We start from the raw sequence: 576,716 nt of genomic DNA on the forward strand, positions 1-576,716 counted from the left end.
ACACATTTTATACTTATCGTATAATGTTTACCAACACCTGCATGTTTGGAGATTAAAGATCATATGACACTTGGCAATTTTGTGATTTATCCCTTCACAACATGTGCCGTACAAGTACGGCGCATGTCGTGTCCCTGCCTTTGTTGTGGGCTCCGGCGCTGAGCCCATATCTTTCCCAGCACATGCCAGCTGTTTTGCCTCTAACTGCCTTGGGTGGAATCGCGATCCACCCCCGGCTGTTAACCTGTTAAATGCCGCTATCAATCTATGACAGCGGCATTTAATGTGTTCGCGCCGGAAGCTCGTCATTAATACCGCCCATCGGTGCCCGTGTCACATGACCGCGGGACACCGATGGGTTGGCATGGCAACCCAGGGTCTGCAGCAGACCCCTGTGGTTGTCATTGCCAAATTGTTTTGTCTTCCTGTTGCCCGTGTGTAGCAGAAGCGATCGGATTATCTCAGCTTCTTCCGACAGAATTTCATTGTTTTTTTTGATTGCCACAACATTGCATTAAAAAGCAATAAAGGGCAATCAAAATAATATATCTTCACTGAAATAGTATCAATAAAAACGTCAGTTCGGCACACAAAAAATAAGCCTCGGAAAATGACATTTTTTTTTTTTAACAAACTTTGGAAGTTTTTTCACCACTTAAGTATAAAAGAACCTAGATATGTTTGGTATCTATGAACTCATATTGATCTTGAGAAACATAATGACAGGTCATTTTTAGCATTTAGTGAACATGGTAAAAAAAAATATTAAAAAAAATTTGTGGAATTGCACTTTATTTGTAATTTCACCGCTCTTGGAATTTTTTCCCCATTTTACAGGACACTATATGGCAAAACCAGTGGTGTCGTTCAAAGGTACAACTCGTCACGCAAAAAAATAAGCCCTCACACGGCCATATTGGCGGAAAAATAAAAAAACGTTATGGTGGCTCTGGGGACAAGGGGAGCAAAAAACAGAAATGCAAAAACGAAAAAGGGCTGCATCATGAAGGGGTTAATATAATGTCAAATAGTGTTATTTTTCACAAAAACTGGCATAATTGTGCAATCAAGTTCTGACAGATGAGAAGACACTAAATAATAATTTTTCCCTTCGCACTCATCTACCACTATTCACTACTGACGCTTCATTTACATTAACAAATCGGTAGGAAAGTAGCTATAAAACGACTCAAGGCCAATTAATGGCTCTATCTGGCTCCGCTGTGATTGGACATTTCCTACCATTTCTAGTGCACCGAGATGGGACTAGGAAGTAAAGATCAGTAGGAACCCGGTAATCACTGGAATGGGATAGGCTGGGGATAGGTGAGGCCTCATTTAGTTGTTGGATTTTCTCACCAACTAGAAAAATGGACCGCTTATTTTGATCAGAGTTTGATCAGAGTGTGGCCTGAAGGTCATCCTTTTTTCTGGTACGTGGAGAAATATTTAACAAAAAAGTTTCTCCACCTTCTCCATACTGAATCTATGAAAATCGTACCGAGTGCGGACCAATTTCTTATGGACTCATTGACTTGCATTGCCAGTTTTGATCAGACCCTCGGGTCAAAATCAGACATTCTCCACGATTTTCCACGGACCTCTTGGCCCGTGAAAAGCCAGTGATTTATAAATGGCCAGTTAGACTAACACAGGTACGAGAACTATCCGTGAAAGACACATACATGAAATTCAGACATGTGAATGAGCCCTAAGATTGAGTATAATTTTTATTTTTTAATCAGTCTGAGCCCTCTGAAAAGGAATAACCCTTTAAATGATTATCCTTGAAATAACATTGTAAAATTTGTCTTGTACACTGAAAGCATAAAGATTGTGTAATCTACTCTTCTTTGACATTATCTTTTTAATCTGATTTTGCCTAATCTTTCAGAATGGGTTTTACTAGGGTTAGCATTTTGGCAGCGCGGGGGTTAAGTCTTGCTTCACACAGCTTGGCAGCTAAGGACACTTCCTCTTCAAGAATTAGTAAATCTCTAAGAGGACCTGAGCACATACTACTGTATTTAATAGCGACCCTTCAAATCTTCAGATTAGACCATGGCTTTTAAACTCCCGCTTCGGGAACATTTTGAAAATTGGACAACTTCACAAGTCGCAGATCTTTTCAGGCAGGTAAGTAGTAAGTACTTCTTTGGGGGTCCGAGTTCTGTGATCCTCATTGATGACCTAAAGATTTGTGTATACTCCTCTGCACTAGGGTTCTCCTTCCTCCTATGCATGAAACTGCAATATCGTTGTGTCCACAACCGGTAGACAGGAGCATTGCTGTAGGGAAACATTTGTGAGGGGCCACAGTCGGCACCAATTTGGAGTACATAAAAATTACTGTTCAACTTTGATCACATTTTCTTTTGTTTTGTTTTCTTTTACCGTTTGATTTTTTGTATAAAAAAGTGTTTTTTTTATTCTGTGGATTATTATAGTTGTGGTGATAACAAAAGTGTACTGTATGTTTAACTGTTTTAACAATTAAATAATTTTTATTTGTATTTAAAAACATATGTCTCTCTTGAAGAATTTTTTTTTACTAAACTTTATTCAATTTTATTTAATAGTTGTTTCTAGTCCTATAAAGTGACTTTATGCAGTTATCTAGTACCTTAAAATTGATGGCCTATCTTTAGGATAGGTCATGGATACGAGATCAGTGGGGGATCGACACCTGGTACCCCCGTTGAACAGCTGGTCCCGATGTCAGCCAGATTTGATCAGCTGTGGTGCGGAGCAGCGCAACTCTTGTCAACTGTATCTTGGCTGCAGCGGGGTACTGCACATCAGCCACTATTCGTGGGAACAGGAGCAGATGTGCAGGACCCAGCCACAGCTAAGATACAGTTGATGGCGTTATACTGTTCTGCTCTGCAGCTAATCACGTCCTGTTGGCATCGACGAGAGCTGATTGGTGGGGGTGACGGCTGTCGGACCTCTACCTATCTAGTATTAATGATCTATCCTAAGGATAGGCCATCAATTTAAAAATACAAGGCAACCCCTTTAATTGCTTAAGATTTTCATTTTTGTGTTTTAATTTCTCCCTTCTCTTCTTTCGAGAGTCAAAACTTTTATTTTTCCATCTATATACAGTTGCATGTAAAAGTTTGGGCTCCCCTGGTCAATACTGTTGTTATTGTGAACAGTAAAGCAAGTGGAAGATGAAATGATCTCTAAAAGGCCTAAAGTTATAGGGATAGTGGACAACCCCTTTAAAGATGACACATCGGGTAACTAATTGAGGCGTGACGCTTAATAACCTAATATTTACCTTAGATACCAGCGTCCTCGCTGGTGTTGATCGCTGGTGAGTCTGCCTGTTTGGCAGCTCATCAGCGATCATGTAGCAAGGCACCAGCGATCCTGACAAGGTCGTATCGTTGTCGGGATCGCTGGTGCATCTTTAAGTGTAACGGTACCCTAACACACGTGCTCCCCAGGAGCAGAATCACCAGAACAAGAAATTTTATCACTAATCCTCAAGGAAGGCCATGAAGGTAAATCCCTCATTAAGGCCAGAGAAAATTGGCAGCCATGTACAGGTGATAGATAGGTCCTCTTTAAGGTGCGTGCACCATACAGAGTTATTGGAAAACAAGGGACACATGCGCAGCTACTAAACAGGTAGTCTCGGTCTTCGTCTCCCCCAGTTAGGACACTTGGGATTTTTTCCAAAAATGAAACATGTATTAGTATCAAACAAATAGATGACATGTATGATTCTCCATGGGTGGGTAGTCACTCCATGTGCCATAATATGGTGCCTCTAAGTCACTCTATGCCAGATTTACAAATCTGACTGCGACTTTCCTAGAAAGTTTCCTATGGTTATTTGGTTTGGGTCATGCTGACACTGTCTCCCCTGCTCCCATTTCCCATGGTGGCTTTTAATTCTCCCATTCCCCGAGACCCACAAACAACCTTGGTGGTGGAGTTGTCCCCACAATGCACTTTCCAGGTCATCACCCCAGTTCCATCACTCTCATTCCTTCTTTTGAGGTCCACACCATCAGATTCTTCCATCCCCTCTCCCTCAGAGTAGCAGTCATATACCGACCCCCAGGCTCACCCACCGACTTCCTTGACCACTTCTCAGCCTGGCTGCCGCACTTCGTGTCCTCAGAACTCCCAACCCTTATCCTGGGAGACTTCAACATCCCCATTAACAACCTCACTTCCACATCTGCATCCCAGCTTCTATCACTAACCACTTCTCTCGGCTTCTCACAGCTCTCAACTTCTGAGACACACAAAGACGGTAACACCCTTGACCTGGTCTTTGTCCGCTCTGTTCAATCTCCTACCTAAATAACTCACTGTTTCCCCTCTCACCACAACATTCTCTCCTTCACGCTCACAAATCCTCGCCCACCCCAGCACACTCCTACCTACCACGCATTTGGAAATTTACAAGCCATTAACCCTCAGACACTTTCAGACTCCCTGCACTCATCACTGTCCCCAATCTCCTTTTTTTCCTGTCCTGATCTGGCTGTATATCACTACAATGACACTCTCAGAAGCACACATGACCAAGTAGCGCCCCTCACCCTCAGAACCTCCAAACACAGAGTAAAACAGCCCTGGCTCACATCGCAAACTCGACTTCTCCAGCGATGCTCTAGGATTGCTGAACGCTTATGGAGGAAAACCCGCACACCAGAAGACTTCATCCACTTAAAATTTATGTTAAGAACCTATAACTCTGCCCTTCACCTCGCCAAACAGACCTACTTCACCACCTTGATCTCCTCACTATCGAACAACTCCAAGAAACTTTTTGACACTTTTCACTCACTCCCTCCTAGGCCCTTCACAGTCCGGCTTCTGCCCCCTACATTCGTCTGAAACTGCACTCATCAAAGTTACCAATGACCTCCTGACAGCAAAATGTAACGGTGACCACTCTCTGCTCATTCTTCTCGACCTTTCTGCAGCTTTCGACACTGTTAACCACCGTCTCCTACTCTCTAGGCTCCAGTCACTAGGCATTAAGGACACTGCTCTCTCTTGGTTCTCTTCCTATCTTTCTGACCGCTCCTTCAGTGTTTTGTTCGCTGGCTCCACTTCATCTCCTCTTCCTCTCACTATTGGGGTACCTCAGGGCTCAGTCCTTAGCCCCCTTCTCTTCTCTCTCTACACGGCTCCAATTGAACAGACCATCAGCAGATTTGGCTTTCAGTGCCATCTTTATGCTGATGACACACAACTATACATGTCATCCCCCGACCTTGCCCCCGCTGTACTACAGAACACCAGTGTCTGTCTGTCTGCATTCTCCAACATCTATCTGAAACTTAACCTCCCCAAAACTGAACTTCTTCTGCTCCTGCCATCTACTAAGCTCCCTAAACCTGACATTTCCCTCTCCGTGGGAGGCACCATAATAACACCCCGGCAGCAGGCACGCTGTCTGGGTGTTATGTTTGACACCAATCTCTCCTTCACATGCCATATGCAATCTCTTGCCTGCTCTTGCCATTTACACCTAAAGAACATGTCTAGAATCCGCCCTTTTCTCACCATGGAAACAACAAAACCCTTCACTGTCGCCTTGATCCACTCCCGCCTGGATTACTGCAACGCTCAATTAATTGGTCTCCCCATTACTCGACTTTCCCCTCTCCAGTCCATACTTAATGCAGCGGCCAGAGTCATCCATCTGGCTAATCGGTACTCGGACGCATCCGCTCTTTGCAAATCGTTACATTGGCTGCCCATTCATTATAGGATCCAATTCAAAGTACTTGTTCTCACCCACAAGGCTCGCCACAGTGCGGCACCCCCCTACATCTCTTCCCTCATTTCTATCTATCGGCCTAACTAACCTCGCAGCATGTCTAGATATCATAGTCTGCTGGGATCATGAAAATCGGATACGTGAAACTGGACTTATGTAATATGGTATAAAATGGAGCATACTGAATTTTAAGAGATTTTAATTTAATCCTTGATTAAAAAAAAGCATTTTCCCTATTAATGAGAGCCATATTACAGATCCATACCATGGAAACAAGACTTGTAATACCACCAAATAAACGAGGCGTACACCTCTATCACTAAATATTGGACTTTACCTACAATCGATATCTTGAAAAAACTTCTGAATCTTTGTTACTCTGTCCCAAACGTTTCATCAATTGAGCCAAATGCCAATAGCATGAACCTTTCACAACTAAAAACCACAGCGAAATAAACTTCACACAACGAAGAGAAGTCAAATAGAGAACTGGAGCTTCTTTCATTCAGTCACGAATATAATCTAAGCATAGACGGGGAATCCTGAGTACTGCAACAAATTTGTACTGAGTCACTTCTCCTTGGGTAAAGACTGGAAATGGAAAGCCACAAACTGATAAAAGTACGACCCATTGACCGCAGGATTAGGCTCTGCTCACCTCGGTGCCATGGCTCCTATGAAAAACAGATGGACCCTGTGGACATCTGTTTGGTTCCATCATGGTGTCTGCTCTTTTGCTCAACATAGATGCATGCAGTTATTTTAAATGTTGTTCTGGCATCTAATATTGTTGACCCCCCCCCGTCCTTAGGCAATGTCATATATCAATATTACAGTGGTGGGGATCCAACACCCGGAAGAATGGGGGCTGATCGGAGTGTCCAGCAGCTACTTCTATGCATTGAACCAGGTTCTGCTGTTTTTATCTGGCCACAGTTGGAGCTAATGAATGCTGATCAGTGGGGTTGCTGGATTATATATAATTTTAGCAAAGGAATATAATTAATGAGCACTGAGCACTTTACTGCCATTTAGTGGAGATATAAAGCAAACTAATATATTTGTAAAAATCCTGCGTAAGGCTACATACTTCTATATACTTCTTTGTACTAGGTTATAAGCTATAGTGATACTAACATAGAGCTGTATTTGTACAAATCCCCTACTTAGAAGTGTATATAAACATTTTTACTCTGCTAAATATTATATGCTCCTTTATCCCTAAATAGGGTTGGTATATAATTTATATATGCAATTTTTGCAAGATTTTGAATACTGAGCTTAAGGCTGGAGTCACACTAACCGACGCAAAATACGGTCAGTATTTTACATGCGTAATACGTATGACAGACCCCTAAACAGTGCTCCGTATGTCATCCGTAATCAAGGTGTGGTCGCGTATTTTGCGCATGTCAGCATCCGTATGTAATCCGTATGGCATCCGTATGGTGAGATTTTCTGGCAGGCTTGCAAAATGGACATATAATGGAGCCCTATGACAGTATTAATAAAGAAATGAAAGAATAGATATAGACACATAGAATGCATGTATATATATATATATATATATGTGTATTCTCTGTGTATATATCTATTCTTTCGTCTCTTTATTAAACCTGTCAGTGTGAGTTTACTGTATAGCGCACTGAATTGCCGGCTTTGTTAAAAGACACCGGGTGCGTATTTCTCGCAGGTCACATGTGTGGTCCGTGTGTAATCCGTATTTTTTGCGCACCCATAGACTTGCATTGGCGTACTACAGGCGTAGTACGCTGACAATCGCAGCATGCTGCGATTGGCACGGAGCGTAGAATACAGATGAGAAATATACGGCTGGTGCGAGGGACCCCATAGAGAATCATTGGTCCGTGTCTAATGCGTGCTTTTAGCGCCTCTCACTCGGCCGTATTCCTCGCCAGTGTGACCCCGGCCTTAAACTTTTTTTTGTAAATCTGTACACTGAAGTTTCCACATGCATTGAACTATATAAGCACTAATTGAATCTATAACGGTGGAAACTCTTCTTTTTGGAATTCTGCTGTGATTTTTTTCATTATATGCTCTTAATATATCAACTTTGTTATGAAACATGAATAATAACTTATAACGTGGGTATTTATTCCTGTGGTTTCAGGTCCATATTTGTGTGTTTAACCACTAAAGACAAAAATTCATTTTAATTTGTGTGTTAGTTTTTGTTAAATAAAAATGATTGAATTTTACTTGGCATATGCTCCCGTCAATTTGTAGGTGATATGGTATTTTGGAAGTGCCTTTTGTAGCTAGGTCATTCCTTTTGGTTTTTTGCATACTTCTTTTTTTACCACTTTTTCATATCTCCTATGTACAATATCTAATCCCTATTATGCCATATCTCCTATGTATGTAATCCCTATTATGCCATATCTCCTATGTATCAGATCCCTATTATGCCATATCTCCTATGTATGTAATCCCTATTATGCCATATCTCCTATGTATCAGATCCCTATTATGCCATATCTCCTATGTATCAGATCCCTATTATGCCATATCTCCTATGTATCAGATCCCTATTATGCCATATCTCCTATGTATCAGATCCCTATTATGCCATATCTCCTATGTATCAGATCCCTATTATGCCATATCTCCTATGTATCAGATCCCTATTATGCCATACCTCCTATGTATCAGATCCCTATTATGCCATATCTCCTATGTATCAGATCCCTATTATGCAATATCTCCTATGTATCAGATCCCTATTATGCCATACCTCCTATGTATCAGATCCCTATTATGCCATACCTCCTATGTATCAGATCCCTATTATGCAATATCTCCTATGTATCAGATCCCTATTATACCATAACTCCTCTGTATCAGATCCCTATTATGCAATATCTCCTATGTATGTAATCCCTATTATGCCATACCTCCTATGTATCAGATCCCTATTATGCCATATCTCCTATGTATCAGATCCCTATTATGCCATATCTCCTATGTATCAGATCCCTATTATGCCATATCTCCTATGTATCAGATTCCTATTATGCCATATCTCCTATGTATCAGATTCCTATTACGCCATATCTCCTATGTATCAGATCCCTATTATGCCATATCTCCTATGTATCAGATTCCTATTATGCCATATTTCCTATGTATCAGATCCCTATTATGCCATATCTCCTATGTATCAGATTCCTATTATTCCATATTTCCTATGTATCAGATCCCTATTATACCATAACTCCTATGTATCAGATCCCTATTATGCAATATCTCCTATGTATCAGATCCCTATTATACCATAACTCCTATGTATCAGATCCCTATTATGCCATACCTCCTATGTATCAGATTCCTATTATGCCATATTTCCTATGTATCAGATTCCTATTATGCCATATTTCCTATGTATCAGATCCCTATTATACCATAACTCCTATGTATCAGATCCCTATTATGCAATATCTCCTATGTATCAGATCCCTATTATACCATAACTCCTATGTATCAGATCCCTATTATGCCATACCTCCTATGTATCAGATTCCTATTATGCCATATTTCCTATGTATCAGATTCCTATTATGCAATATCTCCTATGTATCAGATCCCTATTATACCATAACTCCTATGTATCAGATTCCTATTATGCCATATCTCCTATGTATCAGATTCCTATTATGCCATATTTCCTATGTATCAGATCCCTATTATGCCATATCTCCTATGTATCAGATTCCTATTATTCCATATTTCCTATGTATCAGATCCCTATTATACCATAACTCCTATGTATCAGATCCCTATTATGCAATATCTCCTATGTATCAGATCCCTATTATACCATAACTCCTATGTATCAGATCCCTATTATGCCATATCTCCTATGTATCAGATCCCTATTATGCTATATCTATGTATCAGATCCCTATTATGCAATATCTCCTATGTATCAGATTCCTATTATGCCATATCTCCTATGTATCAGATCCCTGTTATGCCATATCTCCTATGTATCAGATCCCTATTATGCCATTTCTCCTATGTATCAGATTCCTATTACGCCATATCTCCTTTGTATCAGATCCCTATTATGCCATACCTCCTATGTATCAGATTCCTATTATGCCATATTTCCTATGTATCAGATCCTTATTATGCCATATCTCCTATGTATCAGATCCCTATTATGCCATATCTCCTATGTATCAGATCCCTATTATGCCATATCTCCTATGTATCAGATTCCTATTATGCCATATTTCCTATGTATCAGATCCCTATTATACCATAACTCCTATGTATCAGATCCCTATTATGCCATATCTCCTATGTATCTAATCCCTATTACGCCATATCTCCTATGTATCAGATCCCTATTATGCCATATCTCCTATGTATCAGATTCCTATTATGCCATATTTCCTATGTATCAGATCCCTATTATACCATAACTCCTATGTATCAGATTCCTATTATGCCATATCTCCTATGTATCTAATCCCTATTACGCCATATCTCCTATGTATCAGATCCCTATTATGCCATAAATCCTATGTATCAGATCCCTATTATGCCATATCTCCTATGTATCAGATCCCTATTATGCCATATCTCCTATGTATGTAATCCCTATTATGCCATACCTCCTATGTATCAGATTCCTATTACACCATATCTCCTATGTATCAGATCCCTATTATGCCATATCTCCTATGTATCTAATCCCTATTATGCCATATCTCCTATGTATGTAATCCCTATTATGCCATACCTCCTATGTATCAGATCCCTATTATGCCATATCTCCTATGTATCAGATCCCTACTATGCCATACCTCCTATGTATCAGATTCCTATTACGCCATATCTCCTATGTATCAGATCCCTATTATGCCATATCTCCTATGTATCAGATCCCTATTATGCCATATTTCCTATGTATGTAATCCCTATTATGCCATACCTCCTATGTATCAGATTCCTATTACACCATATCTCCTATGTATCAGATCCCTATTATGCCATATCTCCTATGTATCTAATCCCTATTATGCCATATCTCCTATGTATGTAATCCCTATTATGCCATACCTCCTATGTATCAGATCCCTATTATGCCATATCTCCTATGTATCAGATCCCTATTATGCCATACCTCCTATGTATCAGATTCCTATTACGCCATATCTCCTATGTATCAGATCCCTATTATGCCATATCTCCTATGTATCAGATCCCTATTATGCCATATCTCCTATGTATCAGATCCCTATTATGCCATACCTCCTATGTATCAGATTCCTATTATGCCATATTTCCTATGTATCAGATCCCTATTATGCCATATCTCCTATGTATCAGATCCCTATTATGCCATATTTCCTATGTATCAGATCCCTATTATGCCATATCTCCTATGTATGTAATCCCTATTATGCCATACCTCCTATGTATCATATTCCTATTATGCCATATCTCCTATGTATCTAATCCCTATTATGCCATATCTCCTATGTATCAGATCCCTATTATGCCATACCTCCTATGTATCAGATCCCTATTATGCCATATCTCCTATGTATCAGATCCCTATTATGCCATACCGCCTATGTATCAGATCCCTATTATGCCGTATCTCCTATGTATCAGATCCCTATTATGCCATATCTCCTATGTATCAGATTCCTATTATGCCATATCTATGTATCAGATCCCTATTATGCCATATCTCCTATGTATCAGATCCCTATTATGCCATATCTCCTATGTATCAGATCCCTATTATGCCATATCTCCTATGTATCAGATCCCTATTATGCCATATCTCCTATGTATCAGATCCCTATTATGCCATATCTATGTATCAGATCACTATTATGCCATATCTCCTATGTATCAGATCCCTATTATGCCATATCTCCTATGTATCTAATCCCTATTATGCCATATCTCCTATGTATCTAATCCCTATTATGCCATATCTATGTATCAGATCCCTATTATGCCATATCTCCTATGTATCAGATCCCTATTATGCCATATCTCCTATGTATCAGATCCCTATTATGCCATATCTCCTATGTATCAGATCCCTATTATGCCATATCTCCTATGTATCAGATCCCTATTATGCCATATCTCCTATGTATCAGATCCCTATTATGCCATATCTCCTATGTATCAGATCCCTATTATGCCATGTTTCCTATGTATCAGATAACACTTTCTCTATTTCCCTATGTAGCCGATTCTAAATTTCTTCTATGCACCAGATCACTACATCTCCATTTTTTCTATGTATCAGATCACTCCTTGTCCGCCTCTCCTATATATCAGATCAATTTGTTTCCATTACTATGTGTCAGATTGCTCCTTCTCAATGACCTCTATGTATCGTGGCTGTTTGACAGCCGCAACATATTCTGGGATTTCCTAATAAACAGACAATCTCCTCCTTGTGTTGTAGCTGTCGATCAGCCGCGAGTCATGCATCCGCGGGGACTCGAGCATATTATTCGAGCACACCGAAGACACTCGGTTAGCGCCTGAGCATGGCGGATAACACCTTATCCCACTAGGTTCTCTCATCACTAGTCACTAAGTATCAGTCAATGGTTACAATAGTTACCTTTGCTTCTGTAGAAAGTTGTACTGTTTTTATGGCTGAACTTATCTTAACCAGTAATGGAAGAAGCATTGGTTCATGTATATATTGCAAAACAAAAATCAGTTTTTTTCATAGAAATAATTATTAATGGATTCTGAGATGTAATATTGGTTTACTGATTTATCTGTGCCTATATTTCAGTGTGGACTACAGGAATGTACAGTTGTGCTGGAGAAATTGGGATTAAATGGCTCCAGCTTTTTGGTAAGTCTGATCCTACTATATTTATTTATTCATTTTACTCACTTATATAGCGCCATTCATTCCACAGCGCTTTACAGACATCATTGTCCACATTGGGGCTCACAATCTAAATTCCCAATCAGTATGTCTTTGGATTGTTGGAGGAAACCGGAGAACCTGGAGGAAACCCAAGGCAAACATGGGGAGAACATACAAACTCCCTGCAGATAGAAACAATATATTTAGTCATTGATAATGTGTATCACTTCCAAAGAAATATATTATACAGTATAACATGTTCATGACTCCAAACTGCTGATTGTAAGTTCCCATCACTTTCCCAAAATCCATTTTTATAGCCAATGAGATACGGCAAATGGAAGCCCTATGGTGGACCATCATGAGCCAAGTTGTACTGGGATAGAGCAAATATGGCCAGCGCCGTATCTTCAGTATCATTATGCTCTTGCGGTATTTAATCACTATTTGGCACACAATAAAATCACTAGAGCTGTTTCTAACTATTATGGTTCATGCCCAAAACCAATTTTCTTGTCCAAATGCAATCTGTGGTTTTCACGAATAGCAATCAAACCTATGATATTCTATGGGGCTGTGCATATGTCTGATTTTTTTCGGTCACCTGAAAAAATCTGAGACCTATTCTGATTTTGATCCAAGGGGTTGGATAAAAGTCAGTAATGCAAGTCTATGGGTTTGTGAAAAAAATCATGACATCCGTGTGAGGTACGATTTCCAGAAAGGACAATTTGGAGAAACATTTTTTTTCGCTCCAATATGAGAATATCACTTATATGGAGAAATCGGGTGTGTGAACCTACCTTTACTTGATAAATTGTATGTCTCATACATTAGATCTCATGTAGATGAACAGTTAGTACTAAATAATGGGGTTGGCGCTAGAGATGAGCAGATCCATTGTAATCAAATTAATTTCAAATTTACCAAAATTCAAGGATAAAGCAATCAGAATTTTAGGCCATTCCCTTCACCTGAACCCAGCCAAATGGTGACCGGTGATCTTCTCCCACCATGTCGTGACATTTGCGGCCCCTGTGCACTGACTAGACCTCAAAACATCATGACGTCACGCTGTTTTGAGGCCTAATTAGCACAGCACAGATGCCAAACGTGGTGAGAAAAGCCTTCTGAAGTTCGGACTGAAGCGGAGATAATCTCTTGGGCTGGACAGATGAGGTTGGGCGCAGTATTTATAATTTTTTTAGACTTCGTTTATCATGCTCTGGGGTTTGGATGGACTTCAGAGGACATTAAGGCACATTTGATTTGCAGGAAACCAGTTCAATATGAAACAAACTTCCTGGTCAAATTTCATGGAATCTGCCAAAATGAAATTCAGCAGATTTGCTCATCACTATTTGGCACTCATAGTTGGAGGACTGTCCAGCCCCAATGTCTGTCGGGTAGACACGTTTCATGGTAACATAGTGAGTTAAAAAAAAGTTGGAAGGTGTATTCCAGCCTTAGCATGTGATCTCTTCATGTGGTATGGGTCTGACCAATGGGAATCCACGAGAATGGGCCATCAGGGATAGGCGGCAGCAGTCAAGTATACTTTACATAGATGACGTGTCATTGTTGCAGAAGATAAGCATAGACTGGAAGGGACAACCTGAGTAGCAGTACTGGAACCGGCAAGGAATAAAATACAGTAGGTGAGTAAATGCATTTTTTTTTTAAATATATAATTTTCTACTTGTGGACAATTTCCGTAACACTGGAGAATCCTATTAATGGAGAGTGGAAATGCCAGCCTTTCTAGGTTTACTGTTACTACACCTTTATTATAGTCATGAAGTTATTTATCCTTGTTGTTTCATCTAGTGAATGGAGTATAGCTTACACACTACCTAAATATGTAGTGCCGTCAGGTTGCGTTATCATGACCTTCTCTTTATCCTTGTTATACATTGGTATTTTACGCTTTGGTGGATTTTCGGCTCTTAAGTTTCAGTCATTGTCACTGTCTTTTTACGTCTAGATTGTTTGTGTTGTTTTTTTTTATACCCTTTTCCAAATGTAATTGATTTCTTTGTATGGTATATACAGTATGACATTCCCCAGGTAATAAATATTTTTGCAACTGCATTTGAAACTCACAGTGAGAATTAGATACATAATATTTGTGCAGTATTTTGCAATTTTTCTCACCTCCCGGCACAGATTTACCAAACTTACTATTACTTAGACCAGAATTTGGTTCAGACTGTAACACAAGTTCTGATGTGCGGATAGCAAAGATGTACCAAACTGATTTAGGGGCATGTACTAGAAATAGCAAGATGGATATTCATGCATCAAGTCTCGATTCAATTTTATTGGAGTTCTTGTAGCTCATATCTATGGAGACGTATAGATCTGCACAGGAACTGTATATGCACAATATAGTATTTATAATAATAACTATTTGAAAAATTGATGTATTTCTACTTATCTTTATCAGTCAATATTCTACCTAGTATTAATCCTCTTAGATTTTATAGTCTGAACTTCAGTTTTTCTTTACAAATTTTTACAAGGAGCAAATTTACCAAAATTTGATTCTCTACAAATTTGATGTGCATCAAATCTATTCAATGTGCATCGAATGAGCCTAGATTGCCCTTAAAAAAAGTTGTCTATAATGTGTTCGGGTCTGATGACCCCAAAGCATACTAAAAGGATGGAGGATGTGATTCAAAAGGGTTAAAAAAATAAAAATTCATACTAGCCTAGTCCCTCACTTGTCCTTGCCATCGCAGCTCCCTGCTAGTCTTCCATTGTCTTCCTAGACCACCCACTCTGATCCGGCTCTGGTCTCTTCTTCATTCTTTGCTGTGCATTTTGACACCAAGAAATGTGCCGCCCCAGGTGAGGGACTAGGGTGAATATCATTTCAAATTGAATTCCTAGAAATTTGGAATCCCTAGAATCGGCGAATATTGGAAAATTGTATTTAGAATCAATTCACTCATCCGCCGTAACTTGATAAATATGCGATTGTTTTTGTAACCAGCTCTTAGTTAATTAATGAAGTTCTTCATCGCTATACATAGCTGCTTTCAAGATTCTGTTGATTGTTCTTGGAAACCGACATACAACTACACTCTGCTGTTAGTCGTGTGACCTCTGACGATGAACTGGTAATTAGTAATCACCAGAAATAATGAATTTAGCTTTAGACTTGAATGGGTAAATAAATCTCTTGTAACTCAAAATGTGAAGATTCTATGATTATTCTTTGAAAAGTTGGAAAAGTTCTTGAAATGCAACTGATAAATATGGATTATGCTAAAGAAAAAAATAGGAAAATACTAAATAGCTCAGGCCATGCGACCTGGATTCTTCCAACCCAGGTTGTTTTCTTCGGCAATTCTCAGATTTTCTCAGCGGTTAACATATAATCCAGCAGCTGCTTATACAGTGTCTGTCAATTTAGACATTCTCTAAACAGTTCCCATGCCCCAGGCTTGCAGGGGCTATCTGCATTAAAGAGGCAGCTAATGTAAGCATTTAGCACAACAACATGAACCGATCCCAATTCCTCTCTCTGGACCTCAGGACGAATTCATCAATGTTTAAACATGGAGCTTCCAGTGACCCAATCACTTCATTTCCAGGACTTAAACTATTATGTATTGTAAAGTCTTATGTTACAAGTGGAAGAAACAAGGTCAGATCCTACTGTCAGCTCGTTGGGATGATGTGTGTGACAAGCAATGCATTATGCATAAGAAACTGGTAACATACTTTATGCCTTTTGGAGATTGCTGACAGAGTGGCTTCCTACCTGATCCTACTAGGTACAAATACAATGTATCTGTGCAATTGCAACAATATCATATATAAAACTTCTATTAAAATTTACATCCATCTATATATATAAAATTGAATGTATGTATGTGTGTATCACCAACCAATCAGGAAGCATCTTTCATTTCACCAGAACTGTTTAAAAGAAGCTGAGCTGTGATTGGTTGCTATACGCAACAGTTTTCCTTTCAACCAATCACTAAGCATCTTTCATTTCACCAGAGCTGTTTAAAAGAAGATGAGCTGTGATTGGTTGCTATAAGCAACAGTTTTCCCACTCGACAACACCTCAGCAGACACTGACATTGTGGGAGAAATCTGTTTCTTTCTGGGGGGGCAGGCAATGGCTGGGAGCTTATGTTCCCAGGGAAGCTAGAGAGAACATGACAGAAATGAATCCCCCCTGCTGTGCCCATATCCCCATCACACATCCTCCATTCCATAGGCACATCTTCTTCTTAAAGGGATCTCCGGTATGGAAGTTAGGGCAAATCCTTCAGCGCTCTGATACTGACCCCAGGCCATCCAGAGCCTTGGTTTTGACCCCAGGCCTCTCTTAAAGGGATCCCCGGTATGGAATTAGGACCTCAGAGCTGTGGTCCTGACCCCAGGGTCTTTTAAAGGGATCCCCAGTACGGAAGTAAGGGCAAATCCACTCTGCACATTGGTACTGACCCCAGGCCTCACTTAAAGGGATCTCCAGTATGGAAGATAGGGCAAATCCCTCAGCACTCTGATTCTGACCCCAGGCTTCTATTAAAGAGATCATTGGTATGGAAGTCAGGACAAATCCATCCAGCACTTTGGTTCTGACCCTAGGCCTCTCTTAAAGGGATCCCCGGTATGGAAGTTAGGGCAATTCCACTCAGTGTTCTGGTTCTGATCCCAGGTTCTCTTAAAGGGATCCCCGGTATGGAAGTTAGGACTGTTCCACTCAGCGCTGTGGTTCTGACCCCAGGATTCTATTAAAGGGATCATTTGTATGCAAGTCAGGGCAAATCCACAGCGCTCTGGTTCTGACCCCAGTCTCTCTTAAAGGGATCATTGGTATGGAAGTTAGGGCAATTCCACTCAGCGCTCAGGTTCTGAGTCCAGGCACCTCTTAAAGGGATCCCCGGTATGGAAGTGAGGGCAAATCCACTCTGCGCTCTGATTCTGACCCCAGACCCCTCTTAAAGGGATCCCCGGTATGGAAGTGAGGGCAAACCCAAACTACGCTTTGGTACTGACCCCAGGCCTCTCTTAAAGGGATCTCCGGTATGGAAGTTAGGGTAAATCCCTCAGCACTCTGATTCTCACCCCAGGCTTCTATTAAAGGGATCATTGGTATAGAAGTCAGGGCAAATCCACTCAATGCTCTGGTTCTGATGCCAGGCCTCTCTTAAAGGGATCTCCGGTATGGAAGTTAGGGTCGTTCCACTCAGCGTTCTGGTTCTGATCCCAGGTTGATGAGATGATGTGGGATATTAGGGGTAGTAGTCCGGTGGCTCTGGCTGACAGGATGATCTGGGATATTAGGGTTAGTAGTCCGGTGGCTCTGGCTGATGGGACGATGTGGGATATTATAGTGAATGTGGCTTTGCGGAGTGGGCGGGGCTATACACGGCGCTTTATATACAGTACAGACCAAAAGTTTGGACACACCTTCTCATACAAATAGTTTTCTTTATTTTCATGACTATGAAAATTGTAGATTCACTCTGAAGGCATCAAAACTATGAATTAACACATGTGGAATTATATAATTAACAAAAAAGTGTGAAACAACTGAAAATTTGTCTTATATTCTAGGTTCTTCAAAGTAGCCACCTTTTGCTTTGGTTACTGCTTTGCACACTCTTGGCAAAGTCGAAACGCGTAGCCTCTGTCTGTTATGGCACCTGTGGAGAGCGCTTAAGCTATTTGTGCATTTTAATACGTTTTTTCAATAAAAAAGAAAATATTAACATTTTATACGCAGCTGGAACCAATTCTTCCTTTGCCTTGCCCAAAACTGGACACATTATTCCTGATGAGGTCTGACCAAAGAGGAGTAGAGGGCAATAATGACTTCACATGATCTAGACTGTATGCTTCTGTTAATACATCCTAGAATTGCATTTGTCTTTTTTGCTGCTGCATCACACTGTTGACTCATATTCAGTCTGTGTTCTATTAGTATACCCAAGTCTTTTTCACATGTGCTGTTGCTTAGCCCTATTCCTCCCATTCTGTATATGTTTTTTTCATTTGTATTGCCCAGATGTAGTACTTTGCATTTTCCCTGTTAAAAACCATTCTGTTAGTTGCTGCCCACTGCTCCAGTTTATTTATATCTTTTTGAATCTTCTCTCTCTCTTCTCTAGTATTAGCTATCCCTCCTAGCTTTGTGTCATCAGCAAATTTAATCAATTTACCCTCAATTCCTTCATCTAAATCATTGATAAAGATGTTGAACAATATAGGGCCCAGGACAGAGCTGTTGTGAGTTCATTTTCCCCTCCGTCACTGAGGCCTGGTGAACTCCCTATTCTAGTGAAGGAAGGTAGTGAGCCTGATTATCAGGCACCTGGGACTAATGAAGACGATTGGCTGAGTGGAGTCACTGACTGGATTTAAGGCAGCCTACGCCCTTTCTGCCCTGCGGGTGATTTCTCTGTGGACTCTTGGACACCAGTCTGATTCCTGCTCTCCTGAAGCTAAGTTTTCTGTTTTGCCTTTTTGCATTTAAGATTTGTTTTTGTTTTTCTTGCTTTTGGATTCTGCCACTCCCTGCTGGAGTGTGCAGTGTTCCGTTAGCTCTGTCTTCTGAAAGTTCCTGAGTGCTGATTTAGTTTTTGAAGCTTAGTTGCTTCAGGGCCATTTTTATATCAGCTTGTTGGCTTTTGTCTCTGATAGGGTTTTGGCAGATTGCAGACAGCAGCCTTCCTATCCGTTCCTATCTAGGTAGTTTTTGGGCCCCGTCTTTGCTCAGCCTGTCTTTCTGTCTGTGTAAGTGCTTTCATCTTGCTTCACCGTCATTATATGTGGGGGGCTGCCTATTGCTTTGGGGTCTGCTCTGGGGCAGTTAGATTTCCCCTTTCCTTCTTTAGGCCTATGTATCTCTCCGGCTGTGATCGAGGGGTCTAGGTCATCGTAGGAACCCCCCAACTGCTAGTTGTGTTGATAGCTTCAGGGGTCTGCAATCTGATAGTTGCCAACTTCTCTGGTTTTCTGGACTTAGCTAGCATTTCTATTTTTGCCTCCTATGGTGACTCAATCATAACACAGAGCCCTGTGGTACCCCACTTGAGACATTCTTCCAACTGGATGTGCAGCCATTTACGACCACTGTTTAATCACTTCATTCTTATCCAGGTACTGACATACATGTTGTTTAATAATTTGTTCAAAGATCTTTCCTGGTATATAAGTCAGACTCACCGGCCTATAGTTGCCTGGGTCCACCTTCTTCCCCTTTTTGAAGATAGGAACAACATTTGCTCTTCTCCAGTCTTCTGGGACTTCTCCTGTTTTCAAAGCTTATGGAGAACGGTTCAAAAATTTCTTCTGCTATCTCCTTCAATACTCTGGGGTTTAATTCATCTGGAACAGGAGACTTTAATTCATTTAGGTTAGCTAAGTGTTTCCTCACTATATTTCTGTGTATAGATATCCTGGATTCTTCTATTCCCTTAATAGGACAGTGAAAAATAGTTGATGTTACATTTCCTTTCTGAGAGAAAACAGATGCAAAATAGGAATTTAAAAGTTCGGCCTTCTCAACATCCTGTCTTACCATTTCATCATTTTCATCCTGTAAAAATCCTATAGCATCTTTGACTTTTCTTTTACTTTTGACATATCCCCAAAATCCTTTATTATTGCTTTTGACGTCTCTTGCAAGCCTCAATTTATTGTCAGCTTTAGTAATCTGATTCGTGCCCTGCAGGTTCTGCAGACAGCATTATATTCTTCTTTAGATATGCCTCCCTCTTTCCATTTTATAAACATTTCTTTCTTCCTTTTTAGCATGTGCTTAAGTTCTGTGTTTATCCATCCTGGTTTCCTTAAATGCTTCCTATTCTTCCCTCTTTTCGGAATTGTTAACGATTGTGCTTTGAGAATTTCATTTTTCAAGATTTCCCATCCTTCCTGGACATTTTTGTCCTTAAGGATATCCAGTCATTGGATCCTTCCAATTCTCTTTCTGAATCCCTTAAAATCTGCCTTTCTGAAATCTAACCTTGAAGTATGAGTCTTCACAGGTATTCCTCCTCTAGTTATCCAAAATTGTAAAATAGCATGGTCGCTACCTCCTAGGGTCCCAGCCAGTTTACCTCCTCAACCATTTCCTCCCTGTTTATAAATGATAAAGAATATTAATTATAACACCAAAACTTATTCTCCACTCACGGTTAGTGGTTGGGTGTAACATAGTAACATAGTTAGTAAGGCCGAAAAAAGACATTAGTCCATCCAGTTCAGCCTATAAAATTCTGTCAGAATAAATCCCCAGATCTACGTCCTTCTAAAGAACATAACAATAACTGTAAGATACAATATCATTACGCTCCAGGAAGACATCCAGGCTAGAGTTGAGCGAAACGGGTCGAAAAATTTCAAAAGTCGCCGACTTTTGGCAAAGTCGGGTTTCATGAAACGAAACCCGACCCTAGGATGAGGTCGGCCACGAGGTCGGCGACTTACGCGCCAAAGTCGAGTTTCAAAAGTTTGTTTTGCGCTCTTTTTCAGCCAATCAGGATCCACGGACACTGTGGGCAACGTGATGACATAGGCACGGGTCACCACCATCTTTCAGAAGGGCATGCAAGTGATTGGCTTGCTTTGGTGGGCGTCACAGGGGGTATAAAAGGGCGTGCACGCCGACCGCCATCTTACTTCTGCCGATCTTAGCATAGGGAGAGGTTGCTGTAGGGAGAGTGTTAGGCAGGGAAGAAGAAAAAAAAACTGCTTCTGCTGCTAGCGATTGTGCCTGTACAACACACCAGTCACTGTGTGTGCAGTGCAAGGGGAGGCTACATTGTGGTGTATCAGTGGTGTTGGTTGTTGGGCTGCCTTCTAAGGCTTCCTGACAGCTGCATTGCTGTTTACCCACTGCTCTGCAAACTGCTTTTTTAAAAGCAATCCCAATTTTTTTTTTTTGTCCTGCTGAGGTACTGAGCTGCAAACTGCTTTTTTAAAAGCAATCCCAATTTTTTTTTTTGTCCTGCTGAGGTACTGAGCGTGCATTTTTTCACACCATACAGCGGTGTACGCTCCTCACACAGTACCGTGTAACGGCTGTTATCACAGCCACAGTGAAGCTATCTGTGTCACTCTGTGAGAATAAGTCGAGGACATGTTCCGTTCTTACAGACCTGCACTCTAGGGAGATTCCTACTCTGCCTAATTCTACATACACCTTGTAGTTTGTGATACACTAGCCAATTTCTGCCTGTGACATAGCGCTGTGATATTCAGTGGGCCTCACACAATCCAAAAGTGTCCAGTGTCCACAAGTGTCTGCAGAAATTCAAAATCTCACTTATCCTCTAGTCACTTTGGTCACAGCTGTGCCATCGAGCCTGTGACATAGCGTTCAGATATTCAGTGGGCCTCACACAATCCAAAAGTGTCCAGTGTCCACTAGTGTGAGCAGAAATTCAAAATCTCACTTATCCTCTAGTCACTTTGGTCACAGCTGTGCCATCGAGCCTGTGACATAGCGCTCAGATATTCAGTGGGCCTCACACAATCCAAAAGTGTCCAGTGTCCACTAGTGTGAGCAGAAATTCAAAATCTCACTTATCCTCTAGTCACTTTGGTCACAGCTGTGCCATCGAGCCTGTGACATAGCGCTCAGATATTCAGTGGGCCTCACACAATCCAAAAGTGTCCAGTGTCCACAAGTGTCTGCAGAAATTCAAAATCTCACTTATCCTCTAGTCACTTTGGTCACAGCTGTGCCATCGAGCCTGTGACATAGCACTCAGATATTCAGTGTGCCTCACACAATCCAAAAGTGTCCAGTGTCCACTAGTGTGAGCAGAAATTCAAAATCTCACTTATCCTCTAGTCACTTTGGTCACAGCTGTGCCATCGAGCCTGTGACATAGCGCTCAGATATTCAGTGGGCCTCACACAATCCAAAAGTGTCCAGTGTCCACAAGTGTCTGCAGAAATTCAAAATCTCACTTATCCTCTAGTCACTTTGGTCACAACTGTGCCATCGAGCCTGTGACATAGCGCTCAGATATTCAGTGGGCCTCACACAATCCAAAAGTGTCCAGTGTCCACAAGTGTCTGCAGAAATTCAAAATCTCACTTATCCTCTAGTCACTTTGGTCACAGCTGTGCCATCGAGCCTGTGACATAGCGCTCAGATATTCAGTGGGCCTCACACAATCCAAAAGTGTCCAGTGTCCACAAGTGTCTGCAGAAATTCAAAATCTCACTTATCCTCTAGTCACTTTGGTCACAGCTGTGCCATCGAGCCTGTGACATAGCGCTCAGATATTCAGTGGGCCTCACACAATCCAAAAGTGTCCAGTGTCCACTAGTGTCTGCAGAAATTCAAAATCTCACTTATCCTCTAGTCACTTTGGTCACAGCTGTGCCATCGAGCCTGTGACATAGTGCTCAGATATTCAGTGGGCCTCACTCAATCCAAAAGTGTCCAGTGTCCACTAGTGTGAGCAGAAATTCAAAATCTCACTTATCCTCTAGACACTTTGGTCACAGCTGTGCCATCGAGCCTGTGACATAGCGCTCAGATATTCAGTGGGTCTCACACAATCCAAAAGTGTCCAGTGTCCACTAGTGTGAGCAGAAATTCAAAATCTCCCCTGTCCTATAGACACCTTGTACCAAAGACAGGTTCCAAAAATCAAAAGAGTTGCTGGACAGCTTGTCCAGAGGGTCAAAACATCACAGCGTGCTAGGCCGCAAAATGTCTGCCAAAGTAGGAAGAGTGCAGTGTGGCACTTTTTTGAACAAAATCCTCATGATCAGGCCAAGGTTATCTGTAAGAAGTGCGCAAAGACCTTTAGCCGAGGGAAAAATCTGAAAAATTTGAATACCAGTTGCATGCTTAGACATTTAAACACCATGCACTTGCAAGCGTGGACACAACACCAAACCTCAAGTGCCACATGTGCAACTGATCACAAAGAAGGTAGTCAGCAATGCTACATTGTTTCCCCCACTGTAAGCCCACCGGTGAGCACAGCAGCAAATGTTGAGGTGTCGTTGCAAGGCCACAGCAGTCAGGGAATCCCACTGTTATATCAACGAAAGACTGATTATAGGCCATCAGAAAGAACACCAACTCCATCACCATCATCAACCCTCTCTCAGTCCGCCCTGTCCACCGCTACTTCCACCATATGCATCTCTCAAGTCCAGCTCACCCTCCCAGACACTATGAGTAGGTCAAGAAAGTACTCAGTCTCTCATCCGCGTACACTGGGTTTGAACGCCCACATTGCCAAACTAATCTCGTTTGAGATGATGCCCTTTCGGTTGGTGGAAAGCGCAGCTTTCCGCGAACTCATGGCCTATGCAGTACCACGCTATGACCTACCCAGTCGCCACTTCTTCTCTCGCAAAGCCATCCCAGCCCTCCACCATCATGTGAAAGACCGCATTGTCCAAGCACTCAAGCAGTCAGTGAGCGGAAAGGTGCACCTCACAACTGATGCATGGTCCAGTCGGCATGGCCAGGGCCGTTACGTGTCCATCACTGCGCACTGGGTTAATGTGGTGGATTCAGGGTCCACAGGGGACAGCGGTGGTGGGACAGTGCTGCCTAGCCCACAGTATAGGAAACAGTTGGCTGTAGGCGTTCGACCCTCCTCCTCCTCCTCCTCCAGAAGCGAAAGCTCGTCCACAGAGCACAGTCTTACGAGCACTCCATCTGCAGCTGCCACTGTTGCACACGAGGTGTCACCCTATCGAGCAGCTAGTGGAAAGCGTCAGCAGGCTGTGTTGCAGATGATGTGTTTGGGCGACAGACACACCACCGAGGTGCTGGCCGAGTACTTGAAGCGACAAATTGAGTCATGGCTGGGCAGTGTACATCTTGAGGCAGGCAAGGTAGTTAGTGATAACGGCCGTAATTTTGTGGCATCCATAGCCCTTTCAAAACTCAGCCACATACCTTGCTTGGTATTTGGTAATTTCCTCAAAAATTATCCGGAGTTAACAGCCCTGCTCCAGAAGGTGCAAAGACTGTGCGCGCACATCCGTCGGTCGCCTGTACACTCCGTTCGTATGCAGAAGCTGCAGCGATTGCTCCACCTTCCCAACCACCGCCTCATTATCGACATTGCAACAAGGTGGAACTCCACCCTGCACATGGTGGAGCGGCTGTGCGAGCAGAGGCAGGCCATAATGCATTTGTGAGAGGATACACGGCCAGGCACTTTGAGAGCAGACATGGAGTTGACAGGTGTGCAGTGGTCGAAGCTGAAAGACCTCTGAAAAGTCCTTCAGTGTTTTGAGGAATGCACACGGCTGGTAAGCGCAGACGACGCCATCCTAAGCATGAGCATCCCACTTATGCGTCTGCTCATGCAAACTTTGATGCACCTTAAGGAGCAGGTGTCTGCAGCTAATGTTGATGAGGAGGAAGAGGAGGAGGGAATCCTTGATGACATTCAGCCATTGTCTGCTCAGGGACCTCTCCTGGACGAGGTGGAGGAAGAAGAGGAGGAGGAGGATGATGGGGATGATTACTTAGGGGAGGAGGATGCATCTCGTGGGGCAAGTGAAAATGTTGGCGTGGCAAGGTCTGGTGCAGGGTTTGTGCGTGACTGGAGGGATGTGGATTTGCCAGAAAGTGCTCCTCCAACCAGCACTCGCAGTGCATCATTGACACCGGGAACATTGGCCCACATGTCAGATTATGCCTTGCAGATCCTAAAAAGGGACCCCCGCATTGCCAAAATGATGAACGATGACGACTACTGGTTGGCCAGCATCCTGGATCCACGCTATAAAGGCAAATTACAAAACATCATGCCACAGGAGAACCTTGACCTAATATTGGCTAATAAACAAGCAACTCTGGTAAATCGGTTGCTTGAGGCATTCCCAGCACACAGCAGCGGTGATTGTTCTCACACGAGCCGTACGGGCCGGGGTCAGCTTGGCAGAGGTGTTCGTGGTGCACACAGCAGAAGTGGCGTTGGAGACAGGGGTTTTATGACAATGTTATGGACTGATTTTTCAAGTACCGCTCACACAACTGGTAATACTGCATCGATGGAAAGTGACAGGAGACAGCAGTTGTCAACTATGGTTACAAACTACTTTTCCTCCCATATCGATGTTCTCCCACACAGGTCATTCCCCTTTGACTATTGGGCCGCTAAACTGGACACCTGGCCTGAATTGGCACAATATGCCTTACAGGAGCTCGCTTGCCCAGCTGCAAGTGTGCTATCGGAAAGAGTCTTCAGTGCAGCTGGATCAATCCTGACAGAAAAAAGGACCCGTCTGTCAACCCAAAATGTGGATGATCTAACCTTCATTAAAATGAACCACGCATGGGTTTCCAAGGATTTTGTCCCACCTTCCCCTGATGACACATAGGGTGACAGAAAAATGGCTTGCTTTGGTCCACATCTTCCTGGGACTTGACCTATTTCACCTTTTGCATCAGCTGAATGTCCAACATCAACATATGCCACTTTCTAAAACTCCCTAACTGTGCTGCCTCCCCCCCCCATGGCCGGGGTCACCACCTAGCGCACGACACCGTGCGAGTGCCGTTGCCCTGGACAGGTGGGTAGGCCGACTCTTGGGCGCGGGCACTGGCACAGGGTCCCTCATAGTGCAATCAAGTGTCTCTGACGGTGGTGGTGCACACCCGCCGTCAGACACACCGCCGTACTATGAGGGGCCCAGTGCCAGTACGACGCCCACGAGTGGACCCCCCTTGCTTGGGCAGGGCCCCAGCATTTGCAATCTTTACCTCTCCCTGCTCCTCCGCTGTGTAGTCTGGGCCGTCAAATCCATACTGTGCCTGACACCGTTTGAGCCTGCCTCCTGATGTATAGACATATATTTTGAATGTGTACGCTATCCATACATGTTATCTGGGGATACGGTACCCTTTCTCACCTTTGTGCAATCACGTGCAATCCATACTGGGCCTAACACCGTCTGAGCCTGCCTCCTGATGTATAGACATATATTTTGAATGTGTACACTATCCATACATGTTATCTGGGGATACGGTACCCTTTCTCACCTTTGTGCAATCACGTGCAATCCATACTGGGCCTAACACCGTCTGAGCCTGCCTCCTGATGTATAGACATATATTTTGAATGTGTACGCTATCCATACATGTTTTCTGGGGATACGGTACCCTTTCTAACCTTTGTTCAATCACGTGCAATCCATACTGGGCCTAACACCATCTGAGCCTGCCTCCTGAAGTATAGACATATATTTTGAATGTGTACGCTATCCATACATGTTATCTGGGGATACGGTACCCTTTCTAACCTTTGTGCAATCACGTACAATCCATACTGGGCCTAACACCGTCTGAGCCTGCCTCCTGATGTATAGACATATATTTTGAATGTGTACGCTATCCATACATGTTATCTGGGGATACGGTACCCTTTCTCACCTTTGTGCAATCACGTGTAATCCATACTGGGCGTGAGAACGGCTGGCGAGCTGTTAAGCAAGCTACAGCACCTGTGGTTTGCACACGTAAGTTTTTCATTTTTTCAGGAATGACAGTTAGGCCTAATTCCGGAACTGCGGTTGACCTGCACTTACTGGGAAATCATTGTTCGCGGGTAATAATTGTAATCAGTGATCCCCATCACTAACGTTGTTCAGCGGGTTATCTGCACCTGTAAGCGACAAACGCTGGCCTTTTCAGTGTAGCGCACATGCAGCATCGGACATGTAAGGGCATGACACACCAGTTATTGGCCAATCTCATGTGCCAGAGCCTCACGTGTCCCTCTAGTAAGCCGGACTCGGACCGCGGGGCATGACGGAGTCTCGTTCGCTAACGGAATTAAGCTTGCAATGTGTGCATCTGTTCTGTAGCTGGCATGGTTGAGGTTTCCCAGGTGGAGTCGAATTTAACCGTAGGCTCCACTCCTGGTGGTGCCCTTCTGGACATTCCTTTAAGGTTCAGCTTTGCAACCATACTGCCCATGTAAAACAAACACTTTGCCTTCATGAACGCTGTTTGGAGGGTCATGACTCGTGGGAATAACGCCGTCCAATCAGTTAACCTGCTAGAGAGATCGTTCGTTGCTCCCAAGCATGACATCACACTCCCTAGGAAGAAGGTAATGCCACTGTGGCGACCGTACTCCTGGGGGCGACATAAGTGCACTGATGCCCAGCCACTGCTCGATGAATCTGCTGGTACATTGACCCAGACCACTACATTCCCCTCGCATGCTACACGGCCTGAATCTGACCCTGATGAAACTCAGGTTACCCTTCCCATATACAGTTCCATCTTACACGGTGACAAAGAGGAAGCTGCAGATGAAAGTGCAGGTTCAGCCCACCCGCCATCAGACACACCACCGTACTATCAGGGGCCCTGTGCCAGTGCCGTCGCCAACGAGTGGGCCCCCCCTGCTTGCTCAGGATCACAGCACTTGCAAAGTTGAAATACTGTGCAGTGAGATGGAAGATGGGGACGACGAGGAGTCCAGACTAGTACAGGGATTCCCTAGCGAGGAGACTTATTTGATTGTTTTCAATGTTGGGACAGCAATTTTTGGGGAGCACTATACTCTGGAGAATGATAGATGGGGCCCACCATACACTGGAACATTCCAAAGGTGGACATCAGACACTGAAGCAGCATTTACAGGGCCCATTATACACTAGAGCATTAGAAATGGGGCCGATTATGTTTGGAGCATTATTTGGGCCCATAAGACAGTGGAGCTTCATCCATGGGGACCAACATATACTGTAGCATTATGTGGAGCTCATCATATACTGTTTCAAACATTATATGGGACCAATGATTCTGTATGGAGAAATAGATGGGCCTCGTCATGAGATGTAAAAAGTGAAGTATTTTTCATTGTACTATACCGCTATTTCTCTGCCGTATCGAAGCATGATGAGTTGTGGTATGTGTTAAAGGGGCGCTCTTTCGCCCAGGGCACATGAAAACCTGGAGCCAGCCCCCCCCCACAACTGTAGCCAAATATCCCCCATTTTTCAGTGCGTAACTTGTATTATGAAGTTAATTAAGGTTGACAAGCTTAAGTAAGAAGAATTGATGCTTTTGGCATTCAAATGGGCACTGTTGGTGTGTTTCCTGTCCTCCTCTCACTGACGACTTTTATTCCCCATTGACTTACATTGCGTTTCGTGTTTCGGGACGACCCCGACTTTTCCCTATAATTGGACGATCTTGCTCGACCCGACTTTTGGAAAAGTCGGGTTTCACGAAACGAAACGCGACCCTAAAAAACCAAAAGTCGCTCAACTCTAATCCAGGCCTTTCTTGAACCCTTCGACTGAGTTCGCCATCGCCACCTCCTCAGGCAGGGTATTCCAGATTCTCACTGCCCTAACAGTAAAGAATCCTCTTCTATGTTGGTGGGGGGCATTCTCTTTCTCCTCCAGACGCAGAGAATGCCCCCTTGTGACCGTCACCTTCCTTGGTATAAACAGATCCTCGGAGAGATATTTGTATTGTCCCCTTATATACTTATACATGGTTATGAGATCGCCCCTCAGTCATCTTTTTTCTAGACTAAATAATCCAAATTTTGGTAATCTCTCTGTTTATTGTAGTCCCCCCATCCCCTTTATTAATTTTGATGCCCTCCTTTGTACCCGCTCTAGTTCCATTATATCCTTCCTGAGCACCGGTGCCCAAAACTGTACACAGTACTCCATGTGCGGTCTAACCAGAGATTTGTACAGAGGCATATAATGCTCTCATCATGTGTATCCAGACCTCTTTTAATGCACCCCATGATCCTGTTAGCCTTGGCAGCTGCTGCCTGGCACTGGCTGCTCCAGGTAAGTTTATCATTAACTAGGATCCCCAAGTCCTTCTCCATGTCAGATTTACCCAGTGGTTTACCATTCAGTGAAGCAATTTATTGTCAAGCTACTGTGTTTTCACTTTTTAAATCATAATGACAACCCAAAACATCCAAATTTCCCTGATCAAAAGTTTACATACCCCATTACTTAATACCGTGTATTGCCCCCTGTAACATCAATGACAGCTTGAAGTCTGTTGTGGTAGTTGTGGATGAGGTTCTTTATTTTCTCAGATGTTAAAGCTGCCCACTCTTCTTGGCAAAAAGCCTTCAGTTCCTGTAAATTCCTGGGCTGTCTAGCATGAACTGCGCCCTTGAGATCTCCCCAGAGTGGCTCAATGATATTGAGGTCAGGAGACTGAGATGGCCAATCCAGAACCTTCACTTTGTTCTGCTGTAGCCAATGACAGGTCGAATTAGCCTTGTGTTTTGGATCGTTGTCATGTTGGAACATCCAAGTACGTCCCATGCGCAGCTTACGGGCTGATGATTGCAAATTTGCTTCCAGTATTTGCTGATAACTTGCTGCATTCTTCTTTCCTTCAATTTTGACCAAGTTTCCTGTGCCTTTGTAGCTCACACATCCCCAAAACATCAGCATCCACCTTCATGCTTTACAGTACCAATGGTGTTCCTTTCATCAGAGGCCTTAATGGCCTCTCTCCAAAAGTAACGTTTATAGTTGTGGCCAAGAAGTTAAATTTCCTGTTTTATACAGTTCAACTACCTTTTTCCGTAGATCCGCTGTCAATTCTATTGCTTTCCCCATGATTCACAATCCAGAAAAGTCAGTGGCTGAATGAAAGATGCAAGAGTAACTCACTCAGTTTTTATGCATTTACCAGGGTATGGAAACTTTTCATCAGAGACATTTGGATGTTTTGGGTTGTCATTATGATTTAAAATAAATAAATGTCTTCACCCAATCACTAACCATGAGTGGGGGGAAAAATATTGGTGTTATCATTCATATTCTCTGGAAAAAGGCCAACAAATCCAAAATTCTGCCGGGGTATCTAAACTTTTGAGCACAATTGTGTGTGTATATATATATATATATATATATATATATATATATATATATATATATACAGTGGGGGAAAAAAGTATTTAGTCAGCCACCAATTGTGCAAGTTCTCCCACTTAAAAAGATGAGAGAGGCTTGTAACTGACATCATAGGTAGACCACAGCTATGAGAGTCAAAATGAGAAAACAAATCCAGAAAATCACCTTGTCTGATTTGGCAAGATTTATTTTTCAAAATATGGTGGAAAAATAAGTATTTTGTCACCTAAAACATGCAAGATTTCTGGCTCTCACAGACCTGTAACTTCTTCTTTAAGAGGCTCCTCTGTCCTCCACTCATTACCTGTAGTAATGGCACCTGTTTGAACTTATTATCAGTATAAAAGACACCTGTCCACAACCTCAAATAGTCACACTCCAAAATCCACTATGGCGAAGACAAAAGAGCTGTTGAAGGACACCAGAAACAAAATTGTAGCCCTGCACCAGGCTGGGAAGACTGAATCTGCAATAGGCAAGCAGCTTGGTGTGATGAAATCAACTGTGGGAGCAATAATAAGAAAAAGGAAGACATACAAGACCACTGATAATCTCCCTCGATCTAGGGCTTTACACAAGATCTCACCCTGTGGTTTCAAAATGATGACAAGAACGGTGAGCAAAAATCCCAGAACCACACGGGGGGACCTAGTGAATGACCTGCATAGAGCCGGAACCACCGTAACAAAGACTACCATCAGTAACACACTACGCCGTGAGATTTTGAGTGCAAACCTCCTTCCATCAGCAAGGGCATTGAAGATGAAATCCTAGCCATTCTCCAGATCTCAACCCCACAGAAAACATTTGGAGGGATTTGAAAGTCCGTGTTGCCCAGAGACAGGGCCAAAGCATCACTGCTTTAGAGGAGATCTATATAGAGGAATGGGCCAACATACCACCAAATGTGTGTGCCAACCTTGTGAAAACTCACGCTCAGTCGGTCGAAGCATCATCCGCTGGCCAATCCGGAACTGCCACATCACCAGAGCAGATAACGTCCGACCACCAATAAGAAAATGCCAAATCACGGACATGCTCAGTAAGGTGATCTCTAGACTTAGACTCCGGAGTGCAAGGCTGTATCTGTCTATCACTGATTACCATAGACTTTGCCGGAGAGCCAGCAGTAACCAAACGTATACCACGAGCCTGAGCAAGAGGCTGGGACCGACATCTGTGCTGAGCAGCACCAGCAGTGGCTGGAACTCAATGGGAGACAACAGCACCAGGTAATGTTTGTGATCTATCCCACGCAGCTGGAGAATCCCAATGCCTAATACACTGTCTCCAGGTTTCCCCCATATGAAGTATGGTCAACATCTTTAAAGGGGTATTCCTATCTATAAAATCCTATCCCAATATGTAGTAGCTGTAATAATAATAATAAAAATATTATTAGCAAATACCTCCAATTAGAAATGTTCTTCTGATTCGTTATGTTGCTTACCCTATGTGCAGGGCATTGCAGTAGCTTAGGTATCCATGGTTACGTCCACTAACAGTGTCCTGCACTTGGACAGATGAAGCAAGGAAGGAGGGCGACACTCACAAGAAGAGAGGAGACGCCCATTGGACCAGACAAGTGCCTTGCATAGGAGATTGGGGACAGACATACAGTACAACATTCTAGCATGCCGTTAAAGAAGGCTTAAAGGTCTTGACCCTTCTTTATATAGGGAAAACCTTTTGAGAGATTCCCTTTAACTGGACGATTGTTATTTCTCTTATAAAAATGTACAGTGGGTACGGAAAGGATTCAGACCCCTTTAAATTTTTCACTCTTTGTTTCAATGCCGCCATTTGGTAAAGTCAAAAAAGTTCTTTTGTTCTCATTAATGTACACTCTGCACCCCATCTTGACTGAAAAAAGAAATATAGAAATTTTTGCAAATTTATTAAAAAAACTGAAATATCACATGGTCATAAGTATTCAGACCCTTTGCTCAGTATTGAGTAGAAGCACCCTTTTGAGCTGGTACAGCCATAAGGGTGAGTTTCCACATGGCAGACTGCATCAGGATTAGCTGCGGATTGAAAACTGTGTCCTGCCGCAGTGTTTAATCCACAGTGGCCAGATGTTCCTGCATAGTGGAGGGGATTTTATGAAATCCCGTCTCCACTATGCGTCCGATTACGCGGGTGACACACCCACTAAAATGGAAATGCGGCGCATCTTTTTAGACCGCAGCATGTCGGTTTACCTTGCGGAGACTCTCAGTCTCCGCAAGGTAAACTGACAGCCTACTCGATGGCTACCCTGCAGCGATTCCGGTTGTGTTCAATGAACACATCTGGAATCACTGCGCGGACAGAAGGGGCCATCCAAAGCTCTGCGATTACAGTACGTGGAAACGTACCCTTAGTCTTCTTGGGAATGATACAAGTTTTTCACACCTGGATTTTGGGATCCTCTGCCATTCTACCTTGAAGATCCTCTCCAGCTCTGTCAGGTTGGATGTGAACGTTGGTGGACCGCAATTTTCAGGTCTCTCCAGAGATGCTCAATTGGGTTTAGGTCAGGGCTCTACCTGGGCAGATCACGAATGGTCACAGAGGGTCATTGTCTTGTTGGAAGGTGAACCTTCGACCAAGTCTGAGGTCCAGAGCACTCTGGAAGAGGTTTTCATCAAGAATAACTCTGTACTTGGCTGCATTCATGGCTCCTTCAATTGCAACCAGTCATCCTGTCCCTGCAGCTGAAAAACACCCCCATATCATCATGCTGCCACCATCATGTTTCACTGTTGGGACTGTATTGGGCAGGTGATGCACAGTGCCTGTTTTTCTCCACACATACCGCTTAGTATTATCACCAAAAATTTCTATCTTCATCTCATCAGACCAGAGAATCTTATTTGTCATAGTCATGGTTGTGTAATTTACCCGATGAAGGCTTTTGCTCTATTCAAGCCAAAACGCGTTGTTTTTACCTTGCATATTTAGAATAAAAAACTTTTTTAATAAACCAATATAGCACAGGATATAATTTTCGAGAGCGCCGGCACCAGCCTGGTTTTCTGCATCTTTTCAATTTCTCATAGTCTGGGAGTCCTTCATATGTTTTTTAGCAAACTCTATGCAGGCTTTCATATGTCTTGCACTGAGGAGAGGCTTCTATTGGGCCACTCTACCATAAAGGCCCGACTGGTGGAGGGCTGCAGTGATAATTGACTTTGCAAAACTTTCTCCCATCTCCCTCCTGCATCTGTGGAGCTCAATCACAGTAATCTTGGGGTTCTTCTTTACCTTTCTCACCAAGGCTCTTCTCCCACGATTGCTCAGTTTGGCTGGGCGGCCTGGTCTTGGAAGACTTATGGTGGTCACAAACTTCTTCCATTTAAGGATTATGGAGGCCACTAGGCCACTGTGCTCTAAGGAACCTTGAGTAGTGCAGAAATTCTTTTGTAACCTTGGCCAGATCTCTGTCTTGCCACAATTCTGTCTCTGAGCTCCTTGGCCAGTTTCTTTGACCTCATGATTCACATTTGGTCTGACATGCACTGTGAGCTGTGAGGTCTTATGTAGACAGGTGTGCGCCTTTACTAATCAAGTCCTATCAGATTAATTAAACACAGCTGGACTCCAATGAAGGAGTAGAACCATCTCAAGGAGGATCACAAGGAAACGGACAGCATGAGACTTAAATATGAGTGTCTCAGCAAAGGGTCTGAATACTTATGACCATGTGATATTTCAGTTTTTCCTTTTTATTAAATTTGCTCAGTCAAGATGGGGGCAGAGTGTACATTAATGAGAAAAAAATTAACTTTTTTGAATTTACCAAATGGCTGCAATGAAACAAAGAGTGAAAAATTTAAAGGTGTCTGAACACTTTCTGTACCTACTGTATGTAAATTCCAATGGGGAAAGCAACAATGCATACAAAGGTATATAGAATTTTAGAATTTTTTTTGTCAGCAATTAATGCATTTATTAAATGGTTCATCAGGTGCAGACTATTCCCTCCAAAATACAGGACCATCTGAAGGCACCATATGGCAGCACAGAGACCAAAGGGACTTCTGAGCACGGCTGTACAGATTCTGTGCACATGGCCTTGCCATGTGCATGAGACCTAAAGAAAAGCACATGTTTGAAAATGCCCTTTTTCTAGTAACATGGAATAAATAGACTGAAATGTTCCAAAGTGTTTCCATTTCAGGGCACAGTAACCCAGATATACAGGAAAAAAAACACAAATAACTGCAATATTGTAGAAAGTTGTGGGCGAGCACTTGATGAAAACAGCTAATGGTAGTAGGTCACTAAGGCTGTGTGCCCACGTAGCGATTTTTAAGCGTTTTTGCCGCGATTTTCAGCGCGAAAACGCTGCGAAAACGTTTTAAAATCGTGTACAGAACGCCCCCCATGCATTCCTATGGCATTCCGCACATGCTGTGCGAATGCTGCGCTTTTTTCCGCGGCGGAATCGCATTGCGGAAAAAATCGCAGCATGCTCATTCTTTTGTGCGGAATCGCAAAGAATTGCCGCGATTCCGCACCCATAGGAATGCATGAGAATTGCTTACTTCCCGCATGTGGCTATGCCCACCATGCGCGAAGTTAAGCGTCTCATGTGCGGTTGGTACCCACGGTGTGGAGGAGTGGAGACTGTCCTCCAGGCCCTGGGTACCATACCCCTGTAAAAAAAAGAATAAAAAATAAAAAATCGGGGTATATTTACCTTCCGGCGTCCCGTGCTGCATTCCCGGCCTAAGCGTTCCCAGTAATGCCTTGCGGCAAGGCCCTGTGATGACGTAGTCTCGCGTGACTCTAGCGGTCTCGCGAGATCGCTATAGTAACGCGAGACCAACGTCATCACAGGTCTCGCAAGGCATTACTGGGAACGCTGTGGCCCGGGAATGCAGCGCGGGACGTCGGAAGGTAAATATACCCCGATTTTTTATTTTTTTTAGCATTTTAACATCCTATCTTTTACTATTGATGCTGCATAGGCGGCCTCAATAGTAAAAACCTGGTCACACTTGTCAAACACTATGTTTGATGAGTGTGACCAACCTGTCAATCACTTTCCAAGCGCTTGGAAAGTGCTTGAATATCGCACGGAAAAAACCGCGCGATTTCTGGGAAAGAGTCCGGTTTTTAGTGAGCGTTTTAAAACGCTACGTGGGCACATAGCCTTAAAGTCATAAGTAGTATATGACATAAGTAAATGTTCGGATAATGCTGGAGCCTTTACACGGTATATTATAAGATTTTTCTTTTTTTCTGTAAATAGTATAACAATTTGTAAAATTTTCCAGTATCAAAAACAGCAATTTAATAAAAAAAAAAAAGAATTAAGCCGAAAATTGATGTGTAAGCAGCAACTCTATAAAACCACGAGATTGCAGCTCAGCATTGCTACAGATGGAGATGAGAAAGCAAAACCTGAACACGGTGATTTTTATATAAATGTACTGCGGGAAACAATATCCTCAAATTCACTAAATTTCTTACAGAATCTGAATATATTTAGAGTAAATTGTTTACATGCAAACATGATCAATTTGCAGTCACACCAGGTAATTGAGCATTCAGTTTTTCCTGCAGCGTTGGCCTTAGCAGGATCCCACATTGTAGAGTAAAGATAGGAGGATGTGCCTGCCTCTATACAATGCTGATGGCGATGTCCAGAACGGCTGTGGGTCGTCTGACTCAAAACTCAACAGTCTCATAGGCATATGTGAGATCATAGAATCATAGAATGTTAGGGTATGTGCACACGTTGTGGATTTGCTTCGGATCCGCAGCGGATTTGCCCCTGCGGATCCGCTGCAGATCCGCAAGTGATTTACAGTATAATGTTATTCTATGGGGAAAACAAATGCCGTGCACATGCTGCGGAAAAATCGGCGCGGAAACACAGCAGGTTTTTTTCCGCAGCATGTCAATTCTTTGTGCGGATTCCACAGCGTTTTTACACCCATTCCATTATAGGAATCCGCAGGTAAAAAAACGCATGCCAAATCCGCACAAAATCCACAATAAATACGTAGGAAATCCGCATGAAAAACAAGCGGATTTTGACCTGTGGATTCTGCCAAGAGATGCAGATTCCACACAGAAAATTCCGCACAGCAATCCGCAACGTGTGCACATATGCTTACAGTACCTAGGAACCTCCAGGGTCATCGTGTCCAACCCCCCCTTCTCAATGCAGGGTTCACTAAACCATCTCAGAGAGATGTCTGTCCAGCCTCTGTTTGAAGACTTCCACTGATGGAGACCTCATCACCTCTCGTGGTAGCCTGTTCCACTCATTGATCACCCTTACTGTCAAAAAGTTTTTACTCATACCTAAACTGTACCTTCTCCCTTTCATTTTCATTCCATTGCTTCTCGTGCTTCGGACGGGACCCAACTAATTTACACACAGCGCGAAAATGAGGTGACAGATTCCCTTTAAGTCTCCTCTTAGCCCTCTTTTTTTGCAAGCTAAACATTCACAGATCTTCGTAGGACATAGTTTGCAGTCCGCTTGCCATCCTGGTCGCTCTTCTCCGACCTTGCTCCAGTTTTTCAATGTCTTTTTTAAAATGTGGCTCCCAGAACAGGACACCTTTCAAATGAGGCCTGACCAAGGAGGAGCAGAGTGGGATAATTACTAGATGGTTGCGTCAACAGACACATGGCCGGGCAGGACAGTGTGGACTGTACTTGAATCGTGATCATAGAACGTATGAAATCTTCCTTAAAAGAATGTGGAACCAATTCCGTGTACAAGAAATATAGTTCTCCAATTCTGTGTATAATTCTGTGTATATACACACAGTGGTCATGTAATTTTTATTTACATCTAGCTGCTCGTATAGTGCCAACATATTCTGCAGAGCAGTACAGAGATTGTCAAAGTTCACATCAATCGCTGTTCTCAATGGGGCTCACAATCTAATTTCTCCACTTATTACTAAATACAAGAAAACATATAAATAGGCTTTTTAAGTGTGGTAGTAAGAAAGAACACTCAGTAGTCCAATAACTGTCCATTTTGATGGAGGAAAGTTAGAGTCAATTCAAAGGTGGGAAACTAGATTATTACTTGGGATGGCGGCCTCTCATATGATGCGAGCTTGGAAATGTGGGGCTTGTTTAGCTTAGAAAAAAGACTCCTGAATACATGTGTGGTCAATACAAAGGACTGGCAAGTGACTTATTCTTTCCAAAGACCTTACAAAGGACCAGGGGACACTCACTACATGTTGAGGAAATGTGATTGCGGCAGCTAAATAGGAAAGAGTTCTTTACAGTTAGAGCAGTCAGACTGTGAAATCCCTGACCACAAGCGGTAGTAATGGCAGAGACTATAACACATTTAAAAAGGGCTGCATGATTTCCTCAATACACATAACATTGTGGGTTATAAATATTCACAATAGAGAATGTGTAACTTGTGGAGAAAGATTGAACTTGATGGACCCAAGGGTTTTTTTCAGCCAATATAACTATGTAACAATGAAATGGAGAGGACCTCTGAATGCAATGGTTAGGTCATGAATATATGCAGAAAACTGGAACATGAGTGGTAACCCATATAAACACATGGAGAACAGACAAATTTTTTGAACCCAACTCACATACATGAAAAAGTTGCCCAAAGACAGTACAGAAAAATTGGTTGAACAAACTGATTTTGGTGAATCCAAATGACTATAAAATTGGTATGGGCTCTACTGACTGTCCCCCAACATCAAAGATAGGGTATTTTGTATTTTAGCACATGATACTGTTGTTAGGGAATATTAACTGACACCAACAATGTCTGACAACATTCACCAATCAAAGAACATGCATATTCATCCTAACCACTAAATCATGTGTATTCTGGTGTTGGGAGGAATAGGTGCCACAAAATGAGATTCCACCAAGAAGAATGAGTATTCCACCAAAAAGAACGAGTGATCCACCAAGAAGAATGAGTAATCCACCAAGAAGAATGAGTAATCCACCAAGAAGAATGAGTATTCTACCAAGAAGAAAGAGTAATCCACCAAGAAGAATGAGTAATCCACCAAGAAGAATGAGTAATCTACCAAGAAGAATGAGTATTCCACCATGAAGAATGAGGAGTCCACCAAGAAGAATGAGTAATCTACCAAGAAGAAAGAGTATTCCACCAAGAAGAAAGAGTAATCCACCAAGAAGAATGAGTAATCCACCAAGAAGAATGAGTAATCTACCAAGAAGAATGAGTATTCCACCATAAAGAATAAGTAGTCCACCAAGAAGAATGAGTAATCTACCAAGAAGAAAGAGTATTCCACCAAGAAGGAGCATTCCACCAAAGATGGATGGGTTTCTTAATTACTAACTAATAAAATCTTCACTCTGAAATGCTGTAATATGCAAACATTGAATATATGTGATTGGAATTGCATTACTGCTGTAAAAAAACATGTTAAATATATGTATACGCCTTTTGACTGCTCACTCATCCTCCCATCAGTCTAAGGCATTTTTAAACAGAGCTTGGTCCTACTTGCCCATATACTTGTAGTTTTTTAACCCAAGAGAGTCATTATGTTAGGTTTAGGGTCCCAATAATGGGAGTACGCCTTGTTGCAGGCTGTTGGGATCACATGAATTGGCCAATTTGTGTGCTAAGTACCTTCATTACTTAACATGTTTTTACAGCAGTAATGCAGTTCTAATTTCATGTATTCAATACAAATTATAGCGTTTCAGAGTGAAACTATAATTTGTTAGTTTTACAGAGTGGCTCTCTTAGCTTGCACTTGTTCACATTTGTCTTTTTCTGTTCAGTTTTTTGATATTTATTGTTTTTTTATAATTACAATGTCAAACACTGAACCATAGTGCTGCTCACGTTAAGAAATTCTGATATTCTATCCCAACAGTATTAGCTATACCTCCAAACCTCCAAATACCCATGATTGTTAAAGGGTTGGAGCAAATAAGAACAAATTATAAAATACGGTAATATAAAATAAGGTGACCATTCTGTTTCATAGTGCATATGATAATGCGCTGTTCAGTTTCCCTTCTATTTTACACTAGTTTTCATAGGCTTTGTCCCATGTTCTATCTTCAGGAGCTCAAAACTCCCTTGCCCCTTGGCCTTCTGCTTCCCGAGAGGTGGTATGCACTTGAAGATTGACAGCACAGACCAGTGGCATAGTCGCACCACTGACCTGATCTATGCTCTATCCAAAGCTGCTGCGTATATGAGAAAACTTTGCCTCTGCAGTATTGGAGGAACGCATGGGAACTAGAGCTGGTTGGAACCAGCTATCCAGCTAGGTTCAGGACAGCGTGAACAAAAGAGTTTGTAAGCGCTACACTCCTTGCCTATGAGGCCGACCACTGCATATAGATTGCATAGTTAGCAGTATGCCTAGACAACCATCTGTAAGTGAGAAAAAATTAAAATCCACTGTGTTCTTGAGAATGAAGAGGATTTTTAATAATAGGTAAATTGCAAAGTTGTTTGCAAACGCCCAGTCACATTCTGACTAGACGTGTCCAGCTTCACTCAAAACACTTGAATTGAGTGATGCTGCACCTGCCTAGTCGGTACATGACCGCATGTATGTAAATCACATACTTGCGGCACCGGATGATCCGCTTTCTGTGAGGATTTACTAGTCTGCAGTCAGATGAAGTGAGTGCAGACTTGTACCCTAAGGCCAGACAACCCCTTTAAGGACCAAATCTGACTACAATCTCTACAGTGTGGGTGGTTTTGCCATGCAATAAAATAAAAGTAGAAGTGTTTGTTTGTTTGTTTAATTTTTTTATTCCTTTTTTTAACATTGATAGCTTATTTATTTTTCGATGTAGACGTACAGGGGCTTATTCTTTTGTAAGATGAGTTGCAGCTTTGAATGATACCATTTTACTACATATGGTACTTAAAACCAGGAAAAAACAATTCCAAGAGGGGTGAAATTGTGAAAAAACTGCAATTTCGTCATTGTTTATTTAATTTTTACAATGTTGATTGCGCAGTAAAAATGAACTGACAACGTCATCCTCCAGGTCAGTATGATTACAGGAATACAAAATTTATTTAGGTTTAGTAACTAATGGAAACGGAGGCACAGATGTTGAAGTGTACATTCGTTTGCTGCAATTTTCATGGAACTACGAGACCACTGTCTAGGAGGCTCCAAAGGGGGCGTAACTAAGCAAGCCCCAGACACCCATATTAAAACCCCTCAAACAGAATTGAATGGCAATGCCCGAAGGACGCATGGTGCTACCTCCAGTTAGACCATGGACAGATGGAAGCTGACTCAGCAGGACAGGCGGACTGGCAGGAGTTGCAGGTAGCAAAGTACTCAGCAGGTGGCAAGCGGCTGAGTCGGTTAGTGGGCAGCAGCTGGTAGGAACAGGCGCAGAAAGTTCAGGTGTCGTCCGAGGAGATGTAGGAAAACACGGCAGGCACACTGGGTAGACAAACTGGAGTTAGCAGGATAATAGAGTACTGGCATGAAGGTGCAAGGAACCGGAGAATAGCAACAGGAAACACCTGTTGCTCTTGCACCTCCCTAAGGGCAGAGGTGCCTGAAATAATACAAGACACTCAGCCATTGGCTGAGACCTATTTTAAAAATAGACAGGCGCGCCCTTAGTGGCATGCCTGGAGACCTGCGGGGCGTGTGCAGAGTTCAGGAAGAAGCAGCAGGAGCAGGCAGCGTGGGACATTGGACAGGAACCGCAGGAGACCGGCTTCCCTGCCGGGCACAGTGCCGAAGCGGCGGCCGCGAGGCAACAGGCGAGGGCTGGCGAGCAGACCGGGAATGGGACAGAGGCACTACAGGTATCAGGGCTTCCAGCTACACTGATCCCTCACCCACCTCTTAATTTTAACTTACATTTAAAGCTGCAAATGCTGGCCCAGACGCTGTCTCATACATGGTCCATGACTGACTGTTGTGCCATTATTATACCAATTGATGCCACATTTCCGTGTGTCCGTCCCTAATTTGAGCAGCCCTCCAAAGAAATGCCACCCCACACCATTACTGACCCACTGCCAAACCGGTCATGCTGAAGGATGTTGCATGCAGCAGATCGCTCTCCACAGCGTGTCCAGACTGTCACGTCTGTCACATGTGCTCAATGTGAATCTGCTTTTAATCTGTGAAGAGCACAGGGCACCAGTGTCGAATTTGCCATTCCTGATATTCTGTGGCAAATGCCAAGCATCCTGCATGGTGTTGGGCTGTGAGCACAACCCCCTTTTGTGGACGTTGGGCACTCAGACGATCCTCACAGAGTCAGTTTCTAACCATTTGTGCAGACACATGCACATTTGTGGCCTGCTGGAGGTTATTTTGCAGGGCTCTGGCAGTGCTCCTCCTGTTACTCCTTGCACAAAGGCAGAGATAGCGGTCATGCTGCTGGATTGTTGCCCTCCTACTGCCCCCTCCACGTCTCCTGGTGTACTGGTCTGTCTCTTTGTAGTGCCTCCAGCCTCTGGACACTACACTGACAGACACAGCAAACCTTTATGCCACAGCTAGCATTGATGTGCCATCCTGGATGAGCTGCACTACCTGAGCCACTTGTGTGGGTTGTAGCGTCCGTCTCTGTTATGGACGGCGGAACACGCTAAATAAAAATATAAATAAAGCGTGTTCGCCGCCCAGGGTCCACCGTGCGGCAGGTGTCGAATCCGCTGCTGAGAGAGGCAGAACACTTAAACGGTAGTGTGCACAGGGTTTTAAATCACTCAAGTGCAAACTAAGCAGTCTCTGTTTAGGGACACAGAGCTGCATCGGAATATATTAGGAAAATGGTACGCTGAGCCTGTTAATAGGATCACAGGATCACAGCGGCACACGTACGGTAGCCAGGGACCGGAGTAGTTAGGTAATGTCACTACAGCCGAATGGACTTACCGTAACTGGACATGTGCACGGCGTCGCAACTGCGAACACCAAAACAGACTGCAAGCACAATATTGCAGGCGCAAAGCAGGACGCTGGCTGCTGCAATAGATGGAGCTTGAGCGCGCTGGCGCTAGCGCTGCTACTGGCTGACCCAATCACTCACACAATCGTAATAACCAAGGAGGGGGGTATTTAATGAGTCAGTCACCAGTCCAAGCATTCATCATCAAACAAACAGCAGCAAGTATAGAAAATACTATGGCATGGAGGAACAGCCATGTGCACTTTTTGTAGCGTACGGGACCTTCCAGAAATCTCCAGAGCACAGAGCAGAACCAAGGAAATCAGGAGCAGGACCTGAGCACCTGACTCCTGAACTCCAATGAGAGCTCGTCCCGTGAGCATGCTCAGAAGCTGGGAAAAAGGACAGCCTCTGGAGATAAATGTGAGAATCTGGGTTCCTGCATAGGCATAGAAGGACCCAGATTCCTAACAGTCTCATGCTACCACGAGTGTGAAAGCACAAGCAACATTCAAAAGTGACCAAAACATCAGCCAGAAAGCATTGGTACTGAGATGTGGTCTGTGGTCTCCACCTGCAGAACCACTCCTTTATTGAGGGTGTCTTGACAATTGCCAATAATTTCCATCTGTCGTCTATTCTATTTGCACAACAGCATGTGAAATTGATTGTCAATCAGTGTTGCTTCCTAAGTGGACAGTTTGATTGCACAGAAGTTTGATTTACTTGGAGTTATACTCTGTTGTTTAAATGTTCCCTTAATTTTTTGAGCAGTGTATTATTTACTGGACATGGAACCTTCTTGTTGCACCTCTATCTTCTACCATCCGGAGTGACGTGGATCATCTAATTGGCGCCAAAAGAATGGCCCGTTGTAATGTTTCCTTGCCTCCTTCAGCCATGGTTTCTTCTGCATTTAAAATTATGCTTGTTTAGTAAGGGTTAAAAGTAAAAAAAAAAATATCGGAAGGCACAAAATATTTCCTGTTTTTAAAGTCTTTTTTTTCTGTTTTTGTAAAGATGCCCATTATAGTTCGTGATTTTTACGAGCAGAATCTGATCTCCATGTTGATCCAGCCACTAATTGAATCATCTGCTTCATAAAAAGCATTTTCCTTGGTGATACATATTTTGTTGCATAGCAGCTTAATACAAAAGAATGGGTCACATGGTGTCCCTGCGTGAGCTGGCGCACTCTCCGCCAACAGATGGTATATGCTGTGTAATCGCAGCACACTCCATATTAACATTTGTTATTATGATAATTACTACTGAAATGCCTACCTCCATATATAACAGATTAATGCTTAATTTCTGCAAAATATAGATTTTGGGTCCAAGAATCTGACACTTCATATTCAATAGCAAGATGCTATACACAGTACCGGAACATTGCGGGTACCACCGGCTCCTTTCATCCCTGTTCTAAGAGAAATTACTAATGAATAGTTTTGATGTCATGTAATAATATAAAGGCTTTCAAATATCAGCAGTTTAAAGGCAAAAAAAATGGAAACGAGTCCCATTAAAAATACAAAAAAGGAGTTGTAATAAGTAGAAGGGGTAAATGAATGCATTAGTAAAAAAATAAAAAAAATAAACAAAAATACAAGAATTAAAAAAATGGATGAGTGACCTGGTGAGCAGGAAAGCGCAATAGTGTTGTATCCAATGACCAGAGATAGAAGTAAAAAGGTAATGCTCACATTGTTCTTATCTGTTTGTGTGATACCTAACACATAAAACGCAGGAAGTACCAGCTGCCGCAGCATCTCAGGTTAAAAGATTGATACAAAAAAGGTAGGAAAAGGGACAATGGGTGTTCTGCGCTGTTGGTGAGGACCAAACGAAGATACAATGAGACAAGGAAAGTAGCATTGCGATTATTTTCAACGCGTTTTGAAGTCATCCAACTTCTTCATCAGGAAATTTGTTATACGTTATGTTTTTTCCTGGATGACTTTGAAAAGAGTTGAAAGTAACCCACATTGCTACTTTCCTTGCTTCATTGAATTTTTGGATCCTCACCAGCCGCGCAGAATGCCTAGCTTTCCTTTTCCTACTTGATGTATATACTTTTGCCCCAAAAAATGAGAAAAGTATTCAAGGAGTGATACCTTTATTGGCTAACCTGAGAAATTATATTTGCAAGCTTTCAGGACTCAGAAGGCCCCTTCATCAGGCTTATTACAAGTGAATTACTGAGAAGAGATGGCAACATTTAAATAGGAATTACACAAGGCGATGAGGTGATGCTTGCTAGAGATAGGCCAAGGAAATCAAATTAAGGTTTTTGTTATACATGCAGATGAGGTGGAAGTGTTCTATTAGAGATCTGAAGACCTTCTTGTGGAGGTGTGAACTGTGTCTATGTAATGAGTCATGGTCGAATTGAGTCCTATAGTTAGAGATTGAAACATATTTATAAATTTGAACTCCCAGATTTTTCTTTCTCTGTCACTATTAAAATGACCTTTCAATATTAGGACTTTTATATCTGCCATACTGTGTCCAGGTCTAGAGAAGTGTATTCCTACAGGCGTATCCAGCTCATTTTTTATCGTGTGTCTATGCAGATTCATCCTTCTTTGTAGTTTTTGTTTTTCTTCCCCGATTTATGTCTCTGCATTGCACCTTGTACATTGTATCATGTACACCATATTGGAGTCCATGATCTTATAGTCCTGATTTGTGTTGGGTATGGGGACTTTATCTGTTGGTGATATGTGGGTGCAGGTTTTGTATTTCTTACTGTTACAGGGGACTCTGCCTGTCTCTGATGGAGATGTGAGGACACTTCTGACAAGGATATTCCTTATTTTGGGAGGCTGTTTGTAGGAGAGCAGTATAGTATATAGTATATTGCATAGACATACAATAAAAAATGAGCTGGACGACACGCCAGTAGGAATACACTTCTCTAGACCTGGACACAGTATGGCAGGTGTAAAAGTCCTAATATTGAAAGGCCATTTTAATAGTGACAGAGAAAGAAAAATTTGGGAGTTCAAATTTATAAATATGTTTCAATCTCTAACAAGAGGACTAAACTTGACATCTGGATTCATGACTCATTACATGGACACAGTTCACACCTCCACAAGAAGGTCTTCAGCCCTGAAAGCTTGCAAATATACTTTCTCTGGTTAGCCAATAAAGGTATCACTCCTTGAATACTTTTCTCATTTTTTGGGACATAAGTATTTACTTCGATTTTTCTGGCTAACACAGTATCACAATATTATTTTGTATTGTACATCGCTTTTCCTACTTGGTAAGAATTTTAAAAAATATTCTGTTTTACAGCAATTTAATGAAATTTTATTATTAAAATTTGAGAGTTCTCATTGGTTGATACCTTTTAATGGCTAACTGAAAAGATGGTAACAAATTGCAAGCTTTCGAGACTACTCAGGTGTCTTCATCAGGCATTGACTAATACAAAAGCTGAAGACACAGGAATAATGCAATAGATAAGACAAATGACGTGAAGCAGAACTATCAATGATGGAAGGGGAGAGAAAGTCATGGCAGTAAATATTAGAACAGTTCAAAGATAAGGAGTGTGAAAGTATTATTGTCTTCTGACTGGAGTTTGGTCCATGGTTGTGATGCCTCCACAAGCTCTGAGGAGCAAATTCCCTAGGTGATGTAAAAAGACATAAATCCATGCGACAGATTCATTCCTGCACTGAGTGTGTCAAAGGTTGTCATAAGTTTTTACTCCCAAATTTTTCTGATTTTGAAGTTACCTTTCAATAAAAGTAATTTCATGCCCATGGTGCTGTGATCAGTGATAATAAAATGTTTGGCCAGATCAATTCTTTTTTCTCTTATTGTGTGGCGATGAGAATTCATCCTTGTTCTCAGTTTTTGCCCGGTCTCCCCCACATACAGACCCCCAGTTGGACATTTAGATGTGATGCAGCTGAAAGTACCTGAGATCTTGTAGTCCTGATGTGAGTTGGGGATCTCTATCTTGTACGTGGTCATTATAAGTAGACAGGTTTTACATTTTTTCTGGTTGCAGTGAAAGGTTCCTGTTGTTGGAGAGGGCAGGGAGCTTCTGATAATGATACTTCTTACATTTGGGGACTGCCAAAAACTGCTTCTCCAACAGCTGCAGGAATATATATATTTTTTTTTCCTGACTTGAAATGTGAATACATTTTATGAGTCAGCAGGGTAGCAAATAATCTGGAGCCAGACTGCTGGAGCAGATATCAGGGTGTTGGACCCTCACTGATCTCATAGCTCATCAATATGTGGGTACTACTGAACTACCCCTTTAAATATTTTAAGACTAAGCCATTTTTCATTTTTACACTTTCGTTTTTTCCCTCCTCTTTTTCCAAGAGCCATAACATTTTTTTTTGTTGACCTAGGGGGCTTTGTATTTTTTGCGGGATGAGCTGTAGTTTTGAATGACACCATTCATTTTACCATATAATTGTACAAAAACAAAGGAAAAAATCCAAGATGAGTGAAATGGTAAAAAAAAAAAACACAATCACGCTACGGTTTGGGGTTTTATATCATTTGAGTTGATCATTGAGCAGTGAATATGATCTGGCAACATGATTCTCCACGTCAGTACAAGTATAGCGATACCAATGTTGTACACCTTTTTTACATTTTTTATTCGTTGAACAAATTCAGAATTTTGTAAAAAAAAAATTGGCTACTGTCGCTACCATTATCTGAGACCCGTAACATTTTCATTTTTCCATTGGCGAAACTATGTAAGAACTTTTGAGTAACTAACAGACGATTTTATTGCTACCATTTTGGGGTACATAGGCTGTGTTGATTGCTTTTTATTGCATTTTTGAGGTAGGTGCGGTGATTGAAAAACAATTCTAACATTTCATTTTGCTCTTTTTTTCTTTATTCCCCCCTTTACTTTTTTTCTTTTTTTTTTTATCGGCGTTTGGCTCGATGTCGAGCCATGGCGACTTAATGAATGAATGTTCTGTAGGAAGATCGATCTTGTGCAAACCTAGATAGGTCCATCAGGGTCTTCTCTGCCATTATCTTCCATCGGGTTGCTGGTCTTCCTTTTCGCCTTGTTCCTTCTATTCTTCCGACCATGATGTCCTTCTCCAGTGATCGCTCTCTTCATATTATTTGTACAAAGTAGGCAAGTCGTATCTCGGTGATCCTTGCTTCGAGTGAAATGTCTGGCTTGATTTGCTCCAAAATTGATTTATTTGTTCTTCTTGTCATCCATGGTAATGATAACATCCTTCTGCAGCACCACATTTTGACGGTGTCAATTCTCTTCTGTCTTCTACCCTTTTCTATATAGGAGAAATAATTTAACATTTTTATACATCAGAATTTATGAACGTGGCAATACCAACTTTCTTTCTTTCTTTTCAGATCAAGAAAAGGGGTGGGTGATTCAAATTTCTATATTGTTTAATTTTAATTATTTTTAAAAACATTTTTGTATTATATATTAGTTATTTTTTCATCTTCTTCCCCGGAGACTAGAACCTGCTATTGTTTGATTGATTATGCTTTATACTGCAATATCAGATGTGAGAATCATGTGGGAATAGTGGATGAGGGCAGGTATATCTCGCCCAGATTCCTTTCCTATGTGGCCTAGTCTGGTCAGTATCGCACCTGCTTGCTAATGAATAATGGGAGGTGGATATAAAAGGATGCAAGGTGGTTGTGTGAGTGTCTCAGCCTGGGGACACAGAGAGCCTGTCTGTGTGAGAGACACACGTGAGTGGAAGCAGTGCCCACTGCAACTGTGGTTTGACTGGACGGGAGAAGCCCGCCAGTTGGTAGTTAGGTTGTCCATTGTTTAGTTGGTGCCGGACAGGCAAGGATTTGTTTTGTGTTTTATTTCCTTTTGCATTGCTTTCACTGTTAATAAACCTGACCCAGGGTCAGTTATACACGAATCCCAGCTCTGCGCCTGAGTTTCATGCTGAATGCACGTGACCTTTGACCCCAGCAAGGGCGATCCCGGAGTGTTTTATCACATTGTGGTGGAGAACGCGGGCATCACGTTGCAAGCATGAGCATGGAGGACGTGGTGAAAGCGCTGGTACAGTCCACCGCCGTCCAGCAAGAAGCTAATCGGGTGATGATGGCCCAGCTGAAGGAGTTGGTGGACATGACAGTTACCGATCGTTCGCTTCTCCAGCAGGTGGCGCAGCACTTGGCAAGCTTACCTGAGCTTAACCTGGAAGCCGAGTCGAGAGTGATTCACGTGAGTCGGTACTGGCAGAAGATGACGACCGAAGATGACGTCGAGGCATACCTGACCACGTTTGAACGGACGGCAGTGAGAGAAAAATGGCCGAAGGCACGATGGGCCGGCTTGATTGCCCCGTTTCTTTCCGGTGAGGCCCAAAAGGCTTATTATGACTTAGAGCCTGAAGCCGCACAGGACTTTGACAAATTGAAAGCCGAGATCTTGGCCCGGCTGGGAGTGACGACCGCTGTCCGTGCACAGAGAGTGCATCAATGGACTTATCAACCGGATAAACCACCGCGGTCCCAGATGTTCGACCTGATCCACGTGACGAAGAAGTGGCTACAACCCGAGGTGTTGACAGCGCCAGAGATAATCCAGAGAGTCAGACAAGTACCTGAGAGCTCTACCGCCAGCCCTGAGGAAGTGGGTAAGCCATGGAAATCCTACGACGGCAGATCAACTGGTGGATCTGGTTGAACGTTACTCCATGGCGGAAGGACTCCAAGACGACGCTACCCCACCTCGTTCTTCATCATCTCCACGTGGAACCGGTAAGACTGTTCCAGGGAGTAGGGGAGATGGAAAAATCCCTAAGACAGTGGGGGAGGAAAACGGGACTGCCCGCACTGCGAGGCCGAGAGTAACGAACTATGGTCTAAGCAAGGGGCCCGTTAGGTGTTTCCGCTGCCAAGAGATGGGACATATTGCTGCGAACTGTCCGGTCACTACTGAACCCATGCAGTGTGACGTCACAGACTCTAAAAACCGCATGTCTATGGTTGCACGGGTAGTGAGTGTGAATGCCGGTCAAAAGGATGTGGAAAAACACTTGTGTGATTTAACTGTTGATGGCAAAAATGTGGTGGCATTGTTAGACTCGGGAAGTGTGGTGACTCTGGTGAAGGCCAGTCTGGTGTCAGCCCTGACTGGACCATCAGACAAATTTTCTGTAACGTGTGTGCATGGAGACACCTGTTCGTACCTCACCACAGTCATATGCATTACTACTTCCTATGGGTCTGTGCAACATAAAGTGGGACTCGTCCCGGCGTTATTGCATGATGTTATCCTGGGCCGGGATTTTCCTCACTTCTGGCAATTGTGGGAGAATCAGTTGATGCCCTCGGGTAATAGTGTACATGATTCTTCTCCCAGGGAGCGTGTGGGTCCCGAACCCCTGGAAGAGGTCTCCCCGGAAGACTCGGGGGAAGAGTCTGCAGGAAATGACCTGCAGTTCCCGTTTTCAGTCATGGCGGGTGATAATGAGGAGACCGGGGAAGAGGAGGAGGCTGACAGCCGTCCACCTCCCCGTTTGCCGGATTTAGAAGTTCAGAAAGATGACTTCCAAAGCGAGCAAATAAAGGATCCTACCCTTTCTCAGGCTAGGACAAATGTGAAAGTGATAAATGGGGTACCCGTAGAACCTGGCTCTAGGCTGGCATATCCTTACATGGTTCTGGAGAATGATTTACTCTATCAGATAGAGAAAAAGGGGGAAGATACGGTGCAACTATTAGTCGTGCCAAAACCCTACCGGCGGCAGGTGCTGGACCTGGCCCACGGACATGTGATGGGAGGTCACCTGGGAGTCCAGAAAACCACCGAAAGGATATTACACTGTTTTGTTTGGCCAGGCATGCATCACGATATTCGTGTATATTGCGAGTCTTGTCCTGACTGCCAAGCCTCTGCACCTAAGCCCCGGTTCTGTAGCCCTTTGGTACCCCTACCTATTATTGAAGTCCCGTTTGAGAGGATTGGGATGGATTTACTTGGGCCCCTTCCACGGTCTGCACGTGGACACCAACATATCCTGGTCATCTTGGATTATGCCACTCATTACCCGGAGGCCATCCCTTTGTGTAACATGGCCACCAAGACGATTGCCAAGGAGCTGGTGCATGTGTTTAGTCGGGTCGGTATACCAAAACAGATACTCACCGACCAGGGGACCCCCTTTATGTCCAGGATAATGAAGGAGCTCTGCCGATTGTTACAAATCGAACCGTTACGCACATCCGTGTATCACCGTCAAACAGACGGGTTGGTTGAACGGTTCAATAAAACTCTGAAGCAGATGCTGAGAAAGGAGATAGACAAGGATGGGAAGAACTGGGACTATTTACTTCCGTATTTGCTTTTTGCCATCAGGGAAGTACCCCAGTCTTCCACGGGATTCTCGCCTTTCGAGTTATTGTACGCCCGACGTCCTCGCGGACTGTTAGACGTTGCAAAAGAAACCTGGGAGGGTCAGGTCACTCCATTTAAAACAGTGATAGATCACGTCACACAAATGCAGGACCGTATTGCGGCTGTTATGCCTATCGTCAAAGAACACATGATACAGGCTCAAGGAGCCCAAAAAAGAATCTATGATAGGGGCGCCAAGATCCATACGTTTGCACCCGGAGATAGGGTGTTGATCCTGGTCCCCACGGTGGACAGTAAGTTCCTGGTAAAGTGGCAGGGCCCCTTTGAGATCAAGGAAAGAGTTGGTGAAGTAAACTACAAAGTATACCAGGCAGGTAAACGGAAACCTGAACAGATTTATCATGTAAATCTGATAAAGCCCTGGAAGGATCGGTCTGCCTTGTCAGCGGAGCTGGCCCGTCCTGTCTGCTCGCATACCGTACCGGAGGTACGGGTTGCAGAGACTCTCTCGGAGCGGCAAAAGACTGAGGTCAGGCAGTTTCTACTTCACAACCAAAAGTTTTTCTCAGAAAAACCCGGGCAGACTATGCTAATGAAACATGACATCGTAACGGAACCTGGTGTCACAGTTCACGTAAAGCCCTACCGAATCCCGGAAGCGCGCCGTGAAGCCGTTTCCCGAAAAGTAAAGGCAATGTTAGAGTTAGGAGTCATTGAGGAATCGCACAGTGCGTGGTCCAGCCCGATTGTGCTAATTCCTAAACCGGACGGCACCATCCGGTTCTGCAATGACTTCAGGAAACTGAATGCGGTCTCAAAATTTGATGCCTATCCTATGCCCCGGGTCGACGAGTTAATAGATCGGTTAGGAAAAGCCCGGTATATTACGACCCTAGATCTAACAAAGGGGTATTGGCAGATCCCTCTGGCTGAGGCTGGCAGAGAAAAGACGGCATTTGCTACGCCGGAAGGTTTATTTCAGTATGTGTATATGCCGTTTGGACTGCACGGGGCACCGGCGACCTTCCAGAGACTGATGGATCGAGTCTTGAGGCCACATAGGCGGTACGCTTCGGCCTATTTGGATGACATTGTCATTTACAGCTTGGACTGGGAGACTCATCTCCAGAAAGTACAAGCTGTGATTGACGACCTGTGGGAGGCAGGTCTAACCGCGAACCCCAAGAAATGTCACATCGGGCTAGAAGAAGCCCGGTATTTGGGGTATGTAATTGGGAGGGGTGTTGTTAAACCCCAGGTTGATAAGATTCAGGCGGTTCAGGACTGGCCACAACCTGTCAACAAGAAGCAGGTGCAAGCCTTCCTGGGGATCGCCGGCTATTATCGCCGGTTCATACCCAATTTTGCAGCCATCGCTACCCCCCTGACGGATCTTACAAAAGGGAAAGACTCCGTCATGATTAAATGGAGTTTAGCGGCTGAAGAAGCCTTCCATAGCCTAAAACGGGCACTTTGCTCTCAGCCCGTACTGGTGACTCCAGACTTCCGCAGCGAGTTTGTGGTACAAACGGATGCCTCTGATACCGGTATCGGGGCCGTACTCTCACAAGTGAGGGACGGAGTGGAACACCCAGTCCTCTACCTCAGCAGGAAGCTGAATAAACACGAGCAAAGGTATGCAGTCGTAGAAAAAGAGTGCCTCGCCATTAAGTGGGCTCTAGAGGCCCTCAAATATTACCTGGTGGGCCGAAAGTTCAGGCTGATCACTGACCATGCCCCTCTCAAGTGGATGCACTTGAACAAGGAACGGAATAGCCGGGTGACCCGGTGGTTCCTTGCCCTGCAGGCCTACACTTTTACGGTGGAGCACCGCCCAGGGGTACAGATGGGGAATGCAGATGCCCTGTCCCGAGTGCATTGTTTGGCGGGTGTCATTGCTCGACCAGAGTGGTCTGAGCAGAGGGGGGGGATATGTGAGAATCATGTGGGAATAGTGGATGAGGGCAGGTATATCTCGCCCAGATTCCTTTCCTATGTGGCCTAGTCTGGTCAGTATCGCACCTGCTTGCTAATGAATAATGGGAGGTGGATATAAAAGGATGCAAGGTGGTTGTGTGAGTGTCTCAGCCTGGGGACACAGAGAGCCTGTCTGTGTGAGAGACACACGTGAGTGGAAGCAGTGCCCACTGCAACTGTGGTTTGGCTGGACGGGAGAAGCCCGCCAGTTGGTAGTTAGGTTGTCCATTGTTTAGTTAGTGCCGGACAGGCAAGGATTTGTTTTATGTTTTATTTCCTTTTGCATTGCTTTCACCGTTAATAAACCTGACCCAGGGTCAGTTATACACGAATCCCAGCTCTGCGCCTGAGTTTCATGCTGAATGCACGTGACCTTTGACCCCAGCAAAGGCGATCCCGGAGTGTTTCATCACACAGAGTACATTTGTAATTCCTTTTTCTGTAGTTTTTTATTACATTTTTCATGACAGTCTTTTGTGTAACAAATTTACCCCTATGCATAGACCTCTCTAACCTTAATCAAAACCCTGACTTTATGACTAATCCTAGTCCTCAACCTAAACCTAAACCAAACCATAGCCATAACCCTAGCAAGGGATAGAAAACTATAAAAAATAAAAATAAAAAGCAGCTCTTAGTAATGAATGAAGACATTACTGAATCATGTGCAATTCACTTGATTCCATACTGTCTTCATTCATTAGCTGCTCATCATCTGTCATCTTAGTTACTGCTTATGTAGAATGCAGCAGTCACAATGAGTTTATCATCGGCTGCTGCGTTATGCATGGGAAGAGGCCAAGAAGACAACATTTATACTGAGCTTTGTAATTTTTGGTGGCTGTGAAATTTTGCACCCCTATAGACTTTGGAGTAAGGGCAGCTGCCCCCGTGGCTCACCTGACACTGTGCCAGTGTCTAGAACTGTATACTCAAGCACCTCTGGATATTTGGGATTCTCCTACTTGACTCCATGTAACACCCAACTCACCACTCCCCCTTTGATAAAGTGAGCATGCGAAACGCGCGTCATGGGTCATGGGAAGGCTGTCTAAAGGTTCAGATTTACGATGGGTAAGCAGACATTCCATTTTAGCACTTTAAATCTGGGCGGAATATAGGCATACCAGATAACTCTTCACAGCATCCAACTGTCAGTGCTATTTTTGTGCACTTTTTAGCACCTTATTGTGATTATTTTCTTTCTCTGCCTGCCCAAGTCCTATCTTTGACCTACAGTCTCCTCCTTGTTCACCTGCATGTCTCCTCCTTCCCCTTTATTTGTTGTTGTATCATGTCTAGTTCGATTGAGTGATTATTTAATAAAAGTTACTTATTTATTTATTATTTGGTGGTCTTTGTGGGTTTTTTTTCTGTTTTAAAAGGTAACACCCATGAAGTAGTTGCAACTGCAAATCTACTATTTTTCGATCTGAAACAAATAAAGGCAATTTGTACAACAACAGAAACTCACTGTATCATATATATTTGTACTTCTAGGGTTGGGCTAGTAGATATGACAATGCACCAAAAGTGGTGGTCAGCAAATCATATAGAAAGACGTGCAATTAGATTCAAATAAACAAAAGTATGATAAAAGAAATAAATCTTTTTTCATACTTTTGTTTATTTGGTTCTAATTGCCCTTCTTTCTAAATGATTTATTTTTAGATTTGATAAAGCTGCCATTATCTAATATATAAAGCTCAAAGTGTGTATGTATGTATGTATGTATGTATGTGTGTGTGTGTATGTGTGTGTGTGTATGTATGTGTGTGTGTGTGTATGTCTGGGATAGGCATCCGCACCGTCACAGCTACAGCCACAAAATTTGGCACAGTCACACGTCTGGACCCCGAGAACGTCCTAAGCTATGTTGTGAGGCGAAATTTTAACCCCGCGCATTCCAATTCACCAAACAATTTTGCCCCTATCTACATACTGGGGAAAGTGTGTGCGTGTCAAGCCCCGCCCCTCATTATGATGTCATAATGCCCCTATCTGCATACTGGGGAAACAGTGTGTATGCGTCAAGCCCCGCCCCTCATTATGATGTCACAATGGTTGCCATGGCGACGCCGATGTCATCATAGGTTGCAAGCCCCGCCGCTCATTATAATGTCATAATGGTTGACTATGAGATGGAGGATGTGTGATGGGTATATGGGCACTGGACTATGGGATGGAGGATATGTATGATGGGTATATGGGCATGGGACTATGGGATGGCAGATATGTATGATGGGTATATGGGCATGGGACTATGGGATGGTGGATATGTATGATGGGTATATGGGCACGGAACTATGGGATGGAGGATGTGTATGATGGGTATATGGGCATGGGCCTATGGGATAGAGGATGTGTGATGGGTATATGGGCATGGGACTATGGGATGGAGGATGTGTGATGGGTATATGGGCACGGGACTATGGAATGGAGGATATGTGTGATGGGTATATGGGCACTCGACTATGGGATGGAGGATATGTATGACGGGTATATAGGCACGGGACTATGGGATGGAGGATGTGTGATGGGTATATGGGCACGGGACTATGGGATGGAGGATGTGTGATGGGTTTATGTGCACTGGACTATGGGATGGAGGATATGTATGACGGGTATATGGGCACGGGACTATGGGATGGCAGACATGTATGATGGGTATATGGGCACGCGACTATGGGATGGACGATATGTATGATGGGTATATGGGCATGGGACTATGAGATGAAGGATGTGTGATGGGTATATGGGCACTCGACTATGGGATGGCGAATATGTATGATGGGTATATGGGCATGGGACTATGGGATGGAGAATATGTAGGAAGGGCATATGGGCATGGGACTATGGGATGGAGGATGTGTGATGGGTATATGGGCACTCGACTATGGGATGGCGAATATGTATGATGGGTATATGGGCACGGGCCTATGGGATGGTCGATATAGGCACGGGACTATGGGATGGAGGATAATTAGAATTTGTTATAACTAACCACAGTTAGTTACTATGCCTGGGCAGCGCCGGGCTCTTCAGCTAGTATACTATATAAGTCTACAAAACCAGCTGATCATCCCTTTTTCACACCTCTAATGTTTTGAGAGAATCAATGTATTCGGGTACTGGCAGCTTGTCTTAAAGCTTTACATTTGTTTTTGTGTGCAAAGTTCGCTTGAGCACCAATCCAGCATATTTTGTGGATTTGTGGATAGTGTGGCATTTTAAATGTAAGCCCCCTGCCCCTGGTCATATACTCACCCTCCGGGCGTCTTCTCTGATTTTGGCACCGCTCTGGTTCCGCGGCGCCGTCTTGTGAGCGCAGTTTATGACTGGCTGGAAGTCAGAAGCTTTGTCACAAGAGCGCAGTGCAAGTCTGTGAGAGCCAGAGCAAGGTCCTTATAGACTTGTATTGAAACACTGCTGCATGAAACACTGGAGCTGCCGGCAGGTCACTTTTTGCCGGAGTCTGTTGGGATCGACGCTGGAAAACAATGAAGGTGGCGGCAGGTGAGTACTGGACAGATGGCCGGAGAATTACATTTAAAGCACCACTCGAGTGGTGCAATAAAAACAAAAGCTGGAGTGGTGCTGTTTTTCAGTAGTTTGGTGCAATGGATAAATCGATTCCTCTCTGCTCTGCTTTGTCCTTTACATCTAATAGTGCTAAATTCTTGAGAAGGTCAATTACAGAAACTAATACTTTGCATGCACCTGCTTCATTTGCAGTGAAGCATAACACTATCTAAAAATGAAAGTATTACGGTACGGATTTACTGGTAATGATACTCCCTGCCCAAAACCACACAACAAAATATTTATATACTCCCAACAGCTCCCATTTCCACAGAGGAGCAGTCATGTAGAAAATAAGATCGTAGTGAGAAATGTCACAGTTATAAGGAACTATAGGCCTAAAAGCATAACTAGTCTGAGACACAGTAACATTGTTTTTAAAGTGTTTCTAACATTTCAGGTGACTTTTCAGGATAAATTCTTCCTCTAGGATTAGTTTTTTTTTCTAGACTGGAGTGAGTGGAGGGTAACTGCTATAACATCTCAACTAAACACTGCACACACAAAGAAGAGGAGATCCTGCTCCCCTATCTCTCTGTAGCACCCACAGAAGCAGCAACTGGAGGATATAATACAAGAAATACTGAGTAGTGCAACTGTGAATCCAGCTTTGGGGTAAGGAACAACATTCACTAGAAGCAGCAGCACCATCTCTGTCAATACCTGTGATTGCTTCTGTCTCCTCCTTCTGTAATGACATAAATGGTCATAGGTTGCAGCAAGAAGTCTAAGTGATACTCAGTTATCACTTAAGTATCTGGGTGCTCGGATGTGCTCGGCACTCGACAAGCCTTAGATGGTGCTCAGATTTCAAGTTCATATACCCACCCGGCATGTTTGTTGCCTGTCACTCAGTCAATAAACATGCAGGAATTACCTACCAGTCACTGTAATGCTGTAGCCGTCTTGGTAGTGGCATTACTGTGATTGGATGGCCGCATGACCTCATCAGAGGTTATAAAAGAAAATGCTCAGCACACTGCTGCCATTACACAGCTCAGGGACAGTTATGATTGGAAGGAGATAGCAGTTATCCAGACTTGTGTATGCACAGTTTAACCTATCGGACTCCTCTAGTGGTGATACTGGTGCTATGCTGAACTATTATACTAACAGTCATTCTAAGTAGAGTTGAGCGAAACGGGTCGAAAAATTTCAAAAGTCGCCGACTTTTGGCAAAGTCGGGTTTCATGAAACGAAACCCGACCCTAGGATGAGGTCGGCCACGAGGTCGGCGACTTACGCGCCAAAGTCGCGTTTCAAAAGTTTGTTTTGCGCTCTTTTTCAGCCAATCAGGATCTACGGACACTGTGGGCAACGTGATGACATAGGCAGGGGTCACCACCATCTTTCAGAAGGGCATGCAAGTGATTGGCTTGCTTTGGTGGGCGTCACAGGGGGTATAAAAGGGCGTGCACGCCGACCGCCATCTTACTTCTGCCGATCTCAGTATAGGGAGAGGTTGCTGCTGATTCTGTAGGGAGAGCGTTAGGCAGGGAAGAAGACAAAAAAACTGCTTCTGCTGCTAGCGATTTGGCCTGCACAACATACCAGTCACTGTGTGTGCAGTGCAAGGGGAGGCTATATAGTGGTGTATCAGTGGTGTTGGTTGTTGGGCTGCCTTCTAAGGCTTCCTGACATTCCTGCATTGCTGTTTACCCACTGCTCCGCAAACTGCTTTTTTAAAAGCAATCCCAATTTTTTTTTTTTGTCCAGCTGAGAAGAAAAAAAAACTGCTTCTGCTGCTAGCAATTTGGCCTGCACAACACACCAGTCACTGTGTGTGCAGTGCAAGAGGAGGCTATATTGTGGTGTATCAGTGGTGTTGGTTGTTGGGCTGCCTTTTAAGGCTTCCTGACAGGCTGGCATTGCTGTTTACCCACTGCTCCGCAAACTGCTTTTTTAAAAGCAATCCAATCTCCCTTATCCTCTAATCACTTTTGTCACAGCTGTGCCATCGAGCCTGTGACATAGCGCTCAGATATCAGTGGGCCTCACACAATCCAAAAGTGTCCAGTGTCCAAAAGTGTGTGCAGAGATTCAAAATCTCCCTTATCCTCTAGTCACTTTGGTCACAGCTGTGCCATCGAGCCTGTCACATAGCGCTCAGATATTCATTGGGCCTCACACAATCCAAAAGTGTCCAGTGTCCAAAAGTGTGTGCAGAGATTCAAAATCTCCCTTATCCTCTAGTCACTTTGGTCACAGCTGTGCCATCGAGCCTGTCACATAGCGCTCAGATATTCATTGGGCCTCACACAATCCAAAAGTGTCCAGTGTCCAAAAGTGTGTGCACAGATTCAAAATCTCCCTTATCCTCTAGTCACTTTGGTCACAGCTGTGCCATCGAGCCTGTCACATAGCGCTCAGATATTCATTGGGCCTCACACAATCCAAAAGTGTCCAGTGTCCAAAAGTGTGTGCAGAGATTCAAAATCTCCCTTATCCTCTAGTCACTTTGGTCACAGCTGTGCCATCGAGCCTGTGACATAGCGCTCAGATATCAGTGGGCCTCACACAATCCAAAAGTGTCCAGTGTCCAAAAGTGTGTGCAGAGATTCAAAATCTCCCTTATCCTCTAGTCACTTTGGTCACAGCTGTGCCATCGAGCCTGTCACATAGCGCTCAGATATTCATTGGGCCTCACACAATCCAAAAGTGTCCAGTGTCCAAAAGTGTGTGCAGAGATTCAAAATCTCCCTTATCCTCTAGTCACTTTGGTCACAGCTGTGCCATCGAGCCTGTGACATAGCGCTCAGATATCAGTGGGCCTCACACAATCCAAAAGTGTCCTGTGTCCAAAAGTTTGTGCAGAGATTCAAAATCTCCCCTGTCCTATAGACACCTTGTTTTACATACTATATAGTTTGTTGGATTTTGTCTACATTTCTACCAAAAATGAGGAAGGCTGGTGGAAGAGGCCGTGGAATTGGGCGGGGGTTGGCAGCTGGTAATGATGGTGTTGGTGGTGGATCTGATGGTAGTGGTAAGAGCAAAATAGGACTGAATGCAGGAGGTGTTGAGCCTGCGTCATCGTCTGGCTACATAAGGCCTCGAACGCTTAGTTTTCTAGGAGTTGGCAAACCGCTTTTAAAGCCAGAGCATCAGGAAAAAGTTTTGTCTTACATTGCTGACTCGCCTCCTCTTCTTCAGTTGTAAAAAGTAAAAGCACTGAGTCGTCAATGGAGGCTCATGTTCATGAACCACACCTTTCCTTGTGTCCTACAGCCCAACCAAGATTGAAGGATGATGCAGGCCATACTACTGATTACTCCATGGAGCTGTTTTCACATACCATGCCTGGATTATCAAGTCAAATGGTGAATTACCCAGGCCAAGATGAATCTGACATGGAGTGCGCGGATGCACAGCCGCTGATGGATGATTCTGCTGGTACATTCACTCAGAGCACTACATTGTCCTCGCAGTGTACAGAGCCAGATTCTGACCCTGATGAGACTCAGGTGCCCCTTCCCGCACACTATACCACCATACACGGTGACACAGAGGAAGGTGCACATGACATAGAAGAGGAGGTGATGGATGACCCAGTTGTTGACCCAGATTGGCATCCATTGGGGGAAGAGGGTGCTGCTTCCAATAGCTCAGATGAGGAGCATCCACAGCAGACATCGACATCGCAACAGCTGTTATCTGGCAGGCCCTTAGCACTCCAAAGACAGGTTCCAAACATCAAAAGAGTTGCTGGACAGCTTGTCCAGAGGGTCAAAAGATCACAGCGTGCTAGGCCGCAAAATGTCTGCCAAAGTAGGAAGAGTGCAGTGTGGCACTTTTTTGAACAAAATCCTCATGATCAGGCCAAGGTTATCTATAAGAAGTGCGCAAAGACCTTTAGCCGAGGGAAAAATCTGAAAAATTTGAATACCAGTTGCATGCTTAGACATTTAACCAGCATGCACTTGCAAGCGTGGACACAACACCAAACCTCAAGTGCCATATGTGCAACTGATCACAACGCAGGTAGTCAGCAACGCTACATTGTTTCCCCCACTGTAAGCCCACCGGTTAGCACAGCAGCAAATGTTGAGGTGTCGTTGCAAGGCCACAGCAGTCAGGGAATCCCACTGTTATATCAACGAAAGACTGATTCTAGGCCATCAGAAAGAACACCAACTCCATCACCATCATCAACCCTCTCTCAGTCCGCCCTGTCCACCGCTACTTCCACCATATGCAGCTCTCAAGTCCAGCTCACCCTCCCAGACACTATGAGTAGGTCAAGAAAGTACTCAGTCTCTCATCCGCGTACACTGGGTTTGAACGCCCACATTGCCAAACTAATCTCGTTTGAGATGATGCCCTTTCGGTTGGTGGAAAGCACAGCTTTCCGCGAACTCATGGCCTATGCAGTACCTCGCTATGACCTACCCAGTCGCCACTTCTTCTCTCGCAAAGCCATCCCAGCCCTCCACCATCATGTGAAAGACCGCATTGTCCATGCACTCAAGCAGTCAGTGAGCGGAAAGGTGCACCTCACAACTGATGCATGGTCCAGTCGGCATGGCCAGGGCCGTTACGTGTCCATCACTGCGCACTGGGTTAATGTGGTGGATGCAGGGTCCACAGGGGACAGCGGTGGTGGGACAGTGCTGCCTAGCCCACGGTATAGGAAACAGTTGGCTGTAGGCGTTCGACCCTCCTCCTCCTCCTCCTCCTCCAGAAGCGAAAGCTCGTCCACAGAGCGCAGTCGTACGAGCACTCCATCTGCAGCTGCCACTGTTGCACACGATGTGTCCCCCTATCGAGCAGCTAGTGGAAAGCGTCAGCAGGCTGTGTTGCAGATTATGTGTTTGGGCAACAGACACACCGCCGAGGTGCTGGCCGAGTACTTGAAGCGACAAACTGAGTCATGGCTGGGCAGTGTACATCTTGAGGCAGGCAAGGTAGTTAGTGATAACGGCCGTAATTTTGTGGCAGCCATAGCCCTTTCAAAACTCAGCCACATACCTTGCTGGGCTCACACCTTGAACCTGATGGTGCAGTGCTTCCTCAAAAATTATCCGGAGTTAACAGCCCTGCTCCAGAAGGTGCGAAGACTGTGCGCGCACATCCGCCGGTCACCTGTACACTCCGTTCGTATGCAGAAGCTGCAGCGATTGCTCCACCTTCCCAACCACCGCCTCATTATCGACATTGCAACAAGGTGGAACTCCACCCTGCACATGGTGGAGCAGCTGTGCGAGCAGAGGCAGGCCATAATGCATTTGTGGGAGGATACACGGCCAGGCACTTTGAGAGCAGACATGGAGTTGACAGGTGTGCAGTGGTCGAAGCTGAAAGACCTCTGTAAAGTCCTTCAGTGTTTTGAGGAATGCACACGGCTGGTAAGCGCAGACGACGCCATCCTAAGCATGAGCATCCCACTTATGCGTCTGCTCATGCAAACTTTGACGCACCTTAAGGAGCAGGCGTCTGCAGCCAATGTTGATGAGGAGGAAGAGGAGGAGGGAATCCTTGATGACATTCAGCCATTGTCTGCTCAGGGACCTCTCCTGGACGAGGTGGAGGAAGAAGAGGAGGAGGAGGATGATGATGGGGATGATTACTTAGGGGAGGAGGATGCATCTCGTGGGGCAAGTGAAAATGTTGGCGTGGCAAGGTCTGGTACAGGGTTTGTGCGTGACTGGAGGGATGTGGATTTGCCAGAAAGTGCTCCTCCACCCAGCACTCGCAGTGCATCATTGACACTGGGAACATTGGCCCACATGTCAGATTATGCCTTGCAGATCCTAAAAAGGGACCCCCGCATTGCCAAAATGATGAACGATGACGACTACTGGTTGGCCAGCATCCTGGATCCACGCTATAAAGGCAAATTACAAAACATCATGCCACAGGAGAACCTTGACCTAATATTGGCTAATAAACAAGCAACTCTGGTAAATCGGTTGCTTGAGGCATTCCCAGCACACAGCAGCGGTGATGGTTCTCACACGAGCCGTACGGGCCGGGGGCAGCTTGGCAGAGGTGTTCGTGGTGCACACAGCAGAAGTGGCGTTGGAGACAGGGGTTTCATGACAATGTTGTGGACTGATTTTTCAAATACCGCTCACACAACTGGTAATACTGCATCGATGGAAAGTGACAGGAGACAGCAGTTGTCAACTATGGTTACAAACTACTTTTCCTCCCATATCGATGTTCTCCCACACAGGTCATTCCCCTTTGACTATTGGGCCGCTAAACTGGACACCTGGCCTGAATTGGCCCAATATGCCTTACAGGAGCTCGCTTGCCCAGCTGCAAGTGTGCTATCGGAAAGAGTCTTCAGTGCAGCTGGATCAATCCTGACAGAAAAAAGGACCCGTCTGTCAACCCAAAATGTGGATGATCTAACCTTCATTAAAATGAACTATGCATGGGTTTCCAAGGATTTTGTCCCACCTTCCCCTGATGACACATAGGGTGACAGAAAAATGGCTTGCTTTGGTCCACCTCTTCCTGGGACTTCACCTATTTCGCCTTTTGCATCAGCTGAATGTCCAACATCAACATATGCCACTTTCTAAAACTCCCTAACTGTGCTGCCTCCCCCCCCATGGCCGGGGTCACCACCTAGCGCACGACACCGTGCGAGTGCCGTTGCCCTGGACAGGTGGGTAGGCCGACTCTTGGGCGCAGGCACTGGCACAGGGTCCCTCATAGTGCAATCAAGTGTCTCTGACGGTGGTGGTGCACACCCGCCGTCAGACACACCGCTGTACTATGAGGGGCCCAGTGCCAGTACCGACGCCCACGAGTGGGCCCCCCTTGCTTGGGCAGGGCCCCAGCATTTGCAATCTTTACCTCTCCCTACTCCTCCACTGTGTAATCTGGGCCGTCAAATCCATACTGTGCCTGACACCGTCTGAGCCTGCCTCCTGATGTATAGACATATATTTTGAATGTGTACGCTATCCATACATGTTATCTGGGGATACGGTACCCTTTCTAACCTTTGTGCAATCACATGCAATCCATACTGGGCCTAACACCGTCTGAGCCTGCCTCCTGAGACATATATTTTGAATGTGTACGCTATCCATACATGTTATCCGGGGATACGGTACCCTTTCTAACCTTTGTGCAATCACGTGCAATCCATACTGGGCCTAACACCGTCTGAGCCTGCCTCCTGATGTATAGACATATATTTTGAATGTGTACGCTATCCATACATGTTATCTGGGGATACGGTACCCTTTCTAACCTTTGTGCAATCACGTGCAATCCATACTGGGCCTAACACCGTCTGAGCCTGCCTCCTGAGACATATATTTTGAATGTGTACGCTATCCATACATGTTATCCGGGGATACGGTACCCTTTCTAACCTTTGCGCAATCACGTGCAATCCATACTGGGCCTAACACCGTCTGAGCCTGCCTCCTGATGTATAGACATATATTTTGAATGTGTACGCTATCCATACATGTTATCTGGGGATACGGTACCCTTTCTAACCTTTGTGCTATCACGTGCAATCCATACTGGGCCTAACACCGTCTGAGCCTGCCTCCTGAGACATATATTTTGAATGTGTACGCTATCCATACATGTTATCCGGGGATACGGTACCCTTTCTAACCTTTGTGCAATCACGTGCAATCCATACTGGGCCTAACACCGTCTGAGCCTGCCTCCTTAGACATATATTTTGAATGTGTACGCTATCCATACATGTTATCCGGGGATACGGTACCCTTTCTAACCTTTGTGCAATCACGTGCAATCCATACTGGGCCTAACACCGTCTGAGCCTGCCTCCTGAGACATATATTTTGAATGTGTACGCTATCCATACATGTTATCCGGGGAAACGGTACCCTTTCTAACCTTTGTGCAATCATGTGCAATCCATACTGGGCCTAACACCATCTGAGCCTGCCTCCTGAGACATATATTTTGAATGTGTACGATATCCATACATGTTATCTGGGGATACGGTACCCTTTCTAACCTTTGTGCAATCACGTGCAATCCATACTGGGCCTAACACCGTCTGAGCCTGCCTCCTGAGACATATATTTTGAATGTGTACGCTATCCATACATGTTATCCGGGGATACGGTACCCTTTCTAACCTTTGTGCAATCACGTGCAATCCATACTGGGCCTAACACCGTCTGAGCCTGCCTCCTGATGTATAGACATATATTTTGAATGTGTACGCTATCCATACATGTTATCCGGGGATACGGTACCCTTTCTCACCTTTGTGCAATCATGTGTAATCCATACTGGGCGTGAGAACGGCTGGCGAGCTATTAAGCAAGCTACAGCACCTGTGGTTTGCACACGTAAGTTTTTCATTTTTTCAGGAATGACGGTTAGGCCTAATTCCGGAACTGCGGTTGACCTGCACTTACTGGGAAATCATTGTTCGCGGGTAATAATTGTAATCAGTGATCCCCATCACTAACGTTGTTCAGCGGGTTATCTGCACCTGTAAGCGACAAACGCTGGCCTTTTCAGTGTAGCGCACATGCAGCCACGGACATGTAAGGGCATGACACACCAGTTATTGGCCAATCTCATGTGCCAGAGCCTCACGTGTCCCTCTAGTAAGCCGGACTCGGACCGCGGGGCATGACGGAGTCTCGTTCGTTAACGGAATTAAGCTTGCAATGTGTGCATCTGTTCTGTTGCTGGCATGGTTGAGGTTTCCCAGGTGGAGTCGAATTTAACCGTAGGCTCCACTCCTGGTGGTGCCCTTCTGGACATTCCTTTAAGGTTCAGCTTTGCAACCATACTGCCCACGTAAAACAAACACTTTGCCTTCATGAACGCTGTTTGGAGGGTCATGACTCGTGGGAATAACGCCGCCCAATCAGTTAACCTGCTAGAGAGATCCTTCGTTGCTCCCAAGCATGACATCACACTCCCTAGGAAGAAGGTAATGCCACTGTGGCGACCGTACTCCTGGGGTCGACACAAGTGCACTGATGCCCAGCCACTGCTCGATGAATCTGCTGGTACATTGACCCAGACCACTACATTCCCCTCGCACGCTACCCGGCCTGAATCTGACCCTGATGAAACTCAGGTTACCCTTCCCATATACAGTTCCATCTTACACGGTGACAAAGAGGAAGCTGCAGATGAAAGTGTAGGTTCGGCCCACCCGCCATCAGACACACCACCGTACTATCAGGGGCCCTGTGCCAGTGCCGTCGCCAACGAGTGGGCCCCCCCTGCTTGCCCAGGATCACAGCACTTGCAAAGTTGAAATACTGTGCAGTGAGATGGAAGATGGGGACGACGAGGAGTCTAGACTAGTACAGGGATTCCCTAGCGAGGAGACTTATTTGATTGTTTTCAATGTTGGGACAGCAATTTTTGGGGGAGCACTATACTCTGGAGAATGATAGATGGGGCCCACCATTCACTGGAACATTCCAAAGGTGGACATCAGACACTGGAGCAGCATTTACAGGGCCCATTATACACTAGAGCATTAGAAATGGGGCCCATTATGTTTGGAGCATTATTTGGGCCCATAAGACAGTGGAGCTTCATCCATGGGGACCAACATATACTGTAGCATTATGTGGAGCTCATCATATACTGTTTCAAACATTATATGGGACCAATGATTCTGTATGGAGAAATAGATGGGCCTCGTCATGAGATGTAAAAAGTGAGGTATTTTTCATTGTACTATACCGCTATTTCTCTGCCGTATCGGAGCATGATGAGTTGTGGTATGTGTTAAAGGGGCGCTCTTTCGCCCAGGGCACATGAAAACCTGCAGCCAGCCCTCCCCCCCACAACTTTAGCCAAATAACCCCCATTTTTCAGTGCGTAACTTGTATTATGAAGTTAATTAAGGTTGACAAGCTTAAGTAAGAAGAATTGATGCTTTTGGCATTCAAATGGGCACTGTAGGTGTGTTTCCTGTCCTCCTCTCACTGCCGACTTTTATTCCCCATTGACTTACATTGGGTTTCGTGTTTCGGGACGACCCCGACTTTTCCCTATAATCAGACGATCTTGCTCGACCCGACTTTTAGAAAAGTCGGGTTTCACGAAACGAAACGCGACCCTAAAAAACCAAAAGTCGCTCAACTCTAATTCTAAGGATTAATCCTGTGCTTTGCTGTTTGTATCAGAAACATTCTGCATTTAACCTAGGGACAGTTGCAGAAGTAGGGAGAGTGACAGAATACATTCTCTAGGCAGTGTGAGAAAGTCACTGGCAAAGTACTGGAGGGGCACTGAGGGTATTAGATTTATTTCCTGAGCGGGCAGATCACAGCAGCAACACAGACTGTGCCATTTGTTTTATTTAACGTTTGGCCAAAAAGGCCGTATTTAGGTGGCTAATGCTGCCCTGGTTAATGCTGTACCTAAACAAGTCAGTGGAAATTTTAAAGAAGCAGCATTCCTATGTCCACCTCTATGAGGAGCCGAGTAAGTCGATCTACCACTGCAGGGATTAGGGCTTTGCAGTCAGTTGCTAAATATACAGTATAGCTGCTGCACATGACCACATTCGTAATTTTTTTTTTGTGGGGGGGGGGGGGTGAAAAAATTGTCTATATTGCCATCTATAGAGTTTAGCGTGGTTAATGTTACAGTGGTATATAAACCTAAAAAAAAACACTTTGCCTGCTGCAGGTGACCAATTTTTTTTTTTATAAAAATAAACTTGGTTTCCAGAGACCTACTGACATGACTCTGGACAGGATAGTTCCACCTCCATCCTGGTCAGGTCAGGGTTAATTCTAGTTAGCTTCTCTTTGGTTCTGGGGCGGCTATTTAATGTTAGTTGTTCCTGGGCTTGGTGTCGGTGATACTTCCATATACTCGGTTTGTGGTTCCTGACCCAGGTTACTCGTCCTTAATCGTTGTGCCTCAGTGCGTGTGTTCTTTGCTGTGTATGACCTGGTTTGTCACCTGACTTTTGCCTCTGTATCCTGCGTTTGCACTGCCCTGTCTTTCCTGGTTATCTGACCCCTTGGCTTGTCTCCGTTTACTCTTTGTCTTATCCCTAGGTATCACTCTCCCTTCTGGCTTTGACCTTCAGCACTCCTTTTGACTACGTTTTCATGCTGTGCCCTGCACCCTACACTGTCTGCTGCTTTCCCTAATCGCACATGCGGTGACTCCGCCCCCTGTTATCACGTGATTGCTTAGTTCCAGGTCCTGTGCTCACTGCTAGTCTCAGGTCCATGCGCATGGCGTGCCTTGTTCCTTCACTCCCTGCGCTCGTTCCCGTGTCCCCTGATAGTGCTCCTAGGCTGCATCAGTGGCACCTTTGGTGTAAATACACCTACCAATTAGAAAATAGGTAAGGCAAGCTGAAAGGGACGGGGACGTGAAAGGGCTGATGATGGCGAACACAGACGCCGAGGACATGAGGCAGGTGCGACTATACCTGTTGCAGGAGCACAAGAAACACGCCCATCCATGACACATAGGCTCCTGTCCCACTTTGCAGGGAGGCACGGTACACCATTTCTGAAGCCATACCACTGCGAACAGGTGGTTGGTTGGATAGCAGATAATGCTGCCAGCATGCTTGCCTGCACCACCCAGTCTTTCAGACAGTCCAGTCTCACCAGCCAACAGTCTGGATCACTTAATCCCCCTTTCTCCCACCATATTGAGTAACAAGAGACCAGTGATCCCACACTTGGACACTCGGAGGAGCTCTTTAAAACTTCCTTTCTTGATTGTGGTCTCTGACCCTGCATGTTGCAAGATTGTCAGGAGATGTTGTTTATTGGTGGACAAAATTAGAGCAGCCACCGTTACAAGAAGATGACAGTGGAGAATGGCAGAAGGAGGTAGATGATGATGAGACACAGTTGCTAATAAGTCAGGCTGTTGTTAAGTCACCAAGTCAAGAGGACCAGGGTGTGGCAGTGGAACACGAGGTGGTGGATGATGAAGACACCGACCCAACCTGGGAAGCTGGCATGCTAAGCATGGCCAGCAGCTTTTAAGCGGAAGGGATTGGCAGCACTGAAACAGGCAGTAGGAGGCAGTGGGGTGATCAGAGGGAGAAGGCAGGTAACTGTTCCGCAGAGCGATGACACTTGTGAATTTGTCCGTCAAAGAGTTAGGTGTTCCCCAGTTTACAAAATGAATGGTGATTTGCAACCTGTGCCATGCAAAGATCAGCAGGGGCATGAACACTAAGGGCCTAACCACCACCTGCATGATCAGGCTCATGTCATCTAATCACCTAATCAAAGGTGGGCGGAACGCCTTGGTCCATGATTGGTGCCATAGGGCGACACCAAGGCCCCGTCCCTTGTGCTAGGTGCTTCCCAATCCCCTGTCCATAACACTTGTGCAGATGCCTCCCGCCCTGCACTTAGAATCATAGAATCGTAGAGTTGGAAGGGACCTCCTGGGCCATCTGGTCCAACCCCCTGCTCAAAGCAGGATTCGCTAAATCATCCCAGACAGATGTCTGTCCAGCCTCTGTTTGAAGACTTCTATTGAAGGAGAACTCACCACCTCTCGTGGCAGCCTGTTCCTCTCATTGATCACTCTGTCAAAAAGTTTTTTCTAATATCTCATCTGTGTCTCCTCCCATTCAGTTTCATCCCATTGCTTCTAGTCTTTCCTTGTGCAAATGAGAATAAAGATTATCCTTCTACAATGTGACAGCCCTTGAGATATTTGTAGACAGCTATTAAGTCTCCTCTCAGTCTTCTCTTTTGCAAGCTAAACATGCCCAAATCATGCAACCTTTCCTCATAAGACAGGGTTTGCAGACCGGTCACCATTCTGGTCGCACTTTTCTGAACTTGCTCCAGTTTGTTGATGTCTTTTTTAAAATGTGGCACCCAAAACTGGACACAGTATTCCAGATGAGGTCTGACCAAAGTGGAGTAGAGGGCAATAATGACTTCACGTGATCTAGACTGTATGCTTCTGTTAATACATCCTAGAATTGCATTTGCCATTTTGCTGCTGCATCACACTGTTAACTCATATTCAGTCTGTGATCTATTAGTATACCCAAGTCTTTTTCACATGTGCTGTTGCTTAGCCCTATTCCTCCCATTTTGTACATGCTTTTTTCATTTTTATTGCCGAGATGTAGTATTTTGCATTTTTCCCTGTTAAAAACCATTCTGTTAGTTGCTGCCCACTGCTCCAGTTTATTTATATCTTTTTGAATCCTCTCTCTCTCTTCTCTAGTATTAGCTATCCCTCCTAGCTTTGTGTCATCAGCAAATTTAATCAGTTTACCCTCAATTCCTTCATCTAAATCGTTGATAAAGATGTTGAACAATACAGGGCCCAGGACAGAGCCCTGTGGTACCCCACTTGAGACATTCTTTCAACTGGATGTGCAGCCATTTACGACCACTCTTTGGGTTCAATCACTAAGCCATGTATGAATCCACCTAACAGTTGCCTTGTCCATTCCATACCTAGCCATTTTTTCAATAAGGATTGTGTGAGATACTTTGTCAAATGCTTTGCTGAAGTCAAGATATACTATATCTACAGCATTTCCCTGATTCACCCAATCAGTGATACTGTCATAGAAGGAAATTAAGTTAGTCTGACATGACTTATTAGTTACAAACCCATGCTGACTCTGTTTAATCACTTCATTCTTATCCAGGTACTGACATACATGTTGTTTAATAATTTGTTCAAAGATCTTTCCTGGTATAGAAGTCAGACTCACCGGCCTATAGTTGCCTGGGTCCACCTTCTTCCCCTTTTTGAAGATAGGAACAACATTTGCTCTTCTCCAGTCTTCTGGGACTTCTCCTGTTCTCCAAGAATTTTCAAAGATTATGGAGAGGGGTTCAAAAATATCTTCTGCTATCTCCTTCAGTACTCTGGGGTGTAATTCATCTGGACCTGGAGACTTGAATTCATTTAGGTTAGCTAAGTGTTTCCTCACTATCCTTCTGTTTATAAATATCCTGGATTCTTCTATTCCCTTAATAGGACAGTGAAGAACAGTTGATGTTACATTACCTTTCTGAGAGAAAACAGATGCAAAATAGGAATTTAAAAGTTCGGCCTTCTCAACATCCTGTCTTACCATTTCATCATTTTCATCCTGTAAAAATCCTATAGCAGCTTTGACTTTTCTTTTACTTTTGACATATCCCAAAATCCTTTATTATTGCTTTTGACGTCTCTTGCAAGCCTCAATTCATTGTCAGCTTTAGATAATCTGATTTGTGCCCTGCAGGTTCTGCAGACAGCATTATATTCTTCTTTAGATATGTGTTATGATGAGTAACCGAAAGAGGAAAAAACAAAATACAGCTAAGTCCAGAAAAACCAGAGAGGTTGGCAGCTATCGGATTGCAGACCCCTGAACCTATCCACAACAACTAGCAGTAGCCGTGGGGGGTTCCTACAGTGCCCTAGACCCCTCGATCACAGCCGGAGAACTATATAGCCTAAAGACAGAAAGGGGAAAAACTAAACTGCCCCAGAGCAGACCCCAAAGCAATAGGCAGCCCCCAACATATAATGACAATGAAGCAAGATGAAAACACTAACACAGATAGAAACATAGGTTGAGCAAATGATGGGGCCCAAGCTAACTACATAGGACAGGATAGGAAAGCTGCTGTCTGCCATCCGCAAACACCCTATCAAAATGAGCCAACCGACTGATAGGAAAAACAGGCCCTGAAGTCGCTAGGCTTCAAAAGACTATATCAGCACTCAGGTATATTCTGAAGACAGAGCAAAATATCAACAGATCAGAGACAAAAATGGAGTTCAGCTCACCCCCGGCCGGGGATGGCAGAACTCCCAAAAAACAAGGCAAAACAAAAACAAAACTGAAGAATACAAAGCAGAGCAGAAAAACTTAGCTTTGAGATGCAGGAATCAGACTGGTCTCCAAGAATCCAGCAGGAAAATCACCAGCCAGGAAGAAGGGCGTTGGCAGCCTTATATCCAGTCCTCAATTCCAGCCACCCAGTCATCATCTAGCTGCCCATGTGTTTGGTAATCAGCCTCACTACCTTCCTTCACCAGAGGAGGGAGTTCATCAGACCTCAATGGTGAAGGGAAAAATGAACTCACAACAGTACCTCCCCTTGAGGAGGGGTCACCGAACTCTCATCCATGCTACCAGGGCGATCCGGGTGAGCCCGATGAAAGGCACGCACCAATCTTTCGGCATGAATATCAGAGGCAGAGACCCAGGAATTATCCTCCTGACCATAACCCTTCCACTTAACCAAATACTGGAGTCTCCGTCTAGCCAGACGGGAATCCAGTATCTTCTCTACCTCATATTCCATGTTACCTTCAACCAATATAGGGTCAGGAGGTGCCACCACAGGAACTACTGGTTCAACAAACCTTTTCAACAAGAACTTATGAAACACATTATGAATTTTAAATGTGACAGGAAGAGCCAACCGAAAAGAGACCGGATTAATAATCTCCAAAATCTTGTAAGGACCAATAAATCTAGGCTTAAACTTAGGAGAAGCCACCTTCATAGCGATATTTTTTGATGACAACCAAACCATATGACCCACCTTAAACTGGGGACCAACGGTCCTACGCCGGTTGGAAAACCGCTGGGCCTTTTCCTTGGAGAGAGACAACTTATCCACTACTTGGTCCCAGATCTGGTGCATTCTCTCCACCACAGTGTCAACACCTGGGCAGGCAGAAGGCTCCACCTGCCCTGAAGAAAATCGAGGGTGAAAACCAAAGTTACAAAAAAAAGGTGACATCAAAGTGGCAGAACTATCTCTATTATTTAAAGCAAATTCGGCCAAGGGCAAAAATGAAACCCAATCATCCTGATCGGCAGAAATAAAACATCTCAAATACGACTCCAAAGTCTGGTTTGTTCTCTCCGTCTGCCCATTGGTCTGAGGGTGAAACGCAGAGGAGAAGGACAACTGAATTCCCAGCTTGGAACAGAAAGTCCCCCAAAATCTAGACACAAACTGAACTCCTCTGTCAGATACAATGTTCTCAGGAATCCCGTGCAAGCGAACCACCTGTTGCAAAAACAAGGGCACCAACTCAGAGGAAGGTGGCAACTTAGGGAGTGGTACAAGATGGACCATCTTAGAGAATCTATCACAAATCACCCAAATAACAGTCATTCTCTGAGAGACAGGCATATCAGAGATAAAATCCATTGAAATATGGGTCCATGGCCTCCTGGGCACAGGCAAAGGCATCAACAAGCCACTAGAGCGAGAACAAGGTTTAGACCGGGAGCAAGTCCCACAGGACTGCACAAAATTCCTGACATCATGAGACAAGGCGGGCCACCAAAAAGACCGACTCACCAGATCTCTAGTACCAAAAATACCTGGATGACCAGCCAATGCTAAGCAATGAACTTCAGACATCACTCTCTTCCTCCACTGGTCAGGAACATACAACTTTCCACTGGGACAACGCTCAGGTTTGTCCTCCTGAAACTCTTCCAGAGCACGTCTCAAATCGGGCGAGATGGCAGAAAGAACTACCCTCTCGCCTAAGATGGTAGCAGGCTTAGTCACAACAGGAGAGTCAGCAAGGAAACTCCTAGAGAGGGCATCTGCCTTGACATTCTTAGTGCCCGGAAGAAAAGAGACCACAAAATCAAAACGTGTGAAAAACAAGGCCCACCTAGCCTGTCTAGGATTCAAGCGCTTGGCCGACTCCAGGTAAATCAAATTCTTGTGGTCAGTAAGGACCACGACTTGGTGTTTGGCTCCCTCAAACCAATGTCTCCACTCCTCAAATGCCCATTTCATGGCCAACAGTTCCCGATTCCCCACATCATAGTTACGTTCGGATGGGGAGAACTTTCGGGAAAAGAAAGCACAAGGATTCATTTTAGATGTCACAGGATCTTTTTGGGACAACACCGCTCCTGCACCAATCTCAGAAGCGTCCACCTCCACCTGAAACGGGAGTGAGACATCAGGTTGCCGTAAAACCGGAGCAGAAGTGAATCTTCGCTTCAGCTCCTGAAAGGAAGAAACAGCCTCCGGAGACCAATTCAGCACCCTTCCTAGTCAAATCCGTCAATGGCTTGGCAATACCAGAAAAATTAGCTATAAATTTCCGATAAAAATTAGCAAAACCCAAAAACTTCTGGAGGACCTTCAAAGAAGTGGGCTGAACCCAATCATAAATGGCCTGTACCTTGGCCGGGTCCATTTCAATAGTTGACGGAGACAAAATAAATCCCAAAAATGAAATCCTCTGTACCCCAAAAAGGCATTTCGATCCGTTGACATACAGGGAATTCTCCCTCAAAATCCGGAACACAGTCCGAACATGTTCCACATGAGAGTCCCAATTCTTGGAGAAGATCAAAATATCATCCAGATAGATAATCAAAAATTTATCCACAAAGTCTTGGAATATATCGTTCATGAAGCACTGGAAGACAGAAGGGGCATTAGTGAGCCCAAAAGGCATCACCAGGTACTCAAAATGTCCCTCCGGAGTATTAAACGCCGTCTTCCATTCATCCCCATGCTTAATGCGAATAAGATTATACGCCCCCCTGAGGTCAAGCTTGGTAAACCAGCAAGCACCTTTAACTCTGGAGAATAGATCAGAAATCAGGAGTAACGGATACTAATATTTAACAGTAATTTTGTTGAGGGCACGATAGTCAATACAAGGCCTTAATGAACCATCCTTTTTAGCCACGAAAAAAAACCCAGCACCTAAGGGTGAAGAGGATGGTCTAATATGACCCTTCTCCAATGCCTCCTTAATATAGGATCGCATAGCCTCGTGCTCGGGTACAGATAAATTGAAAAGCCGACCCTTGGGGAATTTACACCCCGGGTTCAGCTCAATTGCACAGTCATAACTCCTATGAGGAGGCAAAGACGCAGACTCATTCTCACTAAATACATCATAAAAGTCAGCCAAATAGTCAGGAACATCATGCGACTGGGGAGAGGTGGAGAAAACAGGAGCATCACTAAGGGCACACCAACAACCCCAACTCACCACAGACAAAGATTTCCAATCCAGAACTGGATTATGAATTTGCAACCAGGGAAACCCCAGAACAATGGTATCATGCAAATTATGCAACACCAAAAATCTGCAATTTTCTTGATGGTCTGGGGCGACCCGCATTACCACCTGGGTCCAAAACTGAGGTTTATTCTTTGCCAAAGGAGTAGCATCAATACCCCTCAAAGGGATAGGCGTCCGCAGAGGTGTCATAGGAAATCCACAACGTTTAGCAAAATCCAAGTCCATCAGGTTACGAGCTGCTCCTGAATCCACAAAAGCCTTGGCGGAAAATGTGGACAGGGAGCAGATCAGAGTAATTGCCAGAAGAAACTTGGGTTGAACACCACCCACAGAAAACGTGTGTGCACAACGTTTCTCTCGTTTAGGGCAGACAGAAATAATATGCGAGGCATCTCCACAAAAAAAAACACAGCTTATTACGCCTTCTGAACTCCTGACGTTGCCCCCTAGACAAAACTCTATCACATTGCATAGGTTCAGACAATTGTTCAACAGGTGGCAACATCTCTCGTGTAGTTTTGCGTTCACGTAAACACCGATCCACCTGAATGGCTAATGACATAGAATTGTCAAGACCAGAGGGAACAGGAAATCCCACCATAGTATCTTTTACAGTTTCTGACAAACCCTTCCGAAAGAGGGCTGCCAAGGCACCATCATTCCAGGTAGTAAGGACCGCCCACTTTCGGAATTTTTGACAGTACAACTCTGCCGAATCCCGACCCTGGCTTAATGCCAACAGGGTCTTTTCAGCCTGATCAATAGCATTAGGTTCATCATACAACCCCAAGGCTTGAAAAAATGCGTTCACATTATTCAGAATAGGATCATCAGGTTTCAAAGAAAACGCCCAATCCTGGGGATCGCCGCGCAGCAAAGAAATGACAATTTTAACCTGCTGCGCGGAGTTCCCCGACGAGTTAGGCTTCAAGGCAAAAAATAATTTACAATTATTCTTGAAATTCAAGAATTTAGATCGATCCCCCAAAAATACATCAGGAGTAGGAATCTTTGGTTCAGCAGCATGTGAATGAGCAAGATAGGCGGAAATTCCCCACACTTCAGAAGCGAGCTGCTCCACACGATCAGACAATTGCTTCATCTCAATTGAGAGAAAAATTCCTCCTACGGCCTCAGAGATATAGAGGAAAAAATATGCACACAAAAAAAAATTCTGACACTTTTTTTTTTTTTTACAATTCTCTCCTGCTATTGAGTACCCTAGGATCTGCGCTATGGCTGGTGATTCTGTTATGATGAGTAACCGAAAGAGGAAAAAACAAAATACAGCTAAGTCCAGAAAAACCAGAGAGGTTGGCAGCTATCGGATTGCAGACCCCTGAACCTATCCACAACAACTAGCAGTAGCCGTGAGGGGTTCCTACGGTGCCCTAGACCCCTCGATCACAGCCGGAGAACTATATAGCCTAAAGACAGAAAGGGGAAAAACTAAACTGCCCCAGAGCAGACCCCAAAGCAATAGGCAGCCCCCAACATATAATGACGGTGAAGCAAGATGAAAACACTAACACAGATAGAAAGATAGGTTGAGCAAATGATGGGGCCCAAGCTAACTACATAGGACAGGATAGGAAAGCTGCTGTCTGCCATCCGCAAACACCCTCTCAAAATGAGCCAACCGACTGATAGGAAAAACAGGCCCTGAAGTCGCTAGGCTTCAAAAGACTATATCAGCACTCAGGTATATTCTGAAGACAGAGCAAAATATCAACAGATCAGAGACAAAAATGGAGTTCAGCTCACCCCCGGCCGGGGATAGCAGAACTCCCAAAAAAAAGGCAAAACAAAACTGAAGAGTACAAAGCAGAGCAGAAAAACTTAGCTTTGAGATGCAGGAATCAGACTGGTCTCCCAGAATCCAGCAGGAAAATCACCAGCCATGAAGAAGGGCGTCGGCAGCCTTATATCCAGTCCTCAATTCCAGCCACCCAGTCATCATCTAGCTGCCCATGTGTTTGGTAATCAGCCTCACTACCTTCCTTCACCAGAGGAGGGAGTTCATCAGACCTCAATAGTGAAGGGAAAAATGAACTCACAACAGATATGCCTCCCTCTTTCCATTTTATAAACATTTCTTTCTTCCTTTTTAGCATGTGCTTAAGTTCTGTGTTCATCCATCCTGGTTTCAATTGGTTAATAATTGTGCTTTGAGAATTTCATTTTTCAAGATTTCCCATCCTTCCTGGACATTTTTGTCTTTAAGGATATCCAGCCATTGGATCCCTCCAATTCTCTTTCTGAATCTCTTAAAATCTGCCTTTCTGAAATATAACCTTGACGTCTGAGTCTTCACAGGTCTTCCTCATCTAGTTATCCAAAATTCTAAAATAGCATGGTCGCTACCTCCTAGGGTCCCAGCCCAGCCACTTTTACCTCCTCAACCATTTCCTCCCTGTTTATAAGGATTAGATCCAAGGTAGCAGATCACCTTGCTTTCTCCCCTACCTTTTGGAAGATAAAGTTGTCAGCAAGAGAGGATAAGAATTTCCTTGACCTGTTAGTTGTTAGTTTTGCCTGAGAGAGATTCCCAACAAATGTCTGGATAGTTGAAATCTCCCATGACAACTATGTCATATTTTTTGGAGAACTTGGCCATTTGATGCATAAATAGTTCATCCATATCTTCAGCTTGCACAGGCGGCCTGTAGTAAATGCCTACAATGGTGTCCTTTCCATTGTTCTGTCCTTGTATTCTTACCCAAACAGTTTCCACAGAACTCCCAGTCTCTGAAGCTTCAATCTTTGTGAAGATATACGTGTTTCTAACATACAATGCGACACCTCCTCCTCGTTTATCAAGTCTGTTTCTTGCAAATAAGTTGTATCCTTCTAGCCTTGTATTAAAATAATGTGTATCCTCCCATCAAGTTTCAGTGATTCCAATGACATCATATTTCTTTTCCGGTGTTAGTAGTTCCAGTTCTCCTTGTTTGTTGCCCATGCTTTGTGCATTAGTATAGAAACATTTTAGTTTGTGATTGGTTTCTCTTTCTCCAATATTTTTATTATTTAGATTTTTTTGTCTTTGTTCTTTCCTCCCACTTCTAACACCAGAGTTCTCAATAGCATTTGTCAGGTGTATGGCTTTTTCTGGCCTTATCCTTGCACATTCTGATTTACCATTATCAGGAATTTCAAAATCCTTGTCCTAGCACAGCGTTCAGCTATCCCTACCCCAGGCCTTAGAACGAAAATTAAAGTTCATCCCCAGCCACCCACAGGCCAAAATGCTAAATGGGCACATTTCTAGGCTCCTTGCCATGGAAATTATGCTGTTCAGGCTTGTAGACACAGATTACTTCTGCCAACTAGGTCCGCAGATACCACTATTTCACCTGGTGTGGTGTCCCTTGCCTTGTATCAGCAGATGTCCAGGAACATCACCCTTGCCCTTACAAACGCTGTTACTGAGATGGTACACTTAATGACTGACATATAGACAAGCACTTGTGGCCAGGTACACTACATTTCCTTGATGGCACACTACGTGAACATTGTGGAGGCTGGGGCAGAGTCCCACCCTAGCACTGCACATGCACTACCAACGCCAAGGACTGCTGGCTCTATTTCTATCATGGTTTCCTCCACCTCCTACACCAGTTCCTGCACAACCTTCTGCTTCTCCACATCCTTCATCTCTGATTTGTCATCTCAAAGCACATTGCCCACATCAGAGGGAAGCTAGAAGCTCTGCAGCACTGCCTCTGCGAATGGGCAACAGGCTCTGCTTTAGTTAATTTGTGTAAGAGACAAACCACACACCATGGCTGAGTTATTGAAAGAAATGACAGACCAGACAGATCTGTGGCTTTAGCCGCTGAACCTTCAACCAGGTCTAGTCGTGTGTGATAATGGTTGTAACTTGGTGGTGGCTGTAAAGCTTGGTGAGCTCACACATATACCATAATTGGCCCACGTGCTAAACTTGATGGTTCAAAAGTTTCTTAAAACCTACCTAGATTTGCCAGAGCTTCTGCTCAAGGTACGCTGCATAAGCTCCAACTTCCACAAGTCAGCTAGAGTTCCGCCGTTCTGGTGGTGCTACAGCAGCGCATGCAACCGCCAGCTCACCGACTAGTGTGCTTCGTGACCACACAATGGAACTCCACACTGCACATGCTGACAAGGCTTTGTGAGATGCTGAGGTCAATTGTGGAATACCAGCTCCAACACGGCCCTTAATAGTTTGGCGAACCTCCGCACATAACAACTGAAGAGTGGTCATGGATATCTGACATTTGTGTGGTTCTCCAAGATTTTAAGGACTCCACAAAGGTGGTGAGTGGCAATGACGCCATAGTAAAAATCCCGCTTTTGTGCCTAATTAAACAGTCGCTGCTCACAATTAAAGCTGAAGCATTTCATGCAGACCAGGTGCAGATGGAGGAAGAAATTAGTCATGCAGATACTACCCAGCCCAGCCTCATCTCATCTGCTCAGCACAGATTGGATAACAATGAGCCAATGGAGGCTGAGGAGGAGGAACAGGAGTAGGTTGCTATTGCAACAGAGGCTAGTCCCCACACAATCTTCGGCCTGTCTCTCCTATGTGGCTGGGCTGAGAAGGGGAATGAGGAGGAAGAGATAGAGGAGGAGATGGAGAGTAGTCATAATGGTGGAGACAGGGAAGTCTTGGCTAAATAAAAGTGTATTGGTTGTTCACCCTGCTAGACCCACGCTACAAGGAGAACCTTGCATCTTTCCTTCCAGAGGCAGAGAGATCTACTAAAATGGTGCTATACCAAAAGCCCATTGTGGAAAATATGTTGAAAAAATTCCCATCAGACACTTATGGCAGAGGGCAAGCTTCCCTGCCCACCTAAGGAGGTGAGGAGAGGGAGACACACACCAGGTACAGTAGAGGCATGGGTACACTGTCAAAGGCCTGGACCAATTTCATGACACCCTCCCAGCAGCCAAACCCTGATGATCAGGTATTTTTGACAAAACCAGCATACTTCTTAATTCTTCTGTGGCCTTCCTCTATTAGGTCTCAAAGCTGGACATCTGGCATGAGCTGTCCCTCTATGCCTTGGAGGTGTTGTACTGCCCTGCCGCTAGCTTCTTGTTTGAGAGAGTTTTAGTGCCACCGGTGAGGTCATAACAGGCAGGCACATTTGCCTATCAACAGAAAGTGCCGACATGGCTCAGTTTGATAAAAATGAACAAAGCGTGGATTAACCCGGACATGTCAGCACCACAGCATAACAGCAGCACATAAAGTGTTTTTAATTTTTAATCTTCAATATTTGAATGAGGGACGCTAGTTGTTGCCATCAAGGGTCTATGGATGACTGGATGACCTTACTTATAATTTTTTCCTGGCTTTGCACTGTGTGTAAAGCATTTATGAGTGTAGAAGTGCCACGACTACACTACAATATTTTATGAGGCAATTTTTTTTATCAAGTTGGTGTCTTCAAGGATGTATGGATGACCCTCCTTATAGTTGTTTTCCTGGCTTTGCACTATGAGAGTAGAAGTGCCACAACAACACTTTGTTCACAATATTTGACACAATATTTGAATGAGGTACTACAGTTGGTGCTTTGAAGTTTGTATGGATGACCCTGCTTGTAATTTTTGGTAGGATTTGCACTTAGTGCATAGCTTTTATGAGTGTAGACGTACCACTACATGACAATTTGGACAGAAAATGTATGATGCCCTCCCTTGTGTAATACAGGGTATACTGTGGGGGAAATGAGTATTTGATCCCTTGCTGATTTTGTAAGTTTGCCCACTGACAAAGACATGAACAGTCTATAATTTTAAGGGTAGGTTAATTTTAACAATGAGAGATAGAATATCAAAAATAAAATCCAGAATATCACATTATATCAATTATATAAATGTATTTGCATTTTCCAGTGAGGAATAAGTATTTGATCCCTCTGACAAACAAGACTTAATACTTGGCGACAAAACCCTTGTTGGCAAGCACAGCAGTCAGATGATTTTTGTAGTTGACGATGAGGTTTGCGCACATGTCAGGAGGAATTTTGGTCCACTCCTCTTTGCAGATCAACTCTAAATCATTAAGATTTTGAGGCTGTCGCTTGGAAAGTCGGAGCTTCAACTCCCTCCATAAGTTTTCTAAGGGATTAAGGTCTGGAGACTGGCTAAGCCACTCCATGACCTTAATATGCTTCTTCTTGATCCACTCCTTTCTTGATATGGCTGTATGTTTTGGGCCATTATCTTGCTGGAAGACCCAGCCACGACCCATTTTTAATGTCCAGGTGAAGGGAAGGAGGTTGTCACTCATGATTTTACAGTCCTGTGCCCTTAGCAGAGAAACCCCACTAAAACATAATGTTTCTGTCATGGAGTGACTGACCAGTGCGACACGACCCAACGATTGGTTGGTCACCAAATGACAAAACAACACAATGCCAATGGAATAGGGAAGAAGGAGGCCCTGACAATAGGGAATCAGGGATGATCACCTAATGAGCTCCAACCTGAGCCTGTCCCTGATCTCACCTAACACTCTATGCAGGTCCTTCCCCCTGCTGACGTCAGGACACCTCATCCCTATTTGTCACTTAGCTCTGCCCTGGCTAGTGAACTGGCCAGCAAGGAGCATTAGCCTCACCTCTGCTGATAACACACACAGGGGGTACGTGACAGACACCAAAAGGACAAGGTAACAAAAATACAACTTAGCTTTTCTCTGCTGCAAAGCACCGCACAGCAGGACAAAGACACCAGATACAACGTTTAAAGTTGAAGCACCACTGCACCCAGGAAGCTCCTGTCTCCAGCTCGGTCACTGCAGATTGCTCTAGCACTGACAGTCAGCTGATGCATCTGGTGACCTTTTAAAGGATGTGGGAGTAGTCACCACCCACATCAGCCTATCCAGCAGCAATGCAATTACACAGCAGGCCAGCGGGGGGGGGAAACTGACATTAACCCCAGATGGCCTAAAAGGAAAAAAGTTTTAATCTGAGAACCAGATCTGCCACAGATCCAAAAATGGATTGTGACAGTTTCCACCTCCATGTTTGACAGTGGGGATGGTGTTCTGTAGATCATAGGCAGCATTTTTATTTCTCCAAACACGGCGAGTTGAATTAAAGCAAAGAGCACAATTTTTGTCTCATCTGACCACAGCACCTTCTCCCAATCACTCACAGAATCACCCAGATGTTTATTGGTAAACTTCAGATGGGCCTGCATATGTGCCTCCTTGAACAGGGAGACCTTGCGGGCACTGCAGGATTTTAAATCTTTATGGCATAATGTTGATCCCAGTGCAGGTTTTTGAGCTGCACATCAGGGGTTAATGTCTGGAGCTCAGTGCAGGTTTTGACCTGCACACCTGGGGTTAATGATTGTGGCCTCTTTTTGGTTCTGGGAGAGCTTCTTAAACCCTGGGAGCTCCAATCCCTGTCAGTTACACTTTTGCCTTTGGCCGAGTGTGGTGACCTCTGTGTGGCTGTGCCTGTTCGTTGTTATAACTTGTTTATATGGTTCTGACCCGGTTCTGTTCCCCACTGTGAACTTGCCTGTTGATTCTGTACTGCGCTTCCCTCTCTGTGTATGACTCATTGCCTGTGATCTGACTACTCTCTGCTTGCCCCTCGTGTACCTTGCAGCTATCTCAGTGTGTGACTCATTGGCTACGTCCTGACTATCCTCCCTGTCTAGGCCCCTTGGTAACTTTGTCTCGCAGTTACCCTGCTAGGAGTTCTCTTGCAGCTCCTAGCTCTCTGGAGTTTAGGCCACGCCCCTAGCAGTCACGTGCTTCAGGTCCTGCTGCTCTGAAGTACGCACCTACTCGGCTGCTGCCCAGTCTACAGGTATCTTTGAGCACAGTTCACTTTACTCAGGACACACACACTGGCTCAGTGAGCAAGTTCAGTGCGGTGTTCCTGACAAATGTGTTAGCAATGGTTTTCTTGGTGACTGTGATCCCAGCTGCCTTGAAATAATTAACAAGTTCCCCCCGTGTAGTTTTAGGCTGATGCCTCACCTTCCTCATGATCAAGGATACTCCTCGAGGTAAGATTTTGCAAGGTATTGAGTTGATTAGAAGCGTCTAACTGATCTGTAGGAGCCAGAGCTCTTAATGGTTGGTAGGGGATCAAATACTTATTTCTCACTGCAAAATGCAAACAAATTTATACAATTTATACGATGTGATTTTCTGGATTTTATTTTTGATATTCTATCTCTCAATGCTAACATTAACCTACCCTTAAAATTATAGACTGTTCATGTCTTTGTAAGTTGCAAACTTATAAAATCATCAAGGGATCAAATACTTATTTCCCCCACTGTGTCAGATTCCCTCTGAGTCCCTAAGTTTTGGTGCTTCTTGCTTCCTTCATAAATTACAGTGAAATTTCAATTTTTTTAGAAAAAAAATTCTAGTTTGGTTTACTTAAATTATTTTTTTTAATTCTTTTAAAATTTTCCTTTACATACAAGTCATTATGCAGTAAAAAAAAATGTTTCTTAACATTTTTTTCCTGCAAACTCCAAGCTCTCTTTGATTTTGAATATTTTTATGGTCAGTCGTTAACCCCTTAAGCCCCAAGGGTGGTTTGCACGTTAATGACCAGGCCAATTTTTACAATTCTGACCACTGTCCCTTTATGAGGTTATAACTCTGAAACGCTTCCATGGGTCCCAGTGGTTCTGACAATGTTTTCTCGTCGTGACATATTGTACTTCATGTTAGTGGTAACATTTCATTCAAATGATTTGTGCTTATTTGTGAAAAAAATGGAAATTTGGCGAAAATTTTGAAAACTTCGCAATTTTCCAACTTTGAATTTTTATGCCCTTAAGTCACAGAGATACGGCACACAAAAAACTTGATAAGTAACATTTCCCACATGTTTACTTTACATCAGCACAATTTTGGAACCAAAATTTTTTTTGTTAGGAAGTTATAAGGGTTAAAAATTGACCAGCGATTTCTCATTTTTGCAACACCATTTTATTTTTACGGACCACATCACATTTGAAGCCACTTTGAGGGGTCTATATGATAGAAAATAACCAAAAGTGACACCACTCTAAAAACTGCACCCCTTAAGGTGCTCAAAATCACATTCAAGAAGTTTATTAACCCTTTAGGTGTGTCACAGGAATTTTTTGAATATTTACAAAAAAATGAACATTTAACTTTTTTTCTCTAAAATAATACTTCATGTTCAATTTTTTTTATTTTACCAAGAGTAACAGGAGAAATTGGACTGCAAAAGTTATTGTGCAATTTGTCCTGAGTACGCTGATACCTGATATGTGGGGGGGACCACTGTTTCGGCGCATGGCAGAGCTCAGAAGGGAAGGAGCGCCGTTTGACTTATACAATGCAAAATTGGCTGGAATTCCGATCGGACGCCATGTTGTGTTTGGAGAGCCCCTGATGTACCTAAACAGTGTAATCCCCCCCCAAGTGACCCCTTTTTGGAAACTAGACCCCCCAGGGAACTTATCTAGATATGTGGTGAGAACTTTGAACTCACAAGGGCTTCACAGAAGTTTATAACGTAAAGCGGAACAATTAAAAAAAATCATATTTTTTCCACAAAAATGATCTTTTCACCCCCAATTTTTATTTTTCCAAGGGTAACAGGACCCTAAAAGTTATTTTGCAATTTGTCCTGAGTACACTGATACCCCATATGTGGGTGTAAATGACTATTTGGGCACATGGCAGAGCTCGGAAGGGAAGCAGCGCCATTTGACGTTTTTGGCTGGAATTGAGATCGGACACCATGTCGCGATTGGAAAACCCATGATGTACCAAAACAGTGGAAACCCCCCACAAATGACATCATTTTGGAAACTAGACCCCCCAAGGAACTTATCTAGATGTGTGGTGAGAACTTTGAACCCCCAAGGGCTTCACAGAAGTTTATAACATACAGACGTACAATTAAAAAATCATATTTTTTCCACAAAAATGATCTTTTCACCCTCAATTCTTATTTTTTCAAGGGTAACAGGACCCTAAAAGATATTGTGCAATTTGTCCTAAGTGCGCTGATACCCCACATGTGGGGGTAAACCACTATTTGGGCGCATGGCAGAGCTCGGAAGGGAAGCAGCGCCATTTGACATTTTTGGCTGGAATTGAGATCGGACACCATGTCACGTTTGGAAAGCCCCTGATGCACCAAAACAGTAGAAACCCCCCCACAAATGACACCATTTTGGAAACTAGACCCCCCCAGGGAACTTATCTAGATGTGTGGAGAGCACTTTGAATCCCCGAGTGCTTCACAGAAGTTTATGACGCCCGGGCGTGAAAATAAAAATATCGTATTTTTTCAACAAGCATGATCTTTTAGTCCCCTTTTTTTTATTTTCCCAAGGGTAACAGGAGAAATTGGACCCCAAAAGTTGTTGTCCAATTTGTCCTGAGTACGCTGACACCCCATATGTGGGAGAAAACTACTGTTTGGGCACACGTCGAGGCTCGGAAGGGAAGTAGTGACGTTTTGGAATGCAGACTTTGATGGAATGGTCTACGGGTGTCATGTTGCCTTTGGAGAGCCCCTAATGTACCTAAACAGTGGAAACCCCACACAAATGACCCCATTTTGGAAACTAGACCCCCTAAGAAACTTATCTAGATGTGTGGTGAGCACTTTGAACCCCCAAGGGCTTCACAGAAGTTTATAATGCCCAGGCATGAAAATAAAAAAATCGCATTTTTTCCACAAACATGATCAATTAGTCTCCAATTTTTTCATTTTCCCAAGGGTAACAGAAGAAATTGGACCCCAAAAGTTGCTGTCCAATTTGTCCTGAGTACGCTGATACCTCATATGTGGGAGAAAACTACTGTATGGGCACACGTCGGTGCTCGGAAGGGAAGTAGTGACGTTTTGGAATGCAGACTTTGATGGATTGGTCTGCGGGTGTTGTGCGTTTGGAGAGCCCCTGATCTACCTAAACTATTGAAACTCCCCACAAGTGACCCCATTTTGGAAACTAGACCCCCCACGGAACTTATCTAGATGTGAGGTGAGCACTTTGAACCCCCAAGTGCTTCACAGAAGTTTATAACGCCTGAGCGTGAAAATAAAAAATCATTTTTTTCCACAAAAATGATATTTTTGCCCCAAATTTTTTATTTTCCTAAGGGTAACAGGAGAAATTGGACCCCAAAAGTTGTTTTGCAATTTGTCCTGAGTATGCTGATACCCTATATGTGGGGCTAAAACACTGTTTGGGTGCATGGCAGAGCTTGGAAGGGAAGGAGCACTATTTGACTTTTTCAACGCAGAATTGGCTGGAATTGAGATCAGACGCCATGTTGCATTTGGAGAGCACCTGATGTGCCCAAAAAGTGTAAACCCCCCCAATTACAACTCCAACCCTAACCCCAACACACCCCTAACCCTAATCTGAGCCCTAACCCTAGCCCTAACCCTAGCCCTAACCCTAACCCTAGCCCTAACCCTAACCCTAGCCCTAGCCCTAACCCTAACCCTAACCCTAATGGGAAAATGGAAATAAATACATTTTTTTAATTTTATTATTTTTCCCTAACTAAGGGGGTGATACCGGGAGGGTTTGATTTACTATTTATGGTGGTTTTTATGTTTGGCGGCTGTCGCACGCTAAAAGACGCTTTTTATTGTAAAAATAGTTTTTGCATCACCACATATTGAGAGCTATAATTTTTCCGTATTTTGAGCCACTAAGTCATGTGAGGTCTTATTCTTTGCGGGACGAGTTGACATTTTTATTGGTATCATTTTCGGGCACGTAACATTTTTTGATCGCTTTTTATTCTGATTTTTGGGACGCAGAATGAACAAAAACCAGCGTTTCATGAATTTCTTTTGGGGGGATGTTTACACCGTGCCGCGTGTGGTAAAATTAATAAAGCGGTTTTATTCTTCGGGTCAGTACGGTTACAGCAATACCTCATTTAGATCTTTTTTTTATGTTTTGTCGTTTTTTTGCAATGAAAACAATTTTATATAAAAAATAATTATTTTTGCATCGCTTTATTCTGAGAGCTATAACTTTTTTATTTTTTTGCGGATGATGCTGTATCATGGCTCGTTTTTTGCGGGACAAGATGACGTTTTCAGGGGTACCATGGATATTTATATGCGTCTTTTTGTTCGCGCGTTATTACACTTTTTGTTCGGTGGTATGATAATAAATCATTATTTTTGGCTTCATTTTTTATTTTTATTTTTTAAGGGGTTCGCTAAAGGGGTTAACTAATGGGACAGTTTTATAGGGCAGGTCACTATGGACGTGGCGATACCAAATATGTGTACTTTTATTTATTTTTTTTTTTTCAAAAAATGAATTTATTGGGGAATATTTTTTTTTTTTTACTAATTTATTTAGCGATTTTTTTAAAATTATTTTTACACTTTTTTTTTTCTTTTTTACTTTATTACATAGTCCCAGGTGGGACATCACTGTCCTGTGACAGATCGCTGATCTGTCACATCACAGATCACTGTGACAGATCAGCAATCTGTCACAGTCAGTTCTGCAGACTTCCTCATGCCTGCGCTTTGCAGGCAGTGAGGAAGTCAGCTCCCTACAGGCCCCCGAAGGACCCCGTCACCATCTTGGATCCGGGGGCCTGTAGTGAAGGAGTCCCCCGCAGCAGCGCTGCACATTGCGCTGCCGTGGGGGGCTCAGGGAAGCACGGAGGGAGCCCCCTCCCTGCCGATGCTTCCCTTTAACCCCCGGTACACCGCGATCGTGTTTGATCGCGGTGTACAAGGGGTTAACGTGTCGGGGGCTGTCCGTGACTGCCCCTGACACATTGTGTCGGGTGTCAGCTGTGATAATCAGCTGACACCCGGCCGCGATCAGCCGCGCTCACCACATGGGCGCCGCTGATCGCATTAGACGTACTATCCCGTCCTTGGGAATTAAGTCCCTGGGCACATGGACGGGATAGTACGTCTAATGGCAGAAAGGGGTTAAAGTGGAGTAAAAGTGTGACCACATTGTTCTCAGTAGTGATCTGGGAGTCAGAGATATTCCCAGGGGTCTTCCCCTTACTCTTCTCCTCCCATTCAGCACTTTTCCATTTCAACATTTTCACTGCCCCCCAGACCTCCTTGTAGGGTTTGACGGAAAAATGCTCCGATTTCCCATTGACTCCCATTATACTTTTTATTTGAATCAAACATCTTAGGATTAGGAATTGCTCGGTTCGAGTAACTAGCACCAGAGCATTTCAGTGCTCACTCATCCCTATTCTGCACCCATTAAGTAAAAAAGAATACTTGCAATTTTTTCAAAAATATGCAGTGTAAAAATCTCACTAAAACCTTATTGTGGGAACATAGCCTAATAGGATATATTACAGCATTTATTAGTTTATGCTGTTGAGTTTTCGAGAAAAAAAGTAAATACTTTCATGATCACCAAAAGCACAAACATTTTCTAGGAGTTATACCTTTATTGGCTTACCAGAAAAATTATATTTGCAAGTTTTCAGAGCTGAGAGGCTCCTTCATCAGGCTGGTTTACAAATGAATTACTGAGACAAAATAAAAAAATGATTTACTCTTCAAACTTCTGACAATAATGATATAAGACGTGGTCTAAATATAATAAAACATTTCACGAGCACAAAAATTCTCAAGAATATACAGCAGAAAATGTTCTTTATATTATTCAAAGATTTTACTAAAAGTTCTACGTTATGTTCTTCTCTATTCAAGCTCGGGGTTTTTTTTCCTGTGTCCCAAATTAGTAAGAAATCAATATAGTGCTTATATGACTATTGCCCACCTTGTAGTCCCCATCTCCCTGTCAATCATGCTAAGGCTGGTTTCACATTAATGTTTTTTAGCGCAGCGCATCGTGCACGTCCATGCGCATGCATCATGCGCACCTATGTTTAACATTGCGTGCGCATGGTCTAGCGTTTGCATGCGTTCGAATGCGTTTTCTTGAACATGCATTTTTTAAAGGTGTGCGCCTAGGCGCGCCAGACGCAACCTGTTGCATTTTTGGGTCAGTCCAACGGCGTCAAAAAAACACATGCGCACACTTGCGCATGGAATGAGACAAAATAACGCATTACAGTCTATGGGAACGCAGGCGTGCGCATGGATATGCGCACGCCTGCATTACAAAACGCATGCATTTTAAGAGTTAACATGGCTAGAAACTGGTTAAAATGCATGCGCCTAAAAAACGCAAACGCATGCAAAACGCATGATGCGTTTTTTGCATGCGTTTCTATTGCGCACGAAGTGCAGCGCTAAAAAATGCTAATGTGAAAGTAGTTCTGGCTTAGAGATAGATAGATAGATAGATAGATAGATAGATAGATAGATAGATAGATAGATAGATAGATAGATAGATAGATAGATATTTGCAGTAATAGCAAGCTTGGAGAAAACAGTTTCAGGAATATACAGTACAATGCTTCCCTTTAATTCTTAGGTTCCTCATTAGCTCATTGTGAGAAACACCAAACCTTCCATAAACCTTTTTCTTTTGTTAAAACAGCAGAGCTCCTAAGGATGATACATTGTGGCAATATCCGTATTGGGTCAATATGAACGTGGAGGGCTCTGGAGGTTACGTTATACCTGAAAGTATTAAAACAACTTATCACTTCTATTTAAAACAATCCACTTGATATAAAGGCAATAAATTGTCAGAAAAAAACGGAACAACAATAATGTTTCAGTATATCGCTATATGAAAACGGGGTGCACTGTGCATTAAACTGATGGCCTGTAGGACCATGAGTTTGATTCATTAATGGGTGCACCAATAGACAGTGCCAGGCTTTTGGAACATCTAAGCAACATTCTGCATTAGCCCCATGCCTGCAAGTTCTCTGCTCGGATAAATAGAAATATTTATGATGCTGATGTAATTGCAAAGGATTGTCTAGACTAGAATTAACATCCACCCGTTACCAGAAGCTTTAGCTGTGTACAGGATTTAAAGGGTTATTCAAAAATTCACAATGTGGCCTTATAATGATGTACACATATAATTGTTAATTTGTACCAGTTTAACCCCAGTCATGTTATACACACATCCTGCCAGCATAGTTGTGCTCTAGGATGTGTCGGTAATGGAATTTCTACTGTGAAGGATAATGTCTCGGGAAGTATTGGCGCCCCCTTCATCCCAGTGCAGAGAGCTCATACCGGGTAGCAGCAAAATGCCTAACTTACAGGAGCAATGTACTTGAGGATTGGTCTGTATACAAGGGGCTGAAAGAAGAGGCACACTGCAGGATGGAGCTCTGTATACAGGGGGCTGAGATGAGAAACATACTGCAGGATGGACTGTATACAAGGGGCTGAGAGGAGAAACATACTGCAAAATGGGGCTCTCTATACAGGGGGCTGAGAGGAGAAACATGCTGCAGGATGGGCTGTATACAGGAGGCTGAGAGGAGAAACATGCTGCAGGGTGAGCTATATACATGGGACTGAGAGGACAAACACACTTTAGTATGGGCTGTATACAGGGGGCTGAGAAGAGAAACATATTGTAGAGTGGGCTGTATACAGGGGCTGAGAGGAGAAACATATTGTAGGGTGAGATGTATACAGGGGACCAGAGAACAAACATACTGCAGGATGGGCTGTATACAGGGAGATGAGAGGCGAGACATGCTGTAGGATGGGCTGTATACAGGGGGCTGAAAGAAGAGGAACACTGCAAGATGAAGCCTTCTATGCAGGAGGCTGAAAGGAGAAACATAGTGCAGGATGTGCTGTATACAGCGGGATGAGAGGAGAGACATACTGTAGGATGAGCTGTATATAGGGGGCTGAAAGAAGAAAAACAATGCAAGATGGCGCACTGTATACAGGGGGCCGAGAGGAGAAACATACTGCAAAATGGGCTGTATACAGGGGGATGAAAAGAAAAAACATACTGCTGGATGGGCTGTATACAGGGGGCTGAAAGAAGAGGCACATTGCAAGATGGGGCTCTGTATACAGAGGGCTGAGAGGAGAAACATACTGCAGGATGGACTGTATTCTGGGGGATGAGAAGGCAAACATACTGCAGGATGGGCTGTATACAGGGGGCTGAGAGGAGAAGCACTGCAGGATGGGCTGTATACAGGGGGCTGAGAGGAGAAGCACTGCAGGATGGGCTGTATACAGGGGCATGAAAGGAGAAACATACTGCAGGATGGGCTGTATACAGGGGGCTGAGAGGAGAAGCACTGCAGGATGGGCTGTATACGGGGCATGAAAGGAGAAACATAGTGCAGGATTGGCTGTATACAGGGGACTGAGAGGAGAAACTTACTGCAGGATGTACTGTATACAGGGGGCTGAGAGGAGAAACAAATTGCAGTATGGCTAGGTACCAAGGAGCAGGTCTGGTCTGCTGATATCTCGACATCAGTTGATGTGGAATTACATGGGGGGAAGGTAGCCGGTCCCAGGTGCACTGACCGAGTAGGCAACAAATCCCTGAGACAAATGAAGTCGGTGGGGCTTGGAGGTAGTCCAGAACGAATGGATGGCAGGACTGAAGAGTTGTACTAAGGAGGAAGGAAATTCATATTGCTGTGCCCTATCGTACCTGTACTCAAGTGATGAAATTGGACTGTATGGTAAATGTTTGACTGTTGCAAAGAACTTGGTGTTCCATGCATTGTGTGTGGCGGCTCCTGAGGACAGAAGCTGGGAGGCAGCGGAGGCTTTCGGCCTACAAGTGAGTGTGATGACTGGAACTGGGACACCTCTTGTCTGCAAAGTGCCAGAGCGAAACCCAGACAGCAGCTCGGTCATGACTACTGCTCTCGGTCACTTTACATATATGCACACAGGAGAGGGAGAGAGGGGTCTGCAGCACAAAAGAGAGGCAGGTGCTTCTGGAAAGTTGTTATTTTAGCATGGAAGAATAGGACTGCCCATTAAGCTATGTGAACCTGTATGCTCCCTGGATGCATTGAGGGTAGTGTTGAGCGATACCGTTCGATACCCAAAAATATCGTATCGGATGGTAGCGCCCGATACGAAAAAAATATCGGGTATCGCCGATTCCGATACCGGAAGTCCCATTCAAGTCAATGGGACTTCCGGTATCGGAATTAAAAAAAGCCCTTTATTTCCTTGTTGGCTAATTCTACATAATTGAAAACAAATAAGAATCATGTAGAATGTATTGTGGGAGGTGGAGGAGACATTAAAAGCATAGTGGTTTATTCAAATCATATGGCATAGCATTAATTCCAATTTTTTTTTTCAATACGTTCGGAGTTAAAAAGATATTGACTATGTTAACCTTTTTTATATTTTGTCAGATATGTACTGTATGTTTCACAACTTCCATGCTCTTCACCTTCTTTTGTACTTCTCCCACACTTTCTCCTTCATGATCCGCAGCAGTAGCATTTTTTTCATCAACTTTTTCTTCACCTTATTCATCTTCTTCTTCTTCATCTTCTCCCCATTAATTTTTTTTTCCATTCTTCATATTCTTCTTATTCAGCTATTATTAATTTTAATATGCTATTTCTTCATCTTCTTCCTATTCTTCTTTGTCTTCATTTTCTTATGGTGACAGGCATTCCTGTAGTACTTATCTATAAAAGTTATAAGATTACACCTTACGTTCTGCCTGTCACAAAAGATTTACAACAGGATTTGTCCGCGTTCAGTTTGGCCTGCAGCAGCAGGCATTTTCCAGGGGCACCACGAGGAGGAACGTACTCACCCCCATTTACTGCTTAGTCTTCTTCTGCTTATAATTTTGATTTCTTCTATGCTGATTTTTAGTCTTATGCTTAATGTTCTTCTGCTTTCTGTTCTTCTGCTTTAGCTTCTTCTGCTTCTTATTCTTCTGTCTTTTGTTCTGTATCTTGGTGGTTGTCTTCATGTTCTTTGTCCTCTTGGTCTTATTATTTAGGGTCATATTTCTGGTCTTCTTTGGTGTGGTCTTCAGGGTCGTCATCATCAGGGTCGTCGTCATGGAGATCAATAAGGATTACCAAAGACAATTTGAAAAAGCTTGATCTTGGAAATGTAGCAGAAGGTACAAGAAGGCTGAGAAACTGGCGAGAACCAGCAGACAGTGCTGGCACCCGGATGGGTAGCAGAAGGAACAAGAGCCAATGGCACTACCGAGGACCAACTGATGGTGCTGGACCACGGTTACTAAGCAGAAGGTACCTGTGCTAAAAAGCACTACCAAAGACCAGCTGACGGTGCTGGACCTCGGATACCGAGATGGAGGCACCTAGGCCAAAGGCTGTGGCGAGAACCAGCAGACAGTGCTGGCACCTGGATGGGTAGCAGAAGGAACAAGAGCCAATGGCACTACCGAGGACCAACTGACGGTGCTGGACCACGGTTACTAAGCAGAAGGTACCTGTGCTAAAAAGCACTACCAAGGACCAGCTGACGGTGCTGGACCTCGGATACCGAGATGGAGGCGCCTAGGCCAAAGGCTGTGTCGAGAACCAGAAGACAGTGCTGGCACCCGGATGGGTAGCAGAAGGAACAAGAGCCAATGGCACTACCAAGGACCAACTGACGGTGCTGGACCACGGTTACTAAGCAGAAGGTACCTGTGCTAAAAAGCACTACCAAGGACCAGCTGACGGTGCTGGACCTCGGATACCGAGATGGAGGCACCTAGGCCAAAGGCTGTGGCGAGAACCAGCAGACAGTGCTGGCACCCGGATGGGTAGCAGAAGGAAGAAGAGCCAATGGCACTACCGAGGACCAACTGACGGTGCTGGATCACGGTTACTAAGCAGAAGGTACCTGTGCTAAAAAGCACTACCAAGGACCAGCTGACGGTGCTGGACCTCGGATACCGAGATGGAGGCACCTAGGCCAAAGGCTCTGGCGAGAACCAGCAGACAGTGCTGGAACCTGGGTGGGTAGCAGAAGGTACCCATTCAAAGCAAAGTAGCCAGGCCGCAAGCCGGCCAAAGTTACCGAAACCCACAGTCCTACAGGGGGTCCATGTCCCATTGGCACTACGGATCCAGCCTTCAGTGCCAGTTCCCGCAGCCCACATAGGAGTCACCTAAACTGCAGGCACCGTAGAGTCGGCTAACCCGGCCGCAAGACGACAGGACAACGGATTGGTGGCATAGTGACCTTGACACTACCCGGAAACAGCAGGCGTGCTGGAACCAGGCTGGGCAACAGGGAGTACCCATGCCAAAGACACTGCCGAGAACCAGCTGACGCTGCTGGAACCCAGATGGGTAGCAAAAGCTACAAGAGCCAATGGCACTACCGAGGACCAACTGACGGTGCTGGACCACGGTTACTAAGCAGAAGGTACCTGTGCTAAAAAGCACTACCAAGGACCAGCTGACGGTGCTGGACTTCGGATACCGAGATGGAGGCACCTAGGCCAAAGGCTCTGGCGAGAACCAGCAGGCAGTGCTGGAACCCGGGTGGGTAGCAGAAGGTACCCATTCAAAGCAAAGTAGCCAGGCCGCAAGCCGGCCGCAGTTACCGAAACCCACAGTCCTACAGGGGGTCCATGTCCCATTGACACTATGGATCCAGCCTTCAGTGCCAGTTCCCGCAGCCCACATAGGAGTCACCTAAACTGCAGGCACCGTAGAGAAGGCTAACCCGGCCGCAAGACGACAGGACAACGGATTGGTGGCATAGTGACCTTGACACTACCCGGAAGCAGCTGGCGTGCTGGAACCAGGCTGGGCAACAGGGAGTCCCCGTGCCAAAGACACTGCCGAGCACCAACTGGCGTTGTTGGAGCCCAGGAACAATCATGGTGTAGGCCGAGGCCTACTTGGTGGTAGTTTTAGATTGTTTGTAGGCTACAACAGACTGTCAATGTGCTCCAATTAGGCATCTGTCTCCACTCTGTTTCCAGGATTTCACGTGACCACCAACACCGCCAGTTTACGCGTACAGTAGCCGTCTGCCCAATCCACACGTGTTCCTGTTTTACTGGTGTTCTGTAATGTCAGCAGATCCCCTGATGTTTGTCTGCCAATGTCTCCTGCTCTGTCCACATTCCCACCACTTGCAGTGGGAAGGTGGACAGCGCAGGAGACAGTGCCGGACACACATTGGGGGATCATCTCACGTTACAGAACACCAGGAACACAGGAACACGTGTGGAATGCGTGGACGGCAACTGTGAGCAGGAACTGGCGGTGTTGGAGGTTAGGGGAAATACTAGAGACAGAGTGGAGACAGATGCCAAATCAGAGAATGTTTAAATCTGAAGTAGTTACAATTTGGAGGCAGCAGCAGTTTGCCCTCCACACAGCAGGGGATCAGCTGACGTTACCGACCCCCACTTTCACATGAACGAGTGTGTTTTTCTGTGTGGACAGCACTTCCGAGCACCAACTAACGTTGTTGGAACCCAGGGACAATCATGGTGCAGGCCGAGGCCTACTAGGAGCCAGGTGTAAAGCTGAGGTATTTTGACTTTGGAGGGAGCAGGACACATTGCCCTCCACACAGCAGGGGATCAGCTGACGTTACCGACCCCCACTTTCACATGAACGAGTGTGTTTTTCTGTGTGGACAGCACTTCCGAGGACCAACTAGCGTTGTTGGAGCCCAGGGAGAATTATGGTGTAGGCCGAGGCCTACTTGGTGGCAGTTTTAGATTGTTTGTAGGCTGCAACAGACTGTCAACGTGCTCCAATTAGGCATCTGTCTCCACTCTGTTTCCAGGATTTCACGTGACCACCAACACCGCCAGTTTATGCGTACAGCAGCCGTCTGCCCAATCCACACGTGTTCCTGGGTTACTGGGGTTCTGTAATGTCAGCAGATCCCCTGATGTGTGTCTGCCACTGTCTCCTGCTCTGTCCACCTTCCCACCGCTTGCAGTGGGAAGGTGGACAGAGCAGGAGACAGTGGCGGACACATATTGGGGGATCTGCTGATGTTACAGAACCCCAGTAACACAGGAACACGTGTGGAATGCGTGGACGGCAACTGTGAGCATGAACTGGCGGTGTTGGAGGTCAGGGGAAATACTAGAGACAGAGTGGAGACAGAGGCCAAATCAGAGAATGTTTAAATCTGAAGTAGTTACAATTTGGAGGCAGCAGCAGTTTGCCCTCCACACAGCAGGGGATCAGCTGACGTTACCGACCCCCACTTTCACATGAACGATTGTGCTTTTCTGTGTGGACAGCACTTCCGAGCACCAACTAGCGTTGTTGGAGCCCAGGGAGAATTATGGTGTAGGCCGAGGCCTACTTGGTGGCAGGTGTAAAGCTGAGGTATTTTGACGTTGGAGGGAGCAGGACACTTTGCCCTCCACACAGCAGGGGATCAGCTGACGTTACCGACCCCCACTTTCACATGAACGAGTGTGTTTTTCTGTGTGGACAGCACTTCCGAGGACCAACTAGCGTTTTTGGAGCCCAGGGAGAATTATGGTGTAGGCCGAGGCCTACTTGGTGGCAGTTTTAGATTGTTTGTAGGCTACAACAGACTGTCAACGTGCTCCAATTAGGCATCTGTCTCCACTCTGTTTCCAGGATTTCACGTGACCACCAACACCGCCAGTTTATGCGTACAGCAGCCGTCTGCCCAATCCACACGTGTTCCTGGGTTACTGGGGTTCTGTAATGTCAGCAGATCCCCTGATGTGTGTCTGCCACTGTCTCCTGCTCTGTCCACATTCCCACCACTTGCAGTGGGAAGGTGGACAGCGCAGGAGACAGTGGCGGACACATATTAGGGGATCTGCTGACGTTACAGAACCCCAGTAACACAGGAACACCTGTGGAATGCATGGACGGCAACTCTGAGCAGGAACTGGCGGTGTTGGAGGTCAGGGGAAATACTAGAGACAGAGTGGAGACAGAGGCCAAATCAGAGAATGTTTAAATCTGAAGTAGTTACAATTTGGAGGCAGCAGCAGTTTGCCCTCCACACAGCAGGGGATCAGCTGACGTTACCGACCCCCACTTTCACATGAACGAGTGAGCTTTTCTGTGTGGACAGCACTTCCAAGCACCAACTAGCGTTGTTGGAGCCCAGGGAGAATTATGGTGTAGGCCGAGGCCTACTTGGTGGCAGGTGTAAAGCTGAGGTATTTTGACTTTGGAGGGAGCAGGACACTTTGCCCTCCACACAGCAGGGGATCAGCTGACGTTACCGACCCCCACTTTCACATGAACGAGTGTGTTTTTCTGTGTGGACAGCACTTCCGAGGACCAACTAGCATTGTTGGAGCCCAGGGAGAATTATGGTGTAGGCCGAGGCCTACTTGGTGGCAGTTTTAGATTGTTTGTAGGCTACAACAGACTGTCAACGTGCTCCAATTAGGCATCTGTCTCCACTCTGTTTCCAGGATTTCACGTGACCACCAACACCGCCAGTTTATGCGTACAGCAGCCGTCTGCCCAATCCACACGTGTTCCTGGGTTACTGGGGTTCTGTAATGTCAGCAGATCCCCTGATGTGTGTCTGCCACTGTCTCCTGCTCTGTCCACATTCCCACCGCTTGCAGTAGGAAGGTGGACAGCGCAGGAGACAGTGGCGGACACATATTGGGGGATCTGCTGACGTTACAGAACCCCAGTAACACAGGAACACGTGTGGAATGCGTGGACGGCAACTGTGAGCAGGAACTGGCGGTGTTGGAGGTCAGGGGAAATACTAGAGACAGAGTGGAGACAGAGGCCAAATCAGAGAATGTTTAAATCTGAAGTAGTTACAATTTGGAGGCAGCAGCAGTTTGCCCTCCACACAGCAGGGGATCAGCTGACGTTACCGACCCCCACTTTCACATGAATGAGTGTGCTTTTCTGTGTGGACAGCACTTCCGAGCACCAACTAGCGTTGTTGGAGCCCAGGGAGAATTATGGTGTAGGCCGAGGCCTACTTGGTGGCAGGTGTAAAGCTGAGGTATTTTGACTTTGGAGGGAGCAGGACTCTTTGCCCTCCACACAGCAGGGGATCAGCTGACGTTACCGACCCCCACTTTCACATGAACAAGTGTGTTTTTCTGTGTGGACAGCACTTCCGAGGACCAACTAGCGTTGTTGGAGCCCAGGGAGAATTATGGTGTAGGCCGAGGCCTACTTGGTGGCAGTTTTAGATTGTTTGTAGGCTACCACAGACTGTCAACGTGCTCCAATTAGGCATCTGTCTCCACTCTGTTTCCAGGATTTCACGTGACCACCAACACCGCCAGTTTATGCGTACAGCAGCCGTCTGCCCAATCCACACGTGTTCCTGGGTTACTGGGGTTCTGTAATGTCAGCAGATCCCCTGATGTGTGTCTGCCACTGTCTCCTGCGCTGTCCACCTGCAAGTGGTGGGAAGGTGGACAGCGCAGGAGACAGTGGCGGACACATATTGGGGGATCTGCTGACGTTACAGAACCCCAGTAACACAGGAACACGTGTGGAATGCGTGGACGGCAACTGTGAGCAGGAACTGGCGGTGTTGGAGGTCAGGGGAAATACTAGATACAGAGTGGAGACAGAGGCCAAATCAGAGAATGTTTAAATCTGAAGTAGTTACAATTTGGAGGCAGCAGCAGTTTGCCCTCCACACAGCAGGGGATCAGCTGACGTTACCGACCCCCACTTTCACATGAACGAGTGTGTTTTTCTGTGTGGACAGCACTTCCGAGCACCAACTAGCGTTGTTGGAACCCAGGGACAATCATGGTGCAGGCCGAGGCCTACTAGGAGCCAGGTGTAAAGCTGAGGTATTTTGACTTTGGAGGGAGCAGGACACTTTGCCCTCCACACAGCAGGGGATCAGCTGACGTTACTGACCCCCACTTTCACATGAACGAGTGTGTTTTTCTGTGTGGACAGCACTTCCGAGGACCAACTAGCGTTGTTGGAGCCCAGGGAGAATTATGGTGTAGGCCGAGGCCTACTTGGTGGCAGTTTTAGATTGTTTGTAGGCTACAACAGACTGTCAACGTGCTCCAATTAGGCATCTGTCTCCACTCTGTTTCCAGGATTTCACGTGACCACCAACACCGCCAGTTTATGCGTACAGCAGCCGTCTGCCCAATCCACACGTGTTCCTGGGTTACTGGGGTTCTGTAATGTCAGCAAATCCCCTGATGTGTGTCTGCCACTGTCTCCTGCGCTGTCCACCTGCAAGTGGTGGGAAGGTGGACAGCGCAGGAGACAGTGGCGGACACATATTGGGGGATCAGCTGACGTTACCGACCCCCACTTTCACATGAATGAGTGTGCTTTTCTGTGTGGACAGCACTTCCGAGCACCAACTAGCGTTGTTGGAGCCCAGGGAGAATTATGGTGTAGGCCGAGGCCTACTTGGTGGCAGGTGTAAAGCTGAGGTATTTTGACTTTGGAGGGAGCAGGACACTTTGCCCTCCACACAGCAGGGGATCAGCTGACGTTACCGACCCCCACTTTCACATGAACGAGTGTGTTTTTCTGTGTGGACAGCACTTCCGAGAACCAACTAGCGTTGTTGGAGCCCAGGGAGAATTATGGTGTAGGCCGAGGCCTACTTGGTGGCAGTTTTAGATTGTTTGTAGGCTACAACAGACTGTCAACGTGCTCCAATTAGGCATCTGTCTCCACTCTGTTTCCAGGATTTCACGTGACCACCAACACCGCCAGTTTATGCGTACAGCAGCCGTCTGCCCAATCCACACGTGTTCCTGGGTTACTGGGGTTCTGTAATGTCAGCAGATCCCCTGATGTGTGTCTGCCACTGTCTCCTGCTCTGTCCACATTCCCACCGCTTGCAGTGGGAAGATGGATAGCGCAGGAGACAGTGGCGGACACATATTGGGGGATCTGCTGACGTTACAGAACCCCAGTAACACAGGAACACGTGTGGAATGCGTGGACGGCAACTGTGAGCAGCAACTGGCGGTGTTGGAGGTCAGGGGAAATACTAGAGACAGAGTGGAGACAGAGGCCAAATCAGAGAATGTTTAAATCTGAAGTAGTTACAATTTGGAGGCAGCAGCAGTTTTCCCTTCACACAGCAGGGGATCAGCTGACGTTACCGACCCCCACTTTCACATGAACGAGTCTGTTTTTCTGTGTGGACAGCACTTCCGAGCACCAACTAGCGTTGTTGGAACCCAGGGACAATTATGGTGCAGGCCGAGGCCTACTAGGAGCCAGGTGTAAAGCTGAGGTATTTTGACTTTGGAGGGAGCAGGACACTTTGCCCTCCACACAGCAGGGGATCAGCTGATGTTACCGACCCCCACTTTCACATGAACGAGTGTGTTTTCTGTGTGGACAGCACTTCCGAGAACCAACTAGCGTTGTTGGAGCCCAGGGAGAATTATGGTGTAGGCCGAGGCCTACTTGGTGGCAGTTTTAGATTGTTTGTAGGCTACAACAGACTGTCAATGTGCTCCAATTAGGCATCTGTCTCCACTCTGTTTCCAGGATTTCACGTGACCACCAACACCGCCAGTTTATGCGTACAGCAGCCGTCTGCCCAATCCACACGTGTTCCTGGGTTACTGGGGTTCTGTAATGTCAGCAGATCCCCTGATGTGTGTCTGCCACTGTCTCCTGCTCTGTCCACATTCCCACCACTTGCAGTGGGAAGGTGGACAGCGCAGGAGACAGTGGCGGACACATATTAGGGGATCTGCTGACGTTACAGAACCCCAGTAACACAGGAACACCTGTGGAATGCATGGACGGCAACTCTGAGCAGGAACTGGCGGTGTTGGAGGTCAGGGGAAATACTAGAGACAGAGTGGAGACAGAGGCCAAATCAGAGAATGTTTAAATCTGAAGTAGTTACAATTTGGAGGCAGCAGCAGTTTGCCCTCCACACAGCAGGGGATCAGCTGACGTTACCGACCCCCACTTTCACATGAATGAGTGTGCTTTTCTGTGTGGACAGCACTTCCGAGCACCAACTAGCGTTGTTGGAGCCCAGGGAGAATTATGGTGTAGGCCGAGGCCTACTTGGTGGCAGGTGTAAAGCTGAGGTATTTTGACTTTGGAGGGAGCAGGACTCTTTGCCCTCCACACAGCAGGGGATCAGCTGACGTTACCGACCCCCACTTTCACATGAACAAGTGTGTTTTTCTGTGTGGACAGCACTTCCGAGGACCAACTAGCGTTGTTGGAGCCCAGGGAGAATTATGGTGTAGGCCGAGGCCTACTTGGTGGCAGTTTTAGATTGTTTGTAGGCTACAACAGACTGTCAACGTGCTCCAATTAGGCATCTGTCTCCACTCTGTTTCCAGGATTTCACGTGACCACCAACACCGCCAGTTTATGCGTACAGCAGCCGTCTGCCCAATCCACACGTGTTCCTGGGTTACTGGGGTTCTGTAATGTCAGCAAATCCCCTGATGTGTGTCTGCCACTGTCTCCTGCGCTGTCCACCTGCAAGTGGTGGGAAGGTGGACAGCGCAGGAGACAGTGGCGGACACATATTGGGGGATCTGCTGACGTTACAGAACCCCAGTAACACAGGAACACGTGTGGAATGCGTGGACGGCAACTGTGAGCAGGAACTGGCGGTGTTGGAGGTCAGGGGAAATACTAGATACAGAGTGGAGACAGAGGCCAAATCAGAGAATGTTTAAATCTGAAGTAGTTACAATTTGGAGGCAGCAGCAGTTTGCCCTCCACACAGCAGGGGATCAGCTGACGTTACCGACCCCCACTTTCACATGAACGAGTGTGTTTTTCTGTGTGGACAGCACTTCCGAGCACCAACTAGCGTTGTTGGAACCCAGGGACAATCATGGTGCAGGCCGAGGCCTACTAGGAGCCAGGTGTAAAGCTGAGGTATTTTGACTTTGGAGGGAGCAGGACACTTTGCCCTCCACACAGCAGGGGATCAGCTGACGTTACCGACCCCCACTTTCACATGAACGAGTGTGTTTTTCTGTGTGGACAGCACTTCCGAGGACCAACTAGCGTTGTTGGAGCCCAGGGAGAATTATGGTGTAGGCCGAGGCCTACTTGGTGGCAGTTTTAGATTGTTTGTAGGCTACAACAGACTGTCAACGTGCTCCAATTAGGCATCTGTCTCCACTCTGTTTCCAGGATTTCACGTGACCACCAACACCGCCAGTTTATGCGTACAGCAGCCGTCTGCCCAATCCACACGTGTTCCTGGGTTACTGGGGTTCTGTAATGTCAGCAAATCCCCTGATGTGTGTCTGCCACTGTCTCCTGCGCTGTCCACCTGCAAGTGGTGGGAAGGTGGACAGCGCAGGAGACAGTGGCGGACACATATTGGGGGATCAGCTGACGTTACCGACCCCCACTTTCACATGAACGAGTCTGTTTTTCTGTGTGGACAGCACTTCCGAGCACCAACTAGCGTTGTTGGAACCCAGGGACAATTATGGTGCAGGCCGAGGCCTACTAGGAGCCAGGTGTAAAGCTGAGGTATTTTGACTTTGGAGGGAGCAGGACACTTTGCCCTCCACACAGCAGGGGATCAGCTGATGTTACCGACCCCCACTTTCACATGAACGAGTGTGTTTTCTGTGTGGACAGCACTTCCGAGGACCAACTAGCGTTGTTGGAGCCCAGGGAGAATTATGGTGTAGGCCGAGGCCTACTTGGTGGCAGTTTTAGATTGTTTGTAGGCTACAACAGACTGTCAACGTGCTCCAATTAGGCATCTGTCTCCACTCTGTTTCCAGGATTTCACGTGACCACCAACACCGCCAGTTTATGCGTACAGCAGCCGTCTGCCCAATCCACACGTGTTCCTGGGTTACTGGGGTTCTGTAATGTCAGCAGATCCCCTGATGTGTGTCTGCCACTGTCTCCTGCTCTGTCCACCTTCCCACCGCTTGCAGTGGGAAGGTGGACAGCGCAGGAGACAGTGGCGGACACATATTGTGGGATCTTCTGACGTTACAGAACCCCAGTAACACAGGAACACGTGTGGAATGCGTGGACGGCAACTGTGAGCAGCAACTGGCGGTGTTGGAGGTCAGAGGAAATACTAGAGACAGAGTGGAGACAGAGGCCAAATCAGTGAATGTTTAAATCTGAAGTAGTTACAATTTGGAGGCAGCAGCAGTTTTCCCTTCACACAGCAGGGGATCAGCTGACGTTACCAACCCCCACTTTCACATGAACGAGTCTGTTTTTCTGTGTGGACAGCACTTCCAAGCACCAACTAGCGTTGTTGGAACCCAGGGACAATTATGGTGCAGGCCGAGGCCTACTAGGAGCCAGGTGTAAAGCTGAGGTATTTTGACTTTGGAGGGAGCAGGACACTTTGCCCTCCACACAGCAGGGGATCAGCTGACGTTACTGACCCCCACTTTCACATGAACGAGTGTGTTTTTCTGTGTGGACAGCACTTCTGAGCACCAACTAGCGTTGTTGGAGCCCAGGGACAATTATGGTGTAGGCCGAGGCCTACTTGGTGGCAGTTTTCGATTGTTTGTAGGCTACAACAGACTGTCAACGTGCTCCAATTAGGCATCTGTCTCCACTCTGTTTCCAGGATTTCACGTGACCACCAACACCGCCAGTTTATGCGTACAGCAGCCGTCTGCCCAATCCACACGTGTTCCTGGGTTACTGGGGTTCTGTATTGTCAGCAGATCCCCTGATGTTTGTCTGCCAATGTCTCCTGCTCTGTCCACTTTCCCACCACTTGCAGTGGGAAGGTGGACAGCGCAGGAGACAGTGCCGGACACACATTGGGGGATCAGCTCACGTTACAGAACACCAGGAACACAGGAACAAGTGTTGAATGCGTGGACGGCAACTGTGAGCAGGAACTGGCGGTGTTGGAGGTCAGGGGAAATACTAGAGACAGAGTGGAGACAGAGGCCAAATCAGAGAATGTTTAAATCTGAAGTAGTTACAATTTGGAGGCAGCAGCAGTTTGCCCTCCACACAGCAGGGGATCAGCTGACGTTACCGACCCCCACTTTCACATGAACGAGTGTGTTTTTCTGTGTGGACAGCACTTCCGAGCACCAACTAGCGTTGTTGGAACCCAGGGACAATCATGGTGCAGGCCGAAGCCTACTAGGAGCCAGGTGTAAAGCTGAGGTATTTTGACTTTGGAGGGAGCAGGACACTTTGCCCTCCACACAGCAGGGGATCAGCCGACGTTACCGACCCCCACTTTCACATGAACAAGTGTTTTTTTCTGTGTGGACAGCACTTCCGAGCAACAAGTGACGATGTTGGAGCCCAGGGATAGTCATTTGGTAGGCTGAGGCCAACTTGGAGGCAGTTTAAGATAAGACGTTGTTTGAATTTGGAGGGAGCAGGACACTTTGCCATACACACAGCAGGGGATCAGCTGACGTTACCGAACCCCACTTACACATGAGCGAGTGTTTTGTCTGTGCGGACAGCACTTCTGAGCCCAACTGGCGGTGTCGGAGCCCAGGGAAAATTAGGTAGTAGGCCGAGGCCTACTTGGTGGCAGTTTGCGATTGTTTCTAGACTACTACTAACTGTCAACGTACTCCAATTCGGCCTCTGTCTTCACTCTGTTTCGAGTATTTCTCCTGGCTTCCAACCACGCCAGTTGCTGCTCTGAAACACCGTCTGCACAACCCACACTTGTTCCTGTGTTATTGGGGTTCTGTAACACCAGCTTCTCCCTAGAGGTGAGTCAGGCAATGTCTCCTGCTCTGTCCACATTTCCACTACAAGTAGTGGGAATGTAGACAAAGCAGGAGACATTGCCGTGCTCACCTCTGGAGATGAGCAGATATTACAGGACCCAGGTAACACAGGAACAAGTGTGGATTGTGCAGACGGCACTTGAGAGCAGAAACAGGCGGTGTTGGAGGCCGGAGGAAATACTCAAAACAGAGTGGAGACAGAGGGCAAATCAGAGAACATATTAAATCAGAGGTAGTCAGAAGTTGTAGGCAGCAGGAGAGTTTGCCGTACACACAGCAGGGGATCAGCTGACGTTACCGAACCCCACTTACACATGAGCGAGTGTTTTGTCTGTGCGCACAGCACTTCTGAGCAACAACTGGCGGTGTCGGAGCCCAGGGAAAATCAGGTAGTAGGCCGAGGCCTACTTGGAGCCAAGTGTAAATCTGAGGTTGTTTGACTGTGGAGGGAGCAGGACACTTTGCCATACACACAGCAGGGGATCAGCTGACGTTACCGAACCCCACTTACACATGAGCGAGTATTTTGTCTGTGCGGACAGCACTTCTGAGCCCAACTGGCGGTGTCGGAGCCCAGGGAAAATCAGGTAGTAGGCCGAGGCCTACTTGGTGGCAGTTTGCGATTGTTTCTAGACTACTACTAACTGTCAACGTACTCCAATTAGGCCTCTGTCTTCACTCTGTTTCGAGTATTTCCTCTGGCTTCCAACCACGCCAGTTGCTGCTCTGAAATGCCGTCTGCACAACCCACACTTGTTCCTGTGTTATTGGGGTTCTGTAACACCAGCCTCTCCCTAGAGGTGAGTCAGGCAATGTCTCCTGCTCTGTCCACATTTCCACTACAAGTAGTGGGAATGTAGACAAAGCAGGAGACATTGCCGTGCTCACCTCTGGAGATGAGCAGATGTTACAGGACCCAGGTAACACAGGAACAAGTGTGGATTGTGCAGACGGCACTTGAGAGCAGAAACAGGCGGTGTTGGAGGCCGGAGGAAATACTCAAAACAGAGTGGAGACAGAGGGCAAATCAGAGAACATATTAAATCAGAGGTAGTCAGAAGTTGTAGGCAGCAGGAGAGTTTGCCGTACACACAGCAGGGGATCAGCTGACGTTACCGAACCCCACTTACACATGAGCGAGTGTTTTGTCTGTGGGCACAGCACTTCTGAGCAACAACGGGCATTGCTGTTGCCCAGGAAATAAAGTTCAGGTCATAGAAACATGAACACAACAGGAGACCTGGATCCTGTTGCCAGCCAATTATTTATTCTGGAAGAGGACTGGCAAATTCAGGTGAGATCCAGGCCTTGTTCATTTTCACAAAAGTAAGCCGGTCAACATTATCGGCGGATAGTCGCGTGCGACGGTCTGTTACCACACCACCTGCAGCACTAAAGACACGTTCCGATAATACACTGGCAGCAGGGCCAGCCAGCACCTCCAATGCATACTGGCTAAGCTCTGGCCATGTATCCAGCTTAGAGACCCAATACTTGAACGGGGAAGAGCCGTCTGGGAGTACACTAACAGGGCAAGACAAGTAGTCTGTCACCATCTGACGGAAACGTTGCCTCCTGCTGACTGGAGCCGTCTGTGATGGTGTAGCCGTTTGTGGCGGTCCCACAAAACTTTTCCACATTTGGGCCATACTGGCCTTCCTTGTCCTGCGGCACTGCCTCTGCTACCTCTTTGTGCAGAGCTTCCTCCACTGCCTCTACCCACATGGCTTCTTTGAAAAGCACTACGAGCAACACTTGCGGGGGGAATGGAGAACATGATGGCCTGCACAAGTGTTTCTTGGTACTCCCGCATTTTTCGCTCCCGGTTCAACTGTGGTATGAGGCTTTGTAAGTTGTCCCGGTAGCGAGGATCTAGGAGGGTGTACACCCAATAATCAGCCGTGTGGAGAATGTTGGCGATGCGGCGGTCATTTAACAAGCACTGCAGCATGAAATCAACCATGTGTTGCAGACTGCCAACTGGACCGGAAGCGCTGTCCCCAGCTTCAGGCAGCATCTCTGCCTGCTCAGCATCACCCCACCCTCGCTGTACACACTGACTACTAGAGCCTTGTGTACCTCCCTCCTCTGGAGAGATGTGTTCCTCCTCCTCCACTGACTCCTCGTCATCCTCCTCACTAAGTGTCCCCTGCCTGGGCCTTTGTGTGGAAGCACGTTGCACAGATTTGCCAGAAGCAGATGGCATTTCTGACTGCTCATCCTCGACCTCTTCAAAAACCTCCTCACTTATTGCTTGTAAGGTTTTTTGAAGCAGACAGATGAGGGGGACAGTCATGCTGATTAGTGCATCATCTGCACTGGCCATCCGCGTGGAGTCATCAAAGGCACGCAAAACTTGGCAGATGTCCCTCATAGTGGCCCACTCAGTGGTGGTGAAGTGTGTCCGGCGCACAGTGCGACTTGTTTGCGCCTGATGCAGCTGGTACTCCATTACTGCTGCCTGCTGCTCACACAACCGCTCCAACATATGTAACGTTGAATTCCACCTGGTGGGGAGGTCACATATGATGCGATGTTCTGGCAGGCGGAATCGTCGTTGCAGAGATGCAATGCGCGATCTTGCCATGCTGGAACGCCGCAAGTGAGCACACTCTAGGCGAACCTTGTGCAGCAGTGCATCAAGTCCGGATAGTCCCTCAGAAAGCTCTGCACGACCAAATTGAGCACGTGTGCCAGACATGGTATGTGAGTGAGGTTGCCTAGGCCCAGAGCTGCCACTAGATTTCGGCCATTGTCACTCACTACCAAACCTGGCTGGAGATTCGCTGGCACAAACCACACATCGCTCTCCTGCTTGATGGCATTCCAGAGCTCCTGTGCTGTGTGGCTCCGATTCCCCAAAGAAATTAATTTAAGGACGGCCTGTTGATGTTTGGCCACACCTGTGCTCATATCTGGCCTAACAGGCTCACGCAGTGCTGATTCCGAGGAACTAGAGTAGGAGGAGGACTCAATATGTAAAGACTGCATTCCTGCAATCCTTGGAGTTGGCAGAATACGTACAGAGCCACTCTCCAGATCTGTACCCGGCTCCACAACATTGACCCAAAGGGCAGTGAGGGAAAGGTATCGTCCCTGTCCATGGCTACTGGTCCACGCATCGGTGGTCAGGTGGACCTTGCTACTGACGGCATTTAGTAGTGCATTTTTAATTTTTCCCTCCACATGCTTTTGCAGGGCAGGGACGGCTTGCCTGCTGAAATAAAAGCGGCTGGGCACATTGTATTGTGGAACTGCCAATGACATAAAGTTCCGGAAGGTGTCAGTCTCCACCAGCCTGAATGACAGCATCTCAAGGGCCAGTAGTTTGGCAATGCCGGCATTCAGAGCCAGTGCTCGGGGATGGTTTGCCGAGTATGGCCGCTTTTTCTCCCATGCCTGTGCTACCGATTGCTGGTGAGTGGCCTGGGAGTGTGCTGATGACTGCGAACGTGGTTCAGTGGGTGGAATTTCACTGGGTCTCTGGACAACAGTGGCAGTGGTTCTTCCATGGCGTTCCAGTGAGGAAGCCGAACCAGCTGTGTGTGAGCTGGAGGAAGAGGCCCCAACACGAGCTGAAGAGGTGGTAGGTGCTGCTGAAGGTTGGCCTACATCTTCAGTGTGTCTGTGTAACTCCACCTCGTGCTTGGTACGCACATGTTTCCACATATTTGTGGTATTGAGGTTGGTCACATTTTTCCCTCGTTTCACTTTCTGATGACACAGCTTGCATTTGACAAAGCAAATGTCATCTGCAACTGTGTCAAAAAAAGACCACGCACTGCAAGTCCTGGGAGCGCCCGTTTTGTGTTTTGGAAGAGGATTGCTCCTCACGGGTGCCAAAGTGGAGGCTACAGGCAACCAAGTCTGCCCCCGCCCTCTCCCTCCTCTTTTGGCCGTTCGGAGAATCTCTTCCTCAGAGCTGCTCCCACCACCTTCCTGTGGCTGACGCCATGATGGGTCAAGGACCTCATCATCTCCACTCCCCTCTTCAAGCACCGGCTGGTCCTGGGTTGTCTCGCCAGCACCGTACGCACCAGAAATTGGCAACTGAGTCTCATCATCATCAGATGAGCACTGAGGTGTGCTGACAATAGGCACTGGCCCACCCGCCTCTTCAGATTCAGAGGGACAAAGCAGTTGCGCATCACTGCATACTCCCTCTTCTTTACGCTCTAGAATGCTGCTTGGCTGGCCACCTCTTTCCAAGCCAACAGATTCTGAGAACAGAAGTAAAGATTGAGATGGCTCCTGTCCAGGGCTCTCAGACTGCCTGGGCAATTTGGCAGGTGGTGAAGAGACAGATGGTTGCTCTTCAGTGCTCTGGCCTTGGGAGGATGCGGAAGTCATTGAAGTGGATGCGTTAGCTGCCATCCATCCGACAACGGCTTCAATTTGTTCGTCACGCAGCAGTGGGGTACGGCGAGGTCCTACAAAGCTGCGCATGAAGGACTGTTGCCTGGTAAAAGGGGGGGATGCCGGGTCACTGGTGGCCGCAGCAGACACCGAATCCCCACGTCCTCTCCCTGCTGAATCCCCCCGTCCTCTCCCTGCTGAAACTCCACGGCCACGACCACGTGCCTTACTCCCTGCCTTCTTCATCTTGGTAGACTGATAAAGATAGGCAGAAAAGTAAAAAAGGGGTGGCTTAGTGTTCTTATTCCTGAACACCTGCTAACCAGTATAAGAAACACTAATTTGGCTAAGAGTGTGTGTACTACACTTTAATATGATCTAATGTGGCCTAGACAACTGTAAAGTGGAGTGTTTGGTAAACTTTATTTCCTTTTTTTTTGGGGGGGGGGAAAGAAAAGGATGTGACCAAAGTTTGAAAGCTATAGTATCACAAACTTTTTGGAGCGATTACAATGCAGGAAGCTAACCTACAATGCAATTGATGAGGCTCCAAAAAATAGGGTGATACTAGTCTGGCTGGCCCTGAAGGGCACAAGCCAGCAAAAAGGCTCCTCTATCTAATCCTATATAGTGTTTGCAACCAACCAATGACAATGGATGCGGTTGGAAGCACACTAATATAGGAGCAAAAATCTGGCTAAATTAGCTGCAAAAAAAGGACTATGTATGAGGCAGTGATGCACGCTGAGCGGACTACAGCTAGCGGTGGCTGTAGAACACACTGCAGCGTGAGCTGCACTCACACACAGAGAGACCTATCAGACAGCCAAAAACAGTACAGAGAAATGGGCTATAGCACTGAAAGGCTGCTGAAAGGCTCCGCTGTCCACTCCTTTAGTGTTTGCAACCAACGTATATGGATACGTATGGAAGCACACTATACAGGAGAAAAAAAAAGCAGCAATAAAAGAAAAATGTGTATGAGGCAGAGACACACGCTGGCCGGCCTACAAGCAGACGTGCCTGCAGGACACACTACACAGTGTGGGTCTGCACTCACACAGCCCTTGCAGACAGCTGTGAACTCTGCTGCTAGGCAAAAGAAAGCTACAGTGGTGGTTTATGTAGCCTGGATAAAGCACAATATTGTTTTTAGAATCGCTATTTCTAACTGTCCCTCACAGTCTTCAACAGCAGCCTGTCCCTAACTGAATTCACAGCAGAGTGACCAGAAATGGCGGCTGCAGCGCTTTTTATAGTGCATCATGACATCATTTCAGCAGCCAATCACAGCCATGCCAGTAGTTAACATGCCTACATGCCTAACAGGATGTGCCCACACTTCTGAGGATCCCCATTGGCTGAATCAAATCGAGCGGGCTCCTAGCATTATGGGAACTTCCGATTCCGGTATTCGATATGAAAAAAGTATCGGACCTAAGTATCGGAATTCCGATACAGCTAATATCGGCCCATACCCGATACTTGCGGTATCGGAATGCTCAACACTAATTGAGGGACTGAAAGAGATGAAGAGAGACAAAAAGATACCCAGAAATAAACTTTATGTTGCACTTAGTCTGTATGTTAACAACAAGTATGCATTTACTGTGCTTTGTGGAAAATGATGTAATTTTAGGAATAGCCTTCTAAAGAATTATGTTTTCATCAATTGGCAGCAAGCAGAAATTTTAAAAGAATGATGCATGGAAGCACTAAGCATAAAAAAAATTACAGAATTTTTTTACGATAAATAAGCTTAAAGGGAACCTGCCTGGCCTGATAACGCTATTAACCTGCAGATGCACAGTTAATCTGCAGGTTAATAGTGTTATAGAATGCCCAGCTGCTGTACAGAAAGTGCAACAACCACGAGAAAATTAACTTTATTTTTTCCAGGAACCTCCAGCTTTCAGTCATGCTGGACATGACTGAAAGCCTTTGGCTCCTGGGAGACATAAAGTAAATTTTCTCCCAGGTGCCACATTCATGAATGCCATATTTGGACATACCCTATGAGCTCTTCCCTCTGCCTGTAGAGAAATGATGTCCTGCATTTAGTCATGCCACATACTGATATGTTGCATATATCAAGGTACACGCTCTGAGTGAGAATGTGGCAGAAGCATGGAGCAGAGCTGCACTGCATTATTCACATACAGCAATCATGGGCCAGTGGGTCAGTCGTCTTCCTCTTGATGACTATGTAGGCTTGATAAAAAAAATGTCTGAAAAATCCCTTTTATTTGCATAAAGGTGAAGAACATATTTCCATTGTGTTCTCTAAAATTACAATCAGACCACAAAAAAGAGACGATGTATAACATTTTTCTTTTTGCTTCCTCTCTTTTTTGGGTCAAATTCTAGTTGCAGTGAACTATTATGAAATGATATGCAAAATGTATGCAAATTGAGCAACATTTATGAAAATAACACCCATGGCATAAGATGTTGTGCAGCCCACTTGTCACGTCATTCACACTTTTTTTTTACCTAGGCCCCATTCAGTCATCCGTGTGTATTTTTGTTTTGTTTTTTTGCATACAAGAAATAATAGACCATTCTTCATCAGTGTGCTGGATCCAACATGTATCAATTTGTGTTACGTGTGCCCGTTTTTACTGCATTTTTCTCCTTTTGCAAAAACAGAAATTAAAAAAAGAAATTCTAAACTTATCCTACCCATGAAAGGGAATCTGTCAGCAGGTGTTTGCAATGGTGTGGCATGATGATGGGGCTCAGACCCTGATCCCTGCAATGTGTCACTTTCTAGACTGCTTGGTGCAGTTTTGATAAAATCCCTGTTTTCTCTGTTGTAGATGTAACAGAGCTCTGACTGCTAAGCTGTGTAAAATCCCGCCCACACCACTGTTTACACTGTACACTGTCAGCAAGTTGCCAATCAGTAGTGGGGGCGGGGTTACACAGATTAGCTGGACTGCCATGCACGCAACACCTAGTCGTCTAGTGATAATCTCTTGCTGATAAAATACTGATTGTATAGAAACTACAGCAAGCTGCTAAGCAAGTGAGGCATCTCTGGAATCAGGGTCTCATCTCTGACATTAAGTTGTTCTCAGATTAAATATAAAAACCTGCCAACAGATTCCCTTTAAACAGTAAAAAACAGACAGCACTCGGAGGACATGTTTATTTTTCACTGACCCATTCACTTGAATGGCAAGATTTATTTGCAGATTGGATCAAAGACAGACATGTGATATAGCTACATACATGAAACAAAGATGTGTGCCTAGATTTTATACCAGCTAACGGATGTCATTCATACCAATATTTTATGCCAGAAAAGGGTTCTGAGTAACTTTGGTATTTTAGAGTTGCCTCTTCTCAATCTACACAGTCAATCTGACAAGTGAGCTGCAAAAAACAAGAAGTGTCTCCTTATTCTGTCTGCGGAGGTGTGACAACTGCAATATTTTATTTTATGGAAGCCAGAAATACAAAAAACAACAAAAAAGGGAAATGTGATAATAATAATAATAATAATAATAATAATAATAATAATAATAATAATACATTATAGAATATGTTATTGGTGATTATTCATTCTCTTTAAGGTTTTTTTTAAGAAAACTAAAGCATACAGGTGCTTCTCACAAAATTAGAATATCATCAAAAAGTTAATTTATTTCAGCTCTTCAATACAAAAAGTGAATCTCATATGTTATATAGAGTCATTACAAACAGAGTGATCTATTTCACGTGTTTATTTCTGCTAATGTTGATGATTATGGCTTACAGCCAATGAAAACCCAAAAGTCATTATCTCAGTAAATTAGAATACTTTATAACACCAGCTTGAAAAATTATATTAAAATCCGAAATGTTGGCTTACTGAAATGTATGTTCAGTAAATGCACTGAATACTTGATCGGGGCTCCTTTTGCATCAATTACTGCATCAATGCGGCGTGGCATGGAGGCGATCAGCCTGTGGTACTGCTGAGGGGTTATGGAAGCCCCAGTTGCTTTGATAGCAGCCTTCAGCTCGTTTGCATTGTTGGGTCTGGTGTCTCTCATCTTCCGCTGGATAATACCCCATAGATTCTCTACAGGGTTAAGGTCAGGTGAGTTTGCTGCCAATCAAGCACAGTGATACTGTTGTTTGTAAACCAGGGATTGGTACTTTTGGCAGCGTGGACAGGGGCCAAGTCCTGCTGGAGAATGAAACTTCCATCTCCAAAAAGCTTTTCAGCAGAGGGAAGCATGAAGTGCTCTAAAATTTCATGGTAGACGGCTGCCCTGACTTTGGTCTTGATGAAGCGCAGTGGACCTACACAAGCAGATGACATGGCTCCCCAAACCATCACTGATTGTGGAAATCACACTAGACCTCAAGCAGCTTGGATTGTGGCCTCTCCACTCTTCCTCCAGACTCTGGGACCTTGATTTCCAAATGAAATGCAAAATTTACTTTCATTCTGAGAACAACACCATGGACCACTGAGCAACAGTCCAGTTCTTCTACTCCTTTGTCCAGGTAAGACGTTGCTGGCATTGTCTATTGGTCATGAGTAGTTTGACACAAGGAATGTGACACTTGTAGCCCATGTCCTGGATATGTCTGTGTGTGGTGGTTCTTGAAGCAATGACTCCAGCAGCAGTCCACTCCTTGTAAATCTCCTCAACATTTTTGAATGGCATTTTCTTAACAATCCTTTCAAGGCTGCGGTTATCCCGGTTGCTTGTGCACCTTTTTCTATTACACTTTTCCTTCCACTAAACTTTCCATTAATATGCTTGGATACACTTCTGGTTCCGGCGCCAGCGTGGCTGCAGCGGGGTGAAGGAGCTCCGCTCACCAGCCCAACATTGAACGACACGTATAGACCGCCGACACGCGCAGCACACAGGGGCGGCACTCGCCAGCATCGCTACTCACTGGGGCACCGTGGACCGCTGGCTCCGGAGTACAGACGGCAGGAGCGGAGCTGCAGGGACGCACGAGGCCGTCGGAGAGATCCCCAAGATGGTGGCAGCAGCAGCATCATGGAGCAGAAAGAGCAAGACTAATGGGAATCAGGAGGTGCAGCAGAAGGCTGCCAGGTCTGAGCGAGGAACAGCGGAAGGATCCCGCACAGGCCCTGGTGGGGATTGCCGACCGGACTCTCCAGGTAACAGAGGCCCTGTGACAAGGGCGCTTCTATATGGAGATCGCAGGGAGCTGGCAAGGGAGGTGGCCGGGTATCTCATGGGGGACATTAAGACTGCAGTGAAGGAGGCAGTAAGAGATGCTCTGGAGGAAATCAATGAGATTGCAGCTCAGCACGCCAGCAGGCTGGAACACCTGGAACAGAGGGTGTCATATATGGAAGATAGGACAATTACACTTGAACAGGAGCTGGAGACATCCCAAAAACAAGGTGCCTGGATGAGGGACAAGCTTGAGGACCTAGAAAATAGGTCCCGAAGAAACAATCTCCGGATAGTAGGGGCTGCCTGAGTCCATCACATACAAGCAGCTCAATGACTTCTTTGAACAAGAGCTTCCTAAGGCCCTAGGATTACAAGACAAGTACAGGGTGGAAAGAGCCCATAGGGTGGACCCGCCTGGTGGGAGTGTAATGAGAGACCCACGCATGAATGGAACAGGGCGCGATGACCAACGTGCTCAGAAACCACGCCAAGCTGTTGCGAAATATCTGGATTTTAAGGACAAAGACAAGATACTGCGTATTTTCAGAGCCAGGCGACAGCTGCTTTCACTTCAGGGCCACAAAGTGGTCATCTTCGAGGATTTTTCACCAGAAGTTACTAAAAAGCGCAGGGCCTTCAGCGAGATCTGCAGCCTCCTCTACAAGAAAGGCATTCAATTCCAGCTGCTTTACCCCGCCATCCTCAAAACAAGACACACGGATGGCTCCTTCAAAATCTGGAAAAATTCCAGTGAAGCTATGAGAGAGTTTTCGCCATCGTCTGCGGGATCCTCCAATGGAGATCGTGGTGGAGAGGGAGATAACGAGGACAACAATGGCCACTCAGACGGCCAGAAGACATGAGAACCTCACAGAGGAGGATTTCCTATAAGGACAATCCCAGGCAGGGAGGTTTCAAGGTCGTTGCCTGTTGGTGTTGAAGTCTGGTCGTTGCATCTTTATACGAGATTGAAGAAGACAACGTGTACTTGCGGGACTTGTCGATGCTCGCTCTTCGGACACGTAGATATATATTGCTATTATTCTCTTCGCTTCGAACTTTTATGTTTTTTTTTGCAGTTTGGGGTTTTTGTTTTTTTTTTCTTTTCTTTTTTATTCTGATAGCCGGCGAAGTAATTTTGATAATTTCATTAGTTTGTTCGGGCTGGTGAGTTGGAAGTGGAAGATCACGGTGGAAAAAATGGAAGTTCTTGTGACACATATGTTAAAGGGGGGAAGGGGAGGGAAAATTGGGGAAGGGCATGTTGTAAATGTTTCTCATGTTGGGGTATTTAATTTGGGGTTCAGTCCTCTATTGATGGATATGTTCTGCAATGTCTTGGATGCTTTCGTTAAATTGCGGCCTACTTCTCTTAACACACCTGGAGGCGGGGGTTGGTTGCCCCGCCCGATACTCTTTAGGCAGCTGGAACGTATTTTATTGAAACACTTCGCTGACAAGTATGGTTAAGATTATAACGTGAAATGTAAAGGGTCTTAAGACCCCAGAAAAGAGGTCCCTGGTACTTAGACACTTAAAAAGACTACAGGGGGATATAGTTCTACTTCAGGAGACGCACTTGCCTCAACATGACATGTTCCGTATGCACAGATTCTGGGTGGGAGAAGTGTATGGCTCGGGAGCCAAAGGAAGGCAGGCGGGGGTGATCATACTGGTCAATAAATCACTTCCACATAAACTGGTAACGTACCAACATGACGATCAGGGGCGGCAGGAACGATTGGTTTTAAAAAACCCCAGCGGAACACTAGGCATTACGCCCCCATTTTCTTTCAGACCCTAAGTACTTAAATACTGATGACAGGTACACACAAACTGATATTCGGAGGTGACATGAATGAGGTCATGCTAGACTTGGAAGATAGATCAAAATTTGGGGGAGGGAAGAATGGCTCTGCTTTGAGGGGAGGGACCTCCCCGCTTTGCAACTTTGCTTCTGATCTGAGGACCCAAGATGTATGGAGACAACAACACCCAATAGAACGACAATATACTCACTATTCACACCCACATAATTCATGGTCCCGTATTGACCTGTTCCTGGATAGTGAGAATCTGACTTCAAAAGTAAAAGAGGCTGAGATAGATGACCTAGTCATTTCCGACCATGCCCCAGTTACCCTGATGCTTCTTGACATATACCCCTCACTTCTTAAAAACGGACAAAGATTTTGCTAAATTACTGGGAGAGTGGTGGACGGAATATCTGCATCATAACCAACAGTCTAAGACGGATCATATATTACTCTGGGAGGCGGCCAAAGCCGTTCTCAGAGGTAAAATCATAGCTCATACCTCAGTGATAAAGAAAACAGTGGCCGATCAATATTTAAAGACAAGTAACTCTGTTAGACTAGCATACAATAAGTTTCAAGAACACCCCCTAGAGGATAACAAGAGAGAATGGCTGGAAGCGAAACTAGAATTTGATACGTGGGCTAGAAAAAGGGAGATGATTAGAAAGTCTTTGAGAGATGTCACACTTCATAGGTTTGGAGACAAGGCGGGGTGCATGTTGGCAAACCTTGCTAGAGGTCATCATCCAGGGACCCAAATAGCAGCGCTCAAACGTCAGGATGATTCCATAACGACTAATCCACAAGAGATAAACAGCATTCTAGGGAGGTTTTATGCTTCACTGTATGAACTCCGGCGTTCTGACCAGACACAGGATAGAAAGAGGTTGGAGGGTGTGGAGCGCCCGACGATCCCGGAGACTGAGCTACTAGAGCTAAATAGGGAAATTTCAGAAGAAGAAATCTCTAAGGTTATTGGGGAGTTAAGTATTCATAAGGCCCCTGGCCTTTATGGGTTTGACGCTAGTCTTTTTAAAATCTTGAAGGAGCAGATTGCTCCATACTTAAAAAATCTATATAATGACTTCCTGAAGGGTAAAGCAATTCCTGATCATATGAAGATGGCGTATATCAAGCTCATTCCTAAGGGTGATAAACCCACAGACAACTCGGCCAATTTCCATCCTATTTCACTGATTAATCAAGACTTAAAGATTATGTCAAAAATAATGTCAGACAGACTAGCTGGGATTATTCCTAAACTATTGGGCCCAGAACAAGCAGGATTTGTGAGAGGGAAATCGGCAGTGGGGAGCATAAGACGCTCTATGATGGTACTGGAGATGGTTAGGATGGGAGATCATCAGGGGGGAGCTCCAGCCATGGTCATGCTAGATGAAGAAAAAGCATTTGACAGCGTGGGATGGCCATGGCTGGAGCAAGTGCTAGATAAGTTTGGAGTGCAGGGGGGGGGAGTTAGAAATTTCTTGTCATCAATATACACTATCCCCAAAGCAAGAGTCCACACACCAGGGTTTTTGTCAGATATGATACCACTAGGGAGGGGCACGAGGCAGGGCTGCCCCCTTTCACCGCTATTGTTTAACCTAGCCATAGAACCACTTGCTAGATTTATTAATGGGGGGGGTCAAGCTTCCAAGGGATTAAAGTGGGTGAAAGTGAGATAAAATCCAGTTTTTTTGCGGATGACAATATCCTTTACATGGCAGATCCAATTGGTGATTTCCCTAGACTGATGAGGGAGCTAGATGTCTTTGGAGAGATATCAGGGTTTAGACTTAATAAAGCCAAATGAGAGGCCTTGTTTCTTACTCATGGGCCCCAGGGCCATAGACAGCAGGATCGAGGACAAGCTTTCATACACGGCTTACCAATAGCAAGCAAGGCGATTAAATATCTAGGGATTTTCTTGGGTAAAGACACAAGAGATATCTATAGACTTAATTATGTTCCTATCATAAATAAGATCTTGCTGGAACTAAAAAGATGGAAAGAACTGCCCTTGTCACTCTTGGGAAGGAACTACTTGATCAAGATGATTAGCTTTTCTCGTAGATGTAAATAAACTAAACAGGGCCTTCTCAGAATTCTTATGGAGGGGACGTGGAAGCAGAATCTGTAAACGCTCGCTGATGCTCTTGAGGGAGGAGGGGGGATAGCACTACCTAACATCAGAGGGTATAACTTGGCCTGTTTTGCCAGACACATCCTTGATTGGTTAAGGCATACAAGTAAGCACACGGATTATACACTAGAAGCTGGTTGGTGTAGGCCCTGGGATCTCATAGCAATCTTGCACTCTTCAAGCGCGGCACTGGACCCGAAGGTGAGAAATTCAGTGATTTTCCGGGACACTAGGGGGGCTTGGAAAGCTATTAGGCGCAAATTGGGTATGTCATGGAAGATATCCAAATATTTGACACCATGGGGACATCCTGATTTTCGGCAGGGAAAAGGCAATGCTTTGCTTAAAGCCTGGAAGGAAAAGGGAATTAACACTATGGGGGATCTGATGCAGACTTAGGAGGGTAGATGGATGACTGTGGATGAAATTTATACTAGGTGGGGGCTTGACTCATCTCATGCCCTGCAGTATGCTCAAATACGAAACCATCTGTTTATTAGATTGCGGGACATACACAAAGAATGCCAATCTTCAGAACTAGACAATCTTTTGTTTAGACATATATCCGATGTGAGCATCTCAACCATTTATCTGACCATGAGACGGACCCTACTACCACCAGGCCCACAAGAGCTGTTTAAGGGCTGGGAAACCAGATTGCAGGAAATGGGAGTGGGGGAGCCGATTGTGTCTGGGTGGAATGAGTTACGTAAGCATGTGAGTAATGAGAGTTGGAGGGACACCCATTTCGGAATAATGCACAGAGCTATATTGGGTTTTAATTTACCAGCTACGCAGGCTAACCAGGAAAGGCGGCAGGCCTGTCCAAAGTGTGATATCCCAAAGACAGACATGTTTCATGGAATATGGGAATGTGATCGTATACATATTAGATGGGAGGAGGTAAAAAATTGGGTGGGCGGCTTGTTGAATATTCACCTTTCATTGGACAAAATGTTGTGGATCTTTCATAAGATAAATGTCCCTGGGTTGTCCAAATCTAACACTCAAATATTAAACACAGTTGGAATCTTATTTAAACGACTTATTCTGAGACAGTGGTTGGACGGGAATGCCCCAAGCCTCTGCCAGTTGTTGACGGAGCTAAAAAGGGTTATGTTGCTAGAGAAAACAGAAGCAGAGAGTGACAAAGACAACAAGATGATGAAATTTTTCGCAAAGTGGAGAGACTTTATTGTTCAACAACTCTAGGGAGGATATGAATAAATTGGTCCTGCCCTTCCATAACACAACCTGGTACAGTCTGGAAGATCTGCGGGGAATGTTGGGAGAGTTAGGGTTAAGGGTCGACTCTTGTTTATGAGCGGAGGGGTAGGAAGTGGAGGGAGAATCACGCCGCGATGCGCAAGGAGCGTTATTTATTCTGAAAGCATCATATGACTGTTATAGAGGTTAGGGTGGAGGTGGGGGAGTTATGCTATTCTGTTATTTGACCATTGTCAGAAGTGGTTTTGGCATGTATGTAGCACACTGGTATATGAAGAGATGTTCTGAGATGTGCCAATACTGTCTGACCTTTGACCTGTATGTTTTTGTTTATATGTTTTGAAAACCTAATAAAAAGGATTTAAATAAAAAATATGCTTGGATACAGCACTCTGAACAGCTAGCTTCTTTAGCAATTACATTTTGTGGCTTACCCTCCTTATGGATTGTGTCAGTGACTGCCTTCTGGACATTTGTCAAATCAGCAGTCTTCCCCATGATTGTGGAGCTACTGAAGCAGACTAAGGGACCTTTTAAAAAGCTTAGGAAGCCTTTGCAGGTGTTTTTTTATTAATTATTCTAATTTACTGAGATAATGACTTTTGGGTTTTCATTGGCTGTAATCCATAATCATCGACATTAACAGAAATAATCACGTGAAATAGATCACTCTGTTTGTAATGACTCTATATAACAGATGAGTTTCAATTTTAGTATTGAAGAACTGAAATAAATTAACTTTTTGATGATATTCTAATTTTGTGAGATGCACCTGTAATTACTATATTGCATTATTGCCATGATAAGCGTAAGCTGGAAAGCAGAGCTGAAGAACTGGGACATGAACGTCATTATAGTTCTATCACTGAGGATAAATATGGACACATCACTTATATAAATGACTAGAAAGTCAACTAGGTCACAGTGTCCATATATGTCATGTATAGAAAGCTCGCTGGAGTTAATGAAAGCACAAGCTCTACATACAGAGCGCAGATTAATGGGCAGCACCTTCAATGCTTCATGTTCAGACTGACTAATGTGCACTGCAATTGTGGTAGATCCATTAATAACAGACCAAAACTAGGAAAAAAAAATGCTTTTCTAGATCAATATAAAGGTTCCTTACTGGTTTGATGACTAATAATTTTCATTATCTGGAGGCTTGTTGGTAAGCAATTATATGGACATTCAATTGCAATGACAGGAGTGATTTTCTACTGGTAAAGTAATTCTCATAATTGAAATGACCATTTATTTGTTTGGACTCTTCGGTTTGGATGGGTCGGTTCCATCTGGTTTGGACAAAATGGTACCCAAACTCAATCCCGGACTTCATTAAAATGAATTGAGAGCCCAAACTCCAGGCAGTTCCCACGCTGTCATCTGTGTGACAGTGTGTGAAACACAACTCTGATTGGCGGTTACTTTACTGATGCTTCTGCAAGTCACAGTGTTGCGGTTTTGACGCTGTCACACAGAGGACAGCATGTGAGCCAGCAGCTGTGACCAGCAGAGAAAAGGTTACCACCGGTCAGGCGTCGGCTCCTGAGTACTACTGTTATCAGCATATACCTGGTCTCACTGATAGCAGCAAGAGCAGCCAATGCTGATGAGAGTATTCCCCAGCCAGCACCTGTGCATAGTAAGAAAGATGTCAGTGTGCTAGAAAATTAGTACAGTTGCAGTGCATATCTAGTTCACTGTACATGTATTTATCTAATAAATAAAAGAAAAAAATGGTGAAGAGTACCATTTATATTTAGTACACTGCAGAGGGAAAGCAGACAGCTGGGGGTTGGTATTATTATTCTGGGAAGGAGGCAATAAACATGGCACTTCCCAGGCTATTAATATCAGCTCACAGCTGTCTGCATAGCCTTTACTGGTTATTAAAAAAGGGGACCCACACAAAAATTATGTGGGGTCCTCCTCCCCCCTATTTTTAATAACCAGCACAGGCTAAACAGACAGCTGAAGGCTGATAATAATAGGCTGAGAAGGGGCCGTGGATATTGGTCCCCTCCCAGACTAATAACACCAACTCTCAGCTGCCTCAGAAATGTCAAATCCATTAGCTCTTCCCGCTTGCCCTGGTGTGTTGGCAAGTGGGGTAATAATTTAGGGGTTGATGTCAGGTTTGTAATGTCAGCTGACATAAAGCCCAGGTGTTAGTAATGGAGGAACATCTATCAGACACCCCATTAATAACCACCTAGTCAAAAGAAGGACACACACAAAAAAACACTCCCCAACAAATTCCCTCTTTTTCCCATTTATTAACATAAAAATAAAAAATCAAAAGTAATCCTCACCTGTCCGCTCAAAAGCCATGATGCTCATGTCCCATGATGATCCCTGACTCTGCTGCATCTAGTTGCATTGCTGAGCTGTAACATTAGTAATATTACCATGCGGCAGCCAGATTAGCCAGATCACACTGAGTTTAGCAGCAAAACACGGTTGCGTGTAACCGGCGGTGACGTCATTAAGGTTACCGCCAGTCACTTGCAGCAGCGTTCTCAAGCTAAACTGTTTTCTGAAATATCATTTTACAGTCTACAGTAAAATGTAATGATGACAACTTTAGTCTGTTAGGTGCTTAGATATTGAAACTTTGTTTTATAAAATTTACACTTTAGATTTACTTTTGCTTTAGTAGGGGCATATGTTTCATCCTGAACCTTAGTTATTTATTATTCTCTAACACAAAAAGAAATATTGTACAGAATAAGAAAAAAACATTTTTTTGCAACTTTTTGCTTAAACTTTGTTCACATGTCACACTGTCATCCAGTATATAAAAGACAAAAAGAGAAGAAAACATGCGAAATGGAAACCAATGTTTCAGTTTTTGAACCCGTCACCTAAATAATTCTGCCCAAACCGCAGGCAGCATGAATCAGAGCCTGCCTGCACAATTGCAACTAGATATATTTTTCTCTGACACATTGCTGCATTTCATCTATAAAGATCTGTGGACTATAGATGGAGACGGGGCAGTTTTTAGACAAAGTGGGTCCCCGGGCAAAAGATTAAAGTGGGGCCCCAAATGCTCAAATATTGCACCATCACACAGAAACCTTTCTGTGGTATTTACCTGCCCTGAGTTAAGGCCATTAAACGAACGCGGTCGACAATATTGAAGTCGTTTGACCCCTGTTTCCTGACCCCCTTAGGGTAGGTGCACACGTTCAGTAATTGACAGCGCATTGGATGCAGCACATGTCCGCTGCATCCAAAGCGCTGCCGGCTATTGAACACAGGTGAAACCGCATGTGTTCATTGAACCGTGCGGATTCACCACATCCAATACATTGTACAGGTGAAATTTATCTTGTGGAAACTCACGTCTCCGCAAGTTAAATAGACATGCTGGAGTCTGGAGAGGAGTGCCGCATGTCCGTCTCCGCGGATGATCAGTGGGTGTCTGTGCACGCATAATTGGCATGGTATTTCTTGAAATCCCATCCACTATGCTGTAACATCTGAACACTGCACAACTACGCAGCGTCCAACCCGCATCGTTTACTGACAATGTGCACATACCCTTACGCCGGCTGAGGAAGAATGATTGGTACAAATAGTCCTTCGATGCAGTGTAGTGCAGATACATATAGTATAATACACTCCTCATGGTCCTTGATAGAGTATAGTGCACCCCCCTCAGAGTATACTACAGCCCCCCTCAGAGTATAATGCAGCCCCTCTCATAAAGTGTAATATTGTCCTCTCATACAGCATAATGCAGCCCCTCTCAGAGTATAATGCAGCCCCCCACACCCAGTATTTTGCAGCCTCCTCAGAGTATAATGCAGCCCCTTCAGAGTATAATGTAGCCCCCTCAGAGTGTAATGCAGCCCCCTACACACACATTTTAATGCAGCCCCTCAGAGTATAATGCAGCCCCCTCAGAGTATAATGCATCCCCCGAGTATAATGCAGCCACCTGATAGTATAATGCAGCCACCTCAGAGTATAATGCAGCCCCACATACAGTATAAAGCAGCCCCCTCACAGTATAATGCAGCCCCCTCAGAGTATAATGCAGCCCCACACACAGTATAATGCATCCCCTAGAGTATAAAACAGCCCCTTCACAGTATAATGCAGTGCCCTCAGTTTAATGCAGCCCCCCACACAGTATAATGCAACCCTCTCAGAGTATAATGCAGCCCCACACACAGTATAATGCAGCCCCTCCACAGTATAATGCAGCACCCACACACACACAGTATAATGCAGCTCCCCCACATACAGTATACTGCAGTCTACACACAAAGAGAATAGCGCAGCCCCCACACACAGTATAGTGCATTCCCCCACATACACATTATTGTACAGCCCCCAAAACACAGTCTAAAGCAGCCCTCCACACACACACAGCATAGTTCAGTCCCTCCACACACAGTATTCTGCAGCAGACACACACCCAACAGAGCATAGTGTAGTCCCCACACACACATTATGGTGCAGCAGACACACACACACACTATTTACCCCTCCTCCTTGCTCCCAAGCTGCTCTAGCTTCTGCATAGCATCTCAGCAGCTCCACTGCTGGCACACAATGAGTCAGAGGCAGAAGAGATGTGAAGGGAGAGGGAGCGTCACATGACATTCTCTCCTCCATCACTGCTTTCAACTGTATCAGCATCTATTATGCCGATAAGTTGTATGCGGGGGAGTGGGGGCAGTACAGAGCTGGGCCCCTGTTACTCAGGGGCCCCATAGCAGCTGTGTGGTGTGCCGCTATTAGCGGCACAGCACTGACTGTGGGCCCCTGGAGGAGTGGGGGCCCTAGGCGGCTGCCTGGTCTGCCTGCCCCCAACGCCAGCCCTGGATGGAGTTGAATCTAGTCCTGCCTAGCTTCTCGTAGTGCAGCTCTAAGTGACTGACAGGTCTCTCACTACAGGAAAGGCCTGTCAATCACCTGTAGTGCTGTTAAAAGCCAGCAGGGGGCAAGGCCAAACTGGTCTATGGTCCCTCGCCGGATCACATGAATGGATCCTATACTGGAATGTTTTATTTCTGCTTTTATAATCTCAAAAAGGATCCAAAAAAGGAAATAACTACTGGAAATGTGAAAATAGCCATACTGTGATGATTGGTAGATGTGCTAGATATAGATTCAAACCCATGCATCCATTGTGCATTAATACATGTTGATTTTAATAAAATTTAAATCTTACAATATGTTCTGACAATACATTCTTTGTATCGTTTAAATCAAGCTTTAATTATTATTTTTTATATTCAGTAGCATTATTTATATATTGTCCCTGTCACTATCAATAGGTGAGTATATGCAATGTTGCACTTTTCACATCAACCACTGACCACTCACAATAGGTTGACACCTGTTTTCTAGAGATGGCTGTTATGGCTCACCTTGTGAAGTGAATTTATTAAACCATAGGTCTTGTTGAACAGCGCGAACCAGAGGCAGCGGGGCAGTGAGATACAGCAGAGTAGGATAACCAGACTGTAACATGGAACAGGAGAATGGGATCGCAATTCAACACCTTGAGCAGCTTAGAACAGTGGGGCTAGATATGCTGGACAGCACGTGGAATATTGGAGATGAATATCCTGCACATCATCTTGATGCAGCAGTGCTGAGGGTGCAGACAGCACCTTGAAATGGTAGAAATGGATAGGCAAACAGACACCTTAAAATACCAGTGTTGACTGTGGTCATGACTCGAGCAGCTTGGAATAGCAGCATCAAATATGAAGTCAGATAACTTGACACAGAAGACCCAAGTGTGCAAACAAGCAATAGAGATGAGTGTGTGAAAAAGTATCTTGGGACAGCAAAGCCAGATAGGCAGTTAAACTCCTAAAATATCATAGCTGAGTGTGAAGACAAGCAGGTTGGAACAGCAGAGCCCAGTGGGCAGTCACGTACCTTGATATATCAGACCCGTGTGCAGGACCTGTACCTTGGAATGGCAGAAACGGATATACAGGTACCTTGAAATAGCAGAGCCTAGTGTGTGGACGATCAGTCAGTCAGGCACGTTGATCAAGCAGAGCCAATAGTGAGCATAAACAACAGAGCCGAATAGGTAGTCAGGTATCTTAACATAGTAGAACCGAATGTGCAGACAAGCACCATTCATACAGCAGATCTCAGTTTTGTAGGGTAGTAGATAGGTGTTTGTCTGGAGGTACACTTTATGGAGATAGTATTACAGCCCAGTGACTGCAGAACTAGGTTTGTATTGAGGTTCAAAAGGAACGATGACACATGGTAACAGCATGGGCTTACCACCTGAATACTCAAGTGGAAAGCCGCAACCTGAGCTGGTCTTAAAAGCCAAGGAGAATGACAACATAGGTAACTCAGCACACACTAATTTGGAGGGAACTGGCAGTAGGGGAAGGAAGAAGCAAAGCTTGGGGGTTACAACCTGGGCAGGTGACTAACTATGCTCTTCCAACTTGTGCCATCCTGATATGGGGATGTTGTGTAAACTGCGTAGTGCAGCTGTTTTTGTATCCACCAATTCTGGGGCTAGGACCTAGAAGTAGTTATTCCTGTCTCGGCCATGAAGGGGGAAACTGTTAATATACAAGGATAATGTCATTGTATCATACAAAACAATAATGTGTAAATTCTGAGCCAACATCTCCGCAGACTATGTGGAGTTAAAGTTTTGTCTGATGCCCATCGCTAGTCACTATCTAACAGCTTAAATGTATTAAGATGGATTCATTCTTGTGTTTTACTCCGTGCTGTGCACACCTGAAGGGCAGCCAAAGGGCAGTGGCTGTGTCTGCTGTCCGAAATGCCTTTTACTCCGTACCTGACCGGAATGTAAAATGCATAAATTGGAAGATTATCCCAAGATCATCCCTTTCTGTTGTCTTATAATATTTGCTCTTCATTCTAGATCTTTATCATGCACATAATCGGATGGTACACGTAGAACAACGCCACTATGTTAAATATGTCCTTTTCGTAGCCAGAACTATGGAAAAGGGGATGTTATAAGGCTTAAGTGTTATGATTAGGTCACCAAGGAGGATAGCCGGGGAAAAAGCTAGGCAACCAGAAAGCCAGAAAGGTTGGTAACTAAGCAGATTGCAGACCCCCAAAACTAACAACACAACTAGAATTAGCTGTGGGACGTACCTACGATGCCCTAGACACCTCGGCACAGCCAAAGAGTTAACTAAGCATAAAGCAAGAAAGGGGAAAGCTAAACTGCCCCGAAGTAGAACCCCAAAGAAATAGATAGCCCGGTGAGACAAGATGAGGCACAAACACAGGCAGAAAATAGAGTAAGCAAATGATGGGGCCCAAACTGTCTATATAGAACAGGACAGGAAAGATACTGTCTGCAATCACTCAAAAAACCCTAAGACAACTCCAACACATCTGATATGCAAAAATACTGAGGCCACACGACCTCTCCCCCACTAGATCAGCATTCTGGTGTGAACTGGAAGCAAGACAAAAGATACTGATGTAAAAGGGGACGAGCAATACTGAACAGAATGACATGAGCTGTGGCATATGGAACGGGGTCCAGCACTAGTCCCAGCAGGGAACAATGTTGAACCCACACAGCAAAGCAGAAAGCACAGAAAGCCAATAACTATATCAAATGCAAAAAGATGTAAGCAAACAAATAACTTATCTGAATGATGCAGGACCAAGCAGGGGGCAAGTGGGCTTCAAAATGCACAGGAAGAAAACCAAATCACCAGCAACAACTGAGGGAAGCTTGCTGACTTAAATCTTCCCAGTCTATAACACCTGACCTCCAATCACCAATCATCCTCTTCAGGTGATTGACTTCTGTCAACCCGACCAGCTCCATTACCTGCAGCAACTAACAGAGGGAGCCCAAACTCAGAAGTCAGGTCAAAAGTGTTCACAACACTTAAGGTCCATTTACACTGCAAGATTATTCTAAAAAACAGCTTGCTTCACAATAACTGTGCAGTGTAAACTGGCTGCCAATCATGACGAATAAGCAAACTCTCACTCTTTGGGTGAAACGATCTTTTGGTTTTCACAAATGCTCATCGTTCTCGATGTGTGGAAACAGGATTGTGCGGCCAAGAACAATGGAAGCCTGTGTGTACTGAACGGTCTATCACAGGTCATTCACTGAGCACCTAAGGCGCGGTCGGCCTATGGAAGTAGGCTATTAAATTACTTCCAATCAGAAAACAAGTTGCCAATGGTCGATTTGTGTAAGCCAACCTTTAGAGCTTACTTTTATGGATGACTAATGTTCTTGAACTTAATAGGTAGGTTTGGATTCATTACTGTCCGAGGACTGTGATCGTACCGGTTGGCCGACTGACATCAACTGTGTATGAGCACCTTAACTAATGACATCTCCTATGAAGAAAATTCTAGCAAAAAAAAAAAAGGCATCAGTGTGACCGGAGCTTTAGATCCTTCCTGTAGTGTTGATATTATATGCAACTGCCTGATTATTGCATCGCAGCATGCATGATCTGCAGATCGCACTCAGCCATGCAAGTCAATGAGTCTGTGGAAAAAGTCTGATGACACTCAGATGACATCAGAATGCAGTCCAATTTTCATGGACTTGCAGAATGGAGAAGATGGAGACATTTTTTTCCCATCTTTTCTTCATCCGAGAAAATTGGATCACACTATGATCACATACTGATCAAACTCTGATCAGGGTGTCATTAGCATAATCTGCGTGATTCTCTCGGAATCAAGAAAATACAGTCACGTGACCCTAGACTTAGGAAGCAACTGTTACAAACTGGGTTATTATGGTAGGCACTGATATAGGTGCACCATGACACTGTAATAACAGTGCAGCACTGTGGCTCGGTGGTTAGCACCGCAGCGCTGGAGTCCTGGGTTCGAATCCCACCAAGGACAACATCTGCAAGGAGTTTGTATGTTCTCCCTGTGTTTGCGTGGGTTTCCTCTGGGTTCTCCCACACTCCAAAGACATACTGATAGGGAATTTAGATTGTGAGCCCCATCAGGGACAGTGATGATAATGTGTGTAAAGTGCAGCGGAATATATTTGTGCTATATAAATAATAAAGATAAATAACAGAACTACCACTTCTATTATCATGATGTCTTCCAATCATTCATTGATCCAGTTAGAAACTAATCCTAATGGGTCCAATACACATTAGATAGCTGACGGTTCAGGTGACAGCTGTCTCTCCCAACTCCTCCATATAAAGGAACGGTCACTCTGCTCCGGTGTTCTCTATGAATGAGCCGTTCATCCGAAATCAGATCCTTATGTCTCCTGACAGTATCTGTTGAGAAGAGTCTGGAGCCCCCCATATACATTAGCATGACTTCAGTCTCCAGGAGAAGACGCCTCACCCTTCTGGTCTGGGTTAATATGCATATAGCGAACCACAGTATGATTTTGCACAAATATGTGCATTTGTATTTAACATTAAACATATTGCTGAAAAGTTGCAATAAGAGGTAAGAGTGACTGTTTGTGTGATGGGGGGATTAACAGCTTCACCATAAAAAGGAAAAAACAAATATTAATCCAAACACTTTTTAAATATGTCACTATCTATATTTTACCACTAGATGTCAGCAGTGTGCAATGCTTCAGGGAAGAGATGCAGCAACATATGGTTATAGTGTAATATCATTATTATTTACTGATACTATTATTATGCCCTAAAACTTTAGAATACCATATTATCAATATTAAATAAATAAATAGCTACAAGTTTGCACTTCCTTGTGTAGATAACAGGTAGTGTACGCACATTTTATTGGTGTTTTTGGGTCGCCCTCCCAGGGCTGTGGGGTACTCGGTACCGGGCCAGTCTCTCAGAGGGGAATGTCACAGCAGCGGTGACCCGGTCCGTGGCCTTGGGCGCCCATGTAAAAGGGGTAGAGTGGTGAAATAAAGTTTATGAGTGATTCGTGACGCCACCTGTGGTGTTCGGCAAGGGAGGTGTTAAGCCGCCACTGCAGACAGATCCTCTGGGACAGATGGTGTGGTGCAGCAATGATGTTATAGCCCTCCACAGGCAGGGCTGTAGTCCCAGGGCAGTGTAGCGGAATGTTTAGGAAGAGGGTGCAGTGTTTGGCACAGAGATGTAGCAGTGCTGAGGATGTTGCAGGAAGAAGGCAAGGACGCAACAAAGTGTAGTTTCTTTACCTTTACTTCGTAAGTGCAGTCCAGGGTCCAGATTACAGATGGTACAGGAGCTGATTAGCCTGGAACCATCTTAGGAATCTCTCTATCAGATGGGTTGTGTAGTCTCCTTCCTAGCGCTGGCTTGAGGTACATGCAGTACAGTGTTACACTGACGTTCCTCCTTCTTCTTCCCTTTTGGATCTACCTCATATGGCAGACAGCTGTAGCCTTCTATCTCCTTTGGCTCACACGTCGCTGTTCTGCCTCCGAGTCTTAGAAGGGAATAGAGCATTTACAGCTTCCTATTCCTCTGGTTTCTGTTGCAGGACCATCAGTATCCATACAACCTTGGAGGCCAGGCTCCAGATCATGCACTCCAGCTGGGAAGGAGCTCTCAACCCCGCTCAGTCCCCCAGCTTCTCTCTCCACGCCTACACACTTCAGCCTCCTCACAGAACTGACCAATTTCCCTTCCTGGCCCTCAGAGAGCACTCCTCCCCCAATTGTGGTTCAGAGCTCCCTCTGCTGGCTCGGAGTGGGAACTGTGTTGCATGTTATGGTTAACTGCTAGAGAGACCCTTCATTGCTTCCAAGCCTGACATCACCCTTCCTGGAGGAAGACAATGCCACTGTGGCGACCATACTCCTGGGGGCGCCACATTTTTACCAGTGCCGCAGTAGGGACTCTTCTTTTTGACACACCATTATTGGAGGAAATTGTATTTATTTTAATAAATTTATTTTACTCACTTAAATAGCGCCATCACATCCCACAGCGCTTTACAGATATCATCATCACTGTCCTCATTGGGGCTCACAATCTAATTTCCCTATCCCTATCTTTGGAATGTGGGAGGAAACAGGAGTACCCGGAAGAAACTTACGCAAACACGGGGAGAACATACAAACTCCTGGCAGATGTTTTCCTTGGTGCCATTTGGATCCAGGACCCCAGCGCTGCAAAGCAGCAGTGATAACCACTGAGCCAATTGTGTAAAGTAGTTGCATTCATAGTATGGACCAGAGGTGCACAACCTACAGCCCAGGGACCGCATCTGACAACTATGCCATTAAGTGCGGCCCCTAATTATCTGTTCGCAGAAATTCTTGCCTGTGTGGCTGTTTGTATGTAGTTTCCATATGAACCAAAAGGATGAAACATGCCCCCTAAACTTAAAGAGACCCCTCTTTGTTACTCCAGAAAGATGTATATGATTTATACAGGTGGCCTTCTATGCATGTAGATTGTGGTTTGCATGTAAGGAGGAAGACATGGCGGCGGGTGCCTACATCATGCCGGGTCCGGAACTTCTGAGGCTGTGTCCCATGTTGCCCGGAGGAAAGTATAGGGGACTCGACAGGCCCCATGACCCGGGGAGATTTGGCGTGGCTAAGCCGGGTGATGAGGAGAAAGCACGCGAAGGAACAGGGAGTTTTCCGCCAGAAGTGAAAGCGGAGGCAGGTGTGCGGCACGCTCCGCAGCGTGAGAGACAGCATGCAGTTGTGCCCCTGCTAAGATCACACAGACGCTCTAATAAGACAGTGAGTGCGAGACCATTGCACGCCCAGGTGAGGAGAGTGTAGTATCCGCCCGGAGGAGAGGTTATCGAGTGCAGGACCCTGAGGAGCGTCCCCCATTACTGATAGACGCGCAGAAGCACCTGTGTTGGACAGAGACTCCTGCAGCGCTCCCCACTTTGGCTGCACAGATTTATGGACTAGGGGCTCAGTGGGCAAAACCAGTGACCGCCGATTGCCGCCAGAAGCTGGACCGTGATTTGTGGATTTCATCTGAGGACACCGCGCCTACCGCTGTCGGTACTCCAACTCCCATCAGACTATATGTGGATGGGGACCAGAGAAGACCACGATAAGTGCCATTTACATATAAAACTGTTGTGCTAACCCTTGGTTTACTCCTCTTGTCACTATTCATGTGCACTAATGCTTTTCTGGCTTTGCCCGCAGTTGGGCAAAGCATACTGCGCACGCGCGAGTGGAGATTGCAATGCGCACGTGCGAAATATGGACGAGAACTATGGAAATTACCTGAAATATTGCGTACAGTGGCCAAGGAGGGGTGGAGGAAAGGAGCAAAAACACCGCCCTTCCGACCGAACCAAACTAATTTACATACAGCGCGAAAATGAGGTGACAGATTCCCTTTAATATCAATATTATACTGCCTTTATGGCATGGATTTTCAAAATAAGTACACCACCTTCCTCAGGTCTAAGAGATCTATAGTGTTTAATAATTTGTGCAGCATGTAATATGAACTCTGGTGACAAATTACTTTAAAGTGTTGGGTAAAGGACCCTTCACTCATTTCTAACCAACTTCTTAGTCTCATTATTGTTCTTGCAGAGTCGGTTTATTATCAACCATTTAGACAAGAAAGGAAGTAAACTCTGCGCTATAATACTTAATCTTATTTCTGACAGTCCGATATTTGCAGACAGCGATGTAATTATACAACCTCTGATAAACCTTCAATTAAGTTGGAAAAAGCTGCACGATTAAAGTGAAAAATCTAAAACAAATAGAAAAAAAAATAATCCGTCCCACATTACCTCCATCGTGTCATTTCTAAACTGCTGACTTATCACAATGTATCATAAGCATTATATAAACCTAAATTACAGCTGTCAGACCTGAGCCGGGAAGGCGAGGGCCTTTCCATTGCCATTGTGAGATTTACTTTAGCTGCGGAACGGAGTTTTTACATCTTTGTTAACAAACATAAAAAAGCCACCTGAGATTAATTAAAGTTTGTATTCCATCTGTTGTTCTTTGACTATAATCATTGAAGCATTTGTAGTGTGATACGAGATGCCTTCAGCGTCTTCTCCCCGGGGCCGGCAGCTGCTACTGTAAACTTGTATGACATTAGTACTTACAATTTCCTTCCTATTATGTAAAAACATTGAGGAAATTTCAAGCGTCTTTGTGGCCATTAACTTATATTACAAAACGGAAGTTCCTAGTCCATAGTTCAACTTTATTACAAGCTATAATGTTCTAAAGTTTCAGCAACCAAGAACTGGAGACAGTTGGACATCACAGATGCCTACGAGAAGAAGCCTTCTCATATATAAGGTATAATTTTTTATCTGCCAGGGCCTGATGTGATATTACCTGCTGGGAGTTGTAATTTTGCAGTAGCTGAAGAGTCACAAATTACGGAACGCTGAGATGTTATATACAGTCGTGGCCAAAAGGTTTGATTCTGACCTTTAATTTTGGTCTTCACAAAGCTTGCTGCTTCTGTGTTTTTCCATATTTTAGTCAGATGTTTCGCTGGTTACTGAAGTGCAATTATTGGCACTTTCACAACTTTTTAAACTTTTATTGACAACTACATCAAGTTTTTGCAAAGACTCAATTTGTACTGCGTTGACCCTTGTTTTTCAAGGCTTCCACCCTTCTCCCCATCGGCTGGATATCAGTTTCTCGGCTAAATCCTCACTGATGACCACACATTCTTACCTAATCAGCAATTTCTATGTTTTTGTTTGCTCCCTCGCTTTTTGAAGCTCAAACACAGGTTCTCAATGGGATTGAGATCTGGAAGTTTCCAGGCCAAGGAACCAAAATTTCAGTCTTTTGTTTACAAATCCACTTAGTTATCTATTTTGCCTTGTGACGGGGTGTCCATCATGCTGATAAAAGCATTGTTCATCTCCAAATGGCTCCAGAATCGCTGCAAGATGATGTTCTTGGAGAATATTTAGATACCATTCTTTACTCACGGCCGTCTTTTTAGGCAAAATTGTGAGTAAGCCTCCTCCATGGATAAAAATCCAACCCTACACATTAATGGCCTCAGGATGCATTACTGTTCGTAGACATGGGACTCGTGGTAACACTCCCCTTTTTTTCTTTGGAAAATCACTTATCTAGATGTCCCAAACCGTCTGTAAGGGTATGTGCACACGATCAGGAATGGCTCAGTATTTGACACAGGTATGCGCATGTGTACTAATTTACATAATGGTGAATCTTGCAACACAATCGGAAGTACATGACACAGAAAGTGGAGGAAAGCACAGAGACAGGTCCCTGACTCCCCTCCTTTTTTAAAAATAAATAATTTTTTGAAAAACGGCATGGGGTCCCCCTATATTTGTTCACCAGCCAGAGTAAAGCAGACTACTGGGACTGGTATTTCAGGCTGGTAAAGATCCAATATCCATGAACCTTACCAGCCTGATAATACCAGGCCGCAGCAGTCTGCTTACCTTTGATGGTTAGCAAAAATAGTGGGATCTTCTCCAAAAAAAATAGCGTGGGATCCCCCTATTTTTGTTAACCAGCCAAGGAAAAAACAGCCAGCTGCGGCCTGGTATTCTTATGCTGGCAAGTCCCATGGATTTTGCCCCTCACCAGCCTGAAAATAGCAGCCCTCAGCCACCCCACAATTGGCGCATCCAAAGATGTGCCAATTGTGGCACTATACGCGGCTCTTCCCACTTGCCCTGTAGCGGTGGCAAGTGGGGTTCATATTTGTGGGGTTGATGTCACCTTTGTATCGTCTGGTGACATTAAGCCCATGGCTAAGTAATGGAGAGGCGTCTATAAGACATCTATCCATTTCCAATCCTATAGTTACATGGTAAACACACAGCCAGAATAAAGTCTTTTAATTGAAATAATCACACCAACTCCTTTAATAGATCTTAATTAAACCATACTTACGACCTCACCTAATTCCACTGAAGCCCTCATTCTCCTGTAAGAGAAATAAAATAAAAAAGCAACAATATGCCATACCTGTCTGCTGACAAGATATACATACTGTCCCATGACGAGTCCAGCTCTGCTACATCTGGATGCCTTTGGCTGAAAGATGGCATTGTGTCACCAGTCAGCATGACATCTAGACACAGTGGAGCTTGAAGCTGATGACCGGAGATAGCTCGGTCCCTGGCGGTCACATGCACTGCAGTTCTCGTGATCAGCTGATCATGAGAACGTGGCTAGTGACCGGAGATAACTCCGTCCCCGGCAATGACGTGAACGGCAGTTCTCACGATCAGCTCAGCTCATCGTGAGAACTGTAGTGTATGCAAACTTCTGGCTGAAACAAGGTACAACATTATTAAAATTAGTCCTCATGCGTAATAAGCTGCGTTCCTGCACTAAAAACGCACGTGACTAAGAAGAAAATGCTGTTTTACCTCATCTAATGTTGGTGAATGGGTAATTTACACAGCGGAGACGGAGTGTCTCCGCAACATAAATTGACATGCAGCGGTCTAGAAAGACATGCCGCAAGTACGTCTCCGCAGAGAGGCCGGAGACGTCTCAGGACTCATAGCGGAGATGGGATTTCATGAAATCCCATCCAATATGCTGTAACATCTGGATGCTGCGGGTTTGACACTGCAGAGCTAGAGAGCATCTGGATCGCCCTACAGGGCAGTGGGGTTACTCGGTACCAGGCCGGTGTCTCAGAGGGATGCGTGACGGCGGCGGTGACCCGGTCCGTGGCCCTGGGCGTCCATGCAAAAGGGGTGAAACGTGGCTGATTAAAGTTTATAAGTGGATGATACCTGATGCCACCTGTGGCGCTTGGCAATGAAGGGGTTAAGCCGACGCTGCAGGCAGATCCTCTGGGACAGATGGCATAAGGCAGTAAGATGTAAGAGCTCCCCACAGGTAGAGCTGTAGTCCCAGGACAGTAGTAATAGATGTTGAGGAAGAGGGTGCAGTGTTAGGCACAGAGATGTAGCAGTGCTTAAGGGGTTGCAGGAAGAAGGCAATGACACAACAGGGTGCAGTTTCATTTACCTTTACTGTGCTTTGTAAGTGCAGTCCAGGATCCAGATTACAGATGGAACAGGAGCTGATCAGCCTGGGAGCAACTTAGGAATCTCTCTATGCAGATGGATTGTGTAGTCTCCTTTCTAGCACTTATCTGAGGCACTTGCAGTACTGAGTTACACTGAAGTTCCCCTTGCTTGCTCTCTTTAGAACTCCCCTCGTATGGCAGACAGCCATAGTCTCCTTTCTCTGGCTCACACAAGTTGCTGCTGTGCCTTTGAGTCTTAGTTGGGAACAGAGCATTTACAGCCTCTTGTTCCTCCGGTTTTTGCTGCAGGATCTTCAGCATCCATACAACCTCGGATACCGGATTCCGGACCATGCGCTACAGCTAGAAGTGAGCCTGAATTCTGCTCAATCCTCCAGCTCCTCTTTTCCACATCCACACACTTCACCTTCTTCACACGAACTCCACTAACTTCCCTTTCCTGGCCCCAGAGAGCAGCTCCTCCCCAGTTTGGTTCAGAGCTCCCTCTGCTGGTCCGGAGTGGGAACTGTGCTGTGTGCTGAATTTACCTGACAGAGAGATCCTTCATTGCTTCCAAGCATGACATCACCTTCCCTAGGAGGAAGGTAATGCCACTGTGGCGACCATACTCCTGGGGGCACCACATTCCCCCATAGTGCAATTCAGTACTCCCGGACTGAGAAAACATGCAAACATATTAACAAATTAACAATTGTAACTGTTACAAAATTTCGAAAAATTACAAAAACCAAAGCTCAAAAATAGTCCTTGTGATGATTAGTCCATGCGTCAATGTCCATAGTCCAATTCCTGAGCAAGTTGCTAAACTATGTACAAGTAGAGCTTTGGCCACACATAGTCCTGTGGCCCAATTGTCCATCAAAGCAAAATAAGATATTCAAAAAGTTCTTACAGAGTCTCTGTAGGCACATAAGCTTGAAAAGTTGCATATTTACAGGTACAGTTTACATTTTTTATTTGCACTTTAATATCTATATCTAACTGGGATCTCACCTTTTGTACTACGGGTAGATCTGCGCAGCATGGGTACTTCTAATGGCCTATTTAGGTTTAGTGGGCCTGTTACTGCTGTTGGTAAACTGGGTAGTAACCGTCTGCGAACTCTTAGACTCACTGTGGGCATGACAGATTCACCACTGGCAAGGCGATGATTCTCTGGCTCCACTGCTGGTGTGGCATCCGCTGCCTGAACTTCCTGATTTTCAAAGTTGTCTTGAGTCTCTGCTACTTCAGTTGCAGTAGGTTGGGGAAAGATTAGGACAGGAACTTCGATGGCTTGATCCACTCTTGTCCAGTTTGCAGGAAATTCTCCGAGTACAGTGTTGACCTTTTCTTCTTATCCTATGGGTTGAAGGTTGTTTTGTTCTCCCATCCTTTCCTTTAGCTGGTCAGGGCACAGTTTCAGATGATCCCTCGATACTGCTGATGAGGTTTCTCCTTCATCCTTGCTGATAAGGCACACTTTGGTGTTGTCAAAGTTTGATGGTAGGATGGTGTAGGGTTCAGCTTCTCATTGGTCATCCAATTTATTATGCATCCTCCTTTTCCTCTTTAGGACCTGTTCTCCTGGTGACAAGGGAACTTCAGGTGCATGTTGATTGTAGTTCTTTTCCTGTTTGTCATGATCCAGGTTGGATTATGACAGATTTTGCACAAGTAACCTTTTTTTTTCCTTTAAGCTGTTTTGTAAAGTTAGTTTTGCCCCCGGTGGCCATTAGGGTCATTACACTGTGGTTGTTTCAGTTCTAGTTTTGTGCCCGGTGGCCGTTAGGGTCATTACACACTGGTTACTTTAGTTTAGTTGCCCCCGGTGGCCGCTAGTGTTATTGCACGTGATTATGAAGCAGGTGTGATTCCCTGGCTCCTACCTATAAAGGAGTTGCAGGTGGTCTCACTCACTGTTGGTGTTATTGCTCATTTCCAACCAAGTCTGGTGAAGGAAGGAACTACAGAGAGGAGTTCCTGGCAGCTCAGGGGAGCTCTGGCATAATAGCTTCAGGCGGAAGCTGAATTCAGGTGTCGAGCTTCTAGGGTGAAGCTGAACTTTGGTGTTGTACTCTGCTGCTGGGAGCAATAGCAACAGAGCAAAGCTAAGTGGTGTTTTTCCCTGTTTGTTACTTTCCTTGTGTGTGCATTAGTGCAGTGGTAGGATTAGTTTCTGCACCGTCCAATTCACTAGAAAGGGATAGGTGCAGGGCGAGCTAGGGATTTGAGGTATCCAGCTCATCACCAGGTGCGGAACCTGCCTAGGGATCATCAGGAGTGTAGGGACACTGACTCAGGGGAGTGCAGGAGGTCTCCATGTCCCCGGTCCCTATTGCAGGGCCCTCCATTGTAACTGTTTCCCCGGTGTTTCCCTTAACTCTGTTTAAATTCGCCCTGCTGGAGGCGGTGTATCCAGGGTCACGGGTGTTATAGAAATTTGCCCTGCTGGAGGCGGTTTATCCAGTCACTCGCGACATCACATTATCAACAACCTTAACATTTTTCTCTGGTGAGCCATGGGCCAAGTTCAGACCGGTGAGCAGTTGCTGCTGGTCCTCACTGAGATGAGTGAGGAGCTGAATGATGTGTTTAAGCAGCACCTGCAGCGGAATTATGGGTCTGAGGCCTACCCTCTGCCTCAACTAGAGGGTCCATTTGCGGCTTTGGCGAAGATGCACCTTGGAGTCCCTGCTGGGGAGCAGGACTTGCTTATACAGGAGGATGTACCCAGGCAGGTGGGAGGAGTTGGTGTCCCCATGGTGCTGCCTGGTGTTCCCCAAGGTGAAGTGGTACGTCCCTGTAGTGAGCAGACTAATGATTTAGTCCTTGACACTCACGCCGAAACTTCGGTAATATCATAGAAGCCGCGTCCCCCTGGTCATGTGGAGGAAGACGACCTGGGAGTGTATATTTCCTCCTCACCCTCAGAAGGTACTATGTCAGCAGAGGTGATGGTTGGCGAGGTACCTGAGGGCAAACCGGTGCTTGTTAACAGTGGAGCAGAAGTCAGTCCGGTGGATGCTCAGTTTGTACAGACTCATGGTTTGAGGTGTGAGATGCAGGACAAACCCATAAGCGTCCAGGCCATTAATTCTGTCCCACTGAGCCAGGGGGGGTTAAACCAAGGCGTAGAAGACATTGTGCTGCATAGTGGACATCATGATGAGTCCCAGTCATACTACGTCTTGAAAGGAAATCCAGCACCTATCGTTGTGGGCCCCCTTGGTCTAAAAAACACAACCCGATCTTAGATTGGCGGACTAGGGAAGTAGTCAGCTGGGGGCAGTCGTGTGTGGGCTGCTGCCTAGGGGCTACTGTCTCTGCCGTCTCTCTACAAATGTCCCCTTCGTCTCCAGTGGTACCAGCTGAGGTGCTGCAGGAGAGTAGGGGCAAGGCTCAACCCTAGCCATTAGCCAACCCTGAGAGGCGCAGACCTCGTAGTAGGAGGGGTTGGAGGGTGGTGTGTCCCTTGGTGAATTGCGGGGGTGTGAGTGTGGTGACACAGGGGGACGCATCTGTTGTCAGTTCCAGAAAGAGTTCACCATATTGTGACAAACGAATGTGTGGCAATAAACATTCAGGTCCGGACCTGTGTGTGAACGAGCATGTATGGGTGGCCACCAAAAACATCCAGTGGAAGTGTGTTGCGGGGGTCTGGAATTCTCAGGTGATTGGGCCGTATTTGGTGTCGGCCATCATCGGCCTGGAGACTTACCAGCTGGAGATACCCACAAACTTGCGGATACACCACTCGTTACCCAGATCAGCGCTTTGGAGATGGGTGGTGCCTCCAGAACATACATTGCCAATACCAGTGGTGCTCGTTTGTCATAAACCTGAAGTTCAGGTAGTTGTTGGGGTGAACTCTGGATCTGGGCGTCCCCACTGTAGGTGGTTTTTTTTGGTGAAGAGCGGTCTTGAGGGTCCAGAGGACCCTCATTGAGGGAGGGTACTGTCATGATCCAGGTTGGATTATGACAGATTTTGCACAAGTAACCTTTTTTTTTTCCTTTAAGCTGTTTGCTTAAAGTTAGTTTTGCCCCCGGCGGCCATTAGGGTCATTACACTGTGGTTGTTTCAGTTCTGCAGCAACTAACAGAATGGTTTTTAACAGGGAGAAATGCAAAGTACTACATCTGGGCAATAAAAATGAAAAAAGCATATACAGAATGGGAGGAATAGGGCTAAGTGACAGCACATGTGAAAAAGACTTGGGTATACTAATAGATCACAGACTGAATATAAGTCAACAGTGTGATGCAGCAGCAAAAAAGGCAAATGCAATTCTAGGATGTATTAACAGAAGCATACAGTCTAGATCACGTGAAGTCATTATTTCCCTCTACTCCTCTTTGGTCAGACCTCATCTGGAATATTGTGTCCAGTTTTGGGCACCACATTTTAAAAAAGACATCAACAAACTGGAGCAAGTTCAGAAAAGAGCAACCAGAATGGTGACCGGTCTGCAAACCCTGTCTTATGAGGAAAGGTTGCAGGATTTGGGAATGTTTAGTTTGCAAAAGAGAAGACTGAGAGGAGACTTAATAGCTGTCTACAAATATCTAAAGGGTTGTCACATTGTAGAAGGATCAACTTTATTCTCATTTGCACAAGGAAAGACTAGAAGCAATGGGATGAAACTGAATGGAAGGAGACACAGATTAGATATTAGAAAAAACTTTTTGACAGTTAGAGTGATCAATGAGTGGAACAGGCTGCCACGAGAAGTGGTGAGTTCTCCTTCAATGTAAGTCTTCAAACAGAGGCTGGACAGACATCTGACTGGGATGATTTAGCGAATCCTGCTTTGAGCAGGGGGTTGGACCAGATGGCCCAGGAGGTCCCTTCCAACTCTACGATTCTATGATTCTATGATTCTAGTTTTGCGCCCGGTGACCGTTAGGGTCATTACACACTGGTTACTTTAGTTTAGTTGCCCCCGGTGGCCGCTAGTGTTATTGCACGTGATTATGAATCAGGTGTGATTCCCTGGCTCCTACCTTTAAAGGAGTTGCAGGTGGTCTCACTCACTGTTGGTGTTATTGCTCATTTCCAACCAAGTCTGGTGAAGGAAGGAACTGCAGAGAGGAGTTCCTGGCAGCTCAGGGGAGCTCTGGTGTAATAGCTTCAGGCGGAAGCTGAATTCAGGTGTCGAGCTTCAGGGGTGAAGCTGAACTTTGGTGTTGTACTCTGTTGCTGGGAGCGATAGCAACAAAGCAAAGCTAAGTGGTGTTTTTCCCTGTTTGTTACTTTCCTTGTGCAGTGGTGGGATTAGTTTCTGCACCGTCCAATTCACTAGAAAGGGATAGGTGCAGGGCGAGCTAGGGGTTTGAGGTATCCAGCTCGTCACCAGGTGCGGAACCTGCCTAGGGATCGTCAGGAGTGTAGGGACACTGACTCAGGGGAGTGCAGGAGGTCTCCACGTCCCGTTCCCTATTGCAGGGCCCTCCATTGTAACTGTTTCCCTGGTGTTTCCCTTAACTCTGTTTAAATTCGCCCTGCTGGAGGCGGTGTATCCAGGGTCATGGGTGCTATAGAAATTTGCCCTGCTGGAGGTGGTGTATCCAGTCACACGTGACATCACACTGTTTTTGTCTCACCTGAGCTAGACTCTTTTCTATGCACTCTTGTACTCTTCGGTATTGCTGCTGCCTCTCTGTGTCCCAGACAGCATCTGGTGATGTCACCTCAGGTGTCAGGACTCCCATATCCAAATCAATAGACAACTTGCCAGGCCTCGCTCTCATTAGGTAGGCTGGTGTGCAGTTGAAGGAATTCACAGGAATGTGATTGTAGAGGTCTACCAGATCTGGCAACTTCTCTGGCCACAGATTCCTCTCTTCCAAAGGCAAGGTCTTTAGTAGATAGATCACCACCGGATTCATCTTTTCACACATGCCATGGGTCTGTGGATTGGAACGGTGTTGTCCTGATCTTCACGCAACCGTACAAGTTACAGAATTCCTGGAACACTTCTGCCTCAAAGGCTGGACCTTGATCTGTAAGCACTCGCTCGGGATATCCGAGTGGTTGACAAAAGTGCTGTTGGAATGCTCTGGCTGCTGTCCTGGCTGTTTGATCCTTGACAGGCGCGACTACCAGGAATCTCGAATGATAGTAAGAGCCTAAACGTAGCCTGAATGGCTTGGGACCAGCTTCACATGGTCCAGGGCTACCAACTCGAGTGGCTGTTTAGTTATTATTGGCTGCAAAGGAGCTCGCTGGCTGTTACGGTCCTTCCTGCGCAGGTTGCATTGTCCACACTCCCGGCACCAATTTTCAATGGCCTTCCTCATACCAGCCCAATAGAATCTCTCTCGGAGCAAGGCCTCCAACTTCTTCCATCCAAAGTGTCCTGCTCCATTGTGGTATGCTTCCAAGACCATTGATGCCTCCCTCTTTGGGACTACCACCTGCCAGAGCAACCCATGAGTGCGGGCATTGATACTCCTCCGACACAGCTTTCCCTCATAGATAAACAGCCTGCCTCTTTCCTTCCACAACTGCTGGGTTTCTTCAGGAGCATCTGTACCTGGGCTTGAGTCAGCTTGTGACAGTAGCTCCTTGACCAGGCGGACTGCGGTGTTGCTATCCTGCGTTTCTGCCCAGTCATGATGAGGCAATGGATTTAGGGTGGCCTCTTTCACGATGGATCATCTGTTTCTCACTCCTTGGGCACGTTGGGCCGTAATTGGCAGGTTGTCACGCTCACGCCTTGGCTGAATGGCACGAGCCGGGGGGTTGTGGCCCCACTGTGCCACAAACCAGGCTACCCTGGAAGGGGCGTGACTACGACAGCTACCTCGGTCTTCACTGGAGCCTCTGATCGTGAAGTCAGGCTTGTGCGGCAGGTAGCTGTTGGGTGCCACTCCAAAGTGGTGTCTGGCTGTGGCTGCTGATCCCACTCGGGGACAAGTCACCTGGACAGGTGTGACTAACAGGCAGGCTGAGACACTGGGCATTCAGGCAAGGCTTGGTACACTGGCAGGCAGGCACGGCTTGGAGACACGGCTTGGAGACACTGGGCAAGCGGGCACGGCTTGGAGACACTGGGCAAGCGGGCACAGCTTGGAGACACTGGGCAAGCGGGCACGGCTTGGAGACACTGGGCAAGCGGGCACAGCTTGGAGACACTGGGCAAGCAGGCACGGCTTGGAGACACAGAGCAGGTAGGTGACGGCTTGAGACACAGGGCAAGCAGGAGTGGTATATGAGAGTACAGGTTTGGACCTGTTCACACAGGAGGTGCAGGTATGGATATAGGCAGGAAGGAGTGGAATATGAAGGAACAGGTTTGGACCTGTTCACACAGGAGGTGCAGGTAGGCGGAGCTGCAGGAGTGCGGAGTAGGCAGAGCCGCAGTAGTGCTGAGTAGGCTGGGCTCCAAGGGAGCCGGGCAGGCAGAGCGGCTAGGGAGCCGAGCAGGCAGAGCGGCAAGGGAGCCAAATGGGCAGAGCGGCAAGGGAGCCGAGCAGGCACAGCGGCTAGGGAGCCGAGCAGGCAGAGCGGCTAGAGAACCGTGCAGGCAGAGCGGCTAGAGAACCGTGCAGGCAGAGCGGCTAGGGTGCAGATGCACCGATAGAGCTGCAAGGGTGCAGATTCACAGATAGAGCTGCAAGGGTGCAGATTCACAGATAGAGTTGCAAGGGTGCAGATTCACAGATAGAGCTGCAAGGGTGCAGATTCACAGATAGAGCTGCAAGGGTGCAGATTCACAGATAGAGCTGCAAGGGTGCAGATTCACAGATAGAGCTGCAAGGGTGCAGATTCACAGATAGAGCTGCAAGGGTGCAGATTCACAGATAGATCTGCAAGGGTGCAGATTCACAGATAGAGCTGCAAGGGTGCAGATTCACAGACAGGGAGGACTCAAGGAAAGACACGGCAGAGAAGGAACCACAAACAAGGACACTGACAGACAGAGGTAAGACTGAGTTCATACAGAGACACAGGGACAAAGACACAAGGACCAGGATATTCTGCCTCCTGGCAGGCGGACAGAGAACAGACAAGGCACTGGGAACAAGACTCAAGGGCCAGGATATTCTGCCTCCTGGCAGGCGGACAGAGAAATGCCAGGCAAGGTACCAAGACACAGAAATACTCAGTAAGAGCCTTCAGAGAAGGCAAGACATAGGATAGGGCCTGGCTAGCTCAGCAGCAAGGAGCTGAGTTTAGACATTGCACAGGCAAAGGTCAGTGGGTGTGGCGAAACTAAATAGTCATGGCCTCTAGGTGAGTGTTAAGGGACATATTACACAGGTGCACCCTGACTGCATAAGAACCAGAGAGTTCAGGCACCACCCCCCTATACACAGTCAGGAAACATGGAGAGCAGAAGCATGGAACACAGGACTGGCAACAGACAGATTTCACAGCATGGCTTGAAGCAGAAAGTAAGTTGGTGTGCGGGGGATGGGAGGCCATGCAGTGATGCCAGCAGGGTTGTTACACCGGTGGAAGGCAGGCAACTCTATTTCTTCGAGTGCCTCAGGGTCTTCTCCTGCATCTGGCAGATTGGGCATTCTGGACAGCACATCAGCATTGGCATTCTTGTGCCCCACTCGGTACTTGATGGTAAATTCATAGTTAGACAGCCGGCCAACCATCGCTGTTCCAGTGCACCTAGTTTTACAGTTTCCAAGTGGGTCAACGGGTTGTTGTCCGTGAAGATGGTAAACTTGGCTGAAGCTAGGTAATGCTTGAATCGTTCAGTCACAGCCCAGACTGTGGCGAGGAACTCCAGTTTGAAGGAACTGTAGTTGTCAGGGTTTCTTTCAGTGGGTCGAAGCTTCCTGCTGGCGTAGGAACTCACTCTTTCTTTGCCATTCTGTACCTGTGACAGTACTGCTTCCAGTCCCACGTTGCTGGCATAAGTATACAGAACAAATGGTTGGTCATAATCTGGGTAGGCCAGAACTTCATCTCCTGTGAGAGCCATTTTCAGTCGAGTGAAGGACCTCTTCAGTTTCTCATTCCATTCAAATGTAGGACTCCTTTTCCTGGCTTTCTTGGGCTGGCCCACCAGAAGATTTTGCATAGGTGTGGCTATCTCAGTGATGCCTCTGATGAACCTTCGGTAGTAGTCTACCAATCCGAGGAATTGACGTACCTCATGGAGGTTGCTGGGCTTCTGCCAGTCCCGGATGACAGTGACTTTGTCAGGATCCGGTGCCACACCTTCTGCACTCACTACATGACCGAGGTACTGCACCTTGGGCTTCAGGAGATGGCATTTGGATGGCTTCACTTTCAGGCCAAAGTTGGACAAGGCTTCAAACACCTCAGCCAGGTGCTCCAGATGGTCTTCATAAGTCTTGGAGAAAACAATTACATCATCAAGGTACAACAGAACTGTCTCGAAGTTCTTGTGTCCAAGACAGCACTCCATTAGCCGTTGAAATGTCCCTGGGGTGGTGCAGAGCCCGAACGTCATGTAGTTGAACTCGCAGAGACCCATTGGTGTAGTAAATGCTGTTTTCTCCTTGTCTGCCTCTACCACAGGAACCTGCCAATACCCACTAGTGAGATCTAAGGTGGAAAAATAGTTAGCAGTTTCAAGTGCAGCTAATGACTCTTCAATTCTGGGTAATGGGTAGGCATCCTTATGTGTAATGCTGTTAATTTTTCTGTATTCAACACACATCTCCTTCTGCAGGACTCATTGCTCACTGGAACCAGCAGTCTCAGCCACCTGTTGCAACAAAACAATAACCTCGGCAAGACAATTTTCAATCACATTAGTAACTAAGGTCATCAATGGGTTACATTCTCGTCGATTAATGTCTACAACTCTCGTACCGTGAGATTTTAACTCCACTCGCCCCACCTTAATGGTAATCTCTTTACATCCTACTTGCGGCAAAGACTGAGCATTGCTGGCAGTGGCAACTACTGTCAGTTCATCACTTGGGCCACGACTAAGTTCAGAGTCAGCCCAATATCGTTTGTAAAGGATATATGGCATAGTTGTCACCTGAGAGCCAGTGTCCAGCAAAGCGTTCATGGGGATGCCGTCAATCACCACTGGGAGGACCGGTCGCCCGCCCTCCAACATACTTGGCTCGCCAGTTTCTTGGGCCTTGTGGTCTTACTCCTGGGGGTTGGCCCTCTGCCCCAGGGGTTGCTCATTTAAATAACAGAATCTTGCGATGTGGCCTACCGTGTGGCAATGACGACAGATGGGCCGTCCGTCCTGGTCATAGCGATCGTTGTCTCTCCCTCGGCGTGGCGGGTGTCCTCTTCTTTCGTAGCCACGGGACATCCTCTGGACTGGAGGCCAGCTGGATCTTCTCCTTTGAGGACACCTGCATGGAGTTTTGGCAAGTGCAGCCATATTTTTGGTCGGCTCTTGGACCTGAAGGCGCAGTTCTGTAGATGGATCATTATCCAGAGTCTGTGCATCTGCCTCCACAGGGCTCAGAGGGAAAGATGCTGCTTCTTGGTGGTATGTGATTGCTGGGCGCCTAGGGGGAGCTGGATGGCTGACATTTAGTTCATGCAGCACCTGAATAGCCCTGTCTTTAAAGTCTGCAAAGTTTAGATCAGGGTTCTGTAGGGCTATGATGCGCAGCTGTGCTCTGTGGGTACTGGATAGGAGTTCCTCAATAAATTGCTCCTTTAACAGTCTGTCTCCATCTTTCACACTGTCTGGGTCAATCTGCTTTATGGCTCGCAGCGCCTCCTGCAGGCTAAAAGCATAGTCCCGTATACTGTCCTGCACTCTTTGCTTACACCCAAAGAATCTTATTTTTATTTCAGCTGCAGGGCGGGTGTCAAAGGTGCTTCTTAGCTTAGCCAGAATTTTTTTAACAGTCTCTTTATCAGTGTCCTGCCAGGACTTTACTTCTCGTTGGGCTGCACCAGTTAGATGCCTAATAAGGATGTTCATTTTTTGGCTTTCAGACAGAGGATACACCTCAAACAAACTGCACAGTCTCTCTTTGAATTCACTCAGGGTATGTGACACCCCTGAGTACTGTGGTAACCAGGAGGCTCCCAGTATATAGGGCATGGACAGCGGCATTATGGGGACTGCTGTGGTGGGCGCTTGTTCTTGCTGCGCTCTGGAGGCGGCGCTGGCCGCTGGATTCTGCGGTGCTATTGGAGCCACAACTGCGCTTGCCCCTGCATCTTGCGGCATTGTGGGGGGTGCGGTGGTGTTCACCGCTGCATCTTCTCTTGCCTCAGACATTCTCTTCCCCCCAGTTAATGTTGGCCAGGCCCTGTGTTGCGCTGACTTACCGGTCGCCGCTCCGCAGGCAGGATGATCGGGGATGCCGGGACTGCAGGCCTCAGCTCCTCACCTCTCGCCTACTGGTCTCTTCGAGCGCGCAGCACCTCACTTTTCGCGCTCTCTGGCAGGCTCCGCCCATGAAGGCATGGCTCTTTTGCTTCCCGCATGCGCCAAGTGGCGGGTAATGGCGGCAACTGCACAACAAGTCTATTGCACACAATACAGTCTCTGGCACACAGGACCCAGTGGCACCGGGCTTCGTAAATCCTGTTCGTGATGCCAAAATGGATCGCCCGCCAGGGCAGTGGGGCTACTTGGTACCAGGCTGGTGTCTCAGAGGGATGTGTCACGGTGGCGGTGACCCGGTCCGTGGCCCTGGGCGTCCATGCAAAAGGGATGAAACATGGCTGAATAAAGTTTATAGGTGGATGATACCTGACGCCACCTGTGGTGCTCGGCAATGAAGGGGTTAAGTCGACGCTGCAGGAAGATCCTCTGGGACAGGCAGCAAGATGTAAGGGCTCCCCACAGATAGGTAGAGCTGTAGTCCCAGGGCAGTAGTAATAGATGTTGAGGAAGAGGGTGCAGTGTTAGGCACAGAGATGTAGCAGTGCTTAAGGGGTTGCAGGAAGAAGGCAATGACACAACAGGGTGCAGTTTCATTTACCTTTACTGTGCTTTGTAAGTGCAGTCCAGGATCCAGATTACAGATGGAACAGGAGCTGATCAGCCTGGGAGCAAATTAGGAATCTCTCTATGCAGATGGGTTGTGTAGTCTCCTTTCTAGCACTTATCTGAGGCACTTGCAGTACTGAGTTACACTGAAGTTCCCCTTGCTTGCTCTCTTTAGAACTCCCCTCTACAGTTGAGCGAAACAGGTCGGTCAATTTCAAAAATCGCCGACTTTCGCCAAAGTCGGGTTTCATGAAAGAAACCCGATCATAGCGTGAGGTTGGCGCCAAAGTCACGTTTCAAATGATGCTTCCAGCGCCTTTTTTCAGCCAATGATGGAGGACGCACACTGTGGGCAACGCGATGACATAGGCAGTGGCCAGCACGGTCTTAGGGAAGGGTATTGAAGTGATTGGCTGGCTTTGTGTGGCGTCACAGGGGGTATAAAAGGCAGTGAACGCCGACCGCCATCTTACTTCTGCCGATCTTACAATAGGGAGAGCTGCTGCTGCTGCTGCTGATTCTGAACAGGGAGAGGGTTAGGCAGGGAAGAAGAAAAAAAACTGCTTCTGCTGATAGCGCTTTTCACTGTACAGTTAGTGTGCAGTGAAAGGGGAGGATTTTTGCTGAGTGCAGCAGCGCTGGTGGTGATTAGGCTGCCTTTTAAAGGCTACCTGATAGCTGCATTGCTGTGTGCACACTGCTGTTCAAACTGCTTTTTTCAAAGCACTCCAACTTTTATTATTTTGTTCTGGTGAGTTACTGAGTGTTCATTTTTTCACACATCGTCTAGCGGTGTACGCTCCTCACACACTACCGTGTATTCCGGCTGGTATTACGGACAAATAGAAGCTATCTGGGTGTGAAATGGTAAGACAGGATGTTGAGAAGGCTGAACTTTTAAATTCCTATTTTGCATCTGTTTTCTCTCAGAAAGGAAATGCAACATCAACTGTTATTCACTGTCCTATTAAGGGAATAGAAGAATCCAGGATATCTATAAACAGAAAGATAGTGAGGAAACACTTAGCTAACCTAAATGAATTCAAGTCTCCAGGTCCAGATGAATTACACCCCAGAGTACTGAAGGAGATAGCAGAAGAAATTTTTGAACCCCTCTCCATAATCTTTGAAAATTCTTGGAGAACAGGAGAAGTGCCAGAAGACTGGATAAGAGCAAATGTTGTTCCTATCTTCAAAAAGGGGAAGAAGGTGGACCCAGGCAACTATAGGCCGGTGAGTCTGACTTCTATACCAGGAAAGATCTTTGAACAAATTATTAAACAACATGTATGTCAATACCTGGATAAGAATGAAGTGATTAAACAGAGTCAGCATGGGTTTCTAACTAATAAGTCATGTCAGACTAACTTAATTTCCTTCTATGACGGTATCACTGATTGGGTGGATCAAGGAAATGCTGTAGATATAGTATATCTTGACTTCAGCAAAGCATTTGACAAAGTCTCTCATACAATCCTTATTGAAAAAATGACTAAGTATGGAATGGACAAGGCAACTGTTAGGTGGATTCATAACTGGCTTAGTGATCGGACCCAAAGAGTGGTCGTAAATGGCTGTACATCCAGTTGGAAGAATGTCTCAAGTGGGGTACCACAGGGCTCTGTCCTGGGCCCTGTATTGTTCAACATCTTTATCAACGATTTAGATGAAGGAATTGAGGGTAAACTGATTAAATTTGCTGATGACACAAAGCTAGGAGGGATAGCTAATACTAGAGAAGAGAGAGAGAGGATTCAAAAAGATTTAAATAAACTGGAGAAGTGGGCAGCAACTAACAGAATGGTTTTTAACAGGGAGAAATGCAAAGTACTACATCTGGGCAATAAAAATGAAAAAAGCATATATAGAATGGGAGGAATAGGGCTAAGTGACAGCACATGTGAAAAAGACTTGGGTATACTAATAGATCACAGACTGAATATGAGTCAACAGTGTGATGCAGCAGCAAAAAAGGCAAATGCAATTCTAGGATGTATTAACAGAAGCATACAGTCTAGATCACGTGAAGTCATTATTTCCCTCTACTCCTCTTTGGTCAGACCTCATCTGGAATATTGTGTCCAGTTTTGGGCACCACATTTTAAAAAAGACATCAACAAACTGGAGCAAGTTCAGAAAAGAGCGACCAGAATGGTGACCGGTCTGCAAACCCTGTCTTATGAGGAAAGGTTGCAGGATTTGGGAATGTTTAGTTTGCAAAAGAGAAGACTGAGAGGAGACTTAATAGCTGTCTACAAATATCTAAAGGGCTGTCACATTGTAGAAGGATCAACTTTATTCTCATTTGCACAAGGAAAGACTAGAAGCAATGGGATGAAACTGAATGGGAAGAGACACAGATTAGATATTAGAAAAAACTTTTTGACAGTTAGAGTGATCAATGAGTGGAACAGGCTGCCACGAGAAGTGGTGAGTTCTCCTTCAATGGAAGTCTTCAAACAGAGGCTGGACAGACATCTGACTGGGATGATTTAGCGAATCCTGCTTTGAGCAGGGGGTTGGACCAGATGGCCCAGGAGGTCCCTTCCAACTCTACGATTCTATGATTCTATGATTCTATGATTCTATGACTCTAGAAGAAAAAGCCGAGGCGTTTGTCCGTTTTTCCAGACCTACACCTTAGAGTCGTGTCCGTTTTTCAAACAGTTTTGTATATCTGCTGTTTTATCACAGTCAAAACTAGACAGAGACAGCGTGTCAGTCCGTATACAAATACACGGAGCTTGACAATTTTACATACACACACCGTACAGCGGTGTACGCTCCTCACACACTACCGTGTATTCCGGCTGGTATCAAGGACAAATAGAAGCTACCTGTGTGTGACTCTGGAAAAAAAAAACAAGGAGTTTGTCTGTTTTTCCACACCTACACCTTAGAGTTGTGTCCGTTTTTCAAACAGTTTCGTATATCTGTTGTTTGATTACAGTCAAAACTAGACAGAGACCGCGTGTGTCAGTCCGTATATAAATACACGGAGCTTGACAATTTTACATACACACAACGTACAGCGGTGTACGCTCCTCACACACTACCGTGTACCGCCTTCTAGCACGGACAAATAGAAGCTACCTGTGTGTGACTCTGGAAAAAAATGAGGAGTTTGTCCATTTTTCCACACCTACACCTTACAGCTGTGTCCGTTTTTCAAACAGTTTCGTTTATCTGCTGTTTGATTACGGTTAAAACTAGACAGAGACAGCGTGTGTCAGTCTGTATACAAATACACAGAGCTTGACAATTTTCCATACACACTGTACAGCGGTGTACGCTCCTCACACACTACCGTGTATTCCGGCTGGTATCACGGACAAATAGAAGCTACCTGTGTGTGACTCTGGAAAAAAAAAATGAGGAGTTTGTTCGTTTTTCCACACCTTCACCTTAGAGTCATCTCCATTTTTTAAACAGTTTCGTATATTTGCTGTTTGATTACAGTCAAAACTGGACAGAGACAGCGTGTGTCAGTCCGTATACAAATACACGGAGCTTGACAATTTTACATACACACAACGTACAGCGGTGTACGCTCCTCACACACTACCGTGTACCGCCTTCTAGCACGGACAAATAGAAGCTACCTGTGTGTGACTCTGGAAAAAAAAACCGAGGAGTTTGTCCGTTTTTCCACACCTACACCTTAGAGTCGTGACCGTTTTTCAAACAGTTCCATATATTTGCTTGTTGGATTACGGTCCAATACATACTGTGAGAGCGTCTGTGACTAACATAATAAATACGTTGATTTAATTTGTTTAGTACACCTTACACAGCTGGACGCTCCTCATACAGTACCATCTCTCTGCTGATATTTTGGTTACATTTTCCCAAACATGAGGAAGTATGGTGGAACAGGCTGTAGACGTGGGCAGGGGGGCGTGGCTGGTACTGATGGTGGTGGTGCATCGGCTGGTTCTGGCAAAAGCACAATAGCAGCTAAGGCAGGAGGTGTTGAGCCTGCGTCATTCTCTGGCCCAAGAAGGCCTGTAAGGTTGCCTTTTCTTGGAGTAGGAAAACCGCTTTTAAAGCCGGAGCATCAGTAACAGGTTTTGGCGTACATTGCCGAAACAGCCACCAGCTCTATTGCCTCCTCTTCTGAACAGTCGAAACCTGCAAGCACGGAGTCGTCAGTGCAGGGTTCTGGTCATAAAAAACCCCTTTCCTTGTGTCCTTCAGCACCACCAAAAGTTAAGGATGCGGCAGCCCACACTGCAGATTACTCTATGGAGTTCTTTTGACATACCATGCCTTCGTTATCCAGTCAAATCCTGAATTCCCCAGTCCAAGATGAATCTTACATGGACTGCACTGATGCACAGCCACTGCTAGATGATTCTGCTGGTACATTGACCCACAGCACTACATTGCCCTCGCAGTCTATTGAGCCAGAATCTGACCCTGATGAAACCCAGGTGCCCCTTCCTGCATACCATACCACCTTACACGGTGACACAGAGGAAGGTAAAGAGGAAGGTGCAGATGACTTTGAAGAGGAGGTGATGGATGACCCATTTCTGGACCCGGATTGGTATCCATTGGGGGAGGAGGGTGGCGCTGGCAATAGTTCAGATAAGGAGAAGGATCCGCAGCAGGCATTGACATCGCAGCAGCGATTATCTAGCAGGCCCGTAGCTGTCCTAAAACGTGGAACAAAAACTAAAAGAGTTGCAGGACAGCTTGACCAGACGGTCAACTTAGCACAGCGTGCAAGGCCAGAAAATGTTTACCATAGTTGGAAGAGTGCAGTGTGGCACTTCTTTGTTCAAAATCCTACTGATGAGGCAAATGTTACCTGTAAGAAGTGCGGAAGGACCTTTAACTGAGGTAAACAACTCAGAAATATGAATACCAGTTGCATGCTTACACATTTAATCAACATGCACTTGCAAGCGTGGACGCACAACAAATCCTCAGGTAGCACATGTGCACCTGCTCCAACTGAAGGTAGCCAACAATGCTCCATCGCTACCCACACTGTAAGACCACTACCACCATTAAGCACACCTCCTCTTCCTCCTCTTCCTCGGACTTGCCCAATTACGCCCTTTGCAGCAGCTGAATGTCCAGCCAACACATCTACATATGCCAATTTGTAAACCTCCCTAACTGGGCTGCCCACCCCTCCCCCAACAGCTGGAGTCAAGACCTGGCTCACCCCGGCAAGTGCCGTTGCTCTGAACAGGTGGATAGACCCACTGATGACCGCCGGCAATGGCACAGAGCCCCTCATAGTACAATACAGTGTCTCAGACGGTGAGAGGGCCCACTCGCCGTCAGACACACCAGCGTACTATGAGGGGCCCTGTGACAGTATCGTCGACCACGATTGTGCCCCCCCTGCTTGGTCATGGCCACAGCACTTGCAAGTTGCAATACTTACCTCTCCCTGCTCCACCACTGTGTAGTCTGGGCAGATAAATCCTTCACAGGGACGGCCACTCGAAATTTGGTGTATTGATCAATGATGGTTAAGATGTAGTTATGGCCTGTCCTGCTTGCCTCTACCTTCAGATGATCAATGGCTACCATTTGAAATGGACGTCAACTTACAAGTGGATGCAGTGGTGGTTTATGATCACCTTTCACAGTTGTGATAGTCACAGACGTGTGACATTCCTGCCACCATTTTTCAATGTCTCCTCTCATGCCAATCCAATAGAATTGCTTACGGCCTGTGGCTTCTGTCTTTTGCACTCCAAAATGACCAGACACATCATGATAGGCAGTGAGGACCATGGGTACATCTCTCCCTGTTGTCACAATTTGATGGAGACGAGTAACGGTGATGTGATCCACGCTACTACGATAAAGCAATCCTTTCTTCACAAAGAACCTTTTTCGTTTTCTCCACAGACATAGTAATTAAGGGTTTGCATCGCCTCTGCAACATATACCGGGAGGTTTCCCCGCGATGAGTAATTCAAAAATTTCTGCTAACACTCGACTTTGTGGGTCGCCCTCCCAGGGCTGTGGGGTACTCGGTACCGGGCCGGTATCAGTGGGATGTGTCACAGCAGCAGTGACCCGGACCGTGGCCCTGGGCGTCCAAGTAATAGGAAGATGTGCATGGTGGAATGTAGTTAGATGAATAGTTCGTGACGCCACCTGTGGTGTTCGGCAAGGGAGGTGTTAAGCCGACGCTGCAGACAGATCCTCCGGGACAGATGGTGTGGTGCAGCAATTATGTTATAGCCCTCCACAGGCAGGGCTATAAGTTCCAGGGCAGTGTAGATGTGGAGACACTTAGATGGTGTAGTGTTTGGCGCAGGGGATGTAGCAGTGCCAGGCGGACGGACGCAGGAATGAATGGAGGACACCAGGGCATGTAGTTCCAAAGCTTTACTCAGTCTGTAGTGCCCGCTTCTATGCTGTGTCCTCCGGGTCAGGGACTCAGTCAACCCCCAGGCAAGATGGAATGCTCCCTTCCATGCTCCGCCAACTTATGTACCTTTTCTGAATGTCTCCTCTATAGCGCCTTTAAGTGTGAAGATCTCCTAGTACTGAGTTACACTGGAGTTCCACCTGACAGATGTTCCCAAGAACTGTACTTGTACGGCAGACAGCTGTAGCCTGCTTTGGGAACTCTCTACTCCTAAGTCCCATCTCTCTATCCGTGTTGCTGTTGTGCCCTCAAGTCTTAGATGGGAGTAGTGCATTTACAGCCCACTACTCCACCGGTGTCTGCTGCAGAACCATTAGTGTCCATACAACCTCAGGGACCGGGCCCCGGCCTTGCGCTTAGAACTTCTAGGCAGGGTTCTTCCTCTAACCCACGTCCTCTGTGTTCCCTTTCACTCCTACGTTCCGTACTTGTCTTTCTCTCCTATGGAAGCTCAGGCTTCAGTTCAATGTCTCTCCTTCTTTCCCGTGCCAGCTGGCTCAGTTCACTGAGGCAGCTGCAGCACTCCTTCCTCCATCCCTCTTCCAGGGATCCCCACTCCTCTCTGAGTGGCTTCCTCTCTCAGACTCCCCGTCTGACTGACTGACCTGTAATCCTAAACCATCCCGCTCTTTTATATGTATTCTCAACTCCACCCACTTCCCTGCACATTTAGTGTTCCAAGCAGGGAACCATCAAAGGTGCTCTGCTTCTCTCTAAGCACGGAGCCGCAATGTGGTTTTGCTGAACTACTCTATTGTGTGGGGTGCGAGTGTTGGAGCATGGTCAGGAGCCTCCAACTTACCTGGATGGTGGGGCACCACACCTTAGGAGAAGGTGCAGTACCTCTGTGGCAACTGAGCCTCAGGGGCACCACATTGCATCTATACTTGCATCCATGTAGTTTCCAGTAGCGGAGATTCTTGACTGGCTTACTGAGATTGAAATGTATACAAAGATTTAAAAGTACCACAACACTGTATACTGATGTACGCTATGAATATCTTTCCCTTTTTCTACTTTTTTAATTCTGGTGTAATACATAGTGAGCCTGTGAGTGTCTGTGTCTGACTCCGGAAGTATAGACGGAAATTTAACTCTAGACTGGACACACCTGGTATGTGCTGATACAGTACCTTGTTTCAAAAATTTGTATTAAGGTATCATCTATAGGATAACCAACGGTGGGGGGGACCCTCTTCTTGCCGCAGACAAACATGAGACTGAGAAAGAGTTTGTATTGAACAGGTCCATTTTTAGTGCCCATCCTTCTGTCAACAACAGCAATTCACCACAGCCGTTTCACATTTCTCTGTACACAGGCCTCGGTACCTTCACTTCCTTTGTAACTATAATCGTGGCGTCCTCTGTGGCTCTTCCACTGTGGCTGGCCTAGACCCAACCACCACAGTGCTGCACCAGTCTGAGCACACCGTCCATATGATAGCCCCAGGCCATCTTCATCTGCGGCAACCCCCCTCATGACCGCCTCAACTGTCAGTCCTCTCTGGAGCCTTTCCACTGTCTCTATTTCCTCAGCAGAACTTCCTCTTTACTGTGCTCCCTTCGCTGACTGACTCTTCCAGAACCTTCCCTCAGCCTTTTATACTTACAGTTCTGGTAACTCCGCCCACCATCACCTAACAGTTTCTCTGACCAATGGCAGTTATTCAGTCCCACTCCTACACTCTCCACTGCCCTCCAATGGGCAAGCTAAAACACTGCACCCTTTCTCTTTATCTTAGCGGTTTCACACCTACACTGCGCTACACCTCTGCTTCTCACTACAGGCTGGTTTGTCTGTCAGTCCACCTTCCCTACATCATCCATAGTGATTGAGCGTGTGTGGGTTACGCCTTCTATACACTCACTGGCCACTTTATTAGGTACACCTGTCCAACTGTGTGTTAAGACTTAATTTCTAATCAGCCAATCACATGGCGGCAACTCAGTGCATTTAGGCATGTAGACATGGTCAAGACAATCTCCTGCAGTTCAAACCGAGCATCAGTATGGGGAAGAAAGGTGATTTGAGTGCCTTTGAACGTGGCATGATTGTTGGTGCCAGAAGGGCTGGTCTGAGTATTTCAGAAACTGCTGATCTACTGGGATTTTCACGCACAACCATCTCTAGGGTTTACAGAGAATTGTCCGAAAAAGAAAAAAAATCCAGTGAGCGGCAGTTCTGTGGCCGGAAATGCCTTGTTGATGCCAGAGGTCAGAGGAGAATGGGCATACTGGTTCGAGCTGATAGAAAGGCAACAGTGACTCAAATTGCCACCCGTTACAACCAAGGTAGGCAGAAGAGCATCTCTGAACGCACAGTGCGTCGAACTTTGAGGCAGATGGGCTACAGCAGCAGAAGACCACACTGGGTACCACTCCTCTCAGCTAAGAACAGGCATCTGATGGCTACTTTCAGCAGGATAATGCGCCATGTCATAAAGCTCGAATCATCTCAGATTGGTTTCTTGAACATGACAATGAGTTCACTGTACTCAAATGGCCTCCTCAGTCACCAGATCTCAATCCAATAGAGCATCTTTGGGATGTGGTGGAACGGGAGATTCGCATCAGGGATGTGCAGCCGACAAATCTGCGCCAACTGTGTGATGCCATCATGTCAATATGGTCCAAAATCTCTGAGGAATGCTTCCAGCACCTTGTTGAATCTCTGCCACGAAGAATTGAGGCAGTTCTGAAGGCAAAAGGGGGTCCAACCCGTTACTAGCATGGTGTACCTAATAAAGTGGCCAGTGAGTGTATATACGTTGAATCGGAGAAACAAATTTTCACCCTATACTCGATACAGCTTGTATCTTGTTATACAGTACATTTTTTTCGACATTTAGCATTACGGTCCAATCCATACTGTGTAAGCATCTGAGAGTGACTACGGGACTAGTTGTACAGAGATTTCAATTGTCCCCTAAAAAATATATACTTGCTATCTTGTTATCCAGGAACTTTTTTACAACATTTTTTATTATGGTCAAAACCAAACTGAGTGAGCGTCTGAGGGTGACTACGGAAATATATACTGATATTTTCAATTTGGCCAACACTGTATACAGCAGAAAGCTTCTGATACAGTAACCTTTTTAGCCATTTAGATTCTGGTGTAATCCATAATGAGCCTGTAAACGTCTGCCTGTTACTCTGGCAATATATTTGGAACTTTAAGATTACCCCAACACTGTATACAGCTGTATGCTTGTGTTACATAACCCATTTACAGCTTTTCATATTCTTTTGTAATCCATACTGGGCCTGAGAGCGTTTGTTTCTGCCTCCTGAAATGTATACGGAGAATCAGAATTTTTACACTATACTATATATACACCTTTTATCTGGTGATACTGTACCCTTTTTCAACTTGTTATTTTATTGGGTAATCCATACTGAGCCCTTGAGCGTCTGTGTATGCCTCATGAAATATATACGGAGATTTACTGTTATCCATAGACTGTATAGAGCTGTATGCTTATGATACAGTACCATATATCTGCTGGTATTTTGGGTCCATTTTCAAAAACATGAGGAAGTATGGTGGAAGAGGACGCAGATGTGGGCGTGAAGGGCCACCTGGTACTGATGGTGGTGGTGGTGCATCTGCTGGTAGTGCCAAAAACACAGTAGAAGCTAAGGCAGGAGGTGTTGAGCCAGCATCATGGTGTAGCTCTGGAAGGCCTGTAAGGCTCCCTTTTCTGGGAGTAGGTAGACTGCTTTTAAAGCCGGAGTATCAGGAACTGTTTGTGGCTTACATTGCTGAAACAGCCTCCAGCATGTACCGGAGCAATGTAAATGGGGCAGATCAGACACTGGAGCAGCATCTAAGGGGCACATTATATGCTGGAGCATTTCAAATGGGGCCCATTATATATGGAGCATTATTAGAGCCCATCATGCCTTACATTGCTGAAACAGCCTCCAGCTCTATCACCTCCTTTTCTGAAGTTTCAAAAAATGCAAGCACTGAGTCATCAGTGCAGGCTTCTGGTCTGGAGCAACCCTGTTGTGAATGAGTCACAGGGGGAGGAAAAAACAAAAATGCAAGCTAAGTCCAGAAAACTGGAGAGGTTAGTAGCTAGCAGATTGCAGACCCCTGATCCTATTCACAACAACTAACAGTAGCCATGGAGCGTTCCTACGGTGGTCCTAGATGCCTCTTCACAGCCGGAGAAATAAATAAGCCTAAAGAAAGAAAGGGGAAATCTAAACTGCCCCAGAGCAGACCCGAAAGCAATAGACAACCCCCAACATGTATTGTCGGTGAAAACAGATGAAAACACAAACACGGACAGAAAGAAAGGCAGAGCAAACGATGGGGCCCAACTAACTAGATAGGAAAGGACAGAAAAGATGCTGGCTACAATTCGCAAAAACCCTACCAAAAATGTCCCAACACGTCTGATAGGAAAAATGGCCCTGAAGTCACAAGACTTCAAAATCCCTATATCAGCACTCCGATATATTCTGAAGACAGAGCAAAAGAGATATAACCGATCAGGGACAAAAATGGAAATTCAGCAGAGCGCCAGCCGGGGCTGGCAGAACACAAAACTGTTATGAATGAGTCACCGTAGGAGGCAAAAACAGAAATACTAGCTAAGTCCAGAAAACCAGAGAAGTTGGCAGTTATCGGATTGCAGACCCCTGAACCTATCAACAACAACTAGCAGTAGCTATGGGGGGTTCCTATGGTGCCCTAGACCCCTCGAACACAGCCGGAGAACTACATAGCCTAAAGACCCCAAAGCAATAGGCAGCCCCCAACATATAATGACGGTGAAGCAAGATGAAAAAACACTCACACAGATAGAAAGATAGGCTGAGCAAATGATGGGGCCCAAGCTAACTAAATAGGACAGGATAGGAAAGCTGCTGTCTGCAATCCGCCAGAAACCCTATCAAAACAAGGGCCAACAGGCTGATCGGGAAAAAGGCCCTGAAGACGCTAGGCTTCAAAAAGACTATATCAGCACTCAGGTATTTTCTGAAGACAGAGCAAAAGGAATTCAACTCACCCCAGCAGGGAATGGCAGAAATTCAGAAAAACAAGGAAAAACAAAACAAAACACAAATGCAAAAAGCAGTGCAGAAAACATAGCTTTTGAGGAGCAGGAATCAGACTGGTCTCCTAGAATCCCTCAGAGAGCTCACCAGCAAGGCAGAAGGGCGTCGGCTGCCTTATATCCAGTCAGCAATTCCCGTCACCCAGTCATCATCATCATACCCAGGTGCTTGGTAATCAGCCTCACTACCTTCCTTCACCAGAAGAGGGAGTTCATCAGACCTCAATGGTGAAGGGGAAAATGAACTCACAACAGTACCTCCCCGTTGAGGAGGGGTGAACGAACCCTCATACACACCACCAGAGCGATCAGGGTGAGCCCGATGAAAGGCACGCACCAATCTTTTGGCATGAATATCAGAGGCAGAGACCCAGGAATTATCCTCCTGACCATAACCCTTCCACTTAACCAAATACTGGAGTCTCCGTCTAGCCAGACGGGAATCCAGTGTCTTCTCTACCTCATATTCCATGTTACCTTCAACCAATACAGGGTCCGGAGGTGCCACCCCAGGAACTACTGGTTCAACAAACCTCTTCAGCAAGGATTTATGAAACACATTATGGATTTTAAATGTGACAGGAAGAGCCAAACGAAAAGAGACCGGATTAATAATCTCCAAAATCTTGTAAGGTCCAATAAATCTTGGCTTAAACTTAGGAGAAGCCACCTTCATAGCGATATTTTTTGATGATAACCAAACCATATCACCAACCTTAAACTGGGGACCAATGGTCCTATGTCGGTTGGAAAACCGCTGGGCCTTTTTCTGGGAGAGAGATAACTTATCCACCACTTGGTCCCAGATCTGGTGCATTCTCTCCACCACAGTGTCAACACCTGGGCAGGCAGAAGGCTCCACCTGCCCTGAAGAAAATCGAGGATGAAACCCAAAGTTACAAAAAAAAGGTGACATCAAAGTGGCAGAACTAGCTCTATTATTTAAAGCAAATTCGGCCAAGGGCAAAAATGAAACCCAATCATCCTGATCAGCGGAAATAAAACATCTCAAATACGACTCCAAGGTCTGGTTTGTTCTCTCCGTCTGCCCATTGGTCTGAGGGTTAAAAGCAGAGGAGAAGGACAACTGAATTCCCAGCTTGGAACAGAAAGTCCTCCAAAATCTAGACACAAACTGAACTCCTCTGTCAGATACAATGTTCTCAGGAATCCTGTGCAAGCGAACCACCTGTTGCAAAAAAGGGGCACCAACTCAGAGGAAGATGGCAACTTAGGGAGTGGTACAAGATGAACCATCTTAGAGAACCTATCACAAATCACCCAAATAACAGTCATTCTCTGAGAGACAGGCATATCAGAGATGAAATCCATTGAAATATGGGTCCATGGCCTCCTGGGGACCGGCAAAGGCATCAACAACCCACTAGAGCGAGAACAAGGTTTAGACCGGGAGCAAGTCCCACAGGACTGCACAAAATTCCTGACATCACGAGACAAGGCGGGCCACCAAAAAGACCGACTCACCAGATCTCTAGTACCAAAAATACCTGGATGACCAGCCAATGCAGAGCAATGAACTTCAGACATCACCCTCTTCTTCCACTGGTCAGGAACATACAACTTTCCCCTGGGACAACGCTCAGGTTTGTCCTCCTGGAACTCTTCCAGAGCACGTCTCAAATCGGGCGAGATGGCAGAAAGAACTACCCCTTCGCCTAAGATGGTAGCAGGCTTGGTCACCACAGGAGAATCAGCAAAGAAGCTCCTAGAGAGAGCGTCAGCCTTGACATTCTTAGTGCCAGGAAGAAAAGAGACCACAAAATCAAAACGTGTAAAGAACAAGGCCCACCTAGCCTGTCTAGGGTTCAAGCGTTTGGCCGACTCCAGGTAAATCAAATTCTTGTGGTCAGTGAGGACCACGACTTGATGTTTAGCTCCCTCCAACCAATGTCTCCACTCCTCAAATGCCCATTTCATGGCTAACAGTTCCCAATTTCCCACATCATAGTTACGTTCAGATGGAGAGAACTTTCGGGAAAAGAAAGCACAGGGATTCATTTTAGATGTTACAGGATCCTTTTGGGACAAAACAGCTTCTGCACCAATCTCAGAAGCATCCACCTCTACCTGGAACGGGAGTGAGACATCAGGTTGCCGCAAAACCGGGGCAGAAGTGAATCTTCGCTTCAGCTCCTGAAAGGAAGAAACAGCCTCCGGAGACCAATTCAACACATCAGCACCTTTCTTAGTCAGATCAGTCAATGGCTTGGCAATACTAGAAAATTTTGCTATAAATTTCCGATAAAAATTAGCAAAACCCAAAAACTTCTGGAGGGCCTTCAAAGAAGTGGGCTGAACCCAATCATAAATGGCCTGTACCTTGGCTGGGTCCATTTCAATAGTTGACGGAGACAAAATAAATCCCAAAAAAGAAAACCTCTGTACCCAAAAAAGGCATTTCGATCCTTTGACATACAGGGAATTCTCCCTCAAGATCCGGAACACAGTCCGTACATGTTCCACATGAGAATCCCAATCCTTGGAGAAGATCAAAATATCATCCAGATAGATAATCAAAAATGTATCCACAAAAAGTCTCGGAAAATGTCATTAATGAAGCACTGGAAGACAGAAGGGGCATTAGTGAGCCCAAAAGGCATCACCAGGTACTCAAAATGTCCCTCCGGAGTATTAAACGCCATCTTCCATTCATCCCCATGCTTAATGCGGATAAGATTGTATGCCCCCCTGAGGTCAAGCTTGGTAAACCAGCAAGCACCTTTAACTCTGGAGAATAGATCCGAAATCAGCGGTAACGGATACTGATATTTAATAGTAATTTTGTTGAGGGCACGATAGTCAATACAAGGCCTTAATGAACCATCCTTTTTGGCCACGAAAAAAAACCCAGCACCTAAGGGTGAAGAGGATGGTCTAATATGACCCTTCTCCAACGCCTCCTTAATATAGGATCGCATAGCCTCGTGCTCGGGTACAGATAAATTGAAGAGCCGACCCTTGGGAAATTTACACCCCGGGCTCAGTTCAATTGCACAGTCATAACTCCTATGAGGAGGCAAAGACGCAGACTCATTCTCACTAAATACATCATAAAAGTCCGCCAAATAGTCAGGAACATCATGCGACTGAGGAGAGGTGGAAAAACCGGAGCCTCACTAAAGGCACACCGACAACCCCAACTCACCACAGACACAGATTTCCAATCCAAAATTGGATTATGAATTTGCAACCAGGGAAACCCCAGAACAATGGTATCATGCAAATTATGCAACACCAAAAATCTGCAATTTTCTTGATGGTCTGGGGCGACCCGCATTACCACCTGGTTCCACAACTGAGGTCTATTTTTCGCCAAAGGAGTGGCATCAATCCCTCTCAAAGGGCTAGGCGTCCGCAGAGGTGTCATCGGAAATCCACAACGTTTAGCAGAATCCAAGTCCATTAGGTTCAGGGCTGCTCCCGAATCCACAAGAGCCTTGGCGGAAAATGTGGACAAGGAGCAGATCAGAGTAATTGCCAGAAGAAACTTAGGTTGAACACCACCCACAGAAAACGTGTGTGAAAAACGTTTCTCTCGTTTAGGACAGACAGAAATAATATGCGAGGCATCTCCACAAAAAAAACACAGCTTATTACGCCTTCTGAACTCCTGACGTTGCTCCCTGGACAAAACTCTATCACATTGCATAGGTTCAGACACTTGTTCAACAGGTGGCAACACCTCTCGTGCAGTCCTGCGTTCACGTAAACGCCGATCAACCTGAATGGCTAGTGACATAGAATCGTCAAGACCAGATGGAACAGGAAATCCCACCATAGTATCTTTTACGGCTTCTGACAAACCCTTCCGAAAGAGAGCTGCCAAGGCATTATCATTCCAGGTAATAAGGACCGCCCACTTTCGGAATTTTTGACAGTACGATTCTGCAGAATCTCGACCCTGGCTCAATGCCAACAGGGTCTTTTCAGCCTGATCAATAGCATTAGGTTCGTCATACAACAACCCCAAGGCTTGAAAAAATGCATTCACATTAGTCAGAATAGGATCATCTGGTTTCAAAGAAAACGCCCAATCCTGGGGATCGCCACGCAGCAAAGAGATGACAATTTTAATCTGCTGCGCGGAACTCCCTGACGAGTTAGGCTTCAAGGCAAAAAATAATTTACAATTATTTTTGAAATTCAAAAATTTAGACCGATCCCCAAAAAACACATCAGGAGTAGGGATCTTTGGTTCAGCAGCATGTGAATGAGCAAGGTAGGTGGAAATTCCCCGCACTTCCGCAGCGAGCTGCTCCACACGATCAGACAATTGCTTTATCTCCATTGAGAGAAAAAAAAAATTCCCCCTACGGCCTCAGAGATATAGAGAAAAGAAAATACACACTTTTTTTTTTTTTTTTTTTTTACAATTCTTTCCTGCTATTGAGTACCTTAGGATCTGCGGTATGGCTGGTGATTCTGTTATGAATGAGTTACCGTAGGAGGCAAAAACAGAAATACTAGCTTAGTCCAGAAAACCAGAGAAGTTGGCAGCTATCGGATTGCAGACCCCTGAACCTATCAACAACAACTAGCAGTAGCCGTGGGGGGTTCCTACGGTGCCCTAGACCCCTCGAACACAGCCGAAGAACTACATAGCCTAAAGACAGAAAGGGAAATCTAAACTGCCCCAGAGCAGACCCCAAAGCAATAGGCAGCCCCCAACATATAATGACGGTGAAGCAAGATGAAAAAACACTCACACAGATAGAAAGATAGGCTGAGCAAATGATGGGGCCCAAGCTAACTAAATAGGACAGGATAGGAAAGCTGCTGTCTGCAATCCACCAAAAACCCTATCAAAACAAGGGCCAAGAGGCTGATGGGGAAAAAGGCCCTGAAGACGCTAGGCTTCAAAAAGACTATATCAGCACTCAGGTATTTTTTGAAGACAGAGCAAAAGGAATTCAACTCACCCCAGCAGGGAATGGCAGAAATTCAGAAAAACAAGGAAAAACAAAACAAAACACAAATGCAAAAAGCAGTGCAGAAAACATAGCTTTTGAGGAGCAGGAATCAGACTGGTCTCCTAGAATCCCTCAGAGAGCTCACCAGCAAGGTAGAAGGGCGTTGGCTGCCTTATATCCAGTCAGCAATTCCTGTCACCCAGTCATCATCATCATACCCAGGTGCTTGGTAATCAGCCTCACTACCTTCCTTCACCAGAAGAGGGAGTTCACCAGACCTCAATGGTGAAGGGGAAAATGAACTCACAACACAAAACTAAGCAAATCAGACAAAATCTCATGGAACAATAACAGAGCAAAACTTAGCTTTAGAAGACAGGAACTGAATTGGAGGCCAGAGCTCAGAGCAGAGAAATCACCAGGAACCCTACAGGGCGTCGGCTGCCTTATATCCACTCAGAGAATCCGGATGTCCAATCGCAATCCACCTGTTCAGGTGACAGGTTTCTCCCATCCAAATCAGTTTCACCACCTCCTTTCACCAGCAGAGGGAGTTCATCGGACATCAAAGGTGAACGAGAAAATGAGCTCACAACACAACCCCTTTCCTTGGGTCCTTCATCCACACCAAAAGTGAAGGATGTGGAAGCACACACCTCAGATTACTCCATGGAGCTCTTTTCACATACCATGCCTGGGTTAATTAAAAATAGGGTCCATCATGTACTGGAGCAATGTAAATGGGGCAGATCACACACTGGAGCAGCATCTAAGGGGCACATTATACACTGGAGCATAACAAATGTGGCCCATTATATATGGAGCATTATTAGAGCCCATCATACACTGGAGCATCATCCATAAGGCCCATCATGTAGTGGAGCAATGTAAATGGGGCAGATCAGACACTGGAGCAGCATCTATGGGGCACATTATATGCTGGAGCATTACAAATGTGGCCCATTATATATGGAGCATTATTAGAGCCCATCATACACTGAAGCATCATCCATGAGGCCCATCATGTACTGGAGCAATGTAAATGGGGCAGATGAGACACTGAAGCAGCATCTAAGGCTGGTTTCACATTCGCGCTTTTTAAGCGCACGCACGGCCGGGGGTAGCTCCGCCCCCGAGCCGGCTCTCTGCCCGGCGTGCCCGCCCCTTCCTTGTAGCGCCGCCTCCTAGCGCACAGCGGCGCCTGCGATCGGCGCACCCTATCTTTAGCATAGGGTGCGCAGATCGTGCGCAGGCCGTGCGCTAGTTGCGCTTTGACCTGCACTGCGCACTTTTGACGGTGCGCGCCAAAATCAAACTTTTCGGATTTTGGCGCGCACGGCGCACCGTCAAAAGTGCGCAGCGCAGGTCAAAGCGCAACTAGCGCACGGCCTGCGCACGATCTGCGCACCCTATGCTAAAGATAGGGTGCGCCGATCGCAGGCGCCGCTGTGCGCTAGGAGGCGGCGCTACAAGGAAGGGGCGGGCACGCCGGGCAGAGAGCCGGATCGGGGGCGGAGCTACCCCCGGCCGTGCGTGCGCTTAAAAAGCGCGAATGTGAAACCAGCCTAAGGGGCACATTTTACACTGGAGCATTACAAATGGGCTCATTATATATGGAGCATTATTGGAACCCATCATACACTGGAGGATCATCTATGAGGCCCATCATGTACTGGAGCAATGTAAATGGGGCAGATTAGACACTGGAGCAGCATCTAAGGGGCACCTTATACACTGGAGCATTACAAATGGGGCCCATTTTATATGGAGCATTATGTGGAGCTCATCAGATACTGTATGGAACATTATATGTGACTAATTATTTGGTATGGAGAAATATATGGGGCTCATTATTCTGTATGGCGCACAATGTGGTGGCCATAACACTGTATGGAGTAATATACTGTCCTGTTTTTGAGCTATTGTACAATTTAAAATAGATCAGTCATGTCATGTAAGCAGTGAAGTATGTGTCATTGTTCTATACCTATATTTCTGTGGCGTATCGGAGCGTCATGAGTTGTGGTATGTGTTAAAGGGGCGCACTGACACTCTTTGGCCCAGGGCACACGAAAACCTGGAGCCAGCCCAACCCCCCCACAACTTTAGCCAAATAACCCCCAGTTTTCAATGCATAACTATTAATAGGAAGTAAATTAAGGTTGACAAGCTTCAGTTATAAAAATTGATCTTTTTGGCATTGAAATGGGCACTATAGGTGTGTTTACTGTCCTCCACTTCCTGCCGACTTTGCTTCCCCATTGACTTGCGTTGGGTTTCGTGTTTCAGTCGGCCTCCGACTTTTCCCTATAGTCAGCAGATTTTGTTCGACCTGACTTTTGCGAAAGTCGGGTTTCATGAAACCTGACTCGACCTGAAAAAAGGCAAAGTCGCTCATCTCTACTCCCCTCGTATGGCAGACAGCCGTAGCCTTCTTTTTCTGGCTCACACAAGTTGCTGCTGTGCCTCCGAGTCTTAGTTGGGAACAGAGCAGTTACAGCCTCTTGTTCCTCCGGTTTTTGCTGTAGGACCATCAGCATCCATACAACCTCGGATACCAGACTCCGGACCATGCGCTACAGCTAGAAGTGAGCCTGAATTCTGCTCAATCCTCCAGCTCCTCTTTTCCACATCCACACACGTCACCTTCTTCACACGTACTCCACTAACTTCCCTTTCCTGGCCCCAGAGAGCAGCTCCTTCCCCAGTTTGGTTCAGAGCTCCCTCTGCTGGACTGGGGTGGGAACTGTGTTGTGTGCTGAATTTACCTGACAGAGAGATCCTCCATTGCTTCCAAGCATGACATCACCCTCCCTAGGAGGAAGGTAATGCCACTGTGGCGACCATACTCCTGGTGGCGCCAAACATCCAACACGGAGCGTTTACTGACTATGGGAGCATACCCTAAGAGGTTTCATTAAAGAATATGACATTGCAGGATGTACGGGGACTGCAGAGGACGAGAGTAAAGTTATTTTTTCTGATGAAGACCCCTCCAGACAGGAACTTCATCACAATCTCTCTATTGTTTACAGTATGGAATAAAATACACCATAACAACAACTGAAAAACGTCAGGATCTTATACTTACTATTTTTTTAATGTCATTATTAATTGCTGAAATTATTGAAAAATTAACCCACGCGTATAGCCACACTTTGCAGCCTCCTCAGAAGTGCAGCAATACTGGTTGAACATCTTTTTCCACCTCATTTCTCTCTAGTCACCGTCTGCCTTTATGATATCAGTGACAATCTTTACTATAATTAATTTTAGGCTTATTATTCACTTATTTCTGGATTTCAGCACTGTATTCCCAGCACATTTGAGTATTGTCTTGGATATTGAGCGGCTATGTATGATCATTATGTGATATTTGTTCTACCGTATAACTTGAGAGCGTGTATTGTAAGGCATGCATCTCCTGAGTGGTAATTTGGTTTTTACATTAAATGTCATCTCATTATATTATTGATATTTCGCATATATTTGCATCTCTGGTGTTATTATTTATTGGTAATGATATTATTTGATCTACAGTATATAAGTTGGCTTAATGTCTATTTTTGGGTGGTTTGTTGGTTGGTTTGTTGGTTGGGTCGTTGATTGGTAGGGTTGAATTACTTTTTTTTGGTTTGCATATTCCACAGTATATTCTATGTTCCATTCTGGTCCATATAACACTATTTGTATTTTTGCTCGATTAAAGGTGCCAGTGTTCTTACTGAATTCTGTGTCCATATATTTTCCACATGGCTAGCTGCTCGATTTTATACATCTGTAATTAAGGGACAGAATGAAAAACCTGAATGCAATAATTAAAAAGTGTCTCCCAATGCTTTTGTCCTTTTGGTGGACCTATAAGACTTATTGTCAGCTTTTATATAAAACCAGACATTCTTGACTTTATGGAGTGTTGTAGTTTGTGTATTTTTTTCATAAACTGTATTCTAAAAAAAAAAGTGACTTAATTTGCAGTTTCTGCTCTCAGTACAGTATATGTTTTGTTCTCCATCTGCTATGTGTAACCTGCATGTGGTGTAAAACAACACATTCATCACGTTCACAGAGGACCTATATATACTTCCCATCTGCTTACTTATGTTATTTCAAAGGGCAATACTCTGGTAAATAATGCATAAACCATATGAGATCTAATATTATAAGATTCTGCTTTACATCTCCATATCCTCCTTTTCTTAACCCAGGACAGTATTTTTGAGTTTCCTAATTCTGTATAGCTGGTTTCACAATCGACAGTATGTATTAGCAATGCTGAAAGCTAAAAAGGTGGAAGTCAAGTAATGGTATGACCAACGCAATATAATATTTATGGTCATCTGCCAGTTTCATTATTTTGACCTTAGTGCCAAAGTATAGAAAGAGTTTGCCATCCTTGGTGCCATTAGTGTACAATAATATCTGTAGCAGACACCTTTGACTCCTGTTTGGGGATCATGGCTGTATTGTATGTTGTCTGGTAGAAGAACATCATGCATGACTTATGGATATGGGACGGACCCCTACTCCATCTTAAAACCACCATAACTACAGTAAACCTAGGCACTAGAATAAATACACAACACATTATTTTGGTTGTCAAAATGGCCACTGTTATGATGAGTCAACGAAGGAGGAAAAAACAAAATACCAGCTAAGTCCAGAAAAACCAGAGAGGTTGGCAGCTATCGGATTGCAGACCCCTGGACCTATCCACAACAACTAGCAGTAGCCGTGGGGGGTTCCTACGGTGCCCTAGACCCCCTCGATCACAGCCGGAGAACTAGATAGCCTAAAGACAGAAAGGGGAAAAACTAAACTGCCCCAGAGCAGACCCCAAAGCAATAGGCAGCCCCCAACATATAATGACGGTGAAGCAAGATGAAAACACTAACACAGATAGAAAGAAAGGTTGAGCAAATGATGGGGCCCAAGCTAACTACATAGGACAGGATAGAAAAGCTGCTGTCTGCCATCCGCAAAAACCCTATCAAAATGAGCCAACCGACTGATAGGAAAAACAGGCCCTGAAGTCGCTAGGCTTCAAAGGACTATATCAGCACTCAGGTATATTCTGAAGACAGAGCAAAAGATCAACAGATCAGAGACAAAAATTGAATTCAGCTCACCCCCGGCCGGGGATGGCAGAACTCCCAAAAAACAAGGCAAAACAAAAACAAAACTGAAGAGTACAAAGCAGAGCAGAAAAACTTAGCTTTGAGAAGCAGGAATCAGACTGGTCTCCAAGAATCCAGCAGGAAAATCACCAGCCAGGAAGAAGGGCGTCGGCAGCCTTATATCCAGTCCTCAATTCCAGCCACCCAGTCATCATCTAGCTGCCCAGGTGTTTGATAATCAGCCTCACTACCTTCCTTCACCAGAGGAGGGAGTGCATCAGACCTCAATGGTGAAGGGAAAAATGAACTCACAACAGGCCACAGTTTTATTTAAATCACAGGATTAAAACAATCACAGTAGGAGTCAGGTGAAGTGCTAGTACATTGGGATTCACAAGTACTGTGATATCCCCAGCTGTCTGACATACAGAACCAGGCCAGACAGCCATAAAGGGGCGGCACACACTGGCTTGCCTTTCAAGCAGAGCCAGTAAACTTTCAGGGCACCAATGACCCTATTATCCTCACTCCTGTGCTTAACCACTGTGCCCACCCCGATTGACATTACCATTACAACATCCCTGAGGCTGGCCACCAAAGCCGAGCCTGTTCACCACCATGAGGTTTTACATCCTCTATTAGTTAAAATGAGTCCACCTTAACTTGTCTGCAACTTCCGCCTGACTCCAAAACCGCAAAGCTGTGACGGGTTATAAATTCACATTTGACACCTTTTTTTTTTAAATAAATCACTTTAGTAAACTTATAAACTAGAAGTCCCTGCAAAAGCATTAAGGGGACTAACTTGGCAAACCTCCGACTCACAAAGAGTCATCCTACAGCGCTCAGGAGAGGAAAAACCCCCTGTGGAGGAAACCTCTAGGGAACCATGGCTGAAGGATGGCCCTTCCCTTGGGCTTAGAAGGTTAATGCTGTTAACTCTTTATAGCCATGATAAAATTGAACCTGGAACAAAATATACAATGGTAATTTCAAAAATACAATAAAGCATTCATCATACAAGCAATAATTAAAACGTTTTAGGACAATGATTATAAACAGGGCGGGTGGGCGGGAAATGCTTCCTCCTGTTCATCCTGTGCAAGAAAGAGGGAGAGACACAGATTTCCTGTTCTATGTAAGCCCCACCCTCCTCACAGTAACCCCCCAGGCACAGACATACTGTGCTTCTTACTTTGAAAGCAACATCACTCTTGCTTAAAATCTATACCACTATACCAAAAAAGCTGCAGGAGTAAAGGTCCACCCATCCCCAAGTCATGTCCTCCTCCGCCTATGGCTCCAGTGGTTTCTTCAGACATTGTTTTCGTCTATGAGAAAGCCTTGGCCAGTTTCATGTGTCTCATGAGGCAGTTGTCTCAGATCAGGGGACTCGGATGTCGAGCCAGGAATTGCGATACATGTTCCACGGGTGTGTAGTGGGCCTTCAGGTACATTGAGCCCTATTGGCAGTACATGATTGTATTAACAGGGTGATGTTCTACCAATAAAGATGATTTTTATGCCGGCAAAAATAAGTAAATCACCAAACGCACAAGTTTTTTGCTGCCTTGTCGGGTGGTCACACAATATTTGTGAAGGAAAATTCCAAGGAAATGCACCAGGTTTTCCCCAAGTACGGTCAACATCTTTAAGCCCTTTTTTACAGCACACTACAATGCTGAATGTCAGTCTCCAATCCTCTATACATGGCACATAAAAGACCTTTTAGTATACTCACAGAGGGCACAGTCTAGTCCAATGGGCATCTCTGGTCTTGATCCGATGCCTCCCATCTTCCTACAATCACCATCCTCCTTCCCTGCTTCATGTGGAGGACTAGTCCTATGTCATCCACACAGTGTCATCCATCGCTCTTCGGTGCAGGCGCACTTCTCTCTGCTTTGCAGAGGGAGGAGCAAAGTAATGCGTTTGCACTGGGAAAGGCCAAACAGCGCCCATAAGTAAAGGCAGCACATGTTCACTATAGTGCTTTGCTCTGCCCTTAGTAGGACAGAGACAAGTGGACCTCTGCAGGAGTGTGATGGAGGACACTGTGAATGATGTAGGATGTGTCATGCACACGAAGCAGGGCTGAAGGATGCTGATCGTAGGAAGAAAGTAGGTGCCGGATTAAGACAAGACATGCCAATCGGACCGGACTGCACTGCATACAGTGGGGCAAAAAAGTATTTAGTCAGTCAGCAATAGTGCAAGTTCCACCACTTAAAAAGATGAGAGGCGTCTGTAATTTACATCATAGGTAGACCTCAACTATGGGAGACAAACTGAGAAAAAAAATCCAGAAAATCACATTGTCTGTTTTTTTTTTCATTTTATTTGCATATTATGGTGGAAAATAAGTATTTGGTCAGAAACAAAATTTCATCTCAATACTTTGTGATATATCCTTTGTTGGCAATGACAGAGGTCAAACGTTTTCTGTAAGTCTTCACAAGGTTGCCACACACTGTTGTTGGTATGTTGGCCCATTCCTCCATGCAGATCTCCTCTAGAGCAGTGATGTTTTTGGCTTTTCGCTTGGCAACACGGACTTTCAACTCCCTCCAAAGGTTTTCTATAGGGTTGAGATCTGGAGAATGGCTAGGCCACTCCAGGACCTTGAAATGCTTCTTATGAAGCCACTCCTTCGTTGCCCTGGCGGTGTGCTTTGGATCATTGTCATGTTGAAAGACCCAGCCACGTTTCATCTTCAATGCCCTTGCTGATGGAAGGAGGTTTGCACTCAAAATCTCACGATACATGGCCCCATTCATTCTTTCATGTACCCGGATCAGTCGTCCTGGCCCCTTTGCAGAGAAACAGTCCCAAAGCATGATGTTTCCACCACCATGCTTTACAGTAGGTATGGTGTTTGATGGATGCAACTCAGTATTCTTTTTCCTCCAAACACGACAAGTTGTGTTTCTACCAAACAGTTCCAGTTTGGTTTCATCAGACCATAGGACATTCTCCCAAAACTCCTCTGGATCATCCAAATGCTCTCTAGCAAACTTCAGACGGGCCCGGACATGTACAGGCTTAAGCAGTGGGACACGTCTGGCACTGCAGGATCTGAGTCCATGGTGGCGTAGTGTGTTACTTATGGTAGGCCTTGTTACATTGGTCCCAGCTCTCTGCAGTTCATTCACTAGGTCCCCCCGCGTGGTTCTGGGATTTTTGCTCACCGTTCTTGTGATCATTCTGACCCCACGGGGTGGGATTTTGCGTGGAGCACCAGATCGAGGGAGATTAGCAGTGGTCTTGTATGTCTTCCATTTTCTAATTATTGCTCCCACAGTTGATTTCTTCACTCCAAGCTGGTTGGCTATTGCAGATTCAGTCTTCCCAGCCTGGTGCAGGGCTACAATTTTGTTTCTGGTGTTCTTTGACAGCTCTTTGGTCTTCACCATAGTGGCGTTTGGAGTCAGACTGTTTGAGGGTGTGCACAGGTGTCTTTTTATACTGATAACAAGTTTAAACAGGTGCCATTACTACAGGTAATGAGTGGAGGAAAGAGGAGACTCTTAAAGAAGAAGTTACAGGTCTGTGAGAGCCAGAAATCTTGATTGCTTGTTTCTGACCAAATACTTATTTTCCACCATAATATGCAAATAAAATGAAAAAAAAAACAGACAATGTGATTTTCTGGATTTTTTTTTCTCAGTTTGTCTCCCATAGTTGAGGTCTACCTATGATGTAAATTACAGACGCCTCTCATCTTTTTAAGTGGTGGAACTTGCACTATTGCTGACTGACTAAATACTTTTTTGCCCCACTGTATGTGTATAATTAAAGGTCTTTTTCGTGCCTTAAGTAGTTTGTTGGGAACAGACATACCTCATTCTAGTGTGCTGAAACAGAGGGCTGAAAGATGCTGGCTGTTCTTAATATGGAGAAAACCTGGTGACAGGTTCCCTTTAAGGAGAAGGATAACCTGAGCTTCTCTTCACTGACTACAAGAGAGGGATAGACAGATGGGAGCATGAATATGTACTATACTTCCTGGCAGCACGAAAGAACACCAACGCTTTCATACACCCCTGGAGATTAAAAAAAGGACCTAGTTTTGTAAATCAGAAGTGTCCTCTCTCCCCATGTAAACTCTTTAAGTAACGTTTTTTTTCTTTCTTTTTCTTTAGAACATGACAGATTACGAGCTGAATAGCTTCAATACAATTTACAAACCGTGAGTATCGATTACAGCATGACTGCTGCATTGTGTGTTTAATGGTTACAAAATAGTCAAATCTACGCATCTATGTACAAAAAAACTGCAAAGCAAAGGATGATTTCCCTTGTGTAACCACCTTTATCAGCAATTACTTAAAGGGAACCTGTCATGTGATAAAACGCTATTAACCTGCAGATATGGTATTAATCTGCAGGTTGATGGCGTTCTGAACCTGCCTGTTACTCGCACTTAGAGCCCCGCTGCCAGGAGGAAATTTACTTTATTCCTCCCAGCAGCGATCGGCGTTCAGTCAGGAGGGTGGCACCGACTCGGGTTCAGGGCCCAGTCACCGCTCTGGGTATAGAGAGCTTCAGCTGTATCCACGCTCCCAGCACTGACTGACAGATCGCTCAGCATTAGATCCAGCTGTCAGTCAATGCCGGGGGTGCAGTTACAGCCAGAGCGCTCTATACACAAAGCGGTGACTGAAACTGTGCCGATGCTACACCATGACTGAAACCTAAACTCTGTCGGGAGGAATAAAGTTAATTTCATCCCGGCAGTAAGATTCTAAGTGAGGGCACCGGGCCAATTCACAATGCAATTAACCTGTAGATTAAACCCATATTTGCAGGTTAATAGTATTTTTTTCCCTTGGCAGGTTCCCTTTAACATGCAGAAATGGGGTTTATCTGCAGGTTAAAAGCTGTGCGGCCACCACACTGAAAGCGCAACTATTTAGAAGAAATTAACTTTATTTCTCCCAGCAGCCTATAGCTTTCGGTAGAGGTGCGATGGTAGTGGCTTCATTCACCTCTCAGTACATAGTGAGCTGTACTCCGCCCTGGCATTGACTGACAGCAGGGCACCAGTACTGTACACCAGTTTAGGATTATAGTTGAGTAACATCAAGTTTTACAATCAGTTTTTTAAACTTCAAATAAAACCCCACTCTGCTGTCAGATATGTGATCTAACAACTTTATTGTAGAATTTACTGTGGAATATTGTGCATTGTTTGTGAGTTTTTCTTTACTCATGGCCCTAGGTAAGATGAGGTTCACCGTGACGTGGCAGTGGGCTTCATACAGTCTGCTCAGAATGTTAAACTAAGAACTAGAGATGAGCGACTTTACCTTTTTTAGGGTCGAGTCGGGTTTCATGAAACCCGACTTTCTCAAAAGTCGAGTAGAACGAAATCGGCCGACTATAGTGCAAAGTCGGGGGTCCGACTGAAACACGAAACCCAATGCAAGTCAATAGGGAAGCAAAGTCGGCAGGGAGTGGAGGACAGTAAACACACCTACAGTGCCCATTTCAATGCCAACAACATCAATTCTTATTACTTAAGCTTGTCAACCTTAATTTACTTCATAATAATAGTTACTCATTGAAAACTGGGGGTTATTTGGCTAAAAGTTGTGGGGGGGTAGGGCTGGCTCCAGGTTTTCGTGTGCCCCTGCCCAAAGAGTGTCAGTGCGGCCCTTTAACGCATACCACAATTCATGATGCTCCGATACCTCACAGAAATATAGGTATAGTACAATGAAAAATACTTCGCTTCTTACATGACATGACTGATATCTATTTTAAATTCTACAATAGCTCAAAAAATGGGCAGTATATTACTCCATACAGTATGGTGCGCCATACAGAATAATGAGCCCCATATATTTCTCCATACAGAATAATCGGTCCCATATAATGTTCCATACAGTATATGATGAGCTCCACATAATGCTACAGTATATGATGGTCTCCATGGATGATGCTCCATTGTGTTATGGGCCCAAATAATGCTCCATATGTAATGGGCCCCATTTCTAATGCTCCAGTGTATAATGGGCCCCATAGATGCTGCTCCAGTGTCTGATGTCCCCCATTTGGAATGCTCCAGTGTATGATGGGCCTCATGGATGATGCTCCAGTGTCTTATGGGCCCAAATAATGCTCCATATATAATAAGCCCCATTTCTAATGCTCCAGTGTATAATGAGCCCCTTAAATGCTGCTCCAGTGTCTGATGTTCCCCATTTGGAATGCTCCAGTATATGATGGGCCTCATGGATGATGCTCCAGTGTATGATGGGCCCAAATAATGCTCCATGTATAATTTGCCCCATTTAGAATGAACCCAGGCATGGTATGTGAAAAGAGCTTCATGGAGTAATCTGAAGTGTTGGCTGCCGCATCCTTCACTTTTGGTGTTGGTGAAGGACCCAAGGAAAGGGGTTGCTCCTGACCAGAAGCCTGCACTGACGACTCAGTGCTTGCATTTTTTGAAACTTCTGAAGAGGAGGCGATAGAGCTGGAGGCTGTTTCAGCAATGTAAGGCAAAACCATCAGGAGATGCTCCGGCTTTAAAAGCAGTTTACCTACTCCTAGAAAAGGGAGCCTTACAGGCCTTCAGGAGTCAGACCATGATGCAGGCTCAACACCTCCTGCCTTAGCTGCTATTGTACTTTTGGCACTACCAGCAGATGCACCACCACCACCATCAGTACCAGATGGCCCCCCACGCCCACGTCCACGGCCTCTTCCACCATACTTACTAATTTTTGTGAAAATGTACCCAAAATACCAGGAGATATATGGTACTGTATCAGAAGCGTACAGCTCTATACAGTCTAGGGATAATTGTAAATCACCGTATATATTTCATGAGTCATACACAGACGCTCACAGTCTCAGTATGGATTACACAATAATATAAAAAGTTGAAAAAGGGTACAGTATCACCAGATACAAGGTATATATAGTATAGTTTAAACATTCTGAACCTCCGTATATATTTCAGGAGGCAGACACAAATGCTCTCAGTCCCAGTATTGATTAGACAAGAATATAAAAAGCAGTAAATGGGTAATGTATCACAAGCATACAGCTGTATACAGTGTTGGTGTAATCTTAAATCTCCAACTATATTTCCAGAGTAACAGACAGACGTTCAAAGGCTCACTATGGATTACCGCAGAATCAAAATAGCAAAAAAGGGTACTGTATCAGAAGCATAGAGCTGTATACAGTGTTGGGCAAATTTGAAATCTCGGTATATATTTCCGGAGTCACCCTCAGACGCTCACTCAGTCTGGATTTGACCATAATGCAAAATGTTGAAAAAAAGGTACTGGATAACAAGAGAGCAAGTATATATATTATAGAAAAAAGGGAAGAAAGTTCCAGCGCTAGGAATGGAAAATTAAAAATCCATTTTATTGTGCCAATGCATATTAAAATTCCAGCAGGTACAGCATATCAGTCGGATGACTGCAGAACAACGCGTTTCGACGCCTCAGGTCTTAATCATGTTTAAACATGATTAAGACCTGAGGCGTCGAAACACGTTGTTCTGCAGTCATCCGACTGATATGCTGTACCTGCTGGAATTTTAATATGCATTGGCACAATAAAATGGATTTTTAATTTTCCATTCCTAGCGCTGGAACTTTCTTCCCTTTTTTCTATTATTGATTGACTGCCTAGTCAAATCCGTGCGCAGGATTTGGATCCTACCAGCAAGGCAGTGCGGTGAGCTGGATTAATCTGTTCTTTTACTATATATATTATAGGGTACAATTTAAATCTCCGTATAGATATTCCCGTAGTCACCCTCAGACGCTCAGTCAGTATGGATTTGACCGTAATACTAAATGTCGAACAAAGGTACTGTATAACAAGATAGAAGCTGTATATAGTACAGGGTAAAAAATGTTATCTCCGAATATATAGGAGGAAACCACACACGATCACTCAGTATGGATTATAAGGTACTGTAGCAGCAGATACCTGGTGAATCCAGTCTAGGGGTAATTGTAAATTTCCGTATATATTTCTGGAGTCAGACACAGACACTCACAGGCTCAGTATGGATTACACCAGAATATAAAAAGTAGAAAAAGCGAAATGTATTTGAAGCGTGCACCAGTATACATTGTTGGGGTACTTTTAAATCTTCGTATATATTTCAGTCTCAGTAAGCCAGTCCAGACTCTCCGCTACTGGAAACTAGATGGATACAAGTACAGAAGGAAAGTCGAGTGTTTGCAGAAATTTGGGAATTACTGATCATGGGAAAACCTCCCAGTAGATTTCGCAGAGGCAATGCTGACCCTCAATTACTTTGTCTGTGGAGACAGCGAAAATGGTTATTTGTGAAGAAAGGATTGCTGTATCGCAGTAGCGTGGATCCCATCACCGTTACTCGTCTCCATCAAATTGTGATCACAGGGAGAGATGTAGACATGGTCCTCCCTGCCTATCATGATGTGTCTGGTCACTTTGGAGTGCAAAAGACAGAAGCCACAGGCTGTAGGTGATTCTATTGGATTGGCATGAGAGGAGACATTGAAAAATGGTGGCAGGAATGTCACACGTCTGTGACTGGGAGAACTGTGAAAGCTGATCATAAAGCACCACTGCATCCGATTGTGAATTGACGTCCATAAAAAATGGTAGCCATTGATCATCTGAAGGTAGAGGCCAGCAGGACAGGCCATAGCTACATCTTAACCATCATCGATCAGTTCACCAAATTTGTAGTGGCCGTACCTGTGAAGGATTTAACTGCCCAAACTACACAGCGGTGGAGCAGGGAGAGGTAAGTATTGCAACTTGCAAGTGCTGTGGCCATGAGCAAGCGGGGGGCCCACTCGTGAGCGACGGTACTGGCACAGGGCGCCTCATAGTACGCCGGTGTGGTATGTCGGTGTGTCTGATGGCGAGTGGGCCCCCTCACCATCAGAGACACTTTATTGTACGATGAGGGGCCCTGTGCCAGTGCCATCGGCCAAGAGTAGGTCCACCCACCTGTTCAGAGCAACGGCACTTGCCCGGGTGTGCCAGGTGGTTACCCCAGCCCTTGGGGGGAGCAACCACTTATGGAGGTTTAAAAAATGGCATATGTTGATGTGTAGGCTGTACATTCAGCAGCTGCAAATGGAGGAATTTGACAAGTCCGAGGAAGAGAAGGACAAAAGCGAGCCAAATTTTTAGCAACCTATGTGTCATCAGGGGAAGGTGGGACAAAATCCTTTGAAACCCATGCATGGTTCATTTTAAAATGAAGTTTAGATCATCAACATTTTGGGTCGACAGACGGGTCCTTTTTTCTGTCAGGATTGATCCAGCAGCACTGAAGACTCTTTCAGATAGCACACTAGCAGCAGGGCAAGCGAGCTCCTGTAAGGCATATTGTGCCAATTCAGGCCAGGTGTCCAGTTTACAGGCCCAATAGTCAAAGGGGAATGACCTGTGAGGGAGAACATAGATATGGGAGGAGAAGTAGTTTGTAACCATAGTTGACAACTGCTGTCTCCTGTCACTTGCAATCATAGAATCGTAGAGTAGGAAGGGACCTCCTGGGCCATCTGGTCCAACCCTCTGCTCAAAGCAGGATTCGCTAAATCATCCCAGTCAGATGTCTGTCAAGCCTCTGTTTGAAGACTTCCATTGAAGGAGAACTCACCACTTCTCGTGGCAGCCTGTTCCACTCATTGATCACTCTAACTGTCAAAAAGTTTTTTCTAATATCTAATCTGTTTCTCCTCCCATTCAGTTTCATCCCATTGCTTCTAGTCTTTCCTTGTGCAAATGAGAATAAAGTTGATCCTTCTTCAATGTGACAGCCCTTTAGATAATTGTAGACAGCTATTAAGTCTCCTCTCAGTCTTCTCTTTTGCAAATTGAACAATCCCAGATCCTGGAACTTTTCCTCTTAAGACAGGGTTTGCAGACCGGTCACCATTATGGTTGCTCTTTTCTGAACTTGCTCCAGTTTGTTGATGTCTTTTTTAAAATGTGGTGCCCAAAACTGGACACAATATTCCAGATGAGGTCTGACCAAAGAGGAGTAGAGGGAAATAATGACTTCATGTGATCTAGACTGTATGCTTCTGTTAATACATCCTAGAATTGCATTTGCCTTTTTTGCTGCTGCATCACACTGTTGACTCATATTCAGTCTGTGATCTATTAGTATACCCAAGTCTTTTTCACATGTGCTGTTGCTTAGCCCTATTCCTCCCATTCTGTATATGCTTTTTTCATTTTTATTGCCCAGATGTAGTACTTTGCATTTTTCCCTGTTAAAAACCATTCTGTTAGTTGCTGCCCACTTCTCCAGTTTATTTATATCTTTTTGAATCCTCTCTCTCTTCTCTAGTATTAGCTATCCCTCCTAGCTTTGTGTCATCAGCAAATATAATCAGTTTACCCTCAATTCCTTCATCTAAATCATTGATAAAGATGTTGAACAATACAGGGCCCAGGACAGAGCCCTGTGGTACCCCACTTGAGACATTCTTCCAACTGGATGTGCAGCCATTTACGACCACTCTTTGGGTTCGATCACTAAGCCATGTATGAATCCACCTAACAGTTGCCTTGTCCATTCCATACCTAGTCATTTTTTCCATAAGGATTGTGTGAGATACTTTGTCAAATGCTTTGCTGAAGTCAAGATATACTATATCTACAGCATTTCCTTGATCCACCCAATCAGTGATTCCATCATAGAAGGAAATTAAGTTAGTCTGACATGACTTAATAGTTACAAACCCATGCTGACTCTGTTTAATCACTTCATTCTTATCCAAGTACTGACATACATGTTGTTTAATAATTTGTTCAAAGATCTTTCCTGGTATAGAAGTCAGACTCACCGGCCTATAGTTGCCTGGGTCCACCTTCTTCCCCTTTTTGAAGATAGGAACAACATTTGCTCTTCTCAAGTCTTTTGGGACTTCTCCTGTTCTCCAAGAGTTTTCAAAGATTATGGAGAGGGGTTCAAAAATTTCTTCTGCTATCTCCTTCAGTACTCTGGGGTGTAATTCATCTGGACCTGGAGACTTGAATTCATTTAGGTTAGCTAAGTGTTTCCTCACTATCTTTCTGTTTATAGATATCCTGGATTCTTCTATTCCCTTAATAGGACAGTGAAGAACAGTTGATGTTAGATTTCCTTTCTGAGAGAAAACAGATGCAAAATTGGAATTTAAAAGTTCGGCCTTCTCAACATCCTGTCTTACCATTTCATAATTTTCATCCTGTAAAAATCCTATAGCATCTTTGACTTTTCTTTTACTTTTGACATATCCCCAAAATCCTTTATTATTGCTTTTGACATCTCTTGCAAGCCTCAATTCATTGTCAGCTTTAGTAATCTGATTTGTGCCCTGCAGGTTCTGCAGACAGCATTATATTCTTCTTTAGATATGCCTCCCTCTTTCCATTTTATAAACATTTTTTTCTTCCTTTTTAGCATGTGCTTAAGTTCTGTGTTCATCCATCCTGGCTTCCTTAAATGCTTCCTATTCTTCCCTCTTTTCGGAATTGTTAACAATTGTGCTTTCAGAATTTCATTTTTCAAGATTTCCCATCCTTCCTGGACATTTTTGTCTTTAAGGATATCCAGCCATTGGATCCCTCCAATTATCTTTCTGAAACCCTTAAAATCTGCCTTTCTTAAATCTAACCTTGACGTCTGAGTCTTCACAGGTCTTCCTCTTCTAGTAATCCAAAATTCTAAAATAGCATGGTCGCTACCTCCTAGGGTCCCAGCCACTTTTACCTCCTCAACCATTTCCTCCCTGTTTATAAGGATTAGATCCAAGGTAGCAGTTCCCCTTGTTTTCTCCCCTACCTTTTGGAAGATAAAGTTGTCAGCAAGAGAGGATAAGAATTTCCTTGACCTGTTAGTTTTGCCTGAGAGAGATTCCCAACAAATGTCTGAATAGTTGAAATCTCCCATGACAACTATGTCATATTTTTTGGAGAACTTGGCCATTTGATGCATAAAGAGTTCATCCATATCTTCAGCTTGCACAGGCGGCCTGTAGTAAATGCCTACAATGGTGTCCTTTCCATTGTTCTGTCCTTGTATTCTTACCCACAGAACTCCCAGTCTCTGAAGCATCAATCTCTGTGCAGATATACACGTTTCTAACATACAATGCCACACCTCCTCCTCGTTTATCAAGTCTGTTTCTTGCAAATAAGTTGTATCCTTCTAGTCTTGTATTCCAATCATGTGTATTGTCCCACCAAGTTTCAGTGATTCCAATGACATCATATTTCTTTTCCTGTGTTAGTAGTTCCAATTCTCCTTGTTTGTTGCCCATGCTTTGTGCATTAGTATAGAAACATTTTAGTTTGTGATTGGTTTCTCTTTCTCCAATATTTTTATTAATTAGATTCTTTTGTCTTTGTTCTTCCTTTCCACTTCTAAAGCAGAGTTCTCAATAGCATTTGTCAGGTGTATGGCTTTTTCTGGTCTTTTGCTTCCCTTCCCATGTTGTTCTAGTTTAAAGCTCTCCTTACAAGTGTAGCAAGGCGACTTCCAAATACATGTTTTCCAGTCCTCGTAAGGTGCACCCCATCTCTAGCAAGTAGTCCATCGTAAAGGTAATTCACTCTGTGATCCATAAATCCAAATCATTGCTGACGGCACCATCGACGTAGCCAGTTGTTTACCTGCAGAATCTTATTCCACCTCCTTGTTCCATGGCCATCCACTGGGAGGATGGAAGAGAAGACCACCTACGCTCCCAGTTCTTTCACTTTCTTGCCTAAGTCTTCAAAGTCTCTGCAGATGGTTTCCAGGTCGTTTCTTGCGGTGTCATTTGTCCCCACATGTAGTAGCAGGAATGGGTAGTCATCTGTAGGTCTGAAGAGTCCTGATATCCTGTCAGACACATCTTTAATTTTTGCACCTGGAAGACAGCACATTTCTCTTGAAGTTATATCCGGTCTGCAGATAGCGGCCTCTGTTCCTCTCAACAGGGAATCCCCCATGACCACCACTCTCCTTTTCTTCTTCACAACATTTTTCTTTCTCCATCCAGGAGGACCCTGAAGGCGTACAAGGTTGCAGTTTGTGGGCAAAGTCTTATCCTGATGTATTTCTTCATCGTTTTCCTGCGTGAGAGCCTGGTACTGGTTCCAGAGAAGTATGGGTGCTGACTGCCTCCTGATCCTCCTGCTTCTCTGGGTCACATGTCTCCATTCCTCTATTTCTTCAGGTGCACTTCGAATTTCTTCTCTTTCTGTAACATGAAGAGATAATTCTGCTCTGTCTAAGAACTCTTCACCTTCCTTAATGATCTTCAACGTAGCTAACCTCTCTTCAAGATTTTGCAATTTTTCCTCCAACAGGGACACAAGCTTGCATTTGTGGCATGTGAAGTTTGGCTTTTCCACTGGTAAGTCTGTGAACATGTAGCAAGAAATGCAGCTCACCAAATGACTCCTGGCCTCTTCCATACTGAGATTTCTTAAAAACGATGAAAGATGACCCAAAATTCTTCCCCTGGTTTTCCGATTTCCTCTTTTCAGCTGCAACGGCCAAAACCCAATGATCGTTGAGCTCGCGGAGACTCTTCACTTATCCCAGAAGGCACTGGGAGTATGCAAATGATCTTCTCAAGACTCTTCCCCTGCAATCGATGCAGTATTACCAGTCGTGTGAGCGGTACTTGAGAAATCAGTTCACAACATGGTCATGAAACCCCTGTCTCCAATGGCACTTCGGCTGTGTGCACCACGAACACCTCTTCCATTTTGCCCACTTCGGCTCGTGGGAGAACCAGCACTACTATGTGCTGGGAATGCCTCAAACAAGCGGTTCACCAGAGTTGCTTGTTTGTTAGCCAATATTATCTCTAGGTTCTCCTGTGGCATGATGTTGTGTAATTTGCCTTTATAGCGTGGATCAAGGATGCTGGCCAACCAGTAGTCGTCATCCTTCATCATTTTGGCAATGCGGGGGTCCCTTTTTAGGATCTGCAAGGCATAATCACACATGTGGGCCAATGTTCCAGGTGTCAATGATGCACTGACAGTGGTGGGTGGAGGAGCACTTTCTGGCAAATCCACATCCCTCCTGTCATGCACAAACCCTGTACCTGACCTTGCCACACCAACATTTTCTCTTGCCCCCAGAGAAGCATCCTCCTCCCCAAAATAATCATCCCCCTCATCCTCCTCTTCCTCTTTTTCCTCCACCTTGTCCAGGACAGTTCCCTGACCAGACAATGGCTGACTGTCATCAAAGCATCCCTCCTCCTCCTGTTCCTCCTCCACTGCCGACGCCTGATCCTTAATGTGTGTCAAACTTTGCATGAGCAGATGCATAAGTGGGATGCTCATGCTTATGATGGCATCATCTGCGCTTACCAGCCATGTGCATACCTCAAAACACTGAAGGACTTTACAGAGGTCTTTCAGCTTTGACCACTGCACACCCGACAACTCCATGTCTGCCCTCAAACTGCCTGCCCGTGTATCCTCCCACAAATGCATTACAGCCTGCCTCTGTTCGCACAGCCTCTCAAAGATGTGCAGGGTGGAGTTCCACCTTGTTGCAACGTCTATGATTAGGCGGTGCTTGGGGAGGTGGAGCAACCGCAGCAGCTTCTGCATACGACTGGAGTGTACGGGCGAGCGACGGATGTGTGAGCACAGTCTTCGCACCTTTTGGAGCAGGGCTGTTAACTCCTGATAATTATTTAGGAAGTACTGCACCACCAGGTTCAAAGTGTGAGCCAGGCAAGGTATGTGTGTGTTTTGCAAGAGCTATGGCTGCCACAAAATTCCAGCCGTTATCACTGACTACCTTGCCTGGCTCAAGATGTAGACTGCCCAGCCATGACTCAGTTTGTCACTTCAAGTAGTCGGCCAAAACCTACGCGGTCTGTCTGTTGTCACCCAAAGACATCATCTTTAAAACAGCCTGCTGCCGCTTACCACTAGCTGTGCGATAGTGGGAAACCTCGTGTGCAACACTGGCAGCTGTGGATTGAGTGCTCGTGCGACTGCGCTCTGTGGAAGAGCTTTCACTTCTGGAGGAGGAGGAGGGTCAAACGCCTACAGCCAACTGTTTCCTATACCGTGGGCTAGGCAGCACTGTTACACCGCCGCTGTTCCTGGTGGAGCCTGCATCCACCATATTAACCCAGTGCGCAGTGATGGACAGGTAACGGCCCTGGCCATGCCTACTGGACCATGCATCTGTTGTGAGGTGCACCTTTCCACTCACTGATTGTTTGAGTGCATGGACAATGCAGTCTTTCACATGCAGGTGGAGGGCAGGGATGGCTTTTCGAGAAAAGAAGTGCCGACTTGGTAGGTCATAGCATGGGACAGCATAGGCCAAGAGCTCTCGGAAAGCTTTGCTTTCTACCAAACGGAAGGGCATCATCTCTAATGAGATTAGTTTGGCAATGTAGGCGTTCAAAGCCAGTGTACGCGAATGAGAGGATGAGTACTTTCTTGTCCTTCTCAGAGTGTCTGGTAGGGTGAGCTGGACTTGAGAGCTGCATATGGGGGAACTAGCGGTGGACCGGATGGGCTGAGAGGGGGTTGGTAATGGTGTTGGTGGTGATGGCCTAGATTCAGTGTTTCGTTGCAAAACCATTGTGATTCCCTCACTGCTTTGGCCTTGCGAGGACACCTCAACATTTCTTGCTGTTGGTGTGCTTACCGGTGGCGGTGGTCTTACAGTGGGGGAAGCGATGGAGCGTTGCTGGCTACCTTCAGACGGAGCAGGTGCACATGTGGTACCTAAGGTTTTGAAGTCCGTCCACGCTTGCAAGTGCATGGTGGTTAAATGTCTAGGCATGCAACTGATATTCAAATTTCTGAGATTTTTCCCTCGGCTAAAGGTCCTTCCGCACTTCTTACAGATAACCTTTGCCTCATCAGTAGTATTTTGGACAAAGAAGTGCCACGCTGCACTCTTCCTACTATGGTATAAATTTTCAGGGCTTGTACGCTGTGCTAATTTGACCATGTGACCAAGCTGTCCTGCACCTCTTTTGGTTTTTGTTCCACGTTTTTGGACAGCTACGGGCCTGCCAGATAACCGCTGCTGTGATGTTGATGCCTGCTGCGGATCCTTCTCATCTGAGCTTTTGCCAGAGGCATCCTCTTCCACCAATGGATGCCAATCCGGGTCAACAACTGGGTCATCCATCACCTCCTCTTCAGTTTCATCTGCACATTCCTCTGTGTCACTGTGTAAGGTGGTATAGTATGTGGGAAGGGGCACCTGAGTATCATCAAGTCAGATTCTGGCTCAGTAGACTGCGAGGGCAATGTAGTGCTGTGGGTCAATGTACCAGCAGAATCATCTAACAGTGGCTGTGCATCAGTGCACTTAATGTCAGATTCATCTTGGACTTGGAAATTCAGGATTTGACTGGATAACCCAGGCATGGTATGTGAAAAGAGCTCAATGGAGTAATCTGAAGCGTGGGCTGCCGCATCCTTCACTTTTGGTGGGGGTGAAGGACACAAGGAAAGGTGTTTTTCCTGACCAGAACCCTGCACTGACGACTCAGTGCTTGCAAGTTTTGAAAGTTCAGAGGAGGAGGCAATAGAGCTGGTGGTTGTTTCGGCAATGTAAGCCAAAACCTGTTACTGATGCTCCGGCTTTCAAAGCGGTTTTCCTACTCCCAGAAAAGGGAACATTACAGGCCTTCTTGTGCCAGACGATGATGCAGGCTCAACACCTCCTGCCTTAGCTGCTATTGTGCTTTTGGCATAACCAGCAGATGCACCACCACCACCACCATCAGTACCAGCTGCCCCCCCGCCCACATTCGCGGCCTCTTCCACCATACTTCCTCATGTTTGTGAAAATGTAACAAAAATACCAGCAGATATATGGTACTGTATGAGGAGCGTACAGCTGTATAAGGAGTATGTAAAAATTTAAATCTCTGTATATATTTCGTTAGTCACAGACACTCTCCCAGTATATATTTGACCGTAATCCAACCAGCAGATATACGGTACTGTATCAGAAGCGGACAGCTCTATATGGTGTATATATGGAAAAATGAATATCTCCATCTAGTTTTTAACGGAGTCACACCCAGATAGCATGTATTTGTCCGTGATACCAGCCTGTACACGGTAGTGTGTGAGGAGCGTACAGCTCTATATGGTGTATGTATGGAAATTTTTAAATCTCCGTCTATTTTTTTACGGAGTCACACATACACGCAGTCTCTGTATAGATTTGACCGTATTCAAACAGCAGATATGCGATACTGTTTGACAAGCGGACAGCTCTATATGGTGTATGTATGGAAAATTTTAAATCTCCGTCTATTTTTTTACAGTCACACACAGATAGCATGTATATGTCCGTGATACCAGCCGGTACACGGTATTGTGTGAAGAGCGTACACATCTATACGGTGTGTGAAAAAATGAACGCTCTGTAAGGCCTACTTCACACGTCAGTATTTTTGACCAGTATTTCATCAGTATTTGTCTTTCAGTTATAGTTTTTTTCTGTAAGTTCCACTCCTGGTTTTAATATACAAACACTGATGCAAAAATACTGACGTGTGAATGAGGCCTAACTGCAGAAAATCAGAATAAAAGTTTTTTTGCTTTTAAAAAAGCAGTCTGCACAGCAGTGTGCACACACCAATGCAGCTATCAGGTAGGCTTATAATGCAGCCTAATAACCACTAGCACTGCTGCACACACAAAAATCGTCCCCTGTCACTGCACACTAACTGTACAGTTGAAATCGCTATCAGAAGAAGCACAGTTTTTTTTTCTTTGTTGCCTAACGCTCTCCTTATTGAGAATCAGCAGCAGCAACCTCTCCCTATGCTAAGATCGGCAGAAGTAAAATGGCGGTCGGCGGTCAGGGCTTTTATAGCCACTGTGACGCCACACAAAGCAAGCCGATCACATGAATGCCCTTCTCTAAGATGGTGGTGGCCTCTGCCGATGTGATCGCATTGCCCACAGTGTGCGTCCTGGATGATTGGCTGAGAAAAGGCACTGGAAGCATCATGGGAAACGCGACTTTGGCACGCGGGTCGGCGACCTCATGGCCGACCTCACGCTATGGTCGGGATTCAATCGACGAAACCCGACTTTAGCGAAAGTCGGCGACTTATCAATTTGACCGACCTGTTTCGCTCAACTCTACTAAGAACCTCATGTTCAGTTTTGTAAATTTTTGCCTAGCGGCATTAGATCAATGTATGATTTTTGGCTGTGGGGTCCTTGCCTTTATCTACAGCATTGACACTTATGCATGATGTCCCCTCCTCAGTTTTCTATAAAATTAGGACCCCAAACACGTTAAATTGATGTCCTGATTGTCCTACAGTCGAATGTGTATGGAGTCCTCCCGATTCTCCTGTGACAGAGCATGGTGATCGAGAGAAGGACTGAGTCGTTGGAATTCCAATGGCTGATTCTTGCGTTCTGATGTGAGATAAGCTGCTGCCAGAGGAATATGGCAGTGACTGCCTCATAGACAACACAGGAGAAATCGGCTGAGCCAAGAAAGAAAGCTGTTGGCCAAATGGTAATTTGGGTGGGCAGTAATGCAATCCCTAAGGCAACCTTTAGACTAGACATAACCATAAGATAACTGCTAGAAAATTCCACAAATGTCAATAGAATTCAACAAATCTCATACACCATGGAAGTCTACGCCCATGTTATTTATAAAAATAATCCATCTTTATTCAAACAAGTTTGTTAAAATATAAAACAAGTAGACAATGGAAATACATACGCAAAATATTACTGCTAACACAGGTAATAAAGGTACAGCTTTTCTCTACTTTGAGTATTTGTGTAATCTTTTTAGATAAAGAAGGTACAATCTAAGTGACAAATGTGCAAAATAGCCGTTTACATGTGCAAAATGCAGAGGCAATACACAACTACTATAGGGAGTAATGGAGATCCTGATATTTTAAACAGATGACCAAGGTAAAATAACCATTATTATTAAGTGCAAAATGTGAGGATAACATCCAGCAACTCTAAGTGATAATAGTAGTCCTACCACTTAAATGAGTCTCAATGGAAAAATGACACCAAGAGAGCTGTACCTGACCTGCGAGCAGTCTTGACGCCCCGACGCGCGTTTCACGTATAGCTTCTTCCTTATGGGGGTAAGTGTCACCCATTGAGACTCAAGTGTTTTTCCATTGAGACTCATTTAAGTGGTAGGACTACTATTATCACTTAGAGTTGCTGGATGTTATCCTCACATTTTGCACTTAATAATAATGGTTATTTTACCTTGGTCATCTGTTTAAAATATCAGGATCTCCATTGCTCCCTATAGTAGTTGTGTATTGCCTCTGCATTTTGCACATGTAAACGGCTATTTTGCACATCAATGATCAGTATATATCCCCATATATTTAGCGCTGCACAACCCTTTACAAATTATTGATATAGGAAATTTTCCTTGATGAATGTAGTCTTAGTGGGTCTTTCTGTGGCAGTGTTGGCAGATAACTTTTATTACTCAAAAAGCTTATGTGAGGAATGTGCAATATTTCAACAACTGCTGTATTATTACAGACATACTCACTCAATGGACACCTATGTATTTGTATCAATTAGGGATTATTCCATATATCTTTAGCAGGACTATGAATTCTCTTATGTCACTTAGATTGTACCTTCTTTATCTAAAAAGATTACACATATACTCAAAGTAGAGAAAAGCTGTACCTTTATTACCTGTGTTAGCAGTAATATTTTGCATATGTATTTCCATTGTCTACTTGTTTTATATTTTAACAAACTTGTTTGAATAAAGATGGATTATTTTTATAAATAACATGGGCGTAGACTTCCATGGTGTATGGGATTTGTTGGATTAACAGGAAGTGCCTTTCCTTGTTTAGGCCAGGTTTCTTCTTTTCTTTGATAAAAAAAAGTCAATAGAATTCAGTCTAACGTGTATGGTCCACATGGTCTGCTTTTGGGGAAAACAATTTTGAGTATGTTCTAATTTGCATATGAGGTGCCCGACGGCCCATATGACTGTGGACCTAATTAGAAGCGTTCAATCACTACTTGCAGCTCAGAAGCTCAAAAGAGGAAAATAAGGGTTTCTGATTTCTATGTCTTTTATGTGGGACTGTCAGGAAAGTGTTCAGGGAACTGTGTGGTGGAGGCTATAACCTGTCCTTGGGCTGATGTATAAAATATACCTTATGTCTTCATGTTCATTACCCTAATTTCTTAAAATTCACTAAAAAGTATTTTTGATAGCCAAAGAATCTAAAGGAAACAAACAGCAATTGCAACCAGAATAATAATTAAATTGCAGTAAATACCATAAAGCACAAACCAAGGTTTTTTTCCTTCTGCGTTGATTTAAAAAAACTGTATTCATTTAACCATCACCTGTAGTGAATATTCCACAGAAGCATTTATCATTTCCAGTATAGTCCTGCTTTAAACTTTTTTCTTTACTTTATTTCTAAAAATTCAGTAATATCAAAAGGAGATCAAAAGTATGTCACAAGTTAGTCCTAAAGAACTATGACTCATCAAAACAATGTCCATAGAGAGCCCCACAGAAGAAACCCAGAAATAGAGCAATGGCTACAAAACAGAAAAATCTTACAAAGACCATGATATAATAAAATGACAAGTTCACATATCAAGGAGCGACTTACACCTGGGGTCGACATCCAGGAGTTTTGGGCACTTTTTAACTTCAACAAATTGCCTTTTTTTGTTACATTTATTTGACTTTTTTTTGTCTGCAAAAATTTGGTTTTGCTTGTTTAAAGGATTTTTTTTCCAGGCACAAAGATTATTGGTGCAGTAGAAGACTGTGAAAAATGAATAAACTTCATAATTCCCTTGCTATTAAAATTCAACTCTGTTTCATGGTCATGTGACCTCTAGTTTCTTATTTCCTCCAGTCAAAGCACAGAGTGCAGAGATTTCTAGTCTGTGCTTTGAATGACTCATCCATTAGCTCTGCAGTGTGTTCTGAATGATGATGTCATGGGGGTGTGACCTATAATCCTTGACAAGTTTACAGTGACTGGTGATGTGCACAAAGAGCAAAGACCAGGGAGAGTACAGATACATTGCAGGCTTCACAGAACAATAATTTTAAGAACTAGCAACTATGGTGAGAGGCACTAGTGTTGAGTGCTCCATAGTGCTAGATTGCATTTTAATAAATGAATATTTTATATGACTTATTGTTCCGCAGCAGTACACTGAGCCTCTGTGGTGCAAGAATCCTCAACCGTAGTATTACTGACTGCAAGAGAGTCTCAGGACGGTGCATACTAGGTGAAGAGGGAGGAATGTTAGGAAGAACATATGTATACAGTGATTTATCCATCTTTAGACTGCATAAAAGTAGGTAGAGTGGGTGCCAACGGAGGATGGACGTGTGTGAACTGTGGAACAGATACATCTCTGTCTCTTGGGAAATGTAGTCTAGAGGAGAAGAGGGAGAGTTGGCAGGAAGTTTAGCGTATAAACCAGTGTTTCCCAAACCCCGTCCTCATGGCCCCTAACACATCATGTTTTCCAGATTTCATTAGTATTGCATATGTGAAAGAACCTGTGGAAATTTCTAATTCCTTAATAATAATAATTTTGTCACCTGTGTTAGAGGCAATGAGGACTGGAGTTTGAGAAACACTGGTATAAATCATAAAAAACCTCAAGATGGCTCCATAGGGCCGACAGGGATTTAGAAAAAAAAATAAAATAAAGGTAACAAGGGTTTGGGGCTCATTACAGATGGCCGGGGACAAAAATATAATAGATAATAACCCCATGCCACAAACCACCAAGACAAAAATGTAAGGAATAGTAACTGGAAAAAACTCTAATTTTTGGCAGATTTGTAAACATTTGCTTTGGGAGGAAAAGGGGTCTAAATAACCCTATTTAGGTGTCTCCCTGCCTGACAGCGGAGCTTTTACACCCTACGTTACTCTGGTGCCCCCAGCTCCACGTGGGCTGACCCTTACTGACCCCTACACTTCTCACCCAGAAAGATGAAAGAGGGTGTCAGAACATATGGCCAAGAGAGACAGGAGTAATAACTTAGAATTATCCCTGAAAAAATCCCCCCCAAAGACAAAAAATGTTTTAATAATAATAAAAAAATGTATCTGCAAACCGATGTATACAGTGTACGGGATAATAGTGCATTAGCAAAGGCAGTCACTATTCCTTACATTTTTGTCTTGGTGGTTTGTGGCATGGGGTTATTATCTATTATATTTTTGTCCCCGGCCATCTGTTGTACTCCAAGCTGATGTTATTTACATAGGAGTCAACAGGGTGATTAGGGAGAGCCGCCGAGGAGCGGGGGCGCCATTTGCGTATCAAGAGGGTGCCAACCTCCGCTGTCAGGTAGGAGAGAGATATAGGGCCCTATAGGGACAAATAGGTTTGTGACCCTCTACCTGACATTGGAACGACTCTCTAGTGTTTGTGGCTGGATCTTGAAAATCAGCAATAAGCCTATTTTTGTTTGCCTGTTTTTTGAAGTTTTGAAAACTTTTTAATGATTGGTCAATAAAGTATCTTTTAAGGATTGATTTTTTTGTATATGAGCCGTTGAATAATTAATCCAGAATTATATTTATTAAGAATTTTTGTTACGTTTTTTCAATTAATATAGCTGGTTTTCTGTCAGGACCAATTAATGTTGAGTCCTGGGTTAATGAGGCTAATCGGGTGTTTTCGGTTGAAGCAGACTATACGGGTACTGATTCTACACCATCCATTTATTCTGTGTTCAAAGCATTAACTGGTTGCGATAAGAATTATTTGAAGTCCTGGTGGGAAATTAAGGCATTAGAGAATTATATAAAAAATAACATCGTACCAAGAGGACTACGTATTAATATCTCTCCCTCCCCCAGGATTAGTAACCCTAATCTCCTGAAAGTGTGGAGAGAGGAGTCCATTGCTTCATCAGTCAGGTTTATGAAAATTATTTTGGAGGAGGAGAAAAGAAATCTTGAGTTGGTCTCAAAAAGACTTAATGAGCTGATTGAAAAAACACTGAAATTTAAGTCAGATCCAGACTTTAATAGGAAAGAAATTACTTTACAAATTTCAGTTGAAAGATATCAGAACAATATTAAAAATCGGAAACATACTCAGTTCATTAGAGATTCGAACGAGTTTAAGGCTAATAAGGCCTACTTTTTTGAGGGTCAACAAGGAATGGATAAAGACGTGAGGTCAGAACCTTCCTCCTCAGAGGCGGAGACATCAGACACCGAGAGAAGCTTTGGAAACGCCACTTGTAGACAGAGGGGTAGAGGTGGTAGCCAATATTATAGAAGTAAATGGCGAAACCAAAGAGGGAACACAAGAGGTCAATATGGGGGCAGAGGACGGGGTTACAATCAATCCGGCCCCACAAGGCACCAGAGTAACGTAGGGTGTAAAAGCTCCGCTGTCATTCAGGGAGACACCTAAATAGGGTTATTTAGACCCCTTTTCCTCCCAAAGCGAATGTTTACAAATCTGCCAAAAATTAGAGTTTTTTCCAGTTACTATTCCTTACATTTTTGTCTTGGTGGTTTGTGGCATGGGGTTATTATCTATTATATTTTTGTCCCAAGCTGATGTTATTTACATAGGAGTCAACAGGGTGATTAGGGAGAGCCGCCGAGGAGCGGGGGCGCCATTTGCGTATCAAGAGGGTGCCAACCTCCGCTGTCAGGTAGGAGAGAGATATAGGGCCCTATAGGGACAAATAGGTTTGTGACCCTCTACCTGACATTGGAACGACTCTCTAGTGTTTGTGGCTGGATCTTGAATATAGGTTACACATACTCATCATTTTGCAGGGGCATACGAACAGATAGGAGTACCCTACTGCAAGCTTCCTTAGTACTTTTTTACACCTGTAACCCTTGTCTTAAGGGTACTTCACAAATAGCAAGATCATTAGCGAGATCGCTGAAACGTCACAGGTTTTGTGATGCAACAGTAACCTCGCCAGTGATCTTGCTATGTGTGACACATAGCCGCGACCGGTCCCCCCGCTGCGATATCGCTGATCGTGCTCGAATGTCCTAGACCATTTTGTCATGGTTAGGACATGGTTAATGTTCTGTTCTCACAGGGTTAACTTTTGCCGGCCTCTCTTTGGAGCTGGGGGTGGTATTTATACTCACTCCAGACTAGCATTCTCTGTCAGCTATACTGTTATTCTGGCTGTGTGTCTGACCGACCCCCCTGGTGTGCGTGTATTCTGCATTGCTTGCTTGATTCCTGTGTATGACCCGACCTGTTCCCTCACTCTGTACTCCGTCTCTCGTTTTCGTACTATTGTCTTCTCCGGTTCTGACCTCCTGGCTGGGCTATTGTTCTATTGTTGCCCTGTTGCAGTTTGTCCCTATTGTACCATCCATTGCCCGTTCTGGTTTTCTGATCTATTGCTACGTCCTAACTATCCGCTCTGTCTAGCCCTTTGGTACTGTCCTGCTATCTCGTGCTTTGACCCGGCTTGATCTGGTTTCTGTCTCTGTCTATGCCCCTTGGTAACATTGTCCTGTAGTTACCTTTCTAGGAGTTTCCCTGCAGCTGCTAGCTCTGTTGAGCATAGGCCACGCCCCCAGCAGTCACGTGCTTCAGGTCCTGGAGCATGCATCGTCACCGCTGCTGCCCACTCCACAGGTATCTTTGAGCACTGTTTTTGTACTCAGGACACGCGCACTGGCTCAGTGAGCAAGTGCAGTGCGGTGTTCCTGACACATTTTTTGATCATTGGTGTCCCTCTGGCCAGCATGCATCGCTGTATTTAACACCATAATAACGACGAGTGACCTCGTTGGTGACTCAGAACTCAGGGACGCAGGCGTGATTTGGCTTTGTCTTTTCAACGCCCCCTCAGCTCCGATTGGTGGTCTCAAATTAGGATCTTTGTAGCATTTCCTTTTATAGGACAGCTATCAATTATATGCAGTCATAACATTTAACATGTACAGTTATAATAATCGCGTGTCCCCGTGTCAGTGACTGTGGATCCACAAATAAATAGCGCACTAGCGACTCAGACACAGGGACGCTGAAGCAAACTGCGTAGTGATAGTGCAGTAGTGGCCACCAATCGAAGCAGAGGGGCGTGGAAAAGGCAACGCTGAAGCATGCCTATCTAGGGCTGTGTCTTCAGAGTAGCTGCTGTGTGACAACGACCGCCATGGTCGTTATATGGATCGCCGTATCGTTGCTGAGTTGTTGAGTAGATCTGGATGCTTGACAGCTTACTAGCGACCATGTAAGGACGTACGTACCAGAGATCCTTACCAGGTCGTATTGTTGTCGGGATCGCTGGAGCGTTGCTATGTGTAACGGGAACCTTATTTGTATTGTCAGATGGCCATCAGGCAGTATTACCACCTAAAGTTATAAAAAGCCTTCTCATCAAAATTATATCACTGTGTGCTTACAATTGCTCATTGTGCCCTTCAACCCAGCTAATTCTTCTCTTTTCCATAGGGTCTATGACATCACCTGATTAAATATTGACTAGTTGAGTCCTTCTAAGCTCTATGTAGAAACAGGAGGTCAATTTTCCCTGAATGAATCATCACCGCAAAAGCCCCTGACAGGGGGAGGAGCCAAGCAGCTGGATCAGGAGTTGAAAAGGGTGATGACTCATGAAGGGACAGCAGAATTCCGATTTCTACATAGAGCAGAGAAAAGAGAAGCATTATATGGGTAGAAAGGTAAAATGAGCAATTGTAAGTACACAGTGCTATATAATATGATGACTGCAATATGGTAAGTGGATAAAAACTTTGATGGGAGGAGGTGTGCTTCTTTAGCATCACCACAAATTACTAAAGCAGCCACATACTTACACATCTAGTAGACACCATAGTACCATCCATGACAGCTTTACCCATAAACTCCTTTTAGCAATGGCATTAATGAAATGGGAAAAAAACATATTTTCTTGTGGTAGTTGAGATTTACCAAGATTGAAATTTGCAGGAAGTCAAACTATTTTGCCTTTTCCAAAATCCATAGAGATCAGCCAAAACCACTGTAAAAAACAAATAACCCAAAACCCAACCTTATCACATCCAACCATCTCTTTAAAAAGATATCTAGTTGTTGAAAAGACCAATACTTTCACACAAGAAGTAAAAATCGTCCAACTTCCATCTAATATTCTGGATGACTATAGGGATAGCTAAAATACCAACATTCACTAAGCATAATGAAGTTACATTTATGACCGAAGCTGACGATTGAACAAAGCTGCATTACCGATTAGGATTAACTTTGCTGTAAGTAATCATTAACGTGCAAAAATGAGGAAGTATGAAGCAAAGTTTGGCTTCTTCTAGTTACAAATTGATCAAATAGATCGGGCAAATAGTCTTTTGTTTGTGACTGTGGAGAGGATCGTAGTGCACCCGGACCGGCAACACTGAGATATTACACCTCTCAGCTGATGAATATCAGCATAGGATAGAAGACTAGAAAGATAATGCGTAAAGGCCAAGCCAAAGAAAAGTCTACATGGTATGTCTCCTATAGATATGTATATCTTTGGTTTCCTTGAAGTTAGTGCATTTTTTAACATATCTTTGTTTTTACTATACCAGAGTATCTGATAATTACATTAACAGTAATTAAAAGTAGCAGTCCCATCTTGTACTTATACATGACTTTGCTATACTGAAAAATAGTCAACAATATGCATGGCTAAGGTACTCTTAGGGCCCCGTCACACACAGCGAGATCGCCAGCGAGATCGCTGATTTTGTGACACATCAGCGCTCTCTACAGCGATATCGCTGTGTGTGATGGGGATCAGCGACCGGCCCCCCTGCTGATCGTGCAGGATCGTCCTGGGCCATTTTTTGATAGTAGGTCTCCCGCTGGCCAGCACGCATCTCTGCGTGTGGCAGCGAAAGACCAACGATCAGCAACGCTGGACGCTGGTTTCCAACGTAAACATTGGGTAACTAAGAGCCGCGCGGCTCTTGGATACCCGCTATTTACGTTTGAAACCAGCGTCCACGCTGGCATCTAGGGTAAACAGCGGGTATCCAAGAGCCGCGCGGCTCTTAGATACCTGCTGTTTACATTGGAAACCAGCTTGCTCGCTGGTCCTGATCGCTGGAGGGGCTGTCTATGTGACAGCTCACCAGCGATCAGCCTAACGATTTCCCAGTGATCCCACCCATGTTGGATCATTGGTGGGATCGCTGGGACATCATTATGTGTAACAGGGCCTTTAGAGTGGCGGTCCTCCAGCGGATCCAAATCTACAACTCCCACCCACTCTTTGGAGACCTTTTCTTTAGGGTCCTAAATATACCCCATTTCTTCAATTCTTGGAAATGAAAGGGATTGCTGGACAGCATGAATACATGTGGTGATTCCCTAACAAACAGGCATTCTTCACATGTATTCAGCCTGTCCAGCAGCCGCAAATCATGCAGCTGCATCAACAAACACTAAATCACCCGCGCACGCTCGGGAAAACCCGAGCAACAAGTATACTTGCTCATCACTAGTCCTTTATTATTAAGTTATTTATTAATTATATAAAATACTAGATTAATAGTGTTATTTCTATTTTTGCAGATGACACAGGCTATGTAGTATAGTGCAGTTTATGGAAGAGCTTTAGAAGTAACAAGCTGATTTGTTCAAACTTATTGTTTAGGCATCCACTTGGCAGATAAGATTCATTGTGGATAAATGTAAAGTTTTGCATCTGAGCACTTATAAAATTAGGACACTATATGTTCTATGGTGAGTAAAATTAGGAGAGTCACTTGTAGAGAAGGATCTGGATGTACTTGTCGGTCACAAACTAAATAACAGCATGCAATGTCAATCAGCTACTTCTAAAGCTAGCATATTAATGGAATGTGCTTATTAAAGGAGCCTATAAGTCTCCATACCCTGGATGTCACTCTCCACAAGGAGAAATGTTGCCCCTTAGACCCCAATCAGAGGCCTCTTATTCAGCCAAATCAGATCTCATGCTTTGTACTGAGGAAGGGCAATACATTGGAACACGTGTCTGCAAATTGAGATTATGGTTTGGCTTTTATCATAAGTTATGTGGCTGGCAAGGCTTGTTAAAAGTGTCGATAGCGACTTGTAGGATTGCTAGTTCTAATAGGTGGCACTAAAGTTAAATTCCTCTTCCTCTCTGAAGAGAAAATTTATATATTTAATTTCCCAGAGGGGCATTGCATGGACTACAAGTCTCCTTACAATGGTATGCCAGGCATGTCACTTTCCACAAGTTAGACATTTTATTAAAAAATGTGTGAACTTGCAGGGCAGGGACATAATATTACCAATTTACAAAGTGTTAGTGTGAATCTTAGAAAGGATGCACTGGAGTTAGAAGAAGAGCCACAGAACTGATAAGAGGCATGGATGATGTTATTTATAAGAAAATATCAAAATACTTAAATTGATTTAGTCTTGAGAAGAGACATTTTAGGGGGAACATGATTAACTTGCACAAATACATAAAAGAGACATACAAAAAATATGGTCAAAACCTGTTTCATGTAAAACCCCTTCAAAACCAATGGGTGGAAAAAAATCAATCTCCAGAGGAGACAAGGCCTTCTTTACAATAAGAACTATTAATCTGTGAAAAAGTCGACCTCAGGAGGTGGTCACAGCGGGAATAGTCATTGATTTCAAAAAGGACGTAAATGCTTTTTTAGAGCAAAATGGATATAAACACTTTTATGCCCAAAAATGCAAAAATATTCTTGGAGTGATAGCTAACTAGAAAAATTATATTTGCAAACTCTCAGAGCACAGAGGCTCCATCTTCAGGCAGGTTTACAAAAAATGAAAATGCATAGAATTACTTTTCTGAAAGTTGATTTATACTTGGAATCAAGATGGAAAATCTGCATCATGCATTATGGTTGAATTTATGTCGATTCACTTTATTCCTTCTCATCCCTCAGTAGAACTTTATGGAAATTTGTCTTTTTTCAATAGTACTATGTAACGAGACAAGGGTACATTTGCGTTAGCAAACAAGCAGCCTCAAACAACTGCTGATTGTTAGATATCTGCCTATAGGTGGTCATTTAAAACTATGTTTTGACAAGCAGACCATAAACTCACAGAATAATATGCGTATATTACAGAATAAAACTGTAATAGATCATTCTGTGTATATATGCTGTCATTGTCAGGACCGGTGTTAGGGGCAAGCAGATCAGGCAGTTGCCTAGGGTCCCCGCTCCCCAGGGGACCCAGCCAGTGGCATGCAGCTAATAGCAGCGCATCACACAGCCGCTCTGGGTCTCGTTAGTAAGAGGAGCCTGACACCGCCCCCTCCCCACATTCAAGTTATTGGCATCATAAATGCCGATACAGTTGAAAGCAGAGATGGAGGAGAGAGCATCACCTGACACTCCCTCTCCCATCACTCCCCCTTTGCCTCTGACTCTGCATGTGCCAGCAGAGGAGCTGAGATGCTCTGCAGAGTGCAGAAAGCAGAGCGGGAGGAACAAGGAGAGGCAAGCATTGTGTGTGTGTGTGTGTCTGCTGCACCATACTGTGTGTGTGAATGTGTGTGAATGCATTCTAGTGTGTGTGTATGCATTATAGTGTGTGCGTGTATGTTTTCAGCACTATACTGTGTGGGGGGACTGCACTATACTGTTAGTGTTGTGGACTGCATTATACTGTGTGTATATGCTGCTCTATACAGTGCATGGGGGACTGCACTATACTGTGTGTGTGGGGGGGGACTGCACTATACTGTGTGTGTGGGGGGGCTGCATTATACTATGTGTGGGGGGCTGCATTATACTGTGTGTGGGGGCTGCACTATACTGTGAGGGGCTGCATTATACGCCCAGAGGGGAAAACACTATATCCGAAAAGGGAGGAACAACAAACAGTCCCACCATGCGGCCCAGCGCTACTTCTTTCCCCAATTTTTCAGAAACAACTGCGCTATGCACCACTGTAGAACGCAAATTCTTAAGCACCCGTGGTATAACAAAGGGGGCAGGGGGATAACAAAACCATCCCGAAAAACCCGAGAACAGCAAGGCTGCTTTGTCCCTGTCCGGATATCTATTTAGATAAGGGATCATCCTTTTCAGTCTCACTGGCGTCTTCTCCTTGGGAATTACCACCTCCGAACTTCGGCTTGCCTTTCTTAAGGCACTTTGAGGCCCCGTGGGAGGCCCCACTACAGTTGGAGCAGAGGTGCTTAAATTTGCAGTTCGCTCCAAACTTGCATTGCCCATCATTAAATTGCTAGCACAGGCCCAATTTGTGACCCCCTGACTGACCCTGCCCTCCTGCCCATGCCATGTTGGGGTGACTATTAACCTGGCTGGTGCTCCCAGCCCCCCCTTGAAAGGAATGATCAAATTTATTTTGCTCTGTGACTCGCATCCAAAGGCCAATATCCTTTTGGTCCCACCGAGTCGCTGGCCGGACAGCCTTTCTCTGTCAAAATTGTTTGTCATATCTGAGCCATGCCTGCCCACCATAAACCCTATGAGCCTCCCCAATAGAGTCCATGTAACAAAATAAAGTGGAGCAATTCTCAGGCGCCTTCTCGCCTATGACACTTGCCAAGATGGCGAAAGCTAGCAGCCAGTTGACAAGCGTCTGTGGAATCAAGCGCCACCTACGCTTCTCTTCTTCCTCTTTTTTACTGTCATTTTTTTGCTTTTGTCCAAATTAAATTTTTCAAGAGGAAGAAGGGAAAAAATCTCAACATACTCGCCTTTTCAGATACGCTCCCTAACCTCTTTCTTCAAATGCGCCCCCAACGGACCTTCAAAGCACACATACACTTTCCCGTGCGCCCTATCATGCAAATGCACTCGACATTCTCTCTTCTTCTCCATCTGTATGGACACCAAAACGGGGTCGACTAATCTCCCTGAGAGCTCCCTATTAGGCCACATGTATCCACTACCCTGCTGACCGACCCATGCCGCTAGATGACCCGCGGCAACAATACTGCAATCCAAACGGGAAAGTAAGTTCCGCACATCTGCCAATATGTCCCGAACACCGACGGTAATAGATTCCCACACACACCCGACCCCATAGCACTATTATCCTCACCCAGTGGACCCTCACTCATAACCGAAGAAGACAGAAGAGGTTGACATAGACGAGATATAGCAGTGTATTCATCAGGCTGCGAGGGAGCTGTGGGCCCTCCAGCTGGAAAGTTTGGATCCAAAGACACGTCCCTGGCGCCGTCCCTGGCAGGTACGCCAACTTCCTCCTGATGCAAAGGTCCAGGACTCTCATTAATGGACAGCATCCCAGAGCTCTGGGCCCACAATACTAGAGAATATCCCGACCGCTGGGAAGCAGGTGTAACCGTAGCCTGGGTTAAAAAATCCCCTGTATCCATGCCCGCATCACACATCTGCTGCCCAGCACACAGGGCCACCCCAGAAGAATCCCTCGGAGCAGGGTGGTAACCCCCGGCAAGTCTGCAGGAGCCAGGTCCACCTGCCCCGCTTGGACAGCGCCCCCCTGCCGGTCCGCAAGCCGCATTCCCACCATCATTCCTTCTCACTGAGGCAGGCTGCCTGGGTGGCACATTGCAAGCGCAGCCCTCCGCAGCAGTAAGCCTTGGACTTTGCCCAGTGCGTGGTAGCTCCGACCCTCAGCAGCACGAGGCGGCGGCCTGGACACCGCCGCAGGGCCTTGCCTGGCGTGCGGATTCCTCCCAGGCCGGGGCTGGCTGGCTCGAGATCTAAAAGGCGCCCGGCCTGAGGGTCCCGAGAGGGGCTCCGGAGCAGAGTCTGGGGAAAGCCGTTCGTGAAGCCTCACGCCGTGGGAGGGGGGAGGACGGCTCCGCTCCGGCCTTCTCATTTATGTTATACCGCTGTTAAATCTTTACCCAGGCCCAGCAAGATCAAGCTTTGTTGCCAGGCATCACCATATTCAACCTGCGAGTGGCTCTGGTGATGGAGGAGACATTGTGGCTCTGTCCAGCCAGAGATATTGATGTGGTCATGACCTGTGGTGCCACCCAGTCTGTCATACAGAATGGGTGTGTGTTTGATCTAGCAGCTCAGCAGGAGTACTCAGCTGGCTGCTGTGGCTAATAAAGCAGCACCACACCATACATAAACTCCCAACATCCTGCTGTGAGTTGCTAATTGTTTCTTGGTTTATTCCTTGTGCTCTGCTGCTGGTCCTGAACCTGACTCGGCTTTTGACTCTGACTACGATTCTTCCATTATCCCTTCTTGTATCCTACCCCAGATATTTCTTGCTTCATGATTCTATCCTTTGTTATTGGCTCAGCTAGTTTGACCATCCTTGCCTCAGGCTCACTCTTCCAGTTAGCAAACGCCTTGCTGATGCAACTCAGCTGTATTTTCTTGTTTATAAATGAGTGTGTCTGGATGTACTGCAGATGATCCTTGTATATGTAACAGTGTATCTGTAGTATATATTGTGCATAATGTATAGTGCACAGTGTGTGTGTGTATATATATATATATATATATATATATATATACACACACACTCACTGGCCACTTTATTAGGTACACCTGTCCAACTGTGTGTTAAGACTTAATTTCTAATCTGCCAATCACATGGCGGCAACTCAGTGCATTTAGGCATGTAGACATGGTCGAGACAATCTCCTGCAGGTCAAACCGAGCATCAGTATGGGGAAGAAAGGTGATTTGAGTGCCTTTGAACGTGGCATGATTGTTGGTGCCAGAAGGGCTGGTCTGAGTATTTCAGAAACTGCTGATCTACTGGGATTTTCACGCACAACCATCTCTAGGGTTTACAGAGAATGGTCCGAAAAAGAAAAAAAATCCAGTGAGCGGCAGTTCTGTGGCCGGAAATGCCTTGTTGATGCCAGAGGTCAGAGGAGAATGGGCAGACTGGTTCGAGCTGATAGAAAGGCAACAGTGACTCAAATTGCCACCCGTTACAACCAAGGTAGGCAGAAGAGCATCTCTGAACGCACAGTGCGTCGAACTTTGAGGCAGATGGGCTACAGCAGCAGAAGACCACACCGGGTACCACTCCTCTCAGCTAAGAACAGGAAACTGAGGCTACAATTTGCACAAGCTCATCGAAATTGGACAGTAGAAGATTGGAAAAACGTTGCCTGGTCTGATGAGTCTCGATTTCTGCTGCGACATTCGGATGGTAGGGTCAGAATTTGGCGTAAACAACATGAAAGCATGGATCCATCCTGCCTTGTATCAACGGTTCAGGCTGGTGGTGGTGGTGTCATGGTGTGGGGAATTTTTTCTTGGCACTCTTTGGGCCCCTTGGTACCAATTGAGCATCATTGCAACGCCACAGCCTACCTGAGTATTGTTGCTGACCATGTCCATCCCTTTATGACCACAATGTACCCAACATCTGATGGCTACTTTCAGCAGGATAATGCGCCATGTCATAAAGCTCGAATCATCTCAGATTGGTTTCTTGAACATGACAATGAGTTCACTGTACTCAAATGGCCTCCTCAGTCACCAGATCTCAATCCAATAGAGCATCTTTGGGATGTGGTGGAACGGGAGATTCGCATCAGGGATGTGCAGCCGACAAATCTGCACCAACTGTGTGATGCCATCATGTCAATATGGTCCAAAATCTCTGAGGAATGCTTCCAGTACCTTGTTGAATCTCTGCCACGAAGAATTGAGGCAGTTCTGAAGGCAAAAGGGGGTCCAACCCGTTACTAGCATGGTGTACCTAATAAAGTGGCCAGTGAGTGTATATACATACACACACACAATATGCTACCAGCGTAGAGTGACTATGGAGTGGCCATGTCTGCATATGAGTGCTGCGTTCTGTGCTGCAATGCCAGCACACTATGTGTGTATGTTCATGAATTATCTCCCTCAAAGAGTCGTGTCTTTAATAATCCACCTCATCCATAAAGCGTGAGCAGACGTCGTGTACCTGTATACTGTATGTATATATAAGTGAGCATTTTACAGTAGCCGCAAAATATTTTTTTCTTGTGTTGTGCGTTCTTTTAAAAAAATTTCAGCGTGTCAATTCTTCCAGTGTTTTTGCTGCATTTCTTTTACCTTTTTAAATGAATGCATCAAAAATGCCAATATGTGCGTAGCTTTTTTCCTGCCCACCCTGTGCATTTTTTAGCAGAAAACTGGCAACCAGAGGTCTCCTGGTTGTCAGTGCCGGATTGCTGTCAGCGCCACCCATTGGTCGGCGCTCATAGCAAGTCAGTAATTCAGCTACATAGAGGCAAACTGATCATCGCCTCTATGTAGTTGAGCCGATAGGGTTGTTGCAGCTTCTAGCCTCCCATGGACACTATTGAAGCATGCCAAAAGTAAAAAAAAAATGTTTTTAAAAATATAAATTAAAAAAAATATAAAAGTTCAAATCACCCCCCTTTCGCCCCATTCAAAATGAAACAATAAAAATAAAAACAAACATACTCATTTGGTATCGTCTCGTTCAGAATCGCCCGATCTATCAATAAAAAAAAGGATTAACCCGATCGCTAAACGGCGTAGACAGAAAAAAGTCAAATTGCCAGAATTACGTTTTTTTGGGTTGCCTCAACATTGCATTAAAATGCAATAACGGCAATCAAAAGAACGTATCTGCGCCAAGTTGGTATCAATAAAAACATCAGCCCGGCACGCAAAAAATAAGCCCTCACCCAACCTGAGATCATGAAAAATATAGACCCTACGGGTATCGGAAAATGGTGGAATTTTTTTTTTTTAACAAAAGTTTGGAATTTTTTGTCACCACTTAAATAAAAAAGAACCTAGACATGTTTGGTGTCTATGAACGCGTAATGACCTGGAGAATCATACTGGCAGGATAGTTTTAACATTTAGTGAACCCAGCAAAAAAGCCAAACAAAAAACAAGTGTGGGATTGGACTTTTTTTTGCAATTTCAGCGCACTTGAAATTTTTTTCCCGTTTTTTAGTACACGACATGGTAAAACCAAAATGTTCAAAAGTACAACTCATCCCGCAAAAAAGCAATTGCTCATAGTGGTCATATTGGCGGAAAAATAAAAAAGTAATGGCTCTGGGAAGAAGGGGAGCAAAAAATGAAAACGCAAAACCGAAAAAAAGTTCCCCAGGTTAAGGGGTTAATATAAAATGCCAGTAGATGCTTTTTTGCGCAGTTCCTCTGTTGTTACACCTGGAAATGTGTGTATAGCGCCAGGTCTAAGCAGGCACAACCTGATGTTACCTATAGGGCTACAGCTGCTTTACAAAGCAATTTGCTGCATGCCATGCAATTCTTAGAGCTTCAACTTTCACTCAATGGGTTAAATCAATCAATTGCATTGCAAAATCTGTATCCCAGGGATAACTGACTGCTTGGGATGACCATTCTCCTCCTAAATAAGATGTGTCCATACAGTCTGATACTGTCAGCAGTGATCAGCCAAGGTTAGACTGGTAGGGACACAGATGAATCAACCATTTGTCAGTTTATTCATATATTTTCAGGAGAAATGACAGAGGAAAGACACAATACAGAAAGGGCTCCATAATTGTTTCCAAGTATCCACTAACAAAGACAAGTGAAGACAGCAGAAAGGTCCTTGTTATCTCACCCAAGAACAGTCTGATCAGTGCTGTGGACTCTTGTAAAGTCCAGAGGGTAATAATCCTCTGCTGACTGCCTGCACAGACCTGCTATCTGAGCATAATATGGCCACTTTATGGGGGTAGAATTGGTTATATTAGTGTATACTTATCTCTGACTAAAGTACAGGTGTATAGCTGTATATTTTGACCATATAATTAGAAAGTTCCCTCTCCCATCAGGGATATTTATAGCATGTTGATGGGATATATCATCTATGTTACATACATAAAGGTCCCTCCAGGGTCATTCAGAAGTTTTTGGAGTTCCTATAGAAATGAATGGAGAGAGCGGCACATGCACTGTCACCGTTCCTTTTCTGGAAGCCACCGCTGGGTCTCAATTTTTTCTTTTCAACAGTGGAACATTATTCAGACATACACTACATGGCAGATCCTTTCAGTTCATCATTATTATCCGTTCACTATATGGTGGTAATATTTTGTCTGGTCATGGTGTGTTGGTATTTGTCCCCTGTATTCGGTCACTATGTGGTGGTAATATGTGGTCCAGCCATGGTCTGATGGTATTTGTCTCTTGATTGTGGTATTATTTGGTCACTATGTGTTGGTAATATGTGGTCTGGCCATGGTGTGGTGGTATTTGTCCCTTACATATGGTTTTATTGGTCATTTAAAAAAATGTATGTGACATATTCCCTTGAAGAAAAAAAATAAAAATGAACCTAAAAAGAGTATTGGATATTTAAAAAAATGTTTAATAGGTTAGAGTAGAGTATTACCATCCCAAAAGAGTCTGCCTTGTTGTGGTGGTGGATGAAAAAATCTTTTGGCCAAAACAAAAGCTGTTGGCTATGTATGTGATATGGTATTTGATGGGAATTGATAATGTGTGATTGGTGAGGACGTGGTGCAGAAGTGGAGTTTTTCCAAGAGTTGGCAGTGGGATTGTGGAAAGTTCAATGGGTGGAGGCGGAGCTGGGGTGGAGCCTGGGCGGAGTCTCAAAGGGGCCCTAAAAATTTTGCCAGTATGAGGCCCTGAAATTCGTGGAAGTCCAGGTACCTGTAGGTGTTAATGGGTAAATCCCCAGGTACTTCTCGGATCTGCTAGACAGAGTGGCTAGCATCAAGTCTGTCTGAGGTAGCTTTTTGAGCTACTGGGTGGATTTAGCTCATTTTAGTCATCCATTGGCAGTAATATTCAGGTGCAAATCATCACTAGTGGTATATTAACCTGATTACAAGTGAGTTAATTTAGAAAAGGCCAATTTAAAATCGATATTTGATATGTAATTGCAATCTTATTTTACATTGATTTTATTTATCTGGGAACTATTATGTTGTCATCTTGCCATCAAACAGCTTTTGCTCATAAAAGCAAGTGGAAGGGTAGAACTACATTCACAGAATTAAACATAAAATGATTGCTCCGGCAAGCTGTAATTTAAACCAATTTCTTTGCCCCTTCATCTTTGCCTGAGATGTAGATGAGGTCATGGGATTAAACTCGGAACCATCATTTCATTTCACAGTATTTTTATTAAATAGTTTTCGTGCGGCCTCTGGTCATATTGCAGCTGGAACAATCGAGCAGACACACCTCTGTCATCAGAAAATAGAAAATCGGTGTCCACAATTAAATGTTCCAAGGCCCTGTGCTTAATTTTTCATATGACAGATCTCAAAGGCCATGTTCATACTTGCGTTAGAAGCTACAACGGCAGATTTTACAAAAAGTATTGAAAGAATAGCAAGATCAAAATGACAGAACCCCGGTGGACCCCCTGATAAGTTATTGTAGTCTGCTGGGCAAGGGCGTAACTTGAAGCTCCTGGGTCCCAATGTAAAAGATCCAAGGGAGTCTTAAATTATTGCAAGTCTTTAAAGGGAATCTGTCACCGGAAGTTGGCGGCCTATGTAAATGGCCTGTGTCCGGTCCGATGGGCGGTGTTTCTTCTTTTTTTCTCCACCGCATCCGTGGCCCCCGTCCGTGATCTTTTCCAGAATTCTAGTAGTTCGACTCCATAGTTCACACATGCGCAAAGCAATCTTGCTTCGTGCACGCGCAGTATGCTTTGCCCAACTGCGGGCAAAGCCGAAAATCATTACTGCGCATGCGCCGGTACACTATGTCCCGGAACACAGCTAAATAATTCTGGGACGTAGTGTACCGGCGCATGTGCAGTAATGATTTTCGGCTTTGCCCGCAGTTGGGCAAAGCATACTGCGCATGCGCGAAGCAAGATTGCCTTGCTCACGCGCGAACTATGGAGTCCTTGTTTGACGGCTGCAAAAAACCTCAGATCGCCGTTTTTCCCTGTTATAACAAATAGCAGGAATCCGCAAATATGGTGTACCGCAAAAACAACTTAACGTTGTTGTTGCTGTACCATTGAAATGCATTTTGGCCGTGTCCGTAAGCCGTGAAAAATATCGAGCATGGCCTTCCCACTAATTTTTGCGTGTCGTTTTTGCGGACTCATAGAAATGCATTGAGGCCACAAAAACGTCCAGCAAAAACACGGCAAGTGTAAAGGAAGCCTTACTATTATTCATTTTTAACTGATCCATTGCGAAGGCTGCATTCACAAATCCATATGAAGTGATTGTGTGCTGCCTTGTTTTTTAATCAAAGAGCACACAGACCCATTGGGGCCTATTCATCAAAGCTTGTATACCAGAAAAATGGCTTAAAGGTTTTGAAAAGTTTTTGCACAATGGGAAGTTACACAAAATATTTTTTGGCATTTTCACACCAGTTTGAATCAGTTCCAACAAAATGGCCAGAACTTGGGAGGAGCCAGGGCAGGGTGGAGCATGACCATGCCTGCCTGTCAATTGCATCAAATGTGCCGGCTGTCATGATCTCAGTGCGGGTTTGACTCGCACACGTGGGGTTAATGTCTGGAACCAGTGCTGATGACTGGCATTTCTGGGGTTAAAGGTTGTGATCCCAGTGCAGGCTTACCAGCACACCTGGGGCTATGATTGTGGCCTCTCCCTGGTACTGGGAGAGGCTTCATATAGCCTCAGGACGCTCCCATCCCTGTCAGTTATACTTTCGCCCTTGGCATTGTGTGGTGACCCCTGAGTGTTTGTGCTGTGTTCTGGTTGCTTGATACTCTGTGTATGACTCGGTCTGTTCTCCGGATATCGCTTTGGATTCTGCTTGGTACCTTCTATGTCTGTTTGGTTTTGACTTCTGCTTGGCCCTGACTATCCATTCTGTCTCATCCCTGGTACTTTACTGATATCTCTGTGTATGACTTCCGTTTTGCCTGACTCTGAGTATTTCTGTATAGTGTCCTGCCATCTCTGGAAGCAGGACGCTAAGCCCCGCCCCTTGCAGTCACATGACAGTAGGTCCTGTGACTGCTTGCTAAACTTCAGCGTCCACAGGTCCTGTGTATCTGTACTTTCCTGCTGTACCTGACCCTGGGCCTTCCTACTGTGCGGGTGAGTCCCTGCTCAGCGGAGGCTGCATGCCGGCGCTGACAGGATCCTGACACCGGCATTTTGAAAACAGAAATGTTACTTCAGTCTTTGATTAGAGTAGCATTTCTGCAGCGGCCCACGGAGGCACACAACACTGAGAAGAGGAGCTGCATTTATTAGGCGTCACAAGCCTCTTAATAAATTCAGTGCCTTCTACTGTAGAAAGACTGGCATAGCACGAGCGTCCTCAGCATCAGTCTTTATCAAATGGCCCAAATGACAGTGTCCTATTCTGGTCCTCAAAATCAGATCAGAATAGGACATGATTAGAATTTCATGGATCATATTCTCAAATTCGTCATTTTAATGGATGTCCAAAAAGATCCATTTAAGTCATGGTGTCTATGTGCTGTTACATAAAAAATTGGGTATCACGTGGACATTTTATACGGATGTGTAACTACAGCCTAAGACTCAATGGGTCAGAAAAGTTCAGACAGTCCACCTGTTTCTGTGGAAAAAAAACCATGAGAAAAAACTGATGCAACTAGGGTGCAACCAACATGACACCTGAAAAAAAAATCAGTCAATCTCAGCTAGTAACATTTCCACGGATGTGTGCATTTAGCCTTACTCAGAAGGGCCAATGGAAGATAAATAATTAGTACAAGATCACTAGTATAATGCATTTAAAAATAAAATACTTTCTATGTAAATCATTTCTATATAATAGATACAGGGTTGCCAACCGTCAGAAATTCCAGGATAGTCTGTAGTAGGGCCCTTCTTTGTCCTGTCTGCAAAGATTTTTTAAGGAGTTGAAATTTATACAGATTATTGTGACTGTAATTATCATCATTTTTCAGTTCACAGTGAATGCAGCTAATATCTTCATATCAGAATTATAGGATCTAGACATGTATCACTCAGAATAATAATTCATTATTATGGTTTTCCAATGTGTCCGTAAAAAATATTGCTTGACCGTGACTTTTTGGTAAACTGGGCAGAAAAAAAAAGAAATCGAGTTGGCAACCCTGAATAGATGGTGTGACGAAGTGACATGACCCAACGTGTGGTCGGTCAGCGGATGGCACAACACATACAATGGGGATGGTATAGGTGAGAGGAAGGTCCTACCAATAGGGAATGAGGGATGATCACCACCTGAGCTCCAACCTGAGCCTGTCCCTGCACTCACCTAATGCCCTATGCGTGTTCTTCCCCCCACCGCCGTCAGGATACCTCGTCCCTCAATGTCACTGCCATGGCTAGTGCACTGGCCGGCGTAGGGCACTAGCCTAGCCACTTACAGATAATGCAAACACAGGGGACAGTGATATACACAAAAGGAACTGGGAAATAAACACTTAGCTTTCTCTGCTGCAAAGCACTGTACAACAGAATAAAGGCACCAGGAAAGCGAACTCAGCAGAAGCACAACTGCCCCCACAGAGCTCCTTACTCCGACTTGGACACTGTAGATTGCTCTATCACCGACATGCATCAGGTGACTATTTAAAAGATGGTGGGAGTGGTCACCACCCACATCAACTGACCCAGCAGCACTGCAGATTGCAAGCGGAGAAAAGTGACATTAACCCAGATGGCCTGAAAGGAAAAATGTTTTAACTGAGTGGAACCAGAGCTGCCACAAATCCAAAAATGGATCGTGACAGATGAGCTCTATAACTATTGCCATGCCCTCATTCCTACCATTTCTATCGTAAACTATCGATTTGTATCAATTTTTCTCTTCTGAAATTTCAGGCAATATTTTCCATTTGCCTAAGCAGATCTTAAAGCTGAAAAAAAAAAGAAAATAGATAGGAAAGTATGAGGTGTTATGCTTACGAGCATAGACGTTGCCTTTAAATAACGATTTCAAGCCAACAAGGTAAAACAGATTAGTGGAATTTCCCAGCTACTTATTAATGGACATGTCTAACTTTACTCTGAGTTTTTTATTGCTCTAATGCATGTAAAAAAATGAAGTAACCTTGCAGATAGTTCTGATTAAATATCACCTGTTTTTCTCTTATGTAAGTCTAGTGATGATTATATACCTGATCCTGAAGTCACACTTCTTCTATTTGTCCTTTCCTTCTTTATTACCTACAGAACTACTGTAGTTTGGTTCATTTTGTGGGATCATTACATTTTTGATTTCTTCACATACAGTATGTTTGTACTTTAAAAAATGTAATTAAAAGTAATTATTGTAAATTCACTCAGAGGCCGTTAGCTCAACAAGGCTTCCTTCCCTTGCACAGGCATCTGCACTCCAACGGGTTCCCCTAGTTTGCTTCCACAAAGTGGCTACTGGCCAGATGAGCGAGCCAAAGCCAAGAGAGGTTTATCTAGTTGGGTTAGTAACTCGAGTGACAGAGCAAGTACAGACATAGCCTGGGTCAGATTCCAGGTCAGTCAAAACATTGTCAGACAAGTCTAGGTCAGGAGAGAAGAGAATAACAGATACGGATGAAATTAGGGTTCAAACTGGGTCTATGTCAGGATTCAGAATACATACAGAACACCAGAGTTTCCATGCACATGATCTGGCAACTTCAGCAGAATGCTGGGAGTTTAAGTAAGGTGTGGTTCTGTTGCATTGTCAACAGCTGGAAGATGATCAGACCTGCTGGGCTGCTGGACAACAAGACACCCAGACTAATTCCTGGCTGGACAGCGTCTCTACCATCCAGAGATACTGGCTATAACATCTCTTCAATCCCCAGTGCAGCCCGCAGAGAGATTAGGGTGGTGCCTGGCAACTGAAGTAGATACTGTATCACTGGATCAGATCTTTGAAGAGATGTGACAATTATTAGCTAAACATAAAATATTCACAAAACATCCCAGCACTTCCTCTTTCCTTCTTTTTTTCACATATCTCATCTCATATTAAAAGTGAGAAATATATAAATGAATATTGTGTATGGGTCACAGGAGATGAAGCATGTTTCTCTTGTTCTCATTATCACAAGTATAGCTCTAAGACATCAGGCTAAAGCAGGAGCCCTCACCCACGAGCCACCACCCTCCTCTGCCCTTTTTGTAGAAAAAATAAAGAGTGTTAAAGGGGATCTGTCACCCCATTTTTGGGCTATCAGCTGCAGCCACCGCTATCAGGGGCTTATCTACAGCATTCTGTAATGCTGTAGATAAGTCCCCGATGTAACCTGAAAGATAATAAATAGTTAAAATTATACTCACCCTGGTGTTCGGTCCGAGAGCTGCGATTCCCAAGGCTGTCAGATGACAGTGTGAGCCAGCAGCTGCTATTGGCGGTAACAAGTATACCTCCAGTCACACAGACATCAGCTGATGAGAGAGTACTGCTCTCATCAGCCCACACCTGCTGCCGCTAATAACAGTGAAAACAGGTGCGGCTGATCTAAGTATTCATTGGCCGCTGCAAATAAATAAATCAAGTTTAAAAAAAAATTACGTGGGGTATTTCTATTTTTGCAGCTGTCAGTTTTGCGATGTTGTTTATCAAAAATGGATAGACCCGACGTCATTTTTTATTATTTATTTATAGCGTAGGTGTTGGCTGATGAATACTGCAATCAGCGGCACCTACTCTCACTGTTATTAGCGGTAACAGGCGTAGGCTAATGGGAGTAGTAATCACTCATCAGCCGACACCTCTGTGACTGAAGGTATACTTTTTACCACTGGTCACAGCTGCTGGTACTCCGTAATGATCTTACTGCTGATCAGAGCTATCTGTGTTTCTTGTGCTTTCATGCACGGAGTGCCAAACCCAAATAGTAACACGGACTTCCTGTAGAAGTCCGTGTTGGGGGTCAGTAGGTGTTCTGTACGGACCCTGAACTTTGCTATCATCACTACTTATGTGTTGTGTTTTTTGCTTTTTCCAACTACATGATTTTCTGAGTATGGTCTTTTTCTAATGTGTTTTCCCATAGACGTATTTATAGGAAAGTAAGACCCAAGAAATAAAAATGCGTTTATAAAAAATAGCAAAAAAACGCATAAAACTCATGTATGAATGAAGCTTACATTGAAACCTTAAAAGGAGAATAAACCCCCAATCACTGAGCTCTGTGTCTCTAGCTGACTACATCAGTGGAACTGCTGAGATCTGTAATTGGTAGCAGCGATGATGTGATTTGTTGATGTGACATCAACAGACCGGAGCGGAGGGATGCTGACATTGGTCAGTGTGAGACTGAGTGTTAGGGCTCATACTCACTTGCAAGAGACTCGCAAGATTCTCGTGTGAATCTCTCGCATGAAAACCTGGCACTGCCGCCGGCACTTGGACCGGAGTGTGCGGCTGCATAGAAATACATGTAGCCGCACGCTCCGGTCCGAGTGCCAGCGGCAGTGCCAGGTTTTCATGTGAGAGACTTGCACGAGAATCGTGTGAGTCTCTCGCAAGTGAGTATGAGCCCTTAGGGTCCCGTTACATTTAGCGATGCACCAGCGATCCCGACAACGATACGACCAGGTCAGGATCGCTGGTGCATCGCTAAATGGTCACTAGTGAGCTGCCACACAGGCAGATCTCACCAGTGACGTAGCAGCGGTCGGCGGTCGTACTCACCTGTCAGACGGCAGCTCTGGTGACGACTTCCTCCCGCGTCCATGGAGTCACTCGTCGGCGCCAGCAGGAAGCCGACGACGAGAAATGGACCAGGACTATCTCGCACGATCAGCGATATCCAGCGGGGAGCCGGGTTGGAGGTGTCACATGTAGCGAGATCGCTAACGATATTGCTAATGCGTCACAAAATCGGTGATGCTTTAGCGATATCACTAGCGATCTGGCTATGTGTGTGAAGGGGGCTTTATCTGTATTTGTTTTTTTACTACTATCTGATAGATTTGGACCCACTGTTCTAAAAGTGGAAACCCCTTTAAGAAAAGAATCCTGAAGTCTTTGCAATCTGGTAAAATCAGTACAAAAACCTTTTTTATTACTACTATTATTATTATTTCTAAAACACAATAGTGGACTTTTTACAATGCATAGATCTCCATCTTGTGGTAGAAAGAGAGAGTTCATCTTACTAAAAAAAAATAGTATAATTTTGCTGCATTCATTATTTCTAAAAAAAAAAAAAAACATACAAATATTTATCTGTGTATAATGACAGACATAATTCAAAGCAGATTACATATAGTATTAGGAAATTGCATATAATAAACCAGTAATATTTTGGCTCACTTCAGTTACGGAGTGACTTGACACACAAAACTTGTGATATTTCAAGGGATATTTTTAGTATTCAATGTTATGATATATTGTTAGGATACTCCTTAACATTTTGATCATTCAGGGTTCAATAGATCCAGGAGAACAGAAGAACTGATTTACCTTCTCTTACTTTGAAAGAGCTCATTTATAGAAACGTACTCGTAAATACTGTGACATGTAAAAGTTTGTGCACCCCTGGTAAAAATTACTATTGTTGAGAACAGTTATGCAAGTTGAAATGATCTCTAAAAGGGTTCAAGTTAAAGATGACATTTAGGCTGTGTGCCCACGTTGCGTTTTTAAGCGTTTCCGCAGCGCTTTTAGACACGCGTTTCTGCTGCGGAAACCCTTAAGAAAAGCATCCCATGGAAACATAATGGAATCCGCACATGTTGTGCTAATGGTGCGTTTTTCTCCGCTGCGGAAACGCTAAACGAAAAAAGACGCAGCATGTTCATTAATTTTGCATTCAATTGTATTGCAAAAACGCATAGGAAAACGTATGCTAAAACGCCTCACAAAAAGCGTCAAAAACGCTTACAAAAGCGCTTCATAAAACGCATGCGTTTCCCGGGAAGAGGGTGTGCGTTTCCGCTCAGGAATATTCTGCATGAAAAACGCTACGTGGGCACCAGGGGTGGATTAAGGGTAGCCAGGGCCCGGGGCAGTTCAGACTCTGTGGGCCCCCCTCGTCACGTGACGGGGGTCACGAATCGTAGAGCCACACTCTACATAGAGAATAATGGGGCCTCCAGCACCGACCTCCACCCGCAGAGCCACACTCTACATAGAGAATAATGGGGCCTCCAGCACCGACCTCCACCCGCAGAGCCACACTCTACATAGAGAATAATGGGGCCTCCAGCACCGACCTCCACCCGCAGAGCCGCACTCCACATAGAGAATAATGGAGCCTCCAGCACCGACCTCCACCTGCAGAGCCCCACTCCACATAGAGAATAATGGAGCCTCCAGCACCGACCTCCACCCGCAGAGCCACACTCCACATAGAGAATAATGGAGCCTCCAGCACCGACCTCCACCCGCAGAGCCACACTCCACATAGAGAATAATGGAGCCTCCGGCAATGACCTCCACCCGCAGAGCCGCACTCCACATAGAGAATAATGGAGCCTCCAGCACCGATCTCCACCCGCAGAGCCCCACTCCACATAGAGAATAATGGAGCCTCCGGCACCGACCTCCACCCGCAGAGCCGCACTCCACATAGAGAATAATGGGGCCTCCAGCACCGACCTCCACCCGCAGAGCCACACTCCACATAGAGAATAATCTGGCCTCCGGCACCTACCTCCACCTGCAGAGCCGCACTCCACATAGAGAATAATGGAGCCTCCAGCACCGACCTCCACCCGCAGAGCCCCACTCCACATAGAGAATAATGGAGCCTCCAGCACCGACCTCCACCCGCAGAGCCCCACTCTACATAGAGAATAATGGAGCCTCCAGCACCGACCTCCAGCCGCAGAGCCCCACTCCACATAGAGAATAATGGGGCCTCCAGCACCGACCTCCACATAGAGAATAATGGGGCCTGCAGCACCGACCTCCACCCGCAGAGCCGCACTCCACATAGAGAATAATGGGGCCTCCAGCACCGACCTCCACCCGCAGAGCCGCACTCCACATAGAGAATAATGGAGCCTCCAGCACCGACCTCCACCTGCAGAGCCCCACTCCACATAGAGAATAATGGAGCCTCCAGCACCGACCTCCACCCGCAGAGCCACACTCCACATAGAGAATAATGGAGCCTCCAGCACCGACCTCCACATAGAGAATAATGGGGCCTGCAGCACCGACCTCCACCCGCAGAGCCCCACTCCACATAGAGAATAATGGGGCCTGCAGCACCGACCTCCACCCGCAGAGCCGCACTCCACATAGAGAATAATGGGGCCTCCAGCACCGACCTCCATCCGCAGAGCCACACTCCACATAGAGAATAATGGAGCATCCAGCACCGACCTCCACCCGCAGAGCCGCACTCCACATAGAGAATAATGGAGCCTCCAGCACCGACCTCCACCCGCAGAGCCGCACTCCACATAGAGAATAATGGAGCCTCCAGCACCGACCTCCACCCGCAGAGCCACACTCCACATAGAGAATAATGGAGCCTCCAGCACCGACCTCCACCCGCAGAGCCACACTCCACATAGAGAATAATGGGGCCTCCAGCACCGACCTCCACCCGCAGAGCCGCACTCCACATAGAGAATAATGGAGCCTCCAGCACTGACCTCCACCCGCAGAGCCGCACTCCACATAGAGAATAATGGAGCCTCCAGCACCGACCTCCACCCGCAGAGCCGCACTCCACATAGAGAATAATGGGGCCTCCAGCACCGACCTCCACCCACAGAGCCGCACTCCACATAGAGGATAATGGGGCCTCCAGCACCGACCTCCACCCGCAGAGCCGCACTCCACATACATGGCTGCTCTCAGTGCTCTGTGCTGTGCGCACAGGACCTGTGATGAGGTCACAGGAGGGGAGGAGACAGGGGTCACATGATCGGGGGCCCTGACACCTTACCTCCTGTGATCTCATCACAAGCCTTTGCACGCTACCAGCAGCACCAGCGTTCAGGCTACTTGTAGATGCTGCTGGTAGCAGAGCACATAATGCCGCCCCCACGGTCACTCACTTTTAGGTGGGGAGAAGATGGAGTGCCATTGCAGCAGCCAGCAGGAATGTGGTGGGGGCCCCCTTAGAAGCTCTTGTGGTGGGGGCCCCGGGGCTGAAGCCCCGCCTGCCCTGCCTATAATCCGGCCCTGCGCGGTGGCGGATTATAATGGGGCAATTTACTGGCCTGGGCTGTGGGCCCCTTAACCCCACTGGGCCCGGGGCAACTGCCCAAATTGACCTCATTATAATCCGCCACTGGTGGGCACATAGCCTTACTATTTTGGGCAAAACTCTCTCATATATATATATATCTATAATAATAAATGCGCTAAGCAGCTTCCGTCCGGTTGTAATGCAGCTTCCGTCCGGTTGTAACTTGGTGACGTCACATCCACCACACACCTCTTGCCATGTTAACCCTCAACACACCACTCCTCAAAACACACTCCTCTCACCTTTCACCATCTCCACTCACGTCCCCCCCTCTTTCACTCCACATACGACCCTCTCTCACTCCGTCTCTCATACTCACGCCATCATCGCCGCTGCTCCACGATCCCCGACATCTTCTTCCGCCGGCACCATCCTGGATCCAGACGTTGTCCACGCCGGCGACATGTTCTTGCGGCGATGCCATTTTGGATCGGCGAAATCCTGCGATACTCAAGATGGCGTGGCCGCAAGAACATGTCGCCGGCGTGGACGACGTCGGGATCCAGGATGGCGCCGGCGAAATCTTGCGAGATTTCGCCGACGCCATCTTGGATCCCGCGGAATTTCGTCATTTACTTCACGCCGACTTGCTGTGCGGACGTGTTGCCTTGCTCCTCTGCCTGTTCACTGCCGGTGTCTAATTACAGGGCCAATTTGCCTCTACCACTTCATAACTATTGCTGCCTTGCTCCTCTGCTTGTTCACTGCCGGTGTCTAATTACAGGGCCAATTTGCCTCTACCACTTCATAACTATTGCTGCCTTGCTCCTCTGCTTGTTCACTGCCGGTGTCTAATTACAGGGCCAATTTGCCTCTACCACTTCATAACTACTGCTGCCTTGCTCCTCTGCCTGTTCACTGCCGGTGTCTAATTACAAGGCCAATTTGCCTCTACCACTTCATAACTACTGCTGGGCAATTACAAGGCCAATTTGCCGTTACCACTTCATAACTACTGCTGGGCAATTACAGGGCCAATTGCCGCTACCACTTCATAACAACTGCTGGGCAATTACAGGGCCAATTTGCCATTACCACTTCATAAAAAACCACTCCGTGCTAATGAGACTCCTGAGGAAAAACACCATTGCCTTGACAAGATTAAGGCTTATAAACGCCGTCACCTCACAAACGAATCCCCTAACTCTAAATCCAGTAGATTGGCTAAAGAAGCCTTTACACGCCGTCACCACCGACAACAGATGGCTTCTTCCTCATCATTATTATTAGACTCACAACAGGATACTTCCACATCAGCATGTGGAACAAGTTACTACCACACTTCATCCTATATGCCGTTCACTGACATAGCTAATCAGCAATCTGTTTCTACCCTATCAATACCACCATTAGTCAATACCGACGCACAGTATGGCAATGCCAGTGAAAGGAAAGCCGCTTTTGCACTACGTCAAAAACAACGCCGTGCTAATGAGACTCCTGAGGAAAACCAGCATCGCCTTGACAAGATTAAGGCTTATAAACGCCGTCGCCTCACACACGAATCCCCTAACTCTAAATCCATTAGATTGGCTGAAGAAGCCTCTGCACGCCATCACCGCCGACAACAGACGCCTTCTTCCTCATCATTATTAGTAGACTCACAACAAGATGCTTCCACATCAGCATGTGGAACAAGTTACTACCATACTTCATCCTATATGTCATTCACTGACATAACTAATCAGCAATCTGTTTCTGCCCTATCAATACCACCATTAGTCAATACCGACGCACAGTTTCTTCACAGACAAGCTGCAACAGTTAGCCCGCAGAAAGTGCGACCAAGGCAAATATACGTTGGTCTCAAAACTAGGCGCACCCCCCCGGTTGGACATGCACTTCTACTACAACCTCACATTTTCACTAATGATAAAAATAGTATTACTGAACACAGCTGTGGTGACATGACCCATGTATGTGAGCATTGCCAAGCTTTGCATTCTGTAGCAGAGATACCTTCTGATAACAACTTTACGCTCTGCTGTCAGAAGGGTAAAGTCCATGTACCCATACTACAATATCCTGATGTCTTTACACGTTTGCTGAAAGGGCAAAGTGAATTTAGCAAAAATTTCATGGATAATATTCGAAGTATTAACAGTTCCTTTGCTTTTGCCTCCATGGGTGCAAATATTTCACCACCTCCTGGATATGGCCCATACTGTTTCCGCATACATGGCCAGATCTATCATAGAACTGGAACACTACATCCCTCAGATGACCAACAACACGCATTTGCCCAACTTTACATTATCGATACTGCTACCGCAAACGAACAACGCTTACGATGTAAAGAAAATCAAAAATGTCATCCTACATTGATGAACATTATTGCCCTTCAAATCCAAACTATTAATCCTTTTGTAGCAGCTTATCAAATGTTACGTGATGTGGAAGAACAAGAAAAAATTAAATCTCTACAAAACGGAACTGTCATGCCAAACATCACTATGCTATGGCTATTAAACAAGATCGTACTCAAGACCCTCGACGCTACAATAATCCCACTGTCAGTGAAGTAGCAGTCGTGTTTCAAAATGACAATGGTGAACCACCTTTCAATAGAGACATATTAATTCATTTAAAACCTGATCCCCACAACCCTTTAGCTCCAAAAACACAACAAATTAGCATTCTCCATAGCAATTTGGATGCCCTCCTCTATCCAATATTTTTCCCTTATGGAGACCAAGGATGGCATGATGGACTCAAACAACAAGGCAAAAGTCAGAGGAGGATCACACAACTCCAATACTATTGCTTTATGTTATCTGTCAGAAATTACTTTAATCCACTCCTCAATGGTGGTAAGCTAACACAGCAATATTTAGTAGATGCTTATGTCAAAATCGAAGCTAATCACCTACATTACATCCTCAACCACCAAAAAGATTTAAAAGTGGAGGATTACTGCCTCCTTCAAGAACATCTACTCAAAAAATCGGTTCAAAAGGGCATCCCTATTGGAAAAACCGTCATTTTACCATCTTCTTTTGAAGGCAGTCCAAGAAACATGCAGCAGCGCTACCAGGATGCTATAATAATAATCTTTATTTTTATATAGCGCTAACATATTCCGCAGCGCTTTACATTTTGCACACATCATCATCACTGTCCCCGATGGGGCTCACAATCTAAATTCCCTATTAGTATGTCTTTAGAATGTGGGAGGAAACCGGAGTGCCCGGAGGAAACCCACGCAAACACGGGGAGAACATACAAACTCCTTGCAGATGTTGTCCTTGGTGGGATTCGAACCCAGGACCCCAGCGCTGCAAGGCTGCAGTGCTAACCACTGAAGTATGGTCGACCTGATCTATTTATCACCATGACATGTAATCCTAAGTGGAATGAGATTACTACACATTTAGAACCGTGGCAGCGTGTTGAACACAGACCAGACTTGGTTGCACGCGTCTTTAAAATTAAACTGGAATCCCTCTTAAAAGACATTAGCAGTGGATTATTTGGAAACGTCACTGCAATGGTCCATGTCATTGAATTTCAGAAGCGTGGTCTCCCACACGCTCATATTTTAATTTTTCTTGACAGCTTGTCTAAATTACTGACTGACAATATAGTCTGGGCTGAAATACCTGATGAAACAATCTACCCTCAGCTCCATAACATTGTTCTTCAACACATGATTCATGGTCCCTGTGGAGAACACAATCCTAATTCTCCCTGTATGGATCTTGGAAAGTGTAGCAAAGGTTTCCCTAAACAATACCAACCATATACCATCAAAGAAAAGGACGGCTATCCCACTTACAGCAGACCCATTGGCAAAACATATGAACACCATTCTAAGACGATTGACAATTCATGGGTAGTTCCATATAACCCATTTTTACTCACCAAATACAAGTGCCATATTAATGTAGAAATATGTGCTTCCATTCAAAGTGTAAAATATTTATTTAAATACGTTTACAAAGGACATGACAAAGCCAACCTTGAAATTTCCCAAAATAACATCCAACATGATGAAACACATCAATTTACGGATACCAGATATGGTAGTGCACCTGAGGCTGCGTGGCGGATATTTGCTTTTCCTATGCATAAACAATCTCATGCCATCATTCGCCTAGCCGTACATCTGCCTAATTCTCAACCATTCTATTTTCATGAGAATGACTCTGCAGACAACATCCATCAAAAGCTCAATTCCAATTCTAGACTTATGGTGTATTTCAACCTTAATAAGATCGACCACAATGCACATAACTATTTCTACCGTGAAATTCCAGAACACTACATTTGGAAACAAGGCACATGGGAACAAAGAAAACGAGGGGGTCTCACAGTTATTGGAAGAATGTATACTGTTAGTGCGAAAGACCAAGAACGCTATTATTTACGTTTGTTGTTACTGCATGTAAAAGCTGCTACCAGTTTTGACAGCATTAAAACCGTCAATGGAGTTATGCATGAAACCTTTAAGGATGCTGCATTAGCACTCGGATTATTATTCGATGATAGCATCTGGAGACATACTTTAAGAGATGCTTGCATTCTTAACATGCCTTCCCAACTTAGAGACATGTTTGCTTATATCTGTATTTTTGCCCCCCCCCAGTAATCCACTTGAATTGTGGAATGCATTTAAGGACCATTTTTTACAAGACTACTATCATACATACCACAGCGACACGTGTATCGATCGTGAAGGATATGCTATGAAAGATGTCCAAGATGTCCTCATAGTCCATGGAAAAACTTTTGCTGATTTCAATTAACCACGCCCAGCAAAATTTATTAAACACCTCCTTAAACAATATGATAAGGATTATGAGTTAAAAAAAGCTGCAGAGATTAAAGAAACTTAATCAGGAGCAACTTTTTGCCTATGATGTCATTACTGAAGCTTTACAAAATAGCAGTTTAACACCAAAGTGCTTTTTTCTCGACGGACCTGGTGGCAGTGGAAAGACCTACCTATACCATCTACTTACACATCATTTAAGAGGACAAGGAGAAATTGTCTCACCTGCAGCGACTACAGGAATAGCATCTAACTTGATACAAGGAGGCCGAACAATCCACTCTCTATATGGCATACCTATTCCGATCAACGAAACATCTGTTTTCAGGATTAAAAACGATACAAATGCAGGAAAACATTTACAGAGTACAAAACTTTTTATTATTGATGAGTGCACTATGGTCCCAAAACATGCATTGAATGTGATAGATAGACTTCTACGTGACATCATGACAACAAATGTTGCTGAAAAAAATAAAACACCGTTTGGAGGTAAAGTTTTTGTTCTTGGAGGAGACTTCAGACAATGTCTTCCCGTCATCGCTCATGGAACAAGAATAGACATTGTAGATTCCTGCATTAAATATTCAGAACATTGGCAACATTTTACCAGACTACCGCTAATTAACAACATGCGCTCCACTGATCCTGAATACAGCACTTGGTTGCTTAAACTTGGAAATGGTGAGCTGTCTCATGAACATAACCTTGGAGAGGATGTCATTGAAATTCCTCCAGACATGCTTTGCACTGGCTCTATAGTAACCGAGATCTTTGGAGACCATATTTGCATTGATGTTAATGACAAACAAAGCCTCAACACTGCTGCATCACACGCTATACTATGTCCGAAAAATGATGACGTCGATTTTCTGAACTGTAAAGTAATGGATCGCATTAGTGGTGATCATACTGTATATACAAGTGATGATTCTGTCGATGCTGATGAGGCAGAGGAATGTGAAAACTACCCAGTTGAATTTTTAAACTCTCTGACACCATCAGGAATGCCATCACATCTCTTAAAACTTAAAATTGGCACCATTGTGATGCTATTAAGAAGCCTAAACACCAAGAAAGGTCTCTGCAATGGCACTCGCCTCATTGTCACTGCCTTACTCCGCAACATCATACAGGCTAAAGTGATTACTGGCTCAGCTGAAGGAGACATTGTGTTTATTCCACGCATCGATTTGTGTCCTTCAGAAACTGGGTTACCGTTTAAATTAAAACGTCGACAGTTTCCTCTAAAACCTGCTTTTGCTATGACCATTAACAAATCCCAAGGACAGACCCTCAATCGAGTTGGCATTTTTTTGCCCGAACCTGTATTTGCCCATGGACAATTGTATGTTGCATTCTCCCGGTAAAGCAACGCAGCAACGTTAGGGTCAAAGTGGTGGATACACCACTTCAAGGACAATTGCTACCTAATAGCCCAAAAATCTTCACTAGAAATGTCGTTTACCAAAATGTCTTACTGTAAACTATTTAAGTTGGTCCTGGAATGGATAGATATATAGATATATAAATGATAGTTACATTCTAAATAGATATAGATAATAGACTTCTAAGACTTCTATACATAGCTTGATATATGTTATATATACAGACATTCTAAGCAGATAGATATATCATACACTAATTATCTCTTTCACATATATGTCATAGACATATTTAAATCCATAAAAACATACATAGGTATAGGTATATATAGATTAAAAAATAAAAATACAAAAAAAAAAAAAATGTAGGCAAACATACGTAGATTTCAACTACATAGCTAACACATACCTACATAACTTAGGTAATAATAATTAATTTTTTATTTATTTATAGAGTACTATTATTTCAATAGCACTTTACATACGTCAGTAATACTGTCCCTCTTGAGGCTCACTATGTAAATATCCTATCCACATAAAAACATAGGTGTGATACATTTACACATAATTCTCAATATTACTGTAACACACATTAAGTATAAGAGGGGAGATGTGTATCATCAGAATTCTTTCATTTGGTGATATAAACCCGGATGTCAGGGTCCAGCATCATATTTGCTGCTGAGATATGTTATTTCCTCTTTTAACAGGGCTGGGTTTTTGTGAACAGCTAAAGAGATGGGCGGGATGGCTGTTCACCATATCTCCTTCTCAAGGTGTGCTACTCACAGTGCCGCACAACACATGGTCAACGCTACATCACTATCCTCCCGATGCTATAGAGTCGGGCCTTAATCTAATATATATATACATACATACTGTATATACTAGCTGAAGAGCCCAGCGTTGCCCAGGCATAGTAACTAACTATGGTTAGTTATAACAAACTATGATGATTATATATATATATATATATATATATATATATAAAGTTGAGTGTAGAGCCCCGCCCACTCCACATAGCCACATTCACTAAAATATCCCACATCATCCCGTCAGAGCCACCGGACTACTACCCCTAATATCCCACATCACCCCGTCAGCCACGAGGGGCCTCTCGTGTGGTGTGCAGCGCATCCATGGGTAAGAATCTTTAAACTATGGAATCCTTTGTGTGGGCCATTATGGGGTTATCATTGCTATTATGCCAGATCACTTACTATTTCTGCCTCAATTAATATGGCTACACGGGTGACTATTTCTTTCACCGTGTATATATATACTAGCTGAAGAACCCGGCGCTGCCCGGGCATAGTAACTAACTGTGGTTAGTTATAGCAAATTATAATTATCCTCCATCCCATAGTCCCGTGCCCATATACCCATCATACATATCCACCATCCCATAGGCCCGTGCCCATATACCCATCATACATATTCTTCATCCTATAGTCCCATGCCCATATACCCATCATACATATTCTCCATACCATAGTCCCGTGCCCATATACCATCATACATATTCGCCATCCCATAGTCGAGTGCCCATATACCCATCACACATCCTTCATCTCATAGTCCCATGCCCATATACCCATCATACATATCCTCCATCCCATAGTCCCGTGCCCATATACCCATCATACATCCTCCATCCAATAGTCGAGTGCCCATATACATATCATACATATCGTCCATCCCATAGTCCCGTGCCCATATACCCATCATACATATCCTCCATCCAATAGTCGAGTGCCCATATACCCATCATACATATCGTCCATCCCATAGTCCCGTGCCCATATACCCGTCATACATATCCTCCATCCCATAGTCCAGTGCCTATATACCCATCACACATCCTCCATCCCATAGTCAACCATTATGACATCATAATGAGCGGTGGGGCTTGCAACCTATGATGAATCAGCGTCGCCATGGCAACCATTATGACATCATAATGAGGGGCGGGGCTTGATACGCACACACTTTTTCCCCATTATGTAGATAGGGGCAAAATTGTTTGGTGAATTGGAATGCGCGGGTTTAAAATTTTGCCTCACAACATAGCTTAGGATGCTCTCGGGTCCAGACGTGTGACTGTGCCAAATTTTGTGGCTGTAGCTGCGACGGTGCGGATGCCAATCCCGGACATACACACATACACACATTGAGCTTTATATATTAGATATAACATTTGTAGCACTGTCACTTTACTAATCTATATATATATTGTTATTATACCCTGTGGGTTGCGCTGTTATGCTGTACGTTTTTTTCTGCACTTTAACCTTTGTCCAAATTAACTCTATAATGATATGACTTTGTCTAATATTTGTTGTTGTCGTGTCTCATACATATGAGATTAATAAAAGCTATTTGAATTGTACTTTTTTTTGGTGGATTTAGTACTCCATTTTTTCTATTGTATTTACCCCTAATATCCCACATCATCCCGTCTGCCAGAGCCACCGGACCACTACCACTAATATCCCATATCATCCCGTCAGAGCCACAAGACTACTACCACTAATATGCCACATCATCCAGTCAGAGCCACCGGACTACTACCCCTAATATCCCACATCATCCCGTCAGAGGCACCGGACAACTACCCCTAATATCCCACATCATCCCGTCAGACAGAGCCACCAGATTACTACCCCTAATATCCCACATCATCCCGTCAGCCAGAGCCACCGTACTACTACCACTAATATCCCACATCATCCCTTCAGCCAGAGCCACCAGACTACTACCCCTAATATCCCACATCATCCCATTAGAGGCACCGGACTACTACCCCTTATATCCCACATCATTACGTCAGAGCCACCGGACTACTACCCCTAATATCCCACATCATCCTATCAGCCAGAGCCACCAGACTACTACCACTAATATGCCACATCATTCCATCAGCCAGAGCCATCGCACTACTACCCCTAATATCCCACATCATCCGATCAGCCAGAGCCACCGGACTACTACCCCTAATATCCCACATCATCCCATCAGCCAGAGCCACCAGACTACTACCACTAATATCCCACATCATTCCATCAGCCAGAGCCATCGCACTACTACCCCTAATATCCCACATCATCCGATCAGCCAGAGCCACCGGACTACTACCCCTAATATCCCACATCATTCCGTCAGCCTGGGGTCAGAACCAGAGCGCTGAGTGGAACGGTCCTAACATCCATACCGGGGATCCCTTTAATAGAAACCTAGGGTCAGAATCAGAGCGCTGAGGGATTTGCCCTAACTTCCATACCAATGATCCCTTTTAAGAGAGGCCTGGGGTCAGTACCAAAGCTCAGAGTGGATTTGCCCTCACTTCCATACCAATGATCCATTTAAGAGAGCCTGAGTGGAACGTTCCTAGCTTCCATACCGGGGATCCCTTTAAGAGAAGCCTGGGGTCAGAACCAAAGCACAATATGGATTTGCCCTCACTTCCATACCGGGGATCCCTTTAAGAGGGGCCTGGGGTCAGAACCAGAGCGCAGAGTGGATTTGCCCTGACTTCCATGCTGGGGATCCCTATAAGAGGGGCCTGGGGTTAGAACCAGAGCGCAGAGTGGATTTGCCCTGACTTCCATACTGGGGATCCCTTTAAGAGGGGCCTGGGGTTAGAACCAGGGTGCAGAGTGGATTTGCCCTCCCTCACTTCCATAGCGGGGATCCCTTTAAGAGGGGCCTTGGGTTAGAACCAGAGCGCTGAGGGATTTGCCCTGACTTCCATACCAGGGATCCCTTTAAGAGGGGCCTGGGGTCAGAACCAGAGTGCTGAAGGATTTGCCCTGACTTCCATACTGGGGATCCCTTTAAGAGGGAAGATGTGCCTACGGGATGGAGGATGTGTGATGGGTATATAGGCAGGGAGGGGGGATTCATTTCTGTCATGTGCTCTCTGCTCCTTTCTGGGGGGCAGACAATGGCTGGGAGCTTATGTTCCCAGGGATGCTAGATTTCTCCCACCCGGTCAGTGTCTGCTGAGGTGTTGTGGAGTGGGAAAACTGTTGCACATAGCAACCAATCACAGTTCAGCTTCTTTTAAACAGCTCTGGGGAAATGAAAGATGCTTAGTGATTGTTTGGGGCTATGTGGAGTGGGCGTGGCTGATGCACACATACATACACTCATTTTTATATATATATATATATATATATATATATATACACATATATATATTTATTTTTATAAATTTTTTTGAATCCTTTACATTTTAAAAATTGCAAAAAGGAAAATAGGCCTATGGAAAAGTTTGGGCACCCTTGGAGACCTTTGTGTGCTCAGATAATTTTGACCCAGGTTTCAGACCTTAATTAGCCTGTTAGAGTTATGGCTTATTCACCATCATCATTAGGAAAGGCCAGGTGATGCAAATTTCCCGACTTTTTATAAAAACCCAGCCTCCTCTAACCTTGTGCCAAAGAACAGCAGCCATGGGCTCTTCTAAACAGCTGCCTAGCACTATGAAAATAAAAATGATGGCGGTCCACAAAGCAGGAGAAGGCTATAAGAAGATAGCAAAGCGTTTTCAAGTTGCCCTCTCATCAGTTCGAAATGTAATTAAGAAACGGCAGTTAACAGGTTCAGTGAGAGTCAAGATAAGGTCATTCAGGAAATAAGATTACATACACAAATTATGGCCTTCACTCTAAACGCCATATTCTTCAATGCATCAACACCTAAAAATTACCCTGATGCGTCTGTCAATGAGTTAAGGTGGTTCTAGGCCTGACTTCAGGAAAGGGCAACGACAATCTAAAACATCCAACTGATGTACTTTTAGGTTATAGAACTCCTTATATGTTCTTCTCCCAAGTGGGCCCTGGACCAAGTTAGGAAAACTTCATCATACAGTGAAGTTGTTCTAAAGGTCATTTGTAAATACTTAGAAATAGGTGAACATAATAAGTCTGAGTCACTGAGAGGCACACGAGTTTAGTTTGCACATATTCCATCTGAAATGTGTCCTGGGTTACATCTCAACCACTTCTTTCATGATTCTCAAACCATTTCTAGGTCATTTCAGACACTCTTTCATCTACCGGTCTCAGCACTTTTACAATGGGCAAGTCAGATCTTGCGTCTTTAACAAATGTTCTTTCACTTCAAGTCTGTCTTCAATTATCTTCGAAGAAAGCCGATTTGAAGAAAAGGAAGTTGTTCAAGTCATTGGACTTATAGTTGTTTTTATTAACTTTAAAGTCACAGATAAAACATTAAATCTGTGTTGTTCTGAACAATGACCCCAGTTATATAAAGCTTCAATGCTGGAAGATCTACACTGAGACGTCAGCAAAAGAATTTATCAGAATAGTGGAAAATTTTGTTTTATTATAGTTTATATATAATTGTGTCTTCAATGCAATAAAGTATCTGATAAGTGAGAACCTGGGACAACTCAAGATATAAAGCAGAAAGTGTCAGAAGAAAAAATGTATTACTGCTGGTTTTTAAGGGTGGTAAAGAAGGCAACTGCTTAAGGCCTCTAATTCATTAGGCCGCTCCAAGAATGGGACCACCAGTAGCAACCAAAGAAAAAAAAATTTTGCTTCACTGTTAAAGTATTCTGCAAATCACTCCAGCTAAAGAGAGAACTACTAAATGACAATCACACAGACCTCTCGGCCTCCAACTCTGCATTCATCTATATGTAAGACTTTATAGTTGTATTTTGTGGAAAATTGGATGAGTATTATTTGGTCACTGTAAGGACAATGTTCCTATGTAAGAAAATGTTGCACTTTTGCTTCAGCTTTTTTCTCACAGGTGTCTGCACTGAAATAAACAATAGCTTAGGCTAGGTTCACATTTGCGGATGGCCGAGCTGCAGAGAAAAGCAGACTTCCTCCGTGAAGCTCCACCTACTGCTGCACCTCCTCCGGTCAGCTCCGCCTATGTCTGCATGCAGCCTGCTTACCTATCTTTAACATTGGGTACGCAGGTCATGCGGATGTATGCGGATGCCTCCGCATGCGTAGTTTTGACGATGCGGTGACGAACACAACATGTTGGAATTTTATGTGGTCAAAATGACGTATGCAAGGCATCCGCATACATCTGCACAGCCTGCGTATCCAATGTTAAAGATAGGTATGCAGGCGGCAAGCAGACATAGGCGGAGCTGACCGGAGGGGGTGCAGCAGTAGGCAGAGCTTCACGGAGGAAGTCCGCAGCCCTCCGCAGCTCGGCCATCCGCAAATGTGAACCTAGCCTAAGCTATTGTGTATTTCAGTGCAGACACCTGCGAAAAAAAAGCTGAAGCAAAAGCGCAACATTTTCTTACATAGAAACATTGTCCTTACTGTGACCAAATAATACTCATCCAATTTTCCACAAAATACAACTATAAAATCTTACATATAGATGAATGCAGAGTCTGCAGGCCGCATGCAGACGTAGGCGGAGCTGACCGGAGGAGGTGCAGCCGTAGGTGGAGCTTCACGGAAGAAGTCCGCAGCCCTCCGCAGCTTGGCCATCCGCAAATGTGAACCTAACCTTACTGATTGGCTGCAGCACTTTCGATATGACATCAGCACTGCAGACAAAAGCAGACACCGAGAGGAATGGTGGAGACTAAGCGCTGGATCTGAGAAGGATGAATAAAGTGTGGTTTTTTTTTTATTATATACCAAGGCCTAGGGACAGGGGTTTTCCAAAACAGGAATACATAGTTAAGCCCTACACTAAGGAAACACATAAACCTCACCCCCCATTCAGCCCATGAGGAACCAGAAATCCAGGGCAGTTGGCAACTTTGCTCTACTTGTGGAGGGGGGGAGTGAAATGCTCGTAGATTGTAAACCCGTACCGACAGGGTCCTCACCTCCTTTGTACCAGTCTGTCAGTTGTATAATTTTATGTACAGATGCATGTAAAAGTTTGTGCACCCATGGTCAAACTTGCTGTTATTGTGAACAGTTAAGCAATTTGAAAATGAGATTATCAATAAAATTTGTATTTTAGGCAAAAAAATATATATATTTATTTTTTACATTTTAAAAATTGTAAAAAGGAAGATGGGCCTAGTAGCATCCGTTTTGAAAGTATCACAGCTCGTAAACTCTTTTTGTTGTCAGCCTCTTGTTTGAGGGATTTTCATCCATTCTTCTTTAGAAAATTCCTCCAGTTCTGTGAGATTCCTGGGTCGTCTTGCATGCACTGCTATTTTGAGATCTAGCCACATATTTTCAATGTTGTTCAGATCAGGAGACTCTGAGGGCTATTGTAAAACCTTCAGCTTGCACCTTTTGATGTAGTTTATTGTGGATTTTGACTTGTGTTTAGAATCATTATCCATTTGTAGAAATCATCCTCTTTTCAACTTCAGCTTTTTTATTATCATTATTATTATTATTATTATTATTTATTTATAAAGCACCATTGGTTCCATTGTGCTGTACATGAGAAGGGGTTACATACAAATTACAGATATCACTTACAGTAAACAAACTAACAATCACAGACTGATATAGAGGGGAGAGAGGAGCCTGCCCTTTCGGGCTTACATGGTGGGGAAAGAGACAGTAGGTTGGGGGGTTGCAGCAGCTCCAGTGATGGTGAGGCGGTAGCTTCAGTAGTGGTGAGGAGGCAGCGGGAATCATTGCAGGCTGTAGGCTTTCCTGAAGAGATGGGTTTTCAGGTTCCGTCTGAAGGATCCGAGTGTGGTTGATAGCCGGACCTGTTGGGGCAGGGAATTCCATAGGATGGGGGCTATTCGGGAGAAGTCTTGGAGGCGGTTGGGTGAGGAGCGAATAAGTGCGGAGCAGAGAAGGAGGTCTTGGGAGGACCGGAGATTACGTGAGGGAAGGTATCGGGAGATTAGTTCAGAGATGTATGGAGGAGACAGCTTGTAGATGGCCTTGTAGGTCAGTATTAGTAATTTGAATTGGATACACTGAGGGAGTGGGAGCCAGTGAAGAGATTTGCAGAGGGGAGAAGCGGAGGAGTAGCGAGGAGAGAGATGAATTAGTCAGGCGGCAGAGTTGAGTATGGACTGGAGAGGTGCGAGGGTGTTAGCAGGGAGACCACAGAAAAGGATGTTTTTACAGATGGTGTTATGTTTGCATCAAGAATTTGTTGAAATTTCGTTGAATTCATTCTTCCCTCTACCCGTTAAATGTTCCCCATGCCATTGGATGCGACACAACCCTTAAGCATGATTGATCCACCCCATGTTTAATAGTTGGCAAGATGTTCTTTTCCTGAAATTCTATGTCCTTTTTTTCTCCACAGATTCCTTTGAACATTATTTATTTTACTCATTTATATAGGGCCATTAATTCCACAGTGCTTTACAGACATTATTGTGGCAAAAGAGTTCTATTTTAACCTCACCGGTCCAAAGGACTTGTTTCCAAAATGCATCAGGCTTGTTTAGATATTCTTTTGCATATTTCTCATGCTGAATTTTGTGGTGAGGATGCAGAAGAGGTTTTCTTCTGATGACTCTTCCATAAAAGCCATATTTGTGCAGGTGTCTCTGAACAGTAGAACAATGTACCACAACTCCAGAGCCTGTAAAATCTTTCTGAAGGTCTTTTGCCTTCAAGTGGAGGTTTTGATATGCCTCTCTAGCAATCTTATGAGCAGCTCTCACTGAAATTATGCGTGGTCTTCCAGACCTTATCTTGACCTCCACTGTTCCTGTTAACTGCCAGTTAAAAAAGGGGAAGAAGGTGGACCCAGGCAACTATAGGCCGGTGAGTCTGACTTCTATACCAGGAAAGATCTTTGAACAAATTATTAAACAACATGTATGTCAATACCTGGATAAGAATGAAGTGATTAAACAGAGTCAGCATGGGTTTGTAGCTAATAAGTCATGTCAGACTAACTTAATTTCCTTCTATGACGGTATCACTGATTGGGTGGATCAAGGAAATGCTGTAGATATAGTATATCTTGACTTCAGTAAAGCATTTGACAAAGTCTCTCATACAATCCTTATTGAAAAAATGACTAAGTATGGAATGGACAAGGCAACTGTTAGGTGGATTCATAACTGGCTTAGTGATCGGACCCAAAGAGTGGTCGTAAATGGCTGCACATCCAGTTGGAAGAATGTCTCAAGTGGGGTACCACAGGGCTCTGTCCTGGGCCCTGTATTGTTCAACATCTTTATCAACGATTTAGATGAAGGAATTGAGGGTAAACTGATCAAATTTGCTGATGACACAAAGCTAGGAGGGATAGCTAATACTAGAGAAGAGAGAGAGGATTCAAAAAGATTTAAATAAACTGGAGAAGTGGGCAGCAACTAACAGAATGGTTTTTAACAGGGAGAAATGCAAAGTACTACATCTGGGCAATAAAAATGAAAAAAGCATATATAGAATGGGAGGAATAGGGCTAAGTGACAGCACATGTGAAAAAGACTTGGGTATACTAATAGATCACAGACTGAATATGAGTCAACAGTGTGATGCAGCAGCAAAAAAGGCAAATGCAATTCTAGGATGTATTAACAGAAGCATACAGTCTAGATCACGTGAAGTCATTATTTCCCTCTACTCCTCTTTGGTCAGACCTCATCTGGAATATTGTGTCCAGTTTTGGGCACCACATTTTAAAAAAGACATCAACAAACTGGAGCAAGTTCAGAAAAGAGCGACCAGAATGGTGACCGGTCTGCAAACCCTGTCTTATGAGGAAAGGTTGCAGGATTTGGGAATGTTTAGTTTGCAAAAGAGAAGACTGAGAGGAGACTTAATAGCTGTCTACAAATATCTAAAGGGCTGTCACATTGTAGAAGGATCAACTTTATTCTCATTTGCACAAGGAAAGACTAGAAGCAATGGGATGAAACTGAATGGGAGGAGACACAGATTAGATATTAGAAAAAACTTTTTGACAGTTAGAGTGATCAATGAGTGGAACAGGCTGCCACGAGAAGTGGTGAGTTCTCTTTCAATGGAAGTCTTCAAACAGAGGCTGGACAGACATCTGACTGGGATGATTTAGCGAATCCTGCTTTGAGCAGGGGGTTGGACCAGATGGCCCAGGAGGTCCCTTCCAACTCTACGATTCTATGATTCTATGATTCTAGTTCTTAATTACATTTGGAACTGAGAAAAGGGCAATATGAAAATATTTTGCTATCTTTTTATAGCCTTCTCCTGCTTTATGAGCCTCTGTATGTTATGTATATGCAACTCTATGCACATGTACCGCACCATGGAATTAGTGGTGCTTTAAATATACATAGTAATTATAAGAATAATGACTAGAGTTGTAGTCTTTACAATACGAATACAGATAATAAGTCTATGCAAATGCTAAGAAACTGTGGTGGCCCCAACTCAGGTTGTCTCCTCACCCACATCCATGGATAGACTACAATACTATAAAATCCCCAGCACCCAGACTACGTTCACACAATGACTATTTGGTGAGTCTTAGTTGATGTTGCAGAAACTCATGTTTCTTATCTTTCAGGTTACATCTGCGGCTTATCTACAGCATTACAGAATGCTGTAGATAAGCCCCTGATTGCGGTGGCCGCATGTTATAGGCCAAAAATGGGGTGACAGATTCCCTTTAATGTTAAAGGCGGAGTGCCATTATGATTTAGGTATAGGCTACCCTTCATTTTTATCATACATTCATCTCCAGTGCCTGGTTCAATCTTAGGAATGCAAATATGAACCTTTGATTGCTTCCAGTAGACCCATTAATTTCTATGGAGTATGGCATCAGATGTGTCACCCAGTTGATAGCTAGAGAATCAGCTTACAATGATGTTGTTATTATTATTATTATTATTATTATTATTATTATTATTATTATTATTATTATATGTCAAAATGAGAAGTCTTATAAAAATGGTTGCCAAACCATGTCATTGCCATAGAACATGTGACAAGGAAATCCAGCAATGAACTTGTTCTTTTGCTTTCAGAGCTTTTTTTGAAGTCATCCACCAGGGGGCGCTCACTACATAGAAATTTTTAGCGTCAATTGAATTCAATAGTAGCGGTATAAATCCACATGCACTGATCACCCCTCTATGTTGGCTGTAGACATCTTGACGACTTTTATCATGTACTGGCTAATGAGAAGTTGGGGACTTGGATCTATATGGGGTATATCAATCCATATGTTCATTCCTGACGTATTCCAAAAATACAGTTCTGACTAAGCATTCTAGCTATAAAGTCTCTGTGCCATGTTTCCTACATACAAATTAGGGAAAAGTGTGCTAGATCTTCAGAAAAACAAGACAGGGCTGACCTGGTATTTTTAGCCTGAACCAGATACATCAGCGGAGAGTGCACCCTGTTGACCAGTCCGGTGGGTGGGGTGGTGGGATCAAGAGGAGGTGGGGGCACTCCGTGAGACTGAGTAATACGCTAAATTTTGCTATGGGGCTTTAGGATTTTATGATAAACTTTTTAAAAATGTTTCACATTTAGAGTTAAAAAAACGAGTGAAGATTTGTCACTGCTCTTAACAGCTGAATTACGAATGAGGGACAGCAGTAAATATGGAATGAATATGCATTGATCTGCTGATGTCTCATTAGCATTTCATTTGCATCTGATTATCCCTGCAGTCTACAGCATCAATCTTGCTGGATTGCTTGCATTTCTAATGTTCTTGAAAATGTCATAAAATTGTCAAAACTTTAAATAAAACCACAGAAAAGACAGCTACTTCATCTTCGCCCATTACCTGATCTCTATGAACAGGCCCACACTTTTCTATGGATGGTGTCTAGTATTGCAGCTGAGCAGTGGCATAATCAGAGTCTGATGGGCCCCGCTGCAAAATTTGAACCTGGGCCCCCACCTGCATGTTGATCAAATTAATGGGCCCATGGGCTCATGTACTGTTCTAGATTCTATAGAAAGCTATGTGTTCGCCCCCATATAATAATGTCCCTGTCCTAGCTCCTTCTTGTAAGAATCTCCCCCCATCCTGGCCCCCTTCCTGGTATAATGCCCCCCATCTTGGTATAATTTCCCTCATCCTGGTATTATGTCCCCAATGTTGGTATAATGTTCTCATTTTATAATGTCTCACATTCTGTGATAATGTCTCCTATTCTGGTATAATGTCTCCCATTCTAGTATAATGTCCCCCATCCTGGTATAATGTCCTCATCCTGGTATAATGTCCCCCATCCTGGATAATGTCCCTCATTCTGGTATAATGTCCCCATCCTGGTATAATGTCCTCATTCTGGTATAATGTCCACCATCCTGGTATAATGTCCCACATTCTAGTATAATGTCCCTTATTCTGGTATAATGTCCCCCATTCCTTTATAATGTCCCCTATCCTGGTATAATGTACCCCATTCCGTTATAATGTCCCTCATTCTGGTATAATGTCCTCATCCTGGTATAATGTCCCCCATCCAGGTATAATGTCTCCCATTCTAATATAATGTCCCTCATTCCTTTATAATGTCCCCCATCCTGGTATAATGTCCCCCATTCTTGTATAATGTCCCCCATTCCTTTATAATGTCCCCCATCCTGGTATAATGTCCCCCATCCTGGTATAATGTCTCCCATTCTAATATAATGTCCCTCATTCTGGTATAATGTCCTCATCCTGGTATAATGTCCACCATCCTGGTATAATGTCCCACATTCTAGTATAATGTCCCTTATTTTGGTATAATGTCCCCCATTCCTTTATAATGTCCCCTATCCTGGTATAATGTACCCCATTCCGTTATAATGTCCCTCATTCTGGTATAATGTCCTCATCCTGGTATAATGTCCCCCATCCTGGTATAATGTCTCCCATTTTAATATAATGTCCCTCATTCCTTTATAATGTCCCCCATCCTGGTATAATGTCCCCCATTCTAGTATAATGTCCCCCATTCCTTTATAATGTCCCCCATCCTGGTATAATGTCCCCCATCCTGGTATAATGTACCCCATTCCGTTATAATGTCCCTCATTCTGGTATAATGTCCTCATCCTGGTATAATGTCCCCCATCCTGGTATAATGTCTCCCATTCTAATGTCCCTCATTCCTTTATAATGTCCCCCATCCTGGTATAATGTCCCCCATTCTAGTATAATGTCCCCCATTCCTTTATAATGTCCCCCATCCTGGTATAATGTCTCCCATTCTAATATAATGTCCCTCAATCCTTTATAATGTCCCCCATCCTGGTATAATGCCCCCCATTCTAGTATAATTTCCCTCATTCTGGTATAATGTCCTCATTCCTTTATAATGTCCCCCATCCTGGTATAATGTCCCCCATTCTAGTATAATGTCCCCCATTCCTTTATAATGTCCCCCATCCTGGTATAATGTCTCCCATTCTAATATAATGTCCCTCATTCCTTTATAATGTCCCCCATCCTGGTATAATGTCCCCCATTCTAGTATAATGTCCCTCATTCTGGTATAATGTCCCCATTCCTTTATAATGTCCCCCATTCTGGTATAATGTCTCCCATTCTTATATAATGTCCCTCATTCCTTTATAATGTCCCCCATCCTGGTATAATGTCTCCCATTCTAATATAATGTCCCTCATTCCTTTATAATGTCCCCCATCCTGGTATAATGTCCCCCATTCTAGTATAATGTCCCTCATTCTGGTATAATGTCTCCCATTCTAGTATAATGTCCTTCATTCCTTTATAATGTCCCCCATCATGGTATAATGTCCCCATTCTGGTATAATGTACCTCATTCTGGGCAACTTACATTGTACTCCAGCACATTTTAAAAGAAACAAACGATTATTCTTGCCTTACCCCACTCCCACGCCTTGCGGTGTCCTCTTCTGTAGCCAGAGCAGGAACTGGCAGCTCCGCTTTATTATACTGGATAGTGCAGAGCTGCAACACCACACGGAACTCATGGACAGATAAAAAGAGATCACTTGTTTTTCTAATATTGTACAACTACTTAAGGAAGTGTTTCTTTAAAGGGGTTATCTCATTTTTTTCTTTAGGACCACATTGCTCCTCTGCCTCTTGGCTTCCTGCTTGCCAGTGGGTGGTCCTCTCCTGCAAGTTGACAGTTCGGACAGCGGCATGGTCGTGCTGCTGGTCTGAACTGTGCATTCTCCAATGTTGCTAGTAGAGACAGCTTTGCCTCTTCAACATCACAGACGCGCTGAAGTTGGCTTTATTCAGCAATCTAGCCATCTGCAGAAAAGTGCTGCAAGATGTATAGCAAACAGCTAGCAAGCATGCACTACTTACCTAAGAAACCAGCCACCTCTAATAGGGTAGAGGGTAGAGTTGAGCGAAACAGGTCGGTCAAATTCAAAAGTCGACAACTTTCGGTAGAAGTGGCTCATTATTGGAAAAAAGAAGCAGATTTCTGTGGTCAGATATATTACAAAGTTTCATATATTTGCCTGTATTATTGCTCTATGCATACTTTGTGACACTTAGCTCAAACAATGTGTTTGACCCTAGTGTCAGTTATCAAAACTCTGTTCTCGGGTGACCCAGGACCAGAGGCTCCTTCCCTGTCCCTTCCTTCCCACCCTAGCTAGCCCTATTCCTCAGGTTACTTCTGAAGGTGAAGATGCCAGGGCCACGAACCTTGCCTTATCTCCTTAATCTGCACTCCATCTGTACTGTTATGATTGAGTCACCGTAGGAGGCAAAAATAGAAATGCTAGCTAAGTCCAGAAAACCAGAGAAGTTGGCAGCTATCGGATTGCAGACCCCTGAACCTATCAACACAACTAGCAGTAGCCGTGGGGGGCTCCTACGATGCCCTAGGCCCCTCGATCACAGCCGGAGGACTACATAGCCTAAAGACAGAAAGGGAAATCTAAACTGCCCCAGAGCAGACCCCAAAGCAAAAGGCAGCCCCCCACATATAATGACGGTGAAGCAAGAAGAAAGAACAAAACACAGACAGAAAGATAGACTGAGCAAAGATGGGGCCCACGCTAGCTTAGATAGGAAAGGACAGGAAGGCTGCTGTCTGCAATCCGTGAAAAACCCTATGAAAATAAGAGCCAACAAACTGACAGTAAAAAAGGCCCTGAAGACGCTAGGCTTCAAAAAGCTATGTCAGTACTCAGGAATATTCTGAAGACAGAGCAACAGGCAAAAGGAGATTCAGCTCACCCCAGCAGGGAATGGCAGAATCCAGAAAAGCAAGGAAAACAAAACACTAATGCAAAAAGGCAAAGCAGAAATCTTAGCTTTAGATGAGCAGGAATCAGACTGGTTTCCTAGAAGTCCACAGAGAAATCACCCGCAGGCCAGAAGGGCGTCGGCAGCCTTATATCCAGTCATTAACTCCACTCAGCCAGTTATCATCATCAGCCCCAGGTGTTTGACAGTCAGGCTCACTACCTTTCTTCACCAGAAGAGGGAGTTCCTCGGGCCTCAGTAGTGAAGGGGAAAATGAACTCACAACAGTACCTCCCCCTTGAGGAGGGGTCACCGAACCCTCAACCACGCCACCAGGGCGATCAGGGTGAGCCCGATGAAAGGCACGCACCAATCTTTTGGCATGAATATCAGAGGCAGAGACCCAGGAATTATCCTCCTGACCATAACCCTTCCACTTAACCAAATACTGGAGTCTCCGTCTAGCCAGACGGGAATCCAGTACTTTCTCCCTTCAACCAATACAGGGTCTGGAGGTGCAACCCCCGGAACAACATGTTCAACAAACCTCTTCAACAAAGATTTATGGAACACATTATGGATTTTAAATGTGACAGGAAGAGCCAAACGAAAGGAGACCGGATTAATAATCTCCAAAATCTTGTAAGGTCCAATAAATCTAGGCTTAAACTTAGGAGAAGCCACCTTCATAGCAATTTTTTTGATGATAACCACACCATATCACCAACCTTAAATTGGGGACCAATGGTCCTATGTCGGTTGGAAAACCGCTGGGCCTTTTCCTGGGAGAGAGATAACTTATCCACCACTTGGTCCCAGATCTGGTGCATTCTCTCCACCACAGTGTCAACCCCTGGGCAATCAGAGGGCTCCACCTGCCCTGAAGAAAATCGAGGATGAAACCCAAAGTTACAAAAAAAAGGAGACATCAAAGTGGCAGAACTAGCTCTATTATTTAAAGCAAATTCGGCCAAGGGCAAAAATGAAACCCAATCATCCTGATCAGCAGAAATAAAACATCTCAAATATGACTCCAAGGTCTGGTTTGTTCTCTCTGTCTGCCCATTGGTCTGAGGGTGAAAAGCAGAGGAGAAGGACAACTGAATTCCCAGCTTGGAACAGAAAGTTCTCCAAAATCTAGACACAAACTGGACTCCTCTGTCAGATACAATGTTCTCAGGAATCCCGTGCAAGCGAACCACCTGTTGTAAAAACAGGGGCACCAATTCAGAGGAAGACGGCAACTTAGGGAGTGGTACAAGATGAACCATCTTAGAGAACCTATCACAAATCACCCAAATAACAGTCATCCTTTGAGAGACAGGCATATCAGAGATGAAATCCATTGAAATATGGGTCCATGGCCTCTTGGGGACAGGCAAAGGCATCAACAACCCACTAGAGCGAGAACACGATTTAGACCGGGAGCACGTCCCACAGGACTGCACAAAATTCCTGACATCACGAGACAAGGAGGGCCACCAAAAAGACCGACTCACCAGATCTCTAGTACCAAAAATACCTGGATGACCAGCCAAAGCAGAGCAATGAACTTCAGACATCACTCTCTTCTTCCACTGGTCAGGAACATACAACTTTCCACTGGGACAACGCTCAGGTTTGTCCTCCTGGAACTCTTCCAGAGCACGTCTCAAATCGGGCGAGATGGCAGAAAGAACTACCCCTTCACCTAAGATGGTAGCAGGCTTGGTCACCACAGGAGAATCAGCAAAGAAGCTCCTAGAGAGGGCGTCAGCCTTGACATTCTTAGTTCCAGGAAGAAAAGAAACCACAAAATCAAAACGTGTTAAAAACAAGGCCCACCTAGCCTGTCTAGGGTTCAAGCGCTTCGCCGACTCTAGGTAAATCAAATTCTTGTGGTCAGTGAGGACCACGACTTGATGCTTAGCTCCCTCCAACCAATGTCTTCACTCCTCAAATGCCCATTTCATGGCTAACAGTTCCCGATTCCCCACATCATAGTTACGTTCAGATGGAGAGAACTTTCAGGAAAAGAAAGCACAGGGATTCATTTTAGATGTTACAGGATCCTTTTGGGACAAAACAGCTCCTGCACCAATCTCAGAAGCATCCACCTCTACCTTGAACGGAAGTGAGACATCAGGTTGCCGCAAAACCGGGGCGGAGGTGAATCTTCGCTTCAGCTCCTGAAAGGAAGAAACAGCCTCTGGAGACCAATTTAACACATCAGCACCCTTCTTAGTCAAATCAGTCAATGGCTTGGCAATACTAGAAAATTTTGCTAGAAATTTCCGATAAAAATTAGCAAAACCCAAAAACTTCTGGAGGGCCTTCAAAGAAGTGGGCTGAACCCAATCGTAAATGGCCTGTACCTTGGCCGGGTCCATTTCAATAGTTGACGGGGACAAAATGAATCCCAAAAAAGAAATCCTCTGTACTCCAAAAAGGCATTTAGATCCTTTGACATACAGGGAATTCTCCCTCAAGATCCGGAACACAGTCCGAATATGTTCCACATGAGAATCCCAATCCTTGGAGAAGATCAAAATATCATCCAGATAGATAATCAAAAATTTATCGACAAAATCTCGGAAAATATCGTTCATGAAGCACTGGAAGACAGAAGGGGCATTAGTGAGCCCAAACGGCATCACCAGGTACTCAAAATGTCCCTCCGGAGTATTAAACGCCGTCTTCCATTCATCCCCATGCTTAATGCGAATAAGATTATACGCCCCCCTGAGGTCAAGCTTGGTAAACCAGCAAGCACCTTTAACTCTGGAGAATAGATCAGAAATCAGGGGTAACGGATACTGATATTTAACAGTAATTTTGTTGAGAGCACGATAATCAATACAAGGTCTTCATGATCCATCCTTTTTGGCTACAAAAAAAAACCCGGCACCTAAGGGTGATGAGGATGGTCTAATATGACCCTTCTCCAACGCCTCCTTAATATAGGATCGCATAGCCTCGTGCTCGAGTACAGATAAATTGAAGAGCCGACCCTTGGGAAATTTACATCCCGGGCTCAGTTCAATAGCACAGTCATAACTCCTATGAGGAGGCAGAGACGCAGACTCATTCTCACTAAATACATCATAAAAGTCCGCCAAATTATCAGGAACATCATGCGACTGAGGAGAGGTGGAAAACACCGGAGCCTCACTAAAGGCACACCGACAACCCCAACTCACCACAGACACAGATTTCCAATCCAAAACTGGATTATGAATTTGTAACCAGGGAAACCCCAGAACAATAGTATCATGCAGATTATGTAACACCAAAAACCTGCAATTTTCTTGATGGTCTGGGGCGACCCGCATTACCACCTGGGTCCAAAACTGAGGTTTATTTTTAGCCAAAAGAGTAGCATCAATCCCCCTCAAAGGGATAGGCGTCTGCAGAGGTGTCATCGGAAATCCACAACGTTTAGCAAAATCCAAGTCCATTAGGTTTAGAGCTGCTCCCGAATCCACAAAAGCCTTGGCGGAAAATGTGGACAGGGAGCAGATCAGAGTAATAGCCAGAAGAAACTTAGGCTGAACACCACCAACAGAAAACGTGTGTGCAAAGCGTTTCTCGCGTTTAGGACAGACAGAAATAATATGCGAGGCATCTCCACAGAAAAAACACAACTTATTACGCCTTCTGAACTCCTGACGCTGCTCTCTGGAAAAAAACTCTATCACATTGCATAGGTTCAGACATCTGTTCAACAGGTGGCAACACCTCTCGTGCAGCTCTGCGTTCTCGTAAACACCGATCAACCTGAATGGCTAAAGACATAGAATCGTCAAGACCAGAGGGAACAGGAAATCCCACCATAGTATCTTTTATGGCTTCTGACAACCCCTTCCGAAAGAGAGCAGCCAAGGCATTATCATTCCAGGTAGTAAGTACTGCCCACTTTCGGAATTTTTGACAGTACAATTCTGCAGAATCACGACCCTGGTTCAATGCCAGCAGGGTCTTTTCAGCCTGATCAATGGCATTAGATTCATCATACAACAACCCCAAGGCCTGAAAAAATGCGTTCACAGTAGTCAGAATAGGATCATCTGGTTTCAAAGAAAACGCCCAATCCTGGGGATCGCCACGCAGCAAAGAGATGACAATTTTAACCTGCTGCGTGGAGCTCCCTGACGAGTTAGGCTTCAAGGCAAAAAATAATTTACAATTATTTTTGAAATTCAAAAATTTAGACCGATCCCCAAAAAATACATCAGGTGTAGGAATCTTTGGTTCAGCAGCATGTGAATGAGCAAGGTAGGCGGAAATTCCCCGCACTTCCGCAGCGAGCTGCTCCACACGATCAAACAATTGCTTTATCTCCATTGAGAGAAAAAAAAAAATTCCCCCTACGGCCTCAGAGATATAGAGAAAAAAATATACACACTTTTTTTTTTTTTTTTTTATACAATTCTTTCCTGCTATTGAGTACCCTAGAATCTGCGGTATGGCGGGTGATTCTGTTATGATTGAGTCACCGTAGGAGGCAAAAATAGAAATGCTAGCTAAGTCCAGAAAACCAGAGAAGTTGGCAGCTATCGGATTGCAGACCCCTGAACCTATCAACACAACTAGCAGTAGCCGTGGGGGGCTCCGATGATGCCCTAGGCCCCTCGATCACAGCCGGAGGACTACATAGCCTAAAGACAGAAAGGGAAATCTAAACTGCCCCAGAGCAGACCCCAAAGCAAAAGGCAGCCCCCCACATATAATGACGGTGAAGCAAGAAGAAAGAACAAAACACAGACAGAAAGATAGACTGAGCAAAGATGGGGCCCATGCTATCTTAGATAGGAAAGGACAGGAAGGCTGCTGTCTGCAATCCGTGAAAAATCCTATGAAAATAAGAGCCAACAAACTGACAGTAAAAAAGGCCCTGAAGACGCTAGGCTTCGAAAAGCTATGTCAGTACTCAGGAATATTCTGAAGACAGAGCAACAGGCAAAAGGAGATTCAGCTCACCCCAGCAGGGAATGGCAGATTCCAGAAAAGCAAGGAAAACAAAACACTAATGCAAAAAGGCAAAGCAGAAATCTTAGCTTTAGATGAGCAGGAATCAGACTGGTTTCCTAGAAGTCCACAGAGAAATCACCCGCAGGCCAGAAGGGCGTCGGCAGCCTTATATCCAGTCATTAACTCCACTCAGCCAGTCATCATCATCAGCCCCAGGTGTTTGACAATCAGGCTCACTACCTTTCTTCACCAGAAGAGGGAGTTCCTCGGGCCTCAGTAGTGAAGGGGAAAATGAACTCACAACACTGTACCCTTCCCCTACCTAGGGAAGAGGGGAGCAGTCATGCACTGTAATACACCAACCAGACGAACAAGGTAACACAAACAGGGGCAACAGAAAATACCAGGCATACACATATAACAGAGGAATGCAGCGGGGAGCAGAGGATGGGGAAAACCCAAAGTAGGAGAAAAAAGGGAATTATCACTTTTACAAAACCAAGCAACAATCACTGATAAACCCACCAAACTCCCTCTCATATAACCACCAACAACTATTCTCCCAGCCATGCAGCATAAGCTGTAGACATCTGACTCCCAGAACTCCCAACATGGCCGATTAACCCCTGTACTGCCAATAAATTTACACTGTTTAAAAAGAAGGTGAAGTGCTTCTTTTCAGCTCAGGGGAAGGAGCAATCGCACACTGCAGTCTTCTGGCTCCTCTCTGTCGCAGTAACTCCATGACATCAGTTCACTATGCTCTGATTCGAGAGAATCGGTACACAGATGCAAGGAGACAGAGAAACAAATTTCTCCATCATCACTGTCTCTGTGCACGTACATCGGATGACATTCGAGTGCAGTCCGATCTTTCAAACTCACCCATAGACTTAAATGGGTGAGTGTGATCCGATGCCCAGATGCACTCGCAGCTTGCTGCGATTGTTCTCTCATGCCGAATAGGAATGAGAAAATAAATCACAGATCTGCACTGCCCTATAGTATAACACTGGTCCTAGTGCTGTCCGATAATACAGCAGATAGCACTCGACCGTGTGAAACGCTCATGTGAGCGAGCCCCTATACTGATAGTTTCTGTATAACTAATCACAAAGGGCAATGAAGAATGATATTTAGTAATAAAAATTTTCTAAGCCCTTAGGATTTTTTATTAATGTTTTTTACTTATTTCATCTTTATTTTAGATTAATTATTGCTTATTGTATTGCACTAGACTACCTGTGAGATTTGACACATTATATCCCAGGCATATAAAATGCATAGTCAGCTGTTATTGTGTGGTAGCTGCTATGCTATACTCATGGCATGCACTTACAAACAGAAAACTTGTGTTTACAGGTGCAAACCAAGAGTTGCCATCGCTATGTATAACAGCTGTTGCTGCTTCTGCTGCTGTTGGAGCTGCTGCACCAACAGTTTATTTGGTTCCTGTTGTGTCTGCTGCTGCTGTTGTACTTGCGTCTGTTACTGGACTTGGACCCGGTGTTTCATCAGCTCCTCCATGTTGTGTGACGTACCTTCCTGACTTATGTCTGCCTTCATCCAGGACATGCAGTTTGTCCACAGCTATCACTCGTGCTTCCTGGGGAAATTTCCCGCACTCTCCACTAACTGTGGTAGATTGGCTCACTCAGCTAGACGCAGGAACACTGTCCTTTTAAATCTTTCACTAGTTTATTAAGGATGCTGTATAAACCAGTGCAGAGATAGCAAAAATAAAACAGCTTTTCTGGCCGAAGGAAAAACAAAGCATAACATACAACACAGTAGAGACACACAGGACACACAGCTCTCCACCCATCAACCTGTGACAATTTTAATTGCAGCAGTATCCTCCCTACCCATAAATGCAGGTTTCATCCTAGGAGAGGATTTACATTAGGTAGGTTCCCAGCAACCGGAGATTGCCTTGTCGTTGACATACATGAATTGGCCAAATTATGTGCCAAGCTTCTCCATTTTTTCTTATTATCCAGAGCAGTAATGCTATAGCACTACAGAGTGCAACTTTATTTGTTTTCATACTGACAAGTCATAGAACATTGATTCAAATGATGCATTGGTATTTGTGATCTGATGAATGGATTCTGAAAAATCCACGCTTTTGAAATATGTAAACCCATTGGCGATCCTACTCTGGCACAGAGATCTTTTCAGCTCATTTACATAATTGAAAAAGGTGGATTTCTCAGGAACTATTCATCAGATCACAAATATCAAGGTAACATTTGATTCAGCTTCCTATGACCTGCATGCACATATAGATGGCATTTAAACTTTATCACTTATCTCCTGGATACCATATAAATCTTACATTGATATCGGTTCCACTAATGACATCATCGCCAATTACTGAAATGAGGGACTTGTTTCACAGACTCTCCCCTGGTGGATGGCCGGGGCCAGGAGTAGCTAAAATGAGCCACAGGTTAGACAAGCACCCTACCACTGCATTCAGCTACATCATGCTGATGGAAGACTGTGTATGCACAATACCACTCCACTTATGTATATGATAGCGATGAATCAAGTGTGTTAGGCTATCTTTGGGTTTGCGTCAGCGTTATAGACCTGAATGAGCAGCTGAGCTCATTTTGACCTTTTGCCTCATTCAATTCCTTCCGCTCATAGTTCTGGTCCTACAGGAGAATGGGAACACAACTTCTCTGTTCTGTCGACCAGTGGAGGTCGAAGCAGTGAGAACAACGTTGAACTAACAGCAAGTGTCCAAAAACTGATACTCACATACCAGATCGGTACCATTCCTCCATAGTCTGAACTTTATTTTCCTCAGGTCTACTGACTTCTCTTTCTGGTGAGAGTGTTATGTGATTGGCTGCAGCCTTCATATTCTATCCAACCCGGAAGAGAAATTGTTTCTCCTTGTTTAGATTAAAGGTGAAGGCTGCGACTGGTCAGTAGCTGCCCATTGGCTGTAGCATTCATATAGCACTCCTTGTCAGAAAGAAGGCAGGAGACCGGCAGGAGACACAGTGCAAATTATGGAGAAGCAGAGACAGTCTGGTATATTAATATGGGGGGGTTGCATTTTCTCACCACTCTTCTCCAGTTTAAAGTGTGTTCTATTGTATTGGAGAACACCTTCAAGGGGGAGGTTTCCCCGTTCAGAGAATATTTCTCCAAAAGCTCAGGGAGACAAAAAAAACCCCCAAAGCTTTCACTCACTCTTCAGGGTTCCAGCGCTGCCTCTCCCCACTGCATTGGTCTTTGTTGATCTTCTGCAGCGGTGCAGTGACATTGGAACATTGCAACCTATCAATGTAGGTGCCATGAACTACTGAGCTCAGTAATCAACCAATACTGAACAAGATGAAAAGAAAACATACTGGACCCATAAGGGTGATTAAAAGCTCACTTTTTTGCCTTCCTAGGCCATAAGAATCCATACTAAAAAGACCGGTTCAGCCAACTGTCTAATGTGTATGGAGACTCCTGACTCTATAAGGATCTGGCATTTCTTGTTTTTGACTGCAGATCCTTTTGTTCTCTAAGAGATAAGCCATTGCCAGAGGTATATGGCAGCGACTCTCTCAAAGAGAGCACAGGAGCACTCAGCAGAATAAGCAGCCCTGTGCATGGGAGATGTAGCAAAGTAGAATGAAAAGGTCGCACTCATCGCTCCATAAAAAATTATTTGTTTCTTAGATAACATCCAGTAGCAGAGAGAAACCAAACACATATGGATAGTACATGAGAGAGCATCCGAAATACGTGCTAGCCGAATGATCGCCCAAACAATGCATATCAGGAGCTTAAAGAGCTATATTCCTTGAAAGAATATGTCTAAAACACTTTAGAATATTGTTTAAGGAGACTTTCTTTGAAATGGGACAAACCTTTAAACTTTACACTTGTAAATGTACAATTCTCAGTGAACTCACTTGCACAGCAGTTATAACTGTCTAAATAAATAGAAATGCTACCCATGTTCCCCCTTGAAGACTATGTGCATTGTTGATATGTAATGTGAACTGTGAAATGTGTTATGGTGTTGGTATTCTATTCTACCCAGCAACAGATAGTTGACGGGACAGTTGGAGTTAAAGGTTGGGACTAGCCCAAATTGGGAGGGGCTGAAGTGAAGGGACAAAGACAGTTTCCTGGTAGTGAGTCAAATAGAGTCCGTAGTGCATAGATAAGAGGCATAAGGTCTGGTGTGAGCAGTGCCACATTTCATGCGTGTCCCTAATAGTGCAAGGAGACCGGGGAGAAAGAGATAGCATGATCCAGAGCTGAAACCAGGAACAGTGATTGAGAGACTTAGTGATTTATCGGATATGGGTCCTGGAAGAGGACGCCAATCAGTATGATTCAGAGTTTATAACTTCTAAAGGTAGCAGGCCTAGACAGGGCAGAGTATGCGAGATGAGGATCATTCCAGGGTGCCATCAGAAGAGAAAATAAGTACAGGCTATAGTGTCATCATAGTTCCCCAGAGGGGAAAGAAGACACGGGACCACAGGTTGAGTAAAAGACTCTTGCTAGCTGAACTGTAGTGTCAAGCTGCTTTGTGGTGAAGTGGAGTGGAATAGTAGAGACAGAGAATGAGTAAAGAGAAAGAAGAGAAAGGGATTGAATTTGTGTGAGGAAAATATTGTGCATTGTTGAGGAAACGTTTGTGAAGACATGTACCCACAGTCTATTGAATATAACCCTCCCCAAGTCAATGTTCAGTAAAAAGCTTATTTTCAACTTGTGGTCTTTCACTTTGAACTGTCAAACTTCTGGTACTGGCCAACCAGCAACATCGGTTACATCTGGCCTGCAAGGGCGTATCATCCCCACACCACAAGTCCACACACCCAGCCCAGACCCCACCTTCATGTAACGTGCTGGAGAGCAAGGGATGAGTACCTCGCCAACAGCTACTGCCCCGTCCAACGTTACAACTGCAACTCTCAGTACAGTCCAAGAGCGCAACACGTTTTTTTAATTAAAGATAATTTGCTGATTTACCTTTTCCCTCACGTATAAACACACAGCATGGATTATTTCCACTCAATCCCACTTTACAGTCTAAACTAATGTACATTACAGAATTGTTCTTCAGAACCCTGTGTCAGTCAAGTCACATTTCAATGAAAGCTGCAGTAAGACTGAACTTGTTCATATGAACTCTCCTTCCTTCTGGTAAAGGAAATGCAAATGTCTAAGAAACAATATACAAAGGGGAATTCAAAAAGATACTAAGCGAACAGGAGCATAGAAACTGTTGATATATGTTTGGTTCAGGTGCTAGATTTGTATGCTGTTTATAAAGCTAAAAAAAAACTCCCAGAGGCTCACACAGGGATAGCATGTAACTGTATTTCCTGTTTTTCTGTGTCTTTGTATGAGAGAAGCAGCCTGCTGTGGATGCTGCACAGATAGAGACGCACAAATGATTTATATCAGGATCCTGACAGCGCCGGCGTACAGCCTCCGCTGAGCAGAGACTCACCCGCACTGTAGGGACCCCTGGGGACCAGGATAGCCAGAAAGTATAGGTGCACAGGACCTGAGTGATGAAGTTTAGCAAGTCGGCACGGGACCTACGGTCATGTGACTGCAAGGGGGCAGGGCTTAGCGTCCTGCTTTCAGAGATGGCAGAAAACTCAGAGTCGGGCAAAACGGCGGTCATTCACAGTACGGACAGCGAGGTACAGGAGGGGTAAACAGACGGGAGGTCAGACAAAGCCAAAGGTCATACACAAGAGGGCGACGCGGTACCAAGGGGACGAGCAAAGAGAAGTTGGGTCACAAGCAGAGAGTCATACACGAGAGGTAGCGCAGTACAAGAGGGACAGGCAGAACTCTTAACAGGGACAGAACCGGATCAAAACCAAACAAGCAAGCCAGATATCAGGCACAAGGCACACGTACGCACAAGGTCAACTAACTCAGCCGAGGGCAGGAGTGTAACTTACACCGGACCTAGGTCCAGCGAGAATTAAAATAGCCGCCCTCGGCCAGAGAGAGGCGGAACAATTAACCCCCAGTCAGACCAGGACGGGCCAAAGCGAAACCCCGTCCTGGATCATGACAATTTATTCCTGATTTATTAAGCTTATCATATATTGTTCCTGAATAAAGAATCTTTGTTGTCACACGCTTGGAGAGTATCCTGAATAATCCGCTGCCAACAGAAACAGATATACAATGGAAGGGACTTCTAAAAGTAATCACAATTGTGGCTTATACTGTAAATTCTGCATGGAAAAATCCCCCACAGAGGTGAAGTTTTCTTTTAATTTTCCTCTTAACCTTTGTCCCACAGTTACAGCACGGTCTACATCCATAGTAGGCACATGACTGATTAGAATTGTAAGTCTGGTGTTCACAGTAGGGAAGACACAGTTTTTTATGATCAAGTGGTTACACAGGTTTTAAGTCACAGTTTTCCTAGCTATAAATGAGCATCATTGATAAAAAAAAAATGGTGCAATTAGAGTATTGATTAATTGCCCATTGCAATAATTCAGATTGTAGCTTTTGTGTCCTTAGGGTATGTTCACACAAGTTGTCCATTTGCAGCAAAATTTGTTGCAGTTTTATTTGCATATTTGATACAGTTTTCATCCTATGCGTTGCAAAATGTGAAATACAGAGTGAAAGCCTGCTCTGAGAACGAACATGCTATCGATGTTAGTCAGTTTCTCATTAATTTTGCTGCTGTAATTCAATATGGATTTTCCAATCATAAATATGTATGGAAAATAATGATCAGCCAGAATAGACCTGATTAATAAGGTCAGATCATTTGTACAAGCTCCTGCTCTGCATTTTATAAATTAGGCCCCTTTCAAACCACATAACATAGCTGACACTTTAGAAGGATCAGCTAGAAGAAACATGGGACAATATATCTACAACTATTCAAGAGCAGCTGATAGCAGCAGGTTTACTGATCGCTGGGGGTCTGACCTCTGAGACCCCAGGCAATCCCAAGAACGGGGCTCTGCAGGAAATTGCTTGTAATCCTATAGGGAAAAGCCTTCAATTCTGGGAATACCCCTTTATGGACCCAGTAATTTTTTTGTTTTTCCCCCTATCATTTTTATGCCATAATATTTTTCTCTCTTTTTTCATTGATGTACCTGTATAAGGGCTTGTTTTCTGCAGGATGAGTTGTAGTTCTCAGTAGCATTATTATATATTGAGGTACATCAATGTTCTTGGATCAATGACGAGAGAATTAAAAAAAAACAGAAATTCCATTATTGTTTTCTCGCATCTTCTTTTTCACTTTTTGATGTACAGATAAAATATCAAATTATTCTATAATTGATAGGAATATGGAGATGCCAAATCTTTTTTGTGCTTTATTGCTTCTGCACGATGAGAATTAGATATAATTATAATAATATGCCCCTAATATGGCCTATTATTCAGGTGCTTATGGCAGACCGAATGGATTGGTAAAGTCACAATATTGTAATCACTGGCTATTATAGTAATGCAGTGGGTTGTGTGATGGGCTGAAAGTCGGAGCCATCGCTCTGTAAAATACCATAGATGCCGTAGCTATTGATAACAGCTGGATCCAATCTATGATTGGAAACCATTTTTCTCGATGAGTGACGCTCTTCCAAGGCTCCTAGCAGAAAATAATGCATAAAAACTGTATTCTCTTTCATCCTGTGTCATCTTGTCACATCTCAGACATTTATGATAAAATGCAATTAAAAATGCATCGGTAGTTAACCAAAATGCCTAACACAACCATGTAACAACTGGGCAGTGCTACTAGTAGATGTTGACTTCAGCATTTCATCCTTGGCCACGTGTCCTGTTCTGCTTTTCCTCGCTGCTGTCATCATCTGGTACAGTGTATGCATTCTCTTGTATTTCAAGGGAAAGGCCTCCAGATCAGAGTAGCCAACTGTCCAGAAATTCCTAGACAGTCTGTAATAATAGGGCTTACACTGTCCATACACTTGTATGGAGCGAGGCTGCGCCCTCTGGTCGGCCATGCCCATTGGTCAATACAAGTACATGGAGAGTGAGGCCGCTCCCACTGGCCGGGAGTAACTCATACATACCCTCCTGTCCCGGGTAAGAAATCAGAGGATCCCTCTAGCACACAGTGCGTTCAATGAAGGGATTCATAAGTCTGCACTCACATAGAGTAACTGCTGATTTATTGGTTTTGACCAGACAACCCCTTTTACTCACTTCCTTTTCCCGCCACTAACCCACAATCATCCTTCCCATCATGGGCCGGCCCTACAGTTAACCCTGTCCTCCCTATCAACTGCAGGAACTGTAGCCACAGGATAACTATTAAATACATTACAATAAAACTAAAATACATTTAAACCACAGGGATGTCAGAGGTGTGGAACGCCATCCTCATCACTTTCACACATGGTCCAAATATGGTCCGTGAAGCATAGAGTTCCTGACGGCCTCCTGACCCCAACTTGACAGCCTCATAGGCCAGGCTGTGCCTTGCAGTTGATCCTCGGACTGTAGTTCACTGTTGTCTGAATGAGGCCATTGGTGGATTTCCCCTTTAACTGTGGTGGAATTTTTAGCAAATCAAACATTTTCTTTCCACTGACACTGTCTTTAACACATTTCAGGTATGAAAAGCAAGGCAAGTTGCTTAAAATTTCCATCATGTCACAGAATGTCTTCTCCTAACCCACTCTCCAGTCATGGCACATAATCATATGAAGACAGGAAGCGCGGTCCCAGGGGTCATTTTATTTTTACACAATGTGGTTCTGAATAAAACAATATTAGAATTAAATTTTTTGAAATTTTTTTTTCAAAATAAGTGAATTGGTTTGCATCTATGTTAATGGCATGGGCCACGTGTTGGAAAGATGAACTGCTGGATAACAATTATATGTGTGGGAGAGGGGGAAAAATAGCATGACTTATGTCAGCATGTGCAAGCATTCACATGACACATCGAGGTGAAAAATGGACCTCATTTATCACAACTGATTAAGGCTGACTAGACACATTTATGTCTCACAAACCACAATGTAAGGACTGGCTGTGAGTCTCCTGACCCGAAGTCGACAGACTCATATATGAGTGAGGTTAGTTAGGAATACACGCAGCCTGACCACAAAACATTTGGGGTGTGTAAGGACACATCCCATTGATAGGCTTCATGCAGACAGCCGTATTGGCTCAAGGGCACCCGGACCAATGTTATTCTATATGGCAGTGTACAAGTCTGATTTTTTACCTCATGTCCAAGTTTAATCTTATATTCGGATCATTCTCGGCCATTCTAGTCAATGACATACGAGTGCAGTCTGATTTCCGGTCACACAATGGAGAAGATGGAGAAATTTGGTTCTCCATCTTCTCCTCACAGTGTGCTCCAATGCTCCCATCTGAGAGAATCGGATCACACCATGCAGACACTCTGACCAAATTCTGATTAGAGTGTCATTTGCATAATTGGCACAATCTCCTTAGATAAGATAATATATGCCCATCTAACCTTAGCCATAAGGAGATGGATAACAATTGGTTGGTAATTTATTAATAAATTTACTGGAGAAATAACAGCAGAACTGCACAATGCAGAGTTTTAAGATGAGCTGCTCCAGAATTCTTATTTTGTCCGGATCGTCCACATTTAATAAACCGGCAAACAGAAAAGATGACGAGTCCCAAAATAACGGGGCCGTTAATACCAAGACTGACTGATACAAGTATTAGGATTTGAAGTATTTTTAACTACAGTGAAACTGTTTTACACCTCTGCTTTCTTCAGGTAGTGCTCATGAAACATAGTTTTGCATCAATGGTTTCCCTTCCGCTATTGAAAAATTCAGCTTTGCACTTGGGAGTAGACAGGATGAGCACAATGATCTTCAGTTTATGCGGTCAGTGAGCCGTGGAGTGAGAAAGAGCTGCTAATGGCATCATCTGGCTTCACCATAGCCCATCACTGATCAGAACGCCAGTAGCCATAATTACAAGTCAGATACATTCCCAACAGAGAATCCTAGTATGGTAAAAAGAGAGATTTTGTTTTCATAGATAACCATTTATAGAGAACGTGTCATTAGAAAATGACCTCAGTTTTTTATGTTTAAATTTTTTTTAACTACATTTTTGTAATTTTTCTGCCCATCTTGCAGTCTTCACTATAACTAAAAATTACAAATCTTACAATTTTCACTCTGGCCACGGTGTCTTTTTTTTAGGCTTTCATTTAATTTCCTGCTGTTTCAGGATAGCCACACGTATATTATCAACAATAAAAAGAACCTGACCTTATTTTTTTATTGAAGAATCTAATGAGTAAAGAGTTGCAAGATTTCTAATTTTTTTTTTTAATAAAAATCGTGATATGAAACAAAAATATTGCAAACATGTAAAAAAAAATTCATGAAACACAAACTAAATTTGCCCGGCGTCCGCACCTAGAGCCCCGCTGCTTGTAAGAAATTAACTTTATTCTTCCCGGCAACCTCGGACTTTCCGTGCATGGTGAGCAGCAGATGTAACTACATCCTAGCATTTACTGACAGTCGGCTCCAATGAACGCTATTAATCTGCAGATTCTGGAATAGGTGCTAGGTGTGGAGAGATAGATAGATAGATAGATAGATAGATAGATAGATACAGTTAGGTCCATATATATTTGGACAGAGACAACATTTTTCTAATTTTGGTTCTAGACAATACCACAATGAATTTTAAACAAAACAATTCAGATGCAGTTGAAATTCAGACTTTCAGCTTTCATTTGAGGGTATCCACATTAAAATTGGATGAAGGGTTTAGGAGTTTCAGCTCCTTTAACATGTGCCACCCTGTTTTTAAAGGGACCAAAAGTAATTGGACAGATTAAATAATTGTAAATAAAATGTTCATTTCTAGTACTTGGTTGAAAACCCTTTTTTGGCAATGACTGCCTGAAGTCTTGAACTCATGGACATCACCAGACGCTGTGTTTCCTCCTTTTTGATGTTCTGCCAGGCCTTCACTGCGGTGGTTTTCAGTTGCTGTTTGTTTGTGGGCCTTTATGTCTGAAGTTTAGTCTTTAACAAGTGAAATGCATGCTCAATTGGGTTGAGATCAGGTGACTGACTTGGCCATTCAAGAATATTCCACTTCTTTGCTTTAATAAACTCCAGGGTTGCTTTGGCTTTATGTTTTGGGTCATTGTCCATCTGTAGTATGAAATGACAACCAATCAGTTTGGCTGCATTTGGCTGGATCTGAGCACACAGTATGGCCCTGAATACCTCAGAATTCATTCGGCTGCTTCTGTCCTGTGTCACATCATCAATAAACACTAGTGACCCAGTGCCACTGGCAGCCATGCATGCCCAAGCCATCACACTGCCTCCGCCGTGTTTTACAGATGATGTGGTATGCTTTGGATCATGAGCTGTACCACGCCTTCATCATACTTTTCTCTGGAGAGTGGTGTTCACTTGGTTGGCTGTTGTGAAGGGGTTTCCCTTCACCATGGAGATTATTCTGCGATCATCCACCACTGTTGTCTTCCGTGGGTGCCCAGGTCTTTTTGCATTGATGAGTTCACCAGTGCTTTCTTTCTTTCTTTCTTTCTTTCTTTCTTTCTTTCTCAGGATGTACCAAACTGTAGATTTTGCCATTGCTAATGTTGTAGCAATTTCTCGGATGGGTTTTTTCTGTTTTTGCAGCTTAAGGATGGCTTGTTTCACCTGCATGGAGAGCTCCTTTGACTGCATGTTTCCTTCACAGCAAAACCTTCCAAATGCAAGCACCACACCTCAAATCAACTCCAGGCCTTTTATCTGCTTAATTGAGAATGACATAATGAAGGGATTGCCCACACCTGTCCATGAAATAGCCTTGGAGTCAATTGTCCAATTACTTTTGGTCCCTTTAAAAACAGGGTGGCACATGTTAAGGAACTGAAACTCCTAAACCCTTCATCCAATTTTAATGTGGATACCCTCAAATGAAAGCTGAAAGTCTGAACTTCAACTGCATCTGAATTGTTTTGTTTAAAATTCATTGTGGTAATGTCTAGAACCAAAATTAGAAAAATGTTGTCTGTGTCCAAATATATATGGACCTAACTGTAGATAGATAGATTAGTGCTTTGCATGTGTATTTTACTGTACTTTTGATAACCAGCCAAGATAAAGCAGAAAGCTGGGGGCTGATATTATCAGGTTGGGAAGGTCCCTTGTTACTTGTTACTGTCTCTTTCCCAGCCTAAACCTACCAGCCCACAGTAGCCCCCAAATTGGCGCATCACATTAGAAGCACCAATTCTGGCACTGTCTAGCTCTTCCCAATTACCCTGGTGCGGTGGCAATCGGGATGATATTTTTGGGAGTTGATGTTAGCTGTGTAATGTCAGCTGGTATCAAGCCCAAGGGTTAGAGTAATTGTGAGGCATCTATCAGACACCCCTATTACTAACCCAGTAAGGTAAAAGGGAAAAAAAAACACAAAAATATTTTATTTTGAAAAAAAAAACCTCACATTTTTGGCATTCTTTGGGTGTATAAGGGCCTGTAGATACGACCAGATTGACTTTAAGAAATTTCCTGATGCATAAACTGAACGTATTAATGATAGTGAATGTGGTGTCACTGAAATCTTGCAGGTTTGGATATTTGGCAACCAACGTGTCAACGTAACATTGACATGAATGTAGCAACGCCATCACAATCCCTGGTATCAGCTGAAATTTAGTATTGTGTCATTGCAATCAGGCAACCAAAGTCGCCATGTGGCTCCAGCCTTACATCCAAAGGTAGAATCCTTGAGTAAAGAAGGTCAAAGACCGCCTCGTCAAAAACTGCTCAGCCCATCTACTGCCCAATTAGAACCAACTGCAGCCAATATTGAAGTCATACAAGAATGTAAGATTTATACTTGTATCGGATAATAAGGGAAATTATAATGTTGGAATAGTAATGTGTCAGTGTAACATCCGAAAATAAAGTCATGGTTAATGCAACAAGGGGGAATCTTAAAAGGCGGAAGCGATCCATGTTTATATTGGCTATGAAAACAGCAGTGCTCATAGGCACAGACAATAAAGTACTGTGTGGGACATGCAAAATGGGATAGACACGGAACTTTCCTAATACAGTTAATTCCCTGAAATCCAGTCAGAATATGGCTACTACAAAAGAGTAAAATGCAAAACTGACCTAACAATCAGCATTATTGTTGCCCGTGGCTTCAGAAGTCATTGTTTAAAAAAAAGCTATATCATTTATATTCCGTGATTCCCAATGAATCCCCTTATTTCCAGTGGGACAATTACTTTTAATGGGATTGTCTCCTTTCAAAAAAATCTTGGTCCCCGGTGCAGTTTGTTAGACAGAGTGCCCCAGACAGAGCCTCTGAGATCACTGATTGGCAGCCACCCTGTCGATGTGACCTCAGCACTGCAGCCAATCCTGGAAACCAGGATCAGCAATGAAGACAGAGCGCTTGACCAAGGGACAGTGAGTAGAGCGCTGTTAAGTTTTTTTTATAGCAAACTGCACCCAGGGAAACAGTACTGGGCATGGCATAGACTATTCATTATGCATAGCATTCTCCTTTAAAGGGAACACGTCACCAGTTTTTGAGTCTGTTAACAAATGTCAGGACCTACTACTGTTTTATCTGCCGTTCTTATGCATTTCACAAATGTTAACATTGACTCCTGACACCCCCTGTATAAACCAAAAATACCATTTTATTTGTTCCCGGAGGTATATTTCAATGAGGATGGTCCAGTGGGCATCATGGCTGCGGCATCCATGCCTTCTCTGCTCTCATTAGCCATCCTTCGGGCGCATGCCCGTGTTAGGAAAGAGCAAAGGACATCACTGCGCATGCCCGTGGTTGGGCAGAGCAAAGGAAATCACTGCGCATGCCCATGGTAGGGCAGAGCAAAGGACATCACTGCGCATGCCCGTGGTAGGGAAGAGCACAGGACATCACTGAGCATGCCCGTGGTAGGGCAGAGCAAAGGAAATCACTGCGCATGCCCATGGTAGGGCAGAGCAAAGGACATCACTGCGCATGCCCATGGTAGGGCAGAGCACAGAACATCACTGAGCATGCCCGTGGTAGGGCAGAGCACATGACATCACTGAGCATGCCCGTGGTAGGGCAGAGCACAGGACATCACTGAGCATGCCCGTGGTAGGGCAGAGCACAGGACATCACTGAGCATGCCCGTGGTAGGGCAGAGTACAGGACATCACTGCGCATGCCCGTAGTAGCATGGGACCAAATCAAATGGTATTTTTGGCAAATACAGGGGAATCATTGGTGGAATACATAACAGAAGCAGATAAAGATCATGCCATTTGTTGACAGACTCAAAAACTGATGACAGGTTCCCTTTTAAATTCTACTTTTATGATGATTCATATTCTAGCCCTGCTGAATGTGTGAAATTATTAAATGTCGTCTAACAACTATGTGTCATCTCCACAATCTACAGCCATCTCTAAATTATAAATGGAATCATCTTATTCTTGCGCCTAGTGATGGGGAAGATGATTTTCTTTCACTGCAACATTATATAGCAGAGATGGTAGGCGTCCGACAGGAAATGACCCCCTAGTACTCACTTTATTGACACTCTATATGTATATATACGCTATCTATGTCACTTATTATGACACATTAGACAGATATAGTACCCATTTGTGAGTAAATATATTATTTTTCAGGTACACAACTATTTGTATAATTTAGCATATTCGGTATTTTGTTTTAACAATGGGTACTAATTAATCTTTCATCAAGATATGCCCTATTGCAACATATGGGTGTCATATAGGAGGGTCCTCTGCTTGGAATTTCCTGTTATGATCAGGATAGGAGATAGCTATTTTAGAAGAAATATGTTTTTTCACATAATATATCTGAAACTCTTAAAGGGAGTCTGTCAGTGGGATCATCTCATGCTAAGCCGTCTATATGGGCATGCAGGTCATAGGAAGCTGAATAACATGATTCCTTGGTTTCTGCAATCCAATGTCTTATTTTAGAGAAATTCATGATTTTCTTATACAGTGGGGAAAATAAGTATTTGATATCCTGCCGATTTTGCAAGTTTTCCCACCTACAAAGAATGAAGAGGTCTGTAATTTTTGTTATAGGTACATTTCAACTGAGAGAGAGAGTCTAAAAATAAAAATCATTTGATCACCTACCAACCGTCAAGAATTCTGGCTTTCACAGACCTGTTTGTTTTTCTTTTAGAATCCCTACTACTTTGCGCTCATTACCTGTATTAATTGCACTTGTTTGATCTCGTTACCTGTATAAAAGACACCTGTCCACACACTTAATCAATCACACTCTAACCTCTCCACCATGGCCAAAACCAAAGAGCTCTCTAAAGACAGCAGGGACAAAATTGTAGACCTGCACAAGGTTGGGAAGAGCTACAGGACAATGGGCAAACAGCTTGGTGAGAAGCACACATCTGTTGGCTCAATTATTAGAAAATGGAAGAAACACCAGATATCAATCTTAATATATCCAAATTGTTGAGGCTAGATAAATGGCACTTCCAATCAACTATAATATCCAATAAGGTACAGGAAGTATATAGCCATAAAATAAATAGTCTTTATTCATATACAGTTACAAAAACATGAAAAAAATTTAAAAAGGAAATACATGTCCAATATTCACTGTGTGTATGCCTCATTTTCCCATTTGGATACCATCCTAATGGGACATAACTATATAAACTTTATTTGAAGCACTATTGGCTGTTTTTGCAGAGTATATATATGGCACAACTTGTATTCTAATTCTGTAGTAGAGACACCATATTGCATTGGTATTGTACCTATTACTGTATGTCTCATGCTTTTTATAGTGCCTATTTTTTGCAATATAGTACATATATACATTTGTGTATCATTATCACAATCTACATATGGACCTTGTGAGAGTATATTGGACATGTATCTGTTTTTCAACTTTTTTTAATATTTTTGTAACTGTATATGAATAAAGGCTATTTATTTTATGGTTATATACTTCCTGTACCTTATTGGATATTATAACTATCAATCTTCCTCGGTCTGGGGCTCCATGCAAGATCTCACCTCATGGGGTAAGGATGATTCTGAGAAAGATCAGGAATCAGCCCAGAACTACACAGGAGGACCTGGTCAATACCTGAAGAGAGCTGGGAGCACAGTCTCAAACATTACAGTTAGCAACACACTACGCCATCATAGATTATAATTCTGCAGTGATGAAGACACACTGCAGTGTGTCTTCAAGAAAATGGTGCCGGAAAGTGCGGACTGCTCAGGCGCCGATTCTGGCGCCACAATCCTGTCCTCTCCTGACATCACGGCGAGAACCCGTGGCAGTACCAGTGTCTTCAAGAAAATGGCGTCAGATAGCGCAGTCTGCGCTGGTGCTGATTCTGGCGCCACAGCGTCCCTGTGTCCCCATGCCCCCTCTACTGACATCACTGATTTATTTAAATATGTAACTGACACCCACAATTCGCCACAATTTTAAAAACACAAGATTTCTGCACAACACAGTGCCTCTGGGGTCTGTCTTAAAAAAACATCTGGTACTATATATACACATATATAGTACACACTTCGCCGCCATTTGAAAAACAAGATTTCTGCGCCACACAGTGCCTCCGGTCTCTGTCTCAAAGAAATAAATACATTTTGGACTATATATACACATATATAGTACACATATATCGATATGTATTACAGAATAGGGGCGCAGGATGGAAGCAGCACATGACAGAATTAGGGTCGCAGGATGGGAGCAGCACATAACGGGATGGAGACCATATACCAATATAAATGCTCGCCACCTGGGCGTAGAATGGGTTCATAGCTAGTATAAAATACTTTTTCCACACTGTATGTAAATGATATCTTCCAGGCTATGAGGAGGACACTGCCATGAAGATAACTCTGCCTCCAGAAATTATTTTACATGAAGGGGGAGTTACCAGTGTGAGACAAGTAACTAACACAGAACAGGATAAATTATTTTTGTCTTCTTACAAACACATTTTTTCCAGCTCTTGAGCCCTGCTGTATTACAACAATATTGTAACCCTGTTTCCCTGTGAGCGGGAAGCTGAGGCTGAGAGGAACCTGCAGATGTATTAGGTGCAATCACACACAGCTCTGCAGTGAGATCAGGAGAGCAGAAAGCGGGTATTACACATCACACTGGTAACTCTCCTTCATGTAAAACAAGCTCTGGAGGCAGAGTTATCTTCCAGGCAGCCATAGCCTGGAAGAGGTCATTTACATAAAGTGATAAGATGATTTCTCAACAAGGCATCAGATAGGAGACATATAGGGATGACTTGTATGTCTTTATTAAAAGTTCAAATGTGATGACAATTCCCTATAAAAGGGCTATTTATATTTGTCTCGATTGGCTATTAAAAGGAATCAACCTCTGAGGACTCTCACATCTTAATATTTTTTTATTTATTGCCTAGCATAGTACAAAGATATAATTTTTCCTGTATCTAAAGGGAATATGTCATCAGTAACTGACCTGTTGTTTAAATCAGGACTTTGTGTTAAATGTATTTTTGGAAAATGCTTGGTAATTTGGGTTTTTCTAAATCTTGCAATTTTCACACTTAGGCTGCGTTCACACTTCGCGTTTTTTTTTGCGTTTTCGCGGCCTTTTTAACATGCGGTTTTGCCGCGAAAAAAAAAAAAAAAAACAGCATCCCATGCAATCCTATGGGATTCCACAATGCTGTGCTAATGCTGCGGATTTTCCCGCAGCGGAATCGCATCACCGAAAAATACGCAGCATGCTCATTATTTTGCGGAATAGCGGCGATCCCGCACCCATAGGAATGCATTGTTCTGCTTACTTCCCTCATGTGGCTGTGCCCACCATGCGAAAAGTAAGCAGAACATTTGCGGATGGTACCCACGGTCCGGAGGACAGGAGATTCTCCTCCAGGCTCTGGGTACCATATCCCTGTAAAAAATAGAATAAAAAATAAAAAATGGTGTTATATTCACCTTCCGGCGTCCCGTGCAGCCTTCCCGGGCCTCAGCAATGCTTCTGTTCCCAGTAATGCCTTGCGAGACCTTTGATGACGTCGCGGTCTCGCGATAATGTAGCGGTCACTATTCCTCGGAAGACCGCTACATTATCGCGAGACCGCGACGTCATCAAAGGTCGCGCAAGGCATTACTGGGAACGAAAGCATCGCTGAGGCCCAGGAAGGCTGCGCGGGATGCCGGAAGGTGAATATAACACTTTTTTTTTTTTTTTTTATTATTTTTAGCATTATATCTTTTACTATTGAGCCTCAATAGTAAAAAGTTGGTCACACTCGTCAAACACTATGTTTGACGCGTGTGAATAACCTGTCAATCAGTTCTCCAAGCGATGCTACAGATCACTTGGAAAACGCTAGCATTCTGCAAGCTAATTACACTTGCAAATCGCTAGTTTTTCCGCGGGAAAATCACGGGAATTTAAAATGCAATTTTCCCGCGGAATGGAATTCCGGAATTCTCGCGGTAACTTCCACGAGAGTTCCGCTACATGTGTACACAGTCTTGCAACTGGAGGTTTTTTTTTTCTTTTAGACCAATACCGGCATTTCCTCAAAGCCCGGGGGCCCCCGCACATCCATTGCTGCCATGTTGCGGTGGCCTCTGGGAACATGGATGCCGGGAAGATGGTCGCCGGTCCGGGGACGGCGCATGCTCAGGTTCAGATCTTGTCCCAAGATCTCGGGAGATGAGATTCAAATCTCATCAATGAGATCTCGTCCCGAGAACTTGAGACGAGATCTGAACCTGAGCATACGCCGTCCCTGGACCAGCGGCCATCTTCCCGGCGTCCATGTTCCCGGAGGCCACCGCAACATGGCAGCAACGGATGTGCGGGGGCCTCCGGGCTTTGAGGAAATGCCGGCGCAGCCCCCCCACGAAGCACAGAGAGCTGCTGCCCCTGCACCGGAGCACAGCCCGACGCCACCACCACACCACAGGGCCCCGAGGCACCCGCACCAGCCACAGGAGTGAGTATATTGCGACCATAAGACGCACCCCCCACTTTCCCCAAAAATTTTGGGGGAAAAAAGTGCGTCTTATGGTCCGAAAAATACGGTACTGGAAATTCACATGTATATTAGCAGCAATGAATCAACTGTGACCTTATCTTTTGTATTGAAGCTGCTAATGAGCGTGCTCAAAAGTCGTTGTGAAGGGAAGGAATAACGTCATTACAAAAGTGCAGTCTGAATGTAGTAAAAGCAAAGAAAGCTTTTTCTTTTTTTTTTCTTAAGCAAAAGATGGTAGAACGCTTAGCATTACTGTATATTCTGTGTATTCTTCACTGTGGAAACACCATATTTATGGCTTCCTGCATTTATGGGCAAAAAATCCCTGAACCAACATTATTGTTATACTGGCTGGTTTTGCTCCAGATCTGCTGTTATTGTTTGTTCTTCATCTTTGTATGAACAATGAAGTCCTTGAACAGATTAAGTTATAGGAACAAAGAACAAATACTTCAAGGTTGAGTAAATGTAAAAGAAGAAAAACAAATATACACATAAAAAGTGAATCAAAAACAACGAGAGAGACCGAAGAAATGTCCAATGATGATAAATTTATTGAGTAGTATAATAAAATTGTTAGTAAAATATTAGTAAAAGACAGGGGAAGGCCAATGCCATGGAATGGGCACTACCGGGGACAAAAAGAGTTCTATATCATGTATAGAGTATATAACATACAGCAGGAGGTACAATAGGTAAGTAAAGTGCTTGTGCAAAATGGCAACATATATATATGTGAACACACAGCTGGAACTCAGACCAAATTAAATAAAGTGCAGATGCATTATGACCAGTGCAGCAAAAAAATATACAATGCAAATAGAGAGCTATACACAGGCTCTACTCTAACAAAGTGAGCAAAAAATAATAGAGGCAAAAAAACTGCGCTGAGGACAAAAAGTGTGAGAATAAACAAACACTGTGCTATACCTCATATGCTGCTGAAATATAAATAAAGTGCAAATGCTTAATAATTAGTGCAGCAATAAAATTGTACAGTGCAAAATAGAGGGCTATGCAACCACTCTACTAAAACAGAGTTAGCATACAAATATGCCAAAGGCAGAAAAATGGTATAAAAATAATAAGCGCTGTGCTATACCTCATATGCTGGTGAAGTAATTTATCAGGAAAATACCCTGGGAAAATGGACACAACATCCAAGCCCATGAGCCGTGGACCGTGTCGTTATGTGAAAATGTCACATGACTGGTGGACAACTTGAGGACTACATAATGTGTATATACTGTATGGCTTAGAGCTTTCAAAATAGGGACAAAGGCAGAATACTTTTTCACTTTTCGTTGTGCTATTTCATACACATTTTACTAAAAATATTGCATCTTCTATACTGTTCACTGAGTCTTTCCAATAGACTAAGGCTAATTTCACACTTGCTTTTTTTTCCAGCGCGTTTTTAGCGCAAAAAAACGCATAGAAAAAACGCATACAAATGCATACAAACGCTGCGTTTTTTTCGAGCATTTTTATGCGCATGCAGGAAAAAACGCAGCGTTTTTGTGCGTTTGTATGCGTTTTTTGTGCGTTTGCGTTTTTTTACAGATTTTGGAAAAACCCCCCAAAAAAGAAAAAAAAAACATTCAACAACACACAAGACCAATGGGACTTCATTGTGGGTGTGGTATGTTAATATATAGACCCTGTCTACAGTATTCTTCACATTTGCTTGATTCTTCTCGTGACCATGGATCTGCGCTGGAAGAGTTTTCACTTCAACTTGGATTTGGACATCGCGATGGCTCAGGCGTATGCAGTTGCTTGCCATGAACAAAGGAAGAGAGAGAGGCAGCGAAGACGGCAGCGGCGGCGTATGTGGATACATCCGATTGTTGAACTCCGGGAGAGCCGTGGGGCATACCACACCCTCTACAGCGAGCTCCAGGCAAACCCGGAGAAATTTACAGATTATATCCGGATGTCCCAAGAAAGTTTCAGGGATTTGCTTGCTCGTGTCCAACAATCCATCCGGAGACAGGACACACAGCTCCGTCGTGCGATTCCTCCTGAGGAACGGCTACTGGTGACATTACGGTATGTAATATTTAAAAACCAAGGGGTGCGGTCTGATGGGTTTTTTTTAAATTTAGTATTCAAAACCTTGGGTAATTAGTTTTCGTGAATGTACTAATATTTTATTTTATAGTTTTTTAAAATAATATACATAAATATTAATTTTACTTCTTTGTCTGTTCACAGATTCCTGGCGACTGGAGAAACCCTATCTTCACTTCACTTCCAGTACCGAATTGGAATCTCTACCTTGTCTGGAATTGTTGCTGACACCTGCCGGGCTTTCTGGAATGTTCTTTGTCCAGAATTTATGCCCCTGCCCACCGCTGAAAAGTGGATGGAAATTGCTGACAAAATTCTGGACAGTATGCAATTTTCCCAACTGTTTGGGAGCTGTTGATGGTAAACACATACGGATCATCAAACCCAAAAGAACGGGATCTGAGTACTATAATTACAAAAAGTACTTTTCAATAGTACTCATGGCCATTGCGGATGCCGGATGTATGTTTGTAGCAGTGGACATTGGAGCATTTGGCCGTGGTAATGACTCACAGGCTTTTAAAAACTCAGACATGGGCCGGAGGTTGTATGGCAACCAATTTAATTTCCCTATGCCACGGCCTCTTCCTCACACCGAAGCTCCGCCACTGCCCTTTGTAATGGTTGGCGATGAGGCTTTTCAAATGTGCGGAAACTTACTGAAACCCTACTCCAGCCGGGACTTGGACCACACCAAAAAAATATTTAATTACAGGCTGACCAGGGCCAGAAGAACTGTCGAGTGTGCTTTTGGGATTCTTGTCTCCAGATGGCGAATTCTGGGCACGGCCATTAATCTTAAACTTGAAACAGTCGATGAGGTGGTGAAGGCCTGTGTGGTTCTACATAACTTTGTGATGGCTAAAGAGCACCCGACCTTTGAACTGGACGATGATGCTCCTAACCCATTGCCTGAATTCACTCAGCACACTCTCAGGTCATCCGTTGAAGTTGGCCAAATGAGGGACCAATTTGCGGCCTACTTTATTTCTGATGTAGGACGGGTGCACTGGCAAGATGAAATGGTGTAATGTTTTTGTTTGTTTATGGTAATAAAAAAACCTTATTTGATACCATTACTGAGTGCACTATATTTTTTAAACTCCAATTAAATAAAAAACTTCCCATGTATAACTGAATTTTTTGATGTTCACACACCTGGGCAGGTAAATACACATATGAGTTAAAATGCAGCATTGCTAGTCTGCGTGAAATATATTGGAACGAGCAAAACTGCAGGCCATGAATCAGGAAACCAATTTTTTTCAAGAGAAAATTGTCCAACTATTTGAAAAAAAAGTATGATTTTTTCAAAACCCAACCCTCAAAACCCAACCCCAATGAAAGTCAATGGGGAATACAAGTCAGCATTGAGTGGATGAATGTAATCAGCTCAATTCCAACTTTTATTTAAAATTGTGGTAGTGTAGAAATAGACAAGTTTCTAGAGTTATTACACTAGGCCTTGGAATGACTATACTAGGCCGTGGTATTTCAAATATGAGTATAGTAGGCCTTGGGCCTACTAGTATAGTCATATGTGAAATACCACGGCCTAGTATAGTCATACCAAGGCCTACTGTAATAACTCGATTTTTACCAACTAGGATCTTGTTTCACGAAAAACAAACTGGTGAAACTTGACAAGTTTCAACAGTTTGTTTTTCATGAAACCAGATTCTAGTTGGTAAAACTAGAGTTATTACACTAGGCCTTGGAATGACTATACTAGGCCGTGGTATTTCAAATATGAGTATAGTAGGCCTTGGGCCTACTAGTATAGTCATATGTGAAATACCACGGCCTAGTATAGTCATACCAAGGCCTACTGTAATAACTCGATTTTTACCAACTAGCATCTTGTTTCACAAAAAACAAACTGGTGAAACTTTTTAAGAAAGAAACTTATTTTTTAGACAAGTTTCAACAGTTTGTTTTTCATGAAACCAGATCCAAGTTGGTAAAACTCGAGTTATTACACTAGGCCTTGGTATGACTATACTAGTCCGTGTTATTTCACATATGACTATACTAGGCCTTGGGTTGGTTTTTAACATGTATTTACCCATCAGTGTGTGTGAGCGGCGCAAACAACATTAATTAAACTTTGTAATGGTGAACCACAAATGTAAATTTATTTTTAATAACAAAAATAAACCAAAAAATTATTTTTTCCGGCGTTTGGGGGCAGATGGTTTCAATTTGGGGGTGTGCAGGGAATATGCAACACTTGCAGTTGAAGACGCTGTTTGAGGGGAAGGGGCAACAAAACTTGTGGGGGAAGGTAGTCCAGTTAAGGGAAATAAACTAGGAACACTTGGAGGAGAGGAAATCTGTTCAGGTACATTTGTTGTAATGGCATGTCGCCGTAGGCTTGTGTGCCTGGACCGACTTTGGCCCAATGCCCGCCTTGATTGATTTCGCCTTGAACTTGGGGCAAATATTGAGTGTAGGTCCCCCGTCTGCTGGGGTGGCTGCTGCTGCTGCTGAGGTGGCTGCTGCTGCTGCTGCTGCTGAGGTGGCTGCTGCTGCTGAGGTGGCTGCTGCTGCTGCTGCTGAGGTGGCTGCTGCTGCTGAGGTGGCTGCTGCTGCTGCTCTTGGTTGGCAGGAGGACTGGTGGCGGCAGTGATGGTCCAGGTTTGCGGAGTGGTGGTGGCAGGGCTACTACATGTTGTTGTAGCGGCAGGGCTGTTCCATGTTTGCCTAGTGGTGGCTGAGCTCCACGCATGCATGGGAGTGGCGGTGGTGCTCCAGACAGGAGCAGCGCTTGCCATGGTGGTGTCGGTGAAGTGACCAGCTGCACTCAGACTTGTGGTGGTGTAACAGTGGGTGTCCTGGCTTTGAATAGAGGTGTCCGTGCAGTGGTATGCAGCACAAGTCGGTAGTGAGGTGAAGCGAGTCAATGGTGGCACAGGTGGAAATGACACCACTGACTGCTGACCGTACCAATTATGCTGCATAGCCTGCAAGAAAGCATTGTTGCAGGCCTGCAGCACATTCAGCTGTTGCTCAGGACTAAGGTGTTCCGCCATGCCCTTTTCAATCTTACTAAAAAAATGGTGTGCTGGTCTGTTGAGGTCGGCCTCCAGACGGTCAAGGCGCTGTTCTACAGAATTGAAGCGGTGTTCAAAGTGGTTAAAACCACGTTCCATGAGTGCAAAACCGCTTTCAACTCTGTCGGACAGCGACTTGAGGCTGGAATTAAAGGCCTCGCTCAAATGCATAAACTCGGGCAAGACATTCCTGTCCAAGGCCCTCTGCCGCTGGCGGGTAGTGCCCGCATAACCAGTGGCAGAGACCTGGGACAGGGGAACACCTGATGGCCCAGCTTCCTGGTCACCAGCTGTGTGTGTGGCTGACCTGCAAGGTGCTTCATGGCTGTCGGATGGCTGGGACGGGTCAGAGGACGTCCGAGAAAGGACCGCTCCAGGGCCAGGTTGCAGGGTGCTGCTCCAGGTGCTGTGGAAGAAAGGAAAATGATTACTACCATGCCTTTACAAGAAGCATCAGCTGTGGATTAGAAAAACACAGATTAAAAATAAAAACCCAAAATTTATAATACTTACGATCTCGTGGCAAGGACCGGTCTTAGGAACTGCAACGCGTGATAGTGACGGTATCTAGTTCTGGTCCTTGACGCAGATCCACTGCGAACCTGGCCCTCAGCACGAACATCACTGTTGAAGCGGTCCTTGATCGAACGCCAACGTGTTCGGACTTTGTCCACTGTTGGGAAAAAAAAAACAGTGCCGTCAAGGACAACAGTCACTGCGGCACAATATAGCAATACAATACTCAAAGCAGTCACTGTAGAGCCCGATGACACTGTTGGGTTTCCTGCTAGAATATACCTAGCACGAAACCCAACAGTGCCGTCAAGGACAACAGTCACTGCGGCACAATATAGCAATACAATACTCAAAGCAGTCACTGTAGAGCCCGATGACACTGTTGGGTTTCCTGCTAGAATATACCTAGCACGAAACCCAACAGTGCCGTCAAGGACAACAGTCACTGCGGCACAATATAACAATACAATACTCAAAGCAGTCACTGTAGAGCCCGATGACACTGTTGGGTTTCCTGCTAGAATATACCTAGCACGAAACCCAACAGTGCCGTCAAGGACAACAGTCACTGCGGCACAATACAGAGCAGGGAAATACTCACTAAACGCCTTTTTGGAGGATACTGTGGCGCTGTCCCAGCCATCCATCAACGCTGTGGCCACCTCATTCCATAGCCGCCGGGTCACCACATTGTCCTTGTACAGCCGGTCACGGCTGTCCCACAACGGCGCACGCTCCTGGACCAGGCTGATGAGCTGCTCATTATCCAGGTAGACGTCTTCATCCCGTTGTGGAACCTAGACAAAACACATTCATTAGAATAATCAAATTTAAATTGAATAAAAAGTTACAAAAAAAAGAAACATAAAAAAGAGTAAAAATAGAAGATAAAAAATAAAGAACATTACAAATCATTTGATACATACATTCCGTATCACCACCGGGACTTGGCTTCGCTGCTCCTGCTCTTCGCCCTCAGTAGTCCCGTCCGCAGAAGATGATGATGATGATGATGATGATGTCTCAAAAAAGTTGAAAAAAACGTAAGAGATTTGGAGTAGCAGCAGATATACTTACCAGATGCACGAAAATAATCACCTCACGGTCTGCTTGCTCCAATTCCTGCCGCGATGGGGAATATTCGGATTCTGAAGACATACTGCATGTAAAAATAATAAAAATCATTAGTACATACATAATTTAAAAGGACAGGCATATAATGTAATATACTCACATTCTTGACGCTGATAGAAGATGGGTTGCTTGGTGACTGTCTGCTCTCCAATCTGTCAGTGTAGTAGTGGCAGAGTTTTGGCAGGCACCTCCTTTATATAGACTTTTTTTTTGACTTTAGAAGTTTATAACTAGTACAACAAGTGGACACCACCAAAAAAACGCAGCGCTAAAAAAACGCATACATGCGCATGCCAGTGCGCACGTATGCGCATCCATAGGCTATAATGGCCATTTTTAGCGCAAAACGTGCGCATGCGCTTTTTTGCAGGACCAAAAAATGCAACATGTAGCGTCTGTAAAATACAAACGCACACCCCAAAAAAACGCAGCGCATGAAAATCGCATACGTGCGCATGCCAGCGCGCAGGTATGCGCACCCATGTTAAATATAGGGGAAAAAACGCATGCGCACGTATGCGTTTTTTTCAAGCGCAAAAAAAAAAGCAAATGTGAAACCAGCCTAATACATTATTTTGTAGAACCCATTTCAGCTTTTGTTTTGTATATTAGACTATAGAACCCATTTCAGCTTTTGTTTTGTACATTAGACTATATTCAGATGAAGAAAAATACAGCAATAATCAAAGTGATCAATACAAAATTAGTATAGAATACCTCTAAAAAAGGTGTATAATCACAAATAGGTCATACTGTTATAGTATCATAATGCCACATATCAAAAAAGTAAGGAATTGTAACACTTGAGTAGTGGTGAGATCATCGGACTGAAGACCAGCAATAGCTGTATACCAGCATCACACTGTGACAGTAGGAAAGTCAGGGAGGAAGGACCCTATACTGTTCCCTAATCTCGGGAGGTCCTAGTCTATCCCTAACCCCCGTGGTTACCCCTGATGGTTTAGATACCCGGGTCATGTGCCTCTCTGTGCTCTCATAAAATTCTATGAAACTCCCACCCTTCCCCCAAGGAGGAAAGGGGCAGAAGTAAAAGGGTATCACAGGCTGGACAGACAGGTACAATCAAACAAAAGACCGACAGGATAAAATACAAAGTGAAAATCAGCACACAGTAAAGAGACAGAAAAGCAGCACAAAAGAACGCCAGAAAGGGAAGGTTGACTAGAATGATTCTCCAGACCACTTTTCTCCAATGAAGCCAGGAACAGAATGAAGATTCTATTGCTTGCATGGAGGGAAGACAGGCACAGGTTTCTATAATGGAAGGTTGTGGTTCCAATAAGCAGCACAGCCAATTGACCACAAGGAACTCTAAACCCTTTCTATGCCACAAGAATCCTTTTAATGGAATAAAGAGGACATATGCTCGGCTATGCGCAGCAATCTTCTAATCTCAGATGTACCACGGGTCTCAGCAGAATGTGGCACATGACTTAGGATAGTCTGACTGACGGCTTCACTGTAATGACCCCTCCCAAAACCCACACTTACCCCTTCTTAACTTAAATAAGACACGACTGCGTGACATTGGATGTAAAAGGCCACAGCAGCCCCGTTTATTAACACCAAACAAGCAATAACATTTTATCCATAAACGTAGAAATATTCCATAAACATAACCACCAGCAAAAGGAGGGGGGGTAAATGAAGAGTCCATTGTACATGATTGCAACACCAGCTCCACCACACCGACTCGAGGACACCCAGCCGAGTGTTGCAAAACCCATTGTACATGATTGCAACACCAGCTCCACCACGTGCCCTCAGCCGCACCACACCGGCTCGAGGACACCCAGCCGAGTGTTGCCCAACCAATGTCCTGCTGGGACCCTGCCCAGCAGGGACCCACGTTAACATGCCCCGCTGTGACCGAGCACAGCAGGGTCCCACGTTAACATGTCCCGCTGTGACCCAGCACAGCTGGGACCCACCTTAACCAAGTATACCATTGCACCACCAGGGGTAACCCGCTCCTGCACTGGGTTCACCCCCCCGCTCTTTGTGCAATCCACCAACTTCAAATACCCCCCTCCTTTCCGCCACCGCGAGCACGTATGACACCTTGTACGTGCGAGTACCACCACCAAAACCCCAACCCGAGCCGACTCTGCGGCTCGAGTAACCAATGTTTCTGTACCAAGACCAATCGATCAAAACTGATCCCCATTAGACCTCACAATGCCAACCTACACCAAAATACCAGTACAACAAGGTCAGCCACACCCAAGACCTGCAACTAGCCAACCGCATCGTCCAATCCTATGCACCGCCTGCGCGACCAGTCCCCAACCTGAGCCGCCGCCTCTGCCTCGTTGAGACCGCAACATTGCAGGCGCCTCCGAAAATTATACTTCACCTAATAATTAATCAAAGCCAACCATTATTGCCGTGAACAAAAGAACCTACATTGGTTCCACAAACCTCCGATAGATTCTTGAAAATGTGCCCAGTAAAACCCACTATGTAGTCATTCCAAACAGGAGCCCCTATGGACACCAACATGAGCACGGCTCCCAGGCAGAAAATTGCACTCCACCTGATAATAATCAAAGCCGATCATTATAGACGTAACAACAGAACCTACACTGGTTCCCCAACCTCCGACAGATTCTTGAAAAACGTGCCCCACTATATAGTCATGAACAACAACACGAGCATGGCTCCCAGGCAGGAGCATTCAGGCCCGATGTCTCAGATCAAACTCCTTGACGCCCCAGCGACCAAGTCTCCACCACACACGTGCAGTACCAAAACGCTGTTGGTCCCGTCAACCCTGCGTGATAGCATCTATCTTAAAATATCCACCCAACTAGAAAACATAAACCAATCCACCCCGTATTCACCACGACCCGGAACAAATTAACTGTGTGCATCACCCGTGCACTTCGAACCCAGAATCACAACACTATTGTTGCCACCCTCTTACCAAAAGTGAGATGTACTCCGCACCCATTCCCCGCTGAACTGTGGATTCGACACTACTCACAAAAGAAAAGCGACTCCACACCACCTGAAGTCCAGGAAAACTCAGACACACATCACGTCTCCCGAAAACCCCAGACACCATAAACCCGGGCCATCCGTCAAAACATTGCACTCACCGGTGCCCGATGCTTGTCCACCACTCAGCCTTAAAGCACCGCAAAAAGCACCCCCAAACGGAGCACAGCCCCAGACGATTACCAGGTCCTTAGAATCATTAAAAGTCAATGCACATCGCACTAGCTTCCCCTGCCACAGCGTACCACCAGCCCGACATTAATGAAAGTAATGTTATAGCTGCAACCTGCTCACCCACTACCTAAAGTACACCTCCCCCACAGAAGCGCTGCACCACAACCGTGTCCCCATAATACCAGCCGGTCCTGACAAGTGCGCATAACGGAATAAATGACATAGCCATGTATTGCCGGACGGGCTACACCCACGCGGGAGACCATTCACACGGCCATCGAAACAACATGTCCTGCCTCATGCTCTATACAGAATTCCTGACAAATGGAACAACACCCGCTGGATAAACAAACCGTTCACCAACCAGGACCCCCGAGACCAGTAAAGCACACGCTGGGTTACCCAACTCAAATGTTGCATCATCCTTGCGCAACACTTCACCCTGGCCCCCCCGTCCGGGGGCACCCAAAAAGAAAAGACTCTAAGGAGAGCTGTATACCCAGAAGGCAAAGCAGGACCAGCTGCACCCACAATAAACCTCCTAGCCCATCGTAACGAAAAACTATCCACTCTGTATAATAAACTCCTACGTAGCTGCAATCAACGGCTGTAACAAATACCACCTGATACAGTCTGCCAAAAGCTCAATCGGCAACCCTAAAGAACCGCAGTGAGAACCCACCAGTCCTTACGTACAAAAGTTGTTAAAACTGCCCCAGGGCAGCCACGACCAGCAAATTACCGTAAGAACGCCATATGACTGCAGATCATGCAAAAACCCCCAGTGGATCGTAGCCCCACATATTCAATAACCAAAATCAACCCCCCAAAACAGCAGCGCGATATACACGGGAACCTAATAACGACCCCCGACCTGACACGATGTACTCGTTAACCTAACCTGACTTAGACATAGGGCCCCAGGTGAATCAAACACTTTGACTTATCCAAACACATGATAACCGCAACAACGCCCTGAGCATGAAGAAACCCAAAGTAGTCAAGGGTTGGACCATGAACAGAAATAAGCACACCACCTTCCCTAATACCAGATAGTAGTCCCAGGTTGGACCATGAACAGAAAATAAGCACTGCACCATCCCTAATACCAGATAATCCCCGACTACCACACAGAAACCAAACCACGGACCTCAACAACCGGACATTGACCAACCATAACCCCAGCTCCACGCCATATCTACATACCCCCAGAAATTAACCAGGAAAACAAATCCGGTAAAAGGTCAACTCCAAGCCCCCCGGGGGAAATGTCATCCATTGCTACCAGAAAGGCAGGTTCCCAAAAGATCTGCCGTCCCAAGCATCTCGACCTCACCAGAACGTCTGCCGCAACAAACCAAAATGCCCCTAGTGAACATGAAAACCCTTAGTACACTCAAAGCCCCTATTGGAGAACCGAACCCGGCATATAAATAAAACACACCCTAATGAAAACTCGACCATCTACCCCCTCACCTCTGACCAGCAATAGAACACACCCCACTGTAACGTGAAAGATTAAGCCGCCCGATGCACTACCCAAACAGATCACCACGTCAGTGAACTGCCATCCAACCCTTATCAAATACTAGGCGCGGCGATAAAACTGCTCACCACATCAGTGAACTACCATCAAGCCCTTATCAAATACTAGGCGCGGCGATAAAACTGCTCACCACATCAGTGAACTGCCATCAAACCCTTATCAAATACTAGGCGTGGCGATAAAACTGCTCACCACATCAATGAACTAACATCAACCCTTATCAAATACTAGGCACGGCGATAAAACTGCTCACCACATCAGTGAACTAACATCAACCCTTATCAAATTCTAGGCGCGGCGATAAAACAGCTCACCACATCAGTGAACTACCATCAAACCCTTAGCAAATACTTGGCGCGGCGATAATCCTCCAGCCCAAAGACCCCATGCCTATAACAATAAACCATAAAACTGGCATGGATATGGCTATCCACCACCGCTCTGCCAATATCCGTATCACCACCTGAATTACTCACAAACCGCCATGGAATCACCACCAGTCATACACAAACACCCAGAGAATGCAAGCACAACTATACTAACCAAAATAAAATGATGTCGTCACCTATAGATATACCCACTATCATAAAAGCAAACTAGCATGAAATTAAAAAATACCTCCCAACACTCATGAAGTGCACAAAACAGCCTCCTGGACCACAAAGCAACCATTCCCTCACAGATTCGAACGCTGTCCACATGGACCAGCCGCGCATCTTTCCGAACCCCCAGACAAACACCCGAAACCATACGTAGCAACACCCTTCCCAACCAATATAATCTAGACATTAATAAAGGTTTAAGTGAGCCTTACTTACTAGGCTGACTCCGCGGAACCCCACGGAACAGCCGTCACGTGTCCTCCGCGTCGAGCACCGCAACTGCGATCTTCTCCATGGATCTACGCCGACTGCAGCCCTCCTGGGCCGCAGCGCCAGCGCCCAGACCGACTGTCCGTCCGGGAATGCATGGCAAAAAGTCACCGGCTCGGAGCCTCAAACAGGGGGGGGAGGTTGGCGCTCCAGCCGCAGGCAACACCTCCTGAATCTGGCACCCAACGCCGGGGGAATGCGACGCCGGACCACATGACCTGTGTCCCCTGGCAGCTGAAGGGTGGCCACATGACCGAGCCACCGCCCGCTTCCCCCCAGCGCAGCGAGAAAGGAAATGAGGCCGGTGAAGTCACACACCACCTCGCCACCGGGCTCCTTGCCGCGTCACGTCACCGCCGTCCACCGATGCCGATGACCGCGCCGGGTCAGGTGACCACGCCGGGTAACGTGGCCGCGACGTGCGCATCACCACTGTGTGCCGCGATCCGAAATGGAGGGGAGGCCGGCCACGTCACTCACCGCCCCGTTACCTTGCTGCCTGCTTCTCGACTTCTGGCTCTGGCCCCGCGATGTCTTCTGCAACAGGTCTGCTAATGGGGCTCATCCTCCGCTGCAAACTTAACTCCGGGCTGAGGTGCTCAGGAGGCCGTGATCGGGGTCCCATCTTCTCCGCCGTCGCCATCACCAGACCATCGCTGCAGCTGTTCCTTCATCCACTGCTGGCCGCGCTGCTCCATCATCCTCTTCATCTGTGCCACGAGGTATTCCATCTTCTGGATCCAAAGATTCAAGCTGAAGTCCCAGATGTGAGGAGCTGACGATTCCGGACGTCTGCAAGGTAAGGAATGACCATCCCCCCACAGTTCTGCCCTATATATCCATCCCACTACTGACCACTCCCTGCCAACTCACATTGCACAATAAGCCCCATAGCTCCAACCCACACCTTCTCCACAAGCACAAAGCACTACTGACCACTCCCTGCCAACTCACATTGCACCATAAGCCCCATAGCTCCAACCCACACCTTCCCCACAAACACAAGAGCACTACACCTTACCCTTCACTAACCCTCAGGCCTAGCATCCCTCCTTAGTCATGTGCGCCCTCCCTGTAGCCCCTTTGGGGCAGGCGTCCGGGCTTGCCTTTCTTGACAAACAGACACACTTGGAACCAGCAGAGTTGTGTGTGTAGCCCAGACGTGTATGTATTGTAGGGATTCGCTCTGGTAGGCAATGGCCAGGCGGCAGTAACGAGGCAACACACAGGCATAAAGTCCAATTCTAGTGGTTTTAATGTCACTCAGTAACCAGCAGCTTAACAGAACATAAGGAAAACCAAACACATACTCCAGCTTGGAGAACCACTGGTCCCAGACTCACCCATTGCACGGGACGGGCGTAACTAAGCGGCTGCCAGGTCCTGCGGCATCCGCCAGGTGCCATTCCCGGGGTCCTTCCGAGTCTTGCTGCTATAGTCCTGCAGCACGGGAATCCTGTATACAAGTTTCAGGCTGAGTCCACACAAGTTCCTGTAGCTTCCAGAAACACACTCCCCCTGTGACAATTACCAACCTCCATTACATAGGGCCTAACCCCTCCCACCCATGAGGTAGACATCACATGGGCTGATCACGTGACCCTGACATCATCGCTGGTCCCGTCTATAGGGAAAAACCCGGCCAAACATTAATCTGCTGGGAGAAATGTATCTCCCATCCAGTAAAACACCCTTTACTGTACCACAGTATGTAGAAACACTATATGTGCATATACAGCAGAACTGAGTGTGTGTACAGCTTTGTTGTGAATGGATAAGATTGTGTAAAGAATGGAGATAATGTACATGCTGTAAAGCTATATGTGCATAATATAAATGTTGCAGAGAAACAATAGCAATATTATCTACCTATTCTACCCTACTGCATTAAAATTAGTTATGTTGACTCCTCCACTTCTTTACACCACTAGGAAAGCTTTAATTACGTTTTTCCTCTTTTCTGTTTTGAAAGCCTGGGGTGTGTTTTTCTAGCAAGGTCCAAAAAATGTGATGATTTAATAATTTGGGCGACAACAATAATCTTTTTTCAGAATGCTATGTCTTTTCATTAGTCTGTTACTACTTCTAGAAATTTCTGAATAAGTTGACAAGTGGGTGTTATCATCCTGTTGTCAAAGGGGTGTGTCACTGCAGTCTATACTGTGAGCTCTGATTGGATAATGTCAGGATGTCAGACTGCGTAGGGACCCGCCCCAAAGTAATTACACTCAGTTGAGTACAGAGGAGCTACACATGTAAAGTTCTAAAGTTCTAGGAAAAGCTGCTCCAGAATTGTTATCTTATGGGGAAATCATGATGTGTAACAAATTAGACACTTTCTTTCTTGCATCACATCTTAGGGCCCCGTCACACATAGCGACTCACCAGCGATCCCGACAACGATATCAACGTGTCAGGATCGCTGGTGAGTCGCTATGTGATCGCTAGTGAGCTGTCACACAGACAGCTTCACCAGCAATCAGCACCAGCAACGCCGAGCGCGCGGCATCGCTGTGTACCTTAGATACCAGCGCGCTGATGCAGGGACCTGGTAGCTAAGGTACACATCGGGTTTCTAAGGGGCATGCGTCACTTAGAAACCCGATGTGTACCTTGGTTACCAGCTCCCTGCATCAGCGCGCTGGTAACTAAGGTACACATCGGGTTTCTAGGCGCTGCGCGCCCCTTGAAAAAAATAGTGCACGCGGTACAGGTATCAAAACAGGTTTTTTATTAACATACACACACGAAAACATTTTTACTAGAGTTGAGCGACTTTTGGTTTTTTAGGGTCGCGTTTCGTTTCGTGAAACCCGACTTTTCCAAAAGTCGGGTCGAGCAAGATCGTCCGATTATAGGGAAAAGTCGGGGTCGTCCCGAAACACGAAACCCAATGTAAGTCAATGGGGAATAAAAGTCGGCAGTGAGAGGAGGACAGGAAACACACCTACAGTGCCCATTTGAATGCCAAAAGCATCAATTCTTCTTTCTTAAGCTTGTCAATCTTAATTAACTTCATAATACAAGTTACGCACTGAAAAATGGGGGTTATTTGGCTACAAACTGTGGGGGAGGAGGGCTGGCTCCAGGTTTTCATGTGCCCTGGGCGAAAGAGCGCCCCTTTAACACATACCACAACTCATCATGCTCCGATACGGCAGAGAAATAGCGGTATAGTACAATGAAAAATACCTCACTTTTTACATCTCATGACGAGGCCCATCTATTTCTCCATACAGAATCATTGGTCCCATATAATGTTTGAAACAGTATATGATGAGCTCCACATAATGCTACAGTATATGTTGGTCCCCATGGATGAAGCTCCACTGTCTTATGGGCCCAAATAATGCTCCAAACATAATGGGCCCCATTTCTAATGCTCTAGTGTATAATGGGCCCTGTAAATGCTGCTCCAGTGTCTGATGTCCACCTTTGGAATGTTCCAGTGTATGGTGGGCCCCATCTATCATTCTCCAGAGTATAGTGCTCCCCAAAAATTGCTGTCCCAACATTGAAAACAATCAAATAAGTCTCCTCGCTAGGGAATCCCTGTACTTGTCTGGACAGGTGCTGTAGCTTGCTTAACAGCTCGCCAGCCGTTCTCACGCCCAGTATGGATTACACGTGATTGCACAAAGGTGAGAAAGGGTACCGTATCCCCAGATAACTTGTATGGATAGCGTACACATTCAAAATATATGTCTCAGGAGGCAGGCTCAGACGGTGTTAGGCCCAGTATGGATTGCACGTGATTGCACAAAGGTTAGAAAGGGTACCGTATCCCCGGATAACATGTATGGATAGCGTACACATTCAAAATATATGTCTATACAGCATGAGGCAGGCTCAGACGGTGTTAGGCCCAGTATGGATTGCACGTGATTGCACAAAGGTTAGAAAGGGTACCGTATCCCTGGATAACATGTATGGATAGCGTACACATTCAAAATATATGTCTATACAGCATGAGGCAGGCTCAGACGTTGTTAGGCCGAGTATGGATTGCACGTGATTGCACAACGGTTAGAAAGGGTACCGTATCCCTGGATAACATGTATGGATAGCGTACACATTCAAAATATATGTCTCAGGAGGCAGGCTCAGAAGGTGTTAGGCCCAGTATGGATTGCATGTGATTGCACAAAGGTTAGAAAGGGTACCGTATCCCCGGATAACATGTATGGATAGCGTACACATTCAAAATATATGTCTATACAGCATGACGCAGGCTCAGACGGTGTTAGGCCTAGTATGGATTGCACGTGATTGCACAAAGGTTAGAAAGGGTACCGTATCCCTGGATAACATGTATGGATAGTGTACACATTCAAAATATATGTCTATACAGCATGAGGCAGGCTCAGACGGTGTTAGGCCCAGTATGGATTGCACGTGATTGCACAAAGGTTAGAAAGGGTACCGTATCCCTGGATAACATGTATGGATAGCGTACACATTCAAAATATATGTCTCAGGAGGCAGGCTCAGACGGTGTTAGGCCCAGTATGGATCGCACGTGATTGCACAAAGGTTAGAAAGGGTACCGTATCCCTGGATAACAAGTATGGATAGCGTACACATTCAAAATATATGTCTCAGGAGGCAGGCTCAGACGGTGTTAGGCCCAGTATGGATTGCACGTGATTGCACAAAGGTTAGAAAGGGTACCGTATCCCTGGATAACATGTATGGATAGCGTACACATTCAAAATATATGTCTCAGGAGGCAGGCTCAGACGGTGTTAGGCCCAGTATGGATCGCACGTGATTGCACAAAGGTTAGAAAGGGTACCGTATCCCTGGATAACAAGTATGGATAGCGTACACATTCAAAATATATGTCTCAGGAGGCAGGCTCAGACGGTGTTAGGCCCAGTATGGATTGCACGTGATTGCACAAAGGTTAGAAAGGGTACCGTATCCCTGGATAACATGTATGGATAGCGTACACATTCAAAATATGTCTCAGGAGGCAGGCTCAGACGGTGTTAGGCCCAGTATGGATTGCACGTGATTGCACAAAGGTTAGAAAGGGTACCGTATCCCTGGATAACATGTATGGATAGCGTACACATTCAAAATATATGTCTATACAGCATGAGGCAGGCTCAGACGGTGTTAGGCCCAGTATGGATTGCACGTGATTGCATAAAGGTTAGAAAGGGTACCGTATCCCTGGATAACATGTATGGATAGCGTACACATTCAAAATATATGTCTATACAGCATGAGGCAGGCTCAGACGGTGTTAGGCCCAGTATGGATTGCACGTGATTGCACAAAGGTTAGAAAGGGTACCGTATCCCTGGATAACATGTATGGATAGCGTACACATTCAAAATATATGTCTCAGCAGGCAGGCTCAGACGGTGTCAGGCACAGTATGGATTTGACGGCCCAGATTACACAGCAGAGGAGCAGGGAGAGGTAAAGATTGCAAATGCTGGGGCCCTGCCCAAGCAAGGGGGGCCCACTCGTGGGCGTCGGTACTGGCACTGGGCCCCTCATAGTACAGCGGTGTGTCTGACGGCGGGTGTGCACCACCACCGTCAGAGACACTTGATTGCACTATGAGGGACCCTGTGCCAGTGCCCGCGCCCAAGAGTCGGCCTACCCACCTGTCCAGGGCAACGGCACTCGCACGGTGTTGTGCGGTAGGTGGTGACCCCGGCCATGGGGGGGGAGGCAGCACAGTTAGGGAGTTTTAGAAAGTGGCATATGTTGATGTTGGACATTCAGCTGATGCAAAAGGCGAAATAGGTGAAGTACCAGGAAGAGGTGGACCAAAGCAAGCCATTTTTCTGTCACCCTATGTGTCATCAGGGGAAGGTGGGACAAAATCCTTGGAAACCCATGCGTGGTTCATTTTAATGAAGGTTAGATCATCCACATTTTGGGTTGACAGACGGGTCCTTTTTTCTGTCAGGATTGATCCAGCTGCACTGAAGACTTTTTCCGATAGCACGCTTGCAGCTGGGCAAGCGAGCTCCTGTAAGGCATATTGGGCCAATTCAGGCCAGGTGTCCAGTTTAGCGGCCCAATAGTCAAAGGGGAATGACCTGTGTGGGAGAACATCGATATGGGAGGAAAAGTAGTTTGTTACCATAGTTGACAACTGCTGTCTCCTGTCACTTTCCATCGATGCAGTATTACCAGTTGTGTGAGCGGTATTTGAAAAATCAGTCCACAACATTGTCATGAAACCCCTGTCTCCAACGCCACTTCTGCTGTGTGCACCACGAACACCTCTGCCAAGCTGCCCCCGGCCCGTACGGCTCGTGTGAGAACCATCACCGCTGCTGTGTGCTGGGAATGCCTCAAGCAACCGATTTACCAGAGTTGCTTGTTTATTAGCCAATATTAGATCAAGGTTCTCCTGTGGCATGATGTTTTGTAATTTGCCTTTATAGCGTGGATCCAGGATGCTGGCCAACCAGTAGTCGTCATCGTTCATCATTTTGGCAATGCGGGGGTCCCTTTTTAGGATCTGCAAGGCATAATCTGACATGTGGGCCAATGTTCCCGGTGTCAATGATGCACTGCGAGTGCTGGGTGGAGGAGCACTTTCTGGCAAATCCACATCCCTCCAGTCACGCACAAACCCTGTACCAGACCTTGCCACGCCAACATTTTCACTTGCCCCACGAGATGCATCCTCCTCCCCTAAGTAATCATCCCCATCATCCTCCTCCTCCTCCTCTTCTTCCTCCACCTCGTCCAGGAGAGGTCCCTGAGCAGACAATGGCTGAATGTCATCAAGGATTCCCTCCTCCTCTTCCTCCTCATCAACATTGGCTGCAGACGCCTGCTCCTTAAGGTGCGTCAAAGTTTGCATGAGCAGACGCATAAGTGGGATGCTCATGCTTAGGATGGCGTCGTCTGCGCTTACCAGCCGTGTGCATTCCTCAAAACACTGAAGGACTTTACAAAGGTCTTTCAGCTTCGACCACTGCACACCTGTCAACTCCATGTCTGCTCTCAAAGTGCCTGGCCGTGTATCCTCCCACAAATGCATTATGGCCTGCCTCTGCTCGCACAGCCGCTCCACCATGTGCAGGGTGGAGTTCCACCTTGTTGCAATGTCGATAATGAGGCGGTGGTTGGGAAGGTGGAGCAATCGCTGCAGCTTCTGCATACGAACGGAGTGTACAGGCGACCGGCGGATGTGCGCGCACAGTCTTCGCACCTTCTGGAGCAGGGCTGTTAACTCCGGATAATTTTTGAGGAAGCACTGCACCACCAGGTTCAAGGTGTGAGCCAAGCAAGGTATGTGGCTGAGTTTTGAAAGGGCTATGGCTGCCACAAAATTACGGCCGTTATCACTAACTACCTTGCCTGCCTCAAGATGTACACTGCCCAGCCATGATTCAGTTTGTCGCTTCAAGTACTCGGCCAGCACCTCGGCGGTGTGTCTGTCGCCCAAACACATCATCTGCAACACAGCCTGCTGACGCTTTCCACTAGCTGCTCGATAGGGGGACACATCGTGTGCAACAGTGGCAGCTGCAGATGGAGTGCTCGTACGACTGCGCTCTGTGGACGAGCTTTCGCTTCTGGAGGAGGTGGAGGAGGAGGAGGGTCGAACGCCTACAGCCAACTGTTTCCTATACCGTGGGCTAGGCAGCACTGTCCCACCACCGCTGTCCCCTGTGGACCCTGCATCCACCACATTAACCCAGTGTGCAGTGATGGACACGTAACGGCCCTGGCCATGCCGACTGGACCATGCATCAGTTGTGAGGTGCACCTTTCCGCTCACTGACTGCTTGAGTGCATGGACAATGCGGTCTTTCACATGATGGTGGAGGGCTGGGATGGCTTTGCGAGAGAAGAAGTGGCGACTGGGTAGGTCATAGCGTGGTACTGCATAGGCCATGAGTTCGCGGAAAGCTGTGCTTTCCACCAACCGAAAGGGCATCATCTCAAACGAGATTAGTTTGGCAATGTGGGCGCTCAAACCCAGTGTACGCGGATGAGAGACTGAGTACTTTCTTGACCTACTCATAGTGTCTGGGAGGGTGAGCTGGACTTGAGAGCTGCATATGGTGGAAGTAGCGGTGGACAGGGCGGACTGAGAGAGGGTTGATGATGGTGATGGAGCTGGTGTTCTTTCTGATGGCCTAGAATCAGTCTTTCGTTGATATAACAGTGGGATTCCCTGACTGCTGTGGCCTTGCAACGACACCTCAACATTTGCTGCTGTGCTAACCGGTGGGCTTACAGTGGGGGAAACAATGTAGCGTTGCTGACTACCTTCGTTGTGATCAGTTGCACATGAGGCACTTGAGGTTTGGTGTTGTGTCCACGCTTGCAAGTGCATGCTGGTTAAATGTCTAAGCATGCAACTGGTATTCAAATTTTTCAGATTTTTCCCTCGGCTAAAGGTCTTTGCGCACTTCTTACAGATAACCTTGGCCTGATCATGAGGATTTTGTTCAAAAAAGTGCCACACTGCACTCTTCCTACTTTGGCAGACATTTTGCGGCCTAGCACGCTGTGATCTTTTGACCCTCTGGACAAGCTGTCCAGCAACTCTTTTGATGTTTGAAACCTGTCTTTGGAGTGCTACGGGCCTGCCAGATAACAGCTGTTGCGATGTCGATGTCTGCTGTGGATGCTCCTCATCTGAGCTATTGGAAGCAGCACCCTCTTCCCCCAATGGATGCCAATCTGGGTCAACAACTGGGTCATCCATCACCTCCTCTTCTATGTCATGTGCACCTTCCTCTGTGTCACCGTGTATGGTGGTATAGTGTGCGGGAAGGGGCACCTGAGTCTCATCAGGGTCAGAATCTGGCTCTGTACACTGCGAGGACAATGTAGTGCTCTGAGTGAATGTACCAGCAGAATCATCCATCAGCGGCTGTGCATCAGTGCACTCCATGTCAGATTCATCTTGGCCTGGGTAATTCACCATTTGACTTGATAATCCAGGCATGGTATGTGAAAACAGCTCCATGGAGTAATCAGTAGTATGGCCTGCGTCATCCTTCAATCTTGGTTGGGGTGAAGGACACAAGGAAAGGTGTGGTTCATGAACATGAGCCTCCAATGACGACTCAGTGCTTTTACTTTTTACAACTGAAGAAGAGGAGGCGATAGAGCTGGAGGCTGAGTCAGCAATGTAAGACAAAACTTTTTCCTGATGCTCTGGCTTTAAAAGCGGTTTGCCAACTCCTAGAAAACTAAGCGTTCGAGGCCTTATGTAGCCAGACGATAACGCAGGCTCAACACCTCCTGCATTCGGTCCTATTTTGCTCTTGCCACTACCATCAGATCCACCACCAACACCATCATTACCAGCTGCCAACCCCTGCCCAATTCCCCGGCCTCTTCCACCAGCCTTCCTCATTTTTGGTAGAAATGTAGACAAAATCCAACAAACTATATAGTATGTAAAACAAGGTGTCTATAGGACAGGGGAGATTTTGAATTTCTGCACAAACTTTTGGACACTGGACACTTTTGGATTGTGTGAGGCCCACTGATATCTGAGCGCTATGTGACAGGCTCGATGGCACAGCTGTGACCTAAGTGACTAGAGAATAAGTGAGATTTTGAATCTCTGCACACACTTTTGGACACTGGACACTTTTGGATTGTGTGAGGCCCACTGATATCTGAGCGCTATGTGACAGGCTCGATGGCACAGCTGTGACCTAAGTGACTAGAGAATAAGTGAGATTTTGAATCTCTGCACACACTTTTGGACACTGGACACTTTTGGATTGTGTGAGGCCCAATGAATATCTGAGCGCTATGTGACAAGCTCGATGGCACAGCTGTGACCTAAGTGACTAGAGGATAAGTGAGAGTTTGAATCTCTGCACACACTTTTGGACACTGGACACTTTGGATTGTGTGAGGCCCAATGAATATCTGAGCGCTATGTGACAAGCTCGATGGCACAGCTGTGACCTAAGTGACTAGAGGATAAGTGAGAGTTTGAATCTCTGCACACACTTTTGGACACTGGACACTTTTGGATTGTGTGAGGCCCAATGAATATCTGAGCGCTATGTGACAAGCTCGATGGCACAGCTGTGACCTAAGTGACTAGAGGATAAGTGAGAGTTTGAATCTCTGCACACACTTTTGGACACTGGACACTTTTGGATTGTGTGAGGCCCAATGAATATCTGAGCGCTATGTGACAAGCTCGATGGCACAGCTGTGACCTAAGTGACTAGAGAATAAGTGAGATTTTGAATCTCTGCACACACTTTTGGACACTGGACACTTTTGGATTGTGTGAGGCCCAATGAATATCTGAGCGCTATGTGACAAGCTCGATGGCACAGCTGTGACCTAAGTGACTAGAGGATAAGTGAGAGTTTGAATCTCTGCACACACTTTTGGACACTGGACACTTTTGGATTGTGTGAGGCCCAATGAATATCTGAGCGCTATGTGACAAGCTCGATGGCACAGCTGTGACCTAAGTGACTAGAGGATAAGTGAGAGTTTGAATCTCTGCACACACTTTTGGACACTGGACACTTTTGGATTGTGTGAGGCCCAATGAATATCTGAGCGCTATGTGACAAGCTCGATGGCACAGCTGTGACCTAAGTGACTAGAGAATAAGTGAGATTTTGAATCTCTGCACACACTTTTGGACACTGGACACTTTTGGATTGTGTGAGGCCCAATGAATATCTGAGCGCTATGTGACAAGCTCGATGGCACAGCTGTGACCTAAGTGACTAGAGGATAAGGGAGATTGGATTGCTTTTAAAAAAGCAGTTTGCGGAGCAGTGGGTAAACAGCAATGCCAGCCTGTCAGGAAGCCTTAAAAGGCAGCCCAACAACCAACACCACTGATACACCACTATATAGCCTCCCCTTGCACTGCACACAGTGACTGGTGTGTTGTGCAGGCCAAATTGCTATCAGCAGCAGAAGCAGTTTTTTTTTCTTCTCAGCAGGACAAAAAAAAAAAATTGGGATTGCTTTTAAAAAAGCAGTTTGAGGCCCAATGAATATCTGAGCGCTATGTGACAGGCTCGATGGCACAGCTGTGACCAAAGTGACTAGAGGATAAGGGAGATTGGATTGCTTTTAAAAAAGCAGTTTGCGGAGCAGTGGGTAAACAGCAATGCCAGCCTGTCAGGAAGCCTTAGAAGGCAGCCCAACAACCAACACCACTGATACACCACTATATAGCCTCCCCTTGCACTGCACACACAGTGACTGGTGTGTTGTGCAGGCCAAATCGCTAGCAGCAGAAGCAGTTTTTTGGTCTTCTTCCCTGCCTAACGCTCTCCCTACAGAATCAGCAGCAACCTCTCCCTATACTGAGATCGGCAGAAGTAAGATGGCGGTCGGCGTGCACGCCCTTTTATACCCCCTGTGACGCCCACCAAAGCAAGCCAATCACTTGCATGCCCTTCTGAAAGATGGTGGTGACCCGTGCCTATGTCATCACGTTGCCCACAGTGTCCGTGGATCCTGATTGGCTGAAAAAGAGCGCAAAACAAACTTTTGAAACGCGACTTTGGCGCGTAAGTCGCCGACCTCGTGGCCGACCTCATCCTAGGGTCGGGTTTCGTTTCATGAAACCCGACTTTGCCAAAAGTCGGTGACTTTTGAATTTTTTCGACCCGTTTCGCTCAACTCTAATTTTTACACCATTTCATCTTGCCAGTGCACCCGTCCTACATCAGAGATAAAGTAGGCCGAAAATTGGTCCCTCATTTGGCCAACTTCAAAGGATGACCTGAGAGGGTGCTGAGTGATTTCAGGCAATGGGTTAGGAGCAGCATCATCGAGTTCAAAGGTCGGGTGCTCTTTAGCCATCACAAAATTATGCAGAACCACACATGTCTTCACCACCTCATCCACTGTTTCAAGTTTAAGATTAATGGCTATGCTGAGAATTCGCCATCTGGAGACAAGAATCCCCCAAGCACACTCTATAGTTCTTCTGGCCCTGGTCAGCCTGTAATTAAAGATTTTTTTGGTGTGGTCCAAGTTACGGCTGGAGTAGGGTTTCAGTAGGTTTGCGCACATTTGAAAAGTCTCATCCCCAACCATTACAAAGGGCAGTGGCGGAGCTTCGGTGTGGGGAAGAGGCCGTGACATGGGGAAACTAAATTGGTTGCCATACAACCTCCGGCCCATGTCTGAGTTTTTAAAAGCCTGGGAGTCATTACCACGGCCAAATGCTCCAATGTCCACTGCTACAAACATACATCCGGCATCCGCAATGGCCATGAGTACTGTGAAAAGTACTTTTTGTAATTATAGTACTCAGATCCAGTTCTTTTGGGTTTGATGATCCATATGTGTTTACCATCAACAGCTCCCAAACAGTTGGGGAAAATGCAGACTGTCCAGAATTTGTCAGCAATTTCCATCCACTTTTCAGCGGTGGGCAGGGGCATAAATTCTGGACAAAGAACGTACCAGAGAGCCCGGCAGGTGTCCGCAACAATTCCAGACAAGGTAGAGATTCCAATACGGTACTGGAAGTGTAGTGAAGATCGGGTCTCTCCAGTCGCCAGGAATCTGCGAAACAGAGAAAGAAGTAAAATTAATATTTCTGTATATGGTTTTTTAAAACTATAAAATAAAAAATTAGTACATTCACAAAAAATAATTAGGCCAGGTTTTGAATAGTACATGTAAAAAAAAAAAAAATCATGTCCCACCCCTTGATTTTTAAATATTATGTACCGTAATGTCACCAGGAGCCGTTCCTCAGGAGGAATCGCACAACAGAGCTCTGTGTCCTGTCTCCGGATGGATTCTTGGACACTTGCAAGCAAATCCCTGAAGCTTTCTTGGGACATCCGGATATAATCTGTAAATTTCTCCGAGTTTTCCTGTAGCTCACTGTAGAGGGTGTGGTATGCCCAACGGCTCTCCCGGAGTTCAACAATCGGATGTATCCACATACGCCGCCGCTGCCATCTTCGCTGTCTCTCTCTCTTCCTTTGTTCATGGCAAGCAACTGCATAAACCTGAGCCATCGCGATGTCCAAATCCAAGTTGAAGTGTAAACTCTTCCAGCGCAGATCCATGTTGACACGAGAAAAATCAAGCAAATGTGAAGAATACTGTAGATAGGGTCTATATATTAACATACCACGCCGCCACTGATGTCCCATTGGTGGTGTGTGTTGCAAGATTGTTATCTAGATTTTTTTTTTGGGTGAGGAAAAACAATGTGCAAAAAACCGTAAACGCACTGAAAACGCATACGAACGCATACAAACGCTGCGTTTTTTTCCTGCATGCGCATAAAAATGCAGCATTTGTATGCGTTTTTTTCATGCGTTTGTGTGCGCAAAAAACGCACTGCAAAAAAACGCAAGTGTGAAAGTAGCCTGAGTTTCATCAGCATTTTTTTAATCAAAGATCAATTTGGTCAAAATTTCATCAGTTTTTCAAATAGTCTGTGAAAATTGGACAGCACATGGGTGGCATCTGAGTGCTGTTTTGACTTCTTCACAAACCTAGAGACTTGTAACTGCGATTTTTAGAGCAGATACAGGTGCCGAGTGGAATTAGCATATCGCATTCAAAGCTCTCGCATTGGATGTTATATGCTCGTGTGATTTCGGCCTAACAGATGTATTCAATAGCAATTTCCCCCAAAAAATAATCACATACAGTACAGCAACAATATAAAAAAAAAAAAAAAAGAGGTGAAAAAAACTACTGTAAATAAAAACACAATTGACAAACCCATAGAAGAGAAGCAAAGCTTTTGTGTCTGGGAAGTCAGTTCTCATTCAGTTGAATGCAGTGCAGTACCATGCACAGCCTCTAAGCTTGAGTGGTGCTATTTGATAGCTCAGTGATTAGCACTGTAAACTTATCGCACTGGGAGCCTGAGCTTAAATCCCAACATGGAAAATTTCCGCAAGGAGTTTCCATGTTCTCTGTGGGCATCCCCCGAGGTCTCTGGTTTCCTCGCCCACTTCAAAGTGACCGGTCTGCAAACCCTGTCTTATGAGGAAAGGTTGCAGGATTTGGGAATGTTTAGTTTGCAAAAGAGAAGACTGAGAGGAGACTTAATAGCTGTCTACAAATATCTCAAGGGCTGTCACATTGTAGAAGGATCAACTTTATTCTCATTTGCACAAGGAAAGACTAGAAGCAATGGGATGAAACTGAATGGGAGGAGACACAGATTAGATATTAGAAAAAACTTTTTGACAGTTAGAGTGATCAATGAGTGGAACAGGCTGCCACGAGAAGTGGTGAGTTCTCCTTCAATGGAAGTCTTCAAACAGAGGCTGGACAGACATCTGACTGGGATGATTTAGCGAATCCTGCTTTGAGCAGGGGGTTGGACCAGATGGCCCAGGAGGTCCCTTCCAACTCTACGATTCTATGATTCTATGATTCTATGAAAGACATATTGATGCTCATTCCAGGCAGAATCCGGCCGTACCATAAAGTGGTGGTTCACTGCAATGTATATTGCGCCCATCAACTTAAACCTGTTAAATAAGTATTTTTGCAAATACCTTACGTTGCCATATTTGCCTTTGAACGGCGCTATTGCTGCTCCTGATCACGCGGCCCCCGGCTGCATCCACCCGACATCCGCTGTTGTCGCGTCAACTTCCAGACTCCCTTACATCACCAAAGTGTGACCCAGTTGCATACACTGCCCCCGATTGGCAGGGATATGGACGGTGATCGGCATCCATGATGGTCATACAGTTGAATGAGCGGTGCGGGAAAGGGGGGGATTGGAGCAAGGACGTCCAGGAGCAGGGCCCCTTTGACTCACAGGCCCCATAGTGGTTGCATAGTGTGCCGGTATTAGCGGCATACCACCGACTTAGGCCCCCTGGGGAAATGAGGGCCATAGGCACATGCCTAGTTTGCGTTCCCCTAACGCCAGCCTTGCATAAGGTATTTACAAAAATACTTATTGAAAAGGTTTAAAACGATGGGCACATTATACATTATAGTGGACCACCGCTTTAAGATGATCCCTATTTTTAATCCCAAGAAAATATTATAACCTATGCAAGTCCAAGTGTCTGATGTTTTGCTTGGGTGCAACATTTTCTTTCTCTTTTATAGACTTTGCATAAAATCATATTAGATTTTGTCACTTTATGTTTCTTTGTATCTTTTTTAATACTTTTGAATTCCTTTTCCATTACCTACTAATGATATTAAATATCTAAATAAATTAATTATATACAGGGTAGTAACAAACATGGGAACCGTATGAGGAAACTAGGCCGTAATAATGTCAGAATGAAAAGAAGCCATAGCGACAGGTTCACACCCACAAAGCAGGTAAAAGTAAAGCTGTAATGTTTGCCTAGGATTATTCATGAGTTGAATGGGCAGGGGGAAGAAGAAAAAAACAAGTCATGTGACAGAATAGAAACTTGAGCCTTGACTATGTGAACGAGCAAGTTTTACTTCTCCTATGAAATGTGTATTAAATCCACGAGAGAGGAGCGCACACATCGTGTATGGGAAATCCTTCGGGGAACAGGCGCTCGCAGTCCGCTGTAGGATTTTAACACCGACAGAGACGCATGCCGGGGAGATGGAAAAACTAAATAGGATCACAGGGGAAAAGATCAGGTGAGCAGATTTGGATTTTACTATTAGACTACTTGCAGCTTGGATCAGTAAGAAAAACTAACACAACTCCTATATGATCATTTGTGAGACCGCTTAGACTTTTGTGTAGTTTTGAGTAGTTTTTGTGTCTTTTTTTCACTTCCTGCACCAATAGAAGTATTTAGGAAAGATTGACACCTTTACCTCTTACTCGTACCCATTCGTTCCTTACTTCGGCACCATAACTTGTCCTCTAGCAAATCTGAATGACATTGATACAACAGATGTAATATAGTGGACACCGGCTTCTTTTTTCCCCCTATCGGCAATTTATATTCAGGAAATGATGTGTACGACGTCTGATAATGAAAACCTCTCGGAAATGTCAGGTGTGTTGAAGAGAGGCCAGGCTGATTTGTAACTGTATTTTCTAAGATTTGGTTTTGATGGGGTTTTGTTTTTCTTGGTTTTTTTTTTTTAAGAATTTATTATTTATTAAAAACTTTGCAATATTGCAGTTTTCATGCTGAGTCTTCACATCAGGATGACCTATCTGTTGCATTTGATAAAAATAAAATCTTGAAACTTCCTGCAGTGCATGTATCTCAAATCCTTATTCGAGCCTCATTCATGGGGAAAAAAAAATATTCTCGTACCCATTGCAGTGTTAAAAGTGGACACCGTATGGATTGCACGTGCGTCTGCTGTCCGTGATTTTAACACAGACCCATAGACTTGTTTGGATGATTTTGTTCTGTCACTTGGATCAAAAATGGATATGTCTCCAGGATGGATTTTTTTTTTTTTTTTTTGTGGTCGCACTGTCTGCTAAAAAAAAAACACAGCCTCATAGGCTGTATTGGGTACGTTCTATCCTGTAAAAAGAGGGTGAAGAATATTTATGTGAAAAATGGGCATCAGAACAAAGCTTTAGGTTATATTCACATGCTGCATTTTTTTTTTGTCACGCTCTCTTGGCAGTAAAGAAGCTGCTTACAAAATGCAGGTTTTGCTGCATTTTTGTTGTCTCTTGTGCAGGTTGAAAAAGTTTCGTAGCCCCCCAAAAAATCATGATTTAAGTTTGTTAGGTTTTTGCAGCAAAAACTGATACTTACAGTTTTTGCTGTTTTTTTTTTTGTACTTACCCATTGTTTTCTATGGGTGAAAAAATGCTGAAAATGCGCAGAGAAAATAAAACCAATGTGTGTGCATTAGATTTCTGAAAATCTCATAGACTTTGCTGCAGGTATTGTAAAACGCAGTTGAAAATTTGCATTAAAAAAAAACGCAACATGAGAACATATCCTTAGGGCTCGCTCAGACGTCCGTTTTTCGTGTAGGAGTGTGATCTATGCTTTTCACGGTTAGCACTCGTACCTACGATAATGAATAGTCACTCCCATGTCCGTGATTTTCCGCTGACCTCATTGTCCGCGCAGAATCGCAGTGACATGTCCAAGTGTCGGATCAAAATCTGCAAAGCAAGTCTATGGATCGTTGAAAATATTGGTCAGCTCTCGGAGTGCGGTCCGATTTTTATGAACTGTTAGGAAAAGAATAGAAATAGTTTAATTTTTTTTTTTCATATAAGAGAAAAACTGATAACGCTCAGAGCAAACTCTGGTGAAACTCTCATGAAAATCAATGATGAAATTCAGTCCATTTTTCTCGTGCTTTAAAAACAAAAAAAAAGTCATCTGGACGAGGCCTAGGATTAGCATAATCGATAAGATCCTCCTTTGAGCATGTATACTATGGTATTATATACAGATACCTCCTATATGCATAAAGGATAGAGTATGGCTGCTGTAATCCCTAAGGCCTGTTTCACACATCAGTTTTTTTAAATCCGTCAAAATCCGCCGTTGTGCAAAAAAAACGGATCCGCCATTTTGCTTGGCGGATCCATTTTTTTTCCCATTGAGTTGCAATACCGGCGGATGTTGACGGATGGCCATCCGTTCGATCCTTTTTTTGTGGATCCGCCAAAATTTTGGCATCCGCCGACATGCCTGAACGGAGCATGTAACGTTTTTTCGGCGGCCGGATCCGCATTTCACATTGCGCATGCCCGGAGGATTTGCCTTTCTCAGAAATTTAACCCTAAACTCTGTTCTGGCGGCGAAAAATTCTCTCTCTGTCTCTCTCTCTCTGTCTCCTTTAAAATTCGACGGATAACGGTCCAGTGACAAACGTTGTCATCAGTCCAAGAATGAATCCGTTGTCCGCCATTTTAGCGGATTTTAACTGAAGCAAAAAACTGATGTGTGAAACAGGCCTAAGCAGATGGGAACATATCCAAAAAGTTTACAATGAGATCACAGGCTGAAGCTGGAATGGTGAAGAAACACTTTGTCTTGTAAAATGTCTGGCAACCTTATATCATCTGCCTTATTAAAAAAAAATGTATAGTTGTCATAGTTAGAACCTGTCTTGTTTTGTTGTGGATTTCCAGTGACTTTTCCAGCTGCTATCAGCTCTGGGCATTGAAAATTGGTCAAATCCACAATGAAAATTGGCAACAGATATTGTGTTTCGAAGTCAACATCAAATTAGGCTGGGTTCACACATCAGTTTTTGGTACGTTTGCCATCAATAGATTAATCGATTCATGAGAAGCCGGTTCACCAGCCGGGTCTGTATTCCGTGACCACTTGAATCTCCTCCTACTTGCCGCCATCGTGGCTCCTCCGTTGATTAGCTGGCCTGGCGCCAGGTATGGACTGGGGTTGACCTGACATTTGAAGTCACACAGGACCATGCTGTCTCCATCCCCAAGCACCAGATGAGGACATATTACTAATATTACCCTGGATGGAAGAAAGCAAGATTTACTACCAGATCAATATTTCTAATGATACCTGTGCCTGCTGGGGTGTGATGGAGTCAGCGACTTTGTGCTCCACCACAACTCTTAACAGTATGGGTGTCTTGAGATCACCGAGTCTGTTTATGGGCTGCCTTGTCTGCTACGTTGTTAACAGAAAAGTCCTTCTGGCATTTGCCAGATGCCCAGTCCAGCCCTGCCTGGCGCAATGTCATTTTTACAATATACAAAATCATAAAAAAAGCCACAGATGATGGCAGGTAGAAGGCTTTGGATGTTTTGGATCAAACTCGCCAATGTAAGTTAGCGGCCCCGTGAAAAAAGAGCATAGATGTTTAATAGGTAGGAGAAGTTAATTAAATGTTGTTTTTCCACTGGAGTAAAATGTGAGTATCGAGATTGTAAAAACTGACACCAGGACCAAAAACGGGTCCAGCAAACTGGACTATGTTTGAGCGGACTCGTGGAAGTTCGGGTTCTGGAACATGACCCAAACTTTATTCCAAAGTTCGGTTCAGGCACCAGAACTGTACACAAACATGAAACAGAACCTGAACTCCATGAAAAACAATGGGGACCTGAACTTTTGAGCTGGAATGTCTCTCTGTATCTCCGCAACAGACTTCCCTTGGAACTATGAATATTGCAACAGACTTCCAGGAGAAAGTCCGTGTTTGGCGTTCAGCACCAGACACCAAGCACGTGTTTTGATTGGAGAGTTTCTGCACAAAACTCAGCAAAAATAAACTGTGTGAACACATCCTTAAGGCCAAGGTCACATTTGAAAGAAACTCGCACGTGTCTCATGTCTCAATACCCGGCACTGCCGCCGGCACTCGAAACCGGAGCGCTCAGCTGCATAGAAATACATGCAGCCGCACACTCTGGTCCCGCGTTAAGACGGCAGTGCAGGTATTGAGACATGAGACTCGTGCGAGTTTCTTGCAAATGTGACCCTGGCCTAAAGGTCAAAGACATGGCAAAGGTAGTTTTATCTAACTATTTCAGTTTGTTTACTCACGGTTATGTTATAATTAGCGGATTTATCCATCATGATTAGAGAGATGAAAGTGATTTTTACTTGCAGATAATTCTGTAGTATATTTGCCATGTGTGAAAACGCCCTACCACCACAAAAAAAATGCTTCAATAGATTGATGTGTCTGAGGGCAGTTTCACATGTCCAGATACTTCCAGTACCGGAGCTAACCATGCCCGTGTCCATACGTAGGCCATCCGTGTGCTATCCGTATGTCCGTGTGTACCATCCGTGTGCTGTCCGACTTTTAAAAATGCACACGGATCGCACACGGACACCATCCGTGTGCGGTACGTGTTTACACAGACCCATCGATTTGTATGGGTGCGTGTGATCCGTGCTGTTGCACAAAAACGGACATGTCAGCGTATTTTGCACACGGACACACGGTCTGTGAAAACACGCTGACATCTGCATAGACACATTCATTAGAATGTGTCTACGTGTGTCAGTGTCTCCGGTACATGAGAAAACTGTCACTACACGTACCGGAGACACTGATGTGTGAAACCGGCCTGATAGATTTTTACATCTGCTATTCAATTTCATGAGGAAGAAAAAAAAAAAAAAAAGAAACACTTGCCACAAAACCACACCCAAAAAATGCACAAAAATACAAAAAAAGAACAAATAATGCAATATCAAAATGACGTTTCAGCTCCAGCACAGACGTGCTACATTAATGGCTTCTGTAGCAATGACGGCCATGACAGATACATTTACCACGTGTGGTTTTACCTTGATTTTTTTTATTTTTTTTGCAGAACTGCACTAAAACTCCATTTTATCCTCACATTAAAAATAAATAAAAAATAATTGTAAATTCATAGTTAGCTTTGGGCATGATAATGTTGGGTTTTCCTGAATTGAGCCTGCAGTTAGTGCTATTCAGAATGAATCTCATCAATGTGTATGGAGTTTAGAAAAATATGACCATTTTAGCTTAGGTCATTAGATTTTGGGGTCTGCCTGGGACCCAAAATAAAACAACGCACTGTTTAGCGGCATATTTTAACGCGCAGCGGGCACAAGTTTTCAAGAAATCATATCCGCGTTCCTTGATCTGTTAAATGTAGCAGATTTTCTGCAAACAAAAAACGCAGTAGAAAAAACTCCACATTTTCGCCATGCGGGAACATAGCCTGAGACTTTTGTTTTTTGAAATTTTTTTCCTTGCTTATTTGCATTAGGCAGGTGACAATTAAGGGTAAGTTTACATGTTGATTACTTGGTGGAGATTTTTCTAACCTAATTTTACATAATTTATTCCAAAGAGCTAAAACACCACCGAATTACATGCAAAGAATTAACGTGGTGCAGATTTTAAAACCCTCACTACAGGTCAGTTTCCTCATGGAAATTTTCCCTAATGTGTGTTTTTTTGTTCACCTTATGGAGCTATATTTTTTGAGGTTTTTATTCCAATGACAGCATGGTTTGGTTATGGCTTTTTTTTGTCAAGTATTTTCCCCAAAGGGTGATCAATAAAAAAAAAAAATGTGCTAACAAGAGAAAGCACAACAAAAAAATGCTTGTTTTAAAAAAAAAAAAAAAAAAAAAACATTTATGGTATGTTTCACATGCTTAACCCCTTAACGACAGAGGTATTTTTGTTTTTGCATTTTAATTTTTTTTTTTCTCTCCTTCCTAGAGTCATAACTTTTTTAATTTTTGGTCAAAATGGCCATATGAGGCATGTATTTGGCGGGACAAGTTGTACTTTTGAACGACAACATTGGTTTTAACATATCATGTACTGGAAAACAGGAAAAAAAATTCCAAGTGCGGTGAAATTGCAAAAAAAAAAGTGCAATTCCACAATTGTTTTTTGTTTGGCTTTTTTTACCATGTTCACTAAATTCTAAAAGTGCCCTGCCATTATGATTCTCCCAGTCATTACGAGTTTATAGACACCAAACATGTCTAGGTTCTTTTTTTTTATTTAAGTGGTGAAAAAAAATTCCAAAGTTTGTTTAAAAAAAAAAAAAATGGTGCCATTTTCCAATATCCATTTTTCATGATCTGGGGTTGGGTGAGGGATTATTTTTTGCGCGCCAAGCTGACATTTTTATGATACCATTTTTGTGCAGATACGATCTTTTGATTGCCCGTTATTGCATTTTATTGCAATGTTGCAGTGACCAAAAAAAGATAATTCTGGCGTTCTTTACAGTATAAATGTATCTTAAGAATCCATTTAGAAGGGTCGACCGCGACCATCAAAGAAACACTCATAAATATTTTTTTTCATTAAATCTTTACATATGTGCATGAAAAGTAGTGTGAGTGTGTTAATATACGCTGCTCAAAAAAATAAAGGGAACGCTAAAAGTTAGATCAGCCTGTAATTTGATTTTTCACTTTGATTTTGAGTGTCATTCCAAATCCAGACAGACCCCATGAGATATTAATTTTGATTTACATTGATTATTTTTAAGTTTAATTGTTCTCAACACATTCCATTATGTACTGAATAAAGATTTGCAGCTGTGATATTTCATTCAGTGCTATCTAGGATGTGGTATTTTGGTGTTCCCTTTATTTTGAGCATACTTACCTACAGCAGCTTTCTGCAAGATCCAGTGCTATTCAGGTCTTATTCTCAGTGGGTCATGTTATATTCTATATGTGAGTCGGAAGTGTCTTTTACAATGTAAGTCTATGGATCCTCGTTCTCTTACTCCATAGGCTTACATTGTAAAAGAAACTTCTGGGTTACATAGATCACATTGTGACCCAAACAGTCTAAAGAGCAGTGATGTCACTGAGAAGAGGAGCAGAACGGCGCTGGATCCCGAAGAAGACGGCAGTAGATGAGTATATTAACACACTATACATCATACATATGTAAGGGGATGGATATGCTGCCCACGATTCCCACAAGTTTGTTATTGTAAAATGTTATATGAAGCAATGTGAACTGTGATGTACAGTGTGACTTGTGATGTGTTAAAGGTGTTAGCAGTACTGATATTATGTGTAGTTTAACAATAGGGATAGTAAAAGTTAATGGTTGGGATTAGCGCATAGTGGGAGGGGCTAAGGAAGGGAAAGTGCCAATTTTCTCTTATAATGCCAGATAGGGCCTGGAGTGGATAGCAAGTGGATTTAAAGGTCCAAGGTGATTAGTGCCGCATTCTGGGCTGTCCCTAAGTAAGAGGAGACCGAAAAAAGGAATTGCGAGATCCGGAGCAGAAGTGACTGAGACAGAGACCTTCTGGAGATGGGTCCTGGGAGAGGGCGACTACCCATGAGACCCTGAGCTTATGACTCTTGAATGTAACAGGTCTAAGCAGGACTAAATACATAATACGAGTCAAGTGTCCCAGGCGGGAGTTTCAGAGCATCAACATTGCCTGTCATACTGGCACCATGAAGGGAAAAGAGGACATGGAACTGCAGGACAGGTAAACGACTCTTGCTAAGCAGGACGGTAGTGGTATAACTGGGTTGTGGTGGTGTAAGGGTGTGAGAAATGATGTCTTTATTGCTTCCCTTCCCTCAGATTGTCCCTACAAAGTTATTGTGTATATATTACTAAGTAATAATGTTTGATAAACGTCTGCAGTACTGCTTCATAGAAATATGTATTATCATGCGTCTTTAATGGTATTGCCACATGTATGTATTACCATTGTGTAGAAAGCTGTAACATAGTGACTTGTGTTTCTGTATTATATTATTGCATAATATAGTGTGCCTGTTGTGTATGTACAGTTAGGGAAAGTTATTGGATCCTTTTAGGGACATTAGAGAGGAGGGCACTTTAGTATATAGATTACATAGTCATGGGTAAGTGTAGTTCTGTTGCGGGTCACTAGATGGGGCATACTAGTGGGCTCTAGAGGTATAGCTGATGGGACACTCATAGAGGGTTAATTGTAGGAGGGGCTGCCGGGTAGTAAGTGGGGACCTCGTAGCAAGGTAGGTCAGACGGGTCCAGAGTGCCCTAGTGTCCACATGGGCTATAGGCCCGGACAGCTTGGCAGCCACGCAAAGTTCAAGCACTGTAGCCCACGTTACCCACGGCCACTCTGTGTTATAGCAGTGGGCCAGTACAGAAACGGAAAGATGTGGAGACTTGTCGCCTCGGCCGATGCTTTTAGGGCAGGAGTCGGCTAGACAGCTGAAGTGAAGGAAGCTGAAGCTTCGATGAGTTCGGTATGGACGGGCCGGATACTTTACCAGAGGCAGCCAAGCCTGGTGGCTGATGATTTTGAGTCTGGAGCGAAACAGGCAGAAGGAATTGTCATCATGGTGAGGTTAGGCCGGGAAGGTACTGGGGAGAAGTCTAGGACAGTTTGGCCGGGCATGTACAGCACAGAAGTGACAGCCAGAAAGGGAAAGATGAGGAAACAAGCAAATGTCACAATGTACCAACTGTGGATGTAACGTGTGAAATACTCAGTAGAGAAAGTGCTAAAGTTGACTTGGACCCAAGTCCACACACCCAGTCAGGACCCTCACTTTCATGTAACATGCCGAGGGTGAGAGAATAGTACCTCACCTATCGCCCCATGCCATGTTATACTTGCATACACAGATTTAATGAAAAAAATATTCATTGGCTTGCTTCTTTAAATGACCCCCTATCAGTTATCTAATGCCCTGTTTACACGGGCCGGCCACACTTCCATGATCACAGGACGATCATTCTGTGACACAGAGCATTAAACTTGTTTGCACAGGACAATGTGCTGCAGAAAATGATTTTTAGGTTTGTTTTTTTAACCAAAACACTTACCGTATTTATCAGGTGATTGTAGGACTATTTAGAAATGCTGAAAGCCAGGAACGAACGTTCCTTCTATAGTTCTTTTTCAACCTGTCTGAACAGGCCTTAATGGTTTGATCATTGCAAACACTAGGGGATTTTTGTATGTATATTTATTATGCTCTTGAGCAGTGCTGAGTAATTTTAGGATCATCGTGACTAACACAAGTTAAGGCTCATTTAGATGGGTCAATAAATGTCGACTTGGCATTCATCAGGTGATTAGATTGTGGTTTGGGATTTTTCACAGTAGAAAAAGAAAATTAACATATATTCCTGAGAATTGTTCAATACTGTAGCATATATATATATATATATATATATATATATATATATATAATACTCTATATTTGCTGCATATTTTGGCATGACACACCATTTGCCGTGCTTTTAAAAAATCTTGGCAGCAGCTATGCAGTTTTATTGCAACTGCAGCAAATCAAAAATGCAACACAGCTGCAACGTGTGAACGCAACCTTAAAAGATTTATTGCCTATCCATAGACTGTAGGATTGCTGGGAGCACTACAGCTGGTCTGTGGCCTGGAAACAGAGCACAAAAGCCAGTGCAAAGGTTTCCCAACAAAAAAAAATGTAAAACATGCTAGCAGACATATAATTGGTGCCCACCCATCTTAGCACTGGTGTTGGAGCCCAATCCCTTTCCCTATGTTCTATGTAGGTCAAACAAAAACCTTCACCCCTCTCCAAGCAGTGGTTTCATCCACAAACTCAACCCTGATAAAGGTGTGAATAATTTTCTCTTACATGGAAAAAAAAGAGAAGAAATACATGGCAATTATCCCAATTACAAGTCTTATTGGTGTAATTATTGTTATACTCCCAAGATACACAGTGAAAATCAGTGCATCAATAAAAATATCTATTATATTCCACCCGACCGGTTCTGTGAAAGGCTCTTCAATGTAACATTAAAATGTTTGGAAAAGTTACTGGAATCTATTATGGATGGGCATTGAGCGAATCGACTTGCAGGATCCTAGTCCAGCGGCTACAGTATATCCGTGGTTCAGGCTCACTGGACGGGAACCTTATGGATCGCCTCCATCATGATGTAATCCCTAGCGTCTCTTCAGATTATTAACACCAAGAGTGCATCACACCACAATGGCAATCAGAAAGAGCCATCAGGTTGGTGGCCCTTTTATAGGGTTCCCATATAGTGGCCTATACAGGGTTGCCAACTTGACTTTCCATTTTTTTCTGGACAGCTTATCAAAAAAATCACAGACACACAATATATTTTTTGGACACTTTATAAAATCACAATAATTCATTAGGGTTATCAGTGATCTCTACATTTCACTTCTACATATCTAGAGCTCATAATTCTGATATGAAGACATCGGCTGCATCCACCGCGATCTGTAAAATGATGAGAACTACAATCAAAATAATTTGTGCAAGTTTCTTCAGCTTCAAAAAAATCACGGAAACCTTAAAAAATATTTGAAGATCAGACAAAACAAAGTGCTTTATTGTTACGGATTGCCCTGGATTTCCTGGCTGGCTGGCAATACTGCCTACGCAACTGCTGGACCAAGGTCCAGCGAATGGATCCGCTCAGCTCTACAATAAATTCAGTATATTACTTCTAGTTTTTCCTGTCTCTAGATTAGTCTTCACATGGTCTACATTTATCAGGAACTAGTTTGTGAATAGGGAACTGCTAGAAGCACAAACGCAAAAATTGACTTTTTGGACCGAGGAGGGTGCCGAAGAAGACATTGGAGGCAAGTGTGTGTTTGCTTGACAGCACCAACTTGGACCAGGAAAGAAGGAAGGATTTCTTGGTGTCTGAAGCAATGTAGAGTGGTGAGAGCCTCATAACTGGAACTGATCAAGATGATCATTGCCAACAAAGAGTGCTTGAGATGGACCGGAATGTAGAACTATGAGAATATTTGTGAAATTGGTTATCACTTATTAAATAGTTAAAGTCCAGGTAATTCTCCTATAGCGGGTGGGTAGACATTGATTGAGGAGTATTACTTCTATACCTTACAGCATTCTGAGAAGATCTGGATGTGGGAAAGAAAGGTTGTGAGGATGATGGTAGCGCTCACATGCCAGGGTTGTGTAGGGACAAAACACCTGTAGAAGCCTGATGTGTCGTAGAGTATTATCCAGATAGCAGTTTGGCAAAGCGGAGATTATCATGATGTGCTGGCTGTGCTGAGGGAAATAATAATATCCGGAGAGTAAAAGCAAGGCTTATTATTGACACCAACGCGTTTCAGTTCCTGAATAAAAACCAAATGTTAAGGTAAAAAAAACACGTTTCTTTTTTTTACCAGGAGAAAGATGCTGAAACATGTTGGTGTGAAACTTTGCTCAAACTCTCCGGATCCCATCCTTTCTGAGAGCGTAGCCCGCACATCATAATTTACTCCTCTTACAGAATTCTGGGCATTTTTTAAATTAACCCTTTCGCGCCGGAGCCTGTTTTTGCCTTCGTGACCGGGCCAATTTTTTCATTTCTAACCAGTGTCACTTTATGAGGTCTTAACTCTAGAACACTTCAATGGATCTCTGTGATTCTGAGATTTGTTTTCTTATGACATATTGTACTTCATGAGAGTGGTAAACTTTCTATGATATGCCTTGTGTCTATTTGTAAAAAAAAAATGGAAATTTTTAAAATTTCATAATTTTCAAACTTTTAATTTTTATGCCCTTAAATCAGAGAGTCATATTGCTCAAAATAGTTAATAAATAACATTTCCCATATGTCTACTTTACATCTGCACAATTTTGGAAACAAAATTTTTTTTGTTAGGAAGGTATAAGGGTTAACAGTTGACCGGCGATAATTTTTTTTTTTTTTTGGACCACCTCATATTTGAAGTGAGTTTGGGGGAGTCAATATGACAGAAAATTCCCAAAGTGACATCATTCTAAAAACTGCACCCCTCAAGGTACTCAAAACCACATTCAAGAAGCTTATTAACCCTTCAGGTGCTTCACATGAACGAATGGAATGTGGAAGGAAAAAACATTTAACTTTTTTTACTTCAGAACCAATTTTTTTTATTTTCACAAGTGTAAAAAGAGAAAATGAACCACAAAATTTTTTGTGCAATTTCTCCTGAATACGCCAATAACCCAAATGTGGGGGTAAACCACTGTTTGGGTGCTCGGAAAGGAAGGAGCACCGTTTTGACTTTTTCAATGCAGAATTGGCTGGAATTGAGATGGGATGCCATGTCGTGTTTCGAGAGCCCCTGATGTGCCTAAACAGTGGAAACCCCTCACAAGTCACGCCATTTTGGAAACTAGACCCCCCAAGGAACTTATCTAGATGTGTGGTGAGCACTTTGAACCCCCAAGTGATTCCCTAAAGTTTATAATGTAGAGCCGTGAAAATACAAAATCATTTTTTCCACAATAATGATCTTTTAGCCCCCAATTTTTTATTTTCACAAGGGTAATAGGAGAAATTGGATGACAAAAGTTGTTGTCCTATTTGTCCTGAGTATGCTGATATCCCATATGTGGGGGGGATCCACTGTTTGGGCACACGGTGGGGCTTGGAAGGGAAGTAGTGATGTTTTAGAATGCAGACTTTGATGGAATGGTCTGCGGGCGTCATGTTGCTTTTGCAGAGCTCCTGATGGGCTTAAACAGTGGAAACCCCCCAATTCTAATCCCAACCCTAACCCCAACACACCTCTAACCCTAATCCCAACCCTAACCATAACCCTAACCACAACCCTAACACCAACACACCCCTAACACTAATCCCAAACCCTAACCCTAATTTTAGCCTCAATCCTAACCCAAGCTTTAGCCCCAACCCTAACCATAACTTTAGCCTAACACTAACCCTAACTTTAGCATAACAGTAGCCCTAACTTTAGTCTAACAGTACCCTAACCCTAACAGTAACCCTAGCTATAGCATTAACACTAACAGTATCCCTAACAGTAACCCTAAATATAGCACTAACCCTATCTATAGTACTAACCCTAACCCTAACCATAGTAGTAACCCTAACAGTAACCCTAACCATAACCCTAACTATAGCACTAACCCTGACCTGCTGTATCTGTTTTTCTTACTTTATGACAAGATCGCTGACTGGCACAGCTGTTGCCAGCAGCACTTGTCACACTGTTTCTACTCTGATCTCTCACTGACAGGAGATCAGAGGAGAAACAGCGTTTCTATGAGGCAGATTGCCGGGAAAGTTAGTCGCTACAACAAACTTTCCCACTGATCTCTCTCATTGGCTGGTGTGATGCTGATGTCATCTGGACCTGAACCAATCAGGTCTCGATGAGGTCAGGGGTCACAGGAAGCGTAGTGCACCGTGATCCCCTCATTATAAGGTACGTGGGGGTCCCGGTGGGCACAAAACCGCCGACTGTAGACAAATTGCGCTGCACAATGCCCAGCAAGCACTGACGTTTATCTACCGTTGGCAATCAGGAAGCGGTTAATAAAGTCCTGTCGGAAGGTAAAAGTGACCATTTTTTTTCTCTTATTTTATTCCCACTGCTCCCCTGAGTATTCCCTTTTTTGTTTTTTTTGTGACTTATGGTAAATCCATCATACAGTTCTTGCCATATGCTAATTTTTATCTGCTTTTACCAAGGTGGCATTGCTTACAGGGTAATAATGCAAAGCAACCTAAAGACACGTCCTCAGATATTCTTGTAAGCAAACTTGTATAGGACCTGTGTGGCGGATTTAAAAAAAAATGTTGGGAACTGTGGGAATATTATAAGAGCAAAATTGGCCAATTTAGACCTGGCGACATGTCCCTCTTTTTAAGTTGCTGGACAACCACTTAATGATGATACATATGTAAAAGGGAGAACCAGACTGCTGAAGTGCCGGGTCTGGAACTGCTGGGGCCGCACCTCCTGTTGCTGGAGGGAATGCAATTGCAGCCGGAGCAAGCCGGTAACCTGAGTGAAGAGGGTGTGGCCAGGGTGAATAAGCTAAAAGTGGCTGTGCAGGAAACGGAAGGGAGATTCCCACCAGAACGCTTAGCAGGTGTGCATCACAGATGCAGTGAGGGGAGTGATGGGCTGCAGCGTGCAGAGACAAGGTGGCAGTGTGAGAGACACCCCCATACCGGTGGGTGTGCAGGGGAACGTGCATCGGACAGCATCGCAGTACGGATGGCCAGGTGTCAGCTGACATCCAAGGTGGTGCACGCCTGGAAGTGCATTGCAGCGCAGCCATTCAGGTGACGGCTGCTATCCAGAGAGACACACGCCGACTGGAACTTTGCGGAGAGCTTGATCCTATTGCTCCGCAGTTACATGGACTAGGGGCTCAGCGGGCAAAACCAGAGACCGTCCGCTGCTGCCAGAAGCAGGACCGTGTGTTGGGCGTGGACACCCAAAGACGCTTGACCGTCTTTGGCATTCTACTACCCACTGGACCTTCAGAGAGTGACGGACTGCGGAGCCACAATAAGAGCACTGTTATCAAAACACTGTCTAGTTTAACAACCGTTATTCAGCCCTTTTTCCCCTGCTATCACCCTGTGAGGAGTTTGTTGCTGTTAGATAATTAAATATAGTTAATCCATGCTCTGCAGCATTTGTGTTACTGCATCCCAGTACCTGCTTATTACACATCTTTAAAAAATGAAGAGACATATAAATATACTGTAGATTCAGTTTCTTCTGAACGCCTTTGGAATCCACTACAGGAGGAAATGCATTTTTCATTTTTATTTGCTTGTTTTCTCTGTAGCAAAAAAAAGAAGAAAAAATGTCCAATATTCTCATTTATAAAACTAAACCAGCCGCATTACGGTATTTTGGTATTATTCAGAATAAGTGTAAGAAGCTGTGTTTCTCAATAGAGAAAGACGAGGGGGAATTCTACACTAATTGAGGACACTTTTTTTTTTTTTTTCTGCGCACAAGCCAGACTATTTTTCTATACAATTACAAATCTGCCACCACAGATGGAAAAAAATCTGAAAGATTATAAAGCAGCACTTTCTGCTTTGTCCAGAGACCAGGGGATTATGTGATAACAACACTGTGGATCATTTTACATTATATAAACTGGAAAAATTACAATGACAATTGTGATTATTTTAATGAGCACCTGCAATTTAGCAAAATGTCAGCAAAACCCATGTTGGGTTGGAGTTATCTGGTGTCTGGTTTGGAGCTGCAGACTCCTATAAATAGAATCCAGTTCTTGCAAAAATACAGAATCGCCAATAAAGGCTAGGTTAGATAAAAACGCCAACAAGCAGGCAAAGATGCTTACCTGCCCAGGCCACAGAACAAATGCACTAAACAAGATGCAGCGGACCCATTAAGATGGCACAGATACAAAATTACCTGATAAGACAGCCAGCCTCCAATCAGGATATGGCCGCTTAGTATGATAATGCACAAAAAATAGAATCTGTATGTGGCAGTGTTCACACAGAAAATGCAAAGCATCCGGCTAAACCTATTAGTGACGCCCCTATTATTAGATCAGGCAGGCCAGCCAGTGCTAAAAAATGCATACTGTGTGAACAGAGGCCACAGTTTACAGAGCCATCTGGGCCCAGCTGCACCCTGAAAAAATATACAGTGCAAAAAACACATAGTGATATATGTGCGGTATTAGTTTATATCATGGCCACAATACATAAGCTCGCAACTTCCGTCAAAGGTCCCTACTCTAACAAGAAAAACACCAAAAAGACTAGGTTAGATAAAAACACCAACATGCAGGCAAAGATGCCTGAATCCTAATCTAAGTCGTCTCACGTTATATTGCATCTGGCCTGTTCTTGACAATTTGCATTATGGCTTCCATAAGCAAGAATGAGTCAATTTACCCATGGACATGGAGTTAAAACTAAATCTGGCGCGCTAATTGTTTGCTGCTTGGATGGGTAAGACGCAAACCTGTGTAAGAACTATTTTTTTTAATATATATAATTGGTTTTGTTGTAAGCAAAAAATATTTGCATTGCTCTAGTCAGGTGTCCAGTCCTCCATGGCACTAGTAAGACATCAAGTTAAGTCTTCCATGGCAGGTACACGAGGGCAGTCTTTACATCTACAGCCGCCACCCTTGGCCAGGCATCCTGGGCATCGCTTGTACCTACTGGGCCAAATTTGGTGCATCCAGTTTTTGCAATTCAACTGCTGGGTACAGCAAAAAGGGGACCACTGGGGCTGTTCTGCTTAATGGCCATCAAAACATTGAGCCAGTCCTGACCTTGGCCGTTAAAAGTATTGAAGTGATGAGCTGCTCATTTTGTGTATAGGTAAACAGTGCTGTGCCATTATTATCTTTTTTTAAAGGTAAATTAGAGTACTCTGAACAATGCATAGACTGAAAGGTGTATCCAGGGTTTTGGTTCACGGGGCCAAACTTCTGGGTAACCCTGATTACAACTATGGTGGCGGCCTCTAATACTGGATTTAGGAGAACATCAGCAGATGACCACACTGTTACTAATACAAAGACCAACACTAATTTTGCCGCCATATGGTGACCGTATAGTGGTAGATACCAGTCCTGCAGGACATACAGTATAAAAGATCATAGTACAGTTAGAGATGGTATCTTACAGCTGACATTCTTTCTGATAGTCATTAACTCACTTTTCCCATCTATTCCATTGGCCCAGACCAACATGACAACTTCTCTAGTATGGCCTCGGCTGCAGAGATTACAACAAAGACACATTTCACTTCTCATATTTCCAGCCCCATCACCATCTATTCCCAACCTGCACAAACTCCTTATTCTGATGATACCCCAATACTGAGCTGCTGTTGCCGTACGGTACCTCTAGATGGTAAAACAAACCTCTAGAATATAGTAATGCCATGTGAAGGTGCTTTAGAAAACAGTGCCTACATTTTGCCCCCTAGAGAGTAATAATGCCCTTTGTGTACCCCTTTGACAGTGACAATAACTACAGTGCGCCTATAACAATAAGTGCCTACTTAACATTTAATAATGTTCTGAGGCTCACTTCTACACATTATAATGCCCCCACACAGTATACTAACCCTTTAGAGCCCCCAAACTGTTCTATGGCTCCAATTCTGTATGATGGTCCCCCACACTGTACAAAGACCCTACATTAGCTCCCACACTGTATGATGGCCTTCTCACTGTAATCCCTACACTGCATGATGGCCCCTATATAGCCTTCATATAGTGTAATTGGTGCGCCCCACAGGGCCTTAGGTTACTCGGTACTGGGCCGGTTAGGTTCTTAACCCCTTCATGACCAAGCCTATTTTGACCTTAATGACAGGTAATTTTTTGCAATTCTGACCAGTGTCCCTTTATGAGGTAATAACTCTGTAACTCTTCCACGGATCCTAGCGATTCTGAGACAGTTTTTTCGTGACATATTGGGCTTCGTGTTAGTGGTAAATTTAGGTAAATAATTTTTGCGTTTATTTGTGGAAAAATTGGAAATTTGGTGAAAATTTTGCAATTTTCAAATTTTTAATTTTTATTCTGTTAAACCAGAGAGTTATGTGACACAAAATAGTTAATAAATAACATTTCCCACATGTCTCCGTTACATCAGCACAATTTTGGAAACAGAAATTTTTCTGTTAGGAAGTTATAAGGGTTAAAAGTTGACCAGTAATTTCTCATTTTTACTCCAAAATTTACAAAACCATTTTTTTAGGGACCACATCACATTTGAAGTCAGTTTGAGGGGTCTATATGGCTGAAAATACCCAAAAGTGAAACCATTCTTAATACTGCACCCCTCAAGCTGATCAAAACCACATCCAAGAAGTTTATTAACCCTTTAGGTGTTTCACAGCAGCAGAAGCAACATGGAAGGAAAAAATGAACATTTAACTTTTTAGTCACAAAAAATATCTTTTAGCAACAATTTTTTTATTTTCCCAAGGGTAAAATGAGAAAGTGGACCCCAAAAGTTGTTGTCCAATTTTTCCCGAGTACGATGAAACCCCATATGTGGGGGGAACCACTGTTTGGACCACGGCAGGACTCGGAAGGGGAGGAGCGCCCTTTGACTTTTTGAATGGAAAATTAGCTCAAATCGTTAGCAGACACCATGTCGTGTTTGGAGAGCCCCTGTGTGCCTAAACTTTGGAGCTCCCCCACAAATGACCTGATTTTGGAAACTAGACCCCCTAAGGAACTTATCTAGTTGCATAGTGAGCACCTTGAACCCCCAGGTGATTCACAAATTGATCAGTAAAAATGAAAAAGTACATTTTTTCACAAAAATTTTCTTTTAGCGTCAATTTTTTTCATTTTCACAAGAGCAACAGGATAAAATGGATCCTAACATTTGTTGGGCAATTTCTCCTGAGTTCACTGATACCTCATATGTAGTCATAAACTACTGTTTGGGCACATGGCAGGGCTCGGAAGGGAAGGAGCGCCATTTGACTTTTTGAATGGAAAATTAGCTCCAATCGTTAGCGGACATCATGTTGCGTATGGAGAGCCCCTGTGTGCCTAAACATTGCAGTTCCCCCACAAGTGACCCCGTTTTTTAAAATATACCCCCCAAGGAACTTATCTAGATGTGTTTTGAGCACTCTGAACCCCCAAGTGCTTCACAGATGTTTATAACGCAGAGCTGTGAAAATAAAAAATCATTTTTTTTCCTCAAAAAATGATTTTTTAGCCCGCAATTTTTTATTTCCCAAGGGAAACAGGAGAAATTAGACCCCCAAAGTTGCTGTGCAATTTTTCCTGAGTTCGCTGATACCCCATATGTGGGGGTAAACCACTGTTAGGGCACACGTCGGGCCTTGGAAGGGAGGGAGCACCGTTTGACTTTTTGAATGCAAAATTGGCTAGAATCATGTCACGTTTGGAGACCCCCTGATGTGCCTAAATAGTGGAAACTCCTCAATTTTATCTCAACCCTAATCCCAACCCTAACCCTAACCACAAGCCTAACCATCATCCCAACCCCAACACACTCTTAACCCTAATTCCAACCCAAATTCCCACCCTAACCCTAATTCCAACCCTAACCCTAATTCTAAGCCTAACCCTAATTCTAAGCCTAACCCTAATTCTAACCCTAACGCTAATTCTAACCCTAATTCTAACCCTAACCCTAATGGAAAAATAAAAATAAATATTGTGAGGTAGCGCTGTCATTTAGTTACGGGATTCTCGCTAGGCAGCGAACAAATCACATCCGGCACAGGTTTTCCAATGAAACATAGCAGTCCATGCGGTTTATTATGCAGCATAAACCATCACAGCAACAGACAGTTCCTTTCACCAGCATAGTGTCCATTTCAGAGTTTCCCTCTGTTAGCAATGTCCAGCATACACAGGCTCTTCAGCCTCATCATTATCTCACCCACGTCAGGGTTTCCTCATGGCTGTTGCTCCAAGCTGCAGACATCCACTCTCTCCTCTGGGACTCTCAGACGCTGGCAGCCATTACACACAGCCACTCCACAGGCTGTTAGCCAGGAGGCAACTCTCCTCACTGGACCTTCTGCTCTGGACCAACCAGGTCCCTGCATTCACCCCTTGTGACTCACCCCGGCCACATTATATCGTTCATGGCCACGCCCACTGGGTCACATGACTCTGACCTCATCACAGGTACTTCAGGCATTTTCACACTCTTTACAACCGTGCTTTAAACACACCCCCTGGGTGGGTTTGTAGGTAACCAGGCCCCCCCAACTCTCTAGCTACCTGGAGACTTCTCCCTCACATATTAACACAGCACCTCAGCAATGTCCTTGCTGATCACACATACATAAGTCTCCATCTCAAAGCCACCCACTTTGAGATACATAATGGCCACTCAACACTCTGCCATTCATCCCTTCTCCTGGGACCTCCACACAGCGCCCCCTAGCGGACACAGTGGTTACTACACCACAATATATTTTCTTTATTTTATTATATCTCCCTACCTATGGGAGTGATAAACAGGGGGTTTATTTACTTTTTTTTATTTTGATCACTGTGATAGGGTTTATCACAGTGATCAAATTGTACCTGGAAGGATTGAATGAATCTGCCACTCGGCAGATTCAGCCGGCGCACTGTGCATGCTCCCACCATTTTGCAAGATGGCGGCACCCATGAAGGATCCGGAAGGGACACTGGGACTCAGGAGGTACTGGGGGGTGTAGAGGGGATTTTACATACTTGCCTCATAAGTGATCCCCAGCAGGTGCAGCTCCACTTCTAGTCACAGTGTCCTCCTACATGTCGGCGCGTATGCGATGACGTCATCGCATACGCGCCGACACCTGACCAGAAGTCCAGGGAGGGCAGAGGGAGTCGGAGCTGTGCAGCCATCAAGGTTAGGCGGCTGTGCACAGCTCCGAGTAAGCTCCTGGGCCCCGGCACTGACAAGTGCACAGCAGGAATGCAGCACACAGCACATTAGTGCACGATGGGGCCCGTTGAGCAGAAGCACAAGAGGCAGGGTCCTGCGGCCCATACAGCAGTAATGGCAGTAATGCCCTAATGGCGGTCCTGGTTCTATTACTCTGGGTGCTGTCCCAAAAGTTTAGGGGAACGGTACCCATTAATAGTGGATCCAAGGAGGCAGCGCAGAATGTAGGTTCATCCATTAATCTCACAACGAACCACAAGACGCCACTTCCAGTGCCTGTATACTGAGCTACGCCGACATACCAAAAATATTCTTTGCATATTGTCTCATGACCATCCCCGCATTTCTTTTGGAGAAGCTACTACCTGGGCTTATGTACAAGAATACTAACTTGCGGATGTGTTTTGCTGAAGAACTGCTTCTCGTAGCCCTAAGCTATGTACACATTGCCTGATTTTCTATCAATTTTTTTGTTTTCTTACCTCTGTGTGTATTGTCTTTGGTAACACATATTTCTTAACACCAGAGGGAAGTATTCCCTGTCCAATTCCTTCTTAATTTTTTTTCTCGCACCCATAGACTTGCATTGACAACTCTCGTCCAATTTAAGCATCCACTGGCAGCATGCTGCGATTTCCCGCCCCCCCATGCCGATTACAAGTGAGAAAACAATAGCAGATCTGCACTGCCTCGTTGAATAACATTGGCCTGAGTGCAATGCCATTTTTTATTGGATTGCACTCATCCGATTTATGTGCTTGTGGGAGCGATCCCTTAGAAATATTGATTTGCTCAACATAAGAAATGACATGAATAACATGTTTACCATTTATATCCTTATATTATATACTGAATATTCCCCTCTTTAGAAATGCAGAGAATTTCTCCCAGAGTAATGTCCACCCCAATCCGCTAGGTACATGCTGCCGGCCTGTTGGACCTCCACCACTGGTATTACAACCTGATATGTCATCAGAAAATTGTTCTTTAAAATCAAGTTTTTAATTTAAAAATATTGTTAAAAATTTGTTGTTTCATTTTCCAATTCACTATATTACGGTAATTTTGAAATTTAAATTCTGAAATCTTGCAATTTTCACTTAGCCCACCATGCCTAATTATGGATTGATGCTTCTTGGGCGTTCACTGACCATCAGTCATCTCATTATCTTCACAGGCAGACATACAATGGAAGTTAACACCTATGTGCATGTAACATAGAATCCAGAAGGCGTAATAGCTAATGGTCACAATTCTCCCTCTCTCTCTGTACAATGACCTCTGCACAGGTTATAGAGCATGCCTAGAAAACTATCCTTTAGAAATCAATGAACATGTGTTCCTTGCTTTCTTTGTCCATACTTTTACATGCTGTTAAAGGAAGTCCAGACAAGATTTCCACCCCAAGTTCATATACAAGAAAAAAAGTCTATAATCACAAAGAAAAATATTAGAAAAAGAATACATATCTGCATCTGTTTTTAATTATTACAAAATATTATAGGTGATACTTTCTCTTGCCATAAAATTATGCCTCCCTTAGAAAAAGTAGGTCATAATGAAATTTTTACTGTAAGTGTAAGAAGGAAGGTAAATCATGTTGTATAACTGGTTTGGCCAAGAAACTGTTTAATACATATCATTGTCAGAAATATAATTTTCTTTCCTGGAAAGTCTGTTCCCTATGAAAACAAATAGTTGCATGTGTCTATGTAAGGTATGATGATACCCATACAATGACAACTATAAATACAGATACATGTATAACGAGAAAACTAGTTATATAATACCCTAGTTTGCCACGACCAAGATAAAGTAGAAAATTTGGACATATCCAAATTAGTGAAAAACCTCCTAAAAGGATTGTATGACTAAGGGTACCGTTACACCTAGCAATGCACCAGCGATCCCGACTAGCGATATGACGCGGTCAGGATCGCTGGTGCATCGCTAGGTGGTCGCTAGTGAGCTGCCACACAGGCAGATCTCACCAGTGACATAGCGGTGGTCGGGGATCGCTACTTACCTGTCAGACGCGGCGATCCTGCGTCCTCCCGCCCGGCTCCACACGTCACTCGTCGTCACAGCAGGAAGCCCAGCAGGAAGTTGCCGACGAGGAATGGTCCAGGAGCTTCTCGCGTGATCAGCGATAACCAGCGGGGGAGCCGGTTGGAGGTAAGTATCAGACAGAGATATCGCTAGCAATATCGCTGCAACGTCACAAAATCGGTGACTTTACAGCGACATTGCTAGCGATATCGCAGTGTGTAACGGGGGCTTTAGGCCGGAGTCGCACTACAGTGGAAAACGGACGAGTACTATGCGATAAAAGATGGCATTGCACTCTGCCCAGTGTTAATCTATGGGGCAGCATACATCAGCATTTATTTTCTCAGCTGTATTTGGCGTCCGTGTAAAATCGCAATAAGCCTATGGGTGCGAGAAAAAAAAAATCGCACAGCACTCGGACCATGCGAATACTGTCAGATTTTTCCGCATATGTGTCCTTTGAAAAGCCGGCAATTCATGTGCCGCAAACTGTAAAATCACAGAGTTACAGGTTAGAATAGATAGAATACAGTCATATGTAAAAGTTTGGGCACCCCTATTAATGTTAACCTTTTTTCTTTATAACAATTTTGGTTTTTGCAACAGGTATTTCAGTTTCATATATCTAATAACTGATGGACTCAGTTATATTTCTGGATTCAAATGAGGTTTATTGTACTAACAGAAAATGTGCAATCTGCATTTAAACAAAATTTGACCGGTGCAAAAGTATGGGCACCCTTATCATTTTCTTGATTTGAACACTCCTAACTACTTTTTACTGACTTCCTGAAGCACTAAATTGGTTTTGTAACCTCATTGAGCTTTGAACTTCATAGCCAGGTGTATCAAATCATGAGAAAAGGTATTTAAGGTGGCCACTTGCAAGTAGTTCTCCTATTTGATTCTCCTATGAAGAGTGGCATCATGGGCTCCTCAAAACAACTCTCAAATGATCTGAAAACAAAGATTATTCAACATAGCTTTTCAGGGGAAGGATGCAAAAAGTTGTCTCAGAGATTTAACCTGTCAGTTTCCACTGTGAGGAACATAGTAAGGAAATGGAAGAACACAGGTACAGTTCTTGTTAAGCCCAGAAGTGGCAGGCCAAGAAAAATATCAGAAAGGCAGAGAAGAAGAATGGTGAGAACAGTCAAGGACAATCCACAGACCACCTCCAAAGACCTGCAGCATCATCTTGCTGCAGATGGTGTCACTGTGCATCGGTCAATAATACAGCACACTTTGCACAAGGAGAAGCTGTATGGGAGAGTGATGCGAAAGACGCCGTTTCTGCAAGCACGCCACAAACAGAGTCGCCTGAGGTATGCAAAAGCACATTTGGACAAGCCAGTTACATTTTGGAAGAAGGTCCTGTGGACTGATGAAACAAAGATTGAGTTGTTTGGTCATACAAAAAGGCGTTATGCATGCGCTGTATTGTTGACCGATGCACAGTGACACCATCTGCAGCAAGATGATGCTGCAGGTCTTTGGAGGTGGTCTGTGGATTGTCCTTGACTGTTCTCACCATTCTTCTTCTCTGCCTTTCTGATAGTTTTCTTGGCCTGCCACTTCTGAGCTTAACAAGAACTGTACCTGTGTTCTTCCATTTCCTTACTATGTTCCTCACAGTGGAAACTGACAGGTTAAATCTCTGAGACAACTTTTTGTATCCTTCCCCTGAAAAGCTATGTTGAATAATCTTTGTTTTCAGATCATTTGAGAGTTGTTTTGAGGAGCCCATGATGCCACTCTTCATAGGAGAATCAAATAGAACTACTTGCAAGTGGCCACCTTAAATACCTTTTCTCATGATTTGATACACCTGGCTATGAAGATCAAAGCTCAATGAGGTTACAAAACCAATTTAGTGCTTCAGGAAGTCAGTAAAAAGTAGTTAGGAGTGTTCAAATCAAGAAAATGATAAGGGTGCCCATACTTTTGCACCGGTCAAATTTTGTTTAAATGCAGATTGCACATTTTCTGTTAGTACAATAAGCCTCATTTGAATCCAGAAATATAACTGAGTCCATCAGTTATTAGATATATGAAACTGAAATAGCTGTTGCAAAAACCAAAACTGTTATAAAGAAAAAAGGTTAACATTAATAGGGGTGCCCAAACTTTTACATATGACTGTACATAGATGCACTTAGCCTCGCTCTTCCCACGTGCCCAGCAGCGGTGGCAAGTGGAATGATAGTTGGGGGATTGATGTCACCTTTGTATTGTCAGGTGTCATCAATTCCTGAGGTTAGTAATGGAGAGGCGTCAATTATACACTCTCATTATTAACCCCATATATTATATGTATGTTGTGTGTTTTGACACATTTCTTTTAAAAACAATGTGGAAATGACAGACAATTGATCTATGTAAAAGCTCATGTTAAAATCGCATTGCAATCACACTGCATTCGGATGTAAATCGGATTGGACTCACATGGCAACTTGCATTGCACTCCCGTGACTCTCGGCAGGGAGACTCGGACTGATTTTTCATAAGTTTAGTGTGACTCCGGTCTTCGAAAACCAATTTTGAGTAGAGTACCCTAGTGACAAAAGTATACTGCCCAATATGGAAAACACCAATAAGTATGAAAGAGCAGAGGTTTGTCTGTATGTTTGCTTTTATGGTGAGTGGTGGTTATTACATTTGTTTTTACTTGATTGAATAATGTAAAAAAAATGTAACATTCCATTCAAAAGTTATAATACCTATACAATTTTCTATTAAAAAGAGAAGCCAGTGCTGCATATGGTCAGAACGCAATACATAAAGTGCATATGCACATATTGATTTCTAACTGTATTTCAAAATGAGACATTTAGCAAACAATTGATCAATTTTTTGAGCCACCCCCGCCACGTCAAGGCATTCTCATAAGGGGCAGTCCTATTCTACGTTTTTTATATTCGCTGTGCCATTGCGGCCTCCTTAATGTATTAAAAGCAAGACCATATTGAATGCAAACTGTACCTGAACCATTACTGAATCACTCGCATGGCGCCATAAAGAGCGAGCGCAGATAAAGGTTGACCAGGTCTGGACATAGACATTTCAGGTCCAACATCCACACTGCCTGACCAGTAACCACAGATGAAGGGTGAAACCGGCCCACGCACAGGTGCACAATCAAGCAGGCTCTGTTTGATTTTGGCACCTGTATCTGGGCCTGTTTCACCCTTCATCTGTGGTTGCTGGTGAGGCAGTGTGGATGTTAGACCTGACATGTCCATGTCCGGGCATGGTCAGCCTTTATCTGTGCTTGCCCTGTCTGGCACTATGGGAGTGATTCTGAGACGCTTCAGGTACATTTTGCATTTTATGCAGTCTTGCTTTTAATTTATTTAGGATGCCGTAATGGCACAGTGAATATTAAAAACGTAGAGTAGGACTTCCCCATATGAGAATGCCTTGATGTGGCGGGGTGGCTCAAAAAATTGATCAATTATTTGCTAAATATCTTATTTTAAGGTACAGTTAGAAATGAATGTGTATATGCACTTTATGTATTGCGTTCTAACCTTAGGCAGCACTGGCTTCTCTCTCTTTTTTACTCTTTACAATTTTCTAGCATATGTCACATGATGCCAGTAACAATATGGGCAAATAACCCATAACCTCAGTCCTCTCCACTACTCAGCAACACTACAATAGAATGCAATTCTATAGAAAAAAAGGAAGTTTAACAAAAAATATATTTTTTGCTCTCCTCCCACCAATTTGCTACAGTCTGTCAATTATCACGTATTTCAATAGCTCTGCTTGACATATAGTTCATGATCCCCAAATTCTCTTACATGTTTCTAGTCTGCCTTTTTTAAATATATTAATTTCTCAAACATAGGCTCACATTCCAGGGATCTGTCATTTACAGTGCTGCTTGCTGTAGTTTTGATTTAAAAAAACGGTTTTATCAACAGGGAATTATTACAAGAGGGCTAGTAAACATGCTGCCATGTAGTCCTCCATATTCATGAGCTCTGTATAACGGCACCCCCACCACTGATTGGCCGCTTTCTGCCTATGCACAGTGAATGGGGTCAAAGTACACCTTCCCTCTCCGTAGACCTTAGAGAAGAGTAGCGGAGTGGGAACAGGCAACTGCATTTAGACGATCTCTAAGGCTCCAGAGAGCCCAAGTTTGTTCTACTTTCTGCCCAGACCAATCTCCGGACTCAGCAAGAGCAGAGGTCAGACTTGCATGTCATTTACTTTTACCACCTTTATGATTGCATAATAAAATAAATCTACAACAAGGCATTGCAACATCTTAAACAGCGCACCGCTACTTATCCACCATATATAATAAATATATATATCCAATCTCCGTTAGGTAAACCATTTTCCATGGTTTATGCAGTTTTTCAGTTTTTGCTGTCTCCCAACCTTCTCATGAACTTGTGTATTTGCTCCTGGAATATTTTGAGATGACAGATGAAATACCTCTGGTTGATCAGTGATAATATCATTATAGAATGGATGAAAGCTGTGATGTCTTCTGAAAATATACCTGTGTTATCAAGCAAGACTTCTGCCAAGAGTCATATTACCGCTGTACAGTGAGCTTTGTAAACCGGTTGCCGGTAAACAAGTACTTAATGGCAAGGGTCTGTGTGTAGTGGCAACAGGCTCCAAAATCAATCTATTGTGTCCTCGTGTGTCATCTGTAAACATTGATGGGCATAAATAAACTAATGTAATAATGAAATTCTTATATCCCTTGTTTATAGGATCTCTGCTAGGTGGAAATATAAAAATAAACATATTATTGTGCTCTTCTTTTAGCCTCGGTACCATTTTGTGGTTCACTTGGGGTTTCGGACTCTAGGCGCTGCGTTCCTCTGTCTTTCCGAGTTGTGGCAAAGTAATGTTTGTTAAGATAAAAAATTTGCAAAACAAATGGGTCTTTCTCTGTGTGTTTCACTCTGTAGCCTTACAAGTGGTTCTTAGGGTCATTTACATGAGACCATTTCAGGCAAGTAACAAGAGATCACCGAATATTCAAATTGCTCGGCGCTTGTTTATGCAAATTTGCTTATCAATGATGGGGACAGAACAAGAGCTGATTGGATCATTGTGTCCCCAAAATATATTACATGTTATCGGCAGCAACTACCTTTCTTTACACAGGGTGATGTTCTACCGATACCTGCATTTTTGAATCAGTCAATAATTGGGAACAAGCATTCTTACAAACGCTAATTAGCCAATTATCGGCTCTTCAGTTAAAGAGTATATCTAACTTTTTCATTTATGGGATATCTGTAGGATGTGTTATAAATGTACAATGAGCCATGCATCTATGTTTAGAAGCGAACCCTCATGTGCACTCCCGTCGGTGGAGAGGTGGTTGGAATTCCTATACAAATCAATAATAATTGCACCGCTCTCTGTTTGGGCAGTGATGCACGACGGAGCCCCATTTTTTTTTTTTCGACTAACTCAAATTCAGTTGGTGGGACCCACTTCTAATATACATTTATAGCACATAGTGGCTGAGACAAGAATGTCTCCTCAAACTGCTCCTGACAAACTCTTGGTAATGTGGATCGCATGTTTTTAGTAGAGATTTTGACTGCATGTTCAAATCTAAATAAAATAAATTATTGCAACAAAACACCAGAAAAAAATGCTTAAAAATAAAAGCCTGCCATTTTTACATGTATGTTTGTTTTTTGAAGGAAAAGGTGCGAAAAAAGTGTTGGTGAACGAAACCTTCGGGAGAAATTCGAAATATTAAAAATATATATATTGTAAATAGTAACATCACGTTTTCATAAATCAACAATATAAGTGATAATTAAAAAAAAGCAAAACTTTGTGATATTTTTTATTAGGGAAAAAATTCCTTTTCCCCACTTATCAGTGACTGCTCAGATCCATGTATAGTTCTGTCTTTAGTGAAGGGTGATATTTCTCCTGTTGAGATGGGAGCAGCTGAAAGGCGACTGGAGGAGAGAGTGAGGCCGGGGTCACACTAGAGAGGAATACGGACGAGTGAGAGGCGTTAAAAGCACGCATTACACACGGACAAATGATTCTCTATGGGGTAGCTCCCAACAGCCGTATATTTCTCGTCCGTATTCTACGGTCTGTGCCAATTGCAGCATGCTGCGATTGTCAGCGTACTACGCCCGTAGTACGCCAATGAAAGTCTATGGGTGCGCTAAAAATACGCATGACTTGCGAGAAATATACACCCGGTGTCTTTTAGAAAAGCCGCAATTCAGTGCGCTATACAGTAAACTTACACTGACAGGTTTAATAAAGAAACAAAAGAATAGATATATACACATAGAATATATATATATATATACACTTGTCATTGTGACAAACATATATATATATACATGACTGAACGGCGGAGAGGTAAGGATATTGGTGATTTTTTATGTTTATTTTTTGATGGTCATGGTTTTTTTGGGATTACCAAACTAATAAAAATTTGTCAAAAACTTGGGGTATTTATTTCATTAAATGACTTTTTAATTAATGTCTGTGTGTTGTTTTTAACCCTTTCTTAGTATAGGGTAAATAATGGATCTGTGTCTTATTGACACCTCTCCATTATTAATCGGCTTAATGTCACCTTACAATCGAATGGTGACATTAACCCTTTGTTATATTAACCCATTCGCCACCACTACAGGGCAATGGGAATAGAGAGGATAAGTGCCAGAATTGGCACATCTTATAGATGCGCCATTTCTGGGGTGTCTGGGGGCAGATTTTTGTAGCGGGGGGGCAAAAACAATGGTCCCTTTCATGGCTATTAAAATCTGCCCTCACTCACCTGCTTAACCTCTCTGGTTGACAAATTACAGCGGAAGCCCACACATTTTTTTACAACAAACTAACCCCTTAAAACAACAACTACACCTCCCAAATTTTGCACACAAACCCTCATCCAATTATTAGTCAGGGACATAAAAAAAAAACATGAAATGAAATGGTTTACTGAATGTAAACCATGTGTCATTTCATGTCGGGTTGGGGAATGATTTGATAGAAGCCGGTAATTGAATTAGCGGCTATTCTGCTACGAAGAACTCTATGAAATTTAAATATATATATATATATATATATATATATATATATATATATATGTGTGTGTTTGTCTCAATGACGTGTGTATATATATATATATATATATATATATATATATATATATATATATATATATATATATATATATATATATATATATATGCATTCTATGTGTCTATATCTATTCTTTCGTTTCTGTTAGAAACCATGTCATAGGGCTCCATTATATGTCTATTTTGCAAGCCGGCGAGAAAATCTCGGTATACGTGTGTGAAGAAACCGGAGAACCCGGAGGAAACCCACGCAAACACGGGGAGAACATACAAACTCCTTGCAGATATTTTCCTTGGTGGGATTTGAGCTCAGGACCCCAGTGCTGCAAGACTGCAGCGCTAACCACTGAGCCACCATGCTAACCACTGAGCCACCGTGCTGCCCAAAAATAAAACCTAACCTAAACAGCTAAATGAAAAAGAGGACAGAAGTGAAAAATATATTTTTATGGAACTTTGTGATATCAAAAATTAACTAAAACTTTAAAAAAAGAAAAGTTAAAAACAGACTTGCCTTTCTAGATTTTCCCAGTTTCTCCAAAAGTTCGAATATAAAAGGGGCATAATAAACAATAAAAAAAACCTAAAATATGCAAAACTTCTTTAAATCTAAATGAAAATACATCAAAACAAAAACCTTTATACATTTCAAGCTTTTGTGTACTAAAACATTGGGACTATTCCCATGGGGCTACCCTAGTTTTGAAATGGTTAAACTGTGTTGGAAGATTTTGTTCAGCAATGCTTTCCAATATAAGGGCATGATGCAAAAAAGTTTTTTTTATTATCTATGAACATTAGTGGTAGTCATTTACACTATGTAGAAAACTGATTTATCCGACCAGGCTAATACATTTGACATGTACATTAGATGATTTTCCAAGTGTGCGCACTGAGCCTGGTGTGAACAGAGGCGACGCTAATTTATAGCCGGAGTTTCCTAGTGTGGTTCCCAGTGCGGGTCATCTTATTCATGCCTTATAAATGTATGTCTGTCACAATCAACTGACTGACTGGTTTTTCTTTCATTTCCTCAAATACATTTCCTGCGTAGCGCCAGATGTTTGAGAAGTTGGCTAACTTTGTGACAATGTCTATTAGATACAACCTATAAGACTCCGTTCTTTGTAAACTTGGTTCTAATGTCAGCGATGAAGCAAAACTATAATGTAACCATCAAAATGTGTGTGTATCTGTGACAAAAAATCTTATTTATTTCACTTTTTTTCTTTTTTTTTTATCTACCCCTAGGCAAGTCCAAAAAATGATCAGTGATATAAAGAAAAATGAACCTCGGCTAATTAATAGAATCAAGAAGTAAGTTATTCAACAAAGTAATTTCCATAAGAAATAAAGTGTTTTGGGGGTTTTTTTCTGTTTGTTTTTTTGTTATATGGACAAAAAACAATAAAAACTAGATCATCTCTACTAATCAGGGATCGCTGGAGATCAGCAAGCAGTTGCTCCTCCTGCAGTGGCCTCTACAGGAGTAATGTTGTATTACAAGCTGCCAACTCAAATGAATACATGGTCATACTGAGTTCTTCAGAGCTTTTTACAGCTGAACTTTACTCTGGCTATTAAAGGGTCCTCGTTCTGGGAACACACTTTATGATATTCATATACAAGAAAAGGGGCATATGGACATGTTTTGTGCCAGAAATGAAATTTAGTGTGGATTCTGGCTGCATTATACAACCAGCACACAAGAGCAACTATTGTGATCATAGCTGCAACTGTTTAACCTCTTACATGCAATGCCAATCACCCCCACAACTCAATTGCAGGGTACTAATGGGTTGTTCTAGAAGCCAAGTGCCTACTGTAGGCCTCGCATGTCTGCCATGGTACTACTCCTTTGAAATCCAAATCCCATATAAAGTGCATATAGGACAAAGAAAATATCCCAACAATATAAGGTGAATAAACCCAGTGTCTCCATAAGGTATAAAAGGGAATAACCTATAAATCCAACCTATCAAAATATGCCAAAAGTGAACTAATAATACAAATATATAATAGTTACCAGATGAATTGTATTAGTGCTCCTGGCGTCCCCTCACCCTGACGCGTGTTTCACTGCCAGCTTCTTCCGGGGGCGTGTCTAGGGTGAGGGGTGGCCGTGTTCTTATATAACACCAGACCATCAATCACAATGTGTGGGAGCCGGTCGGTATCTGCGGCGCATAGCGTGTCACCTTAGCCCATCTCCAATATACCCCTGTGTTACAATACACATGGACTGTGTGAATTCTAACTGTATCCTACCTATATTGATATATAGCTAAATTTTATGAGAATTTTCTTGTGGGGTTTAACACTCATAATTCATTGCTAATATACTGTTCAATATTTATATATTTTTGTATGTACATTGGAGTTGTCCTATGAATATGCACCATCTTGGGATTAATCACAGTATTCCATGATCTGCTTTGTATCCCTTTGGTTTTGGTAATTGATAGTCTTTGTTTAAATTACATATTACCCCCTTTGGAGTGCTTTTATGTAGTAGTGTGCTCTAGCGTCCCCTAGACGGCATTTTGCTTTTTATATAGTCTTTTTAATGATGATCAATAAAGATATTTTGTTTTTTTTATTTCTAACTAGCTGAAAAGCCTGGCGCTGCCCAGGCATAGTAACTAACTGTGGTTAGTTATAGCAAATTATAATTATCCTCCATCCCATAGTCCCGTGCCCATATACCCATCATACATATCCATGATCCCATAGGCCCGTGCCCATATACCCATCATACATATCCTCCATCCCATAGTCGAGTGCCCATATACCCACCACACATCTTCCATCCCATAGTCCCATGCCCATATACCTATCATACATATTCGCCATCCCATAGTCGAGTGCCCATATACCCATCACACATCCTTCATCTCATAGTCCCATGCCCATATACCCATTATACATATCCCCCATCCCATAGTCCCGTGCCCATATACCCATCACACATCCTCCATCCCATAGTCAACAATTATGACATTATAATGAGCGGCGGGGCCTGCAACCTATGATGACATCAGCGTCGCCATGGCAACCATTATGACATCATAATGAGGGGCGGGGCTTGATACACACAAACTTTTTCCCCATTATGTAGATAGGGGCAAAATTGTTTGGTGAATTGGAACGCGCGGGGTTAAAATTTCGCCTCACAACATAGCCTAGGACACTCTCGGGGTCCAGACGTGTGACTGTGCCAAATTTTGTGGCTGTGGCTGTGACGGTGCGGATGCCAATCCCGGACACACACACACACACACACACACATACATACATACATACATACATACATACATACATACATACATACATACATACACATTGAGCTTTATATATTAGATTGGTGGGATCTCTTCTTTGTCCTATATGCACTTTATATGGGATTTGTTGTTGTATTGATGTGAAGTGCCCCAAGCATGTCTGGACACTAGTTGATTTTGATTTCCTTTGAAATCCAGTCTGTGTAGTTATGCAATACTGCAGCATAGGAATGTATTGTATAGGTGTGATCAAGTGATGGCAAAAGTCCCCTTGGGTAAAGATACATTTAAAAAAATGTAAAAAAAAATGTCAAATTGAAATCTAAAACATAATTAATGTATCTGGTGTCAGTTTGTTTAGCCCCTTCACCACCTTGCGATTTTTCCATTTTTGTCCTTTCGTTTTTCCTCCCCTTATTCCCATAGGCTTGTTTTTTGCAGGACGAGTTTTACTTTTGAATAATACCATTGATTTTATCATACAGTGTACTGGAAAATGGGAATAAAATTCCAAATTAGGTGAAATTGCAAAAAAAAAGTGCAATTCCACAATTGTTTTTTTTTTTTTTAAATTTACCATGCTCACTAAATGCTAAAACTGACATGCCAATTTGATTCTCAAGGTCAGTACGAGTACGCAGATACCAAACATGTATTGGACGTTTTATTAATACTGCAGACCCCCAGTTGACTTGACAACCCATTAGCGCCCCGCGAACATGTGACAGCAGTGCCGATGGGCAGGTCTTGTGACACGCTTTTGCTCTGCGCGTGTTAAAGGCAGCTGTCAGAGGCATTAGATCAACTGACATGGGCAGGGAAAAATGCGGGCTCAGTGCCAGAGCCCGCATCAAATGCATACCAACGTTCAAGGTCGTGAAGGGGTTAACTAATAGAATATAAAAATCACATATGGTGAACACCGAAATAGATGGTACAGCTTACGAAAAAAACTCTTTGGTGTTTACTCCCCTCTGACATGATTTTTATGTAAAAAAAAAAAAAATGAAAAGCAAAAAGAAAATATTGTACAGATTATAAGCTGGCGCCCGCGGCTGCAGTGAGCCGTCAGGTGTATTCTAATAAACTATGTTTTCAGGAAGTTTGTGGTAAAGTAGTTATAAATAATAATGACAAGTAAGAAGAACATGGCATGTAGAAATGAAGCCGAGGATAGATCTACCTAATTATTTCTGTTAGACAGATCTAAATAATGTTTTAATTCTAAAGTCAAAAATATTGAAATAATTCCACGTATAAAATTCTAGCAAAGTTCCCTTTTTTGATTCTGCTTCTTACTACACCTACATGGATCAGTATTTCCTTCTCATTGCTGTTTCCCAGGATTGTGTGCCGTCCAGATAGTTGGTTTCCTAAGTACATGAATATTACTCCCGTTAAGGCCTTATTTAGGTCATCTACAGTGCTGCTAATCATGTCTGTGGGCTTTTTTTTTTTTTACAGATCGTGTGTCTGCAAAAAATCATGGAGACATGTCCATTTTTTTAGTCGAGACTGAGAGCAAAATTACCCATACAACTATCCTAAAATTAACCATACAAATCTATGAGTCCGTGAAAAATCGCTGATGGCGCATGGTTGGCCTCAGTGTAAAGTCCAAGCGCTGTCCAATATTAACATTGCAACATTTGTTTAAAGGAGTCTTCCTACAAAGTTGATTTTATTGAATAGATCTTGGAATAATAATTTCCACAATTGGATGTGTTAAAAAAAAATGTGGAAATTGTGGAAATTATTATTATTCCAAGATCTATTGATTAAAATGAACTTTGCTTGTGGGAAAACCCCTTTAAGGAAATCGCCAGTGAAACTCTGATGGCAAAACCTGACACGCCGACCAAATACTGATGAAGATCTGTTCCCCTACTTCCACAGCAGCACAATATGGGGTTACCATGCCCCTGCGCGCTAGCAGGACAAAGTGGAATATTTAATGATTTTTAGTAGTCCCACCCCCTCTTCTCCCCGAGGATAAAGGGGGGAAGCATCCCAGAAGCCATCAGCACAATATGGGAGGGATTCTGTATCTATTGACCACATATGTTGCTCAGCTACATGGTCTACACTGATGACCTTCTATTTTATAGGTTAGAAGGTTCCTCTGCTCCATCTACCACCTTTGCCAGATCTATTCTAGACTCGGTTTCAATCCCTCCCAAATAAAGAATACATGCTAGATCCGATATTGTGCTGCTGTAGACGTAGGGGAATATTGGATTACTGTGTTATGTTTTCCCCTAGTCCAACAGCAGCACAAGGCTCCCACCCTGGAAATTATGTCTTATTAATGTTGTGCTATTAAACTGATGGCTTCTGGGATGCTTCCCCCTTTATCCTGGGGGAGATGAGGGGGTGGGACTACTAAAAATCATTAAATATTCCACTTTGTCCCATTAGCACGCAGGGGCATGGTACCCCCATATTGTGCTGCTGTTGGACTAGGGGAAAACTGATTAACACAATAATCCAATCTTCCAAAACACTGATGAACAACGGCCTATGTTTCTACATACAAGAAAAATCACCGGTCTGAATGAGGCCTAAATGTATAGATAAAATGTACTGTTCAGAACAAACTGAACTTAATGATTATTTGAAATATATATAAGCTTAATTAAAGAGGATTTGTCACTTGAAATAAATGTCTTTTTTTTTTCTTTACATGGTGTAAATGCCTCAATTCTCTTGAATCTTTCCTCCTATTTTTTCTCATTTCTGGCCCCTCCATTCTACAGATATGACCTTCTTTTTCCTGTATGTAAATCTAGTATTGTTAGTTACCATATAGGTGTGGTCCTCAACTCTTCTATGTGGGAGTCTTTTTGAGGACCACACCCATTTGGCTAACAAGTCTAGATTTGTATAAAAGGAAGAGGAGGCCATATCTCAGGAATGGAGAGGTACAGAAACAAAAGAAAAACAAATTCAGGAGAACAGCAACATTTACACCACGTGGGAGAAAAAAATGTTACTTAGGTTCTCCTTATGTGATCTCCTATCACTTTCCTTAACAGAACTTTACTGTTTAGTTCCAGATCTGTGCTGTATGAAAAGTTGACTAAAATTCTGCCAGTTGCTACTATATTTTTCACAAATTTGTTTCTCATATTTGTAGTTCCTGTGTGGGATCATTTTCCAATTTTTTTATATTTTTTTTTTTTTTTTTATTATTTTTTTTTTTTTTTGTCCGCCTGTTTTTTTCCTGTGTGTTTTGCAGTATGTATCTGTATGGGCAAGCACAGTCACCTACACCTTACTGTATAAATAAAAAAAATAGCCCAACTTCTAACAAAAGTGTGACTAGAGCGACCTTTAAATGATTATTCCCACGATACACTTGTTTTGCAATCCAGTACTATGGGATTTCATACTTTGCTGTTTTCTGTGCCGTGAACTTGACGGATGATATTCCCATCTCCAACATGTGACTGAGATGAGAATAAAGCATTAATGCAAGGCCGGAAAAGAAAACCTAACTGGGAAGCTATCAAAACTCCAAACATTTTTTGGGATAAAATTCTGTTGATTGGTAAAGGATCACCATAGGATCATAGGATCACCATAGGCCAAAATAAATCTTTTTGGGTTTTTTTATACGCCCGGCGTACGGGGTCCTAAAAACCAGATATACTGGAGGTAGCGCAAAAATGAAGTTTAAACACAACCTTCGTCTCAATTCCTGTGCTATGACACAATTTCCCAGAATGTAAGTCCCTGCACCAACCCATGTCAAGCACCTGAAGAAACAGGGCGATACCAGGCCATCTGAGGTCAGGAGCCATCAGAGCTCAGAACCAGTAAATTATCACTTTTACATAGATCTGCTCTTTACATTGGTTGACAGGTGACTGTATTCCTTAACAGCCGCTGATTTTCTCACCAACAAAGTTTTCATTAACAGGGTTGTCAAGAATCTATAAAGTCATGGATAGTCGATAAAATACAAAAAAAGCTGGGAAAAAAAGGAGATGGACAATCTTGTTCCCTGATGTTTACTTTCTATGACCTTGCTATAATGTGATTTATGATTCTGCAGTCTATGGGTGTAAGCTCTGTCTCTGTCCCTCAATGTTTAGGTTCCAAAATGATCAGGTGGCGTTAATTTGTAAAACTGGGAAAGATACATGGGATCGGTATGGAAATCAATCATTGCATGCTTCAATCTGCACTCTGGCTTACTGAATTTCTTTGCTTCTTTGTGTTTTGTCTTGCTTGCAAGAAACCTTTGCACTAAAATAATCTACTGCTCTAATGTACATACGGATGTAGGAGGTTCTTATGGGGCTTATAGTAATAGATGTTCTCCAGCTAAGGTTAGCCACCCTGAAGGCACAGATCGCTATCTCTAATGATCTGCTAACAGCTAAATCAAATGGTCATTACTCCATGCTAATTCTCTTGGATCTCTCTGCAGCATTCGACACTGTGGATCATCAGCTCCTCCTCACTATGCTCCATTCCATTGGCCTCAAGGACACCGTTCTCTCCTGGTTCTCCTCCTATCTCTCCGACCGCTCCTTTACTGTTTCTTCTGCCGGTTCCTCCTCCTCTCACCTTCCTCTTACTGTTGGGGTTCCTCAAGGATCGGTTCTAGGCCCCCTCCTCTTCTCCTTGTACACTGCCCCTATTGGTCAAACAATCAGTAGATTTGGTTTCCAGTACTATCTCTATGCTGATGACACCCAATTATACGCTTCTTCTCCTGACATCACGCCAGCCTTTCTAGAAAACACTGGCGATTGTCTAAACGCTGTGTCTAATATCATGTCCTCACTATATCTGAAACTGAACCTGTCAAAGACTGAACTCCTTGTGTTTCCTCCCGCTACTAATGTACCTATACCCGACATTGCTATTTCTGTGTGTGGTTCCACTATTACTCCCCAGCAACATGCCCGCTGTCTTGGGGTCATACTTGATTCCGAGCTTTCCTTTGCCCCCCACATTCGATCATTGGCTCGCTCTTGTCATCTGCACCTCAAAAACATTTCTAGAATTCGACCTTTTCTTACTTTTGACTCTGCAAAAACTCTTACTGTTTCTCTTATTCATTCTCGTCTCGACTATTGTAACTCTCTTCTAATCGGTCTCCCTCTTACCAAACTCTCCCCTCTCCAATCTGTCTTGAATGCTGCAGCCAGGATCATATTCCTCACCAATCGTTACACCGATGCCTCTACCTTGTGCCAGTCATTACACTGGCTACCCATCCACTCCAGAATTCAGTATAAACTTATTACCCTCACCCACAAAGCTCTCCATGGCTCAGCACCACCCTACATCTCCTCCCTTGTTTCAGTATACCGCCCTACCCGCGCCCTCCGTTCTGCTGATGACCTGAGGTTAGTATCCTCAATAGTCAGAACCTCCCACTCCCGTCTCCAAGACTTTACACGTGCCGCGCCAATTCTTTGGAATGCACTTCCCAGGTCAATACGATTAGTCCCCAATCCCCACAATTTTAAGCGTGTCCTGAAAACGCATTTATTCAGACTGGCCTATCGCCTCAACACATTAACCTAACCTATCCCTGTGTGGCACAGCCAAAAGTTTTACCATAACCAGGTTCCCAGCATCATGTTCCCACATGCTTTATGCCTCCATTAGCCCTCTGTGTCTGTACTGTTACACACTTAACATTATGGCTGGTCCATACAATCAGGGCAACTGTTACCACCCACCTTTCGTGTCTACCTCTTTCCTCATAGACTGTAAGCTTGCGAGCAGGGCCCTCACTCCTCTTGGTATTTGTTATAATCTACTGTATGTGATTATTGTTATGCTGTAATGTCTATTGTCTGTACAAATCCCCTCTGAAATGTAAAGTGCTGCGGAATATGTCGGCGCTATAACAATAAAATTTATTATTATTATTATTATTATCTTGTGAGGCTTTTCGTAGTAAAACGGGCTGACTACTCTGCCATTCTCTTTTGCAAAAGAAGGTATCAATAAGTCAAGTGTGTCGCAGGAGGGAGGATATGATTCTTTTGATAGGGACTATTTGGAACATCTTTACTTTTGTGGCAGCTTCTGATCTAGTTTAAGAATAAGCGGATAGTCACAAGGCCGTATAACTCTGATGTGGATCGCAATGCTTGGACTGGTCATCGGTCTCCTGACCCTAGTGTGGCCACATGTATTTCTATGCAGCTATCAGGTTCAGGTAGGGAGAGCACACGGCCAGTCCGAGCATTGCGTTACGACCTAGTTATACGGCCATCTGACTCTCCCCTAACTGTGAAGTCCAGGTAGCCTTGCACCATGTAAAATACGCTCTGCATGCCCATAGATCTGGACATCTTCCAGGAGGCCGTGGCTCTGCCAAAATAATGGACTACAAAAGTTCAGTAGAAGACCCCCATATGGAGCTAATACTGAGCCAATCTCTTGCCACTAGGGTTATCACTTATGACTTGAGTCATAAACAGAGGACAAAAAAATCCTTATCCGTCTTCCTATAACGCCAAGCTTGTAAATTATATAAAGAGTAAAAGGAGGAAATATTTAGGACCTTGTGATTATAAGTGGAGACCACATCGCTTGATGTGATCTTTTTAACAATGTCTTAGTTCTCCAGATAATGGCCACATGGTAATGACTAAAAATAAAAAGGCAGAAGTCAAAGGGAATATTAAAACAAAGCCTTAAATGGTTACACAACTTAGTGCAGGAACGAAATCTGCATGTAGTCCATATTAAATGCGTTTGACCCCTGTCTGGTTGATATGCATCTGTATACCAAACTGTATAGCAAAACACAGGTATGGATGCTGTAGCACCCGTCCATATAGAGAGCTGTATGATGGACGGGTGCTACAGCATCCATCAAAATTGTGGCCACTGTCAGACATTCAACACCACAGCATATACGACCGTATGCACCAACGCAACATGCACTAATATGCAAAATGGATTGAATACTGTAGCATTCATAGTGACCTTCTGTCTTTACTTCAGCACTTTAGAAATTATCTTATTGGTTGCATGTGCTTAATTCTTCCATCACTAACTGTACTGAAGCTATGGCCAGGGTTGCCAACTGTATTGTTTTTTTTTTTTTATTCTGGACAACTTCTCAAAAAAAAAAAAAAACATGGGCAGCCCACTTTTTTATGGATACATTAAAAAAACATAACAAACCACTAAAATTTTCAGTGATACATGCCTACAGCCCATAATTATAATATGAAAATAGTATCTGCATTAATTACAGTCATAATCATTTTTAGAAGTTTCTTTAGCCCCCAAAAAATCACGAACGCAACAATTTTTTTTTTTATGGATGGTAAAAATGTGTTTATATTTATATATATTTATATTAAATCTGTTTATATTTACGTCCTAACCAAAAATTGTATTCAAAGCAAGGCATATATAATGAATTGTATTAATTGCTTAATTCACAAAAAAGACATAAGCAAAACACAAAATTACACAACACATACGGTAATTAAAATAAAACAAATATAAAAACATATGTGAATATATACAGTATATATGTATGAGGGGAGCAGGGTATGTAACATAAAATATCACATGTGGGAATCAATTTCATTCATGAACATTGTTTAAAGATCAAAAATTCAATGTTATATGGAAATTGTTCAGTATGGATCACTATTTAATATAGAAATTGATCAATATGGACTGCTAGAAAGTATATGATGAATTTGAATATACACCCATAAATAATAAAGTGCAATCAAATGTGATATTATTAAATTTATATAAATAACAATTCCCAATCCAAATGTATGATGGTATAAAATAAGAGAAAACGCAAAAATAATAAGATAAGCAGCAGCCTCAATGAACCATGCTCATCCAAAAGCTGCCATAACAAATACTGATCTTATAAATATTTAGGTCTAGTTATTCTAGATGCCAACCCCAATGGCACACAACTGTTTCCCTCACGTGTTTCGCTGTGGCTTCGTCAGGGAGGTTCTTTTTGGGACAGTCCAGAAATTTCTGGATGGTTGACAACCCTGGCTATGACCCAGCTACCACAGGTACTACTGTAAGAGAATGTGAAGTACTGTCTAAAGCCCAAAGCCATGTTGGCTTGTTTTATATCAAATAACAACTTCCATTACCCCAAAATGCTCCTTTATAAGAACACTGTTAGCCACACACAGTGTGAACCCACTCAATTGTCCTCCACTTATTTCACAGCAACGGAGTCACAAAATTGATCACATTAGTTGCTGAGGAGGAGCCCTACCCAAACATGGGGAGAACAAGCAATCTCCATGCAGATATTCACCTTGGTTGCATTCGAAACCAGAACCCTAGTTATGGAAGGCAAGCGTACAAATCTTTGGGCCACCTAAATGCATTATATAGAGACTGTAATACAAACTGCTCTAAGTGGAAAAAGAGTTTCTTTAACCTGTTACATTTATTGGCCATATACACAGATTTATCAGGATGGAGTTCCTGCAAAACACATGTGCAGCACAGTCACAGCACAAGTTCAGGAGCTGAGCCTGCGCCGTTTAGAGTGGGAATAGTCTGTAATCTACAGCTGTAATGACAGTAATTGGGGTTTATGCTGATCCGGGCTATTTAATTCCTATGATGGCATATGTTGCCAAAGTTTACAGTGACCAATGCATCTAAGTGGTTAGATAAAGGCCCCCACTGGCATCGTATGGCTCCTCTCCTGACTCAATGTCAAGGTGCTAATGACTTTGATATCTGGTAGCCTAATTTTGGTTTCCAGGATTGCTACTACCAATAGGCGGAATTAGAGTTCAAGTCTTCCACTCTGAAGAGGCAATTAGCATATTTAATTTCCCAGAGGAGCATTTCATCTATATATATATAATTGTCTTATGTCTGTCTGTAACCAAAATCCTGCATCGCTGATTGGTCGCAGCAGTTAGGCCGTGACCAATCGGCGACAGTCGCTTAGTCATCGCGGCAACACGGCCGCATCTCTTATTGTACAGGCACATTACAGCCATTAAAGGCATCACTGCTGAATCGCTCATTACACAGGCACAGTCCTGTACATATACAATACATTAGGTAAGAGCAGAACAGTGCCTGCAGCTATAGGTGTAACTTGCGTACGTTACATTAGGTAAGAGCAGAAAAGTGACTGCAGCTCTGGGTGTAACTGGAGTACAATACATTAGGTAAGATCTGAACAGTGACTGCAGCTCTGGCTGTAACAGGAGTATAATACATTAGGTAAGAGCAGAGCGGTGACTGCAGCTCTGGGTGTAACTGGAGTACAATACATTAGGTAAGATCTGAACAGTGACTGCAGCTCTGGCTGTAACAGGAGTACATTAGGTAACAGCAGAACAGTGACTGCAGCTCTGGGTGTAACTGGACTACAGTACATTAGGTAAAAGCAGAACAGTGACTGCAGATCTGGGTGTAACTGGAGTAGAATACATTAGGTAACAGCAGAACAGTGACTGCAGCTCTGGGTGTAACTGGAGTACACTACATTAGGTAACAGCAGAACAGAGACTGCAGCTCTGGGTGTAACAGGAGTACATTAGGTAACAGGAGAACAGTGACTGCAGATCAGGGTGCAACTGGAGTACAATACATTAGGTAAGATCTGAACAGTGATTGCAGCTCTGGCTGTAACAGGAGTATAATACATTAGGTAAGAGCAGAGCGGTGACTGCAGCTCTGGGTGTAACTGGACTACAGTACATTAGGTAAAAGCAGAACAGTGACTGCAGATCTGGGTGTAACTGGAGTACAATACATTAGGTAACAGCAGAACAGTGACTGCAGTTCTGGCTGTAACTGGAGTACAATACATTAGGTAACAGCAGAACAGTGACAGCAGCTCCGGGTGTAACAGGAGTATAATACACTAGATGGTGGCCCGATTCTATCGCATCTGGTATTCTAGAGTCTGTTAAAATAAAAAACAGTTATATACTCACCTTCCAATAGCCCCCGGACTCTGTCTCTCCTCTCACCATGCACCCGGCATCTTCCGGTTCCAGTAAAGCTTAGCGAGAAGGGTCGGAGATGATGTCACTCTCGCGAGAGCGCAATGTCATCAGCTGTGTTTCGCGCAAAGCATTACTGGAACCGGAAGATGCCGGGAGCATGGAGAGGAGAGAAAGAGTCTGGGGGGCCGTCGGAAGGTGAGTATATAACTATTTTTTATTTTAACAGATACTCTAAAATACCCGATGCGATCGAATCGGGCCACCATTTAGAGACTTATAAGCCTCCTTACACTGGCATGTCACTATTCACAAGGAGAAACGTTACCCCTTATAGTAGTCGGAAATCTCTCGCCTAGCCAAATCAGATCTCATTCTTTACACTGATGAGGGGCAATACCCCGATACACTTATGTCTGCAAATTAACGAGTCTTGCCATAAGACATAGGATAAAAGTCAAACTAGAATCTTAAAGAGTCAATATTAACTTTAAGAATTGCTACTTCCAATAGGAGCTGCTAGAGTTCAAGTCCTCTTCGTCTGTGAAGAGACAGCTGGGTTATTTACTTTCCCAGAGGAGCATTGCATGGCTTATAAGCCTCCTTACCCTGGTATATCAGACATGTTACTCTCCACAAGAAGAAACCTTACCCCTTAGATCCTGGGTTCCAGGTCTGCATTCTTAGTACATTAGGATGTCTTTAATTTTTATGCTGATAGGCAATAATACACTGCAATACTGAAATAATGCAGTCTATTATAGAAATGATCACATGTTCTAAGATTCCTAGTAAAAAAGAAAACTGAAAAAATATCACAAAAAACACACAACAAAGTTATGATTTATCACATAAAATTACAAACAATCTAAAAACTAAAAAATTGGCTTCTACATCTGTGACTACCTAGTAAGTTTTTACATTACTTAAACTTTTATAGTTAACATGAGTAAAGCAAAGCCAAAATATGTATCTATTTCCTGAATAAAAAGTGATAAAAAACCTGTATAGGCCTGAAAATTGTACGAAAAACTATAGTTTCCAAAAAAAAAAACACGAACAAACATTCCCTTACTCAGCTCAGTTGACAGATAAATTTAAATATTATGGTTCTTTGAATGGGGCTTCAAAAATTCCTTTATTTTTATAAATTGTTGTAATGTACAAATGTATCTAAAATTAAAAAAACAAACTGTAGAATATAAAAATATATCAATTATCATCTATAACTATATCAAAATTAATCTGCCAGACCTGCGAAATGAAGTCGCGATGTGCATTTGTCCCATATAGTAAATACCATACATAAAAAGACAGAATTGCACAAAAAATGTAATACAAACTCTCTAAAATTTAAAAAACATAAATGTTATATGAACACAAGTATTATAAAAAAATATATATACGGTATATACACATATATATACATACACACACACATTATATATATATATATATATATATATATATATATATATATATATATATATATATAGTGGTGTAGTAGCCACTGTGTCCGCTAGAGGGTGCTGTGTGGATGTCCCAGGAGAAAGGATGAATGGCAGAATACTGAATGGCCATTACGCATCTCAAAGTGGGTGGCTTTGAGATGGAGACTTATGTGTTGATCACCAGTGATACTGCTGAGGTGCTGCTTTAATGTGACAGGGAGAAGACTCCAGGTAACTAGGGAGATGGGCGGGCCAGTTACCTACAAACCCACCCAGGGGGTGTGTTTAAAGAACACTGTTGTAAAGAGTGTGTAAGTGCTTGAAGGACCTGTGATGAGGTCAGAGTCATGTGACCCGGTGGACGTGGCTATGAACCATATAATGTGGCCAGGGTAGGTCACATGTGGTGAATGCAGGGACCTGATTGGTCCATTTGGAAGGTCTCGTGTGGCTACCTTCCTGACAGCATGTGGACACTGTGTTTAATGGCTGCAAGTGTCTGAGAGTTCCCTGGATGGAATGAATGTCTGCAGTATGGAGAAGCAGCCATGAGAGAACCCTGACAGGGTGAGATATAACTGTGAGGCTGAAAAGCCTGTGTTTTGGGCATTGCTAACAGAGTGAAGCTCTGTCATGGACGCTATGCCGTTTATATGATCTTTATGCTGCTGGTCATAGAATCATAGAATCATAGAATCGTAGAGTTGGAAGGGACCTCCTGGGCCATCTGGTCCAACCCCCTGCTCAAAGCAGGATTCGCTAAATCATCCCAGTCAGATGCCTGTCCAGCCTCTGTTTGAAGACTTCCATTGAAGGAGAACTCACCACTTCTCGTGGCAGCCTGTTCCACTCATTGATCACTCTAACTGTCAAAAAGTTTTTCCTAATATCTAATCTGTGTCTCCTCCCATTCAGTTTCATCCCATTGCTTCTAGTCTTTCCTTGTGCAAATGAGAATAAAGTTGATCCTTCTACAATGTGACAGCCCTTTAGATATTTGTAGACAGCTATTAAGTCTCCTCTCAGTCTTCTCTTTTGCAAACTAAACATTCCCAAATCCTGCAACCTTTCCTCATAAGACAGGGTTTGCAGACCGGTCACCATTCTGGTCGCTCTTTTCTGAACTTGCTCCAGTTTGTTGATGTCTTTTTAAAATGTGGTGCCCAAAACTGGACACAATATTCCAGATGAGGTCTGACCAAAGAGGAGTAGAGGGAAATAATGACTTCACGTGATCTAGACTGTATGCTTCTGTTAATACATCCTAGAATTGCATTTGCCTTTTTTGCTGCTGCATCACACTGTTGACTCATATTCAGTCTGTGATCTATTAGTATACCCAAGTCTTTTTCACATGTGCTGTCACTTAGCCCTATTCCTCCCATTCTATATATGCTTTTTCCATTTTTATTGCCCAGATGTAGTACTTTGCATTTCTCCCTGTTAAAAACCATTCTGTTAGTTGCTGCCCACTTCTCCAGTTTATTTAAATCTTTTTGAATCCTCTCTCTCTCTTCTCTAGTATTAGCTATCCCTCCTAGCTTTGTGTCATCAGCAAATTTAATCAGTTTACCCTCAATTCCTTCATCTAAATCGTTGATAAAGATGTTGAACAATATAGGGCCCAGGACAGAGCCCTGTGGTACCCCACTTGAGACATTCTTCCAACTGGATGTGCAGCCATTTACGACCACTCTTTGGGTCCGATCACTAAGCCAGTTATGAATCCACCTAACAGTTGCCTTGTCCATTCCATACTTAATCATTTTTTCAATAAGGATTGTATGAGAGACTTTGTCAAATGCTTTGCTGAAGTCAAGATATACTATATCTACAGCATTTCCTTGATCCAACCAATCAGTGATACCGTCATAGAAGGAAATTAAGTTAGTCTGACATGACTTATTAGTTACAAACCCATGCTGACTCTGTTTAATCACTTCATTCTTATCCAGGTATTGACATACATGTTGTTTAATAATTTGTTCAAAGATCTTTCCTGGTATAGAAGTCAGACTCACCGGCCTATAGTTACCTGGGTCCACCTTCTTCCCCTTTTTGAAGATAGGAACAACATTTGCTCTTCTCCAGTCTTCTGGCACTTCTCCTGTTCTCCAAGAATTTTCAAAGATTATAGAGAGGGGTTCAAAAATTTCTTCTGCTATCTCCTTCAGTACTCTGGGGTGTAATTCATCTGGACCTGGAGACTTGAATTCATTTAGGCTAGCTAAGTGTTTCCTCACTATCTTTCTGTTTATAGATATCCTGGATTCTTCTATTCCCTTAATAGGACAGTGAATAACAGTTGATGTTACATTTCCTTTCTGAGAGAAAACAGATGCAAAATAGGAATTTAAAAGTTCAGCCTTCTCAACATCCTGTCTTACCATTTCATCATTTTCATCCTGTAAAAATCCTATAGCATCTTTGACTTTTCTTTTACTTTTGACATATCCCCAAAATCCTTTATTATTGCTTTTGACATCTCTTGCAAGCCTCAATTCATTTTCAGCTTTAGATAATCTGATTTGTGCCCTGCAGGTTCTGCAGACAGCATTATATTCTTCTTTAGATATGCCTCCCTCTTTCCATTTTATAAACATTTTTTTCTTCCTTTTTAGCATGTGCTTAAGTTCTGTGTTCATCCATCCTGGTTTCCTTAACTGCTTCCTATTCTTCCCTCTTTTCGGAATTGTTAACAACTGTGCTTTGAGAATTTCATTTTTCAAGATTTCCCATCCTTCCTGGACATTTTTGTCTTTAAGGATATCCAGCCATTGGATCCCTCCAATTCTCTTTCTGAATCCCTTAAAATCTGCCTTTCTGAAATCTAACCTTGACGTCTGAGTCTTCACAGGTCTTCCGCCTCTAGTTATCCAAAATTCTAAAATAGCATGGTCGCTACCTCCTAGGGTCCCAGCCACTTTTACCTCCTCAACCATTTCCTCCCTGTTTATAAGGATTAGATCCAAGGTAGCAGTTCCCCTTGTTTTCTCCCTTACCTTTTGGAAGATAAAGTTGTCAGCAAGAGAGGATAAGAATTTCCTTGACCTGTTAGTTTTGCCTGAGAGAGATTCCCAACAAATGTCTGGATAGTTGAAATCTCCCATGACAACTATGTCATATTTTTTGGAGAACTTGGCCATTTGATGCATAAAGAGTTCATCCATAGCTTCAGCTTGCACAGGCGGCCTGTAGTAAATGCCTACAATGGTGTCCTTTCCATTGTTCTGTCCTTGTATTCTTACCCAAACAGTTTCCACAGAACTCCCAGTCTCTGAAGCTTCAATCTCTGTGCAGATATACGCGTTTCTAACATACAATGCGACACCCCCTCCTCGTTTATCAAGTCTGTTTCTTGCAAATAAGTTGTATCCTTCTAGTCTTGTATTCCAATCATGTGTATTGTCCCACCAAGTTTCAGTGATTCCAATGACATCATATTTCTTTTCCTGTGTTAGTAGTTCCAATTCTCCTTGTTTGTTGCCCATGCTTTGTGCATTAGTATAGAAACATTTTAGTTTGTGATTGGTTTCTCTTTCTCCAATATTTTTATTAATTAGATTCTTTCGTCTTTGTTCTTCCTTTCCACTTCTAATAGCAGAGTTCTCAATAGCATTTGTCAGGTGTATGGCTTTTTCTGGTCTTTTGCTTCCCTTCCCATGTTGTTCTAGTTTAAAGCTCTCCTTACAAGTGTAGCAAGGCGACTTCCAAATACATGCTTACCAGTCTTCGTAAGGTGCACCCCATCTCTAGCAAGTAGTCCATCGTATAAGTAGTTCACTCCGTGATCCAGAAATCCAAATCGTTGCTGACGGCACCATCGACGTAGCCAGTTGTTCACCTGCAGAATCTTATTCCACCTCCTTGTTCCATGGCCATCCACTGGGAGGATGGAAGAGAAGACCAAAGCATGGGCAACAAACATGGTTTATGATGCCTAATAAACCGCATGGACTGTTATGATTTTATGGAAAACCCGTGCCGGATCTGGTTTTTGTGGCTGCTAAGCGAGTATCCCCTACTGAATGACAGCTTTCTCCACCAATTGTGAGGTAGTGCTATGGACATTGTTGTAGCCCTGTTGCTGGAGGCAACGGAAGAGGACTGCAAAGTCGGTTGCTAAGGGCAACGCTGAGCCAGGAAGGCTGACGGTTGGGGAAGCCACTGCCCGGCTGTGGTTCGGGAACCGTGGGGCGGCCTAGTGAGTAAGGCACTGTCCGGATCGGTGAGCCCAGTGCGGCCATTTCCCCAGGAGAAAGAGACTTATAGGATACCTCTGCGGTAGAGAGGTCCAAGAACCTGCGCAGCCAGCAGGTGACGGTCGTGAAAACCGTGTTGTACTGACCGGGGTCAGTGAGAAAGAGTCTGGTGATTGCTATAGGGTGCCTCTGTGGAGAAGAGGTATCCGAGGACCTGTGGGGCCGACACAGGTAACAGACAGGTGTTCGTGTTGTACTGACCTGGATCAGTGAGAGAGACTGTGTACCTGGAGGGTTCAGTGCGCAAGGTCCTGGAGGGTCAGTGTTGGGAGATTCTAGGAGAAGAATCGGATCCCTGGAGCACGTGGTATGACCTTGGACCTGGTGAGGCGTGAGTGTTGGGCAGTCTCATGTGGAGACGGATGTCCTGAAGAGCACCCGCTAAGCCCCTGGACCTGGTGAGGCCGGTGTGTTGAGAAACCCTGGGAGGAGGGCCTCTCCCTGAATAGCACCCGGTGCGCCCTGTGTGTTGGACGGTCTCAGACGGAGACGGAATGTCGTGAATAGCACACAGACAGAAAACATGAGTTTTCTGTGGTGTGTTGGTGTGGCCGGTGTGTTGGGAAACCCTGGGAGGAGGGTCGCTCCCTGAATAGCACCCGGTGCGCCCTGTGTGTTGGACAGTCTCAGGAAAGGAGACGGAACATCCTGAATAGCACACAGAAAGGACACGTGAGTTTTTTGTGTGGTGTTTTTTTTCTTTTCTCAACTCAGCCTGCGGTGGCTCAGTGGGAGTCAAGAAGGTGACAAGTGGCTTCCGGTAATTCGGCGGGGTTACGACGGGGACAAGCTGCTTCCGGTAACTCGGTGGGGTTACGAAGGGGACAAGTGGCTTCCTGTAACTCGGTGGGGTTACGAAGAGGACACCAGCCGCTGTGTGTGAACAGCAGCCGGTGGTGTCGGTGATTGGTGACAGCAGGAGCTGTGGTGGTGCCAGCAAGGACTTGTGTGGAATCGTTAAAAGACAAACTGTGTTGTGTGAACTGCGGTCTGAGAAGACCGGTATAACGGACATGGGGAAATCCCGGAAGGGGGCGGTGGCCCAAAAGGGGGTGGAGTCCCAGAATGGGTGGTGACCCAAATTGGGGTGGTAACCCAAAAAGGGGTGGAGTCCCAGGAGGGGGCGGTGACCCAAATTGGGGTGGTTCAGGAAATGGCAGCACTGGTTGCCTCAGTGGTTATGTCTGGGGAACCGCAGTGTGTCTGTATGAGTTTTGAGGAGTGCGGCATGTATTTTCCGGATAATGACGGGCCACAGGTGTGTACCGTGATGCTGCACCGGGAAGGAGTCTCTGGTACACTGGACTCAGAGTGTCAGGTGACTCTGACAGGAACTCCTCTCGTTTTGTCTCTGACCGAGAAAAACGCCAGGGTTCGCTGTAAACATGAGGTCACGGTGAACTATGCAGTAGACCGAGTAATGTTCGAGGGGACCAAAGGTGGTGCGTGCCAAGGGGGCGGGATACCACGTGACTTAGTCTATGCCTTGGAGAGGGGTCGGGACTTTGTGTTGTTTAATGATGTATGGTCGAATGAGGGAGACGTTTCTACTGTTGGATTAACAGACGTTGAGACAGTGATGCCTCCTAAAGTGGACAAGTCTGATGTGAAGTGACTGGAAGAAGAAGTACATCTGCCCAACTGACGGACCTGACGTCTCGTGATAAGACAGATGGTGGGCTGGGAGATGAGGTGACTGGAGTGGACACACGGTCAGAGGGTAACTGGAGGGTTGACTCGGATGATCGGCGTGACTCAGACTCTAGGGGTGACTGTGGCTCTGAGAGAGAAAGGGAGCACAGACTAGATGACCTAGAGAACGAAGTCTTCAAGCTCAAAGGTCACCTGGCATCATGGCAAGGTCTGAATAAGCCCCTCAGAGAAGAGGTAGGAGTACTAACAGAAACTGTTAGAGGTCTTCTGCGGGAGAAGTGGGACGAAGACTTACAGTGGCCAGGCCTGAATGAGGAACAGTGTGAAGACAAAAAGAAACTGAAAAGTATGGAAGCAGAGGTGATTCGTTTGCAGACGGAGCTTGCTGCTGCATAGTGTGCTAAAAGACAAGCACAGCAGGAAAGAGATGAACTGGCTGATGTGATTGCCAACAACAGAGGTGAAGGTGCTCTGGCTTTGGAAGAAAAGAGGCGGTTAGAGTCTCGCATTGTTCAGCTTGAAGAAGAAGTGGAGGAAGAACACGGCAACGTTGAATTAGCCAATGACAAGCTGAGAAAGGCCACACTTCAGGTTGACCAGATGAATGCTGATCTGAAGACAGAACGTAGTAATACTCAGAAGAATGAGAGTGCCCATCAGCAATTAGTTCGCCAGAATAAGGACTTAGAAGCAAAGGTTTGCACTACTGGAGGAACAGCTTGATGCAGAAATTAAAGTGCGACAATCTGCTAGCAAACAAGTACGTCGTACGGAGAAAAAACTGAAGGTTGTACTAAGGCAAATGGATGATGAAAGGTGTAATTCTGAGCAGTACAAAGGCCTGGCGGAGGGAAATGATGTGCGTCTGAAACAGTTGAAGCGCCAAGTGGAAGAAGCAGAGAAAGAGGCTCAACATGCCAATACGTTGCACCGTAGATTACAGTGTGAACTGGAGGTTGCTATGGAGACAGCAGATGCAAAGAACTGTGAGGTTAAAGCACTGAAACGTAAACTTAGATGTGGTGGGGTACCATTTCTTACAAGATGCTTAGATAGAGAAAGGATGGTGACTAACCAGTGTCTGACGACACAGACAGACCATGACTGGGGGGTCAAAGCCAATGACCGATATTCTGACCGCTGGAGGTGGGGGTGGTCTAACGTAGGAACGAGGCCGTATGACAGATGGAGACGGTTCTCTCGACCTGTGGGGCAAGGTGTAGTGAGTGCCCGGTCGCGAGACCCTGGTGTAATGTTGTGTGTTCAACCCCACAAGTTTGAAGAGAGGGGGGAGGTATGTGGTGTAGTAACCACTGTGTCTGCTAGGGGGCGCTGTGTGGATGTCCCAAGAGAGAGGATGAATGGCAGAATACTGAATGGCTATTATGTATCTCAAAGTGGGTGGCTTTGAGATGGAGACTTATGTGTTGATCACCAGTGATACTGCTGAGGTGCTGCTTTAATGTGACAGGGAGAAGTCTCCAGGTAACTAGGGAGATGGGCGGGCCAGTTACCTACAAACCCACCCAGGGGGTGTGTTTAAAGAACACTGTTGTAAAGAGTGTGTAAGTGCTTGAAGGACCTGTGATGAGGTCAGTCATGTGACCCGGTGGGCGTGGCTATGAACCATATAATGTGGCCAGGGTAGGTCACATGTGGTGTATGCAGGGACCTGATTGGTCCGTTTGGAAGGTCTCGTGTGGCTACCTTCCTGACAGCATGTGGATGCTGTGTTTAATGGCTGCAAATGCTTGAGAGTTCCCTGGAGGGAATGAATGTCTTCAGTATGGAGAAGCAGCCATGAGAGAACCCTGACGGGGTGAGATATAACTGTGAGGCTGAAAAGCCTGTGTTTTGGACATTGCTAACAGAGTGAAGCTCTGTCATGGACGCTATGCCGTATATATGATCTTTATGCTGCTGGTCATGGTTTATGATGCCTAACAAACCGCATGGACTGTTATGATTTTATGGAAAATCCATGCTGGATCTGGTTTTTGTGGCTGCTAAGCGAGTATCCCCTACTGAATGACAGTGCTACCTCACAATATATATATTTTTACAACACTTTCAGAAAAATAACAAGTCATTACACAGAAAAATAGAAATGATATTGCTCTCGGAAAGTGGCAATATAATAATTAAAAAAAAAAAATTAATGTGCAACAGTGGTCGAAACCGGCTCTGGTGGTTACAGGCTAAATACTGTAGATGCTCTGACCTATAACCAGATTTTGAATTACCGAATTTACATTAAAACAATTTAGGGCTCCAGCTAATGGAAAAACTACACTGCCCCTTCCAAGAATTCTGTAGAGTAACTGCCTTTCTTTTTCATGGATGCACAGAGATGAATGCACTCCATGGTGGCCTTGTATCAATGCTCTACAGCATTCTGTTAATAACATCTTAATCCACTGGTCAGAGATATCTCCAAAGGTACCAAACCTCTGATCATAATATGTACAGTACATTGCTTGGAGCCATGTTGCAGAATTTCATTTTTAGCTGGATCACATAAAATTGCACACAAAGGGCAAGAACGCACCGTGTCGCATTTTTGTGCGCTCGGTGCAGTGCCAAAAGGGCGCAAGTGCCGGCAAAATCATACCAGCACACGGCCAGTGTACCCAACGCTAAATATAGGGTACGCTGATCGCATGCAGCATCATGCGATCATAGGAGGAGCTGACTGGAGGAGGCGCAGCCGGGGAGGGAGCTTAGCGGCGGCGCTGCGCTGTGCCTCAGAACGCTAGTCTGAAAGTAGCCTAAGGCTGTTACAATCAGCCGTAACCTCTTAGCCTTCCGTCCTGTGGTGTCTGCACCCTGCCAGCGACATGCATGCTGCTGCCCCCGACACAATCTGCAGCCACTCTTATGCTTTTCCCTGCACTTGTGACTCTCCGATATCCTGTTCATGATTTTGAAAGATCTTTGTTAACTATACAATCTTCTAAATCTGATCTGGTTCCATCTTCCTTTGTGATGTCTTGGCAAGACATCATGGGACTTATAGTTTCAGGATGCATTTGCTGCAAACATTAATTTCTAAAATCAATATTGTGGATGGAAACTGGAGAAAGAAAATGGCATGGTGTCCCCAAAACTGAAAATATGAAAGTACCATAATCAGGAGAATAACTATAGTTATAGCAATCGTACCTGGCCCTGAAGCATAGGAGAGTTCAAATTGATGGTCCATACGAAATGACCGATGCTATTAAAGACCCTACTGATTGTTGGGACCCTACTGAAGATTTTGCTTTGGGGCTACCAAGGTTCAAGTTATGCCACTTAAGGCGCCGTCACACACAGAGATCTCGCCAGCGAGATCGCTATGTGTGACGGGGATCAGCGACAGGCCCCCCGCTGGGTATCGCTGATCGTGCTCGATCGTCCTGGGCCATTTTTTCATCGTTGCTCTCCCGCTGGCCAGCGCGCATCACTGCGTGTGGCAGCGAGAGACCAGCGATCAGGGACACTCCCAGCGCTCTAAGCAGGTGCTGGGAGCTGGTATCTAAGGTAAATATCGGGTTACTAAGTGGCGTGTGTCACTTAGTTACCCAATGTGTGCCTTAGAAACCTACGTCCTCGCAGCTCCCGGCGCGAGGACGCAGGTTTCTAAGGTACACATCGGGTAACTAAGTGACGTGCGCCGCTTAGTAACCCGATATTTACCTTAGATACCAGCATCGTCGCTGGTGCTGATCGCTGGTGAAGCTGCCTGTTTGGCAGCTCACCAGCGATCATGTAGCGAAACACCAGCGATCCTGACAAGGTCGTATCGTTGGGATCGCTGGTGAGTCGCTCTGTGTGACGGGGCCCTAACACTAATACCATAAAGCTTGGGTATTAAACAATATATTGTAGGAGACATTAATCGTGAACACTGCAACATTTTAACCTTTTTATGTGACACCATTGAATGTCCTACATTGTTTGCATTTTGGAAACAATAACCCTTTTTCTTTACTGGTTTCATCTATCTGATACTAACAGCATACTCAATGTGCTTTGCATCGTATGCATCATGTGTACCGTGTGTCCGGCATCTAGCCTATACCATATAATTTCATTTTTTTTAGTGTTTATATTCCTTTTGACCCTTTTTTTTTTAACTTTTGCTGTATCTGCTGTTTTTAATTCTTTGTTTCTCTTTATAGAATAACAAAGCAAGCTCCTCCGACTGTCCCCAGAAGAGATTATCAGACTGGTAACAGAACTTTTTTTTTTTTTTTTTTTTAAGCCTTAAAATGTTCTTATTCTTGATCCAACATATTATGATCTTTATCTACAGGCCCACCCGTGGGAGAGGATGATGAATGGTTCGATGAATTTGTAAGATCATTTTTTTTTCAACATTTTTTTTATTAAATTTTACAAACTTCTACTAGAAGTGGGTGTAACTGCAAATATCTGTGAAATTAAAGGACAACAGGGATGTTATAAAAATATCACATCATGTTCTAAGAATCATTTGAAGGGGACTTTCCAATCTCTAAAAACTTTTTGTTGCTTCATGAAAAAAAAAATACTATATTGAATGTACTTATCTGTAAAATTTCCCTAGTACTTATCTGTAAAATTTCTGCTGATCCCAAACTTTCGTCAAACATTGTCCAATGCCTTGTTGACTCATTAAAAATAATTTAGTCAACATCAGTCAAGTTTTGGGACTTTTTGGAATTTGCCATACAGTTGTGGCCAAAAGTATTGACACCCCTGCAATTTTGTCAGATAATACTCCGTTTCTTTCTGAAAATGATTGCAAACACAAATTCTTTGGTATTATTATCTTCATTTAATTTGTCTTAAATGAAAAAAAACACAAAAGAGAATGAAGCAAAAAGCAAAACATTGATCATTTCACACAAAACTCCAAAAATGGGCCAGACAAAAGTATTGGCACCCTCAGCCTAATACTTGGTTGCACAACCTTTAGCCAAAACAACTGCGACCAACCGCTTCCGGTAACCATCAATGAGTTTCTTACAATGCTCTGCTGGAATTTTAGACCATTCTTCTTTGGCAAACTGCTCCAGGTCCCTGATATTTGAAGGGTGCCTTCTCCAAACTGCCATTTTTAGATCTCTCCACAGGTGTTCTATGGGATTCAGATCTGGACTCATTGCTGGCCACCTTAGAAGTCTCCAGTGCTTTCTCTCAAACCATTTTCTAGTGCTTTTTGAAGTGTGTTTTGGGTCATTGTCCTGCTGGAATACCCATGACCTCTGAGGGAGACCCAGCTTTCTCACACTGCGCCCTACATTATGCTGCAAAATTTGTTGGTAGTCTTCAGACTTCATAATGCCAAGCACACGGTCAAGCAGTCCAGTGCCAGAGGCAGCAAAGCAACCCCAAAACATCAGGGAACCTCCGCCATGTTTGACTGTAGGGACAGTGTTCTTTTCTTTGAATGCCTCTTTTTTTCTCCTGTAAACTCTATGTTGATGCCTTTGCCCAAAAAGCTCTACTTTTGTCTCATCTGACCAGAGAACATTCTTCCAAAACGTTTTAGGCTTTTTCAGGTAAGTTTTTGCAAACTCCAGCTTGACTTTTTTATGTCTCAGGGAAAGAAGTGGGGTCTTCCTGGGTCTCCTACCATACAGTCCCTTTTCATTCAGATGCCGATGAATAGTACGGGTTGACACTGTTGTACCCTGGGACTGCAGGGCAGCTTGAACTTGTTTGGATGTTAGTCGAGGTTCTTTATCCAGCATCAGCACAATCTTGCGTTGAAATCTCTTATCAATTTTTCTTTTCCGTCCAAATGTAGGGAGGTTAGCCACAGTGCCATGGGCTTTAAACTTCTTGATGACACTGCGCACAGTTGACACAGGAACATTCAGGTCTTTGAAGATGGACTTGTAGCCTTGAGATTGCTCATGCTTCCTCACAATTTGGTTTCTCAAGTCCTCAGACAGTTCTTTAGTCTTCTTTCTTTTCTCCATGCTCAATGTGGTACACACAAGGACACAGGACAGAGGTTGAGTCAACTTTAATCCATGTCAACTGGCTGCAAGTGTGATTTAGTTATTGCCAACACCTGTTAGGTGCCACAGGTAAGTTACAGGTGCTGTTAATTACACAAATTAGAGAAGCATCACATGATTTTTCGAACAGTGCCAATACTTTTGTCCATCCTCTTTTTTATGTTTGGTGTGGAATTATATCCAATTTGGCTTTAGGACAATTCTTTTTGTGTTTTTTCATTTAAGACAAATTAAATGAAGATAATAATACCAAAGAATTTGTGTTTGCAATAATTTTCAGGAAGAAACTGAGTATTATCTGACAAAATTGCAGGGGTGTTAATACTTTTGGCCACAACTGTATATGTATTAGACTGTCGGCCAGCTTCACGGATAACTTTAGTGGAATAATGTATGGGGGCCTGTCACGCCTCCGGAGGGAGAGCTATCTGATATGGACCCTCTGGCCTGTGTAACCGGCCAACCCCTGGGCAAGGTGACCTGGTGAGGACCGACCCCTATACAGGGATCATTTTTGGGCAAGCCAGGAGGTTGCGGAAATCACAGGAGCCGATACCAAGAGAGGCGGTTCAGGAAGCACACAGGTAAGGAGACAGGAAGGAACCGCGGGAGTTCGGGAAATATGGGAACCAGGGACGAGGATCAAGGCAGGCTGCGTAGACTGGACACTTGAAGGACGAGGAACAGTGACGAGACTCCTAGTGGGCTGGCAGGACAGGACTCTGGACAGAAACAGGGAGGAACACCACAACAGAACTCCGGACAGCAGGAAGCAGGAGGAACTATGGAGAGAGACAAGACTATGTGCGTTCTGTTTTGCTGGCAGCGCAGCGCACCGTAAAACAAAGGACCTGGGACGCATAGGCTGGACTTATAAGATAATCAGGCGCCTCCACTAACAGGAGGCAGCCTGAAGTACCCTAACCCTACCCCTGACTGGCCAGAAGGTTTTCTGGGTTAGGGCACCTACTGCCTATAAAATTCAGGAGCTGCGCATGCCCTAAGGGATCCAGGACGCACACGCCTGGAGTTCAGAACAGAGTGCATGCCCAGAAGCCAAGGAGAAGCGTGGCAGGACCGCGCATGGACAGTGTTCCAGGACACAGCAGCGGCGGGAAGACGGGCAGCAGTAGTAGGGACCTGGGCAGCGGCGGTGGCAGTGGAGGCACCAGCAGCAGCATGGACCCGGGCAGCGGTGGTGGCAGCGGAGGTAACAGGACCTTCATGCAAGGCAGGAGGAGATCTAAAATTTAGAAATAAATTTTTGGAAATGAGCACACTGTATCTAAAAGAAGGGTAGAGTGTAATAAACAAGGAGGAGGGAGAGCAATAATGACAATTTTGGTCTCAATGGGATAACAACAAATTGAATTTCCGCTCTTCTCGTTGTCATGGTCTCGATTTCTGTTATTAAAGGGTTGTCCAGCATTTCAAACTCATAGCTGCTGTCTTTCAGAAAATGGCAGCTTCCCTGACTACTGATTGCCAACAATTGCAACAATGCCCCTTATTAAAGTGAATAGAGCTGAGCTCCATTACCACAGACACACAACCCGTAGTCAGCAGTGGAGCTGTTTTCTTGAAAGAAAGCAGCCATGTTTTTCTAATGTTGGCAAACCCCTTTAAGTCTTCTGAATTTAAAATGTTACTTTTTTTTACTTGTCATTAACTTAGGGAAGTGACTATGACAGCCCCGATGAGCATTCTGATTCAGAACCGTATGTGGTTCCTATAGAAGGGGATGGTGACAACTATGAACCTCCACCGAATGACAACCATGTGTCGCCACCAGTTAAGATCATGATGAGGAGCAATGGATATGCAGGTATCCACAATCAGAAATATTAAGTGTAGAGTTTTTCTTTATTACTATATTATGAATGCTATTTGGGGTTGCTAGAGATGTTCCTCCATTGTTCTCCTTGCCCAATAACATATAAATGTGTTGTGTATGTGCCATTGTTCACTTGACTTAGGACTATATCTACGTGTTTTTGCTCGTATACACTCCATTGTAAAAAATATGCAATATGTGATTCCGTATGTGTTGACTGAGCGCCTCTATCCCCCATTAACTAGAATTACGGGAACAGGGGAAATTTACCATGTAAGTGTCACTTCTGCCTCTTACTTTAGGCTGACACATAGGCTCCTATGCACTCACAGCTGTACCGACTCCTGCATGTTCTCCCATTAAAGTGAATAGTACAAGCCACAATGACACAGTCACCCATACTGAGAAGTCGCCCTCACTAAAGAACGCCGTGGCCCCCTTTTTGCCCTATTATATATTTTGTGCCAAAAAGCAAAAGTACTGGAGATTGGAATCCCAAGATAAAGTAGTGGATAGTCCATCAATGTTAAAGTCCTGATGAAACCTTTTAAACAGAAGCTATCATCGGAAAGTGATCTACTGTCTAAATCAGGTTTTGGTGTTAAATTTATTATTTTACTTGTAGGCAATGTTATTATGTTTATTTTTTTTTTCAACTTGTATTGAAAATTAAAAAAATAAAATCTTGCCATTTTCACACTGGCCACTGGGGCTTTTTTAGACTCCTGCTGTCTCAGGAAAGTCACATGTACATTAGTCACAACAGCTGTGACATAACCTACTGTGATTGGTGGATCCTGTGTAATCAGCTGTGTAAACATGTCATGGTAATCCTGCCTCTAGTGATGGGGAGCCTTGATGTCAACTCTTCCTCAAAGAGCAGTAAGGATGAAGCCCTAAGGGCCAGTGTGAAAACTGCAACATTACTAATTGAGGTTTTTCTTTTTTTATAAAGATCGTATGGGAAAAAAATTTTTTAATTTTTTTATAAACATAAGTAACACAAAAACCTGATTTGCTCAATAGGTCACTTTCTGATGATAGCTTCCCTTAAAAGGGAATCTGTCAGGTTCCCTAATGCTTTTAACCTTCAAGACTAATCGGGGTTGGGTAGCTGCAGTGACGCCCCGTGACCATGACTGACAGGCCCTGCCCTCCTAGCATCTTCAGAGATTGCACTCCTCCTGTCATCTCTGTCCCCTTTCACAACTATGCGAACAGCCCACTGCAGACCAGAGATGCGAGGGGAGGACAAAGGGGCAAAGTATGAAGGCGCCATCAGTGTGGGGATTGTCAGTCACGGTCAGGGCGTGTGACCGTCGCTACTGAACCTGGATTAGTCCCTGGGATTAGCAATGAGGTGCTATGTATACCCATACATGCAGTTATGTAACACAATAAAAACATTACTGGAACAACTGAATAAAGGATCATAACATTATGGGTGTAATTTAATAGGATTGGGGGACCTGGCAATTTCTCTTTAAGCCCATTTTAAAGAATCATTTCTATCTGAGAATCATTGGTGGTCTGAGCTCACAGAGTAAACCAATGTGACCTCCTGCAGCCTGGGATTGGCTGTGGAGGTAATCTGTGCTGATAGCATTTTCTTTCTTTCGTTTCTTTTTACCTCGTTCTTTTGTTTCTTTCCCTCTTTCTTTCGTATCTTTTCCTTTTTTTCTGCCTCTTTCATTTCTTTCTTTCAATTTTCTTTCTTTCTGTTCCTTTTTAGTTTCTTTCTTTCGTTCCTTCCTTCCTTTTGCCTCTTTCTTTCTTTTCTTTTAGGCTGTGTGCCCACGTTGCGTTTTTGTAAGCGTTTCCGCAGCGTTTGAGCTGGCTCAGACGCTGCAGAAACGCTTAAAACAAGCTTCCTATTAAATTTAATGCATTTTTGGCTTTTTGTGCCAATGCATGCGTTTTTAAATGCTCAGGAAGCGCTTAGCAGCTAAAAACGCAGCATGCTCATTAATTTCCGCATTGCTGAGCATTTTTAGCCTTTTCCAATGCTCCCAGAAAACTCGCTGAAAAAACGCGTCAAAAACTAGCGTTTTTTGTGCAAAAAACGCACAAGAAACGCGCGTTTTATTTCCGTGCTTTTTCTGGGAAGGAGATCAGTTTCCTGAGCGTTTAAAAACGCTAACGTGGGCACATAGCCTAAACGTTATTTTATTCCTTTCTTTAATTTGTTCCTCTCTCTTTCATTCCTTTTTCTTTTCTTTCTTCCTTCCTTCCTCTTTCGTTCCTTTCGTTCTTTCTCTTTTGGTCCTTTCTCTCTTTCTCTCCTTTCTTTCATTCCTTTTTTCTTCTCTTTCGCTCCTTTTTCTTTAAATCGTTCCTTTCTTTCTTTCTTTCTCTTTCGTTCCTTTTATTTCTTTCTTTCGTTCCTTCCTTCCCCTTTTTTTTCTGCCTCTTTTTTCATTTCTTTTTTTTCTTTCTTCCTTCCTTTCTTTCTTTTACACTACTAATCAGTTCTGTGTGCGCGTCCCGTTTTTTGCCCTCTAAAATTTAACAATGGAACATTTTTCTAAATACATTAATTTATTTATCTTGCCCGGCTCCCACTATGCAGGTAACTATCCTGCTTCTCAGATTTGCTCTCGCTTCCTGTGATGTTCCATCTGGTGGTCTCTGCTCACAGCTCCTCGCCTCACGCAGAACAACACAGTAATGTCACTCATGAAGCTTTCCCAATGGAGCAAGCTTTAGTTTAGAAGGACATGAAAGGGCAAATGGTGCCTATTAGTGGGTAACCCTTTTAAAGGGAACCTGTCATCACTTTTGGCCAATATAAGATACAGCCACCGCCTTTCAGGGCTTATCTACAGCATTCTATAATGCTGCAGATAAGCCCCCGATCCGACCTGAAAAATAAGTTTTTTATACTCACTCGGTGGGCGGTCCGGTCCGATGGGTGTCGCAGGTCCGGGTCCGGCGCCTCCCAACTTCTTGTGATGCCGCCTTCCTGCTTGGTTCATGGCTCCCCGGCATTGCGCTCCTGCGCAGACATACTTATCTGCCCTGTTGAGGGCAGAGCAAAGTACTGCACCGGGAGGCGCCGAGAATGGTCAGAGAGGCCCAGCGCCTGCGCACTGCAGGACTTTGCTCTGCTAATTACTCCTGCACAGGAGCGCGATGCAGGGGAGCCATGAACCAAGCAGGAAGGCGACATCTCAGGAATATGGGAGGCGCCGGACCCGGACCCGTGACACCCATCGGATCGGACCGCACTGGACCGCCCCCCTGGGTGAGTATAATAAAACTTATTTTTGTTATCTTTTAGGTCGGATCGGGGGCTTATCTACAGCATTATAGAATGCAGTAGATAAGCCATGTAAGGCGGTGGCTGTATCTTATATCGGCCAATACTGCTGACAGGTTCGCTTTAAGGACTTTTACTGGATAAGTTTGTTTATCTTTTTGTTTTGTTATGGGGTTTTTTAAGCATAGTTTTCTTTAGAAAAATGTAAATGTTGCGCTAATTAGTCCATTTCAATCTTTTATCAACAGATAAGCCAATAAATATGAGGCAACCACCCAAACCAAATGAGCCATTTCCGAAGCACCAGCAGCCTTTACCTTCAGTTACCAGTCGACCACATATTGCAAACAAACCATTGCCTAAGCCATTGCCCTCTCCCAGAAATCAGCCTACACCATCCCAACTACCAGCCTTCAAAAAGACAGTGGGAATGTCAAAGCGCGACCCTGAGGAGGACGAGGTATATGACTATGACCTTTACAACAACTGGAACAATTATAAGAGTATTAGAGGTTTAACCTCTTCATGCCTGGGCTATTTTTCGTTTGTTTTGACTTTGGTTTCCATTTTTTTTCCTGCCCCTATTCCAAGTGCCATAACTTTTTTATTTTTCAGTCCACATCGTCGTATGAGGGCTTGTTTCTGGTGGGATGAGTTGTACTTTGAATGACCCCATTCATTTTATCATGTGATCCAATGAAAAGCAAGAAAAAATTCCAAATTCATTGAAATTGCAAAAAAAATTGCAATTGTTTTGGAGGTTTTTATTTGCCATGTTCAGTATAAGGCAAAACTGATCTGGCAGTATGATTCTCCATGTTAGTACGATTACGCAGATACCAAATATATATAGTCATGGCTGAAAGTGCACTCTTGAAATTGTTCCAGAAAATGAATTATTTTTCCTAGAAAATTATTGGAACAATACTAAAAAAGAAGGCAAATTGTACACCATTTTACACAAAACTCCCAAAACATTGTTGGCACCCTCAACTTAATATTTCGTTGGACACCCTATGGAATAAATAACTGCAATCAATCGCTTCCTATAACCATCAACAAGCTTCTTACAGCTCTCACCTGGAATTTTGGACCACTCTTTCTTTGCAAACTGCTCCAGATCTCTCATATTTGATGGCGCCTTCTCCCAACAGCAATTTTCAGATCTGTCCACAGGTGTTCAATGAGATTTAGATCTGGATTCATTGTTGGCCACTTCAGGACTCTCCAGGGCATTGTTTCTATTCATTTATGGGGGCTTCTTGAAGTGAGTGGGGTAATTCTCCTCCTGGAAAACCCGTAACCTAGTATGCAAACCCAGCTTTCTGACACTGGGGGCTACATTGCGACCCAAAAAACTTTAGTAATCTTCAGATTTTATGATGTCACACACAGTCAAGATACCCAGTGCCGGAGGCAACACAACAGCCCCAAAAGATCTTTGAACCTCCACCATATTTGACTGTAGGTAATGTGTCCTTTTCTTTGTAGGCCTCATTCTGTTTTCGGAAAACAGTAGAATGATGTGCTTTACCATAAAGCTCTATATTGGTCTCATCTGTCCACAAGACACTTTCCCATAAGGACTTTTGTTTACTCATGTACATTTTGGCAAACTCCAGTGTAGCTTTTCTATGTTTCTGTGTCAGCAATGGGGTCTTCCTGGGTCTTCTGCCATAGTGTTTCATTTTATTCAAATGTCATCATGACAAGCACGGAGGTCTTCAGCAGACCCCTGGCTGTCGTGGCAACCCATCGGTGCCCCACGATCATGTCACATGTGCACAATGCACATAAAATGACACGCCCCCTCTTGCCGGTAGGTATTAAATGCTGCTGTCAGAGATTAACAGTGGCATTAACATGTTAACAGCTGCTGCAGGAGTTCAGCTGTTAGAGGCATCTGATGAGAAAGATGGAAGCTCGACTTGTGAGCACACATTCAAGGCAAGGTCATAACATATGACGTAACTGTACATCATATGTCGTGAAGGAGTTAAGCATCACAATTGTATACATAGGTTACATATGGTGGGTGCTTAAAAGCTTCTCTCTAGGGTCAAGTTCTGGGTTAGGGTCATTTATTTAGGGTTAAGTACTTGTTGTTAGGCAGGTAGTCTACAACTATGCAATTGTAAATTAAGCATATAACTGTATTCAACCATGTCTGTGGAGATTTTCGGACTGCCCACTTACGCAATGCCATAGTAGTTGCTCTGCTAGGTGACGGGGTGTTTCCATCTCTCTGCTTCTGCTAAACCACATTCACAATTAAGTCATTCACTGCAGGTCTAACCGGTTTCATGATCTTTGTAAATATGTAAGACATTCCCAGGGTAAGACCGCTAATGAATTTCACTATGTGCTGCTCACTAATGGTTTTTTACAGCCAACACTAAAATGTGAATTTCAAAATTTAGTGCTGATAACTTTCTTTCTATTTCTTTATGGTGGTGGGATCTTTGTTTTTCTGAAACTGAGCTCCAAAACCTCTCCATCATCCATGTTTCGGATGTGATTGTAACATGGGGCTTCTTTTTTAAATATGCCATGCATCTGATCCAGGATCTATCTTGGCATGATCCCGCTTCACATGTACATGTCGTCGCTAATGATATCAAGTACATAGAGCTTCTCTATCTCATAATCTCCACTGTGCATGTATGCTAAAGAGGTAACGCCGGCACAGACAGAAGCCTAAAGCCCCCATCACACACAGCGATCTCACTAGCGAGATCGCTGATGAGTCACAAGGTTTGTGGCGCAACAGCGATCTTACCAGTGAGATCGCTGTGTGTGACAGCGATCAGCGACCGGCCCCCCTGCCGGGTATCGCTGATCATTGTTGAAATATCTGGACATTTTTGGGGTCGCTGGTCTCCTGCTGGCCAGCACGCATCGCTGCGTGTGACAGACGGGAGACCAGCGAGCAGGAGCTGGTAACCAAGGTGCACATCGGATTTCTAAGGGGAGCACGGTGCCTAGAAACCCGATGTGTACCTTAGTTACCAGCGCGCTGATGCAGGGAGCTCATAACCAAGGTACACATCGGGTTTCTAAGTGCCGCGCAATGTGTACCTTGGTTACCAGCTCCCTGCACCAGTGCGCTGGTAACTAAGATACACTGTGGGTAACTAAGCGACGTGCGTCGCTCGTTACTCGCATGTCGCTGGTCCTGATCGCTGGTGAAGCTGCCTGTTTGGCAGCTCACCAGCGATCAGGCAGCGACACACCAGCGATCCCGACAAGGTGATATCGTTGTCGGGATCGCTGGCGAGTCGCTATGTGTGATGGGGCCGTAAGGTTCGGCGGCTCATGGACATGTGGCGTAGAATGTCTAAGGCCTCTTTCACACATCAGTTTTTTGCCTTCAGGCGCGATCCGGCTTTTTTTGGAAAAAACGGATCCGGCAAAATGCAATGCCGGATCCGGTTTTTCCCCATTGACTTGCATTAGCGCCGGATCGTGCCGGATGGCATTGCGTTTCATCCGTTTTTTGCCGGATCCGGCAACTTGTCTCATTCCGGCGTCTTGAAAAAACATCTACTGTAACGTTTTTTGTCTCCGGCGAAAAAGCCGGAAGCGCCGGATCCGGCGCTTCCAGCTTTTTGCTACAATGAAAGTCTATGGGCGCCGGAATGCGCCGGATCCAGAAAAAGACGGATCCAGCAACCGGATCCGGTTTTTTTAAGTCTGCGCATGCTCAGATCCAATTGGCCAGCCGCCAGGAACAGAGACGGATCCAGCAAAAAAACGGATCCGTTTCTACAGTTCTCCAAAATTTATGCCGGATCCGTTTTTTCTAAAAAAAAAGCCGGATCCTGCCTGACGGCAAAAAACTGATGTGTGAAAGTAGCCTAAGGGTTTATTCTTACCTATGAGGTCTACCGGGCAAGGACAACTCCCAGCTAGAAGGTGAAAATGCTGTGATAAAATAGATGGACCGGGCTGTTACTTTGCAGTTTGGTAAGGTAGTGAAATGATTTATGTAAAATGTAATTCAGAACTCACTCATAGAGGTGCCAAGATGGAAGAGCAAGAAGTGAAGCAGCAAACAAATTGGAAAAGGTGGATAAAGGAAAAAAAAAATTCAGAATATATCATCTGTTAATTAGATTTAATTATTACCATTTATTTCATTTGGGAAGAGGGAATGAACTGCTATCTAACTCCTCTGGCTGCAGCTTACCATATATCGAAAGAGAAGAAAGGGTTGTACACGTCGGAATCCAAAAACAGAAATCGGGGACGACTTTGCTTACCCTCAAACACATTAGATCAACTGCGAGTCTTGCAAAAATTAGCAAGTTCAGCCAAGTTTCCCTTTAAGTCCATGTACCCCTTAAAGAGAATCTGTCACCAGTTTTTGCCAAACCATCTGAGAGCAGCATGATGTAGGGGCAAAGATCTCCATTCCAAAGATGTATCACTTTACTGCTACAATTTTAATTAAAAACTGTTCTATCTTCTGCTACAGATCTACTAGTTCTGTGAATACTAAGCCCTATGTAACCCCGCCCACATCACTGATTGGCTGCTTTCTGCCTATGCAGAATTTACACACAGCTGCCAAATAGTGGTGGGGGGAGTGGTTTGACTACCTGGAAGTAGTGCCAATCCTCTAGTGATAATCTCCTACTGATAAAGCAAAGATTTTATAAAAACTACAGCAAGAAGCCCAGTAAGTGACAAATCGCTGTAATATCAGGCAGGGACTCGCTACATTATGCTGCTTTCAGATAAGAATCTCCTCTATTCACCCCTATGTTATGTGCAGGTGAATAAAGTGAAGTACAATGAATACTTTAATTAAAAACATAATTTTATTGAATCATAATAAAAATCAAGAATACAAGGTAAGAAAAGGTGCAAGAACAAAGAAGAGGGAATCAATCCCACCTCATGTGACAATCAAAACAGCAAATGTGACCAAATGTACCATGAATTTTACATACAAGTAGCGCTACAAAAATCACAAGGAGCATATAGCAGCCTCCAAACAAGACACTAATTGATATGCACACCTGAAATCGATTAACAAACTCACTGAGTCAGACAGGAATCAAATGCTAGTTGTTTAAATGGAGATACAATGACCCATATTAATAACACCCATAGCACTGTGGCCTAACATAGTCATAGGGGAGAGTGCCGGGTAAATGATCCATTCAATAATAAAAGACTGTATAGTACCTGTAAAGACCGTGCTGCTGTGTCATATGAAGGGTGTCCCTCTGCCCTGACGCGCGTTTCGCTTTCACTTCTTCGGGAGAAGGTAGCAAAAACCTTGTGACGGATAGCCTTTAAGGATTCCTGTTAGGGCATAAATTATGTATGCCTGAAAGATAGTTGTTCATCTTTTTATGTACAGTCATATATCAAGCAGTTATCTGAAAATATTACTGTTAAATAAATGTTTACAATTAGAATAGAAATGTAGAAAAACACCGTAAAGTTAATGGTGCTAAAAAAGAAAAATAAAGGCAAATAAAAATGGTATATGTAAAAAAAAAAAAAGGTTCCAATTTTTGCAAATATTTTTGATTGAAAAAACGCAGAAGAATGGGCAGAGGACTTCACAAAAAATACAGGATATGACCCTTTGGTCTTTCTCTCACTGTATATATGGTCTCTCTTTCAGGAAAGCTACATTGTACCAGACAATGGAAATTATATTGAACCCACCAAGGATCCGCCAAAGAAACGTAAGAGCTTTCTTAATCTTGACATTCAATATATTTAACAATTGTACAGGAATGTGATATTGGGTGATATTTTTGATGCTCTTGGAAAGAATACTGACTGATATGGGAAACCAGTATTATAATAGCCCACAATTAAATAAACTGTATACATGATCCACTATAAGAGCCATATAGAATAACAGATAAATGCGTATCCGAAGTGGGGACCCCTTACTTTAACGTCTATTTTCCCTAAAAAGTGATAATGTTTCATTACATTCATGTCTATTCCAAGGTCTGTAGAACACTGAACAATGTGTTCCATCCTCTTTGTTTTTTAAATAAGGTCTCATTCACACGTCAGTTTTGTTAATGGACGAAAAAAATGGATCAAGGTTTATCGGTGATTTTCATCAGTTTGGTCCGATTCTCATCACGTTCTCTTGTATGTGGGGGGGAGAAAGGTTTCTCCCCCCTCTCCTATCTAGCAATCCGTGAAAATTGGACTGCATTCGAATGGCATCCGAGTGTTGTCCATTTTTTTTTTCTGACCCATAGACTTTTATTGACAATTTTGAAGTGACACTCAGATCAATATCAGACATGCGATTTTGGTGATCACATAGTCTGCAAAAATCACGGTATGAGTGCTAGACGTGAAAAATACAGCTGAAACTCGTATGAGAAGAATGGATGTGCAAATAAGACCTGAGGTAGATACCATAATAAATATAGTAGGAATATAGTATAATTCCAAAAAACAGCATATTACTAATCCTACAAGATTAACACAACAGTCATAAATACAGCACTCAAATAATCATAGAATCGTAGAGTTGGAAGGGACCTCCTGGGCCATCTGGTCCAACCCCCTGCTCAAAGCAGGATTCGCTAAATCATCCCAGTCAGATGTCTGTCCAGCCTCTGTTTGAAGACTTCCATTGAAGGAGAACTCACCACTTCTCGTGGCAGCCTGTTCCACTCATTGATCACTCTAACTGTCAAAAAGTTTTTTCTAATATCTAATCTGTGTCTCCTCCCATTCAGTTTCATCCCATTGCTTCTAGTCTTTCCTTGTGCAAATGACAATAAAGTTGATCCTTCTACAATGTGACAGCCCTTTAGATATTTGTAGACAGCTACATAAAGTGCCTATATAATGCTTCTTTACAATAGCTAAATATTGCCACAAATAGTAAGTTCTACACAGTGTCTAAATAACAATACCACCATATATTGTCTGATAACACTGCCAAAATATCCAGTGTTTAGAGATGTTATCTAAATGCCAAAATATCCGGTGTTTAGAGATGTTATCTAAATGGAATAAAAGCCTCCATACCCATGCTGATATTGGTGCAATCGGCCCAAAATATCATTTGCATGGGACCTCGCGACTCTCACAACAGATGATCTTTTCAGTGGGAATTAAGCACCTGCCAAAGGTATCTGGCAGGGACTTTGCTCTCCCTATTGAAATTACATGAAGGCTTAGCCGAGCCAAGCATTTATGTGTGTGGGGAATTTGAAGAGATGGCAGTCAGACAAATGAGCATTTGACCTTGTTCTAATCCCCCTTTTTACGTGGGCCAGTCCAGGCCGATAAACCATTGTCGATTGGCTGCATGCAAGCTGATTTGCAGTCGTTAACAAACCTGATTAGACAGACTGACGAACATTCCACACGTGCAGAGGAAACGATAATACAATCATTCTGTGCCCATAAAATATCTTCTCAGGAGCACATGTCCATATTACACAGAACGACGTGTAAGATCATACACCGGACGAATGAGCGTGTTCCTAGGAATACCCATTCACTGGTCCAATTATATGAGCCATGAGGTGTATTCTCACTATTATGTTGGGATGAGGTGTTGGGGACCTTGGGGCACTTGTCTGTTTTCTATGATGCTGTGATTCAACTCTTTCCAGCTCCAGCAGTGAACAGACACAACAAACCCGGCCCTCTACCCCCTGTAAAATCTTCTACCAGTCGACCCGCTGAAATAGAAGATCAAGGTAAATATATATGATAAGCAGCACTTATTAATGTAACATGCCTATAATATCCCAAAGAGTCTACAGATTTCAGATTATACAGATTATTGCACTGGGGATATCCCAAATGTTTGATTCTGCATGCAAGGTTTCTTTTCAGTAATGTTTCACTATATGAACCTGATTTATGATAACCGCACAGCCCATAGTTTCCTTCCGATATGTAAGTCAAGAGCTCCCTCCTGTGGGATCTGGATAAAGTCTCTTGTTAGATCTATGCCTATTGGTTTTAGGATGAAATGCGTTATCTAAAAAGTCTTTACATTGTCTTCTCGTCTTATTTTTAGCTAAAATTGTCAATTAGAGATCAAAAAACAGTCACGAATGTCTAGAACTGAGAAATGTAAAAAAGAAAGATTTATAAACCAAGCGAATAGTTTAGAGGTGGAGGCAAAATCGAAAAAAATAATTTAATAAAAAAATCTACAACCTAGTCTAGCTCAAAACATGGTGTAACGGCTGTGTTGTGCAATCGGCATCTGTGTCTACCAGCAGTGATCGGAGGTAGCTCCAATCCTTTCTGTTTAACTACTGAAAATCTGCTTTGTATAGCACAAGAGATCAGACGATCGCAGCTTCAAGGGCACTAGCAAATACAGGAAAAAGTCAGGGAAGAATTTTTAAAAAAATATGAAAAAAAATGTAAAAACAAGTTCAAATCACCTCCCTTTTGCCCCATTAAATATAAAACTATTTAAAAAAAAAAAAAAGAAATATATACATATTTGGTATCACTGTATTCGTAAAAGTTAGATCCATGAAACTATAAAGTTAATTAACCCAATCGGTAAACTGAGTAATGAAAAATAAATAAATTAAAAAGCCGGAATTAGGGGGTTTTTGGCCACCGCATCATTGCAATAAAATGCAGTAAGGAGGCGATTGAAACATTTTTATCTACCCGAAAATGGTATCAGTAAAAACATCAGCTAAGGGCACCAATAATAAACCCTCATACAGGCCCATATGCCAAAAAATGAAAACGTTGGCGACAAGAAAAAAAAAAAATTCGGACAAATTTCCCAACAAAAAATTTCACCACTTAAATAAAAAATAAACTATAAGTGTTTGGAATTTTCCATATTTGTACTGACCCAGAGAATAATATTGCCAGGTCAGTTTTACAACATAGTCTAAATTAAAAAAAAAAAAACAATTATGATATTGCATTTTTTTTTGCAGTTTGAATTTTATCCTGTTTTCCAGTATTCTATATGGCAAAACTAATGGGGTCATTCAAAAGTACAAAAACAAGCCCCATTTGGCTATATTGATGGAAAAATAAAAAAAGATATGACTCTTGGAAAAAGAGAAGCGAAAACAAAAATGAAAAAAAAACAAAAAACTATGGCCGTGGCGTGAAAGGGTTAATGACTTGGGTTCAACAGACTGACATAGAGCATGGAAACCTTGGATAGGTTATGGTCCTACAGTAGCCAGCTCAGTGGAAGTGGTAGGTGTCTCTACTGAAATGCACATAAATCTGGGGTAGAAAAATATTTGAGTATTGGTTTTAAAGTAGTTTCTTGAAATAAAACAATTTTTACAATTTGAAATAAATTATGATTATTTTTTTTTCAGATTTGTATGTAGTCCCAGAAAGCGAGGTAATATACATAAAAGCACAATGGCGTGCCTACTGAGTGCTTTATAGAAGCCGTATAACTCCGCTCATGATTAATGGATTCCATAATTGGAAATTGTTTTTCTTTCCCTTTTCAGCCAAATCCAACCCCCTCTCCGCCTACAAGGTATGTAAAAGTCTATTAAACATATAATTGCTGCACCCAGTCTTATGATTGTGACGATTGAGGGATATGTATAAGTATGTAAAGTAGCAGTTTGCGTTGCGTTTATATGCGGATTCTGGGCGTCGGTGTTCTAGAATGTTAAAGCCGACAAGTGTTTGGTCGCCATCGACCAAATAAAAGTTCTACTTTAGCAAACAATTACGTGATGAAAACTTGACTATAAAGGCAAAACTGGAAAGGGCTTTACAGCCTGAGATGGCTGATAACAGGGAACGATAGACGACATTTAACCACACAGCAAATGAAGATAAGAAATGCTTAGCATCTGTTCAATGTGGTCCTTCTACTAAACAAGTAGGCAATTTTGGAAGATAAATGTGAGGGCGGGAGAAGTGCAGCTGAGGGTTAACAACCCCCCCTTGGCTGTGATTTCTGCCAGATCATCTATGGATAATGATTACAATGCCGTTAATTAAAATGTTATCATGCCTCCTGAAAAAAAACAGAAATGTGTAATATACTTATACTATATAGGCATCAAGTCATTGAGATGATAAATAAGCAGCTTCTTATTGGTGGATCAAAATAAATTCCCAATGTAGGTGAAGCCTCCGACACACATGAACAGAACCTTGTCTATTTAATGGGTTTAGGACAGTTTTGTTTTTTTTGTTACTTTTAAGGCCCTGAGTAAAAAAAACAAAAAAAAAAAACAAAAGAAAAACCACAGGCAGGTAGCTTGCTAGCTTTTTGCCTGTTCTACCTAACACAGTCACAGAGAAATACAGCTGCTCCACATCAGCAGAGCCGCTCTTCCTCTTCTGGTCTGCTCTGTTGACGTGACTGCCAGTATCTTGCTGATTGAAAGTCCAGTTCCCACAGAGAGTCGGCTGTCAATCAGCATGACGTCGCCAGAGCAGAGTGTAAGAAAAGCCACTGCTCTGTCGACAGGATGTCAGTGGAAATCGCTGGCAGGAATGATCTATGACCGCTCTGTGCCGGTAGAGATCAGCACCAGGCACGACAGGCAGAAAGGTAGCAGTAACATGTAATTGAGTGTTAATACTTGGGCCCGTAGTTAATAACAAGAAAAAGTCCTTAATAACCTCTTTAAAGAGTAACCAACACTTTTATTTCATAAATCAATAGGACATATCAAAATAAGCAACTTTGTAATATATCTTATCAGAGAAATCGACTTCTTTCTCTTTCTCTCTGGACTTATCACTCTTAAAAGTCTCAATTCCTGGGTAAAATCTATATTCAGTGATGACAGAATGTTATGTTACTGAGATAGGAGATGACAGTTAGTGCCGATAAGACTCTATGTAGGAGGGATGGGGAGGAGAAAGGAGGAGCTAGAGACAGAGCTCCTCCCTCCTTGTCCTTCTACTCTCTACAAACCTGTCCTCACTCAATACAGACTTTACCTAGGAATTCACGATTTTGAAAATGACTGATCAATTCTGGAGGGGAAAGAAGCAGATTTATCTGATGAGGTATATTACAAAGTTTCTTATTTCCCTGGGTACTTTTGATTTAGGAAATAAAAATTATAATGACTGCTACATTTTAAATACCAATCACAATTTTAATAAACTCAAGCCTAAGGTTTGATTTCTTTATTTTTATTTTCTCTTTAGGTCATTATTACCACCTAAAGTATTTCCTCCATCAAATACGGTATGTGTGCAATCCTACAAGAGAACACTGGGGTATAGGATCCCACCTGATCTAATATATACTTACCTTGTAATGTCTTCACATCCTGTTCCGTCCAGATGTGTCCGGATCCCAGGATTCCAAGCGGCGGAAGTTCACCAACTGCCATATTGGGACACCCAAGTGATGGGTGTCTCAATATGGAAACTGCTGGTGGTACCAGCCTCTTGCACGGTACCACCAGCGGAACACCATTGCACCACACACACTGTATACGCTGTACGCACCACACACACAGAGAAACACACACTGTATATGCCGTACGCACCACACACACACACTGTATACGCCATACACAACACACTCTCTATATGCGGTATACACACACAAACATTGTATATGCCGTACGCAGCCTCTTGAGCAGTACCACCAGCAGAGCACTGTTGCGAACACGCCGCTGCTGGGATCAGCCGAATGATTCACTGACTGCCACCATCTTTGTACAGGTGGAGCGGATGCGCAGTTCTAATGTTGCCGCCGCTATCTGGCGGTGGAATTTCGCACAGGTGCAGTGAATCATTCTGCTGATCCCGGCAAGAGATGCGCGACGTGTCTACAGGCAGAGGAAGCCGGTCACATTAAAGGGGCTTTCCCACTAATGAAAGTTTATTTTAAAAATTGTCTGCATCTGACCGTGTACGGAGCATACCACATCTCCTGGGCAGGGGAGGGAGGAAAAGACAACACTGACATTACAGCAGGGTGATCACAGAGGATTCATTTTGTGAGGTAAAATATTTCACTGACTGTTTTTAAACAATATTTTACCTCACAAAATGTATCCTCTGCGATCTCCTGATGTAATGTCAGTATTGTCTTTTGCTTCCTCCCCTGCCCAGGAGCTGTGGTATGTTCTGTACACGGTCAGACACAGCTAATTTTTAAAATAAGTGGTGGAGAGAGAGAGCAGACAAGGGGGATAGCACATGGGGTAGACAGGTCAAAGAAGAGAGCACAGACAGGAGAAGACAGCACATGGGGAAAGAGGGTGGATAGGTGGGTGAGCACATGGGGGGGGACTCTCAACGCTGCAAAGCCTGCCCCCCGTGACATTACCACCATCTTGATGCGATAGCATCGGGCCTCCATCTAGTATTATATAATGACGGCATGTCGACATAAATCAGCAGGGTGCTTATGTTTGTGCATTCATAGTTTTTGAAAACATATTCTGAGAATCATAAAGTTTGGGGGGGGGTTTTCTTACTCCAGTACGGCTAAATGAGGTCTTTTTTTCTGTAGACGAGTTGTACTTTTACTAATGAATTTTTTTTTCTTTTATGAATATATGGAGAATAATCTTTTTCTTTTTTTTTTTTTACACCATTTAATTACCAATCATTCTAAATATTATTAGTTACTGCACAGAGTGTTCCTGTTATAGGGATAATGAACACGTCACTTTGGCCTCCATCCCAGCAGTTTCGGTACGGAGGGCAAGCGGACCCCAAGATGAGTCCGACAGCTTCATAATAGTGAATGTCTCTGTCGAGACTTTATCTTGGATTGCTCAGCGATTCAGCGTACAGTACTGTATATGTGTGAGCTTGGCCCAATAATGTCTTGTCATTTCAGCCGCATCAGCACTGCGTCAGGCGATGTGTAGAAATGTACTACAGCGAATTAGCAGCCCTGTGACCGGCTGTATCTGTAACATGACAACATGATTAAAACCTATTACTTGCTAAATCTGATCTGTCACCAGATTTCACAACACAAATTGCATACATTACTCTATAGATCTCATAGACCTGATGAGCTTGGTGTATTTACTTTGAAAATCCCTATCAGAATGGCTGTACATTCCTTTCTGAAATATTTTCTGCCTAATTTCTCAATGAACATCAGACTTACAGACATGACATGGATTTTCAAACTTGGTAATTATACAGTTTATATAAGTGAAATCTGGTGACTTTATTTAGGAATGAGAGGTCGGTCTGACCCAAACAGCTGAGGTTTAACTCCTTCACGCCGCAGCCATTTTCCGTTATTTTTTGTTTGTTCTTTCCTCCCCTTCTTCCAGGAGCCATAACTTTTTTTTTTTTTTTTGTTAATCTTTCCGTCCACATAGCCGTATGAGGGCTTGTTTTATGCGGGCAGAGTTTTACTTTTGAATGACCTCATTCAATTTATCATGTGATGCACTGAAAAGGGAGAACAAAATTCCGAGTGCATTGAAATTTGGAAAACATTAAGTGCAATTCCACAATAATTTTTTGAATTTTTTTTATTTACCAGGTTTACTATAAGGTAAAACTGACCTGGCAGTATGATTCTCCAGGTCTGTATGATTATACAGATACCAAACATGCATATTTATTTATTAATAATATTATTTATTATTATTATTAATTATTACGTGGTGAAAAAGATTTCAGAAATTTGTAAAAAAAATAAAAAAATTTCTTGTGTCACAATCTTTTGATAACCATAACGTTTCTAATTTTCTGGACATGGGGTTGTGTAAGGGATTATTTTCATTAGACCCCCGACTGCCATGGCAAGCCATCGGCGCCCCGTCATGACGTCACAGGTGCGCCGATGGGCACATGGAGTGACGCGCCTCCCCGCTGCACATTAAATACCACTGTTGAAGATTGACCAAGGCGTCGGACAGGTTTACAGCGGCGAGCGGAGCTCCACTTCCCCTGTAGCGGTGTTAGAGGCAGATAATGGCTGATGCTGTCAGGTTCCCTTTAAAGGGAAAGACCTTTGCACAAGTACTGCTCAAATGGCTCTACGTTCATTCTGAAATATTAATCTTTCACTGAAGTTATTCTTTAAAACTCTACCTTGAAAACGTTGACCGTAGGCCTGTACGAAGAGTTTTACCGGAACTTACTCTATGCTAAGTAAAATGGTAAAAAAATAAAAATCCCAAAAAACTACATAAACGATATCTCCTATACGTTTTCAGGTCCAGGGCGAGGACGATTATGAAGTATGCGCTGATGGTAAGTCAACCGGACTGTTTTTTTTCACTGTTAAAAATTTTAAGCCAGGAGCCGTCTAAGGACATGTTCACACGCTGCGAATTTGCTGACAGTTTTGTTGCGGAAAATTATGCAACTGAAGGATCACACTGTATCTACTAAATAAAACGTCTATGCCCAATATCAGAAGGTTGCGTTATATGGTGGCTCACTGCTTAGCGCTGCAGCCTTGATTACAGATTTCCTTGCAGACGACTCAGATCACTGCGATTTTTAGCGATCGCTCATCGGCTAATTTTTCCAAGTTACTTAAAAAAAATAAATAAACTTATCCAAGACTATAAAGCCTTTGTAAAGTATTCCATTCATCCACTGAACTTTCACCTGCTTGCTGCCATAATACTACCCACTATGAAGATCTCAGGCATTTCTGCAACTTCCCTAAATACGTTGAATTTTTCTTGCAAAAATTATTTTCCAATCATTTAACATCACAAGAAAGAGTTTTATTTTGCTCAAAAAAGAAAATACACAGGTATTTCAAGATATTGCTTTTTTGGTCAGCAAGCATGGAATGAATGTATTTAGCAAATAGATCTATATTTTTTAGTACTAATATACATATAGCAAATTTCAATAATCAGGCATGAGGAGGTCAAATTCTATGAATCCTGCAAACCAAAAAAAAGAAGCTCCAGTAATCGTAAAAAAATAAAGGATAGCGTTTCTCCTTGTGGAGAGTGGCATACCGGCTTTGGCGTGCCAATGTAAGGAGGCTTAATTGCCTGCAATGCTCCGCTGAGAAATTTAATATGCAAAATGCCTCATCAGAAAGGAAGAGGGCTTAAACTTTATAGCGCCACTTGGTGGCTTCCATCAGGTGGCGCTATGAAGTTTAATTCCTCTTCCACTCTGAAGAGGCAATTTGCATCCTAAAAAATAGGCATTTTTGTGTCCCGTTCAGAATGATTCATTGTGCATCTGGACACACACAATTAGATGTTTTTCCCATTAATCTGTGTACCTTACTTAAATTATTGTATGTTTTGTTTTTAAAAAAAAAAAAGTTATCACCAGCCCTCCTGAACCACCTGTAAAGCCCAAGCCATTACCTTCTCCCCGAAATATGTAAGTATGGCATAAATGAGAAGATAGAAAAGGAATAATGTACAAATGCACAAAATATCAAGAGCCGTTCCGTTTTTGTAAAGCGTTGTCCCCTGTTTTATCTCTAGGAGGCCTAAACCGCCTATAAGCCTCCTCCCACAGAAACCGGTAAGATTATTTTCTGGTGAATTATTTATAGTAATTTGGCACACACATCAATGCCGTCTCAATGTGCTAATATAGAGGCACTGCGCTTATATTTTTAAATATAAAAAAAAAATATAAAATATAAATTTCTAATCCCTCCCCCAGAAAAAAAAAATCTGCCTACTAGTACGGATCTGGATCTGACTTTCCCATAGGAATTGTGTCTGAAGTTCAGGATTGTGTGTCTGATTCTGAATGTGAAATGTGAACTAAAACACTGCAAATTCATGTTACCCATGAGAGTAGACGTGGGAGATGATCCTGCTTTACTGTGCTCCCACCACTGACTAATGAGATTATTTAGATTTTTTATTTCTAATTGTTACAGTGCTAATTTTTCCTAATTGCTATTTTCTAGTAACTCGCACTGAAAAGTGAGGTTAGACACAGCGACTCACACGGCATTCTAAATATGTATATGAGTGTGGACACCTGTCGTGCTGATTGGCTGCCGGCCACCCCTCCCTGCTTTCATGGCAAAGGTTGCCATGGTGATTTTATAACGAAGCAATGTTCTAAAACTACGTGTGCCTTGATATTAATATGTTGCCATAATGAGCACAGCTACTATTGTAGCACTGAAATGTTCAGCGTACGAACTCAATCAAAAACATAAAAAGAAAAATACAAATGATGTTGGTGATAAAGGTTGTAACGTTTCTTAAAGGGAACCAGCCATCAGGATTTTTGACAACTAACTCATGACCCTAATGATAACTTATCGTAATGTGTAACGACCCTTTAACGCTGATTAATTCCTTACCTTGCTTAGAAAAATATTGTTTTCCCGTATTTTTAGGAAATCCAGCATATTGAAGTTTTTTTGACGATGAGACGCAAGTGCAGCAGCGGGGCGGGCACTAAACCTTCAGCTCCTTGCCCCTCTCTCTATTCCCTGCCCGCCGCCTGCCTACGGTGTCTGGCTGACAGTTCACTCTTGTCTCAGTGACCTGCCTCTCTTGCCCAAGATTCTGTACAAGCACCGTCAGTGGTGCATGCGGAACCCCTACTATCGATCTGCGCATGCGCTGCATTGGTAGAAGATCGCAGACACTGCCAGGGTTTGCACAATATTTTTTACAGGGGATGCAGGTCACTGGGACAAAAGGGACCTGCACATAAGAGACTGGAGGCCGAAACTGGGCAGGGAATAGGGAGAATGGCAGGAGAGTTAGAAGTGTGGTGTTGCCCCTCCCACTGCACTTTCAGCTCATTAGCATAAAATGCAAATGCTGGGTTTCTTAAAAACAGCTCTCTGGCTGATGTGAAACTACAACTACCACTATGCTTTGCCAACTGCCTAAACATCCTTGGAGTAGCAGTTTCAGACCAGCCGGTGAAGCACAGACTGCACATTACTGTTGACCATGTATCAGTATGTATATCTAGTCTACTACCTAGAATTACAGCTTTAAACACTCCATCCTTATTTCTTTATTTCAAGAAAGCAGTGCTGGTTTTACCCCAAAGGGATATCAGTAGCAATATTGGTAAGTTTATTTTTAATATATAGAAATGCATTTTTTGTGCCTATTTGCAGTAGTTTCTATTGACCTATTTGTTCATTAAAGTGGACACAGCAGCTGATTAGGCATCTGACATATTTCAATTTAACAAAGCCTTATTTCAGAACACTTTTCAAATGACAAAAAATGCATTGTACATATTTTTTGTAAGGTACTGTATTTAAAAAGGTATTATACATTCAACAATTAGAAGGGTTCCCCCCAATAGTTAGTTGATCACATGATGTCTCGCTGCTGCAAGCATCTGTAATTAAATTGAGCCAGTGCAAGACTGTCTGGATAATGCAAAAGACTGTTGGATGCTCTAGTGTAAAGCTGGATGTACACATTACATGACCCTCAACCAAACAATGGTTCTGCCAATCGTTCCACTGGCAGCCATCTAAGCTGACTTTCCCATACACAGTGCATGTTCAGCCAAGTGCTCTTGTGTAGGGACGAGCAAACCAGAACAGTAAAGTTTGGGATCCGTACCGGACGTCTCCTGAAAGTCTATGTTACTGTTCGGGTTCGGCAGCCAGAACAAACTTTGTTAAAAGGCTGCAGCCAATCAACAAGCTTTTCCTGTGTAGGCACATCTATCACAGCCCTCAGCTGTCTGCTTTATCTTAGATAGCTCTCAAAAACAGGAGGCCCCATACGACGTTTTTTAAATTATTTAAATAATTTAAAAAAAACGACGGCGTGGGGTCCCCCGCATTTTTCATAACCAGCGCAGGTTAAGCAGACAGCTGGAGGCTGGAATTCTCAAGCTGGGAAGGTACATGGTTATTGGGCCTTTTACAGCCTAAAAATAGCAGCCCACAGTCGCATCAGAAGTAGAGCATCCATTAGATGCATCAATTCTAGCGCTTTGCCCAGCTCTTCCCGCTTGTGGACAATTCACAGCTGACATCAACCCTAAAATATTACCCCACAGCCAGCACACCAGGGCAAGCAGTAAGAGCTGAATTTAAGTGCCAGAATTGGCACATCTAATGGATGCTTCATTTCTGGGGCAGCTGAGGGTTGATGTTGCTTGTCTGGGAGGGGGACAATATCCATGGCCCCTTCCCAGCCTACTAATATCAGCCCGCAGCTGTCTGATTAGCCCATTGCTGGTTATTAAAAACTGGGAGGGCCCCACGTCATTTTTTGGGGATTTTAATAACCAGTAAAGGCAAAACAGACAGCTGAGGGCTGATATTAATAGCCTGGGAAGCTCCATTGATATCAGCCTCTTCCCAGAATAATAACACCAGCCCCCAGCTGCCTGCTTTCCCTTGGATGTTTATTAAAAATAGGGGGACCCTCACACCATTTTTTATATTATTTCTTTATTTATTAGGTTAATACATGTACAGTAAGCTAGACACCCACTGCACTAATTATAAGTGTCCCTGACGCTGACATCTTTCTTACTGTGCACAGGCGCCGGCTGGTGAATACTCTCATCAGCATCACCAGCTTTTGCTGCGAGTAAGATAGTAGTAATCATCAGCCAACACCTGACTGGTGGTAACTTTTTCACTGCCAGCCACAGCCAACTGGCTAACATGTGGTCCTCTGTGTGACAGCATGGGAACCACGATATCCAGCAGCTGTGACTGGCAGTGACTTCAGTAAGGTTACTGTCAGTCGGAACAGATGTTTCCCACAATTTCACACAGCATGGGAACTGCCAGAAGTTCTGCCCCCCCCCCCATTCACTTGAATGGGGTAACTGTTCAGGATCAGGTTCAGGTACTGTTCTGGTACCCGAATCAAACTTTTTTATAAAGTTTGGCCAAAGCTGACTGACCTGAACATCCATGGATTCGCACATCACTACTCCTGTGTTATCTATCAGATATTCGCCCTTATAACAAAATATTAACAAAATGCCGCATGAAGTAAGACATGCCTGATCCTTAACTCCCCGATAGTCAATTGTACAGGGCCCCCATAGACATTAGTCTGCCGATATGGACAAGTTCGGCCAACTTTAGTCTAATTATGCTATATAGAAACTCTGTAATTGCTTTCCATTCCTATATAAGGGACACCTATATACTAAGTTAATAATAATAATAAATTTTATTTCTGTAGCGCCGACATATTCCGCAGCACTTTATATTTCAGAGGGGATTTGTACAGACAATAGACATTACAGCATAACAATAATCACATACAGTAGGTCATAACAGATACCAAGAGGAATGAGGGCCCTTCTCGCAAGCTTACAATCTATGAGGAAAGAGGTAGACACGAAAGGTGGGTGGTAACAGTTGCCCTGATTGTATGGACCAGAAATCCCTAATAGGATATGTAACCCCTTAATGACTGCCCATTGCCCTTTGACGGTGGGCAGTGTGGGTATCTGTAGATGTAAGACTGCATTGCCATCTTTTGACTTGGCTGTATTACTGCTCCTAGAATCTAACACCCTGATTCCAGGAGAAAAATCCTAAACAGATTATCACCATTTCCGCCATCTTTTGTCATCCACATGGCGATTAATTAGCTCTATGTAATAAGTAGAAGTATCAGCAGGAAGGTGTTTTTTTCCACTATTAGAACAAAAGGGTTAAACCGCACCTCTCAAATGTCAAAATCTTATAGACAAAGTTCCTGAGGCGTCAAATACCAGGGAGTCCAACCTGGAAAAAATTTTTTTATTGTCATGGTGTTTTGTTACAGTGAAAAAGTAAGTAATAAAAAAAAGTCCCGCAGAGATTTTTTTCACCTCTTAGGGGACATATTCTATAACAAACACACAAATGTAACAAACGAAAAAACAACGAAAAATATTAAAACAATTTTTTTTTTTTTTTTTTAGAATAAAATAAATTTTATTGCAAATACATTATATGTGTATGCATTTGTATATGTATATTAGATAAATTATAGCACCCACACAGCCATAATAATCTGATTGACTAATCAATCAGGCTATTTATTGTGAAACGTGAACATCGAAAATATAAGCTAAAAAAAAGTATCCAAAAAACATTTTTTTTATTTGCATCTCCCATGCACAGTAGCTTAAGTCAATCTCCTAAAAGTACTAAAAATAAAATAATTTCTCCCATATAAAATTAAGTGTCATACAGCTGCATCAGTTAAGAATGAAAAAATAAAGTTATGACTGCTTAACTGCAGGAAGGCAAAAATAAAAAAAAAAGAATGCCTTTTCAAGCTTGCTCATTAAAAGGAATGTGTTATCAGAAATTTACCTAAGCTTAAATAAGATTTTTGTGTTACATTTTTTTTTTGCAATATCACAATCTGTATTAAAAATATAAAATAAAAATCTTGCAATTTTCACACTGGCCACTGGGGCTTTTTTAGACTCTATCTTCCTGTTTCTGGAAATCCATATACACATTAACCACAGTTAACAAACTCAGAGCCTATTTTTGTATTGAAGCATCTAAAGGCCCCGTCTCACAAAGCGAGATCGCCAATGAGTCACCGATTTTGTGACGCAACAGCGATCTCTCCAGTGATCTCGCTACATGTGACACGCAGCAGCGACCACCCCCCCCCGCTGGATATCGGTGATTGTGCAGGAATGTCCTGGGCCATTTTTTCCATCATCGGCGTCCCGCTGACCAGCATGCATCGCTGGGTTTGATCGCTGGATTGTTGCTACGTCACTGAAGAGATCTGCCTGTTTGGTAGCTTACAAGCGATCATTTAGCGACGCACCAGCGATCCCTACCAGATCGTATCGTTGTCGGGATCGCTGGTGTGTCGCTAAGTGAAACGGGACCCTAATGAGCGTGTGAAAAGATCATTATGAAAGGAGGGAGAGCAGGGTCAGCTGTGATATCTGTTGTGATTGGTGGATCTTGTGTCATCAGCTGTGTATAGAAGTGTTACTTGTCATTGTAATCCTGCCTCTGATGATAAGGGGCCTGCTGAAAATTCTTCCATAGAAGACAAGATACCTGAGTCTAAAAAAAAGTCCTAGTGAGCAGTGTGAAAATTACTAATTTATATTTTAATAAAGATTGTGATATGAAAAAAATGGTAAAATTTTACAAACTGCTTCTAAATTCTAACACCACAGTCCACATTACAGAATAGGTAACTTTCTGATGGCACATTTCCCTTACGGGGCTAACACTGGGTTCCCCCATAATCTGACAAACACTTCTGCCTTCTAGAACACTGTTTCCCAATTCCGGTCCTCACTGCCACCAACAGGTCATGATTTCAGGCTATCCGGTAGAGAGGAGCTGTTGCAGTTTCTGATGCTTTGATACTAATTCCGTCACCTGTTCAATACAAAGGAAATCCCGAAAACATGAACTTTTAGGAACCTTGAGTACTGGAGCTAAAATAAAAAACAAAAAACAAACACTGCTCTAGAGCACATTATGAGGAAGATTGATAGAGCACAGTCAGACTGCTGAATAACATGGACGACGATCACAGACTGGCCGGCGGCTGTCCTCACCGGAACGTGACCGCTGCATAGAAACAAAACTGTCATGCTAGGGTCAGGACAGCCGCCGGCCAGTCCGAATATTGCAACGAGATCGTCGTCTGTGTTATACGGCCACCTGACTGGGCTTTTAAAGGGAGCCTGGCACTACATGTGTAAACCAGAGGTATGCCGCTAAATTGCATGTTAATACAGATCTAAAGATGACCCTGTTAAAACTGCCAGACCAAGTATGATGGCGTTATCCTATTTGGCCTTTCCAAATGTCTGAGAGTCTATACAAATAGTAAATAACCTGATGAAGAGAGAGACGATGCCCTCTCAAAACTTTATCAAAATCAAAAATTTTTACTAAAACATAATGCACAAACAATAAACAATAAAAAAATTAATATATGAAATATGGGAAAGTTATAAAATACGAAATATAGACCCAGTGACAACATGCATAATTATGCAAGAAAGGCAATCTTATATTACGGTATATGAAATATATAACCCATCAGTGATCTGTGTCCCCGGTATCACAGCTGTAATCTCGATTATTAGACATTATACCAAGGGCATAAGATTGGATCAGGGTTCCATGATACTACAAAGAAATCATAAATGCATAATAATAGTCCATACAATTAGATTCCAAATTCACAAGAGTTTATCAATAAAGTGCTTATAAGGTTTTACAGGAGAAAAAAAAGAATATGGGTTACATAGATGACACAATGGGGTATTCTTCTGAGGAAGCAAAGCGAAACGCGCGTCAAGGGGCTCCTGGTGACATCAGCTGTATTTATACTGTACATAACTTCCCCACATTTTTTATTGTATTGTTTGTGTATTATGTTTCTAATAAAGAATATAGATTTTCATAAAATTTTGAGGGAGTCTTTCTCTTCATCAGATTACTTAATATGATGGCGGAAAACCACTTCTAAAATGGGTGCACGTTGCTCCTTACAGAGAGTTGTAGAAAGGCCTAGTCACTGTCTCCAGACTACTAGCATGTACGCTATGGCTGACATCTTGTCTGTTGCTGTGCAGAGAGAGATGTCAGTAGAAGCAGAGTGGGTGTACTAGTACCAAGAAGACCATAACTAATGCCCACTGTAGCACCGCCCTGATGACCAGTGAAAGAGGGGCACCGGTAGATTTATAACAACTGCTTTTTCTCTATCCATAATAAATTAAAGGGAGTTTTTAAGAACAGACTCTAAAGCAGGGGTGGGCAATTAATTTTGCCATGGGGCCGCATTAGAAATTGGGATGGTGTCAGAGGGCCGGACTAATATAATTTACTATATATGTATATAACATATAGTATACATATGCTATCTTGTCATAAACAAACAGTATGTTAAACAATGCAAAGATTTACAATACAATGGAAATATGGAGGACCTAATTACATCATTATTTAATGATGAGATGATGAACTGCAACCAGCTTGTGATTGTTCACTTTAATTGTTAACTTTAACAGTGTTTGGAAAAACTTGCTATTTTAGGTCAAGATATCATGTTAGTTTTTTAAAGACCGGCATCCGTTTAACTTAATAAAGAACAGTAAATGAAACATATCAATAACAACATGAAAATGTTCAAAGAGAGTAATCTAGCCTGTTTTGGGCCTGAACAAGTTCATTGAAGTTAGGTTCAATATCTGAGGTGGATGTGCGAAGAACAGCACACAAGTGATCATCACTGAGAGAGGATCTGTATCTGGATTTGTTGAACTTCATCAGTGAGAATGTTTGTTCACATACGTAGGTAGATCCAAAGAGAACTAACATCCTCTGAGCATGGCTCCTTAGGTTAGGAAAGTTTTCCTCCTTCAGAGAAGAATAAAACTGCAGCAGTGACACTGATTTAAAAAGCTCTGCCAGTAGATTGTCAGACTGCAGATCAATGAGTTCTAACTGGACATCACTGGGTGCATTATCCACACAGCATGTAAAGGGGGAAGAAATCATGTGCATTTCACTCTCAACTGCTTTGAAGTCTTCAAATCTTCTGGAAAATTCATCATGTAAAGCCGCCAACATGGATGAATACTTGTCAGGGTGATCAACTGTATGTCTCCGCATGTTTAGTCTCGTAATGGTGACTCAAATTGTAATCTTTAAACACAGCTATGTGCTCTCCCCAAACTAAGCACACAGCTTTACCTTTGACTTCAGCAAATAAATATTTAGAAGTCCATTCCTTGTTAAAAACTCTGCATTCTGCATCAATCTTTCTTTTTTTAGCCAACATATTTAAGGGCTAGAACAGCTAACCTTGCCTAATTCTTCAAATGGGAGTCTCTGCCCAAGTTTCAGACGAACGTGGCTGCTGCAGGGGACAGGGGAGGAAGCAAATGGTATCTGTGTACCACTCCTGTACTGCTCACAGGGGTTGTATTAGGCGCTGACCACTCTACCCAGAGTCCCAGACCCTGGCCTGACGTAAACACCCAGTCCAGACCCAAACACCCAGTCCAGACCCAGTCTAAAGTAATTGATGCTAGCCTTACGTTGCACCACGGTGTCACTGGTCTGCTTGCAGCAGTATAGTTCACACCACGCCTCCACGCCCGTACGTTTTAGCACAGAGTTGGAGGTGTGGTTTGATGTACACTGCTGCAAGCAGACGACACCAACGGCATCTACGCAGCCCTCTCTCAGACGACGCCCCCCTCCAGCCTCGACCAGTCAGTGCCGCAGGTCTGGTGTGTGGGCGGTGCACTGGAGGCAATGTTTCTGTGCCACTCTCAGGAGGTCAGGGTCCGCTCTGCTCACCGCCGTGTCTGCCGGGACTCCTCTGCTTTCCTCATGAATGATTCATGAGAAAGGCAGGAACTGGAAAAGTCCCGGACCCCTCCGCGGGCCGGTCACAGGCAGTGGGTGGGCCAGATGCCCAGGTCTGCTCTAAACCAAGAACAGACTCTCTGTGCACTCTTGGTCTGGCAGAACAATACAGTGCACTTTCTCACCTACTTATTTTCCATCCATCTTCTCAAACTTCCTTTAAAGTCGACCATCCAGCTGTCTGTCTATAATATGTAGCCCTTCTGATGCTCCCCTTAAGGACCCCATCCACATTATACTAAAGTCGGTCAAAACCGGCGGTCTTTGTGGGATCGACCAAGCGTCTCTTACATATGCGAGGCCTCCTGACTTTCCCCAGACAAGTGATTGTCGGGGAATTGAAAGATTTGGCAAAGGCATGTCAAGTTTCCAACAGCAGATCCTTTTTTTTTGTCTTGGACTTAAGCCTTTGCCGGAGGGGTTTGGTAGCGGCTCTCTCTCATAGGGATCACAAGAGAACTCTGCCTAGAGAAAATCTGATGGTTTAATAATTGTTTGGTTGACAACTAACTAATGTGTATGGGTGGTTTAACAAAAAATGTCGGCTAAGAGAAGAATCTGGCAATTTGAACTCCAATGACTAATCTTTTTTTTATCGGGGGAGATAAGCTGCTGAGCTGATTAAGATTATTTTTTTCAATGACATGACTTTATATAATAAGAAATATCAACCTGTTTTTGTTATTATAGAGAAGCCCCAAGTTATCCAACGCACCAGAATACAAAGTGCAGGAAATGAGCCTCCTCCGCTGGGGCCGCCGGTATCTCAAAAGTAAGTAATTCTAAAAAGTCAAACCCCCGATACCTGATTCATGCCTTTATTGATGCTCAAACGTTACGTACAAGAACTATTAGTGAGTTACATGGCTTGTCAGTCTCCTCACCAGGAGCATGTTTATCACGTTCAACCAGATCGGATAGCGGACGACTCAGCTTTATTTTACCTATGAAATAAACCTGGGAGAGAGAAAAAATATCCTAAGAGCTCAGTTTATTTAATGTCATACTTTCCCTTTTTGGGATACGTGATGAATCGCCCCAAAAGTAAATTGCTGATGTCTATGCATTTTTGTAGGATAGATTAAAATCTCATGTTTTAGCCAGCTACAAAGCACGTAGATAAGCAATGACATCTTGTATCCACTGAGGAACCTAACCAGGTTAAAAGGAATGTGTCCTCAAAAAAATACCTTCCTATGCAAATCAGGTTTTCATGTTTAATGTATATGTTTTTATATCACAATATCAGTAATCAATAAAACATCTTGCAATTTTCAAACTACCGTATCTTCTTGGCCTTATGTTTGACTCCTATTTCTGATTCAGACTCTAATTGTTTGCATAGGATTATTATCTTTGCATGTTCTCATCTGGGCAAAAGGAATTGTGAAGGGAGGGTGAGGAGGTGAGCTGTGACCACCTATTGTGAATGGTGTATCCTGTGTTATCTATTAATAATAGAAGTGTTAATTTTCAGTGTATTGTAGTCTGTGATGATAATGAGACTGCTGAAAAGTCACCTGTACAGAAAAAAGGGAGTCTAAGGCTTATTGGTCAGTGAGAAAATTGCAGATTTTTTTTTTTATAATGATATGGAATATATATTGAAAAAAAATGGTAAGAAATACATTGAACATAAAAATCTTATTTAAACAATTGGTCATTTTCTCATTTATATATTACCTGAAAGATGTTTTCCCACTATCCCATTCCTCCTCAATTTGGTTCTTTTTACAATTCAGTGACATGTATTTTCTTGACCACTGCTGCCCCATCCAATGGACTGACTGAGTTAGGCATGTACTCTGCTATTTGCCTCAGTCTCGTAGACATTGAATTGTCTGGCTGTGGTCCTGCACTACAATGGAGCCATACAGGTGTCGCAAACCTTGCTAGAAGTTTGAAAAAAATAACAAATTTGTTGTTAAAACTTTAATACATTTAACAAATTGATTAATACATTTTCCAGGTTACCATTTCATCTCCCTAAACCTAACATCATACCAGTACAAAGTAAGTATATTTTCATTATATTTTATTGTAACTAAAAACTAAAATGATACGAGATGCCTTACACCAGAAAAGTTTATTCAAGGGAATCTGTCAGTAGGATCATCCCTCCTAAGTCGTCCATATAGGCATGAAGGTCATAGGAAGCTGAATAAAGTGATGCCCTGATATCTGCGATCTCATGTCTTATTCCTGAGAAATCCACAATTTCTTAATATGTAAATGAGCTGTTAAGATCTATGGGCGGGACCAGATCTGCATGAGAATCTGCCTCCAGAGCTTTTTATTTATTTTTTTTTTTTTTAGAAAATTGGGTTTTATTAATGTGAAACAAAACCGTAGAACTGAACTTTGCCTCATTACAAACACATTTGCTGCAGCTCTCATAGCTCTGCTGTATTGCAACACTGGCAGCCTGTGAGATGGAAGCTAAAGCCCTGAAAAGACAGCTGCAGATGTATTTAATGCTGTAATATGTCAGTTTTAATCACCCACAACTCTGCTGTGAAATCGAGAGAGCAAAAAGCAACAAGTACACATCAAACTGGTAACACCCTATTTCAATTACAATAAGCACTGGAGGAGAGATCTATGTCAGACCCATAGTTCTTAAAAGCTCATTTACATAAAGAAAAAAGTGAACATAGCCTAACAGGTTGTTGTTCATTGATGGCGGAATAAACTTTACCTTTTGAGTGAACATCTTGGATTGGACGCTGCCTACCTGTGCATAAATTACATATATTATTCCTGCATCCATTTAAAATGAATTTTTGATATATAGGGGCTGCCGGGTCACAAGATAACAAGATATTGATGACATATGGATAGGTCTTCAATATTAGCTACTTGGGGGTCCGACACCAAACACTCCCACCGATCAGCCGCTAGAAGCAAGCAGCGGCCAGATGTAAACATATAGGATCTGATTCATCAAAGATCTTATGTCATATTTCTGGCATAAAAAAACTTGAAAAGTTGCAAAATTTGGCATTCCTTACACCACAAGGCTTGCTGGAGTAAGATTTGTGGCAAGGCGCACTCCAATTGTCTGACACTTCTTATTTATTAAATGGTGTACGCCTCTTAATGAATTAAAAGAATTTCACTCCGGCATGCCTCATGAAGACCAGCAAGAACAGCGCCAGTCTTGATGAATCGGAGCAATAGAATGGAGCCGCATTGTTGCCACAGCTTTTAACTGATGGTCAGTGGGGTGCCAAGTGTCAGCCCCCCACTAATTTGATATTAATGACTTATCCCATGGATAGGTCATCAATATCTTGCAAGCGGACAACCCCTGTAAAGCATAAAGGGGTTTTCTGGTGACTTTGTGAGGGGTTGAATACCTTTTATATAAATGCCTGGTCCAGAAGTTCACTTGCTGGACCCTCCAAAATAAATGAGCAACCACTATTTAACAAAAGAAAAAAAAGCACTAGCACTTGTCTGAAATTGCAAGTGGTCCCCCAACTATCAGAGATCCATTCTTAACTCTTTACTGGCAGTGCGCACTAGTTAACCCTTTAATGACAAGGTGTGAAAGGATACTAATGAATGGCCAATTATTTTTTTTTTTTGCATTTCATTTCCTTGCTGACGTGGCTGTATGAGACTTTATTTGAAACATGAAAAATTTCTGTGCAATTTATATAATTTTTTTAAGACCCACATATTGAAAGAAAACATTTTTTTTGCTTAGACTTTTTGCTAATATTTTAACTGTTCAAGTTTCACATCAAATAACTTTTTTAATGAGTTCTCCAGGCTATATTGGTCATCTAGGTATATAATGTGTATAGGATTTTTTTGTATTTAGTACTGCATGTAGTAAAATTTTATATGGGGAAAAAAAAGTCAGATTATTTTTTTTTGTATTTTGTAATGCAGGACCTCCTGAGGTTGCAACACGTTATATACCTATCCCAAGTCGTCATGGAAGTATAGCAGAGCAGGTAAGAGAAGAAAATACAAATAATTGTATTCGTATCTGGCAGGATACAGCCATACTTGCACAATTCTTACTTATATGCAGCTATTTGCAATAAAGAATGTGGTATATATTATGGTTACTATTATGCATTAGTATTGTGCACTTATACTTAATGTATTTTACATACAGTAGAAAAAAATTGCATTAAAGCGTATCTGTCACCAGATTATATAATGCAAACTAGTACATCACTTAAGATTTGATGATGTTGGTGAATAATCCTGATATTGAGACGCATTTTATGGCTGCAAAAATAGAATGAAATCTCCTATGAGCACAAGTATATTCAGTCTCTGCTTACCCAGCCTGACATCTGCAGCTTGTACTGAGCAGAGTGAGAGCTCAGCTGCAGCATGGAGGAGGGACACTGAGGATCTGTCGATCAGTCTACAGTCATGGCCAAAAGTTTAGAGAATGCCACAAATATTATATTTTCACACGATCTGCTGCCCTCTGGTTTTTATGTGTGTTTGTCAGATGTTTTCATCACATACAGAAATATAATTGCAATCATATTATGAGTAACAAAAGGTTATATTGACAGTTAGAATGAGTTAATGCAGCAAGTCAATATTTGCAGTGTTGACCCTTCTTCTTCAGGACCTCAGCAATTCTCCCTGGCATGCTCTCAATCAACTTCTGGATCAAATCCTGACTGATAGCAGTCCATTCTTGCAAAATCAATGCTTTTATTTTGTCTGAATTTGAAGGTTTTTGTTTGTCCACCCGTCTCTTGATGATTGACCACAAGTTCTCAATGGGATTAAGATCTGGGGAGTTTCCAGGCCATGGTCCCAAAATCTCTATGTTTTGTTCCCTGAGCCATTTAGTTATCACCTTTGCTTTATGGCAAGGTGCTCCATCATGCTGAAAAAGGCATTGTTGATCGCCAAACTGCTCTTGGACGGTTGGGAGAAGTTGCTCTTGGAGGACATTCTGGTACCAATCTTTATTCATGGCTGTGTTTTTAGGCAAGACTGAGAGAGAGCCCATTCCCTTGGCTGAGAAGCCACCCCACACATGAATGGTTTCAGGATGCTTGACAGTTGGCATGAGACAAGACTGGTGGTAGCGCTCACCTGGTCTTCTCCGAATAAGCCGTTTTCCAGATGTCCCAAACAATCGAAAAGGGGATTCATCAGAGAAAATGACTTTACCCCAGTCCTCAGCAGTCCACTCCCTGTACCTCTTGCAGAATATCAGTCTGTCCATGATGTTTTTTCTGGAGAGAAGTGGCTTCTTTGCTGCCCTCCTTGAGACCAGGCCTTGCTCCAAGAGTCTCCGCCTCACAGTGCGTGCAGATGCACTCACACCTGCCTGCTGCCATTCCTGAGCAAGCTCTGCACTGCTGGTAGCCCGATCCCGCAGCTGAAACACTTTTAAGAGACGGTCCTGGCGCTTGCTGGCCTTTCTTGGGCACCCTGGAGCCTTTTTGGCAACAAGGGAACCTCTCTCCTTGAAGTTCTTGATGATGCGATAGATTGTTGACTGAGGTGCAATCTTTCTAGCTGCGATACTCTTCCCTGTTAGGCCATTTTTGTGCAGTGCAATGATGACTGCACGTGTTTCTTTAGAGATAACCATGGTTAACAGAAGAGAAACAATGATGCCAAGCACCAGCCTCCTTTTAAAGTGTCCAGTGGTGTCATTCTAACTTAATCATGACAGATTGATCTCCAGCCCTGTCCTTATCAACACCCACACCTGTGTTAATGGAGCAATCACTGAAACGATGTTAGCTGGTCCTTTTAAGGCAGGGCTGCAATGATGTTGAAATGTGTTTTGGGGGATAAAGTTAATTTTCTAGGCAAATATTGACTTAATAATTGCTGTTAAGCTGATCACTCTTTATAACATTCTGGAGTATATGCAAATTGCCATTAGAAAAAATGAAGCAGTAGACTTTGTAAAAATTAACATTTGTGTCATTCTCTAAACTTTTGGCCATGACTATAGATGTTAGCTAAAAGTCCGTAGAGGGTTATTCAGCCCTTCTGACATGGCAATGTAAATACAGCATCCTTGCCTAGGTGTAAAAGATCTGTTTAGCAATATATGCAGTTTGTTATTCGATACTGATGACTTCTCTCCTGGATCTACAGGGCGGCATGGTAGCTCAGTGGTTAGCACTGCAGCTTTGCAGCGCTGGAGTCCTGGGTTCAAATCCCACCAAGGACAACATCTGCAAGGAGTTTGTATGTTCTCCTTGTGTTTGTGTGGGTTTCCTCTGGGTTCTCCGGTTTCCTCCCACACTCCAAAGACATACTGATAGGGAATGTAGATTGTGAGCCCCATCGAGAACAGTTACAATCATGTCTGTAAAGCGCTGTCGAATTAATGGCACTATATAAATGAGTAAAATAAATAAATCGTTGGAGGTCCGACACGAGACGCTCCCACTGATCAGCTGTTATAAGCTCCGGCGGTGGCCATATATTACCATATTGAATGGAGCTGCAGGGTCACCACGGCTTATAACTCGCTGGCGGGTGTTGGTCCAACGATCTGATATTGACAACTTATCCCAATTTGTAGGTCGCCAATATCTTGCTACCCAACCGAAGAGTTTTCTGATGGGTTTTTGGGGGTTATCAGTTTGTATCACGACGTCTGATGACAGATCCACTTTGAAGGGAAGCCATAATCCAAAAAAAATGACCTATTGTTTTAAATCAGGTTTTTATGTGGAATGTATTTAAAAAAATATATTGTAAATGTTTTATTCCTATATCACAATATGTATTAAAAATTCAAATTGGAAGTCTTGTAATTTTCACATAGACCACTGCGAATATTCAAGACTCCTGCTTCTTGTTGTTTCCAGAATTCTTCATGTAAAAAAGTAGCAATAGACTGACTCTGTACATGACTGATTGTATTGAAGCATCTAATGAGCGTTTGCAAAGGTCATTGTGTATTAGCTGTGTGTATAGGTGTTACCCGTCATTGTAATTCTGTCTGTGATAATAATGAGGTCGCTGAAAAATCACATGTAAAAAACAAAACAAAACAGGAATTAGGAGTCTGAAATAGCCCAGTGTGAAAAATGCAAGATTTCTATTTTTTTTTCAATAACACAGATCATGATATGAAAAACAAAATTCCAAAAATGTGAAAAAAGTCCATTTAACAGAAAAACCTGATATAAAGGATATGTTATTTTCTGGTTATACATTCCCTTTTAATAAAGACCTCAAAGAAAGTGTGGGATAAACTGATCTCCGATTATTTTTATAGCTATTAAAATGAAACTTTTATTATGTTAAAACTCGTATGAGCAAGATATTAATAATCTCTGGTTGAAGAATTATTAGTTACATAATTCCTACAGGAATATGAGGTTAGAAGCATAAATGAACTCTTGAAGAAAACGCATCCCACTGAGTAGGAGAGCGAGTTCTCAGCTTGACTGCTAATGATGTTATGGCCAATTCATTACTGGAAAATTCAGAGCAGAGTTATATAATTGTTCAGGAATGTTTGGTATCTAAACTCTGGATCTTTGCCTGGAAAGTACGGAGCCGACTGGAGAGCGCTGCTTATGGAGGCCTGTGGTGTGTCAATGCAGCAGCAAGTATTGGCTGTAATAAAGTAATGACTAGTGATGAGCGAACGTCCTCGGATGAGGTGTTATCTCGGCATGCTCGGGTGCTAACCGAATGTCTGCGGCATGCTCGAATAATATGTTCCAGTCCCCGCGGCTGCATGTCTCGCGGCTGTTTGACAGCCACAACGCATGTAGGAATCGCCTGTTTGTTAGACAATCCCTGCATGTGTCGAACTCCCACGAGACATGCAGCCGCAGGGACTGGAACATATTTTTCAAGCACGCCGAACTAACTCAGTTAGCACCCGAGCATGCTGAGATAACATCTTATCCATCACTAATAAGAATATAACAAAATTGGAACTCGAGCAATTGTCCAATGTATTAATTCAGGTTAAACATTAACTTTAAATAGTAATGCTGCGTTTCAGCCATATAACTGTATATAACAGTATGGCTACGTTCCCACAATGAGTATTTAGTGCATTTTGATGTGGTTGCAGATTTTCTGTACCCAATAGCTAAATTAGGTTACTCGCGCTTTTTCACAAGCTTTTCTATTGCATTTTTGACATTGCGGGTCGGTGTGTCATGTTTTACATAAAGCTGCTTTGTTGTTTTTTTTTATACTTCCTGGTGTTTGGCTTTTGACTCAACTTTTTTGATGCAGTCATAATAAAAATAGTTTTTACGGTATTTTCAGAGTGCCAACATATTCCGGTGCACTTTCCATTTCAGAGGGGCTTGTAAAGACAATAAAGACATGACAGAATAACACACAAGTCAGCAGATACCGAGAGGAGTGAGGGTCCCGCTCAAACATTTTTACACCGGATTTCTGGCGAAATCTAATAAAACGAAGAATGAATTTTTAAAGTGGACTAAATGATTTTACCATCGATCAGAAGCGGCGTTTGCGGCTTCGGAAAAATAAGCTACAACGAAATATCTCAGATTTAAAAAAAAAAAAAAAAGTTGGGGGAATCGGGATGGGACAGAAGTGCTCAAATTGGGCAGTACTGTATGGAGCAATACGGGGATGAGTGATATGGTAGCGCCTACTTGTGGCGGTTGTGTGAGGACGCTGCACTGACAGAAGCCAAAAAAATGCCGTACCAGTGTGCCAATTCAAAGATTAACACAAGGCCACGCTTGCAAGATAAATAAGGTCTGGAGAGTATAAATAAGTTTTTATTATTATTATTATTATTATTGTTATTATTATTCACAGCAACGCGTTTCGGAGTCGTAAACCAAGGTGTCACTTGAATTTTTTAACCTTGATAAAGGCGCCAAAATTCGTTGGTGGGAATAAAAACTTTATTTATGCTCTTCAGACCTCATTTATCCTGCACGCGCAGGCCAAAAATAGTTTTAGCCTCCAAATTGGTTAAAAAAAAATCATCTTGTATTTAGACAATGCACTTTCTTATGCTTTTTTTATGCATTTGGGTGAAGTAAGAGAGATCTCACTCTTTTTAATTTCATGTTTAGTGGTAATGTGGTGTACCCAAGCACTAGCATGTCTCATGATATATCCGTCACATCATGATGTAAGCGCAATTAATGCTGGATGTATTTTTGTGCTGCAGGATGCGGATGTCTTGAATAAAGACTGGTACGTTTCATCGTGTGACCGACAGAAAGCGGAAGATGCTCTGACCGCTACCTCCAAGGTATCGCCGCTACCTTTGGTTTTTAGGATTCTAAGTAGTAAAAATAATTATGAAAACTATTACAAGAAAGGCTTTTATTTTCAACAGGATGGATCTTTCCTCGTGAGAAAAAGCAGTAGACAAGACTCCAGTCATCCATTCACCCTAGTAGTATTTTACAAAAGACGAGTGTATAATATTCCAGTGCGATATATTGAGGCTACACGACAGTATGCTCTGGGAAGTGAGAAAAGTGGAGAAGAGGTATAAAAACTTTTCTACTATAATACATACTTTCTTTTATTAGAGTGATACCAACAAGTCTGAAGAGGGCCTATCACTTGCTCAAAAAATGAGTTACCGTATTTTGTAGACTATAAGACGCACCCCAAATTTTCCAGAGAAAAATAGAAAAACATTTTTTTTAATGAAATGGTGGTGTGTCTTATAGTCCACTTTTATGGTAGCTTACCAGGGAGGAAAGAGCACCTACGGTGGAGCGGAGTCTCAGTAGGTAGAGTCGCTGCTGCAGTAAGCTGGCATCAAAGGCAGAAGTGGGGTAATGCAGCAGGCCCCAGGCTGGGGAGAAGGTGGTGCTCGGTGGTGTGAGGCCAGGACCCGGGCTTTTACAAAATGTCAGGAGTCCCTGCACTTCCCATGCTTTTCACTGTGGTGGACTTCAGGAAAATGGTCGCCGCATGCGGCGCATGCGCAGATTGAGATCTTGGGAGCCGATGTCTCCATCTTTGCATGTGCCGGCCATTTTCCAGAAGTCCACAACAGTGAAAAGGATGGGAAGTATGGGGTCTCCCGACGTTTTTTGAAAGCCCAGGTACTGCCGCAGACTCGCACCGCTAAACACCCCTTCCTCCCAGCCCGGAACCTGCAGCATCGCCCCAGCTTTCTGCAGCACCTCTACTGCAGCCAGCCACACCCCCCCCCCCCCCCCCGGTAAGCTACATTCGGATTATAAAACACATGCCTAATTTTCCCCCAAATCCGAAAAATATGGTAAATACCAGATAGAAGTCTCAGAGCTTATTTTATTTTGATGCTTTTTTTCAATTCTAGGCTGCGTTGCTTCATTGCAGAAATAATTGTTGCTTTTGGAGCACAATATCTGAAATCTCTGCTTGTAGTGCAACTGTGCGTTTCTTCAGAGTCTTCTATGAGGTGTGTGTTTTCACCTCTCCCTCTCAGACCCTGTCAGTCACAACTCAACAACATTAGAGACTGCTAGATTAACTGCCCAGCTGTGATTGGCAGCATCCGGGATGGAGTGGTGACAGCACTTGCCCCCAGAGAAAACTCTGAAGAAATTCCCAGTTGCACTACAAGCAGAGATTTCACATGCTACATTCCAAATGCAACAAATGTGAATATCTCTGCAATTGAGCAATGCAGCTCAAAATGGAAAAAAAAGTGGCAGAATCATGGGCACTCAGAGATTAAGGTCATGTAGGTCCTCTCCTGAATAGTCTACTCTTACTAGTGAACAGTAATAGTACCATGCAGCTTTCCACTTAGAGTAGGGACCCACTAAAATGAGGTCTCTGTAACGTTGCAGTGGCCTTTTACATCTTGATCAAACTATTGAAGGGTTTGTCTGGAATATGATATTAATATTCTATGCTTATGATAGGTAATCAATATCAGATCTGCCGGTTCAGACACTCGGCACCCCCATTGATCGGTTATTATTAGCTCATGCGGAGGTCAGATCGTATCATATACCAGGAGGACAACCACTTCACTAAGATCCTCATGTTCATTTTTGAAAATCGTGTAATAGTATGGGCGGTATTTGTTTTATTTTTTCGACTGTTATGGTGTAATACAGGATCAGACACCTTATATTTTATTTCATGTATTGTGTTGACAGTGGATAATTATGCCTCCATAAATGGATAGTTTAATAGTTTTTATGGTTGAAGGGAGACATAAGTCCATGGAGTTCAACTTATATTCTGACTTGATTATCCAGATTAAGAGAAAAACCCCATGAGGCAGATGCTAATTTTCTCATATTAGGGAAGAAACCTCCTTCTTGACTCCACATACGGCAATCAGACTAGTTCCCTGAACCAACATCCCATTACCGGTGCCCATACCATGTAATATTATTATATTTTTTTAAAAAAACAAGCCGGCCATTTTTGTGAATTGAACATTACAACATTTGTGGCAAATAGTTCCATGTTCTCAATGCTCGTACGGTAAAGAATCTGTGATGTTAAAGGGGCTGTCCTGTCCAGATCAATACGTCTGCAGTCATTCTGTGTATCCGCAGACTTATGAATCCCCCCAGGGCATGCACTGTGGGCTGCGGGAAATTGCCAGTTCAGACCCGGGACTGGAGAGTATGTATGAGTTATGCATACTCCCGGCCAGTGTGCCTGACCTTGCTCCATACACTTGCATGGAGCAAGGCCATGGCTGACTAGAGGGCGCGGCCTAGCTCTATACGAGTGTATGGAGAGCGAAGCCACGCCCACAGCCCTGGAGAATGCATAACTCATACATACCCAGGTCTGAAACCGTGGAATCCCCGCAGCACATAGTGCGTGCAATGGGGGAATTCATAAGTCTGCAATCACACAGAGTCACTGCTGACTTATCGGTTTTGACTGGACAACCTCTTTAATAAAACCTTATTTCCTTATTTGCCCCCTTATCATTGTAGGTATAAAAAGATTATTACAAAGATTTCTCTACGGTATTTGTACATTGTAGTAAGATGGCCCCTAAGCCTTGGCTTTTCTAAAATGAAGAGCCTGATATTTGATCATATGTTTTTATACTGCAGTCCTTCCGGTTCTCTTACTAACGCTCCATGCACCCGCTCGAGTGCAGGGTTAATTCATTTTAGAGATAAGCAGGAAGCAGGCATTTAATCTAGTTAATAACGTAATGTTATTACCAGATCTTGGTCAATGTCCTCCTTTGTAGAGTGCCGTCCTCATGCTTGCTACAGTTTAATTCACAAACCGCGCAGCATTTCACAATGCAGAGCTCTGATAAGTATTTACTGAAAAATGCGTGTCCTGAAAACAGAAGGTCTGGCTTTGCTTTGAATTCACAATCATACCATTCCATTTTAATATCCGATACCTTTTCTTCTTCTATACAGAAATTCAATAGTGTGGCACAAATTATTGAAAATCACCGTCAAACCCCTCTTGTGCTAATTGACAGCCACAACAATACAAAAGACTCGACAAGGTTAAAACAGGCTGTAAGGATCCCTTAAGCTATTTGCAGAATCGTCACGTTACGGTTGAAAAGTCGAAAAGAAAAGCGACAAAGGATTTATTTGTGAAACTGGAAATCCATCTAATCGGCAACTTTAATTGACATACAGTCCATCCCCGTAGTGAGCGAAGTCGTCCCATACAACCTCGATTCCTGTATATACTTTATATATTATATGAATTTTGTGTGCACAATAAATTCAATTCAAGACAGTCTGTGAGTTTTATTGCTTTATTATTAAAAGAAGCCATGTTGGCTTTACATGATGTTTTCTCCATCGTTAACATCTATAACCAAATCTAGAATTCTACTTCGTATCGTCGGGGTGCAATGTATCCAATGATAGCGATACAGGTCATGTGTGACTGTGGCGTATCGGTAAAATGCGATCAGTTCTAAAGGGATTTTCAGGAATAATAAAAAAACAACTAAAGGAAATATCATACGGTAATAAATAAGTTCCTATATGGTTTTAATTAGTACATCACAAGCGCCGGTCTTTACATTCTAGAAAAGGTTATGGTCAGTGTCACATGTTGTCATTTTAAATTTATAGTGATTTCCTCTATAGACAAAACTATAGTGATTTACTAATTAAAAGTACCGGTATATGGAAGTTTATTTGTATTGAAATTTTCTTTATTTATATTTTTATAATCCTGGAGATATATGTCCAGGTATATGTACATCATCGCTGGGGTGACTGCGTGTGGAGGGGGCAATAGATGAGGCCTGCTATGTAACATCGGCAGCAAGAGCTGAACTGAAATTGCTGCTGTTAACCATTTAAATGCTGCTGTCAAGTTTTAAAGAAAGTGGCATCAATGGCTTCCCAGGGCAGCCAGGGGAGATCACGGGACACTGTTTGCTCAATTACCCCAGCGTTGCCATCTTGGTACACTTGTGAAGTTCAGCCATAAGCAGAGCTTCATCGGAGACTGCAAACTTCATTATATAATGCAACGTCACAGGTTTAAGTCCACTGAGGAGACTAAAAAAAAAGTGAAAAACTAAAAATACAGTGTGTGTATGTGTGTATATATATATATATATATACATACAGTATATATATATATATATATATATATATATATATATATATATATATATATATATATATATGTGTGTGTGTGTGTGTGTGTGTGTGTGTGTGTGTGTGTGTGTATATATATATATATATACACATACATACAGTACATATATATATATATATATGTGTGTGTGTGTGTATATATGTGTGTGTGTGTATATACAGTGGGGAAAAAAAGTATTTAGTCAGTCAGCAATAGTGCAAATTCCACCACTTAAAAAGATGAGAGGCGTCTGTAATTTACATCATAGGTAGACCTCAACTATGGGAGACAAACTGAGAAAAAAAAATCCAGAAAATCACATTGTCTGGTTTTTTTTCATTTTATTTGCATATTATGGTGGAAAATAAGTATTTGGTCAGAAACAAGCAATCAAGATTTCTGGCTCTCACAGACCTGTAACTTCTTCTTTAAGAGTCTCCTCTTTCCTCCACTCATTACCTGTAGTAATGGCACCTGTTTAAACTTGTTATCAGTATAAAAAGACACCTGTGCACACCCTCAAACAGTCTGACTCCAAACTCCACTATGGTGAAGACCAAAGAGCTGTCAAATGACACCAGAAACAAAATTGTAGCCCTGCACCAGGCTGGGAAGACTGAATCTGCAATAGCCAACCAGCTTGGAGTGAAGAAATCAACTGTGGGAGCAATAATTAGAAAATGGAAGACATACAAGACCACTGATAATCTCCCTCGATCTGGTGCTCCACGCAAAATCCCACCCCGTGGGGTCAGAATGATCACAAGAATGGTGAGCAAAAATCCCAGAACCACGCGGGGGGACCTAGTGAATGAACTGCAGAGAGTTGGGACCAATGTAACAAGGCCTACCATAAGTAACACACTACGCCACCATGGACTCAGATCCTGCAGTGCCAGACGTGTCCCACTGCTTAAACCTGTACATGTCCGGGCCCGTCTGAAGTTTGCTAGAGAGCATTTGGATGATCCAGAGGAGTTTTGGGAGAATGTCCTATGGTCTGATGAAACCAAACTGGAACTGTTTGGTAGAAACACAACTTGTCGTGTTTGGAGGAAAAAGAATACGGAGTTGCATCCATCAAACACCATACCTACTGTAAAGCATGGTGGTGGAAACATCATGCTTTGGGGCTGTTTCTCTGCAAAGGGGCCAGGACGACTGATCCGGGTACATGAAAGAATGAATGGGGCCATGTATCGTGAGATTTTGAGTGCAAACCTCCTTCCATCAGCAAGGGCATTGAAGATGAAACGTGGCTGGGTCTTTCAACATGACAATGATCCAAAGCACACCGCCAGGGCAACGAAGGAGTGGCTTTGTAAGAAGCATTTCAAGGTCCTGGAGTGGCCTAGCCAGTCTCCAGATCTCAACCCTATAGAAAACCTTTGGAGGGAGTTGAAAGTCCGGGTTGCCAAGCGAAAAGCCAAAAACATCACTGCTCTAGAGGAGATCTGCATGGAGGAATGGGCCAACATACCAACAACAGTGTGTGGCAACCTTGTGAAGACTTACAGAAAACGTTTGACCTCTGTCATTGCCAACAAAGGATATATCACAAAGTATTGAGATGAAATTTTGTTTCTGACCAAATACTTATTTTCCACCATAATATGCAAATAAAATGAAAAAAAAACAGACAATGTGATTTTCTGGATTTTTTTTTCTCAGTTTGTCTCCCATAGTTGAGGTCTACCTATGATGTAAATTACAGACGCCTCTCATCTTTTTAAGTGGTGGAACTTGCATTATTGCTGACTGACTAAATACTTTTTTTCCCCACTGTATATATATATATATATACAGTATATATATGTGTGTATATATATATATATATATATATATATGTGTGTGTATGTATGTGTATATAATATAAAAAATATATATGTGTGTGTATCAAAATTCAAATAGCCCTCATAAAACAAAAATAAAGTAAAAAAATAAAAATGTGATTATTGCTGCATCTGTAAAAGTCTGGTCGTTAAGGGATTAAAGAGGAATTGATGGCATAACGATTTGCAAATACTTTAATCGGAGGGGTCCGGCCTCTGGAACCCCCACTGATCCTAAGAATGAAGGTGATGCACTGCTGGTCTAGTTGTTAATCTTGGCAGGGAACTGCATCAAAGTTGTGTAGGGATGAGGGTGGTTTTAAATACAGTCTTATTGGCATTCTTCTTCCCCTGCTCAAACACCTAAAAATAACAGGTAAAAATGACGTGAAGTTGACCCGGCATTAAGTGCCGCAAAAGAAAAAAAAAATTATTAGTATTATAAATCCATTGGGAAAGGCTTTGATCACACTTCATGAGAGGGCACTGTCATATGTCACTGTATAGCCATAGAAATCAAAACCTATGAAATATACCCGGAAAGCAATAAGCCGACAGTAAGCGATATACAAGCCCAAGGTAACAACATAGTAAAAAATTAGTTGTGATTTCTATATTAGTAAATAATCAATCCATTAAAAGAAACACAGGAGGAAACAGGCATAAATTAAAAATCTGAGAACCTTGTTTGAAAATTAGCCTCAACACAGAAGACGGACATATTAAGAAAGAAGGCGGATAATTGTAAATAGTATGCACACAACAAACAGTTTAGGATTGGTCAAGAGTATATATAATCATCAAGTGCATGAGAAAAAGAAAGAAGGCAGGAAATGAACAAAAAACTTGTCACGGGGCATCAAAAAGAAGCACCTTGATATGGAGATATATACGGTAAGTCGTATCGTAAATAGTTGGCAAAGAAAGCCTAAAAGTGAGCCGTTCAGCCACCACAGGCACCTGATGTGCGTTTCGCCAACGGTTTTGTCAGGTAGTCTTTCAAGTTACATATATTATCTATAATCATGGTCAAAAGTGTTGGCACCCTTGAAATTGTTCCAGAAAATGAAATATTTCTCCCAGAAAATTATTGCAATTACACATGTTTTGTTATGCACATGTTCCAATACACACAAAGGAAATAACAAAAAAAACTGAAAAAAAGGCAAATTGGACATAATTTCACACCTCAAAAATGGGCAGGACAAATTTGTTGGCACCTTTCCAAAATTGTAGGTAAACAACTCGTTCAAATTCACCGATGGCAAGTAAAAGGAGTTGGCAATATGAAAATCACAAAGTAGAGAAGTTGACTCAAGCTTTGCATTGTGCGTTTGTGTGTGCTACACTAAGCATGATGAGCAGAAATAGGAGAAGAGAACTGTCTGAGAACCAAACTTGTTGAAAAATATCAATAATCTCAAGGTTACATGTTCATCTCCACTGTTGCGGTCATGGCTCAACCAGGCAGACTGTTATGCCCAGAGCTGGCACACATGGATTTGTAGACCCACTGTTCCACAGGACCGGGCCTAACCAGGATGGGGCATAACTAAGCAGCTACCTTGGTGTTCACCGGAGGCTCTAGCGGTGAGGTCAGGCTTGGGCGGCAGACAGCCGCCAGGTACTACTCCTGGGCAGAACTTGCTACTGCAGCTGCTGACCCCAGAGGTCAGGTATGCTGACACTGATTTAGGGCTTAGTTCAGACATGCTGGTCTAGGATTCAGGATCAGGGTTAGGATACTCATGGACTGGGAAATAGTGTTCATGCACTGGCCACACTGGGATCAGGGGACTTCGGGAACAGGCCTGTTCAGGCACTTGCCTCTCCTGGACCAGGGGCTGAGGTTCAGACACTGGCTGCTCCAGGACCAGGGGACAGGATTCAGGCACTGGCCACTCCAGGACCAAGGGACAAGATTCAGGCACTGACCACTCTGGGACCAGGGGATGAAGTTCAGGTACTGGCATCTCCAAGACCAAGGGACAAGGATATAGGACTGGCCACACCAGGACCAGGGGATAACGTTCAAGCCCTGACCACTCCGGGACCAATGGAATTCACAACTCCCTAGCGATACACCTTACTAACTAGTGATTCACTACGTTACTTTGTAACTGCCTATGGGAGAGGGAGTCTTTAATACAAGATGCCTCCCAGCCATTGGCTTGGAGCCATCTTGCAGGTGTACTACTTATACTAAATGTCTCTCAGCAGCAGGCTGAGAGCATTTGGCATAATGCGTGCGCTGCCCCATTAAGAACGTACTAGGCTCGCCTCCGGACTGCAGCGCGCACACACAAGCAGGAAGTAGCAGAAGGACACGTGGGAGACAAAGCCAGCGTCCCTACATGAAGGAGATACAGTACCATGCAGGGGTGCCAGCAGCAGCATTTTATCCAGAGATCGTGATGTTCCTTTGCCCATTGTGGGCAACATAATTAAGAAGTTTACAATCCATGGCACTAAAGCTAATCTTCCTGAATGTGGACAACAGAGAAAAATTTATGAAAGGTTGCAATGCAGGATAGTCTGGATGGTGGATAAGCAGTCCCAATCAAGTTCCAAAGAAATTTTCAAGCTGTCCTGAAAATTCAGGGTGCATCAGTGTCAGCGCGTCGACATTTCAATAAAATGAAATGCTATAACAGGACCCAGACCCAGGAGGACCCACTGCTGACACAGAGACAAAAAAATAGACTGCAGTTTGACAAAATGTACATGAGTAAGCCAAAATACTTCTGGGAAAGCATCTTGTGAACAGATGAGACCAAGATTAAGCTTTTCGGTAAAGCGCATAAATCTACTGTTTACCGAAAGCAGAATAAGGTCTACAAAAAAAGAAAACAGCACCTACAGGCAAATATGGTGGAGATTCAAACATATTTTGGGGTTGTTTTGCTGTCTCTGGAACTGGGGGGACTGTGTGCAAGGCATCATGAAATATGAAGATTATCAAAGGATTTTGTATTGTAATGTAGAGCCCAGTGTCAGAAAGCTGGGTTTGCTTTCTAAGTCATGGGTCTTCCAGCAGGTTACTAACCCCAAACACACTTCAAGAAACAACTAGAAATGGATGGAAATAAAGCACTGGAGAGTTCTGAAGTGACCAGCAATGAGTCCTGATCTAAATCCCATTGATCCCCTGTGGAGAGATCTTAAAATTGCTGTTGAGAGAAGGTGCCTTAAAAAATGAGAGACATGAAGCAGTTTGCAAAAGAAGAGTGGTCCAATATTCCAGTTGAGAGGTGTAAGAAGCTTGTTGATGGTTATAGGAAGAGATTGATTGCAGTCATTTATTCCAACGGCTGTGCAACCAATTATTAAATTGAGGGTGCTAACAATTTTGTCTGGCCCATATTTGAGGTTTTGTGTGAAATGATGACCAATTTGCTTTTTTTCTTTGTTTTTTTTTTTGCGTTGCTCCAATACACATAAAGGAAATAGACATCTGTATAAGAAAACATCTGCAACTGCAATAATTTTCTGGGAGAAATACTTAATTTTCTGGAACAATCTGCATTATTTCCTTGAATCTTAAAATGGCATTAACCAATCGCATTTATATTTCAAAATTCAAACCATTCATCCAAATGAATGATTAAACCCCTTTTCACATTTCCACTCAATGATGGCTATCGGAGTGTTGGGCCGGGGTCACACTTTCGAGGAATACGGCCGAGTGAGAGGTGCTAAAAGCACGCATTAGACACGGACCAATGATTCTCTATGGGGTCCCTCGCACCAGCCGTATATTTCTCATCCGTATTCTACACTCCGTGCCAATGCTAGTCTATGGGTGTGCAAAAATACGGATTACACACGGACCACACATGTGACTTGCGAGAAATACGCACCCAGTGTCTTTTAGCAAAGCCGGCAATTCAGTGCGCTATACAGTAAACTCACACTGACAGTTTTAATAAAGAAACGAATGAATAGATATATACACATAGAAGACATACATATATATATATATATATATATATATATATATATATATATGCATTCTATGTGTCTATATCTATTCTTTGGTTTCTGTTAGAAACCCTGTCATAGGGCTCCATTATATGTCCATTTTGCAAGCCTGAGAGAAAATCTCGCCATACGGATTACATACGGATGCTTACATGCGCAAAATACGCGACCACACCTTGATTACGGATGACATACGGATCACTGTTTAGGGGCCATTCATCCGTATTACGCATGTAAAATACTGACCATATTTTGCGTCGGTTAGTGTGACCCCGGCCTTTCTGTTAGGGCGGTTTCACACGTCCAGATAATTCCGGTACCGGAAAAAACGGTACCGGAGCAGTCCGTGTGGATATGTAGGCCATCCGTGTGTGATCCATGTGCTATTTGTATGTCCTTGTATACCATCCGTGTGTGATCCGTGTGCTGTCCGTGTCCGTGTAGTGAAAAAATTGGTTTCAATATTAACCCTATGACTCCTAAAAACGCACACGGACGGCACACGGACGCCATCCGTGTGCGGTACGTGTTTACACGGACCCATTGACTTGTATGGGTCCGTGTGATCCGTGCTGTTGCACAAAAACGGACATGTCAGCGTATTTTGCACACGGACACACGGTCTGTGAAAACACGCTGACATCTGCATAGACACATTCATTAGAATGTGTCTATGTGTGTCAGTGTCTCCGGTACGTGAGAAAACTGGCACTACACGTACCGGAGCCACTGACGTGTGAAACTGGCCTTACACTGTTGCACATAAAAATATTGACGATCACATGATTTATTGTTCTCATTCTTGGATTACTTTTATTTCCTTACTCATCGTCCTCACATGCGCCAGCAACTGGGCCGTTTTGAAACCATTTTACACTGGAATTTATTCAGGAAAAATCTCCAATTCCTAAAGTCACAAAACATTATGGAAACAAGAAATGTCAGATTATTTCCTGTTTGTGAAAAAAAAATGCCATAAAAATAATTCACACGTCCGGACAATTTGTCATAATTTGTCCAATTTCGTTTCTTTTTTTTAGCGTTCAGACTTCACTGCTCTCAATGTCCAATCACATAAAATGTAAATTTTTTTCTGTTTTTTGCATTTTATTAATTTGAAAAAATTACTTATCAAAAAAATGATTACAATGTATTTAAAAAAAAAAAAAATAATAAAATAATGCATGCATGACTGCTTTTTCCTTCCTGGACTGCCAAACTTCTTCATGTCCTTACAGAATTGGCAAGTCATTTACTCTGGAGACTCGCTAGACATTTCTGGCATCTTCTCTCTTTGCACTACAGGAAGCAGATTGATCAGAGATAACGGCAATCGGGCTACATGCCACACTGCGTGAGATTTGATAAATTGGATCTTAGCCAAAGGGGAACTTTATAATAAATGTAGGTGGCTTTGTTTTTTGGTTTTTTAAAAAAAATTTATAAAAAAAATTGCAAGGGAACTTACAAAAAAATCCAAACAATAGTATGTCAGCTTTTTTTTTTACAAATTAAAAATGTAGCAAATTTTATAATTTATTTGCTTTTCTTCCACCTACCTGCTATGGGCTTTCTCAAGTGACAAAATCAATTCAGCTACATCCTTAGGGTACGCTCATGAAGGAGTATATAAAGTAGTTGAGATTCTCAGCCAGAAAAGTTGGAGTCTGTCATGCATTTTTTTCATCACCTATCATCCGTAGGCAATACGTTTTTAACATCAGCTTTTGCATACAGTAATTTAGTCATTTCAAGCTAGTTTTCTAACTAATACTAACTAATAAAACAATCTTAGATAGATAGATGATAAACAAATAGATGTCATTGAGATATATAATTAGTGCAGTGCATGTGTAGCTTACTGTACACGTATTTAGCTAATTAAATAAATAAAAGAAACAAATGGTGTGGGGTCCCCCTTATTTTCCTTAACCAGCTGAGGGAAAGCAGACAGCTGTAGGCTGATGTTTATAATCTGAGAAGGAGGTAATAAACCTCTAGCTTCCCAGGCTATTAATATCAGCTCACAGATGGTTACTTAGCCTTTACTGGTTATAAACAAGGGGTGACTCCCTAAAAAAAAGATGTAGGGTCCCTCCTATAATTAATAAACAGCAAAGGCTAGGCAGACAGCTGCGGGCTGATATTAATAGCTGAGGAAGGGAACATGAATATTGGCCCCCACCCAGAATAAGAACATTAGCCGTCAACTGCCCCAGAAATGTTGCATCCATTAGATGTGCCAATTCTGGTGCTTAGCCTCCCCTCTTTCCCCGCACTTCCCACTTGCCCTGGTCCAGTGGCAAGTGAGGTAATAGTTGTGGGGATGATGTCACCTGTTTTATGTTCACTGACTTCAAGCCCAATGGTTAGTAATGGAGAGGCGTCTATAAGATACTAACCAAATAGTCAAATTTAATAAAGACACAGAGTAAAGTCCTTTAATTGAAATAAAAACTCCTGGCCCTATTTTACCCATTTCTAAATATTCAAAGAAAAATAAAAAAAAAAACACAAAGAAATCACTGTCCGCCGATAATCCATTTGTCCCGGGACGAGCCCAACTCCGTTACATCTGGATGTTTTGCTGAGTGGTCACACAAAATGCGACCACTCAGTCTGGCATCCAGGAGACACTGAGCTGCGCGTCCGAATGTAGCTTCAGTGTCAAGCGTTGACATCAGTAAGTGAACCAGAGTTCATAGACTGTTTTTCTCTCACCCATTGAGTTTCATTGGTGAGTCTACGCCGTTTCACGCAGCCATATGCAGCAACATTGCATTTGTTGCTGGGTTTAAACAGAGATGTGAGCGCACCCTTATATTGAGAGATAAAAACCTCCAGGACAGTTCATTTTTTACCATGACACAAGACACGATGCCAATGCTAATTTAAGACTTATGCAAATATGCTTTATTTCTATATCATTCTATAAGGGGGTATTTCTGTTTTATGAAGGTATGGCATTTCTCTAGGATATGTCATCACTTTATGATCAGTGGTTCTATGTCCTCTGAGACCATATTGTTCCTGAGATTGAAGAGGACTCTGGATCATCTACAGTAGTTTCCATTACCCAGCAGAGTCCTGGCTGTTCTAGAAACTGCATTCTGTCCCATTTACTTATCGTCCACATGGCAGGATCCATGGTCAAGAAATCTTGTGCAGTGACCGGAAATCTCTGCAAAATCAGAGATTTAAATTTGAAAATAATTGATTAAAATACTTTGGAACTAAGTTCTAATAATTACTCTACAGCAGTGGTCCCCAACCTTTTTTGCACCAGGGACCGGTTTCAAGCAAGACCATTCTTCCATGGCCCGGCAGGGCGGGGATGGAGGTGTGGCATGGGCGGGGCTTTGGTCATAAGGGGGCGGGGCTATGGACACGGTTGTAGTGTAGCAGTGCATACTTATAATTAAATAACATTTATAATGTTACTCAACTCGCCATAGGTTTTGAATAAGTGCTCCATCACCCCCTTCTCCCCATCATTGCCTTCACCCCATCACTCCCCTCTCCCCATCATTGCCTTCACCCCATCACTCCCCTCTCCCCATCACTCCCTTCTCCCCATCATTGCCTTCACCCCATCACTCCCTTCTCCCCATCATTGCCTTCACCCCATCACTGCCGTCTCCCCATCATTGCCTTCACCCCATCACTGCCGTCTCTCCATCATTGCCTTCACCCCATCACTGCCGTCTCCCATCATTGCCTTCACCCCATCACTGCCGTCTCCCCATCATTGCCTTCACCCCATCACTGCCGTCTCTCCATCATTGCCTTCACCCCATCACTGCCGTCTCCCATCATTGCCTTCACCCCATCACTGCCGTCTCTCCATCATTGCCTTCACCCCATCACTGCCGTCTCTCCATCATTGCCTTCACCCCATCACTGCCGTCTCCCCATCATTGCCTTCACCCCATCACCCCCTTCTCCCCATCATTGCCTTCAGCCCATCACTCCCCTCTCCCCATCATTGCCTTCAGCCCATCACTCCCCTCTCCCCATCATTGCCTTCACCCCATCACTCCCTTCTCCCCATCATTGCCTTCAGCCCATCACTCCCCTCTCCCCATCATTGCCTTCAGCCCATCACTCCCCTCTCCCCATCACTCCCTTCTCCCCATCATTGCCTTCAGCCCATCACTCCCCTCTCCCCATCATTGCCCTCTCCCCATCATTGCCTTCAGCCCATCACTCTCCTCTCCCCATCATTGCCTTCAGCCCATCACTCTCCTCTCCCCATCTTTGCCTTCAGCCCATCACTCTCCTCTCCCCATCATTGCCTTCAGCCCATCACTCTCCTCTCCCCATCATTGCCTTCACCCCATCACTCCCTTCTCCCCATCATTGCCTTCACCCCATCACTCCCCTCTCCCCATCACTCCCCTCATGGCCTTCTCCTCATGTCCCCATCTCCTCCAGGGCCAGGCTACACAAACACAGACCAACACACACACACACACACACACACACACATACATACATATTATACGTACATACACACATTATACATACACACACCACCTCTCTCCTCTCACCTGCCCGCCGCCCACGCTTCCTCGCTCTGACACAGCAGCGGCGCGCTCCTCTCTGTGTCAGTCAGAGACAGGAAGCGCGGGCAGCGGGCAGGAAGCTGGACGGGTCCTTGCAGCTCCGCTAATGCTATTCCCTCTTGCAGGCAGCGGAGCTGCTTGGATCGCTCCCTGCCGCCGCTACACACGCCGCCCCAGCCCCCGCTACGCCACTGACCGCCCCTGGCTCCCCTTGTGTCCGCGGACCGGCAAGGGCACTGCAGCGGCCCGGTGCTGGGCCGCGGACCGGCGGTTGGGGACCCCTGCTCTACAGCATCAGGAAAAATGGAAACCAGTATCCCGTTTGTTATATAAACAAAAAAAATGATATACTGTGAGCTGGAGATACAATATTCATAAAGATGATCGTGTGCCTGGCATACAAATACCAAAATATTTAATAGTGTGTGTCTGCTACACACGATCACCTGTGTATTAATTTATCAGCGCACAGTACATCCATACTTATTTAATTCAGCACACATATCATATTATAATAATCTTTATATAGCGCTAACATATTCCGCAGCGCTTTACAGTTTCGCACACATTATCATCACTGTCCCCGATGGGGCTCACAATCTAAATTCCCTATCAGTATGTCTTTGGAATGTGGGAGGAAACCGGAGTGCCCGGAGGAAACCCACGCAAACACGGGGAGAACATACAAACTCCTTGCAGATACTGTCCTTGGTGGGATTCAAACCCAGGACCCCAGCGCTGCAAGGCTTAGGATTCTTCTTCCTCTACTCAAATGTATGGTGAGTATCAGACTCTTTCTGTCACATATTTGCACATCAATATTAACCCCTTAGTGTCGGAGCCAATTTTGCAGCTTAATGACCAGCCCAACTTTTACAATTCTGACCACTGTCACTTTATGAGGTTATAACTCTGGAACACTTTAACAGATCCCGCTGATTCTGAGAATGTTTTTTCGTGACAAACTTTTCATTTTTATGCCCTTAAATCAGAGAGATATGTCACAAAAAATACTTAATAAATAACATTTCCCACATGTCTGCTTTACATCAGCATAATTTTGGAACCAAAATTTTTTTTTGTTAGGAAGTTATAAGGGTGAAAAGTTGACCAGCGATTTCTCATTTTTACAACAAAATTTACAAAACCATTTTTTTTTTAGGGACCACCTCACATTTGAAGCCACTTTGAGAGGTCAATATGATAGAAAATACCCAAAAGTGACACCATTCTAAAAACTATTCCCCTCAAGGTGCTCAAAACCACATTCAGGAAGTTTATTAACTCTTTATGTGTTTCACAGGAACTGAATAAATGTGGAAGAAAAAAATTAACATTTAACTTCTTTTTACAAACATTTCACTTCAGAACCAATTTTTTTATTTTCACAAGTGTAAAAAGAGAAAATGAACCACAAAATTTGTTGTGCAATTTCTCCTGAATATGCCGATACCCCATAAGTGGGGATAAACCACTGTTTGGGCGAACAGTAGGGCTTGGAATGGAAGGAGCGCCGTTTGACTTTTTCAATGCAGAATTGGCTGGAATTAAGATTGGACGCCATGCTACGTTTGCAGAGCCCCTGATGTGCCTAAACAGTGAAAAAACCCACAAGCGACACCACTTTGGAAACTAGACCCCTTAAGGAACTTATCTAGATGTGTGGTGAGCACTTTGAACCCCCCAAGTGCTTCACAGAAGTTTATAACGCAGAGCAGTGAAAATAAAAAATATTTTTTTTCCTCAAAAATTAATTTTTAGCCCACTATTTTTTTATTTTCACAAGGCTAACAGGAGAAATTGGACCACAAAAGTTGTTGTGCAATTTGTCCTGAGTACACTGATACCCTATATGTGGGGGGAACCACTGTTTGGGTGCATGGGAGAGCTCGGAAGGGAAGGAGTGCTGTTGTGAGTTCATTTTCCCCTTCATTACTGAGGCCCGAGGAACTCCCTCTTCTGGTAAAGAAAGGTAGTGAGCCTGATTATCAAACACCTGAGGCTGATGATGATGACTGGCTGAGTGGAGTTACTGACTGGATATAAGGCTGCCGACGCCCTTCTGCCCTGCGGGTGATTTCTCTGTGGGATCCTTGGAGACCAGTCTGAACTCCTGCTCCTCTAAAGCTAAGTTTGCTGCTCGGCCTTTTGCTTTGGTGCTTTGACTTTGTTTTGCTTTGTTTTTCTGGATTTCTGCCATTCCCTGCAGGGGTGTGCTGAATTCATTTAGCTCTGTCTTCTGAAAATACCTGAGTGCTGATTTAGTTTTTGAAGCCTAGCTGCTTCAGGGCCTTTTTCATATCAGCTTGTTGGCTTATGTCTTTGATAGGGTTTTGGCAGATTGCAGACAGCAGCCTTCCTGTCCTTTCCTATCTAGGTAGTTTTGGGCCCCGTCTTTGCTCAGTCTATCTTTCTGTCTGTGTTAGTATTTTCATCTTGCTTCACCGTCATTATATGTTGGGGGCTGCCTATTGCTTTGGGGTCTGCTCTGGGGCAGTTTAGATTTCCCCTTTCTTTCTTTAGGCCTATGTAATTCTCCGGCTGTGATCGAGGGGTCTAGGGCATCGCAGGAACCCCCCACGGCTACTGCTAGTTGTGTTGATAGGTTCAGGGGTCTGCAATCTGATAGTTGCCAACTTCTCTGGTTTTCTGGACTTAGCTTGTATTTCTGCTTTTGCCTCCTACGGTGACTCATTCATAACAGAGTGCCGTTTTGGAGTGCAGACTTTGATGGAATGGTCTGCGGGCGTCATGTTGCGTTTGCAAAGCCCCTGATGTGCCTTAGCAGTAGAAACCCCCCACATGTGACCCCATTTTGGAAACTAGACCCCTCAAGGAGTTTATCTAGATGTGTGGTGAGCACTTTGAACCCCCAAGTGCTTCACAGAAGTTTATAACGCAGAGCCATGAAAATTTAAAAAAAAATTCCAGAAAAATGATTTTTTTAGCCCCCAATTTTTTATTTTCCCAAGGGTAACAGGAGAAATTAGACCCTCAAAGTTGGTGTGCAATTTGTCCTGAGTATGCTGATGCCCCATATGTTGGGGTAAACCACTGTTTGGGCACATGTCTGGGCTCGGAAGGGAGGGAGCACCATTTGACTTTTTGAACGCAAAATTGACTGGAATCCATGGTGGCGCCATGTCGCGTTTGGAGAACCCCTGATGTGCCAAAAGAGTGGAAATCCCTCAGTTCTAGCTCCAACCCTAACCCCCAACACCCCTAACCTAATTCCAACCCTAACCCCTAATCCTAACCCTAATCCCAACCCTAATTCCAAGCCTAACCCTAATTCTAACCTTAATTCTAACTCTAACCCTAATGGAAAAATGAAAATAAATATATTTTCATTATTTCATTATATTTCCCTAACTAAGGGGGTGATAAAGGGGGGGGGTATTTACTTTTTTTTAAAATTTTTATCACTGTGATAGGGTTTATCACAGTGATCAAAATGTACGTTGAATGAATGAATGAAATCTGCCGGCCGGTAGATCTCGGTGGGCGCGCTGCGCATGCGCCCACCATTTTCTTCCTGGAAGAAGATGGTGGCGCCCATGGAGAGGAAGAAAGCTGGCCGAGGACAACCGGGAGGTACCGGAAAGGGATCAGGGAGCCTATTTATATCTCCTCTGATGTGCGATCACATCAGAGGGGAGAGAAATTAAATGGCACTTCAGACTTTTTTTTTGCAGTCGCCGTTATCCTGTTCTCTGGGGTCTCTGGGGTCTCGACTATCCCCGGCAGCTGAGACCCCGGAGAAAATCTGACTCTGGGGAGCGTTATGTAATTTTTCCACAACGCCATTAATTAACGGCGCTGTGGTTTAAGTACCCTTAACTACCTCCGTTAAAAGGCGTATCGGCAGTAGTTAAGGGGTTAACAATAATATTCCAACAACAACATTTATTATTTGCAATCGCGGTTTCTCATCATTTCCTTTAGTATCAATCTCAGAGAAAAAACTCGGTTTTTGCCTTGCGAATTTTACATTTAATGCATGGTTCTAGTAGATTGAAAAATATAGGATCCTGATACAGTAAAGGAATAAATTTAGAAATAATATTGCAAAAGCTGGAGAAATCATTGCTATAGGAGGTAGAAAAAAGAATATGCTGTCCAAATTAATTTTTTTTATGTATATTTTAATAGTGAATTATGATTTCTATTGTCTGCAATATTTTTGACTCTATTTATGGACCATTGTAGATAATTCCTGATGGATAAGAGAGAGTGAGGAGCGTGACTTCCCTGGAATAATCAGACAAACTACAGCAATTGAGCTTAATGCGAATAAATTCCCCTACAGTAATGTTTTTTGTGATATGGCCGGGATGGCAAGATTGGGCATAAAGGGTGGTGTTTCCCGCCGTGAGTTTAAGAAAAGTAGTGGTGTGAATTGATTTATTTGATGAACTATAAACATAAATCCAGAAAACAAATAGTGCCAGCACGGTGAGAAAAAGTAAAAGATACATTAAAACATGTGAATTGAAATAACAATTGAGGTCAGGTATGGTCGCCACATCGCCATACCAGACAATATAATACTGCCACCCATGTACAAAAAAAAAGCTTATATAATAGTGCTTCTCATGTAACTACTATCATACTGCCCTCTTGTACAAGAATATAACTATTACAATTTTGCTCCTATGTACAAGAATATAACTACTATACTGCCTCCTATGTAGAAGAATATAACTACTATAATACTGCCCCATGAACAAGAATATAACTACTATAATACTGCCCCGATGTACAAGAATATAACTACTATAATACTGCCTCCCATGTAGAAGAATATAACTACTATAATACTGACCCTATGTACAAGAATGTAACTACTATAATACTGCCCCTATATAGAAAAATATAACTACTATAATACTGTTCCTACATACAAGAATATAACTACTATACTGCCTCCTATGTATAATATAGCCACTATAATACTGCCTCCTATGTACAAGAATATAACTACTAAAATACTGCTCCCTAAGTAGAAGAATATAACTACTATAATACTGACCCTATGTACAAGGATGTAACTACTAGAATACTCTTCCTATGTACAAGAATATAACTACTATAATACTGCTCCCTAAGTAGAAGAATATAACTACTATAATACTGACCCTATGTACAAGAATGTAACTACTATAATACTGCCCCTATATACAAGAATATAGCTACTATAATACTGCTCCTATGTACAAGAATATAACTACTATACTGCCTCCTATGAAGAAGACTATAACTACTATAATACTGACCCTATGTCCAAGAATAAAGCTACTATAATACTGCTCCTGTGTACAAGAATATAACTACTATAATACCGCTCCTATGTACGAGAATGTAACTATTATAATACTTCACCTACGTAGAAGAATATAACTACTATAATACTGCCTCATTGTACAAGAATATAACTAAAATAATACTCCCTCCTATGTAGAAGAATATAACTACTATAATACTGCTCCCTATGTAGAAGAATATAACTACTATAATACTGACCCTATGTCCAAGAATAAAGCAATTATAATACTGCTCCTATGTACAAGAATATAACTATTATAATACCGCTCCTATGTACGAGAATGTAACTATTATAATACTTCACCTATGTAGAAGAATATAACTACTATAATACTGCCCCTATGTACACGAATATAACTACTATAATACTGCCTCCTATGTAGAAGAATATAACTACTATAATACTTCCCCTATGTACAAGAATATAACTACTATAATACTGCCTCCTATGTAGAATACAGTTGTGGCCAAAAGTATTGACACCCCTGCAATTCTGTCAGATAATACTCAGATTCTTCATGAAAATGATTGCAAACACAAATTCTTTGGTATTATTATCTTCATTTAATTTGTCTTAAATGAAAAAACACAAAAGAGAATGAAGCAAAAAGCAAAACATTGATCATTTCACACAAAACTCCAAAAATGGGCCAGACAAAAGTATTGGCACCCTCAGCCTAATACTTGGTTGCACAACCGTTAGCCAAAATAACTGCGACCAACCGCTTCCGGTAACCATCAATGAGTTTCTTACAATACTCTGCTGGAATTTTAGACCATTCTTCTTTGGCAAACTGCTCCAGGTCCCTGATATTTGAAGGGTGCCTTCTCCAAACTGCCATTTTTAGATCTCTCCACAGGTGTTCTATGGGACTCAGGTTTGGACTCATTGCTGGCCACCTTAGAAGTCTCCAGTGCTTTCTCTCAAACCATTTTCTAGTGTTTTTTGAAAAGTGTTTTGGGTCATTGTCCTGGTGGAAGACCCATGACCTCTGAGGGAGACCCAGCTTTCTCACTCTGTGCCCTACATTATGCTGCAAAATTTGTTGGTAGTCTTCAGACTTCATAATGCCATGCACACGGTCAAGCAGTCCAGTGCCAGAGGCAGCAAAGCAACCCCAAAACATCAGGGAACCTACGCCATGTTTGACTGAAGGGACCGTGTTCTTTTCTTTGAATGCCTCTTTTTTCTCCTGTAAACTCTATGTTGATGGCTTTGCCCAAAAAGCTCTACTTTTGTCTCATCTGACCAGAGAACATTCTTCCAAAACGTTTTAGGCTTTTTCAGGTAAGTTTTGGCAAACTCCAGCCTGGCTTTTTTTATGTCTCGGGGTAAGAAGTGGGGTCTTCCTGGGTCTCCTACCATACAGTCCCTTTTCATTCAGATGCTGACGGATAGTACGGGTTGACACTGTTGTACCCTCGGACTGCAGAGCAGCTTGAACTTGTTTGGATGTTAGTCGAGGTTCTTTATCCAACATCCGCACAATCTTGCATTGAAATCTCTTGTCAATTTTTCTTTTCCGTCCACATCTAGGGAGGTTAGCCACAGTGCCATGGGCTTTAAACTTCTTGATGACACTGCGCACGGTAGACACAGGAACATTCAGGTCATTGGAGATGGACTTGTAGCCTTGAGATTGCTCATGCTTCCTCACAATTTGGTTTCTCATGTCCTCAGACAGTTCTTTGGTCTTCTTTCTTTTCTCCATGCTCAATGTGGTACACACAAGGACACAGGACAGAGGTTGAGTCAACTTTAATCCATGTCAACTGACTGCAAGTGTGATTTAGTTATTGCCAACACCTGTTAGGTGCCACAGGTAAGTTACAGGTGCTGTTAATTACACAAATTAGAGAAGCATCACATGATTTTTCGAACAGTGCCAATACTTTTGTCCACCCTCTTTTTTATGTTTGGTGTGGAATTATATCCAATTTGGCTTTAGGACAATTCTTTTTGTGTTTTTTCATTTAAGACAAATTAAATGAAGATAATAATACCAAAGAATTTGTGTTTGCAATCATTTTCAGGAAGAAACTGAGTATTATCTGACAGAATTGCAGGGGTGTCAATACTTTTGGCCACAGCTGTATAACTACTATAATACTGCCCCATGAACAAGAATATAACTACTATAATACTGCCCTTATGTAGAAAAATATAACTACTATAATACTGTTCCTATATTCAAGACTATAACTACTATACTGCCTCCTATGTAGAATATAGCCACTATAATACTGCCTCCTATGTAGAAGAATATAACTACTATAATACTGCCTCCTATGTAGAAGAATATAACTACTATAATACTGCTCCCTATGTAGAAGAATATAACTACTATAAGGGGTCTTACTCATTTGCGAGAGACTCGCATGATTCTCATGCGAGTCGCTCGCATGAAAACTTGGTACTGACGCTGACACTCGGACCGGAGCGTGCGGCTACATGTATTTCTATGCAGCCGCATGCTCCAGTCGGAGTGGCGGCGGCAGTGCCAGGTTTTCATGCGAGAGACTCGCATGAGAATCGTGCAAGTCTCTCGCAAGTGAGTATGAGCCCTAATACTGACCCTATGTACAAGAATATAACTACTATAATACTGCTCCCTAAGTAGAAGAATATAACTACTATAATACTGACCCTATGTACAAGAATGTAACTACTATAATACTGCCCCTATGTAGAAAAATAAAACTACTATAATACTGCTCCTATGTACAAGAATATAACTACTATACTGCCACCTATGTAGAATATAACTACTATAATACTCCCCCTATGTACAAGAATATAACTACTATAATACTGCCCCTATGTACAAAAATATAACTAATATAATTCTCTTCTATGTAGAAGAATATAACTACTATAATACTGCTCCTATGTACAAGAATATAACTACTATAATACTCCCTCCTATGTAGAAGAATACAACTACTATAATACTGCCCCTATGTACAAGAATATAACTACTATAATACTGCTCCTATGTACAAGAATATAACTGCTATAATACTCCCTCCTATGTAGAAGAATATAACTACTATAATACTGCCCCTATGTACAAGAATATAACTACTATAATACTACCTGCTATGTAGAATATAACTACTATAATACTGCTCCTATGTACAAGAATATAGCTACTATAATACTCCCTCCTATGTAGAAGAATATAACTACTATAATACTGCCCCTATGTACAAGAATATAACTACTATAATACTGCCTCAATGTACAAGAATATAACTAAAATAATACTCCCTCCTATGTAGAAGAATATAACTACTATAATACTGCTCCCTATGTAGAAGAATATGACTACTATAATACTGACCCTATGTCCAACAATAAAGCTACTATAATACAGCTCCTATGTACAAGAATATAACTACTATAATACTGCTCCTATGTACAAGAATATAACTACTATAATACTCCCTCCTATGTAGAAGAATATAACTACTATAATACTGCCCCTATGTACAAGAATATAACTGCTATAATACTGCTCCTATGTACAAGAATATAACTACTATAGTACTCCCTCCTATGTAGAAGAATATAAGTACTATAATACTGCTCCCTATGTAGAAGAATATGACTACTATAATACTGACCCTATGTCCAACAATAAAGCTACTATAATACCGCTCCTATGTACAAGAATATAACTACTATAATACCGCTCCTATGTAGGAGAATGTAACTATTATAATACTTCACCTATGTAGAAGAATATAACTACTATAATACTGCATCTATGTACAAGAATATAACTACTATAATACCGCTCCTATGTACAAGAAAATAACTATTATAATACTGCCCCCTATGTACAAGAATATAACTACTATAATACCGCTCCTATGTACAAGAAAATAACTATTATAATACTTCTCCTATGTAGAAGAATATAACTACTATAATACTGCTCCTATGTAGAATATAACTACTATAATACTGCCCCTATGTACAAGAATATAACTACTATAGTACTGCCCCTATGTACAAGAATATAACTGCTATAATACTGCCCCTATGTACAAGAATATAACTACTATAATACTGCTCCTATGTACAAGAAAATAACTATTATAATACTTCTCCTATGTAGAATATAACTACTATAATACTGCTCCTATGTAGAATATAACTACTATAATACTTCTCCTATGTAGAATATAACTACTATAATACTGCTCCTATGTAGAATATAACTACTATAATACTGCTCCTATGTAGAATATAACTACTATAATACTTCTCCTATGTACAAGAATATAACTACTATAATACTGCCCCTATGTATAAGAATATAACTACTATAATACTGCCCCTATGTACAAGAATATAACTACTATAATACTGCCTCTATGTACAAGAATATAACTACTATAATACTGCCCCTATGTACAAGAATATAACTACTATAATACTGCCCCTATGTACAAGAATATAACTACTATAATACTGCCCCTATGTATAAGAATATAACTACTATAGTACTGCCCCTATGTACAAGAATATAACTACTATAATACTGCCCCTATGTACAAGAATATAACTACTATAATACTGCCTCTATGTACAAGAATATAACTACTATAATACTGCCCCTATGTACAAGAATATAACTACTATAATACTGCCCCTATGTATAAGAATATAACTACTATAGTACTGCCCCTATGTACAAGAATATAACTACTATAATACTGCCCCTATGTACAAGAATATAACTACTATAGTACTGCCCCTATGTACAAGAATATAACTGCTATAATACTGCCCCTATGTACAAGAATATAACTACTATAATACTGCTCCTATGTACAAGAAAATAACTATTATAATACTTCTCATATGTAGAATATAACTACTATAATACTGCTCCTATGTAGAATATAACTACTATAATACTTCTCCTATGTAGAATATAACTACTATAATACTGCTCCTATGTAGAATATAACTACTATAATACTGCTCCTATGTAGAATATAACTACTATAATACTTCTCCTATGTAGAATATAACTACTATAATACTGCTCCTATGTAGAATATAACTACTATAATACTTCTCCTATGTAGAAGAATATAACTACTATAATACTGCGCCTATGTAGAAGAATATAACTACTGTAATACTGCCACTATGTACAGAATTATAACTACAGTAACACTTCTCATTTGTACAAGAATATAACTACTATAATACTGCCTCCTATGCAAAATAATATAGCTGCTATAATACTGCCCCTATGTATAAGAATATAACTACTATAATACTGTTCCTATGACTTGACCATGGCTTTCTTCACATTAACTAAATAGCCTCATGGGCATATCTGAGGCTGTTAGTTTGTCTGAGAATTGTGATCGAAGCACAGCTATTAGTAAACGGATTTGTAAATGGACACTAACATGTTTGGTGAAAATATGGATCGGGTATTTTGAGATCCTTCGTTTCTAAACGAAGTAAGCCGCCACCAGTTATATGGCAGTAACACACTGTTCCACAATCTCTGCCAATCCCACAGACAACAGAATGGAATATAGGTCACAAATGTGCGTTACAGCCCCATCCACACAAAGAATTTTGAGACTCCCTGTTTTTTTTTTTGTTTTTTTTTTGGTGTCTCGTTAATTTTACAAACTCCTAACATTCACCCCCCTCTCAAAAAATATGTTATTTTGATACCATATTATGAAAGTCGTAATGTTTGTATTTTTTCAGCAACGAAGCTATGTGTGGACTTTTGTGGCACTGACATTTTGAGAGGAGAGTTGAACAAAGAAAAGAAACACTGGCATTGTTTTCTTACATTTTTTTTTAAATGTAGTGAATAAATAGATTTTCACTTTATTATGGAGGTCAGTATGATTATAGTGATACCAAATATATGTTTTTTTAAGTTCTACTAAGTTTTCATAAAAAACACATTTTAGAAAATGTAATATGTAACACAGGCAACAAAAACATTACAGAATAACACATCGCTCAACAGATACCAAAGAAGTAAAGGTTCTGCTTTAAGGCCTTATAATCTATGAGGAAATATGGGGGATACGAAAGGTAAATGGCAAAAAAATGCTTGTGTTGTATGGTCCAGGCATTAATATAATAAATAGGACGGTCACATAACACTGCAAGAATCGGTCACCAGCCAGAATGTGTACAAGTACAGTACAGGGTAATTAAGTATATGTGAGGTGTGTGAACAGATGCTACAATGGTCTTGATTTTAAAGAAAATTTTGTCTGGGCAAAACAGGGCTAGTTAGATAAGTAGACACAGAAAAAACGGAGCAGAGAACAACATCCAATAAAAAACAATAATTTATTAATTCAAGTAGTTGACAATACAAAAATATACATGTCGATAATGGCTTATATAGTAAAAAGGAAAAGGAGGGATACAAAGGCCAAAAACAGGGGTACACATGGTGATCCTGTGACCAAGGGTTATAAGATATATACAGCGACAATATGATAACATGATAAATACCGGGCAAAATACCTATATAGGGTGTAGTTAATATTGTCTAGAGCATTTAAGCAAGTCAAATGCCCTTCGTTATCTAAATAGTATCACTTACCCATGATCGCCAGTATGCCAATGTGCACCTCTGTGACCCCCTGACGCGCGTTTCGCGTTGAATGAGATCTGATCCTTTATGTATATTCTGTCATTTATGTAACTGTCAGTATTATATGTTTAATAAACTTTGCTCATTATTTTTATGTGATTGGACTTGTACTCCCTGTTTTTTCCTGTTTAATATGTTATGCGGGAGTGTCTATTTCCCATGGAGACGACACTATATAGTGGGCGACTCTACTGGGATTTACATTTGGTTCCGTATGGTTTTGTTTTATATTATATCAGTTTTAAATAGAGTAAGGACATGATGTGGAAAGACAATCACTGGTATTTTGTAGTAATGCAGGGTTGATGTCAGGAGACAATGAATATAATTGAGTATTATAAGCATAGAGATGGTACTGAAAGCAGGATCTACTGATTGACTGTCCAATAGGGGCAGTATATAAAGAGACTAGGACTGATCCTTGCGGAACCCCAAAGGTAAGGGGACGAGGAGCCATAAAAAGATACAGTGAAGAAACAATCAGAGTGGAAGGAGGAGAACTATGAGAGAACAGTGTCTTTGAGGCATATAGAGTGTAGCATAGTGGTAGTAGATCATTGGAGACTTTAGTAAGGGCAGTTTCAGTAGATTGTAAGGGGCCGAGAACCAGATTTTAAAGGTAAAGAAGAGAGTTATCTGAGAGATAGTGGATTAGACGTGGACCAAGTATTCCAGGAATTTAGAGATGAAGGGAAGATTAGAGACAGGTCTTTAGTTACCTCGTAGCAGCGCAATTCTGATCAAGGGATTTTTTTTAAGTCATGGATGTATGCTAGCATGTGTAAATGATGAAGTAAAGATGCCAGATGGAAGAGGTTAAATATTGTAGTTAGGTGAGTGGTGACAGCCAGGCAAAGGGACTGAAGGAGATGTGAGGGAATAGGATCACTGGTGCAGGTAGTAGGGTGAGAAGATGCAAGGAGCCTGGTCACTTCTTCCGTGACCGATTCAATGGCCGAAAGTGAGCTAGATGTCATGCAGAAGACAGGTCAATGCATGATATTAGGGGGTTGGGAGAAAATTTCCTGTCGGATATGGTGAATATTTTCTTTGAAATAATTGGCCAGATTACCAGCGCTGAGGTCGGGGCCAGCACTCTTGGATTGAAAAGAGAATAAAATGTGTCAAAAATTGTTTAGGATTGTTGGATAGTGAGGTGATGAGAGTGTTGAAGTAGGTTTGTTGGGAGAGGTGAATTTTATGTTTTACGCATAAAACTAATAACGGATGAAATCTTCGGCCAGATTGGATTTTCTCTCCAGACATTCGGCACACCTGAAGCACCGAAGGAGACTTTCAATTGCTAAGCAAATCTATTTTGGTTGATTAACAACAACCTGTTCTGTAACAAATCAATCCCTAAGGCGAAAAGCATCACTTTTGTCCAACATTAACCTGCCCAACCTGCCCAACAAGTGTCCTTATAAATACCAACATTTGATCCAGAAATGACTGTCACCCAGGGATGGTTATAGCTTTATGCAGACCCTTGGGAGTCGCAGAGGGTCCTTCTTCACTTTTGATTTTCCCTTCCTACCTTCCAAGTGCAATTACTTTATTTTTTGTCATTGAGTTTTATGTGGGCTTGATTTTTTTTGCATCATGAGCTATAGTCTTATTGGTTACCATTTTGGAGTCCATACACTTTCTGATCGAGTTCCAAAAAACAGCAATGCTGCCGTTTTGATTTTTGTTTTGTTGCTCATTGTCTAGGTTATTATAACTTTTACGTGTGCAGCAATACCAAATATGTAATTTTTTTTAGATTTTAATAACATTTTCAGAAAAGTAGAATGATTTTAATTTTTATATAATTTGTTTTTTGTTTAACCCCTTAATCCCATATGACGTACTATCCCGTCCATGTGCCCTGGGACTTAATTCCCAGGGACGGGATAGTACGTCATAGCGATCAGCGGCGCCCACGTGGTGAGCGCCGCTGATCGCAGCCGGGTGTCAGCTGATTATCACAGCTGACATATGGCACAATGTGTCAGGGGTGGTCACGGACCGCCCCGACACGTTAACCTCTTGCACACCGCGATCAAACACGATCATGGTGTACTGGGGGTTAAAGGGAAGCATCGGCAGGGAGGGGGCTCCCTGCCGTGCTTCCCTGAGCCCCCCACGTCAGCGCAATGTGCAGCACTGCTGCGGGGGGCTCCTTCCCTGCAGGCCCCCCAATCCAAGATGGCGACGGGGACCTTCGGGGGCCTGCAGGGAGCCGGCTTCCTCAGTGCCTGCAAAGCGCAGACACGACGAAGCCTGCTGCACTGCCTGTGACAGATCGCTGATCTGTCACAGTGATCTGTGATGTGACAGATCAGCGATCTGTGATGTGACAGATCAGCGATCTGTCACAGGACAGTGATGTCCCACCTGGGACAATGTAATAAAGTTTAAAAAAAAAAAAAAAGTGTTAAAATAATTTTTAAAAAATCGCCAAATACATTAGAAACAAAAAAATATTCCCCTAATAAATTCATTTTTTGGAAATAAAAAAAAAACCAAAACAATAAAAGTACACAAATTTGGTATCTCCGCGTCCGTAACGACCCGCCCTATAAAACTGTCCCATTAGTTAACCCCTTTAGCGAACCCCTTAAAAAATAAAAAACGAAGCAAAAATAATGATTTATTACCATACCGCCGAACAAAAAGTGCAATAACGCGCGATCAAAAAGACGCATATAAATATCCATGGAATTGCTGAAAACGTCATCTTGTCCCGCAAAAAAAGACCACCATTAGCATCATCAGCGAAAAAATAAAAAAGTTATAGCTCGCAGAATAAAACGATGCAAAAATAATTATTTTTTATATAAAATAGTTTTCATTGCATAAAACCAACAAAACATAAAAAAACGAACTAAATGAGGTATCGCTGTAACCGTACTGACCCGAAAAATAAAGCCGCTTTATCAATTTTACCGCACGCGGAACGGTGTAAACGCACCCCCCCAAAAGAAATTCATGAAACGCTGGTTTTTGTTCATTCTGCGTCCCAAAAATCGGAATAAAAAGTGATCAAATAATGTCACATGCCCGAACATGATACCAATAAAAACGGCAACTCGTCCCGCAAAAAATAAGACCTCACATGACTCGGTGGGTCAAAATACGGAAAAATTATAGCTCTCAATATGTGGTGATGCAAAAACTATTTTTACAATAAAAAGCGACTTTTAGCGTGTGACAGCTGCCAAACATAAAAACCACCATAAATAGTAAATCAAACCCCCGTTATCACCCCCTTAGATAGGGAAAAATAATAAAATTAAAAATGTATTTATTTCCATTTTCCCATTAGGGTTAGGGTTAGGGTTAGGGCTGAGATTAGGGTTAGGGGTGTGTTGGCGTTAGGATTGGAGTTAGAATTGGGGGTTTCCACTGTTTGGGCACATCAGGTGCTCTCCAAATGCAACATGGCGTCTGATCTCAATTCCAGCCAATTCTGAGTTGAAAAAGTCAAATGGTGGTCCTTCCCTTCCAAGCTCTGCCATGCGCCCAAACAGTGTTTTACCCCCACATATGGGGTATCAGCCTACTCAGGACAAATTGCAAAACAACTTTTGGGGTCCAATTTCTCCTGTTACCCTTAGGAAAATAAAAAATTGGGGGCAAAAATATCATTTCTGTGGAAAAAAATGATTTTTTTATTTTCATGCCCGGGAGTATAAACTTATGTGAAGCTCTTGGGGGTTCAAAGTACTCACCACACATCTAGATAAGTTCCTTAGGGGGTCTAGTTTCCAAAATGGGGTCATTTGTGGGGGGTTTCCACTGTTTTGGTACATCAGGGGCTCTCCAAAGGCAACATGACACCGCAGACCATTCCATCAAAGTCTGCATTCCAAAACGTCACTACTTCCCTTTCGAGCCCCGACGTGTGCCCATACAGTAGTTTTCTCCCACATATGGGGTGTCAGCGTACTCAGGACAAATTGGACAACAACTTTTGGGGTCCAATTTCTCCTGTTACCCTTGAGAAAATAAAAAAATGGGGAATAAAAGATCAGGTTTGTGGAAAAAATGCGATTTTTTTATTTTCACGCCCGGGCGTTATAAGCTTCTGTGAAGCACTGGAGGGGTGAAAGTGCTCACCACACATCTAGATAAGTTCCTTGGGGGGTCTAGTTTCCAAAATGGTGTCATTTGTGGGGGGTTTCCACTGTTTTGGTACATCAGGGGCTCTCCAAACGCGACATGGTGTCCGATCTCAATTCCAGCCAAAAACGTCAAATGGCGCTGCTTCCCTTCCGAGCTCTGCCATGCGCCCAATTAGTGGTCTACCCCCACATATGGGGTATCAGCGTACTCAGCATAAATTGCACAATAACTTTTAGGGTCCTGTTACCCTTGGAAAAATAAGAATTGAGGGTGAAAAGATCATTTTTGTGGAAAAAATATGATTTTTTAATTGTACGGCTGTATGTTATAAACTTCTGTGAAGCCCTTGTGGGTTCAAAGTTCTCAGCGCATATCTAAATAAGTTCCTTTGGGGGGGGTCTAGTTTCCAAAATGGGGTCACTTGTGTGGGGTTTCCACTGTTTAGGTACATCAGGGGCTCTCCAAACGCGACATGGTGTCCGATCTCAATTCCAGCCAAAAACGTCAAATGGCGCTGCTTCCCTTCCGAGCTCTGCCATGCGCCCAATTAGTGGTCTACCCCCACATATGGGGTATCAGCGTACTCAGCATAAATTGCACAATAACTTTTAGGGTCCTGTTACCCTTGGAAAAATAAGAATTGAGGGTGAAAAGATCATTTTTGTGGAAAAAATATGATTTTTTAATTGTACGGCTGTATGTTATAAACTTCTGTGAAGCCCTTGTGGGTTCAAAGTTCTCAGCGCATATCTAAATAAGTTCCTTTGGGGGGGGTCTAGTTTCCAAAATGGGGTCACTTGTGTGGGGTTTCCACTGTTTAGGTACATCTGGGGCTCTCCAAACGTGACATGGCGTCCGATCTGAATTCCAGCCAATTTTGCATTGAAAAAGTCAAACGGCGCTCCTTCCCTTCTGAGCTCAGCCATGCGCCGAAACAGTGGTTCCCCCCCACATATCAGGTATCAGCGTACTCAGGACAAATTGCACAATACATTTTGCAATCCAATTTCTCCTGTTACCCTTGGTAAACAAAAAAAAATTGAACCTGAAGTATTTTTTTTGTGAAAAAAAGTTAAATGTTCATTTTTTTTAAGCCCCACTTAATAAATAACATTTCCCACATGTTTACTTTACATCAGCACAATATTGGAACCAAAATTTTTTTTTTGTTAGGAAGTTACAAGGGTGAAAAATTGACCAGCGATTTCTCATTTTTGCAACACCATTTTATTTTTACGGACCACATCACATTTGAAGCCACTTTGAGGGGTCCATATGATAGAAAATACCCAAAAGTGACACCATTCTAAAAACTGCACCCCTTAAGGTGCTCAGAACCACATTCAAGAAGTTTATTAACCCTTTAGGTGCGTCACAGGAATTTTTTGAATATTTAAAAAAATGAACATCTAACTTTTTTTCACAAAAAAAATACTTCAGGTTCAATTTTTTTTATTTTACCAAGGGTAACAGGAGAAATTGGACTGCAAAAGTTATTGTGCAATTTGTCCTGAGTACGCTGATACCTGATATGTGGGAGGGAACCACTGTTTCGGCGCATGGCAGAGCTCAGAAGGGAAGGAGCGCCGTTTGACTTTTTCAATGCAAAATAGGCTAGAATTCAGATCGGACGGCATGTCGCGTTTGGAGAGCCCTTGATGTACCTAAACAGTGGAAACCCCCCACAAGTGACCCCATTTTGGAAACTAGACCCCCAAGGAACTTATCTAGATATGTGGTGAGAACTTTGAACCCACAAGGGCTTCACAAAAGTTTATAACGTACAGCAGTACAATTAAAAAATCATATTATTTCCACAAAAATGATCTTTTCACCCCCATATTTTTCCAATGGTAACAGGACCCTTAAAGTTATTGTGCAATTTGTCCTGAGTACACTGATACCCCATATGTGGGTGTAAATGACTATTTGGGTGCATGGCAGAGCTTGGAAGGGAAGCAGCGCCATTTGACGTTTTGGGCTGGAATTGAGATCGGACACCATGTCGCGATTGGAAAACCCCTGATGTACCAAAACAGTGGAAACCCCCCACAAATGACATCATTTTGGAAACTAGACCCCCAAGGAACTTATCTAGATGTGTGGTGAGAACTTTGAACCCCCAAGGGATTCACAGAAGTTTATAACATACAGCCGTACAATTAAAAAATAATATTTTTTCCACCAAAATGATCTTTTCACCCTCAATTCTTATTTTTCCAAGGGTAACAGGACCCTAAAAGATATTGTGCAATTTGTCCTGAGTGTGCTGATACCCCACATGTGGGGGTAAACCACTATTTGGGCGCATAGCAGAGCTCGGAAGGGAAGCAGCACCATTTGATGTTTTTGGCTGGAATTGAGATCGGACACCATGTCGCGTTTGGAAAGCCCCTGATGTACCAAAACAGTAGAAACCCCCCACAAAATGACACCATTTTGGAATCTAGACCCCCCCAAGGAACTTATCTAGAGGTGTGGTGATCACTTTGAACCCCCAGTGCTTCACAGAAGTTAATAACGCCCAGGCGTGAAAATAAAAAAATCGTATTTTTTCCACAAACATGATCTTTTAGTCACCAATTTTTTTATTTTCCCAAGGGTACAAGGAGAAATTGGACCCCAAAAGTTGTTGTCCAATTTGTCCTGAGTATGCTGATACCTATGTGGGAGAAAACCACTGTATGGGCACACGTTGGGGCTCGGACGGGAAGTAGTGACGTTTTGGAATGCAGACTTTGATGGAATGGTCTGCGGGTGTCATGTTGCTTTTGGAGAGCCCCTGATGTACCTAAACAATGGAAACTCCACACAAGTGACCCCATTTTGGAAACTAGACCCCCTAAGGAACTTATCTAGATGTGTGGTGAGCACTTTGAACCCCCCAGTGCTTCACAGAAGTTTATAACGACCGGGCGTGAAAATAAAATATCGTATTTTTTCCACAAACATCATCTTTTATTTTCCCAAGGGTAACAGGAGAAATTGGACCCCAAAATTGTTGTCCAATTTGTCCTGAGTGCAATGATACCTCATATGTGGGAGAAAACTACTGTATGGGGACACATCGGGGCTCGGAAGGGAAGTAGTGACTGTTATGATTGGGTCACCGTAGGAGGCAAAAATAGAAATGCTAGCTAAGTCCAGAAAACCAGAGAAGTTGGCAGCTATCGGATTGCAGACCCCTGAACCTATCAACACAACTAGCAGTAGCCGTGGGGGGCTCCTACGATGCCCTAGGCCCCTCGATCACAGCCAGAGGACTACATAGCCTAAAGACAGAAAGGGAAATCTAAACTGCCCCAGAGCAGACCCCAAAGCAAAAGGCAGCCCCCCACATATAATGACGGTGAAGCAAGGAGAAAGAACAAAACACAGACAGAAAGATAGACTGAGCAAAGATGGGGCCCACGCTAGCTTAGATAGGAAAGGACAGGAAAGCTGCTGTCTGCAATCCGTGAAAAACCCTATGAAAATAAGAGCCAACAAACTGACAGTAAAAAGGCCCTGAAGACGCTAGGCTTCAAAAAAAGCTATGTCAGTACTCAGGAATATTCTGAAGACAGAGCAACAGGCAAAAGGAGATTCAGCTCACCCCAGCAGGGAATGGCAGAATCCAGAAAAGCAAGGAAAACAAAACACTAATCCAAAAAGGCAAAGCAGAAATCTTAGCTTTAGATGAGCAGGAATCAGACTGGTTTCCTAGAAGTCCACAGAGAAATCACCCGCAGGCCAGAAGGGCGTCGGCAGCCTTATATCCAGTCATTAACTCCACTCAGCCAGTCATCATCATCAGCCCCAGGTGTCTGACAATCAGGCTCACTACCTTTCTTCACCAGAAGAGGAAGTTCCTCGGGCCTCAGTAGTGAAGGGGAAAATGAACTCACAACAGTACCTCCCCCATGAGGAGGGGTCACCGAACCCTCAACCACGCCACCAGGGCGATCAGGGTGAGCCCGATGAAAGGCACGCACCAATCTTTTGGCATGAATATCAGAGGCAGAGACCCAGGAATTATCCTCCTGACCATAACCCTTCCACTTAACCAAATACTGGAGTCTCCGTCTAGCCAGACGGGAATCCAGTACTTTCTCTACCTCATATTCCATGTTACCTTCAACCAATACAGGGTCTGGAGGTGCAACCCCCGGAACAACAGGTTCAACAAACCTCTTCAACAAAGATTTATGGAACACATTATGGATTTTAAATGTGACAGGAAGAGCCAAACGAAAGGAGACCGGATTAATAATCTCCAAAATCTTGTAAGGTCCAATAAATCTAGGCTTAAACTTAGGAGAAGCCACCTTCATAGCAATATTTTTTGATGATAACCACACCATATCGCCAACCTTAAATTGGGGACCAATGGTCCTATGTCGGTTGGAAAACCGCTGGGCCTTTTCCTGGGAGAGAGATAACTTATCCACCACTTGGTCCCAGATCTGGTGCATTCTCTCCACCACAGTGTCAACCCCTGGGCAGGCAGAGGGCTCCACCTGCCCTGAAGAAAATCGAGGATGAAACCCAAAGTTACAAAAAAAAGGAGACATCAAAGTGGCAGAACTAGCTCTATTATTTAAAGCAAATTCGGCCAAGGGCAAAAATGAAACCCAATCATCCTGATCAGCAGAAATAAAACATCTCAAATATGACTCCAAGGTCTGGTTTGTTCTCTCTGTCTGCCCATTGGTCTGAGGGTAAAAAGCAGAGGAGAAGGACAACTGAATTCCCTGCTTGGAACAGAAAGTTCTCCAAAATCTAGACACAAACTGGACTCCTCTGTCAGATACAATGTTCTCAGGAATCCCGTGCAAGCGAACCACCTGTTGTAAAAACAGGGGCACCAATTCAGAGGAAGACGGCAACTTAGGGAGTGGTACAAGATGAACCATCTTAGAGAACCTATCACAAATCACCCAAATAAGTCATCCTTTGAGAGACAGGCATATCAGAGATGAAATCCATTGAAATATGGGTCCATGGCCTCTTGGGGACAGGCAAAGGCATCAACAACCCACTAGAGCGAGAACACGATTTAGACCGGGAGCACGTCCCACAGGACTGCACAAAATTCCTGACATCACGAGACAAGGAGGGCCACCAAAAAGACCGACTCACCAGATCTCTAGTACCAAAAATACCTGGATGACCAGCCAAAGCAGAGCAATGAACTTCAGACATCACTCTCTTCTTCCACTGGTCAGGAACATACAACTTTCCACTGGGACAACGCTCAGGTTTGTCCTCCTGGAACTCTTCCAGAGCACGTCTCAAATCGGGCGAGATGGTAGAAAGAACTACCCCTTCACCTAAGATGGTAGCAGGCTTGGTCACCACAGGAGAATCAGCAAAGAAGCTCCTAGAGAGGGCATCAGCCTTGACATTCTTAGTTCCAGGAAGAAAAGAAACCACAAAATCAAAACGTGTAAAAAACAAGGCCCACCTAGCCTGTCTAGGGTTCAAGCGCTTCGCCGACTCTAGGTAAATCAAATTCTTGTGGTCAGTGAGGACTACGACTTGATGCTTAGCTCCCTCCAACCAATGTCTCCACTCCTCAAATGCCCATTTCATGGCTAACAGTTCCCGATTCCCCACATCATAGTTACGTTCAGATGGAGAGAACTTTCGGGAAAAGAAAGCACAGGGATTCATTTTAGATGTTACAGGATCCTTTTGGGACAAAACAGCTCCTGCACCAATCTCAGAAGCATCCACCTCTACCTGGAACGGAAGTGAGACATCAGGTTGCCGCAAAATCGGGGCGGAGGTGAATCTTCGCTTCAGCTCCTGAAAGGAAGAAACAGCCTCCGGAGACCAATTTAACACATCAGCACCCTTCTTAGTCAAATCAGTCAATGGCTTGGCAATACTAGAAAATTTTGCTATAAATTTCCGATAAAAATTAGCAAAACCCAAAAACTTCTGGAGGGCCTTCAAAGAAGTGGGCTGAACCCAATCGTAAATGGCCTGTACCTTGGCCGGGTCCATTTCAATAGTTGACGGGGACAAAATAAATCCCAAAAAAGAAATTCTCTGTACTCCAAAAAGGCATTTAGATCCTTTGACATAAATTCTCCCTCAAGATCCGGAACACAGTCCGAATATGTTCCACATGAGAATCCCAATCCTTGGAGAAGATCAAAATATCATCCAGATAGATAATCAAAAATTTATCGACAAAATCTCGGAAAATATCATTCATGAAGCACTGGAAGACAGAAGGGGCATTAGTGAGCCCAAAAGGCATCACCAGGTACTCAAAATGTCCCTCCGGAGTATTAAACGCCGTCTTCCATTCATCCCCATGCTTAATGCGAATAAGATTATACGCCCCCTGAGGTCAAGCTTGGTAAACCAGCAAGCACCTTTAACTCTGGAGAATAGATCAGAAATCAGGGGTAACGGATACTGATATTTAACAGTAATTTTGTTGAGAGCACGATAATCAATACAAGGTCTTCATGATCCATCCTTTTTGGCTACAAAAAAAAAACGGCACCTAAGGGTGACGAGGATGGTCTAATATGACCCTTCTCCAACGCCTCCTTAATATAGGATCGCATAGCCTCGTGCTCGGGTACAGATAAATTGAAGAGCCGACCCTTGGGAAATTTACACCCCGGGCTCAGTTCAATAGCACAGTCATAACTCCTATGAGGAGGCAGAGATGCAGACTCATTCTCACTAAATACATCATAAAAGTCCGCCAAATAATCAGGAACATCATGCGACTGAGGAGAGGTGGAAAACACCGGAGCCTCACTAAAGGCACACCGACAACCCCAACTCACCACAGACACAGATTTCCAATCCAAAACTGGATTATGAATTTGTAACCAGGGAAACCCCAGAACAATAGTATCATGCAGATTATGTAACACCAAAAACCTGCAATTTTCTTGATGGTCTGGGGCGACCCGCATTACCACCTGGGTCCAAAACTGAGGTTTATCTTTAGCCAAAGGAGTAGCATCAATCCCCCTCAAAGGGATAGGCGTCTGCAGAGGTGTCATCGGAAATCCACAACGTTTAGCAAAATCCAAGTCCATTAGGTTTAGAGCTGCTCCCGAATCCACAAAAGCCTTGGCGGAAAATGTGGACAGGGAGCAGATCAGAGTAATAGCCAGAAGAAACTTAGGTTGAACACCACCAACAGAAAACGTGTGTGCAAAGCGTTTCTCGTGTTTAGGACAGACAAAAATAATATGCGAGGCATCTCCACAGAAAAAACACAACTTATTACGCCTTCTGAACTCCTGACGCTGCTCTCTGGAAAAAACTCTATGACATTGCATAGGTTCAGACATCTGTTCAACAGGTGGCAACATCTCTCGTGCAGCTCTGCGTTCGCGTAAACGCCGATCAACCTGAATGGCTAAAGACATAGAATCGTCAAGACCAGAGGGAACAGGAAATCCCACCATAGTATCTTTTATGGCTTCTGACAACCCCTTCCGAAAGAGAGCAGCCAAGGCATTATCATTCCAGGTAGTAAGTACCGCCCACTTTCGGAATTTTTGACAGTACAATTCTGCAGAATCACGACCCTGGTTCAATGCCAGCAGGGTCTTTTCAGCCTGATCAATAGCATTAGGTTCGTCATACAACAACCCCAAGGCCTGAAAAAATGCGTTCACATTAGTCAGAATAGGATCATCTGGTTTCAAAGAAAACGCCCAATCCTGGGGATCGCCACGCAGCAAAGAGATGACAATTTTAACCTGCTGCGTGGAGCTCCCTGACGAGTTAGGCTTCAAGGCAAAAAATAATTTACAATTATTTTTGAAATTCAAAAATTTAGACCGATCCCCAAAAAATACATCAGGTGTAGGAATCTTTGGTTCAGCAGCATGTGAATGAGCAAGGTAGGCGGAAATTCCCAGCACTTCCGCAGCGAGCTGCTCCACACGATCAGACAATTGCTTTATCTCCATTGAGAGAAAAAAAAAAAATTCCCCCTATGGCCTCAGAGATATAGAGGAAAAAATATACACACTTTTTTTTTTTTTTTTATACAATTCTTTCCTACTATTGAGTACCCTAGAATCTGCGGTATGGCGGGTGATTCTGTTATGATTGAGTCACCGTAGGAGGCAAAAATAGAAATGCTAGCTAAGTCCAGAAAACCAGAGAAGTTGGCAGCTATCGGATTGCAGACCCCTGAACCTATCAACACAACTAGCAGTAGCCGTGGGGGGCTCCTACGATGCCCTAGGCCCCTCGATCACAGCCGGAGGACTACATAGCCTAAAGACAGAAAGGGAAATCTAAACTGCCCAAGAGCAGACCCCAAAGCAAAAGGCAGCCCCCCACATATAGTGACGGTGAAGCAAGGAGAAAGAACAAAACACAGACAGAAAGATAGACTGAGCAAAGATGGGGCCCACGCTAGCTTAGATAGGAAAGGACAGGCAAAGCAGAAATCTTAGCTTTAGATGAGCAGGAATCAGACTGGTTTCCTAGAAGTCCACAGAGAAATCACCCGCAGGCCAGAAGGGCGTCGGCAGCCTTATATCCAGCCATTAACTCCACTCAGCCAGTCATCATCATCATCAGCCCCAGGTGTCTGACAATCAGGCTCACTACCTTTCTTCACCAGAAGAGGGAGTTCCTCGGGCCTCAGTAGTGAAGGGGAAAATGAACTCACAACAAGTGACGTTTTGGAATGCAGACTTTGATGGATTGGTCTGCGGGTGTCATGTGCGTTTGGAGAGCCCCTGATGTACCTAAACTATTGAAACTCCCCACAACTGTCCCCATTTTGGAAACTAGACCCCCCACGGAACTTATCTAGATGTGTGGTGAGCACTTTGAACCACCAAGTGCTTCACAGAAGTTTATAACGCCTGGGCGTGAAAATAAAAAAATCATTTTTTTCCACAAAAATATTTTTGCCCCCAATTTTTTATTTTCCTAAGGGTGACAGGAGAAATTGGACCCCAAAAGTTGTTTTGCAATTTGTCCTGAGTATACTGAAACCCTATATGTGGGGGTAAAACACTGTTTGGGCGTATGGCAGAGCTTGGAAGGGAAGGAGCACCATTTGACTTTTTCAACGCAGAATTGGCTGGAATTGAGATCAGACGCCATGTTGCATTTGTAGAGCACCTGATGTGCCCAAACAGTGGAAACACCCCAATTATAACTTCAACCCTAACCCCAACACACCCCTAACCCTAATCTCAGCCCTAACCCTAGCCCTAACCCTAATGGGAAAATGGAAATAAATACATTTTTTAAATTTTATTATTTTTCCCTAACTAAGGGGGTGATAACGGGGGGTTTGAGTTACTATTTATGGCGGTTTTTATTTTTGGCAGCTGTCGCACGCTAAAAGACGCTTTTTATTGTAAGAATAGTTTTTGCATCACCACATATTGAGAGCTATTATTTTTCCGGATTTTGACCCACCGAGTCATGTGAGGTCTTATTTTTTGCGGAACGAGTTGACGTTTTTATTGGTACCATTTTCGGGCACGTGACATTTTTTGATCGCTTTTTATTCCGATTTTTGGGACGCAGAATGAACTAAAACCAGCGTTTCATGAATTTCTTTTGGGGGGGTCTTCGGGTCAGTACGGTTACAGCGATACCTCATTTAGGTCGTTTTTTTATGTTTTGTCAGTTTTATGCAATGAAAACTATTTTATATAAAAAATAATTATTTTTGCATCGCCTTGTTCTGCGAGCTATAACTTTTTTAATTTTTTGCAGATGACGCTGTATGGTGGCTCGTTTTTTTGCGGGACAAGCTGACGTTTTCAGCGGTACCATGGATATTTATATGCGTCTTTTTGATCGCGCGTTATTGCACTTTTTGTTCGGTGGTATAATAAATCATTATTTTTTGCTTCGTTTTTTATTTTTATTTTTTAAGGGGTTCATTAAAGGGGTTAACTAATGGGACAGTTTTATAGGGCGGGTCGTTACGGACGCGGAGATACCAAATATGTGTACTTTTATTGTTTGTTTTTTTATTTTCAAAAAAAGAATTTATTGGGGAATATTTTTTTTTTTTTTTAACTAATTTATTTAGCGATTTTTTTAAAATTATTTTTACACTTTTTTTTTAACTTTATTACATTGTCCCAGGTGGGACATCACTGTCCTGTGACAGATCGCTGTTCTGTCACATCACAGATCACTGTGACAGATCAGCGATCTGTCACAGGCACTGCTGCAGACTTCCTCATTCCTGCGTTTTGTAGGCAGTGAGGAAGTCGGCTCCCTACAGGCCCCCGAAGGTCCCCGTCGCCATCTTGGATCCGGGCGCCTGTAGGGAAAGAGCCCCCCACAGCAGTGCTGCACATTGCGCTGCCGTGGGGGGCTCAGGGAAGCACGGAGGGAGCCCCCTCCCTGCCGATGCTTCCCTTTAACCCCCGGTACACCGCGATCCTGTTTGATCGCGGTGTACAAGGGGTTAACGTGTCGGGGGCGGTCCGTGACCTGTCCTGACACATTGTGCCTGGTGTCAGCTGTGATAATCAGCTCACACCCGGCCGCAATCAGCGGCGCTCACCACGTGGGCGCCGCTGATCGCTATGACGTACTATCCCGTCCCTGGGAATTAAGTCCCAGGGCACATGGACGGGGATAGTACATCTGCTGGCAGAAAGGGGTTAAATATTCAAAAAATTCCTGTGACGCACCTAAAGGGTTAATAAACTTCTTGAATGTGGTTCTGAGCACCTTAAGGGGTGCATTTTTTAGAATGGTGTCACTTTTGGGTATTTTCTATCATATAGACCCCTCAAAGTGGCTTCAAATGTGATGTGGTCCGTAAAAATAAAATGGTGTTGCAAAAATGAGAAATCGCTGGTCAACTTTTAACCCTTATAACTTCCTGACAAAAAAAAGTTTGGTTCCAAAATTGTGCTGATGTAAAGTAAACATGTGGGAAATGTTACTTCTTAAGTTTTTTGTGTGCCGTATCTCTGTGATATAAGGTCATAAAAATTCAAAATGGGAAAATTGCGAAATTTTCAAAATTTTCGCCAAATTTCTGTTTTTTCAGAAATAAACGCAAGTTATTTGAATGAAATTTTACCTCTAACATGAAGTACAATATGTCACGAGAAAACAATGTCAGAATCACCGGGATCCATCGAAGCGTTTCAGAGTTATTACCTCATAAAGGGACAGTGGTCAGAATTGTAAAAATTGGCCCGGTCATGAACATGCAAACCACCCTTGGGGCTTAAGAGGTTAAATGTTTTCCATTGTTTTCTTACATTTTTTTATTAGTCGCCTTAGAGATTTTAACCTGTAATATTGCAGTGTATTGTACCAGCAATGGCAGTGTATTGAAGTATATGACGGCTCAGCCCTAGGTGGGGATGCATACACTGTGTGCACAATTAAGTGAGTATTTTGACCATATCATTATTTTTATGCAGATTTTCCACCTCCTAGCTGTATAATCTGGAAAGCTTGGATGAAACAGATCAGGTGTATTGAGGGAAGGTGAGGCCTAAGGATAACAACACGCTTTATCATGGTGTGCAGAATTATTAGGCAACTTGCTTTGCTCCAAAAAAAAAAAAAAAAGTTTAGACAAAAAATGCTAAAAGTCTTACAGAGGGATGCAGCACTCTTGAAATTGCTAAGGTATTGGGACTTGATCACAGAACCATCAAAAGTTTTGTGCAAATAGTCATCAACCAAAAAAGGCGCACATTAACTGTGAAAAAATTTAGGAATAATCAATCGTGAAGCGACCAGGAGCCATTATCCTCCTGTGCTGTAATTTTCCAGGACTGCAACCTCCCTGGAGTGGCCATAAGTACAAATACCTCTAAAGAGGCAATTTGCATATTTAATTTCCCAGATGATCATTACATGGCGTATAAGTCTCCTTACTCTGACATGCCAGGCCTGACGTGTCACTCTCCACAAGGAGAAATGTTATCCCTCAGAAATGATTATTTTGATTGATCAATTCTGTCAGAGAAAGAAGCTAATTTATTTGTTAAGATCTATTAGAAAGTTGCTTATTTTTCATGTGTACTATTGATAAATGAAATAAAAGTTAAAACGATGGTTACGCCTTAAAGACTTGACATGTTGCGGATTTAAATCTGCATCAAATCTACAAGTCACAAATAAGCAACGCGTGCTCGAGGCTTCGGGATTCTCATTCACTCTGATGGCATCAGGAAACCATTCAGGTTTCAGGTTTGTGACAAATCTGCACTGAAAAAAAACAAAAAAAGCAGCAAAAACGCAACATGTGCACAGAGCCTAAGTATTAGCTTTTTCCTCTGCAGTTTTTATGCACTGCTAAGGAATTCCTCTTAGCCGTCTGCAGATGTCTTTACTCAAAACACATTAAAGAATAACGTACAAGGTGAAAGACTTCCTATTGAAAACATTAACACTTACATATTGTGGAAATATAAACTGGTGACGGAATGAGCAATATTATTAAGATTTATTTTGCGCAATAATGAAGTGATAAAAGAGGGAGACGTTTTAGAGTAACTGAATATACAGCTCTGGCAAAAATTAAGAGACCACAGCATCAAATCCCTGTCACGGGCAGCCCATTCTCCAGACCTGAACCCCATTGAAAACCTCTGGAATGTAATCAAGAGGATGATGGATAGTCACAAGCCTTCAAACAAAGAAGAACTGCTTATATTTTTGGGCCAGAAACAGTGTGAAAGACTGGTGGAAAGCATGCCAAGACGCATGAAAGCTGTGATTAAAAATCATGGTTATTCCACAAAATATTGATTTCTGAACTCTTCCCGAGTTAAAACATTAGTATTGTTGTTTCTAAATGATTATGAACTTGTTTTCTTTGCATTATTTGAGGTCTGAAAGCACTGTTTTTGCTTTTGTTTTTGTTTTTTTAATTTTGACCATTTCTCCTTTTCAGAAAAAAGACAAAATTTAGTGCTTGGAAATTTGGAGACGTCAGAAGTTGTAGACTAAAAGAACAATTTACATTTTAATCAAAAATATACCTATAAGGGCTCATACTCACTGGCGATAAAATCGGATATTTGCAATCTGATTTAAAATCGGATTGCACTCTGACCAATGTTATTTAATGGGTGACATCTCACTTGCAACTTTTTTCCCATCCAAAATCGGACTGAGAGAAAAATCGTAGCATGCTGCAATTTGCTGCAATTTTTGCCAATGCAAGTCAATGGGTGCGATTAAAAAAACAGACCAAAAACGGACCATCTGTTTTCCATCCGTTTTAAACAGATACATTACCATTCTGTGGCATGGAACACTGTAAATGGTCCTGTAAATGACAGTAGAAAAATAGTTGCTGCGAAAAAAAACCGATTGCAAGCGGATGTAAAACGGACAGAAAACGGATGGAAAGATTAAAAATCGCATAGAAATCGCATGACACTCGCATAACACTCCATCCTTTTTTACAGTCTCGAAATCGGACCGTTTTTTTAATCGCCAATGGGTATGAGCCCTAAAGACAAAAATCAGACAAACTGAACATTTGAAAGTGATCTCTTACTTTTTGCCAGAGCTGTAGTGTTGGTGCTCCCCGCCCCATCACTTTAGCTCTGTATGGCCTCCACATTCCAAGATGTAAGGGGGAGATCAGCCAGACATCAGCAGATCTGCTCCTCACTTTCCACATTCCACTGGCCAAGATGTTCCCCTCTTGCTATAAGCCACCTGTTTTTCTCGAATTTGTGTAGCTGCATTTACATAGTGGCTTTAACCCTTTAATGAGCTGGTGATTTTTCCCCCATCTTTAGCTTCCCTTTTATTTTATTTTTCCACCTCTTCTTTCAAGTGGTAACTTTTTTTTTTCTTTTTACATAGCCATATTGTTGTAATGCAGGACGAGGTAGATTTGAATGATACCATTCACTTTACCGTCTGATGTGCTGAAAAATGGTGTGGGTTGAAATAAAGAAAAGAAAGCAAGTTCACCTTGTTTTTTTTAAATGTTGTTCTTTATTGCACTAAAAAAATAATCTGGCCACATAATCCCCCAGGTCAGAACGATTACAGTGATACCAAGCGATGGATGGATGGATAGATTCTAGAGGTAAAAATCAGAACATTGTATAGAAAACATTTTATTTGTCTCATCTTATTTCTCAAACCATAAATTCTTTATTTTAACATAGTGAGGGCTTTTCTTTTATGTGCTGAGCTGACGTTTTTATTTATACCATTTTGGGGAAGATTCACTGATTCACACTATAGGGACGGAGAGAAGCGCAAATAGGGTCTTATCCGATAAACAGGGTACGAAAGGTATTAAAATTCTACTCACCTGATATAGGAGAGGTATAGCGCATGAAATTATCAGTCAGCTGCCGCACATCCACAGGTCAGACCAGTGACCTCTGAAACATAGTTTAATGGAACTTTTTTTATGGATTTAGTGCGCTGATTGACATGATACACAATTACTCGTGCATTAACAGATCGATGTTTTATTCATATTCCCATATTCCCAATGCGTTTCGAAGTACAAATCACTTCTTCCTCAGGGTAATTGTGTGTCATGTCAAGCAGCGCACTAAATCCATAAAAAAAGTTCCATTAAACTATATATTTTGGGGAAGATATGATATTTTTATTTCATTTTATAGGGGAAATTGGCCATGAGACTTAAAGGGGTATTCCCGTCTCCAAGATCCTATCCCAATATGTAGTAGGTGTAATAATAATATTAGCAAATATCTCCAATTAGAAGTGTAGTATAGTTTTTTTATTCGCTATGTCTCTTGACTCATGTGCAGGCATTACAGGACCTTAGGTATCCATGGTTACATCCACTGAAAAAGTGACAGATAGCTGCAAGTGGTCATAACCATGGATTCCTAAGGTCTTATGGGAGAAATATTTTCGGCATCGTAGCGAAGTATTGACTTACATCACCGTAAGGTCATTCTAACCCCTCCAACATAATATCGGTCTGATGGGTGATGCTATCCACGCCATGTTTCATTTCTATACAAAGGTAAAACCGCAATAGGAAACATGATGACAATATCTACCACATGGGCCTCCAGGGGCAAAGATATCTTGTAAGTTGTGGATCTCATAATCTGCTAAAATAACTGGCACATTCCACGACCAGCACCCTATATAAACTCACCAAGGGGAGGCATATGGGCGTAACCTTGATCTAATAAAAAAGAGAGTTTGGCTGTCTGTCATTGTCTATTCTGGAAGACATTTCACTGCGAGAGTGTTCTATTTAGAAGCGCTTCCCTCCAAAAAGATAGGAACATCTGGTTTAGTACTTCTCCGTCATTATCCCTTTTTATCGTATGTGATTGTATATACCACACTGTTTTGTCCCCATTTTGTATTATATTTGTATATTTTTATAAACACTGCTTACCTTTCTGGATTTAATCTATAAAATGTATTAGCTCAGATCCTCTTGTTCTTTAAACCACATCCCTAAAGCCGTACGCTACCTGTAACGGGTGACCAATTGGCCTGTGTAAATGATTGGTGGTGGCAGCTAGTAGTTCCTTTTTATATCGTGGAGTTTGGCAGTGGTGTGTGTATATCTAATATATAAAGCTCAAAGTGTGTATGTGTGTATGTATGTGTGTATGTGTGTGTGTATGTTTGTTTGTATGTCCGGGATAGGCATCCGCACCCTCGCAACTACAGCCACAAAATTTGGCACAGTCACACGTCTGGACCCCGAGAGCATCCTAAGCTATGTTGTGAGGCGAAATTTTAACCCCGCGTGTTCCAATTCACCAAACAATGTTGCCCCTATCTACATACTGGGGGAAAAAGTGTGTGCGCGTCAAGCCCCACCCCTCATTGTGATGTCACAATGCCCCTATTTGCATACTGGGGAAGCAGTGTGTGCGTATCAAGCCCCGCCCCTCATCATGATGTCACAATGGTTGCCATGGCGACGCTGATGTCATCAAAGGTTGCAAGCCCTGCCGCCGCTCATTATGATGTCATAATGGTTGACTATGGATTGGAGGATGTGTGATGAGTATATGGGCACCGGACTATGGGATGGAGGATACGTATGACAGGTATATGGGCATAGGACTATGGGATGGAGGATATGTATATGGGCACGGGACTACTGGATGGAGGATATGTATGATGGGTATATGGGCTCGGGACTATGGGATGGCGGATATGTATATGGGCACGGGACTATGGGATGGAGGATGTGTGATGGGTATATGGGCACTGGACTATGGGATGGAGGATATGTATGACGGGTATATGGGCACGGGACTATGGGATGGCAGATATGTATATGGGCACGGGACTATGGGATGGAGGATGTGTGATGGGTATATGGGCACTGGACTATGGGCTGGAGGATATGTATGACGGGTATATGGGCACGGGACTATGGGATGGAGAATATGTATGATGGGTATATGGGCATAGGACTATGGGATGGAGGATATGTATGATGGGTATATGGGCATAGGACTATGGGATGGAGGATATGTATGATGGTTATATGGGCACGGGACTATGGGATGGCGGCTATGTATGATGGGTATATGGGCATGGAACTATGGGATGGAGGATATGTATGATGGGTATATGGGCATGGGACTATGAGATGAAGGATGTGTGATGGGTATATGGGCACTCGACTATGGGATGGCGAATATGTATGATTGGTATATGGGCATGGGACTATGGGATGGAGAATATGTATGATGGGTATATGGGCATAGGACTATGGGATGGAGGATATGTATGATGGGTATATGGGCACGGGCCTATGGGATCGTGGATATGTATGATGGGTACATGGGCATGGGACTATGAGATGAAGGATGTGTGATGGGTATATGGGCACTCGACTATGGGATGGCGAATATGTATGATTGGTATATGGGCATGGGACTTTGGGATGGAGGATATGTATGACAGGTATATGGGCATGGGACTATGGGATGGAGGATATGTATATGGGCACGGGACTATGGGATGGAGGATATGTATGATGGGTATATGGGCTCGGGACTATGGGATGGCGGATATGTATATGGGCACAGGACTATGGGATGGAGGATGTGTGATGGGTATATGGGCACTGGACTATGGGATGGAGCATATGTTTGACGGGAATATGGGCACGGGACTATGGGATGGCGGATATGTATATGGGCACGGGACTATGGGATGGAGGATGTGTGATGGGTATATGGGCACTGGACTATGGGATGGAGGATATGTATGACGGGTATATGGGCACGGGACTATGGGATGGCGGCTATGTATGATGGGTATATGGGCATGGGACTATGGGATGGAGAATATGTATGATGGGTATATGGGCATAGGACTATGGGATGGAGGATATGTATGATGGGTATATGGGCATAGGACTATGGGATGGAGGATATGTATGATGGTTATATGGGCACGGGACTATGGGATGGCGGCTATGTATGATGGGTATATGGGCATGGAACTATGGGATGGAGGATATGCATGATGGGTATATGGGCATGGGACTATGAGATTAAGGATGTGTGATGGGTATATGGGCACTCGACTATGGGATGGCGAATATGTATGATTGGTATATGGGCATGGGACTATGGGATGGAGAATATGTATGATGGGTATATGGGCATAGGACTATGGGATGGAGGATATGTATATGGGCACGGGACTATGGGATGGAGGATATGTATGATGGGTATATGGGCTCGGGACTATGGGATGGCGGATATGTATATGGGCATGGGACTATGGGATGGAGGATGTGTGATGGGTATATGGGCACTGGACTATGGGATGGAGCATATGTTTGACGGGAATATGGGCACGGGACTATGGGATGGCGGATATGTATATGGGCACGGGACTATGGGATGGAGGATATGTATGATGGGTATATGGGCACAGGACTATGAGATGAAGGATGTGTGATGGGTATATGGGCACTCAACTATGGGATGGCGAATATGTATGATGGGTATATGAGCATGGGACTATGGGATGGAGAATATGTATGATGGGTATATGGGCATGGGACTATGGGATGGAGAATATGTATGATGGGTATATGGGCATGGGACTATGGGATGGAGGATGTGTGATGGGTATATGGGCACTCGACTATAGGATGGAGGATATGTATGATGGGTATATGGGCACGGGCCTATGGGATCGTGGATATGTATGATGGGTATATGGGCACGGGACTATGGGATGGAGGATAATTATAATTTTCTATAACTAACCACAGTTAGCTACTATGCCCGGGCAGCGCCGGGCTCTTCAGCTAGTACATATAGAATCATAGAATCATAGAATCATATATATATATCTATTCCATAGCTTGGAATTGAATGTCGCCTTGACGATTGGAAGCAGTGGAGTTATGTCTTCCTGACAAACTGGCAGCGGTGGGGTCTGCGTGAATCCCCCCGGACTGTTATCATTGACATCTGGAACACCATTTTGAAATTGCAGGTTTCTCCATTTCACAAGACCCCAGATCAAACCCTAAAATGCTCATCCTACAAAAAAACCAAGCCCTTATAGGTATGTGGCGATTGAAAAATGAAACCACTATGGCTATAGTAATACAAGTATGAAAAAAAAAATTGCTGTACCCAAATTTAAAAGTCCCGAAGAAGATAGACTGTATTCTCACATGGCATTTTTTGCTGAGTTTTTCTCTGCAGAATAGAAGCTATGCTTCACAGTATCAGCAAAAGCTACCAGATTTCAGAAAACTCATGCACACTCAGCTTTTTTTTCCTGACTGAATTTGAGAATTGTAGCGAAAATCTGCAGCATGTTAATTCTTTCAGCATTATTGCAGCCTTTTTTTCATTCATAGGAAGCAATGAAAAAGTTTTTTTTAAACTAACTTTAACATGTAATCTGCCATTTAATCGCAGCAACCAAACATAACAATTTGCTGTGATTTATACGCAATGTTTAATGGCAAAAGTGAAGGTTTTTGCTGCTGGGAAAAAAAAACACATGTGAACATAGCCTTACAGTAGCTCTGCTGACCCTGGTTGTGACAGTAAGTGGCTGGATAGTGCTGGGTACACGTTTTGTGTATGAAGTATGTGATAACAAATAACAATGTTGCAAACCTGTACATAGCCTTAGTATAAATTGTGCAAGTAACAAAAAGGAAGAACATTGGAAACCTGATCCTATTCAGCATTGCTTTCCAGATTGCATTCTGCAAGTCACGGCTACATCCAGGGGCAAGTACAGCTCTATACTGTAAGGCCTGTTTCACACTTCAGTTTTCTGACGTCAGTCAAAATCCATCACTTTTTAAAAAAAAAAAAAAAAAAACGGATCCGCCCCTTTTTTGATGGATCCATTTTTTCCCTATAGACTTACATTAGCGGCGGATTTTGACTGATGGTCATCCGTTGCATCCGTTTTTTGACGGATCCGCTAAAATTTTAGCGGTTCCCGGGCAGAGCAGACGGACAATGAAACGTTTTTTGACATTAGCGGACCACTTTTTCTGACTGCGACTACCCGGGAGAATGTGTCAGCGATGCATTTTAACCCTAAATGCCGTTCTGGAATCGGCGGAAAAAATCTCTCTCTCTCTCGATTATATAGGATTGTGTTTGCACCAATTTACTCCTATGCTTCTGTTCTCAATGGCATTTTTTTTCTGCTCCAAACGGATCCTGATCGGACAGGAAAAAAAAAATGCTGCGCTTGCATGCTGAATTTGGATCGCACGCACCCATGTAAGTCTGTGGGTGCGTGTGAAACATCGCACTGCACTTGGATGTCACCAGAATGCAATGCGACTCCTGTGGATACCAGCAGCAGAGGAGATGGAGAAATTAATTTCTCCGTCTCCTCCGCAGCCGTACTGCAATTCTCTCATGCGACAGTATCACAGCACAGAGCACTGACACTCGGATACCGTTCGCAGCAGAGCAGGAGCCGAGGGTCATTAGCATATCACATCTGATGCTCTCATATCGAAGGTGATACGCTGGTGTGATTCCGTCCTAATTGTGTTTCTTGTCACATTGCAGGCTGCATTCAGAAAAACAAGAGAAACAATTCATTATACAAATTAGCAGGGGCGTAACTACAGTACCACGGTCGCAGGAGTCACCACTGTGATCGGGCCTGGGGGGAGTCAGGGGCCCGGCAGGCATATCTCCCAATCGTCCCGTTTCTTGCGGGACAGACTCATTTTTGACCCCCCCCACCCGCGTCCCGCACTGCACTGAGCCGCCACGCCCCCCCCCGCAGAGACCCACCGCACTGACAGCAGCCCGTCGCTAGGCTGTTTTCTCCAATGAGCGGCGCACACAGGACCTGTGATGAGGTCACAGGAGGGGGGGGGAGTCAGGGATCACATGATCAGGGACTTCGGTGTCTGCAGGACTCTGCTGTTCTGGTTATCATGGTGCTGGATGAGGTAAAGTTTGTGTGGGGTCAGGAGGGGTTTACAGATGTAGCAGAGCCGTGTGTGTACAATTTCGGATGGAGCGGAGCCGCGTGTGTAGGAGGTGTACAGAGCGGAGCCGCACGGGTACGAGGTATAGGGAGCGGAGCCACGCATGTACGAGGTGTACGGAGCGGAGCCGCGTGTGTGCGAGGTGTATTTTGGCATGTGGAGCCCCATCTGAAAGTTCGCACCAAGGCTCATAACTTTGTAATTACGCCACTGCAAATTAGGTTTATATGACAAAGTTATGTAGTTTGAGTGGAAACGTATCATCCTCAAAGTTTACATCAATTTGCATTTTTTATACTTCAGAAGAATGGAGCATATATATATATATATATATATATATATATATATATATATATATATATATATATATAATATAAAACTCAATGTGTGTGTGTGTATTTATGTATGTATGTCCGGGATTGGCATCTGCACCGTCGCAGCTACAGCCACAAGGTTTTGCACAGTCACACGTCTGGACCCCGAGAGCGTCATAGGCTATGTTGTGAGGCGAAACTTTAATCCTGCGCTTTCCAATTCACCAAACAATTTGGCCTATTATTCTTATCATTTCTATGGTGTTATATTTCTTCTGTAAAGCTGGAAATAACACAATTTATTACTGTGCCAACACAGACCACCCTCTGACACAGACTGCAGGGGGAGTCCAGTATCACACAGGATAGGATTAGATACACGGCTCAGCAGTCAGTATCACACAGGATAGGATTAGATACACAGCTCAGCAGTCAGTATCACACAGGATAGGAATAGATACATGGCTCAGCAGACAGTATCACACAGGATAGGATTAGATACACAGCTCAGCACACAGTATCACACAGAATAGGATTAGATACACGGCTCAGCAGTCAGTATCACACAGGAGAGGCTTAGACACATGGCTCAGCAGTCAGTATAGCACAGGATAGGATTAGATACACAGCTCAGCAGTCAGTATCACACAGGATAGGATTAGATACACAACTCAGCAGTCAGTATCACACAGGAGAGGATTAGACACATGGCTCAGCAGTCAGTATAGCACAGGACTGGATTAGATACACAGCTCAGCAGTCAGTATCACACAGGATAGGATTAGATACACAGCTCAGCAGTCAGTATCACACAGGATAGGATTAGATACACAGCTCAGCAGCCAGTATTACACAGGATAGGAATAGATACATGGCTCAGCAGACAGTATCACACAGGATAGGATTAGATACACAGCTCAGCACACAGTATCAGACAGATTAGTATTAGCTACACAGCTCAGCAGTCAGTATCACACAGGATAGGGTTAAATACATGGCTCAGCAGACCGTATCACACAGGATAGGATTAGATACACAGCTCAGCAGTCAGTATCACACAGGATAGGATTAGATACACAGCTCAGCAGTCAGTGTCACACAGGATAGGATTAGACACATGGCTCAGCAGTCAGTATAGCACAGGATAGGATTAGATACACGGCTCAGCAGTCAGTATCACACAGGATAGGATTAGATACACAGCTCAGCAGTCAGTATCACACAGAATAGGATTAGATACACAGCTCAGCAGTCAGTATCACTCAGGATAGGATTAGATACATGGCTCAGCAGACAGTATCACACAGGATAGGATAAGATACACGGCTCAGCAGTCAGTATGACACAGGAGAGGATTAGATACACGGCTCTGCAGTCAGTATCACACAGGATAGGATAAGATACACAGCTCAGCAGTCAGTATCACACAGGAGAGGATTAGATACACAGCTCAGCAGTCAGTATCACACAGGATAGGATTAGATACACAGCTCAGCAGTCAGTATCACACAGGATAGGATTAGATACACAGCTCAGCAGTCAGTATCACACAGGATAGGATTAGATACACAGCTCAGCAGTCAGTATCACACAGGAGAGGATTAGACACATGGCTCAGCAGTCACTATAGCACAGGATAGGATTAGATACACGGCTCAGCAGTCAGTATCACACAGGATAGGATTAGATACACAGCTCAGCAGTCAGTATCACACAGAATAGGATTAGATACACAGCTCAGCAGTCAGTATCACTCAGGATAGGATTAGATACATGGCTCAGCAGACAGTATCACACAGGATAGGATAAGATACACGGCTCAGCAGTCAGTATGACACAGGAGAGGATTAGATACACGGCTCCGCAGTCAGTATCACACAGGATAGGATAAGATACACAGCTCAGCAGTCAGTATCACACAGGAGAGGATTAGATACACAGCTCAGCAGTCAGTATCACACAGGAGAGGATTAGATACACAGCTCAGCAGTCAGTATCACACAGGATAGGATTAGATACACAGCTCAGCAGTCAGTATCACACAGGATAGGATTAGATACACAGCTCAGCAGTCAGTATCACACAGGAGAGGATTAGACACATGGCTCAGCAGTCAGTATAGCACAGGATAGGATTAGATACACGGCTCAGCAGTCAGTATCACACAGGATAGGATTAGATACACAGCTCAGCAGTAAGTATCACACAGAATAGGATTAGATACACAGCTCAGCAGTCAGTATCACTCAGGATAGGATTAGATACATGGCTCAGCAGACAGTATCACACAGGATAGGATAAGATACACGGCTCAGCAGTCAGTATGACACAGGAGAGGATTAGATACACGGCTCCGCAGTCAGTATCACACAGGATAGGATAAGATACACAGCTCAGCAGTCAGTATCACACAGGAGAGGATTAGACACATGGCTCAGCAGCCAGTATATCACAGGATAGGATTAAATACACAGCTCAGCAGTCAGTATCACACAGGATAGGATTAGATACACAGCTCAGCAGCCAGTATCACACAGGATAGGAATAGATACATGGCTCAGCAGACAGTATCACACAGATTAGTATTAGCTACACAGCTCAGCAGTCAGTATCACACAGGATAGGGTTAGATACATAGCTCAGCAGACACTATCACACAGGATAGGATTAGATACACAGCTCAGCAGTCAGTATCACACAGGATAGGGTTAGATACATGGCTCAGCAGACAGTATCACAAAGGATAGGTTCAGATACACTGGTGAGCAGTCAGTAACACACGATAGGATTAGATACACAGCTCAGCAGAAAGTATCACACAAGAGGATTAGGTACACAGCTCAGCAGACATTATCACACAGGATAGGGTTAGATACACAGCTCAGAAACAGGATGTGCCGAAGGAGAGGACATTTTCATTCCAAGAATTCCACTCATTCCATCTGATTTGTATTTTGATTTTAAACGCCTCCAGTTTCCAGTTCAACTGCTATTTGCAATGTCCATTAACAATGCTCAGGGACAGTCCATGAAAGTAGTAGGGATCGCTTTGCAATCTCCATGCTTTTCTCATGGTCAACTTTACGTGATCTGTTCCAGAGTTGGAACTGCCAAAAATCTGTTCATCTTTGCACCGAAAGGAAAAACCAAAAATCTTGAATAAGTTGAAAATAAAATACTATCAATACTTGGGTAATCATTTACTTAATTTGTGTTGCAAATCTGTAGTGTTGAATATATGATGTGAAATGTTTTTATGTGCAATATAATCATTATAATTTGTTATAACTACCCACAGTTGGTTACTATGCCCAGGCAACGCCGGGCTCTTCAGCTAGTATATATATATATATCTGATGCTGCCGAGCTAATAAGAAAGTAGAGAGAAGTTTCAAATAGGGAAAGTGTTCTCTATAAGAGAGTCACCGCCAGACTCCTCTGGAGGCGGCTTAACTTCCCATCAGACAGAAGGTTTGGCCACTGAAATTCAATAATCCAGATCCTTGTCTCCTCTGCCATCACCAGGGGAGAGGCTGTAAAGCCCCTGTTACACACTGCGATATCGCTAGCAATATCGCTGTAAAGTCACTGATTTTGTGACGTTATAGCGATATTGCTAGCGATATCGCTTCATGTGATACTTATCTCCGACCGGCTCCCCCGCTGGTTATCGCTGATCACGCGAGAAGCTCCTGGACCATTCCTCGTCGGCCACTTCCTGCGGCGCTTCCTGTGGCGCCGACGAGCGACGCGTGGAGCCGGGCGGGAGGACGCAGGATCGCCGCGTCTGACAAGTAAGTAGCGACCCCCGTTCCCAGCGATGTCGCTGGTGAGATCTGCCTGTGTGGCAGCTCACACCTAGCGATGCACCAGCGATCCTGACCGCGTCATATCGCTGGTCGGGATCGCTGGTCGGGATCGCTAGGTGTAACGGTACCCTAAGCCCCCACACATATAACTGTTGGTGGGGGAAAGCCTAATTTTGGGTCTTTAGGTGCTTGAACACATAAAAATAAACTACCAAGACCAAGTGCTAATCAACAATATAAGGGGTTGTCTACATTTGAAAGGCATTCATTTGTAATAATATTTGCATATTTTCTGTAATTTTCCTTCCGAGATTGCCTGCCTCTTCGCTCTTTTGTGCTAATGATTAGCGTGACTAAACGTGCATATTTACACACAGTGGCGTATCCAGGGGGGGCAGCCGGGGCAGTTGCCCCGGGCGCAGCCAGCAGGGGGGCGCAGTCGGGCCACCTAATGCAGCGGTCCGCAGTGTCTCCCCCGGCGGCTGCGTTCTGCCGCCCCCCCTGCCTGAGAGTCGGCGGTTCTCTGTGACGGCTGACAAGCTGACAGCCGGCGCAGAGAAGGAGGCCGCGCCGGCTCCCAAGGAGCAATTGTACTGGCGTCTATACAGACGCCTGTACAATTGAAGCTCTGACCGCCGGGTCAGAGCGACGTCAGCAGCGTGATCATGACATGTGATCACGCTGCTGACGTCACTCCCCGGCGCCCAGAGCAAACGCTGGTGGTAAGTGTGCTCCACTGTGGAGCTGAAGAACCACCGAAGATGGGAGATGGGGGGGTGTTATTGAGTGGGGATGGGGGTTAATGAGTGGGGGTTAAAGTGTGGGGGGTTAATGAGTGGAGATGGGGTTTAATGTGGGGATGGGTGTTAATGAGTGGGGGGTTATTGAGTGGAGATGGGGGTTAATGTGGGGATGGGGGTTAATGAGTGGAGATGGGGGTTAAAGTGTGGGGGTTAAAGTGTTGGGGTTAATGTGGGGATGGGGGTTAATGAGTGGGGGGATAATGAGTGAAGATGGGGGTTAATGAGTGGAGATGGGGGTTAATGTGTATGAGGGTTAATGAGTGGAGATGGGGTTAATTAGTGGGGATGGGGCTAATGAGTGGAGGGGTTAATGAGAGGGGGTACATAATGTGTGGGGGGATTTGGGAGTAGGGATGAGGGATTATTGAGTCGGGATGGTGGATACTTAATGTGTGGGGGGATTTGGGAGTAGGGACGAGGGATTATTGAGTGGGGATGGGGGATACTTAATGTGTGGGGGGATTTGGAGTGGGGATGGGGGGTACTTAATGTGTGTGGTGGATTTGAGATGGGGGGATTTGGAGTGGGGATGGTATTTAACGTGTGTGGGGAGATTTGAGGACACAAAATGAAGAGTATGTATGAGGGCATATATGAGGAAGCAGTATGGGGGATGGGTGCAGACAGTAAGGGGTGCGAACGGGTGAATGTATGTGGGCACAGTATGGGGAGTGAGGGTGATGGGATGTGTGCAGACACAGTATGGGGAGTCGGGGGGTATGTGTGAGCAGACAGTATAGAGAGTGAGGGGGTAAATATATGAGGAGACAGTATAGTGAACAGGAGGATGATAGAGGAGACAGTATGAGGAGGGAGGGGAATAGTGTGAGGGGACAGTATATTGCAGACATTTTCATTTAGGAGCATTATAATGACACTTCTATCTTTAAGGGCATCGTGTGGAGAGTTGCTGCAGAAGACCGGAGAAGATGGAAGTCTGCAGAGACGAGATGTGGATGAGAAAACTCATCATGGGGTCGGGACAAGAAGAAGAAAAGGAGACCGACTGCAGAGACGACGTCATATATAAGGTACCTGGATGTAAATATTATTAGTGATACTAATTCTCATGTTTTTATTTGTTAGGAACATTAAAGGGGTTCTCCAGGTGTGCTGAGTCTGCAGTCATTCTATATGACTGCAGACTTCTGAATTCTCACAGTGCTCACTGAACGCTGTCAGGATTCTCTCGTGCCGGTAATTTACATACATGCGGTCACATGCTGACTAGACATGTGTGGCCTCACTCAATGAAAATGAACGGAGCGAGGCCGGGCACGTCTAGTCGGAATGTGGCCAGAATTATACAAATCACATACTTGTGCTGACATGACTGTACATCGGCAAGGGAGAATCCTAAAAGTGTGCAGTGCATTCGTTGTGAGAATTCAGAAGCTGCAATGTCAGGATTCAGCGCTGCAGGTTCCAGTAGTCATCACATGGACACTCCACTCATATGCGATTTTCATAGTTATGGTCTTGTGACAACGAGCTTCTCATCCTGCTTTCAGTTTTTTACTGAACATTGAGAGGATTAGGGAGAGCGGCTCGTGGCTACATGGCTAAGTGTGCAAGTCACATGTGTACTTTTTTTTTTTGGGGGGGGGGGGGGCGCCGAACCAAATTCTTGCCCCGGGTGCCAGAAAGCCTAGATACGCCTCTGTTTACACATGGCAATACACCATCAAAAACACCTATGATTTTAAGGTCATCATATCATATTTGTTCATTGACAAAGCAGGAAATTCGCACTGACCATGCAATTACTGCAAATGTTTACAGTGGCCAACGATTGCAAATGTTTAGCACAATATTGTGTTAGGGCCCCGTCACACATAGCGACTCACCAGCGATCCCGACAATGATATCAACGTGTCAGGATCGCTGGTGAGCTGTCAAACAGGCAGCTTCACCAGCGATCAGCACCAGCGACACCCAGCGTGCGGCGTCGCTGTGTACTTAGTTACCAGCGCACTGATACAGGGAGCTGGTAACTAAGGTACACATCGGGTTTCTAAGGGACGTGTGTCCCTTAGAAACCCGATGTGTACCTTAGTTACCAGCTCCCTGCATCAGCGCGCTGGTAACTAAGGTACACAACGGGTTTCTAAGCACAGCGCCGTGCCTAGAAACCCTGCGTTTACCTTAGTTACCAGCTGATCGCTGGTCTCCCACCTGTCACACGCAGCGATGCATGCTGCCCAGCGGGAGACCAGCGACCAAAAAAATGTCCAGGGCTTTCCTACAGTGATCAGCGATACCGGCAGGGGGGCGGTCCCTGATCGCTGTCATACACAACGATCTCGCTAGTGAGATCGCTGTTGTTTCACAAAAATTGTGACTCAGCAACGATCTCGCTAGCGAGATCGCTATGTGTGACGGGGCCCTTAAAGGCCCTTTACAAGGCTTAACGTAGTCCGGACACATAATTAGCGCTCTCAGTCCCTGTAACTAACTGGTGTGGCAAGAAACATTTCTACTCTATAAAAAAATGTATTCTCTTTGTGAATCATCGTAACTAATAAAAGAAAAAAAATAACCAAGAAAAAACTAATAAACTGGGAGACAAAAAATCATTCTAACACCTCCCTGGAATATGTCTAAAGCTCTTAGTCTTGACTGACACAGTTCCTATGACAAGGTCATGTTAGATATCACACCGAATATTACACAACAGCATCCATTTTTTTTAACTTCACTACGTTTTGTTAACTAAAGTTTATTACTTCCATTAAAAAAATATATATTTAAAGGGGGCGTTTCACCCGTTTGGACACTGCATTTTTTTAAACTGCAAGAACCATAACTTTTTTCAATGCTACACAAATACCATATATACAGCTCTGGCAAAAATTAAGACACCACTGCAAAATTTTCAGTTTCTCTGATTTTTCTTTTTATAGGTATATTTTTGAGTAAAATGTAAATTGCTCGTTCATTCTATAAACTACTGACAACATGTTTTTGAATTTCCAAGCACTAAATTTTGTATTTATTTTCAGAAAATGAGAAATGGTCAAAATAACAAAAAATGCAGTGCTTGCAGACCTCAAATAATGCTAAGAAAACAAGTTCATAATCATTTAGAAACAACAATACTAATGTTTTAACTCAGTAAGAGTTCAGAAATAAATATTTTGTGGAATAACCATGATTTTTAATCACAGCTTTCATGCGTCTTGGCTGCTTTCCATCAGTCTTTCACGCTGCCTTTGGGTGACCTTATGCCACTCCTGGTACAAAAATTTAAGCAGTTCTTCTTTCTTTGATGGCTTGGGACTATCCATCTTCCTCTTGATTACCTTCAAGAGGTTTTCACTGGGGTTCAGGTCTGGAGATTGGGTTGGCCATGACAGGGATTTGATATGGTGGTCCTTCATCCACACATTGCTTGACCTAGCTGTGTGGCATGGCACATTGTCCTGCTGGAAAAACCAGTCCTCAGAATTGCGGAACATTGCCTGAGCAGAAGGAATCAACTGTTTTTCCAGGATAACCTTGTATGCGGCTTTATTCATACATCCTTCACAAAGATTAACCTGCCCAATTCCATCCTTGCTGAAGCATCCCCAGATTATCACCGATCCTCCACCTAATTTCACAGTGGGTGCAAGACACTGTTGCTTCTACACCTCTCCAGGTCTCCGTCTAACCATTAGATGACCAGGTGTTGGGCAAAGCTGAAAATTAGACTCCTCAGAGATTACCTTACTCCAGTCCTCTATGGTCCAATCCTTATGGTCTTTGGCAAACTTCAGCCTGGCTCCTTTTTGCTTCTCACTGATGAAAGACTTTTTCAAGCTTTACATGACTTGAGCCCTGCCTCTAGGAGCCTGATACGAACTGTTCTTGCCATGCACTTCACCCCAGCTGGCATTTGCCATACCTTTTGTAGGTCACTTGATATCATCCTGGGGTTGCTGAGTGACATTCAAATAAGATGATTGTCATCCCGGTCAGTGGAGAGTCGTTTTTGCCCTCTGCCAGTCTGTAGCTTTGTTGTTCCCAATGTCTGCTGCTTGACCTTGTAGTAATGGACTGCCGTCTTAGATATTTTAAGGATGGAGGCAACATGACGCTCAGTGTATCCATCTGCTAGTAAAGCCAAAATTCAACCCTTCTTTTCCTCACTCAACAATTTTCTTTCGAACTCCTTTCGCACGGTTAAATGTTATTTTTTCATTCCTATTACTTTTGGGGTATTACTAGCACTTGTTTTGCCATCCAGCTTGTCCTATTGCAAGAGGATTGTGAACACCACAGCAGGGTTTTTTATACTTTCCTTCGTTAAATAAGATTTGGTTCAGGTGATCACTTAATCAGAAGCACAATAAATAGAATGAGGTGTCCTCTGGATGGAATTCAACTGACACTGGAATGGAATGGCTGTCAGACATGCAGAGAAGCTGATTTTTGTAAAACTGTGCAGTGGTCTCTTAATTTTTGCTAGAGCTATATATACAGGGTGGTCCAAAAGTAGGTGGACAGTATGTGTAATAGGGTTATGAAGGGGGAGATTTATCAAACATGGTGCCAAGTGAAACTGACTCAGTTGCCCTTAGCAACCAATCAGATTCCACTTTTCTTTCTTCACAGACTCTTTGGAAAATGAAAGGTGGAATCTGATTGGTTGCTAAGGGCAACTGAGTCAGTTCCACAGATTCAGTTTTCACAGATAAATCTCCCCCAAATCTGTTTTCTTTTCAGATAATTCAGATAACCCATAATGGCAAATAATTTAAATACACATCAAATAAAATGGATTTTAAAAGAGTGCTGGAAATCTCAAAATGCTGAAACAGTTAGAGCAAATTGGGTTGAAACATTTGGTACTCAAGCCCCAAAGAGACAAACCATTTATGGCATTCATGACAAATTCGATGCCACTGGCTCAATCCTTAATGCTCCAAAAACTGGTCGACACAAAACAGCCTGTACAGAAAATAATAAACAACTTGTTGCTGAAACGTTTGTTCAGAGTCCAAGAAAGTCCACCAGAAGAGTCTCTTTAGAATTGGGAATTTCACGAGCTTCCATCATGCGAATCCTGAAATCTATTGACTGGAAAGCTTATCGTCCACGACTAATTCATGGTTTATTGGAGGATGATCCAGACAGGCGGCTGCAATTTAGTGAGATTATGCTTAACGAAATTGAAGAAAATCCAGTAATTTTAGATAACATTATGTGGAGTGATGAAGCTCCTTTCAATTTATCTGGCCATATTAACAGACATAATTGTATTTACTGCTATAATGAGAACATCCATTTAACATTAGAGCAACACTAAATGAGCCTGGTGTCAATGTTTGGGATGGTATTTCACGTTTTGGTGTTTTTGGATGGAACACTCACAGGAGATAAGTATCTCGAAATTCTAATGAATCAAGTTATTCCCCAGTTAGAGCAACAGCCTAATTCAAATGACCTTTATTTCCAACAAGATGGGGCCCCTCCATATTATTCAATAGTAGTTCGTGAGTATCTTGATGAAACATTTCCTAATAAATGGATTGGCCGAAGAGGCCCACTTGATTGGCTGGCACGTTCACCAGACTTGATTCCAATGGATTTTTTTCTTTTGGGGAGTACTCAAGGACAAAGTTTATAGTCGAAAACCAAAAAGTGTTAGTGATTTGAAAAATTACAAAAGAGATGCATTTCAAGAAATTAATACCCAAAGAGACTTGTGCAGAAATGTTTGTCGAAGCGTAAGAGGCAGACTTCAAAGCTGTGCAAATTGTGATGTAAACAGTTTGAGCACCTGCATTGATAAAATTTAAGAGCTTTTGTATTATTGTTCAGAATAAAATTTAATTGTCAATGTTATGCTTGTGTTAGTAAATATAATTTTATATATAAATCAAAATAAATGTTACTTTCTGTCCACCTACTTTTGGACCACCCTGTATATATACACAGTATGTGTGTGTGTGTGTATATATATATATATATATATATATATATATATATATATATATATATATACACACACACACACACACACTATATATATATATATATCTCTATATAAAAATGAATGTGTGTGTGTGTGTGTGTGTGTGTATCACCAACCAATCACGAAGCATCTTTCATTTCACCAGAGCTGTTCAAAAGAAGCTGAGCTGTTGTCATGATCCATGCTGGATCATGACAGGTAAAAGCACATGTAACCTTTTTTTTTGTTTTTCCTTAAGCTGTGTGCTTAAGTTTTGTTTTGCCCCCGGTGGCCACTAGGATTATTACACAGTGGTGTCTTTTGTTCTAGTTTGCCCCCGATGGTGGTGAGCGTCATTGCACTCTGGTTTCTTTAGTGCATGTGATTATAAAGCAGGTGATTGCTCTGGCTCTACTATAAAAGAGTGTCAGGTGTTGCAATCACTGTTGGTGATATTGCTCTTTTCCAACCAAGTCTGGTGGAGAAAGGAACTACAGAGGAGAGTTCCTGGCAGCTCAGGGGAGCTCTGGTGTATAGCTTCTGGTGGAAGCTGAACTCATGTGTCGAGCTTCAGGGGAAAGCTGCATTCTGGTGGTGGACTCTGTTGCTGGGAGCAATAGCAACAGAGCAGAGCTAAGTGGTGTTTCCCTGTTTGTATTTTTCCCTGGTGTACAGCGGTGGGGCCAGTGCCTGCACCACCCAGCTCCCTAGCAAGGCATAGGTGTAGGGAGTGCTAGGGTGACAGGTATCCTGATCAGCGCCCGGTGCGGAACCGGCCTAGAGAACGTTAGGAGTGTGAGGGACACTGACTCAGGGGAGTGCAGGAGGTCTCCACTTCCCCGTTCCCTATCGCAGGGTCCACCATTGTAACTGTTTCCCCTTCCCCTGTGTCTTGTTGTTTTAGTTACCGGCCTGCGGGTCGTGTCACACAGGACGGATCCACGTGACTGCTGTGATTGGTTGCTATGAGCAACAGTTTTCCTTGCAAACAATCACTAAGCGTCTCTCATTTCACCAGAGCTGGTTAAAAGTAGCTGAGCTGTGACTGGTTGCTATGACCAACAGTTTTCCCACTTGACAACACCTCAGCAGACACTGGCATGGTGGGAGAAATATAGCATCCCTGGGAACATAAGCTCCCAGCCATTGTCTGGCCCCCCTGAAAGGAGTAGAGATCACATGACAGAAATGAATCCCCCCTCTTGTGCCTATATCCCCATTACACATCCTCCATCCCATAGGCACATCTTCCCTCTTAAAGGGATCATTGGTATGGAAGTCAGAGCAAATCCATCCAGCGCTTTGGTACTCACCCTAGGGTCTCTTAAAGGGATCATTGATATGGAATTTAGTGCAAATCCACTCTGCGCTTTGGTACTGACCCCAGGCCTTTCTTAAAGGGATCTCCGCTATGGAAGTCAGGGCAAATCTATCCAGCGCTTTAATTCTGACCCCAGGCCTCTCCTAAAGGGATCCCCGGTATGGAAGTCAGGGCAATTGCCTTCAAATGCTCTGGTACTGACCCCAGGCTCTTTTAAAGGGATCCCTGGTATGGAAGTTAGGGCAAATCCACTCAACGCTCTGGTTCTGACCCAAGTCCCCTCTTAAAGGGATCCTCAGTACGAAAGTGAGGGAAAATCCACTCTGCATTTTGGTACTGACCCCAGGCCTCTCTTAAAGGGATCTCCGGTATGGAAGTTAGGGTAAATCCACTCAGCGCTCTGGTTCTGACACCAGGCCCCTCTTAAACAGATCCCCAGTATGGAAGTTAGGACTGTTCCACTCAGCGCTCTGGTTCTGACTCCAGACTGACGGGATGATGTGAGATATTAGTGGTAGTTGTCCGGTGGCTCTGGCTGACGGGATGATGTGGGATATTAGCGGTGGTAGTCCGGTAGCTCTGGCTGACGGGATGATATGGGATATTAGTGGTAGTAGTCCGGTGGCTCTGGCTGATGGGATGATGTGGGATATTATGGGTAGTAGTCCGGTAGCTCTGGCTGACGGGATGATGTGAGATATTAGTGGTAGTAGTCCGGTAGCTCTGGCTGATGGGATGATGTGGGATATTAGTGGTAGTAGTCCGGTAGCTCTGGCTGACGGGATGATGTGGGATATTATGGGAGGTAGTCCGGTGTCTTTGGCTGACGGGATGATGTGTGATATTATGGGCAGTAGTCCGGTAGCTCTGGCTGACGGGATGATGTGGGATATTAGTGGTAGTAGTCCGGTGTCTCTGGCTGATGGGATGATGTGGGATATTATGGGTAGTAGTCCAGTGGCTCTGGCTGACGGGATGATGTGGGATATTATAGTGAATGTGGCTAAATGGAATGGGCGGGGCTCTACACTCAGATATATATATATCTAATATATAAAGCTCAAAGTGTGTATGTATGTATGTATGTGTGTGTGTAAGTATGTGTGTGTGTGTGTATATGTATGTATGTCTGGGATAGGCATCCGCACCGTCGCAGCTACAGCCACAAAATTTGGCACAGTCACACGTCTGGATCCCGAGAGCATCCTAAGCTATGTTGTGAGGTGAAATTTTAACCTCACGAGTTCCAATTCACCAAACAATTTTGCCCCTATCTACATAATGGGGAAAAAGTGTGTGCGTGTCAAGCCCCGCCCCTCATTATGATGTCATAATGACCCTAACTACATAATGGGGAAACAGTGTGTGCGTATCAAGCCCCGCCCCTCATTATGATGTCATAATGGTTGCCATGGCGGCGCTGATTCATCATAGGTTGCAAGCCCCGCCACTCATTATGATGTCATAATGGTTGACTATGGAATGGAGGATGTGTGATGGGTATATGGGCACTGGACTATGGGATGGAGGATATGTATGACGGGTATATGGGCACGGGACTATGGGATGGCGGATATATATGATGGGTATATGGGCACTCTACTATGGGAAGGAGGATGTGTGATGGGTATATGGGCACTCTACTATGGGATGGAGGATATGTATGATGGGTATATATGGGCACGGGACTATGGGATGGAGGATATGTATGATGGGTATATGGGCATGGGACTATGGGATGGAGGATAATTATAATTTGCTATAACTAACCACAGTTAGTTACTATGCCCAGGCAGCGCCGGGCTCTTCAGCTAGTATATATATATATATATTAACTTAAACTTGAGATTTATAATGTACCTGCTTCATAGAGTGGGAATGGGTTAGAAATATTTGAATGAAAAAAAAAAAAAAGGAAGCCCTAACGATTACAGAAAGAAACACAAGTATCCCATGGAAATATATTGGTTTAAAAGGGGTTTTCCAATTAAAAGCGATGAGTCTGCAGTCACTCTGTCTGACTGCAGACTTATTAATCCCCCAGCACATGAACTGTGAACTGAGGGTATTCGCCAGTTTTAGAGCCGCGACTGGAGGCATGTATGAGTAATACATTCCCCGGCCAGTGGGTGTGGCCTCACTCCATGCAAGTATATGGAGAGCAAAGCCGCACCCACTGGCCAGGAATTTGTTTAACTCATACATACCCTCCATTCCCAGGTCTGATACCAGCAGGGCGTGCGCTGTGGGGATTCAGAAGTCTGCAGTTAGAGTGATTACAGACTTAACAGTTTAAACCAAACAACCCCTTTAATAAGCATTGAAAAATTTAGGGAAAAAAAATTCAGTCATTAAACCCTTTCTGCCATGTGACGTACTATCCCGTCAATGTGCCCTGGAACTTAATTCCCAGGAACGGGATAGTACGTCACAGCGATCAGCGGCGCTCACAGAGTGGGGGCCGCTGATCGCGGCCGGGTGTCAGCTGATTATCACAGCTGACACCCGGCACTATGTGGCAGGGGCGGTCATGGACCACCCTGACACGTTAACCCCTTGCACACCACGATCAAACACGATCACGGTGTACCGGGGGGTTAAAGGGAAGCATCGGCAGGGAGGGGGCTCCCTCCATGCTTCCCTGAGCCCCCCACGGCAGCGCAATGTGCAGCGCTGCTGTGGGGAGCTCTTTCCCTGCAGGTCCACGGATCCAAGATGGCTTTGGGGGCCTGCAGGGAGCTGGCTTCCTCTGCCTGCAAAGCGCAGCCATGAGGAAGTCTGCTTCTATGCCTGTGACAGATTGCTGATCTATCACAGTGATCTGTGATGTCAAATTTCAAAAACTGACCGTCACACCCAAGCATAAGCACAGTGTGAACAGGTGCTTAACCTAGAGTCACCAACTCATATACATTCAAGCAAAAAAGGAAGCACACTGTAGCGCCATAACATGCAAATATGAAAAATTAATAATGAATTGCATTACTGCATTAGAAGTATGAAAAATTGAGAAAGTTTAGCGCATAAAATGGCCAAGTTATGTGTACCTGGAATCCTCTGTTAGGACTGAAGTCTATATCTCTGTGGAGGGAAGAGACACAGAGATATAGACTTCAGTCCTAACAGAGGATTTTTCATAGGCTCCCAGTCAGATGGAGACTACAGTCTTAGTGAGGATTGGCATAGAATAGGGACCTGCAAAACGAGAAATGCCTTAACGTGGCTTCCAGGTACACATAACTTGGCCATTTTATGTCCTAAACTTTCTCAATTTTTCATACTTCTAATGCAGTAATGCAATTCATTATTCACTTTTCATGTTTGCATGGTTTGGTGCTACAGTGTGCCTCCTTTTTTGCTTGAGCGATCTGTGATGTGACAGATCAGCAATCTGTCACATGACAGTGATGTCCCCCCTGGGACAATGTAATAAAGTTAAAAAAAAAGTGTAAAAATAATTTTTAAAAAATCGCTAATTAAAAAAAAATATATATATTCCCTAATAAATTCATTTCTTGGAAATAAAAAAACAATAAAAATACACATATTTGGTATCGCCGCATCCATAACGACCCGCCCTATTAAACTGTACCATTAGTTAACCCCTTTAGCGAACCCATTTAAAAAATAAAAAGCGAAGCAAAAAATAACGATTTATTATCATACCACCGAACAAAAAGTGCAATAATGCGCGATCAAAAAGACGCATATAAATATCCATGGTACTGCTGAAAACGCCATCTTGTCCCGCAAAAAACGAGTCGCCATACAGCATCATCAGCGAAAAAATAAAAAAGTTATAGCTCGCAGAATAAAGCGATGCAAAAATAATTATTTTTTATATAAAATTGTTTTCATTGCATAAAAGCGCCAAAACATAAAAAAAAAGACAAATGAGGTATCACTGTAACCGTACTGACCCAAAGAATAAAAGGGCTTTATCAATTTTACCGCACGCGGAACGGTGCAAACGCACCCTCCAAAAGAAATTCATGAAACGCTGGTTTTTGTTCATTCTGCGTCCCAAAAATAGGAATAAAAAGAGATCAAAAGATGTCACGTGCCCGAAAACGTTACCAATAAAAACGTCAACTCGTCCCGCAAAAAATAAAACCTCACATGACTCAGTGGATCAAAATACGGAAAAATTATAGCTCTCAATATGTGGTGATGCAAAAACTATTTTTACAATAAAAAGCATCTTTTAGCGTGTGACCACTGCCAAACATAAAATCCGCCAAAAATAGTAAATCAACCCCCCGTTATCACCCCCTTATTTAGGGAAAAATAATAAAACTAAAAAAATTATTTATTTCCATTTTCCCATTAGGTTTAGGGTTAGGGCTAGAGTTAGGGCTGAGATTAGGGTTAGGTTTGGAGTTAGAATTGGGGAGTTTCCACTGTTTGGGCACATCAGGTGCTCTCCAAATGCAACATGGCGTCTGATCTCAATTCTAGCCAATTCTGCGTTGAAAAAGTCAAATGGTGCTCCTTCCCTTCCAAGCTCTGCCATGCGCCCAAACAGTGTTTTACCCCCACATATGGGGTATCAGCCTACTCAGGACAAATTGCAAAACAACTTTTGGGGTCCAATTTCTCCTGTTACCCTAAGGAAAATAAAAAATTGGGGGCAAAAATAATATTTTTGTGGAAAATATGATTTTTTTATTTTCACGCCCGGGAGTTATAAACTTCTGTGAAGCACTTGGGGGTTCAAAGTGCTCACCACACATCTAGATAAGTTCCGTGGGGGGTCTATTTTACAAAATGGGGTCACTTGTGGGGAGTTTCAATAGTTTAGGCACATCAGAGGCTCTCCAATCGCACATGATACCCGCAGACCATTCCATCAAAGTCTGCATTCCAAAACGTCACTACTTCCCTTCCGAGCCCCGACGTGTGCCCATAGAGTAGTTTTCTCCCACATATGAGGTATCAACGTACTCAGGACAAATTGGACAACACCTTTTGGGGTCCAAATTTCTCCTGGTACCCTTGGGAAAATAAAAAAATTGGGGACTAAATGATCATGTTTGTGGAAAAAATACGATTTTTTTATATTCACGCCCGGGCATTATAAACTTCTGTGAAGCCCTTGGGGGTTCAAAGTGCTAACCACACATCTAGATAAGTTACTTAGGGGGTCTAGTTTCCAAAATGGTGTCATTCGTGGGGGGTTTCCACTGTTTTGGTACATCAGGGGCTTTCCAAACGCGACATGGTGTCCGATCTCAATTCCAGCCAAAAACGTCAAATGGCGCTGCTTCCCTTCCGAGCTCTGCCATGCGCCCAAATAGTCGTCTACACCCACATATGAGGCATCAGCATACTCAGAACAAAGTGCACAATAACTTTTACGACCCTGTTACCCTTGGAAAAATAAGAATTGAGGGTGAAAAGATCATTTTTGTGGAAAAAATATGATTTTTTTAATTGTACAGCTGTACGTTATAAACTTCTGTGAAGCCCTTGGGGGTTAAAACTTCTCACCACACATCTAGATAAGTTCCTTGGAGGGTCTAGTTTCCAAAATGGTGTAATTTGTGGGGGGGTTTCCACTGTTTTGGTACATCAGGGGCTTTCCAAACGCGACATGGTGTCCGATCTCAATTCCAGCCAAAGAAGTCAAATGGCGCTGCTTCCCTTCTGAGCTCTGCCATGCGCCCAAATAGTCGTTTACACCCACATATGGGGTATCAGCGTACTCAGGACAAATGGCACAATAACTTTTATGGTCCTGTTACCCTTGAGAAAATAAAAATTGGGGGTGAAAAGATCATTTTTGTGGAAAAAATATGATTTTTTTAATTGTACCGCTGTACGTTATAAACTTCTGTGAAGCCCTTGTGGGTTCAAAGCTCTCATCACATATCTAGATAAGTTCCTTGGGGGGGTCTAGTTTCCAAAATGGGGTCACTTGTGGGGGGTTTCCACTGTTTAGGTACATCAGGGGCTCTCCAAACGTGACATGGCATCCGATCTGAATTCCAGCCAATTTTGCATTGAAAAAGTCAAACGGCGCTCCTTCCTTTCTGAGCTCTGCCATGCGCCGAAACAGTGGTTCCCCCCCACATATCAGGTATCAGCGTACTCATGACAAATTGCACAACAACTTTTACAGTCTAATTTCTCCGGTTACCCTTGGTAAAATAAAAAAAATTGAACTTGAAGTTTTTTTTTGTGAAAAAAAGTAAAATGTTCATTTTTTTTAAATATTCCAAAAATTCCTGTGAAGCACCGGAAGGGTTAATAAACTTCTTGAATGTGGTTTTGAGCACCTTGAGGGGTGTAGTTTTTAGAATGGTGTCACTTTTGGGTATTTTCTATCATATAGACCCCTCAAAGTGGCTTCAAATGTGATGTGGTCCGTAAAAATAAAATGGTGTTGCAAAAATGAGAAATCGCTGGTCAACTTTTAACCCTTATAACTTCCTAACAAAAAAAAATGTTGGTTCCAAAATTGTGCTGATGTAAAGTAAACATGTGGGAAATGTTACTTAAGTTTTTTTGTGCCGTATCTCTGTGATTTAAGGGCATAAAAATTCAAAGTTGGAAAATTGCGAAATTTTCAAAAATTTCACCAAATTTCCGTTTTTTTTCACAAATAAACGCAAGTTATTTGAATGAAATTTTACCACTAACATGAAGTACAATATGTCGCGAGAAAACAATGTCAGAATCACCAAGATCCATGAAAGCGTTCCAGAGTTATTACCCCATAAAGGGATAGTGGTCAGAATTGTAAAAATTGGCCCGGTCATGAACGTGCAAACCACCCTTGGGGGTTAAGGGGTTAAGCATAAAAATGGAAGGAATATTACAATGGATGTTGTTAAATTGAATTATTTTAAATTGAAAATAACAGTCATTTTTTCACATTTTTCTTCACCATCTACATTACATAAATTTTGATGAAATTACTAAACTATTCTAGTGTGGCCATCTCCTTTGTCATCAACAGACTAACCATGCGTGGATATCCTATCATGAGGCTGTCACTAATAATAAAACTAGAAGTCACGTGATAGAATGTCCAAGCACAGAGGAGTTCCGTTTCCATGGCAACCTCAGAGCAAGTACAATATTTACATTACTGCAGCACTTAATCAGAAGGGAAAGGAAAGCAAGGTATATACTATAACTGTACAGGCACACGTCATATTGTGATAGGTCAGAAGGCAGCTGTCGGCTATGCCATCACCCACTTAAGTGCACAATTGCACAGCGTGGAAGAATCCTTTGCATTTTATAAACAGTAACATTTCCATTATTTAACGGCCTGCCTAATAGATCTGTAGGAACGCTGATACATAGCTAGCGAGCGTTACATACTATCACTGGCTCCAAGCTCTGGATTATAAATTAGTAATGGTTGCACTTTTAACAAACAGAATTCCCCTTTTAGGTTAGGCAGCAATGCAAGTGTGGACAGGCCAAAAATTCTGAATGAGACTGAAGAAGTGATACATTATTGCATACATTTACATGAGAAAGATAAGAACACCCCATGGAAAGGTTTTTTCATTTCACACGTGATCATTGCAAAATATAATTACATAACTTTTTTGTAAAAAATAAATAAATATACGTATTTATGTATATATACACATACGCACACAGGGTGGGCCATTTATATGGATACACCTAAATAAAATGGGAATAGTTGGTGATAACAACTTCCTGTTTGTGGCACATTAGTATATGGGAGTGGGAAAACTTTTCAAGATGGGTGGTGACCATGGTGACCATTTTTAAGTCGGCTATTTTGGATCCAACTTTATTTTTTCCATTGGGAAGAGGGTCATGTGACACATCAAACTTATTGAGAATTTCACAAGAAAAACAATGCTTGGTTTTAACATAACTTTATTCTTTCATGAGTTATTTAAAACTTTCTCTTTGTTTACAGCCATTGACATGTCGCAGAGGTTAACCCGTGAGGAGCGGAGCGGATAGAAATTGTGTTGTTGTCTGGGGAACACAGTACCCGGGACATTGCAGCAGATTTCTTTTTTTTTTTTTAAACCGTCTTTATTGAGTGTAATACAAAGTATACATATAATGTCCAATAACTAGTGTTGAGCGATACCATCCGATATCGTGAAATATCGGATCGGATTGGATCGGACCGATACCAAAAAAGTATCGGGTATCGCCGATTCCGATACCAGAAACCAATGCAAGTCAATGGGACAGAAATATCGGAATTAAAAAAAACCCTTTCTTTCCTTGTAGGTTAATTCTACATGAAGAAAAACAACTAATAATAATGTAGAATGTATTGGGGGAGGTGGAGGAGACATTAAAGGCATAGAGGTTTAGCCCAATCAAATGGAATAGCAGGAATACATTTTTTTTTTTTAAAGACTTCGGAGTCACAAAGATATTGACAATGTTAACCTTTTTCATATTTTGTCAGATATGTATGTTTCACTACTTCCATGCTCTTCACCTTGTTTTTTACTTCTCCCACACTTTCTCCTTCATGATCCCCAGCAGCAGCATCTTTTTCATCAACTTCTTCTTCACCTTATTCATCACCTTCTTCCTATTATTCTTTTTTTTATATTCTTCTTATTCAACTATTATTCTTCTTCAGATTCTACTTCTTCATCTTCTTCCTATTCTTCTCCATCATATTCTTATTTGTGACAGGAATTGCTGTTATGAATGGGTCACCGAGGAGAAACATTAAACAAGCTAAGTCACAAAAAACCAGAGAGGTTGGTAACTATGAAGATTGCAGATCCCTGATCCTAACCACACAACTAGCAGCAGCCATGGAGCGTTCCTACGATGAGTCTAGACGCCTCGTCACAGCCGGAGGACTAAATAAGCCTAAAGCAAGAAAAGGGGAAAACTAAACTGCCCCAGAGCAGACCCCAAAGGAATAGACAGCCCCCACACATGTATTGATGGTGAAACAAGATGAAAACACAAACACAGGTAGGAAAATAGGCTGAGCATACGATGGGGCCCAAACTAACTAGAAAGGACAGGAAAGGAAAGACACTGTCTGCAATCTGCCCAAAAAACCCTACAAAAATGTCCAAAACTTCTGATAACAAAATTAACCCTGAAGTCACTAGACTTCTCCCACTATATCAGCACTCTGGTATATTCTGAGAACAGAGCAAAAAAGAGGCCAATCTATTAAGGGACAAAAAGCAAATTGGCAAATACAGATAAATAAGAGTGGAAATTCAGCACAGCCCCAGCCGGGGCTGGCTGACCACACAAAAACTGAATAGACCAAACAAAATCAAGTGTGAACATTAGCAGAAACACTTAGCTTGAGATGACTGGAACAGAGCTGAAAACCAAGACCTGAAAAGCCAGAAAGGAAATCACCAGCACAAGAATAGGGCGTCGGCTGTCTTAAATCCAGTCTGAGATTCCATAGGTCCAATCGTCATCCTCATTATCAGGTGGCAGATCTCTACTGATTAAATCAGCCTCACTACCTCCTGTTACCACCAGAGGGAGCATGGAAGGAGAACTCACAACTGGTAGACCAGAAAATGAACTCACAACACATTCCTGTAGTTGTTATCTATAAAAGTTTGAAGATTACACCTTCCATTCTGCCTGTCACAAAAGATTTACAACAGGATTTGTCCGCGTTCAGTTTGGCCTGCAGCAGCAGGCATTTTCCAGGGGCACCACGAGGAGGAACAGACTCACCCCCATACACTGCTTAGTCTTCTGCTTATACTTTAGATAATATCTTTTGCTCTGATTTTTAATCTTATGCTTAATGTTCTTCTGCTTTTTGTTCTGCAGCATCTTGGTCTTCTGCTTCTTGGTCTTCTGTCTATTGTTGTTCTGTATCTTGGTGGTTGTCTTCATGTTCTTTGTCCTCTTGGTCATTAGCTTCAGGGTCATCTTTTTGGTCTTCTTCGGGGTGGTGTTCCGGGTCGTCGTCTTCAGGGTCATCGTTTTCGTGGTCGTCGTCTTCTTCGGGGTGGTCTTCAGGGTCGTCTTCAGGGTTGTCGTCAGGGAGATGCAGAGTGATAATAAACAAAAACCATTTCCAAAAGCTTGAACTTGGAAATGTAGTGGAAGGTACAAGAAGGCTGAGGAACTGTCGAGAACCAGCTGACCGTGCTGGAACCCGGATGGGTAGCTGAAGCTGCAAGAGCCAATGGAACTAGCGAGGACCAGCTGACGGTGCTGGAACCCAGAAGGGCAGCAGAAGGAACAAGAGCCAATGGTACTACCGAGGACCAGCTGACGGTGCTGGAACCCGGTTACTAAGCAGGAGGTGCCTGTGCTAGAAAGCACTACCAAGGACCAGCAGACGTTGCTGGAACTCGGATACCGAGAAGGAGGCACCTAAGCCAAGGGCACTGCCAAGAACCAGCTGACGGTGCTGGAACCCGGATGTGTAGCAGAAGCTCCAAGAGCCAATGGAACTAGCGTGGACCAGCTGACGGTGCTGGAACCCAGAAGGGCAGCAGAAGGAACAAGAGCCAATGGCACTACCGAGGACCAGCTGAAGGTGCTGGAACACGGTTACTAAGCAGGAGGTACCTGTGCTAGATAGCACTACCAATGACCAGCAGACATTGCTGGAACTCAGTTACCGAGGAGGCACCTAGGCCAAAGGCTCTGCCTGGAACCAGCTGACGGTGCTGGAACCCGGAGGGGTAGCAGAAGGTACACATGAAAAACAAAGTTGCAAGGCCGCGAGCCGGCCGCAGTTACCGAAACCCACAGTCCTACAGGGGGTGCTTGTCCTATTGGCACTACGGAACCAGCCTTTGTTGCCAGATCCCGCAGCCCACATAGGAAGCCCATAAACTGCAGGCACCAGAGAGTCGGCAAACCCGACCGCAACACGACAGGACAACATATTGGTGACAAAGTGACGTTGACACTTCCCGGAAACAGCTGGCATGCTGGAACCAGGCTGGGCAGGAGGGAGTACCTGTGCCAAAGACACTTCTGAGCAGCAACTGGCGATGTTGGAGCCCAGGGTCAATCAGGGTGTAGGCTGAGGCCTAATTTCATCAAGTTTAATATTGGTTGGAGACTACTACTGATTTTAACCATGCTCCAATTAGGCCTCTGGCTCCACTGTCTCTAGTATTTCCCCTGGCCTCCAACACCGCCATTTGCTGCTCAGAAGTGCGGTCTGCACAATTAACACTTGTTCCTGTGTTACTGGGGTTCAGTCACGTCAGTTGATCCCCTGATGTGTGTCCGGCAATGTCTCCTGCTCTCTCCACATTCCCACTACTAGAGGAACAAGTGTTGATTGTGCAGACCGCACTTCTGAGCAGCAACTGGCGGTGTTGGAGGCCAGGGGAAATACTAGAGACAGTGGAGCCAGAGGCCTAATTGGAGCACGGTTGAAAATCAGTTGTAGTCTGAATGTGGAGGCAGCAGTAGACATTGCCATCCACACAGCAGGGGAGCAGCTGACATTACTGAACCCCACTAACACAGGAGCTAGTGTTTTTTTCTGTGCAGACGGCACTTCTGAGCAACAACTGGCTGTGTTTAAGCCCAGGATCAATCATGGTGTAGGCTGAGGCCTACTTGGATCAAGTTGAAAATCGGATGCAGTTTGAATGTGGAGGCAGCAGGAGATATTGCCGTCCACACAGCAGGGGAGCAGCTGACGTTACTGAACCCCACTAACACAGGAGCTAGTGCTTTTTTCTGTGCAGACGGCACTTCTGAGCAACAACTAGCTGTGTTGAAGCCCAGGATCAATCATGGTGTAGGCTGAGGCCTACTTGCAGCAAGTGTAAAATCTGAGGTAGTTTGAATGTAGAGGCAGCAGGAGACTTTTCCGTCCACACAGCAGGGGAGCAGCTGACGTTACTGAACCCCACTAACACACGAGCTAGTGTTTTTTTCTGTGCAGACGGCACTTCTGAGCAACAACTGGCTGTGTTGGAGCCCAGGGTCAATCATGGAGCAGGCTGAGGCCTACATGCAGCAAGTTTTATATGTGATGTAGTTTGAATGTGGAGGCAGCAGGAGATATTGCCGTCCACACAGCAGGGGAGCAGCTGGCGTTACTGAACCCCACTAACACAGGAGCATGTGCTTTTCTCTGTGCAGACAGCACTTCTGAGCAGCAACTGGCAGTGTTGGAGCCCAGGGTGAATAATGGAGCAGGCTGAGGCCTACTTGCTGCAAGTTCTATATGTGATGTAGTTTGAATGTGGAGGCAGCAGGAGATATTGCCGTCCACACAGCAGGGGAGCAGCTGGCGTTACTGAACCCCACTAACACAGGAGCATGTGTTTTTTTCTGTGCAGACGGCACTTCTGAGCAACAACTGGCTGTGTTGAAGCCCAGGATCAATCATGGTGTAGGCTGAGGCCTACTTGCAGTAAGTGTAAAATATGAGGTAGTTTGAATGTAGAGGCAGCAGGAGATATTGCTGGACACACAGCAGGGGAGCAGCTGACGTTATTGAAACCCAGTAACACAGGAACAAGTGTTGATTGTGCAGACGCCACTTCTGAGCAGCAACTGGCGGTGCTGGAGGCCAGGGATTACAGTTCAGGTGGTAGAAACATGAACACAACAGGAGACCTGGATACTGTTGCCAACCAATTATTTATTCTGGAAGAGGACTGGCAAATTCTGGCGAGATCCAGGCCTTGTTCATTTTCAGAAAAGTAAGCCAGTCAACGTTATCGGAAGATAGTCGCGTGCGACGGTCTGTTAGTACACCACCTGCAGCACTAAAGACACGTTCCGATAATACACTAGCAGCAGGGCAAGCAAGCACCTCCAATGCATATTGGCTAAGCTCTGGCCATGTATCCAGCTTAGAGACCCAAAAGTTGAAGGGGGAAGAGCTGTCTGGGAGTACACTGACAGGGCAAGACATGTAGTCTGTCACCATCTGACGGAAACGTTGCCTCCTGCTGACTGGAGCCGTCTGTGATGGTGTAGACATTTGTGGCGGGCACACAAAACTTTGCCACATTTGGGCCATACTGGTCTTGCCTTCTGCTGAGACGCTGCCTCTGCTCCCACTTTGTGCAGAGCTTCCTCCACTGCCTCGACGCACAGCGCTGCTTTGTAAAGCACTAGCAGCACTGCTCTCGGGTTGAATGGAGAACATGATGGAATGCACCAGTGTCTCTTGGTACTCCCGCATTTTACGCTCCCGGTTCAACGGTGTTATGAGGCTTTGTAAGTTGTCCCGGTAGCGAGGATCTAGGAGGGTGTACACCCAATAATCAGCCATGTTGAGAATGTGGGCGATGCGGCGGTCGTTTCTCAGGCACTGCAGCATGAAATCAACCATGTGCTGCAGACTCCCAACTGCCAAAGAAACGCTGTCCCCTGCTTGACGCGTCATCTCTGCCTGCTCTGCATCACCCCACCCTCGCTGTACATACCGACTAGAGTATTGTGTACCTCCCTCCTCTGGAGAGATGTCTTCCTCCTCCATTGACTCCTCCTCATCCTCCTCACAAAATGTCCCATGCCTAGGCCTTTGTGAGGAACCACGTAGCGCAGACTGTCCAGAAGCAGATGGCATTTGTGACTCCTCATCCTCCACCTCTTCCAAAACCTCCTCCCTTAGTGCTTGCAGTGTTTTTTGAAGCAGGCAGATAACGGGGACAGTCATGCTGACTAGTGCATCATCTGCACCCGCCATCCGCGTGGAATCATCGAAGGCACGCAAAACGTGGCAGATGTCCTTCATAGAGGCCCACTCAGTGGTGCTGAAGTGTGACCGGCGCACAGTGCGACTTGTTTGCGCCTGATGCAGCTGGTACTCCATTACTGCTGCCTGCTGCTCACTCAACCGCTCCAACATATGTAACGTTGAATTCCACCTAGTGGGTAGGTCACATATGGTGCGATGTTCCGGAAGGCATAATCGGCACTGCAGAGCTGCAATGCGCGATCTTGCCATGCTGGAACGCTGCAAGTGAGCGCACTCTATGCGGACCTTGTGCAGCAGTGCATCAAGATCCGGATAGTCCCTCAGAAAGCTCTGCACGACCATGTTGAGCACATGTGCCAGACATGGGATGTGAGTGAGGTTGCCTAGGCCCAGAGCTACCACCAGATTTCAGCCATTGTCACACACTACCAAGCCTGGCTGGAGATTCGCTGGCACAAACCACACGTCGCTCTCCTGCTTGATGGCATTCCAGAGCTCCTGCGCTGTGTGGCTTCGATTCCCCAAAGAAATTAATTTCAGTACGGCCTGTTGACGTTTGGCCACGGCTGTGCTCATATCGGTCGTAACAGGCTCCTGCAGCGCTGATTCTGAGGAACTGGAGTATGAGGAGGAGTCAATGTGTACAGACTGGATTCCTGCAATCCTTGGAGTTGGCAAAACAAGTACAGCGCCACTCTCAAGATCTGTACCTGGCTCCACAACATTGACCCAATGGGCAGTGAGGGAAAGTTATCGTCTCTGTCCATGGTTACTGGTCCACCCATCGGTGGTCAGGTGGACCTTGCTACTGACGGCGTTTAGTAACGCATGTTTAATTTTTCCCTCCACATGCTTTTGCAGGGCAGGGAAGGCTTGCCTGCTCAAATAAAAGTGGCTGGGCACGGTGTATTGTGGGACTGCCAATGCCATGAAGTTCCGGAAGGTGTCTGTCTCCACCAGCCTGAATGAGAGCATTTCAAGGGCCAGTAGTTTGGCAATGCCAGCATTCAGAGCCTGTGCTCGGGGATGGTTTGCCGAGTATGGCCACCTTTTCTCCCATGCCTGTGCTACCGATGGCTGCAGAGTGGCCTGGGAGTGTGAGGATGAATGGGAACGTGGTGCTGTGGGTGGAATGTCACTGGGTCTCTGGACAACAGTGCCAGAGGTTCTTCCATGGTGATCCTGTGAGGAAGCCGAACCAGCTGTGTGTGAGCTGGAGGAAGAGGCTACAACATGAGCTGAAGAGGTGGTAGGTGCTGCTGTAGGTTGGCCTACGTCTTCAGTGTGTCTTTGTAACTCCGCCACGTGCTTGGTCCACACATGTTTCCACATATTTGTGGTATTGAGGTTGCTGACACTTTTCCCTCTTTTGACTTTCTGGTGACATAGCTTGCATTTGACAAAGCAAATGTCATCTGCAACTGTGTCAAAAAAGGACCACTCACTGCAAGTCTTGGGAGCGCCCCGTTTTGGCTTTTGGAAGAGGAATGCTCCTAACGGGTGCCGAAGTGGAGGCTACAGGCAACCAAGTCTGCCCCCTCCCTCTCCCTCCTGTTTTGGCTGTTCAGGGAATCTCTTCCTCAGAGCTGCTCCCACCACCTTCCTGTTCCTCACGCCATGATGGGTCAAGGACCTCATCATCTACACTCCCCTCTTCAAACACCTGCTTCTCCTGGGTAGTCTCGCCAGCACCGTACGCACCAGAAAGTGGCATCTGATGCGTACTGAGGTGTAATGACCATAGGCACTGGCCCACCCGCCTCTTCAGATTCAGAGGGACAAAGCAGTTGTGCATCACTGCATACTCCCTCTTCTTCACATTCTTGAATGCTGCTTGGCTGGCCCCCTCATTCCAAGCCAACAGATTCAGAGAACAGAAGTAGAGACTGAGATGGCTCCTGTACAGGGCTCTCTGACTGCCTGGGCAATTTGGCAGGTGGTGAAGAGACAGATGGTTGTTCTTCAGTGCTCTGGCCCTGAGAGGATGTGGAAGTCATTGAAGTCGATGCGTCAGCTGCCATCCATCCGACAACGGCTTCAATTTTTCCTCCCGCAGCAGTGGGGTATGGCGAGGTCCTACAAAGCTGCGCATAAAGGACTGTTGCCTGGTAAAACTGGGGGATGCTGAGTCACTGGTGCCCGCAGCAGGCACAGAATCCCCACATCCTCTCCCTGCTGAAACTCCATGCCCACAACCACGTGCCTTACTCCCTGCCTTTTTCATCTTGGTAGACTGATAAAGATAGGCAGCAAAGTACAAAGGGGGGGTCTTAGTGTGCTTATTCATGAACAGCTGCTAACAGGTATAAGAAACACTAATTTTATAAAGTGTGTGGACTACACTTTAATATGAGCTAATGTGGCCTACACAACTGTCAAGTAGAGTGTTTGGTGAACTTTATTTTGTTTTGTTTTTTCAAAAAAACAAAAAGGATGTGACCAAAGATGTGAAAGCGATAGTATCACAAACTTTTTGGAGCTATTACAATGCAGGAAGGTAACCTACCATGCAATAGATGAGGCTCCAGAAAATAGGGTAATACTAATCTGGCTGCGGCTGCAGGGCACAAGCCAGAAAAAAAGCTCCTCTATCTACTCCTATATAGTGTTTACAACCAACCAATGTATATGGATACGGATGGATGCACACTAATAGGAGAATTAATGAAAAATGAGCTGCAATAAAAGAAAAATGTGTGAGGCAGTGACGCACGCTGAGCGGCCTACAACCAGACGTGGCTGCAGGACACACTACAGCGTGAGCTGCACACACAGAGACCTCTCAGACAGCCATGAACAGTGCAGATAACAGGGCACTAGCACTGAAAGGCTGCAGAAAGGCTCCGCTATCTACTCCTATAGTGTTTGCAACCAATGTATATGGATACGGATGGATGCACACTAATAGGAGAATTAATGAAAAATGAGCAGCAATAAAAAGAAAAATATGTATGAGGCAGTGACGCACGCTGAGCGGCCTACAACCAGACGTGGCTGCAGGACACACTACACAGCGTGAGCTGCACTCGCACAGACCTTGCAGACAGCTGTGAACAGCGCTGCAAGGCAAAAGAAAGCTACACTGATTGATAATGTAGCCTAGGTAAAGCACAATATTATTATGAAAATTGCTATCTCTAACTGTCCCTCAGAGTCTTGAACAGCAGCCTGTCCCTAACTGAATTCACAGCAGAGTGAACCCGAAATGGCGGCGGCGGCTTTTATACTGCATCATGATAACATTTCAGCAGCCAATCACAGCCATGCCATTAGTTAATATGCCTACATGCCTAACAGGATGTGCCCACACGTCTGAGGATTGTCATTGGCTGAATCAAATCAAACTGGCTCATAGCATTATGGAAACTTCCGATTCCGGTATTCGAAATGCAAAAAGTATCGGAACTCAGTATCGGAATTCCGATACCGCGAATAATCGGCCAATACCCGATATTTGCGGTATCGGAATGCTCAACACTACCAATAACATAACAGAAGAACATTTATGCAATATTATTAACATTAGATGGCATTTTTTCAACTATAACCCACCCGCCCCTCCTCTCCCCAGGGGCAAACTCCATAACACAATTTCAATCCAGTCTAACAGGGATATTACCGGCAAGCTGCTCTCTCATATACCAGTTGGTGAGCTGGAAACAACTATGTATTGCCTGGCGTGTGGAAGTAGTCTGAGTATTGATAAAAGAGAACCATGTGAAAAAAAAGCGTTCAGTGTCTTTTTCTTTATTAAGTAAGGCCTCTATCCAATCCATTTTGAAGAGATATGTTACTTTTGTAGTAGTTAATCTTAAAGAAGGTGTTACATCCTGTGCCCACAAATGGAGAATGCTTTTAAGTGTGGCTGCCGCCCATATGAACAAGATGCGGCGCTGCTGGACAGAAAGCCTCACCAACTGGTCCTGTGCGAGAATATTAAATATGGCCCACTCCGGGGAGAGATAGATATGCCAAAAGTGTTGATGAGATGTTGCAGAAGTGTATCCCACACCTCCCTTATTTTTGGGCAGTCCCAAAGGCAATGGAACATATCAGCTGGAGAGTGTAAGCATTTAGGGCAGGGATAGTCCCCTGAGGGGGACATTTTAGACTTGACCTCCAAGGAGATTTATGCTCTATGAAATATCATAAGAGACATGGTTATGTAACTGTCATATGGTAATATACAGTTAATACGGAGTGGCTTTCAAAAGGTCATTTACCTGACAGTTTGTTAATTGAGCAACACATTTTCCAGGGCCTGGTGAAGAGTCTGACCAATGTATAGAAGGCTTTAATGATTTATATATAAGACTCATAGAATAAGTTCCCATTTGGGCTATTAAATTTAGAGGGTGTGTTGTAGCATCATCCGGTATGTCTCGCAATATTAAGCTTACGTAATGTCTAATTTGAGAGATAGTAAAATTGTCTTCTGTAAGGATTGGGTATTTGAAAACCATGTCCTCTAAGGTAAGAAGATTGCAGCAGATTTCAATGCAAGACACCCTACGCAAGAAAAGTGTCACCATTCCCATTTTATTTAGGTGTATCCATATAAACGGCCCACCCAAAATGTTTGCCTCATCACTGAACATAATGTTCTGTGTAAACTGAGTGTCCTGTTCCAATTTTTGTTTTGCCCAGTCTGTAAATTCAGCTTGCCGATCTGGGTCACCAACCATTCCCATTTTATTTAGGTGTATCCATATAAATGGCCCACCCTGTATAATAAACATATACACACAGTTTCATAAAGGGCAGGTGCACGCAAGCATTTTTTTTCCATCCAAGAAAAATTATTCTGATCAGACTTATCCGAGTGGCATCAGTTTTTCTCTGAAGTGGAGACACAAAAGAAAAAAGGTTTCTCCAACAACTCCATTTTGTCAGTCCATGAAAATCAGGTCTCACTTGGACCCACAGACCCATAGGCTTGCATTGCCCATTATGATCCAGCGCGCGAATCAAAATTGGATAGGTCTCAGATTTTTCCATCGGTCCGAGAAAAACAAAAAACAAAACACATGTGCACCACTCCATAGACTATCATGGGTATGACTCCTGTGTGGAAACCACGAGTAGCACTTGTCCAATATAAGTGCTCATGTGTTTAAGCCATAAAGAGGCTACACAAAAATAAGATTGTGCAAGCATCAACCTATACACTTCTGAATGATTTTTATCCTGACACAATCAACACAATTTTGGTCAATTTTGGCCGCTAAATCAAGGATAGGGCTAAGTGGCGACTTTGGCCAAACAACCAAAGTTTGCTCTACACTACTGTGAAAAAAGGAAGTTGCAAAAAAAAAAATCAGACTCGTTAGATTTCTTGGGACTTGCTTGTATCACAATGTAGAAATGGCACAAAGCAAACATCGGTCACGTCCAAAGTTATCCTGTAGCTCTAGCCTTAATCGTATTGGCCATACATATTCAAGAACCAACAATCTTTTGGAAAAAGTTTTGGGAACGTTTGGCTAAAGCAGAGAAAAACAGTTTGAATGCTTTTTTTCCCCCATTTAAGAAAATTACATATTTGTGCCGAGGTTTCATGTTCAATATATTTATTTTATTTTTTATTGCAAAGCCGTGTTGAGGTTTTTATTACAACACTTTTATGTTGTTCCCTTTTCCGTGGCTGTCTACTATAATGTATTGCTATTACTCTCAGCTTCAGCATTTACCCTTGGCCTGTTCGTACTTGCAGTGCGTGATCTACATTACAAAAGCTGAGGAACTTCAGTTACTATTTAGGGAGGGCTCACATTACATTATGCTCACAGTCAAGCCTTCTGTTGGGGGAAGGGCAGGAGTTTCCCTCTGAATAGCTAAAAAAACGTCTTTCAGACATGCCCCGGATGTACCCATTCTCTCAAATGGGAAAAACCGAGTTTGCAAAATAACATTTTGGACTGTTTTTCCAGTGAGGTCTTCTTTTTTGCTGAAAATATTAGCCCAGACTACAACACTATTGTATCCAAAAAAAAAATAAAAAGGTCACATAATAATAATAATAATCTTTATTTTTATATAGCGCTAACAAATTCCGCAGCGCTTTACAGTTTTCACACATTATCATCACTGTCCCCAATGGGGCTCACAATCTAAATTCCCTATCAGTATGTCTTTGGAACATATTTCAGAATACTCAACAGACAACATAATGTAATATGAACATTCCCTTAAGGGTATGTTCACATTTTGCATTTTTTTGTCGTGCGTCTTTGCAGCGAAAAACACAGTATCCCAGTAAGGTGAGATTTCGGAAGTCTCATACACATTTTGCTTCATTTTTCCTTGCAGATTTGAAGCAGTTAGAAATTTCCAGAATGTTAATTGTTTTAGTCTGTGTCCTCCACAAGTTTTAAAATATGCAGCGCCAAAAATGAAGGGTTTCAAAGCTCCAGCAAAGTGGAAGGGACTTGCAGAAATCTCTTACTCCGTGTGCTTTTATTTTACTGACCTGCTGTTCCAGTTTCAAATCCGCAGCATGTCAATTTTTTTTGTGGGTACACTGAGATTAAAGTGCAGTATTTGCCATAGACTTGCATTAGATATGGAAAATCCACAGGTAATAAAAAGGCATATGCAGTTTTCGAGCATTTACCTGGCAGAAATGCATCAAAAACACATGTAATCCACACATGACCATCAGTAAAAATACTTAAAGGGAATCTGTCACCCTTTTTTTGGACTATCAGCTGTCGGCCTTGACATCAGGGGCTTATCTACAGCATTCTGTGATGCTATAGATAAGCCCCCATGTAACCTGAGAGATAAGAAAAACACCTTAGATTATACTCACCGGAGGGGGCGGTCCAGTCGCCAGTAGTCCCCACCGTAGATCAGTTAGAATGCAACCGAAAAAACTAACAGGAATGTAAAATATGTAGCAGTAACGCTACAAAGGGCTGTGTGCATCAGAATCTACAAGCAGTGATCCCCTCCTTCACTGTAATACACACATTGCCAGCAGCGGTTAGTATAAGGCAAATGGAAGACGGGTAGAGGATTGTCAAAAGACAGTCGCTGCATATTTATCCAGCGGCCGTAAACAAGGTGCCGTGTGCGTCCAATACACTGTACTCTTTCCCAGTTGAGCGCGATAGGAGTAGCAGTTACCCACTGCAGATTAAAAAGTCTAAAGACCCCCGTCACACACAGGGATCTCGCTAGCGAGATCGCTGCTGAGTCACAAGTTTTGTGATGCAATTACGATCTCACCAGCGAGATCACTATGTGTGACAGCGAACAGCACCCCTGCCGGGTATCGTTGATCGTTGTTGAAACGTCTGGACATTTTTGGGGTCGCTGGTCTCCCGCTAGCCAGCACGCATCGCTGCGTGACAGGCGGGAGACCAGCGACCAGGAGCTGGTAACTAAGGTACACATCGGGTTTCTAAGCGGTGCGCCGCACTTAGAAACCCGATGTGTACCTTAGTTACCAGCGCGCTGATGCAGGGAGCTCGTAACCAAGGTACACATCGGGTTTCTAAGTGCCGCGCCCCCCTTAGAAACCCGATGTGTACCTTGGTTACCAGCTCCCCGCACCAGCGCGCTGGTAACTAAGATACACTGCGGGTAAATAAGCGACGTGCGTCTCTTGTTACCCCCGTGTCGCTAGTCCTGATCGCTGGTGAAGCTGCCTGGTTGACAGCTCACCAGCGATCATGTAGCGACACACCAGCGATCCTGACAAGGTGATATCGTTGTCGGGACCGCTAGTGCGTCGCTATGTGTGACGGGGCCCTAAGAGACAAGGATAGATGCAACGGTTCGAATCTGGTATCTTGATCATAACAGGGTTACCTTTGTAGGTGACTGCAGAGGAAAGCTAATGAATAAAAACGCAAAAGCATGCAAGTATCTTATTGAGAAATTTGCAAGGTTGAGTGAAGAAATGATAAAGGAAGGAATCTTTATTCAACCTCACATTCGAAAGCTTCAAGATGAGAAGTTCCTCCGTTTGTTGCTGGGTAAGGAAAAGGCTGCATGGGTAGCATTCGCATTACTGGGAACTAAATTTTGGGAAAACTCAAGAGCAGATAACTCTGAAGAGTTGGTGTAAAATCTTCTTAAAACATATAAAGGTATTTTCTGCAGAATGCCATTAAAGATTAATTTCTTACATGCTTTTGCTTCTATAGCGCTATCTTATTCTGCAGAGTTTTACATCCATTATCATCACTGTCCCCAATGGAGCTCATAATCTAAAGTCCCTCAGTAGGTCTTTGAACTTAGCAGTGAGCAACGAGCACAGAGCTTTCACCAAGATATTGCGAGTATGGAGAAAAGATATCGTGGAAAATGGAATCCATCAATGCTTGCAGATTACTGCTGGACAATTGTAAGAGATGGCCCGACGCAGGAGTGCAAGACACAAGCAAAAATGTGTTGTCACTGAATGAGGACGATATTTTGTAGTGCGATTTCTGTAACAAATAATTCAAAATAGTGTTTACACATGTTTTAGTTATTTGAATTGTTGCCAAGTTTCCTCTAAATATCAGAAAACTGGCATCACAAAATATTCTGCATCTCTATATTTGTAAAAATAATAATGTTTCAAAGTACTGAAACTTTTAAGCATTACTTATATATAGCAGTAAAAGGAAACTACTTTGACATCCCAGAAACAAGAGACAATGAAACAGAGCCATTGTCACATTTGAGTTCAGGAGAAAGGAGATCAAAATTAAGAAATGGCTCGTTTCATAACTGAACCTGACAACTTTTGAAAATATGTAGAAAGGCGTTATCAATTTTAGAAAAAAAAAAAAAGGACGGAATTACAGCTACTCTGCACGTGTCCATGACGTTTACAGCTTTAAAAGGGGTTGTCGATCTTTGGGGACATTATTTTTACGTTACTGAAATCCACATCATTGGGTCTAAAAATCATTTTGCACCGTTTGCCTTCTATAGCCTCTTGTTGCAATATATACTGCCGGCTGTATACTGAGCCGAGAATCTTTCAGTCAGCCTACTATAACAATCTGATGTGGAGCGTATACATTTTTTTTCAGGCTACCCTCAGCAGATTTATGACCCTAGGCAACATCAATGCTGAATGTGCAGGAAGACAAAATGCCCTTGAAAGTCGAACAATGCAAAATTTGTACTGAAACTCAATTGCAAAAGTGATTTATTTTTTTTAGCCTAAAATACACGCAGTAAAAATAATAATTCCCAGGGGGTCTACAACACCTTTAAAATTGTGTGATGATAACTTTGGGGAAATTTAACAAAACTAATGCATGGAAAAACCAAATGGACCATATTTGTAGCAACCAGTCAGATTCACCTCTCATTTTGGTAATTGTGTGGACAGGTTTGTGAAGCGTGGTACTGAATAGCACACTGTCCAGAGGAACACAGTGGTCTGCTATAGTATAGGACTATGTTCACACATTGCATTTTTCCTGCAGGCAAAATCTGCTTACAAAAAGTAGGTCTTTCTGCGTTTTTGTGGTCTCTTGTGCTTGTTGATAAAGTTGTGCCCCCCAAAAAACAGGATTTGACTTCCTTAGGTTTTTGCACCAAACACGCAGCAAAAACTGATACGTTTTTGCAGCGTACCCATTGTTTCCTATTTGTGAAAAAATGCCGCAAACATGCTGAAAGAAGTGATATGCTGTAGTTTGCAAAAACACAACATTTTCCAAATCAGTCAGGACAAAAAAAACCAACCAGTGTGCATGAGATTTCTGAAATCTCAGACTTTGCCAGTACTGTAAAACACAGCTTAAAATTTGTATTAAAAAAAAGCAGTTAGTGATGAGTGAGCGTGCTTGGATAAGATGTTATCTCAGCATGCTTGTGTCCAAATCGAGTACTTTCATCAAGCTTAAAAAAAAAAAAATGCTTGAATCGTCACAGCTGTTTGACAGACGCAACATAAGCGCGGATTGCCTGTTTGTTACGCAATCCCTGCATGAGTTGCCGCTGTCGAACAGCAGCGAAACATGCAGCTGCGACGTCTAGAGCATGTTTTTGAGGACTCCGAACATACTCGATTAGGACAAGAGCATGCTCAGATAACACCTTATGCCACCACACGCAGTCATCACTAATGCCGATGACTGTGATCTGCTATGGCGGTCTAACAATGACTTCTATGTCTGCCTTAGCCGATCATATCCCACCAGGTGACAGGCTAATGGTCAAACACTGACAGTATATAGTATTTATTCCCTACAGTGCATTATCTAGAGTATTGCAATGTCATAAAAGGATCGCCTATTCAAGTCCTCTTGTGGGGCCAGTTAGTATGTCAAAGAAAAAAAAAAAAATTATAATAAAAATATATATATATACATATATATATATATACACACACACACACACACACACACACACACACACACACACACACACACACAGTATATATAAAACCTGCAAAAGACAAAATGAGCAAAAACCCTGCTGTAACTAAATAAGTAAAAGTGCATCTAAATAATACAGAGTTTTTAGTAATACTGTTTTTGATCAAAAGTAGCATGAAAGCCATTCCACCACGACACGGTAACTCTGTTCGGGATAGTCCTGTAGTCATTTTCTGAAAACAATTTCAATGGTGCCAACACCTTCAACCATGACTGTAATGATGGACAGATGGGTTAAAATGACACTAAATTAGATATTTTCTTCCAAGTTACTTTAAAAATTTGCTAAACCGAACTTAGAGATAATTTGACATCACAAATATTATAATACTACATAAGAACCGGGGGAGAGCGCGGCGGTGGTGGCAAGCAGGCACCGGGGGACAGCGTGGCGGTGGTGGCAAGCACTGGGGGACAGAGTGCGGCGGTGGTGGCAAGCAGGCACCGGGGGATAGAGCGTGGCGGTGGTGGCAAGCATCAGGGGACAGAGGGCGGCGGCAGTAACAGACACCGGCAGCGGCACGCTGCACATCAAAACACCCCCTCATCCCAGCAGCAATGTTCCACTCCGGCCTCCTCCATCACCACCCCTGGAAAGCAATAAGACGCATGGATTATAAGATGCACCACCATTTTATTAAAAATAAAGTTTTTTTCCTATTTTTCTCCTCAAAATTTGGGGTGCGTCTTATAATCCGGAGCGTCTTATAAAGCGAAAAATACGGTATATATATTGTGGGGAATAGATAGCTCAGCTGGGATCTTTGCTTTGGCACAAGCGTGTGGCTATGAAGTCACTTCAGCAGACTAGCAAGTTCCACATGGATATGGACACGGCATATTTATTGTGCACACTTGTTATTCAATGTTACACATGCCAAAGATGAAATTAAACATCTAAGGCCGTCTGGCCACTAACTAACAATAGCAGGATAACTACAAAATAAACCTATATAACAGCAAAGAAGTCCATGTAATCTTACTGTGTCAGCTCCCAGCTCAGCAAATGAGATAGACTGAGAGATCCCAGCTCCTCCTGATTATATCAGCTGGACCAGCCAGGAAACCAAAACCTGGATTGAATAAGTGGAGGGGGAACTACCAGTCCTTTCCATGCTGATCACTAAGGAAACCAGGACTGGATTACAGTGAAATAAACTGGCTTCATCTTCAGTACAGGGAGACATATGAAATGAAATGGGGAGAAATATACCTGTTTTCTAGTACCTCTCCCCTTGGCAGCTCACACACCCCCCTCCTCTGTTCGAGCCCGTGGGGTCGGACACGACGAGTCACCAAGCAGTGCGTTCTAGACAACGCATCTGCGTTTCTGTGCGCTGTGCCCGCCCTGTGCTCAACGGAAAATTTAAACCCTTGTAATGCTAAGAACCAGCGTGTCACCCGCGCATTGCCTTCTTTTGCCCGGGACATCCACGTTAGGGGCGAATGGTCCATCACTAGTCTAAACTGGCGACCTAGTAAATAGCGCAAGGTGCACAGGGCCCATTTCACAGCCAGGGCATCCCGCTCAACTACACTGTAGTTCTTTTCTGCTCTCGTAAGCTTTCTGCTTAGATAGGCCACTGGGTGTTCCTCGCCATTTACTTCTTGAGACAAAACCGCGCCGAGGCCCACCCCAGAGGCGTCCGTTTGGACAATAAACTCCCGTTTAAAGTCTGGTGCAACCAACACTGGTTGGTCACAGAGGACTGTTTTCAATCGCTGAAAGGCCTCCTCTGCTTCTGCGTTCCACTTTATTGTGACAGATTTCGACCCCTTAGTAAGATCTGTGAGAGGAGCTGCGATGGTCGCAAAATGTTTGATGAACCGCCTATAATAACCAACGATCCCTAAAAAAGCTCCAACCTGTTTTTTGGTTACCGGTCGTGGCCAATTTTGAATAGCGTCCACTTTATTGGCTTGAGGCTTCACGACGCCTCTCCCTATGCTATATCCCAGATAGCGAGCCTCTTCCAATCCCAACATACATTTCTTGGGATTGGCAGTCAACCCAGCTGTTTTTAGGGAGTCTAAGACGGCTTGTACTTTTGACAAATGCGTGTCCCAGTCATCGCTAAAGATAATGATGTCGTCCAAGTACGCGGATGCATACTGGCCATGGGGTTTTAGGACAATATCCATTAGACGTTGGAAGGTGGCTGCGGCACCATGCAACCCAAATGGCATATCTCGGTACTGGAATAATCCCTGGGGCGTAACAAAGGCAGTTTTCTCTTTGGCTGATTCCGTGAGGGGAATCTGCCAATAACCTTTTGTTAAGTCAATAGTGGATATGTACCTGGCTGAACCCAGTCTCTCTATCAGTTCATCGACTCTTGGCATCGGGTAGGCATCGAATTTCGATACTTCATTTACTTTCCGAAAATCGTTACAAAATCGGATAGTCCCATCGGGTTTGGGCACCAGTACGATAGGGCTAGCCCAATCACTCCGGGATTCCTCAATGACCCCGAGCTCTAACATCTTCTTCACTTCCTGGGAAATGGCTTGTCTCCGAGCCTCCGGAATTCGATATGGTTTTAGCCGTACCCGCGCCTGTGGATCAGTAACAATGTCATGTTTAATTAGGTGAGTCCGGCCAGGAAGTTCCGAGAAAATATCTGCGTTCCTCTGTAAAAACTCCCTGGTCTCTCGTTTTTGTCTTTCGGATAGCGTGTCTGCAATACCCACTTCTGGCGGAGCTACCTGGGGGTCCTTTACCTTAGAAGGTGGTGCCCCTCGAGGCCCATTCTCAAGGGCAGCTCCTGCCACCAGACTCTCCCTGTCCCGCCAGGCCTTAAGCAAGTTTATGTGGTATATTTGTTCGGGCTTTCTCTTGTCTGGTTGGTGTATCTTATAATTTACTTCACCTATTCGTTCCAGCACTTCGTATGGTCCCTGCCATTTCGCAAGAAATTTATTCACTACGGTAGGCACCAATACCAACACCCTGTCTCCGGGTTGAAAGACTCGTGTTTTTGCCGCTCGGTTGTATACCGTGCTTTGGGCATGTTGTGCGCGCTCTAAACACTCTTTAACTATTGGCATAACTGCTGCAATTCGGTCCTGCATAAGTGTTATGTGTTCAATTACACTGCGATAAGAGTCACCTCTTGTTCCCAAGTCTCCTTGGCAATATCTAACAGGCCTCTAGGACACCGCCCATAAACCAACTCAAAAGGTGAAAAGCCTGTGGAGGATTGGGGTACCTCACGTATAGCGAACAGGAGGTATGGTAGTAGGGCATCCCAATCTCTCCCGTCCTTATCCACCACCCTTTTCAACATTCCCTTTAAGGTTTTGTTAAAGCGCTCCACCAAACCGTCAGTCTGAGGGTGATATACTGAGGTACGCAAATGGGAGATTTTTAGTAGTTTACATAAATCCTTAAGTATACGAGACATAAAGGGGGTCCCTTGATCCGTAAGTATCTCTTTCGGAATGCCGGTGTGGGAAAACATATTAACCAGCTCCTTTGAAATTGATTTCGCATTGGCATTCCGCAAGGGCACTGCTTCGGGATAACGCGTGGCGTAATCCAATACTACCAAAATGTACTGACGACCCCTGGCAGATTTAACTAATGGACCGACTATATCCATTGCTATCCTCTCGAAGGGCACCTCTATTATTGGTAAGGGCACTAAGGGCTTCTAAAATGTGACATAGGTGCGGTCAATTGACACGTAGGACATGACCGACAGTACTAAGTCACGTCTCCCACTAGACACGGCCAAAAGAAACGTTGCAGAATACGGTGTTTTGTCTTTTCTACTGCCAGGTGTCCTCCCAAGGGATGTTTATGTGCCAACTCCAAAACTGCCTGGCGAAAGGACTTAGGTACCACTAGTTGTTCTACCACCACCCCTCGCACCTTGTCTATGTGATACAACATATCCTGCTGCACAGCCACGTGTGGGAACTCGTTTTGAGCCCCTGGGTACAATGGTCTTCCCTCGGAGACCTTTATGTTTTCCCATGCCCTTGCTAGAGTAGGATCCTGGTGCTGAGCGGTCCCGAACTTACCACGGGCCACCTCAAGATCGGGCATTTCTAAAACATCCTCTAGCTGGTCTGCCTTGCCTGCATACACAGCCAGAGGAGAGTCCGCAGATTCTAGTACTTCCTCTGAGATGGGTTCTCCGTCGTCTTGCTGCAATGGTTCAGGGGCTAGCTCCGGAGTACCGTCTTCAACTAGAGGGTTCATGCCACTTTTGAAGTTCCACAAGTCCCAAAATAAGGGAAAGTCTCTCCCCAGGATTACACTGTGTCCCATAGACTTTATGACTGCCGCCTGATGTCTTTTGGTCCCTACTGGCGTGGCAAGAGTAACCCAGGCAGTGGGGTAGTTCTTAGTATCCCCATGGATGCAACTAATGCCCACGGTTAAGTTCGTTAGGGTGCTAGAGTCCACCAAACTGACATGTACCAAAGTTACTTGACTGCCGGAATCCAAGACGGCATTCATACTATAACCGTCAACCTCGAAGTGGCACACGTGTTGTTCATTTCCCGTGAGGGTCTCCGCCACACAGACTGCACATATAACGAAAGACACCTCATAGCGTTACAGTCCATTGGCTCTGTAGTCATTGGGCAGTTAGCTGCTACATGGCCAAGCCCGCGACATCGCCAACATTGTATAGGCCCTTGTCTCCTCGATGGAGATCCCAGACGAGGTCTGCTGGCTTGATGTGAGCCCATACCACCTCCATAGTCCTTTGTAGGTCTGCTACCCTTCATTATGACGTTCTCTTTTGAAGATGAAGTAGGTTTCGCAGGACTCTCCAGCGATTTCTTGGGGAGCCAGTGGGGTGCTAACGTCCCTTGGAGTAGGCTTTCAGAAGCATTGTAGCGTTCGACCATATTCACCAACTGGTCAGCGGTAGTTGGGTCACCCTGTCCAACCCACCTCTGGATCTTAGCGGGTAAGGACCGCAGGTACTTGTCTAGAACAACACGCTCCACCATCTGTGCAGACGTCAAAGCCTCTGGTTGCAGCCATTTTTTTTTACTAGATGGATGAGATCATGCATTTGTGAGCGGGCTGGCTGATGCTCCACAAAATTACATAAATGCACCCTCTGTGCACGTACATACGTGTTTACTCCCAGCCTTGCCAGGATTTCACCTTTGAGTTTGATATAGTCCATAGCATCCGCTCCACTCAGATCGTAATAGGCCTTTTGTGGATCTCCGCTCAGAAATGGAGCAACTACCTCAGCCCATCTGTCCAGTGGTAAGTGCTCACGTTCTGCAATACGTTCAAACACGGTGAGGTATGCTTCCACATCATCGTCTGCAGTCATTTTAAGCAAAGTCTTCTGTATGGCTTTCTGCGCACTAGCAGCGCTTTGTGCACGGTCTCCCTCATCTCGGGGTTGCCGAACCAAGGCCTGTTTTATTGCCTCCAACTGCTCTTGCTGCATCTGGTGTTGCTGCTCCAGAGCCTTCTGGAAGCAAGTATTAGTCTGCTGTTGTTGCACATTTGCTTGCAATAACTGCTTCACTAGTTCCTCCATATTCTGGCAATCCACTTTCACCGACCAATCCCCCCTCCATCACAACTCATATACATCAGCTCCTCTCTCTTTCCTGCTCCCATGTACAGCTCCCATGCACTTTTCACCTTCTTAAAAAACCTCAGCCCATCTTGCCCAAACACACTGCACAAAAAATCTTCATACAATTCCAAAAACTACTTGCTCTTTATCTTCCTGCTCCTACTGATTTCAGGGGACATCTCCCCCAACCCCAGTCCACCATCCCCCAACCTCAACCCCTACCCTACCTCACATCGAAACCTTAATAATCTTACTAATATTATTTGCACTCCTTCATCTCCTTCTTTCAATTGTGCCCTTTGGAATCCACGGTCTGTATGCAACAAGCTTCCTTTCCTACACAATTACTTTCTGAAAAACTCTCTGAATCTGTTGGCCCTCACGGAAACCTGGATTCAGGATTCTGACACTGTCTCGCCTGCTGCCATTTCCCATGGTGGCTTACAATTCTCCCATTCCCCGAGACCGACAAACAGACCTGGTGGTGGAGTCGGCATACTCCTGTCCCCACAATGCACTTTCCAGGTCATCCCCCCAGTTCCATCACTCTCATTCCCTTCTTTTGAAGTCCACACCATCAGGTTCTTTCGTCCCCTCTCCCTCAGAGTAGCGGTCATATACCGGCCCCCAGGCTCACCCACCCACTTCCTGGACCATTTCTCTGCCTGGCTGCCGCACTTCATGTCCTCAGAACTACCAACCCTTATCCTGGGAGACTTCAACATCCCCATTAACAGCCCCACTTCCACATCTGCATCCCAGCTTCTATCACTAACCACTTCTCTAGGCCTCTCTCAGCTCTCAACCTCTGAAACACACAAAGACGGTAACACCCTGGACCTGGTTTTCGCCCGGCTCTGCTCAATCTCCTACCTAGATAACTCACCGCTTCCCCTCTCTGACCACAACATTCTCTCCTTTACACTCACAAATCCTCGCTCACCCCAGCACCCTCCTACCTACCATTCAGTCAGAAATCTACAAGCCATTAACCCTCATACACTTTCAGACTCCCTACACTCATCACTGTCCCAATCTCTTCTTTGTCCTGTCCTGATCTGGCTGTACATCACTTCAATGACACTCTTAGAAGCACCCTTGACCAAGTAGCTCCCCTCACCCTCAGAACCTCCAAACACAGAGTGAAACAGCCCTGGCTCACATCGCAAACCCGATTTCTCCAGCGATGCTCTAGGTGTGCTGAACGCTTATGGAGGAAAACACGCACACCAGAAGACTTCATACACTTCAAATTTATGTTAAGGACATATAACTCTGCCCTTCACCTCACCAAACAGACCTACTTCACCACCCTGATCTCCTCACTATCCAACAACCCCAAGAAACTTTTTGACACCTTTCACTCCCTCCTCAGGCCAAAAGCACAAGCCCCTATCACAGACATTTGCGCTGATGACCTGGCCTCCCACTTTATAGAGAAAATAGACAATATCCGTCAGGAAATCCGCTCCCAATCACCAAGTTCAGTGACTCCCATCCCTCCCTGCATTTCCCCTGGCTCACTCTCCACATTTGCTCCCATCACAGAAGAAGTCTCCAGGCTCCTCTCCTCTTCTCGTCCGACTACATGCACAACCGACCCCATTCCCTCACATCTCCTCCAGTCTCTCTCCCCAGTCGTCACAACTCACCTAACTACAATCTTTAATCTCTCCCTCTCCTCTGGCATTTTCCCCTCCTCCTTCAAACACTCTATCATTACTCCATTACTAAAGAAACCCACCCTCGACCCATCCTGCACAAACAACTACAGACCAGTCTCCAATCTCCCCTTCATCTCTAAACTCTTGGAGCGCCTGATATACTCACGCCTTACCCGTTACCTCTCCACTCACTCCCTCCTAGACCCTTCACAGTCCGGTTTCCGCCCCCTACATTCGACAGAAACTGCACTCATCAAAGTGACCAATGACCTTCTGACAGCAAAACGTAATGATGACCACTCTCTGCTCATTCTTCTCGACCTTTCTGCAGCTTTCGACACTGTTGACCATCCTCTCCTACTCTCTAGGCTCCAGTCACTAGGCATTAAGGACACTGCTCTTTCCTGGTTCTCCTCCTATCTTTCCGACCGCTCCTTCAGTGTTCTGTTTTCTGGCTCCACTTCATCTCCTCTTCCTCTCACTGTCAGTCCTTGGCCCCCTTCTCTTCTCTCTATACGGCCCCAATTGGACAGACCATCAGCAGATTTGGCTTTCAGTACCATCTTTATGCTGATGACACACAACTGTACACATCATCCCCTGACCTTACCTCCGCTGTACTACAGAACGCCACTGACTGTCTGCAGTCTCCAACATCATGTCTGCTCTCTATCTGAAACTCAACCTCTCCAAAACTGAACTTCTTCTGCTCCCACCATCTACTAACCTCCCTAAATCTGACATTTCCCTCTCTGTGGGTGGCACCATAATAACACCCCGACAGCAGGCGCGCTGTCTGGGTGTTATGTTAGACTCCGATCTCTCCTTCACCTCCCATATACAATCTCTTGCCCGCTCATGCCGCTTACACCTAAAGAACATCTCTAGAATCCGCCCTTTTCTCACCATGGAAACAAAAACTCTCACTGTCGCCCTGATCCACTCCCGCCTGGACTACTGTAATGCTCTATTAATTGGCCTCCCTCTCACTCGACTCTCCCCTCTCCAGTCTATCCTTAATGCTGCAGCCAGGGTTGTCCATCTGGCTAATCGTTACTCAGACGCGTCCGCTCTTCGCCAGTCGTTACACTGGCTGCCAATTCATTACAGGGTACAATTCAAAGTACTTGTTCTCACCCACAAAGCTCTCCACAGTGCGGCACCCCCTTACATCTCCTCCCTCATTTCTGTCTATCGGCCTAACCGACCGCTGCGCTCTGCAAATGACTTTCGACTAACCTCTGCCCTAATCCGTACCTCCCACTCCCGACTCCAAGACTTCTCCCGTGCTGCGCCAATCCTCTGGAATGCTCTACCCCAAGATATTAGGACCATCCACAATTTGCATAGTTTTAGGCGCTCGCTCAAAACACATTTGTTCAGAGCGGCCTATCACATTCTGTAATCAAAGTCATGTTATGTTTGTGTGTAGCCCATTCACTATCTCCATCTAACCCCCACCCCGCAGATGGCTGGACCGTCATTGTAAATACATCATTGTAAATACAAACCTATGCTTTGTATCTCTCCCACCTCATTGTAGATTGTAAGCTCCACAAGCAGGGTCATCTTATTTCGCTTTAATTATTGTATTGTTAACGTTGTTACTTATGACTGTTGTGTTTGAAACTGTTACTTATGACTGTTGTGTTTGAAACTGTTCAACTGTAAAGCGCTACGGAATATGTTGGCGCTAAAAAAAGATTATTATTATTATTATTATTACTGGACTCTTGGCTCTTCAAAAGAGCAGAAGCTTTCAGCAAGGACATACACAGCGTTTTCTCTGCAGTCACAGTCCAGCAGCCACAAGTGCCCGCATTCGAAACACCATTTGTGGGGAATAGATAGCTCAGCTGGGATCTTTGCTTTGGCACAAGCGTGTGGCTATGAAGTCACTTCAGCAGACTAGCAAGTTCCACATGAATATGGACACGGCATATTTATTGTGCACACTTGTTATTCAATGTTACACATGCCAAACATGAAATTAAACATCTAAGGCCGTCTGGCCACTAACTAACAATAGCAGGCTAACTACAAAATAAACCTATATAACAGCAAAGAAGTCCATGTAATCTGTGTCAGCTCCCAGCTCAGCAGACGAGATAGACTGAGAGATCCCAGCTCCTCCTGATTATATCAGCTGGACCAGTCAGGAAACCAAAACCTGGATTGAATAAGTGGAGGGGGAACTACCAGTCCTTTCCATGCTGATCACTAAGGAAACCAGGACGGGATTACAGTGAAATAAACTGGCTTCATCAGTACAGGGAGACATATGAAATGAAACGGGGAGAAATATACCTGTTTTCTAGTACCTCTCCCCTTGGCACCTCACAATATATATATATATATATATATATATATATATATATATATATATACACACACAGTATATATATATATATATATATATATATATATATAGTGCACTACAACTAGACTCAAGAATGAATTAAAAGAACATTTTAGTATTAATTGTATCTACACTAATCTGTCACATTAATGTACAGATCCATCAGCATTTATAAAACACAAAAACTGAAGGATGTACGTTATCCAGTAGAATTGCTTTTTTCCTTTTTACAATTTAGACCTCGTGTCTCTGTATTCCAGCTGCGTTATGAAAACTTTACTGTAGCTCTACTAGTCTCAGATTTCACATGGAGGCACTGAAAAGGGTTTTTAGTTCTTGTGGATTCCACCCAAATTTGTGTCACGTTCCATCAAATCTGATTCTCCCCCTACACCTCCAGAAGCATTGCAATCTTATGCTGTGTCTGCCTGCAACCTTCATCCATGCAACTTGCCTTTGGGCCATATTTTCAATATTTTGAAGCCATTTATGGATAACTCACAAGTGATTAATTAAAAAGTCTTCTGAACTATTACTATTTTAGTGTCATCTCTATTGGGCGGCAGGGTGGCTCAGTGGTTAGCACTGCAGCGCTGGGGTTCTGGGTTCAAATCCCACCAAGGCCAAATCTGCAAGGAGTTTGTATGTTCTCCCTGGGTTCTCTGGTTTCCTCCCACACTCCAAAGACATACTGATAGGGAATTTAGATTGTGAGCCCCATCGGGGACAGTGATGATAATATGTGCAAACCTGTGAAGTGCTGCGGAATATGTTGGTGCTATATAAATAGATTATTATTATTGCTCAGACACAGGAAATGCTGAACTACTGTATTTTATTGAACTAAAAGTTGATCAAAATTTGATTTCGATGGAACATTTGATGTGGATTTATTTCCCTGTCTAGTTAAAAAAAAATAAAATAAAACTATTAAGGCGATAATATTAAGTATTTCAGATGTAGACAGCGCCAAATATTGCTATTCGTGTAGATTAATCGCCGCAAAAAATTACGATTACTAAAGAAGATAGCGGGGATATGGCAGCAATGATATATTCTTGGAACTTTGAACACAAGTTAATACAACTTTTGGTTAACTGCGCATTAAATCGATCAAACTAAACTTGTTAAAATGAAGAATAATTTATTTTTCGCCTCTACTAAAAAGGAGAAAATTGATTAATGTAATTTTGCCAGGGCATGTCTGGGCCTTATATAATTTAGTAAAAGATGAGACACCGAAAATCATTCAAATACTACAGCGATAAAAGCGGCATTTATCCTGGAACACTTGTAAAAGTAAAAAAGGTTATTTCAAGTAGTAATTAAAGTTTGGTAAATATGATTCACTCCGACAGAGAATAATACCAGCTGGTGACTCCCGACACTTCAATGCAAGAACAGCTTAAATGCTTCCCTAAACGTTTGCCTATGTTTAGCGATGTATTCATGTTTATATTTTGCTGCACTTTAATACCTGAGCGGCTTTGTGACACATTCAGTAACCATTTGAGCTATGCACATCAGTTTGTACAAGTAGAGTGAGGCTATGGACCCATGAGGAGTTTTCGTCACTGGATATTTTTGCGGAGTCAAAAAAAACACAAAAAAGTCTTACAGTTCCCAAAATAATGGATGGGATTTATAGAAATCTCTTGCCCACCGTGCTTTTATTTTTGCAATGGCTTCTTCCGCATGGGTACAGCGAGTTATTGGGAGTGGCGAGAGCACCGCATCACCATGCACGCCGGCGGTCATTGCAGCGGAAGTAGCAGTGACTCCCGGGCACCTAGGCAGAAGAACAAAGAAGCGAATGCCCATTGAAGGCCGGAAACGTGGTGAAATTGCTCTATTGCAGGAAGCAGGCGCGGGATTCTGGGGCCACTATTACACATCACCGGGCTGGTGTGAGAATTAAGATCGGAAGCAGTTTTCTTCCTGGCACGCTCACACCAGAGCCTGGAAGGACTCATTACCATAACAGAATAAAAAAGAGGATTTCACCACAATACGGCTGATATGAGGCATACAGGTATCACCGGTTCTACTATTGTATGACCTCTATGACCATATTAGAAGGTTAAAAACATCGAAAACTTGCAGTGTGTTACCATCTTTTCAGTTAGGCTGGAGTCACACACAACGATTAAAAAAACGATCCGATTTTAACGGTCCGAAATCGCATAAAGGTTTCTTAACCAGTGATCCGTTTTTGATCCGATTTTTCTTCATTGATGCGATTTTAATCGCATGTAAGGATCCTTTTGACATCCGTCCGGCGAGATTTTCTCGCAGGATAGCTAAATGGACATATAATGGAGCCCAATGACAGGTTTCCGCACACAAACGAATTAATAGATCTAGACACATTAAATGTATAATATATATATTATACATGTCACAGAGACACATTTATATATATATATATATATATATATTTCTAATCCATACAGTTCTTCATTGCAGAATATCCGCAGAAACATTTGCCGGCTTTTGTATAATTATTCTCCTGCCCGACATGGTTTTTTTTTTATGTCTATCACTATTATATGTGGGTTTGTGGGTAAAATTTTGGAGTTGTAGGGGTTCATTTAAGGGGTTAATTCGTTGTATTAAATTGCGGGGACTCCCTGCAGCCTCAGTGACGTCAGCGGGAGTCCCAGCAATTTAATACAATGAATTAACCCCTTAAATGAACCCCTACAACTCCAAAATTTTACCCACAAGCCCTCATATAATTAATAGTGCTAGACATAAAAAAAAAAACATGAAATGAAATGGTTAACTATATGTCATTTCATGTCGGGCAGAAGAATGATTATACAAAAGCCGGCAAATGTTTCTGCGGCTATTCTGCAATGAAGAACTGTATGGATTAGAAATATATATATATAAATGTGTCTCTATGACATGTATAATATATATATATATATATATATATATATATATAATGTCTAGATCTATTAATTTGTTTCTTTATTTAACCGGACACTGTGATTTTACTGTATTTGAAAAAAAAAAATTGCCGGCTTTTGGTGCCATGTTACCGCAACTCACACATCGGGTCCATTTGTAATCCAATTTTTTCTCGCCCCCATAGACTTGCATTGTCAAATACGATCCGAAAATCGGTGACAATCGCAGCATGCTGCGATTGTCTCGGTCCGAGGATCGGATCCGATAAAAAATTAAATCGCATGATGTGAGCTGCCCCATAGAATAACATTGGGACGAATGCAATGTGATTTTTTTATCGCATTGCATTCGTCCGATTTAATCGCTAGTGTGACCCCGGCCTTAGCCATCGGAAGGTATCAACCACTGAGGACTCAATTCTAAATATTTTTCAGATCACTGGTATACAGCGATTTTGGTGCCAAAGATGAACAGTTTTATATTAAGGTTATGGTGCTGATTAAGAATATAACTTCAGTTTCGCCAGATTGGTTTTAGTTTCTAATATATTTAATCATGAATTAATTACAGTGGAATTCTGGCTTGAAAAACGTGCTTTTATAGCATTGTAAGGCTACAAATTGTAGCACTAAATAATTATATGGGATATTTCATTGGGGGAAATGCATTAATTTTGTGGAAGAATTCTCAAAAACCAAGAACCAATTCGGCAATGGGACTTTTTAATTCAGCGCTCTTAAAATACCCTAAATCCATTCAAGAAATCTTGGCACCTGAGAGAAGAAAGAAAAAACGTAGGCTTGTCACTGCATGGCAAAAATTAAGACATTCCGTATTTGCAAAATGCAGCAGGTGGACTCTTAGGACTAGCAATTAAACTTTTTTTTCCCCTCTTAGTTTCTTTATGGTCACATTGTAGTCAATAATATTGTTTATCTTGGCAATGTCTCCCAATGAGCGGTCGTTATTTTTTGTGGGGCGAGTTGGGTTTGCACTTTAGGGGTACATATAACTTATGAACTTTTAGGAAAAAGAAAAAGCCTTGTAATTTTACCATTGCATGTTACAGTTTTACACATTCAACTTTATTCCTCCGTGGCCCCCTACGATTATGACAATACCGAACTTATAGTTTAATTTTTGCACAATGAACAGTTTAAATAAAATCATCTTTATGTGTCGTTATGTTCTGACATAGCTGTGCGATGGCTTATTTTTTTGTGTGACAACCTGTAGTTTTCATTAGTTACATTTGATGGTATACACAACTTTTTATACCTTTTTGTTCATTATGCATTTTGGGGGGTGGAATGGGGAAAAAACAGCAATTGTCCTGTTTCCTTTGTTAGGCTGGAGTCACACAGTGATTAAAAAAATCGGTCCGATTTTTACGGCACAAAATTGCACAAAGGTTTCTTGTCCAGGGATCCGTCTGTCATCCGAATTTCCGGCGATGAACCGATTTTATTCGCATCTAAGCATCCAATTGACATCCAATGCCAATGCCTGATGCTCTTTCCTGTTGACCTGGAGAAGCCTTGCGATTTTATCGCAAGTCACACATCTGGTCCGTTTGTAATCCGATTTTTAAGCGCACCCATAGACTTGCAATGCCGAGTCCGATCCGAAAATTGGTGACAATCGCAGCATGCTGCGATGGTCTCGGTCCGAGGAAACGTTCCGAAAAAAAAAAAAAAAAAAAAAATCGGATGATGGGAGCTTCCCCATAGAATAACATTGGGACGAATGCAATGCGATTTTTTATCGCATTGCATTTGTCCGATTTATTCGCTAGTGTGACTCCAGCCTTAGGGTGTGTGCACACGATGCGGATTCTGCTGCGGTTCCGCAGCGGATTTGGCGGCTGCGGGTCCGCAGCAGTTTTTTGCTGCGGTGTACAGTACCATTATTCCCTATGGGAATAAAAAACCGCAGTGCAGACGGTGCGGATTTTTCTGCGCGGTTTTGAAACCGCAGAAAGAATTGACATGTCAATTCTTTCTGTGGAATCCGCAGCGGTTTCCTATCTCCACCATTGTGGAGATGGTGGAACCGCAGGGCCAAACCGCAGGATAATCTGCAGGTCTTTTGACCTGCGGATTTTACAAAATCCGCGCGGCAAAATCCGCACCCCATTCCGCAGCGTGTGCACGTAGCCTTACACTTTTCACCACTCCGTAGATTTGGCAAGTTAATATTATTATGGGGGTTTATATGATCCTGAGAATACCAAATTTATGGAGGGGTTCTTTAAATTTTCAGTTTTGCTGCTTTTACACAAAATAAGTCACTTTTTTGAGACTTTATTTTACCAAAAAGCTCAGAGGCTTCTTTTGGGGGGCAGGACAAGGAGCATTTTTAACTGATGTAATTTTAGGGTACATGTGATTTTATACTCACTTTTTATTCCAGTTATTGACAGGAGAGATTAACAATAAGGCTATGGGCGCACGTTGCGGATTTGCTTGCGTCAATTTCTGCATCTCTGGGCAGAAAACGCAGTGGAAATTTTGTTTTTTGTGCGGATTTCATGCGGATTTGCATGTGGAATTGTGTGCGGATTTGTTAGCTAAAGATTATTTAAAAATGAAAAAAAAAAATAATGTAATTTTCATGTCCAGCCTCCATTGTTGATGTGCTTCAACCAAGATAGGCTCTATTCTAGATTCTCTGCCCACAATCTCTTCCTCCTTCTGACATCATGTCCTTTTAACAAATCTGCTGCATTTTTGGCACCAAATCCACATGAAATCCGCACTAAATCTGCAGCAAATTCACAAACCTTTTAACATCTGCTATTTTGCTGCAGATTTGAGTGAATCAATGAAAGTCAATGGGTGAAAAAAGCTGCAGATCCACAAAAAGAATTGACATGCTGCGGAAAATAAAACGCTGCTAATCAGGATGGAAATTCCGCATCATGTGCACAACAATTCTGGATTCTCATTGATTAACTTCACTTTAGGAATCCTTTGAGATTTTGGTGCAATTCCGTGCAGAAAAAAAAAAATTTGCATCGTGTGCACATAGCCTAACACAAACATCTGGAATGGTCTTTCATGATTTAGTCTTTACTGTGCAGTACAATTCACGTGTTAACTTTACAGTATCAACAAAAGACAGCCGATCAATATACAGTACTTATTTAAAAAATATATTTTTTTTTTGCCCATATTGTTTACAGAGCTGTGTGCGGCATTGTTTTTGACTAACAAGCTGCAGTTTTTATTAGAACCATTTGAGATTTTGATCATTTTCTAAATTCTTTTTTTGTGAGGCAGGATGACTAAAAACAGCAATTCTGAGTTTGTTTGTTATTGTTCACTGTGGAGGATAATTATTTAGTTAAAATTAAAAGGCATTACAGATGCAACAATACAAAATCTGCTCCTAGGGATTAGTGTTCTCACTGATCCCAGCTGTATCATCAGGGGCCCGGTTAATTGCATTAGCCAAGCTTTTTCAGCTACCGAAGCTGTACCCGTGTAATCACCATGGTGTACATATCCATTAAGGATATTGCAATCTTTGGAAGTTATCACCAATCCATAGGATAAGTGATAACTTACTGATCAGTAATGGTCCAACCCCCACCATTTCTGAGAATAGGGCTCAGAAATGCTTCATCTGAGGGGAGCGGTGGCTTGGATTGTGCACCATCGCTCCATTCATTTTCTGACAGTCTAAATTTCAAAAGATGGAAACAAGGCTTTACAAAGGAAATATCCTGGATATATATATATATATATATATATATATATATATATATATATATATATATATATATATATATATATATATATATATATAGCACTAAGAGGTAGGTTAATGCAATTTACCTGCCTGCTTTGCACAGCGTCGTTCTTCCCTGGTACAGAGCGGTCACACACCACTCTTGCCGGGGATTCAGATGCCTCTGCTGACGCGACAGGCAGGACTTCCGACCCAGTGGATTCGGCTGTCAATCAGAATGATGTTAGAAGTTACGCCCCATCGACAGACAAGAGAAGCCTCCACTATGTAGATGTGACGTAAGATGCAATTACCTGCCTGCTAGTGCTTAGGTACTTTTTTTTTTTTAAGTCCCGGATATACTCTTTAAATTAGATGTACTCCTGATGGATATACAATCGTTTTATGGCATTACGGGGTTTAAAAATTTTTTTTTTTTTTTTAAGGAAAAAAAAATTTGCATCTCCACACAAGACACTGGTTGGACTTCTACCAGTGTGAAAGTTGTTGTTGTTGTTGGATGTAACAGGTTTATCAAAGAAGCATTCACCAATGTTACAAAATATGTCAATAAAGTAGTCTGGCCTTAATGTAGAAATTGGTAAAAAATTATGACACTTTTGAAAAAAGTGTGACATAAATATTACTATAGTAAAGATTTTTATTTGAAAAGCATTTATTTTGCCTTTATTGTTCCTGATGCAGGCACATTAGGTCAGAACTTTACATTATCTAACTTAGCATTGACACTTTTCTACGATACTTCCATCTAATTTTACGCAGATTATAAAATTCCACTGCTTTTCCACTCCGGATTTAACAAGAAAGTTGATAATTTTCAGAGCTTATGGTCCATAGAATATAAAGCGGGACAAATACACATATAGAAGCCTTCTAAATTAGGCAAAAGATAAAAACTAAGAGTTCAAACCATCAAGGTGTTTTGCCACAATTCTGCTTGGAGTCTCAAAATTGTGCAAAAATGTTGCAAATTTTGGCATTTTTACAGCAATCCTGGCCAATTCGGCAACTTTTAGAAAAGTGGGCACGCCCAACAAATTCATCATAACTTAAGTCCCAAATATGGAGAGAGCGAGGCAGCGCATTCACACAAATTAACCCTTTATTCACCCACGAGACGTTACAGCTACTATGAGCTTTTCTCAATCATGAGAAAGGGTAGAGAAAAGCTTACTGGAGCTTAACTGTCGCGTGGGCGAATAAATGGTCAATTTTACTGTGTGTTGCCTAAAGCTGTGTGCACACGCTGCGGATTTTGCTGCGGTTCCGCAGTGGTTTTGGCTGCTGCGGTGTACAGTACCATGATTCCCTATGGGAATCAAAAACCGCAGTGAAGACGGTGCGGAATTTTCCACGCGGATTATCTGCGGTTTTCAATCCGCAGAAAGAATTGACATGTCAATTCTTTCTGCGGATTCTCCTGCGGTTTGCCATCTCCTCTATTGAGGAGATGAAAACCCGCAGGGCAAAACCGCAGAGCAATCCGCAGGTAAAACCGCAGGTCTTTTGACCTGCGGTTTCACCTGCGGATTTTACAAAATCCGCGCGGATGAATCCGCACATAATCCGCAGCGTGTGCACACAGCCTAAGGGTGTGTGCACACACTGCGGATTCTGCTGCGGATCCGCAGCGGTTTTGGTCCTGCGGATCCTACAGTACCATAATATCCTATGGGAAATAGAAACCGCAGTGCAGACGGTGCGGATTTTCTGCGGCTTCTAATCCGCAGAAAGAATTGACATATCTAATCCGCATATCATATTGACATATCAATTCTTTCTGCGTATTCCGCTGCGGCTTACCATCTCCTCTATTGTAGAGGTGATAAACCGCAGGGCAAAACCACAGGCTAATCTGCAGATAAGACCTGCGGATTTACCTGCGGATTTTGCTAAATCCGCGCGGATCAATCCGCAGCAGAATCCGCAACGTGTGCACACACACCCTAACTCTCCACATTTGTGGATTGTTGGTGACTGGTAAATTAAGTCCAGAGAGGTGTGCACCTCTTCCTTTATTTTACACCCCTTCCTTTAGGCAATTTACGCCCCAATGTGGAGTAAAGTACGACAATTGTTCTGGCAGTGGTGCACAGAAATTGAAATAATGTGCCAAATTTATTAAATAAGTGAATGGCTCTTAATGAATTTGGCACATTTTGTTCCAGCACTCCCCTTTTTTAAATGCCAGTCTAAAGCTATGTTCACATGCTGCTTTTTTAAGTTTTTTTTTTTTCTCGTAGGGGAAACCTGCTCTCTTGGCAGTAAAGAAGCAACGTCAAAAAAAGCAGGTTTTGCCGAGTGCTTGCAGCGTTGTTTTACTGCCTTTTTGTCAGGGTCCATTTGTCTCTTGTGCATGCTAATAAAAGTTTAGTGCATAAAAAAAATTAATCTGATTTAACTTCATCCAGGTTTGGCAAAACCTGATACCTGCATTTTTTTGCACTACCCATTTCTTTCAATGGGTGAAAAAACGCTGCAAAAAAACGCTGAAATGCAGCTCTTTGACAAAACAGTCGGAGGAAAAAAAAAACAAGGTGTGCACAAGATTTCTGAAATTTAGACTTTGCGGGTACTGTGAAACGCAGCTTAAAATTTTGCAATAAAAAAACGCTGTAAGAAACGCAACGTATGAAAATAGCCGTAATGAGCCGAGCCCCGTATGTGCTTTATTTCAAATTGGTAAACAACATCTTCCAAAGTCTTTATAAAAATGTAAGGTGAAGATCACTAAAAGCTGCAACAGCGAGAGATTTAAAAAAAAAAAAAAAAAATATATGAGCATATTTTGGGCAGATTTACTAACAGAACATGCCACAATTCCGTATAAAAGTAGGCCACTATTCTGGCGCACATGCCATATTTATTAATGGTTTTAGACACTATTTGTGCCTCATCAGATACATTAATGAAGTGTCTAAAAAAAATAATAAATAAAAGGTGTGGTTAAACGTTTGTCAAAAACACCACATTTATTAAAAGGTTTGTGCCAGTTTTTGGTGAAAAAAAAAATTTGCAAAATAAGGTCTCATTTAGGAATCTTTTTTTTTTGTATATGAGGAAAAAGTTGTCCATTTTTAAACAGCATGACAGATCCAAATTTCATCCCTTTTACAGACATATGTCCATTTTTAACATCAGGGACTTGAATATTTTTTTCATATTAAAAAAAGTTGAAATATACACAAATGTTCAAGTAAAAAATGGACAGCACTCAAAAGACTTAGGCTATGTGCACACGGTGCGGATTTTGCACAATCCGCAGGTCAAAAGATCTGCAGTTTACCTGCGGATTGCTCTGCGGTTTATCACCTCCACAATGGAGATGGCAAACCACAACGGAATCCGCAGAAAAGAATGACATGTCAATTCTTTCTGCGGATTTGAAACCGCAGCCAAAACCGCGCGAAAAAATCCACACCGTCTGAACAGCGGTTTCAATTTTTCATAGGCTAGAATAGTACTGTACATCACCTGCAGTTCTGCTGCGGATCCGCAGGACCAAAACCGCTGCGGATCCGCAGCAGAATTCACACCATGTGCACATAGCCTTATTGATGGCATCCATGTGCCGTCCATATTTTTCACTGACCCATTGAACGGACGAGTTTGATTCATGACTTAGATCAAAAATGTACGTCTCATTTTTTAAATTTTTGCAGTCTTCAAAACAACCAAACCACACAGCTATGTGAACAGCACCATAGACTATCACAGGTACGTATTTTATCCATTAAAAATGTGGATGGAACACGTATGTGAAAAATGGATATACTATGGGTGGCGTAAAGTGTGTCTGCACTAATTAGAAAAAAAAAAAATAACTTTAAAAGTGAGAACTTCATAGGTAAAACAAGAGCAGCCGAACATACAAATGAAAAAAAACCTAACCAACATTAAAAAGCAAAAGGAAATAAATGTGAAGATAAATAATTCAAACTGGAATAATGTCATCTACGTCGTTATTAATATATTATGTATAATGTTTATGGACTACTTTGCACTGACTTTCCTGACTTTCGTAGCATCTGTTGTGATGTTTCTTTACTACATAAAAACTGAAGTGTCCGGTTTTACTTACATTGTATATAATCATTACATACAAAACAAAAATATTGATTGCAAGTAAGGGACAGCTTTTTAAAACTAAATAAATGAGATGTTGTTCCGAGACTAAAAACATGATCATCTTTTAATAGACAAAACTAAAAACAAAAACAAAAAATTAAAAAAAATATATATATTTGCACAATAGGTAGGCAAAAATGACCAGATGCACATATAAAAGCCATTCACAATAATTCACTTTTAATATCCATGAAAAATTAGCAATGTAAGCATATCAATTTCTTGGCAAATCATGCTCTCTATTTACAATTGAACAGAAAAAAAAAAAAAAAAGTCAGTCATTAGATTACCCGATTTTGTGTGAAAGAAAAAAAAAAAATATGTGAAACACAATTAGAATGCTTTGTCTTTTTCCAAGGCTTTTTGTCCATGTAGTACTGATATCCAATTTTTTTTTTGCAAAAAAAGAAAAAAAGAAAGGCGTACATGGGACATAAGACAATGCTGTAAGAATGTACACAGTACACACCTGACTGAATATGTACCACAATTGCAGATTTCGAACATTTATACATGGCTTTGTAAACAAGTTGTGCACTGTTAGATCTACGAACAGTGGATTTAGTCAATCACGTACTTAAACTCGCTCATGTCATTTCCAGTTACTCAATACTAAATATGCCAAAAAAGACAGAAAAAAATATCTGTTGTTTACTGTACAATTCACACAGCGTATTACTTTTAAAAGGTCATAAAAAAAATTAGAAAAGAAAAAAAAAAAAATTACAAAAAAGGAAAAAAAATTCTTAAATCAGATATCGAGGGGGGAGAATATTTGCAATACATATCTGTACAGCAACATACTGAACTGGAAATATTGAGTATAGGACACAAAGAAACTGCAATAGTAGTTTTTTAAAGTCAAACATAAAACTGCTAAAACAATTTGTTCCAATCTTTTGTGGCTTCCATTAGATGTCTTTGGCCATGTCCAACCCATTCGTCCTGATTGTCAAATATCCGACCACAAAACCAGCAGTTGAATTTAGCTTGAAGATTGTTCGGAGGTGTATTTTTCACAATTTTGTAATTGTTCTTACTAGTTTTTTTTAAGGTTAACTTGAGCACAAATCTCTCCTTTACGGGGCTCACAGGTTTTCCCCGCCGATGACGCCTCCCACTTAGGCCATCAACAGAACTCAACAGTTCGGACTCCAACAAAGCTTCAAGTGTTCTTTTAGACAGTGACACTTTCAGAACATGTCCATTGAATTTGGAGATGGTTCTCATTAGGTTATCAACTTCGGGAACATCGACATCTGGATGGTTCAAAACGACGACTGGCTGATCTCTTCGTGGATACTTTACAGGTTGATTAGCATTGAAAGGATAAAGTCTTAATGTCCTTACAATTTCCTTAGAAATTGTTGGTAAAGGATCCTCTGGAATACTCTCCACGTCAACTTCACTTGCATATGACTTCGCCTTGCATTTTCTATGCAGCATTTGCTTGCGGGGCACATCAACCAAGACATCAATCACTCTTTTCTTGGTCTTAAATTCAGAGTCGGCTTCGTAGCTGCCAGAGTCTGAAGCTTTACGTTTACAGGTCTTGTTTTTAGAGCTTGAAGAATTCACGTTACTTTGCTTATATCTCAATTTAGATAATCTTGAACTTCCAGAAGAAGAAGGTAGTGAAATTGAATTATCATCACTCGTGTATTGAAAAGCGTCTTCTGCTTGAGCAGAGGTGGAACTGGATCTCAGACAAAGGTTGTTTTCTATTGGTTTACCCTGCAAAGAATTGGAATTGTTGACTTTGTTTGCAGGTGTTTTTCCACCATATTCATCGTGCGCACTTGTGTCTTCCTCTTTAATGGATGCTGATGGAGGTACATTGACTTCATTTCTACTCTTTAAGAAAGCGGGCTGCTGCCCATCATCGGGTTTCTTTGGTAGGAGTTTTTGGCCAATTCGGTTCAGCTGAACAGGTTTCTGGGTATTTGCAGACAAATTTTTTGGTAAAACATAATTTAGAAGTACTGCTTGTTTTCCATCCGGCAAAATTGCATAAACTGGCTGTTTCTGGAGTGAGTCAGGTTGTTTATTACCTTCCAAACCATGAGCTTGCGTTCTTGACGCGTCAGTATTTAAACAATATTGAAGGACATTCAGATTTATTGGAAGCTTACCTCCTACAGCTGATCCAGAAACAAAGTTTGCGGGAATATTATTTGAGGAAGCACTTGCAATTGGTTTAAAGCCGTGAGGTACAGTAGGGCGCTGCAATCTGGGAAGTGCCAATTTGCCTAAATTGTTCACTGTACCAATCATCTGCTGTTGGTTTCCATTGGACACATTTCGTATAGTACCAAAAGGTCCATTAGCAATAGTTAGTACCATGCCAGGTTTTGTGTTGACCATGACTGGAGTATTAAATCTGTTGCCAGTTGAAAACGTTGCAGTACTGGACGTGTTTGGCTGACTTGAAATGATTTTCAAACCGGATTGGTTAGTTGGTACAATCGGCAGCACAAACCTATTTGAACCAGATGGATACAAAACAGGGTTTGCTTGCGGCATTCCAGAAAGCTGTGAATTATGATATAGCTGGAAAGGTACTGGACCACTTGCAGGCTTTGCCATGCAAATCATTTTGTCCTTCGCCAGTTGCTGGTTAACTATTGCATCAGAGTGCGTTTTCAAAAGCTCACTCACTCTTGTGGGTTGAGAAGGTCTAATACTGGATCCGGGAGATACTGGTTCCTGTTTTAAGAATACAGACGAAGGTGTATTACCATTTTGTTGACGATTGTCAAATTTTGGAATAGGGCTCGACAGAGGTTGTACAGGGCTTGACAACGGCTGTACAGGGCTCGACAATGGCTGTTTTGTAAAGGTAAACGCATTACCGACGGGATGTGGGCTTTGGGAGTTCACCATGCCAATTTTCTCATTTAACCGTTTATTGTCCTGCAGCATGTTGTGCAGGTATGTATTTTTTACAACGGGTTTTGGATCCGATGGTCGATTTTGTAGAGAGAATACTGATGTAATCCTTGGCATGAATGATACATTTTCAGGCTTATTAAGCTCTGTTGGTCTTGGCATTCTGTTGATCATTTGAGCATTTCTTACTGCAAAATCATTTTTAGAAATATAATTAGGACTTGTACCCTGGAAAATCCCAAGACCACCTGGTGCTGAAGCACGCAACATTGGGTTAAGATTTTTGCCACAGTAAAAACTCTTTGAAGTTTTTGGCCCGCCAACTTCATTATTTTGTTGGGGTCTGACCAAGAAGCCAGTAGTTGGGTCTACACTTAGACGAGCTGCTCCAGCGGAAGGATTAATTCTATCACTAGAAGATTCATACGTGTGATCAGTGTCGAAGAACTGCTGCTCGTTAATGTTGTACTCTGCGGGTTCCTCTTTAATTTTCTGCCCAAATTCAGAAGTGGAGGATGAATTGGCTTTATTAACAATAGTCACATTTTTATGTTTTGGTTCATGATATTGTTGCCTGCTAGCTGTAGGAGTCAGCTTAGGCATAGATTCATTTTTTCTTGCCATTAGAGAACCAAGAGCAGTTGTTAAGTTTCGCAATGACCCTTGTTGCTTCTCTACTGGAGCCACAGGTGAAGAAGCTGGAATGGAAGGCGGTTTATACGATGGCGTTGAACGATTATCTTTAGTGTTAGAAGATGCGCCAAATGATCCTTGCATAGGGCCCTGAGAGAAACGTGGCAAACTGTTTGATGACTGAGGTGATGGCTGTGTAGTATTCGTAGCCTGCTTATTTGTTGGCAATAATTTAATAACAAGGTTTTGCTTCCCATTGACCATCTTGTAGCCCACAAAGGTTGCGGTATAATTTGCCGGTACTGTAATTTTGTTGTTTTTCACCATCAGTACAGTGGGTCCATGAACGGCATTTTGCAAAAGACCCATGTTCCCTTGAGTAATTGCATCTTCCTTATTACACTGTATTGTGGTTACAGAAGGATTTCCATCATTTACAGTTTGAGCAGCTTCAGCGTTATATCTGGGAAGGTTTGGATGTTGGTTTTTATCTGCAAATTTTTGCTGAAACCTACTAGTGTTATCATTGCTGTCTCCAACCTTTTCCAGGGCAGGGTTGTTGCCATCATGCCTCCATGGAGAATTATCCTGACTTTCAGGTGGATTTCTTTTCATGACAAGCTTTAGTCCGGAATTTGCCTGTACCATATGCGCCTTGGAACTGTCCTGTCCAAGATCGTCTTTTGGAAGAATTTGCTCTCTATGCCTCGCTAGGATGTGTTTTACTATAAAGTCTTTCCGCAATGCGCTGTAATTGCAGTACTGACAGCTAAATGGCAGCATGGTGCTGTGTCCCTGAAGATGTCTCTGAAACTCAATTTTTGAGTAGCTGATGTGATTGCACTTTTGACATGCAAACTCTATTCCGTTGTGCCTGTGAATGTGTTGAACAAACGTTCCAACATCTCTGGTCGAAAATCTGCATTTTGAACAGTTGAAATGGCCATTAACACAGTGCATAACTGTGAAATGTTTTGTTAAGCCCAGCAAGGTATATAAAAAGTTATTGTTACATATTTCACATTTTACTAGAGCACTCCGGTGAGTTTTTCTATGTTGTTTGAATTCCTGAAAATCGTTTGCGGTGAAGCTACACATCTCGCAGGGATAGAGGGGCAGCTCTCCATTGTGACTTATCAGGAAGTGTTTTTGAAGATCGTTTGGACTGTATCGGATACCATTTTTGCATTTCTGGCAAAAGAAGTGAAGAACCTTTGCGGCTATATTGGCAGAATCATCATCGAGGTTTGGTTCTGTTTTAATTTCAGTATTTTCCTCGTCGAGGTCATCTAGGTTTCCTTTAGCAAATGATTTTCTGGCTGTCTGTTTTTTGCATGGCGACTTGGACGCCATTTCGGCCAGGTCACTTAAAGCTCCTTCTTCCTGAGAAAGGTTTTCCCCCATTCCATGCATGATCCTTTCATTTACAGAAAACGATGAGGACAGAGTGTTTTGTTCGCCGGAAGCAAAAGCGTTCCTGCTGAAGTCCCATGGAGCATCTTTTGAAGATGCAGGTCCTTCATTTTCCATAAAATAGTCTTTATTGGGTGATCTCATTGTAAGAGATGATCGTTTTAGAAATGTGACTCAAAATTGTCATTCAACTGACCTGTGTAAAAAAAAAAAAAATATATAAAATTATTAAAACATAACAGTAACATACTATAAAACTATAATTTATTCATAAAATGCAGTAATAATAAATGTACAAGTTAATTATTTACAACATTTATAAGAAATTTAAAAAACAGGTGAAACAGTTAACATAAAAGTAATATAATTTAAAGAAAAAAGTTAATGTAAGTAATGTTTGGAAATAAATTTAGAAAACAAATTAATTATTAAAACCCTTTGATAATACATAACTTACCTAAGAAAGCATCGTGCACTTTATAAATCCACAGTTATATTTCTGAGTGAGAACCGAGAATCTAAAACAGGGAAAGAAGTAAAAACTATCAAAACAATGAAGATCAATTAAGCGACAAAGTTAGTCAAACAACTTCTATCAATGTACAACGGTTTATTTTTACCCATATTCAGTCATGTCTCCCTATTAATGTATTTCCAGAACATGTTTTACTATTACAGTCCAATAGAAATAAGCTTTTATCCATTAACACTTAGACAGAAATTTAAATAAACCAATTACATAACATTTACATAAATTTCTCCCCATTCCAGCAAGTGTATCAGTCGAGGAGCATTTTTCAATTCAATGACATTAATGTAATGTTTTAATTTATTCGCATCTTAAAACAAGAACAAAAAAAGACCCAATTGCATTGCAAAATAGGCAGTTATAAAATAATGCAGACCAGATGTGCAATATATATATTTTTAGCATTTTCTATAACTAAAAAACACCACATTAAACATCTTTTAATTTGAGATTGTTTTACTTTTTTTTTCTTAAATATAATTAAAACTTTTAAAAATCATTTCTACAGGGAAGCAAGGACAAAAACTAGCAGGAAAAAAAAAAAAGGACAAGCCTTTCTGTAAATAAATAAAAAAAAATAATAAAACACTGATTTCAAAACCTGATGGGGAGAAACATTAACACTTAAAACATTTTTAATAGAGGGATGGCCCAACCCTTAATGACCCATCCCCCGCATTTCTTATTAAATTAACTGGTGACTTCAAAAGCTTGCATTGATCATTCAAAGCTCAGACCATAAAAACCCATATAAAAAAATAGCCAAGCTAAGATATAAATATTCTCGGCAGTAGTCAACCAACTCAACTTTATTTAAACAGACAAAAAAAAAAAAAACATTCATAACACTAAAAGCAAAGCAGCAGAATAGATCAGAAAGGATGTTAGAATTAAGCTCTAAAATAACAATATTAAAAAGATGTTGAAGCATTTATCACAGAATGGCCAGAGATTCTAGGATGCGTAGTGCAAAATTATACACCAGCCAAGGAAGCGCTTGGATCAACATCAACGAGCAAATGCAAATTTTTGCAGTGAGCAATGTTTATGCCCCAGCAAAGCCACTGACAGCCAAGCAACACCCAGTACTGATGTGTAAAAAAAAAAAAAAAAAATCCTACATGAAATTGCAAACTAGAAGACAAACCGGTCTATACTGGATAACACTGTAAGTCTAGTAAGAAAAATGAACAATTAAACTACGAAAAATAAAAATTAAAATGAATGAATATATTATATATATGTAAAACATTTGTACTGGAAAAAAAATTCTTGAATGAATTGGCAAACTAGAAGACTAACTGGTCTATGCTAGTTAACAATATGAGGCTAGTAATAGTTGTGTGTGTGTATGTATTATATATATATATATCCAATTAAAAAAAAAAACACAAATATTTCTACTTGGGAGAAAAATGTGTAAATAAAAGAGAAGACTCATCCTGTAAATTCCAGCAATAGTCATGTAATAGGGCACTTATATATAAGTGAATGATATACTATGACTAACACAAGGCAGGGAACTACCCCGATTAGGTCACCATGGCAAAGTGATTTTTCAGATAAAAGTTTAAGAAAAAAATATTGCAATGTTAATTTTTTTTGTCCTAGCACTTCACAGACTTAAAAATAAATATAGTTCTATACATGTTCAAGCCTTTACTCACAATTTTTTTCATTTACCAGGAGTGACATAAAACGGTAACGCTACAGCTCTGTCTCAGATTCACCTTAAAAAGGACCCCTCGCCAAATTTCAAAGTAGTCAATGCTATGTATCTTAAACCTGATGAGGCAGTTGTGCACACTGAGAAAATCCATGTCAAAATGTCTGTTTAATCCTGATGTTAAGATGATCGTTTTAAAACTGCCAATGTGAATATCAGACAATATATAAGGACTATTCATACAGACATAGTGACACAGATTCTCAAATTCAATACACCAGCCTCATCAGGTCTAAGACCTATGGATGAGGCTTGTATTGTGAAATCTGACAAGATCCACTTGCTATATTAATCAAAATCCATGTTATATTATAAACACAATTCATCTGGGTACAGTATCCCATTATATTTTAGCATATTTCTAGTTTTCATAATTCAAGTGATATGTATTGAAATGTATAAAATTGGTCATCATTCTGAAATAATTATTAATGTATAGGCTGTTAAACATCTTAGTGGGTGGATACTTTTCTTTTAAAAAAAAAAACTTTCATTAAGCTGACATGAGTGGTAATTACATAGTAAAGTTTCTTGTACTTTTAGGATTTAGAATATTTAATACCCATTTATAGTAAAACAATTTTATAAAAATATTTTATTGGATTAATATGTTGTCGCTTCATTGCATTATTTTATTTCTATTAAAGGTAAAGTCAGACGGGAAAGAAAAATAATTAATTTTAGAAATTTTACTTAACTGTTATATATATATATATATATATATATATATATATACATACACACACACACACACACACACACACACACACACACCGTATATATATTTTATGTGTATGTATTTACCTTAAAAATATATATATTACCCTCTAAATATATACAATTTATTACGTATCATTTAAATAAATCTTCTAAAATTGCTTTTCCCCCTTTGATGTTACCATTAATAAAAATGGTTCAATGAGGCGACAACGTATCAATCAAATGAAAATGTTGTGAAGCACAGACGTATTATTTCACTAACTTGACTCCTATTGAAGTTCAATCTGATATTTCACCAAAAATAAATGGCAACTATAAATATTCACAACCTGCTTGTTCAGGATCTGCTTCGCTATCCAATTAATACCCTACTTAAAAATGTTTTTTTTTTTTGTTTTTTTTTACTTCACTCCGCAACTACAAACAATACATACACATGCATCTGAATTTGTAACTTTTTGCTCGTAGTTAAAAGGGCTGTCCACCAACTATAACAACCCCTTCTTGAACTAAAATGTTTGGCCCTGATAAAATAAAAAAAAAAAACCCTATACTCACCTCCCATGCCGGCGCTGTTCCAGAGGTGTCGGCACTCACGGTCCCGGAATTCTGGTGCGGTGCAATAACACGTGATGCCTGTCGGTAAATCAGGACTGGCATCACTGTCTCCGCACAAACTGAACATGAAGAGGAAGTCCAGGCTGCGACTGATCCCGAACTCCCTCTTCATGCTCGAAGGCGGAAACAGTGATGCAGCTCTGATTAGGCGCCACGCACCACTTGTCATTCCACCGCACCAGAACTCTGTGACCATGAGTGCTGACATCGCTGGAAAGACGCTGGCACGGGAGGCGAGAACAAGGGGTTTTTTTGTTTTTTATTTTTTATCGGGGCCAGACATTTAGTTCAAGGAGTTGTCCTAGTAGTAGATAACCCCCTTTAATTATGGTACTACAAGAGTCAATCTGGGTAAAATGCTGAAGGCTGCCTGCAGATTTGCTCTGGTATAATGCACCTTGCAATTTTGCAATGCAAATTGCTGGTAGGAAGGAGAATCCTTCCCAATCCTGCAATAACTACAGTAACTGGTTAATTTTTTCAAAGGAAACCGCTGCAACGTAGCAAAAGAAGGACTACGCACAAGAAAATGCCTGGTCATTAATGCACTGTAAGCCCCGGCCAGCCCTGCACTAAGTGCACTTTGAACAGACTGCAATGTAAAAAGAAGCAAATGTTGACTCTTGCTCTGTTATTTATCCTCAGCAGGTTGTGTTCAGACTTATACAGAAATTCTTATAGCCGAGAGAAAGGGGCAATCAAACATGGCCCCCACGTCACCATTGTGTCTATAATAGCCGCCCTCAATGTCTATGACCGCCTTTTCTACTGTTTTCCCTAAACAGGACGCCTCCACCCTCAATTGCAAAAAAAAAAGCATTAAAATTTGGCATAAAATAACACTAATTTTCCAATGTCTTAAAAAACTAATGTATTTCATTTTTGCAAGATTTTGAAAAAAGTCTTTCTATTTATAGTGGACGACTCTCTACCTAAAGAGAAAAAAAAAGCTTCAATCTGCTAAGATGTCGGGGGGATGGGGGTGATTACCAACAAAAATCCCCAAATAATATTGTAGGCGACTCTACCTTTCCAAAATCCGCTGATCAAAAAGGGGTTGTCTGACAATCAGATACCCCAATATCGCAAGTTACTTGCCCTAGGCCACCCCCTCCAAAAAAAAATAAAAAAGTCTAGTTTTCGGGGTGCCTTGGCCACCGTGTACCTGCCTTTCAACCACAGCCCAATATCCTGTTCTACGTAGAAGAACTCGAGGGAAACCGAAGATCTCTTGGGCCACGATGAAAGGCAATGGCATCCTTATTACTCAATGGATAACCTCCAATTTCCAAGCACTTTTATTGGGTGATTGGTGCTTGGAAATTGGAGGTTATCCATTGAGTAATAAGGATGCCATTGCCTTTCATCGTGGCCCAAGAGATCTGCGGTTTCCCTTGAGTTCTTCTATGTAGAACAGAATATTAGGCTGTGGCTGAAAGGCAGGTACACAGTGGCCAAGGCACCCCGAAAACTATTTCTATTATTACAAAAGGGGGCAACAAATTCCAGGAAATAGGGGCAATTTAAATATCAACGCCATCCATTACAATCAATGGGCATCCTGCAGATACCCGGGTACCAAAATACACAATGGATAAAACACAATGGCTACCGGCTTTTATTATAAACGGAGGGATGGGGTACCGGGGAAGGTGTTTGAAAAATGGATCAATTTTAAAGCAAATGATACCAATTGGGGTCATTATAATAGCCGGTACCAAAAAATATGACTTATCGTAATATGGAGGAGACTCGGATCAGAAAAACAAGTCAATTTTGAAGCAAACAGATGCCAATGACGTCCATTATACTCAATGGGTGCCCTTCAATTGACCGGTACCAAAAAAAATTCAAAAAACACAATGAATGTAGCGCAGAAAAATTGGGCAATTTCAAAGTGATGGAAATCAATGGTGGGCCAACAATTGCTTCGTACCAAAAAAAAACCCAAAAAAAACACAATGAATGTGCCTTATAATGGGGGGCGGAAAAACTGGGGTAATTTCATATCAACGGATGCCAATTATAGTCAATGGTTGACCTTGACTTCAATACCAAATACACAATGGCTCATAAGGGGCAACATCGTAGCTTTGGCACTGCAACCCCCCAGGACGTGGCTTCCATGCTATAAAGGGTTATGGGGTCAAGCGAAGACCCCCCCCCCGCACCCCAATTAGCCCTATTGAGCCACAACATCATTCATTGATCAATTTAGGTTTGCAAACAGATGAAGCTGCCAATATTACAGAGCAATGACACATACACTGCACACTGAAATGCAAGTGGCAGTCCTGCTGTCCCAGCAATTGTTGTGAGGCAGGAGAATGGCCGCAGAGCTGCAGGGGGCACAGCCATAGCACAAGGCACGGTGTGCACCACCAGCCATTCCTGCAGCAGGCACAGTGCTGGGGAGCCGCTGGCGGCCACGGTGCAGCACACAGGGGATGTGTGAGGGGAGAAGCGCTGGGGAGCAGCACGGCGGAGGGACACCCCGCCACCCCTCATGTGACTGCTCTCACAGAGTGCGGCCATTTCATGGGGCGTCATCCGTGCGGCCGCTGCCCGGGTCCCCCCTGCCGTCCCCGGGGGGGGGGTCCACCGTTCTCCGCCGCCGCTAAGTTTCCCAACTTTCGCTAACTTTACCAGGCACTATTTGACCGTTCTCCCCCAGCCCGACATTACCCCTCCGCCCACGTCCACTGTTACAAAGTCAACCGAACTTTCCTTCTCACCCAGCGCGCGCGAACTCCCCGCCCGCTCCCGTCAGAAGCGCCGTCTGCAATGCCCGCGCCAAGGCGCTACAATAAAAAAAAATTACCTGTTTTTTTTCCCCCTCTTCATTTGCTGCCCGAGTCTCCGTTGGCGGCCATGACACTTACATCCGGGGATTGTCCTGGTTTCGGTAGACCTAAAATGGACTCCCAAGCAGAGACGGCGGAGGGATCCGCGCTCCACCTCATCTGTGTGAGGAGGCCCGCTCTCCCCTAGAATCATTGTTGCATAGAACCAACGCGTGTTGCGCGTCACATTGTTCCACGATCACAGACACGCAGGGATTCGTCTCTCACCGGCTGCAGGAGCTTCTCTGCTGCCTACAGCCATTGTTTAGTGCAGGATCAGCCACATTGAATGAACGCACTGGGCACACAACAGTGTTCAGTGCTGGAACTATTTGTCATCATGTGCTTCTTCCTGTGTATGCAAAACGCCCTGAGGAGAGTCAGGGGCACCATGAGGCAACATGGAGCAACACCTGCAATCCCTGTCCCTCTCTGCATGCCCTGTGCATGAGCACGACATACTCTCAGCACAGCCTCACTGGCTGCACACTTTACCTCACATTTACTTTCTATATGTCAGTGTTGGTTGACATTTTGAATCCATGACTTGAGACTTTCATTAATTAGATAACTACTCTGGGTTTTGTATTTTATAACATTTTTTTTTATTATTTCACTATGTCCACCGTGTCTGTAGTGATTTATAACTCGCGAGTTCAAGGCGAAGCGATATGCTTTGGTTAATGAGAGCATTACCTACGACGCTAAGATAAAGAGGACGGTTTGCCGGGAATTACTGCAAGTTTATTAAATTAACGAAGAGAAAAAGAAGGCAAATAGGCGGCAAAACGTCATAGGGTTGTGATGCATTGTATTAGAATAGTCGCTATTTCTCTATGTGTGCATACACATAGAAAGTCAGATACATGGATAGCTAAGCTAGATTCATAGAGAGATAGATAATACTTGATACATAGAGAAGTGAAACCTCCCATAAAGACCACCTCTTTGAGAAGACCACTCCTTATCCATGACAGATATCCTATCACTGATTTTCGCCACGCGCTACGAATAATCTCATCTTTTTTTGGAGAAGACCACCCATAGAAAGACCACGTTTCAATGCAATTTTCAGTAGTCATTGGTAAAGGCTTCTACGGTCTATCTAATCCACAGTATATAAATGGATAGATTAGATAGTAAAACTATCTGTGTAACTGTTTATTGGTCTGTATATGTATCAATGTATGTATGTGCACATGGATAGATAGAGGATTTTACCAATATCTATACCTAGCCATGTGTATATGTATGTATATTAGATAGATATTGGTAAAATCCTCTATCCATGTTCATATACATACATGCATATATACATAGATAGATAAATAGATATTGGTAAAATCCTCTATCCATGTGCACATACGTATATACATGGATAGACAGACATAAATAGAGGGTTTTACTAGTATCAAATGTCTATCCATGTATGTACTGTATATGCACATAGACAGACAGATAGATAGATAGATAGATAGATAGATAGATACTGGTAAAACCCTCTATATCTCCATGTGCATTTACATACATAGATAGACAGTATCCAGAAAATAGGGGCAGCACTCCAAGGTCAAAAAGTATAAATGTTTTATTGACCCATTGTGTTGAACTTTCTCAAGCTTGAGAAAGTTCCACACTTGGAACGGTACATCGCCATCACAATGGGTCAATAAATCACTTACACATTTTGACCTTGGAGTGCTGCCTCTATTTTTCTGGATACTATCAAGCTTTGGTTTTGCATGGGGGGCTTTGCACCCGCTTTCTCTTTTTTGCTGCTGGTAGTGCTGCACCAGTTTTTCAATTTTAGATATGATATAGATAGATAGATAGATAGATAGATAGATAGATAGATAGATAGAGGGTTTTATGTAACTGTCTATCTATCCATGTGCATGCACATACAGCTCTGGCAAAAATTAAGAGACCACTGCACAGTTTTATAAAAATCAGCTTCTCTACATGTCTGACAGCCATTCCATTCCAGTGTCAGTTGAATTCCAACCAGAGTACACCTCATTCTACTTAATGTGATTCTGATTAGATGATCACTTGAACCAAATCTTATTTAATGAAGAAAAGTATAAAAAACCCTGCTGTGGTGTTCACAATCCTCTTGCAATAGGACAAGCTGGATGGCAAAGCAAGTGCTAGTAATATCCCAAAAGTAATAGGAATGAAAATATAACTTTATCCATGCCAAAGGAGTTAGAAAGAAAAGTCTTGAATGATGAAAAGAAGGGCTCAATTCTGGCTTTACTAGCACAGGGATACAGTGAGTGTCATGTTGCCTCCATCCTTAAAATTTCTAAGATGGCAGTCCATTACAATAAGGTCAAGCAGCAGACATTGGGGACAACAAAGCTACAGACCGGCAGAGGGCGAAAACGACTGTCCACTGACCGGGATGAAAATCATCTTATTAGAATGTCACTCAGCAACCGCAGGATGACATCAAGTGACCTACAAAAGGAATGGTAAATGGCAACTGGGGTGAAGTCCACGGCAAGAACAGTTCGTATCAGGCTCCTAGAGGCAGGGCTCAAGTCATGTAAAGCTAGAAAAAAACCTTTCATCAATGAGAAGCAAAGGAAAGCCAGGCTGAAGTTTGCCAAAGACCATAAGGATTGGACCATAGAGGACTGGAGTAAGGTAATCTTTTCTGATGAGTCGAAATACCTGGTCGTCTAATGGTTAGACGGACACCTGGAGAGGCGTACAAGGCACAATGTCTTGCACCCACTGAAATTTGGTGGAGGATCGGTGATGATCTGGCGATGCTTCAGCAAGGCTGGGATTGGGCAGGTTTATCTTTGCGACGTATGAATCAAGCTGCATACAAGGTTATCCTGGAAAAACAGTTGATTCCTTCTGCTCAGGCAATGTTCCCCAACTCTGAGGACTGGTTTTCCCAGCAGGACAATGCACCATACCACACAGCTAGATCAATTAATGTGTGGATGAAGGACCACCACATGAAATCCCTGTCATGGCTGGCCCAATCTCCAGACCTGGACCCCATTGAAAACCTCTGGAATGTAATCAAGAGGATGATGGATAGTCACAAGCCATCAAACAAAGAAGAACTTACATTTTTGTACCAAGAGTGACATAAGCTCACCCAAAAACAGTGTGAAAGACTGGTGGAAAGCAGCCAAGACGCATGAAAGCTGTGATTAACAAAACAATCATGGTTATTCTTATTCCACAAAATATTGATTTCTGAACTCTTCCTGAGTTAAAACATTAGTATTGTTGTTTCTAAATGATTATGAACTTGCTTTCTTAGCATTATTTGAGGTCGGCATTACTGTATTTTTTTTGTTATTTTGACCATTTCTCATTTTTTGAAAATAAATACAAAATTTAGTGCTTAGAAATTCGGAGGCATGTTGTCAGTAGTTTATAGAATAAAAGGGCAATTTACATTGTACTCAAAAATATACCTATAAAGAGAAAAATCAGACAAACTGAAAATTTTGCAGTGGTCTCTTAATGTTTGCCAGAGCTGTATATGGATAGATAGACAGGTAGATAGATACTGTAGTTAGAAGGTTTTAATATCTATCTACCTGTCTATCCTTGTATGTATATTCACATAGATAGTCAAGACAGATAACTAGACAGAGGATTTTACTATCTAACTAGCTATCTTTCTCTCTATCCATGTGTATATCCATAGATAGATAGATAGAGGAGCCTCATTGATAATTACTGGGTTTATCTGAGTTTTTGGAACAAAAGAAAAAGTTCAGCACCCTTCAATTTTTCTTCAGATCTAAAAAACAACACAAAATAGAATCCTTATGGACGCTATAATAGTTAGTGGGACCCCAATGCTGCCATGTACATCAATAATACAACAAACCTGTTTTACATATGAACCATTTTTGGCTACGTTCACACTTACATTTAGAGGAACAGGCATAGTAGGGCTTATTATGCTGAATTCACAGACCATTGTTTTTTTGTGAAGTGTTTAACGCCTTTTTTTTAGGTTAAACACTGTAGCTAGAAGTTACTAAGATACTGTATATTACACTCTACATATAAAGTTTTTAAATTTGTGGCGTTTTGATGCATTTTTTAAAATACACCACAGCTTTACGTATGACAAGTTCCCACGATGAGTATTTGGTGCGATCTTAATGTTGCAGATTTTCTTCAGCATTTCTGCATCATTTAGATTACATGCATTTTTTCTTTGTGTTTTTGAGTGCATTTTTTTACATATGTTTTTATTGCGTTTTTCTTTTTTTTGCCTTTTGATGTGTAACATTTTAAATAAAACTGCTTTGCAGTGTAAGCTTCCTGTTACTTAGCTTTGTTTGAAACTTTAAAGGGGGTTTTACACATAGCGATATCGCTAAAGCATCACCGATTTGGTGACGCAGCAGCGATATTGCTAGCGATATCGCTATGTGTGATACTTACCTCCGACCGGCTCCCCCGCTGTCTGTCGCTGATCGTGCAGCTCCATTTCTCGTCGGGCGCTTCCTGCTGGGCTTCCTGCTGGCGCCGACGAGCGACGCATGGACGCCGACGGAGGACGTCAGGATCGCCTTGTCTGAAAGGTAAGTAACGACCGCTGTATCGCTGCTGCATCGCTGTGAGATCTGCCTGTGTGGCAGCTCACTAGCAACCATTTAGTGATGCGCCAGCGATCCTGACCGGGTCATATCGTAGTCGGGATCGCTGGTGCATCGCTAAATGTAGCGGGGCCTTAAGTCATGCATAGATTACATGCGCATTTCCTTAATGAAAACGCACTAAAAACACATATGCCTTTTTTTACCTTGTGGATTTTCTGCATCCAATGCGGAAATCCGCAAATAAAACTCATATTTACTGAAAGAGAAATTGACATGTTGCAGATTTCAAAAACATACCGAAGTCAGTTTACGCTACGTTAAAAAAAAAAACAGCAGGCAGGAGATTTCTTTAAATCCCATCCACTTTGTCTGAACTGTAAGACGCTTCATTTATTACTCAGCAAAAATATGCAGCGTTAAAAAACTACTCTATAGGCCTTTGGAATCCCTTGAAAAATAAATATATATATATATATATATATATATATATATATATATATATATATATATACATAAAATGACACTAAATAAAAAATGCCATAAAAATATTTGTAAAAACGTAATGAAAAAATTCATGACCGTGTGTAAGGGAGATCCGGAGCCTTCAGTATACAAATACCTACCAAGATAAATTGTCTCCTATCTATATGCTAATGACCGACGCAAAGATTTATGACCCAAAAAATAGGAATAAAAAATATAATGGCACGCAAGGATCTCATTAATGCAAAATTTGATCACTATTAACAGAAATCAAAATTTAGGCGAGGTGAGGGTAGATTGACAGAAATATTTGAATTTGTGCAAGTTCCATTTAGAGTAATGGAGCAGACACTGACATTTCTGCAACAGAATGTGAAATTTATCTTCTATGGTAATTGTTTTTTTTGTGCAGGACTGTATAAAATTATTACCATCAAAATCTGGTTTCTCATACTTTGCCATCTTTACTTTGTAACATTGAGTGACTTTTTATATTAATGTTTTCTAGTATTATTATTACCCTTTCTTACAGCACAGGTGATAAACAGCATGTTATACACACATATTTACAGAGCATTGGCTGGCTAAAGACAAAATTGCCTTAATGCAAAAGTATGATTATATTATTCTCATAACAATATTTTATTATCTAGATAGTTTGATTTTCATTCAGGTGAAAAAGATGGCGGCAAAATAGAAATTTGATCGTTTGATCCCAGCATATTTAGTTCATCATCTACAAGTTTTCATCTAAATTGTGCTTTAGGACCAATTTATTTTATGTTTTTACCTAAATGCTTGTACCGGTATTTGGGACTCAAAATCATATTTGTTTTTGGTTTCATTAATTTTTTTTTGCACGGTTTCGCTTCTATAAAGCAAAAAAGTGTACCAGCTCACCTGATGTAGATGGGCTTAATCCAAGGCACGGACCACGCTCATGTGTAGCATTCCATTGAAAACCCAAAATTGAATATTGAGTAAAACGATATTAACAGAGTAACATCTTAAAATGAGGTACAGAGCCTACGTGTTTCGAGCGGTTATGCCATGATTAAGAGCGGGTTAACCGCTCGAAACGCGTGGGAACTGTACGTCATTTAATGATGTTACTCTGTTACGACATCTTTTAACTCAATATAAATATTTTTTATGCTGTATCCATGTGGCTGGACTACAGATGCTGTTTTAAATTTTTTCTTATATAGCCTCCAAGTTGTAGAGTCTGTTGCTGGCTACAGAATGAGTTAACTGAGAATCCATCAGCCAGTTATGGTGATTTGACATGGAGTTTGTAACTCTTATCTGTCTGTTTCTGAGCTGCTCTCAACCGATTTGTGACCCGAAACCAAGGTGAATGTGCACAAAAACAAAGAGCCTATAAAAACAAAATGACCCAAAACTTTCATTGAAGCCAAATTCCAAAAGTTATTTTTTAGCCCTTAGTAGATGTATTTAAGTAAAAAAAAAAAGAAATAATCCACAAATGTGAAAAACCCCTTTCTAGGTGACCACATTTATTGATTCTGTCTCCTAAAGGGGTTAATGTTTACTAAACGTATTGCGCTGGCTCTCGCGATAGATTTGGTGCATGTTGCTAGGGTCACTCTAAAGAGTAACGTTTCTCCTTGTAGAGAGTGACATGTCAAGCCTGGCCTGTCAGAGTGAGGAGACTTAAAAGCCTTGCATGCTTGTCTGGGAAATTAAATATGCAAATTGTCTCTTGAGAGGAAGAGAACTAGAACGCTAGCGCTACCTATTAAAAGCAGAGATTCTTAAAGTCAATATCCACTCTTCTATGAGCCTTGCAATATGACTTATGATAACAGCCAAACCTGAATCTCAATTTGCAAACAGTGTTTGGGGGTGTTGCCCCTCATCATTGCAAAGTATGAGATCTGATTTGGCTAGTAGCTGGTAAGTAGACATTTGCCCGAGTTTGTCCACTTCAGACCATTAACTTAAAACCTGCCATGCACTAATAATAAATGGAACACATTTTTAGCCTCGCCAAATCCACACCTCTTTTTCTGCACACAAGTCTAGTGAGGAACGTGCATCTGCCCCTTATGGGGCAAATTAGGCTATGTCCACACAACTTTTTTTTTTTCCAAGTGGTAAAAAAAAATGTTTTTTTTTAATTGGAAACTGCTTTAATAAACACCAGCGTAAATTTTATGTGGCGGTTTTTTTTTCAGAAGCATTTTTGTTATCATTTTGTTACTGTTTCCTGGAGGATTTTGTTACTGTTTTTCTTAGGCTACTTTCCCATGATGAGCTTATGATTTTGCAGGCTTTCTGTACCTATTAAGTAATTTAGGTTACTTGTGTTTTTTTTTTTCATTACGTTTTGTGGGTGTTTTTTTACATGCATTTTTATTTTGTTTTTCACATTGCGGGTTTTGTCTCTTGTTGGTGCGTCATGTTTTAAATTTTAAATTAAGTCGCTTTTGTTATACTTCCTGATATTTGACAAAATTTCATTGATACAGTCATGTGCGGATTACATACGTTTTTGGTGCGGTTATGTAGCAGAAACGCACTAAAAATACATATGGTTTTTTTTCCTGCGGCTATTCTACATATAATGCAAGTTTATGAGAAAAATACACAAATAAAACTCAGCATACCCGCAAGAGAAATTACCATGTGGTGGATCTGAAACACGCACGTCAGTTTACACTTAGTATAAAAAGTGGGTAAGAGATTTCTATAAATCCCATCCATTTTGCTGGAACTGTAAGATGCTGCATTTTTGTCTGAGTGAAAATATGCAGCATCAAAAACTCACATTGGTACACAGCCTAAAGGTTGTCACTAGTGATGAGCGAGCGTGCTCAGATAAGGTGTTATCCGAGCACGCTCATTTCCTAATCGAGTATTTTCGGAATGCTCGAAAAAAATGCTCAATCCTTGCATGTGTTGCGGCTGTTGAACAGCCAGCAGCGAGACATGCAGCTGCGGCAAGTCAAGCATTTCGAACACACCCAAAATATTCGATTAGGAAACGAGTGTGCTTGGATAACACCTTATCCGAGCACGCTCACTCATCACTAGTTTCGTTACATGTGTATTACACTGTGGTAGTGAATTTTCCCAGCTAGTCTGCAGATTATTCAACAGATTCTTTTAATGTCTACAAATTTGAAGTCGGTCAGAGTACATTAGTTTGCATCAACCTTTGTCCATTTAGTCACAAAAGCTTTTAACTTTTGTACAACCAAACTGCATCAGTCTCAGATGACCAGACGCTTTTTAGTGATTTTGTGCACATGTTGGTTTAACTGCACTGACTTTTTTATTCTTTTTTCCCTTTGGGGCTACCAAAATAATTTTGGCTATCAGATGTTGATGACCTATCATAAAGATAGGTCATCAATGAAAAAGTAATGGACAACCTCTTTAATCCCACAACATACTTTTACAGTAAGGCTGGATTAAAGCAGATCTGTCATCTGTGGGAGGCCAAACTGTTGGGACCCTTAGAAGTAGGCTCTGCAGAACTCCGTCTTAATGGAATGGTGGCCAGATATGTGCACCACCGCTAGATGCATTCTCTATGATGTTGCCGGAGATAGCGTAGTACGGCACTTTTCAGTCCAATAGAGAATTACGCATAACCGGTCAGTGCTCCATTCAGATGGTGCTTTCTGGAGCCTCCATCTTGGGATTCGTGGGGGTCCAACCAGACTAGATGATAACTTCTAATGATGAGAATAACCTATGATGGTTTAGTGACCCTACACCAATGAACAGGATGTTATAATTTCCGGTTCTGCTACAGAACACCGGATGAGCGTGTGTTGGAATCATTGGGGTCAAAATGAACAGGAATAGATAATATTATTTTTCACCCATGCCTTGTTTCTTTATTATTTTTAATTTAGACGACCCCTTTACCTAATAAGTACTGGATTCAATACTACTACTATGTGAACGCAGCTCCAAGCTGGTTTCCGTAAACTAAACATTTTCTTTACAGATGTCTCAAATAGTAAAATAATGTTTGCAATATGCTCATCTTATTCTTTGGCCACAATTCTGTTGCCCCCTGTATGCTCAATCCTGTCTATCTGTATACAGTATGTGCAGATATGATGACTTGCAGATGATATGTCTTCAAACCATGGAAAGTATGGATGATACAGTAGGAGAGGGAAATCGACGGACAACGCAGTCTTTACTATGATTAAAGAAGTTAGCCCGGACTTTTGTATTTTCTTTTTAATGGGGCTCAGAACTTAAAGACAAGTGACTACCTACTAACTACTTGCCTGTCCTGCCCATTGCCGATCTCTGCCATCTCAGAGTGGTCACGGATCGCTCCTGCTGGTAACTCTGCTGCTTCATTTGACCTTCAAAATTATACAAAAGTGGAAGGCTTTCCGGGTGTAGCCACACAATGTATACCTCTTTTTACCTGCAAACTCAGGTGAGCATGGTACTGATACAAATTACTGTTGTGCTTCCCCACCTCCCCAAAAAAAGTTTAAGTACTGTGTATGCCTAATGCACAGACTAAATATAATTACCAAAAACTATAAATATATTATCCCATAGATTTCCATATTCCCCCTTCCCTTGCACCATGTTACTACAGACAAATGTCTAATTTCTCTTGATTTCCAGTTGTGTCATGTAACAAATGATTGATTGAGTAGACAACTTCTTTTTGCTAATCAAAATATCAGCAGTAATTGAAATTCCTTCATTAGCGAATTTAGAATCTGAGACGTCTTCATCTGGTAGATTGCCAACAACTTCAAAACTATTCAAAACATTCAGCGCGGATGAAAACATACCATGTAAGTAAGTGGCTAGTCATATCCCATGTATTGTTTGGACATAGCAACTAATTAATAGATCCCATTGTTCCTTCTTATCTCTTCATGTCACAAATACTTTGAGCTTTTCTACTGAAAATGGACAAAATATATCAGTACAACGAAAAGCCTAGAGTTTGCTAAGAGCGTCTATATTCCAGCTGTTATTTTGCTAATGCATGGCTGAGATGACAGAAGCAATATGACTGGTTGTTGTTGTTGTTTTTCACTAGGAGATCGTTCAAACGTTGCAGATTTGCTGTAAATTTCCTGGATTTGGGAATGGAATATTCGCAACGAGTAATAATAACTGCAAAGTGTATAAGATTTCAAAGATCACATCATTTCTGTGCAGAAATAGTCCTGTGCTGAAGATTTTTGAATCCACTGCATGACGTTTATTAGCTTAAGTTCTCACTGCTTCATTTTCTAGCTTTTTCAGAGCTATTAAAAACTCAAGAAAAGAGCAAAACCCTCAAAAGAATCTTTCAGGAAAAATGACTTGCTGGCTGGCTTTGGAGTGTCTTTTGAATTAGGCTATGTGCACACGCTGCGGTTTTTGCTGCGGTTTTGGCCGCTGCGGATCTGCAGCAGTTCTGCAGACAGTGTACAGTAGCATGTAAATCTATGGGATTTACATTCTGCTGTGCACATGCTGCGGATTTTTAACTGCAGAAAAGCTGCGGTTTTGAATCCACAGAAAGAAATGACATGTCACTTCTTTTCTGCGGATTCCGCTGCGGTTTACCATCTCCTCCATTGTAGAGGTGATAAACCGCAGGGGAGAACCGCAGGCCAATCCGTAGGTAAAACCGCAGGTCATATTACCTGTGGTTTTACCTGCGGTTCCGCAGATACAAATCCGCAGACCAATCCACAGCGTGTGCACATAGCCTTAGGGCATTTCAGCTGCAGAAAAAAAAAACGTAATCCACTCATGACTGAATCTATAAAGTTATGTCAAGGTCAAATACCAGGAAGTAGCAAAAAAAAAAAATAGAGCAGCTTGATTTAAAGCATGACATGCCTAAAAGAAACAGAAAGAAAGCAGTGTAAAAACGTGATAAAAATGCATGTAAAAAAAAAAAAAGGAGCGAAATTTAGCCAATAGTCAGGGCCGGCCCAAGAGATTACGGCCCCTAGGTGAAACTATTTTGTTGCGCCCCTACTATTCTTGGCAGTAGATGAAAACTTGGGATATAAATTTAGGAGCAAAATAAACCACAACAACAATGATTAATTAACTCTCTCCTAACTCTTTAATCTTCTGAGAAGTTGTATAGGACAAATATATACAGAGTATATAAAAATATTGAAAAAGTATTGAAAAGTATAATATTACAGGGTATATACATTAGTTTCCTTAATATTGCGTTGATCCAGGGAGCTAGTCTGATTGCCGTATGTGGAGTCAGGAAGGAATTTTTTTCCCCAATGTGAAGCTTACTGTTTGCCACATGGGTTTTTTTTGCCTTCCTCTGGATCAACATGTTAGGGCAAGTTAGGATAGGATATGGGTTGAACTAGATGGACTTAAAGTCTTCCTTTAACCTTAATTACTATGTTACTATGTTACTATGTTAATCAATAACACAAAACAAAAACGACCATAGGTAATTAAAATTTTTGTTTCCTTGCCTTTTTTTTTTTTAAAAGGATGACACTAAGTCACCGAGATTAATTTGTTTAGCAACTTCAGATTCTATCGAAATTGTTGCCAACTCAACCAACCTCTCTTGCGTCATATTTGCCCTTAAATATTTACACTTTTTTTTCCATCCCTAAAACTTTTTGCCTTTTGAAAAGATTTTTTATAATTTTTTCTATTTTTTCTCTGGCGCCCCCTTTGGGTCGGCGCCCTAGGCGGACGCCTAGTTCGCCTATACGTTCGGGCCGACCCTGCCAATAGTTCAATCAAAAACTCCCAAAAAACTTATCAAGGGAACATACCCTGAGGCAGGGGTCACACCTGCGAGTGTGATGTGAGTCACTCGCATCAATACCCGGCATTGCGCTTTTCACATGGAATATTCCCATTACTTTGCACTCTACATGGGCTATCTGTATTCCACTACAATCCGTCTGATGAAGGTCGAATTGTAAGAAAGAAACGTTACATGAATTTGGGATAGCTTTACCTGAATAAACTATTTGCATATTATAAGCGTGCCAGATTTTTTTGATATTCATTGAAGATTATAAGTAATGCATGCCTGTATCCCAAACTACTAACATTCAGGCTATGTGCTGATCAGGATATAGCAGCATTTTGGACGCAGTGTATTTTCACTGCATCCAAAATGCTGCGTTCTAATAACGCAGGTAAATGCGCATGTGTTCACTGAATCATGCAGATTTACAGCATCTAATGAATGGCTATCGGCGAGTTTATGCAGTGTGAAATTGAAACACAATGGGCATGGGATTTCTATAAATCCCATCCACTGTACTTGTAACCTAGAACGCAGCGGTTTGGACGCAGCACAGGTGAGCTGTGTCCATAACGCTGCTATTCCGGATTGTGGGCAAATACCCTAACACATTAATAGCATTCACTGTGAACTATAAATTACGATTATAATTTTGTACCAGCTATGAATTTTGGATTATTAGCAACCCTAACCTTTGTGCTATAATCTCCTGTATCTGTTCTGTTATATGTTCTTTCAGGTACATAATTATATGAAAAGTACAGAACAAATTTAGGTTGTGCAACTGAATGCGCTCCTTGAAATATAGTCCTCATACTTTGCACTGACGAGGGACAATACCCCGAAACACCGTTTCTGCAAATTGAGATTCTGATTTGGCTTTTATCCTAAAGGGGGTTTTACACCGATTTTGTGACGTTATAGCGATATCGCTATGTGTGATACTTACCTCCGACCGGGTCCCCCACTGTCCATCGCTGATCGCGCGAGAATGTCCGGCTCCATTTCTCGTTGGGCGCTTCCTGCTGGCGCCGACGAGCAACGCGTGGAGGCGGGCGGGAGGACGTCAGGATCGCTGTATGTGAAAGGTGAGTATCGTGCGCTGCGTCGCTGCTGCATCGCTGTGAGATCTGCCTGTGTGACATCTCACTAGCGATCATTTAGCGATGCACCAGCGATCCTGACCGGGTCGGATCGCTGGTCGGATCGCTGGTGCATCGCTAAATGTAAAGGGGCCTTTAGTCACATTGCAAGGCTTGTTAAAGGCTCGATAGTGACTTGTAGGATTACCACTTCCAACAGGTGGCGTTATAGAGTTCAAGTCCTCTTCCTGTCTGAAGAGGAAATTTGCACATTAAATTTCCTAGAGGAGCATTGCTCAGGGAATAACACTCCTTAACTTGGCATGCCAGAGCTGGTATGTTACTCTCCACAAAGAGAAACGTTACCCCTTAGACCCATTGAAATATAATAATTTCACCTTAAGGTCTGGGCTGCACTGCAACTTTTTGTAGCGCTACTGATTGATATGAACTATTTAGCTACAGTCCACAGCAACAAACTGAGTTGTATGTAATTGGGTGGTCTGCAGCTGCCACTTAAGGCTGCGTTCACACGTAGCATTTTTTTCGCGTTTCCGCTGCGTTTTTAATGAGTGATTTTGCCGCAAAAACACAAAAAAAAAGCATCCCACGCAATCCTATGGGATTCAGCAATGCTGTGCTAACGCTGCGGATTTTTCAGTGGCGGAATCGCATTGTGGAAAAATACGCAGCATGCTCATTATTTTGCGGAATCGCGGCAATTCCGCCCACATAGGAATGCATTGTTCTGCTTACTTTCCGCATATGGCTGTGCCCACCATGCGAAAAGTAAGCAGAACATTTGCGGATGGTACCCAGGGGGTGGAGGAGAGGAGACTCTCTTCCAGGCTGTGGATACCATATCCCTGTAAAAAACAGAATTAAAATAAAAATGAAAAAAAAAAAATCGGGTTATATTCACCTTCCGGCGTCCCGAGCAGCCTTACCGATGCTCCCGCCAACTCCCGTTCCCAGTAATGCTTTGTGGCAAGGACCTGTGATGACGCAGCAGTTTTGCGAGACCGCTACGTCATCAAAGGTCTCGCAAGGCATCGCTGGGAACGGGAGTATCGCGATGATCGGGGACCCTGCGTGGGACATCGGAAGGTGAAAAAACACAATTTTTTATTTTTTAAAATTCTTTTTAACATTAGATCTTTTTACTACTGATGCCGCATAGGCAGCCTCAATATTAAAAAGTTGGTCACACTCATCAAACACTATGACGAGTGTGACCAACCTGTCAATCAGTTTGCCAAGCGATGCTCCAGATCGCTTGGAAAACGCTAGCATTCTGCAAGCTAATTACGCTTGCAAATCGCTAGTTTTTCCGCGGGAATTTAAAATGCGGTTTTCCCGCGGAATGGAATTCCGGAATTCCCGCGGTAACTTCCGCGGGAATTCCGTAACGTGTGCACATAGCCTAATAGTTAAGATCAAGCAGTAGCATTACAAAAAGTCACAGTGTAGCCCAGACCTAAATGGTGTTAATGCCTTTGTTATTGTGTTGTTTTTTGTAAGAGACACCCCCATCTTTTTTAACATCATCTTTAAAGATAATATTTAATACATTTTTTGTCTGTATTTATTTTCTATTTCAGCAGTCCCATGAATTTAAAATTACATACAAAAGATTGTTGTTTTTTTCAATCAGTAATCACAGAGAGATAAAGGGCCTGAAATAGACAGCAGGATAATCTCAGTTTACTGTTGCTGTAAAGTAATCTCATTATAACAGTAAGTGAACAATTGGAGTGACTGCCAGAATCAAATAATAGAGTTCTCTTGATAAGTAAACATGATGTAGACAGATAAAGAATGTATTGTACTGCAAACCAGGTTTCTGATTGTCAACAGAGAATTTCCAGCTCCACATTCGGGTCCTCATTGATTTCTTTCGGGTTTGGGTTCAGACTCAAGTTCGTGTAGAGTTCTGGTACCCGAACCGAACTTTGGACTCCCGAGAAGGGAAAAGCTGGGCTGCAGTCAAGTGATGCTATGTTCTGAAACTGCTACTGAAGCTCAGATACCGCTCAGTAGCGCTGGGAAAGATGGGTGAAAGTGCAGTGATTACACTTTCTGAAGTCGGCCATACACATTATATGGCTGAAGACCGAACAATGCTTCAGTCAATCTTTTGGTTGACAGCAATCTCGGCAGACTCTCTAATACACAGGAGAACTCAGTGTAAAACCTGCACAGGGAACTGTCAGAGCAGCTACCGGTATACTGGAGCTTACAGACACTAAGAAGAGTTTTGCAGCGGCTGTCAAACAGGGAGCTACAGACATTAACCTTTTTTCCCCGGAGCGGCAGTGGACTACAATTCCCAGGGACCTTTGTTTCAGTCAGATAACACGGCTTGAAGGATAGAAGGAGAGAGAGGATTGGAGGAGGAGAGACTTGGGGGAGGGAGCTGGGCAGGAAGTGAAAGTAAATGTTCAGAGGAGAGGGAGCGTGGCAGCTTGCTGTGAGAGACGGAGCGGTGTGGATCTGCATTCCTCTACGCTGCAGAGTGTGGCGGCCCCTCGCTGAGATACTCACGCTGCTGGAGAGAGCGCGGTCCTGTCACCCTTTGAGGCAATTAACATCAAAGACCCGGAGAGTTCTGCCGGCACTCCCACCACATAAAGGCCTGAATCCTGCCACCCCCAGCTGGTGTCCAGAGAACCCTCCAACCGTTTGAGACACACAGTGAGTGCCCTTCTGAGACTTGTGGTTCTACCAGCGCTATTTACAGTGAGTACACTACAACCCAGACTATTGACAGTAATATTCATCTAAGTGCACCAACGATTCTAATTTGCGCGCCAACATCTGCGGCAACTGGGACCCAATGTTTGGACTGAGTTAATACAAAAGATGGGGAACCTGCTACATTATATTTGCAGGGTCGGAGTAGAAGTAGACTGTGATGTGTATATGACTTTTATAGAGCACCGTTACTTGTATTGTATGTTATTCCTTTAAATCCACCTCAATTCTGCTGCATAGCAATAATTCTGTTAAACGGTTTTACTCCTGTTCCCTGAGTGTGTGTACTGAGCTGTGGCAGGGGTTTCCCGAAGATAACTGTCCTTCTGCAGTCCCAGAGAGAGAGCTCCAATCAAGATTCAGGTGGAGGCACAGCGCCCTAGAGAGGTGAGACCCCCCCCATAACACCCAGTGTACCATGGTAGCTCTAAAGGGGTGTTACATCAGTTTCCCTATGAGTAAAGGGGGTTTTACACATAGCAATATCGCTAACAATATCGCTATAACGTCACCGATTTTGTGATTACATCATTATAATGCGCCCACTGTATCGAGATATGCAGAGGATCTAATTGGGGGAATGGGCAAGGTTAGTATTTTTTTTTAATGTGGGGCCTATTATACTGTATGGAGGGGGAGGGGGAAGATAAACAACTTCCTGATGACAATAAAGGTCAAAATGTAAAATTGCTTTATTGGACACAGGGCAAGGAACAATACAGATTTAAAATAATACCTGATAGCTTGAAACAAAGAGGTCAAAAACACCGTGGTCCACACATGCTGCTTCAATATATCCCAAATAGGGAGGACAAGAAAGTGAGACCATCATTCAATATAATATATAGAGGCATAGCCTACTCAATTTAACAGTGGTAACACATACATACACTGCAAATGACCATGTAATAAACAGTAAATACGTCCTACATGGAGCACTATGTGAGGCCTTTAAACATTAGAATAATATGATATGTTATGTAAGAGCAGTAAAAAGCCTATGGCCCAATGGCCTAATTTATATATGTATTAGCCAAAGACAAAAAGCCTTGAATAATACAGATAAAAAAGTAGCACAGTATAATGGCCTCACACAGTATGATGGGTCCCACACAATGCTCCATACAGTGTAATGGGCCTCACACAGTGCTCCATACAGTATAATGGCCCCACTTCTCCATATAGTATTATGGCCCCACACAGTGCTCTATACAGTATGATGGGCCCAATATAGTGCTCCATACAGTTTAAAGGCCTCACATAGTGCTCCATGCAGTAGAATGGGCCCCACATAGTCCTTCATACAGTATAATCACCTCACATAGTGTTCCACACAGTATCATTGACCAAAGTAGTGCTCCATACAGTATAGATAAAAGAAAAAAGTAGCACACACCAGCATAACTGCCATATGGGGGAAATATCATAATATAAGCAATCTAGCAAAAAATTGCCCCATAATACTCACAGTACTGTGGACTGTAAAGAGACCAATTGTTAAACTGACATGGGGCGAGGGGGAAGATAAACTACTTCCTGACGACAATAAAGGTCAAAATAAAGGTTCCCGAAACGCGCGTTGGGGCGGGCACCAGGTCTTTTCACATGTCTGTGTGCACAAGCACATATTAAGTAATGTAGGACGTATTTACTGTTTATTACATGGTCATTTGCAGTGTATGTATGTGTTACCACTGTTAAATTGAGTAGGCTATGCCTCTATATATTATATTGAATGATGGTCTCACTTTCTTGTCCTCCCTATTTGGGATATATTGAAGCAGCATGTGTGGACCACGGTGTTTTTGACCTCTTTGTTTCAAGCTATCAGGTATTATTTTAAATCTGTATTGTTCCTTGCCCTGTGTCCAATAAAGCAATTTTACATTTTGACCTTTATTGTCATCAGGAAGTTGTTTATCTTCCCCCTCCCCCTCCATACAGTATAATAGGCCCCACATTAAAAAAAAATACTAACCTTGCCCATTCCCCCAATTAGATCCTCTGCATATCTCGATACAGTGGGCGCATTATAATGATGTAATCACGCCCGATGCGCTGAGACGTCAGACATAGAGGGGGAATGATGGGCTTAAAACCATATTGGCATCTAGGATGTCGATATAGTTGAAAGCACGATGTCTGATGGGGGAACCGCCTGGCATCATGGGCCAAATATACTAGGCAGACTCGCCTGGAGCCACGGGAAAATATACTCAGGGGATCAGCGGCATTGCGGGCCAAAATATATTCACCCTGCAGGCCAGAGTTTGACATATGTGATCTAAGGCTAGGTTCACATAGCGTTATGGCAGTCCATTTAACGCATGCTCCTTCTGCGCTAGCCATGACGGACCCTTGAACGCTGTAGACCACGTCCGAGGTCCGTCACAGCATAATGGCACTTCGCTAGCGCATGCCGATTTTGACATGCGTTAACAATGCACTAGGTTATGGCAGATTATGGGTGGGTTAACGGATGTGTTACATCGTGTTAATGCCGCTTTGTAACGCATCCGTTAAACGGACTGCCATAACGCTATGTAAACCTGCCCTAATGTGTATGGGGCCTTTAATGCCCAGTCTCACATAATGAGATCATTAGTGAGATCACTGTTGCGTCACTGATTTTGTGACGCAACAAAGATCTTGCCAGCGATCTCGCTATGTGAGACACATAGCGGCGACCGCCCCCCCACTGGATAGTGCTGATCGTGCTCGAATGTCCCAGGCCAGTTTCTGATCGTTGGCGTCCCGCTGGCCAGCATGCATCGCTGTGTTTGACGCCGACGAGCGACCTTGTTGGCGACGCAGAACTCAGGGACGCCGGCGTGAGTCGTCAGAATAGCTGCTGTGTGACAAGGTACCAACGACTGCCGAGGTCGTTATACGGATCGCCGTATCACTGCTGTGTCGTTGAATAGATCTGCCTGTTTGACAACTTACTAGCGACCATTTAGCGACGCACCAGCGATCCTTACCAGGTCGAATCGTTGTCGGGAGCGCTGGTGCGTCGCGTAGTGTAACAGTACCCTTAGATTATAGCTCAGTTGTCTGGCTCTTAAGGGCATCCTATGGCTCTTAACTTTTGGAAATATGGTTTCTTACACTACACCAATCAAATGAACTTCATGTCAGCGATCTTTCATATATAGGGAGAAACGCGCATACAAAGTGCATTAGATTATTACTGTAGGAAAGCTAAATTCTAAAATTACACCAAACGTTTACCAGTTCCATAGAAAGGTGTGGTCCTCTAATTGATTCAGCAAACCTTTCTCCTTCAAATGCCATACCTAAGGTCACAAGGAGAGCTGTAAAGTAATTATCTTACTGCAGTGATAGTAGTGCACAGAGGGAGAGAATTGAAACATTGGACAGGAGGAAGTTTACATATTGTGTATTAAAAAAAATCTAATGCAACAAACAATTTGTATGATAGTCACATACTGCTTGTTATGATATAGGGAAGGGTGCAATTTTTGATTGAAGTGTCCTTTAAAATGCAAGCATTTTGGACTATGAATAATTTTTGCATTCAGGATTCTTTTACATTTTGAACAGTTTAATCTACAGCCTCCATGTTTCTCTATATATAACAGACTTGAATGAGTTAACAGTGAATCTGTCAGTGAGCTCAGACTGATAATTGGGTGTGTACCTCCTATCTATCTCCTCCACTACACTTCTAAGCTGATTTATGACAGCATCAAAGTTCAACTATAGGAAATAAAGATGGTTATGGGTCTCGGAATATAGCTGCTATGTAAAATTAATATTGCTGTCATTTAATTGATTTTCAAAGTGAAATTAACGTGAGGTTTAACATATATTGAATGCTGTGAAATAAAACCCATAAAACAATGGTAATTTTTTTTGTATTCTAGCCCCATAAAAATAAGTTATGGCTTTTTTGGGGGGCAGAGATAAAATTAAAAAAAAAAACTGAAATGAAGGAAATGAAAATAGCTGGTGTGGGAAAAGAATAAAAAAAATTCTAAAGTTATAAAAGAAAACAGTAAAAACAATCAAAACATTAATAAAGTTACCACATTTGGTAGCCACACAAACGTAACAATGTGTACAATAAAGTGATAGCATTATTTACAATGATTGGGAATGTTATATAAAAAAGGTGCTTCTTTCTGCATATTGAGAAATATCTAATAATATAAATTAATTTGTAAGGTATGTGTACCAAAATGGCATCTACATAAAATGTAGCTTTTGCAGTAAAAAAAAAAAAAAAATTGCTCACAATCTAGATTCCCTATCAGTATGTGTTTGGAGTGTGGGAGGAAACTGTAGAACCCGGAGGAAACCCACGAAACAGGGGAGAACATACAAACTCCTTGCAGATGTTGTCCTTGAATAAGTGAAAATCTACCTTTATATACAAAGTCTGAATAATTTATAAATGTATGTTTATCACTATTTATTTCTATTGTCATTTATGTTACAGTTACATTTCTTTTTTATTGCAGAATATAGAATTGTCTTGCTCTACAACAATCCTCAAGAAGTTGATGACAGATGAAACCTGTTAGATCATGTTAGTGATATTTGGGGGAAGTAGATCTACTCCAGAGCTATACACCATTGTTTCTATGACTTTTAATAAGTTTACAAGTGTAAGGTATTCTTATAAAAGAAAGAAGCATTACTTACTAACTAAATCCTCTAGCTCTGTAACTCCGGTGGTCTCCACTGGGAGCAGAAGGGCTGATGTCCAGACATCACCTGGCGTTGCAGCCGATCACTGACATCAGGTGACTGGTGATCAGAACATCAACACGTCCAGCCCCAACAAAGACCAATGGAGAGGCGGCCCTTAAGGCTGTGTGCACACGCTGCGGAATCTGCTGCGGATTGATCCGCATCTCCACAATGGAGGAGATGGTAAACCGCTGTGGAATCCACAGAAAGAATTGACATGTCAATTCTCTCTGCGGTTTAGAAACCGCAGATAATCCGCGCGGAAAATTCCACAGCATCTGCACTGCGGTTTCCATTTCCCATAGGGAATAATGGACAGGGCCAAATCCGCTGCCGATTCCGCAGTGTGTGCGCACACCCTAAGAAGCAAGGGGGAATTTGTTACTCCTGTAAAGGTGCCTTGCACCTATGCGTTTTTCAAAAGTTTTGGAAAGGTCCATTAAGTGTAAATGTAACTTTTAACAGTATCTTTGGCTTTGTATGACTTTTATTTATTGTATTTCTTTTTTGTTAATTCTTATGTTTTACATAAGTGCCAAAGTAACATACGTTTTCTATTAACGAATATTTTCTCTTTGGAAAACAAATAAATGGCAGATTATGACTTCAACCACAGGGGGGGGGGCATGGGGGCACTATTAATAAATATGGCGGACTAGGAGGCATTATTGCCCTATGTGGACAACTCTGGGACGGCAATATTACTATACATGTGGTGCTTATGGAACATTTTTACTATACATTATATAGGGGGACTCAGAGGGAATTATAAGTATATGTGGGGGAATCAGGGGACAATATTACTGTATATGGGGAACCCCCTTGGCTTTTTGTGGGGGACTGAGAGGATTGTGCAGTCTAAAATGAAAAGTCTATATATAACATCAATCTTTACATTTGAACCATGAATTATATTATGGAAATGCACAAAATGATAAACAAAACAACTTGATCCCAAAAGGGTAAACCTGCAGGATGGAACAACGCAAAACAACTCCAGAAATATTTTATTCAAATATTATTAAAAGATTTTTTGAGGCATAGTAAAATCACAAGATAAAAAAAGCAAAAAATCCTCAAGGGACACTACAACATCAGGCTAAAGATATTCAGTTGGAACATAAATAATCTATCTCATGACAGAGAAAAACAATACTTAAAAACAACCTTAATTAAATGTAGTTGTAAATATAGATGTGTATGTAAATACAAAACAGAAATATTCAAAAATGGAATATGGTAAATGATTAGGGTTGGTTTGATACATAGGAGATGAGGTTGTAGGGAAGAAATAAGTAATAAATAGTACTAGTAACACCAATTGTGTATGTTATGTACTCCAACCCAAGGCATATATCAATGCATCCATCAGACCATATAACAACACGTAAAGGAGCAACCGCACCATTAAACATCATATACAGCTAGTAGTTATATATCTATACATTAGTGATTGTGTGTCACCTGAGGAATCATTGTGAAACGCGCGTCGGGGATTGGGACCCTCTAGTCAGGCGATCCCTAATGTATAATCACTTTGGGATTAAGTTGTTTTGTCTGAAATGAAAAGTCTGCAGTCTGTCTGTGTGATGCAGAGTTATGATTTCCCCCAGCGCACGCACTGTGCACTGCAAGGATTTTCCAGTTTCTGAGCCGGGAACAGTGTTGATGTATGCGTTATGCATACTCCCAGGCAAAACCTGTCTAATGGGCATGAACTCGCTCTATATACTTGCATGGAGCGAGGCCATGTCCCATCTAGTGACGGGGCCGTCAAGTGGGTGCAACCGTTTAGTGGGCACATCCTCACTCAATACAGGTGTATGGAGCGAGGCCATTCCCCCTAGTCGCACTCTGGCCGGGAGCAAGCATATTGCATACAACACCACCGTTCCTGGCTCAAAAAGCAGCAAATCCTCGTAGCACATAGTGTAAGGTACTCCTGGGGTGGACCCGCTAGACCGTGGCAACGAACCTCCCGGGGGCGAGCTGACCAGGTGGACCACCCCCTATACAGGGAGTGTTTGGGGCAAGCCCGCGGGTAACTATTACCATGGCAGCTGGTACCCAGGGAATGTATAGAGAGGCCGGCCACAGGCCGGGGATGCTGGCGGGAACCTCCTCTGGATCCGGGAGACGGATGGCGGTCAGGTCAGGGACACAGGCGAGACGGGGACAGCAGGCACGATCAGAAGGACACTGGTGCGGGAACAGAACTGGATGGGACACGACCACGGACCTCCCGATCCTAGGAGAGAGGACAGTGGAAAAGGCAGGTGAGCTACAGGCAAACAGGACGCAGGAGCGTACATAGGAGAACAGGCCAGAATCACTAACAAAGCGCAGCAGGAAGAGGCGGCCTGATATAGGAGAAGTAGCAGAGGCCTTCCGGGTCGTGACCTCTCAGTGCAGGAGAGGAAGGCGCGCGTACGCCCGGGCATAGTGTGTGAGAAGCCCGAGGCAGCCGACGCCGCAGCGAGGAGGCCACCGGCGAGCGGGTAAGCTGCGTTCGGGGAGAAGCAATGGGAGGAGTGCGCGGCAGTCGCCGCGTGACACATAGTGCATGCGCTGGCTTGGATTCATAAGTCTGCAATCATACTGAGTGACTGCAGACTTATCATTTTAGACCGGACAACCCCTTTAATTGACAAGAAGTCATTCAAAGGACATTTTTCCTTTTTAAATGCACTTGTGACAATATAATCTGCCAAGTGGATGTTTAAGTTGCATTATTACATAATAGGGGCACTTAGTATTATAACCATTACAGGTGCATTAGTACTTTCTAAGAGGCAAAAAGAATGCACTTTTATTTTCTTGGGTGCCCCAAAGGGCATTACTATCTTTACTGGCTATAGTACCATCTAGAGCAGTGATGGCGAACCTTTTAGAGTGCCCAAACGGCAACCCAAAACACACTTAGGCTATGGGCCCACGTAGCGTTTTAAAACGCACACTAAAAACCGGACTCCTTCCCAGAAATCGCGTGTTTTTTTTCCACACGATTTCACCGCGATTTTACCGCGATTTCTCAAGCACTTTCCAAGCGATTTGAAGCATCACTTGGAAAGTGATTGACAGGTTGGTCACACTCATCAAACATAGTGTTTGACAAGTGTGAGCAGCTTTATACTATTGAGGCTGCCTATGCGGCATCAATAGTAAAAGATAGAATGTTAAAATGCTAAAAAAATAAAAAATCGGGGTATATTTACCTTCTGGCGTCCCGCGCTGCCATCCCGGGCCACAGCGTTCCCAGTAATGCCTTGCGGGACCTGTGATGACGTTGGTCTCGCGTTACTATAGCGATCTCTTGAGACCGCTAGAGTCACGCAAGACTACGTCATCACAGGACCTTGCCGCAAGGCATTACTGGGAACGCTTAGGCAGGGAATGTAGCGCGGAACGTCGGAAGGTAAATATACCCCGATTTTTTATTTTTTATTCTTTTTTTTACAGGGGTATGGTACCCAGGGCCTGGAGGACAGTCTCCTCTCCTCCACACCGTGGGTACCAACCGCACATGAGACGCTTAACTTCGCGCATGGTGGGCATAGCCACATGCGGGAAGTAATCGATTCTCATGCATTCCTATGGGTGCGGAATCGCGGCAATTCTTTGCGATTCCGCACAAAAGAATGACCATGCTGCGATTTTTTCCGCGGTGCGTTTCCGCCGCGGAAAAAAGCGCAGCATTAGCACAGCATGTGCGGAATGTCATAGGAATGCATGGGGGGCGTTCTGTACAAGATTTTTAAATGTTTTCGCTGCGTTTTCGCGCCGAAAATCGAGGCAAAAACGCTTAAAAATCGCATCATGGGCACACAGCCTTACAGTATTTATCACAACGTGCCAACACAGTAATTTAACCTGAGGCAGTAGTGATGAGCGAGTATACTTGTTGCTCAGGTATCCTCTGAGTATTTTGGCGTGCTCGGAGATTTAGTTTGTGTTGACGCAGCTGCATGATTTGTGGCTGCTGGACAGCCTGAATACATTATTGTTATTATTATAGCACCATTTAATCCATGGCGCTTTACATGTGAGGAGGGGTATACATAATAAATACAAGTACAGTAATCTTAAACAATACAAGTTATGACTGGTACAGGAGGAGAGAGGACCCTGCCCACGATGGCTCACAATCTACAAGTACATGTGAGGAATGCCTGTTTGTTAGGGAATCCCCACATGTATTCAGGCTGTCTAGCAGCCCAAATCATGCAGCTGCGTCAACACAAACTAAATCTCCGAGCACACCAAAATACTTGAAGGACACCCGAGCATGCTCAGGAAAACCCGAGCAATGAGTATACTCACTCATCACTATGAGGCAGACATCACAGAAGACTTGCAAAATCCATCACACGCATGCACATACACACAAACACTGCCCCTCTGCAAAATACACACACACTACCCCTCTGGAAAATATACACACACACACTGCCCCTCTGCAAAACACACACACCACACACACACATTGCCCCTCTGCAAAACACACACACTGCCCCTCTGCAAAACACACACACACAAAACACACACACTGCCTTTCTGCAAAACACATACACATACACTGCCTATTCACAATATATACACACTGTCCCACTGAATAAATCAGCTCCCCATCCCCCACACACTGCCTCTGTGAAAACTGTGCCCCCTTTCACACTGATACATTTAATGTTTAGGTCCTCCGGGAGCTCTTACCACTGCCCACGCTGTCTCTGCTCCTCTGCGGCCCCGATGCAGGCAGCAGTGTGATGAGGTCAGTAACATGATGATGTCATCACACTACTGAACATCGGACTCGGGGATGACAGGCGTTCCTCTGCTCCAGTCCCGGCACAGCACTGTTCAAATGTCCTTGCGTTTTTTAGATGCGAATACATTTGAGCACAAGAATGGAGCGGCATGTGTGCACGGTGGCGGGCCTGGCATGTGTGCCCACAGAGAGGGCTCTGCATGCCTCCTCTGGCATGCGTAGGTTCGCCACCACTGATCTAGAGAATACAAGAAGAGCGCTATTGCTATACAGGAGCACCATTGTGAATATTATTACTTAGGGGGGCACCACACAGCTTATCCAGTAACAGGGACAAATTTGGCAGCATTGGGTTTTCAGGATACTGAATATCAGTCAATTTTGTAACAAACCTTCAGGCCTCTGCTAAAAAGCTGAGGATGAAGACGAATGTCATGTTACAGTACCACAATGACCATAAGCATACCGCTAAAGCAACAAAAGAATGGCTTTGCCAGAAGAAGACAAAGTTTTGGAATGGCCCAGCCGGAGCACGGACCTGAATCCAATTGAAAATTTGTGGGTTGACCTGAAGAGGGCGCTGTACAAAGGAGACGGCCTCATAAAGCGCCATGGAATAAATGGCACTATAATAATAAATAATAATAATAATAATCTGACTAATGTGGAGCTACTGCAAGGAATAGTGGACAAAGATTGCCAATTCTAGATGTGCTGATCCTACCCAAATAGACTGAATGCTGTAAATTCAAAGGGTACTTCAACAAAGTATTAGTTTAAGGGTGTACTTATTTATGTAACCACATTATTTTAGTTCTTAGTTTTTCCTTTTCCACACGAAAAGATTTCAGTTAATTTTTCAAATGAATTGCACAGGTTAGGCCTCTTTCACATTTCAGTCTTTTGACGTCAGTTGAAATAGAAAAAAAACGGATCCGTTTTTCCCCATTGGCTGGAGTCACACTGCCGAATTTCTCATGTGCTAATCGCATCGCACAGCACGGACTGGCCGGCACCTCTCCTGACCTGAGCATGACAGCATGATGGATTACTATGCAGCTGTCAAGCTCAGGTAAAGAGAGCCGACAGCCAGTGCGAGTATGAGGCCGGGGTCACACTGGCGAAGAATACGGCCGAGTGACAGGCGCTAAAAGCACGCATTAGACACGGACCAATGATTCTCTATGGGGTCCCTCGCACCAGCCGTATATTTCTCATCCGTATTCTACGCTCCGTGCCAATCGCAGCATGCTGCGATTGTCAGCGTACTACGCCCGTAGTACGCCAATGCAAGTCTATGGGTGCGCAAAAAATACGGATTACACACGGACCACACATGTGACTTGCGAGAAATACGCACCCGGTGTCTTTTAGCAAAGCCGGCAATTCAGTGCGCTATATAGTAAACTCACACTGACAGGTTTAATAAAGAGACGAAAGAATAGATATATACACAGAGAATACATATATATATATATACAGTATATATATATATATATATGCATTCTATGTGTCTATATCTATTCTTTGGTTTCTGTTCAGAAACCCTGTCATAGGGCTCCATTATATGTCCATTTTGCAAGCCTGCGAGAAAATCTCGCCATACGGATGCCATACGGATGCTTACATGCGCAAAATACGCGACCACACCTTGATTACGGATGACATACGGAGCACTGTTTAGGGGCCATTCATCCGTATTACGCATGTAAAATACTGACCGTATTTTGCGTTGGTTAGTGTGACCCCGGCCTTACGATGCAATTCTCAGATGAAAAATACGCCAGTGTCTCTGCCCATAGACTTACATTAGCGGCGGAATGTGACGGATGGTCGTCGGTGCATCCGTTTTTTGACGGATCCATTTGAATTTCAGCGTCCGCCGTCTGAAGTAGACAGACAAAGTAACGTTTTCTACAGCGGTGGACCCGCTTTTTTAACCCCTTAACCCCCAAGGGTGGTTTGCACGTTCATGACCGGGCCAATTTTTACAATTCTGACCACTGTCCCTTTATGAGGTAATAACTCTGGAACATTTCCATGGATTCCGGTGATTCTGACATTGTTTTCTCGTGATATATTGTACTTCATGCTAGTGGTAAAATTTCATTCATATAACTTGCGTTTATTTGTGAAAAAACGGAAATTTGGCAAAAATTTTGAAAATTTTGCAATTTTCCAACTTTGAATTTTTATGCCCTTAAATCACAGCGATATAGCACACAAAAAACTTAATAAGTAACATTTCCCACATGTTTACTTTACATCAGCACAATTTTGGAACCAAAATTTTTTTTTTGTTAGGAAGTTATAAGGGTTAAAAGTTGACCAGTGATTTCTCATTTTTGCAGCACCATTTTATTTTTACGGACCACATCACATTTGAAGCCACTTTGAGGGGTCTATATGATAGAAAATACCCAAAAGTGACACCATTCTAAAAACTGCACCCCTTAAGGTGCTCAAAACCACATTCAAGAAGTTTATTAACCCTTCAGGTGCTTCACAGGAATTTTTTGAATATTTAAAAAAAAATGAACATTTAACCTTTTTTCACAAAAAAATACTTCAGGTTCAATTTTTTTGATTTTACCAAGGGTAACAGGAGAAATTGGACTGCAAAAGGTATTGTGCAGTTTGTCCTGAGTATGCTGATACCTGATATGTGGGGGGAACCACTGTTTCGGCGCATCGCAGAGCTCAGAAGGGAAGGAGCGCCGTTTGACTTTTTCAATGCAAAATTGGCTGGAATTCAGATCGGACGCCATGTCACGTTTGGAGAGCCCCTGATGTACCTAAACAGTGGAAACCTCCCACAAGTGACCCCATTTTGGAAACTAGACCCCCCAAGGAACTTATCTAGATATGTGGTGAGAACTTTGAACCCACAAGGGCTTCACAGAAGATTATAACGTACGGCGGTACAATTAAAAAATCATATTTTTTCCACAAAAATGATCTTTTCACCCCCAATTTTTATTTTCCCAATGGTAACAGGACCCAAAAGTTATTGTGAAATTTGTCCTGAGTACGCTGATACCCCATAGGTGGGTGTAAACGACTATTTGTGCGCATGGCAGAGCTCAGAAGGGAAGCAGGGCCATTTGACTTTTTTGGCTGGAATTGAGATCGGACACCATGTCGCGATTGGAAAACCCCTGATCTACCAAAACAGTGGAAACCCCCACAAATGACCCCATTTTGGAATCTAGACCCCCCAAGGAACTTATCTAGCTGTGTGGTGAGCACTTTGAACCCCCCAGTGCATCACAGAAGTTTATAATGCCCGGGCGTGAAAATAAAAAAATCGTATTTTTTCCACAAACATGATCTTTTAGTCACCAATTTTTTTATTTTCCCAAGGGTACCAGGAGAAATTGGACCCCAAAAGTTGTTGTCCAATTTGTCCTGAGTATGCTGATACCTCATATGTGGGAGAAAACTACTGTATGGGCACACTGTCAGAGACACCGCACTGAACTTGCTCACTGAGCCAGTGAGCGTGTCCTGAGTAAAGCGAACTGTGCTCAAAGATACCTGTGAAGCGGGCAGCAACTGAATAGATGCGTACTTCAGAGCCGCAGGAGCTGAAGCACGTGACTGCTAGAGGCGTGGCCTAAACTCCACAGAGCTAGGAGCTGCAAGACAATTCCTAGCAGAGTAACTGCGAGACAAAGTTACCCAGGGGCATAGACAGTGAGAATAGTCAGGACGTAGCCAATGAGTCACACACAGAGATAGCTGCAAGGTACCAAAGGGGCGAGCAGAGAGTAGTCAGGTCACAGGCAATGAGTCATACACAGATAATAACGCAGAACAAAATCAACAGGCAAACTCACAACGGGAAACAGAATCGGGTCAGAACCATATAAACAAGCTATAGCAACACACAGGCACACGGGGGTCAGCACACTAGGCCAAAGGCAAAAGTATAACTGGCAGGGATTGAAGCTACCCAGGGGTTTATGAAGCTCTCCCAGAACCAGAAAGAGGCCACAATCATTAACCCCAAGTGTGCAGGTCAAAACCTGCACTGAGCTCCAGACATTAACCCCCGGTGTGCAGCTCAAAAAACCTGCACTGGGATCATGACACACACATCAGGGCTCGGAAGGGAAGTAGTGACATTTTGGAATGCAGACTTTGATGGAATGGTCTGCGGGTGTCATGTTGCATTTGGAGAGCCCCTGATGTACCTAAACAGTGGAAACCCCCAACAAGTGACCCAATTTTGGAAACTAAACCCCCCAAGGAACTTATCTAGATGTGTGGTGAGCACTTTGAACCCCCCAGTGCTTCACAGAAGTTTATAACGACCGGGCGTGAAAGTAAAAAAATCGTATTTTTTCAGCAAACATGATCTTTTAGTCCCCAATTTTTTTATTTTCCCAAGGGTACCAGGAGAAATTGGACCCCAAAAGTTGTTGTCCAATTTGTCCTGAGTACTCTGATACCTCATATGTGGGAGAAAACTACTGTATGGGCACACGTCGGGGCTTGGAAGGGAAGTAGTGACGTTTTGGAATGCAGACTTTGATGGAATGGTCTGCAGGTGTCATGTGCGTTTGGAGAGCCCCTGATGTACCTAACCTATTGAAATTCCCCACAAGTGACCCCATTTTTGAATCTAGACCCCCCACGGAACTTATCTAGATGTGTGGTGAGCACTTTGAACCCCCAGGTGCTTCACAGAAGTTTATAACGCCCAGGCATGAAAATAAAAAAATCATATTTTTTTCCACAAAAATGATATTTTTGCCACCAATTTTTTATTTTCCTAAGGGTAACAGGAGAAATTGGACCCCAAAAGTTGTTTTGCAATTTGTCCAGAGTAGGCTGATACCCTATATGTGGGGGTAAAACACTGTTTGGACGCATGGCAGAGCTTGGAAGGGAAGGAGCACCATTTGACTTTTTTTCAACGCAGAATTGGCTGGAATTGAGATCAGACGCCATGTTGCATTTGGAGAGCACCTGATGTGCCCAAACAGTGGAAACCCCCAATTCTAACTCCAACCCTAACCCCAACACACCCCTAACCCTAACCCTAATCCTAGCCCTAACCCTAACCCTAGCCCTAACCCTAACCCTAATGGTAAAATGGAAATAAATACATTTTCTTTTAATGTTATTATTTTTCCCTAACTAAGGGGGTGATAACGGGGGGTTTGATTTACTATTTATGGCGGGTTTTTATGTTTGGCAGCTGTCACATGCTAAAAGACGCTTTTTATTGTAAAAATAGTTTTTGCATCACCACATATTGAGAGCTATAATTTTTCCATATTTTGACCCACAGAGTCATGTCAGGTCTTATTTTTTGCGGGACGAGTTGACGTGTTTTTATTTGTATCATTTTCGGGCACGTGACATCTTTTGATCGCTTTTTATTCCAGCGTTTCATGAATTTCTTTTGGGGGTGCGTTTACACCATTCTGCGTGCGGTAAAATTGATAAAGATGTTTTATTCTTCGGGTCAGTACGGTTACAGCGATACCTCATTTAAGTCGTTTTTTTATGTTTTGGCGCTTTTATGCAATGAAAACAATTTTATATAAAAAATAATTATTTTTGCATCGCTTTATTCTGCGAGCTATAACTTTTTTATTTTTTTGCTGATGATGCTGTGTGGTGGCTCTTTTTTTGCGGGACAAGATGTTGTTTTCAGCGGTACCATGGATATTTATATGCGTCTTTTTGATTGCGCGTTATTGCACTTTTTGTTTGGCGGTATGATAATAAATCATTATTTTTTGCTTCGTTTTTTATTTTTATTTTTTAAGGGGTTCGCTAAAGGGGTTAACTAATGGGACAGTTTTATAGGGCGGGTCATTATGGATGCGGCGATACCAAATATGTGTAATTTTATTGTTTTTTTTTTTATTTCCAAAAAATGAATTTATTAGGGAATATTTTTTTTAATTTATTTAGCGATTTTTTTAAAATTATCTTTACACTTTTTTTTTCTTTTTTACTTTATTACATTGTCCCAGGGGGGACATAGCTGTCATGTGACAGATCGCTGATCTGTCACGTCACAGATCACTGTGACAGATCAGCGATCTGTCACAGGCACTGCACAAGGCTTCCTCCTTGCCTGCGCTTTGCAGGCATAAGGAAGCCAGCTCCCTGCAGGCCCCGAAGGTCCCCGTCGCCATCTTGGATTCGGGGACCTGCAGGGATGGAGCCCCCCGCAGCAGTGCTGCACATTGCGCTGCTGTTGGGGGCTCAGGGAAGCACGGAGGGAGCCCCCTCCCTGCCGATGCTTCCTTTAACCCCCGGTACACCGCGATCGTGTTTGATCGCGTTGTGCAAGGGGTTAACGTGTCGGGGGCGGTCCGTGACCACTCCTGACACATTGTGCCGGGTGTCAGCTGTGATAATCAGCTGACACCCGGCCGCGATTAGCGGCGCTCACCACGTGGGCGCCGCTGATCGCTGTGACGTACTTTCCCGTCCCTGGGAATTAAGTCCCAGGGCACATGGACGGGATAGTACGTCACATGACAGAAAGGGGTTAAACTGAGCATGCCTGGAAGATTTTACGACAGAGAGATATAGAGAGATAGAGAGAGAGAAAAAGAAGTAACATGCTGAGGAAAATAAACCGCAGCATGTGCAGGGCGGATTTGGTTTTCCATGGTACTGTAAACTGCATGGAAACTGCTGCAGATCCGCAGGACCAAATCCGCTGCGGATCCGCAGCAAAAACCGCAACGTGTGCACACACCCTAACCCTAAATGCCGTTCTGGATCAGACCAAAAATCTCTTTCTCTCTCTCCCCCTCTCTCGCTCTCCTTTTCCAGAGTTCTGTTCCTTTAATTTTCATACACTGGCGGATCCGTCCACAAAACGGATCCGGTGCATCCGTTTTTTGCATAGCAGAAGCGGATCCGTGTTTTCACACTTTGACGATTTGCAACTGATGTCAAAAGACTGAAGTGTGAAAGAGGCCTTATGGGTGACACTAAGGCTGCGTTCACACGTTGCGGTTTTTCTGCATGTTAGCGGCGATTTTGCCGTGAAAATGCAAAAAAACAGCAACCCATGCAATCCTATGGGATTCCGCAATGCTGTGCTAATGCTGCGGATTTTCCCGTGGCAGAATCGCATCGCGGAAAAATACGCAGCATGCTCATTATTTTGCCAAATCGCAGCGATTCCGCCCACATAGGAATGCATTGTTCTGCTTACTTTCCGCATGTGGCTGTGCCCACCATGCGAAAAGTAAGCAGAACATTTACGGATGGTACCCACGGCCCGGAGGAGAGGAGACTGTCCTCCGGGCTGTGGGTACCATATCCCTGTAAAAAATAGAATTAAGATTAAAAAAAATCGGATTATATTCACCTTCCGACGTCACGCGCAGCCTTACCGATGCTCCCGCCAACTTCCGATCCCAGTAATGCCTTGCAGCAAGGACCTGTGATGACGTAGCGGTCTGGCGAGACCGCTACAGTATCGCGACACCTCTACGTCATCAAAGGTCTCGCAAGGTATTACTGGGAACTGGAGCATCGCGATGATCGGGGACACTGCGCGGGACGTCGGAAGGTGAGAAAAACACGATTTTTTAATTTATTTAATTATTTTTAACATTAGATCTTTTTACTACTGATGCTGCATAGGCAGCCTCAATAGTAAAAAGTTGGTCACACTCGTCAAACACTGTGTTTGACGAGTGTCACCAACCTGTCAATCAGTTCTCCAAGTGATGCTACAGATCACTTGGAAAACGCTAGCATTCTGCAAGCTAATTACGCTTGCAAATCGCTAGTTTTTCCGCGGGAAAATCGCGGGAATTCAAAATGCGATTTTCCCGCGGAATGGAATTCCGGAATTCCCACGGTAACTTCCGTGGGAGTTCCCCAACGTGTGCACTTAGCTTTAAGGTAGAAATAGTTCTGAGATGATTCTTCTTGGTAGGATTTTTTTCCATGTCAAAAACCTGGCATTTTAACAGAAGTGTTGAAACTTTCTGTTCTCTGTGTATAACTGTAAACACTTGTATGGTCTGCAGGACTGGAATCTACCACTATATGGTTACTGTATGGCAGTAATATCCATCTTGGTCTTTGTATAGTCAGTATTATTTAGCCATTAACTCTCCCTACAAATCTCTGATGTCCTAGGTTTTCCTTCAAAAATTCTGTTACCCACCAAAATATTATGAAGTATGAAAGTGGTCTTACCACATATACTGCCCTGTGGACAGGCTTGGACTGGCCGACAGGAGAACCTCCGGTGGGCCTCTGTACAAGAGTAAGCAGTCCTTGGCATGATATACTTGAATCACTATGTACAGACAGAGGCGCTATCGTATTCATTTAACAATCTACCGAGTTCATTGTTAAATAAATTTGTGATTGAGGGTAGAGTCATATTCGCATATAGCTGAAGTGTGGCCCTGGAGACGGTTACTGGTGGACCCTTGGCACACCAGGCCGACACTGCCTGTGAATATCATATTGTTAAACTATATTTTGTGGGGCGTTGTTCATTCATGTTATTTTGCTGTTGGGAAATAGTACAGAGTTTACATAAATGTGCCAACTGCTATCTTGTGAGCAGCGTCTTCTGCATGTTTTGCCCTCGCTGATTGTTTTGCATTCCATCATGGAACAATTCCGAGCCGGTCATGTGACTGAAGTGACATCAAAAGCATGGGGAGAAATAATAGGCTGCTTCTCATAACGCTGGTAAAAATAGCACCAGTAGCACAATAAGCATTGTCTGTCAGCAGTAAGTCAAATGCTAGCTAATTCATTTCCAGCCCAAACCGCAGCACAACCTTATTAATTTTAGTTTAGTTCTTGCTCATCAAATGGAAATTTTCATCTGCATCATTTGAAAATAAATAACATTTTTGTTTGTTTGTTTGTTTTTTTACAAATGTTCGTGTTTTTCCCATCCCTTCAAATGTACGTAAGGCTAGACTCAAATTTGTTGGAGAGGGAGGTGGGGGTTTTGAGAGAAATGCAGAAGTGTAATTCTATACTGAATAATCATAGTATCATAGAATGTAAGATTTGGAAGGGACTTCCAGGGTCATTGTATCCAACCCCCTGCTCAGTGCAGGATTTACTAAACCATCCCAGTCAGATGTCTGTCCAGCCTCTGAAGACTTCCATGGAAGGAGAACTCACCACCGCTCGTGGCAGCTTGTTCCACTCATTGATCTCCCTCACTGTCAAAAAGTTTTTTCTAATATCTAATCTGTATCGTCTCCCTTTCAGTTTCATTCCATTGCTTCTCATTTTTTTCCATATCCAAATGATTACATTTTCTTAATTGGGTTTGGCACTGAAATTATTTTCCTAATTCCCATGACCACTAAGGGGTCGTTGCTGCAAACAGTTTTCACAATATATACATCCTCATCCATTTTTACATAGAACTCTTAGAACTAATGAGGCTGATGTACTTAACAGTAACGTAAAAAAAAAGTAGTACTAAAATCTAAAACAGGAAAACTTTCAGAAAGTCAGAAATCATTATACAAATATTCTGACCTAGATTTACAAATGAACTACACCAATCAAGTTTAAGAGATCTATTTAGTATTATATGCATCTAGTATTGTGACATGTAGTGACCGATCCATTTTAAGTTCAAGACAATGGCCCAGATTCATTGAGATTGGCATTTTGTGCAAAGGTCTTAGTGGCAGGACCAGCAATATTTGGCAAATTCATTGAGAAAAGTCCACTTATTTAATGAATTTGGCGCATATTTTGTGAAAAGCATATTATGAACAATGGACCACTATGATTTTTGAGAATATTCTTATTTTAAGAGCTCATTCTCATCACCGTAATAAAAAAGGGTCTGATATCGGTCCAGAAAAGTGGTATGAGTGCCATGCAAGTGTCATGTGATTTTCTTTCGAGTACAATTCAATTTTGTCACCTAACATCCGAATCACATTCGATTTACATGCGAATGTGATCCGATTGCAATGCAATGTTAAGATGAGCTTTAACATAGAACAATTTTCTATGTCATTTACACAAAGGTTTCAAATGAAATCTTCAATATATACTGTATATAGATTGGATAGATAGATTGGATAGATAGATAGATAGAGAAAGAAAGATAGATACTGTACATGTATTTTATTACTAACTAAATTGAGGGAAAGTGGACAGCTTGGGGCAGATGTTTATAGCCTGGAAAGGGGATAATATCCATGGAGCTTCCCAGGCTATAAATATCCGCTCACAGATGGAAAATAAGCCTTTACTGGTTATTAAAATGCAGGACCCTCCAAAAAAATTACATAGGGTCCCCCTATAATAGTAACCAGAAAATACTAGGCAGAAAGCTGCAGACTGATTTTAATAGCCTAGGAAGGCTCCATGGATATTGGCTTCATCTCAGACTAAATACATCAGCTCTCAGCCACCCCAGAAATGACTCATCAATAAGATGTGCCAAATCTGGCACTTAGTCTCGCTCTTCCCACTTGCCCTGGTGCAATGGTAAGTGGGGAGATGTCAACCCCAATACTATCACCTTTGTATTGTCAAGTGACATCAAGCCCAGGGATTAGTAATGGAGAGGCATCTGTAAAACGCCCCCATTACTAACCCCAAAGTCAAATTGTTTAAAAAAAATAACACACAGAATAAAATTCTGTTTTTGAACAAATGACACAGACTCCTTTATTGACTCTAAATTAGCCAAAAACTCTTGTACTCTCCTTATGCCCAATCCATTGAAGCCCATATCTACTGTAAAAAAATAAAATAATAAAGCAACATCATCCTCAACTGTCCCAAATGTGAAGATAATAATCCATTTGTCCTGCCACATGTCTAGCACTGCTACATCTAGATGGCAGGCTGTATTGTTGCATGATGTAACTATTCAGACTTCCATCAGCAGAGACACTGAGCTGCGTGTGCTAGCTCAGCTCAGTGCCTCACGGTGACGTGCTAAAGTTGAGCGGAATTCAGATCCAATGAACTCTTTTCACCTCACAGACGTCACTGTCAGAAAGGTCATCGTAGGTCACTTCAGATTTTCTGCATCTAATGCAAGTCATAAGGGGAAAATCTGCACATTAAACTCATTGTACCAGCAAGAAAAATTGACATGCTGCGGATTTGAAAATCGCACCGCAGGTCAGTTTAGAGTAAGCAAAATAAAAGCACAGTGGGAATGAGATTTCCATAAATCCCATCTACTTTGCTAGAACTGTAATACTATGCGTTTTTGACACAGCAAAACTATGCAACATTAAAGGTCATAGGATAGTGGTGGAACCAGAGGTGCACGCCAGGCCCGGGAGACGCCGCTCCCTTCTTCCCATGTTCAAATGTATTTGTGTATTTTAGGCTGGGACTGGGGCAGAGGAACTCCTGTCAGCCCCGGGTTCGACGTGCAGCAGTGTGATGACCTTACATAGCTTACCTGCGCTGGAGCCGTAGAGGAGCAGAGACAGCGCGGGCACTGGTAAGAGCTCCAGGAGGATCCGAACATTAAATATATCATGGGGGGAATTGTGAAAGGGGCACAGTTTTGCTAAAGGCAGTGTGTGGGGATAGGGCGTTGCTTTATTCAGAGGGTCTTTGTATATGTGTGTGGGGGGAGTATTATTCAGAGAAGCAGTTTGTATGTATATATATTTTACAGAAGGGCATTGTACAGTATGTGTGTGTATATATTGCATGGGGCAATGTGTGTGTGTGTATTTTGCATGTCTCCTGTAATGTTCGCACCAGGCCTAGCTTAAATTTCCATGTTGGCACTTTGTGTTAAATAAGTGAGTTTTGGGTTGTTGTTTGGGCACTCATTCTCTAAATGGTTCCCCATCACTGACATAGGAAATAGGAAAATTATTTCAGTGCCAGACCCCCTTCCACTACAAGCTTGATGGTAATTAGATCTTCCACTTGTCTGGAGAAATTTCATCATCAGCTTGATTTTAATGAAATAATAGGTATTCATCGAGGAATCTTTTTCTTTTAACAACTTACACCTATTGAATACGAAACAGAAACATACAATAACAAACTACTTAGATCATTAAGGGGAAATATGGTAAATTTAAAAGACTGGAATCAAGTAATCATCATGGGAATTTGTGATACTATTGTCAGTAATGTTAAATATTTTAGGATTTATACATATCTGTAAACCAGCTATTATTGATGACTTTTATTTATTTTTTTTTTACTAATTTATACTTCTTTAGTTTTGTTAAAGTAATTTGTAAATACTGTTTATAATTTCATTGCAGAAAAAAATGTACTGATGATAACAGAGAACATGCTCAAACACAGTACACTATTATATATATAATATACATATATATGTCTGCTAACACAGAATGAGGTGAACTACAAGAGTTCTTTTTTTGGCTTTGGCTTTTTTTTGTACTTTACAAAATATGGCATGGCTCCTTTTTTGGGGGGCTGTTAGTTTAGTTTATTTAGCTTTCCACGGACAGGTGAACAGTCAGGATCCAGGTCCTATTCTGCCCTTATCTATCTTGACATCTGCCGACACATAGTGAGGTGAACCACAAGAGTTAGGTACCGCATCGATTAGGGTACACCTTGCCGCGGTGGGATGACTTTTTACATTTTTTTTAATCAAAACAATGTTAGCAAAGTACCCTATGTTATTACATGTAATATTACTGTTTATTTACTTGCTCCAGGGTAGTTGCTCATTTTGTTTTTATGTTAGGTTCTGCTTGTTAATTGGTCACGGTGTGCATGAGCACCCATACATGGCACTTAACCAACATGAGCTCTGGCTCAATTTTTTTTTTATTTCATTATACTATATAGGTCTATAGGTTTAATTTTATGAAAAAAATAAAAAACAAATAAAGAGCCGTACTGTAGAAAATACGGCCAGGGTGCGTGCAAAGATTCCAAAAGGTTGATTCAAGTCCTCGAAAGCAAATAGAGACAGATGAAAATAGCACTCAGGGATGTAAGAAAAAAAAACATTTTTTTTTTCACTTTGGCCTTAAATACATGCTAGGTTTCAGCTCATCAATGAAGCCATTGTTTTCATTGTATAGTGTACTCTACTATGTTATATTACAACATAATGGAAGAACTTAAAAATAACCTGTAGTGGCCTAGTAATGTGTACAAAGTATGTAAAAGAACATATCGAAGTACCAAGGTCCAGATAAAGTTGAAACTACACATAACATTTTTTATATATATATTTTGTGGCTGAGTTCTTTCAGCTTTTTTTTTCTTCTTACCAAAAGCCAGGAGTGGATTTAAATCAAATGGTAGGTATGAGGAAGGAAGGTCGTTTAATTCTACGTTCTGCTGCATCAGAAACTGCAAGTGTGATTCTAGCCTAAGAGAAGCCAAACTTATATTTCCAAAAGAAGTCACATAAACAGTAAGCAATGGGGGAGGGAAAAAACAAAATAGAAATCTAGGAAAATGTTAGAAGAAATTTAAAAAAAAGAGAGAAAGAGGGGAAAGGATAGAAGAGAAAAAAAATATCAGAGAGGGAGTGTAAAAGGAGATAAAATATTAATGGAGGGGTTTTTTTATTAGACATAAATTATCTCCAGGGGTTGAGCTTCAAAGGGAGACAGCATTCAAAATGACTGTTCAAACCAAGCACAATACATTGTAGTAGACATAAAACTAATACCGTAACTAATACCGTAAATTTCACCTTTAACCAGCGTTCAGTATTTGGTCAGTATTTTATATCAGTATTTGTATGCCAAAACCAGGAGTGGGTGATAAATAAAGAAGTGGTGACGTGTTTCTATTAAACTTTTCCTCTGATTGTTCCTCTCCCGATTTTGGCTTACAAATACTGATGTAAAATACTGACCAAATACTGAATGTGTGAATGTGGCCTAACGCTATGTTCCGACGATAAGTGTTTGGTGAGTTTTCTTATATATCAGGTTTTCTGCACCTATTAGGTTACTTGTAGGGTTTTTACATGTGTGTTTATCTCATATATTTACTCTATAGTTTTTGTATCTTTTAGGCATGTCCCATTTTAAATAAAGCTGCTTTGTTTGTTATACCCACTTGTATTTGGCTTTCACCAAACTGCATTAATACAGTCATGTGCAGATTACGTGGTTTTTATCTACAACTATTCCACACCCAATGCCATTCTTTGGGGGAAATCCGCACATAAAACTCAGTGTACCCACAAGAGAAATTAACATGTTGCAGACTTCAAAATCTCTTCCACTTTACTGGAACTGTAGTATGCTACGTTTTTTTGCACAGGGAAAATATGCAGCATCAAAACATCAACGTGGGAACTTAACCTGAGTGTCCGAATCTGATACTCTGCTTACCTTAAATCATTGTTTATTCACATTTACCAATGCGGTGTTCTGAGCACTTTTGCTGTGACAAAGCAATTAAATGCTCCTTCCCACCGACTTGTTTCCCACCTTTCTCTGACTTTTCTAAAGCCAGAGCTATCCATCAAGGAAGAGATAAATGAAAAACAAGTAGGTTGGAATGGTGCACCAAGCATCTTATAAACATAATAGAATAGACAACAATTTCTGGCAATCGCAGGAATGGATTTGGACACTAAGGACTACGGTGGTTCAGAGTTCGCTCTGCCGCAAGTACAATCACACATAAAGTTCATTGTGGTTTGGTCCTGATTAGGGATGAGCAAGTATGGTGAGTTGTCCTTCAATGGAAGTCTTCAAACAGAGGCTGGACAGACATCTGACTGGGATGATTTAGCGAATCCTGCTTTGAGCAGGGGGTTGGACCAGATGGCCCAGGAGGTCCCTTCCAACTCGACGATTCTATGATTCTATGATTCTATGATTCTATGATTCTAAGTATAATCGTTGCTCGGGTCTCCCCGACCATGCTCGGGTGGACTCCGAGTATTTTGGCGTGCTAGAAGCTTTAGTTTTCATCGCGTCAGCAGCATGATTTGCGACTGCTAGACAGATTGAATACATGTGTGGAATGCCTGTTTGTTAGGGAATTCCCACATGTATTCAGCCTGTCTACAAGTCCTATATCATGCAGCTGAGATGATGAAAAATAAATCTCTGAGCATGCCAAAATACTCGGAGATCACCTGAGCATGCTCGGAGAGACCCGAGCAACAATGCTACTCGCCCATCACTAGTCCTGATGAAGAGGTTTGAAAATCTTGAAACTCATTGACATAATAAACTGCATTCTTGCTTCACCTTTGTGTGTGATTGTGGGTCGCCCTCACACCCAGGGCAGCAGGGTACCCAGTACCGGGCCGGTGTCAGGGGGATGTGTCACAGCAGCAGTGACCCGGTCCCTGGCCCTGGGTGCCCAATATCAATGGCGGTGATGTTAATAGTGTTATAGTTTAGTTGAATAGTTCGTGACGCCATCCGTGGTGTTTGGCAAGGGAGATGTTAAGCCAACGCTGCATGCAGATCCGCTGGGACTGATGATGTGTTGCAGCAAAGATGGTGTAGCTCCCCACAGGTGGAGCTGTAGTCCCAGGTCAGTGTAGGTGCAATGGACGAGGAGAGGCACAGAATGGTATAGATGCTGCCACCCAGATGTAGCGGTGCTGGAGGTGTTAGCGACGAATGAATGGAGGACACCAGGGCTTGTAGTTTCAAAGCTTTACTCACAGTTCTTGGTAACCGCTGGTGCCCGCCTCCGTGCCGTGTCCTCCGGGGTAGAGACTCAATCAACCTCCCGGACAAGTCAGGGTTCTCCTCTCCAACACTCCGCCAACATGTGTCTTTCCTGAACAACTCCTCTATTGCGCCTTTTAGTGTGAAGAACTCCAGTACCGTGGTTCTCTGAAGTTCCTCCTGTCAGATGTTCCTAGAACCTTACTTGTATGACAGACAGCTGTAGCCTGATCAGGGACCTCCTGGGTCCCGGCTCTCTATCCGTGTTGCTGTTGTGTCCCAAGTCTTAGATGGGAGTAGTGCATTTACAGCCAACTACTCCACCGGTGTCTGCTGCAGAACCATAAGTGTCCATACAACCTCGGGGACCGGGCCCCGGCCTTGCGCTGGGAACCTATAGGCAGGGTTCCTCTTCCAACCCACAACTCCTCTCTGTTCTCCTACTCCTTTGTTCCGCGCTGTTCCTTCTCTCTCTTATGGAAGCTTAGGTTGCAGTTCTACGTCTTTCTCCTCTCTTCTCTTTCCCATGCCAGCTGGCTCAGATCACTGAGCCAGCTGCAGCACTCTTTCTAAACTGAACTCAAACTGAACTCAAAACGAACTTCAGAACTGAACTCCTCTCGCCTGACCTCCTGTCAGACTGACCTACAATTCTTAACCTTCCCACTCTTCTATATGGATCTCAACTCCACCCACCTCCCAGCACATCTCGTGTTACGAAGCAAGGAATCACCAGAGGTGCTCTGCTACCCTCTAAGCATGAGCCGCAATGTGATCAGTGCTGATCTATCCTGTGTGTGTTATGCAGGTGTTGGAGTGTGGAAAGGAGTTCCCAACTTACCTAGTTGGTGGGGCACTATACCTTAGGAGAAGGTGCAGTACCTCTGTGGCGACTGAGCCTCAGGGGCGCCACAATTGTACCCCTGACAGCGTGGAATCTGAACCACCATATTCCTCCTTGGTGGTCCTGCATGCTTCTATAGAAGTTGTGATTTTCACAATCCTATCAGATCAGCGTACCTATAATATTTTTTACCACTTTGTTACCATTAAGACCCTATTTGCTCTTTTTTTTTCTCCAGCCTAACCATTTCATTCATATGTCCTTATAGCACGTAAGTAAAAAAAATATCGCTTTTTATATAACAAAATTAAACTGAGACAATACAATTAAAATTCAGAGAAGAGTGGGGTGAAGGCTCAGATTGAAGTGGGCACAATTCTGGATATAACTTTAGAGGGGCACTAATAAAATAAAAAAGAGTAATAAATACTGTAGTAACATAACAGTACAAGACCATAAGCTAATGCAGCATTATAATGTTATAGATCATCCTAAGTAGGAGTACTGACTGTACAGTGCTAAAACTGTGCAAGGCATATTCATGTGTGCAAATGCTTACCCATGCTCAGTCTGTCCTTATGTGACCCACAGACCCCGACGTGTGTTTTGTGTGGGCTTCCTAGGGAGGTCATATGTAAATGTGTGCAAAAGGTTATGGTCTTGTACATACTAATAATAAGGGCAGGAATGCAAAAACTCACTAAATACTCATCATGGGAACATAGCCTCAAAGAGGTTGTCCACTACTAGGACAACCCCTTCTTACACTAAATGTTCAGCTCCGATAAAATAATAAAGCCTTTACTCACCTCCCATGCCGACGCCGTTCCCGCGGTGTTGGCATTCATAGTCCCCGGGGCTGTGATACAATGTTGTGACTTGTGATGTCAGAGCCCAAATCAGCGCTGGCATCACTGTCTCCACCTTTGTACGAACTGAACATGAAGAGGAAGCCATGGTTCGGACTTCCTCTTCATGTTCAGGGTCTCCACATCACAACCCCAGGACCGCGAGTGCTGACACTACTGAAATGGAGCCAGCACGAGAGGTGAGTAAAGGCTTTATTATTTTAGCAGGGCTTAACATTTAGTTTAAGAAGGGGTTGTCCTATTTATAGACTAAAACTTTAGAGAGGTTGTCCACTACTTTTACGTAAGGATAGGTCATCAATGACTGATCGGCCTAGGTCCGATACCCAGTACCCCCGACGATCAGCTATTATCGGTGTCTTTGGCGGCAGCTGCTGGATGAGAGTGCTCACTTGCCAAGCTGCTCAGTCTTCTGATAGTGGCTGCAAGGTACCTAGCATCCACCTCCTATTGATTTGAAAAGGGTGCGGATGTGCAGTACCAAGCCTCGGCCTCACCCAGAATACAGAGCAGTTAGGCAAGTGAGCACGTCTGGCCACAGACACCAATAACAGCTGATCAGCGGGCCACAGCCGATCAGACATTGATGACTTATCTTAAACCTATGCCATCAATGAAAAAGTAGTGGACAACAACTTTAACCCCACTCTGACAGCCGACGTACTATTCTGTCCATGTGACCTGGGCCTGTCTGACCATGGACGGAATAGTACATCATAGTGATTGGCAGCGCACAGCTGACACTCGGTACTAAGTACCAGGAGCCATCATGGACCGCTCCCGACACTTCAACCCCCGAAATGCTGCGATCGAACACAATCACAGAATTTCGGGAGCAGGCAGAGGGCTTACAGCCCCTCTGCCTTTGGATCGGAGACCCAGCGGCGTGACGCGGGGTCCTGATCGCTGTCATGGTAACCTGATGTCGTCATGACGACATCCGGGTTACCAGAGCTGAGAAACTTCCTGTCATTTGCAGTAAATAGCTAGTAAAATGCCAGTATGTAGCCGGCGCTTCTGTATAGAGATTCTCATAGATGTTATATGTAAATAGATAAATAGATATTATTTATTTTTAATGACCTGAAGAAGACTCCAGGGTGTAGGAGTTGAAATGTGTTGTCGTGTAATTTTTTATTACCTCAATAAAGAAGATATTTATAATGTATATAACATCTATGAGAATCTCTATACGGAAGCGCCGGCTACATACTGGCATTTTCCTAGCTGTTTATTGTTTTACCACGGATGTCTGAGGGCCTTTTCCGTGTGCCCAGTCAGCCGAGCTGCGGACCATTCCCCTTGGATTTCTGTCGGATCCCCTATCAATGCTTAATTTTCGCCTTTGACTAGGTGAGTGTAATTATATAAGCGTGCAATTTACACCTAGTTTCTACTGCACTTCGAGCGTGTACGGTGTTGTTCCCTTTTTGTTCCCTATCATCAGGGTTGCTTGTATTCTGTCATGTGCAGTGCATGATCAGGAAGTCCCTCAGGTCAGTGTGCAAGGATTGCAGCTTCTCTATAGCATGCTGATGCTGCAAAAAATGATAGTCCCATAGTGGGACAAAGTGTAAAAGTTAAAATAAAGTAAAAAAAAGACATTTTAAATAATTGTAAAAATATTTCAATAAAAAATAATAAACAAATCAATATTTATTCTATCAATAAATAAATATTTTAATGAAAAAAAATCTAAACAATAAAAGCACACATATTTGGTATCGCCGCGTCCGTAATGACCCGACCTATTAAATTGTCCCACTAGTTAATCCCTTTAGTGGATACCATAAAAAAAGCCAAAAAAATAATGCTTTATCATCATACCGCCGAACAAAAAGTGGAATAACACACGATCAAAAAGACGGATATAAATAAACATGAAACCGCTGAAAACGTCATCTTGTCCTGCAAAAAACAAGCTGCCATACAGCGTGATCAACGAAAAAATAAAAAAGTTATAGCTCTCAGAATAAAGTGATGCAAAAATAATAATTTTTTATATAAAATAGTTTTTATTGTATAAAAGCGTCAAAACATAAAAAAATGATGTAAATGAGGTATCGCTGTAATCGTACTACCCGAAGAATAAAACTGCTTTATGAATTTTACCACAGGCGGAATGGTATAAACACCCCCCCAAAAGAAACTCATGAAATGCTGTTTTTTGTTCTTTCTACCTCCCAAAAATCGTACTAAAAAGCAATCAGAAAATGTCATGTCCCCGAAAATGGTAACAATAAAAACATCAACTTATCCCGCGAAAAACAAGATCTCACATGACTCTGTGGGTCAAAATATGGAAAAATTCTAACTCTCAAAATGTGGTGATGCAACAACTATTTTTTGCAATAAAAAGCGTCTTTTAGTGTGTGACAGCAGCCAAACATAAAAACCCGCTATAACGCCTCTTTCACACGTCCTGATATTTCCGGTACCGGACCTGTCATCATCCGTGTGTGTAATACTTGCGGCACACATGTGACGTGTGTGCCGCATCAGTACCACAAGGACGGGTGCCAGGGAAGAAGCGTTACAGTAAGCAATGTTCCCCGGCACCGGGTGCTGAACACGGCTCTCATCATTCTCCCCTGCTCTGCCTGCGATCGGCACAAGCAGGGGAGAATGATGAGAGCCATGTTCAGCACCCGGTGCCGGGGAACATTGCTTACTGTAACGCTTCTTCCCTGGCAACTATGCGTGTCACATGAATAACATCCATGTGTGTTATGTGTATGCACGATTGCTGGATGTTTTGTGGCCAGTGCTGACATTAAAAAAGGACATGTCAGCGTGTTTTGCCCATGGACACACAGTCTGTGGAAACACACTGACATGTGCACAGACCCAATCACTTGAATAGGCAAATAGCGCTCTATTCCTCCCGAGTCTCTCCGCATGGCTGCCCTATGGTTTAAAATTCTGTGACACACCTATTGTTAGGCATCAGGTTTCTGCATCTGCTCTGCAGGAATCCAGAGTCTCACATTCTGCGGTCTCCTGCTGTCTATCTACCGCAGAGGAGATTGCTTTGCAGCAGATCGCTCCAGAGACTAAGTCCCTCTGTTCTCCTACTGGGCATGCTCACGAGACGATCTCCCGTTGGAGATCGGGAGTCATGTGCCCAGGTCCTGCTCTAGATTTCATTGGTCCATCTCGGAGGTCTAGAAGCTTCCGGAAGGTCCCGGCTATAAAAAGCACGCATGACCGTTCGACCATGCGCTAGTATAGTCTCTAGTTGCTACTGCGTGAATGATGATGGATGTATGAACCTGCGAATGACTCATTAAGATCCCCTTCCTTTGATATTACGAATGTGTACAGTGACTTAGATTAGAGTCAGCGCCAGTGCGTGGCAAGCCTCAAGCCACTACAGCATCATCCACAGTGCTAGCATCCGACATTGCGCCTACTTCCTTGCTTTGTCGACTAGCGGCAGTGTTCTACGCCACGCTGCAGTTGCAGCCCTCTTTGGCGTCCGCAGTAGCGACGCCGCACGCACGGTAGGTCTAGACGGACGCAGCTCCTCTGTCTTGGGTCCTGCTCCTGTGACCAGATACCGTGTGTGCATTTACCTGAGTCCTGTGACACTAAAGGTACTGTCACACTTAGCGATGTACCAGCGATCCTGACCAGCGATATGACGTAGTCAGGATCGCTGGTACATCGCTAAGTGGTCGCTAGTGAGCTGCCACACAGGCAAATCTCACCAGTGACATCGCTGGGGATGGGGGTTGCTACTTACCTGTCACACTAGGCGATCCTGCGTCCTCCCGCCCGGCTCCACGCTCGTCGCTCGTCTCTCCACAGGAAGCACCGCAGGAAGCTGACGGCGAGAAACAGTCCAGGACGTTCTCGTGCGATCAGCGATTACCAGCGAGGGAGCGGGTCATAGGTAAGTATCACACACAGCGATATCGCTAGCAATATCGCTATAACGTCACAAGTTATAGCGATATTGCTAGCGATATCGCTTAGTGTGACAGTACCTTAACAGGCTCAGCCTTTTGTGTTTACCTCTGCTGATATCTCTGTGAGCAAACAGAGATTTCTTACCGCACTTGGGGTAAATTCAACCCGTGCGCGATATACCGCCATATTGTGCGTCTGCCATTACCTAGCAGCGGTGTAACACCTACTGCACAGTGGACCCCAAGCGGCGAACGCACTTTATTATTTATTTTTATTTAGTGCGCTCCTCCGTTCTTAACACCTATGGTGTGAATATGATCACTGCACCCCTAGATGAATTCGTTGAGAGGTGTAGTTTATAAAATGGGGTCACTTATGGGGGGGTTCTGCTGTTTTGGCACCTCATGGGCTCTCCCATTGGGTCATGGCACCTGCAAACCATAACAGTAAAATCTGGTGCCCATTCCCTTCTGAGCGCTGCCATGTGCCCAAACAGTGGTTTACCCCTGCATATTGGGTATCAGCGTACTCAGGACAAATTGCACAATAACTTTTGGGGTCAAATTTCTTCTGTTACCATTGGGAAAATAAAAAATTGGGGGAGAAAAAATAATTTTTATGATTTTTTATTTTTACGGCTGTACGTTATAAACGTCTGTGAAGCACTTGGGGGTTTGAAGTGCTCACCACACATCTAGATAAGTTCATTGGGGGGTCTAGTTTCCAAAATGGTGTCACTTGTGGGAGATTTCCACCATTTAGGTACATCAGAGGCTCTCCAAACGCGACATGGCGTCCGATCTCATTTACTGTCAATTTTGCATTGAAAAGTCAAATGGTGCTCCTTCCCTTCTGAGCTCTGCCATGCGCCCAAACAGTGGTTTGCCTGCATACAGTGGGGAAAAAAAGGATTTAGTCAGTCAGCAATAGTGCAAGTTCCACCACTTAAAAAGATGAGAGGCGTCTGTAATTTACATCATAGGTAGACCTCAACTATGGGAGACAAACTGAGAAAAAAAAATCCAGAAAATCACATTGTCTGTTTTTTTTTTCATTTTATTTGCATATTATGGTGGAAAATAAGTATTTGGTCAGAAACAAAACTTCATCTCAATACTTTGTGATATATCCTTTGTTGGCAATGACAGAGGTCAAACGTTTTCTGTAAGTCTTCACAAGGTTGCCACACACTGTTGTTGGTATGTTGGCCCATTCCTCCATTCAGATCTCCTCTAGAGCAGTGATGTTTTTGGCTTTTCGCTTGGCAACACGGACTTTCAACTCCCTCCAAAGGTTTTCTATAGGGTTGAGATCTGGAGACTGGCTAGGCCACTCCAGGACCTTGAAATGCTTCTTACGAAGCCACTCCTTCGTTGCCCTGGCGGTGTGCTTTGGATTATTGTCATGTTGAAAGACCCAGTCACGTTTCATCTTCAATGCCCTTGCTGATGGAAGGAGGTTTGCACTCAAAATCTCACGATACATGGCCCCATTCATTCTTTCATGTACCCGGATCAGTCGTCCTGGCCCCTTTGCAGAGAAACAGCCCCAAAGCATGATGTTTCCACCACCATGCTTTACAGTAGGTATGGTGTTTGATGGATGCAACTCAGTATTCTTTTTCCTCCAAACACGACAAGTTGTGTTTCTACCAAACAGTTCCAGTTTGGTTTTATCAGACCATAGGACATTCTCCCAAAACTCCTCTGGATCATCCAAATGCTCTCTAGCAAACTTCAGACGGGCCCGGACATGTACAGGCTTAAGCAGTGGGACACGTCTGGCACTGCAGGATCTGAGTCCATGGTGGCGTAGTGTGTTACTTATGGTAGGCCTTGTTACATTGGTCCCAGCTCTCTGCAGTTCATTCACTAGGTCCCCCCCACGTGGTTCTGGGATTTTTGCTCACCGTTCTTGTGATCATTCTGACCCCACGGGGTGGGATTTTGCGTGGAGCACCAGATCGAGGGAGATTATCAGTGGTCTTGTATGTCTTCCATTTTCTAATTATTGCTCCCACAGTTGATTTCTTCACTCCAAGCTGGTTGGCTATTGCAGATTCAGTCTTCCCAGCCTGGTGCAGGGCTACAATTTTGTTTCTGGTGTCCTTTGACAGCTCTTTGGTCTTCACCATAGTTGAGTTTGGAGTCAGACTGTTTGAGGGTGTGCACAGGTGTCTTTTTATACTGATAACAAGTTTAAACAGGTGCCATTACTACAGGTAATGAGTGGAGGAAAGAGGAGACTCTTAAAGAAGAAGTTACAGGTCTGTGAGAGCCAGAAATCTTGATTGCTTGTTTCTGACCAAATACTTATTTTCCACCATAATATGCAAATAAAATGAAAAAAAAAACAGACAATGTGATTTTCTGGATTTTTTTTCTCAGTTTGTCTCCCATAGTTGAGGTCTACCTATGATGTAAATTACAGACGCCTCTCATCTTTTTAAGTGGTGGAACTTGCACTATTGCTGACTGACTAAATACTTTTTTTCCCCACTGTATATGGGGTATCAGCGTACTCAGGACAAATTGCACAACAACTTTTCGGGTCCAATTTCTCCTGTTACCCTTGATAAATGAAAAAAAATTGGATCTGAAGTAAATTTTTTGTGAGAAAAAGTTAAATGTTCATTTTTTTAAACATTCCAAAAATTCTTGTGAAGCACCTAAAGGGTTAATAAACTTCTTGAATCTGGTTTTGAGCACCTTCAGGGGTGCAGTTTTTAGAATGGTGTCACTTGTGGGTATTTTCTATCATAAAGATCCCTCAAACTGACTTCAAATGTGATGTGATCCCCCAAAAAAAGGTGTTGTAAAAATGAGAAATCGCTGTTTTAACTTTTAACCCTTTTAACTTCCTAACAAAAAAAAAATTTGGTTCCAAAATTGTGCTGATGTAAAGTAAACATATGTGAAATGTTACTTATTAAGCATTTTGTGTGACAGATCTCTGTGATTTAAGGGCATAAAAATTCAAAGTTGGAAAATTGCAAAATTTTCAAAATTTTCACCAAATTTCCATTTTTTTTTTCACAAATAAACGCAAGTCATATCAATGAAATTTTACCCCTATCATGAAGTATAATATGTCACGAGAAAACAATGTCAGAATCACCGGGATCCATGGAAGCGCTCCAAAGTTATTACCTCATAAAGGGACAGTGGTCAGAATTGTAAAAATTGGCCCGGGCATTAACATGCAAACCACCCTTGGGGTAAAGGGGTTAAGGTACGATATCAGTTATGATTATGTCCCCTACAAAATGCTGTGCTTGGTTTGAACAGTCATTTAGTGCTAACAATCTCTCTTTAAATTGTGAGCAATACATTGAGCCAAAAAATAATTCCAAAATGACTGAGACATCGCCTGTTTTGGCCGGGAGCGATCTTGCTGAAAGCTTTAAGCAAAACACATTTCAAGTTATTGTCCAATGTAATGTTTCTTGCAAAAGAAAATCACCGATTGTTTAAATCAGCTTTAAATTTAAATGCATTTTTAAATTTGTTGATGTTTCTTTTATTTTTCATATCACTATGTTTAATAAAAGAAAAATTCTCGCTATTTTACGACTTTCAACTAGACCTCAACCATTCAGATATAAAATTAGCAGCAATTGAGTAACTCAGACCCGCCTAGGTTGTTTTTATCTGAGCATGCTTCCGAAGTCATTGTGCAGGGAACGGCAGGAGCTGAGACTGTTGAAAATACTTGTGCCTAGAACAGGAAGTATGAGTCTGGTATTGTGCTTAAAGGCCAGCGTGAAATTTTCAATATTTCTTCTTTTTTTTTTCTAAATAGTGATATGGGAAATAAAAAGATACTTTAACATAAAACCCAGATTTCGACAATGTAATTTCCTTACAACATTCCTTTACTGGCTGCCTATCTTAAGCTAGTTTTAGATGTATACTGCTGAGAATGAATACAGCTGAACTTCTCCCAGTTATGATTTGTTTGAGACTTCTACAGATAATAAAAAGCCTCTACAATTGCGAACTTTCACTTTTGCTCTGCATTTATCAGAAACAGATACTGAATAACCTTGTGTGGGGGTTTACAGAAAAAAATGTTTTTCACGTTTTTTGACTGTGATCCAGACTATGAATTTGGTTCTTCTATTTCTTTATTGTAAAATGAATTGTGTTGTTTGTTAACAACATAAATAGGAAATTTACTAAATCTCCTTTTGCTACCGAGTAGGGGATAAGTTGCCAACTTAGTTTTTATTGTTTCAGAACATCTTATCAAAAAATCACAGATAACTTTTTTATGGACACATTAGAAGACTATAATAAATAAAAATCTTGTTTCCAAAATTGTGCTGATGTAATGTGGGAAATGTTATTTATTAACTATTTTTTGTGACATATCTCTGATTTAAGGGCATGAAAATTAAAAGTTTGAAAATTGCAAAATTGTAAAAATTTGCACCATATTTCCATTTTGTTCATAAATAAATGCAAGTCATATCGAAGAAATTTTACCAATAACATGAAGTACAATATGTCACAAAAAAAATTCTCAGAATCAGCGGGATCCATTGAAGCGTTCCAGAGTTAGGCCGGGGTCACACTAACCGACGCAAAATACAAAATACGGTCAGTATTTTACATGCGTAATACGGATGAATGACCCCTAAACAGTGCTCCGTATGTCATCCGTAATCAAGGTGTGGTCGCGTATTTTGCGCATGTAAGCATCCGTATGTAATCCGTGTGTAATCCGTATGGCGAGATTTTCTTGCAGGCTTGCAAAATGGACATATAATCATCTCTCGCCTTGACAACTGCAACCTCATGCTCTGTGGCCTCCCCTCAAACACTCTCGCACCCCTCCAATCTATTCTAAACTCTGCTGCCCGACTAATCCACCTGTCCCCCCGCTATTCCCCAGCTTCTCCCCTCTGTCAATCCCTTCACTGGCTCCCAATTGCCCAGAGACTCCATTACAAAACCCTAACCATGACATACAAAGCCATCCACAACTTGTCTCCTCCATACATCTGTGACCTCGTCTCCCGGTACTTTCCTGCACGCAACCTCCGATCCTCACAAGATCTCCTTCTCTACTCCCCTCTTATCTCCTCTTCCCACAATCGCATACAAGATTTCTCTCGCGCATCACCCCTACTCTGGAACTCTCTACCACAACATATCAGACTCTCACCTACCATTGAAACCTTCAAAAAGAGCCTGAAGACCCACCTCTTCCGACAAGCCTATAACCTGCAGTAACCACCGATCGACCAAACCGCTGCACGACCAGCTCTACCCTCGCCTACTGTATTATCACCCATCCCTTGAAGATTGTGAGCCCTCGCGGGCAGGGTCCTCTCTCCTCCTGTACCCGTTATGACTTGTATTGTTTAAGATTATTGTACTTGTTTTTATGTATACCCCTCCTCACATGTAAAGCGCCATGGAATAAATGGCGCTATAACAATAAATAATAATAATAATAATAGAGCCCTATGACAGGTTTGCAAACACAAACGAAAGAATAGATATAGACAAATAGAATGCATATATATATATATATATATATATGTCTTCTATGTGTATATATCTATTCATTCGTTTCTTTATTAAAACTGTCAGTGTGAGTTTACTGTATAGCGCACTGAATTTCCGACTTTGCTAAAAGACACCTGGTGCGTATTTCTCGCAAGTCACATGTGTGGTCCGTGTGTAATCTGTATTTTTTGCACACCCATAGACTTGCATTGGCGTACTACGGGCGTAGTACGCTGACAATCGCAGCATGCTGCGATTGGCATGGACCGTAGAATACGGATGAGAAATATACAGCTGGTGCGAGGGACCCCATAGAGAATCATTGGTCCGTGTCTAATGCGTGCTTTTGGCGCCTCTCACTCGGCCGTATTCCTTGCCAGTGTGACCCCGGCCTTATAAGCACATAAAGTAATAGTGGTCCGATTTGAAAATGAAGGCCTGGTCATTAACCTACAAAATGGCTTGGTCCTTAACCCATTCCCAAGGGTGGTTTGCACGATAATGACCGGCCCAATTTTTACAATTCTGACCACTGTCATTTTATGAGGTAATAACTCTGGAACGCCTCCATGGATCCCAGAGATTATGAGATTGTTTTTTGTGACATATTATACTTTATGATAGTGGAAAAATACCTTCAGTATCATAGTAACATAGTTAGCAAGGCAAAAAAAAAAAGACATTAGTCCATCCAGTTCAGCCTATATTCCGTCAGAATAAATCCCCAGATCTACGTCCTGCTAAAGAACCTAATCACTGTAAGATACAATATTGTTACACTCCAGGAAGACATCCAGGCCTCTCTTGAACCCGTCAACTGAGTTTGCCATCACCACCTCCACAGGCAAGGAATTCCAGATTCTCACTGCCCTAACAGTAATAATAATAACAATAAATTTTATTTCTATAGCGCCGACATATTCCGCAGCACTTTAAATTTCGGAAGGGATTTGTACAGACAATAGACATTACAGCATAACAATAATCACATAGATTATAACAAATGCCAAGAGGAATGAGGGCCCTGCTCGCAAGCTGACAATCTATGATGAAAAAAAAGGGAGACACGAAAGGTGGGTGGTAACAGTTGCCCTGATTGTATGGACCAGCCATAATGTTAAGTGTGTATCAGTACAGACACAGAGGGCTAATGGATGCATAAAGAATGTGGGAACGTGATGGGGGGAACCTGGTTCTGGTAAAACTTTTGGCTGTGCCACACAGGGATAGATAAGGTTAATATGTTGAGGCGATAGGCCAGTCTGAATAAATGCGCTTTCAGGGCACGCTTAAAATTGTGGGGATTGGGGACTAATCGTATTGACCTGGGAAGTGCATTCCAAAGAATTGGAGCAGCTCGTGTAAAGTCTTGGAGACGGGAGTGGGAGGTTCTGATTATTGAGGATGCTAACCTCAGGTCATCAGCAGAACAGAGGGCGCGGGTAGGGTGGTATACTGAAACAAGGGAGGAGATGTAGGGTGGTGCTGAGCCATGGAGGGCTTTGTGGGTGAGGGTAATAAGTTTATACTGAATTCTGGAGTGGATGGGTAGCTAGTGTAATGACTGGCACAAGGTAGAGGCATCGGTGTAACTATTGGTGATGAATATGATCCTGACTGCAGCATTCAAGACAGATTGGAGAGGGAAGAGTTTGGTAAGAGGGAGACCGATTAGAAGAGAGTTACAATAGTCGAGACGAGAATGAATAAGAGAAACAGTAAGAGTTTTTGCAGACTCAAAAGTAAGAAAAGGTCGAATTCTAGAAATGTTTTTGATGTGCAGATGACCAGAGCGAGCCAGTGATCGAATGTGGGGGGCAAAGGAAAGCTCAGAATCAAGTATGACTCCAAGACAGCGGGGCATGTTGCTGGGGAGTAATAGTGGAGCCACACACAGAAATGGCAATGTCGGGTATAGGTACATTAGTAGAGGGAGGAAACACAAGGAGTTCAGTCTTTGACAGGCTCAGTTTCAGATATAGTGAGGACATGATGTTAGACACAGCGTTTAGACAATCGTCGGTGTTTTCTAGAAAGGCTGGCGTGATGTCAGGAGAAGAAGCGTATAATTGGGTGTCATCAGCATAGAGATGGTACTGGAAACCAAATCTACTGATTGTTTGACCAATAGGGGCAGTGTACAAGGAGAAGAGGAGGGGGCCTAGGACTGATCCTTGAGGAACCCCAACAGTAAGGGGAAGGTGAGAGGAGGAGGAACCGGCAAAAGATACAGTAAAGGAGCGGTCAGAGAGATAGGAGGAGAACCAGGAGAGAATGGTGTCCTTGAGGCCAATGGAACGGAGCATAGTGAGGAGGAGCTGATGATCCACAGTGTTGAATGCTGCAGAGAGATCCAAGAGAATTAGCATGGAGTAATGACCATTAGATTTAGCTGTTAGTAGATCATTAGAGACTTTAGTGAGGGCAGTTTCAGTAGAGTGTAAGGAGCGGAAGCCGGATTGGAGAGGGTCGAGAAGAGAGTTATCAGAGAGATAGCAGATAAGACGGGAGTGGACCAGGCGTTCCAGGAGTTTAGAGATGAAGGGAAGATTAGAGACAGGTCTATAGTTAGCGGCACAGTTTTGGTCGAGGGATGGTTTTTTAAGTAGTGGATGTATGATGGCATGCTTAAATGAGGAGGGAAAGATACCAGAAGAGAGAGAGAGGTTAAATATTTTAGTTAGGTGAGTGGTGACAGCAGGCGAAAGGGACTGGAGGAGATGTGACGGAAATGGGTCACTGATGCAAGTGGTTGGGTGAGAAGATGCAAGGAGCCTGCTTACTTCTTCTTCTGTGACTGGTTCAAAATCAGAGAGTGGGGGAGGGAGGACAGTGCATGGTATGAGGTGGTTGGGAGATAATTTCCTGTCGGATCTGGTCAATTTTTTCTTTGAAGTAATGGGCCAGATCGTCAGCTCGGAGCTCCGTGGTTGGGGCCTGTACTCTTGGGTTGAGTAGAGAATGAAAAGTGTCAAAGAGACGTTTCGGGTTATTGGACAGTGAGGTGATGAGGGTGTTGAAATAGGTTTGTTTGGAGAGGTGAAGGGCAGTGTTGTATGTTCGAAGCATAAACTTATAATGGATGAAATCTTCGTGTAGATTGGATTTTCTCCACAGACGTTCATCGCACCTGGAGCACCGCTTCAGGAAACGTGTTTGCAGGGTGTGCCAGGGTTGTCGCCGTCTGTGTTGTGGTGTTCTACTTATAGCGGGTGCAAATTCATCCAGGGCACTTTGAAGTGTTTCATTGTAATGCTTCAGTGCAGAATCAGGACATGAGAGGGAGGAGATAGGGGCCAATGAAGACAGTAAAGAATCCTCTTCTATGTTGGGGGAAAAATCTTCTCTCCTCCAGATGCAGAGAATGTCCCCTTGTGACCGTCACCTTCCTTGGTATAAAGAGATCCTCAGAGAGATATTTGTATTGTCCCCTAAGGGCTCATACTCACTTGCGAGAGACTCGCATGATTCATGTATTTCCATGCAGCTGCACGCTTCGGTCTGAGTGCCGGCGGCAGTGCCAGGTTTTCATGCGAGAGACTTGCACGAGAATCATGTGAGTCTCTTGCAAGTGAGTATGAGCCCTTGCATACTTATACATGGTTATTAGATTGTCCCTCAGTCATCTTTTTTCTAGACTAAATAATCCTAGTTTTTCAAGTCTTTCTGGGTATTGTAGTTCCCCCATCCCCTTTATTAGTTTTGTTGCCCTCCATTGTACTCGCTCTAGTTCCATTATAGCCTTCCTGGGCTCCGGTGCCCAAAACTGTACACAGTACTCCATGTGTGGTCTAACCAGGGATTTGTACAGAGGCAGTATAATGCTCTCATCATTTGTATAAAGACCTCTTTTAATGCACCCCATGATCCTGTTTGCCTTGGCAGTCGCTGCCTAGCACTGGCTGCTTCAGGTAAGTTTATCATTAACTAGGATTCCCAAGTCCTTCTCCATTGCAGATTTACCCAGTGGTTTCCCATTCAGTTTGTAATGGTGATGTTGATTTCTTCTTCTTCCCATGTGCGTTTATTTGTGAAAGAAATGGAAATTTGGCAAAAATGTGGAAAATTTCGCAATTTTCCCACTTTGAATTTTCATGCCCTTAAATCACAGAGATATGTCACACAAAATAGTTAATGAATAACATTTCTCACATGCCAAATTTACATCAGCACAATTTTGGAACCAAATTTTTTTGTTGTTAGGAAGTTATAAGGGTTAAAAGTTGACCAGTGATTTTTCATTTTTCCAGCAAAATTTGCAAAAACATTTTTTGGGACCACATCACATTTGAAGTCACTTTGAGGAGTCTATATGATTGAAGATACCCAAAAGAAGACTGAGAGGAGACTTAATAGCTGTCTACAAATATCTCAAGGGCTTTCACATTGTAGAAGGATCATCTTTATTCTCATTGGCACAAGGAAAGACTAGAAGCAATGGGATGAAACTGAATGGGAGGAGACACAGATTAGATATTAGAAAAAAACATTTTGACAGTTAGAGTGATCAATGAGTGGAACAGGCTGCCACGAGAGGTGGTGAGTTCTCCTTCAATAGAAGTCTTCAAACAGAGGCTGGACAGACTTCTGTCTGGGATGATTTAGCGAATCCTGCTTTGAGCAGGGGGTTGGACCAGATGGCCCAGGAGGTCCCTTCCAACTCTACGATTATATGATTCTATGAAAAGTGACATTATTATAAAAACTGCATCCCTGAAGGTGCTCAAAACCACATTCAAGAAGTTTATTAACCCTTTAGGTGCTTCACAGACATTTTTTTTAAAAAATTAAATAACCTTTAGCTTTTTTTCACAAAAAATTGACTTCAGATCCAATTTTTTTACTTTGACAAGGGTAACAGGAAAAATGGACCCGAAAAATTGTTTTGTAATTTCTCCTCTACATACCCCATATGAGGGAGAAAACCAATGTTTGGGTGCATGGCAGAGCTCGTAAAGGAAGGAGCGCAATTGATTTTTTGAATGCAAAATTTGCTGGATCAATTGGCGGATGCCATGTCGCGTTTGGAGAGCCCCTGATGTGCCTAAACAATAAAAATCCCCCACAAGTGACACCATTTTGAAAACTAGACCCCTCAAAACATTGCATTTTCCTAAGGGTAACAGGAGAAATAGCACCATACAATTTGTAGCGCAATTTCTCCTGAGTATGCCGATACCCCATATTAGGGAAAAAACTACTGTTTGGAAGCACTGCAGGGCTCAGAAGGGAAGCAGCGTCATTTGACTTTTTGAATGTAAAATTTCTTGGAATCATTAGCAGATATCATATCCCATTTGGAGAGCCCCTGATGTGCCTAAACAGTTTTAACCCCCCACAAGTGACCCCATTTTGGAAACTAGACCCCTCAAGGAATGTATTTTGATGCTTCACGGAAGATTATAACGTTGAGCTGTGAAAATAATAAAATCACATTTTCATTAAAAAAATGATATTTTAGCCCCAAATTTTGCATTTTCATTAATGTAACAGGAGAGATTGCATCATACAACTTGTAGTGCAATTTCTCCTGAGTACGCCGATACCCTATATGAGGGAGAATTCTACTGTTTGGGCGCACTGCAGGGCTAAGGCTGGTTTCACATTTGCGTTTTTTAGCGCTGGAAAAAAACGCATACGTGCGCATGCGATTTTTCCCCTATATTTAACATGGGTGCGCATACCTGCGCACTTGTAAGCGCATGTATGCGATTTTCATGCGCTGCGTTTTTTTGGGGTGTGCGTTGGTATTTTCCAGACGCTGCATGTTGCATTTTTTGGCCCTTGAAAAAATCGCATGCGCACGTATGCGCACGTTTTGCGCTAAAAATGGCCATTATAGCCTATGGATGCGCATACGTGCGCACTGGCATGCGCAGGTATGCGCTTTTTTAGCGCAGCGTTTTTTGGGTGGTGTCCACTTTTTATCCTAGTTAGAATCTTCTAAAGTCCAAAAAAAAAAGGCTATATAAAGGAGGTGCCTGCCAAAACTCTGCCACTACTACACTAGACAGATTGAAGAGCAGACATTCAACCAAGAACACATTATATCAGCGAAGAATGTGAGTATATTACATTATATGCCTGTCCTTTTAAATTATGTATGTACTAATGATTTTTATTATTTTTACATGCAGTATGTCTTCAGAATCGGAGTATTCCCCATCGCGGCAGGAATTGGCGCAAGCAGACCGTGAGGTGATTATTTTCGTGCATCTGGTAAGTATATCTGCTGCTTCTCCAAATCTCTTACGTTTTTTTCAACTTTCAGACATCGTCATCATCATCTGCGGACGGGAATAGTGAGGGCGAACAGCAGGAGCAGCGAAGCCAAGTCCCGGTGGTGATACGTAATGTAAGTATCAAATGATTTGTAATGTTTTTTTTTTTTTTTTATCTTCTATTTTTACTCTTTTTTTTTTTTCTTTTTTTGTAACTTTTTAGTCAATTTAAATTTGATTATTCTAATGAATGTGTTTTGTCTAGGTTCCACAACGGGATGAAGACGTCTACCTGGATAATGAGCAGCTCATCAGCCTGGTCCAGGAGCGTTCGCCGTTGTGGGACAGCCGTGACCGGCTGTACAAGGACAATGTGGTGACACGGCGGCTATGGAATGAGGTGGCCGCAGCGTTGATGGATGGCTGGGACAGCGCCACAGCATCCGCCAAAAAGGCGTTTAGTGAGTATTTCCCTGCTCTGTATTGTGCCGCAGTGACTGTTGTCCTTGACGGCACTGTTGGGTTTCGTGCTAGGCGTATTCTAGCAGGAAACCCAACAGTGTCATCGTGGTCTACAGTGACTGCTTTGAGTATTGTATTGCTACATTGTGCCGCAGTGACTGTTGTCCTTGACGGCACTGTTGGGTTTCGTGCTAGGCGTATTCGAGCAGGAAACCCAACAGTGTCATCGGGGTCTACAGTGACTGCTTTGAGTATTGTATTGCTACATTGTGCCGCAGTGACTGTTGTCCTTGACGGCACTGTTGGGTTTCGTGCTAGGCGTATTCTAGCAGGAAACCCAACAGTGTCATCGTGGTCTACAGTGACTGCTTTGAGTATTGTATTGCTACATTGTGCCGCAGTGACTGTTGTCCTTGACGGCACTGTTGGGTTTCGTGCTAGGCGTATTCTAGCAGGAAACCCAACAGTGTCATCGTGGTCTACAGTGACTGCTTTGAGTATTGTATTGCTACATTGTGCCGCAGTGACTGTTGTCCTTGACGGCACTGTTGGGTTTCGTGCTAGGCGTATTCTAGCAGGAAACCCAACAGTGTCATCGTGGTCTACAGTGACTGCTTTGAGTATTGTATTGCTACATTGTGCCGCAGTGACTGTTGTCCTTGACGGCACTGTTGGGTTTCGTGCTAGGCGTATTCTAGCAGGAAACCCAACAGTGTCATCGTGGTCTACAGTGACTGCTTTGAGTATTGTATTGCTACATTGTGCCGCAGTGACTGTTGTCCTTGACGGCACTGTTGGGTTTCGTGCTAGGCGTATTCTAGCAGGAAACCCAACAGTGTCATCGTGGTCTACAGTGACTGCTTTGAGTATTGTATTGCTACATTGTGCCGCAGTGACTGTTGTCCTTGACGGCACTGTTGGGTTTCGTGCTAGGTGTATTCTAGCAGGAAACCCAACAGTGTCATCGGGGTGTACAGTGACTGCTTTGAGTATTGTATTGCTAAATTGTGAAGCAGTGACTGTTGTACTTGACGGCACTGTTTTTTTTTATCAACAGTGGACAAAGTCCGAACACGTTGGCGTTCGATCAAGGACCGCTTCAACAGTGATGTTCGTGCTGAGGGCCAGGTTCGCAGTGGATCTGCGTCAAGGACCAGAACTAGATACCGTCACTATCACGCGTTGCAGTTCCTAAGACCGGTCCTTGCCACAAGATCGTAAGTATTATACATTTTGGGTTTTTATTTTTATTAATCTGTGTTTTTCTAATCCACAGCTGATGCTTCTTGTAAAGGCATGGTAGTAATGATTTTCCTTTCTTCCACAGCACCTGGAGCAGCACCCTGCAACCTGGCCCTGGAGCGGTCCTTCGTCGGACGTCCTCTGACCCGTCCCAGCCATCCGACAGCCAGGAAGCACCTTGCAGGTCCCACACACACACAGCTGGTGACCAGGAAGCTGGGCCATCAGGTGTTCCCCTGTCCCAGGTCTCTGCCACTGGTTATGCGGGCACTACCCGCCAGCGGCAGAGGGCCTTGGACAGGAATGTCTTGCCCGAGTTTATGCATTTGAGCGAGACATTTAATTCCAGCCTCAAGTCACTGTCCGACAGAGTTGAAAGCGGTTTTGCACTGATGGAACGTGGTTTTAACCACTTTGAACACCGCTTCAATTCTGTAGAACAGCGCCTTGACCGTCTGGAGGCCGACCTCAACAGACCAGCACACCATTTTTTTAGTAAGATTGAAAAGGGCATGGCGGAACACCTTAGTCCTGATCAACAGCTGAATGTGCTGCAGGCCTGCAACAATGCTTTCTTGCAGGCTATGCAGCATAATCGGTACGGTCAGCAGTCAGTGGTGTCCTTTCCACCTGTGCCACCATTGACTCGCTTCACCTCACTACCGACTTGTGCTGCATACCACTGCACGGACACCTCTCTTCAAAGGCTGGACACCCACCGTTACACCACCACAAGTCTGAGTGCAGCTGGTCACTTCACCGACACCACCATGGCAAGCGCTGCTCCTGTCTGGAGCACCACCGCCAATCCCATGCATGCGTGGAGCTCAGCCACCACTAGGCAAACATGGAACAGCCCTGCCGCTACAACAACATGTAGTAGCCCTGCCACCACCACTCTGCAAACCTGGGCCATCACTGCCGCCACCAGTCCTCCTGCAAGGACGAGCACTGACCAAGAAGAGCAGCATCAGCCACCTCAGCAGCAGCAGCCAACTCAGCAGACGCCACCTCAGCAGCAGCAGCCACCTCAGCAGCAGCCGCCACCTCAGCAGCAGCAGCAACCACCTCAGCAGCAGCCGCCACCTCAGCAGCAGCAGCAACCACCTCAGCAGCAGCAACCACCTCAGCAGCAGCTGCCACCTCAGCAGCAGCCGCCACCTCAGCAGCAGCCGCCACCTCAGCAGCAGCCGCAACCTCTGCAGCAGCAGCCGCCACCTCAGCAGCAGCAGCCATACCAGCAGACGGGGGACCTACATTCCATATTTGCCCCTACTTCAAGGCGAAATCAATCAAGGCGGGCATTGGGCCAAAGTCGGTCCAGGCACACAAGCCTACGGCGACATGCCATTACAACTAATGTAACTGAACAGATTTCCTCTCCTACAAGTGTTCCAAGTTTAATTCCCTTAACTGGACTACCTTCCCCCACAAGTTTTGTTGCCCCTTCCCCTCAAACACCGTCTTCAACTGCAAGTGTTGCATATTCCCTGCACACCCCCAAATTGAAACCATCTGCCCCCAAACGCCGTAAAAAATAATTTTTAAATTTTTTTTTTGTGATAAAAAATAAATTTACATTTGTGGTTCACCATTAATAAGTTTCATTAATGTTGTTTGCGCCGCTCACACACACTGATGGGTAAATACATGTTAAAAACCAACCCAAGGGCTAGTATAGTCATATGTGAAATAACATGGACTAGTATAGTCATTCAAAGGCCTAGTGTAATAACTCTAGTTTTACCAAATAGAATCTGGTTTCATGAAAAACAAATTGTTGAAACTTGTCTAAAAAATAAAGTTTCTTTCTAGTTTCACCACTTTGTTTTTGGTGAAACAAGATGCTAGTTGTTTAAAATGCTAGTTGTTAAAAATCGAGTTATTACAGTAGGCCTTGGTATGACTATACTAGGCCGTGGTATTTCACATATACTACTAGCCCCAAGGCCTAGTATACTCATATTTGAAATACCACGGCCTAGTATAGTCATTCCAAGGCCTAGTGTAATAACTCTAGTTTTACAAAATAGAATCTGGTTTCATGAAAAACAAACTGTTGAAACTTGTCTAAAAAATAAGTTTCTTTCTAGTTTCACCAGTTTGTTTTTGGTGAAACAAGATGCTAGTTGTTAAAAATCGAGTTATTACAGTAGGCCTTGGTATGACTATACTAGGCCGTGGTATTTCACATATACTACTAGCCCCAAGGCCTAGTATACTCATATTTGAAATACCACGGCCTAGTATAGTCATTCCAAGGCCTAGTGTAATAACTCTAGTTTTACAAAATAGAATCTGGTTTCATGAAAAACAAACTGTTGAAACTTGTCTAAAAAATAAGTTTCTTTCTAGTTTCACCAGTTTGTTTTTGGTGAAACAAGATGCTAGTTGTTAAAAATCGAGTTATTACAGTAGGCCTTGGTATGACTATACTAGGCCGTGGTATTTCACATATACTACTAGCCCCAAGGCCTAGTATACTCATATTTGAAATACCACGGCCTAGTATAGTCATTCCAAGGCCTAGTGTAATAACTCTAGTTTTACAAAATAGAATCTGGTTTCATGAAAAACAAACTGTTGAAACTTGTCTAAAAAATAAGTTTCTTTCTAGTTTCACCAGTTTGTTTTTGGTGAAACAAGATGCTAGTTGTTAAAAATCGAGTTATTACAGTAGGCCTTGGTATGACTATACTAGGCCGTGGTATTTCACATATTACTATACTACTAGCCCCAAGGCCTAGTATACTCATATTTGAAATACCACGGCCTAGTATAGTCATTCAAAGGCCTAGTGTAATAACTTTTAATGGAGCAGATTACATTCATCCACTCAATGCTGACTTGTATTCCCCATGGACTTTCATTGGGGTTGGGTTTTGAGTGTTGTGTTTTGAGAAAATCACATACTTTGTTTTAAACTATTTGCACAATTTTATCTTGAAAAAAAATGGTTTCCTGATTCATGGCCTGCAGCTTTGCTCATTCCAATATATTTAACGCAGACTAGCAATGCTGCATTTTAACTCGTATGTGTATTTACCTGCCCAGGTGTGTGAACATAATAAAATTCAGTTATACATGGGAAGTTTTTTAATTAATCGGAGTTTAAAAAATATAGTGCACTCAGTAATGGTATCAAATAAGGATTTTTATTACCATAAACAACAACATTACACCATTTCATCTTGCCAGTGCACCCGTCCTACATCAGAAATAAAGTAGGCCGCAAATTTGTCCCTCATTTGGCCAACTTCAACGGATGACCTGAGAGTGTGCTGAGTGAATTCAGGCAATGGGTTAGGAGCATCATCGTCCAGTTCAAAGGTCGGGTGCTCTTTAGCCATCACAAAGTTATGTAGAACCACACAGGCCTTCACCACCTCATCGACTGTTTCAAGTTTAAGATTAATGGCCGTGCCCAGAATTCGCCATCTGGAAACAAGAATCCCAAAAGCACACTCGACAGTTCTTCTGGCCCTGGTCAGCCTGTAATTAAAAATTTTTTTGGTGTGGTCCAAGTCCCGGCTGGAGTAGGGTTTCAGTAAGTTTCCGCACATTTGAAAAGCCTCATCGCCAACCATTACAAAGGGCAGTGGCGGAGCTTCGGTGTGAGGAAGAGGCCGTGGCATAGGGAAATTAAATAGGTTGCCATACAACCTCCGGCCCATGTCTGAGTTTTTAAAAGCCTGCGAGTCATTACCACGGCCAAATGCTCCAATGTCCACTGCTACAAACATACATCCGGCATCCGCAATTGCAATGAGTACTATTGAAAAGTACTTTTTGTAATTATAGTACTCAGATCCCGTTCTTTGGGGTTTGATGATCCGTATGTGTTTCCCATCAACAGCTCCCAAACAGTTGGGAAAATTGCATACTGTCCAGAATTTGTCAGCAATTTCCATCCACTTTTCAGCGGTGGGCAGGGGCATAAATTCTGGGCAAAGAACATTCCAGAGAGCCCGGCAGGTGTCAGCAACAATTCCAGACAAGGTAGAGATTCCAATACGGTACTGGAAGTGTAGTGAGGATAGGGTTTCTCCAGTCGCCAGGAATCTGTGAACAGACAAAGAAGTAAAATTAATATTTATGTATATTATTTTTAAAAACTATAAAAAAAATATTAGTACATTCACGAAAACTAATTACCCAAGGTTTTGAATACTAAATTTACAAAAAAAAACATCAGACCACACCCCTTTGTTTTTAAAACATACCGTAATGTCACCAGTAGCCGTTCCTCAGGAGGAATCGCACGACGGAGCTGTGTGTCCTGTCTCCGGATGGATTGTTGGACACGAGCAAGCAAATCCATGAAACTTTCGTGGGACATCCGGATATAATCAGTAAATTTCTCCGGGTTTGCACGTAGCTCGCTGTAGAGGGTGTGGTATGCCCCACGGCTCTCCCGGAGTTCAACAATCGGATGTATCCACAAACGCCGCCGTCTTCGCTGCCTCTCTCTCTTCCTTTGTTCATGGCAAGCAACTGCATACGCCTGAGCCATCGCGATGTCCAAATCCAAGTTGAAGTGAAAACTCTTCCAGCGCAGATCCATGGTCACGAGAAGAATCAAGCAAATGTGAAGAATACTGTAGACAGGGTGTATATATATTAACATACCACACCCACAATGAAGTCCCATTGGTCTTGTGTGTTGTTGAATGGTTGTTTTTTCTTTTTTGTGGGGTTTTTCCAAAATCTGTAAAAAAACGCAAACGCACAAAAAACGCATACAAACGCGCAAAAACGCTGCGTTTTTTTCCTGCATGCGCATTAAAATGCTGGAAAAAAACGCAGCGTTTGTATGCATTTGTATGCGTTTTTTTAATGCGTTTTTTTGCGGGAAAAACGCGCTGCAAAAAAAAGCAAGTGTGAAACTAGCCTTAGAAAGGAAGGAGCGTTATTTGACTTTTCGAATGTAAAATTTCCTGGAATCATTAGCGGACAATATAGTGAGCAGTGACTGCAATCGTTTTGGGCACCAGAGCTATGACTGAAAGCCGTCGACTCTTACGAGGAAATACGTTCATTTTCTTCCAGTAGCCGCACTTTTATTAAGGCGGCAAAGCATTATGGTAGCACTATTTACCTGCAAATTAACTCTACATCTGCATGGAAGTAGCAATTTTCAAAGTAATACATTCCTTTTAAAAATCAAAGTCTCTAGTCATTCTGCTAATGATGTTTCCTAAGATTTTCACCATCTAGAGGTACAGTATTTCACCACCAAGGACACAATCAGAAAACACTGCCAACGGCACACACAACTGAAGGTGCTGTTTTCACTGATGTTTTGGGAGGCTCTCACATGTCTCAGCCACAGTGCACCGTACACATCCGTGAGTCTGCCCACTATATTCTTAATGTAACAAGGTCAACAGAAACCCATAATAACCATAAAGGATAACGTAGTCTCAGACTGTGAGGTCCATTGAAACTAGCACTTCTCTATGAGACTGGTGGATTCATTTTTAACCTACATACAAAAGGTGCATTCCATATTATGCTGTAGCCCACAGGGGTACACCATGAGGTCTTCACCTCCATGAGGTGAGGTGAGAAGACAAACTTTCCTGACTGCATTTGTGGCTTTTTATAGGGTTTGCAGGTTAATCATCTACATTATCGTATCCAGCAAATTTGTCGTAATGCAGTTTAGTGACAATGTTGCCTTTATTACAGCTGTACTTCTTCATTAGCCAAACAGATTAACTCTCCTATGCCAGTTAATGAGATTTCTTTGCCAGGGGCAAGACAAACTCTATTAAAACGATGATCCGGTATACAATGTATCAGCGTTCCTTCTATACAACAGTGGCCTAAAATTTTGTCTTGATGCCATCATTACACTGGCTATCCATCCACTCCAGAATCCAGTACAAACTTATTACCCTCACCCACAAAGCACTCCACGGCTCAGCACCACCCTACATCTCCTCCCTCGTCTCAGTCTACCACCCTATCCGTGCCCTCCGTTCTGCTGATGACCTGAGGTTAGCATCCTCAATAATCAGAACCTGCCACTCCCGTCTCCAAGACTATACATGTGCTGCGCCAATTCTTTGGAATGCACTTCCCAGGTCAATACGATTAGTCCACAATCCCCACAATTTTAAGCGTGCCCTAAAAACGCATTTATTCAGACTGGCCTATCGCCTCAACACATTAACCTAACTATCCCTGTGTGGCACAGTCAAAAGTTTTACCATAACCAGGTTCCCTGCATTATGTTCCCATATGCTTTATGCATCTATTAGCCCTCTGTGTCTGTACTGTTACACACTTACAGTAACATTATGACTGGTCCGAACAATGAAGGCAACTGTTACCACCCACCTTTCGTGTCTACCTCTTTTCCTCAAAGATTGTAAGCTTGTGAGCAGGGCCCTCATTCCTCTTGGTATCTGGTATGATCTATCTGCTTATTGTTATGCTGTAAAGTCTATGGTCTGTACAAGTCCCCTCTGAAATGTAAAGTGCTGCGGAATATGTCAGCGCTATAGAAACAAAATTATTATTATTATCTATTGGTGGATAATCGTATGTTTTTTATGCAATTATTAAATGCCCTTATGAATACAACGTTCTCATGGAGCCATTGATTATTGGGTAATGGCTGGCATGTGAGTTAACTCTGCTGGCACTATTGTTTATTTATTTTACTTATTTATATAGCGCCATTAATTCCACTGCGCTTTACAGACATCATCACTGTCCCCGATGGGGCTCACAATCTAAATTCCCTATCAGTAGGTCTTTGGAGTGTGGAAGGAAACTGGAGAACCCGGAGGAAACCACGCAAACTCAGGGAGAACATACAAACTCTACCCAGGTTAATACGATTAATCCCCAATCCCCACAGTTTTAAGCGTGCCCTAAAAATGCATTTGTTCAGACTGGCCTATCACCTCAACGCATTAACCTAAATATCCCTGTGTGGCTCATTCAAAATTTTTTACCATACCCAGGTTTCTCTCATCATGTTCTCACATGCTTTATGCATTTAATAGCCCTCTGTGTCTGTACTGTTACATATTTAGACTGTTAACTGGTTCATGCAGCAACAGAAACACCCGATTCTTACACTATAGCTGGCCCAAACAATAAAAGCAACTGTTACCATCCACCTTTTCTCTCTCCCCTATTTCCTTATAGATTGTAAGCTTGCAAGCAGGGCCCTCATTCCTCTTGGTATCTGTTTTGATCTATGTGTTTATTGGTATGCTGTAATGTCTATTGTCTGTAGAAGTCCCCTCTATAATGTAAAGTGCTGCGGAATATGTTGGCGCTATAGAAATAAAATTTATTATTACTAACTCCTTGCAGATGTTGCCCTTGGTGGAATTTGTACCCAGAACCCCAGAGCTGCAAGGCTGCAGTGCTAACCACTGAGCCACCATGCCGTTAGGGTTAGCTGCTGGCAGCATTGCTGCCATTACCATAGGGTAGGTTTTCTGTCTTATTTTGAGAATAAAACATTTATTAAAAATCTTTTCGTAAAGTAAGCAACATAGTTCATTTTAGAGTTAGACTAGTGGTAAACACTCAAATATTGTAAATTTCTTATGCAGAGGTTTCGTTCACCTTTTTACCTATTGACTCCATTTTTGGCAGCAACATTTTAGTTTTTTCATCCCTGCCTTCCATGAGCAAGATCATTTTTATTTTTTTGTTTACACAGCCATATAAAGAACTTGTTTTTTTTTTTTTTTAAGGACAAATTGTATTTTTAATGGCACAATTTAGTGTATTATATAATGCGTTGCAATGAAAAATATTCCAAAAAAGGGGGAAAATCTCATCTCACTCATATGAAGGTCCAACACACAGAGACTGGCATGCCAAGATAGGGGATGGCTTGCTGATCGTTGGTGGATACCACTGTTGGGACATTCAAGGATGCTCAGCTATTTTCTCCAGTCCCATATACAGTTGTGTAAAAAAGTGTTTGCCCCTTCCTGAATTCCTATTCTTTTGCATGTTTGTCACACTTAAATGTTTCAGATCACAAAAAAATTTAAATATTAGACAAAGATCACACAAATAACCACAGACTGCAGTTTTTAAAGGAAGGTTTTTATTATTGAGGGAAAAAAATCCAAACCTACAAGGTCCTGTGTGAAGAAATGATTACCCCCCTCCACCTTAAAACATAAATTAACTGTGGTTTATCACATCTTTGGGAAGCTGAGTTCAAATTACCTAGCCACGCACAGGCCGGATTACTGCCATACCTGTTCTCAATCAAGGAATCACTTTAATAGGACCTGTCTGACAAAGTGAAGTATACCAAAAGATCCTCAAAAGCTGCGATCCAAAGAAATTCTGGAACTAATGAGAAACAAAGTAATTGAGATCCATCAGTCTGGAAAAGGTTATAAAGCCATTTCTAAAGCTTTTGGACTCCATCAAAACACAGTGAGCACCATTATGCACAAATAGTGAAAATATGGAACGGTGGTGAACCTTCCCAGGAGTGGCTGTCCGAACAAAATTAACCTAAGAGCGCAGCAATGACTAATCCAAGAAATCACAAAAGACCCCACAACAAAATTCAAAGAACTGCAAGCCTAATTTGCCTTAGTTAAAGTCACATTCATGACTCCCCTATAAGAAAAAGACTGGGCAAAAATGGCATGCATGGCAGACTTCCAAGATGAAAACCACTGTGGAGCAATAACATAAAAGCTCATCTCAGTTGTACCAAAAAACATCTTGATGATCCCCAACATTTTTGTAGAACACTCTGTGGACTGGCGAGACAAGAGTTGAGCTTTTTGGAAGGTGTATGTCCCATTTCATCTGGCGTAAAAGTAGAACAGCATTTCAGTAATGGAACATCATACCAACAATAAAATATGGTGGTGGCAGTGTGATGGTCTGGGGCTGTTTTGCTGCTTCAGGACCTGGAAGACTTGCTGTGGTAAATGCGCTTGGGTTATGCAGAAGGACAATAATCCAATAAAGGTGAATTCCAGCAGGATCCACAGGAAATCTTGATCACTTAAAAAAATAACTTTTATTGATTATCATAAAATTATGAACAAATATGATGTTCAATGCAAAAATAGCACTAGCAGCAGAACACATATACCAGCATAATCCTACGCATTTCGACTCTAGGTCTTAATCATGGTATAAAGGTATAGGCATTGTTCACATTTAAATAGTATACTTCCTATTCCAATCAGGTGTTATAATCATGACGAGTGTTTCAGGTGCAAGAAATAAACCAAATAGCTGCATATGGACACAAAATCATTAAAACAAAAACTTCCTTTGGCAAAGGAACTGATAAAAGCATATATTACATCCAAGAAAAATCCCAGAATGATATAAATTCACAATAGGAGAAAATAATTTGAAAAATATAAGCAGATTTTTTTTTTCTCCTTTAATATTGTAAGATCAAATCTTGTCTCTGATTTAAACCATTTGGTATTCTTGTTTCCAGAGTAAATATCCAGAAACAGTCACTTTATCTAAAAGCACGCAGCACTTTTTCTCCAATTGTTTCCTCCAATATATATAAACATGAGCTCTTCACCGAGGAGTAGAGTTGAGCGAAACAAGGGTCGGTCAAATTCAAAAGTCGCCGACTTTCGCTAAAGTCGGGTTTTGCAGAGCGAAACCCAACAATAGCGTGAGGTCGGCCATGCGGTCGCCGACCCGATCGGCTAAGTCGGATTTCCCAGAATGATTGCATGTCACTTTTTTCAGCCACTGAGCAAGGACGTACACTGTAGGCAACGAGATGACATGAGCAGCGTCCGGGGAGAGAGAGAGAGTTTTTGCACACTTTAAAAAAGCGGTCCAGCATGTAAGTGTGTTTACTGTCCTCCACTCCCTACCGACTTTGCTTCCCCATTGACTTGCATTGGGTTTCGTGTTTCAGTCGGACCTTCGACTTTTCATGATAGTCGGCCGATTTCGTTCTACTCGACTTTTGAGAAAGTCGGGTTTCATGAAACCCGACTCAACCCTAAAAAAGGCAAAGTCGCTCATCTCTACCGAGGAGTTATAATGATGTGGCGGATTGCTCTGCAAGGCTGAGTAAACTAGCCTCAGTTTTTGGTGGAGAAAGTACCTCTGTTTTAAAACAATCTGATGAGCTCCAGCAGCTCATGGTACAACTAGAAAACAAAATGTCCAAAGAAACGAGGCTTTGGTGGGACTATACAACCCTGAAAACATATAGTGATAAAAATATGATACCGAGGAGTTTACGTATTAAAAAAATAGCCACCACCATTTTCAATGATCAATTTTTGATGGAATGGAATACCATACTCAGCCAATGTTCATCGAAACTCATACAATTAATTTTCAAGTATGAAGAAGGTGAATTGAGCATTATTAAGCAGGATATCAAAAAGTTACAAAATTCATTGGAGAAATACAGATCGTCCCAGGATTTCAAGATATTAAATGACAAAATGAAATCCAATATGACAAAATTAGAAAATTTGATTATGGACACAAAGAGAAGAAAATTCAAAAGGGACTTGTAAGATTATAGCCTTAATCAAGTTTATGACTGGCAAAAAAAATCCGCAATCAATCCTAAAAAAAAGTCATTACAAATGTGGCTACAAACAAATAAAGTGAGCTTTAAAAAAGGTGAAACGTTTTCTGATACCTCATATGCTACTACCACGGATGAATTTTCGGATTCTTCATTAGGATCCAATAGTGAAGGCTCTTGTTTACCGCAAAGAAAAAACGGCAGTAATACCAGTGTGAATACCGGGTCAAAAAGCGGAGGAAGTAAGCGGGCAGAAAACATTGATGCAAATTTGCCTATTTGGAACTTATCTAGCTACATTATCTTGGATCAGCAAATTTCCTTATTGAGTAAAGGATTAAGTTTTTCACCTACCAATGAATTTGACATTTTTAAAACTATTTTGGATGTTAATAGACTGGCACGCAACCTTACATTAAAATGCCATTCTTTTTATCAAGAGGAATCTGTGGTTCAGTGTTCTCATAATGGAAAAAGTACATTAACTGAACCTTTGCATGTAAGAAATTTTGAAGAACAAAAGTCAATTTTGAATTTTAAAAATTATTGAATCAGAATCCCGTCAAAATACATTCAATTTCAATGATAGTTTTATGATGAATAATCCATTCTATTATCCATTACAGTCTCGTCCACTAGTCTTGGTTCAGTTCCAGAAAATGATAGAACAGGACCTTATCCAACTCAAAAAAAACTGTTCTTCAAAATTTCATGATGATAATTTAACAATGGTAGAAAGACATGCTCTTAATAAAATTAGAGCTAATACTGACCTTGTAGTCCGCCAGGCGGATAAGGGTGCTACTAAATGCAGGTCTATATAAAAAAACTTATCCGAAAAGATTTGGAAAATATTGATAACTATGTGGAATTAACAAAAGATCCCACAAAGGATTACAACAAAGTTTTATATCATTTTATCCAGGTGGCATTATTTACTGGTGCAATAAACAAAAAAATAGCCGATTACATGTATGTAGAGAACCCGATAATTCCAATTTACCATGCCCTCCCCAAAGTGCACAAAAACATTTTTCCACCACTGTTAAGACCTATTGTGGCTGGTATAGGTGCTTTGGGAGAGAAATTGGGGGCATGGGTCGATCACCATTTACAACCGCTTGTAGTTGATACACCTAGTTTTATCAAGGACACTAAATTTGTAGCAGGTATTTTCAACAATTTTTTATGGGAAGAAAATTTTAGTTGGCTAGCATGTGATGTCGTAGGACAATATCCTTCAATTCCACACCATATTGCTATAGAAAGCTTATCTTATCATTTGGATACCTTCAGTTCCTATAATACCGCTACTAAAGATTTTTTGATATCTGCCATTAATTTTCTTCTGACAATTATTTTAGTTTTGATGGCCGTTTTTTCCTCCAAAGAAACGGTGTGAGTATGGGGGCAAAATTCTCTCCGGTTTTGGCCAATTTGGTAATGTCTAGATGGGAGGAACTTTTTCTTTCTAATGATGACAATCCCTTTGGTAAATCTATTAGATGGTATGGCAGATTTATAGATCACCTGCTCTTTGTATGGGGGGGTACTCGATCAGAGTCAATGGCATTTGTTGATTATAAAAATCACAATAATTTTAACCTCAAATTTACATTTTTTTTGATAATCGGGATATTAATTTTTTGGATTTAAAACTACAGGTTAATTGTGATAGGAAAAAGATCAATATTGCCCCCTTCAGGAAACCCACAGCCAGCAACACCATTCTAGCAGCCCAATCATGCCATCCACCACACGTCAAATACAATATACCGTTTCGGGAGCTTACCAGAATAAAACGCAATTGTTCTGATGGAATAATTTTTGAAAAAGGATGTAATAATAATCTCAATAGATTAACCAATAGAGGATACCCTGATTGGTGTTTGAAAAAGGCTAAAGCTAGAATAGATAATTTTGACCGTAAGACTTTACCATATAAATCTAAAAATGAAAATAAAAATCATTTTTCAGGCATAACTTTTTCAACAGAATATAGTCCCCAGTATAATGATATTGTGAGTATTATTAAAAAATATCTTCCAACATTGAATCAAGATATGAAATTAAAAGAAATTCTGGGTAGTGATGTTAGATTTGTAGCTAAAAAAGCCCCCACTTTGGGGTCCCTATTATCACCCAGTCTTTTTGGGGAGCACATATCACAATTAAGGGGAAAAAAGACGTGGTTAAATATACAGGGTTTTTTTGGATGCGGGACAAAACGATGTATTGCCTGTCACCATGTTAATAACACTGATAAATTTTATTCTGTACACAATTCTAATATATACCACATTTGTGATTTCATTAATTGTAATGATAATTATGTAATTTATCTTGTAGAATGTGTGTTTTGTGCAAATTGCAGTACGTTGGCTGCACCACTTGTGCGCTAAAAACTAGGATCTGACAGCATATATCAGCGGTTTCTAAACATTTTGCCAGAATTCACAAGGGAGATGTAAGCGGATTAAAATTTTGTGCTATTGAGAAAGTTTATCGCCCCTACAGAGGTGGTGATCATAAACGCAAACTTTTAAACAGAGAATATTTCTGGATATTTACTCTGGAAACAAGAATACCAAATGGTTTAAATCAGAGACAAGATTTGATCTTACAATATTAAAGGAGAAAAAAAAAATCTGCTTATATTTTTCAAATTATTTTCTCCTATTGTGAATTTATATCATTCTGGGATTTTTCTTGGATGTAATATATGTTTTTATCAGTTCCTTTGCCAAAGGAAGTTTTTGTTTTAATGATTTTATGTCAATATGCAGCTATTTGGTTTATTTCTTGAACCTGAAACACTCGTCATGATTATAACTCCTGATAGGAATGGGAAGTATACTATTTAAATGTGAACAATGCCTATACCTTTATACCATGATTAAGACCTAGAGTCAAAACGCGTTGGATTATGCTGCTATATGTGTTCTGCTGCTAGTGCTATTTTTGCATTGAACATCATATTTGTTCATAATTTTATGATAATCAATAAAAGTTATTTTTTTAGTGATCAAGATTTCCTGTGGATCCTGGTGGAATTCACCTGTTTTTTGATTATCTCTTCCGAGGCTGCTCAGCCAGTCTGTGCAGGATCAGGCACTTGGAACTACAGCAAATATGGGTGAGCTGATGAACTTTTTCTTTTTTCTACAATGATCCAATAAACACCAGCAAATCCACCTATGAATGGTTTAAGAATAACAAAATTAAGACTTTGGAGTGGCCTAGTTAAAGTCCTTACCTTAATCCAATTGAGATGCTGTGGGTGTCTTTAAAAAGGCGGTTAATGCTGGGAAACCATCTAATTTGGCTGAATTACAACAATTCTATAAAAAGGAGTGGGCCAATATTACTCCAGAGCGATGTAAAAGACTCATTGCCAGTTACAGTTGTGGCCAAAAGTATTGACACCCCTGCAATTCTGTCAGATAATACTCAGTTTCTTCCTGAAAATGATTGCAAACACAAATTCTTTGGTATTATTATCTTCATTTAATTTGTCTTAAATGAAAAAACACAAAAGAGAATGAAGCAAAAAGCAAAACATTGATCATTTCACACAAAACTCCAAAAATGGGCCAGACAAAAGTATTGGCATCCTCAGCCTAATACTTGGTTGCACAACTTTAGCCAAAATAACTGCGACCAACCGCTTCCGGTAACCATCAAGGTCCCTGATATTAGAAGGGTGCCTTCTCCAAACTGCCATTTTTAGATCTCTCCACAGGTGTTCTATGGGATTCAGGTCTGGACTCAATGCTGGCCACCTTAGAAGTCTCCAGTGCTTTCTCTCAAACCATTTTCTAGTGCTTTTTGAAGTGTGTTTTGGGTCATTGTCCTGCTGGAAGACCCATGACCTCTGAGGGAGACCCAGCTTTCTCACACTGGGCCCTACATTATGCTGCAAAATTTGTTGGTAGTCTTCAGACTTCATAATGCCATGCACACGGTCAAGCAGTCCAGTGCCAGAGGCAGCAAAGCAACCCCAAAACATCAGGGAGGCTCCACCATGTTTGACTGTAGGGACCGTGTTCTTTTCTTTGAATGCCTCTTTTTTTCTCCTGTAAACTCTATGTTGATGCCTTTGCCCAAAAAGCTCTACTTTTGTCTCATCTGACCAGAGAACATTCTTCCAAAATGTTTTAGGCTTTTTCAGGTAAGTTTTGGCAAACTCCAGTCTGGCTTTTTTATGTCTCGGGGTAAGAAGTGGGGTTTTCCTGGGTCTCCTACCATACAGTCCCTTTTCATTCAGACGCCGACGGATAGTACGGGTTGATACTGTTGTACCCTTGGACTGCAGGGCAGCTTGAACTTGTTTGGATGTTAGCCGAGGTTCTTTATCCAACATCCGCACAATCTTGCGTTGATATCTCTTGTCAATTTTTCTTTTCCGTCCACATCTAGGGAGGTTAGCCACAGTGCCATGGGCTTTAAACTTCTTGATGACACTGCGCAAAGGTAGACACAGGAACATTCTGGTCTTTGGAGATGGACTTGTAGCCTTAAGATTGCTCATGCTTCCTCACAATTTGGTTTCTCAAGTCCTTAGACAGTTCTTTGGTCTTCTTTCTTTTCTCCATGCTCAATGTGGTACACACAAGGACACAGGACAGAGGTTGAGTCAACTTTAATCCATGTCAACTGACTGCAAGTG

The 576,716-nt window shown here is 43.3% G+C and overlaps 2 protein-coding genes across 10 annotated transcripts; one reads left to right on the top strand and one right to left on the bottom strand.

Moving 5' to 3' along the window:
* The first annotated feature begins 2,021 nt into the window (after positions 1-2,021).
* On the top strand, positions 2,022-385,944 carry BLNK (B cell linker). Of its 8 annotated transcripts, XM_073546530.1 has the most exons (24): positions 2,022-2,136; positions 12,564-12,626; positions 172,068-172,114; positions 318,594-318,659; positions 324,721-324,777; positions 342,103-342,152; positions 342,237-342,277; positions 345,607-345,757; positions 349,274-349,485; positions 354,667-354,730; positions 356,645-356,731; positions 358,352-358,377; positions 358,493-358,521; positions 360,165-360,204; positions 363,164-363,200; positions 364,247-364,307; positions 364,415-364,454; positions 365,938-365,983; positions 373,966-374,047; positions 375,245-375,288; positions 377,176-377,240; positions 382,418-382,501; positions 382,589-382,744; positions 385,611-385,944. In XM_073546530.1, exons 1-24 carry the CDS (start codon positions 2,062-2,064, stop codon positions 385,728-385,730), a joined length of 1,743 nt encoding a protein of 580 aa, XP_073402631.1. In that variant the 5' UTR covers positions 2,022-2,061; the 3' UTR covers positions 385,731-385,944. The 8 variants fall into 8 exon arrangements, with proteins under 8 accessions (XP_073402631.1, XP_073402633.1, XP_073402635.1 ...); XM_073546532.1 differs by lacking the exon at positions 324,721-324,777 and having other exon boundaries at positions 2,023-2,136; XM_073546534.1 differs by lacking the exons at positions 2,022-2,136; positions 12,564-12,626; positions 172,068-172,114 and adding an exon at positions 194,269-194,415.
* Positions 385,945-490,470: 104,526 nt separating this feature from the next.
* ZNF518A (zinc finger protein 518A) lies at positions 490,471-522,155 on the bottom strand. Of its 2 annotated transcripts, none has more exons than XM_073546540.1 (3): positions 522,021-522,155; positions 495,709-495,769; positions 490,471-495,447 (listed from the first exon to the last, which is right to left on the bottom strand). In XM_073546540.1, exon 3 carries the CDS (start codon positions 495,393-495,395, stop codon positions 491,193-491,195), a length of 4,203 nt encoding a protein of 1,400 aa, XP_073402641.1. In that variant the 5' UTR covers positions 495,396-495,447; positions 495,709-495,769; positions 522,021-522,155; the 3' UTR covers positions 490,471-491,192. The 2 variants fall into 2 exon arrangements, with proteins under 2 accessions (XP_073402641.1, XP_073402640.1); XM_073546539.1 differs by lacking the exon at positions 522,021-522,155 and adding an exon at positions 501,666-501,990.
* Between the last annotated feature and the right edge of the window lie 54,561 nt (positions 522,156-576,716).

The sequence above is a fragment of the Dendrobates tinctorius genome, unplaced genomic scaffold, assembly GCF_039654945.1.
Source record: "Dendrobates tinctorius isolate UK_male_01 unplaced genomic scaffold, ASM3965494v1 ptg000147l, whole genome shotgun sequence".
Taxonomy (NCBI): domain Eukaryota; kingdom Metazoa; phylum Chordata; class Amphibia; order Anura; family Dendrobatidae; genus Dendrobates; species Dendrobates tinctorius.

Coding starts and splice junctions, on each gene's coding strand:
- BLNK (XM_073546530.1), top strand. CDS start 2,062: ATGGCTTTTAAACTCCCGCTTCGGGAACATTTTGAAAATTGGACAACT. Junction 12,627..172,067: donor TAAATGGCTCCAGCTTTTTG/GTAAGTCTGATC, acceptor CTTTTTCTTTAG/AACATGACAGATTACGAGCT. Junction 358,522..360,164: donor ACCCCCTCTCCGCCTACAAG/GTATGTAAAAGT, acceptor TTTTCTCTTTAG/GTCATTATTACCACCTAAAG.
- ZNF518A (XM_073546540.1), bottom strand. CDS start 495,395: ATGAGATCACCCAATAAAGACTATTTTATGGAAAATGAAGGACCTGCA.